We start from the raw sequence: 549550 nt of genomic DNA on the forward strand, positions 1-549550 counted from the left end.
TACTTTAAATATATAATTATAGCTTTCCCTAAGCCAATTTAGTATACAAAGCCATTTTAGATTTTTATACTCGTGTTATACCAAAAAACTGCTTACTATTTCCTAATGACCCCAACATACCCCTAATCTTCCAGTTCCGCTGATACTTATAATCCTATAATGATCGCTTTTCCCTTCGAACTTTGGAGTCTCTTCCCCTCTATTTCGAAATACGAAAAACGATGACGCCCACACATTAGCGACAAATACATAAAACCAAAACACGGCTCACGCAGCAGCATCGATATTATAATGTGAATAGAAATGAGCACAAAGATTGCGAGTCATTAAAGCCTCCGAACCGAACCCGAATCGGGAACCAAGGAGGGGAAGTGCGGATAAGGACGAGGAGCCGAGGGTCCTGCCGATTCGGGCGAAAGCCAACATGAATGAAGGAGAACGTCCTGAAAAGAGAGTCGTCATCGTTGCTTGCAGCCTGCTTTTCGCTTTTCGTTTTTCGATTCTTGCCGTTGTTTTTGCTGTTGCACACGCCCTTATGCAGGACTCATCAGATGGGGGCGGGGGGCGTGGCTGGCGGACCGAGGACGAAGACGAGTCCAGTTGTCGTCACAATGTCTGTGGCTTTTACGTTTTACGAGCGAGCTATAATATATTCGCCGTGCCAACGTAATGATTTTCGAGCCGAGGTGAAGTTGAATCGAGAGCTCGGTCCACGTGAATGGACTGGGCCCACGGTGTGGAGAGTTTTGAATGGGCGAGAAGGTATACTCGAAAAAGTTTCCAAGTCCAGCGTAAAAACAAGGTGCGAATGTGGGAATTAGCTTATGGTAGTCATTCATGAAATGGTTAGGTTACGTTCTGATTGAAAAGATATTTTCCACATACTTAAAACATTAATACACTGAACTTTATCTATTTTCTAAGTGATATATCTAACCTTATTTGTATCCAATCCTACCTTAGGTGCTAATAGGCTTTAAATAAATGGTGAAATATATGAAAGACTAAAATATTACTCGAATATCTTAAAATTTAAAATCTTTCACATATAATGTTTTGTAAAAAATAATGTACCTTTAAGATTTCGAAATAAAGATCCGAGTTGCACCATCTTAAAAGACTGTAACATATCCAAGTTCCAAATAGTTAGGATCTATCATCGAGAGCAGGTCTCCACGCGAAAAGCCGGCTTGGACTCTCAATTTGTTGCTCGGCCCGAAAGTCTCCAGTGCCGTTTGGAAAACTCTACAGGCGACGGCAAACAGCTGAGCCTGGCCAGGACTTCTCCCTTTCCCCTGGCCCGGAACTCGGTCCTACCACAAGCCAAATGCACTTGCTGGGCCCAGACCCCATCGAAGGGTTCCTGGGGGGACAACAACAGATGATTCTGCCAGGCGAGGGCGCAGGCGCAGACGGAAGAGACGACTACGTCAACAACAAAAATCGAAGCCACGGATTTTCATTCAGGAGATAGCGCCCCCCTCAGCCCCCCAGTGATGGGGAAACCAGAGCTCGAGCCCTCGAGCAGAGATATGGAAATGGGAAATGGGGAAAATGGGAGTGCGATGGGCATGGGTGGATGGCAGGAGCAGGGGCATATGGGGAAAATCAGCGCCTGGCTGGCGTCGTTTTTCAACGATGTCGCCGCCCGAGGAGCCGAGGCATCGGGGAATCGGGGAACTATATAGCCGAGAAAACGAGGAGCAGGATGGGGACGATGGGTGCGCCGCACGACGATGACGCCTACGCAGCTTTGTGACGTAAACAGGCTCGCAGGACCTCCGACCAAGGACCCGAAGCGAGTGCAGGCTGGCCCCATTGTCTTGGCCGATGGCGATTCATTGGCGATTCCACAGTTGGGCTCGTCACATGCCCACCTCGCCGTAGACTCCTTGTTCTCCTTCTGCTCCTTGTGCCCCTCCTGGTCCTTTTGGTCCTTTCGTTCCCTTGCACCTTTGCACTTTGAACTTGGCAAATCAAAAGGGTTTTCATCGTGTGGGAACGGCTTAAGTGACAAATCGGAATTATGCAAATACAAGCAGAGGTTATATTGGAAAAAATTGCTATTAGAGTAATTTTATTCATGGGCTTAAATTACATAAATTATGCTCATATAAGTTTTGTCAAAGACTTAAGGTTTTACTGCTTTGGATATACTTCTAGAACATTTTTTTTTAATTAAATTAAAAACTTACAAATAATTGCGATTATATAGAATACTGATTTAATATTTACTTTCTTTGCTAAATATATTCTAGAAAATTAGGGCTAAGCTAATTGCTTAGAAAAAATGTTTTTTTCAAACAATTGGTTAATATACTACAGAAATTAGTTATAATTTTTTTTTCTGAGGGATCAAAATTGAGTAGTGGTGTTTTTATTATTATAATAATTATAAGTTTTAGTATAACTCTTATAAACAGCCACTCAAAATTAAAATTTGTTTTATGTTTAACCATTAAGACTGGTGTGTATTTTAATATACCCAAAAAAATTGCATGGGTAAGTTTAACCAATTCGGATAGTTACGCAACTGTAAAAAATGGTTAACAACTATTAATAATATTGATGTGTACTTTATTGTTGCTATTTAAAAGTAATACCATCATAGAATGATAAGTGGTGCGTATTTTGTTGTTAGGAGAGTAACTATTGCGTTGGTCAATTTAGTAATTCGATGGGTTGAGACTATTTAACTAACATATTGGTCAATGTGTGTGTTTTTTATTCATTAACCAATAAGCCTGCATCGGATTAAATCAAAATGCTCATTATAACAAAACATTTTGTAATTATAATAATAATAATAATAAATCAAAATGTTTGGTTACACAATAACCCTAATTCTTTCCTCCCCTGATTTCACCACTCCTGCTGTGACTTATGGTGTGGCTTTAATTGCCCGCAGAGGGCCAAGTTCAATTACAGCTCCCATAAGTTTGCTGCACCTTGGTGGGGGACAGGACCCTAATCGGTTGACTGATGGGCGATGACGGAGATCGACTTGAGTGGCCGCCTGTTTATGCTCAAGTCGCCACTTGCGGATGACAACTTTGCCTTCCGACCTCCAATCCGGGCCCCTGCCGTTCCCCCACCTCCACCTCCAGCACCGATTCCACTTCCACTTCCGCCTCCCATCGACATCGACTGGATTCCCGGCTGTGATGTTGACATTGAATTCCGTGGGATATGGCCAAAATGCTATAAATAGACAACCAGCCGAGTTGAGCTTTTCCTTTTTTTTTTTGCGCCGCCTGTCTTTCAGACTTCGTCCACAGCCAAACAGGAAATTGCATGGATTCTAGGAGGCGCTGCCAAGACGCCATCAAAGCCGTTGATTAAAAATTGAACAGCGAGAGCAAGACTACGACGCAATGGGATAAGATAAATAAATATATTGACATGGAGCGGGGAGAATGGCGAGTGGACTCAGGAGGGCCTAGCCGGGGGAAAATCTTGTTGCCAACGAATGGCCGCACAAACAAAATCAGACTTCAAGGGTCACTTCCGCTTCGAATGGCAAATCGGGCTTATGTTTGCCACCACCCACTGGCACAACTCCCTCAATCCCGATGCCCGAAAAAGAAACATATCTCAGTCGCACTGCCGGCTTCGAAGAAATTTCTTAAATTAGTTTCCGGCCAGAAATACTTGTCGCTCGGCAATTTTTCAAGCCCCTTGTTTTGCGCTGCTCAACTGAAAACTCTGACACTTCGGATACACCAAAAAAGTCTGTCACACTTCGCAAAAAAAGATACACTTGCTATTCGTCCCTCAAAGATGACAAAAGATTAATATCCAAAAGCCGAAACAGTGTTGCGAAAATCCTACATACCCATATCAAAGGTTGGGAGTTCCAATAATTTTGTTGAAGCATACAAAACGCTCTAATACCTCGATTCTGTTCTGCTACTATGATGAATTTATCCGACTAAACTGAAGGAAAAATGGGATCTTTGAATACAATTAAAAGTAATATTTGTATATTTTTGTTGTGATTATCAATACCCACCTACATTCCAACAATTTGGGAAACAGCCGTATTGCTGCATGCATATCTCCATCTCTCTCGCACTCTCTTAAGCTGAGTATAACTGTCATGGTTAACTTTTAATAAATACGATTCAATACCTGACTTTAAATAATAAAAGAATTGTTACACATTACAAATAAGGTTCATCGAAGCTTTCACCGATTTAGCATTCCATTTTTAGGATCTACTGCGCAATTTGGCATGTATTTCTAAAAATCAAAGACATTTTTCCCTGTGTAGAGGACCTTTCAGATAATGCGTATCGTTTCTTCGCCCACAAAATGCGCATCTTTAATAGGGCTCTCAACTTCAGTTGCTATCCATGTTTTGGGCATGTGGTATGGTGAACCCAAAAAGTTTTGTGCGTATTGTCTATGTGAGAATGTCTAAAAATAAACGCTTACCAAATTTTAATGCCACTTTCAATGTCAACTGTTACGTATTTCGGCCAGCATTTGTGGCAGGACTTGGGTTTAGGAATGCAGACGCTTAACCCGTAAACACAGACTCTATTTTCGGGGCAGTGCAAGGCGGTGCTTTGAGCTGTTTTTGTCTTTTACGGCTAGGGGACGAGAACTGGGATTGGGGAAGTAGTATATCACTTACCAAATGGCTGTCAATGAGTCAATTGTGACGACAAGTGGCTGACATTTGAGACAGGACACTGGACTTTTGATTGCATGTCGCTACAATGTTAATTATACCATAATTATGCGAATCAAAGCGGTACTAAAAACCACCCAAAAAAAGAACTCATCGAGGGAGGCCGAACCCATCGAATTCAATCCACGAAGTGCAACAAATCGGAACGGAAACAGATACGTACTTGTAGCTACGCAGAAATAATTGTCGGGAAATCAATAAGCCACGCCCCACGCCCCCGATTTTCACGGCGCGTGCGAGTAATCAAAATGACATTTCTTTTGCCTATGACGCCGCAATGAAGTATGCCGTAAAATAATTCATTCAATTCACTGACGACCGATGGTCTACTATATATTATAGGATGTACATATAGCGGGTCGCCATGTGTGTAGGTAGTTCATGCTCCTGGGTGATGTCCTTGGGGTCTATTGCATTGATTTGTGCAAATCAGCAGCCTAATCACCAGCGATACGTTAATTGGATCAGGAAACACACACATAGATTGGGCAACAAATGTCAGCATACTGGACAATTACTGTTCCAAACACATTTAAATATTATCGTAAAGTATAATTAAACATGAACAGCGGTCGGGGCACTAATATCCATGACAACACATCAAGTGTTCGCTTCAAATAATTTATAATTAACCATAATGTCATGAGGTGGTGGTGGAGCAGTGTTTAATATACCGCGCACAGAGTTCAAACCCCACACCCCGCAGGCAGGTCATATTCATTAATTTGTAATTAGGATAATTTAGTTGGTCCTAGTGCGGCCCAAGATTTGTGGCCATGTGTTGGTTGAGATTAACTGATTGGTTTGTTTATAGAGGTAGGGGGTTCCCAAAACAATAAAGAGATACAGATATCAATTATTTTGGTAGTACCCAAGGCGCTTAGGTTGTTTTCCATACAAATAAATACAAGATATTTCAATTAACAACACAAGATAGGGTTTGTTTCTATGCCAAAAACAAGTACATTATTTCGGTCTTGAATATTCTTTAAACCATTTCCTAACACTTTACACAAAAGGATTCAGAAAAACCAATATTAAAAATGGTTTTTTTAGGGAAACGCTATTTTAATAAAGTTATTTAAAGACCTTTTCTTAATTCCACAATTTATTTCTACATAGACCAAGGTGAATTGTTGAAAATATATTTGTATTCACAAATTTAGCTCTGGAATGCAATTTGTCTGCATTTCCAACGCTGTTGAATAGGAAACCGAATCAACCTAACATTTCTCCACATCCGGCGGGAAAGAGTGAAGTGTAGGGAGGGGAATTCCCGAACTGCCGGCAGTTTTTAAAATACAAGTTAAGGGCAAGACGGGGGGCTTAATCGAATTTCAACTGCAGCTGCAGCTTTGAGAAAATGCCGGCGAGGACAATGCTGACAATCTGTTTTTATGCAAATTCCCTGTGGCCGATGGGCTGCCGCAGTTGCCTTCCAATGGAATCCGCCTACAAGGCTCAGCCATCCTCAGCATTCCAATGGTGATTTAAGCATAAAATACAAATTTACACAATTCAATAGCAGGTGTATTCAATACTTTTTATCATTATTACTTTAAACGTATAAATATACTTGTCAGTTATTTAAAGTAGTTGTCTTTAAAGAACATATTGTATCTATGTACGTGGTTGGCAAAAAAATATCTTCGGGTGGAACTTTACGTACATTATTAAAAAATCTAAATTTTATGATATCCACAAATCCATCACTAAAGATTATTTCGTAGAGGATTTAGATTTAGAAATTCACTTTTCTTGATATTTATAGAACCTAATAACCATAAACAAGGGAAAACATGGCAAGCTTCAAAAGAAATGTTAATAAATGCAACAAAAATAATAATTTAGTTATGTTAAACATTACAAGCTTGAATAAGAGGCTACAAAACCTAAAAAAATTGTTTAGGACCCAGTTTTATTTCTCTTTATAGCAGTTAAAACTCGATTTTCCCCGCCAGCCCTGACAATCTTTTCGGTTTTCCTTTGCTTTTCCCACGCGACTTAGCAACGGGCCTTTGTGTGCCACTTAACGATGCGCAATGGAACTGTTACATTTCATTACTGTCATTACAAGGGATTGCCGCTGCTTTTGGCCATACTCCTGTTGGCCAAGTTGTTGTTGGGCCGGTCAGCCTGCCGCCATTTTGGTGACGTTGATGAGTCTGATATTTATTTGTTTGCGTTGTCGTTTGCTTGATTTGGTCTTGATGACGAAAAGCAAACTTTGGTAAACTTTTGTTTCCCTCTCGGTTTGTTTTCTTTGCCTTGTTTGTCGAGTTTACCTCTGTTAGATCATAATTGTCCCAGGCACCGTTGCGCTTTGTTCTTGGCCGTACACTTAACTCGGCAAGGACAAACTTGTAAATTAGCATAATATCGCTCGTCATGATGACGATGCTCGGTGGGCGGTGGGTTCATAAATTAACAGCGCCCACGATCTGCCACCGAAACTTATCCGTTGACCTAGCCACCTGCCGAATCAATGGCCAAAAACTAAACGGAAAGCAATTACAAGATCAAACAACATAATTCACTTGGCCCGGTTAAATGTCACCTGCCACGCCCACACACGCCCTTCGAGTCCGTTGCCCATCCCCCTGTATCCTATCCCTACTTCTCTTCAACTTCCAACTAAGCACATAGATCATTAAAAGCAAATGTTTACCATTCGCGACGTGGGCGCCTGTTTGAATTTCAATTTCTCGCGAAAATCGAGCTTGGGTTTTGCCCAAGATATCATGTCATTCGAGCCCCAGCTCATTAAACATGTAATGGCCCCTCATTAAAAACAATGTATTAAAGAATATGTATTACTTGGCATTGACAATTGATATATCGAAGTAAATATGTTGTTACTAAACTTTGACAATTTTATTAATGTTCGTTGACAATTGGTAAGTAAGTACAACCTTTATTTGAGAATGATATAATTGCTTACATGTGTTGATTTATCATTGGCTAATGGTAAACGTATTATACATATAAAATCATTTTTAAGATTGTTTTACAAAACAGTGAATGTTGAATGTACATCACAGCAAATTGAACGGATAATTTCCATTGTAAACAAGTAATTTCAATTTATTTACATTTATCACGAACAGAAATACCCCATTTATGTATTTATTTTCAGGTCGATGCGAATAAAATTGTGAAATTATATCAATTCCCACCGGTTTTTCACCCTCGGAAATTATTCCCAGTTCATCCAGCAGATTATATCCTCCATTTCCACTTGATGTTTGCTTTTATAAACCAGATATTTGCGAGTATAAAAAGAGTCTTAACGCCTGTCGCTTATTGACATATGTGCGGGTTCGATTATTTTTAGACTTTTATTATCGGGGGAGTCGAATCCGCCCACTAAATCGACACCGCTTATAAAGCGGCCCAATCCGTTGATCTATTTCACAGGCAAACATCAACTTATTTGCATTGCTAGAAAGCCCACTAAAATGGCACTTACATGTGTGTATTTTTAGAAGGCTTTCTAAAATAGACAAAATTTAGGTATATTTTAACGCTGTGACTTAACACCGGCTAATTGACAAGTTGAGAACGAACTGACAGGGGATTTAATTAAGCCCAAAACTGTGCTCGAGTGCGTCTTGGTCCGGCCTAATCTCGTTAGCTTTAATTAGACTTGTTTATCAGACACATACGCTTATCCGCTCCGATTGCAGGCGACACACTTTTGGCATCCTTTGTCCGCTCGGGAGGAATGTCCTTTGCCCAGCAGGACGCACCACCAGGCAAGGACCGTCCAAGCGGTCCTCATAATGACAACTAATTGGGAATGGGCCTGCAATTGTGTGCTGTGGCTGCCTTGCGCCACATGCTTAACACTCGAATTATCTCAAAATTAACTAATCCTGGGCCCAAAGCCGGAAAGAAAGTGGTCGAGCTCTGTCCATTGTGCACTAAGAAAAACCCTTGTCCATTATGGCACATATCATAAAGGGTTACGAAGTAAATACAACAAATTAAATCACAAGCGACATATTCAAAAAAACATTATAATATCTTGTCATAAAAATGTTTTAGTTCCGAAAAAATTAAAGGATAACATGAATGTTCCCAAAATCTTTTCCTTTTATCTATCGTCCAAAACTTGTACTGAGTTCCTTAATAATTCAAACCGAGAATAATTCCGAAAAATGTATTACTTCCATAAAATTTAAAGATAAAGATGGGTGATCCCAAAATCTTTTCCTGTTTTTTATCGTTCGGAATTTGTATAGATTTGCATAGGGATTTCAATATAGATAGTTTAAGATATATCTATGTCTCCCCCAAAATAAAAACTTTAAGAATTTTATTTTATTAATAGACTTTAAATAAGATGAAAAGTAGACATAATAAGACTAATACCTATTATATGCAAAAGTATTCTAGTAAGTATTCTCATATGATTCTTAAAGATTCTGTTAGATTTACGTTTTATCGTTCCTTTAGATCCAAATGTTATAAGCACTGTTGTACATATAATCCTAGGTATAATGATTAGTAATTTCAATATTATATTGTATAAAAAGTACAAAGTATTTTTTTCCGTGCTTAGATAATGCATCAGTTGGCATTCCATTCACACAAGCCAAAAGGGCGAGAAGAGAGATTGAGCCGGCGAAATGAAGAGTAGTCTCTGGCCAGAAGACCAGTCTGCATAGGCATTAATTATTGGAATGGGGCTGCCAAAAACCGGACATCACATTGCCGTACAATGCCGGAAAATTTCCATACTTTTCTGTACATTTCCGTACCGTGTTCGCACTTTAATCAAGCCAAAGTCTTGCGAGTGGGCGTGGTCAGTCATTTTGAAGTGAACTAAAGTGGCACGTGCACCATGCTGCTATTTTCCACTTTTTTGCTATTCGCTCTCCTCTAAATTTCCCCAGAAGTGGGCGGAAAGGTGAGCGCTAAGTGTGTGCTGAAAATGCTTTTTGAAACTTTCACAGCGGTTTGTCATAATTTGGCCCACACGTCCCGAACATAAATTCGCAAATGAGTGGGCCAGAAAACAGATGCACAGTGGAGCAACTTGGAAAGATTGTATTATAGTTATTATAATATCATATTGTATAAGCATATGAAAAATAATTAAATTGCACTCTTATCAAATCTCTTTCAAATCGTGGTAATACCAAAAACTAGTCAACTACAACCATTATGCACTCTATACCATACAGTTCTCTGCCATTATTTTTAACCACAACACATCTGCAGCTGATTGGCCTTCAGGCACACTCACGTTCGTGTGTTACCACATCTTCGACATGCCTCAAGTTCAGATGGGGCCAACGTTCCTCGGGATCCTTCCGAATTGCAGCCTTTTCCCGTGGTGCTCGCCCACCGAAACGTTTTCCGGCTGAACGAGTTCAGGCCGCAAGAGGCCGCATCGGGCATTCGAAAGGCTTATGTCTGCTTATGCAATTACCCTGACATAAGGATTATCAGGTGCAACACCTTACGGCAAGTTTGCAATCCATCGAATATATAATCGCGTCAGCTGCGCCGCTGAATGCAACGACAGTCTGTCGATTGCAGATTTCGGAAGGCAGAGCTCTAGGGGGCTAAGTACTTAACATTCGCCAGGCAAATATTATTTACGAGCCAAACTAAGGGCACAAATAGGCAGCTACTGCACACAAAAAGAAACTATCTAAAATCTACATATATGTTTTGTATAGAAAAATGGTTCTATACTATTTATTAAAATTTTCCTTCACTTCGTAACATCACAACTGAGCTGACAAAAGAGCAGAATAGTAAGATTATAAATATCTTCCATTTTAATTAGTATAATAAATATTAATTATGCAAAATTGGTTAAAAATAAATTTTAAAAAAATAATAATTTAACCAATTTATGTTCATCTTATCCGGAAAGTTTCATTAATTATAGCTAAGTTACTGATTTCTTAGGCATAACCTATAAATTATAGGCCTTTTGGGGACAGTTTTTTCAATAAAACCCTTTATTTTACAAAGTATTTTCTTGTTGTGCATGGCAATAAAGCTGAAATGGGCTTTAAATGAAATTTATTTTATTTATCAACTGAATCATAAATAAGCCAAAGACATACACCCGCGCCATGTGGCTCCAACTCAAATACTGACAAAGGGGTTTTTCCTCCCTGTTTCTTGTTCTTTCTTCTTTTTTTTGGCAGAAGTCAAGAATTTTCCATTTGTAATACAAGACTTTTCGAGGGCGTTTTGCCAGTCAATGGCGCACAAGTTGAACCGACCGGCATATATGAATGAACCCCGCTAAGTTTCTTGTGGCGAACGGGTCGGATGAGTAATATTTAGTATAGGATGCAACCTTTGGGCCGCAAGTGCAATAACTGCCGGCTCAATTGATTGAAAAGCCATTTGTTCCGCCCACACACTCATCGGTTGACATAATATAGGGATGTGTGTGGGCAAAGGCAGAAAATAGGATGCCAGTAAATATCCATAACTGATTGCATAGCGAGTGCTAGCGTATTATGCATGTCTCAGCCGACATATCCCGCTGGCTCTTGCATGCAACCGGCCCCTTTTTAATGTGGTTCATTGCCTCGACTGACAGCTAATGAACATGTAAGGGTTACCGCAGGAAGGCGGCTTAATGCCAATCTGAATTATTACGGCAAGTGTGCGTTGGCGATTTCCGCACACGCTGCAGTTAATCTCAGTGGGTGGTTTTGGTTGGTTGGGGGGTGGGGTGAGTGTTTTTCCACCCGCCGAAGCGAAAACTAAGAATAGTTTTGCGTTTTCTATCTGTGCACAAACATAAATTTCACACTCGCATAAATTCCATTAAGAAAAATCAGCAAAGCGCGACAGGCATACACAATAAGGGAAAACCGCAGTTGGGCTAAGGGGGGAGGTTGGAAAAACTAGAACGCCCACGCTCTCTGGAAATTTTCCTTATATTCGTTTCTATTTTCTTTTTTTTTCAAAGTGCTGCTGCTGCGTCAACTGTTTCCATCCAAAAGAGCCAGCGACACTGTCATAAAACGAAACTTAATGGCGAGCAAGGGAGACGGTTGGCCGGATTGGGTTCGAGATAGAGAGGGCCAGAAGCTCAATAGACCCATTCGCTGGTAGTGGTAGTACTTTTACAAGAATTTTACCACTACAAATATTTGGAGTATGAAAACAACGGGCAGCAAAAACAATAATAGCAATAACAAAGGCACGCAACGCCCACGCGAAAAATCTCTACGACTCTCTGACTGCCAACTAGCCACTTTCACACACACACACTTTCTCAATGAATGATTTTTCAAGCCCCAATCGGCCAACACTAACGCCAAAGACCCAAGGACAAATGGAAATCGAGGGGGTGGGGGGGGGGGGGGGGGGGGGGGGGGGTGGGGGTGGGGAAATAGTGGGTGGCTGGGGGTTTGGGCCAACGACAATGGCGCGTAGGCGTTTGCCGCCAAAAATGCTGCCGGCAAATATGCAGCCCCCCGCAAAAATTCCACCCCTTTTTCGGCCACCCCATTGTTCCATTCAGAGAGTTTTATAGCGTATATTGCACGGCGGAATGTGTATGATGTCAACTGCTCAGTTGGCCACAAGCACTAACTGTTTTAATAGCCCACTTTACCGGGATTTCCTGGAGCCCAGGGACACCTTTATTCATTAGGCGTTTATATGATTTGAACCAAGCTCTTTATGCAGCTATGACAACGGGCTGAAAATGAATAAATGAAGATATACTATGAATGTTAATATAAAAGTAGACTTTACTATAATAAATAATAAAATCAAGTACCAATCAAAACGTTTGATATTATATATATATAATAATATATATATTAAATATTCCCTTACCTATTAGTCATTTAATAAAGTGCCATAGGGGCATAATTTCCGGTTTACCTGATGTCATTTGAGAGTGGCTTACATAATCATAGTTCGGGGAAAGTTTGTTGACTGTGGCAACATCGTTAATTGAGGGAATTACTCCTGCACAGGCATGAGAAATTCCGGTTAATTGGCGAGCAAATATTTATAATTACAGCTGACCGCCGCTGGTTTCACTTGGGCATTTGCATTTTTCAGCGGAAACAGCTTTGGACTTCATTGAAATGTATCTCTGTTTGGGTATCCCTTTCGTTATCAATGGAATTTTAATTGGCACATTTTCACACTTTCTGATCTATATAAGTATCAATTTGTTTTGGTATCCTTTTCAGAATCAATTTAATTTTAATCAGCACGTTTTCACACATCCAAGTTGTACTTAAACCAGTTAAATAATTTAATAAATAATAATTGACTTCATTTTTTTCGAATTTTTTGCATGTACAACATATCAATTGGTATCTATATTACAGATGTATCTATATCTGCTAATTGCTGCCATAAAGGTGTGCTGATGCCGAAAATGCCGGCCAATGGGTTCGTGGGATTTTTGAGTTCGCCAAGCTGCCATGTTGCCATGCCAAAATGCGCTTTTTGCTGACTGTACTCGAAAAATTTGTGTTCAGCTCTTGGATGTTGGCCAAAAAGTGTGCGAGTGTGTGCGTGTACGTGTGTACGTGTGGGCCAAGAATACAGCGTTGACAATGGCAAGTCGCAAGCAAAGGAGCGGAATGTGGCTTCCGTTTGTGCGGAAGTCGTCGCCATCTTCTTGCATTCGGTCATCCTGCGCCCACTCGATGATGCCTCCCCCCCCCCCACCAGAACCCCATCCCGGTTGGCTTTTCCAGATCCGGAAAATCACGGGAGGGGGCGTTGTGTTTTGGGCAGAAATTATGGCGGCATTTGCCACAAATCGTGCGTGTAAAGTGATGTCATGGCCTGGAGTCGCAAGTCGCAATTCGCAAGTCGCAAGTCGAATGTCGAAGTGCATGCGTCAGCATTTGCGTATGATGCAATAGTTGTCTTGGCCAGTCCAGGAAAGAAAGGAGAAAGGAAAGGACTGCGTTTTGCATCGCACAGATACCTGATGTCATGCCAGGATTTTCCAGGACACTTGACAGTCCTGAAATCATTTTGTCAGCCCCTGTTTACTCGCATATTTCATAAGAAGATATGCCAAAAAGGCCCGGGAAAGGCGACAGATGCAGACAGTCGGCCGAGGGGAGAAAGTAGAAAGTAGGGGAAAGCAACAGTCGCCGTCGTCGTTTACTGTTCTCATTGCAATAAACTTGAGCACTTTGTGCCGCCTTGTCATGAATATTTGAACAACGCAAAACGGCGACGTTTTCAAACCCCCCACCTCAAGTGTCTTTTTTTTTGTCAACAACCTGAGTTGGTCCTGTTTTTGTTTTTCTCGCTTCTTTTGCGCGTTTGTTGTTTATGCGGCTCCCTGGGCTATTTATAATTTAGAAGAAAAAGCATTTTCGGTAATTAATTTTTGTCAATTAAATTCTCCAGGGCAATTTTGAGTGTTCAGCTTAGAGTTCATGGGAAAATCGCAGAGCAAAAGCTCCACTTATGTGGCCATAAAAAAAAGAAATTCCTAAGTACCCCATAGACAGAATTACAGATGCAATACGTTTAAGTGGAGGAGTACTTGACTTGGCTCAACCACCCCCTCAATGTTTTATATGCATATTTATATTATACACACATCAGAAGTTAGACATATTGGGTTTTCCATTAGCATGAAATGCTCTTTCGAAAACAAGGTAAACACGTGGGATCTGGCATTTCTTTATTCACTTTTTTCGCATAACCCACTGATTCAGGTGTTCCCGTGGCGTATACGCAATGTTATGTTAGGCAAAAAAAAAACAGGAGTTGTCCCTTCTCCATTAAGCCCACCAATATTTATATGTGTTTATACAAATAAATATTCGCATATAGGCTGACATTTGGTTTATTGAGGCAAATAAAAAGGTTGACAAGTCGGGCGGCAATAATACAGGCAAAACGGCAACAATCTTTTTAGGGGTCCCACATGGCCTACGAAACTCGGGCAAACTCAATTAGCAAGTGCCAAAGAGGGCCGCTAAACTTTTTTCCCTTGATCCCAAAAAAAAGGAAGCAAAGAGAAATTGTCAAAGTTATTTCATTGCCGGCCAACAAATTAATTTGATATATGGGATAGGCGTTGAGGGGTATGATGTGAATAACCTGGAAATGATCTACTTGCCCTTTGGATCGATTTTGATTCGAGGCATAAAGATTTTTAAGGCAGACTTGAACTTTATATTCCTTCAATTTCAGACGCATTTGGTGGGCGATTTGATGGTTATGCCCAGCATCAGAGGCATCATCGTTATCATTGCCAACGTCATCGCCGTACACGGTGTACCCCTACCACACAATCCAACCCATCTCATCTCATCTCATCTCATCCGATCCCATTCCATTTAATCTCGTCTTGCCAGCGGAGCGTACAGTGTGCAGCGCACTTTTCGTCTGCTTTCCACTAATTAAATCCGCTTTCACTGTGGCCGTGGGTTATATTTGATTTTTATGCGCACTTTTATATACGGCCGCATAGCATAGCATACTTCTCAGCGCGGGCCCCATAAATCAGCGCTGTTAAATCAAAGCGCAAAACCAAACTGACATGCATTACGTATTTATATCTGGGCGAACGAAGGCTGAAAAATATGCAAAACATTTAGATATTTATATGAGCATATACATATATGTAGTAGGTATATGTATCCGTATCCCCATCCCCCTTCCATAAGTGTATGCTGGATGTCCTCTGGGTGCTCTTACGCTTGGCTTCGGCCCTGCTACATTACGGCCGACTGTTTTTATGGGCTTCATGATGCAAACCGAGGCGGGGAGACGGCTTTAAAAAGTCATAAATGCCGCCAGCTGAAATACATTTTCCGATAAATGCTCGTCGCAAAGGTGGTCGCTCAGTCAATGGGTTAAGTGCTCGGAGGCACGTGTGTTACCATACTGAACCGAACTGAGCCCATCTCCGGATCCCGACACTTTCACTCTCACCTCGTCTAAGGGTCCGCATCGCCACGCGCTGATGCACATCGTCAATTTTTAACGAGCAAGTTTTACGTGACCTCCGCCGCCCAACCGCCGACGCACTTACTCCCTACTCCCATCTCCAAACTTCTTACTCTCAACTGCCAACTTCCTACTCCCTTGTTCCTGGGTGACGTCATTGGGGACTTAAAGCCACCGACCGTCAAATGTCATATCAATAGAGGTGCTCTGAGGTTTAACGCCCCCAGCCCCGAAAGCCATTTTAAGATATATGCCTTACTCCACTTGGGTCATGACATAAGCAATCTGGTAAAAAAAACAATAAAGAGATTAAAATTCTTGAAAAATTCCCCCAAGTGTGCGAAATATGTTAGCCTAAAAGTGGAATAGTAAATTTTATTTATATTTATATTTGTCATATGTGGTTGTGGTGTGCAATTATTATAAGCTGCATTAATACTCTTACTAGAACTACTATTCAAATACTCCCTACTCCCATCTCCAAACTTCCTACTCTCAACTGCCAACTTCCTACTCCCTTGTTCCTGGGTGACGTCATTGGGGACTTAAAGCCGTCGACCGTCAAATGTCATATCAATAGAGGTGCTCTGAGGCTTAACGCCCCCAGCCCCGAAAGCCATTCAAGATATATGCCTTACTCCACTTGGGTCGTGACATAAGCAATCTGGTAAAAAAAACAATAAAGAGATTAAAATTCTTTAAAAAATTCCCCCAAGTGTGCGAAATATGTTAGCCTAAAAGTGGAATAGTAAATTATATTTATATTTATATTTGTCAAAAGTGGTTGTGGTTACTAGAACTACTATTCAAATACTCAAAATTTTAATACAAGTTATATATACATTACTTATATTAAATATACAGAAAAAAATAACCAAGAAATGTGTTTTTACCACTTAGCATTTAGTAATATTAATAATATAATTTAATATTGATAATATAAGTTTTTGATTTCAAATTGATATAAGACGTTTTGAAAACTTTTATACCTAACGCTTTACAACTTTTATATCCTACAAACTAAGTTCTCGGTAAGTAAGGAAAAGCGAAAAGCCAGGCGAGATTTAAAGCGATTAAAGAGTTCTTACCAACGTATTTTACATTCGAAATACCCACCAGTGTTTCCGCTCACTTTGTAAATGTCACTTCCCGCTGGCAGTAATTAGAGAAACGGGATTCATATGCTCAACGGGATAACCAGGTGAAATACGAAAGGGAAATTTAAAATCAACATTTTTGGCATAAACGTGGTCGTAGGAAAATGTAAATGGCTTAGCGTGATAATTACACTGCGTTACAAAATGATACCTTTGTTTGGGTACCTCGCTTAAATATGTTCATAAAAATTCCCCTGCAAAGTAGTTCTGAAAGGTTCGACCGCAAAATGGGAAAAACAACAAGTACATGTCTGCAAAGTCCGAAGCCCTAACTTAAAATAACTTAAACATTTTTACTCCGAGGAGACATAAAATTGGACCTAAAATAATATTATTGCCAACTTCTTTTTAAAGGTTCGGTGTTATAACTTATCATATTATGTTTGTCTTTTCTTTATTATAATCACACTCTTAGAAGGGATTAGATAAGATCAAAGTCAACGGAATGCATTAAGCCTTTATTGAGGTAATTTTTTGGTGTTACATAGTGTTATAATGTCTGGACTTGAAAGAATCACTTTCATTTCTACGTTGGTTCTATAAATGTTTATAGTGTCCTTTTTGCTTCTTTTAGCAAACGCTGAAACAGTGAATAGAAAAGAAGTCAGAAACTGGAGTTCATTGAGATGATACCGTCACCTGTGGAAGGTTGTCCAGGGACTCTCCAACTTTCGCATCGCAATAAACGCGTATGAAACGCCCGATGGAATATTTCTTTATACATAAACGATATTTGCGTACACTTTGGCCGGGGGAACTGCGATTGCTTTGTGCCTCCTCTTCGCCTTTTATGCAGGAAAACGAGTGTCGACGACATCGTTTGTCGGGCAAATTGAAATTTTATTATAGTCAGCTTATGTGTGCCGTACAATAAATTCTCATTTTGTATAACCAACAACATCGAGATTAAGTTGGCGAAGGAAATGTGGATGGTGGCGTCTCGGCGGGCAGGTGGCTTGATTGAATTGACACGGCAGAGCCCACCTGGAATCCCTCACCTGGATCCCATTCCCGCTGAAACTACTCTCCACCTTATGCGGCCCCCAACTCCGACTCACCTTTGATATTTCAGGCGGGATAAAGAGTGGCAGCGCAAAATTGAATGAAAATATTAAAAAAAAAAAAGGAAAAAACAAGGAGAAAAAGTACAAAATTAATGTACATAAATGATTTTCGCTGACTGCACAATTTCATTTATTTGCGAATAATTTCATTTAGCCCATAATTTCATAACGCGCTGACATTAAAGAACGGATAAAGGCCTTTTGGTGCTATGGTCAAATGATTTGGTGTATCCATGGGGCATACACAAGGCGCGTCGAAGCCCAAAAGGATACTCGTATCCTTTGGGCTCGGGCCCTTTTGTTTGTTCTTTTGCTTCTTGTAACTTTCCTATGTCCGCCGGGTGTTTTTTCTTTGGGGAAGAGGCAGGCTTTTCCTGCAGTTTGCCAAAGCGTGAACTTTGCTTAGGCCCCCGAAAGGTTCTCGAGTGGCCTTTTACGGCCCCCTCCTGGGGGAGAACCCTTTCCAACTTTCCACCTTTCCACCTTTTCACCTGTTGCTTCCTCTTGGCAACTCCTCCCCCAAGACGCAAAGCAATTTCTTGCGCGTTTTTTCGGCGCGCTCATTAATTTAAAACCAGTTGACTATGTCAAATGACTTTGCCTCGGGCAGATGACAGCATCAGAGACTCGCAACTCGAGGAGTTCCACCGCGAAAAGGTCAGCTCTGAGTTGCAAAAGTTGCGGTTGCCCCATCCGATGCACTTTTCACCTGACACGTGTCGTTCGTCCACGTGGAGTGGGTTAAGTCGGGGGAGTCAAAGTGCAAGAGCACATGGAAAAATAGTCAGCACTTACAAAACATACTTCCTTTCATTGCTAAAAAATGTATATACCATTGATTACATTTTTGATAAGGGACAGCATTATAAAAAAGCTGTTTATAAAACCTATTGAAAGTTATTATCTTTACTGAAAATCCCTCCCTTGATTATATATATATTCTTTCCAGTTTTATGTTAAGGGACATCATTAGCAAACTGTTTTATTTATTTTTCATTGTAGGTAATAAAGTTTTTGCAACCAAATTAACGCCCTTTTTTATGAAGTACATTTTGTATAGTGCAAAATCGTCGGAAAGAAATGTTTTAAAGCCGTTTAAGTACAACAGCCCAAGAAAATGTAATCAATAAACAAACAACTAACCAAGGAATAGGTTTGGTACAAAGAGAAATTAAAGTAAATGCTGTTTAAAATACCAAAATTATATTTCCACCTGTTTGATTAGATTTGGACTTATTTATCCAAGCTCCAAACTAATTAAAAATGTTTTTCAAATTCCATTTTAGAACTCAACTGGTGATGGACAACTCGTGCGGCTCTTTGTCCAGTGTGCTGTATTGTTTTAGCACGAAGAGTGGAAGTGCGGCGACAGGTGTCAGCGACAGATTGTGTTTCCTGGGAAGATGGCATTTTTATGCACACGTAGGAGTAACAGCATCCACAGCCACCTGGCCAATCGGTTTTTGGATTCTTTGTACTTTTAAGAGCTTTAAATATATTTTGGACTGGTGCGAGCGTATTAAATATTTAGGGGTCTCTAGGAATTTGCCAGGCAAATAGCCGCAGAGCAAGCAAACCCGAAACAAGCAGAAATAAAATGCCACATGGAAAGTGGGCGGGGCAGTGAGTGGGGGCGGCAGGGGCGGAATGGCAAATGAAAGGAAGCGGAAACGCTGGGGCAGAAGTCGAACGAGCAACAGGAAGCGCCGGGCAGACAAGCACACAAACACACAAACACACAGACAAACAAACAAACGCTCGTGCACACTCCAACACACGTGGACAACAGAGCACTTTTATGAAGCCAGCAACAAAAGCCAGAAATAATAACAAGCTAGCTCTAGAAGCCTGTCTCCGTCCTCCGCCGAACGAGATATTCCGTACACTCTGTATATTCCGTACTATTCTCCACTTTGTCGTTACCAGAAACAAGGCGTGACACAGTTGTTGCACTTACAACACCCTCAAACACAGAGGAGCACACCATCCCGCATTGGGTCAGCAGGCAGAGATGACAGCTAGGATCTATTATGAAAGCTATGAAGGGGCTAAAGTAAGAAATCTCTAGGGAACTCAATTATGAGGTCTGTATTATTTCTAATGTATATTTTAAAATTTAAATTGATCAAAATAGGATGTTCCAATCCTTAAGAGAGAGGGGTTTTCCTTATATAGGCACATTGTATAATTTTGTTTATCTTAAAATCTGCGTGCATAAGATATATTATTATAGAAAAGCTAATCAATAAATTGATGCATATTATAAGAACAATTTAAATTTTATAAATTAAGTAATGAATCAAGTTTTGTATCCTTACATGATTAGCGTTCGTAACCTTTTTTGAGATTTAAATCACTAATATCCCCTTTTTGTTGGTTTTTTAAAAATTGGTTAATGAAATTACACATATTTCGATAACTCCATTTCAGCTTGAACAGTGCGGCCAGCGTAATTAATAACACAGTTCGTGGGCATCACTGGCAGCACATGGTGCTGGGTCGTGTCTTATTTATAGACCCAACAGTCTGTCCTCCCGGGCTTTGTGTCAAAGTCAGCCTGTCAGATGCATCAAGTCGAGTTCAGTTCCCTGAAGTTTCGTTTCTAGTCCAGAGTGTAACTGCAGCCAAGTTGGACATCTGTTTGCACTTTTTGCCCATTGTCCGTTGTCCCAAGTACATATATATGGAGTTTGCTCTGGACAAGCTGTGTGGCAAAGAGCATAGCTAATAACTAGTTGACAGGAAGAACAATGAAACTGCATTTTCGGGGAAATTGCCTTGAGCCCTAAGTAATTGAGATCTGGCTCTATTGATTGCAGCACCTCACCGATCGTATGAGTATCCAAAAAAAAATCCTGTTCGGGCGCCATTTGTTCCAATTTGTATGCTGGCTGGGCAATTTGACTGCTATTAAAATTGCGATTTTCTGTGCAGTACATTGAACCCAGTAAGCAGAAAGGAAAAGGAAATTACTTATTGTTCGCCTGCCATGTTTTCTTTTTTTTCACTTGTGGCATCAGTTACAGGCTGCCACTTACCTTTCGCTTTTCAGTTATTGCCTGGGGATTTGCTGAGTTTTGGGGAATTTTCAGCCAGTTCAATGCACAGCAACGAAGTTGAAAGGTCGCAATTTAAATTTATGGCCAGGTTAGCTTTAACCCACTGCACTTCGAAAGAAAGTTTTTCTTGTACTTTTGCTGGCAACTTGAGAAAAGTAATTAATGCGCGATAACCGTTTGTTTTAATAAGCCGATTCTAATGGACGCTAATTTAAAATCCAATCCACCACCTACGAAAACGCCAATTATGTATTCACATTAATGGCATTAATTAGCTGCGTGGTTTATTTAGTATGGTGCAATTAAATATTAGCAGAAATTTAATTAAAAGCTCGTTCGTCGTCGAACAACAGTTTAAAGTTTAATTTACATTTCAAATTGGGCTCAAAAAGTATACGAACTAAAATTTGTAAATTATTTATTATTGTTTAAATGTTTGATGACATTGGCTTTCGCCACTTACATTTTTTCGTTACATCAATTAAAATGAACTCATTAATTGATTATTTATGTCAAAAGTTAAGGGCACAATGAACAATATTAAAGTAAGTTATTAAGGTTTATCAAACCAATTTTTTTAACAATGCAAAAAGTAAACCAAATGAATTGGTTCCATGACGTTAAAAAACTTGAGGGAACTCTACTCAGGCGCCACCTAGCGGAGCGAGGTGGTACGACTGAAATGGCAGTCTTTTTAATAAATGTAGATAACCGAAAGTTTTAAAATATAAAGATGTCGTCAAAAAAACCATTCTCCATTTACACTGAAACACAATTCGGTAATCATTAGGTTATGACGAAGCAAAAGTTTTTTAATTCAGTTTTTTTTTTTTTAAACCAAAACTAATGGCAAAGAAATCGGACGAAATTAAATATGGTAACTGGTATAAAAATATATATACCTTACCCAAATTCCTAAATATTTTTGTATCATTTTTTAAATTATTTAATGTCAAAAAAATAAAACCTATATAAAAATCGGGTTACCCTGCAATTTTACCACCGTGCAGGGCTGCAGCACTACGATCGAAATGCGGTCATACTAAAACAGCTGACTTTCGCAATTTGGAGATTTGTTTATAATCTTGCAATTGGAATTTTGTGAGTGAAATCTACTTAACTGCCGATCGATCAGTGTGCCTAGCCAGATTCTTCAGAACAGTAAACTAAGCAATGGAACAGGAAAGCTGCAGTAATATCAGACCGAAGAGAAGTCCATGGCAGGATGACGGGTCCTCCGTCACGGTCTTCTACGAATTCGTCTCCAAGAACGTGTCCATGCCCTCTGACCTGGGTGAACTGATCGCTTACGTGTTGCTTCTTGTCATTACGTGGTACACACTGCTCTTCGCCTTCCGGTTCCTGCTCTCCCTGGTGAAACCCGTCCTGGTGGTGCTGGTCGCACTGTTCGTCTTCCGGTTCCTGCGGTCCTTCGAGTTTGAGGACATCATAGATCTTGGCTTCACCATCCTGGGAATGGTTGCCAATCTGGTGGTATCCGTCGTGTCCAAATTCTTGGAGTTCATTCTAAGATTTTTTAGTTAAAATATGTGTGTAGGTTCACCAATCCACATTCCTTTGTTATGCGCTCTGTAAATGACATAAACTTCATAAATGTTGCACATCTGTTTATATTTTTTAATAAATATTTTTGTACACTAATAAAAATTGCATTTGTATCAAAAGTATTATAACTATAAGGCAGTCAATGAAATTAGATTAATTTCGCATGCTGTGGGAATCCCCGATTTATTTTTCTTCTCAACCAAATTGAAGAATTACAAGTCAACCAAACATTCTCTTGGGACAAAAATAAAGAAATCAATTATATTTTCAATGTTCCATTTATTTCAATAGTTTAATGTGCATCAAAATCCTGGCATAACCAAATTTGAAACGAATTAGTATGGATTTTTGTAGCACTCCATAATATTAGCTAAGGAATCCACATTAAAGCTTCTTGCGATGGGAAAGTCAGGGGCACCCAACTACTTCTCCTCGCACCACTCGTTCTCCTTGCGCACCTGCTCCTCCTCCTGCGGCGAAAAGTCGTTGCTGATGGCGAAGGTGTCGCGGATGTCCTGCGGTGTCTTGCCCTTGATCATATTGGCCACCGTCTTGCAGGTGACATCCAGCAGGCCCTGGATGTTCAGGTAGTTCGCGGCCAGGATCAGCTCAAACAGGGTGCCCTGGTCCACCTTGAGGAAGTCGGCGTCCCAGGATGAAATGTCATCCGTGCGCTTCTCCTTGTTCTCATCCTCCTCGGCCACCATGGGATCGTCCTTGTGGTAGGTGGCCCAGTGGAGCACCTTCTTCAGGATCAGCGAGTTGACATTCGGCAAGGGCAGGATGCTGTTGTCGCTCTCATCGCCCAGATCCTCGAGAGCGGTGCGAATCGTTTCCGAGCACTTGGCGATCTCCTGGTCGGTATCGAAGATCTCCTTGTCCGCGGACTCCAGCCGAATGATGGGCATTTTCTGCAGAAATCAGATGGAACCCATCCATTAACTCATAACTCGGCACACGCCCTTTTGTTTTCACTTACCTTTCCTGCTCGTGGTTCTCTTGATTTGATACGAAATCGGTTTGATTTATTTGCAGTCGCAGCCAAACAAAATTTTTACACAGAACACGGGTGACACTTAGCTGTGGCCTACTGGCTAAAAATAATATTCTCTTGCCTTCAACTTGAACCGAACTGGTGCGGCGGCCGTCTGACAGCAGGGCGATGGTTAAACAAACAACTTGGCTGCCAATAATTCCCCGAAATATTCAAAAGACTTGGATTCCGTCAGAAGAGGAAGAGGAAGTTGCAAAGAAGAATTTTCGCCGCCAGTGTGTGCACCCCCCTAGGGGAATTCAAAGTTAGCGCCATTAAATGCATCTGGTGTGTAAACACTGCTGATTTTAAAAACTATGTGGCATTAAAAATAAAAACCATTAAACAAATACTACTATATTTTTGGAAATGTAGCTCCTTTGTTTGGTTTTCAGTCATTTACCTTTTTTATTTATTTACTTTTAAAATAAGAATACAAAATTTTCTACACAAAAATTTACAATAAAAGTTTAGGTGCATGTCCTGGCTAACGCACGCAATTGGCTCGCGGTATTTTTTAGTGCATTTCGCTCGTTGCAGGGTTAATTATTTGCAGGCTACACTCCACACTGCTTCCAGCGGATTGGCAAAAAATAACATTAAAATCGCCCTGTGGATAATTGCAATATTGCCGAACCAAAATTGTCTGTGAAATCGCAAATTAGCGGTCAACACTTGCGCCAGCTAAATAATTCGCGGCACCTGCAGTGGGCCAAACGAACCGATTTTCCGGTTAAAAAAAACAGGCGGCGGCGTCGACACGCGGACCCCAAACCGAAGGATCCGAACCAATCAGATCCCATCCGGAGAAATCTCCAGGAGCCACAGGACGGACTATCCCCCCCGCACAAGAGATGGACGTGTACGACGTGAGCGATGATCTGGTGAAGAAGCTGAGCGACTGGAAGCTCATCGGAATCATATCCGGCAAGTTCAACGAGCTGAAGGAGAACCACCGCAAGGTGGACTTCGTGGAGCGGGCCCTCATTGACTTCAAGTACATGGAGAAGATCTTTCTGAACGTAACGCTTCGAGAGGACAAGTGCAACAAGCGGAGCGTCGAGTTCCGGATGCTGGGAAACGAGCAGTTCTCGCTGAAGAACCGGAAATACTTTCAGGTGAAAGCCTCCCCCGTGGATAACCCCCATTTAATTTACTAATTAACCCTGTAATCCTTTCCAGGCCCTGGAGCTATACAACAAGAGCATATGCTATGCCGAACCCAACTCGGAGCACCTGTCCATAGGCTATGCCAACCGCTCGGCGGTTTTGTTTGAATGGAAGCGCTACCGGGAGTGCTTGGCCAATATCGAGCTGGCCAGGAAGGCCAACTATCCGACGAGACTAAGCCACAAACTGGACAAGCGGGAAAGGGACTGCCAGCAGCTACTCGATCAACAACCACCGGATGTGGTGCCCTACGAGTTCAAGCTCAGCTTTGACTCGCACGCCCAGGTGCCGTACATCGCCGACTGCCTGGAGCTGCGCGAATCCGCCGACGAGGGTCGCTTTGTGGTCAGCAATCGGGATCTGGTCGTTGGTGATCTGGTGGCCGTGGAGCAGCCCTTCTGCTCCACTCTACTGCCGCCCATGCGGTACATCCGGTGTGGCACCTGTAAGCGAGAGAACTACCTGACCCTTATACCCTGCGACAGCTGCTGCTCCGTCATGTTTTGCTCCGAGGAGTGCAAGCAACGGGCCATGTCCACCTATCACCGCTTCGAGTGCCCCATCATTGACTTTCTGCACCGCATGTTCAACAAGATCCACGGCATCGCCCTGCGCACCACGCTGGCCGCCCTGGATCTCTATCCCAGCATCGAGGAGCTGATGGCGTTCTGCGAGCAGCCGCAGAATCAGCACAAGTGCGCCTTCGACCTGGACTACGGACAGCTGTCGCCGCAGGAGCATTATCGGGCCATCCACGGACTGGTGACCAACCAGCACCTGCGCTCCGTCTCCGATCTCTTCCAGCGCTCCGTGGTCTGTGCCGTGCTCAAGCACTTCATAATCGAATACACACCGCTCAAGGACCATTTGGGCGGCGAGGAAGGCATGAACTTCTTCACGGATCTGCTGTTCCGTCACCTGCAGACGTCGCCCTCGAATATGCACGGCATCGATCTGGTGGAGCAGGTCAACGAGACCAAGGACGACCAGACGCACTCGTCCGGGGCGTACGCCTTCCTCTCGCTGCTAAATCACTCGTGTGCGCCCAATACTCTAAGGATATACGAGGGTACCAAGGCGTATCTGTTTGTCCTGCGGCCAATTAAGGCGGGAAATGTGCTCTACGACAACTATGGGTGAGTGGTGGCCAAAGGAGAGGGGGCAAGACTTATATGTATGCCTAATTAATATAGATTTATAGCCTAACACTAATTTCACTGATAATTATCCAAGCATGGCCCAAAACACAGTTAATGGTAACTTATTGGCTATTATATTTCCTCTTCTTCTTCGATCTCATTTCGTATAACTTATGTAACATTTGATAAAAATAGAATATAACTCGATTGTAGCTCCTACTGAAGGTAGATATAAATACTAATAAATATCCTATATTTCAGCGCCCACTTCGCCATCTTCAGCAAGCAGCAGCGGTTAGACAATCTGTCCATGCAGTACCGCTTCGACTGCAAGTGCGAGGGCTGCGAGCTGGACTACCCCACCTTCGGGCGGATGCCCCACAAGGCGACGGTGCCGTCGGTGACCGATGACACGGACATGAAGTCGCTGGGCGCCTACAACTACGACTTTGCGGTGAGCAACTACCGGAAGTACTGCGACTTTCTCACGCAATACGGCGCAGCCTATCCGTGCGAGCAGATCAGCTCCGCGGAGGAGTGCCTGAAGATGGCCCTGCATATCATGGTGGACGCAGTGCCGCTCAAGGCGAAGATGTAAACGGATCCTGCCGCTGGAGAACCAACACCACAACCACCAACACGGACGAACTTTTCCTTTGCTGACTTTGAATGGAGGCAGCGTATTACAAGCGAGACACACAAAATGAGAAGAGTAATTGATTATATATATGTTGTTGCCATAAGTCTGTAGCGCAGGCAGCAGCGCGATGAGGAGCACGCCCTTAACTTTTATATTTGTAATTGTACATTTCGACCTTTGGTTCTATTTTACCTTGCACCACACGCCCCCACCACACATTTCACAGTTGTTCACATAAGTCGCAAGCTCAAAATTCTAACGTTGATTTATTTTTTGATCACAACAATGTCTTCGATGAAAACAAAACAAAAACAAACGAGAACTATGCAACTTACGGCGTTTTTATAATTCATTTACAAAATCCAACTGAACAAGAAATACAATATTTCCTAAACGTAGCTGCTTTGGCTCTAAGGCATTTTGCTGTACAAGTCGAGCAGGTTCTTGTTCAGCGAGGATCCCCCACCCCGAGACATCATCGTTGTCGCCTCCTTATCCGAGGATGGGGTCATGGGCTGCAGCTGGACGAACTCGCAGGCAGAAGAACTAGCTGCTGGATCATCAAAGAGCACGTTGTTGAAGGTCTGCTCGAACTGCTGCTGGAACTGGCGGGCGTTGATGGGCTGCAGATCTTCGCCTTGCGGTGGACTGATGTTCAGCTGGGCGGCCAGTTGATCCATGCTGTTGGGCTCGCGCTGCTGTCGCTCTCGCTGCTCCGCACTCTTCGCATAGATATTATCACCGGCTGATTGGACGTAATCCGTGAAGTACGCCTCATCCACCTCCTTGAAGAAACTCCCGTCCATGGCCTGAAAGCCCATGCGAATCAGCAGTGATATCTTGGTGTTGAAGCATTGCAGCCAGGCCCGATTCGTCTGGTAGATGGACAGCTGCGCCTCCTCCCCGCAGGAGTTCCAAAAGTCCAGTAGCGTGTTCTTCGTAAAGTCAATCAGCATGTGCCGCTTGGCGTCCGGATACAACCTGTTGACCGCATCCAAGTGCCGAAAGGTAATCTCCAGCAGGTGGTATTGATGGCGGGACACGAACAGTTGCCACTTGTAAACCATGGTCATCAGGTTCCACAGTTTGGACATGGATTGCTCATCGAGCCTCATCAAAGAGCAGGTGGCTATGTCATTCAGCATGAACTTGCAATGCTCGGCAGTCAGGAGTTGGCCATTGTTCGATTTCGATCCGTTCAGCAGAGAGTCTATAAACTTTGGCTCGAGCAGTACTGTAGTCACATCGTGAATCACTGTAGGACAATTTATACACAATCATTATAATGTGTGTTTTAAACTCCAAATTTCCATAAGTTTTTTAAGATTAAAGCAAACTTTTAGTTTAACATGGTCCTAAGAGTTTCTAATAAGTATCAGAAAAGGGACTTCATTAAATATTAATTTTAAATTTGAGAAACTCCATTACCATGAATCATTATAAAATAATTTATATACAACCATTTAAATCTTATGTATGTTTAAAACTCAGAAAGTGCCATAAGTTTTTTAGGTTTTAAGCATAATTTTGGTTAGAGTTCCTAATAAGTATCAGAAAAGGATCCAGTTGAATTATTTAATCCTTTAAAATATTTTAAAACTATCAAAGAACAATCTTGAAATGTTTCAAAACTCAAAAAAAAGATACCTTGTACTTGAATATAGTACACTTTAACCTTTGCAAAACACAAAGGACAATTTGCGAAATTCAAGGACATCCTCTAGGTCCAACATTTCAATTATTCTGTGGTCGTAGTTTCTGACTTCATGGAATTCCTTACCCTGAACCGACTTGTCATGTGCAATCTGCTGCGCTTTTAGACGCTGGTCGATCACGTAGAGCATCTCGCATCCCAAGTTGACCAGGATGAAGACATTTGCCCGGGGATTCGACAGTTGGTGCGGATTGAAAAGGGCCATGGTTCGGCGGCAACTTGAAGGCACGGGTGGCGATTGCAAACTAAACTGGTAAGCCGAAGACTTCGCGGAGCACGCAAGGTTTGGGTTTCGTTATTGGATTTTCGGTTTCCGTGCGGACTGCCGGCCCCCATTTGCACAGAAAATAATTAGGAATACATGTCTGAAATAATTACAATACTCATTAGGGGACTTGTTCGATTAATTAAGTGCATTTGTCTTCTTTGATTAGTTTTGAAATTGTCCGGAATTTTGGTGTTTTTCCTGGAGGTTCTTAAGCTATTTTATCCGATCTCTTGTTTGATTTGACTTTAAATTGCTCAGCTAAAGTTTCTTGATTTTTCGTTAAAATTACTTTGGTAAGGCCAATTTTCTAAAAAATATTTTAAGAAACAACATTTCAGATGGATTAGTTGGCTAAAACCCTTTTTTTAAATTGGATACATATTAGAAATAGGTGTTTGTCAATCTTATTATAATAAAATTGTTTGACAAAAGATTGGTGAAAATGCAATCAGTTTGTAGAACTCAAAATTCCATCAACACAATATTGCCACTACAGTTTCTTGCAGTGTTTTTTCGCATTTGATGGCTTTATGAGAGCCCCCGGCAACGTCTTTCAGTGCAAACAATAACAACAGCCCGTCCACGGCGACAGAACAGACGACGTGTATAATTATGGCAACCGTGGGGAAAGGACCTCCACCAGCGCGGTACTAAAATTTATTGATTTATAAATTTCCATTTGAAACACAGGGCAATTAGCTTGGAAATTATGGCAGCAGGTTGAAAAGTTAAAAAGCTTGCTCATGTGAAATACGGACCGCTGACGTTGGCATTATCTACCCAACCATTACCAATATGGAATGCTCCCACGACCTGCAGACCTGTCTGCTAATTTGACGGTCGAGTGGATAGAGTGGTAACCCACCAATGGGGCTCACCACCCAGTTGCAGCGAACATGTGAGTCGAGCACCTGCAGCGAAGGTCGCCCGGAAAGGATGCCGGAAGTTGCGTGATTTCCCTGACCACAAAAGCCAGACTAATTTCCATAAAGTTGGTTATTTCAAGAAAACTCCCCAGTACAATGGTGAGGGAATAGGAAACTTTTAAAATTGGAAAAATATCTGTCAATATATATAATAGAAAAGGCATTTTTTCCTTAAGTCCTTTGGAACCCATAGCTTTTTATCATAAAAATCCTCAACTGATGAGTTTATATTATATCATGTGTTGGAAGTTTTTGTTTCACTACTGTATTATTGTTTTAGCATCTTAAAACCAGAACAACCCTAGCTCTAGTGAAGAAATTAAGAAATAATCCCAATTAAAATATATTTAGGGTTGTGACTTTGACCTCTAGAGATACCTCTGTCATAAGATTGCCGCCTGTTTTTTAAATATACAAGACCTATCGATATGCAAATCACGAGTTCTTGATATTTTCACCAGTTTATTGGCAATAAGATTTGTATTCTAGAATCCGGTCACTCTAATAATACGCGAAAATGTTTTGCTACAAGTTTCCTTGCGGGGATTTCCAAACCCTAACAAAAATGACTGAAACCGGCATTACTTTCGATCCACCGGTGTACGAGCAGAGATACTGCGCCGCCATCCAGATCCTGGAGGACTCCCGCTGGTCCAATCAGATTAAGAAGGTGGTTGAGTTTGGCTGTGCCGAGATGCGCTTTTTCCAGCTTATGCGTCGCATAGAAAAAATAGAAAATATTTTACTGGTAAGACTACCTACTTACATATAATTATGATATAAGAAAGAAACAAGTTGAGTTTAATTGTTAAGGAAATACAATTCTATTTTATTTATTTCCGCTGCTTGTTTATACACGCATATCCTAACTTAGACTTGTATCATGTTTATGAAATAACCATTATCTAGTTATATTAAATACTTTTTGAGGAGAGTATGTACCTGGCTGAATGAAATGTGGGTGAAAGGGTAGTACATCTCGTCTATAATATGAAGTATATAACCTAACAAAACTAACACAAAACTTGAAAAGAATAAAATAAGAATTTAAAAATCAGGGATTTGCTATCAAGGCCAATGGTGCACTGCTCCTGCGCACCGTTTAAACACACAAACATCTCTTACAACTGGGGACTACATGGTATAATGGATAATTCAACAACATCTTCCCTATGGAGCTGAGAGTGCGAATCAAAAAAACTTAAGTCATCTTATTGATTTAATATTTAAAAACCAAAATTACACGTCATGTCGGTCTCACTAGCTCGAGTCTACGCCTCGTCTGCCGACAGCTTCGAAGTAGGTTCTGTCCTGTTCTGTTCGTACCTTAACTACTACTAAAAATACTTGAAAGCCAATTTAGGTTCCTTCTGTTCTGCCTATCTGTTCTGTTCTGTTGTTCCTCATCCTCTGCTCTCCGACTTTCTCTATTGATCGTCCCTAGTCTCTATTCCTAATCTGTCATCTGGCAATCATTTGCGGCAGTGCCTGGACGAGTGGACACTGCGCCCTTTGCCGTAGTTGTTCTCGTCATCGTATTCGCCGTACAGGTTCTGCATTTCCAGCAGGCTCGAGTTGTTCTCCGCATCGTGCTCGCCGTGTTTGGGTTCAGTCTTATATAGAGCTTTGCGCGTACGGCTCGGCTTCAGTTTACGTTCCCCTTCGCCGGTGGCCGATGCCAGAGCGGAGTTCTCCTTGCGTGTGGCGCAGCCACGTTTGTTACTGGCCACTGCTGATAGCGGCGTTGAGCGGTTCTTGCTCACGGCTCCCGTGGGGAACCTTACGACGCCCGCGTTCTTGCTCGGACGACCCACTCCACGACTGGCCTTCACCGGCGGCTGATTCTGCTGCGCCTGGGCTTGCTTACTGGTTGTTCGTTTTCGTGGGGTGCCCCTTGGACGGCCACGCGCAGGTTTCTGGGAATGATGCGAGCACTCGCTCTCCTCCGTTTCGCCATCCGAGTCATCCTATATCAAAGAAATGCACTTATGAGAATGGATCTTTTAAAAAATCACAGATGTCTTGGTCAACCGCAAGACAAATCTCTCAAAATCTGTTGTATTTTTATAGCTTACCTCGCCTTCTACGCTATCTGCATCCTCCTCCTCCTCCTCTTGCTCATCATCATAGGCCTCCTGGTTCTCCTCTTCATCGTCCTCCTCCTCTTCTTCTTCCTCTTCGTCGTTATGCTCTTGGACAACCAAACCCTTTTCGCGACGACTCTGCTCCATGGCCAGTATCGCGTAGGTGGGCTTGCCGTCGTAGCGCCTTGGAAGACGGGATTCCAGCGGACATATGGACTCCTCCCGCTCAAACTCCTTCACTGCCCGTTCACGTGCTATTTGATCTGGATCCTGTGAGAGCACCTCCGCCCACGAAAACTTCTTTTTCGTAGTTTTCTTATTTGACTTGGAACGCAGATTCTTGGGCGACACGCGGTTCGTAAGCGAGTGCTCCTGGAACGGAGTGCTCAGCGCCGAGTTGCGCATCACATTGGTGGCTATTTTGTTGTTCAGCTCAAATATGTCGCACTTGCTGCCATCCACCGCGTCCTTGGAGGAGACACAGGTGCGGAGGATCTCCTCGCTGCTTAGTCGCATTTGACTGGGGTCGTGACCCAAGCGCTGGTACTCGCGCTTAAAGATTTTACGGTAGCGCTCGTAGTTGGGCCGCTCCTGATAGGCCAGCTGACCGATCTGCAGCAGGAACTCTCCCAGATACTTAGGAACTTGCTTGCCGTAGAACTGGCGCAGCATCTCGGGCACATCCGTCATGAACAGCTCCTTGGCGCGGTGCACTTTCTCCTGTTGCTGTTGCTGGGCCACGTCCTTCCAGGGCAGATAGCCCTCGGACCAGTACAGCAGGTTATAGCCAAGGCACTCCAGATCACTTCGTCGGGAATGGGCGCCTAGGTGGGCGTCGCGTGACGTAAACTCCAGCGTGCCGTCGTGCGCCCTTCGCTGATCCATGATGAAAGGGCGATGGACTCCGCGATCCTGGTATTTGGACGCCAAGCCAAAGTCGATGAGGAAAACGTGCTCCTCCTCGGTGGGCAGGAACTTGTACTCAGTTGGTTGGCTGTCCAAGTGCTTGTTGCCCCGGCTACGCACTTTGTGGTCACCGTTTGGCTCCTTCTTCAGCTTCTCCTGGTGGCGTGTTGCCCTAGTTGAAACCGAGCACTTCTTGGGACTGGCCATCTGGGCGCTCCTTCCTCTTCTGTTACCCGAGCGGCGAGACGAAGGCGGAATGAACTCATCCGACTCGTTGTCTGACGATTCGGGCGATTCATCACTGTTTTCCTCTGTCGCCTTGGGGTACCCTTCCTCATTGAACTCCTCGCGGTAACTGATACGCTTGGTGGGTCGCAGGTAGTGCGACTTGACCATCTCCTCGTACATTGAGTTGCGCTTCTCCCGACGACACGAACGAACTGGATTCGAGCCGCTGAATTGAACTGCACTGCGAGCGGATCGCTTCTTGTTTACTGGCGTGTGGTAGATGTCCAGGCTGTTGCTGTTGTTGCTGTTCGATGTGGCGCCATCGTCGAAGTCCTCGTCGTCTTCGTCTTCGTCCTGCTTAATATCCGAAATCCGCTTCAGGGCGAACTTCTCGTTCTTTAGGAAGTAGTCATCGTCGTTGGTCTCCTGCTCCGAGCTGTTGCCACTATCTGTGGTCTGCTGCTTCTCCTCGTAGTGTTCGTCGTACCCAGTGCCCTTGGGAAATGACTGCTTCCTGAGGTACTTGCACTTGGACACCATTAGGTTCTGGGCCTTGATGTCATTATGACAATAACCCTTATCGTGTAGATTCTCTAGGACATTGAGTATGTGTACAGCGAGCACTAGGAGTGACTTTTGCTGCACCCTTGAGTTCTTGATCAGCGAATGCAGGTCGCGATCGAAGCGCGGCAGCACCAGGAAGCGATAGCGAGCGTCTCCAAAGTAGTGGGTCCCCGATGCAATAAAGCTGGGTATCCCAGAGGGCGGTCCCTTGCTGAGGGCATGCGTCTGTTGGGCTGGCAGGATGGCAGCATCTTCTCCGACATCTGATGAATCTGTAAGATGTGCTTGAGTATGGATGTGATGGGGGATGTGATGATGCAAAGCTTACCCTTGCTCCGGGATGTGTTGATCAGACAGTGAATCTCAACGAAAAGAGGCCCATTTGAATGTGGCTCTATTTTGACCACGTATTTGGCTGTCTCCGAAGTGGCTGGGCACACAGTGTCATCGGAGGCTAGGAAGATCTCGCCAAAGTTGCCCTTGCCTGGGATGGAAAAGAGTGCTTAAGACTAAAAACCACACTCTCTACCAGAAAGTTCTTACCTATGGGACGCCCCAAGCGCCAGGCCTTGGAGAGCACATCCCTCAGAATGGTTCCATTGACCACCGAGGGTCGGAGCGTGTAAACCGGGCGCGGTGACTCCATCACACTGGAGTTGTTATGATCGCTGGCGATGCTGGCTCCTGTTAAGAGCAAACTGCGTGCCTGCGGGGTTTGCAATAGTGTAGGGGGATCCACATCCATGCCGCCAGCGGATCCAGCCGAGGAGCAGGACTCCTCGTCATCGTTCTCGTGGAACTCGAAGCCATTGGCGCTGCTGGAGCCACCGCTCAAGCGCTGGCACTTCTCGGCGGCCTTCACCTCTGAGCGCTTTCGCTTGCGAGCACTGCGATCCGAGGTCGGGCGCTCCAGTTGGAGGCGCTTGCCCATCTCGGCGGCTGGCGAGGATCTCTGGTCTTTTTCGATGGCAGCTCCCCTTGGATTCAGTGACTCAGTCTGTCGGTTAGGCGGTGTGCCTTAAAATGTAGGCAAAAGTTGGCTTGTTTTTGTGCGATTCCGCTTTCCACGGTGATTCTCTTTCAACTGATGGCGAAAGAAGAAGAAACACAGAGCTTGTTAATTATCTATTTTTGAGGTATGAGTTCAGGCCACAGGCAGTCTCTTATTATTTATTCAAATTCAAGTTTTCGGCTATTGTGCTATTGGGATTTGTGTTTTTTGCCCTCAAGTCAATTTTGATCAGTTAATTATTTTGTTTCTTTTCCTGGTAGTGTTGTAAAACGTGATGGTTGATTATATTAGGCGCGTGAGTGCAGACCATTGTTTTTGGGCGGTCAAGTCGTATATGTTTTGCTGATTGTGCTATTGGGACTTGTTTTTGTTTGTTTGTTTTATTTTTCAACCAATTTTATTTTGTATTTCATTTTATTGTTTTCTCTCTAGTGTTGCAAAACGGGCTAGTTTGCTGCGCGTCCGGGGGCACGAATACAAACACAAACAAACGCGAACGCACCACCATGTCTGGAAATATACAAACACTCGGACATACAAACATACCGAGGGCCCCGAAAAAAATCGATTTTCTGGCCGGCTTTATTAAACAAAGAACTAAATGCTGGCATATTTATTCAGTTGCACGGGGTTTTCCCCACCGAGTTCAACGCTTTCCGCGTGCTAACCATTTGCTATTGGGCTCCAAAGTCGAATTGATTTTTCAGTATGTATTTTTCTCACGTATTACCCCGTTTTCTTCTTCTTGTTTTTCTTCGTTTTCTTTTGACCCGTTCCAAGTGTTCGGGGGTTTTTCGCAGTTTTTGATTGTTTGGGGATTGAATTTGTGGTGCCTACGTTTTTCACTTGGTGCAACGGTGCACGATTGCACTTTCACAGACTGCTCGCCACTATAATTCCGCTTCCATTTGATTTTTCGTAACAATTACACATTCTTCCTGTGCACGGTTTTTGTAGTGTGACCGCAGGCTAAGTTGGCAAACTGCCTTTCTAGTGAGACCAAATTCCAGCAATGTGGGGAATATTTGTTTATGCAAATTTGGATTTATTTTTATTAATGAACTTAGTTTTTTTTCGGAGTCTTAAAAATTTCAGTCACATCTAAAATTACTTAATAACTAATTCTCAATGCTTACATTCACAATGTTCATACATATATAAATTAATGCATCAGTTACAAAAAATATACATTGACTTAATTTATTAATACGCTTAAATTAAATTTAAATTGTAACGTACTTTAGCTCTAGATAACCAAAATCGTTATCTGTGGCGTAACGGAAATAGTATTTCACATTTAAACTAAAATTTAAGTTACAATTAAAAAATGTTAATTATTCCACTATTCGAACTTATAGAATATAAATATCTTTTAAATCTTATTTTTAAACAGTTGTCATACAACAATAAAAAAAATAGTAAATGTTTAAATGCAAATACAGAAAACATGTAGTTCAAAGTGGTTTCATTTCCATTTTGTTCCATTAAGGGGAGGCTATTTTTGAATAAAAAATTTATTTTCAGGTGGATATTGACGAGCCCTTGCTCAGGAAAAACTCAACTAGCGTCGATCCTTTGGTCTCTGATTATATAAGGCGGCGTGAGGGTCCTCTAAGCGTTCAGATTCTACAGGGAAGTGTGGCAGATTCTTCGGAAGAATTGCGAGACACAGATGCTGTAATTGCTTTGGAGCTGTAAGTATTCTTATTGTAACAATAGAGTCCTACCTAGACATTTCAATACTGAATACAAATTTTTCAATACATTTTGTAATAGAATTTCTAAACAAAAATGATATAATTCTATTATTATTCTTACCCATTTATTTTAGAATCGAGCACGTATACGACGATGTTTTGTCCAAAATACCTTCCAATATTTTTGGTTTTATGCAGCCCAAATTGGTGGTTTTTAGCACACCAAACTCTGATTATAATGTAATATTCACGCGGTTCAATCCCCTATTGCCAAATGGATTTCGCCATGACGATCACAAGTTTGAATGGACCCGGGAGGAGTTCAAGTCCTGGTGCTTGGGTATTGTTGAGAAATACCCGAACTACATGTTTTCCTTAATGGGAGTGGGTAATCCTCCCAAGGACCTTGAATCCGTGGGTCACGTTTCACAGATAGCCATATTCGTCCGCAAGGATTTTCTGGATATGCAGTTGGAGAATCCTTTGGTTGCCACACCTGAACTGGATGATGAATCCACTCCTTACAAGTTGATTCATTCCGTCGACTACCCATTTTATGTGGATACCCGCACCGAGAAGGAAAAACTCTGGACCGAAGTACAAATTGAACTTCAGCGTTTCAAAAGAATTGCTAATTTATCTGAGAACGAGCTGGATTCTTACCAGGATACCTTTAAAGTGCCTATTGCACACTTATTGGATCGCCTGCATCATGTCGGTGCTACAAAAGAAGTCCTGCTGGAATTACTGCAGGAGAATAACTTAAAAATAGATGAAGAATGTGTTATAATTGAAGATTCCGATAAGGAATCAGAGGACTCTGAGCCATATGAGTTGTCTGAACGTCTTTCCCAAGACGTAGTATTGACTGACCAGGAACAAGAGGAGTGCTGGGACTTGAACCCGGAATCGTAACTTAAGATTTAGGATCCAGAATTATCTTTAATTGTACTGCATGTACTATTTGACATTATCATTCTGTGAATATAACTTTCAGGTTTCTGATAAAAAATTAAGTCACAGTAAACCAAAAGTTCTGTTTGTAATTTGTATTTCTCTATCTATAGGCTCAGCTTTTATTAAGCTAAACTAAGCTTAATTTATAAGAATCGTAGTTGTATGCCTATTTCTGAATGAATACCTAATTGGGTAATATTCCAAGGATCTCGCTTATATTTAGCAAGACTGGCTGACTTTATCACACATGGAAACTTCAAATTTAAGTTTGTAATTCCTCTAATTTTCTTCAAGTCATTAATTCCATTTGGGATTGCTGAATAAACCAATCCCCATGTTTTGTTAACTGACAATCTGTTGACATTTTGAGTGCATCGTCAGGGGTGCGGGGTGGGTTTTTCCAAGCATCATTGGCCATTCCTCCCCCAGTTGACCACTTTCAGTGCAGAAATCGTTGCAAAAATTGGGGTGGCCGCCAAGATGATGACGATGACGCCGCGTCGTCTGTCTCGCAGTGGCACCCGCACGGAAATTGCTTTTGTTTGCAACATAAACCGGGGATGCAGGAAGCAGGGAGCCGGGGGCAGAGGTCCCTTAACATGCAGACTTGGCGCAATCGCAGCGCACACCGAGTGTAGAGCTATTAACTCCCCGGCTCATACATGTTCTTTCCCTTGGCGCAGAAACTCCGGCTGTGGTTGCCAGTTAATGGAGTTGCCGTCAGCGCGGAGCCAGCGGATCCAGTGCCATCGTTAGTTGCAAGTCAACCTCGCTCCTGACAGGCTGGCAGGCCAATCGAAACCGAAACCGTGCCCAAAAACAAATTGCCATAGCAGCCATCCTGCCGTGACAATAGCGCAAAAACGGAGAATTCATAAGCATTCACCTGCCATTCATATAGTATATACACATCTATAGCTACGGCGCCTCCTTTACCTTGACTTGTGTGTCACACGTAAATAGGAATTTAACTCGATTTTTATTACATTAGCCTGGCTCCGTGATAGTTATTTTCCGATTCCTTCCTTCAGTCGTTGGTGAATCGCAGACATGGCGGACGAGGAAGCCGGGAAGGAGGGCGAGAAGAAAATCGTGCACGTTTACCCGCTGGTGAAGGTTGGTAAGCATAGATATCCATCCGGGAATTAATCCCCACTGATTGCACCCGCTTTAAGCACTCGGACATGACCGAAGAGATGAGGATTGAGGCCATTGAACTGTCCATCACCGCCTGCGAGAAATACTCATCAAACTATGAGGTAAGTGTTTTATCTGTAGCATCTATAGGCAGAAACCACATAAGAGGATTATCTTTCCGTTGCCTTTTGAGAAAATTTTAATAACTCATGTTACAGCGTGATTTCTTCTATCTTAATCAGAAATTATTTAAGTTTTAATTTACAAAATATTTATAAAATCATAAAAATGTACTAAAACTATTTTACTTTACTTTATAAAGTAACTTTTCCTTCTTAAGCTTTTTAATTTTTAAGAGGCCTCTTTTTTTGAACACACTATTTAAGTTTTGTTAAAATCTTTATTTAATCGTTAAAATATACTTGTAATCAAATTAACTATTTGTTCAATAGATAACCTTCGAATTCAAATAACCAAATACATTTTTGAATCATCCTAACCTTTTACTTTATATCCATTACCAGCACGCTGCCAAAATCATCAAGGAAAACATGGACAAGAAGTTCGGCATCTATTGGCATGTGGTTGTGGGCGAGGGATTCGGCTTTGAGGTATCCTACGAAACGGAGAACATTCTCTACCTGTTCTTTGCTGGCAACCTGGCCATAGTGCTGTGGAAATGCTCCTGAATGCGGGTCAGCAATCAATCGAACGTAAACGTACCTAGAAACCGGAACAGAAACCAAAACCGAACCAAACAAAAAATTTAGCATTAATATTAGTCATACATACAGAACACTTACCGTTAACGAATGTTATGAACTTTGAGCGTATTATCGTCGACGGAGTAATGAATTCCATGGCAACGATGTGACTTGTTGGGAAAAGAATGGTTTTTTATTACAAAATGTACCTAGACGCTAGCATTTTGAAAACACGCTTATAAAATTGTTTGTATGCACTAAAACGAAAACCTAAGACTCCAGACCCGCGCCTCCTACGCGTACACATCCTCCCGATCCGCGCCGGCGCCATCGCCGCCGTCCTCGAGATTCGAGAAGAGCAGGAAGTGCGAGGTGCGGTGAAGCTCGTGGTAGAACTCCTTCGGGTTGGCCAGCTGCAGTTCGTACTTCATGTTAGGATCGTGGCGCACGCCCATGAAGTTGTAGTTCCAGCTGCTCTGCGCCGGCACCATGAAGAAGCCGAGGAACTTGTTTGACAGCAGCATCTGAACGCGTTCATAGTGCGACGGCAGATAGCCCTTGGGATTGTTGCCCTTGTCCGTGTTCTTGGAGCCCCACTCGAAGCCGGAAGGCGTCAGTTTGTAGGCCGTAAGCGAGCAGGATCCGGGCGTGAAGGAGCACGTGATCACGATCGTCTTCTCGCCATCCCAGTTCGAGTTCTCCTGCATGATCTTCGCGTGCGTCGTGATGTCCTGCGGCGACAATTGCGGCAACTCATTGGGCTGCGTGTGGATCCAGCCCAGAGGTTCCATGTCTTTGAGATACTGGTGCGTGGGTAGTGTGTTGGGCAGGTTGATCGTCTGGTGCGTGCCCCACTGCGGCGGCATTACGATGCAGCGGATCTCCTTCACTTGTGGGTTGTCCGGTGGACTCACGCCATACAAGTAGCCCGCAATCTGAGCCCGCAAATCCGAGATAGTAACAAACTTTTTGAGTATGTTCTTGGGCAGGATGTAGGTGTAGCCAGTTTCTTTGATGTCGTCAGAGCTCACATAAATGTGATTCGTTCGCAGGTGCAGATTGGTGGCGGAAATCGCTCTGACTCGCCACTCTGTCTTCGAACTAAACGTCTGCGTCTCGTAATTGGATGTGGTAGAGGTGATAATCTCATCACCGTGCTTGTTTGTGGTACGCGTTGTGGTGGCCGTCAGTTGGTTCTGCTCCTTGGTCTGCTTCTCGATCTCGGCGATCTGTTGGCGCTGCGCCGACGGAGCGCTGATCTCCATACCAAGAATGATGTCACGAATCTCGGACTGCGTCAGCGAGGCCACATTCACGTTGTTCTTCTTGCCGTAATCGGCGAGAATAAGGTCCTTCAGCTGAACCTCCACCTTGATCCATTCTTCGTCCGTCAGAGTGGGCCAAATATGATGTGCCTCAGTGATGGTGGTCTTATCTGGTTTCAGGATAATCTTTGTCCTTTCCGTATTGACGTGGAGAGCACGCAGAATAAGAATAAGTCGACTGAAGGCCGTGTACGACGAAATAGTCTTCAACCAATCGTCGTACAGATTGAAGAGCACCATCTGAGGCTCGGTAGCCTTGAGAATCAGGTCACCAAACTTCTCCACTTTAAGGCAAGCCTGGAAGGGCAGTTGCAGCTCAGAGCCCTTGATCACAATGTTGGGGAAGTCGAGCAAGTGCACCTCCAATGGATCCAACATGCCCTTACGCGTCACAATGATTTGTTTGGGCTGCTCCTCCACAGGCAACGATCGAATTAGAGCGGCCACTTCCTCAGCAGTCTTCCACTTAGCCAGCTGGCCCAAACGCTTCTGACCTGCCCACACAGAAGTGTGAATAATCTTCAGGAAGAGCTGACCCGTTCGCGGATTGAAGATAAAGATTGCTCCGTTAATTGGCTTCGTTGTTAGATTTCCCTCGAATGTTTTATGGATTGTGACTCGGTACACATTGGTGTCGTCCACAAACCAAATGATCTGGTTTGAGAACAGCTCTCCGTAATTCTGCGAGCTGAGGTACGGTTCTGTTGGCTCCGAAGAGTACAACTGCAGGGCCTTGCGGATGCGCTCACGCAGCACATAGAGCGCGGGATTCGCCTTCATGATTTTGGCCATGGCCTGCTGGATGAGGGTCTTGCAGCCCGGGAACCAGTTGCCGTAGGCAGAGTGCAGATTGTAGGCCAAATCGATGGCTATCAATACGCCCGTGGGCGACGGATAGATGGACATGTTGTCCGTGGTATAGTCAAGGAACTTGGCCCTCGCATATCGCTCCACATCGTGCGAATCGTAGTCGCCCCAACGCAACTGGATATCCAGCCAGTACTTCTGCGTGGTGGTGTTGTCCATGGTGTCCTTGGTATCGGCCAGCAGTGAGGGCCGCGACACATTCCATTTGTAGGCGGGGAAGAGCAGGATGTCCGCACAAGAAGAGTTCATCTTGTAGGACTTACGCGGATGGATTGTCTCCTTTTGAACTGTTTCGATTTCCAAAGCATCCAGTTCCTGATCGAACACCTGACACAGATCCATCACAATCGACTCGTGGATCTTCTGCCACAAATGGGCTCGGAAGATCTGAATCAGCGAGATCTTCAGCGTGGGAATCTTTCCGTGCATGAAGATACCCGTCAGATCGAGCTGCACCTGGAAACCGACGTACACGTTCGCTCGATTGATGGTCGGCGACCACCACAGTGTGAAGCGACGATTCGGAATCTGGTTAAGACCGGATCGCTGAGCATTGGTCAGCTTCTTGTACTTCATCGACTCCTCAAAGCCGGAGGCCTTCTCCCAGAAAAGACCTTCCCAAGTGGGGAAGTAGGTGCCCTTGAACAATGTGTGCTCCAGAATGCCCTCCACGCCGCCAAGGGCCTGGATCATGTCCGTTCGGTAGTTGTTCAAGTTCCACAGCTTGCCGTCGTGACGCTGGTGAGTCCACCAGAAGGGATTCTGCTTGAGAACCTGGTACTGCTTGAACTCAGTTCGGATGCGCCAGCCCTTATCGTAGGCTAGAGTGTGACGATCCTTTTGGAAGAGTGTGTTGATACGTGGAATACCACGATCCCAGCTGTCTTCCAGATCTTCCAGAGTGAGCCTACGGTTCTGGGCATTCGCCTCCTGACGTTTCAATGCATACTCGGCCCACACACGCTGCGAGTCGATGAACTCACTCTCCCACGGCTGAATGTACCGATATAAATTGGGAATAAGCTGATCCTCATCGTGGGACATACCTATAAGTAACCAAAAGTATTCATTATAAACACATACAATAAACATATGCTGCTTAAAACCAACCGGAGCGGAAATGGGTTATGCCCACATCAGTTTGCTTCGACCAACGCAGATCGGATTGCGGGATCAAGACGTGACCCATGCTCAACATTCCCAGACCACCCAGTTCCTTGGGAGTGTAGAACACAACGGGCGGGAAACGGGAAGGCATTTTGGAGTTGAGGCCAATCTTGATACGAGTCTGGATTTTATTCTCGCACTTGACCAGTAAGTCCAGCAGTTCCTGGGTATTGACCACAGCCTCGCGGAAGTAAGTCATCAGACCTATGAGCGCCGTATTCCATTTATTCACAATCTGGAAAGGAAAAATGGTTTAATTATGTTCTTAAGAATATGTTATAGGTTCTAGCGCACCTTTGTGAAGGTAGTGGAGCCGGAAGCCATCAGAATCTGTCGCACACGATTGTGGAAGCGCCCCAGCGACTCATCGTCCACCCGCAGGAAGCACTGAGCAGTGCGCTCCTTTGTAATTTCGTTCTGTAAGTTCCAAACGCCATCACGATGGGTAAACTCTTCATTCTGGGTGCGGCACTGTAAGGAAAAACGTAAAATTATAAACTGATCTTACAATTAAGTTTTGGCTTAAGGAACCTTTGGCAAAATGCGACACTCAAATCCACTCATGTTGAACAGCAGATTGGGATTGTCTTTGGAGTACACCGAGACGAAGGTGCTCTCCCAACCAATAGTGGTAACGGAGCGAGGTAGACGGTTTTTAATGTCCCAGAAGACAGCGCGACCGCTAAAAAATAATAGAAAATATTCGTTACACTTAAAAACTTGAATTTTTATCAAAAGGAAAACCTACAGATTGACATCGTGCTTCATCAAACGCATGCGAGCATCGCGTGGCCAGCACTTCTTGTTGTTGTAGCCCACAATATTTTCGTTGTTAGGATCCGGATGCTCGGTAAGGTAGCGTTGGATGAGATCTCGCGCCTCCTCCGCCGAGAACCTGAAGAACAGGTGAATGCGATCGACGTAGCGACAATACAGTCGAATCGGATGAGCCGTTTCTGTGACTGCGTCCTGGAACGTCAGGAAATCGTTGGGCATTTGTGGCGGACCAGCCATCTCGCTGGATCGGTGGAGACCCAGAACCAAAAGATCCAAAACCAGGCCATAGTACTGTGTAATGAACGATGAGAACTGCAGACCGCGAATGATGCCGTAACTGTTGGTGTGGTTCATGTCCTTGTAGTTGATAACCACGTTGTTCTTGGCGGTCATGTAATCAGCGATATTGTGATCGACGATAAGGCGGAGCAAACGATTAAGTAGCGTCAAGTCAATCTTCTCGTAGAGCTTTTCGAATCGGGACTCTAGCAGCACATTGCATTCGCCCTCACCCACATCCCAAACATCCTGCAGGTTGTTGATGCCTGTTATAAAAAATAATAAGATGTGACTATATTAAAGGGGGGATAGTATATAAGATCAGTATATCGTCACTTTGATTTTCAATTGGTGTTGTTCTACGGAGTCATCTTTGGCGTGAGGTTTGCAACAAGGGGATGATCAAATACATATCACTTTGCTACAAATCACACACCCAAAATGTCCAGAGATGAAAAGTTATTTATTTCTTTAAATCATATACAGATCCCTACCTTGACACCACTTGTAGGCCAGCAATGGCGGAGGTTCTGTGTCGCTCGGTTTGATCCATGGCGGGAACAGTCGTCGCTTGTCTGCCTCGTACCACAGATACTGATCCAGATATGCATCTGTAATCTTCTCCAGGGGTTCCACCTCATACACTGGTATCAGATGACTGTACAAGTCCATGAACTCAATGCCCACCTAAAATTTAAAGAAAACTTGTTACATGAGATTCAACAAACACGGGTTCTAAGTAACCAACCTCTTTGAAAGCTCGCTGCGTAAGCAAATGACGTTTGATGCGGGACAAGGCCTCGTGAGGATTGTCGTAGGCCTGTTCGATAAGACCCAGCTCCTCGCGCTGACTTTGATTTAACCTAGACTTGACGCTGTACGCCTCCTTCAACCGCTCGAGGGCCAGAATCAAGAGCTTCGTGTCGTGCTTGTACGAGAGCGGAGGGAAGGGTATGGGCGCAAAGCGACGCGACTCCAGCCAATGCACGGTGGTGGTGTAGATTGCCACTGCCTCCTCCGGTGATATGTACGGACCATCCTTTAGGTAATTGTGCTGCCTCTCCTGCTCCGCCTTCAAGTAAAGACGAGTCAATCGGCCCAGATTCTTCTTGCACACGGTCTTGTCCACAGTGGCTCCACGTCGGATACGCTCTCGATTGTAGTGGGCCGTGTTCGTCCACCAATCGGCCTTCATCTTAACGTAACGCAGGATCATATTCTCAATGGGAATGGGCAGGCCGGGTACTTTCCAGGGAATGTTCGCCTTCCAGCAACGCCATGCCTCCGACAGATGCTGCAAAATGGTACGCGCCTTGTTCTGCTTGATACCCTCAGGCATCATGTCCACAATGTCGTGCATTACGGAGGCACGCAACTCCAGATCGAAGTGGGATTCGACGCGCTGTTTAGTCACCGTCTTGGCCACACCCTTGGAGTGTCGTCCCTCGAATTGACGCGACAGCAGGTTGCCCAGCCAGCGTTCCAACAGCGGTGTGATGCCACGCATAAAGAACAGCCAAACTCGCCAACCGGGCGCCCAAAAGCCACATCCGGGTCCCTTGCCCACGGGTCCTGTGTTGAAGCGGTAGTAGATCAAATGCTTCAGATCCTTACACATTCGAATCTGCCTCATCAGCTTGTATTTGTAGCGATACATGCCAGTCAGCTGGCCAACGTGGGCGAATATGTACTGCAGTCCGTCGGCCAACTGAAAGGCGTCCACATTGTTCAGCCGATACTGAACATGCGAGTCAATAATTAGCTTGGTCAGACGCAGGATCTCACGACACAAATGGAAGGCTAATAGGGGAAAAACACGGGTCATTCATTATTAGCAAGATTGGCTGTTGAAATCAACTCACCATTTCCGAAACGTGACTTTTTACGCTCTTTGGTGGTTAGAGTCTTGACAGGCTTCAAGTTGAAATTGTAATCCAAATGCAAGTAGTTAAGGTTCTTTCTGTGAATCAAGAGGTTAAGCATGTTGTATCCTTGACGGCAAACCTGCAATCCAGCCTCAACCCAATCCAGTGTTGTGGTCTGGAAGAATTTTGTAGCCTTGAACGAACGGAAGAGGTAGCTGCATGGATGAAATAAGCAATTAGAACAGTTCAATTGTTTCAAACCAGTATAACTAACCGTTTCTTTTGGGGCTTTGGCTTGCGGTGTTTCAGCGCATTGAGCACATAGTATTTGAGTAGTTTTTGGTAGCTAACGCGCACCTTGACCGGATGGCCAGGAGGACAATGCTCCTTGTACCAGCACTTGACTAAGGGCACATCGATGGCACGGCGGGAGCGGCCAGAGCGCATGTTAAAGGGGCGAGGGGCCCACAACAAGGCAATTCCGTTCGCAGTATTGTCAGTATAGAGGGGAGTGTCCACCAGGAACGGCTGCACATCGTCCGGAAGTGTGAAATCCTCATCATCATCAGGCAGTGGCTCCTGAATTTTAGAGTTCGCATTGCGATGGGATATGGGATTGATGAGCGGATCAAAATAAAATGCCGGCAAATCGGGATCTTCGGTCTTGATGTAGACCACGTTGGGAGTGTGATACCTGAAATTGATAAAGGACATGGGTTATTTGGGTCCTCTTAGGTTTAAGTGAATTAATATGTATGCAACTATCAGCAGTCACGATTTATTCTTAACAATCGCCACGAACATATCATTGCAGCTCCCGTTTATCGCAAAATTTGTAGTAAGCTGGGAGCGCGACGTTTTTCTAACGCGACATGAAGCATTTCCAGCGAGGATGTTCACATGGAAACGATACTACCACGTAAATAAGATTTTAGATTAATAATTTCAGAGGAATATGGAATCTTACCAGCTTAGATGCACAAAGTGTGGCATATTGTTGTACAAGTAGGGAAAGGCAATGCGATATTCTGTGCGAATGGGCTGCCGGATAATGACTTTATTTATGTCGTTGAACTCGTTCCAATCCTCGTCCCTAGAAAAGTAAAAAGTAGGTTACACCTTGATCGGGCTTTGAATGCGGGCAGTGAGCTTACCCAACATTGTGATCTTTGATGAGGGGCTCAAACTTAGGACCACCTGGAATGGCCATATTTAGGGCCTTGGCGGTGAAGAAACTTTTGGGGTCAAATAGGTAAAAGAAGTTGTTGTCCACCAGGTCCGTGAGCAGTTGATTGGCCAGCCGATACAAAGTGGCTAGCTGGGGCAGTGAAAGATTCCACTTGCGGTAGGTGGTGCCGTTTACAAACCTAATATGGTAATACATATTAACAACCAAGTTTACATTTAATTCCTAGTTCTAAACTCACTGCGTATCCACTAGAGGACGATGATCGTAAAACCATTTGTACACGGCATTATCTTCATCATTGTCCAGCTCGATTTGAATGGCCTCCAAGGGCTCCACATCGAGGACGTTGTCGGCATAGTCTAGAGGCGGCTCCTCATCGTCGAAGGGCGGGAATCTCATGCGCTTGAAGTGACGACGATCGCGCTTCTCACGCCGCATCATGATCCACATAGTTCTAGGGGGAAGCAAACCATTTCAGATGGGATCATGAGGAAGAACTATAGCAAACTTACCCCCATTGGGCGATGTAGACGGGCTCAACGACCCAGGGAATCTCATTGACAAAGGTGATGGCTCCCGTGATGTGGTACAGCACCTGGACATCCCGGATCTGCTCCCAGGGCATGGGCATGTTCTCCAGCAGCTTGAGCACAGCATGTGGCATGTACTTCAGGGCGCCCAGATAGACACGCTTGTCGTGGCGATATTTGCGCGAAGTCATGTCCCCATGATCCCGAATGATTTTCCGGATGTGCTCCGGCGGCATGTCCTCCTTCTGGGTGTCGACGAAGCCGAACTTGCGCTTCTCGGCGAATCGCTTGGACTGCAGATGCTGCCACTTGAGCGCCTTCTCTTGCAGCTTCTCCTCGGTGAGGATGTCCGGCTTGGGAGTGGGAATCTGGCCCAGTCCGGGACCCTGGCCGCCTGACGGGATGGGAATCCCGTTGGGGTGGCCAGTGGGCGGCGGAAGGGGAGCTCCCGGCGGCGGAATCTGCTGGATCTGGTTGGCCATCTGCTGCTGGGCGTGCAGCTGGGCCTGCTGAGCATGGGCCGCCGCGTACGCCTGCTGGGCCATCAGCTGCGCCGCCCACGCATTCTGCGGTATCATGTACGGCGGAATGGACATCGTTCCGCTGCACTTGTCCTAATCAATAAGTGGAAAAATGTATACTTTATGACACACAGACACGTTTTGTTCGGCGAACAAGGGAGAAATCGAAATCGGAATGCCGCCGACGTCGCGGTCTTTTGCAATTTTCACCACGCCGCAAAAAGGCCTTTATTTCACTCTCCCCGCAGCAAATCTTTGCTTTAATTCCTTTCTTGTTCGTTAATTAATAACTTTATTACCTATTCTTCACTTTTACTATGTTTCTTTTGCCGCAATTCTCAATTTTTCCGGTTTGCAATGCGAAAACGTTTACTTTTTCATGCGGCAGCCATTTATTTTTTCATGTAAGTACGGTCATACTGGACAAAATCTAGGGATGGCACTTAAGAATGCCGCATGAGATATCAAGATAACAACGCAGGGGAGCGATTAATCGTTTGAAATATAAAATTTAAAAATCTACAATAAAAAAGATTCTTTTAAAACATTACCAATATTTTTTAAGATTACTCGAAACCATAACTTTTTGATTTTAACTATTATAAATATTCTTTATTTAAAGAGGAACACCGATATTTTTTCGAAACCATTCTATAGCTTTCATAATATATATCTATTATAATATTGACAATTCAAGCTACTTACAGTTGTCCAAAACTGTATACAAAATTTTTATTAAATAACAATGGGTTGTCGAAAGGGAACCCCCGCAACATATACATATTGAATTTGTTTTTAATCCTTATAATTAAGTCAAATGAATCAGCTTGTCAGCGAATGTGTGAATAGAATTTATTAGAAACTTTGTAAGTTAGTGCGTCAATATTATTTTTGATGACTGGTAATTTCTCCCATACAGTACACATTAGCTAAGAAAATTGTTATTAAAGGTTTTAATACAAAAGTTAATTTATTCAAGTTTTTTATGGCTGTTAACTGATGTTTACCGTACCTGCCGTAGTATTTATATGAATATGCTTTAAAAACATGTTTTCTTCCTTCAATTAACCTAATTAGAAAATCAAATCGAGTCAACAGCCTGACCCTGATGTGGGGCCACCTCATTTCCCATCGGGTAACGACTTCCCCAGACTCCAGAATGTTTGTCCAATCAATGATCATGTGCGAAATCGATCTCCGGGATGTTTTGGCCACTATAAATATTGTCGGTCTGCCGTTTGGGGATCACAGTTTACGGACTACAACGCTTCTAGCCAAAACACGACCGGGAAAAGTTGCTAATTTGAGAGGAAAATATAATACCCAAGTATTTCCCCGTGAAATTTCGCAAATAAGATCTATACTATGGCAAAGGTACTGGTTACAATGCGAATTTGCTCTGATTTATTAGAATAATGAAATGTTGTGAAATTCGTTTAGTTATTTTTCATCCTTTTGTGCCTGGTTATTATTGGATCCATAGCTGCAGGACCTATAGAGGTAGGTTATATTTTTGGGTTTTTACAATCCAAACCGATTTAAAAAGTCCCCTTTTTTAGGATAAAAACGCTGCTGAGGAGAATGATCTTTCCACCGCCGATTCCTTTGGTTATGGATACTATGCGGCTCCATCCCCTGTTTATTACGGCGGATATGGTGGTGGCTATAAATACGGAGGTTACTCTGGATATGGAGGTTACGGCGGATATCGCAGTTACGGAGGCGGCTTCTACCGCCCGCGAATTTACCCTGTGTGGGGTTAAGTAAAATTCCACTACCTTTCCAAACTTACGTTCCTAAAGCACAAAATCCTAAGTAATCGCACTATTTACCAAAGAAATTATACAAGCCCCCTTTTAAAAATGAGCCCTTTCACTGTTTTGCAATCTTTACGATGACGTCATTGGAGTTTTTGACCCCAGACCACAATTAACACCGGCTTTATTGCAATAAAAAACAAAACACTTTATGTACGAGTACGTTCGCATGTGCGGTTTATTATTTTCAAATTTCAATTGTCTAAAACCGGATTTTTGAGACTTGGTCGGGGCTTCCGAAGAAATTGAGGCAGCTAACGTAACATAGCCGAGCAAAATACCGAGTTGGCCAAGCGTAATTACACATCTGAACCGCCGACCTGGACTCTTGGGCTTATCTTTAACGATCCACGTTAGCTCAATTTTCGTACCATAAATGGGGTCACTGAAAGAGCTGGACAGTACAGTGGATATCGGTTATAAGATCAGCATAGGTTTTTTAGGAATCAACCTTTGCTAACTCTTAAATAAACAGGTTTTCGGATAACATCTATTGTAACTTGACAGTATTTCTAGTTTTAATAATGTTGGTCCATTAAAAATCTACCACTTCTGGCAGTTTTAGATATTAAGTTCGAATATATCAAGTGATATCATGTTTTATTATGAGTTTTTTATTTTATGTAACATCTTTCTTGAGTAAAATCATTCATAAAACGTGTTTATTTGGTCATGGCTTTTAGTTCACAATATATTTTCTTATATATTCTTTAAAAAAATCTGTTCTTTCAATACTTTTGGGAGTTAAATTGAATAATACAAATGCATACTGTATTTGGAATTTATGTGGGCTTGACTTTAATACAGCTTACATACACATAAGTTAGGATTTAAATAGGATATATCCTGGTGATATATCTTCCCTAGTGGCGATGCTGTCCCGCGTGTCTCTTGCTGTGGTGTTTGCTGCCTTTTGAGTGGGAACGGACTTTCCGGGAGTGGTTGTCCTGGTGCTTGTGGTGCTCCTTCTGATGGTGGCTCTTCTTGTGACTCAGCTCCTTCTTATTGGCCTGCCTACTCTTCCTTTGGGAAGTAGATTTTCCATGCTCCTTAACGAGGGAAACGAAGTGGTGTTTGGTGTGCTCCTCGGTCGAGTGACTCAACTCCTGTAGCTTATGATGGTGCTTGGTCAACCTGGGTTTGTGGTTTAGGTGGTGGTGCCTCTCATTATCCTCCAGGGGCTGCATGGCCAAGGCCACGGCCACAAAAATAGTGGCGAATACAATAATCTACATTGGCCATCCGGGGCAATCAAGGCAAATGAGTTAAACATAATTAAAGGGGATTGAAAGTAAATTGAATTAAACCAACTGTCTATCATATCTGAACAGCCGATAAGATAAATTCCGCCCCTTGGAACCACACTCACCGCCTTCAACATGATAACTCCGGGATATTGACTTCGGTGCGCTTACAAAAGTTTTCGGTTCGTTCGTGTAAACTCAGCGACGTTCCAGACTCGACTGTTTTTCGGAGCCTCTTCCGCCGCTGTTTATATCGTTATCTCTTCGTTTATATGCTCCTAGCCCCTATATCATCACATAGATGGGTATATATTTTTTCGCTTTTGAGTGCTCCATAGTTTTATCGCCCATTAAGCGAAGAGACGTACCGACGGTGAGCATGAACAGCTGTTGAACGATTTCCAAGCTGAGATTAGCTGGGAAAGATTGAAGCTTTTCAAGTACCCGAAGAATTGGTTAATAATTTTAAATTTGATCAAGTTTACAAAGAACAATGCCCAACTGAATGACCAATAGCCTATAAAGGCTCTGAATAAGAGGTTGGTAGAGATAAGCTAATCAATAACTAAAGGCACACCGCCCCTATTTTTAATCTGATCCCTATTTCAAATAACTGAGTGGAATAGGTGCTCTTACCAATATAATTTATATGAATCATATAATATAATACTAACCAATCTACCCATTAGTTTACTGCAAGCTCATTTCATGTTAAATAAAATTGTAGCTATTTCTGAACTCGCACCTCCCCTCTCCAATAATTTAATAACTGAGGTTATAAAATTTCTATTTGTGATAATGACAAATAACTCCCATTGTCATAGTTCTATGGTCTCTCTTCATTACTGATAAGACCATTATATACTTTTAAAAGTTTTTAGCTGTCCATAAGAGAACCCATTGTTATCTTTTAAATTACAATCAGATTGGGTCAGTTTATAAACAGTAGAACACTCCAACGATACAGTATCGGAAATTTCTCTTATCTGAATAAAGGAAGGGAAGGGCGATCTGGGCTATAAACTTAATCATGAGTCCCAGCCGTGTCCCACTCGAGATATTTGAAAACAATAATAATGCGCATTGGCTCTATATGGCAGAGCCAAAATAATTTTAATAATCAGGCCGACACTTCAGTAATTTTGTTAAGTCATATGTTTTATTATTGGAATCAAAAAATTATACATCAAAGTGGAATAAATAAAAGAATTGCTTCCGTTTGCTTGCGTGGTGTGGAATCTATTGATTAATAAGTTTATTAATATTGGATATCGTGTGTATATGGATGTTTTGCTGGCGTATGTGAAATAGCTTTAATGAATATGTGATTCCCTTTCTATCCTCCAACTTTTCTACTCTTCCTTTTTCATCGCATTAGGCATACAAAAAGTGAATAAAATATATATGTATATAATATTTTCTAGTTTGAAACAATTGGGGTTACGATACATCATATATAAGCCTTAATATAAAATATAGAAAAACATGAAAAGAAATATTGTGATTACAACAAAAGCGAAAACATAAATACAAAATATTGATTCACGAATAAACTTAGGATTAATACATTTTTTTTTTACATTTTCTAGTTATATACTTTTTTTTACATTTTCGTTAATTTTTTTTCGATATAGATTAATATAGTAATTTGCGATCAGGCTCTTAACGTGGCTGGCCAAAGTTTAAAGTCTACCAATAAATGAAGCCGCTTCAAAGACAATTTCTAAACGATTTTCGACTACGTAAACGCGAAGATTTAAAAAGGTTGATTTGCATTTCACTGAACACATTGGGGTCAACATGTCATTGGATTTAAGGTGAGCTAATAAAAGTTATTTGCGGAAACTACCGACAGGATATTGGATTGTTACTGATTAATCTTCTTCTTTATCGTTTCTGTGGCGAAAATCGTCCCCTTGCCGTCAAACTACTCCTCGATGTTATAGAAGAAATAGTGGTTCTCATTGTCGTTGATGGCGGCCGGTGGTGCCTGCGGTGCCTTCCTGGACAGCGGCTCGAAGCCCATGAACAGGAATGCCTCGACGAGGCGAGCCCGCTCTGGCTGATCCTTAGGCATGACCATTACGATGCCGTCCACCTCTAGCTTATCCTCGGCGAACTCCAAGAGCGAGATGAAGGTCTGCTTGGAGCCGGCCGGCGGAAGGTCCTTCGGCAGAGCGACATACAACAAGTTGTTGACTGGGTTCAGAATCGTATTCCAATTGGTGTACTGGTCCTCGGTCACGTGCAGCTTGATGGTGATCTGCACCGGCTGGTCGTGCTGCAAGATCTGGCGCAGCACTTCCTGGCAGTCATCGTCCGAGCACAGCGAATGGATGTCGTGTTGCGACTCCAAGTCGGAGCAATCCGACTGGGAGGACGACAACGACGACGCCCGGGAGCTGGCCTCGTACAGGCTGCCACCAGCCGAGTCGACCGAAGACTTACGGCTGTAGCCTAAAGATATGAAATAAATAATATTATAGTAAGGTGTTATCCGGTCAAGATATACTGCATAACTCACCCGTTAAGAGCGATGCCCTATCGTGATCTGTTCTGTGGTGGACAGGGACATCAGGACCACCACAGAGGCCCTACGCCGAGAGAGATGCGGTAGGAATCCGATGACATGGTCGTGGCGCAAGACGAAGTCGAGATGGTGCGGAGTTTGCCATCGGCAATACCGCTGTCATTAAATTCTCTTCTAACGAAGCCACTACTAAACACTGGGTCGCTGTGGGAAAGAATAATTGTACGTTTAGTTAGAAATCCATTTTGAGCTGGGTGGTGCCTGTTCGATTTTGTAGAGCCTTTTCCTAGTATACTTTTAAAATGCTGGCAATACCACTCGATACCATAAAACTCTCTTATTAGAACCTAGTTAGGTGAATTTATTAATTTTATTTAATTATATTTAGTTACAATTTTTTCTACTGAATAGAAAACTATTTTCAATATTTTTAACAACAATGAACTATCTATTTTAATTACTTCGAGTAGGTTTAAAATTCTATTCCAACTATAGCGACATTAAATGATCTTCAAGTGATTTTAAAAACTTTACCAAATCATGCTGGTAGAGTAAAACTCAATTGGTGGGTGAACGTCGCAAAAGCTGCTAGCTAACTGATGGCCACGAAGGCAGAACAAAGGGCTTATCAACAGCAGAGCGGGGAGAATTAATTTATCTCGCTTTTATGACGTACCAAATGGCTGGTGTTTATTTTAAAGCGATAAGATAGCGCGCGCCTTATCGGAAGACCGATAAACGAAAACCGATAGTCACGCGGCGCATGCAGCCCTGGGCTCACGCGGCAATTTCACCACAAGATGGCCGCCGGCAGCTGTCAAAGCGGCGCACTCACACACACACAGACTCTCGACACAAACGTTTGCGCGAAAGAAAAACGGCAGAAGAAATTTAGCGGCGTCGGAAAAAAACCGTGGAAAATCAATAATAACTAGCTGAAAAACTAAATAAAAACGCAGCCAACATGTCGATCGGAGTACCCATCAAAGTGCTGCACGAGGCCGAGGGCCACATAATCACTTGCGAGACAATCACCGGCGAGGTGTACCGCGGCAAGCTCATCGAAGCGGAGGACAACATGAACTGCCAGATGACCCAGATCACGGTCACCTACCGCGACGGACGCACCGCCAACCTGGAGAACGTCTACATCCGCGGCTCCAAGATCCGCTTCCTCATACTGCCCGACATGCTCAAGAACGCCCCGATGTTCAAGAAGCAGACGGGCAAGGGCCTCGGTGGGACGGCGGGCAGGGGCAAGGCGGCCATTCTGCGCGCACAGGGTGAGTCGGGCAATCAGGCCCACGTACGATTCACAAGACTGTCTTTATAAAGAAAATTGCGATATTTCTATCATTTAGAAGATTTTCTCTATAGATAGAGATCCATTTCTTGAACACGGAAAGTGATTTTAATCCAAAAGTGGCTAGTAAACTGGCTACTGGTAAATTATGCAGAAAAATCTTAGTAAAAACACAAATTGCTTGTGATAATAGCCTAATTTTATAGATAATGCTATCCAAATACACGAGGTTAAAGTAAATTAGAAATGAAAGAATTAGGAAAGTTAATGTCTTAGTCAGAGTATAAAATGCTTGTATAATAATTGAAAAAGGAAATGTAGTTGTATACTGACAGTAAATAATTCTTCCCATAATTCTTAAAAAACTGAATAGCCTTTATTAATTGCAGGATTTTGTTTTGTATGATAAGAACATGTTTCCATATTTAAAAAAATAGAAAAACGTTGGTCTTACAAATTTAAAATAATCAAAAAATCAAACATCAAAGAGTATCCATTATAATGAAGCCAGTTAATTCAAAGGGAAAATCATAGGGAATGCGAAAATAAACCAATATCTTTTATATTGATTTAAAAATTAATAATTTTCAATGTTTTAGTAACAAACTCCATTTGATTCATTCAAAATAATTATTTATCCAAGATTTTAGTTTCTACTTCCTAATATGTTTAACTTAAGTTATACAAATAAATAGCAGTTAGGTGTTTGTGAAGAGGTTTAATTTATAAAAAGCAAGAAATATATTTGCAGGCCAGGAAAATGAGTAATCCAATTATCGCATTTAGCAAACACTTTTATTTTTAAAGACAGTCTTGTGTTGTATAAGCCATCGACCAGCTACAAATACTAATTGTGAAATCCCCTTACAGCTCGTGGCAGAGGAAGAGGCGGGCCGCCGGGCGGAGGAAGGGGCAGTGGCGGACCGCCAGGAGCACCAGGCGGCAGCGGCGGACGCGGAGCCTGGCAAGGAGGACCCACCGGCGGACGAGGACGCGGCGGCCTGTAGGAACCGCCTCCTGAACAACGCATTTCTAATCTCTAAGTTGCGGGCACTATTTTATTAGCGGGCGGGTTGAATTATCTCCAGATTTTTTGTAAAGTGTTTACCAGGCAGGAGAGCCAAGAATACAAAGAAACTTGAATTTGAAAACGCATTCTGTTTGGTTTCTGAGTAATCACCTACAAGGTGGGAAGGATTAAGCACCATAACCAGAGGACGCTTACAGGTTTTGCTTAAGCACACCGATATCATCGTCGCCTTTCGAATGTTATACAAAGAGAGCAATTCCATGACAGTATTACAATCAGTTTTAACTTGACTGTCGACGGATAGCTCTCTTCATTTCACTATTCGCGGAGGATCAGGAGCAGGAGCACCTCAACAGAACAAATAAGAGGACAACGGACAGGTTAGGCCAGACAAACAGGGTTTTAGTGGGTTAGTTTCTCATCGTCTCATAGCGCAACGTCGAATATTATACAAAGAGAGCAATTCCATGACAGTGTTATTAAAATGGTTTCTGGACTGTCGACGGACAGCTCTCTTTATTCACTTATTCGCATTTGGATTTGTGTTTCTTCGATTCGTTCTAGGTGTTAATCAGACATACAATGGGGACGGCACAAATAAATAAAACGGATACCTATACTATATGTTTGTATACTGTATATTGTTTGCCGGCAGAGTTCGTGCGAAATATGCCAGGCATTTTGTTGCTCTGCTGTTTTCCTTTCTGCCGAGCCAATTAAATCAACAAACTGCGCACTTGGCAGCTCTATGTGAATTGAGCGAAATAGAGGCCTGAATGGGAACAGTGACCAGATGCATGCATATCTAGTTAAATGCTTAATGGTTGCAGTTTATGGGTATGGCGGGGGGCAGCAATAATTCCCCGAATTGATGGCACGTGCAAGGCAATTGAAATGCTTTCCCAATTAATAAAAAGGAAGGGGCTCTGCTGACGTACCCCAAGAGGTTCTGGCTCTCTGGCTGCGCCACCACCTTATCGCTCGATGTCGTCATTGCCAAGTTAAATATTTAGTCTCCGGTTGGGATTTATCACAGCTGCAGTTTACTATCTGTCTCTGGGTTTGTGCTCTTTATCTATCACAGGTTGAGTTGCTTTCGGTCCTTCGACGGCGCTTGGAATTCACATCGAAAAGATGTGGGTGTAGGATATTATCTCTGTAATCTGGCCTGGTCTTCCTCTCCTCTGCAGGTGGGGATTCTCGCTGATCTGTGATCTGTGAGGTGCTGTGCTTTGGACGATTGTCTGGCGACTGACGACATCCAAACGGTGGCGGCATCATTTATGTGTTCAAGTAGCAGCGACTAGGAGGCCCCACGATATACGTATACCATAGTTCTACCCGAGAGATATACACACGGGGTACAGTCGGTCGGGTCGGCCAGATATGAATCTGAATTGGGCGGGGGACGAGTCACGGCCCAAGGTTAAATGGAGCCCCTGCCGTCCCACGGAATAATGAGGGTGAATCGCTAAACAAATAAGGCGCAAATAACTATCTAGGTATAAGTAAAAATGCCGGCAAGCCCAGCGCATTTATTTACAATTTAGCAATGGGCAAAAGCAAAATAAACGGAGAGACCTGCATCTATAAATATCGGAAAAATTAATATACAATGTCTGAGAGAATTCTTTTGTGCGCCATTTTAGTCGAGCCAAAAAATACAGCTGTATTAATTTTTGGCCGCACGTGTTTGTCGTTTTTTGCAGACAAATTTACCAAAACTAAAGAAACGGCAAATCAATAATGGTCATAACAACCACAAAACAAAGCTCTAAAGATAGGCATGATATAAGAAGGGGTTCGAAGAGGTAAGGATGGGTAAAAGTCAACGTGACGCGCCGTCTGCATTATGAATAAATATATAACTACAGCAGAGGTCAACTCAATAACTACAAAGTATATACTCGAAAAGCACGCAAACTGTTCTGTAATAAACTGACTTTTATGATTTTAGATAAGCTTGTACTTAGTTGCTTTAAAGTCGGTTTGTTACAAAATCGTACAAAATGTTACAGCCTATACAAATAAAGTTATCTTTATAGGACCAATAAACGTATAGTATGGTTTCAGAAGAAGAAGAAGAAGAATTTTTGAATAGTTGAATTCGATCTGGAATTATCCATTGATTTTCTCTATAAAATCGCCCCTTTTTTAGAAATAAATTTGGTATTATGTCAGATAGTAAAAATGAAAAATGTACCATTTTTGTGCCCTCAACTGTATGAATATATTTTTCTTCGCCACGAAAACGTGTTTGATACCGCAAATTGCTACTTTATATTGTTGGCTAATCTTTCAGTGCCGATCACGTGTCTTCGGCGAGACTATACTACATAAGTAATGCAGAAGAGTCCTATATACGATTTCTACATACATAATCAGCCATTAAATGGGATGGCTTTTCATTTGTCCCTGTAATGGCGATGCAGCTTAAATTAAGTGAAATAGACAAAGAAAACCAAGTCATTTAGATAGTAGATTTCACCCTGCAACCAGATTAGAACTAGATAAACAGTATAGTGATAAGGCCACGTAATTGGTGCGCTTGTGTAATCAACATGAAAACTTAACGTTCTGCTTGGACAAATATTAGGAGATCAGGGTACAATCTTTCGACAGGGAAAACAGTCGTATAAAAAAGAAGTGTACTGAGCAAACAGTCAGGAGGATTTTGAGACAAAGGCAAAGCGGGATGTCATAAAGCAAACACGGGGACTGGAAATTATTATACTTATGGTAAAACCAGAACAATAGGTGCGATAAGAGGTACGATCTCATGTGGTTCCGAGCGATAAGATAAAAGCGAAAGAGAGGCGAAGAAGAGCGCGGTGGGCTTAAGAAGACGAAAGAAGCTGCTAGAAAAGTGCCGATGACCCAATATCGCAGACTGTATATCCATCTCTCTTTATCCCACTTGCCACACAAAAACAAAGCAAACTGCAATGGCGAGTGGAATTTTCCCTTGTTTACAGCAATTACGCTTTTGTGTGTGTGTGTTTTTGCTTGTTGTTTATATGACATAATGAATGCCGAAGATGCAGGATGGAAATTAAGAGGTAGCGTCAGCAGATTTCTGTATAATTCCAAACTTAAACAAAATGGTGGAAATTGTATAAATTCGCCAAGTAACGGTGAAAAGTCCCGTTTTCACCCAGCGCATTACCTCCCCAATTGGATTGCATAAAGCAAATTGGATAAATGTCAATACCAATAAGAAACGAAACAGGTAAACAAAGAATAGAGAAACACGCACATACACAGATAATTGGGGGTTCTCCAATAGGAAGGGGGTCAAACTGTAAATAAGAGGGCACGCGGCGTTGCCAGATGCGCAAACTCGATGTGTCATTTGCGCCAATTAATAATAAACAAGGCCTGCAAGCAAATTGATTATTAAAGCATATAAAGAAAGCGCGTGTAGTACAATTATTTATTTCTGTCAACAATCAAAAAAAGAATTAAGGCAGAGCCAACAGAGTGGCAACGCTGCGGGCAGCCATCTTGAACGGAAAACAAAACAGTAAATAAATAACCAATAAAGTAAAAAATTAAATTTCATAGTTTTCGGCTGAAATCAATTGATTACTTTACTTACGAAACGTGCCAGCACAAATACATGGTCACAATTTCCATTATTTATTTCCGCCGTTCTCTTTTTGTTTTTGCCTCTGTGTGCGTCACAGATGATTTTACAAAAAAAAAAAAACACATACTGACCCACACAGCTGCACCAGGTTTGGTGTGCGTGTGCGCGTACGTGGGGAAATAAACCAACACCGTTACCCGATTTATTAGCAGGTTACACTTAAACTATTGCACTACAAACCATTACAACCAAGCCTACTTGCCACCAATTGGAAAGGGGTCGTGGACTCCCTCGCACTATTTTCATTTCTCTTCTTTTTTCATCTTTCTTTGCACTACAAAATCGACTTTGCACTTTTTCTCTTCGTGTATGGCGTCCAACTTGGATACCATTACTTACAGTTTATTATTCATTTTTGATGGCATTTTCACACTTAATGGTTGCAACTTAACGCACTGAGAAGAAATCGAATCGAACGAAATTGTGTTTTTGTGGAGAAACTCTTTTTTTTGGGGTGCAAACCTCCCAGCTATAAGATGTGATTGCGTCGAAATTTAGTATAAAACTGTGAAATATACTAGGGAGTCTCTGCTTTTATAGGTTCTGGTGCGACTTTTTTCGGGGGATTTACCGGTGGCACATTTTGGTCACTCTAATTGCAATGGCGCTTTTTAGGGATGGGAATGATTCGATAAATTTATTGCTAACAGATTTTATTATTACAAGTTTTGGGAACACAAACAAATTTAAATATATTCTAATCGCGTCCCTTTATTTTTTATTTCTGAGCTAACACATCTACATAGTGACTTATTGACTTCTCTCTCAAATAAAATATAATTGCTCTCATTATTATAAAGAAAGTCTGACTTCAAATTTAAAATATTCTAAGTAGATCAGGATATACCAGTTATAACTGGAATAAATTAAATTTTATTTAAAAGACCAGGAATGCCTATTTGACATCCTAGGAAAAACACTCTAGGTATAATTTAAATTCAAAGGACAATAAATAATCAATATATTAAAAATTATTATATTATATATTAAAAATCTACCTGTCTAGAAATCCAGTTGGCAGCTCAGCCTATCGATAGCTCGATACTCACGACGGCAAGCGCAGCCACATTGTTGTCTGCCCACCTCTAGCCACTCTTCTTCTTTCGGGAACTTGGCAACTTGAAAAAACGTGCGTCAGCCTTTTACCCGTGCGAGTCCGTCATCCTTTTAACTAAAAAACCATGAGCGGCTTTCCCGGAACGTTCGCGTTCGACGAATATGGCAGGCCCTTCATTATCCTGCGGGACCAGGAGCGCCAGAAGCGCATCACAGGAACAGATGCCATAAAGGTAAATGAAACGAGGATTTGCCGGTCCTGTTGGGTAGATTCCGCATCCTGGAGGAGTTAAAATGGAGGAGAGTCACAGGAAAAAGTCGCATTTCAAAGTCATTTTCTTAAAGGGGGTCCAAAAATGACCGCATCGTCTTCGGAACATTCCAGATGTTCTATAAAGCCGGTTTTTCAAAGGGCTGACAATAATTAATCCTTATTAATTTGGTCAATATCTCCTATATAAAGTGTGAGGAGGGCCTTTAAACATATATTTACCTTTTAGTTGCCTCAATAATTCAATAGTTTAACAAAACTTAATCGCCTGGGCTATTTTGAGGTTAAAACGTCGCCCAGATGTTTTTCTTTCATTGCCGGCTGAGTCACGCGCACCATGAAACGTTTGGATATTGATGGAAGCAATTGAAATGCCCCAAAAGACTTTATTTTCCTGATGCAGCTGTAGAGTTTATTACCCTCTGTTTGATCCCAACTTTGTCAATCTAAAAACTATTTATTTTATTTATATGTTTAGCGAAAAAACAACAACACTATCAATTAGACTTGTTCTCAACTTTATTTTAAAATCAACCAACTAAAACATTATTGAACTAAACCGAACTTAGTATATATATTTATTTATTTTTCTTGAGTACTTTCTTACTAATATTTCCATTTTCCTCCCTGCAGACGCACATTATGGCCGCCCGCCAGATCGCCTCCACCCTGAAGACCTCGCTGGGTCCCAAGGGTCTGGACAAGATCATGGTCAGCCCGGATGGAGACGTGACTGTGACCAACGACGGTGCCACCATCATGAAGCTGATGGAGGTTGAGCACGAGATCGCCAAGCTGATGGTGCAGCTCTCGCAGTCGCAGGACGACGAGATCGGCGACGGAACCACCGGCGTTGTGGTCCTTGCTGGTGCCCTGCTGGAGCAGGCCGAGGGACTGATCGACAGGGGCATCCATCCCATTCGTATTGCCGATGGCTTCGAATTGGCCGCCCAGTGCGCCATCAAGCAGTTGGACTCGATTGCCCAGCCCTTCCCCGTGGACCCGAAGAACAAGGAGCCACTGATTCAGATCGCCATGACCACGCTGGGCAGCAAGATCGTGAACAAGTGCCATCGTCAGATGGCCGAGATGGCTGTGGATGCCGTGCTGAATGTGGCCGACATCGAGAAGAAGGACGTGAACTTCGAGCTCATCAAGATCGAGACCAAGGTCGGCGGTCGCATGGAGGACTCGATGCTGGTGAAGGGCGTCATCGTGGACAAGACCCTCAGCCACTCGCAGATGCCCAAGGAGCTGAGGAACGTCAAGCTGGCCATTCTCACCTGCCCGTTCGAGCCCCCGAAGCCGAAGACCAAGCATAAGCTCGATGTGACCTCCGCGGAGGACTACAGGGCGCTGCGTGAGTACGAGCAGGAGAAGTTCACCCAGATGGTCAAGCAGGTGAAGGACGCCGGCGCCACTTTGGCCATCTGCCAGTGGGGCTTCGACGACGAGGCAAACCATCTGCTGCTGCAGCAGGAGCTTCCGGCCGTGCGCTGGGTGGGCGGTCCGGAGATCGAGCTGATCGCCATCGCCACCGGTGGGCGCATCGTGCCTCGCTTCGAGGAGCTCACACCTGAGAAACTGGGTGTTGCCGGTCTCGTACGCGAAATGGGTAAGTTTTCATCTAGTAGAGTTATGGCGCATTTTTAATTTAATTCTCTTCCCTTCAGCATTCGGAACATCCAAGGACAAGATGCTGGTCATCGAGGAGTGCAAGAACTCCAAGGCAGTGACTATTTTCCTGCGTGGCGGTAACGCCATGATCATCGCCGAAGCCAAGCGCTCCATCCACGACGCCATCTGCGTGGTGCGTTCGCTGGTCAAGGACTCGCGTATTGTCTACGGCGGCGGTGCGGCCGAGATTAGCTGCTCGCTGGCGGTGGCCAAGGAGGCCGACCAGCTGTCCACCTTGGAGCAGTACGCCTTCCGCGCCTTTTCCGTGGCCCTGGAGAGCATTCCGCTGGCCCTGGCTGAGAACAGTGGCCTGCATCCCATCGAGACCCTGTCTGAGCTGAAGGCCAGTCAGGTGGCCGAGAAGAAGCCCAGCCTGGGTGTGGACTGCATGCTGACTGGTGATTCGGACATGAAGAGCCACAACGTGGTGGAGTCGCTGCACTCGAAGAAGCAGCAGATTCTGCTCTCCACGCAGCTCGTCAAGATGATACTCAAGATCGACGACGTGCGCTCCAAGAACGAAGGCGGCATGTAACGACCCACTTGCACACCACATTAGATCAGTTTCAGATTCACATCCCCTCGCTTTGCTATCTCTTCACGAACAACACCTGCGAAACGCCTCATCTCTATGTACATCTGTATTAATTGTTTACTTTATTAATCCACAAGTTCTTTGGAAAAGAAAAAAATTACATTATACAAGGGGTTATCCCTGGTCAAATACACTAAAACCAACCTAAGCCATTGACTAGACTTTCTTGCCATTAATGGTGGCTAGTTGTTTGCGATTGATCTGGTCGAAGAATAGCAATCCCGCCGATCGCTCCACGCTCTCAGGCGGCACCTGGAACACACTGATGGGGGTGTCGTTGCTGATCACCTGGTTGGGCATCACATAGGATTCCATGTGAAGTTTGTGGTCCGGTGATTCGCTCACGATGACCTTGTAGAAGTGTGTAGGAACAGCCACCGTATTCGCACCGATGACCTCGTACTTGACGTAGGTCTTTCCGTCGTCCTCCTTGTGGGGCAGGTAAAGTGGACCCGTGCAGACGTATACATTGGAGTAGGTCTTGGTCAGTTTGCGCACATGCGACTCCAGGGTGTTCCACGCATCTCGGTTGAATCCCTGGCCCACCTGTGGCGCCATGTTGGACAGGTAGAAGGTCTCGTCGCAGTGCTTCTGGTGAAGTCGGTGGTTGCCAGCCGCGGCCATGTGCCCGCGATCGTAGCCGGAACGCCTGTAGTCCGTGTTCTGGGACCTGAAGAACGGGTGGATGCTCTCGTCCTGTTTGAAATCACATTTCGCTCGATCCACGGCATCGTTCTTGGCCACCGACTCCGCCGTCAGGTGCTCGAACACCCAGTGGGGCACTCGGTTCCTCCGATCGTAGGACAGCACGTAGTCCGAGTGGGAGCGCACATGATCCAGTCCCGGGAAGCCGTACTTCATGATCTGACCGATCCGAGAAGGAGTCGCCGCCAGGCTCACATTCGACTCTTGGGCAGGAATCAAACTGGCCGCCGAAACAGTTCCAAAGGTGGGTAATCCCGGCAGGCGGGGAAGGCTATTGGTGAATCCGTCGTTCCGACGTTCCCGCTCCACGTGGGAACCCAGGTAGAAGGCGCCCAAGGCGGTGGCACCCAGGGCTAATATGCTGCCCACTCGTGGTCCACTCATTCTCGCAGTTTTATTTATAAATCTGGCCAAAAGACCGGATAACGGCCGCTATTGCACAATTCAGGTACTTCGGTGTGGGAAAGATAGAAGGTATCGATACATCGATCATGTAATCCGATAAACGTTACGATAGATGAGCGATATATCGTTATTAGGTTTGATATATCGGACTAACTTCCCATAACTTTGGCTCCAATAATTCAAACGTAGTCCTCATGGTATTCTGTCCAATTAAATTAAACTATATTAACTACTCTTTTAAACGGGGCTTAATGATATTTATAATCAATCCCAAATCTTATAACTCAGAATTTTTCTTAAAGTTTTTCAAATTTTTATTTCATAAACAAATTTTAAAAATTGTTTTTATTTAGTCGAATGTATAATCACTTTTCGTCACAAAATTGGAAATCAAAACTATTGTTTGTTGAACCTGCGATCGTCACGTCATTTTAACAGTGTTTTGACTGATACTTATACTGGTAGAGTCGAAAACGCTTTCTTCTACCTGTTGCATACTTTTGAACGAATACAATATACCCTTTTGCTCTACGAATAACGGGTATAAAAGAAAACTCGTTTCGTAAAGACTAAATCATTAAATCTGTATAACATGTTAAGTACAAATGTATTAACCATTATATGTGGCTGCGGTTATATCAATCTATCGTATATTAGTCAAGGTCAAGGCGGGTTTACTTATTGCACTTCTCTCCCCTAATTCGTTTGCTTAGCTTTATTTGCGGTTCAAAGCTTTTAAAACCGAGATCCAATTCCATTTCGTTTCACTCTACCGAGGTTTTATTTGAGGAGGTTATCTCTCTAGGCTTGTTTACATTGGAACTGCAGCTGATTAGAAGCGAATCGGATAGAGGCGTTTTCCCAGTGATCAGTTGAAAGTGAAAACCATATAGAGAGGATGCTGGATGTGGTGGCCGTACTTCTGATCGCTCTGGCAGTGGTCTTTTGGTTTGTGCGCACGCGATATAGTTACTGGACCCGTCGGGGAATCGGAAATGATCCGGCTCGATTCCCCGTGGGCAATATGGATGGGTTCCGGAAAACGAAGCACTTCATCGATATTGTTACCCCGCTGTATGAGAAGTTTAAGAACAATGGAGCACCCTTCGCTGGGTTTTTTATGATGCTACGACCCGTGGTTTTAATCACCGATCTTGAGCTGGCCAAGCAGATTCTCATACGGGATTTCGCGAACTTTGAGGATCGTGGAATGTACCATAATGAGCGGGATGATCCTCTGACAGGTCATCTATTCCGCATCGATGGACCCAAGTGGCGACCCTTGCGCCAGAAGATGTCGCCCACTTTCAGTTCCGCCAAGATGAAATACATGTTTCCCACCGTTTGCGCCGTGGGCGTGGAGCTTGGTCAGGTTTGCGGCGAGTTGGCAGATAATGCCATGTGCGGCATCATCGAGATCGGGGATCTGATGGCCCGCTACACATCCGATGTCATAGGGCGATGTGCCTTTGGCGTGGAATGCAATGGCCTCCGGAATCCCGAGGCCGAGTTCGCCACAATGGGCAGGAGAGCCTTTTCAGAGCGTCGTCATTGCAAGCTGATCGATGGGTTTATCAAGAGTTTTCCCGATCTGGCCCGACTGCTGCGCATGCGCCAGATCCATCAGGATATTACGGATTTCTATGTGGGCATCGTCAGGGAAACTGTGAGGCAGAGGGAGGAGCAGGGCATCGTGAGGAACGACTTTATGAACCTGCTGATCGAAATGAAACAGAGGGGCGAGCTCACCATCGAGGAAATGGCCGCCCAGGCTTTTATTTTTTTTGTAGCTGGCCTCGACACCTCCGCTTCGACCCTGGGATTTGCACTTTACGAGTTGGCCAAACAGCCGGAATTGCAGGTGAGGCTGCGCAAAGAAATCGATGAGGCCCTACAATTACATCAGGGGGAATTCACCTATGATTCTATGCAGGAGCTTCGCTACATGGAACTGGTCATTGCAGGTGGGTCTGTCTCAAAACTACGAATTTAATACTTTATATGTATACAGTATATCAAATATATAATATGTCATGTTAAAATGTTCCCGGGAATATCAATTTTATATTCTAAACGTGTAAACATGCTTATTATATGGAGCAAGAAACGTTAATACGTGAATATTGAACGGAAGATAAAGGATCTGCAATTCAGAAAATTTTACAATAAAAATAAATGCCTCTTTTCATACAATTTTATAAGGATACCTTATAATAAATTTAATCAGTTATAATACATTTCGGACGCCACAAGTTATAATGTCGATCTGTTCCGATTTTTTTCAGAAACGCTTCGGAAATATCCAATACTTCCGCAGTTAACACGGATCTCAAGGCATTTGTATGCCGCCAAGGGCGACCGTCATTTCTACATTGAGCCCGATCAGATGATACTTATTCCGGTCTATGGGATTCACCATGATCCCGCCCTATATCCAGAGCCCCACAAGTTCATACCGGAGCGGTTTTTGGCCGATCAACTGGCCCAGCGACCCACCGCCTCTTGGCTGCCCTTCGGCGACGGCCCCAGAAACTGCATTGGTATGAGATTTGGAAAAATGCAGACGACCATTGGCCTGGTCAATCTGCTCCGGAGCTTTCACTTCAGCGTCTGTCCGCGAACTGACCAGAAAATCGAGTTTGTGAAGTCAAATATTCTACTGTGCTCCGCTAATGGCATTTACCTGAAGGTTCAAAAGCTAAGCCAACTGGGGAGATAGCGGTTCTAATATAACTCGTACCCTGATTGTATTTTGATCAACATTTTAATTTGATTGTGCATAGTACATATTAAACAACTTTTTTACCAACCTAGTAGTACCTCTTTGAACCTAATCTAGCTTATTGGGGCTCGCAAATTTGATTAAATACTTTTGTCGTCACTATCATTATCTGGTATAAGTATAAGAATTTGTAAAGCATTTCACCAGCACCAGTAATATTTAATAACATGATTTTTCTGATAATACCGTGCCGGTAAAAGTATATGTGTTTGATCAGAGTATAATTTTGTGTATCCAGCAAGCAAATGTGTACGATTTTAGTCAGATAAACTAAATAAGAGATCTTCAAAAGAGAGTAAGAGAGACCATATAAGCGATATACCATCCCACTGTAAACTCAGTATTGAGCGGATCGTGAACGCGAAATGTCGCTGTTACTGTCGCTGATCGTGGTCATAGTATCTCTGATTTTGTTCGTGGCCCGCCGACGTCATGGATATTGGCTGAGGAGGGGTATTCCGCACGATGTGCCACACCCACTTTTCGGAAACATCAAGGACTGGCCCAATAAACGTCACATAGCCAAGATATTTCGGGACTACTACTTCAAGTACAAAGATTCGGGTAACCCATTCGCTGGGTTTTTCTTCTTTTTCACCCGGACGGCTGTGGTCACCGACTTGGAACTGGTCAAGAGAGTGATGATCAAGGACTTTAATCACTTCGAGAATAGGGGAGTTTTCTACAATGAGATCGATGATCCACTTTCGGCTACTTTGTTCAGCATTGAAGGTCAAAAGTGGCGTCATTTGAGGCATAAACTTACGCCCACTTTTACGTCCGGTAAAATGAAGAACATGTTCCCGATTGTTGTGAAAGTTGGTGATGAAATGGATAAGATCTTCAGTGGTAAAACTGAATTAGGTCAAAGTCCAGTTTTGGAGGTTGTTGATTTGGTGGCACGGTATACAGCTGACGTAATAGGCAACTGCGCGTTCGGTCTCAATTGCAATAGTTTACACGATCCCAAGGCAGAATTTGTGACAATTGGCAAGCGGGCGATCACCGAACATCGCTATGGAAATATGCTGGATATATTTTTATTCGGGTTTCCCAAGTTGTCGCGTCGCTTGCGCTTAAAATTGAACATCCAGGAGGCAGAGGACTTTTACACCAGGATCGTAAGGGAAACAATTGACTACCGATTGAAGACCAACGAGAAGCGAAACGACTTTATGGACAGTCTGATAGAGATGTATAAGAATGAGCAGTCGGGAAACTCAGAGGACGGCCTTACCTTCAACGAGCTACTGGCCCAAGCATTTATTTTCTTTGTGGCTGGTTTCGAGACGAGTTCTACGACCATGGGATTCGCCCTCTACGAACTGGCCCGCAACCAGGATGTTCAGGATAGACTCAGGGAGGAGATTACAAATGTTCTGGGCAAGCACAACAACGAGTTTACCTACGAGGGAATCAAAGAGATGAAGTATCTGGAGCAGGTTGTTATGGGTAAGTTTCCAAAAACTTTTTTGTTCTATTTAATTAATGCTTGATAGCTTTATACATATTTTTGTATTATTATTTTGACCTCGACAACTTCTGAACAAATTTTAATCATCACGTTTGCTTCCAGAAACCCTCCGCAAGTATCCAGTTCTGGCTCATCTTACAAGAATGACTGAGACAGACTTTTCACCTGAAGATCCAAAGTACTTTATTGCCAAGGGCACTATCGTTGTGATTCCAGCTCTTGGCATTCATTATGATCCAGAAATATATCCCGAACCCGAGAAATTTGAGCCAGAACGCTTCACTGACGAGGAAATCGCGGCGAGATCTTCGTGCACTTGGCTTCCATTTGGCGAAGGTCCCCGAAATTGCATTGGTCTTCGATTCGGGTTGATGCAAACCTGTGTGGGATTGGCCTACCTGATCAGAGGCTATAAGTTTAGTGTCGCCCCGGAGACCCAAATACCTATGAAGATTGTCGAGAGAAATATTCTTATATCCGCCGAAAATGGTATCCATCTGAAAGTGGAGAAGCTTCAACAATAAGTTATACAGATTTAGAGCGTTATATAGATTTAGTTTAAGAATGTAATCATTTCCACAGCTGTTTATAATATTTAACTACAATGACAAGCTTACAAAATGGATTGCATAGTGTAAATTCAAATGTAGACGCCATGTGGAAAAGACGGGATCTTTTTGTTTGTACATATTTTAATACCGGTTGCGCGTAAAGTAGGGTATATTCTATTAGTTGAAACGAATGTAACAGGTAGAATTAAGCTTTTCCATGATCAACATAGCTTTCCAAGTTTATCTGCCACTTTCCCAATGTCCGTATGAACGTCGAGATCTAAGATAGTTACTATGAAATTGATTGTATCTGTGGAAAAATATCTACAAGCCAAATGCCGTACCATTCACACTATTCTTTTTACAGTTATAAAACTTTGAAAGCCCGTTTTCCTTTTGTGACCACAAAAAAATAATTAAAAACTGACTTTCTTCTAAAAACTTGAAGAAAAATATTTGTTTCCGAGATTTTATATACACCACCGTTTTTATAAGGATAAATGCTTGTTCATATAACCATTATAATCAATTTACTTGACAAGTAAATTCTGGAATTTAATTTGCGAGTAAACCTCTTCCGAGGGTCCTTTTTGGAGATCTTATCCCCAACGGTTTCGCCTCCTTTCAGAGCGCCTCTCATGGCGCCTATACTGGCGCCTATCCCCACCCCTATCCTCGCGCCTATCCTCGCGTCTGTCCTCGCGTCTATCATCGCGTCTTTCCTCGCGCCTATACTCGCGCTCCTGACGCCTCTCTCGTCGCAGCTCACGGCGCCTCAACCTGCAAAGCCTGCGAAGCTTTTCCTTGAGGTCGTCAACCTCGGTGGAGGTCGAGGAAGAGTGTCACTGTCGCTGGTGGTGGAGGAGGTGTTGGTTGTGCTGGACGAAGTAGGCGTGCTTGATGCAGTTGGAGTTGTCGTCGCAGTCGTTGGTGAAGACGAAGAAGTGCTAGGACTTGTCGAAGTGGTCGGAGACGTGGAGGAAGTCGAAGGTGTTGAAGAAGTGCTCGGAGACGTCGAGGAAGGAGACGACTTTGTCGAAGGGGACGTTGAAGGAGAAGACGAGGTTGGATCTGATCTAAGAGTGCAGAAACTTCAATAGACCAATTAACAGATTTAGTTTAAGAATGTGATCCTATCCACAGCTGGTAATATTTTTGAACACAATGGCAAGCTTATAAGATAGATTGTATAGTATAATTTCAGTTAATTGATTGTGTAAAGTGATTTTACTATATTTTAAATGTAGAGGCCTGTGAAAAATCGGCATTCTTTGTGGGTGTACATATTTTTATACACCTAACGCGTAAAGTATGGTATCCTATATTAGTTTCGAAGTAAGTAAGTAAGTAGAAGGAAGCGTTTCCGGCCATATAAAGTTTATAAAGTCTAACTGAAGCAGACACTTTTGGGTTACAACGCTGGACAAGGGGGTAATGTAATGCGGTTGTAACTGATTCATTCTTCAATAGATGCATGCTTATATTCTACTTGAATAACACGGAAGCTTAGTGTAACAAATAGTGAAATGAGTGGTATTCTAGAGTAAGTCAGTGAATTTTGATTATGCTAACAATTTCCCGTGGTTGGCTCGGTGTAGAGCTCGGCTCAGTGTCAAATATTTTTGATCAAGATCACTATCCGAGTTTATCTACCCATTTCCCCCTGTCCGTACATATGTACGTCGAGATCTAGGATAACTATAAAAAAACTGTTGCTTGTTCATAGAACCATTTTTATTATATATTCTTGACAATTTCAGTCTGGAATTTTACTTTCGAATAAACCTCTTTTGGGAGTTTTTTTTGAGCGCCTATCCCCGACGGTTGCGCCTCCTTCCAGCACGCCTCTCCTGGCGCCTCTCTTGCTGCCTCTCCTGGCGCCTCTCCTGCTGCCTCTCTTCACGAAGCTCCTGCTGCCTCTCCTGCCGCCTCTCCCGACGAAGCTCACGGCGCCTCAACCTGCGAAGCCTGCGGAGCTTTTCCTTGAGGCTGTCCACCTCCTCGCTGGAGGTCGAGGAAGACGTGTCGCTGTCTGTACTGGTCGTACTGGTCGTACTGGAAGTAGTGGGCGTGGATGCTGCAGTTGGTGTGGTCGTCGAAGTCGAGGAACTGGAAGGAGTGGAAGTCGAAGAAGTGCTGGAGGGACTTGTAGAAGTCGAACTCGAAGGAGTTGAAGAAGTCGAGGAAGTCGAACTCGAAGGAGTTGAAGAAGTCGAGGCAGTGCTTGGATCGGACTTGGAAGAAGATGATGTCGACGAAGGATCAGATGACGGTGAGGTGGAAGACGTCGACGAGGATGGATCTGATGTAGTGGTTGCGCCGTAAGCAGCCGCCACGAGAGCCACAAGGCCGATGGCTAGGACTATTTGGGATCGCATCTTTAGCTGTGTGTATCTCTCAGTGTACTGAAGATCTGTGCAGACTCCGGCTTGAGCTCGAGTATTTATAGGGAATCTTTCAAAAGTTTGGGTCCAACAGCAGATAAATAGGCCTGTTCTTATTTAGACTAAGTGGCACGAGGCTTAGTGGGACATTTGTTTAAGAAGTCTGGAAATGGCTGAGGAAAGTTGCTTTTTACTTATATTTGGATTTGTTTACGCTAGCTTGTTGTTACCAAGTGAGCAAACAATGGTTAATAGGAAAAATACTTATACTGCGATGAAAGTATCAAATGGTTGGAAACCGATGTCTAAGTGAATAGGCTTTTATTTCCGTTTCTGACAAAAGAAAAAGGTGCCACTCAGAATTTCGTCCTCTATAGAGGACCTCTGTATGCAGATGAAGCCCATTACAACATAAGCCTGAAAAGGGTAAAGTTTTTATAAATTAAGAAAATCGCTACCTTTAAAAGCTTCCTAAAGACGCTCTAGTTAAGATAAGAAGATTCCAGAATGTTGTGTTTCGTTTAACACTTAATTTTTTAAAAGAACTAAATACAATAGTTCTTACAATTTGTAATCGACAAGAATTATTTACACATAACTTTTCTGGTTCGACATTTGGGCACCCAACGCACAGCTTTTTGAAAACGAACAAGGAAGAACGCTATAGTCGAGTACCTTGACTATCAGATACCCTTAACTCAGCTAAAGGGACCAAAGCGAAATCGAGATATGCAAGCAGAAAATCGAGATTGAAATGCGCCACCTACCGCCGGTAGACAGATTTAAGCGTTATAAGCGTTATAGTGGGCGTGGCAAACTTTTTTTGGGTCAATCGATAGTTATTGATGGGTACAATACATTTCAGTTTAAATTTTTATTCTAGCTTTAAAACTGTAGGAGCCACAGTTTTGGGCGGCTTGTGGGCGTTAGAGTGGGCGTGGCACTCTGCTGAAACAGACTTGCACTGCGCAGGAATCTTAGGAATCTGCATGCCTAATCCCAGTATTGTAGCTCTTATAGTTTCCGAGATCTCTGCGTTCATACGGACAGACGGACATGGCTAGATCGACTCGGCTAGTGATCCTGATCAAGAATATATATACTTTATGGGGTCGGAAACGCTTCCTTCTGTCTGTTACATACATTCCGACGAATCTAGTATACCCTTTTACTCTACGAGTAACGAGTATAAAAAGAAAAGTATTGTAAATATTTTATTTTTTCTTTAATGAAGATGTTAATTTTAGGTTAATGAATCTTTCTTAATTTCAATTAAATTCCAGTCCTACTGTTCTTACTTATTTAGATACGTTTACGGTAACAATAGACTAACGCAAAAAATCATCAGATTCTGTTTTGTTTAAATAGACACTAAAAACTTTCCTCAGCCATTTCCAGACTTTTTAAACAAATGTCCCACTAAGCCTCGTGCCACTTAGTCTAAATAAGAACAGGCCTATTTATCTGCTGTTGGACCCAAACTTTTGAAAGATTCCCTATAAATACTCGAGCTCAAGCCGGAGTCTGCACAGATCTTCAGTACACTGAGAGATACACACAGCTAAAGATGCGATCCCAAATAGTCCTAGCCATCGGCCTTGTGGCTCTCGTGGCGGCTGCTTACGGCGCAACCACTACATCAGATCCATCCTCGTCGACGTCTTCCACCTCACCGTCATCTGATCCTTCGTCGACATCATCTTCTTCCAAGTCCGATCCAAGCACTGCCTCGACTTCTTCAACTCCTTCGAGTTCGAGTCCCTCGACTTCTTCAACACCTTCGAGCTCGACTTCCACAAGTCCCTCCAGCACTTCTTCGACTTCCACTCCTTCCAGTTCCTCGACTTCGACGACCACACCAACTGCATCATCCACGCCCACTACTTCCAGTACGACCAGTACGACCAGTACAGACAGCGACACGTCTTCCTCGACCTCCAGCGAGGAGGTGGACAGCCTCAAGGAAAAGCTCCGCAGGCTTCGCAGGTTGAGGCGCCGTGAGCTTCGTCAGGAGAGGCGGCAGGAAAGGCAGCAGGAGCTTCGCGAAGAGAGGCAGCAAGAAAGGCGCCAGGAGAGGCAGCAAAAAAGGCGCCAGGAGAGGCGTGCTGGAAGGAGGCGCAACCGTCGGGGATAGGCGCTCAAAAAAAACTCCCAAAAGAGGTTTATTCGAAAGTAAAATTCCAGACTGAAATTGTCAAGAATATATAATAAAAATGGTTCTATGAACAAGCAACAGTTTTTTATAGTTATCCTCCATCTTGTAGTAAATATGTATGGACAGGGGGAAGTGGGTAGATAATCTCTGATAGTGATCTTGATCAAAAGTATATGACACTGAGCCGAGCCCCACACCGAGTCAACTACGGGCAATTGTTAACACAATCAAAATTCACTGACTTACTCTAGAATACCACTCATTTCACTATTTATTACACTAAACTTCCGTGTTATTCAAGTAGTATATAACCATGCATCTATTGAAGAATGAATCAGTTACAATCGCAACATGTAACTCGTACTACTACACTATCTCAACTAGCAGCTAACCCTCCTTAGCTCCCCCTCAGGGCAGCTCTCGCAACGCCCGTAGCCTGGTATCATAGTATCTCTCTCTTAACGTTATCTCGACGCGATCATCGTCCTGAAGCTCATTACCCCCTTGACCAGCGGTGTGACCCAGAAATGTCTACTTCAGTTAGACACAAACAATAAACTCTATATGGACGGAAACGCTTCCTTCTACTTACTTACCAACTTCGAATCTAATATAGAATACCATACTTTACGCGTTAGGTGTATAAAAATATGTACACCCACGAAGAATGACAAGTTTTCACGGGTTTTCTACATTTAGAATATGGTTAAATCACTTTAAACAATCAATCAACTTAAATTATACTATACAATCTATTTTATAAGCTTGCCTTGTATTCAAATATTATAAACAGGTGTAAATAAGATCAAATTTGTAAACTTAATCTATATACCGGGGTATATTGAACTTATGGTTGAAACTTCTCCACTCTCAGATGGATTCCATTTTCGTGAGTATAAGAATGTTTCCCTGGACAACCTGCATAGGTATTTTCGTCTCCTGGGCGACACTAAACTTATAGCCTCTAATCAGATAGGCCAATCAGGCTTACATCAACACGAATTGAAGTCCAATCCAGTTTTGGAAGCCCAAGATGTTCAGTACTAATTTCTGAATTTTGGAATTGATTTTTTGTACCTTACTTTAGGCGTCTATAGGAATCCTTTAAATAAAATTAAGAATAAACAAATCCACTTCAACTTTCCATGCATTTGATCTTTTTATCTCAGTACAAATGTTCTGTATAATGTTTGCACACTTGGTAGCAATAGACCAGCGCAAACAAATCCCAAAATTCTCCATGCTTGTTGCCAAAAATATTTGTGGAACGCTACTTCCTCAGCCATTTCCAGACTTATCAAACAAATGCCCAACTGGACCACGTGCCACGTATTGTGGTTAAGAACAGTCGCAGAACTCTGCTATTGGACCACAACATTTGAGAGATTCCCTATAACTACTCGAGCTCAAGCCGGAGTCTGTACAGATCTTCAGTACAGTGAGAGATAGGAATAGCTAGTGATGCGATCCCAACTAGTCCTAGCCCTCGGCCTTGTGGCCCTCGTGGTGGCTGCTTACGGCCACTGCATCAGATCCAACCTCGTCTTCTCCTTCAACGTCCTCTTCGACAAAGTCGTTTCCTTCCTTGACGTTTCCAAGCACTTCTTCAACACCTTCGACTTCCTCCACGTCTCCAACCACTTCGACGAGTCCTAGCACTTCTTCGTCTTCGACGACAACTCCAACTGCATCAAGCACGCCTACTTCGTCCAGCACAACCAATACCTCCTCCACCACCAGCGACAGTGACACGACTTCCACCGAAGTTGACGCCCTCAAGGAAAAGCAGGCTTCGCAGGTTGAGGCGCCGAGAGTTACGACGAGAGAGGCGACAGGAGCGCGAGGATAGACGCTAGGATAGGCGTGGGGATAGGCGTGGGGATAGGCGCCAGTATAGTCGCCATGAGAGGCGTTCTGACAGGAGGCGAAACCGTTGGGGATAAGATCTCCAAAAAGGACTTTCGGAAAAGGTTTGCTCGAAAGTAAAATTCCAGAATTAAATGGTCAAGAAAATGAAATTAAATAAAACCTAGTATTCGTAGGAAAGTAAGTAACATGAAGAAGAAAGAGTTTCCGACCCTATAAAGTATGTATATACTTGTTCTAGCCAAGTCCTTTTAACCGTTGGCCTGTCTTTCTGACTGTGTGTCAGCTTGTCCGTCCCTATGAACGCTGAGATCTTAGAAACTATAAAGTCTAGAAATTCGGGACTAAACGTACATGTTCATGAGATTTCTGAGCGAAGCAAGATTGATTCAGCCGAGTGCCTAAATCTGCCAGCACCCAAGTTTTTAAAGATATTGTCTAAGTTTCAATTGAAATTGACTTTATTTGTTAATACTCATGAATATGTCAGCACTCGTGCCAAACGCACAATTTTTTTAAAGTTATGAGTAAATAAGTTAAAAAACTTTACACAGGCGCCACTTTTGCCACTTTTGTCCCTTTTTGTTTGTACATTACTACTATAAACAAGGAAGAACGCTATAGTCGAGTACCTCGACTATCAGATACCCGTTACTCAGCTAAAGGGACCAAAGGAAAATGGAGATATGCAAGCAGCAAATGCGCCACCTACCGGCGGTAGACAGATTTAAGCGTTGTGGGCGTTAGAGTGAGCGTGGCAAAGTTTTTTTTAAATCAATCGATAGGTATTGACAAGACCAATACATTTCAGTTAAAATTTTTTATCTAGCATGAAAATTGTGGGCGCCACAGGCTTGGGCGGTTTGTGGGCGTTAGAGTGGGCGTGGCATATTCGCGTGACAAACTTGCGCTGCGCTCAAGCCTACGGAATCTAAATCTGAAATCCCATTTCTCTATCTTTGATATTTTCCGAGATATCCGCGATCATATTTACGATTTTTTGAAGTTTGTGGGCGGTTTGTGGGCGTTCAAGTGGGCGTGGCAAACTTTTTTTTGGGTCAATCGATAGGTATTGATGAGAACAATACATTTCAGTTAAAATTTTTATTCTAGCATGAAAACTGTAGGAGCCACCGTTTTGGGCGGTTTGTGGGCGTTAAAGTGGGCGTGGCACTCTGCTGAAACAAACTTGCGCTGCGTAAGAAGCTCAGGAATCTGCACGCCAAATCTCAATAGCCTAGCTCTTATAGTTTCCAAGATCTCAGCGTTCATCCGGACGGACAGACAGACGGACAGACGGACAGACGGACAGACGGACAGACGGACATGGCTAGATCGACTCGGCTAGTGATCCTGATCAAGAATATATATACTTTATGGGGTCGGAAACGCTTCCTTCTGCCTGTTACATACTTTCCGACGAATCTAGTATACCCTTTTACTCTACGAGTAACGGGTATAAAAACCGGTGAATTCAAATACTATTCGTTAATCTCTTCGGGTTCTAATGGACATTACGCAGCACATGTCTTGAGGTTGTTGTGTAACTTATCAAATAGGTCTAGTCATTGTTAGTAGTAACACCCAACCAGTGAGTCTCTATAAATAACCTACCTCATGGTATACAGGCAATTGATTAGTTCTTGTTTCCAAACACAGGCATAATCTACAAGTACCCACATATTCACAAAGATTGTTGGGGAATGGAACCCTGTATTTCACCAGGATATGCGCTATTACGTATTTAAGTCATATGGTCAACAAAGTTTGAAAGTTTGATAAGGTGAGTGAACTGGCGATATGGTAAAACAGCTAAAATAAGAACTTGGTAAGGAAGATAAAAAGAGAACGCACACCTTATAAACCTCGTAGAATACCAATTTTAAGTTCAGTGTGGATCGAAAGCAGAACTGGAAATGTCGCTGCTACTGTCGTTGATTGCTCTTATTATATCTCTGCTTTTATTTGCCGCACGACGAAGTCATGGATATTGGCAAAGGAGAGGTATTCCCCACGATAAGCCCCATTTTCTTTTTGGAAATATGAAGGACTGGCAGAAGGAAAAAATGATCGCCCAAATCTTTCGGGACTACTACGCAAAATACAAGGGCTCGGATTATCCATTCGCTGGTTTTTATTTCTTTTACCAACGAAACGCTGTGATCACCGATTTGGATCTGGTTAAAAGAGTGCTGATCAAGGACTTTAACCACTTTGAGAATCGGGGAGTATTCTATAATGAGATCGATGATCCACTTACGGGTACTTTGTTCAGCATTGAAGGTCAAAAGTGGCGCAATTTAAGGCACAAGTTGTCGCCCACTTTTACTTCAGGCAAAATGAAGCACATGTTTCCCATTGTTGTAAAGGTTGGAGAGGAAATGGAGAAGATCTTCAGCGACAAAACTACCTCAGGTGAAGGTCAAGTTCTTGAAATTGTGGATCTAGTGGCCCGTTATACAGCTGATGTGATCGGTAATTGCGCCTTCGGATTGAATTGCAATAGTTTGCAAAATCCCAATGCCGAATTTGTGACTTTTGGCAAGCGGGCAATCACCGAACGTCGATTTGGAGGACTACTGGATTTCTTATTTTTTGGTTTTCCAATTTTATCCCGCCGCTTGCGCCTAAAAATGAACGTTCAGGAAGTGGAGGACTTTTATTCTAGAATCGTAAGAGAAACGATCGACTACCGATTGAAGACCAAGGAGAAGCGAAATGACTTTATGGACAGTTTAATCGATATGTACCAAAAAGAGCAGGGTGGAAACCCTGAGGACGGCCTATCCTTCAATGAGGTTTTGGCCCAAGCCTTTATTTTCTTTTTGGCTGGATTCGAGACGAGTTCTACGACTATGGGATTCGCCCTCTATGAACTGGCCCGCAACCAAGATGTTCAGGATAAAGTCAGGAAGGAGATTGATAATGTTATAGAAAAGCACAACAACGAGATCACCTACGAGGGAATCAAGGAGATGAAGTATCTGGAGCAGGTCGTCATGGGTAAGTAAAGCAGCAGTTTTACAATGTTATTCGTTCTTCATATTGGCGAGTCCTCACAGAAACCCTCCGCAAGTATCCAGTACTGGCACATCTGACGAGAATGACCGAGACGGATTTTTCACCCGAGGATCCCAAGTACTTTATTGCCAAGGGCACAATGGTTGTGATTCCATCTCTGGGAATTCATTATGATCCAGAAATATATCCGGTACCTGAAAAATTTGAGCCAGAGCGATTTACGGACGAGGCAATCGCTGCGAGACCCTCTTGCACGTGGCTTCCATTTGGAGAAGGTCCTCGGAACTGCATTGGTCTTCGATTCGGGTTGATGCAAACCTGCGTGGGATTGGCTTACCTAATCAGGGGTTATAAGTTTAGTTTCGCCCCGGAGACGGAAGAACATATTCAATTTATTTTGCACAGCGTTCTGCTGTCAGCTAAAAATGGAATTCATCTTAAAGTGGAAAAGATTTTGAAATGAAAATATAAAAACAAGTTAAATTGGTTTGCATAAACTGAAAATACAACTCCGTTGTATGGTGTTTTACATCCAAAGGATGTATGATGTTTGTACTAGAGACCTCCGCGAGTTATGAAGTATAAATAAACTCGAGTACTAATGGAATTTCAAATCGGTCAAATCGGTCGGGTCTATACCAATTAGCTACCATAGGTTTGGACTGCAATTGACTATAGCATTTCTAAGTGTACGATGACTTTAGGCATTTACTTCTGTAGTATACTTTTGTTAACTGATTAAAAAAATACTCAGGGCATAAGTTATAAAGAACATTAAACCCGCTTACATAAACAAGAAATCTAGCTTGAAAATACTCATTCATTAGGCCAGCGAAATATGGTCAACTTTTCGAAGCAGGTATTAATGTTATACTTGAGCTTGAGCGAGCAGACAAAAAAGTCAAAGTATTATTTTTATAATCGATATAATTACGTAACCGCAATTGTTATATTTATAAACCTGAAATGCACTGCTCTCAGTAAACATAAACAAAAACTCTCTTTATTTAATATTTTGTTGTATTTATTATCAAGATTACCTTTGTTAATGTTAAATGTGTTACGGTGCTTCAGTGGATAGTCATCGCACTATAAGGCATTCCTATGCACAAACATAAATAAACGCCCCTATAAAAAAGATAAGAGTTCAATAAAAGAGACTAAGACAGAACGTTTTCCTTATAAACCCCGTGCTTACCGATTTTAAACTCAGTGTAGAGCGGAACTTGATCGAGTAATGTCGTTGTTGCTATCGCTGGTCGCGCTTTTGGTGTCGCTGCTTTTGTTCGTGGCCCACCGACGTCATGGATATTGGCAGAGGAGGGGTATTCCGCACGATGTGCCCCACCCACTTTACGGGAATATCAAGGACTGGCCCAAGAAGCGACACATCGCGAAGATTTTCCGGGACTACTATCTGAAGTACAAGGGCTCGGACTATCCATTCGCTGGCTTTTTCTTCTTTTTCACCAGAACTGCTGTTATTATCAACTTGGAATTGGTAAAGAGAGTGTTGATCAAGGACTTTAATCACTTTGAGAATCGCGGTATTTTCTACAATGAGATCGATGATCCACTTTCGGCTACCGTGTTCAGCATTGAGGGTCAGAAGTGGCGTCACTTAAGGCATAAACTAACGCCCACTTTTACGTCCGGCAAAATGAAGAACATGTTTCCTATTGTTGTAAAGGTTGGTGAGGAAATGGAGAAGATCTTCAGTGGTAAAACTACCTCGGGTCAAGGCCAAGTCCTGGAAATTGTGGATCTTGTGGCCCGATATACAGCTGATGTAATCGGCAACTGTGCGTTCGGTCTCAATTGCAACAGTCTTAACAATCCAAAAGCGGACTTTGTGACTATTGGCAAACGGGCGATCACCGATCGTCGCTATGGAGGAATGCTCGACTTCTTTCTTTTCGGTTTCCCAAAGTTATCTCGCCGCTTGCGCCTCAAATTGAATGTTCAGGAAGTGGAGGACTTTTACACTAAAATTGTAAGAGATACAATCGACTACCGATTGAAGACCAAAGAGAAGAGGCATGACTTTATGGACAGCTTAATCGAAATGTACCAGAAAGAGCAGGCTGGAAACTCGGAAGATGGTCTTACCTTCAACGAGCTACTGGCCCAAGCTTTTATTTTCTTTGTGGCTGGTTTCGAGACGAGTTCTACGACCATGGGATTCGCCCTCTACGAACTGGCCCGCAACCAGGATGTTCAGGATAGACTCAGGGAGGAGATTACAAATGTTCTGGGCAAGCACAACAACGAGTTTACCTACGAGGGAATCAAAGAGATGAAGTACCTGGAGCAGGTTGTTATGGGTAAGTTTTTTTAAATTTTTTTATGTACTTCTGAACAAACATTAATAATTACGTTTGCTTCCAGAGACCCTCCGCAAGTATCCAGTTCTGGCTCATCTTACAAGAATGACCGAAGCAGACTTTTCACCAGAAGATCCGAAGTACTTTATTGCCAAGGGCACCATCGTTGTGATTCCAGCCCTTGGCATTCATTATGATTCAGAAATATATCCCGAACCCGAGAAGTTTAAGCCGGAGCGTTTTACGGAGGAGGCGATTGCTGCGAGACCGTCTTGCACCTGGCTTCCATTTGGCGAAGGTCCCCGAAACTGCATTGGTCTTCGATTTGGGTTGATGCAAACTTGCGTGGGACTGGCCTACCTGATCAAGGGCTATAAGTTTAGTGTCGCCCCGGAGACGCAGATACCCATGAAGGTTGTCGTGAAGAGCATTCTTCTGTCTGCGGAGAATGGAATTCACCTTAGAGTCGAGAAGCTTTCCAAATGATATTACTAACAATATAAAAGTAGAGTGACGATATGATATAGTATATACTTATAATTGTACATTTCTGTGAAAATTATAATTCTTATATATAAGAATCGTGGAGTTTTCACTTGTAACTTCCTTTGTGGCATAAACTTGGTGAATTGGTTTTATGAATAGTTTTATGAAAATGTATAAGAATGAAACTCGGAGGATGGTTTGATATTTATGGAGCTTCTGGTCCAAACTTTTATACTAGCTCTATGACACTGGAACTCGACCTCTTCGAACTTCGAAAACCAAAATCAACCTAACCTCACCTGATTGAAGTAGTAAAAATACACGAAAATATTTCCTTTATAAATAGCCTCTTATTTCCAATTTAGGTTTTAAGATACTTGGGAAAGAGTAACGGATCCGCACTGGACACTTAAAAATTATTATTTAATTTTCGGATCTATTTATTGCTTAGAAAAGTTAATGATAGATAAAGGGAGTAACGCTACGTTATAAATTTTTAGCTAGCCTTATTTAAGAAAGCCTGCTCCATAGCACCATCACCACATAAAGTTTTACTAAACTCGGAGTAGCTTTCATTATGATTCGTGATTCATTTAATTAGAATAGAGCGGTGCGCGATATGAAAGCCCAAAGCTTTTTTATATCAAATTCAATATAAGTAACGCATTCTCAGCTTACCATTTTAGTGTTCCCAAAATGTTTGTTCTACTTGGGCTGTTGGTCGGTGCTCTTAGCCTCGCCGTGTGGTGGGTTCACCAGCTTTATACGTACTGGAAGCGTCGGGGAATTCCCCATGATCCCCCCAACTTTCCGTTCGGAAACACCGTTGAACTCCAGAGGACAATGCAAATGTCCCACATTCTCAAGCGGACCTATTTTAAATACAAGAACCAGACCGACGGCCCTTTTGTGGGATTCTACGTTTTTGCAAAGAAATTTATCGTGATAACTGACATTGATTTTGTGAAAACTGTGCTGATTAAAGACTTTGAAAAGTTCCACGATCGCGGAGTCTACCACAACGAAAAGGATGATCCACTGACAAGTAATCTGACCGCTATCGAGGGTGAAAAGTGGAAAAACCTTCGTCAAAAGCTGACCCCCACATTTACGTCTGGAAAAATGAAGACCATGTTTCCCACTGTCCTAAACGTTGGCGATGAACTTGTTCGGGTATTTGATGAGAAGATCTCAAGCTCTCCGCAGACCCTAGAAGTGACCGATCTCGTAGCCCGTTTCACAGCCGACGTGATTGGAATTTGCGCCTTTGGGCTAGAATGTAATAGTTTGCGGGATCCCAAGGCGGAATTTGTCAGAATGGGAACCTCGGCGATTACCGAACGTCGTCATGGCAGACTGGTGAACTTGCTAATCTTCGGAGCTCCAAAACTATCAGCCAAGTTGGGAATTAAGACCCTGCCCCAGGAGATAGAGGAATTTTACTTGAGTATTGTCAGGGAGACCATCGATTATAGGGTAAGGAACAAGGTAACTCGGAACGATTTCATGGATATGCTGATCGATATAAAGCTAAAATACGACAATGGCGATAAGCAAAATGGCCTTACATTCAACGAGGTCGCTGCGCAGGCCTTCATATTCTTCCTGGCAGGTTTTGAAACTAGCTCTACCACCATGGGATTTGCCCTTTACGAGCTGGCCTGCAATCAGGACATTCAGGATAAACTACGAACAGAAGTCGACAGTGTCCTAAAGAAACATAATGGAAAATTGGACTATGACAGCATGCGGGAGATGACTTATCTGGAAAAGGTAATCGATGGTAGGTACATGGTTTAATCTACCTGGTAGACATTGCATTTCTAAATTCCCTTTTTAGAAACCCTAAGAAAACATCCTGTGGTGGGCCATCTGGTCCGAAGTGCGACCAAAGACTATGTGCACAGCAATCCAAAATACTTTATTGAAGCCAACACTGGAGTTCTGGTGCCGACCCTGGCCATCCACCACGATCCAGAGTTCTATCCAGAACCGGAAAGGTTCATACCAGAACGCTTTGATGAGGAGCAAATACAACAACGACCCCAATGCACTTTTCTACCTTTTGGAGATGGTCCTCGGAATTGTATAGGTATTCGATTTGGTCGCATGCAGGTCGTCGTTGGAATGGCCCTGCTTATTCACAACTTTAGGTTCGAGCTGCACCCCACTAAGACGACGGTTCCGGTCAAGTACAATATCAAAAGTTTTTTGTTGAGCTCCGAAGGTGGAATTAACCTTAATGTCAGCAAGATAGTGAAGCACTGAAATTAGTCATACCAAAAAAATGTATCCTTATGCAAAGATCCTCAGACCTTACGTAAAGCCTCGGCGGTTTTGGTTGAGAAACATAACTTAGCATTAACAAAGTATAGAATTTAGGTTCTCTGTTATCTATATATTAAAAGCTTGTTGCTGAGTATTGATAAGAATTTATTTTTGTTTTTCATAATCGGTTAATTGAAAGACAACTAATGATAATTAGTAATCTAAAACCATTTACCTGCGGTTAGTCACTATCCGGTTTGACGACGTTCACATGTGTCAGCTAAACTGTTCTATACAAGTGTGTAGATTTAGTAACACGTCCCTTACGTAAAGGTACAAAGATGTAGTACAGTTGAATGTTTAAACAAAATAAATCTTATACTCGTTCAGCTTTCAAGAAGATACCGGTCTCACTTGATATTAGGAAAGTCTTTTTGTTGTATACCATTGGTATTGTGGTCTGGTCGCACACGGAGAACTTGAAGTCCTTGAGAAGGAAAGACAATCCAATCCTAGTCTGCATCTGACCAAATCTCATACCGATGCAGTTTCTTGGACCTTCTCCAAAGGGAAGCCACTCCACGGAATCGCGTACTTTGACGCGTTCAGGAGTGAAATTGTCGGGGTCAAAGGTATTTGGGTAGGCATATAAATTCACATCACGGTGCATTGCTCCACAAGGAATCAAAACGGGCATTCCCTTTTTAATTACGTATTTTGGATTATCAGGAACCACAAAATCCTCCAGACACTCGCGATTCAAGACAGGTAGAACGGTGTAAAGACGAAGGGTTTCTATGCGATAGAATATGTTATTTGGGCTGGATGCATAATTTGTCTTATACTCACCCGATATTACCTGGTCCAAATATACCATGTCCTTCATACTTTCGTAAGTTAGCTCACCGTTGCACTTGGCAAAAACATCCTGGCACTCTTCCCTCACCCGGTCCTGAATGTCCTGATGCTGGGCTAGTTCATACAAGGCGAATCTCATGGTTGTCGATGAGGTTTCAAAGCCAGCCCCGAAAAAGACAAACGCCTGAGCTGCTATTTCCTCGATCGTGAAATTCACACTTTCCCCTGTCTCAGACTTTGTCTGTGGATTGTTTTTCAAATCGATTAACTGACCCATAAAGTCGTTGCGACGGACATTATTCTTTTCTCGGAAAGCAACTGTCTCTATTACGATGCGCAGGAAAAAGCGTTCGGCTTCCTCTAGTGTTAATTTCATATGAAGCTTACGGGCCAGATTCTGAAAGCTATTCATAAACGCAATTGCAATAGGTCCGTGGCGGTTCTCGAATATGGCTCGTCGACCCATCACCCGGAATTCGGCATCTGGATCCTTAAGACTACTGCACTCTATGCCAAATGCGCAGGTGCCGATCACATCAGTACTGAATCGGGCCAGAATGTCCTTAACCTCTACGATGGGGGACTTTTCCATTGTCTGGCCAAACACTTCGATGAACTCATGTCCCACCTTCACAACGGTAGGGAACATATATTTCATTTTTCCGGATGTAAATGTAGGGGATAGCTTGTTTCTCATAGATTTCCACTTTTGGCCGTCTAGCAAGAACAATTGTCCCGACAAGGGATCGTCCTCCGTATTGTGATAGAATCCACGGTCCGTGAACTTGTTAAACTCTTTAATCAAAATAAGCTTTGCCAGCGAGGTATCCAGCACAAATATTCCGGGTCGTTGGAACCAATAGAAGCCCGCGAAAGGGCCAGTCCCACGAAACTTATTGTAGTACTCCAACCAAACGTCACAGAATGTTCGACTAGTTTGAACTCCCTTTAAGCTTCCCATTAGGATATGGGGCTCCTCGCAGGGAATGCCCAGATTCTGCCAGTACTGCAGGGTACGACGCCATTTCAATACTAGATATCCCACAAGCACTACGACAGTTGTCAATAGATAAATGTAAACACCCATGACATCAGCTTGGGTGCGTTAAAAAAATAATCTGCCTGCGAAAAATATCGCGAATGCAGGCCAGTTGAGCTTTAAAAACATACTGATTAAAGCTCCGCTAGCTAGCTGAACGAATTCATTAAGAAGCGAGAGAGTCCATGTGTTTTGTTAGATTTGTTTAAATAATATATATATAACTTTATTTGATTGAAAAAAATATTGGTTCTCTTTTTTGTTTTACGGAGAATTTCTCTTTTGAAGAGATGGATCTTATCTAAAGAATTTTTAAGAGCACTTAACTTTGAATACTAGTTGAATGGGGGACGGAACCTACCCCAACTTATTTTGGCGTAGCGCTAGACCATTACAAAAACGGTATGATAATAAGGTAATCTTATCTTTTTCTTCTCGCTCAATACAAAACTTATTTATTTTATTAATTTTGTTATTATTTAAGGCATCATAAATAATTATATAAATATTCTATGACACAATATCATTTCCACTATTTTTTCACCGCTATATTCATTTTTCGATCTTATGATTAGATTGAAGAGACAAACTAAAAATTGGAACCCCACATTCAAACATACATTAAAAGAGAAAACGAAAGTGAAAAATAAATTCGAGTAATAGCCGTTGCCTCGAAAGAATTACTGAGAACAGTAATATAAGAGCTTGTATCATCTAATTTAAACCAAAAAGACCCGAGTAACGATGACTCGCACTTGTCTATTCATTAAAAAATATTTAAAGTCTTCTGAAATTAAGAGTGTAAATCGCAATAGCCTGTAGATAAAAGAGATACAATGTGTAAGCTTTACGTAAACAAGGGAAAACAAAGTTAAAACACGCGAAAACCAAAGAGCTTGTGAATTAAATATTCTCTGATTTTCGCATTCGATCTTATTTTAACATTCGATCAAAGAAGACTGAAATTTTGAAATTATTGTGATACAGTTGAAATTACTTTCGCAAAAGAAAACTAGTGCGTTACAAAATTCTGATGATAGTTAGTATGCTTTCGGAAAGGGTGTAATCCAGTTTAGGTATACCATTAATAAATATTAAATATACAAATGTAAGTAGAAATTTAAAGTTTTTAGTATAGCATGGAAATAAGTGGAAAATGCAATGGGAAACCTTAAGAGAACATATTTTCTTAAGAGCAAAATAACGCTGCTATGACGTAAAGAGAGTCAGGTGACTGTGAAGAGATCGGCAAACCGGGTAGACTTTGTCTATAAAAGCCGGTCCCCCTGTTCGGACTATTCAGTCGTTTCGAAATGGCAGTTCTGATCGTGTTGTTGGTCGGTGCTCTCACGTTCGCTGCGTGGTTTGTGCATCAGCACTTTAACTACTGGAAGAGTCGCGGCATTCCTCATGATGCCCCCAAAATTCCATTCGGCAATACTAGCGAGCTGATGAAAACTATGCAACTATCGGATATTTTCAAGCGAACCTACTTCAATTATAAAAACAAGACCGATGGACCATTTGTGGGATTCTATATGTATTTTAAAACGATGGTAATTGTCACCGATGTTGATTTCGCCAAGACTGTGTTGATCCGCGAGTTTGACAAGTTCCACGATCGCGGTGTATTCCACAACGAGCGAGATGACCCACTGACCGCTAACCTGGTGAACACCGAGGGTCAAAAGTGGAAAACCCTGCGCCAGAAACTGACCCCCACATTTACCTCTGGCAAAATGAAGACCATGTTCCCCACCATTTTGGACGTGGGTGATGATCTCATCAAGGTATTTGAACAAAAATCTACAGTGAGTAAGGACTCCTTGGAGATCACAGACATATTGGCCCGTTTCACTGCCGATGTCATCGGAAGCTGTGCCTTCGGCTTGGATTGCCACAGCTTGTCGGATCCCAAGGCTGAGTTTGTTAAAATGGGAACTGCTGCCATTACCGAACGACGTTATGGAAAGTCGATGGATCTATTTTTATTCGGAGCCCCAGGATTGGCGGCCAAGCTGCGCATGAAGCAGACTGTCCAGAAAGTCGAGGACTTTTACATGAACATCATCAAGGATACTGTGGACTACCGTGTGAAGAACAAGGTTAAACGAAATGACTTTATGGACATGCTGATTGATTTGAAAGTAAAATACGATGATGGCGACAAGCAAAATGGCCTGACCTTTAACGAAATCGCTGCCCAGGCTTTTATATTTTTCCTGGCGGGTTTTGAAACTAGTTCTACAACCATGGGCTTCGCTCTGTATGAGTTGGCGTGCAATCAGGATGTTCAGGATAAACTAAGGACAGAAGTGGATAGCGTTTTGGGGAAACATAATGGAAATCTTGACTATGACAGCATGCGAGAGATGACCTATTTGGAGAAGGTCATTGACGGTGAGTTTCTTAATTAGCCGCTAAACCATATATATTATCCCTTATTTCCGTACTGAAATTTATATTCGTTTCATCTCCAGAGACCATGAGAAAACGTCCCGTAGTGGGCCACTTAATCCGCATTGCAACTCAACAGTATGAACACAGCAATCCAAAGTACAACATTGAAGAAGGCACTGGAGTGATTGTGCCCTCCTTGGCCATCCACCATGATCCCGAGTTCTACCCCGAACCAGAAAAGTTCATCCCAGAGCGGTTCGATGAGGATCAGGCTAAACAGCGTCCCGCTTGCACCTTCCTGCCCTTTGGAGAGGGTCCCCGGAACTGCATTGGTCTCCGCTTTGGACGCATGCAGGTCGTCGTGGGAATGGCCCTGCTCATCCACAACTTCAAGTTCGAGTTGCATCCTACCAAGACTGTCGTACCCCTAGAATACAGGACTGATAATATTCTGTTGAGTTCGAAGGGCGGAATTCATTTAAAAGTCAGTAGGATTGAAAAGAAATAAAGATAGCAAAACACAATAATGATTTGATTAAGAGCTCTGCGACAACGACGCAGTTAGCTCAATAAAAGTATTAGCTACTGATAATATTCACATGCAGTTAAGTTTTAGCTTTTCCCCACCCTCAGTCTTATGTAAAAGCTTTTCTATCATGGGAATCGGCCAATTTGTAAATGGAGAACTTGAGCTCATAGCAATTCATGGCCCCATGAGATAACATTGTAATTTATTTATATTTATTCAATGTGTAGAGAACAGAATAATTATTGTTTAATCACCCATACTATATATGGCCTGGTATAATTAGAACAGGTTTAAAATAGCTTTGGCCGAAGTCAAAACGTCGTTACGACTAATATTAAAAAATAGTGCACTATTAAGAATTTATTGTTATATTCTCAATAACATTAGTATACATAATATAAAAACCTATATCAAAACTACTCTTGACTTGTTTTATTGAATAACCAGATTTAAAACATGAAATCTTGTCACAAAACTTATTACGATGGCGGCGTAAAAACAAAGTGAGATCAGACTTGGAGAGCTTATAAGTAATAGCATGACCGAAAATATCGGAAGCTAGCTGAAAACACATGAGAATTGGATCATTTACCATTCATATACTTTCTATGGAATATCAGCATCCCGTGATCAAGAACGTCGGATCAAAATATCAACTCGGAACAGTTATTATAAAAGCTCATTGAAAATATTTGAAACTTTTAAACCTAACATATTAATGTTTTGTTGACGTATCCAGGTTTATAAACCAATCAATACTATTAACCTTATCCAAGTATATTTCGATTTCTCCAAATAATATGCTGATTGTAAATGATATATATTAAATATATATATTAAAATATACATATATATTAATATTTTAAAACGTTATCTTTTTATTGATTACCTTTTCTAGATCCCGACTTTAATAAACCCAACAAATATTCAATTGAACCTTAATTTAATTCTATTTTTAAAATTGCCTCTTGATAAATGATAAAAGATAAAAAATAAGGCCAAAGAAAAGTCAAAAAAGATTTTTACACTTTAATAAAATTGACACTGTATACAAAATTGTATGTTTTTTTTTAAGATTCGAGTGCCTCGACTATAAGATACGCGTTACTCAGCTTACCGGCTTGAAAATAAATAAATCATTAAGTAGAGGCGACCCATTAATGTTTACAATTCTATCTACTTTACATCTTTACATCATACACATTTTACTTTTATCTACTGGCTGTGACGTCATTGACGATGTTCTGGCTAGTTACATCGATGTTTACATTTTTATTTACCTTACATTTTACACATGTGACCTTTATCTACTGGCTGTGAAGTTATTGACGATGTTTATTCAACTTATTAATACTAGAATCTACATGCTTGGTCCCAACTTTTGATTTAATTATTATACCCGTTACTCGTAGAGTAAAAGGGTATACTAGATTCGTCGAAAAGTATGTAACAGGCAGAAGGAAGCGTTTCCGACCCCATAAAGTATATATATTCTTGATCAGGATCATTAGCCGAGTCGATCTAGCCATGTCCGTCTGTCCGTCTGTCCGTCTGTCCGTATGAACGCTGAGATCTCGGAAACTATAAGAGCTACAATACTGGGATTAGGCATGCAGATTCCTGAGATTCCTGCGCAGCGCAAGTTTGTTTCAGTAGAGTGCCACGCCCACTTTAACGCCCACAAACCGCCCACAAACTTCAAAAAATCGTAAATATGAACGCGGATATCTCGGAAAATATCAAAGATAGAGAAACGGGATTTCAGATTTAGATTCCGTAGGCTTGAGCGCAGCGCAAGTTTGTTACGCGAATATGCCACGCCCACTCTAACGCCCACAAACCGCCCAAGCCTGTAGAGCCCACAATTTTCGTGCTAGATAAAAAATTTTAACTTAAATGTATTGGTCTCGTCAATACTTATCGATTGATTTTAAAAAAACTTTGCCACGCCCACTCTAACGCCCACAACGCTTAAATCTGTCTACCGCCGGTAGGTGGCGCATTTGCTGCTTGCATATCTCCATTTTCCTTTGGTCCCTTTACCTGAGTAACGGGTATCTGATAGTCGAGGTACTCGACTATAGCGTTCTTCCTTGTTTTTTTTTTAGTTTAGTTTGTTTTACAGTGTTATTATTTGGCTGATATTCCCACCCCCTATGACATTACATTATATATAAAAATTCGCTTACACTTACTTAAATGTTGTCATTAAACGGGCTTGGTTTAGTTTTGCATGTATTTTAATATATTACACCTTGTTCGTAATTGAAGTTTTACCTTTTTCGGTTTTGTTCGCAATATATGCAATATTTTCAGCAAAGTCATGCTTAGCGTAAAGAAAAAAGAGCATTCATAACGATGACTTGCATTTTACTCATTCATAAAGACTAAAAAGTAAAATATAATACTGTACTAAAATTACACAAAACTTAAATAATAAACAGGATTTTGAAGCAGTGGAGTTGTTATATTTAAGTAAAGAAAACCTTATATTTTTATCTAATTCAAGGGAAAATTTAAGAGAGCACTTTGCGAACTCGTTCTAAGTAAAATCTAACGCTTAGTCGGCATTTTACGATACGAATCGGACTTTGTTTCTCTTACTTTATCGTTTTAGAAAGACTCAGGTGACTGCAATGAGAAGGCAAATGGGGTATAAAAGAGCAGGCCCGTCCTTAGTACTGTTCAATCGTTATGGCCGTTCTAATCGTACTGCTCGTCGGTGTTCTAACCCTCGCCGCTTGGTTTGTGCATCAGCACTTCGGCTATTGGAAAAGACGCGGAATTCCCCACGATGCACCCAAAATTCCATTCGGCAATACTAAAGAGTTGATGAAAACTATGCAACTATCGGATATTTTCAAGCGGACCTACTTCAAGTATAAGAATAAGACCGATGGACCGTTTGTGGGATTCTATATGTATTTTAAAAAGATCGCAGTTGTCACCGATATTGATTTCGCCAAGACTGTGTTGATCCGCGAGTTTGACAAGTTCCACGATCGCGGTGTATTCCACAACGAGCGAGATGACCCACTGACCGCTAACCTGGTGAACACCGAGGGTCAAAAGTGGAAAACCCTGCGGCAGAAACTGACCCCAACATTTACCTCTGGCAAAATGAAGACCATGTTCCCCAACATTTTGAACGTGGGGGATGAGATGATTAAGGTATTCGATAAGAAAGTTTCCGAAAGTAAGGACTTCTTGGAGATCACAGATATATTGGCCCGTTTCACCGCCGATGTCATCGGAAGCTGTGCCTTCGGCTTGGATTGCCACAGCTTGTCGGATCCCACGGCTGAGTTTGTTCAAATGGGAACTGCTGCCATTACCGAACGACGTTATGGAAAGTCATTGGATTTGTTTCTGTTTGGGGCCCCGAAATTGGCTGCCAAGTTGCGTATGAAGGCAAATGTTCAAAAGGTCGAGGACTTTTACATGAATATCGTTAAGAATACTGTGAACTACCGCGTAAAGAACCAAGTGAAACGAAACGATTTTATGGACATGCTGATTGAAATGAAGTTAAAATACGATAATGGCGACAAGCAAAATGGCTTAACATTTAATGAAATCGCCGCCCAGGCTTTTATATTCTTCCTGGCTGGTTTTGAAACTAGCTCTACAACCATGGGCTTTGCTCTGTATGAGTTGGCGTGCAATCAGGATATTCAGGATAAACTAAGGACAGAAGTGGATAGCGTTTTGGAGAAACATAATGGAAAACTAGACTACGACAGCATGAGGGAGATGACCTATTTGGAAAAGGTCATTGATGGTGAGCTTTCATTTTTATCGTACGTTTTTATCCTACTAAAATGTGTTTTATTACTTTCGCAGAGACCATGAGAAAACGTCCCGTAGTGGGTCACCTAGTTCGCATTGCAACTAAACGTTATGAGCATAGCAATCCCAAGTATTACATTGAAGAAGGCACTGGAGTGATTGTGCCCACCTGGGCCATTCACCATGATCCCGAGTTCTACCCCGAACCAGAGAAGTTCATCCCAGAGCGGTTCGATGAGGATCAGATTCAACAGCGTCCCGCTTGCACCTTCCTGCCCTTTGGAGAGGGTCCCCGAAACTGCATTGGTCTCCGCTTTGGAAGAATGCAGGTCGTCGTGGGAATGGCCCTGCTCATCCACAACTTCAAGTTCGAAATACACCCTACCAAAACTGTTGTACCTCTAGAATATAGGGCCGACGATATTCTGCTGAGTTCAAAAGGCGGAATTCATCTGAAAGTCAGCAAGTTAGGGAAGTAATTAAGATAATTAAAATCGAACTTATACATTAATGACGCTTTAAGCTTGTTATTATGTGAAACTAGTAATTAGTAGGAATTTCTACGACCAATTTCAGGCAACTAGCTAACCTCGATTGAGAGAGATATAATATAAATAATAGTGGTAAATAAAATAAGGTTCCCTTGGCAGCAATTACAGATTTGTATTTACATTAAAGAGGGGTTAGTAGACTGCTAGTCATGTTAATACATGATGTAGTGCAAATCTGTAATCGCTATCAAGGAAACCCACATACAGTTTAATAGTAACATAGTCCTTTATTATGCACACCTAACACTTTAAAAGCTGGCCTTATTTTCTTTGCTCATTACACAAAAGTAATCTCGGAAACTAAAAATTTTAAGGCCATAGTCTACTTTTAGGCATATCCTTCTAAAAGACGGATTGTAGATGGTGTAAAGCGTGTTTAGCTTGTAAAAAGAGAAGCTTATAAAAATGAGATTTTGACGGCTAGCTAAGCTACACAACAATTGTATTTATATTTCCAGCATGACTCGCCGATTGAATTGGCTCTTGCTTTAAATAAATTCTTAAGTAGTTCTCAACGATTTATATTTTGGTAATAATGTAGAAATAATAGAGTTACACTCGTTCAACCTTAAGGGTGATACCAGATTCACTTGAAATAAGGAACTGTTCTTTGTCGTATTTCATGGGAATTGTAGTCTTCTCGCAGACTGAGAACTTGAAGTCCTTGAGCAGAAGAGCCAGTCCAATCCGTGCCTGCATTTGGCCAAATCGCATTCCGATGCAGTTTCTTGGCCCATCGCCGAAAGGAAGCCACTCTATGGAATCTCGCTCCTTGACGCGGTCGGGAGAAAAGTTTTCCGGATTGAACGTGTCCGGATTCGGGTACAGTCTCTCATCGCGGTGCATGGCTCCGGCGGGAATCAGGATGGGCATTCCCTTCTTGATAACATACTTGGGGTTTTCAGGGACCACAAAGTCCTCCAGGCACTCACGATTCAAGACCGGCAGCACAGTGTAAAGTCGAAGAGTTTCTGTTATATAAGAAATTATTTAGCAATGAGAATTTTGTAAATGTTTCAAACCTTACCAGATATTACTTGATTAAGGTAGACCAGTTCCTGTACACTTTCGTAGGATAAATCTCCCTTGTACTTTTCCCAAATCTCCAGGACCTCTTCCCTCACTCTGGTCTGGATATCCTGATTTTGGGCCAGCTCATACAACGCGAATCCCATTGTAGTCGATGAGGTTTCAAAACCAGCCGCAAAGAACACAAAAGCTTGCGCTGCAATCTCCTCAATAGTTAGGTTAACGTTCTCACCGGATTCGGACATCATTAGTGGCTTGTTTTTCAAGTCGATTAACTGATCCATGAAATCATTTCGACGGATATTATTCTGCTCCCTGAAAGCGACTGTTTCCCTAACGATGCGCATGAAGAACTTTTCTACGGCCTCCGCTGTCATTTTCAAGTGTAGTCGGCGTGCCAGGTTGGGGAAGCTATTCACAAAGCCGATTCCTACAGAACTCAGACGATGCTCTGTTACGGATCGTCGACCCATCGTTCGGAACTCCGCATCGGGGTCCTTCAAACTACTGCACTCGATGCCAAAGGCGCAAGTGCCTATTACGTCAGTGGTGAACCTAGCCAAAAACTCCCTAACCTCGGTAATGGGGTTCTTTTCCACATGTTGGCCGAATACATCGATGAACTCTTGACCCACCTTAATAACAGTGGGGAACATAAACTTCATTTTTCCGGAGGTGAAGGTCGAAGATAACTTATTTCGCATGGACTTCCACCTTTGGCCATCTAGCAAGAACAACTGGCCAGACAATGGATCGTCTTCGGGGTTGTGATAAAAGCCACGGTCCGTGAACTTGTTAAAGTCCTTGATCAGGATCTGTTTTGCCAGAGAAGTTTCCAGGACGAAAACAGCCGGGCGCTGGAACCAATAGAAGCCAGCAAAGGGTCCGGTTCCTCGGAACTTCTTGTAGTAGCTCATCCAGATCTCGTGAAACGATCGCTTGCTTCGTACTCCTTTCATGCTTCCCATCAGGATGTGAGGCTCTTCGCAGGGAATTCCCAACTCCTGCCAGTACCTCATGGTGCTACGCAATTTCACCAACAGGTAACCAAGAAGCATCAGCAATGCTGTCACTAGAACAGTTCCCACGGCCATGACTCACACGTAATATTTACGAATACTATAAAATGGCCGTAATCGTTTGCAAACTTGTTGAACGTTTGCCACCAACTGAGAGTGTCAAAGCTTTGCCAGCGCTTTTAAATATACCTGAACAAAACTCATAAGTCATTGTGACCGACAATCACTGTAAAAGCTATCGCAATCTATCCACTTATCGGTAATGTTTGTAGAAATTCCGACCAGAGTTACAAGTTTTTAGCAAGCTGATTACCTGTTCTTGTTGGTAATATTTCGAACGTATAAATTATTAATTTATAATATGTTTATAAAACTTAAAAACTATAACTTTACCTATGAAATGCCCATTAGAGTGGGAGCACTCATGTTGATTGCCGATAAACCAAAGATTGGGTGTAGACCAATCTGGATTCAACCTGCCTCAACATAATTATTTGTGGGCTAGGCTAAACAGAATACAAATCAAATTCTTTGGCACCGCTTTAATAGCTCTCATCTTTCGAGTTAGACTTCTTCTATGTTGAGATAGATACCGTCTTTTACACCGAGTACAAATGAGCGGGGATCGTAGATCAGGGGATCTGGCGTTTTTGAGCAGGTGGAGAACTTGAAGTTCTTGATGAGCAGAGCGAGTCCAATGCGGGCCTGCATCTGTCCGAATCTCAGACCAATGCAGTTGCGAGGACCATCTCCAAAAGGCAGCCAGGCTACTGAAGGACGACTAGTCGATTCCTCGGGGGAGAATCGTTCTGGCCGGAACTCGTAGGGTTCGGGGTAGATGCTGGGATCGTGATGAATGGCAGATGATGGAATGATGACCGACTGACCAGCCTCGATGACAAATTTCGGATGGCCGGGAACTTCGTAGCGCTTAGCGGCCATTCGATCCAGATTCGGTACAATGGTATAGAGTCGTAGAGTTTCTGCGGGAAGATTAGAAAATCAGTAGAATTCTATCAATATAGAAAATGTAACTTACCATTTATAACCTGGTTAAGGTACTTGAGATCCTTGGTGCACTCATAGGTGAACTGTTGGTTATGCTGCTCTAGGACATCCTCCACCTCGGCTCTGACCTTATCTTGGATATACGGGTTCTTGGCCAGTTCGTATATGGCAAATCCCATGGTGGAGGAGGATGTCTCGAAGCCAGCTATAAAGAACACAAAGGCTTGTGCAAGGACCTCCTCTATGGTCAGTCCTCTAACCACTTCGCCATTCTCCAGAGTCATTTCCTTTTGATTCTTCATTTCAATGAGCATGTCCATGAAATCGTTCCGTTTGATATTCTCCTTTTCTCGCACCGCCACAGTCTCTGTGACAATTCTATGGTAGAAATCCTGAATATGTTGCGCTGTTCGAACGAAACCCAATCTCTTGGCCAATTTGGGATAGCTGCGCAGGAAGCCGTTCACTAGCGTGCCATGTCGCTTGTCCACTAAGGACCTCTTTCCAAAATACAGAAACTCGGCGTTTTCATCTCGCAGACTGTTGCACTTAATGCCAAAGGCACAGGTTCCGATCACATCGACCGTAAATCTGGATACCAGATCACGAATATCCAGCACAGAGTTTTTGGATACCTTTTCGTGCATCACCGTCATAAATTCGTCGGCCACGGACACTACTGTCGGATACATGAACTTCATTTTGCCGGATGTAAAGGTCGAGGATAATTTGTTCCTCAGCAAACGCCACTGAGGGCCATCCAGGTTGAAGAGATGTGCGGATATGGGATCATCCTTTTCGTTGTAGAACATTCCTTTGTTAGAGAAGTTGGAGAAGTCCTTGACCAGGATGTGCTTGGCCAGATCCAGATCAATAACAAATGCGGCTGGATTCTGGAAAAGGAAGAACCCAACAAATGGTGCTTTGCTCTCCCGGAACTTGTCGTAGTGATCTTGCTGAATTTGGTGAAAGTTCTTTGTTTTCATTAGTTCCACCATGTTTCCCCTGATCGGATGCGGTGTTTCGAAAGGAATACCCCGACGTTTAAAGAATGTTAGTTTTCGGTGAAGATAGTAAGTAATGATCGCCAGCAAGGCGACCGCCACTTGGAAGAGAATATATGTTAACGCCATACTCTAACCGATGCGACTGATTCGAGAAATGATCAACAAACTGCTTTTAAATGCTGAAACTTACCTACTTTGCATGACGTGGCATTTATAGACCCATGAAAAGTGAGAGTTAATTTACAGCGGTATTCACTTTTATGCGAGCAACTGTGATACAGCAAGAATCATACAGTAAGATCAGTCTATAAAGATAATGAAAACACCGATGTTTGCTCGGAAACATTTTGTATAAATAGTATACAAAAAGCATCTTTTTTGGTTATTATAAATGTCACCATACACAATGTTGCCAGGGATAATTAGCTAGTTATTATTGTACAAAGGCGGACTGGGATTTATCAGACCGTCTAGTTTTCTAGGCATCCCCACATAAGTAATCTACTTGCTAACTGCCCTCTTAGTCACCGTCGGCAAAAAACTTTATCTCTGTGGACGAAAGACTATAGTATCTTTATAGTATTCTGTTTATAGCAAGCTGTAAGGAAATTACCCAAGTAGTTAGACTAGGTGAAAATGAAAAATATTTGTTTTGAAACCACCCATGCACCTAAATTTCTTTACGCCACTGCTTGTAGGGTTTGTTATTATTTCTTATCGACAACAATACTAACCTGCCACAACATAATGACTTTGACTATATGAAAAATGTAATGTTGTTCTTTGTTTGGTTTTAGTTACGAATTTTAAGAAGGAATTTTTATATTACTACACCAACCCGGAATAATTGACAAGCCTAAGATATAAGAAACGAATTATAAATCTTGATCTAGAATTGATTTAAGCCAGGCTCTTATTGTAAATTCAAGACAAGGGTAAGTAAAGAGATGATCTTCCATTCCAATAAGATAGGCAGGTTCTACTGTATACCGACGAGCCTTCCCTTATCTATACTCTCAACGTAGGTGGACAATCCCCCCTGAAAACCGTCGTATCTCTAGTGCGCTACTTCATCAGTAGAGCCCGTGTTCGACCGTCATCGTAAAATGATATGGGTATTAGCTGTTCTGATATTTGACGGATCTGGCAACGACATTGTTTACCTTTTCGGTCATATTTGTTTGACAGTTGATTAGATTTCAAGTGCGGATGTGGCCAACAACAACATGTAATTAAACCAGCAGCTTTTTGATTTTTTGTTTATTTTGGCTTATTTCAGCTTTGTGGGTGAGCTTTTCTTTTGTCGATTTTTTTTGCAATCAAGGCATTTAAATGTTAATTGGGCGTAAAATGTATAGGTAAGGGTAGAAAAGTACTCATAAAACAGCGAGAGTGTTCTAGTTTGAACGTTATCAGCAAATATCTTACTGATGGACAATAAACGAGTATACATATACTTTATTTATTTACTAAAAAGTAACCAAAAAATATAGCTCCAACAAAGGGGTGTACTAAAACTCTGTCCAAAAAATTGATAACAAACGAAAATAAAATTTAGAGTCTACAGATAAGAATGTTGTACCAGCCAAGGTGACTGAGAACCGACCTATAAACCATAAAGTAAGTTCTTAGGTATAGTAAAAATATTGAAAGGAAGAATCTATCTAATTATTATATTATCAATAAATTTTGTTATATAATCATTTTTCTGTTTGGCTTTCAGGTATCACTTACATGTTTATGGCACTCGTATCGTACCTTTTGTTTATTTAGATTTAACAAGACGCATAAACGAGTTTCTGTGACTGTCTGATGGTGCCACCAACATTGAAAAATAAAGTAATAATAATCATATGTCCGTCTGGCCTCAGTCAGACGCCCACCGGCCGACGGGCTACAGTGTAGCGCACTCGAAAAAGCGGTAAAGAAACAAATTAAAAGCTCGCACCTGGAGTGGGGAGCGAGTATCGTAAATAGTTACTTTTCTCCGTAGTACTCTCAGTCAGTCGAATCGTGCGCTTCGTTAATGAACGTAACCCCATCGAGAACGCCGGAGCGATGCATTAGATCATAGTTGGTGACACTACTACCTGACGGCCGAGAGAGCGGGATCGCGATATAGCTGAGAGTGAGAGTGAAAGGGTGGCAAGATATTGCGGGGCGGTCAGGAAGTGGAACTTCCCCCGTTGAGGCAGTGATTTTGGATACCCCTCAGACGTGTGTGTGTGTGTATTGCATGTGATTCAGAACAAACGATCTGTGTACGAAATGCAAAACATGTGGATCATTTTCCTGATCATCGGGCTGTTGGTGCTCGGGCTGCTGGTTCTGTTAATTATAGCGGCCCGGTATCAGCGCGATTATTGGCGCTATCTGAACATTCCGCACGAGAGACCCAAAAAGCTATGGCCTATCATTAGGCAAATAATGACGCAGTCACTGAGTACGGATGCAATGAAGGCGAATCATTACTCGGCCATATACAACAAGTTCAAGGGAAGCGGTCCATTCTGCGGATTCTACGCTCTGCTGCAGCCACGAGCTTTGATCCTCGACCGGGAGCTGATCAGGCAGATAATGATCAAGGACTTTTGGAACTTCAACGATCGGGGTTTGTACTGTAACCAGAAATCGGATCCTTTGTCCGGGGATCTCTATGCCTTGCGGGGGCAGAGCTGGAAGGAGATGCGCCAGAAATTGGATCCCAGTCTGGAAGGCGATCGCATGTCCTGGTTGTTTGGCTGTCTCTATGAGGAGGCGGCACAGCTCCTCCTGACCGTCAGCTCCACCCTGATGAATCAGCCGCATTCCACTGTGCACATACAGAAGATCATGAGACGTTACGTTCTGTCTGCCCTGGCCAATTGCGTTTTTGGCCTGGATGCCCAGCAGAGATTGTCGTATCCCCTGGACGACTTTGAGCAGATGACCGAGATGGCCTTGAGTAGTCATAAACATGGTTACCTAATGAACCTGATGATGATACGGTTTCCAAACTTTTGCCGACTACTGCGCATGCGTCGCACGCCCAAACAGGCGGAGGAGTATTTTGTTAAACTCCTATCGAATATAGTGGAACAGCGTGAGGCCTCGGGAGTACGCCATCAGGACTATCTGCAGCTGTTGATGGAGATCAAAGCTCTGGAATTGATTACCCATCAGTATGAATCGGATAAGGAGTTGGGCTTACATCTGCAAAATGAATTGGCCGCCCATGCGGTTGTCTTTTTGAAGGCAGGATACGAACAAACGGCCAATACTCTCTCATACGTACTCTATGAGCTTGCTCTACATCCGGAACTGCAAATCCGAGTGAGGGAGGAGCTTAAGAAGGCCATTGAAAGGCATGAGGGCAACATTAACTACGAGTGCATTCAATCGCTGGCTTTCATGGGTCAGGTGATCAACGAAACTCTTAGAATGCATCCCATAACGCCCTACATCCTGCGCCGTACCCTAAATGACTATGCAGTTCCGGATCATCCCAAGTACATACTGGTCAAGGAGCTGTTCCTAATTATTCCCACACATGCCATCCATCACGATCCCGATATCTATCCGGAACCCGAAGAATTCAAGCCAGATCGATGGGCTGGACCGAGGGATTCGCTGAAGGAGCAGGGCACTTGGTTTGGATTCGGAGTCGGTGCTCGCAGCTGCATAGGGATTCAATTTGCACAGCTGCAACTGCGATTGGCCTTGGCTCTACTCCTTTCCGAGTACGAGTTCTCGTTGAACTCCAGGAAACCAATGGTCAACCTTGAAGATGGTATAGCGCTAACCCTGATGCCATTGGGAGTTATAGAACACGGTAATGAGGAAAGGGCGGTATGAGCTGGAATATTAAAAATGTAAGATCATTGACATGAGCTATATCTCTGGGATATAAAAGTAGTTTACTAAATAATGTCTTTCGGACAAGACCTTTCAAATACATATATTGTTAATACAAATAAAGACATGTCAGCCTTGGATATTAAAGTAGTAAACAATTTATGAATTGTAGATAAATTTACAATCAAAACATTTTTGAAAACCTAACTGTCCGAAATAATCCGCCCACAATGGTTTATTTCAATAAGTTTCCGCTTTGTGCTTAATAAGGAAACTCATTTCCGCTTAAAAAAAATGTGTAAACGACCGAGAGATTAAGCTTATGTCAGTATCTAAACCTCTAGCTTTAACTTAATGACGAAGAATTTACTCCATGAACAAAGTCTAGAAAGCAATATAAAACTCAGCGTGGTAACTAACCAAATAAAATATGAAACTTTTGGTCGGGTGATCACCTAATAGGCAAAGTCAACTTTAGTATAGTTAATTTTAAAGACATTTTCTTTATTTAAGAATTTATTTATTTCGAAAAAACATTTCTTTTAAAATAGCTTGTTTAATTTCTATTAAATACACATTGTCCTCCTAAGGATGAACCTTTTGATTTGTTAAAATAATTCAAAATTTGATTCATTGTTTGTTATTTGCGGTTAGTATATATCGTTTGTTGCATTGTCGATTGCTTGATATGGTTGGTTGGTTTGTCGGCTACCTTAAGATCGGTAGCTCAGGCCTGTGCAGTACTTAATTGCAAGAGTTGATCGTTTTGTGTCAGATATCAGATATACATTATAAAGAGTCTGCTGCTTTCGTTGATTAATCAATATCGAAATTAGAGTTACACTACACATTAGCACTAAAATTAGATGTATAAATAAATAAAACGTACGACAAACGAATTCCAATTATACAATATACATATGTATGAAAGTGTTGGCTGCATTTGTGCCTTTCCTCAGCGCTATGGAATGTGTTTTGGGGCAGCTCTACGAAATGCTAATTAAGAACTTAGACACTAGCTGTTTGTTCGTCTATTTGGCCGCTAATACGATATGGCTCTACTGCGATGGCTGGCGCTTGTGGCGCTGGGGCGAAATCAGGGAGCTCCTAGTGGCATCTCCACGATTCGGCAGTTTGCTCCGTAGCATCTGTTCGTGGACGTAGATGAGAAGTCCCACATCTCGGTGCCCGGCCTGCCATGCAATCTTGAAAGCCGTACTGCCGTCCTGGGAATGAAAAAATCATTATAGTTGAGGAATTTACGGATTGGTAATACCACTTTCAAAATCATATATACATATAAGCATATTTTGCATTCTTCATTATTGAGTAAATAGTAAAAAATATTAGATTTTTAATTTTAAACAACTTGTTACAATTCACTTGAATATTTATATTTATAACACCATCCACCAATTAAATTAGGGCAGTCTTTGTTTTATACGTTGCGGTTTAAATGTTTGTTACGTTAGCTCTGTTTTCTCGAGTGTCAGTTAAGGTGGTATAGACTATCTGTACAACAAAGCTAACGACCACATAAACTTGTCCTGTGCTGGTTAAAGCAAACTCTCATAAACGAGGTAGTACAATTTACTTAACAGGCACTAATTTCACGAAATGGTAACTGGCACTCGAGAAATGGCGGTTATTGGGAGAAATGAAGAACAATTCTTAAGTGTCAATAAGGCTTCTATCAATAAGATTTCAAGATTGCTAAAGGTTTATATTAAAAAGAATTAAAATATGCGGTATTGCTGATTTTAAGTCGTTACTCCAGGTTCTCTGTTATCATCTCAAACTCACCACATCGTTGACCAGTGAATCACAGTCCGGATGCGAAAGCAGGGTCTTGATCACGTCCACGCGTCCATGCTCGGCGGCACACATCAGCGCCGTGCTGCCGTCCTCGTCCTGGATATTGATGTCCGCCCCGGCGTCCAGGAGCATATTGACCATATCCCCGTTACCATGCGACACAGCGAGCATCAAAGCGGTCTGGCAGTGCTGTGGGTGGTTAGAGAAATCGGGTCGGAGGATCGGTTAGTAGGGGAGTAGACGGGGGTCAGCTATTTCTGGGGTCAAGATCAGCGGGCGGTGGGGCCCCTTACCTACCTTCTTGGCCCGTATGTTGACATCGGCCATCTTGAACAGTCGCTCGACGACTGTGCGATGGGAAGGCTGCTTTAGCTTGGCCAACGATACGAGCATCACCGATGTGTATCCGGCGTTATTCATCTGGTTTACATCGCAAACCTTAGAATCCAGCAAAATGGATACCACGTCGAAGTTGCCGTGGGAGACTGCATAGTGCATGGCTGTGTTGCCCTAAAAAAAAGGATAATTCCTTGGTGATCTATATTCATCTAAAATGTTTTGATATTAGAAACTCACATTATTGTCGGACAGGTTAACACAATACTCCAGCAAGGGAACCGACAGCGATTCAAAGTAATCGAGATAGTCCTCCACCTGGTGGGGATCGGACTTGCCGGTACTGGAGTTGATGAACCAGTGATCCTGGATGGTGGCCTTGGCCGACTTGAGGCTCTGCGAGGATATGGGCTTGGCACCCAACTTCTTCAGCAGCGAGTCGTTAATGACCTTGAGGGCATCTTTCAGACCCTTGGACAGTTCGGTTCTGGAAGGGATTAATGTAATATTAATAAACAAGCTTCCAGAAAGATTATACTTCATCTTCAACCCCTTGAAATTTGTAATGGGCATCTTATGGAACTAAAGGTTTCTGATCATAATGCCATTTGGATAAACTTGTATCCTGTTTCCAAGGGTTACAAGTTCTGATTTACTCACTTTTTTCGGGGCTCCGTATCTGCCTGGGCCAACTGATGGAGCTGGGCTTTGGTGGCCGGCTGTTCGATCACGGTCACCTGGGAGTCCTCGCTCTGACTAGATTTGAGTGGAGTGCTCGACTTCTTGCGTGCCCCCTGGGCAATCTGCACGTCGATGGGTGGACTGGATTCACTGGAGGAGCTCATGGCCGGCTCCTGTTCCGGCGTCTCGGACTTGGTGGTTCCCGAAGAGGTCATCAGTGGCGCCGGGGAAGCATCCCTTGACCAGCTGATGCTCACCCGCTTCTCCTCGCGTACAATTAGCTCATCGTCGCCCAGGAGACTCAGATCCAACAAATCCTTCTGCGGCTGTCGGATGAAGCTTTGGGACTCGGACAGTGGGTCTGCTGTCTGGAAACTGGACACAGTCGGGGGCTTCTCCTGGAGGGAGCTGAAAACAAATAACCTTGATGAGTACACGGAAGGCTTAAGGTTTGTACAAAAAGTCCTAAACCCACGTTACGAGCAGAGCCGAACATCCGCTGACCAGCAGCGGATAGCACGTGAAACTGCTCAGGCTGGAAAACATTGGCAGAACCATGCGGAAAACCAAAATCCAAATAAAAAACAAAAAGAAGCGGCTCAACAATTGGGCCAAAGCAAACAGCCAAACTCAACTGAAGGTCAACCCATTTCGATTTCAGGCTACGACTTCTATGAACCCAATGCGCAAGAGCTGGCTTGTGGTTGGTGTCTTGGCTAAAAGCTATCTGTGAAACTTGGCTCGCACAGTGGGATAAGAACTTAATATAATGTAAAAACAAATAAATTCAGAAAAAATTATAGATCGTTTAGTTACCTAATTAAGTTAATACGAAATTACTTTGGAATACAACATATTAACTTTAGCTAACTAATTTCTTATAAACAATTCCGTAATTTACCTGCAAAAGACTTCTTAAATAAATTAGACTTGAAAAATATATTTTAATGACCTCTATTAATTTTGTTTCATTAAATAAAACTGGTCCTACATAAATAAAGTTCTAAAATGTCCTACTTTAACAGGAATATATTTAATAAAAAGGTATGTAAAGAGTTTGAATGTAGGGGGAATGGAAATGAAGTCTTCAGAAATATTTAGGAGACATTTAAGGGGTTACGATTTTAAGGTTTTTAGGAAAGAAATCTATTCCAACTGCGTATACTTGTTTAAGTTTGTTAAATTACATTTTTCCGACTTAGGTAATTTTAATATTTATTTAAAACTTTAAATCGGATAGCTCTTCCAGAAAAAAGGTCTATGAAAAATCAAGAAAAATCAAGGATATGATATTTAAGGTTATTATGGATAGACTCACCTTAGCCGTGCCTTCCGTTGCACCTGTGGACTGGGCGTTGGCGAGGGCGTGGTCAGCGTGTAGGTGTTTTGCCGCTTGAACTCCTTTCGCACCGGACTTGGACTGGTGAGGTGCTTGGGTCGCGGTATCCGTGAATCTGCCGAAGCGGAGCGCCGGACAGCTCCTCCCGTCCTGGGAGACGTGGGACTGGCCTTTGAGAAGCCCCTGGCCAGATCCTGGATGGCCTCCTTGCAGGAATCACAGTAATTGGCCGCACAGGCAATGGAGATGTGCGGCTTGACAATATCGCCACAGCCCACATCCCTTTTCCGAACCTCCTCCGTGTTGCAGGCGGAGTGGCTTGTGCGGACCTTAACTGGCTCCGGTTCCTCCAACTTATCCGTATTGCTGGATGCATGACGGGTTAAGGGGCGTGGCACCGATTCGGAAATCTGCTCCGCCTTCGTGTGACTCCGGGTGAGCCGCTGCAGTCCGTTGGTATCCGTCTGCCGGGAGACCTGATCCGCTCCACACTGCACGGCGGAGTGCTGCTGCGGGGGATTCACCTGGGCTCCGGTGGAGCGAACTGAGGCCGTCGTAGTTTGACTTCCGGCACTGAGGACCACGGCCACTGGCGTCTGGCAACCAATGGTTTTTCGCACCACGGACAGGGTTTCATTCTCGCCCAAACTAAAGGTGTTGCTGCGTCCGGGCATTTGTGGAGTTGGTTTCACAGGTTTCTCCGGCGGAGTTTCCGAACCGCAGGCCACGCTTTTCTTGACGACAGCACACTTCACACAGAGTATATCATCCAGGCGATCCTCGGAGGAGCCCACATGGCGCACATCCGGCTTGCAGCTGGTGAAGTTCTCCCTCGTAGCGGGTTTGGCGGTGACACCCACATTGTACTTGAGTTTGGGTCTTTCCGGCAGAGTTTGCACTCCACTGTCTCGGTGCTCCCTTTGCGGGACATACATCTGGGTGCCCACCGAGATGAGATTCCTCAGCTGTTTCTTTTGTGCATTCGTCAGAGCCTGCTCCACTTTTTGCTCCAGCTCCTCCTTGGAGTAAACGGTTTCAGAGGGCTGAACGCCCACATTTCTAGTGGTGGGCTGGTGGCCAACGGACACATCTCGAGTGGCAGGTGGTCGCACTACCGCCTGGGTGGAGACATCCCGACGGACGACGCTTGGAGAAGGGGATGCCGAGGTGGAACTGCTGCGCATCCGAGCTCCCAGGCTCTCCAGCGACACTGGACTAATCCTTTGTGGAGTAAACTGCACCGGAGAGGCGGTCTTAATACCAGGACTTGGAGGAGAAGGCGTCTGCCGTTGACTCCTCATCAGCTCCTCATTCCTGCGCATCAGCTTTTGTTTTTCCGAGCGAAGTGCACTTAGTTCCAGCTGAAAATTGGATTAAAAAATATTAATATAAGGTGAGAAAACTTAAAAAAATCTGGCCACTTAATCTACACTAGTAAAACACCAAATACAAAAAATAATCTATGTAATGAATTTACACTTTTGTAATTAGTTTTTCACGATTGCATTGTAAAATATTTAAATCAAGGTAGCAAATAAAGTATAATATAATATTTTAGCGATATCTTAAACTCCTCCAAATTAAATATTACAAATATATTTAATATTTCCATTTTTAAAACGATATCAAAGTGAAAATATTGAAAACATCACAATGTTTTACTCTAATGTTTCAGTCTAACGATCATTTCTTTTCTTTTTTTTCAACTTTAAAATCGGACTAATCTATTTTTCGTTTAATTCTGGTTTTATTATTACTTGTGGTGTCATTTAATTAAAATTAAACTTGCTTACTTATATTGATAAAGGAATTTATTTTGTCGACTATCATTTTAGTGCTATCTATAAGACTTTAGGATTTCCTTAAAGCCTTTATAAATTTAATTTAAACAGGTAACTACCCAAATGGATTGCTAAATTTAAAAAGGAGTGTAGTTCTATTTAAGGACAGCTTAATTAATTCCCTTAAAATAGTCTTTATCATGATCAATATGCTTTTAATAATATGATGTTATATGTTCTCACCTCCATTTCGGGTATGATCTTCACTTGCTCCTCCAGATCCTTGAGCCGCCTAAGGCTCAGCGCCATCTGTTCGCGTATCTGAAATAGAGCCTGTGCATCCGCCGTCGTCTGGCCAGCTTCCGAGATGACAGGTGACTGCAGGGAGCTGCCGCTCATGGAGCCGTTCTCCTGCTGCCGCTCCTCCTTGGAAGTGGATGTGCCCGTTCCGGTGGGCGTGGTGGCCAACAGGTGGTGGCGTCTGGGCGGCGGCGGTGGAGGAACTCCCGGAGACTTTGTCGACTCCAGCTGCTCCACCGGTGACTTGGCATTGGCCGCCACCGTGGCCTGGACATAGCTTTCATACTGGACCTCTGCCGGACTGGGTCGTTGTTGCAGGGGAAGAGTATTGGATCGCAGGAAGGGGCGTGGCGTGCCCGTGGGCGATCGATTGCCCCCAATGCAGGAATCTGAAAAATATTTACAAACACCATATTAAAGTTGTGGTTGCTACTATTAGAGCTACAGGTTACTTGATCTTCTGCTCTCCTTCTTCAGTACAATCTTAATTTCCAAACTTGCCATCAGCTCTTGCTATTGACGACTGGACTCTAAAGCCCATACAAAATTTTTAGCGAAAAGCTCCCAAGCAAAATGATAAAAACGCTTGCTCCTCAAATCTAATTTTAATAATTGTGCCAAAGTTCGTATAATTTGAAAGCAACAAATGTATATGTAACTATACATATATATTTAATGAAAACAAAATAAAAGGCAAAAGTCACTCGATCCACCCCTTAAGAGAGTGTGCGTGAGCGAAAAATTGTCGCAAGATAAGAGACTGGGGTTATTATTCAATATTAGTTTTTGTTTATCGCCCTGGTATACAAACGGCTATATGTATTTTTATTACCTTTTATTTACATAAGAGCCAAGGCTGTTGACGTATTTTACTTGACACATGCAAAACATGCAAACTCATTTGTGAGAGCAAATAGATATATTTATGGCCAGCTGATAGATGGTGCTTCTATTTTGGTCCCTGCATTTGTCCAATATTCCTCATACGCACTGTTCACCCTGCCAACAACAATTTGTTACTCATCTCGCGCTGTCAGCCTTGCCAAGTATTTTTTGCTGTTCCAATTTTATTTCCCACCCACTGTGTTGCTATTACTTAATATCGCTGTACAACGAACTTTTGGGTTATTTTTATGTCGATTTTTTAAGCTATAACACCGAAAGAAAAGTTCCCTAAAATGATAGTACTATAATAACAGTAATGTGGGTAGTGTGACCGAGCACATAAAATAAGCATGTTAATAACAGTGTGGCCATGCTTGCTGTTTAGAAAGACGTAATATAAATACATTTATTCAAAGTAATCAAATTCTGTGACACCCTTTATATTTTAAATATGTATATCTTTCTACGAATGCTTTTTTCTTAGCGGTGCCAAATTGGCTGAGCGTCTTGGTCAAGGCAAAATGGGGGGCGGTAGTCGAGAGGGAGGGACTGCGCGTGACGCTGGGTAGCATTGACCGGGCCATAATTAATCAGTTTTTATGGCCCAACTAATTAGCAAAGAACCAAGTCGATATCGCTAAAGAGTTCGCCCCAAATGAGCGTCTCCTTTAGCTAATGAACCTACAGTCGCTCCACCAGCTTTTCGGCGAGTTTGGCCCGCTGTCCGGCTTCAATTTGAAACTCCTCTTGGCCAAACGCTTTCGTCTTTGCGGCAAGGCATCCTCCGATGTTGAATACATTTCTGTTCCTTTTGTTTGTTATTATCTATTATCGATTTATTCAGTTTAGTTGGTTAGAAAAGCACAAACATTGCACTTGGCAGTGTTTTTGGGCCAAGGCAGCAGACATTGCACTTGCTATTGTCTGGCATTCATGAAGCCAAAGCGTAACTAAAATTTGTTAGATACTTCGATTTAATTGTTTTGTTTGCTCTTATCTTAGCTGGTGTTAATTAAAACGCTTGGCTATAAGCTTTATTGAATTATTTGATTCGCCCGATCAAAGCGACAGCTCATCACACGTTATCTGCGTCACAGTGGCGGCCAAAGAAATATGCACACTTAACATAACTCACTTCGCAGAAGCTCATATTTGAGTTTTCTTAGAATCATTGGCATTATTAAATATATATTCGTATTTATTTTACAATTTATGTGTTTTATATTTGTGTGATTTTAGGTAATATTTATGAGATTCAATTTATTTGATAAATTTCGGGTTTTCCTTAAGTTTTGGTATGTTTACTACACTTTTTGATAGGTGTTTGTATTTTACAATATCAATAAATTTTAATTCGTAATTTTTTATCGTTGTTTTTTTTTGTATTTTAATATTATCGTTGTCGAACCGCTTTTATGTGATCTGCTTTCGAATTTATTGTCACATACTATCATGTTTTTTGCATTAAATTTAGTGGCTGTTAATTCGTTGTACTACAATTACACGACTCGTTTTGATTAGTTGATTTCGTTTAAGGCATTTCGTATAATTATAATAGGTATTTTGTTTCGCAGCTACACAGACGCATTTTTATGCTATTCGTTCGAAAGTCGCCGACAAACTGCTCTCAGATTTTTTTCGTTCATTCGACCATCATCCACGGCGGCAAAAACAGCGTGAAGAGCGACAAAAAACCATTTAGCAGTAGAGATTTTTGTGTTATTATTTAACACAACTCTTGTGCTACAGGCGAGCGCAAAAAAAATAATGTTATGTCTATAGTACTAACAACGAAATAAAATAGAAACCAATTTCCTGAGAGCCCCAAGAGCCGTGCGATAGCGCTCAGCAAATACAAATTAAACAACCAAAATAAAAATACACTAGAGAAGTAGGCAACATTTTGCTGTATTTGTGCTGATAAGCCGAATGCACAATTATTAACACAAGCTGATAGTGATAATTTCAGTGACGTGGGTAAAAATTACAGAGAGGATCTGAACAAGAAAGAGAAACCCCGGGGCGTGTTTATATTCAATGGGCCATTTGATAGGCAAATAATATTGATTTTTGATTGTCTATTTGCACACCCATTCGCATTCAGTGTTTGCCTGGGGTTTCTGAGTCAAGGCCAAGAAAATGAAGACTAGACTTGAATAAATCATCATCAGTTAAAAAAAAGTTTGCCCCTAGATATATCTAATATCTTATCTTTGGCAATTAATTATTGAAAGAAAAAAATACAGTTTGATTGATTTTTAAAAGCCAACAAATTGAAATCTATAAATAACCATTCCATATGCTGATTTATGATTTAATTTTTGGGTTGGGCAGCCAGCAATTAGTTTTTAGCCAAATACACAGAAAAAGTATATTATCCCAAGTGAATTTGGAAAGCTGAAATTATTTTCCTTTTAATGAATTATAATCAACATTTAATTTAAGTTATTTCAAAATATTTCTTTTTGATTCGTCTACAGATAGCTCAAGGTTGCTGTTTTCAACTTTTACACGCTTTATGGCATTCATCTATTGTTAGATATGTTGTCTGGGCTCTGCACGTTCTTTTTGGCACCGGTTTGTGTTTTAGCCATGTTCAATTCAATTTGAAAGCCATTTATTAATGGCCTGTACTTTGGCAATTACCACGGCACTGCAACCATTTTTTACACATTAATCAATGACAACTCTTTGCGCCATGTCCTCTGGACAAAAAAAAAAAAACAGAACGAAACGCGACAATTTGATTTGTTTATTTGCATTGATTTTTTTGCACACTTTATGGCAAATTTATGGCATCAACAAATACAAGAAAAACAAGCTGGAGCAATATTTGCATGCGAATTGAGCGCCAAATGCGCATTTCAAATTGATTTGAGATACGAACGCCTCGAAAATTGCCTTGAAGTTGCCCCATGCCGCAAGTGGCAAGCACCCAATTGAGTTTCAAATGCCAAAGATGCAAAGCAACCGAATCTGTAGCTACATTTGCATTTGCATTTGCATGCGACTTGGTATCTGTATCTGTATCTTTGGAGTTGCCAGCAGTGAACTAAATTTTGATTTGTTTGCTTTTCTATTTTGTTTAAAACTTTATAGATGTTGCAATATTCTTTGATCTAAAAGCACAGCTGCAGAGTTGACAACTCCATGGGAACCATGGGATGTTATAGTCAAAAATGTTTATAAAAATGGAAAATGTTCTTGCTTTATTTTTTATTTATTTGTTTATATCCTAGCGCTACAAGTGCACACTTATAATTATCGCGCTAGTCACATTGAGTTGATATTTTATATTATTATTATTTTTAAATCATTTAAACAATTTCTCTCGCTCTCTTTTGCTTTAACATATTAATTTTGAACTTGATCTTTACCAATGTATCAGCCCTTTAAGTTTTATAGCCTAAAAACATCCTGGTAATTTATTTTTATAATTTTATTACCTTTGCCTTTTACTTTTCATTCCACTGTGGCGTTTTTCTATTCCATTCTAAGAGTCTCTCAACATTTTTCACACTTTCGTGCGTAAAAATGTCACATGTGCCGCAGCAGCGCTAATTGCTACGAAAAGAAAGCAAAAGTATCTGCCAAAGGCGTCTCTCACTTGGCTCTATGAATCATCTTCCCCACACAGAACCAAAAATATATCACATTTTGGTCCCGATTTGTATTCTACCATCACAAGACAATTCAAAACTATTTCTTTGGATTTTTTACTAGAATGTTTTTGGTCAAAATTTATATTTTGTAAATATTGCCAGTTATAAACCTATATTATTTTATGTTATACTAGTAAAACAAACTTGATTTGCTAAATAAAACGATTTCAAAGACTTGGAACACCAGAACTAAGGATCTTCAAAATATAACTTCATTGTCTAGGGACAAAATCCTAAACCTAAAATCAATAGCATTTTCTTAAGGTAATATTTTAAATTTCGTATATATTACCAGTTATAAAAATATAATATTTTATATTATACTAGTAAAACAAACTTTAACTGAACGAATAAAATGAATAAACCTATTTTAAGGACTTGTAACACCAGGCAAAGGATTTTTTAAAATATAACTTAATTGTCCCCAAAATTTCTGTCCTAAAATCAATAACTTTTTTTCCAGTGCACCACAAGAAACTAATAAATTGAGCTTTTTCTGGCATGCTATTTTGGGAGATCGTGCTGACGCCCACTCACCTGCCACATCAAAGTACCGATCCCACGTGCTGTTGCCCAGCCGATAAGTCTTGTGCTCCTTCGGTGCACCATGACCATTGCTGAGGCTCAGACTGAGTTTGTTGTTATTCCGATCCATGGACAGGGATGCTGATCCTCCGTATGGCGTCTTGCGCCTCTTCACCGAGGTTCGCTCCAGTGTCCGCTCGAAATCGCTGCACACCTCGTCGAGCGCCTCGTGGAGGAAGGCCCTCGTCTCCGGAGGACTGATCGCAGGCCTATGGCGTTGATGGTAGATCCCCGCATCGCTCTCCACCCCGCCCCGCAGGGAGGAGCAGGTGGAGGAGGCGGTACCGAAGGGCGACTCCGATCGGGGCGGTATGCTGCCGTAGGTGAAGCGCGGCACGGACGACGATCGCGGGCGGTAGCACGGCGTGGTGTTGTACGACTGCGACATGTTCAACGCGCCTCCAATGGGGCGTGGCGAGTCCGGTTCGCTTTCATGTGAGGCCTGTTTGGAAAATCGGAAAGGTGACATGTTAATTGCATGTGCAGTTCTGGCAGTTTGGAGATGAAAGGAAAAGACCACCCAGTACGAGTGATGAAAATAGACCACCTTTTTCTCTCTAAATATTTTTAAATTACACCAAGTTGTATACCTCTAAAATATTCTATGTTATTTCTTCATTATTCTGCATTGTAACTATGGTTTTTATGTTGATTTGAACAGGTTACCCTAAAAACATACCTTTACCTTCAACATTATGTGAACTGATTAGTAATAACCATAAATTATCTTTTAATCTGTTCCTCTACGTTCATAACTTGACCCATTAAAACTGGATTTTAAAGTGGTTTGCCTTTAAATGTTTGATTACAAAATAATATTTCATTTTAAATTTATGTAATCTGTTAAAAAAAGTACCCGATCTAAAGCAAAATTTTAGTTGGCATGTAAAGTTTACATTAAATAATAATAATTAATTTAATCTATTGTAAATTTATTTAAAATAGATCTTGTCTAAAAACCAATTCAATCCAAAGCCATTGAAACTTAAAATGGGTAACCAATAAATTTATCTTTACCCATAACATTTTTTGGACTAATTAATAATAAATTAAATATTATTCTGATTTTTTACTCGTGCGTTCCTCACTTGACCCATTAAAACTGGACTTTACAGTGGCTTGCCTTTAAAAGTTTAATTGTAAATAGTATTGAATCTTAATGGAAATTATTATTATAAATTCTTTTGCATTGGATTTCGTTTTGAATAATATAGAATTGTAGTCTTTAAAACTATTCAGTCCTCAAAGATGGTACAACTTCTAAATTGAATTTCTTCCAAGGGAAGAGGATTAACCCCTCTTATCGAATTAATTAACTTCCCCCTAATTTCCGGTGGCCAACCTACCTCGCTGAGCTTTCCCTGGACCCGTGACTCCGCCTGCCAGTCGCCGCCGAAGAGGCTCTCGAACCCCAGCATGAACTCCATGGACTTTCTGGATCTCCTTCGATCCCGTCGCCGCTGCTCATCCTCGCTGGGCTTCTCGTGGGCCAGGGCCTCGCAGTAGCGCACAAAGTCCAGATCGATGTGGTAGCCATAGGGACAGCAGTTGCAGCTGCGCACCGAGCGACTCATGCCCGCAGCAGCGGTGTTTGCGGTGGACGAGGCTGGACGAGCTGCAAGATAAAACAAAACAAGAAGAATAAGAATCTCGGGGATATCAAAAGGCAGACGCGGTATATCTTAATGTCACTACCAAGGTCACGTCAACGATCGATTCTCCGAATCGACCACAGAAACAAACAAGAACAAAATGTATCTTTTTCTGCGCCTGTGCAGCACAGACGAAGGAAGCCACACCTGCCCTCCATCAAACACGTTTCGGATTTGGTAATCTGAGCAGCAGGTACCAAGGCGCAGTTCTCGGAATGACCGTCTGTATCCGTGAGATAAATTCGTGCTTTATTTATGCCTAATTGCGCCTTATAATAACTAATTTTGGTTAATTTAGATAAACCACTTTTGACTGGGTGAATCATTTTTAACAAAGCAATTTGAGTTATTTACGTTGGCATTGGGGTAAACGATTTTGTAATCAAGGAAAATAATAATTAAATAATGATTGAAATAATGGGGTTTAATAGACGGGTTCGGCACAGAGTTTTCTCAGATGAGTCTAAAGGCTAAAAGCAAACACCGCCAAAGTTTGTTTGATTTTTATTTTATTTATTTATTATGCTTGCTTTTAAACTTACTTTCCTGAGGTATTTTTGCCCCATACCAGAGCCACAAAACCCCCAGCCAAAAAAGAATCCAAAGCATTTTATGGTTACTCGAGTTTGCACTTAAAACATTTGAAATTCCTTTGGCTCGTCGGCTGACCTCCGATTTTTCGATGGTATTGGGTTTTTTAAGCAAGGGAAGAATTCGGAAAATCAAACACGTTGTACTCTGCGGGAAAGCCTTCAACAAACTGACCGGCAAGCGTATCATGTTCTCACTTTATTCATCATGCAGCAAATTAAAGGCGATAAGATATGGGAGCATTTAGCCACGCTTATCAAGTCGCCAAGTATAAAGCTCTTTTCCGTCGCCATCTGTTGGCGAACCGAAAGCGGTTCGGATTTAAAAGTGCCAAAGATACTTTTCGCTTTTCATTCATGAAAATAGCAGCAATGGCGTGGGTGGAAAAACGCGACGCTTAAGTCGTGGGCGTGTCGAGATTGTGAAAGTGTTGAACGCGGCGTATACGTGTTGCACCGATTTAAGAGGTCGCATATTGATGAGCCCGAGCTCGAGTGGCCGTAATTAGCAGGCGGCTTCAGGGCCACGGCCAAATCCGATCGCCGGCTTTATTATAATCGATCGAGAAACACACACCCACCCACAACCGAACACTCTTAATCGTATAATCACACAGACTATTCAAATTTGGCGCGGCTTCTATTTTTATACCCGTTACTCGTAGAGTAAAAGGGTATACTAGATTCGTCGGAAAGTATGTAACAGGCAGAAGGAAGCGTTTTCGACCCCATAAAGTATATATATTCTTGATCGGGATCACTAGCCGAGTCGATCTAGCCATGTCCGTCTGTCCGTCTGTCCGTCTGTCCGTCTGTCCGTCTGTCCGTCTGTCCGTCTGTCTGTCCGTCCGGATGAACGCTGAGATCTTGGAAACTATAAGAGCTAGGCTATTGAGATTAGGCGTGCAGATTCCTGAGCTTCTTACGCAGCGCAAGTTTGTTTCAGCAGAGTGCCACGCCCACTCTAACGCCCACAAACCGCCCAAAACTGAGGCTCCTACAGTTTTCATGCTAGAATAAAAATTTTAATTGAAATGTATTGTTCTCATCAATACCTATCGATTGACCCAAAAAGAAGTATGCCACGCCCACTTGAACGCCCACAAACCGCCCACAAACTTCAAAAAATCGTAAATATGAACGCAGATATCTCGGAAAATATCAAAGATAGAGAAATGGGAATTCAGATTTAGATTCCGTAGGCTTGAGCGCAGCGCAAGTTTGTCACGCGAATATGCCACGCCCACTCTAACGCCCACAAACCGCCCAAGCCTGTGGCGCCCACAATATTCATGCTAGATAAAAAATTTTAACTGATATGTATTGGTCTTGTCAATACCTATCGATTGATCCAAAAAAAACTTTGCCACGCCCACTCTAACGCCCACAACGCTTAAATCTGTCTACCGCCGGTAGGTGGCGCATTTCAACCTCGCTTTGCTGCATATCTCCATTTTCCTTTGGTCATTTTAGCTGAGTAACGGGTATCTGATAGTCGAGGTACTCGACTATAGCGTTCTTCCTTGTTTTTGGATTTAGTGGGCGGTCATGGAATGTGGCTCCATAAATGTCCCCTAATTGAGGGGTATTAAATACTGTCTACAAGTCTAAAAAGAAAAAATATTTTGCTTTCAAATGTATTAAGACTTAATAAGCTGAGCGTTTTCTACAATCTGTTGGTAACATGTATAGTTTGTTAGCTGATTGGAATCCCAATCCAAACCCCGTAGAATCCTTATAACTTTCTCATAAAATTGCCCAACTAAATTACTACCGACATTTTGCAAATACAATCTGTACGCGGCCAGTTTACAACTTCATTTGGCCGACAATCTGCCAGCCATATAAGGGCGCCTACATACAGTCACATAAATCGCATTGTCGCACCCGACTCACATAAAAATTAAGAAATTAACCCAGCTCGATCACAACAGTTGAATTACGATCATGCTCGCCAGGTCCACGTCCCATGTCCCAATCATCATTATCATGATCGTTCCCATGTTGATCGGACCCCTCTTGTAATGACTACATTTTCGGCGTAGGCGTATTGGTGAATGATGCAGATGCTGTCCAGCATACAAAATGAACTCGACTTGTGAATGAAATGGGAATGGAAACCAAAACGAGAGAATCGTATGGAAGTTGATATACCCCTTGGGTTTTTGAGATGTTGTTGTAATCTTTTGGAACTGCAAATATCTCTTAAATCCTGATATACAAAATGAACTCGACTTGTGAATGAAATGGGAATGGAAACCAAATCGAGAGAATCGTATGGAAGTTGATATACCCTTTGGGTTTTCAAGAGATGATTGTAATCTTATGGAACTGCAAATATCTATTAAATCCTGATATACCCTATAGCCAAGGGTATTGGAACACCGAATCCAAACTGGTTGGTCCAACTGACATGTGCACAATTTGCTCATATGGGGGCTGTATCCGAGGTAGGCGGCATTTGCAGTTGCAGTTGCAGCTGCCGCGGCTAATGAAGCTAACGGTGCTGCTGCGACCACAGCCACAAATTACCGTAAAGCGCAAAAATTTAATTATGCAAAACACGTGCAATGCTGTTCGATCTAATTGCATGCCCCAACTCACTTGACAGGCAACCAAAAAAAGGCGGCAGCCAAATATAAAATCAGTGAATAATGGGTATATTAGCCATAATCAAGAGACTCCACTCTTAAAGAAATAACTATAATTTTTAATTAGCAAAGTAAACATTATGATTTTAATTTATTGAGGTTCATACTAAATTTACGTTTGATGGAATAACGACGAACTCGATAGTTTTGTAAAGAAACCCCGTTGATCTAAAATTCTTATTTAACTGAATAATGATTTTGTCTTTTAAAATGTAATAGTATATAAAATAAGTGAATAATGTGTATATTAACCATAATCAAGGGGCTCCACTCTTAAAGAAATATCTATAATTTTTAATTAATAAAGTAAACATGCTATTGATTTTTTTGAGGTATATACTACATTTACGTTTGTTGTAATAATGAGTTTATAGCTATAGTGTTTTAAAGACAGGGTTTCTTGAAATGATCTTAAATTTTTATTTAACTGAACATTAATTTTGACTTTTAAAATGTAATAATATTTAAAATAAGTGAATAATGGGTATATTAGCCATAATCAAGAGACAACACGCTTGAAGAAATAACTATAATTTTAAATTAACAAAGCAAACACGATGTTTTTGATTTTAGTGTGGTTTTTATTTGAGATGTATATGGGTATATGGGCTAGGGCATTTTAAGGAAACCCCGTTGACCTTTAATTTTACTAAACATTCATCTTCATCTTCATCTTTTAAAATTCTTTAGAACTTCCCCAATGGGATGGGAAACTTTATAAAAAAACAACTAAAATAAAAACTCATTAGAAAAAGCTGTATTACTTTATAATCCTCACAGATAATATATATATATTTTTAATACTTCCAAGAGATTAATAAAATGAACCATAGAGATTCAATAATTTTCTCATAGTACCTTAGCGGATTCCTATACACCATATTTTCCTTTTAATTTTTTTAAGTGCTCTTTCGACGGGATTCGCCCTATTTATGACTTCTTTTTAATTACCCAATTAAAGTCGTCCCTTTCAGTCGGCTACTCGTGGTTGCTGCAGTCATTTATGGCCTTTTGTTTTTAATGATTTTTCAACGTGTCATAAACTTTTGTCGTTTGTAGGTTTCTTCAAAATTATGGTGAACACTTCGTGTGTGGCTAATGAGTTGAAATCGCAGCCTGTCTGACATTTACGCACACGTTGCCCATTTTAATTGCTTCAATTAACGCTGAAGTCGAAAATCAAAACCTGCCACGCCCACCGCCAACAAAACTGTCAACTCACATCCGCTTGTCATAAGTTGGCCGAAGAAAAAGGCCCGAATTTGTTCATATCGAGGAAAATATTTGCGTTTAAGCCGCAAACCAGTTTGCCTCAGTCTCAGTTTGGCTTAATTAAAAGTTGCAGTTTTGGTGCAGAAAGGGGGGAGGACTGAAGTGTGGAGGTCTTGCCAAAATTGATTTCCATAAAGGAGTCGGAATATAAAATATTTCATTGGATTAGAGTGGGCTGAAAAAGTGCGTTGCGGCGCCGCTGTGACAAATTTGCCTTTTCGGCCAAGTTAAGTGTATTGTTAACACCGCTCAACACAATTGTGGGTGTTGGCCCGACTTTGCGGATTTCTGTGGGGGCGTCAGGTTGACCCACATCCGATCTTGTGGCCAAAGCTGCTGCTGCTGCTGCCGTTGTAGAATGTCAGCCATGTGGGCCCGAGACACGTTTGTAGTACGGCTTTTAAGGCCCAGGCCCACGCTGGGGTTTTCAACTTACCATTTTCCTCAATGAAGGCGCGTTGACTCCGCAAAACCAGCGACCTGGAAACGAATCGGACCAAAGAAATTCTTGTTAGTGGAAATTGGCAAATAATGAAAACAATATAATAAACGATTGCAGGGGCAGTGTAAGCAATAACAAAGAAAGTCTCTTGCGAAATGCTAGAGAAACACCAACGATATCTGTCTTTGCTATCGGATTTAAAAATAAATCAATGCACCAAGTACACGAAGAAAAAAGGTGATGTAAGTGATAAAAATAAAAAAAAATGGCATAACCCTTTGAAAATATTTTAAATAATATAATATATATTTTCTATTAAAATATTAATGTAAATATATTTGACGATTAAATTATTAGAACCAAATTATAGAAGAATCCTTAAACTTACCAAGATACATATAACATAAATAATTTCTTAACATTTTTATACATTTCCTATGATTAATGTAAGTGCGTTTTCGTACATTTCCTATGATAAGCCATAGCTTTTCTTAAATAATTTGATCATCTGGCCGAAACTTTAATCAAAATACATGTTATAATTTCTATGGAATGCAAGACAAGGCTTGAAAGTTCGACGATACAAAAGTTTAATAATTTTATTAAATATATCGGAAAGGTTATATTAGCGGTTTATATAATAAACTAAGAATATTGTAAAGCCTATCAAAACTGTAGTATATAAAAAGTATATATTTTGTGCTGCATTTTGTTCCTGTGCAATCGACACGGAATGCGACAAATGCGTAGATACCGAAGATACACAAACAGAGCGGCAGATAAAGATAGAAATCACACTTGCCTTAGGGAAGAAATTATAATAAAATATATCAAGCTGTCAGCGTTTTGAGTTCTTGTTGTCGCCCCCTTTGTTTGGTATTTGGAAACATCTTTGGAAATATATTTGTGCGTGCGCCACAAAATCCAGTATAATCTATTTGCCCCGCCAACCGGCGGAATGGTTCTCGTCCCCACCAGAACTCATTAGTGAACTTTGCCGCCCTGATCCCTACTACAATTTTCCTCGGTTTTCCTGGAAAACGTAACATGCGTGCTGCATTTTTCATTTTTCCACTTTAGTGGAAGCGGAAACTGCAATTATTTATAATTTGTTTTGGGTCCCAATGGGGATTTATTTGAGTGCCCGTGCCCCTCGCTCGTCCCTAATGCTATCCCAATGCAATTAGCCAAAAAGCCAAATTCACCTTAGGTTTTCATGCATTCTCAAATTAATTGCCTGTCATGTTTTGGCCAAAACAACAGCACTGCTGATTTAATGATATTATAAATACAAAATATAAATAAATATTTGTGATGGAGTCAGGTTGAAAGCCGTCTGGCAATTTGCTGCCATATTTCTCGAGTCATTTTTCACGTTTCCATCTTTTTGGCCGATTTGAAAATGTATGTAAAATGAAAATTTATGCGTCAACTGATTTATGCGGTTTCGCTTTATGCATGTTACATGAATGGAAAAGGCCTGACATGGACCCACTCCCCCCTTCGAAAAAGTTGCATTCATGTGGAACGGTTGCGGCATCGCGTATTTTTGGATTGCGGACCAAATTAATATGCGTGTTTATGATTATGATACACGAAACTCGTTGTTTTTATGTTCTGCCTTCTAGATTTGTCTAGCCACAATTTGTTGCGGCTTTTCCTTGTTTACGCCGACCGATTTCATAATTAGAAATTATTATAATTGGATTCGGTTTGGTTGAAAACATAGATTTACGGGTTGTGGAAAACATTTAAATTGTTACATTTTATGCAGTTCATTTAATAGCTCCATCAATCAGTCCTGTAACCTGTCAGTTAAAAAATAAACCCTAAAAACCCATAGATATTTAACGTTAGAAACCTCTAATCCTACAAAAAGTGAAAAATCTATTAAAACTTGTCTAGGAAACACCTTCATTTATTGATTTCAGCTCAATGGCACACCAAACTCGCACTTAAGTTCACACCTTTAACACCTCCATCATAAATAAACACTCAGAAAACCACATCCGATAAACACTTTTAGTTTTTGCCCCTACATATTACACCCGCACAATTTGGTTCCGATTTCCTTTTATTTCGGATTGCGATGATATCAATCTACAGATCCATTACCCCTATCTTTACCTCCAGAACCGCTTGACGGCTTCCTGTTCGGTGGGCGTCAGGTGGGTTATCTTTTCGGCAAACTTTGACTCATCGTAGCCCCCGATTGCGGAACCGTGGAGAATCATGTCGCCGGCTTTTTTGGAGCAACCACTCATGCCCACTGCATACGCGATTTCTTAATGCCCTTTACTCGATGGCTTTCTGCGATGGCATTTAATTAGCATTGGGCTCTTTGGCTTTGTGTATTTATATATTTAGCTAATGGAAATTCTATGCCGAAATTAATTAACTCCGAAGCGAGAAAAGCGGAAAACTTTTTTGCCCCGACAATGCGGCATTTGGCGAAACACTTTTCATCGCCGTTGCATTTTTAGTTATTTTTCGGCTGACTCAGAGAGCTTGTAATTTTTTTAGATTTAGTTTCACGTTTTCTGTTGGCTTTTGTCGTGTGTTTTTTTTTTTTATACCCGTTACTCGTAGAGTAAAAGGGTATACTAGATTCGTCGGAAAGTATGTAACAGGCAGAAGGAAGCGTTTTCGACCCCATAAAGTATATATATTCTTGATCGGGATCACTAGCCGAGTCGATCTAGCCATGTCCGTCTGTCCGTCTGTCCGTCTGTCCGTCTGTCCGTCTGTCCGTCTGTCCGTCTGTCTGTCCGTCCGGATGAACGCTGAGATCTTGGAAACTATAAGAGCTAGGCTATTGAGATTAGGCGTGCAGATTCCTGAGCTTCTTACGCAGCGCAAGTTTGTTTCAGCAGAGTGCCACGCCCACTCTAACGCCCACAAACCGCCCAAAACTGAGGCTCCTACAGTTTTCATGCTAGAATAAAAATTTTAATTGAAATGTATTGTTCTCATCAATACCTATCGATTGACCCAAAAAGAAGTATGCCACGCCCACTTGAACGCCCACAAACCGCCCACAAACTTCAAAAAATCGTAAATATGAACGCAGATATCTCGGAAAATATCAAAGATAGAGAAATGGGAATTCAGATTTAGATTCCGTAGGCTTGAGCGCAGCGCAAGTTTGTCACGCGAATATGCCACGCCCACTCTAACGCCCACAAACCGCCCAAGCCTGTGGCGCCCACAATATTCATGCTAGATAAAAAATTTTAACTGATATGTATTGGTCTTGTCAATACCTATCGATTGATCCAAAAAAAACTTTGCCACGCCCACTCTAACGCCCACAACGCTTAAATCTGTCTACCGCCGGTAGGTGGCGCATTTCAACCTCGCTTTGCTGCATATCTCCATTTTCCTTTGGTCATTTTAGCTGAGTAACGGGTATCTGATAGTCGAGGTACTCGACTATAGCGTTCTTCCTTGTTTTGTTTGGATTTCTTTCTGTGCGAGTTAAACGCTCCGCGCTCGAAAATCGCTCGAATCGAACTGAATGCGCCGGGAGAAAAACTTCACGAGTTCGCCGCCTGAACTTTATGCTCTGTAAATGTGAGTATCTGTGTGTGCTTGGCCCTCGTGTGCGTATGTGTTTCAGTATATCTTTTGTATTTGTTTTGGTTGTCGACTTTGTTTTTGTTTGCCGACGATCGTCGAAGAACGCTGCCTGCCGCCAAACCAATCAGAGAACCACCCAAAAAAAGAAGAACCTCTAAGAACTGAAAAACTAGAAAACCAAAACACAATGCCAAGTGTACATTTGTTGTTAGACGTTTTTCGCTTCTAGCCCGGAGCTTGGCTCAAACGAGAGAGCTATCGATACGATAATTAATAAATATAAGTAGTGACTGCTTAGCAGCAAGAAAACCAGTTCGTAACGAGTCCGCTACGACACCCAAACCCGATGCCGATTTAAAGTCCAATTCCGAATCCGAATCTGTGTGGACGCCCGATAAGCGAACTTACACCTGTACTGAGAAAAATCTTGCTTTGTGTCATGATCAATTTGAAAATCCATCGGTTAGTCTTAGACTCTTTAAGGTTTCGGGCTTAGAAGTATCTCTGGATTGTACAAATAATGTATAAACTGATTACAACGCGCTGAGAGTTGAACCACTAAAAGAACTTCCCCAATAAAAAAATCATTGTATTAAATTCCGATTAATAATATATCTGTCGAATTTAATTGAACCATAATATATTTTTAACATAATTAATTATCTTAACTAAAATTAATTTGATTTGAAATTAACTGGGTCTTTCTTGATACGGAAAATATCCGGTTACACCTAAAGATTAGTAGTTTTAATCAAGATAATTTTTTTTCTGTGTAGTATTTGTATCTAAGTATCTGAGGGGCTCTCGTAGCGGAAGCATTTGCCATGATTGATGAAGTTAGAAAGGTGTCGCCCAATCCTGGCTGTTTGATCTTTCACCGGAGGCATCATTAAGTCCCACAGAAGCTGAGTTGGAAAATATAGTTGCTACACCCCAAAGTGAGATATCTTTCGGGACAAGACAGGTCATTAAGCAGAAAGATATTATGGCTAACTAATTTTAGTTGACAACGGAATGGGCTTACTTTAATGAACGTTACACGGGTAATCCATAAAATTCTGTAATTTATCTTACTTCCTGGTTCTAATCTCATCATTCATAAAAAACCTGGCTCTGAATGGCCTGCCAAAAAAACCAGTAGTTGAACAACTCAGCGGGTTACAAAGGCCTGTGAATTGTGAAAAAAAAAAATGTTTTATTATTTCCAGACAAATTCCTTTGTGGGAGATGAGTGGGCAGAGAAAATACCCTGCGGCTATTAGAAATCGATTGGGTGTGACGCATAAATAATTGCAGCCATTTATTACCCCATTAAAGCAATGAGAGAATCCACTAACGCATAATTAAGAGCCGTGAAATCCACTGGCCAAAACACTAAACTTGTTTATGAATAGCAAAAAAAAAAAATAACAGTTCGACAGAAACGGAAACCGGCTCACTTAACGTTTTGCGTTGAAAACACACAAAACCATAGACGCCGCGACACTTTTGTAGAAATTCTTGGCCAGCTCATAGGGCATGAAATTTTGTTACTACCTCAAAGCTTATACAATATTCATATTTCCGTAGAAAAACGCCAGGCTAATTAACATAAATTACAAAATCAATGCTCGAGGGAAATACTAATTATGAAATAAAACGATCATTTCATGGACTCGCACTCCGTCGGCCACTTGGGGTTCAATAGACGATCCGCTGATAGGCGGCTTTGACATCGATGTCTTACCCTATAAGGCGACAGTTGTGTACATAAAGAACAATTGATAGTTGTTGTCCACAGAGCAAACATTTAATTACGTTTATAAACATTTTGATTAGAGAATGATGAGCGCATTTGTGATCATCAGCGGCTGCTGGATGCAGCTTTTCAATTGATCACGATGGTTACAGTGGCTAGGGAATACGAGTTTGGACTAATGAAATGTATATATGATTAGCGGAAACATTTATCATATGGAGCTAAAGATTCTAAATGGTATTCTAATTAATCTTGCAGTGGGCCAATGCTAACACGTTTTTAATTTGATAACAATTTAAAGTTTAGTAAACAAATTACAAATTAATTCGTTTTAGTTGCCTTGTCAAACAATATTCAAATTAGATGCAAATCTAATTCAATTCAAATTCAATAAAACTTTTAATTAATTAAAAATACAGGTGTATTGTAGTTTTTGTTTGATTTTTTTTCTGATAATGGAATTTGGCAGAAATAGCTTAAACAAATTTGTTGAATGCTGGTAATCGTTTGTTTTAAATTTATGAAATATAAATTGGATTTAACATGGAAACTTTCTTTTTATAGGATTATTGGAATCTTAAAAAATATTAATTATGGTTGAAACTTTCTTATATTTTATTTATAGTTCAGGTCGATGTTATATGTTTTTTGAGTGTCGGTAAATAGATCTAAAGTGCCGTACATCCACAGAACTGCATGACATGCAGTTTGACATATTGTAATGACTATATGTAAGTCTGCTCAGAGTGCGTGTTAGTGTTATCTTATCGGCCGACCTGTCAGTGTGTATGAGTCGACAATATGTTTATTTATATTTATTTCCTTTCGAGAGCAGAGTTCGAAAGGGGAGACAATCGTATTCGAGCATTGACAATGTTGGCGTTTGTTGGGGCTTTTTATGGTTGTTGTTCTGGTTTGTTGGTATAATAAAAGTAATTTTAGTTTTCCTGCCCCAGTTGGATTTTACACAACAGAATGGCTGTACCTATTCTTATATATGCTATCCTTCAATTGAATATCTTTCAATTTATTTTACTGTCCCAGTTAAATAGTTCTAAACGCCTATTCAATTATCGGGTCATCAAGAAGCTCTTACAAAAGATATAAAATTACAAAGGGGCTCGTCAGTTTATTTTCACTTTGAGGGCTTTCAATGGACTTTAGTTTAACCCGTCGAGTCATTTGATATTGCATTTTCCCTGCCCCTCATTAATGTGATTGAGTTGTTTTCCCGAAATGTTTTTCCCAGCTGCTTCCAAACAGCCCAAAAAGTGTGAAACTCACGTCTCCATCTTCAAGGCATTGTTCCTTCCTCGCTGTTTTTTGGGTCATTTCAATCAACACCTGTCAACCGGGCCACATCTCATGCGTTGGCGTTGTCGTTGTCTAGACGGGGTGGAAAAAACAAAAACTCACACGACTGTTGAAAATCAATTAAAAGAAATTGCTGGCCACAAGGCACGAAGAAATCGTTCTTGGTTCAAGGCATTTCGACACTTTCGCTAAACAAAAAAAAAACAGATACATTTTTGCATATCGATAAACGGGGTTTGGCGTTTATAATTTATGCGATTTGGTGCAGTTTACGACAGGCTAACAAATTTTTGCAGCAACCGCCCCATGTGGCCAGCCGCTCGGCAGCAAAAGATACAAGATGCAAGCGCAAGATACAAAACGCCGCCAGGGGCAAGCCATCAAGGCCGGAGATGGAGTTTTTGCAAAGGGGGGTGGTTGGGCAAAGATGGAGCCACAGAGGGGTTTGGGGGTCCATAGACGAAATCTTACGACCGCCGAAAGCCATGAGGCGCATAATCGAAAACAGCATTGCGGTGAACGCGTGCGCCGGGGCCTGACGTCAAAGTTGTAAATTATGATATAGCATGTTATAGCCATGACGGCGATCACCGATCGCAGATCGCAGATCGGGTCGTCCACGGGGGGCGGCATGTTGCCTGGCCGTAAATATAGTATTTGAGTTAATTGCAAACGTTTGTAATCGTTAGGCGAAAAAGGTGATCGCCTTTGATGATCATCACTTCGGACCGGACCAGCGCCACCCACCCATTCCGCACTGAAAAATAATTAGATCATTTCGGATTTACTAGTTTCGATTAAAAACAACAACTGGGATCAGTACATAACCGAATATACCAAGATTTTAATATTTCTTATATAAATAGCTTATAATATATTTAAATATTTGATAATATACATGGTATATGTTCCGGAGACAACAATATTTTATATATAATACTCAATAGATCTTAAACAAAATATAGCCTTACAGATACTACATTTACTGCATCGAAAACAATATTACTTTGGAACTAGTACCTAATTAAATATACCCAGATTAACGTATCTTGTGTAAATACTTCATTAAATATTTAAATACTTTATATTAAAAGTGGTATATGTCACAGAGAATACATTATTTAATATCTTATACTCAGTAAATCTTAATATAATACAGATACTACTTCGAAAATAATATCTTTTTGGGATCAGCACCTAATATATATAAAGATTAATATTTATTGTATAAATACTTTATAAAAATTGTATGTTCTATGGTATATGTTTCCGATTCAACAACATTTTATATAAATACTTTATGAAAATTGTATGTTCTATGGTATATGTTTCCGATCCAGCAATATTTTATATATAACTCTCAGTCTATCTTCAAAAAAATGTAGCCGTACAGATAATACTTACATATTTCTTCCTGTGCACGCATGATTATTGCCAGCTCAGGCGGCGATTTATCAACAATCTTAATGCAATTTCAATGCCTTCAATTGTGAGGCTATCGTACGTATCTTGACTGTAAATCAAAGCCATGAAGCAGCATTGCATCACTGGCAAAATATTTCCCCGCCGGACGGCGATCGTTAAGCGGGCAACTATTAATGAGAGAAAGATCACCTGGGGTGGGGGTAAATGGGGATCGACTTTTGAGAGATACTCAAGCGACAAGTCAGTGACAGATTGTGAGAGTTGAGCTTGACATTTGGCTGGCAGTTTTTGCGATTTTTTTTCGAATTGCCATCGGGGCGTATGCGCAATTTGCATATGACAAGCAACAAAACGACTTGAACTGATGACGATGCCTCAGTTAAATGAATTTGCCCCGCCTCTTAATTGCTTAAATACGTTGTTATATCATCCGATAACTGATAAACAAATGGCAACAAACTATAACTGAATGGGTAAATTAATTAACTTGGAAGCAGCCATTGTGCAAAAAATAAAAAGGTTTCCCATATCTGAATTAAAACTTATAGTACCTTAGCATGATCGTATTTTTCTGCAACTGTGGCTATACATCCCTAAGTTTATGGCATTTTGCCTGTGGCTAATGTGTGTCATATGCAAACGAGGCCTGGCAAAAATAGAATCCAAAAATTGATATTCGATAGCCGAAAAAAAGGCGGACCCGCACGGAATGCTGTTGATGGTTTGCATGCTCCGAAACTATTAAACAAATCACTTTTGTTTTAGCCCAAAGAGTCTCGAGTTACCATCACCCCCTCAAGAGTCATTAGCCAACTTGACCGCAACAATGGGAAATCAACTTCAGCCACAATGGCGATGAAGTAATTTTATTTTATGTATCTTAACACTTCAAATTATGAAAAGGGGGGGAAAAAAATGAGTACATTTGCCCTAGAGCACAATGATTCGAACAACGAATTCGCCAAAGTTTAACCTTCCCAGGTGTGCCAACAAATAATAATTGAGCAGACAGCGACATCGGACCACAAAAAAAGCAAAAGTCATAATAGACATGGCTCAGACACTTGTCTACCCCTGAGCGGAAGCACTTGGCAAGGTTGAGAGCCGGAGCTGATTTCATTCATCACCAAAAAAAAAATCCACCTAGCCCCATCAAAACCGAAATAAAAAGCTACATAAATTACTTGCCAATTGCAGGCACACAAAAACCCAGACGCTTGACGCATTCATAACAAGCCTTTGACTTACTTTTTAGTCAAAACAAAACGGGTACTTCAATATTGGCAAGTCGATGAGGTATTGTTGCCAGCTTGGCAAACCAATTTAGCCAGGTTTTCTCACAAAATATCAAAATTCAACAAGTGCAGGCCATCGGGCTAAGCCAAAAATGCATTTTGTATCTTGTAAAAACACACAAAAGAAAGAATCTGACAGTGGAACCGATTTTTTTTTGGTAATTGGATACTTTTAAGTTTGGGGTTTCGACGACTTAGTGCCCTTTAGTTTAAAAATAAAATGAAAATTTTAATGGTATCTTAAAGATACTATCTTTACATTTTAAATTTGTGTCTTGAAATATTATTATGCATATGGTATGAAACCTTTAAAAAGTACCCTTTAGTTTAAAAATAAAAATAGAATTTTAATTATATCTTAAGGATACTATCTTTACATATTAGTATTGTAACCTTCAAAGAGTGCCCTTCAGTTAAAAAATAAAAAGAAAATTGTAATGGTATCGTAAGGATACTACCTTAACATTTTAACTTTGTATCTTGAAATGTTATTATGCACGTGGTATAAAACCTACTAAAAAGCAATACATATTTTTTTGTATGTGAAAAGATACTTCTAACTTCTGAAAATACAGAAGTATGTGATAAGAACATATAACACATATAATTCTAAATCTAAAATCTTGGAAATACCTCACCGATTGCGAGGGATATTGGAGTACTGGAATTGCAACAGTTTATGACACCAACTGCATAAATCAAAAGGCTCTGGGTTCGGATTACCCACGAAAACTGCAGACCCAAGACGTTTCATCTCTGCCTCATTCTTTCCTTGATTTTTTTCCAGCTTTATGACGACGAAACCGGCTGGCATAATAACAGAGAAGAGAACTTGGTCCCTGCACGACGGCGCAAATAACTTTGCAGCGTGACTGGGATAAAATGCCAAACCACACACACAGCTAAAAAACAACATAAAAAAAAACAACGAACAAAATACCCCAAAAAGCTGGCGAGGCATCTTCCACGAGACTCCAGTCGAACTTCAGCTAAAGGCGGCAAAATTCAAACAAATCGCTCAAACAATGCCACAAAAATGAGAAACAAAAAAAAAACAGTACAAAGAAAATGAGAAAACAATTTTTTTTTTTCGCCTGTGACACGACTTGAGCAAGTTTGTAGCAAAGCAATTGTTGCTGGGCATTAGAAAACCCCAGAGCGTTTTTTTTGACCCAGCTAAACTCGGCTCAGATTTCATTTAATTGATTACGCCGAACGTGTGTGTATTAGAAACGCTCGATTGGGTGGGCCATGGGAACGGGGCGTTTTTAAACGCTTGAAAAAACGCCACAAAACGCATCCAATTTCTACTAACAGTGGGTACTAAAAGTGACCAAACGGCTGATTAAAGATTAAATAACTTACAGGTAAATGTGGAAATAAAAATGAAACTTTAGACAACATGGTCTAAGAACACCTCTTAAACGTTTAATTTTAATGGCCTTTATATCAATAAGGAATCTTAAAGATATTTTTGAAACGATTTTAAAGCAACAAGTCCAAAAGCAATAGAGATTTTTGTAAATACATTTCATTACATTTTGATTATCGATAGCTGAAGTCTATAGATTTTATGGCTCCCAACAGTAGACTTAAGTGTTGTAAACTTAAGTCTACTTTGTAAGAACACCATTATGATTACACATAAAAATAATTTTTTTTTATTATTTCTGGTTTGGGTTCTTAAATATTTTTGCTGACAATTAATTATATAAGAAAATTTGAGCAGCTTACGCAATAGGATAAAGTTTTATGAACATGTTTTTTAATTTCCGTCCATATAATATATTTTCTCTAATTATATTTATTAGCCACAAACTTTTAGCACTCAGTGCCCCTGCATTCGGCTAAGTGTTTTAGCCATATTTCGTTGCGGTGCGCAAATCTGTTGTGTGTTTTTTGTGCTACTGTTTTGCGGCAACTTGGTGTTCATAACTTGGCTAATGAGTGCCACTAAAACAAAGCAAAAAACTGGGCAAAACAACAAAGTGCATAGAAAAACTTGTTATTGCCCTCGTCTATGAAGCTGCGACTGCGCACAAATTTGTAAGCATTAAGTCGGAGGCTTTTTTTTCGTCCGTCTATTTAAGTTTATTATTATGGCCTTTTTGCACTGTCGAACATTTATTGGCTGTCTTGTTCGGTGCTATGTTGCTTTTTGCTACCCAGTTTTATTTGTTTGTTTATGCGATTAGCCAAGTTCATGTGGTCTGAGGGTCACGCGGGGCGTGGCCAATGGTCTATGTCTCAGTGGCTCTATGAATGGCGTTAACCAGTCAAAGTTGCATTTCCCAACCACTTTAAGCCTATTAGGAGCCGAGACCAATCGATCTTGGGCAATGTGTGGCTGTATATGCAGCCCCGGCTTATAAAAGATACTCGGCCACTTATGCCAGGCATCTCACTCGAACACTTGCCGTATTTCAGCGACAAATTGCCAAATACCCTCAGCCAATTCCATTGATCTTTTGGCATCAAAGCCTCGCCGCCGCCGCACATTGGTCACAAAAAATGGAAACTCTAGCTGCTGGACAATAAAAGTTTTTCCATTGTTCAAAGATCGATTGGTAAATGGGTTTTTTATTACGTCGATTTGATGTGGGCAAAAAAAAAAGGTTTTACCATATCCAATAATCCATCAAATCATGAATGGTCTATTGAGCTTTTAATGGGCTATAGTTATTGTTCACTAGCTATCGGGCAGTTCAGGTCTATTAAAATGATTTTGACATTTTCACAGAGTACTTAAATATTTCTTGTTAATTATGTAATTAAAATTTCCACATTAATGGCACGTGTCTGTTAAAGACATAAAAAACACACTTTTATAACTTAATTAATTGAAATAAGGAACTAAAAGACTATATGATTTTTTAAATGTTTATCGTAAAATGCTAACCTTTCTTATTAAATATAATTACTTACTTAAGTTTTATTTTAATTTTGACTTAAGCCTTAATATTTCTAGTCAGCTTTCATTATAATTTATTTTTCAAGTTGGCACTCTAATACTTCAATCAATTTAACATACTACAATAAGTTTACAATTAATTATTAAGCCCATAGTTGGAATATCTTTGGCAAGATCAGAAGCATTCCTTCAATAGCCTGGCATTGAGCTCATTGAAAGAAAACCGCAATCGAGGCGGGATTTTACTAAATAGATATCTGCGATTGCCCGGGGGCCATCATGGGCAACTTTAACCCATTGTGACCCACCGTTTTACCGCATTGGCACGCGAGCCAACTAGCCAACTAGCCAACTTCTGCAGCAAAGTTTGCGTGCTGTTTGTCTTGGGCCGGTTATTGGTTTTTCCTGCTACTTAAGGCCAACATGCAATGGCTGAAAGCCATCTCCTGGCTTATTAAAACGCAATCAGCGCAGTCACAGGAAGCAGCATACAAAGACAAAGAGCAGAAAAACAGAAAAAACATACAAAAAAGAAACACACTTCTTGTTTGCCCAAGTCAACGCTGCTTTTGACCATAAATCGCAGTGGGGCCAAACCGCCTTCAAAACTATTCGCGGCATTTGTGTCAAACACGCGACCCAGTCTTCCAATGCGTCTTTGTCCGCAGTCTACAGTCTGCAGTCTGCAGTCTGCACTCTACACTCCACCGTCCGCAATCTTCAGCAATCTTCGCGGGCCACAGGCGTCTTCCCCTTGGAGACCCGGCAAACAATTGGCGACAGCCACTGCCACTTTTGGCCAGTTTTCCTGGCTCTGGCCAAATCTGCCAAATGCACTAAATTGGCAACTGGCTTAGAAAGTCGATGAGGTGGCTGCTGCTGTTTCTGCTACTGCAGCGAATCGAAAGAAAGTCAAATGACAGCCAATGCACGCAGCAAACTGAGGCAATGGTACTTTAATGATTGTATGTTGCTACATAGTAAAGATACATTTTAAATTGAAGACACTTTTGGTTGCAAGAAAATAAATTTAAATAATTACATTTCAGTTTACCAAAATAAATATAAAAATTGATATTTTTCAACCTTTCCACTTTCAGAATTTAAACGTTATTATTAAGAAACAATTACATTAATTACATTAAAGTTTACCACCTCGAATATGAAAATCCAAAATTTTCAAACGATGATCTCTAAGCTTTCAGAAAAAACTTTATTAAATTTGTATATTATTTTAAAAACCCCCTATATCTACATTTTTTTCAATTAACGTTTTAGTTTTTGAAGATCAAGAAATGATATTTATTTTCATACTTATAGAACAGTTTTAAAGTTGGTATTGGTAAATTTCAAACTTAACTTAAGGAACTATCTGAAAAACGACTTTAAGGAGATTAAGTTATAAAATAAATTAATAGACCCTTTAGCAAATATATCAAAATCGGGATTTTTAGAGTTCTTGTTGGTAAATGGAAGGTAGAAAACATCATTTAATTGGATACATTTGGTACTTTTGTGCTTTACAAGAATATTCTAGAATTATTCAGAGGCTCCTTTCGCATTCCAAAGTAATTATATAAACCTGGAGCGCTGTTCTCTTCACGTTTTTAGTGTACTTACATTATGGTTTATTAACTGCTGATGCTGGGATGTTGTCGAAGCGGTAATTGCTGATTGTTGCAGCTGCAATTGTTCTCCCTCGCCTCCCCCTCTCTGCAGTTTAATTAGCAGCTGCAGGGCGCATCCGCAGTTGCTATTGCATTTGTAGTTGCAGATGCATCTTGCTGGCCCAGCATCATTAGCTGACTGATTGGCGAAACTTAGACCGCTGGACGTCTTCGTCACCTTCTGGCGAAAACTAAAAGATCGAGACCTTTTTCCCGGTATTTTTTGTGCTATTTTGATTACTACAGATTGCACTTTTAACGTGTTGTTGTCGTTAACTTGTCGTGGCTGTCGTTGGTTTTGTTATTTTTGTTTACGCGAACGTTGCCAGTTGCATGTTAATTAAGTGCGCCTTGACTGCATTTTCCTTATCCAGTTATTTTTGTTGAGTTTGCCTCTGCAAGGGTTAACCGATTATTGTTGCTGCTCTGGCTTTATGCCTCATTTATGCTGAACATGCAGTCTAATGGGCAACATTTGTTTTATGTCAGCCTGATGGGAAGTTCAAATATCTATTAGATACATTAAAGACACGTTTTGCGGCCTCGTCATGACTTGGACATTTATGCAAAATCAAAGGGGCTATACCTTTTATGATAAGTTACTACTGAGGATTGCTAACACACGGATGGGCATTCTTGGAATTTCTAAACCTTAAAAGCAGTGGGAGGGCTTACAATGAGAATTTTACTTGTAAATACCCAGGAAGGGGAATGAAATTGAAGTTATTATTATTTTTTGGTCACCGAATAGTGTATTATATTTATGGATTAAAATATGTTTATAACTTTTCAAAAAAAGGATATAAAATAAAAATGTTAGGCAGAAGAATGTATCTTAAATGTTTGTTTTTATGGATCACCAATAACTTGGTCTTTTAAAATTCTTTATGAGATATCACAACTCGCTTTAAAAAATCTCCATAAAACGCCAAAAAATGTGTATCTTAGGAGGCATTCCAAGGCTAGCACTAGTATACGATCCGAAGTTATTCCCAAGCAACCCACGCAAACCGACAGAACTCATAAACCAAATATCGCGGGCGAGAATTTAGCGTTGGTGTTGCAGCTGCGAAAAAAAACTCCAACTGACCAAAAGCCAAAAATCCAAAAGGCAAATGCCTTTTGCCAGATTTTATGATTATCATATAGTAGGTGCGTGTGTATATTTTTGCGTTGCTGACTTTTGAGATCACTTTATGGTTTGTTGGTCTTATAAAGCACTTTGGCCACCCGACGTGGGTTGGTTTTTTAGTGCGAAATTGTATCTCTTAATGGCTCCGAGGTCCGCACAGCATCAAGGGGCATCTCTTGACAACAACATTTTTTTTCAACGAGTCATTGCAGGTGCATTAAAACTGACAAACTGAATGGGTGACTGAGTGACGGGTTGGCCGCTTGATGAAAAGGCCTCAGAATTTCCGCCTTCGGGCAGGTTGTCTAATGCACTTTTAATGATTTTACACAAGCCAAGTTATATGCCCATTGGCTCGTTTTTTTTGTAACAACTTGTTTCGGTTTCGGTTCACGCACCTGTTTCACTGTTTGCTGCTCTTTTAAAGGCAAAACAAAAGCAACTGCCGCTCAATTACAAGCGACAAAACGTTTTTTTAATGAACGCTAAAAAACACCCGAAGCCGGATAATTTGTCGCATTTTCCCACAGACACAAAAACAGCAAATTCGAAAAACGAGAAAATCGAAATTGGAATCGGTTTTGGAATTGGATTTGGAGTTAAAGTCGAAATGCGCGATACGATGTTGCAAGCGACGCGTACGAACTGCAACTGCAACCGAAGTTGTGCAGCTGCCGAGTGCCGGGAAAAATAAACCCGGCCAGATCTTACACTCGCTCTCCCGTTCTCTCTATATATACACCTTATAGAGGGAGATATATCTCTCGCTCTCCCGATCTCCTAACTCTTTCCGTGTTGCCAAACGAAACGTTCTAACGAGATCTGCATTGGGAACAATACAATACATATGGAATAAATTCAAATCGCGTCGCCAGTTTTTTCGTTGTTGTCCGCTGGCCGCGCTGCTCGCAACTGAACGCCAGGTGCCAATACACTCGGCAACGAAGCCCAGGTAAGGCCAGGTAAAACGCCGGCAGAGCACTCGAGTGGGCAGGCTTCAATGGGTTAACTGGCCTGGCTTAAACGGCAGACGAGGGAGCGCATGGATGTTGCTTCAACAATGCTTATTAGTCGCATGTTGCCAGCGTTTCCACAGTTATCTATATAGAGTAAATTGTATCAAAAATCAAAGGTATATCAAACCAAAAATATTAGGAATATAATTGCTAACACATTATATTACGATTTTTGGTTGGGATATAATATGATGTTCAACAGCGCTACGTTTAATACCTATTTGGTTGAGATGGTAAATCCAAAATTGTGCCTAACTTCGTATAGTTTATCAAATGCACGAAATGCATTGCTATAAAAATAGTGTAAAATATGTTTAAACCTTTGTAAAAATATTTATTCATTTTTAAGCTGACCTTAGATATTTTTACTTTTAATTAAAGCCCTAATATTATCAAATTGTTTTTGTTTGAACACGAATTAGGGAAAATTTTTTCGGTAAATATTATTAGTTCCTTTTGTTATAGAGTTATAAAGGGGGTGTGAACTATTTGATCTGAGAAGGTGATTTTAAGAACAAAATTCTTTAGAAATACTTTTTTCCTTGCATTCGAGAGGGTTCCTATCTTTCATTTTTTACTCCACATACAAGAAATCCTTTTGTTCGCTATAAGGAGAGCGTACGTACGTGCTGATGCTCTAATGTCTAGTTGCGCCTACTTCTTATTTTCTTCTCCTTAATAATCTCGGGGCCCTGACACTCCCCCTTCCTCTGCAGCATTCTTTCATTCAATGCAAATGAGTTATGTCCATCTCCCTCAGGTAGAAGAGCATTCCGTCTTTGTTTTTCGCCCGGCGAACGTGTCAGGATCGCAATTCTCCGCTCTCCGCCGGCCTTGATTGTGGGTTTTTGGCTGGGAGGCCAAACGCTGTGGCATAAATCACAGGGTCTGGACGCAGGACTGCCAGCGTTTTCCGGGACTGACCCGCGGGTTAATTGCTGACAATTTCCAGGCGGCCGGCTGGGGCTTAGACGGACTTCTCTTCTGCTCACTTTTGCTGATTGTAATCTTTATTTATAGGCCGCATGTGTGTGTGTGTTAGCCTGGCCGAAACTCACTCGGGGGGTATGTACCATACGCCATATAGTATCCATTGCCAGGGTAACAAGACAGGCCAAGTCGACGACTTCTCCTCGACCATCAATAAGCCGCCGGAGTTGCCTCATTCCCCTATTAATTCGCACACAGTGAAAAAAACATTACTGTTTACTAACATTTTTGACAGTTTTAAAATATGCTAAGAAATATATATTTTTTACAGTGCTACAAAAGTTTCTTTTGGACTTTCTAGGGTTTTTGTTTCGTATTATTTTCTGATATTACGCCAATCATATGCCAAAATATTTTGGATGTATTCCATTTTTGAAGCATACTTTTAGACACACTTTTAAACGATCTTAATAAATAGTGTTTTCTGTTTAAGCTTTACTAAAAGAGATTTTTCTTGTAGGTATTCCTGAATCATTTTTTGGAATATATAATTTCAGACGATATTATTTACCTACATATCAAAATGTTTCTCTGTGCATCTGCTCAACAAGCCAGGCCAAGAAAGATCTTTAAGCCAAGCTGGATCGCTGCCTTGTGGCATGCTAACGAAGTTGACAACTTGATGACATTTGATCTCTCGGCTCTGGGCGCTCGGATCTTCGATGCTGGCTCTTTTCTTGGACGGACGGTATGGTGCGCCATCAAGCCGCAAATGACTTCGATGAGCAGTCGAGAAGACAATGATCAGCAATTCGCATTTGGTCTGCAGCCGGGACACGCACACACAAATCAGAAATGTCTATGACCATGGCTACACAGGAAAAAATCCATTTTATGTCAAGAGATGATCTATATCTATATCTTTTAAGAATACCCTTTTTCTAAAAAACCAAAGAGATCACACAGAAGTCTTACAAATATTCCATTTATTTATCAAAACCCATAGAAAACATGAGCCCGCTACAAAAGAACTGGAGACCCAAACCCCCAAGAGCGACTAGGAAATCAGTAAAGTGACTAAGACTAGTAAATGAACTAAGCGCACAGTCAAGTGGGCTACCCTCTACAGTTTGGCCTTTGGTGGTGTCGATGACGAAGATGATGGCGGTGGCGGTGGCGTTGGAGAATCTCCCTTTGAAGGAACCTCCTCCAGGGGCAGGAGGTTACCCAGAGCAAAGATATTCTTTGGATCGAGATGCCGCTTGGCAGCGGAGTACAGTGAACTTCCCGTTTCGGTGACGGCATTGCGGTACCAATGGCTTCGAATTTTTCCAACGCCATGGTGATGGGACAGTGATCCGCCGCACGAAAGGATCTCATCCCGGGCACTGTGCTCGATGGCCTCGAACAGCTCCACGGGATCGGATACATCTGTGCTGCGGAATCCAAAGTAGAAGTAGATGCAGGCACCGGCGTCATATGTTTGGGTCACTCTAGCCGAAATGGTGTAAAAGTTAATGCTGCGTTTCTTGCACTCCTGAAAGGATGAAGGCCGAAGATATTCATTATATATTTCAAAGAATTATTAACCTTAAGTACTCACAGAAACCACACGCTGCTTAACAGAACGGCAGAGCAGACTACATCGATCCCAAGGCACTGATGTCTCGAAGGACTCCGCCACAATTCCCTGATGCAGACCAAAGTCCTGTAAATATAGTAAATAAAATACATTTTAGTGAGTCTTAAAGGTAAATCATAGTAGGGTAAAACTTAAAAAAACTTAATACAATAGGTAAACTTAATTCATACTTATAAAATGTAACACTTAACTGCGATGGATAAAATTATATATGATATATTATATGATATCATGACATATTCTACTAATTTATAATACATTTGATTAAGCTATCTTCATAAATAACAAGCTAGGTAATTATTCGTTTTTTATATTTTATATACATTGGGGAAATTATGGTCAAACTAGATATGATAAACAAATGTCAGATAAGAAAGCATATTCAAAAAATATAGTTGATGTATTAATCTCTTAATAAGGGAACTGCCTACTGTCTAGATATGAAATACGTTTATTTGAGTACATAATCGTGTTTAGTCGCACACCATGCTAACTAATAGACTGCAAAATATTACGTCAAGACAAACATACTTTAGGTCGGAAAACCGGAAATAACACTTTGCATAGTAATAATGCTGATCTTAACTTAACTTATAAGCACTTTACTTCCTATAGAAAAAATCTTACCCTGATGTAGGCAATCACAAAGGTGAGTATGTAGCCGCGTTCTCCGTTCTGTCCACCCGCCGGAAATCCCTTGAACATTTCGGCGATCTCGTAGATGAGCGCCTCCTGGCGCTGCACATCCTTGAGGTCGCCCTCGAAAAGCAGGGTGGCGGCACAGATCTGGTTTAGGTCGATGCCCTTCCAGGAGGTAACGTAGCGCTGCTTCATGCCATCCACGACACTGGCCCACCAGGACTTTTCCGGCTTCAAGGCCTGGCCGAACATAAACTGCTCGTTGTCCATCAGCCGAACAGAGGCAGGTTGGCATCTCCTCCTGGCCACTTCGCGCATGAAGAGCACTCCCTGCTCGAAGTCGGGAAAGGCCAAGGATCCGTAACGCCTTACCTTCGGCAGGGGACGTACTTTGAGCACCACCTCGGTGATTACTCCCAGCGTGCCCTCGGATCCCAGGATAAGGTGATTGAAATCAGGTCCACAACTCACACGCGGTGCACTGCATTCACGTTCCAGGGTTCCCGAGGGCGTGACCATCCTGACTCGCACCACCAGATCTTCAATGTTGCCATAGACGTTCTTCTTCATCCCGGAGGCACGGGTGGCCACCCAGCCGCCCAGTGTGCTGAACTCATAGGAATCCGGTTCGTGACCCACTGTCAGCCCCTCGTTTCGCAACACCCTCTCCAGATCCTGACCCACAATGCCGGACTCAAAGCAAACTGTGAGGTTTTCCCGGTTCAGCCATAGTAGTCTGTTCATCTGTGAGGTGTCCAGGGCGCAGATCATCCGACTCTCGTTCTGGGGACAGGTGATGGCTCCCGAAACACTTGTTCCTCCACCAAAAGGCACCAGCATCACATCGTGTTTGTGGGCCAGGCGAACCAACTGAACCACTTCATCGTGGCAACGGGGCCACACAACCACATCGGGAATCCTTTGGAACTTGTGGTGCCACAGGCTGTATATATCGTTAAGGGTTTGGCCATGACATCGCACCAGCCGATCGATTCCCTCCAGGGAGTGATCCACCTTGGTGGTGCCCTTCAGTTCACGCAGAAAGGGTGCGTTTTCCACTGGGCGTGGATACGATCTGGGCAGCTGGGGATACGGCTTGGTGGGATCCACTCGAAGATCAAACTTTTTCTCCACCCACTTGGTGAAGCTGGGCAGTTCACAGCCTCCCAGGGGATATCTGTGGGGGATGATATTGTTTATATACTTTTTGAGTACCCATATGTATTTGTGGTCAACTCACCTTTCACCGCGAAAACAGATGACACCATCCTGGCCATAGAACTGCGAGTCGTTGTAGCCCCATCCAAACCATTTAAGGGCCTCGTGACTACAAAAAGAAAACATTTGCATTCATTAAATTACATTACCTTTAACATTAAAAATGTATTAAAAATATAGCCGACTGCATTATCTAAATAATGGTAGCACAAAACTTTAATTAAAAAATGGAGTTCAACCAGTTTTTATAAGATTTTTATTATAACATAGGGAAAAATTGAAGTCAAAGTCCCAGTTATCTACATTTAAAGGCTAGACATCATAACTAAAAAAAATACATCAAACAGAGCTGACTTTATTATCAAAATAAGTGTAAAACAAAACATTTATTCAAAAATAGAGTTCAACAAGGTTAAATTTAATTTTCATTATATACAGCTGGGGCAAGGTTTTAATAACTATAAAGCCTATCCCCGTTATCTTTATTTCAACTTTATTCATAAACTATTACTCAGAGGTTAAAAAAAAGTTTTTTTAATAGAACAAACATTTTGTATAAATTTAGTATAACATTTTTTTTTTATATTATATACATATATATTAAGCTAATGACTTGGTTAAGTCGCTATGTTTATTCTAATGGGTGTACTGCATTAAATAAACATTTTAAAGAGCCATTTGACACTCCCAGAAGAAATATATTGACAGCGACATTTTTTACCATATTTTTTCATAGTTTTAGGTAATTTTGATTTCTAAGTACATTGGACTTTAATTTACTTATTGGACTTGAATTTTTCGGTGTGAACAGGGTCTAATCTACATGTTTCGACTCTTTGGCACTCACCGCTTCTTGGGAATGACGCTCTCCACGCTTTTCGAGAGGCGGGAGTCCAGGGCGAGGGCGGTACCTTCGCCGGGCGCCGACGACTCCGGGGCTTCCGTGGTCACTGCATTCCGCTTGGCTGCCATTATATCGCTGGGTATTAACTAAATTTTCTAGAATATTTTGCAGACACTTTTCCAACGCTTTCACATGGGCGCAAAATCGATAATTGGTGTGATTACTTTTTTGTTGGCGGCGTCAGGAAAAGCGCAGCCTGCTGAGTGCATATAGAAGGTCCTTTTTTTTTAATAAGGTTAATACGGCATCAACTTATGAATGGAATTCCTAAGTTATTGAAAATCACGTTGCGCTAAAAACTAAAGTTACTTAAATAGAAATTGAACTACAAATTTATGCGGCCTATGTTGCGCGCACTTGGCTTTCGTTTCCTCAACTGCTCGGAAATCGGAATAATGAGACTACGGACGGAGAGAGAGAGTGAGATATAGAGAACAGGAGAACTACGGAGAGAACAGGAGAGTTCGCCCCCAAAACAGGCGCGAAACATTAACCGATTCGCGAAACGGTTTAAATTCAAATTGTATTCGTTATCAAATTCCCCAAGCAGGCCTTGATTTTTGTTTTACAAGTGAAAGTTAAAAACCCTTTATAAATCACTTTGTACCGGAATTCCAAGCGAATAACATCGTGTTCGGCTCGAGTGAAAATCTTTTTGTGTTTTGTTCCAAATTCTTGTTAGGTTTGTTACAAAATTTATAGTTTTTTTTTTTGATAATATTCAAATATTTCGAACTCATAATAATGGTATTTTTCCTTTAGAATGCCCGCAAAGAAGGACTCGTCCAAGGGCTCCAAGAAAGGGGCCGCGGCTCCTGCGGGGGCGAAACCGACCACCGATCCTGTAACTTCTGGATCGACTGCCACCGTGGAACCAGCCGCCAAGGAAGCCAAGGGTGCCAAAAAGGGCAAAGGCAAGAAGAAATAACTTTTCGACCAAGGTTTCTAGAATCGAAAAATAAGTTATGAAGCTCCCCTAATGGATATAATAAAAAAAGAAACCCATTTAAACAAAACTTTCACTCTCTGCATTAACCGTTTCGCTCAGGGGGTGAATATACGCCCACAAAAAAGAGAGTGAAAAGTTTGGGGGGTTGTGAGCATGGATTTTACAGGGGTGGTATTCTCCCATACCCTTCCGATTTTTCCTTCTCTCGCTTATCTGTCTTTTTTGGTGCGTGGTGTAGTGTTAGTCATGCTTGAATTTTGAGCGATGTGCCACTCCAAAATTACAGAAATGGGCGTCGTAGGCTTACACGAAATTATGGGGTTCCCCAGCCTTTCATTCCGATTAAAAAACATTTTTATCGTGTTTGATAACAAGCTTGATTTTTAAAGGATTGTCACAGGCAATGAATTAAATAAGTCCCCCTCTTAAAAAGTTCAACATAAGCCACTGCCGACAGGTGTTTAAAACTGAAAATCGTCCTGTGGGAATTGTGTCACTGCATACTGTAATTTTATCGATGGGAAAGAAGGAATGTAAAATTAAGTGCACCGTTCTATAATTAGCCCTCTATTAGCATGTAACAACCTCTTTAAACAAATAGATTTAATCTATTTACCTTTATTCGTCGTGGAAGCCTAGCAGTTGTTTGTTAATTTGTAATGCAAACCTTAGAAAGTCAGGTTTACCTTTATGAGCTTTAAAACAATCACTGCAAATGTTACTTCATTGCTTAAAGCTTAAAACTAAATTTAATATACATATAACAGTTGTTAGGTAAAAGCAAACCATTACTTTAGCCAAATTATTTGACAGCCTTCTAAACTTTGATGCAAAAAAGTACTGATTCGAGTTTGTTGCAAATACTCCTTTCGTTTTTTATTCCAAACGACAGCTTCAGTTTCAAACAGATATGTATATTTAAAAAAAATATTGGAATGGTAACATGTCCGATTGTCCCGAGAGATCTATTTAGTTCGAAATCCCTTTGTTAATATGTAATATTTTTTAATAGTTTGATAACATTCTTGAAAGTTAGAACTTTACATTTGGTCCTTTTTGTATTTTGTATGTATGATAATTTTTATGAGTTTAAGCCAAAGATGTTCCCAAAGAGGGGTTCAAAAATTCTGAAATTCCTATTTTGCAACTCGAAACTTCTGTTACGTAAGATCACCTTTTTCAACACTGCAACTTTTGTATTCAAATATTAATGCCAATACGCATAGCTCTATTGGTATAACTCGAATTGCTGAGATAATGCAGCAAGATTTGAACACTCACATCACATAGACCGATAGCGATACCGATCCAACTGCACCGCCCAACTTTGAAACCGAAACTGAGCTTATCCCACAGCCGCACATTTTTTCTCTTGCAAATGGCAGCGGCAACAAGCACATTGTTTATTACGTACTTATTTGCACTATGCTGTACAGTTTAACAATTGTTTGAAGTGTAAATTCGTCAATGCTACGCCGACGACGCGGCAATACGTCAAAAACCAAAGAAAAAATAAAAATAGTAAAAAAAAAGGCCGTTATTTGAATAATTTTCACACCATCGAAACAAACGAAACCTGACGACACTTAAAGTCAAAGTCTGGGGATAGTGTGAGCTAAGCTTTAATTGGTTGTTTTTGACCGGAATTCGCATTAGCCCATTTGAACTTTGAAACTTTTGAAAACGCTTGATTTCGCTTATTGCTATTTGTTTTATTACCAAGTTAGCAATATGCCGTTATCAACAGTTGTGACAACACGACAGGCGCAGTTTGCCTAAGCGCAATCGCAGCCAGGAAGTGTAGAGTAAATATTAATTAGCAAAGGGTAAAGCGTTTTGAGGAAAAATGCATTCGACAAAGCCAAGTTTTCGTAACGATTACTTTCCGCCCATTTGAAATGTAACGACTGATTTGTGGCGCCACCTGCTTGTCGTATCGTGAAGATTTTATCTTATCGATAGTTTTGAGACGTTTGAAAACTGCAAAGCATTTACCGTGATGGACACACAACGGAACATATAATGCAACTTTTGCTTAGCCAGCCAGTTGTTTTACCCTAAAAAATGTGTTGTTTGGATTTTTAAGCATTAAATTAAATATTTTATATATATAAACAAACTATCGATAACTTTGCGAAAGCCAAACTGCGACTCACTGCTTTGCCATCACTAGCGCGTTCGGCATTTACCAACACTAACACCTGCAAGCAACTTGTCGTTTTCAAAGCGAAAAACATTAAATAAAACGCATTTAAATGGGCCAAACAAATAGCACCCACTCGGGGTCGGCATAGAGCGGTTAAATAAATAACAAAATTATCAATTTATAGATGGTAAATTTGCAAAAAACCGAAAAGAGAGGCTTGCCAAGTCTGCCGTGTGTATGCATGCGAGTGTGGGTGAGTGTGCCTGTGCGTGTTAGTGTTGGTGGGCAGAAGCAGAACAATAACAAGCCCAAAAATGCCAATGGACATGGAATGTAATGGAGCAGGACCAACAATAGCGTTCCAACGGAGGCGATGACTCACAGGTGAGTTGGTCGATTCGACGATCCAACTGCGGTCACTAACTTTGCTTACATATATGTATACCCCACAGCAGCCACAAACGTGCCTTAATTAACGAACGAAAAGCAATAACCTTAACCCAAAGATGCCGCTGCTGAGCAAATGCTTCCCCTGCTTCAAATTCAAGCGCGAGGAGGTGATCGACAAGCTGGACTATAGTAATACGCCTTTGACCGATTTCCCCGAGGTTTGGCAGCACGAGCGAACCCTGGAGGAGCTCTATCTGAGCACTACAAGAGTGGGTATACTTATTGGTCTTATCTGGGCACCTTATTTACCCTTGATTATCTTCCAGTTGCAAGCTCTGCCACCGCAATTGTTTTATTGCCAGGGATTACGAGTGCTCCATGTAAACAGCAATAATCTGGAGAGCATCCCTCAGGCCATCGGCAGTCTGCGCCAGCTGCAGCATCTGGATCTCAACCGGAATCGTGAGATTTACCCCATTTTCTCCCTCTAAACACTACAATATTTCTTTCCCCTCCAGTTATTGTCAATGTGCCTGAGGAGATCAAGGCCTGCAAGCACCTAACCCACCTGGATCTGAGCTGCAACAGCTTGCAACGTCTTCCCGATGCCATTACCTCGCTCATCTCTCTACAGGAGCTGCTGCTGAATGAAACCTACCTGGAGTTTTTGCCTGCCAACTTTGGGCGATTGGTGAATCTGAGAATTCTAGAGCTGCGACTCAACAATCTCATCACGCTGCCCAAGTCTATGGTGCGTTTAGTCAACTTACAAAGACTGGACATTGGCGGCAATGAGTTTACAGAGCTGGTGAGAAAAATATAGGGTGTTCACTAGGTCTGATATAACAATAAGCTTTGTTGTTGGTTTATCATTTTTTGTTAACTGATAAATCATGATCAGATCTAGTTAATACCTTTATTAACCCTGTAGAAACCATTCTAACTCGTATTTTCTCCCCAGCCCGAAGTTGTTGGCGAGCTTAAGTCCTTACGGGAGCTCTGGATCGATTTCAACCAAATACGCCGCGTTTCGGCCAACATTGGCAAGCTGCGTGAGCTGCAGCACTTTGAGGCCAATGGAAATCTATTGGACACTCTGCCCAGCGAGCTTAGTAACTGGCGGAACGTGGAGGTGCTGTCCATATGCTCCAACAGCCTGGAGGCCTTTCCCTTCAGCGTGGGCATGCTAAAGTCCCTGGTGACATTCAAGTGTGAATCGAACGGCTTGACGGAGCTACCCGACAGCATAAGCTATTTGGAACAGCTAGAAGAACTGGTCCTGAGCCACAACAAACTGATACGCCTTCCCAGCACGATTGGGATGCTGCGCAGCCTGCGCTTTCTGTTCGCCGATGATAATCAACTGCGCCAGCTGCCCGATGAGCTGTGTAGCTGTCAGCAGTTGAGCGTGCTGAGTGTGGCCAACAATCAGTTGTCCGCCCTGCCGCAGAACATTGGAAACCTGGGCAAGATGAAGGTACTCAATGTAGTCAATAACTACATAAATGCTTTGCCATCTTCGATGTTAAATTTGGTGAATCTCACATCGATGTGGCTGAGCGACAACCAATCTCAGCCTTTGGTGCCGCTGCAATATCTGGATGCGAGTACAAAGACCCAGTTGACCTGCTTTATGCTGCCGCAAGTCACTTTTAAGATGAATAGTATACAGGCTCAACAGCAGGCCCAGGAGCAGTACGAGTTCGTCTACGCCAACCAGCAGCAGCCTCATGTGAGTCCTTCCAGGAGGATTTGCTTTGCCGAGGAGGCCACCATTCTGAGCAATGCCAAAGCACAGCCAGCGCCCAGCTATCCCAGCTTTGTGGCCGCTCCGCCCACTCCAACGCCCGATCAGATGGCCGGATCCGTGCGTCTGATGCGTTCACCCACACCGTATCCCAAGGAGCTGCGCCAGATGGCCAAATACGTGAGGCAGGCTCAGGCGGCGACGACATCGGCGAATGCCAGCGAGGTGAGGGAGGCGCGTGTGGTGGCCAACGGCCAAGTTCACTGTGATAACAGCAATGCCAACCAGGATGTTGTGGACCAGGCCACAGCAAGTGCAATTTACGGCATAGCGCCCGAACCGTCACACATCTACGGAGTCTATCAGCAAGCGCAGCAGATGGCGCATCCGGTGCCGACGCAGGAGTATTACGGCTTGCCACTGGTCAACTATGAGGCACACTACCAACAGCTCTACGTGGAGGCCAACACGCCGCTTCCCACCACGCATTTAAACGGGGATCAGGATTACGAATTGCAGCCCCTGCAACAGCAACAGACGATCCAAACTCCTCGGCTGGAACCACCACCCTATCACATAGCTCGAGTTTACACGAAGAAAACACCCGAGGATCTCAACCTCTATGAGTCCATGCGGCAGCGAAAGCAGCAACAGTTACAGGAGCAAACTATCTACCAAGATGCTTTGAATAGCAACAGCAACTTCAAGACCACAGCGATTGGCGCACAGGAAGACGAAGAGTCGGTCGATCAGTTGGACTACCAAAACAATATCAGCGGCAATTTAGAACCAAATCCGGAGGAGGATGACCAGGAGCTGGACGACAGCATGTCGCAGCACTCGCTTAATTCCACGGCCACAAACAATACTTCCAAAGCGAGCCACAAGAAATCCACCTGGATCTTTGGTGTTCACAAAAATCCAACAGTCAAACAGGTCACCCTTAAGTGGGAGCACAGCATCGGCTTCGACATAGCAGAGCTGCTTAATCAAGTGAGTTTATTATATATTAAGAGCGAAATCAGTCATAACATATAACTTTTTGCATGCAGGTTGGCATTTTTGTGAGCTCCGTAACGCCGAATACGAATGCTGCCCGCTTGCTGAACCTCAACGACAAGCTGCTGGAAATAGACGGCTACGACCTGACCAATGCCAAGCTGAGCGATGCCAAACGAGTGCTGCTTAACTGCGGCACGGTCATGAACATAATGTTATCGAGAAAATGATGGACCATTTGTTTACCGACTTAATCCGATTCCCATCCCGAGACCGAAGACTTTTTGTGCATTTTTCTAACGCATTTTTCAAATAAGCAGCATCGCCGATATCGGATCAAAGCCACTTGGACCTATCATAACGTTAGTTCATAACATCCTTCCGTACTGGCGGTCAAACGATCAGTCATAGAGCACAATCGCCAGCTAGAGGATCCCATGCTTTTCGTATACTAGATAGTTAGATAAATCCAAACTGCCATTTTCTCTACACCTAATTGAAGTATCTCCATACTCATTAGAAGAATAACACCACAATACGGCCAAAATTAGTAGTTATAACCCTTAACAAGTATTCTCAAAATTTGAATTGATTGAAAATGAAATGCATTTATTATTTGACTCTAAAACAGTTGTTTTATAATCCAATTGAAGCGACTATTAAGTTATATTTATCAATGTTTAATTTAATTAATCAGTATTTAATCGGTATCTTATGTATATAGTTAAGTTAAACATTAGGCAATGCAATAATACGTTGTGTCAATTATGAGTTCTAGACAAACATAAATAACCTGTACTCCATAATCACGATGCGTAGATTTATCTCAAGACATGCGACATTATTCTGACCGCCAGTGGAATGTAACAGCATACAAATTATATAGTGCAATTAGCGTCGATTATAGGTATATATATACGCACTCATATATATACTCACGATAATCAGACAAATTACCTTCAACTAGCGCCTATTTTACGCCCAGCGTTGTTCAAATTTGTTCCAAAATTATATGTATAGATCAATTACTTGATTACAAAGGATATTTGCTGTTTATGTTAGTTGTTATGGTGCAGCAATATAAATTCTATCTGTATTTACATATAAGTATACTCTATATTTATTGTCCAATCGATCGAAGTGTCCAACATTATTTTCAATGGCGAACTGTTAACACGAAACTGAATTCTCACACAATTGGCGTTGCGATCAGTATTATTATTTATCTGGTTGGTTAATCACATGAAATCTATTCGAAAGTTAAGCACTCACATATATATTCATGGCGTTTATATATAGTCAAACATATGTGCATTATTGAAGAACACACGCCCCTCACATACATACGAATCTAGCTAACTTAAGCAAGCGCACACATTTTGCCAATTCAATTTGATTTAAGAGCGTTACCACAAATCACTGAAATACAACTTTCACTTTGTCATTTCGCCATAGTTTTTGATTAAATCTTATCCAGACGCCAAAAGGCCCACGAACAAAAGCCATCTAGTCAACAGCCGGCCCTTTGATTAATGTCTCCGCTGCCGCTGTCGTTATCGACAGGCAATTATCTATGGAAATTAATTGCCGGCGACATTTGTAGTGTGCCAGTCGGCTGACACCAGCGAGGCACGCAATCCAATCCTCCAGGACGACCCTGTCCCCTGGTTCCACGGAACTATCTACAACATCATCAGCGACAGCGCCACCGAATGTTGTCTGTTGCGGCACTTTTGGCCATATATATTTGCATAAAAAGTGTACAACCAGCGGAATGGTCCATAAATTCAACTGGAAAGTAGTCAGCGTAAAAAGCGCAACCAAGTACGATGGGCTAAGGAAGATACACTAGTGAAAATGCTGAATTAACACAGGTATTTACAGGCAGGTTATGTACAATTAGAAAAGAAGTTGGTAATTTAATCTACTCAATTTTATTTAATATAGTAATATTGTTTTTAAAATGTGGTTTTATTTAAGACCCCTAAGGGCCGAGTTTTTGATATCATGTTAAGGTTCTAGTTAGATATCTATCCGAGAAAGCTAACATAAAGTTAAATTGCTTGGAAAGACAAATTTGTTTTTGCAATATAATCCTTACAGTCCTTACAGAATCTGTTATCATACCTAATAAAGAAAAGTGGTAGCCTTTTTCAGTCGGTAAAAAAGTTAATTTATTTGAAAAGACTATTTTTCCGATACAGCAATTAAAATCAATGATAAAAGTTAACGTGGCATTGGGAAATGGGCCTAAAAAATGTAAATGCTGTCTTATTGCAAAAAGGATGTAGCTATACACAGAATATTCTACATTTTTTGAATATGATTTTAAAAAAAATTGTATTTTTATCGATCATCATTAATATCAAAAGTTTTTGATTTAAATAAGTATTATCCGGTTCCGTTTGATGGGTTCTATAACGGGATATATTTTGGGTCGAATAATAATTTTTTTTAAATGTGATCATGATTAAAAAAAAGACCTAAATTTGGTCGTTGCTTAATAATTTTAGATGCTTTGCATTTGAATGGGTATTATCTAGTTTAGTTTGATGGGATATATTAAGGGATACATTTTAGAGGGAATTATACATTTTTAAAAAAAAAACTCCCACAGTGCTTTAGCCTGCTGATTCGCGGGCAAGCGTCAAAAAAGGATGTTTGTATGAATATACGGACATATTTATTTTGTATGGCACTAATAATTACACTAACACACTGCCTCTGGGGAGCTTCGTGCCGAAAGGGGAGTTGACGGGTGGCAGGCAGCCTTGTCCTTGTCAAATGTTTCGTTATCTGGTGCTTTCTTTTTTTACACACCAGCACACAGACACACAGGGAGAAAGTCGAAAGCCCCCCATGGGCCACCCACCCACTCCCTTTGCCTTTGATAGCGTCAACATCAACTAAAACTGTAAGCGACTTCAAACGGCGCTTTGTCAGTGACCTTCGCGTGTTGGGGCGATGGCATATGTTTTTCTTACCACCCACCCACTTGGGAGGGAGTGGGTTGAGTGCTACATACTACATATATACATAGAGCCCGAGTCCCGGGAAACTTGATTTGACATATGATGTGCCCGTTTCGCTGTCGACTTCTTATCCAATCTGGCCCAAATACATTTATCAATATCGCTTCTGGTCGATTGAAATACCGCCCGGAGGCGGCAAGTCCTCACGTCCGTTGGCACCCAAGAATCACCCATCGGTATCGGTCGTATTCCGTATCGCCCACTAAACCCACCCAATCGGTCATTAGCATTTTCGGCGTGTATTTATGGCCAGAAAATGTTGCGCCATAAACATGACAACAAAACAAAAATGCGACAAATTTGCGACGATTGCCCATGTGGCAGGCGCTTCAGCTGGCGTTTGTATCCCCCAGGGGCAAATAATTGTCATCCGGAATAAAATATGTATGCACGAATATTGTTTGGCTTACGCTCAATTGGATGCCGGAGGCATTGGCGAAGGCCCAGACCGAGCGGCCCACTCTCAAAGGAGGGGCAATTGCAATGCAGAAACAATTGCATACTTGACGGGGCAAAGTTTATTTTTATGCGAGCGACACTCGGCGGGGTATTGAGAAGTGGATACAGTGGGGACTCTAAATTATTGATAATAGGACAATAGTTTAAATAAATAATGGGATTATTTCTTAAAAATAAGTTATCTTTTTATAAAAAATTGGGCACTTGAAGTGTCTCCCATTTGTAATAGATTTCATGTCAACCGTATTTCAAAAATCAGGATTTTTTATAAAGGTAACTATTTTTAGAGTTAGTATCTGAGCACCTATATTAAGTACAGGTAAAAGGATTTCTCCTACATTTTCTGACATAACTTAGAGAATATTGGAAATATGTTTATCAATCCATAAACTTGTATTTTTCTTTCCAAATCTAGTGGTACAAAGAAGTCCTGAGCACAGGTTTCAGTCAGTTCGGATTAATGTACTTTTCAAATCCAATAGATTTTTGTATATTGTTTAAGAACTAGCGGGGGTACCATAGAAATCCCAAATCGCTGATCTGGTCTTAAATTTATTTTGAAGCTTATGAGAAACCCACCCTCATTCAGCTCTGAGCGATTTCTAGGAACCCGAAATATTTGTTTTCAGAAAATCCTTAAAATATTGTGAAACTAATTTAAAATGTACCTTCTACTAAGTTATAAAGTTACAAATAATGTTTTTTTTTTGATAAACTTAAACTTTATCTTAGTAGCAAAGGTTTTTCGAAAGAAATCAAACCTGTATTATAACCAAGCATATCTCAAGTTGTTACCAATAACGAGGGTGTACGTCTTATAGGAGCCTTCCCTGTACACACTCTTAAACCCATATCCACACGCACGGCTAGTGGAAACAAATCAACTCTGTTTTGGCGCCATGCGGCGTAGTTGCTCTGCACTTTGCCTTCACTTTGGCAGACCGACAAACGCGACCGCGACTCTCGGCCAGTTCAGTTCAGCTCAGAACAGAAGCGGAGAGCCGGGCCAAAAGGCAAAGGCAGCCAGGCCGGGCCGGGCCGGGCCAACTAGTTTTTCTTCAGTTCCTCCTTTGGCTTTTATTGTATACGGGGTTTGTTGTTTAGTGTGCCATTGGTGCTAACAACGTGCGGTTCGGTCTTGCGGTTTTCTCGCCGCTCCGGTAAAGCCTGAAAACGGAATAAAATCTAGACCGATTTCGTGGTTCTAAACAAAAGGTGGAGAGTGCATTCAAGGCAGATCTGCAGATTACACAAGTTGCCCCGCATTAGGGTTCCTTGAACTCCCCGGAATATCTTTTTTCGGGAATTGTGTAACCCATTTATGTGTTGGCTGCACTTTAAAGGCGATTACTATAAATATTAATAGGATTTATTGATTGACTGTCGGTGGGGTCAAAAGCCAGATCGACGCGAGGCTATCGTAGACCCATGTTCTTTCTCTCGCCCACACTGCGCCTGGAGAATCTTTCCACGCAGCCCACGATGACGCAGGATCATGTGCCCGAGGACCAGCGCTATAACAAACAGAATATCGTGGCTCAATGGTGTGTGCCCATCAATGGCAAGGTATATTAGAGGGTTTTTTTTTTGAAAACCCCAACTTAACTTGATGAGAGTTTCGCGATAATTGTCCCCTCTTTTTTTGTTTGCGCAGATGTACCGCATCGAGCTGGAACATGGCACAACCAGTGGGCGGCGCATGATTTGGGTCAATGGACGGGTAAGTTTTTAGCTCTTCAAGGGGAGGTTAAATGGGTGGCTCCGGAGCTGCTGAAGTATTTGCATTGTGAAAGGGGACTTAATTACGGGCGTGTGCATGTACTTTTTTAAGCAAATTACTTTTGACTCCCCCCTAGAGAGCTCTTGTCCTTTGTAAAAACGCAAGACTATATTTAGGAATTATTAAAAATTGGCTATTTCATGTTTTGCGAAACTCAAGGCTAAAGCCCATTTAACTAAAATTAGAGTTTTTAACTGTGAAACTTGGAAAAATGTATAGTCTAAAACAGATGCAGATTTATAAATACATAATACATATATTTTTTAACCTGAGTGGAGGGGGACTTATGTCCCATATCTCCTATTTTAGCCATAGAAAATTTGTTAACAAAGAAAACTGCCCTTACTTTAGTAAATAAGGTCTTGCTAACTTACCATCTATTGGACAAAACAGTATTACAGACAAAATAAATTTAAAATGGGCATGGTAAAATAACTGTCAGTTAACACTCAAATTAAATTTTTGATGTCCTTAGTCGACATTTCACAGTTCCGCTTTCCATTTCAATTTATGTTTAAGACCGCATTAAGTTGGTGTTTATTACGTACCGACTGAATTTAATCTTCATTAAGTCCGAACTTTACTAAAACAAAATTGAATGCACTGTATATCCAAATTAAAGGCTTATATAATCTCACTAAACTGGGGTTATTAAGACCTTGGGTACTTAAATCTAACACAATTCTCGCTATTACTATAATTACCAAGTCTAGCAGGCACAACATGCAATATATAAATCAAAGTCAACGACACCAGGGTAAAAATAAAATATTTGATGGAAGGCAACATTGCGTATGATTAATTTGTACTAAACCTTTTAACATAGAACTTAATTTGTTCATATTCTTTTTCTGGTATGAGGAAACTAAATTAAACCGAATTAAACCCCAAAACCACAGGAGGTCCTGCGACGCGACTGGATGTTCAAGCTGGTGGGCGAGGACACCTTTTACATCGATCAGACGCGCTGCATCATACGAGTGGATCCTGCGCCGGGTTTTAAGTATGAGTACTCCCTCTACATCGATGGCAAGTCCCACGAACAGTACACCGAGGACATGACGCGGCAGTATCGCCTGTGGCTATACACATGCGATTCGGCTGCGGAGCCGCCTTCGCAGGAGTACAGGATAATGCTCAAGCTGGACACGCTGAGTCTGTACGTAAACGATGAGCTGCGCACCGAGGAGGTAAGGCATGATGGCCATGGCTGGGTTCTCCATGGCCTCCTCTCCACACTCACTCACCCATCCTTACGCTTTATTACCTCCGTTTCGCAGTCGGTTTTCGTCCACGGCGGCACAGACACCAAGTTCCTGCTGCAGGACACGGAATTCGTGCTTCAGGCACGCTCAAGTGGCAATAAACATGATGGCATCGTTCACACTCTGCTGGCGAATGGGGTGCCAGTTCCGGAGGCGAAGATTCAGGAGATTATGCAAGAGCCGGTCTCCATTTTGCAGAGCAACTAAGGACTACCACCACCACCCACACACGATAGGATAACGTTTTACATTTGTTGTTGAATTTTTGCCCAGTTGTTAATAAAAGCTTTGCGGAAATTGTTTTCAAAGTGTAATTAAAACCCAGCACAACTTTTTCTTATACAATACTTTATTCGTTTTCTGTTTATATGCATAATTGGTAACGCAACTATCGTTTACGTTTTCAATTTCATTTTGACATTTTGCTAGCATCTGGTAATTTATGCCAAAAGTGCGTCCAGTTTATAAAATCAGTTGGAAACATCAGTTGAAGAAAAATACAAATTTATGTATACGCACAATTAAAATCATTATATACTAATTAAACTTACTCATAGAACTTGGTTATCAAACACAACAACATAATTAATGGGATAGGCTAAAGAATACATGTCGTTTTTAATCAACTCGGTAACCTTTAAGTGCAGTGTTTGTCTTGTTTGTTTTGCATTTAAATTGATTGCTTACTATTTTTTTTAATCAAAAACTCGGTTTGATCAATATTTCTTTTTTTTAGATTGCGTTGTATTTGGAAATTTAACAATTTGCTCTTAATTTTTGACTTTTATTTGCTTTTCATACATTAACAAGTAACATTTTTGTTGAAATTTATCTTTTGTTTCAATTAAAACACAATAATTTATTTACCTTCGCAACACAATGATATTTTTGATATATTTATACTAATTTTAATCAATTTCTCAATATTTTTATGCGGGGTTACAAAACCATAATATACAATTTGGTATTTAAGTTTAATTTGTATATTTATTTTTAAATATTAGGCTAAAAATGTACGCGGAATACGCGAAGAAAGAAAATCAAAGAAAGAGAATTTTGATTTCGCTTTCGACAAAAGTTCTCGTCACTAAAGATTTGTAAATATTTATTTTTGCGATGGCATCTAATATTTTGCCTTCATAAACCAACAAAAATAAATTTTTTTGTTGCCGTAAGTACAGTGGAATGCATTAAAAAACAAAAGTTTATTTAATACTTAACAAAGATATATTGCCAGTAGACGGATTGTGTTTGCTTGTTTTTCGTTTATAAATAAATAATACAAAATGAATACAATAAATAAATATGTTTTTGTTCGCATTTTAAGAGAATTTCTACCCGAATTCGGTTAACTGTTCTCTGTGTAAAAATTAGAATTACGAAATTACAATTTGTGGTATTTTGTTTTCATTAACTATTGCTGTTCACAGTACACGTATATTATGTCGATCTTTTGCTGTCGCTTTTAAAAACCATGCTCTGCTCTCTAATACTAACACACACACATTTTACATTAGAGTTTATATATGCTTAGATATTATAGATTGATTCCATTGAAATATATACTCCTCCTCCTTCTTGTCCTCGCACTCCCTGGCTAGTAAAATTAAATTTGAAATGTCCTTTGTTAGTGTTAAACCTTTTAAAAATTATATATTCATATTTGATGCACGTATTGGTTTAGCTTAAAAAGTTCTTGTTGCATTCTTGCGGGAAAACTGTCCCTAAGTTTCTTGGTGAAAAGTCTTGCATTGAGTTATGAAATGGTTTTTCCTTTGCTTGCATAAAGTTTGCCTGGCTGCCTAGGTGCTTAAATAGTAAAGTAATCGTTTTGCTTTATGTCTTTTTAGTGTAATACTTGCAACTTGTGACTGTTTTTTTGTTTCGGTTCTTGTTTTTTTCTTTTCTTTATATAATAAATATACTTTGCTTATGAAAGTTTTGTCTGTTGTTGAGAGAGGATTATATAAGTGGTATATTTATGAAATTTTTGCATTTTAGAATCATATTAATTTAATCTTTGTTGCTCTGCTACTGGTTGTTGCTGTGTGGCTCATTGTGTTGCTTGTTGTTTTATCTAATTCGTTATTTTAATTAGTTCAATGGAAGGCAAAACATGTGCTGCAGTAGACTTTTATTATTATTTGCTTGCATTTGATTATTATGAATGTTATTGTTACCATTATGATGAAGTTGTTGCTGCTGCTGCTGCTGATGTTGCTGAAGTTGCTGCAGCTGCTGATGTTGCTGCTGCTGCTGCTGTTGCTGTTGCTGCTGTGAGTATGCTGAATGGGGATGATATTGCTGCTGTGGCTGGCGATAATGTTGCTGCTGGCTGAGATTGTTATTGCTACTGACCGATCCACCAGCTCCCGCTGCGCTGTTCAAATGCAGGAGACTTAGGTCATCAGCCACGGAATCGTAATCACTGGAATCCTCGCCGTAGAGCTAGAAAATATAATACGTTACTATAAATTCCCATTTTGTATTCATCTCAACTACTTACCCGCATGTTATACGGATGTAAGTCGCACATTTCGTGGTGTCAGACGCAATCCTCCAGGGACATCAGCAAGGGGTTCACATACTCAAAGCCCTCGAACTCCGATTGATCGATGTTATCAATGACATGACTGAGATTCAAAGAAAACCAAGGTTTATTAGAAATTGTAATGTATACAAGAGATAAATAAATCTTAGGAAGAGATAAAATATCTTGGGGGGTCAACTTACTCATCATCCGGGGTCAGCTGCACGGCCTCGCCGGTGAACTCGGGCGGGAAATTGGCCAGGTCGCGATCTGAGTCTAAGCGTGGCTTGAATGGTGGCGTGACCTGCTTGCGTTCGAGCTGCGTGATTTTGGGTGTGCATGAGGATAGTAGAAATCATAATCGATTAGGAAAAACTCCACGCCAATGGGCAAACATAAAAATCGGTTTCTCATTCATGTCGGTGCGGCTTGAGCATGATTATGACGATGATAAAAATTCATTTTTAGATGGATTCAACTTTTTTAAAGACAGATAGAGAGGTTCAATGCGTGGGTATATATGGTCGAAATGCGGCTGATCGATAGGAGCATTTACCTGACGTTAGTCTGGACGCAAAACTATGAACTCTTAGGGGTTTAACTCATGCAACGGGGTATTTATAAATAACTAACACAACTTGCCATCTTTCTGAATTGGGGGAAACTCTTTTATGACTTACGGATCATCGGGCGTTAGTACAGCCGGTTCTTGGGTAAATTGCACATCAAAGTTGCTCGTCACATAGGGATCGGCAATGTCTAGATTTGGTATATAAGGCGGTTGCACCTCCTTCTGTGCTATCTTTAACGCGCAATCGTATACGTAATAATAGATATCATTAATATCCAAGGTAATAAAGAAAATGCTCAACAATGATTGCCTCTGTTGAGTTGCTATCAGCCAACTTGATACCAACAGTAAAACAAACAATAAAGATAGATTGAACAAGTAACTTTAGACCTGACCTATGTGGAAACCATTGCTCTCAATATACTTTGAGATTAGTCTAATCTTATTTAAACATTTTTTGCAATGGTTTCACTACCCTAACATATTATCATCATCACGAACAAGTGCACCAGGACACATAGAGCTAATACAAGGACAATCATCCTTGGACTCACCAATTCCCAATCCATATTCTTAAAGAAGGGATGGCTGACGATATCCATGAATGCGGACTCCCGATGGCAGCCCAAACGGTCAGCGGGATTCTTGTTGAGGAAACCTTTCAACACAGAGGCCGCCCGAACGCTCAGCGAGCGGGGAATACGAATGGTCTTCTCCAAGATCACTTGGAACAGGTAGTCCTCAGTGTTCTAAGGAAATAATAAACATCATTAGCTTTACATTCTTAAGAGGAAAGAAATAATGTCACCAACCTGATCGGGATTCTCAGAGGCTCCTGCCAGATCAAACGGACTGCGTCCGGCCAACATCTCGTAGAGCAAGACACCCAGTGCCCACCAGTCCACCGAGAAGCCATAGTCCTCGCCCCTCAGGATCTCCGGGGCAATGTAGTTGGGTGTTCCGCAGAATGTGGAGGTGGTGTCTCCAGATCGAATGCCCTCCTTGCACATTCCATAATCCGTCAGCTTAATGTGGCCCTCGTGATCGAGCAGAACGTTGTCCAGCTTCAGATCGCGATAGATGATGCCCTTCTCGTGGAGGAAGTTCAAGGCCAGACTGATTTCGGCCGCATAGAAGCGGGCGTGCTCCTCGGGCAGTCGTCGCTGCCGCTGCATGTGGTACATCAGGTCACCACCGCGCACAAACTCGATGACAAAGAAGAGCCGCGAGGGCGTCTGGAAGCACGAGTGCAGACCCACCAGGAACGGGTGGTTCGAGGCCGTCTCGAACACATGCTTCTCCGTCTGCACCCAGTCGATGTCCTCGTCGTCGGTGACCAGTGCCTTTTTGATCACCTTCATGGCGTAGATGCGCCGTGTGCGTCGTAGCTCCACCATCAGCACCTTGGCATAGCTGCCGCGTCCGATGACCCGTATCAGCTCGAAGTCATTGAGCGAATACTGGCGCTGAGTGCCCGGCTCCAGTGGATCCTCCGGCGGCGGTGGAGCCACTATGTGCGCATGATCGTGCGACTCGCAGGCATCGGCTCCACCGCCCATCGCCTCGTACGGAAGTGGCGGCAGGGGCACCGGCATCGGATCGCTGGACTCCTCAGCCCGCTCCTTGACCAGCGGTTCCGGCTGGTCGGTGCAGTGCTTCTGCACCAGCTTATGGCACTTCTTGTGCACCAGCAGCTTGCACTGGATGCACTTGAAACCCTGACGGCCCAGGCCCCAGATTCGATCCTGGCAGTAGGCACAGAAAGCACGCTGAAAAGTGGGATTTTATTAGGCTTTATTTGGGCTATATGAAATGGGAGCACTCACCCGGTTGAAACGCTTGGCCTGGAAAATGTGTCCATTGACGCGATACAACTTGCGCCAGCGTCGAGCACCGCGTCGATAGATGCTGCCTGGAAAATAATATATTTTTAGAATAGGCATAATCAATAATTTTGTCGGGAATCACTCTTCCTAAACCAATAATGGTTTAGTTTCAACTAACTTGTAGAAAATTGTTACTCATTTGAAATTAGTTATTTTCAAAATAACAAAAACAATATGAATAACACATTCCTTTTAATTTGTGTGGTTTTAACTCTTGATATGAAGATGGGAATTTTTTAGAATAATTTTTATTTGTTAGTAGAACCAAGTTTATATCTTGTAATATATAATCCAACATAGATCTACGTATTTTTCCAAAACATGGGATTATATATTTTTTAGTAAACTAAGGATCATTACTTTTATTAAAACTCCAACTCAATGTTGGTTAAATCTGATCGAAATCGAAAACAGGAACCATGTCGAATGGTCATAATGAATCAGAAAAACGCGATGAATCAATAACAAACAGCTATCTTTAGCCATGTTATTGTTATTGCAAAGTTGCAAAGTAAAAATTTATAATAGAAGTAGAGGTATACATTTGATAGCACTTAGTTTTCAGCTTTTAACAAAATAAAATCATAACACTTACGATCTTCGCCATCGCAAGACAGTCCCGGCGCTTGAGGAACATTGGGGAATACTGAAAAGAAAGAAGAACAAATGTTTGTTAGATCGTTTACACCACTCAAGGAAGCTACATCTTATATGTAAGGTTAGTAAACATCAAATATTGGTCACGTCAGCTAATTGTGGTAATTGCAGGGCATGCTTACGGCAGGCTAGTTTGCCCATCGGGTAAATCTGTTTCCCTGCCGCTGGTCGCTTATCAATTTAATGAGACTTTTTGCTTTGCGATTTTTACTTATAAACGGATTCTTGCCGAGCCACATGGACGTGTTGATACTTTGCCGAGGGCCTGTTAGCATGTCAGCACCCACTCCTCGACTGAACCCATGCGATTGCCAAACACTGGCTGTTCCTTATCTCGGGGCCACGCACCATATAGAGAAAATAAAGAGCGCGAGAGGAGATACTGAAATGGCCCGAGAGATACCAGATACGAGATACGTGATACGAGAAACTGGGGGGAGACGGCTTGGAATCGCTCTTTTCCGAGTAAAGTTAATTAAGCTTTTCCGGGAGACCACCGGCCATCAATTGAGACCAATTGTTCAGCTATCAGATATATATTCTCCAGCAACCATCGCTCATCGCTCATTCATAATTCAATTAAAGTGTCGCCCCAGGGAGCCTAGGGTTCAATAGAATCGCCTGTCCGTCTGCAAGGTTAATATTCTGATAGATTCCACATATTGCCTCATGCCTCACATTGACCTAGAATTTTTGGGTTTTCTTTTTTTGTTTCATTCTACACTATGTGTACTTTCCCCCACTTCATTTTGCTTATCAATTGTGATAGGACCCACAACATTTGTTTGGACTGCGCTCTTGTTTTTGCTATTTTTGTTGAGCCGGTTCTCGTAAATGCCTTTGGCTGGTCAGATAAGGTAAGCAGAATTTATAAAGTGACTAGGGGGAACAAGAGCTAAAAACAAAAGGCGCGATATGCATTATTAGTCATTAAGTTAGGGGGGTATAAGGCTAAACAGTCTGAAGGTCGCAGCGGAAGGGAACTGTTATTGTTCGTTATGGGCTTTTATACCAAACAACTAACGATATTTGAGCTGAGATTAATAGATGGTTAATAAAAATTTTTTTTAAATTATTTTTGAGAGGGTTTGTGTAGTGTGTTGCAGAAATTCCTTAAGTGACAGTTGTATAGAATGTATAGAATATATAGACATTTTTAAAAAATTCACAAAGTATTCAACTTCTAAAGAACTGAAGTTTAAGTATAATTTAGAATGCAGATCTAAAGGTTAGATGTTAATATAGTCATGGAATTAATTTGAAAATGCACATAATAAGCATTATTAAAGGCAAGTGCACCCAGAGTTGATCTACATGGAATCCACACTGATTAATTGGCAATTTAAATGTTTCCCTCTTGACTAACACGATGCTCCGCCGGTCATAAAAGTGGCCGTTTGAGTGCTGTATATTTGAGCCGCCTCGCAGAAGCCACTCCAGATGATCATGATGATGGTTGGGTTGCTTGCTTGACGGTATTGGGGGGGTGTTGTATTGGATGGATGTTAAGTTCAGAGGTCACTGGAGCCCAGTTAAAAAAAAACACTGGCGAATAAGGCTCTTGAAAACGCGCGAGGCGTCGTCACCGCGCGACTTTCAATTACGAACTGAAACCGCCGCCAATTTTTTAGCCCAAGAAGCATAGGCAAAATAAGAAAAAGTAAGAAAACAGAGAAGAAAACCAAGAAACAGAGAAGCAGAACCAAAACCCAATCCAAAAGAAATAGCAAAAGGCACACTCGACAAAAGAACAATAAAAGCAAGTGCCTCAAGTGGCCGATTGAATTGTCACCGCCGATTCCCCCGATTGGGAGCAAGTGAGAGCGCGACGAATGGCTTCGTCGATAAGATCGGGGCTGGCAGTTCCATAAAATTAAGTACAACGCATGCGGTGGAAAATCAATAATTTATTGGAAATAATAAATTTGGATAAGCACTAATTTATTGCATCTAATACGGGGTGTTTCGGAAGGCCCAGGGCGTTCGCAAGCCATAAATCAGATGACTAAATGTATTAAACAAGGACGTTTTTGGCACAGATTATTTAATCTACGTCATAATTTGCCATCATAATTAACGATAACGCTAATAAAAATCCCGCATGATTATATAAAAGAAATCCTTTTGGTTTGGTTCTCTTGAATGTAAACATACAAATTTTGTGATTCATGCTTAAAAAATTTGTTATATAAATCTTAGAAAGTGAATTCTTTATTTTTTTTAACAAAACAAAGTACTCGTAAAAAAAACACAAATAAAATGCATAGAAAAATATTTACGAACGTTAAACACAAAAATTAAATTTTTTGAAAAGTTGTTAGGTCTTAAATATACATACTACGAAATTAATCGAATTATAATAACTCCAAGTTTGAATGTACACAACTGTTATGATATTAAATCATAAAATTTAAGTGAGTTCTTAAAATAATTAAGTGTGTAATATTATTTAAAATAAAACGTTAAGTATTATAATCATAATTAAACCTAAATTATTATCACAACTGAATATTTAAGATTAACAAAAAACTATATATTAAAATGAATAGTCATTTACTTAATTACGTTTAATAACTTAGGTACATAAATAATTGAAATAAATAGTACTTAATAATCCGAAGGAGAAGTACCACCCTCCAGGGTAATCTTCAAAATTCTTAAGTCTCCCGAAGAGATCCCGATTCCAATTACCTGTCGCATAGGCCGGCTCGATCTCCTCCTCCGATTGGAGCTGATGCTGCGACATCTGCTGCGAGGGCGGGGCCACGCCCATGGGCACAGTGGGTATGGGCACGGGAATGGGCAGCCGCTCGTAGTGGATGCACTCGTGGTGATACTGCTGATGGTGGTGTCCATGCCCATTGTGAATTGTGCCCAGGACACTGCTCCTTCCACCGATGCTTCCACCGGCGATGCTTCCTCCTCCGCATCCATTTAGGCCACTTCCGGCACTGCCACTGTGGTGACTGTGATGGTAGTCCATCAGCATGCCCGGCATTCCCACGGCCATGGAGGCACTGCCCATGGAGCCAGGTACTCCTCCTACTACTCCTCCACCGCTGCTGCCACCACCCGAGTCATCCGTCGTCGTGGTGTTCGTATTGTGACATCTGCTCGAACACCTGCCCAGCGATCCACTACCAGCGCTGTGGTGACCCAAACTGCCCATGTGTCCTGGGTGACCCATGACCAGCATGCCGCCCATAATGGATCCGCCGCATCCCTGACTGGAATCCGAGCCAGAGTCGTGACCCTGGCACACGGCACCCGCCGATCCTGGGCGACTGAGGGACGTGTGTGGCGGGGTCACCGATGCCGTCGTCTGCATATAGTGATGGGTATACGGATGCGGATGCGGTACATCATAGTCGCCCGTATCGATGTGACCCGCCGACATCATGCCAATGCTGCCCGTACTCCCTGTGCCCACGCCCACGCCCACTCCCACGCCGCCCTGCAAACAGCCCAGCGATCCGTGGGCACTGCCATGATGACTGTGACTGTGGTGGCTGCCATGGTGGCTCCCGTGGGCACTGCCACTGCGGCTGTGCATGGACACGCCGCGGGTCAACGTGTTGTTCGCCGACTGGATCGAACTGACCACCGCACCGCGGCACATGATGTCCGACAGCTGGTTGGCCTGAATGTCAAAGTACTTGGACTGGATTATGTTCGATAATGGCATGGGATGAGAATAGAATGGATAACCAGGTCAGTGATGGGGGTTTAAGCCACATTTTAGGTTCGAACTCAGCTTGAAGGGGCATATTAGGAACCAATTTCTTAGAGAATAATACCCTATTCTCAGATATCTTTAAATAGCATGATAGTTGAAAAAAACAGTCCTCGAAAGTTAAAGGGGTGCCACAAAAATCAATAGGGGTTTAAAATAACTCTTAAATGTATATTTAGGTGTCTAAAAGTATGCCATAATATATTTTAAACTCAGTAAAACAAAAAATTCGTTCACAAAGAAGACTATCCTTTATTTACTGCATACTTTTAGGCAGCTAAAAGATAAAAGATTTGGTTAACCCTAGGGATTTGTGGGGTACACCCCTATATTTACTTTACAATTATCAGCTATTATATGGAAATGTAATAAAGCAAGCTTTCAATGGGAGTATACATTTCGTCATTGCCTCTGAGTAATCAGCCATGCGAATCCAATTGATAGCTCCATAAGTGACAAATGTGACTGAATCATTGCAATATATTTGTTGGATGCAAATTTAAAGTCAGCTTCTAAGTTCAATGCAGTTTATAATGAAATTCCTAGACGAAAACAACAAAAATAATACGCAAATAAATTGACTTGAAATGTAAGCCTATGAAATATCAATATCAAGTTCAATGGCTTTTGTGAAAAAGGGCAACTTTGATTGGACTGTAAGCTCACACACAGTAATTAATGGGAAACCAATTGACCAGATTGCCCATCAACTGGTAACCGAAAACCAGTATAGTTGGGTGTGATTCAGATGAACTTGGTTATCAGGCCAACTTTCCATGGCCTTTGCCCGCCCCCTTCAAGCTGAGCTCTCTGAGTGAAAATGGAAACCTCAATGATCCGAATACCTGTGGACTGTCCAGCTGGTCGAGCGATTGTCTGCGGGCCGCATAATCCAGGTGAGTCATCAGCTGTTGGGCTGCCGGGCAATTCTTGTTGGAGTGCAGGTGCTGCTGCGAGGACGTGAGCAGCGGCGGAGGTGGCGGCGTGATGGAACCGCACGGAGATCCTGGACAGGGACTGGAGCAGCGGGATCGACAGGTGGGGCTGTAGCAGAGATTGCCACTGCCCTGCTGATTGGCCGACGGAGTGCTGGGACAGGTCTGCGATTGCTGTTGCTGCTGGGATTGCTGCTGCTGCTGCGGATGCTGCTGCTGCTGCTGCTGTTGCTGCGGCAGGCAGGGCTGCTCCTCCTCCTCCTCCTGCTGCACTATGTTGACCGGAAGTGGTGCACATTGCGTCAGGCGGCGCGGCGATCGCCCACGATCCACAGTCGTGGCGGACCAATAGCCCCAGGCCATGATGGTTTACTCAAAAAATTGTTCACTTCGCGCCGCGGTAATTCGTTTTAGGTCTCTCCGAGCTTTCGCTTCGGCTGGTTTTGATTTTATTCGATTTTTAAATTTATTTTTAAGTTTTCTTTGCACTTGACTTGTTTCTGCGATTAATTAACATAAAACTGCATTAAATCAAACACTCGAAAATCAAAGTGGGAGGACTAGTTAGCTAAAAGCTTGAAAGTTGCACTTCAAAGAACTTGATTAAATCGAGTTTTGGTTACGAATTTATCAAGGTCATTTTAAAAATGGCAACGATATACAGTTGGCAATGAGTTTATAAATTTTAATAGAAGTAATTGCTGTTTTTGATTCAACTTATAATTTAAAAATCCCAGCTTAATCAAGAATCCTTCATAAACATACCCAATTAATTTCCTTTCAAAATGCTTGATTAATTTTCCTTTTGTGCCAGCGTTTCTTGAGTAACTGCCAGCAATATTTCTACTTAAAAGAAAACCCTCATCTTAAATGGAGCGCATAAAAAATTGGATAAAATGGAGAAAGGAGAGGGGAGAAAGTAAGGCGCGAGGGAAAGCGGAACAAGGTCCCAGTTGCAATTACAGTTACATGGCGCAGCAAACTATGCAATGCAAAGTTTCAAAGCCAAACGACAGGCGTGTAGTATCCCCTATTCCGCCCACTTCGCTGATCTCGCAGTTTATAATGATTGATTAAAAGAAAAAACTCAGACACACAAGGATGTGGCCGTGAGAAGGGCGGTGGGCGCAGGTGGGTGGTGTTCTATGTTCTATGGGCGTGGCCGGTTGCAGACGCCGCAGAAACCACACCTAAAAAAAAATATATATAAATTGTGTAATAATGGGAAAGGCAAGAGAGAAACGAGCGGGGTAACCGAGAGAAATGCAGGCCGAACAGCTGACAACTCTGTCCGGATACACGCACACACGGATACAGACACACACACACACTCGCCAGGAGAAATTGGTAACCCACACAGAGACACGGCTGCGACAATCACAAACAATTTAACCCAAGTCAAACGAGCGCACAAGTTGCTGCAAATTGACAAAGGCGTGAAAGGCAGCAAAGAGCGACCGAAAATCGGTGAGAAGAAGGCAGAGAAAGCGCCAGAGAAAGCTGGAGAAATTAGAGAGGAAATCACTCGACGCGCGCAGGGAAATTCGCTCGCAATCGCCCTTTTAAGTATGCAATCTTCTGTTGCCATTCCTACAATTTTCCGTGTACAGTGGACACTCTAATAATAAAATTTTAAATATTAAAAACATGTTTTTAAATATAAAGAAATGTTTAAGAACATTTAATGAAACCGAAACCACGCAATATAGTTTTTCATGTTTTAAAAAAATACAAAATAATATAAATATTCAGTAATAAAACCAAATTCTCAGTTTTCAGAACCTTTTTTCTAAATCCCTATATGTTTACCATTTCCAATTAAAATTTTTATTAAAACGTAGGTCCAAAAATACTTGTAATTAAATTTTTTATTGTCCTGTAAATGAAATATTTAACTATAGGTATTATTTGACCATTGTTTTTACAAGGTCTATACATTCTAAAGACAATTCTGTGTAACCGAGTTCTCAAAGTTTATAATCTTCTAATTTTGTAAACTTAATATTCACAAGAACAGACGTTCACTCTTTTGAGGTTGCACTGTCTTCCACTTAAGGACGAGCCCAAGCCAACCAATCAACCCACACCCACCCACCGATGCAGTCAAGTGTAAATAGAAAATTTTCTTCTAGTGTATTGGTAGGTCACATCGCAATCGCTTGTTGTTTAGACAATTGAAATTAAGTACTCCACTTTCATGCATAATTCGCATGATTAACGAGGGTCGAAGTGGGTCGAAAGGGGGCTGGCTGGTCCTTCGTTGGACAGCATCCACTTGACACAAGAGCCTTGTCGTGACAAGGCAAGCAGATCCCTTTGTTTGGCTCTCATTTTCTCGGCTTTTTCCTTATTTTCTTCCCTATCTGCTGATGATGCAGTCTCTATTGGGTTTTCTGGGCGGGGGAAAAACAAAAAAGGATCTGATGCATTTTCGAATTAAATTTAGCCCGTACCCCATTTCCCATTTTTCGCCCTGTTTCACCGCCTGTATCCCTCAGCATTTGCTAAATATAAACACTCCGCCGGCTTTGTTTTCCCTGCAATTGGAGCATGAATATTGGTTGCCAGCTTGTTTGTCCACGATGGGAACAGAGCATCCAGCATCCAAAGAACCCAACAGTCCAGCCAGCCACCCAAAGCAAACCCTTCTAGGCCCCCTCCATGCAAGCCCCCATTGTTGGCGAAACGAAAGTCCTTAAATCCCAGAGCACTAAGCTAGATTAAAGCTGGTTTAATAATAAGAAAAATATTCAACTAGCTTTAAGTACAGGCTTTCTATAATTTCAAATAGTGATTAGTATATAGTATTAGTATACTAGAAAGAAATTATGATTAAATAAACGGACAAATATCAAACTTTCATATTATAGAAACACAGATATCTAATATATGTCTTTAAATTAATCTCTAGTTAAGTTGATTAACCATAAAAATTTATTTTTATAGTTATGATACTTTTTAAAATAATATAAAAAAACGACTGACTTTCTAATGGACTTATTTGTGTTATCCTTAACACAGTATCTTAAGTAAATTGACTAAACAAAGTATCTTCATAAATTTTTAATCTCAATAAAGCATCCCCCTACGAAATCCAATCCGTTATTGATTAAATATTTTCAATAGCAATTTTGTATTGTTTACTACCCCATTTAAGTATTCGAAAAGCCTGAATAAGAACAACGTCTTGCTTCAGAGAACCCCATCAAATTTTGATACTTAGTCCGCCACGCCCCGAATTATTGACCATTCAACCGCCCCCCTTTATCTTTGGCCAACAAGCGTGGGGTGTCGTATTTCATGCGATACAATAACGATAAACATAAGCAGGCGATGTTCGCCAGGAGAACTGAGAAACCATCTTTAGGCCACCAGATATCCAGCCCGGACAAGCAGCATCAATAGTTAAACATCAATTTGGCTTTCCGAGTGACGTCAAGCGGGGCCAGTTGCCACCTGCCACCCACCTCCTCCTCAGACAGTTATAAAATTTCACACAGCATAACAAAGAGAAAAGCGGCAAGATGGGAATGCCATAAAGTTTGCCACTCAGAGAAAGCATGCAACTTTGTAAAATGTAACAAAAATGTAACCTTTTCACATTCAAACAATAGGTATTCAAAATTTTACTTTGTAATACAATAGATAAAGATGATATTTCACATTTTAAAACAATCCTAAGTAATCTGGTGTGGTATAAAGCATCTAGAGATTCAAAATCAATACAAATTATTTTGAGAAAATTTCGTCCAAAAACAATTTTTAAAATATTTTTCAGTTTTGAGATCAGTTTTATAAAATAGTTTAAAAAATGTTTTTGTTATTTAATAACTTTACAACTTTGGATTTATATTAATAAAAATATATATTAAAGAATGGAATATCATAACTGACCTATAGGATTTAATATTTATCAGTACAAGCAAAAAACAATATAATATTGTGAAACCCTTACAAAATTACCATCTTATATTCCATAATTAAAGCGAATAGTTTGAAATTATCAGATGATATGATAGACTACGATTGTGATTTTATAGGATGATATTCTTCACCCACTTTTTCTCCGTGCCAAAGCGATATGGAATAAGCATGCAAAATGAGGCAGCCGAACGGACGTCATGTGCATATTCAATTCGGGGCCTACCAACCATCCTGCCATTTAATACCGCCCCTCTCCAAAACCGATCCCCCGACCGTACGAGAATGGGCTTTCTTGTTTGCTGAACTAACAATAATTTCATTAAGCCCAATGGCATCATTAAAATTTGCCCAACAATCATAATGGGGCCAGCCAGCAAGCGAACTGAGAACCGAATCTCCCAGAGGCTGCAGAAGGAACCTAAAAAATATTAAAAAAAAGTGAAACAGAGCCCCAGGGTGCTCGAAAAAAAAGTGGGAAAAAAAGTGGAAATTTGCTGATTTAACTTTGGCAAAGGAGGAGGCCCTTACACCTGGTACGAGTGAAAGCCTTCGGGCCAAAAAGAAACGAACAAGTTTAAATGGCAGGGCGACAGCTTGGCCAGCAAAACGCTTTCCACAAAGAATAAAAGGAAATTGTTTCGCCCTGCAGCTTCTTCCTAGCCCACTGACTCATAATATACATATATGCTATACCTACATCCATACATATATGCATACGGAATGGATCCATCTCGTTTATATGGTATATGTACATATATAGTGGGTTTTGGGCCAAGTTTTGGGAAACCAGACGGTCGCAGAAGTGCAAGCAGCGCTTGATGAAGTGCAAATGCCTGGGGTCAAGTTTAGGGTGGGGATTCTCGCACACCACCGCACACTCGCACACACACTGCCTCATTTTGGCGACCCTGTGTGTATGAGTGTATGGTTTTGTTTGCTGGTGTCTGGCACACAGCAGCCAAAAAATTGGGCAAAAAAGAACAGCGTGGTGCAGGAAAAACTAAAGGGAAAACCACGAAAAATGGAAATCAATTCTTCGATTTTATTTTACAATTTCATTGTACAAAATGTGTGAAATTCATTAAAATCTTTCGTAAACTTTCCATTTGTATTCCGCCCTAAAGTAGGCAATGTTATTTGGAAAAAAAATGTTAGTACGGAATAGATCCTTAGACACGCTGATATAGAGTTTTAATAAGATTAAAACATTTTTCTATGAGAAAGACATTTGACAAATTAGGTTTAGAAATATTAAAAGTATTATTATTAAGATGTTTAAAGTGTACAATGTTCATACTGAAATAATAATTTAATTTTTATCACAACATCAATATGTATGCTAAATGGCAGAGTCTATTTTCAAAAACTCAAGTATACTTCTTCCTAAATTTTAAGTATTTCAAAGTTTCATAAGTATTCCTTTAAAAATCAAATTATAGGCCTACTTTTCAACATGCGAAATATATTGATTTAGCGAAATACGGCCATAAATTCAAGTCGTCGATGGAACCCGCAAAATTCTTCGATCTTACACACTTAAAAAAGTTTGTACCTCATTAGCAGGCCTAAAACTTTCATTCAAGAACCATTCACAATTTATGTTAATCATTCACGTCCCCAGCCTTTTTGCCTCCCTTTTTTTCACCTCCTTCTCTCCAAGGAAAATTGTATGACAACTAATCAGAAATGTACGACAACTTCGGCAGAACAGTCAAAAAAATATGGCCCAGGGGCAATTGATTTTTTTCCGTAAGATTTTCGGGACTAGCCGAAGAACCAGTGGAAAGGTTAAGAGAAAACAAAATAATATGGAATTATGTTGTTCACTGATTTGTACTTTTGTTTTCGACTTCCAACTTTGACTTCTTTTCTGTTTTCTTTTGTTAATTCACACCGCAGGAAAACTCGTTATGGCGATGGCTGTGCAAAACCATGTATATTTGTATATATATATGTATATAATTATGTATTTGTTTGTGGAGCCCGGAGAGTTGTATCTTCAAAATCGAAATCCGCACGGCACTTCCACACAGGCGAGCGGCCAACGCGCGAGTGAAATGCCGATGCAGAGAAGTATGCTAGGGAAATTTGCCAGGGAGAAAGTAGTGGAGAGCAAGGCGAAAGCTTCTTCAATGTCAGGTGACGCACGCTCTTTTAGCACTAGGGAATATCCTTTATTTTTGACGAGAGAGAGAGGGAGAGAGTGAGTGCAAATAAAAGCCGCAGACCGGCGCTTTAAGCATTGCCAGCTTGCATTCAACGGATGGCAATACCTTTCTTTTTGGCTCAGCTGTTTTTTGTGGCAACTGGGGAAATCTACTCTCTCTCTTTCGTTTCTCTTCTCCTCACCATTGCTATCTCGCTCTCGGGTAATGGCATCTTGTGTATCGACCTTATGGGCTTCAAAAAAAAGTTCTTCGGACCTGGACAAAAGTTTTTCATGTACATCCGTATGTAGATTTGTATGTGTGTGTGTGTGTGTGCCGGACAGCGTTGCCATATTGCAGGCGCATAAATTATAACGGTGGCTTACAGATTCCAGCTTTTGTTTTGTTTTGTTTTGGGGGAGATGTACGGGTTTTGTTGGCCGGAGATGAAGCCGGAAGGTAAACCAGAATCCTGCAGAAGTTCACACATGTAGCAAAACAACAAAAAAAGTTTACAAAATTAAAAAAACGAGAGATACAACAACAGAGAAGTCAAAACAAGGGCTTGTAAAAATGCAAAACACACATACCAACAGCCATTTACTAATCAACACAACAACAATAACCCCACAAACAAACATGTTCGGCATACAAACACACAGACAGGACATCCTAACATATGCAGGAGTGCGTGTAACGGTAACGTAATACCTTGACAATGCCCCTCTCTCCCACGCACACACACACACACCCACAGACGCAGGGACATTCGCACACAGAATGCTTTTAATACATTTTAAGCCGCATTTTTTCACACGTGGCCACATAGCAACAAGAAGATGAAAAGAAGAAAGAACGGCAAAGTCAAGGGTCCCGACATAAAATATATCCAGTACTCAGTTGTTCAAAATTATTGCATACTTTCTGGCGACTATAAATTGAAGAAGTCAACTAAGTGATATTATGACCATAATAATTGTCCGATCTTTTTGAAATTTGGGATGCGCCTTGGAATTCTTAAAAAAAAACCTTCTATGTGAGAATATTACAGATCTACTCAACAATGGTGACAATAGTCACCGGTAATCCACAAACATAAACAAATGTGTGGTTAAAACTTACCAATCCAGATAGTAACGTAACCGTAAAAAACGTTAACAACTATTACAATTAGTGACGCGTTTTTTGTTGTTGCTTTGGTTACTATTTAATAGTAAAACTACCATAAAATGGTAAGTTTTGGGTATTTTGTTGCTGGAAGAGTAACTTATTCGTTGGACAAATTTACCTTCTGTTGGTATTTTGGTTAATTTTATCTATAAGATTTTTGTGTGCACTTCTTCAATAATATTATATAATCAAGTGATAAGTAATAAAGAATCCCAAATAGGTCGATCTAGTGACAATTAAATCGGACCGATCGTTATGAAATTTGGAACGTGCCTGGGGATTGCAAAAAAAAATGGTTCTTCAGACCAAGAACATCTATATTTTAATTATGTACATGCACATCTATGTACTTTACAATTGAGACTAGGCGAAAATGTAAATAAAAATGTTGTGCGCTGAAGTCCACTTATTTTTCAATAGAACTATATACCCTCTTACGCGTACCGGGGGTAACAACAACTAACATGCCTTCCCTACACACTGTTATTATTCCTCATATGGAGATATGAAGGGGGTATGGCCACAAAATATCAGGAAGCCTGGTCCGCAGCACAAAAACAAAGCCGCATAAAAAGGGAAGCGGAAACTGTAACACCCTCTCCATCAGACCACCTCTCCTCGACCAACTTTGTTTAGTGCGGCAGGCAGTTATCATATCTGCTGGCCCGTTAGTTGCCTTTTTTCTTGTTTTTCAGAGCCGGGTTTGGAAAAAACAGAATGACCACAGGTATGGGATGACCAGGGATAATGCGGATAACTCGAGTGGGCTTTAGATTTTGGGAATTTCTTTTTAGGAGGATAAGGTTAAATCAACTTCATGGTAACTATATAGTTTAAATAGATAATTTTCAATAACATTTCTAGCGTTCCTTGATAAAGAACACTTATTTTATATACCCATTTTATATACCCAAAATCTAATTTAGGTAAGACTCTATTTTAAGGTTATTAGAATACTATGTATTTCATCAAATACGGTTCTTTAAAAATATCACAAGCTTTAAAATGCAAATAAATTAAATATTGAGGATATTATCAAGACTTTAAGGTAGAGTGTATGTCTTGTTCATTATGTTTCAACCTTACTCCCACATTTTTTAGTAATTTACTGTGCGAAAGGGTTTTGTGTTTGTCATTTGCCGAACGAATGTGGTAAGTAAAAACCTTTCTGTTGTTGCGACAAGCATAATTAAGTACAAAACTCGGATGAGTGTGTATGAGTGAGATCGCCAAAAACCGCAAAACAGGAAAATTAAAATTCCAAAAAAGCCGGCGAAAACTTAAACCCACACGAAGCAAACAATTTAATTATAATGAATTATAAATGAGGCCGGCGAGCCAAGATCCAAGCAGAATTTATATGCAAATAAGTCGGAGGTACGGAAGAGAAAACAAAAAAAAAAGTAGAAACATGCCTAAGGCAATTGCCATAAGACTTGGGCCTCTCGAGCATGCGAGTGTGTGTACGGGATAATTAATATTTTATGTTATTAACTCGAGTGGATGGCGCTGCCTTTGGATGCTGGGAAGGCAGAAAGGCAGTCGGAAAAACTCTCGAGGAAAACTCAAGTTTATTGAGCTAATAAGACGCGCTGCGCTCTCACATTGTTTAATCAGGCTTAAATGTTTATGGGCTTGGTTAAATATTGGAAGATACGACGGAATGCGTTCCTCATTGGATAATTAATTGGCTACTGCCTACTTTGCGGCAGCAGCGGAAAATAATTTAAAACTCGGAGAATTTTCAATAGCATTTAATAAAAGCTGGGTGCCACTCCAATTTCAGATAATGTATCTTTAAAAAGATAACTAATTCTAATGCTAGTTGAGCTTCAGGTCGTGATACCAAAAATCCACTTCGATAAGTTAACTGACCTTATTAGATAAGTTTTTGTGACATTTTAAACTAATATACTTCCATTTAAGAAAAATTATGGAAGATACATATAAAATATTTCATTTGTTAAGCCTTGTTTTCGTTAATTACGAGTGTGTTATTATCGATGAAACAAAGTTATAAAAAACTAATTTCGATTAAAGCCATTTCAAATAATTTCAGAATTTCGAATGAGTGGAAAGAAAAATACATAAATATTAATTATACCCAATTTTTTATAATAAGTAACTGATATCAACTCCGGGAATTTAATGTCAAGTCTGAACCTTTTTATAAACAAGGAAATTATGTCGAACTCACCATGAATGACTAATTGGGAGTCGTAATTCATTTCGTACAGTCGTATGGCCTCGTCCAGTTCCATTTTCGTTGATATGGTGCAGGGATCGTTCTCCTCATCGACCCATTTAATGGTAAATGGCTGTAAAATACGAATTATGTTAAATGTTGAACTCTTTTTACTTAAGGTAAAGTTACCTGATCCAGAGGAAACCGACAGATGTTGCGTATTTCGTAGCAGAGCTCCTCATACGAGATATTCTTGTTGACGGTGGTGATGATGATCTGGCCATTGTAGGCGGTCTTCACCGTAATGCTGTTGGGCGTATTGGCCATGTTCATATTGGCGCTGTTTAAGCTAACGCTGCTGCCGTCGTTCAGAATTTGCGAGGGCATTTTCTGCATTTGCTAGCTGGCTAAAATGATTTGATAACACGTAACACACAGAGACACACGAATCGATAACGGAATACTGCAAAAATAAGAAGAGATATGCGTTTAAGATTATGCGGCTTACAGTTGAACGTATTGAAGGGTAACTTTTATTGGGATATGATTCTCTGATTATAAATATTATTATTTGTTAAACTGTAAATTACTCAAAACAAATAAATATATAAATAAGAAATACTATTATCTCTGAACATTAAACTTTACAGGTCTTTGAACTGAACGCGAAATAAAACATAATTGAATATCTAAAAGATAAAAAGGGTCTTACAAATACGGAAAAATCCCATAAAAAAGGGTAAGCGATAGCTATTATAATGTGCTCAAAAAAGGCACTCAACAAAAAGAATTGCAATCGAAACCTTGAATAAAATTAATACTTGAAGTTCTTAAAATGTATCTAGACTTTTAGACATTCCACGGCGAAGTAAAAGATTATTGTAGATGGAAAAAACTATTTTACTGGCAAACTGACAAACGCAGGTAATCTCCAAGTGGAACCAGTTTCATTTACTCCAATTCTTTATAGCTTTCACTTAGATTGTGACATAGAAGTCCGGCTGTAAAGTGCCATTTGTATCTTGAAGTTGATGGAAAAGATAAATGTAAAGAATTTGAAGAAAACTTCTTTCGCTCTCCCGTTATCGTTCTCTCTTTGAAATCTGATTTGAAATCCCGCCCAAAACGAAACGTCAACTTTGACATTTGAGCCACACACACACACACAAACGCAAAACGAACTGCATGCCACAGGTCGTTGTTGTTGTTCCTGCTGCACCAAATGCGGAGACAAGCACAAAACGAATGCGACAAAACAAACGCGAATGAATCATGCAAAACGCCCACAAAACAATAAAACATGAAGAAAAGTAAGTGGAATTAGCACGCCAAAGCGAGTGTGCAAATTAGTTTATTTTTACTCCTGTCCTCTCTTTCTTCCCCTATTTACTTGGCATCTGAGTACTTTAGTTTTTGAGCGTAATTAATGCCGTACATTGACCAAGGTAACTGTTAAAAGTACCCAGTTGGCAACAACAACAGTGCAACAAATGAGCGAGAAAGAGTGGCGAGGAGTCGCAAGAGAGAGCGGCAGCGGGAGAGTCGACAACCTGTTTTAACTCATTAGCATTTTTCACTTAAGACGCCGCTTTTTTTAACTTTAGCACTTATAATTCAGCTTAAGATTACTGTTTGACTCACACTAGTTTCTTAAGTTTGTTTAACCACAAAAATTACGCACAAAACGCCGCAAAAAAACACTGAGTGACAAATCAGACAACACGAAACATTTAAATTAAAGCCAATCAGAGCGCCACATACATTTTAATTAAGGCACTGGCACTCGCACTCTTTTAATTAATTGTTACGGCTTAAACGAATTAAAACTAACATTGCTATTCCTCCGTTTATTTCGTTTTGACGCAAGATGCGTCGTAAGTGTCGTGTCGCAACGTAAGCCAACGTAAGTGTCAGTAAAAAAGCGAGATAGCCTCAGCGTAAGAAGTGTCAGTGAAAAAGGGAGATGCAAGATGCGTCGCAGTGTCGGCAAAACGTAAGCCAACGTAAGTGTCAGTAAAAAAGAGAGACAGCCTCAAAATACTAGAAGGCCAAGTGTTGCAGGGCGTGCCAAGTTTTAAGGCTTTCCAACACTGTTTGGTGGTTTGGTATTAGAATACTAGGGGGCTGGAAATTGTTGGTATTTTACCGTTTACTAGGGGTGGAGAGAATCTTTCACCGATGAGCTTAAATATAAAATAAATGCGAAAAACGTATGCAATATTAGATACGTACCCCTATTTGCTCTAAACATATTTAAAGAAAATGAGTTGTGTATGTTAAAATATATTAGTTTTTACACATATCTTAATAACGATATGAGGGATAAAGGCAAATTTATTCTTATGTAATTATACATAATTACGACTTTGCTTATACTTTTTAATTGTTAAACTGATCCTTCCTAAAAGCTCTATAAAAATGTAATCCGCTCTTGCTCCAAAAATGTTTCATTTTTAATTTAAAAAAACTACTAAACCGATTTGATACCTGCTTGGTTTACCATACCTTTATGCAGGTATATTTAAAAGGGCGCCGATAGCTATCCATGTTGAAATCGATTACTTCAGTGTGACCCTTTGGTATATTTTGGGTAAATTTAAATAAGTAATTATGGCATAAAAAGTATATTTCATAGAACCGGATTTTGAATCATTATCGATAGTTTAAAAAACATCGATGCCTCGATGTTTCTCCACCTCTATCCCCAGGTTTTGTTTTTGTTTTATTTTTCCGCCGTTCGGACGTTTGTCGCGGAGACCCGTTATATTGTCGTTAGTTTCAAAAAACGAAATAATACATTGTTAATATATTACAAATTTAAAGTGCTTATGAATACTTCAAAAAAGGTGCTCAAAATATCAAAGTTTGAAACAAAAAAAACCTCAAGTAATTACAACGAAAGAAAATGGCGGCTCAGCAAACAATAAAGAGCAGTCGCGACAACAACAGCTAAGCAAGAAATACAGCTCAAAAGAAACCAGCGAAGAAAAAACCGTCAACATTTTCGTCTGCCTGAAATTAATCTGGTTTTTATGTTTTACTCGCGCGTCGCAGACATAAAATAAAGACAACAACAAACAGTGAGTTTCTCGGTGTATGTGTGCGTTTTGTGTCGTTTGTTTGTCTCCTGTTTTTGTGGAAAAGGCTATAAAAAACGTGAAATTCATTAAGCTACAAAAGCAACAATTACGAGCATTTTACATTGTTTACATTTTGTGTGCCAGCTTTTGGTTACGCTAGTGATTTATGCGATTTGTGGAAAGAAAGGAGAAGGGGAGGCAAAACCTTAGACAAAGCCTGGAAAACAGTAATTTTTACTAATTAAGTAAGTTCTTACTTTGTGCTTTTTAATTAGTTAAGGTTTTAAAAAGAAGTATAGTGTTTTTATGACATTTCGCCTAGGCGGCAACTCTTTTTTGTGTTTTTATTTTGATGCCGCCTTCGTCCTGCGCTGCCTGCGTCGACGTCGGCGTCGCCATCTGTCACTTTTGAGGGTTGCCAGCTGTTTCGCTGCGCCTTTTAATAAATGCCGCATCTGCAGGAAATTGGGTTTTCACAAAAAAAGGAAGGAAACAAAAGGTTGTGAGAGGAGAAGGGGCACTCACGACTGCAGCTGCAGCTGTTTAGGCTTATGTAATTAATAAACCAACACGTGTCTGGCATTTCTAACGGCACGTGACAACTCTGGTCGTGAGAAGTGGGGGTGCAATAAAAACAATGGCCTTTTATTTTATTGTTTTTTCATATTATTATTCCTCTTTTTGCATAATTTTTCTTTTCTTGTTAATTAAAATCCAGAGCTCTGGGTATTTCTTTTTCTTTTGCTCTTTGGCTGTTATGGCTCAGATTGCGCCATAAAACTCATATAAATCAATAGAAAGCGCAGCACTGCACACACACACTCACAAAAACCATAACTCACTTGCCATAATGAAACGAGTGAGAGAGAAGGAGAGAGAGACCGCGCTCAATATGCAGAGATTTGTGTGGGAATCAAATGACTTGATGTCGTTGTCTCCAATGAGGTGTTAGAATAATGGCGGGGGAGGGGGGAGAGTTGGGCGGTAATAGCTCCACCAAGAGATTAGAGAGAGGGATAGAGAGCGGCCTGGCAGCTGCGCGCTCCTCAAATAAAGTTACCGCTGGAGCTCTCTCTCTCTCTCACTCTCTTATTGGCTTGTGCGGCATGAAAAGTGGTTGTGCTTGGTTTATGTGCATGTGTGTGTGGCTCGGTTTGTTTGTCTTTTCTGTGGCATTCAACGCACAGTGGGACAGATAAGGGATTATCAATCAGTAGGCTTACTCATTCACACTGGACCTCAGACTTTGAAGTATAAGTACAAGTTGAACGATCTTAAAATAGCTTTTATCTTCATTAGTATATACAGAAATATTATCCTGAAGCAAAGTTGTTTTTCTGTAAGCAAATATGTATAGTTACTGCAGATAGGTTATAAAATGGGGAAGAATTCTTAAGACATAAGTCAGCTAAAGGGATTTCCAATACACTTATTTTTTCTCTTACATCTCAGTATGACATTTTGAAATGGAATTTTTTCGGAGTTAAAAAAAGTATTTTGGAGCAGTAGACGTAATCAATATGGAGTAATTTTTACTTTATAGAATGCTATGCTCCAAAAAAAAAAAAAAAGTTCATGTACATATCAAGTCTGTTTACATTTCCTGTTGTTATTTAGAAAAGTAGATAATATTCCCCTATGTAAAGAGTGCCTTAAAATATTTAAACTAATGTAAATCTTTGATGATCTTTGATTAGGACTTCTTTATGATTTCCAAAATAACAGTGATCTAATGTTTTATTAAGTATTTTAAACTTAAATAATTCTATATTTCTGATAAACTTTGGGGACTTCAGAGATAGAAACTCCTTTTTACAAGACCAGTGCAAATTTCTTCGCACTTGTCAGTTGGTTTTCTTCCTAAAGGATCCCTTGAAATGTTCCACTGTGCCGAGTGCATTTCCATCGTTGCCAATGGCAACCACTTTAGGGAATAAGGCCTGTGCCTGCTTATTGAAGCTACGCTTTGTTTTCCCATTTCTCTTTCTTCGGCTTCTGTCCCCCAGCCCTCTTTCATTCATTTATTAACTAACTAATTTGCCAGGCCCGAAACAAATTGCCCAGTGGAATTGTTATTGTTTCAATTGCAACAAATTGGCCGCCAAGAAAAATGGTTTTCTCTCCTTTGAGAGAGGGGAAAACAAGTACAAGTTGCGCACTCGCTCTCGCCTGGCTCTCCCTCTCTCTCTGTCTCTCTCTTTTGCAACTTCGAGGACTCCGGACTCCAATTGGATTTTACGGACCTGGCTTTAACGCTCGAATGCTGGAGCCGCGTTTCAATACGCTTTGGCTTGCGGTCGTCGGCGCTTCTCTTGATTTTCGGGCTCCTCTCGCTCGAAGTCTCCGATTCTCCAATTCTCAACATACAGGCTACTTTTCTGCTCGGTATACGCTAGCTCGCGTATGTGTGTGTGTGCGTGTGTGTGAGTGTGTCGGTGTTAACGTAAAAAGAAATTTTTGCACAGCATTTTTTGTATGAAAAATCAATTGCCATCTTGGTGAAATCCCCAGTTAATGTGAATTTCAAGTGTCATCATAGGGTTTTCATAGAAATCTGGAGGAAAATCATCGTTTTACCATGGTAATTTACATATTTTTTGCACAGTTGTTCTGCAAAATCCTACGCATGTATGCCAGTGTGTGTGACTAGGCTTCGTGGTGTGTGTGTGCGTAGTAGTAAGCCGCATACAATATTTCGGCGAAAAATGGTAGGCGGTGGGCGGGGCAAGAGGCAAGTGGCTTAAAAAACGTCTCAAAAAGTTCAATGTAGCTGTAAAACGCGGAGCACAGCCCTCCATTATTCATGGGGCTACACCGAAAAAAGAGAATTCTGGAAAGACTAATTGAAAAAAAGAGGATGGTTAACATTTTATTTAAACTATGTTTTAAAATATCTCAACACCCTGATATAATAATGAACACTTTAAGATAGTTTTATCAAGAATCAAATGTAAGGATCCTTAAGATATTCTAGTAACTGGATAAGCCATTGTATTCGTTCTAGAAGGTGAACTTAATACCATCTTGCTTTATATTGCGGTGGCACCTCTTTGTTATAAAATTGTTAAATTTTTCCCATTTCTGTTATGTTTCACGCTATTTAATCTTTGTTATTTCCATGCGTTTTATAGCCATTACATTAAGTTGATTGATCAACGTCCTTTAGTTAATATTAGTAAAAAAAAAAAAAAAAAAAAATTTTAACATTTCTTGCGAATTCTTAAGTTTCTCACGCTAAATTTTATTTTACTTACGGACGTAGGGTTACATAAGAAAAAAAAATTTTCTTTGAAGGACTTCTCAAACTTTTCTTACAAACCCATATTATTACATGGTTTTATGTGAAACATTGTCTTTTATCATCCTACTGACAATTTCGTTGACCATTTCCATGTGGGGTCATGTCTTGTCTTCTCTGACATTATAAGTGTCTAATCAAACTTGAAATGTATCCACATTTTTCCCGTGTACCTCCTACTTTTCTCCCTCCCCCTGGCCTTTCTTCTTCATGTCTTGTAACTGCTTTTGTCTGCACTCATTGCTCGCCTTACAACTTGTTTGCCCCTTTCTTCTTGACCAAAAAAAAAAAAAAAGAAAATACACAAAAAGAAGGAATTGATGGCCGCTTTTGGTACGACTTCGAGTATATTTCTCTACGTGCCTGTCCGCCGTATTTGGTCCGTCTTAGTTTTCTGTCTTTATTTTTCCTGTACTGTACTATATGCCATATGCGCAACGCAATGTCGTCTTCGTTTGCATTAACCGTTAAACTGCACGTAAGTTATCCGTCCGTCTGTCCGCGCTGTCCGCTCAAACACCCGCCCGCCCACACTTTTGACACATCTTCAGCGCTGCATTTTCCTCCTACGAGCTTTATTCCGCTCCTCCAAAAACATCGACCATAAAAGGGTACTACAAGGTATATCGGGTTATGTGTGGAATTCGGAGCGTGATTTACAGATTGGGGTGGAGATATATATATTACCAACTCCTAATGGAATATGTCCGCCTAATTTGGCCATCCATTGCCATTGAACATGATGTGCGTTATTGATTTTGGTATGGGGTGCCCGCCATTAGGCCATCATTTATTCATGGGTCATTTTCATCGAAGATGAACTTTGGAAATGGCCGATAATTGTAAAAGGATATATTGAAAGTGCCGTTTAATTGGAGCAATTAAGCAAGCTAAAAAGCATGCTCCACTGCACTGTCTTTGAAGTTAAATTGGCAATAATTGGAAAAAGTAATACTTAATTTCCTTCTTCGTAGGCACTTAATAATTCTATTGATTTTTGAGTTAGAAGCTTATTATCTTTTTATAGGAATGGTATGGGTTACTGTTCTATATTCTGAGGGTAATATCGTTTTTAAATAGTTTCTTAAGCTTCCTGAAAGTATTTGTTAGTTAAACTCCACTTGAGCTGTCCTCAAATATCGTTTATTTAGAGGGTAGCAGTACAGCTCCCTCAATGCTCCTTACTGCAGTTTGCTTCATATAGCTGTTATGGCGCTGTTTTTGCCTGTTCTTGGCGTTTGCCTGAAACCTGAAACAAAACGCAGAGACAATGCACAAGCAACAACAACAGCGACAACTCCCTTTTACAGGCAAAACAAGTTTTGGCTGCCTCTGGCCATTTATTGTTGCTGGAGTTTGGAGTTGGAGTCGGAGATTCGGAGTCGGAGTTTGTGGTTGCTGCTTGTCTCTGCGCTTTGCAAGATCAACATCTCGAGCTATCGACAGGCTTTGTGGCAAAGAGATGGTAAAGTTTTCAGGCAGCAGGGGACCGCGGAGCAGGCAGCAACCAAGCAGCATCATCGACACCATCTTTTGTGCGGTTTTGGTTGTTTTCGTTCCACGTTTGTGGATGTTGCACGGCAAAAAAACTCAATCAAAACCATATTCTTAAATTACATGTATATATAATAATATTATAGTTTGGATATATTTTGAAATATAAATTCAACTTAATCATGAATTAGTTTCATTTTTAAATATTTTTTCGAAAATGCCCTAAATCTTACCAACATTTCGGTAGCAAGGTCACACCTTTCATTAAATATGCTAAAGTTATACCCAAGAGATTATATATGTTAAAGGGTTTACTCAATCTCTATTAATTAAATATTTTTATAGTGTAACAATACTTAAAATATTTTCTCTGTATAGCCTAGGTGATGGCTAAAATCCCAACTAACTGATCATCTGTTTAGGTGATTGCTTTTCTCCCTGTGTTGGTAGCTTTCTTTCTTTTTGTTTGGTTTGACAAAATATTCTACTAAGTACAAAACCTTTTTTTCTTAAGACCGGGCGTGGTGAACACGAATAAAGTGCGACCGAACTTTGTCCATTGCATTTCGGGCAAAACAATGAATATAAGGGGCAGTCGAAAAAAGAAAAGGGAAAAGCCGATGAAAGAGCGAAAAAAAAGTTGTCATATGCAAAGCACCCGCAGCTGATAAATAAGAAGCAGAGTCGGCCAACCTTTTGTTGTCAATAATGAAGTGTTGGCCGACTGAAGACCGGGTAGTGTGGGGGTGTTTCTTTTTTCCCAGATGTGGGACCTTCCTTTATCTATCTGCCTTAATGACACCAGCACACACACAGTCACTGGCAGCGTTAATAAACATGAGATTGAGATGCGCCTCATTTGATGCCAACCTCCTGTGGGTCTATGTGGCTTATATCGCATCTGGTGAGTCCAATGTCGTGGTGGGTTAGTCAGTCAGTGGGTGGTGGTGTGCTGACTGAGCTGGCCGTTCTGGTGATAGATTGGCCGTGTTACCGTTTGCCATTTTATTGCGCTCCATTTGGCTGATTACTCATGCCAGTAAACTTTAACGGCTCTCGACAGCGACAAAAACGCTATGAACGAGAAGAAAACGAGCCGCCAAATGGAGCGAATCTAGCGAAGATTAAATACGCTTTTCTTTCGACGGTTTTGGGTTGAAGGGTTGAGAGCATGCTGTCAAATACCTATCTTCCATTGGAATAAATTCTATGGGTTTACAATTACAATTTTGCTTTTTTAAGATTTCTTAACTACAATTTTGTAATACTGGGCATTTCTAGTGTTTTGATGTTATTATGTACCAAATACTCCAATAATATTTAGTAAAAAATTATTTTTTTTAGATAGTACTTGAACTTAGGAATTATAGGAAATATACCGTAAATATAAATTCGGAACATTGAAAACATTAAATTTTTAATTACCTTTGTACTTTGCTTAATAAAAAATCTTTTTGGACTTCCTTTCCTTCATTCTTTTTCCATATTTAACGCAGTCATCAATTTAGCTTGTCTCCAAAAAGAGTATAAAGATTGCGGTCATTTTGTATCTGATTTATCAGTATTTCCCTTCCGCCCTCCCTTTTGTATCTGTGTGCTTCAATGTGTTGAGAGCACTGGTGTAACCATAATTATTTTTAGTTGCTCAGCGTTTTTGCTGCCAACTTCAAAACCGCAACTCCGCTTCATTGTACATCTACCGATATATGTATATGTGTGTGTGTGACAATCAATAAATCTTTCAGCCTGTTGGCCGAACCACCACCCACCAATCCCCCCGTCCGTCGACTATTTCCCTTTTGTATTTATGTATTTGCCAACACCCAAAAGGTCCCAAGCCTCCAATTGCATTTCCAATCAGTTTTTATGCTGCACACAGTGAACACTCGCCGGGGGAGACCCCTCAATAGATTCCAAATTGATTTCGATTTTATATCCACACTTTTGAGCCAAAGCTGGCTTTCGCCGGGCATGAAAGACAGGGCAAGTGTTATGCTCATTACGATTACTCACCACCCACAGCAAAGGCAATGCACTGAAAAAAGAAACTGAATAATTAATGTAGATTGTGTACCAAAATGGAGATTTATAGCAAAAACTTGGTTAAAGGTGTATTCCTCTTTTAAATAAAGTTTAAGTTTTATAGAACATATAAGAATTGGTTAAAAAAAGCAGTTAGAAAACTCGCAAAATAAATTTCTTTTTTTTAATGATTTACTTTTTTTAAGAAGATTTAAACTGTTAAAATAATTATATTAATATTTCACAAGTTTCAATATTAGTATTTAAACCTTTCCTGAATCATCATCCCAACTTTTTTCGGAACAGAACCGTTTTTTTACTGCCTTAAAAGTTTGAAGCTTAAAATTCCCAACTGCTTTTAACAAACTATATAAATGGTATTTTACAACTTTTTCTCTGTAGGTTATGGCTCTACCCGAACTCCCTCCCCTTATAAAGAAGTGTGGGGGCTTGCCTGTTTCATGTTTGCAATTAAACTTACAGCTCCTAACAATGGTAGCTCATAAAAATGGGATAACAAAAACAGGGTAAAAAAAGACAAAAATTAAAAAAGGAAAAAACTGCAATGCCGGCCGCATGAAACGGTTCAACAACATCTGGTGGGTGGGTGGTTTTTTGGTATATTTGTTGGGGGAGGGGGGAGACCAAGGGGTGGCGGGTTGAGATGTGGGTGGGTGCAGCTCGTGTGGGCGGCAAAACAACACAATACAGAGAAACCGCAACCCACATTCGCTGCTGCAGTTGATATACTACCCTACTACGCGAAACTCCATTGCCGCTCTCCCTCTCTCTCTCTCTATCTCTCTCTCTCTCTTTGAGAGAGAATTCTCTCTCTTTGGGGGTTTTTGCAACGGTTGCAGTTTTTCCTTTTTTCCCCGGCACGTCGCATACATAAAAATTCATTAAAAAGGCAGCTTGTAAATGAGATTTACTACTGCCACCGTTATGCGTTTCAGAGTTTTTGCTACGTTTTTCTTGCAGCATTTACCATTTTCCGCAACCCACACACACATTTTTGGGGAGGGAAAACCACTCGGATTATGACACCTGCCGCTTTGGATTTTCACTCGCCGGCCGGGCCAGCGAGTTTCCAATCGAACAGGTGGTCCCCCCCTGATTTTATCGATAGGCTGGCGCGGAATTGCACTTGCAGTCTTTTGAATTCCAAATCACTTCTTTCTTTTGTAGTGCCCGGCGCACTTACTTTGTAAGCGGAATATTGCCAGGAAATTGCAGCTGCAGCTTTGGCTTTTTTATTGTTTCCCCGTAAATCGGGCGGCTTTATTTCTGCGCCCTGCCGCTAATGACATGTTGAAGGCTTCGTTCGTGACTTTTCGCCAGATTTCGCTCGTCCGAGGTCTGCCCGTGCATTTTTCGAGTGTATTATGACGTTGCCGACTAGACAGCAGCACCGCCCCCCTTTTGGAACCACAGAATGCAGTCAACGAACTTTGACACAGCTCGTGCCGCAGCCAAAGTCCCAAAGTCCTCGCCCTTTCACAGGGTCTCACATAATCTCTCTTTCTTTCTCTGGCCCAGCTGCTTAGAACTCGTCGTCTATGGATGGGTGTTTGTTTTGGGGTCATCAAGGGCGTATCAGGCCGATCTAACTGCGCATTATAATTGGTATTTTCAAGAACATTTTCTCGTTTAAAGGTTTGCATATTCAGATAAGTAAAATATTCCCCAGTTCAACTTCCCAGTTCATCAAAATCTATATAAAAATCGAAAAATAATTTTTCAATAAACCCTTATGACTTGATTTTTGACTAACTGATTAACCATATTTTAAAACTCCATGGAGATGATTTAATATAAAAATTCAATGTAAAGCTGTAGAGTATACCCGTTGCCGTGACTTCTTAAAATAAATCCAGTCAGATTATGAAAAACCCATTAAGTTTCATAGGCTCCGTAGCACTAGAATTTTTTGGTAGACACTTTAAAACTAACTTTACTTTAAAACACACGATTGTATGATATCCATAGATTTAAATAGCTGCTTTGCAATCTTAATATGTATATCAAACTTGGAAGAGTTCAGTAATTTACTTTGGTTCTTGGCAGTAAGCCGTTACGGACAAAAATTGTTTCAGATTAGCACTGAAGGATTGATTATGGCAGAATGACACTTGTTAAATTATAAAAAAGGCCGGATTAAATAAATAAGTCCATGATGTTTTATGTTAATGTATAAGTATAAACTTTTCCCTCACGTTGCAATGACTTCTTTAAATAAGTCGTATGACCATATCAAATTTAAGAATCTATAATATTTAATGTTTGTTTAAACTTGGTTTTTATAGAGATTTGAATACAAAAGTTTCCAATATATAAATTTCCGTTTGTTACATAAAATTAAATATTATCTCAATATCAAAACTTATATACTTTATTTGTTTAAATTCGGTTTTTTGTATATAAATATAAATATTATAAATATTATCTCATTATCTAAACCGATATACTTGAAAACAAAGGGTAACCGCCTGTCGCCACCTATTAAGCTGTCAATTTTTTTGTGAATGAAAAGTGTAATACGATGCAGTGGAGTAGACAAATGGGTGAGGGGATGGGTATGGGACCCAAAAACATGGAGCTGGAGGAGAATTGTAGAACCCGTGGCGCAGTTTATTGACTCGCCGCCGCATCGCCGAGTAAACACTGTTGGGAGCCCTATTTTTAGAGTAGAACATCAAAACTGTCTATGACCAATTATGCAGATTTCTTGTTTTCTGGCACACACATCTGGCGGACACATTTGCCCAACTGCAGTACTGATTTTCCCCATCTTTTTTCGTGCGTGTTTTTCCCAACAGGAGTCGGCGAAGATACGGCCCCGGCGGCCAGTAGAGGTCCATAATAATCATGCATCGTTCGCTGAAGCCGCATGCATCTACCGCACAGCCTAAGAAGGTGCAACCGCCAACGATACCAGGTGACGCGCCGCAGGACTTGCATCACTATCAGCAGCCGCAGCAACACCACCACCAGCAGCACCACCATCATCCGCACCACCAGCCGCTGATACCGCTCTACCGGCTGAGCGGACCGCTGCGCCATCACCAGAACCAGAACCACCAGGCGGACGATGGGATCAGCATGAGCGGCAGCAGCATCGTTTCGTCGCCCTCGCTGGAGGAGGGTGGCTTCAATTTGCCCCGGGAGACGAGTGTGGCCCTGCGTCTCAAGGATGAAGTGGCTGGCCCGGCGGTAGCCCCCTCAGCTGGCGGAGGAGGAACAGGAGGAGGTGCGGCGGTAGTGGGAGCACCCCCACCAGGAGCTGGAAAATCTGGAGTTGCCATGGTCCCGCCACCACCCGTTTTCTGTGCCACTCTGCGCGAACCGCTGACCCACAAGGCGGCCGTCTACTACCACCAGCAGCTCGCTTTGCAGGAGGATCAGGGCATCGATCTGACCCAATCGCCTGGCCGAGATTCTCCGGGTTCCTCCTCGGGCTCGGCCGGTTCCGGATCTCGCCACAGCACCGCCAGTTTGGACTCAGGTCGGGCCTCCTCCTACCTGACCGGTGTATCCTCGTCGGGAGCCTCGATTCGGGCACCGCTCTCCTCGCCGCGCTGCAGTTCCGTGAGCTCCTGCTCCATTGGCAGCGTGGATCGGCAGCGGAACGATGAGCTCATCATCGACTGGCTGCTGGAGATGAAGCACGAGGAGTACGCCCAGCTGTTCATCGCCGCGGGCTACGATCTGCCCACCATTGCGCGCATGACGCCGGAGGATCTCACCGCCATTGGCATCAAGAATCCGCATCATCGGGAGCGGATCAAGCAGCGGATCGACAAGCTGCAGGTGCTCGACAATTTGCCTCACTTCGTGCCGGTAAGCAAGATTATAAATATTGTGTATTACTTATACATATATATGGTAAATTTAAAACATTTAGTTTACCACTTTGAGAATCTTCTGGTATTATAAACGAACTTTATCTCTCTGCCATAAAAGTCTAGAGTTCCGGAGAAATATCTCTATTTGCTAGCACGCCCGCAAATATTTGCCTATCTAATCAGTACAGAACCTGTTCAACTCGTGATGCACTTTATGGTACAGTAGAGACTTTAAGGCGGAAAACTTGAAAAGAATTTTTTTAATAGAAGAAATAAGAGTTCAACAGGTGGTTTAATGATATTGCACTAATTAAGTTTGTTGAGAGGAGGATTAACGATTTAAAAAGTCCTATTATAAAGTTAGCTTAGGTATTAACTAAATAATATTTCTGAAATACAAAGTTTTGGTGCCTTTTTTGATAAAATCTTGAAGTTCACTTAAACAATTTTAGGTAAAAACCTCCATAGAGAGTATAAATTGAACAAAAATTATAGCTTCAATCGATTTAAAAAGGAAATGGCTCATTAACGATAAAGTTTGAATACAATAAAGATTAAAAAGTAGTGGTAGACTAGCGATCGACTACTGTGAACATTGTTGGCCTGCAATCACGTAGAGCAGCTTATTTAGTCATTGTTAACACAGATAGAGGCTCACACACACAACGGCGAGCTTGGCAAATTGCCATATTGGCATTAATTGTGGCCGGCAACACCCTTTTCTCTCTTTTCGCCTTCTCCCCTGTTTGCTTGTTTAGTTACCGGCTTATCTTTTATATTTCATTAAATAAGCATTTGCAAAAAACAAAAAAAAAAGAGAGAGCGCAAAAGAAATAAACTTGTTTCCCACATGCAAAAGAGAAAAAGGGAACTTAAAACAGTGCCGTCAGCGAATTTTTTTTGTATTTATTGTTAATGAAAGAATTTTTGTTTAATATGCGCACATTAATTCCCATCAACAATTCATTAAAAAACACGCCAAGCGGAGTGAATAAATATAAAAATTAAAAGTCCAATCGTGTGGATACATATCTGTGGTGACATTAAGGTGAACTTGAAATAGCAACAGCAACCTGCTCCATTGCGGATAATTGCTCTCCGGATCGAAGCCAATCATTAGCCAATCGATCTGACAGATCAAGGTTCCAGCTGAATGACTAGATGATGGCCAACAATGCGCATTCAGTGAGATTCCATTCAAAAAATTGAGTTTCAGCTTAGAAATAATGGATTCGAATGGATTTATCGAGGGTGAACGAACTGTTGAGTCCAAAAAATAAAAATCTAATAAGTTTCGCAATAAATTTGCATGACTTCCGCTGCTTAATTTGTCTTAGGTTTTATTTTTTAATTTTTTTAAAACCAGAATATATTGATCTGATAAGATTAGCATTGAATTTGCATTACTTCCGCTGCTCCATTGGTTTCGGGGCTTGCTAAAAGATTAAAACAAGTTTAATTTTAGAAGAATTCTTATTTCCCTAAAAATATATTTTAAAAGTTTTACTGTATTGCCACTTAAATCCAACTTCAGAAGAATTTACTTTCGGTTAATAAACATTTTAGAAATTGTATTAACTTATTGCCCCTTGAACTTCCGCCTTGAAACTCGATCATGCAAAATTATTCAGCAAACTTACCTTCCCCATTTAACTGCACTAAAATTCGTACCAAAAGTACGTGACTTACCAAATGCAACCGCCTGAGGTCTTATCAATATGCATTTCACGTTTAGCCCTAAACAACGCTTTCAAGTCGAATGACTAACCCCCGAATAAAATCAACACGATGTGCATATGGAAATGCATACCAATAAGAAGTGAAACATATCACCGAAAAAATGGCTTCAAAGTCTAGAAACTTGACCAACATAAATATTCCGAAATTTAAGCTCCACTTGGAAACGAATCGAAGTCAATGGTGTGCCTTTGAGGAATGCTCCAAAAAAATGCCTCCATAAATTAACATTAATTGTTTGGCTATACCATCCAAATATCCACATTGGGCGACATGAGTTTCACATTCACACTCTTTGCATTCCAGAGCCGATTAACACCCATCGGCCATAATCTTCAACTTCAACTGCAGCTTCCACTGACTCACTTCGTCAGCCTGCATCTATGTATCTTTAAGTACACACATCCATGTATCTTTAAGTACACACATCCATATGGGTGTATAACTGCATTCCCCGCCCACTCGGTTGCAGTGCAGCCCACCTGCCAGCTCAGCGAATACAGAAAATATCATTTATCGCTTTTATCGATCATTCAACGGACTCAAACTTGTGCCACATTCCGTTCGATTTCGATTAATTGCTAGTTTTTTCTCCATCTAATAACCTCCATTTTAGTATTTCATTATCGGTATGCTTCGAATCTTTTTTCGAGTGATTTGCCACGCTTTTTAGCTGCAATTTTTCAAATCGGTATGACCTCAGCTCCACAGACGGTTTTGTATTTCAGCTGAAAAATGCGCGATAATATTTTACTAGCCGTGTAGAATTTTGCGCTTTTTGTTGTTTAGCATTCAATTTTGCTGTTTATATAACGCGCCGTGACGGTTTTTTCGCAAGTTTGCCAAGTTTTGTGGTCGAGTTACCGGTATTGTAGTCGTTCTTTATCGCTCCATTCGATATTTCTTATTTGTTGATCTTGGGCGAGCCACTCTTTGTCTTTTGGGGTGTGGCTGGGGGGTTCTTAAGCACTGGGGGAATATATTTATATATTTCGATAAATTATATCATTATTTCGTGTGATACAATAGAGAATAATTAATTATTACTATAAATAGTTTTCACAAATTTTTCCTTGAAAGTAAATCCTAAATAATTGATCATTCTAAGGTACTGGGGGAATATGTTCAATGAACATTGTTCATACATTTAAATAAAATATTTCATTGATTCGTTAAAAACAAGAAAGAGTAATTATTAATTACTAAAAATAATTTTCAGAAATTGTACCTTTAAGTAAATCCGTAAAAATGTATAATGGATTAAAGGACTACAATTTATACATCAATTCAGCTCAACAAACTATTTGTTTTCTAGTTCCCACCAGCACACCAAATTTCATATTACTAAAAACAATATTTAAAATAGTTGCGGCGATTATATTGCCACAGGATTATATAATCAGTATAAAAGTTCCAATCTTCTTAATTCTTTGATTAAAGTAAGTCAGATTTTTCTGGGAATCATATTTTTATATCCGCTTCAAAATAATCATATTTTTCACGGTGTACCCTTACATCACCCATAACGAGAGACTTGGGAAAAACAGAGCTCGCTCGCTCATTAGCCAACATTCTACAGACTCTGCGCTTTCTTTTTCGCACACATCTTTATCGCGGCGAAAAAGGAAATAAAGCGAAATACCTCAAAAGCAAGCGCGGGAAGGAAAAGGTTATTAAACGGTCGCCAATCTCCGTTTCGAGCCCCGCAATCAACGAACGACCTTGAGGGTCATAAGGCGCTGATGTTGGCTTATATTCGGACTTTTTTTTCTCGGGGCCCCGTTAGTAGACTCTAAAATGGTATTCTGTTTTCGGACTGGCGCATTTGCTTCAACTTTGTTATGGTACATAGTACGTACAGTTGATTTTGTTGCTGTTTTTTGTCTTTTGGTCACCGATTTGCTTTTCAAAAACCTGTTTTTTTCGCCTGCTCTAATGATGGCTGCCGCTGCTGTTTAGTGTCATACCATATGCTACCTGCTAATGGATTTCGGAGAAGCGAACTCAGAGCGAAGCCACAAAGCACCAAAAACAAAATTGTTATTTAGATAAATATTTTGTTAAAGTTTTAGTAAAATATATGTGTCGTGCCTGCTGGAGATCTTCGACCATTTGAGTATGGAGGATTTCGATTAGCATATGGGCCTATGAAGTTGCGGGCCTGTTATTGTTTTGGTGTGACATTCACTTTGGAGTTGTGAGGCATACATTAAAATACTCTTTGAAGTGGCATTCCCCAGTAGAGAGTTTTCCTAAAATAACAAGTGAGGATCGAAGCTCAAGACTTCAGCAAAATATTTTTATATTTACTTTACAGAAGAGTGGGGATTACTTTATTTTTTCATATATATTACATGGTTATATATTTTTATGTTAACTATATTTTATAATTAGCATTTCTAAAATGAATAATAGCCCTCATTCTAACTATAAAATGTAAACTTATACGATAAATTAATTGATTTTAAATTAAAGACCAGTATAATATGTTAGGTAACACTGATAAAATGAAACTTAATTGGATTATCGGTTTAAGGGAAGGAACATACGTGTACTTCCTAAATGCCAAGTATTAGTCAAATGTCACCGTGAAAATAAAAAAGAAATGTATATACACGAGATGAATGAGCCTCTGCCTAGGAAACTTTTCAATTGCCATGTGACATTCTCCCAATCATAAGCTTTCAATAAAAATGTTCAATCGGGAGACTCCACCAGCAATCGCATCACATTTCGCAGAAGACAAGCCGTTTAATTAAATTGAAATCAACAGCAATTTAGTTGCCGAAAGAGCAGACAACCATAGAGCTTCCCTCAAAAAAAAAAAAGAAAAAAACTGATTAACACATCGTGTACATATAGCATAAAGTATAAAAAAGTGGCTTTACACGCATTGAAGCTAACGAATTTCGACTGCATCGTATGTGTGCGCATTTATCTATGGGTATATAGCGACTTTTGGTTATAAGTGTCGGGCGAGCCTGCTACCGTTTAATGACGACAGCAACGAGTTTTGGCTTTTATTCGTTTCTTTATGCCTGTGCTTTGACGCGATTTATGTCATATCTTATCAATTACAACTGATTAGAGCTGGAACGACGACGAGCGACGGGTAGGCTCATCACGAGAGACACCAGGCCCAGCCATATAAGTTTGTAACCCACCCAATCCAACCCAACTCATCCGATTCCCCCTTCTTTATCAGCGGGGTCTGAACTAGTTCATGGACAATTTGTAGTCTGAACTGATCTGTGTTCCCCATACTCTGACATGTATCAAATGCGATTAGCTGGCTTCCATAAAACCTAACGATAATGACGTCTCAATTCGTTACTCCTCTCGTATTTCCAGGGATCAATTGAGGAATGGCTGCAGCTGTTGCGTCTGGAGGAGTACATTCAGCCGTTACTGGAGCAGAACTACAAGACGGTGCGCGACGTAACCCAAGTGACTTGGGAGGATCTCGAGGACATTGGCATTGTCAAGCTGGGCCACCAGAAGAAGATCCTGCTGGCCATCAAGCGGGTGAAGGACATTATTAGCGGAAAGTGGAACCCAGGAGGCGCCAATGCCTACCAACAACAGGTGAGAAATGGTTGCAATACTTAGAGGAGACTGTTATAATAAGCGCTAGGGGATCATAATGTTGTTTTTAGAGTCCAAGTAAATTTATAAGACTAAAAAATATAAAGGAAATGCTCATAAAATGTTTTCTGTATTTTATAATAATTTCTTATATTAAAGATTACCTCCGAAACAAATTTCTGATAAAAATAAAGTTTATTATTTAAAAGACTATTATTTCAACGTTTTAAATGTAATTTTGTAAATGGATATTGTATTAAATAATAAAAATTACCAAATATGATACGTTTAATCCTACATTTGTTAAATTTAACTGTTATATTTTAAAATTACATTACCCGCTTTTAAGTAAAAACAACACTTTAATTTTGATTTAAACTTTGATTTGATTTTAATTTTCCACTAATTTCATTTCGTTTCTGTTTTCCTCTTATTTTGTATGATTTCCCTAAACCGAATGGTGACCAATCAGGAGTACCAGCGGAAGCCGTGGCAATTCATTGTGCCCATACCCAGTACGCCATCCTATGTGCCAACCACTCGCGTCTCGTGGGACGACACGAAAATCTACGCCACCAGCAGTGTGCTGAATGCCACTGCCCCAGCCGGGAGCAGCTGCCTCAACAGCAGCCTGCCCAATGGAGACGCCTACTACTGCACGGGCAGCAATCACGAGTGTTGCTCCGGCAACGATGTGGTGCTCATTAAGGTGGGCACTCGGTCCTTAAAAGTTAAAAAGCTCAACAGCCCGTTGGCCTTGATCTTTTAAGTACCTCCTGACATCCTAGTTACGGGCGAGCTTACGCGTTTATGGATAATTCTAGAAACAGACTTTAAATGCCAACGATAAATTATAAACTTTTTAACTTTGTTAATCAAACTTATGTTGTTGTTATTACTAAGTTCATGTTAAATTTTATTTGCATTTTTTAAAACACACCAATCTATTGAGCTGTACAAACAATTTACATATATCAATTTGTTCATGTAATTTTAAAGAAACTTGGTTAATGAAAGCTCCATTTGCGTTCTGAAAAAGTCGTGAATTCAGAATATTATCCTGTAAACTAGTCAGAAAATACATCATTAATTTCAAAAAGTTCCACTTTATAACGAGCCTCTCATCTTTTTTTTTGCAGGTGCGCCAGCCGCGCGGCAAGAGCCTGGAATCGTTGGAGGACATCCACGACAACAGCACGCGCAGCCATCTGACCTTCAGCCATTACACGACCACGGACTACGGCCACTTTGGGCCGCCCACAACGGCGGCGGCTGCGGCGGCCATGGCTGCGGCTGCAACGCTCCAGCAGCAGCAGCATCACCACCAGCAGCTGCTCCACCAGCAACAGCAGCAGGCGGCTGCCGCCCGTCTCCTGGGCAATCCGCCGCCCATCGGATGGCGGCGGTCCTACGACGATGGCGACATTACACCCACCAACGACGCCACGAGGGAGCTGCTCTACGAGCAGGAGGGCGGTGGCACGTTGCCACGCCAGCAGCGAGGCATCCTGCAGAGAGCGGTGCTGAACACGATGCCGCCGCTGGAGCACCACCACTACATGAATGCGGCGGCGGCGGCGGAGTACGGAGCGGCCAGCGGTGTGGAGGGAGGAGCGGTAAGTTGGGGGTTCCATGGGTCATGTTAGATCATTAGTCTGCGGTTGACAGAATGTTTGTCAAATTTTCTCAATGTAAATTTATTTTATTGTTTCTTTGATGGTTATTCTTCTAAAAGCCAAGCCCATTTTACATCTATTGCGTAATCGATTTTATTTTAGCTTGATATCAATTTGTTGTAAACATTCATAAAGTTCGAATTTATCTTTATTGGCTATAACGAATACTCGTTATTTTAGGGTAGTCCAAATTGTGCTACAATTCATGTATGTATTGGGGCTTAAAAATATAAGAGTTCAGAATAGAATATTAATGCGAGTAAATGCCTTTTTCGATAAGAGTAATAGGAAACTATTAGGGTTTCATTAGATTTCGCGGTACAAAAATGCTATCCAATAATAATTTTCGCACGCCTTAACTAATTGTTTCCTTTTCTTACAGAACTACTTAAGCGGCAGTCCCTTGACGGGCAAAAAGATAGCTCCAGAGCCACCCAGACGCCACTGCAGCATACGCAACTCCCGTACGCTGAGCGGAGAGGGAGTGCCTACGGGATCGGTTGCGCAGGCGCATCAGCAGGCAGCCCAGCAGCAGCAACAGGCGCAGCACATGTTCTACGGCCACACGGCACAGCACTGGCAGCAGCAGCAGGCTGGAGCGGGGAGCGGTCAGCAGCCCATCTACGCCAACTATGCCACCATTCAGCAGACAACGGCGGAGATACACTGCGAGAAATATCACGACAATAAGTCGACATCCAGCATCGATTCGATTGATACGATACCCTTTGCCAACGAGAACACAGGGACGATCAAGCAGCGGCTGCTCAACCGCCAGGAGCTGCAGGGCGGCGGAGCGGGCACCAACAGCGCTCCTGGCGGTGGCCATCCCGCCCACCTGCACTCATCCAGCTCGAGCTCCAGCTCCTCCTCCACGAACACCATTGCAAACATAGCGCACTCGTTCCATTCGCTGAAATCTTCCAGTTCGCTGCACGATGCCACCCTGGCGCGCAGTGAAAGCATGGGCAGCACGGCCAGCGGTGGAAGTGCCTTGCATCTGCGTTCACCCACTCTGGATATGTCCAATCCTGGCGGATCTGCGGTGGAGCCAATTAGTTCGCCGGAGTCGACCGTTCCAGCTGTAGCCATAAACACAGGAGTTCCGCCAAAAGTTTCGGTGAACGTTCTAAACGACATTGGCAATATGCTGGCCAATCTCACGGACGAGTTGGACGCCATGCTCGAGGAAGAGAAGCGAGTGGGCCTCAACATAGACAGTGAATAAATCTCCAATCAAACAACAAATCGTAGTGTAGCTGAATTTTCCGGTAGAACTTGTGGTGTATCTTGTAATGTTTTATGTACTTCAACCTAGTTAAGTTCAATTTGTTTTTGTATTTTTTGTTCCAAATGCATAGGAGGAAGCAGTCGTTTTTAGTTGTATTCTGTATCATTTCGATATACACGTTGTGTAGTAAAATGAAAACTAAATCAGAAAAGCTTTCGACAAACCACGAATGAATACTTTTGTACTTTTCCTAAACTCTCTCGTCCCATTCCCAAAAATATGAGTGTTAACGATACAAAATGAAAATATCCAAGTAAACGAAGAATGGTAAATGAAGCGCAACATGCATATATGCAAAACTTGCATAGTTATTATATAGCATAAAATATATATAATTCTATATATAAATAAATATTTAAACGAAATCATTTATATGGACAAGTATTTAGTGGTTTGATACTATACGACAGAGAAAAGCAAGGAATGAACCATACGGCACACTCTTAAACACACACAAAACAAAGCAGACAAGAACTACTATTTAGAAATCCCCTTCAGACAATTTAAAATTGCATTTAAATATATTTCTTTCTTATTTTCTTTTAAAATTTTTTTGAATCAGCCTGCACAGACATTTTTCTGTTTCATACGATTACAACTGAAATCAAACTATGTGAAATGAATGTATAATTAAGTGTTATTCCATACAAAGTAAAAAGATGCATTATATAAAATATAAATCTTATATTAGCGTTACATTAAGAAATCGAGAATAGAAGGAAAGAAGCGAATCCATCTTTATAAATTATTTTTAATCGAGCATTGATGCTGAATAACGTTTAGAATTCCTTGGTATACACTTGAATTGCCTTCTTTATAATTTACATAAATAAAAATCTTGTAGTAAAAATTTTGATTTTGAGAGCATTTTTCGTTTCCTGTTAATTGCGCTCAGTTGAAAATTTGTTTGGTGCGCATATCATTAGAGGAAATTGGAGAATTCGATTTATAAACGCATATAAGGAAACGTAAAAGAATTAAATACAAATAAAATCACAAACATGTAAAGCACATAAAGGGCAAACAAAAATTATGAAAACCAATAACAAATAAAGTAAACTTTCATAGTAAAATGTTCAGAATTTTAAATATATATACGGGATATCTTAGTTATTTATCATGAACTCTGTTTCTAGCTACCGTTACTTAAAAACCAAAAGGTGGGTTTAATCTTTTATGGTTCTTATTGTTCTGAATTCTCGAAGAGGCAAAGGGTACACTCGGGGGTCTCGGATCCAGAACTAGGTTGTGGAAGGTTTCGAAGCAAAATGTAATTTGCCTTTACTCTTCAAAATCCACTTTGTATCCGCCCATTATAGAAATACAAGTTTCTCCCTGAAAGCAAATTTTGGAGTCATAGAAACCAACGTAATAGGAATCAGGGCAATTTTACTCCGGAACACAAAAAAACTTTACAGATTCTGCGTCACCAAAGGACCAAAAGTTTTCAATAATTTTTAAAGGTAACATATGGGAACTTTAAATATGCTTGTCCTAACAAAAATCTAAAAATGTCCGTAAGAACTAGAAATTTTCAAAAATAACAGCTTGCACACTTTAAAAATATTTTTTTAACAAACTTATATTGCCAGCTTCCACAGTGAGTGTCCAAGGCTCAAAGAAAAATCAGTTCAGAAAAGTAATGAATGTTTCAATATTGGATTACGGATTTCATTTGATCCAAAGTTATAAAGAAACTGAAAACTCATAGGAGTACTTATAAGATTATTGCCTTCAATACTTCATGCTTCGCTTTAAATGAGCTTCTGAAAAACTTGCGAAATATTTTATCTGACTTTCCAGTCCAGAAAGAAATGTTAGGATCGCTCTAAATTAGGAGTCTGAAAAATGTCACATTTATGTCTGTGCAAGATGTGCAGTGGAATCATCCAAATTCAAATTGTAAAAATGTTGAGTGGAATAAAGCTGTTAGGGTGAACTCTATCCATGACCAAATACCAAATTCACAAATGGTTGAAAATACCAAATTACCGGGTATAAGATGCCACACAGTATTTGACCGTCTGGTGACACTGCACAGCACACTTACGTTTTGTGGATTCAAAATTTTAGGGCCAGAAGGCGCCAATATAAATAGTCGGCAAAAACCGCTCTGTTTGTGCCTAACCGAAGTAGGCACTTCTGGGTCACACCGCGGGACAAGGGGGTAATGAGCACTTGTCGCTGGCACGGGGACGCTTTGATGGCAGGACGATCGCGTCGCGGCAATGGTAACGATGGTTACTGCAATGCCGGACCACAGGCGATGCTGAACTGCGCTGAGGTTGAGCTAACGTGGTTAGCTGCTAGTTGAGATAGTGTATTACGAGCCCTATTCCTAGAGGTAGGAAGTAGAACCGCGGAGTTATGAGGTGTGTTGATAACTGATTTATTCTTCATTTGATACCTGCTTATATTCTACTTAGAACACGGACGCTTAGTGGTTATGGTTAATGGTTAGTGAAAGAAGCTATATTCTAAAGTAGGTCAGGGAATTATGATTACGGTAGCAGTTGCGTAGTTGGCTCGGCTGACACCGCAAATGTGCTGACTGCATTGGCGGGTCAGCGTATCGTTGTGACGGTGAGATGGTGAGTTAGTGAGACCTATAATATGCTGATCAGCAATTCTCATCTGCAGTGAGTACTACTGAGCGCCTGGTACTGTTCCCAACTTGGCTACTGCTTGATTTGTTGGGTGTGGTCATGTTGAGTACCTTTGGGTACGAACATTCTCCCCCCCATTGAGGGGTACCCTCAATTAAAGGCGTGATGTCGGTCAGCCCTTGGCCGAATTGTATAGAAAGCACCTAACAAATCATTGACCACGGGGGATCTTCAACTGCGGCGGTTCCTGTTTGTGATTCAGGTCCTTCACATCTTCTTGATGCTGCTGAACACTCCCCTTTGCGATAAAATTTACATTACCGTGGGGACTGAAATTGTGCCCTCGTAGAATTTGATCATTTGGCACGTCTATGGTATGTGGACGTTCTGCAACAAAACTAAGATCTTTCTTGGTTAAGTTTAGAAATGTTGAACCAAAGTCAGCCTTCTTGTAGGTTTTGAATTGATGAGACGTCGGTTCTATATTCATCGGATTTTTATCTTTCGTTGGCTCATAAGCAGCGTTCGGTCCTGCCAAATTATCTCTGTTTTCTATTAGATTGGGGTTGATTTCCGTATCAGAAGAGGTTTCTTTATTGAGATAACCTGTGATTACATAACCAAGCCTTGTGCCTTGTGCCAAAGGTTTATTAGGTCCTAGTTCAAGAAGTTCACCGGTAATTACACGAGAAAATACTTCAACCCCTAAAGTTAGGTCAATGGGTCCTGGTTGCCGAAAGTCAGGATCTGCTAACGGCAGTCCCTCGGGAATATTAAGATCGGTTGTAATTGGTACTGACGGTTGGTCTGTAATGACTGTGGGCATAATAAATACCTCTAATAGTTTTTCAAACCCTGATGTACAGGATGAGAGCTTTAGTGTTGATCTAATTGCTGTTGATATCTTTCCTCCGATTCCAGATATTTCAATCGGTGACCTTTGTTTAAGAGATAGCAGATCTGCCATTCTCCTTGAAATAAGATTCACCTGTGATCCACCATCTATTACAGCGCGACATGTTTGTAATTGACCGTTTGGCCCTTGTAATGAGACCTTGGCGGTCGCGAGCAAAGTATATCCTCCTACGTGGTCGTAGCCTGCAATGGTTACTGCGCCGGACACTGGATTGCTAGTCGGTCCTTGGTGTAACAGTGAATGATGCCGTTGCTGGCAGACTCGACAAGTGGTCGGTGATCCACAGTTTTCAACCTTATGAGCTGTAGACAAACAATTTGTGCATGCTCCTACTTGAATAATGGCTTGGCGCCGTGCTTTGGGGTCCATTTGCTGGATACGGCTACATGCTCTAAGATTATGTTGTCCTAGGTGACAAATCTTACAGCTTTCTTCGTTGTGAACTGACTGATGGCGGAGTGTTGCTGTAGGTTGAGCGCTTATCGTCTCCAGCATGCAAGCGCGCCGCTCAATAAACGTCAGTACACTCCATAACGTTGGAATTTCCGTTGGTGCATCCGCTGAATTTTCGAGAGCAGCTAGAGACTGCTGGTCTAGTTTTCTTCTGATAAGAAAACACAGGATTGGATCCCAGGATTTTGTGCTGATATCAAGGTTTTTAAGAGTACTCATTGAATTTTTTATAGTGTCATGCAAGGCCCTTAGTTGGCGCGAGGAGCCGTCTATAGGCTTATGGTCAATAATTTTTGCAATGGCGGCGAATACTAGTATTTTTCCGTTCTGGTACCTGGCCTTTAAACGCAACCAGGTGTCGTCATAGCCACCCTGTGAGAAGGCTGTGTCTGTCAAGACGTTTCTCGCTTCACCACGAAGCGAACTCTGTAGAATATGTAGTTTTTGACTGGCCGAATATGGTTTGTTATGTACCAATTCCACAAAGAGATCATGGAACCGTGGCCAGTCTAGATACTCGCCGTTGAACTCCGGAATGCTAATTGGCGGAAGTGCCAAGTTTAGGCTCATTGGCGCGTCGTTTTCTCGTAGCAGGTTCATTTCGTATTCCTCGTATAATGTGTGGAATTGGGCTAGCTCTGCTTCTGCCAGAGCTGCGGCCCCAGGTGTGCTATCCAATTCGTCGTGGGCTTGCCTTAGTAACGCCCAATGGAGATCCAGGTGCCTTTGTAGGGCTGGGGTGACAGTTGGAGCGTTCGAGGCTAATGTTAATGATGACTCCAATTCGTTGCATCTTCTCTGCAACTGTCGGATCACCGTGTCAATTGTGGAATCTCCTTTGACTTGATCTCTTGTTGCGAGCTTGATGTTGGCCGAAGTTCGTCTGGGGGCCTTCGGAAGCCCGCTTCCAGTCGGCATGTTGTCCAGAAAGATATTCTGATATTTTTCGACCAGCTCTTTAAGTGCTACTAGTCGTGAAGAATACTCACTTCCAGTGGGTAGTGCCGCTTGCTGGACCTCTTCATCTAGGTCGCAAAACTGCTGCCAGAGATCGTTTAACTGAGTTAGTTTACCGGAATAATATCCGTCTCGGTGGCGTCGGTCGGCAGAATCCTTGCCATAATTCTTAATGAGCTGTTGGATTTTCCCTTGCAGCTCGTTTTGGGTGTCTAGTAATCGATTGTGTAAATCGATTCTTGTGTGACTTGTTTCCTCAATGAATGAAGTAGACATATTGTGTGTCTTGGAAACAAAGAATCTTGTGAAGCTGGATGAAGCTGAGTATCCTGTGAAGCTGGATGAAGCTGAGTATCCTGTTAAGCTGGATGAAGCTGAAGTTCCTGTGACGCTGGAAGAAGAAGCGTATCCTGTGAAGCTGGATGAAGCTGAAGTTCCTGTGACGCTGGAAGACGAAGCGAATCCTGTGAAGCTGGATTAAGCTGAAGTTCCTGTGACGCTGGAAGAAGAAGCGTATCCTGTGAAGCTGGATAAAGCTGAAGTTCCTGTGACGCTGGAAGACGAAGCGAATCCTGTGAAGCTGGATAAAGCTGAAGTTCCTGTGACGCTGGAAGACGAAGCGTATCCTGTGAAGCTGGATTAAGCTGAAGTTCCTGTGACGCTGGAAGAAGAAGCGTATCCTGTGAAGCTGGATTAAGCTGAAGTTCCTGTGACGCTGGAAGAAGAAGCGAATCCTGTGAAGCTGGATTAAGCTGAAGTTCCTGTGACGCTGGAAGAAGAAGCGTATCCTGTGAAGCTGGATTAAGCTGAAGTTCCTGTGACGCTGGAAGAAGAAGCGAATCCTGTGAAGCTGGATGAAGCTGAAGTTCCTGTGACGCTGGAAGACGAAGCGTATCCTGTGAAGCTGGATTAAGCTGAAGTTCCTGTGACGCTGGAAGAAGAAGCGAATCCTGTGAAGCTGGATTAAGATGAAGTTCCTGTGACGCTGGAAGAAGAAGCGAATCCTGTGAAGCTGGATTAAACTGAAGTTCCTGTGACGCTGGAAGACGAAGCGTATCCTGTGAAGCTGGATGAAGCTTAAGTTCCTTTAGTGGGAAGGGGGTTGCTTGAGTGTGATCCTTTGTTGTTAAAGGATCACGTCGGGGTCACCAATGTTTGTGCCTAACCGAAGTAGGCACTTCTGGGTCACACCGCGGGACAAGGGGGTAATGAGCACTTGTCGCTGGCACGGGGACGCTTTGATGGCAGGACGATCGCGTCGCGGCAATGGTAACGATGGTTACTGCAATGCCGGACCACAGGCGATGCTGAACTGCGCTGAGGTTGAGCTAACGTGGTTAGCTGCTAGTTGAGATAGTGTATTACGAGCCCTATTCCTAGAGGTAGGAAGTAGAACCGCGGAGTTATGAGGTGTGTTGATAACTGATTTATTCTTCATTTGATACCTGCTTATATTCTACTTAGAACACGGACGCTTAGTGGTTATGGTTAATGGTTAGTGAAAGAAGCTATATTCTAAAGTAGGTCAGGGAATTATGATTACGGTAGCAGTTGCGTAGTTGGCTCGGCTGACACCGCAAATGTGCTGACTGCATTGGCGGGTCAGCGTATCGTTGTGACGGTGAGATGGTGAGTTAGTGAGACCTATAATATGCTGATCAGCAATTCTCATCTGCAGTGAGTACTACTGAGCGCCTGGTACTGTTCCCAACTTGGCTACTGCTTGATTTGTTGGGTGTGGTCATGTTGAGTACCTTTGGGTACGAACACGCTCGTTTTACTTAACTTCGTGCACGAACTGCAAGTTGCCGCAATATTTTCTATTTGCGCCGAGCTCATCTTGTTTATTTTGCAACCAACTAGGAAATATCAAAAATATATTTAAAACAAAACGATGCTCGATATATCAGGTAAAACAAATATCCGATATAAATGTTTACTTTTGTTAAAGCGTATCGATATATTTTTTACATCTTACATCAGCGATAAAACATTGATGTTTTCTTTAAAAATTTAATATTATGCATATAATTTAATATTCACATTATGGGTTCGAGAACGCGTTTCTTCTACCTTTAACATACTTTTACCCAAGCACAAAAATAAATAAAAAACAGTTCACTTCTTTAATTGCTATTTACGCAGTCTTACTTCAGTCTATAAGCCATTATAAGCCAGGAGCCGCCCTAAGATGTTTCAACTGTAATAAAATGTATCTGTACTTTATAAATTGAAAAAATTTCAAATTTTTAAAGCTTACGTAGTGAAAATATCGGTGTTGGAAAAATACGTCGATGTATCGCCGTTTTTAAAAAAACATCGATGCTATCGATAGTGAGAAATAGCCGGGAAAGAGATGGAAGACACTGATGTTACCGATGCTTTGAAAACATCGATGTCATTCGATGTTTCCATCGATGTTTCTCCATCATCTTGTTTTCATCTTGCATCTCCCTTTTTCACTGACACTTACGCTGAGGCTGTCTCCCTTTTTTACTGACACTTACGTTGGCTTACGTTCTGCCGACACTTACGTCTTACGTACTTACGTACGAAACGTAGTCCAAATAAACGAAATAAACGTAACTTACGTAGTCCAAATCAGTCGATTCGAGCGGAAGGAGGAATTTAATCGCGACTCTCGTCACCCGCGGCTGGCCTTTAATTTTTAGGATAGTTTAGCGTTTGTAATTGTAACTGAATATCTCAGGTGCGCTGATCAGAGGAGAAGCCGCGTGCCCTGTATATTGTACAGTTTGTTTTGTTCGTCGCGCGTCCCTCCGTCACTCACTCTTTCTCCTTCAACTTCATTGAGAAACGTAAAACGCAAAATAAAGTAGATGTTTTAATCTAACTGCTCTTGCATTACAAATTGCCAGTTAAAAAGTGAACAAATCAATTTACATAATATTGGAAAAACACAGAAAACATAACAAAAACACACACACACACACGGGCTGGCAAATTGATAGGCGGAGGATGTGTGAGTGTGTGTAAACAGCGAGATCAAATAGTGAAATGCAAAAGTGTTTTTCAATTGAAAAGCGGGCGACAGAAAAGTGAAAATTAACGCAATTCGCGAGGTATTTGCATTTGGAACGAAATCAGTGAAAACCAGTGAAAATGTCGGCTGCAGAAGAGGGCGAGCTGGATCCGCAAATTCAGGTGATTTTATTTGTCCTTCCGAGTTTTCCCCCGCTCGTTCTCTCTCTTTCTTTCGTACCTGGCACAGAAATGAACGGTAATTTAGCGACAATAACAAATAGCAGGCTGCTTTGTTTTTGTTTCTTTTGCTAAATAGTTCTCTCTATCCCTTGGTACAGTGCTCACTCGATGCATTGGACTAAGAGCTGAGCTGTACACTGTAACAAAAGGGTATTGCTTGTGTTCCAAGAACACAAAGTGTATTGTATTGATTGTTTTGTTACCTGCTTCATTTCCCTGCCTTTGAATGGCTTAAACCTATTACCAATTTAAGGATACAAGAGGTTCACCAAATTGAGTACCAACTGTTAAGACAGAGAGCATTGTATTTGGGGAATAGGAAACAGGCGTTTTTGCATTCCACTTTGTTACTCATTTATTGCGTGAACCTTTTTAACGCTTTGTTGGTTTTCAAAACCAAAAAAAAAAACTATACAAAATCAATTTACACAGCATTTAAGCAAATTGCAAGTTTCCTTTTTCCAACGAAACTGTTCAAACACAAAAGGCAGGAAAAGGGAGCTCACAGGGTGTCAAGTAATCCCACGCACTTCCCAGTAAATTGGGTTTTTTCCTTTTACGAATTTGAACTCGGTACCTAAATGAGATTCAAGTGCAGCTTGGTTATTGCTCTTTATCTTTCGCTCCGCTCTTTGCTTTTTCGGGAGAGGTATGCATACAAATTTAATAAATGGAAATACCAAAGCGCACACGCAAGTCAAGCCAGCAACAAAAACAAACGCCTTTTGTTTTTATTTTGATTTGTATTTAACTTTTTTTTATTGTGTAAGGCAGACAATACAAAAGTGTCTTGAAGCGCAAGTCGCAGTTTGCATAAATAAAGATTTATATGCTGCTCATTCAACTACGCAAAATAATCGCACACTCGCTTAATGGCCTTAAATGGGCAGGAAAATATATGAATCTGTGAACAGAAAAGCAATTTCCATCGCAAAACTAGGGAAATTTACATTTCTTAAAGAAAAACAAGCACATTACGTATCCGGAAAGTGAATAACAATTTATGGAAAACTATGAATCTAGAAAATATTTTGAAACAACTGGATATCGCTTTGAAAAATCATAACATTTGTCTAAGACGATTGTGCACTTTTATTGTATACAAAAAATACTTTTTATGCTTTCCAATTAAAATAAATATTTAAACAACAAATCTCAATGAAAAAGGCATTTTTAAAAATTATCAATAATTATCAATGCCGTTAAAAACAGCTTTGCTCATTGCTAATCCATTAATATACATCCATTGTGAATTCCCTTGGTTGATAAAAGAAAATCGTGCATACCACCCATCGTAATATCTATTTTTAAATGCAAAACTTAGTGGGAGACGTCACACGCGGCGCAAAGTCATTAACAACATTTTGATTTCGAACCCCATAAGACGCCATGTGACTAGATGAAAGCCGTCGATAATGTCCGAATGAATGTCTATGTATGGGAAAATGTATAGGAGGTACTCTTCATACGAGAGATAGAACGATCGTTTTCTATAAACAATCATTAGAGTGCCTCTATAAGCAAAACTGTACCGAAACAGGTTTGAGAAATCTCAGGAAAGGCACAAAAATTCATGTTATATTACCAAAAACGCAAAATATTTCGCTTCGGACGTTTTTGCCTTGTTTCTCAATGTTTTGTATGCTCGACTTCCTCTTTAGACAAGCCGACTTTGTTTTTTTTTTTGTTTTTGCCTCCATTTTACCAATGATTTATCAATGAGCATTTGGTTTTTTTCTTTTTTAGCGCGTGCAAAATTTGTTATCTTAAGATTTTGTTCAAGTTGATGACGACAAACAATGAGCCAAGAATTTGTATAGCGGCGATGGCGCAAAGTCTATTTAACTTAAATCGTGTGTCTCTACAGATGTTTTTTTTTGTTACCACTCAAATTATTTGCTTATTTAATTTTTTTGATACGTACAATCCCACACGCGTCAGTTAGCTGAAAAATATACATAGCTATTTGCGTACCAAACTTTCTAACCCTAAGCCAATGAATTATTAAGCGTCACTTATCGATTATACGATAATTGGTTTAGTAGGGAAACAAAGGCGACTTTTTTTATTGACAGAAATTAGTGGGAAAGGCCTTGCAGACATTTAAAAATAATTTTTCGCCTTACTCCATTTGATAATAATAATTAGATTAGCCAGGGAAACTTTGGGCGCAAGTCAAATTGATAAAAATTAAATATGAGTAATGACATTTGGCTACCTGGGTGTCAGTTACGTAAGCCAGGTGAGAGTACGGGTGTCGCGAATTAGAGAACTCAACCGAGGCGACTATGAATCAGAATATCGTGTCCGATAAGTGAGTCAACTTCTACATTATACGTATATCAAGGTGTCCCCCTAAATGGTATATCATAAGAACGCTTATCTTATATTGCGAATATGACCTAGTGCATATATCGCAAGATATATAATCCAAAGTTCAGGCAGAACATCTGATAACGATGGCATTTCTTTTCGGTTAATTGTCTTAAGCAATGCGATTAAAGCCTGAAGAAAAAACAACTTTCTCCTTGGAAAAAAAAATATAAAAAAAAAGATTTCCAAAGTGGCAGCGGTGGGATTCGAACCCACGCCTCCGAGGAGACTGGTGCCTTAAACCAGCGCCTTAGACCGCTCGGCCACGCTACCCACAATTAATGCCTGTCAGAAGCTCTTCTCATCGGAAGTCCCCATATTTCCATTTATTTATAGTGGAAAACAATTGTAGAAAGTTTATTAAAAACCATTCCGCATTATGTGGGAAATAATAAAAAATATAAAAAGCAGGTGGGAGTTGCACTTGCATAAATAAACTGTTTCTTTCAGAAGGTTTGATTTCTCAGTTTGCCGCACGTTTTGTAACCTTTCGACGGGTGCAATCCCCTAGGGGTTCCACAGGCCCCATCATCATCATTATCATTATAGTCAATGATGCATAACACAGTTGCTACTTTCGTTGAGCGGTTACCGCACTCAATTTTCCATACATTTTGCAGCTTTAATGAATTAAGTTCGGTTTTGCTTTGTTTGCTCGACGAAATTGTTAATGACATTCAATGAATGAGACTATGAGTGTAGTTGAACTTAGGCAGTCATTTCCTGCTTTATCAATTCAGTAAAGATAGCATATTTTAGAGCAATCTAATCAGTCATGAACTTGTAGCTGAAATTGTTCAAATATTTGTACTATTTTCAAGAGCTTCATAAAGTTCGTTTGAACCTAAATTGGGTTTAGTTGACCTTCGATCTGAATTGCTTGGTCATAAAGAGAAAGTTGAGAATTTAACTTAGCATGACAATTGAAAATAATTTGTTTGAAGTGGGTCAGGCACACGAATTCTACAAAAATCTCACTTGAAACATTTCCAACGCAGTAGTTTGAGTGATTTAGGCGGCCTGCTTTCATTCATTTTGTACCAAGTTGACATAACTCTTATTAAAAATAAAAACTTTATGCGGTCAATTGCGATTGTCAAGCTACGTTGACTTATTTTTCGGGTCGCCAGACATTCACTCACGCATTGCCGTTGAGTTTTTCCTTTATATAACAATATTTTTGATCTATCAGCAAAGACTTTCTCAGCAGTGCCACTTTTGTTTTATTTTCCCCGTAAGTTGAGTGTTTTTTTGTTCCATACAATTGTGGCATTTTTTTGTCGCATGGTGACGTCTATTTCCGCATGAGTTGAATGTCCTAAGAGTTCCTGAGGCTTCCTTTTTGTTGCGCAAGGCAAAATCGATGTAAATTTTATGTTGGTTTCCATTACATTTCCTCCTTTGCCATTTTGCCAAAGTCTGCCCTGAAGAGAGGGGTGGTTCTGGGAGTACTGGGGGAGAGCTGTCACCAGCAAAGCAGATGTAGGTCAGGTCAACCTAGTCGGCATCACGCCACCGGCACAAAGGGCAGCTGGCGTCATTGCGGAACTGTCGGAACATCGACCGGAACCGAAGGGAGTGCCGGTTATAGAGGGGTGTACGAAGTAGCGAGTAGAATATGGAAAGTGGCTGGGATAAGCTAATAAACTAATCATACGACATCTCATAATGAGATAGGGTGGCCTTTTATAAGGGTGATAAAATTCTAACAATATTATTTTTTCAGGAATTCTTAAAAAGATTTATATTTTATCATTTAAAGTTTATAATGTTGATAGATATAGGGGTAAAATTTGAGGTAGAGTCGAAAAAATCTTTGTGCCTACATATGTACTTAATAATGAGGTAGGGTGGCCTTTTATAAGGGTGGAAAAATTCTAACAATATTATTTTTTCAGGAACTCTTAAAAAGTTTTATATTTTATCATTAACATTTTGTAAAGCTGAAAGATATAGTGGTAAAATTTAAGGTAGGGTCAAAAAAATCTATGTACCTATGTACTTATCATAACGCAAAGATCAATTTTTTGTTTTCAAACCGAAAAACATGTATTTTTGAAAAACCAAAGCAGCATTTTTAACGAATAAAATATGAAAGTTAAAAGTTGAGCCTGTCATTCTAGGACTTATTTCATCCTTATACAACCCTCTCTAACATATTTAAATTACATTAGTTTTTATCAATTATCTGTTGGCAAATATCGCCTCTTTCATACGTGTTCCTAGTCAAACAGACGTCATTCCCAATTTTATCCGTCCATGTAAAATGCGGGGGTGCCGCCCTCATGTCTGCCGAATTGTTTTGGATCCTAACGAGCCGCACTCACGTCATCTTCTTCTTGGTACTTCCCTTTGATTGGCTTTATTCATAGTCTGTGACTCAAGTTGAGCTTCAGCCGCCCTTTGGCAATGCGATTCTGACGACTGCAAAATAAACGCGACGCAAACCGTCCGCACATCGCGTGATTTGGTAACATTTCAGACCAGACCTCGTTCCATTTGGTTTTGACCCTGTTGGAAGCTTTAAATTTAACGTATAAAATCAATAATTGAAGATGAGTGGCACTGATGAAATTATGTTTGTTAGATTTGGCCGTGTTCAGCGAACAATGGCTCTTTTTGTTCAAATTTTTCAAGAATATTTCGATTAAGTTCTTTGAAAATATTCCCCATATTTACACAATCTTGTTGCCCCAATTGCATTTATTTTGTGAAGTTGAAAAAATATTTATTCAATTTGCGTCGTCATTTCAACATTTAATTTATGCACAATATTTTTTTGTTTATTTGATGATAATCAAATATTTTTGCTGCCAGCCACACACAGCTGCCTTGACGGGTAAATATGTTAACCTTTTTTCCAGTATTTACAATTGACTCGCATTGTAATTAAATGTTTTTATGTTATTTGCTCATTTGATTGTGCGTCATTTGCGAAGAAGGGCGTTATGAGGATAGTACATTCAAATATGCAAGTAGCTTTAGTTATTAAGGCTAGGGTATTACTCACCTTTGATTGAGTTTTTTTCCCCCAACCCATTAAATTGCATAAAAAGTGTAGTAAAGTGAAGGGCGGATATTGAACAAGTGAACTTTTCCTTAGCCAATAGTTAGGCAAATGCAGCGAAATGCGCGAAACAAGTTCCTTGGGCTGCAGAATTCCTGGAAAGTTCAAGTGTTGAAATGTTCATCTGCGCCGGATGCCCAAACTGGTTTCGTTTGTTTACACGAAAAACCAGTTTCGGACTTTTAGAGGTTCGCTCGCACTTGGCTTGGTCTTGGCTCTTAAATCAATCTCGATTACAGAGGCAACTCGAGCGTGCCCTTACCAAAACCCCCGCCTTCATCTTTAGTTTATGCATGTCCGGGATGTGGAGAAATGTTCAACACGGACACGATAAAAATCAAACTGGGACAGCCTTAATAAAAGCTGCCGTAAAAAAAGGGGCAGACAAAATGAACAAAAATTATAATTAAAACCAGTTTTTCGACCACAATCTGCCGTGGGTCCCGAACTGAAATTCCAAAACAAAAAAAAACCGAAAACCCAAACAAAAAACTGTAACCGCATGCAGTTCACCGATCCATGAACATCAACACAAGCCCGCCGGCTGTCCCATGTAAATGGTAAATCCACAAACGAGAAACCTGACATTTACAGAGACTACAAGAATTTAATTGTTTAAGTATAAAAAATATTCAGAAAAACCATTAATATCAGCTATTGCAAAAATATGTAAACAGTTAAGAGAAACTATATCAACCTTATATGAGCTCGACAATCTGCAATTTGGGTTTTGAAATACACTTTAGCTTTAAAGTTTAAAGTACTTAAACATAAGCATTATTATTTATAGCCTTTGAAAGAGTAAATTAAAAATCTTGTTAAATTCAAAGCTCTTTAATTTATTAGGCGGATTTAATTGTCTGCCTTTATAGAGCCATAAATCCTTAATGTTTTTAATAAACAAACAAATTTAATTAGCTGATTTAGGGGCATATTATAATGTTATTATTGTAGGTCCGATCTTAAATAAGGCATAAAACTTGCAAAATTCTCGTATATTACATAACTATCCCCATGATTAAAAAAAAAACAGCTTTAGATTCGTTTAACATTTTTGTATTTTTGTTTAACCTTTCGTTTTACGTATGTACACGCCTTAGGAACTACTTAAATGATCGCTGGACTACGAATACATTTTCAAAGGAAAATAAAATGCATTGACAAAGAATACGAAACAGAATCTGTAAACGCTGAAAACTAAGGACAGGGCAGCCATATGTTGTGGATTAGACTTTGTTTGTTACTGGGCTGTTGTGACTCTCATGGCTTTTGCTACTGATATATCCAGTCAATTGGGGGCGCAGGAACAGGCATCTAGACAAACTCATAGCCAATGCCAAACTGGAAACCATTTAGAACCTTATCCGTGGTCTGACGCCGCACAGGGACACAATAGTTGAGTTCAATCCGGGCTCTTTCAGCTAGTTTTACAGCCAAACCCATGCCAAAGGCACTACGCATGTTTTCTGCAAAGAAAGTTATAGTTAATATCAAATAATAAAGTGGGTTAGGCATTAACAAACCTGTGCTAAAGTTGTTACAGTTGCCAATGTTGTAGAAGAAATGCATTCTAAAGTGACTAGCCAGGTTCTTGAAGACTCCGGCGAAGGGCAGCGGTGCCCAAAGGTGGGCGCCCGTGCACCAGAAAGTCTGTGCTCCAATGGGTGTGCCATCGATCACGGGACCAGCTCCTCCAAATTTAAATCCTCTCAGGGTCAATGGACCACCGCAGTAGAAAAGCGAGCTAATGGGCAGCTGGGTGGTATTTTTGGTCTCCTTAACGACGCCAACGCGACCGCAAAACTGTGCCACCAGACCGGCAAACAGCGGCACATTTAACTCTCCGTGGGCAGTGCTGCTGGTGTAGGCGATGTTGCCGCCCAATCCGCAGTATTCGTTTACTGACTTCAGGAAAATACCACGCGTGGGGAACACGTTGCTATCCCGATTGTCATAGAGCACGGAGTAACGCAGCAATGAGGCCAATTTGGGTCCACAGTGGTCGCGAATGGCAAAGGGCACTGATTTGTTAAGCAATCCCACATCTCTGATGGCGTTCTCATACTGCAGCGAGTGCGTCAACTAAAAACGAAGTGAACACATTTAAATAACCATGTTTTTATGAAAGATTCATAAAACTTACATCCACTCCCACCATGGTGTGTGCTGAGAAGTCCACCAAATAGCCCAGGTTGGTGGTTTGAAATGAGCTGATGTCAAATTTATCCGTTTGCCTAAAAATGCTAAAAGACAATCTGTGGAAAGAACAAACTATGAGAAACGCTTTAACTTTATAGAGGACTCTGCCTTACTCAGGTCGATTTTCCCTGAAGCGGGTGTGAAAGAAGGGCTTCCAGAACTTCAGTTGTAGATCATTGGCCCTGGTGCTGCTGTAGCTGCCCTGCAATGAGATGCTCTCGCCACGGCCCAGAATATTGGGGATCGTCAGTTCCGTTCGCAGGGAGCCTTCGTTCTGACCAATCTCAGTGCCCGCCGACCCCATCATGCGCGACATTTCGTTGCCCTTAAAGGTCACCTCGTAACCCTGGGGAGTGGCATCAGAGCCACGGCTAACGTCGATATGCACGCTCACATCCTTAAAGATGCCCAGTTCATGTAGATACGATTTGGTGGACATGGCCTCCAGCATAAGATCCTGAAAGTTATTGGTCTTGAACAGTCCATCCGCTGCCCTCATCACATAGTCGTTGTGGGTGCGCAGCAAACCGCTGACATTCACGCGATCTACACGAGCCGAGATCTTGCTTAGGTCGTATTTGGAGTCCTTCGAAGCGCCCCCGTCGCGACCCGACTGAGGCATCTTGTTGTTTTCGGTGGGCAGGCGTTGGGGAAATACTGAAAGAAAGGGTAACAAATTATAATGTTTATATTGTTTAATAATATATATAATACAGATACTTTATTTAATAATGATACTACAAGATACTAATTATGAAATATCTTTGATTTTCAGATTGAACTGGAGAATCTCAATAGCGCAACCGATGAGATTAATAAGCTAGAAATTGAGCTAGAGGCAAGTAGACAGACTTTCTTTTTATGGAAAATAAGTTAATACCCTAATAATAATGTATATGTTTTTAATAGGAGGCCAATTCCACCTTTCGCATCCTCTTAAATGAATCTACACGCCGGCTTAAGCTCTCCTCCAAGAAGTTGGGCAACTGCATAGAGAAAGCTCGACCCTACTACGAGGCTTTGGACAAGGCACGCGAGGCACAAATCGAATGCCAGAAGGCGGCAGTCAAATTCCAACGAGCTAATGGTTAGTCTACTATAAGTCAATTCTTTGGAGTAGTCCTAACCCAATCTTCTCCCTTAGAAATCCATGCCGCGGCCAAGGAAACAGTGGCGCTTGCCGAGCAGCGGTTTATGTCCAACTCGCATGAATGGCAGTTCGACAATGCCTGGCAGGAGATGCTTAATCATGCTACCCAGAAGGTAATGGATGCGGATACCCAGAAGGCCGACTGTCATGCAGAGCATCAGCGGCTGACCCGGCTCTTCAACGCCGCCGAGCAAAAGTTGCAGCAGCTGGAGGATCGCTTTCGGCGGAGCATCAACAAGTCGCGGCCGTACTTCGAGGAGAAGCAGGTGTGCCAGGATCAGCTGCAGACGCAAAAGAATCGCATCCAGGAGCTGCAGCAGCAGGTGGCCGGTGCCAAAAGCACTTACTCCACGGCCTTGCGTAATCTGGAGAGGATCAGCGAGGACATACACAGGCAGAGGGGTGATTTTCCCACTCCGCCAGGTCCCCGCGAGCCGGGCGTGGGAGCAGAGTTGAACTCGCCTACGTCCAGTGCCTTGCCATCGCTGCCGGATTTCCAGCTGGAGCTGGAGAAATGCGACTATCCCTCCATAGCAGGCAGTCAAATGTCCTTGGGTGCAAAAACTCCTGTAGCAGCTGCCGAAACTGAAGATGAGGAGGATGCCTGCGACTACGATGAGACGGGAGCGGGCGAACTCAGAGGCGTGGTGGATGAACGCGATTTGGAGGCCCTGCGGCAGAAGGTCAAGATCCTGGCAGTGCGTCCCATTGAGGGTGGAGATGGTCAGCAGCAGAATGATGTGTGGGAGCATGAACTGAAGGACACGGTGGATAAGCTGGATCACTTGATGATGCTCAAGGAAAACGGCAATCGGCAGCAAACGAATCGTGTGAAGTCCACCGAACAGCGACCCGTTTCCCTGGGCGCCGAGGCACTCAAACGTCACTGCGATGTGGTCGAGGTGAAGGTCACAACCTGCGCCAACACCGCCAGCTTGCCAGTCACACCCCAGCACCAGCTAAATCACCTTGCACCGCCCACGCCCATCAAGAAGCTGCAACAGCAGCTGGCGCCCTTGCCCTCGGTGAACGTATCCATGCGGGAGTTGCCTCTGTTGGCCAGGCTATCCAACGAACTCCTGGATCGCAGCAGTGCTGCCTTCGGAGGAGTGCGCAAGCAGCTGCGCCGGCGATCCCTCGAATAGTGCGCATCTTGGGGGCCAGAGGAGCCTTTCTCAGCCAGCCCCATATCAGATTTGTTTATATTAAATGAATAGTGAATAATGAAATAATTGTAAACCGTTAAACGCCGCATTTAAATGTGCACCACTCTCAATAAGTCTACACCTACATGATAAATACACCATCTATTTTCTTATAAATGTTGATTACATTCTAATCTATTGTCTCCGTATTTGTTTCTCACTGTTAATACTTTAACTATGTAAATGTTTTGTGATTTGAGAGAGCAAAAAGAAAATGATTGATTGATATGCAAACAATAAGCAGCTTTAAGTTAATGTTTAAACTGTAAACGTATAAAACCAGGTAGACTCACTAATTTAAATCAAATGGGCACATGCACTAAATAGTTTAGCCTAAAAATACCACGAAAATGAAACTCTAAATAAAAACAAATGTCGAAAATGTAACGAATTCAATTAGGTAATTAAGTGCGAAACTCTCAAAGAAAAACGTAGTGGATTTAATAAAATATGGTCTAGAGATTTGGTCAGTGCCCAAGAATAAAGTAAGGGAATAAAAGTATTTGCAACACTATAAATAATATTGAAACTTGGAATAATAATAAAAAATGCATTCTAATTCAAATGTTTTTATGGAGTTTTACTGGCGGTATTTGGGGTGTATTGTTAGTTGGGAGTCATTTTAAAGGAAATTACTTAATAAATGAAAACTGTTTTCAAGGAATATAATTTTGTGGGATTTTGTACAAACTTTATTAAGAAATATATGGTAACTTTCATGATGGAAACAAGATATAAGTGTTTTAAATTAAGACTCCGAATCTTAAAGAGAGCTTAGAATGATGCACCTGCGGCTTAAATAGTACTAGGGCTATTACATGCACAAAACTATTAAAAAACTTGTGATACTAAAAATTTCTGAGTGATGTCATTTTCGCTGCATTGGAAGCCAAATCTATTGTGGCAAACTACAAATATTCTGTCCCCAAATTATGTAAGCCCGTTTTGTCTCCATCCGCAATCAGCTGACCTACCTCTAAATTGGTACCGCCTTTGCAGGTGGATAGGCACACGCGAATTTTGGATTTAGTTTCACTAGTGTTTCAAGAACTATAAAATATATATAACCGGGCACGAGCACAAATATTTCCAATTTCTTTCTACTGTAACGCGTGCGGCACCGAAAATCAACAAGCTGCTTCTTCTTCTCCCACAGTGCTGGCTATTCAGGGGGGAAATAGTCAGATCACCATTACAAAATGTACGCACAAAAAATATTTTATATGACAAAATAGTTGAAAACAAAAATGTGTCAATTCATTTTTTTTTTTATTGGACCGCTTGTATGTAGAGAATCTTTGAATTATAAAAACTGTTTAATCAGCTAAAACTACAGCTTTATAGCTAAACTAGCTGATTGGGCAACACTGTATATTCGATATATCATGGCGGCGGCTATTGTGGAACGGCGGAGAGCGTGTTTTCCCAACGCATATTTTAAATACTTCCAGGCTTTCTTTTTGCTTTAAAACATTTTTGTATTGTTTAATATCTCTTATATTTTGCTTCATAAACCTATTTTAAATTAGAAAATTGCAAAAAGAATTAAAAACAGCCCATTTCCACCGTTCCAATTGGCGATAGTGCGCCAAGTCAAACGGTAACACTTCTAAAGGTGGGAAAAAAGCAAAAGATGCGCACACATTTTTAAAAAATGATAATAAATAAGCATATATATATATATTCGATTCGATTCCGTCTATAACTTTATAAACTTCATAGCAAATACGCGATTCCTAGTCAAAATGTGTAGCTAATTAATTTAAAACGGATTTAAAAAAGGGAGAGGTGTGATTGGCGCACACACATTAAAAAGTTGAGCTAAGTACATCATTAGGAAGTGGAAAAATTCTGGATCAAGTGCTTTTATTATAAGTTTTTCTCGAAAAACATCTTCTGCATCGATTAATTTTGCAATTCGCTTCACACAGGTGTGGGACATGAAAAAATAAAACTTTCGCACGCATTCCAAAACGCATTTTTTTTGAAAAAAAAATATGCATCGGCCGGGAATCGAACCCGGGCCGCCCGCGTGGCAGGCGAGCATTCTACCACTGAACCACCGATACTCTTAATAACTGTTAAACAAACTACTAATATGGGTGCCAAACCACTGATACCAACAACCTGTTGGTGTTGGGGCATTCCTGTCACTTGGAAGCCTCCCTCCAAGTTGACTCCGTGGCGCAACGGTAGCGCGTCCGACTCCAGATCGGAAGGTTGCGTGTTCAAATCACGTCGGGGTCAAGACAGAACTGAAAATTCCATTTTTTTTTAAATAATCATTAAGAAAAATATCTTTTTCAACGGTATTTAAATACATAATTTATTGTATAATTAATAAGCAGCTTTGATTTACTACAAGCAACATCATTTGAACAATGAGCATTTAATTTCAACATTTAAAATCGTCCAATACGGTTAGTTCCTTTTTATGGAACAATTTGGATATAACTTTATATATATATATTTGATTAATTTTATGAACTCTGTTTAAATTGTAAATTCCCTAAACAATTTGCGTTGATTTATTATCAGTTGTTCCCTTATTGCACAATGTATTACTCGTATGTATGTATATGTTTTAAAAATTATCGTTCAAGTGCCATAAAACTGCATATAAAATTGAACATAAAACTACCCAACACCGGACATCAGATATCGACCTCATCGAATCTCGCCTCCTGTACTCTCGTCTATCTAAAAAATGTATTTAGCTAACAAAATTTTTAACAGTTTTTTACATCAATCAACAAGGAAAATGGCTGCAATCATTGCACTAACTAAATGAAATCAATCCTAAAAACATAAACTAATGGACCCTGTGTTTCGTTTCATTTTTGTTTGTTTGTTTGTTGTATATAAGCGCCTCCAAAAATATGGTAAGGGTTTAGTTGGTCTCGGATTTCAATATATGTATGTCCTTTTGGTCCACTCTATTTGCTATTGACTAAGTTCAGGAATTCCTCACGGGTCTTGGGATCGTCTCGGAACACGCCCAGCATAGTTGAGGTAACAGTTTTGCTGTTGATTTTCTGCACACCACGCATTACCATGCACATGTGTCTAGAAAGGGGGGAATTTTTTAATTAGTAAGTAATTTCTTTAATGATATATTTATAATTACTTACACTCCCTCTACCACAACAGCTACTCCAGCAGGTTGAACGGCCTGAGTAACGGCCACTGCAATTTGCTTTGTCAAGCGCTCCTGGACTTGCAGTCGTCGCGAAAAGATTTCCACAATGCTAGTAAAAGTAGAAGAATACAAAACAACTTATATAAACAATTCGGCTATCTCTTAGCTACCGTATCTTACCGTGCCAGTTTGCTGAGGCCGAGAATCTTGTTGCAAGGCAAGTATCCGATAGATACTTTGCCGTAGAACGGCACCAGATGGTGCTCGCACATGGAGAACATTTCGATGTCCTTGACCACCACCATTTCGTCATGATCCTCGTCGAAAACGGCGCCATTAAGAACGTCTGCCAAGAGATAAAAAGAAATGTTAAAGAAAAAATGGTAAAAAAGAATTCACTCTGTCGATGACCCCGACGTGATTTGAACACGCAACCTTCCGATCTGGAGTCGGACGCGCTACCGTTGCGCCACGGAGTCGTTATCGATGTGCCCGCCCAATGTCGCACAACCACGAAGCCACTCAAATGCCTTTTTCTTTTCTACCCGTGATTTATGGTGCGCGTAATTCGTGTTAGATTTATTTGCTGCATAACTGAATGTTAAGTTAAAGTGGCTGCCTGGGGGATGGGGATGGAAATGGGGGTGGCTTGACTTGATGGCTTATGGTTCTTGTGGAGTGTGAGCTTTCGCCACACTCACTTTAAACGATGTGCTCTTGAGATTTCCCCTGCCATGCCCCCGACTAGTTGCACACCACCCACTTACCCGCTCTTAATATACAGACCGGAAAGCTTCAGTGCGTTTCCTGACGACCACCAACCCAGCAACCAACCCGACCAAGTTTAACCCACCAACAAACAATCCAACAAGCATCATCTCGGGGGCTAGGCTCCCAGCTCCCTCAATGTCAGATTTGGCGAGTCACGTTGACGCGTGATTCTTGAGTTCGGTTCTTCGAAATCGGGTTAAACACAATCCAACCCATTCTATTGCCGAAGGCTATTCACTTTCGTTTAACTCATTTAGCTTTCAAATGAACAGACCCAGCAGTTGTTTGTTGTTGATCTTAAATTTACATGCGATTTTATTTGACAAACTGTAGAACCTGATTTTCATCTCGAACAACCGGTTCGCTTGTACGCTACTAGCCGTATTATTCGCAATACTGTATTGTTTTTTCAAACGACTCGCTTTGATTACATGACAAGTTCAAATGCGATTGCAAGAGAAAAAGCAGGCCAAATTTTTAGTGCTTCCAATGGCGTGCATACATACCTCATATGGTTTTTGGATCGGACCAATCATATCTTTTTCGTTTTTGTGCTTTATCTCTCGAGTGGTAATTATACTAATGCACTACTTTAGCGGGGAGTCCGAGGAATCCCCGTTAAAGGTGGCGCACTGTGTGATTCACCGACCATAAACTAGTTTGTACTCACTGGGAAACCCAGGATGAGCAACGTCCCCCCTCCCGCCCTCGGATCACTGACCTGGTGTTAATTGCCCCAAATGAGATGTGCTTACCCTCGAGACTCTGGTCGTAGCCCTTGGTGAAGTACAGCATGGCCTTGGCTGCCCGCTCTGGGGTCTTGATCAGTCCCTGGCGATCGGGATTCTCGCCCAGTCCGCCCAGGAGTAGGCGGTACGAGCGGGCCATGTCCGGCAGGAGGGCCTCTCGCGTCGGCGGCTTGTGGTCCAGTTCCAGGTCGTGGTGGAAAGTGCACTTCTCGTGGCCTGTAAAAGTAAATTTGAGAGTGAACATGATGAAATTCGTTATCATTCGAGATAGGGAGGCATTGCCCTCCCCCATCGGCGGCTGTGTGTAGCTGTCTAAGTACTATTACCCATCTCTGTGTGACCTCTGAACCGAAACACTAGAACCCACTGATAGGCGGTTGTTTTACGAGTTTTACGAGTTTGTCTGCCATTCCTGATAGTTCATTGTAGAATCCCTTAAGTAAAATCCCACTAGATCAATGGACCCCCCTAGATCTTGATCCCTAGACCTGATCCTGGAGCACTACCCACCACTACCTGGCGTTGTCGATGTACGCGGTGTCATTGGTGTTTTCGGTTGTGTACCATCGCTATCCGGTGTGCTGCCGTTGGTTTTCAGGATGAGGCGGGGTCTCTGGTTTCCGGACAGGGGAGAAGGAACTGCTGGTGGAGCTGGTGCAGGAGGAGCCACTTCCTCGATGGGTGTTCCCACCATGGCAAGGGCCAAATCTTCCGCCTGCTGTGGCGGCCTGTCCGCCAGCGAGGAGGTGCCCGAGGTGCTACTTGTTGAGCAGACGCTGTTGTTGCGACCGCGCGACAGGATGTGGGCCTGGGGGAAGTTGGTGTCGTCGATGGCATCGTTCAGCTCGCTGGCACTCATCTCGGACAGTTGGCGGGTGAAGCTCATGGCGGTTTGTTTGCCACTCGAACGGAACTCAATTTGATGGCTAGCTGGCTTGCACACAATCTTCGAACTTGGCCCGAGTTGTTTTCTAAATGTTTTTCTCGCTGGTGTCTCTTTTTTTTTAGCTGTAGGTTTTTCAGCCGGACTTTGGCTTTATGTGTTGGCGCTTCGGATGGCTCTGCTCTTCTGACGGCTGCTGTGGCCAGCGGTGGCAATAAGAACCTCTTGAGCGGAGCTTTGAGCGCCGAAAAGCTCCGAATAACCCACCCAACCGCCCCGCGAGTTGTGAGCGGAACTAAGCCGCGCTGAGCGCAGGCCCACGGTTTGAAAGCACCCGTCCAGTGGCTCTCAAACTGCACTTGAACTTGTTGCTCTTTAAGGAGGCGCCTGAGGTACAGCAAGGGTCACACAAAAATAGCTCCTGAGCAGAAATTTGATAAAAAATTAAAAAAAAACAATTAAAAAAAATGTAGTACCTTTTTTTGCAAAACAAAAATACGTCCCTTTTTTAAATTTTATTTCCTTTGATCAGTGCTACACATAAAAAAACTGGTATGGGTAAAACTACCAATATACTTCACTGTATAAAAGTTAACCACTATTGAAAATAGTGACGTTTATCTTATTATTGCATTAGTTAATATTTAATAGTAAGACTACAATAAAATGGTAAGTTGTGTGTATTTTGTTGTTGGGAGAAAAACGATTTTGTTCGTCAGATTGACAATTTGAGTTGGGGCCAATTAACTAATATACTGTACAATTAACTAATTTACCATAAAGTTTTTTGTTTCCATACCCTTTTCTTTTCATATTTCATACCCTTTAATAAAACACTTCGTATTTTCCAAGAGTCTATCCATTTTTAAAGAAACATTGTAAAATGGGTAAGGTCTAATCTATTATTTTGATCCCAAGTGTGCTCTTATTCCCTTGGCGCCAACTCAATGTGGTCAAGGATTCCTCCTTTGTCCCAGCTATTGTTTGCTTAACTACTCAACTTAGGGCCAGACGTCAGGGGGAACTTTATTTAACCTTTCGAATAAAGCACCCAGGCTCGAACCGAGCCAGATTCCCAAATTCTAACCACCGTCCAGCCATCCGCCTCTCCGTCCGCTCCGGAAAACCGAAAACCAGAAGCATGGCGCACCGCCTGCAACTCCGGAGCGATGACTTCGACGTAATCGGCGCCGTGCCGCGCGACCTGTCCGTGATTAAGAACTTTCTGAAGCGCGATTGTGCCGTCAAGAAGCTAATCGACATCGAGGAGGAGTTCCTGAGGGAGTGCGTACTTCGCGGCGAGGATCCCATGAAGCCGAATAAAAAAGATGGCAACGACATCGTACAGCGTGGCAGTGGGTTGGGATCCAAGTCTGCGGATCCTCAACCAGATCCCTGTGCTAGCAAAACCCCAGAGAACACATTGGCGTCCGACTACTGTGATCCCTGCCGACGACTCAAGACCTCTGTGGTTCTTGAAGAGGTGAGTGACCTGTATTGAGCACCCTACGTTTGATAAGCAACAGCGTCAATTGAAGTCTCAATTTATGGTATATCTAAATGTTTTTTTTTGTCGAATTCCAAGAACCAAAGATATTTCAGGATAAGTCAAACCTGTTAAGATTAATTTTTTTCAATTGTTGTGTTATAGGGGTAGATATTTAACATTTAACAAGTATGATTTGATTTTATTTATTACCAGAAACTAATTTACCCTAAGACTAACTTGTGAAATCTTTATTTTTGTATGAAATCTTTAAATATGGATCCTTAAGGATATCCTAGATTTATTTAAAACCCAGATTTATTTATTGCATGAATCCACTTATATGTCATCTTTCGAAACCCGATAAAGTCCCTCGGGTCTTTCTTATGTAAGTCCAATTTTTTTTATCGAATTCTAAGAGTCTAAAACATTCCAAAATATGTCGAATCTGTTAAGAAGTCATTTAGGGATAATTATATGTGTAAAACCTATGGAAATAATTATTGAAGATGTTCGCGTTGATGTTAAATATAATAAGAAAGCGAAGAATTAATTTGTTCTAAAACAGATTTTGGAAAGCTTTTTTAAATATGAAATTTTAATTTGAAGATCCTTAAGACTAAATACCCTAGATTTAATCTATCCCATTTATCAACTTATCTAACAGCTCACGAAACCTGCCACTACGAATCCGGTGTACAACAAATCCTTGCCGCCTTACTTTGACGAAGAGAGCGTGATGGGCAACTCGTTGCCCGTAAAGTTCCGCTTCCGGCGCAAGTTCAATAAATGTGACCAGGAGAAGCCCAACAACCTGATGTGCACCACCACGCCGAGCACCAACGTGGTTGTGCTGACCAACTGTTGCGATGTGATGGTGTGGCCCAGTCAGCGGGTGGCCCAGATGAACCGAGTGCCGGTGACCACGCTGACGGGCGATGCCGATCTCACGGAGTACATGCTTGAGGAGGAGACCATCATGTGAGAGACGGATGGTATCGCGAAATTACAGCGAGTGTTGAACCCAGTTTGGAACAAGCAATTCAATAAACATTTACCCCTTCCACCATTGTCCCCATTTTGTTTGGGAAACCCTGCAGCATCTAACTTATTGGGCTTCCATTGGTAGCGTCTGTGCTACAGCTGTCCAGATTTGCTTATTCCCTGCATAAATACCGAATCTCATCAATTTTTGCCACTCGATTTCAAAGAGCTGAGAATGCTAATTTTCGGGGTTTTAACGAAAAACGATCTCTAAGACTGAGAACTTTTCTTGCTTTGGTTACGAAGCTGAAGGTTAGGAACAATAAGATATCTTTAAGATATATATATATATAATCAATCGCGAGAGAAGTGATATTAAGATAATAAGATCATCTTAAAGATGTAGAAAAAATGATATCATTATGGAATATTACAAGATATCATTAAACAGGCTTTATAGGTTTACGGGTGCTATTTCTTACAACTGGCTTAAAACCTTTTTTTCAGTGGAGCATTTAGTGAGGTAGTGCGATTGTCGCTTTGCAAATACATTCCTTTGGGCAAAATAGTTTCAAAATTAATTAGAAAAGATAAATAAATAGTAAGTTCACCAAGAGTAAGACTTGTTTGGTTTTTAGTAAGTTTACCTATAGAAAACCTTCCGCCGCTGTTTAGGACAGAATAAATCAGTTGGGAATATCACAGGGCTGGGTTGGTTCAGGTCATCCAAATACTATAATAATACAGCTAGTTACCTTCTGAGCGGTTGACCTGTTGTCATGAATGGCAATTAAGCCACCATTAACATTTTCCACAGGGCAGGTGTTCTCTCCGCGTTACGGCGTTACGGAATCAGAAACAGGAATGCCTTATAGCAACTGGGGATCGGTTCGGGGACTCTGAGCTGGCAGGGTTGCCAACGCATGCCATTTTCTCGGAGAATTTTTTAAATGCCTCAATTAGCGGGGCTCAGATCGGTTCGGCTCGGCTCTCAGCCCCAGTCAGTTAGTCTTTTTTATTGACCGCAATCGCTCAAATGTGAAGTACTGTGGCTCGGCTTATTAGTCACTACCGACAGAGCCAAGCTCCAGATCTGAGGGGCAATCGAAGAAACTGAAAACGGCAAACGGCAAAGGCCCACGAATCGAAACCGTTTGGAGCGCGAACCGTACTCGCAATTAAACACTTTTTAACCTTCACAAAAGTAGTTCAGGTCTGTGTACCCTCCCCCCATCCAACCACCCTACCTTTGGCCAAATACCGGATCACCAGCCGAGGGGTTTATGTCTTTTGTCTTTGGCTCATGGCCCACAGTTGGCACTCCGCACTCGTTGAATCTGCCGATACAATCCGATCCGATCCGCCAAGTGCCAACTTCCAAGCGCCAAGCAAATCTTTCAATGTCAATGTCAATAGGCCCAGTTCAGTGCCAGATGTAGCAGTAGCTCTCTTTTTGGTATAGGCATTAGTTCCTCTTGATATCCGGCACGCGTGCGGTTTGCATATGGGGCAGAAATCCGAGTTCTGGCTCTGCGGTTTATGTTCTCGGATTTATGCGGCGCAGCATCGCCGGAAATCGGAGTCTTCTCATTATGCGCATCTGATTGAATTTCAATTGCTCACTAACTAATCATTGTGCGATTGTGATGCAATATCAGGTCAAGATTGCATCGAGTGGTTTGTATTACCCGGAAACTAGATCTAGATCGGCGCCTACAAAGGGATACTATTGAAATGATCCTCACTGATCTTGGTGGTACATTTAGGAATTTTAAGAAATAAAAGGATACAAAGTTATTTACTGAAATGATGACCAACTGAAATGATATATATATTCAACTTTGGGTAAACCCTTTTTGAGATCAGAAAACGTTACTAATTGTTTCTTTAATTGAAAAATGACTCACAATCTTTTAAAGAAATTACAAATTGGAAGATGTAATCCAAATCACTTCAAGAATATTAATTCAGGGGGACTTTCTTCAATCCAATAAAGATAAGTTTAAAATGCAAAACACCATGCGCACATAGCTCAAAAAAATGCTTAATCTTTACATAGCTTTAAATAAATAAAGTTTTGTTGGGGATTCCTGTTTATGATAAAAAGAAAAAAGTACAAATGGGGATCTGGAAAAACTTTCCTTCAGAATATTAAGACTTTTATCCTGGTAGTTATTTTTATATGAATGAAATAATTTTTACAAATGGAGATCTGAAAAACTTCCCTTCAATATCAAAACTAATACACTTAAATGAATTTATTATTTAATGATTGAATTTAATAAATGATTTTTTTTAATTTGAACGGTTAAAACGTCAAATGTAATCCTTTGGATTTTCGTAATACATAAAAATAATATTTTATCCAATATTTTTTTATCAGGGGAAGTCTTTCTTAGATGAAGGAAAATATTTTGATCTATCATAACTTATATATCACAATGGTAAGCATTTTTATCCGTGTACTTTGTGACTCAGGCACATATCTGAGATCCGGAAAACATCCCGAGCCAACCAACTAACTGTTTGCTATATCTTCCGGAGAACTCACCGCTTCCATTGCTGGCCAGCTCCATGTTGAGCATTTCCAGTTTGAGCTGCTGGCTGCTTTTGGAGACCGTAAGATCAGTGGTGGAGGCGGCGGAGGCTTCGCCTGTGGGGATCGTGGCGACGGAAACTGCATCCGCGGCACCCTCGCCATTTTGGGAACTGCCATTTTGCTCGCTGCTCTGGGGCTTCATTTTTGATGGGTTGGTATTAACTGATTGTTTTTCTTTTTTTAAGAGGAAACTCTACGAGGACTTGGGGGATGTCTTTGGGTGTTTTTAGTTTTTTTTTTGGTTGCTAGCGTACGATCGCGTTGCGGGTTTTGTATTGGGCGCGCTCGCTCCGAATTTATTCGCCGACTAAACCGCCCGAGATTTAGTTGTAACCTTTTTATTATGAAAAATCGAAAGTTCTGCCGCGAGAGGGAGAGCCCCACAGCTCAGCAGTTTTATCTCGCTCTTGTTGTTAACTGAAATTGCTCTCTATTCCAATTGCTTTGGAGCTTTTTGGCTCTCGGCTCTGGTTTAAGCTCCACGGTTGGGAGGTCCGGGTCCGAGGACTCCAGGAAATGGGGACACTTTTTTTTTTACAAATTACTTGTTTGCCCGTCAAAACTTTCCGAATTTTTTATTCGGTGACAGAGTAAACATTTGTTAAACAAAAAAATTTAAGAAAAAAAACACGGCCATTAAGAAAACGTTGGCGCCTGGCTTTGGACCCCGGCGCAATAATTTTGATTCGATAACCCGGCCGCGACTGCATCGTTAACGGGTCGTTGGCAATTATGAGGCGATTGGCGATGATAGCGATCGATTTGCAACAACAAATCCATTTGCAGGCTAAATCGTGCATGCCAGAAATTTGTTCGGTCATCCCGGTTCATTTAGCGCCTGATTGCGAGCCCCTGAAATTGAATTACGGCAGGAAGAGGCATCATGATTTATTGGGTTTTGTAAAGTTTGTATTCTTTGCACATAAGAAACTCACCCCATTTTATTAATTCTTGTTCTTATACCTTTTGTTATGTAAATTGGCTAGAGGTTTTACATGAACTACCCTAAAGAAACCCATTCGATGTTATCAAGGGTGTCGACTAAATTAAGCAAAAGATTTTAGACGGAAAACGTCAGTGAAAAATTATACATGTATTTAAGCTGTTACGGAACCTTCTATAGGACCCTCGAACCACCTTACTTTTAGTCGAAAACATTTTAAGGGACACTTTTCTGCTAGACATACTTGTTTTATTTTAACACCTTGAATGAAACACAGCAAATATATTCGCTTAATGCATTAATTCATTATTCAAACAAGTATATTGGGTATTAACTTTTCTTAAAATAAGTACAATTTTTAGGGAATGAATAAATGATTAACTGAAGATATGTACAATGTACGTATGCAAGATATCGTTATAGTAACAATTTTCTAGAATTGTATGAAAAGAAAATTAATAGGTAAGTATCTCATAAGGTCGTGCCAAATATTTTGTGAGATATTAAACGGCATTTTAGCAATTATCATAAAAAGTTTTATTTTTTACTTAACAGCTTTGATTTCTTACTTTGTTTTCTAATGAAGTTCATGATTGCATTAGCAACAATTGCAGTTCACAAAGTACATATACATCTAAATTTGCAGCTTAACTAATCCGGATACAATCACAGGTATAGAGACAAATACAGCCGCAAGAATAAAACTCCGCTGCGCTTGCGCCCTTTCGCCGCCTTGAGCGGCCAGTTAGTCATGCCTGCGAAATTATAAATAATATTAATTAGCCATTAATTGGACATTTACGTCCGATTTGCATGGCAGCCAAAAAAAATTTTACTTTTAAATTTTCCAGAATTGCCGTTGTGATCCGCTGCTAATGGCATTCAATGTCATTAGCTGACGGCTCAGCGGCTTGAGTTATATTTCCGGAAGGCAGTCGGACAAAGAGCCGGTTGGCCGAGCACCTCCCACATCTCACAGCTCCTGAACTTCGCCGCCAACGCCCTGTTTGCCCTGGGCCTGCCGCTCCAGCTTCTCCTGCTCCATGTTCTCCAGCTGGGCGAGGGTCAGAAGTGAGATGCCCAGCTGGTCCTCCCGGGTGAACGGTTGCGCCATGCGCCTCAGCCAACGACGGGCCAGCTGAACGGCCTCCTCCGTGCTGAGGTTGCAAAAGCTGTCCACCAGATGCTCCTGGATCCACTTGGGCAGACGCGAACGCTTGTCGTGCCTCGAGAAGCGCTTGTCCGCGAAGATCATGATGCCATAGTCCGTCTTCCCGCGCAGCGCCCGTCCCACGCACTGTGCCGCATGGCGCATGGCGTCGAAGGTCAGGAAGTCGTTCTCACGTATCTGAAACTGATCGCGCAGGTAGTCCAGCCGGGCCTTTAGAATCCGCGACTGCGTGTACACGTAGGGGATGCCGAACATGAGCACCGCGCGACCATAATGATGGTCGAAATCCACACCCTCTGAGACCTTGCCACGCGCCACAGCTAGCAAAACGGCTCCACGACCACAATCGCAGGCCTGCAAGTCAAAATGAGTGCAATGGTTGGGGTTAGTCAACTTTAGAAGCAATCTCTGTATACCCTACATTCCCATTGGGAGCTATATCAATATAGAACATTAGTCGAACATGAAATGGTTAGTAAAGGCATTTGAAAACCACAACATGTGGTGAACACTATTTTTGATAAGACAAATTGCAAAATGACAAAACAAATTAAGTTACTCTTAATTCATTCTTTGATTTTAAAACTTAAAAAACTCATCTTGTTTCGTATTTGTTCATCCCATAGGATTTGTAGGTAAATATAGAAAAGATACCTTTGTTCTGATCAAATCAACATGATCCAACCCCCAAGGGCGCAGATCATAAAGAGATCGAGGTTGCTATGTCAAGCACATTTGGCGGGAAGCCATAGCAATATCATTGGCATTTTGTAAAACTGAAAGCATATATCTCACCTTAACATAGTTCATCAGGGCGTAGCTCGTCTCGGCATTGTCCTGAGTCTCGATAAACAACAGTTTGTAACGCAGCAAAGTGTCTACGATTCCCTGATCATACCAGGAGGCCACAACAGACTCCAAGTACAAATAAGAGGTGAAGAAGCAAACAATGCCATCGGGTACTGTCTTGGCTACCTCCACCAGCAACTGGCCATAGTTTCGGATCACGGCAGTGTCCTCTCGCGTCTCAAACTTGGACGAAATGGTAACCTGGTCGTTGCCCTTGGAGACAATCTATTAAAAAAGAACATTTAAACAAAACGTTTCTAGCTGATGGTGTAAATAGTACCATAGGAAGCAGACATGGACGCGCTAAAGTCATGGTAAAGCTGCTCATGACCACGGGATCAAAATCGAGTATTTTTGGGTACATGTCCATAGGCGACAATGTGCCTGAGGTGATGACCACAGTTTGAAACCGCGAAAACACCGGAGCCATGGCAATAGACGAGTCTAAGCAACTGAAGTGCAATATTGGATTCGATACAGTAGGCGTCTTGTCATCGAAGGGCTCTATAATGATGGTGAAACCCTTTGTGTAGGTGGACACCAGGGTGGCAAAGTGCGTGATCTAAAGAAAACGTGAAACATTAATCTTGGCTCTATGATGGGATAACTTAAAACTTACCAAAGTGAGGGCGCCATACTCAGTCATGTCACTGATCTCGAGTGTCCGCAGCAAACTGGACAAGCGCTCGGCACAGAACCGCAGGGGTTTACGCTCAATGCAAATTTTGGAGGATATATCCTTCAGGAAGCCGGCCGGCGACTCCTGAACTACATGATGGACACGCAGTCTCGTCTTGATATATTCAATGAAGCGACGTAAAAAACTGAGAAAGTGGTCTGCATTTCGTATGTTTCCCGGCACCACCTCTGTCAGCACATCGTTGGGCAGGACCGGGTTGGCCAGAATCATGTCCGTGTCCCGCTGCACACTGGCATCCTTCAAGCCCTGAACCATGCGTTGATACTCTTCGTTCAGGCGATTTGTGTCCTCTTCGCGAATACTGCCGAAAAAGTATTAATTAAATAGGGCCAGTGAATCAGAGACCTGCTCAACTTACTCCTGAACTAGTTTGGTCAACTGGTTAAGGGCGTTTGTACTGCGCTCCACAGTGCGTCTGTTAATCTTCACACTCATCGAATCGATGCAAACGTTGTCGATGTTGTGGGCCTCATCAAAAACCACACAGGACTCTCGGCTCATCTCCTTGGACACCACCTGGGCTATCTTTGGATCTAGCAGATAGTGGTAACTGTATACCACAATGTGGGCATGGGCAATCTGGTTAAGAACAATTCATACACAGATTAGTACAGCTGTAATGGAATATTAAATTTAAACGAGACATTTCCGATTTATCAACCACAAAATCGATGCTTCGAAGTCCCCAAACTCACAGCGTAGCGGGCCAAAAAGTAGGGACACCAGTTGCGCGCTCGTCCGTATTCTTTGAGATCATCGATGCTGTAGACGCCCACTGGCAATGTGGACTCCTTGCCTTCCAGGCTGAATCCCTCAAAGTACTGGCCTGTAAATGTATAGCTTATATGGTAGTGCTCCTTTTATAGATATAGGAAATCCTTACAGATGGGCGTCTCGGTGTCCATCTCGTGCCGTTCGCGAATGTAGCTAGCGGTGAGTCCGTAGCACTTGCCATCCACCGCCTTCCCCTCGCGCTCCTTGCTGACCTCCGGATGGATGCACATGTTTTTCCTGGAACTTAGCACCAGGCCAGTGAGGGGTGGAGGATTGGGACAGTGGCGTTCGTAGTAGACCATCAGGTTCTGCAGCTCGGCAATGACCTTCTCGATCTCCGGAACTGTACGGGAGCAGTAAATCAGTTTGCGTACGGTCTCCGGATGCTCCACCATGTAGGCCACGATCAGGGATAGAAGGGTGGCCGTTTTGCCCGTTCCCGAGGGCATCTCCAGCAGACAGTGGCCCTTGGCGTCCAGACTCCTCTTGAGTTCCAGCATATATGCATATTGCTCCGGATAGATGTACTCGTACGGGAAGTACACCAACAGGCCGTCCACGCTGAGCCTGGGGATACGGATTGGGTTGTTAGCGGGACATTGCCATTTATCTTATTCAAAAACTTACTTCATTTTGTGCGAATTTCGTGAATTTCTGTTTCAAAACAAGCGTGACCGGTCAACCAGACCGCTAGCATTTACCGGTCTCTTTAAAATGTACTAAAATTTACCACCATATTTACACTAGTCTACAGGAAACAGAAGTTTTATTTTATTATGAGTATTAGCTACAGGTTACATAATTATTCTTTAAATTTTTAATAACAGTTGTGAAAACGTACATTTTTTTTAAAGGCATACATATATCGAATTACAAGCTAGTAATAAACAATATTGAAATAGTCGGACGATTGATCCATATAAGACTAAAATAAAATGTTTATAGTGTTGTTCACTTCATTTCTATAAACTATGAGCCGATAATAACAGTTAAGGGAATCCCCAAAACCTATTGTGCAAAAAACTTGTCGAGTTTTTGTTGACCAGTGCTATTATATTTTTAGTATTTTTTTTTTATATCTGTGGTGTCTTTAAATGGCCGAGCAGTGGTCATATCATACTAAACATATATAATTAAGACGGTGACTTGAGCCTATTTATTTAGCTAAACAAAACATTACTTCCTAATCTTCACATGGACGATCTGAATCCTCTGGCGGGCACGGCTCACCTCCTGGAAGAGGTTGACAGTGAGTAGATGCAGATTCTAGGGAAACCAACAACGGCAGAATCTCAAATCCGGCTCCTTACAGAGAAACTGATGGTGCTTTTAAGGGACGGACGGACTCTGATTGGGTATCTGCGATCCGTGGACCAGTTCGCCAACTTGGTGCTGCAGCGCACCATCGAGCGGATACATGTGGGCAACGAGTACGGCGACATTCCACGTGGAGTCTTCATCATTCGAGGAGAGAATGTGGTGCTCCTGGGCGAAATTGTAAGCTAGATGTTATCCTTTAATACAAACTGATTTAACAGCCTCGCAATACTCGTAAAAGGACCGCGAAAAGGAACAGAAGCTGCCGCTCAAGGAGATATCCGTCGACGAAATTCTGGACGCCCAGCGCAGGGAACAGGAGCAGCGACAGGAGAAACACCGCCTGGTGTCCAAGGCGTTAAAGGAACGAGGCCTGGCCGTCGATGCCAACATAATCAACGAGGATTTCTGCTAAGACTCCATCTCTTTTTAAGTACATCAATAGATTAAGCTCAAAAGATTTTCGTCACTTTGTATATTTGTACTGCATTAAAAAACTACGTTAAAACCTATGTACATATGCATCCAGTATCCGGTTTAGCCCGATCCGCCCTCACCCGACCCCGTTCCGCTCTCCTCGAGCATTATGTATTTCTCCAGGATCTGGTACATCTCCACCTTGGCCTTGATCTTGTGCACGCGCGAGAGTTGACGTAGGTAGGCGGCGACCGACTTGCAGAAGAAATCGTCCTCCGATCCAGAGTTGTTTGGGGTGATGAGGACCGGGGAATTAGCTTGTTCTGTGCCGGAATGCTCTCGCTCCTGGCCCGCATCGGGCGGCATACAGACCACATAGTTTACGTCCACATGACTGGGCTCCACAGGCGTACTCGGTGGTCTGGATATTGCCTTCGGAGCAGCCATCTCCGGATGGATAGTGACCACCTTGACCTTTTGCTCGCACTCTGTATCGGCCAGGAAATCCTCGTAGCTGTCCTGTTCCTGCTCCTGGCCATCGTCCGCCTCCACGAGCACCGAATATGTCTCCGAGTGCGTGGTCTGCGCCTCCAGCTTTGTGTCGAAGTCCTGCTGCTCCTCGCCCTCTTCATACCCCGAGCCTTGCTCCTCGATCAGCGAGTCCGTGTCTATGGGTATACGGATGCGACGTCGTCGCTTTAGATCCACCTTCATCCAGCCAGATGGCTTTTGATCCCGGTCTCGTCCTCGTCGCTCGCGACGCTTTCGCACAAAGTCCCTCAGGAAGTCCATCTTCCGGAAGAAGTCGTTGTGGCCAAAATCACCGGAGGGATGTAGACGCATCTGCTTGAGTTCCCGGGAGTAGCGATCCCGCAGACATGTCCATCGCCGCCGAGCGTCCATGATCGAGATATTAAGCACATTTGCCACTCTGGCCCAGTCCTCCTCCTTGCGCTGAGAGAGCCGGAACGAGGGCAGCTGGGGATCGTACAGCGACGGCGTATCGCGGATGGTCCGGATCAGCAGGATATCCGAATCGTCCAGGGGACGGTGGTTGGAGCTCATTTTGTTTAATCTAAATATAATATATTTATCAAGTTCGCTGTTGCCAGATTTCCGAATGGCTCCAGTTTGCATCTTCTGCTATCGATAGACGATAACAAGAGAAAATTTGTACCGTCTGATATCGATGAGGAGGGTACAGTTTTGCTTTTTCAAAAAACGTATTTAATTTTAAAACACATTTTAATTTTAACAAAAATAATTACGAGTTGTGAAATGCCTGTTTGGTCACATAAAACCATTGTATTTTATGGAACTTTTAAAACTTAATTCAAAAATATTTCCAACTTAATATTAGTTTTATGATTTAAGAGTTTAAACAAATTGGTTTCCAAAAGTAAAATTTTAAATGCACTGGAAATTCGTGTTAGCCTATAAATATATAAATATTACACATTTATTTAAAACCTAGGACTCCGATCGACGAAATCCCTTCGTCAGCTATGAGAGAAATTGGTGGTTAGCTCAACTAAAATATGACGGGAAAAAATGTAAAACAACGAAACACTTATAATTGACTTTTTAATTATTTTCGAATTTTAAGAAATTATAATTATAAAAAACTCAATATAGCAACAAAATTTTTTCATAGCAGTTTTTACATTCCTCTTGAGACATTTAGTTTTTACATTTAGTATTTTTACCTTTTTATGCGGTCACACTGCAATCCAGGAAACATTTTCAACGTGCTCAAATCAAACCAAACAACGCGTATTCGGACTCTCCGAAATTATGTTGTTTTTCTGCCCTTCGTGCGGAAACATACTGATCATCGAGGAGGACACTAATTGCCATCGCTTCACGTGCAATACCTGCCCCTATATATCGAGGATCAGGCGTAAGATCTCCACCAAGACCTTTCCCCGCTTGAAGGTAAGATCGGTTCCCACTGGATGATGCAATCTGTGATAATATCTCTGTTTTCTGTAATTGCAGGAGGTGGACCACGTTCTGGGCGGCAAGGCGGCTTGGGAGAACGTGGACTCGACGGACGCGGAGTGTCCAACGTGCAGTCACAAGCGGGCGTACTTTATGCAAATCCAGACGCGGTCGGCGGATGAGCCCATGACCACATTCTACAAGTGCTGCAACCACGAGTGCAACCACACCTGGCGAGACTAATGCGCCGCCTTCAGACACAGCTGCTTCGTCTTGTCCAGGCTCACCACAGCTCCACCAGGATGCAACACCAAGTGAGTGAGGCCAGGACTCCAGTGTGTCCAGTTGGGGACGAGGCAGCTCTCCAGCTGGCCCGTCAGTGCCTGCTGAGTGGACAGGTTATTGGACTGCCCACCGATACCGTTTACGGCCTGGCCTGCGATGCCAACAACGAGTCAGCCATCCAACGGCTTTACGAGATTAAGGGCCGGGATGAGCACAAGCCCGTGGCCATCTGCGTCCACAACACAGCTGCTCTACGTCGCTTTGGTCAGGCTGCCCATCTCAGCGACGAGCTGCTAACTCGTTTGCTCCCGGGCCCCCTGACCATCGTGATCGAGCGGACGCCCCAGCTGAGCAACCGGTTCCTTAATCCCAGCACCTCCAAGATCGGCATTCGCATTCCGGACTTCAAGTTCATGCGCGACCTGTGCGCCGTGTGGCAGGATCAGCCTTTGGCCCTGACCAGTGCCAATCGCTCCAGTGCACCAAGCAGCCTGCAAGTGTCCGAGTTTCGCTCCCTTTGGCCGCAATTGGGCGCCGTCTTCGATGCCGGCCGAATCGGACTAACCGAGGAGCGGCGATTGGCCTCCACGGTCATAGACCTGGCCACTCCGGGCTACTTCGAGGTTGTGCGGGCAGGAGTGGCCCTCAAGCAAACCCTCAACATAATGGAGGAGTTCGGCATCAAGGAGCGAAATATGCTGTAGTATAAGAGCTATCCAAATAAAGTATAATTGTCTGTAGATTTCTTTCATTTAAATTCTTAATTTTTACAAATGAAGCTCAAGCTTATTGGTAATAAGATATTAAATGCCAATTAATAGGAGTAAAAAGCTTTATTTGGCTGACAACATAAACAAAGAATATCCGAATCGCACTCTTTCCATTAAAATATTCAACTTTGGCTTTTTACTAAGTTTAATTTAGAACATCCTATCTTGCCTCGCATGCGGGAACACAACAATTGATTATAAAATATACGGGTATTTCTGTGGCTATGTACACAATTGGAACTATCTGGTGCGCAGACCCTCTTCCAGGTGGTCAGTCTAGTTGTAGTAGTTGCTGGCGTTCTTGGAGGCCTGTATGGGCCTTCTTCGCCGTGGCAGCTCATTCTCCAGCATCCGCCAGCGTTCCGGTGGCCAGACAATGGCCACTGCCCGCGCGGACATCAGGCCCAGGGCCACGGGTCCGAAGGTGTTGCTGTCCATGGAGTGACCCGTATGATCGCCCTCCACCCAGCAATGGCCCTCGGGAACGCGCACGATTTCGTGCTTGTAGCCCAACGTGGAGACCACGTCGCCCTGCAGCCCCACCACGCGCTTGATGATCTTCTGGGCGGGATCCTTGGGTGAGATGAGAGATATTATGTCGCCACGCTCCACCTGACTGTTGTGGGTGCCCCAGCGCAGCAGAAATACATAGTCCTTCTCATCCGGCACTGGATTGAGAGCGGGCTGCATGGAGATGCCTGCGGGAGGGATGTGGATTAGCTATTCAGACCCTCCTTTGAATTCCTGACCACTCACCATCCACCCTGGCCACATATCCCACGCAGTCCAGGAAAGTGACGCCTAGGGGCAGCCCGTACAGTAGGGACTTGCCAAAGAAGCGGAATGCCATGTGTCCCAGTGAGTGAGTCTGTGGGCCACCTGCCCTCTGTTTGCGCCTGGATGAACTGGATGGATGGAACGCGGAGCTATCGAGTTGAATACATAACCAGCTTTTCGCCAAGTTCCTTTTGTGCGCTCCGGCTCGACAGGCATTCGCAGCGAACGCCGACACGCGATTTGTTTATGCTGGCTAAATACAGGGTGTTCCAGTGGACACAGACACAGATGGGGGTTGCTTGCGAAGATTACGTTTATTATAGAAGAGTGATGTTCCAAGCTATTGTACTTTAGTTACAGGTGTTTTCATTTGGGGTTTATTGAAATTTTGACAAAAACAGGAATGTGACTGGGGCGAATCGGCACTAGCAGCCCTCCAGCTCGCTCGGAATGGGAATCTCGTTCTGGATGGCGAACTGCAGCAGCGCCTTGTACTTGTTCTTCCAGTTGCCCACCTCGCGTCGCACCTGCTCGTTATCCTCGTGCATTTGCTCCAGTTCCGTCCATTCGTACGACTTCTTGGTCTCCAGTTCATCCTTTTGCTCGATCCTCTTGATCCGACAGCTGGCGGCGTATCCACGATTTTTCAGGGTGCGCCGTCGCTGCTTCATCCGAACGATCTCCTCGCGATTCAGACCGCGCATCTTGAGGGTTCGGTTGAGATCCCTTACCGAAATGCTCACCAAATCATCATCGGTAATATCCGGAATGGGACATGGCGAAAGTGGGGCCTGAAAATCGCACTCCTATCAGGGTTTTCTTTCTTCTTTCAACGAATTGTCAATCTACATACCAAGGAAGACTTTCTCTCACGTTTTGATTCCATTGTTGCTGGTTTTCTTTTATTTCCTAGGTGTGTTAAAAATTTTGCTAGATTTTTCTTTTTTGCGTTGTTATTGTGCGTCTTCTTCTTTTCTACCTGCTGGATACCATTCACAGGGAATTAATGTTGGTATTTACCAACACCGTTTGGCCATCTAGAGTTGCCAGATGGGAACTTAACGATATCGGTACTGAAAATGGCGGGTAATTTGAACTGAAGTACTTATCAGCTGGGCAAAAATAAACGGATTAATTTCTGAATTGTCCAAAAAAGGCAAGCTTAATTTATAGCAATTTATTGTAATAAAATTCGTGTCTATCCAAATTTATTTATTCTACAGCACTGCACGATATCCTCCGAATGTCCGGCAGCACTGGCAAAGCTTGCGAAGCTAACTAACACTAGCTGCTTCGAAGAAAAAATTCCGCACGACGCCAAATGTTAGCGGGAAATATTCCTTATTTCCGCTAATGCCAAGTCCTGATTCTTCGCCATGAACTCACAGGTGATGTACCACAATGTGCCCACTCCGCCGGGCAACGTGTCCCTGGCGGCAGCCGCTCCTGACGGCGGTTTGCTTTACGCCGGCGTTCGCTGCATCAACTACATATCCGCTCCTCCGGCAAACGGCGAGCAGCCCCAAGTGGTGACCATGTCAACGCGGATCAACATCCTGGCCCTGGACGTGAGTCCCATGTGGGGCACTGCCAATGGCGGTCCGGCCAAGCCGTTCGCCATTGTCGGCGATGATTTGAGCGTTCAGGTCTGGGACTGCGGATTGGGAGAGGCCGTCATTGGGCACAAGGCCCATCAGCATCAGCACGAGGCGCGGGATGTGCGCGGAGTGCACCACACCACCAACTCGGTGCTGATGAGCTACCTGGCCAACGGCAACATACTGTCCCTTGACGCTAGCGACCTGGTCATCTATTGTGTGGCCTCCAACAGCTACTGTCGTCGCCCCACTTTCATCTCGCCCCGGAACCACCAGCTCACAATGGTGCGCTGCTCTCCCTACAACGACAATCTATTCGCCGTTGGAACGGCCATGGGAAATGTGCTGGTCTGCGACCTGCGCAAGATGAATATCGTCTACAAGTTTCACGGCCACAAGGCGCCCATCTGCGGTCTGGCCTGGCGGGAGGTGCCTGCTCCTCAGGAGGAGCACCTTAACGATCTGACATCAAGGGCTGAGCAATGGCGAAGCCGTAATGGGGGTCAGGAGGAGAAGCCCAAGGCAAAGCCACCACCGCTGACCAAATCCAGGGCAGCCGAGTCCGATGATTTGTTTGACATTTACAACTTTGATCACCTAGAGTGCGAGTTTGGAGCACCTGTGGCTGCGCGACGCCGATCCTCTGAAGATTGCGGCGGTGGATTTGTCGGCCTGGAAAAGCCAGCCGGGGCCGCTGCCCTGGATTTCGTCGAAGCCTGCCAGAGTGTGAAGGCGGATCTCTTGGCTAACCGCCAGGAGGAAACCATCCAGCACGTGGAGGTCACTCTGAATGACTGCGAGGCCACGAAGCCCACGGGTCCGTTGAGTGATGCCAGCACAATTAGCAACAAGCACGATGCCAGTGAATCCACCGAAGGCAGTCTTGAGGTCATTCAGTACAGCTCTTCCAGTGACGATGCCGTGATCGTCGATGGCGAGGCAGCAAAGCCAAAGAGAGAAGTGCTGCACCACATATATCACCAGGCTGAGGTGCATGCCTCGGAAACTCCTCAGGCAAAGGCCGAGCCCGAGACCAATCTCCAAAAGGTGCCGGCCATCAGCACGGAAACCATCAGCTCGACCTCCGTAAACAGCACTCGGTTGGACACGCTGTTGGTTTCCATTGATGGGGATGAGGTGATGATGATTTGGAATGCGAATACAGGAGCGCATGCTGGCAAGAACTACAGCAAGAGCAAGGCAGCAGGTGAGTGGCAGCGAATAACCATCGGCAACGATCATTAAACTATGTATGTCTCTTTCCAGGCAAACTCAACAATGTCTACTGGCTAAACGACCAGGTCATTGTTTCCCTGAGTCGCCATCAGCTGTTCTTCTGGTCACTAGAGTTCGAGCGAAAAATGCTTCGCTACAAGATCAGCAAGGACAAAGCACACAGTTGCCATTTGCAGGACATAGTGTCGTTCTCCTGCGACTCTAGCAAAGAGATGATATGGTTGTGTAGGAACAATCGTCAGATTGGAATGATGAATCCCCAGAGTGGTCAAGTGAGTGCCTTCTACGGCACAGTGGCATTCGGAGTGCGAGCAATGGCCGAGTGTCCGGATGATATGAACAAGTAAGCTGGCACTATCATCTGAGAAGTCATAATTAATTTACTTTTCTTTCTCGATTAGAATCGCATTGGGTTGCTCGGACCGCCGCGTGGCCTTCTTTGATATATCAAAGCTCTCGACCAGCTGCCTGCCCATCGATAGCGTCTATGTGACCAGTAATGTCTATTCTCTGGCTTGGAGTCCAAACTGTTTGGAGCTCGCCTTTGGCACATTCGACGGAACGGTTAGTTTTTTATTAATTCGATTTTATTGGGACTCAAACTAAATACCAAACACATTAACAGGTGGGCATCCTTGATGTGGAGCGCATGAAGGTGAAGACGCACTTACGGACGCCCCACAAGAAGGAAGTCTACTCCCTGGTGTGGCAGGACCACTTCATATACTTCATTGTGAATCGCATGTTCGGGTTTTTCGACTTGAGCAAATCAAAAACTGGTGAGTATAGATTTTTGCCCTCATTTCATATGTTGCCGAGTGTTGTAGGTTTGGTTCTGGGCGTTGCGCTGCCCGTAGCTGATTTTGGTCTGCGTGTCGTTGGTCTGCTGTTTACGTATGTTGGCCAAATGGATGGTCTCCCTGTGATAGTCCCACGCATTCCATGTTACGTTTATCCAGTTGGCTGGCGATAGGTCGTTGGTGACGACCATTTCCGTTTGACACTCGAAATCTTTTTGCTTCGGCGGCTCAACGATGAGATCCTGCAGTTCCTGCTCTATCAACGCATCGTCCAATTTAAAAAGCAGAGCAAGGTTGGCACTGTTGAAGACCACTTTCCTAAAGGCGGCTATGAAGGGCTCAAAGCGTAGCTCTGCGAAACGAGCGTATTTGGGGTCCCGAAAGCCGAAAGTAATATTCACATTGGAGCAAAGTTTTCTGGTCACTTGGGCCGGTAATAGTAGGCCGTTGGTTATGGTCATGGCAAGGGAGCAAAACTCCTTTATGTCCGCCTTGCTCAGGTTGCAAAAGTTGCCATCGGTTTGCAGTTCCTTCACGGCATCCATTCGCTCTTCAAAGGAGCATACCTTAGGCTTCTTTATGCGTTTATTCAAAGCCTGCAGCTCGGCCACTGTAGCCTTGGCCAGGATCATCAGGTCGTCGACCACGAAAGCCTCCACCTGCTCCCTCAGCTTGTTCAACTCAACTATGTGGTTCAGGAAGTTGTTTAGATTGCCCCACACCTGTGAGATGTACACGAAGTGCGGCTAGGAGAGCAAAGAACGTTAGGATGATCCAAACTCGGGGTAAATTAATCTACTTACAAAGACTAGTTCCGAATCAATGGCGGTGCGCATGGAGAGGGTATCGTTAATCTTGGCCACCACGCAGTCGTAGCGCTTCTGTTCCACTTCAATCAGGTATACCGTGCTCTGGTAGTGCTCGCTTAGAGTGGTCAGACAGCGGTGTAGCATAAAGTAGGTCAGCGAGAACTGGTTCAGGCGATCCAGGTGCTCGAGTGGCACGCGGTAGGTCAAGGTCTCGTCCTTCTGATCAATTTGTATGAGGTCATTGAGGGCCGCCTGGCAGATGGACTGCACCTTAACAGCCTTTTCCATACTGGCTGCAAAGGCGGCTTCTGTGTTCTTCTGGGCCATTTCCAGATCATTGACCACTGAAAAAGATATAAATTCAATATCGGAATCAGAAAAACATCTTACATATAGATTAAGAAAGTTTTGAACTTACCACTTCTAACATTCTCCCTATCACCATCGGGACCATCACTGTTATAGATAACTATGCCGCCCACCGTGGCAGCTAAACGCTGCAGATACTCCAGCCTATGGTACTTCTTCTTTAGGACATAGTTCTGCAGATCACTGCGTCCGATAACGCTGTGCAGAGCCTGAGCCGTCAGCTTGAGCAGCACATGGTTCTTGGGCGAGCCCAGATTGTAGCGGGCCACAATGAAGACCTGCATCTTGGCGAACAGTTGGTCCAGTTGAACCTTATTGCAGGTCTCCGGGTACTGAAGAATGTCCTTGATGAGCAGCTGCAATTCTGTTTCGAACTTTTCATCATATTGCTTTTTCACATACTCAAGGTCTATGGTTTCTCCCTTCTTCATCACCCATGCCATCTTCATGTTGGCCATAGTACAATCCTTTGGATTCACATAGCTATCCACAATTGTGTTCACAAAAGAGTCAATGGCACAGGCGGTGGGTTTATTTAGGTCGTATTTGAGCAGACCTCTTCGCTGGTCCCTTGCCAGCAGGTGAACCACGAAGACGACGAATTCCTCGTCCACCTTCAGATCCAGCTCCTGGAATCGCTTCATAATGCGATGCCCAATGGTCACCAGTGTCCTGTGCCGCGGCATTCTTATAAAAGGAACAATTAATTTATTTCAGTACAGAAATCGATGAAAGAAAATGTGTAAATGCTTGTTAAATTTTTGCCTGCTTGTTAGGTTTTGTTGCCCTTGGTTACCCACTGTAACTTAAATATTTTGTAGAACTCGTATAAATTAGTCATGCCCTTACTCTTTCAATTTTCCGAGATATTTAAGCTTTACTCAACTTTTAATTGCTCATTAAAATGGTCACACGATTACTTTTAAAACTAAAATTCAAAGAAAACAATGGGTTTTTATTTAAGTAAATACAATGAGTTTCTTGCCTTTAAGACCAGATTTAATTAGCTGTTTAAGCTGAGTACAGCATGTAAGGCAAATTTTCTTACAAACCATTCGTGAAAACAGAGAATATATCGAGTTAATTGTTAAACGATAGCTTTTGTGCAATTACCACTGCAGAAGGCCACTGGTAGTACAAACACATATTATTTAAGAACATTGGATAAAAGAAGAACGGAAGTAAATTTAACTTTTAAATTGACCACTCTTCCTTGATATTTTCAGAGCCCACAGTTGTGAATTGCATCTCTCGACCCAGTTACCTTAGCGTCCGCGGATCCTTCCTTTTTGTGGGCACCGACGATGGCCTACTGCAGCTCCATGAGCGGGATTCGGGAATGGACAAGTCCTGGACTCCATTTATCCGCCAATCAGCTTTGCTTGCTCGCTATGTGACCGATATAGCTTGGTGCCCGTTGGACAGCAATAAGTTTGCTGTGGCGGGCAACGACAAGTCCGTATATGTGATGGAGTTCCAGCCTGCGGAGCGCAACTGGAAAACACTGCACACTTTCACGGCAAACGCGGAGAAGGCCTCGATTACCTCGCTAAAGTGGAGCCATACCCAGAAGCATCTGCTGCTCACCTTCCACATCGAAGGAAAGGTGTGCCTGTGGAACTGCAACGAGCCGGAAAAACCACCACTGACCATCACCTACCACTGCCCCATGTGGTGTGGAATGTTTTTGCCCACCAACGAGAATATTATTATGTGCTCGGGAAAAGCTCTCTCTGTGGAGCTAATCGACATCAAAGCCGGCGATGAGAAGAGCATCTGCCCCAAAGTGGATGCCCTGTTTAATGTTAAATGGGCTAGCAAATCCTTGACGCAGCCCTATGCTCCAGTTCTCACAGCGGCTGACAAGAAGCGTCAGCGTCGCGAGCAGCGTAAAGTGACGGCTAAACTGCAAAATGAGGCAGTCCACAAGGAAGAGAAGAAAATCCAGGAATCGGTCGCGCCAGTTAACGAAAACTCTGTCAAGGATAAACCAGTAAATGAGACTCTTGTGGAGGAGATGCTGGGAGCTCTCAGCTTGGACAACAAGTCCCAGAAAATAAACACAAAGGAGTGCCAAAAGTGCAAGGAACTGGAAGCTAGGCAACCACCCGACAGTTTCCTTACAGTGAGTATGCAGTTGGATCTTTTGAACTAAGAGTAACAATGTTTCTACCCACAGCATAGCCGCACCTGTCTCTACCTCACCCAGAAGGAGCTCAACAAGAGCGCCCTGGAGAAGTTGGCCATTGTTCTTACCGAAGACGCGGCCAAGATCGATAAGTCAGTGCTGATGTCAAAGCTTTTCAGTACCAAAGTGATGGCTAAGGAGCTCATTGCAACAGAGTGTACGTTAAATACATATAATTTGACCTAGATCACAATTGATTATAACAATTAACTACATATTTCAGTAACAAATCTGAAACATTCGAACACAAAGGACATTGCCCCTCTTTGTCTGGCCATTTCTACGTTCAAGCTGCGCGAGGAACTGGAACAGCATATGGCCAACAAGACGCTTACCGAATGGCATCTCTCGGTGGCCCCCTCAGTGTCTTTTACGTAAGCTCTAAGCCCTATATTTCCAAAGTGGCATTTATTTAACCATGTTGTATTTCAGGCTTTGGCAGGACTGCTGTCGCGCCTATGCCAAGCAGATGGAGGAAAAGGGCTTCATCATGCACGCAGCTACGTATCTCTTTAGCCTGGGAATGCAGTCGGAAGCCATTAATCTGTTTCTGACCAACGAGTACTACAAAGAGGCCTTGGCCCATGCGCGCATCTGCCTGCCAGCCACGGATCCCCTGATCAAAACCATAATTAATAAGTGGCTCGAGCATCTCGAGGGGACGGGCAACTTTGCAGCAGCAGCCCTGATGTAAGTAGAACCACTAATATTTTAATTGAGCATAGTAGAATAATGTAAATCCTTTACAGATGCGTTCTGGACAACGAAATGCTGCGCGGCTACTCCTATTTAAGGAAGTTCCGCAACTGCACTCCCGAAATTGCCGAACTGATGGACCAAATCAAACGCATTGGCCAGCTGGGCGGAGTGCTGGATGGTTGTGCCCCCCTTGAGCCGATTCACAATGGCTCTACTGCCGAGCATTAGGCCTTAATTTATCTTGGTTTAAGCATAGTTTTAGCTGAAACAGGCTGTATTAGTGTACTCGTTTGAAATCGCCCCGAAACAATCATGAAGCTATAATCTATTAGCTAGGCATTTACAAGTTTTGATTTAGTTGAACTACTTTTCATACTTAGATAGCCAGAGACTGAGTGGAATTGAAACCGATTTATGTTGCCTTTGGTATACAATTAATTTAATTTAATTTACCCCGAAGAAAGGAGGAAAACACGATATATATATATCAACGGCACAATAGCTAGTAAAGAAACACACACACAAATTGAATTTTGAATAAACGAAAAACGAGAGAAAAAGAAACCACAGGCGGGCTTTAATTAGAACAGGCAGCCGAAACCAATTGTTATCAGGCCTAAAAGCTGGCCCAAACAAAAGCTATGACCGTTAGGCCTCATTTTCGTCTGGGCTTTGGCATCCAATTATGCAAATGGCCGGGTTCCCCAGCCAGCCGACAGCATCATTGCCGCCAGTTAGAAATTAAGTTTTAATTGTTGGAACAAGAGTCAGGGCGAGTGAACTTGCTGCACAGCAGTAGCAGCAGCAGCAGCAGCGGCGGCGGCGGCGAAAACAAACGAAACCGACACAGAAATGTAAATCAACAAACGACAGGCCAGAGCAGAGCTACAGAGCTTGGCTCGAAACTCTAAGCTGGAAGCGCCGAACTGCTCTTCAGTTGCCAAACAGACGTCGTGGCCGCCGCAGCAAACGCCGAGTCGTTCGGCGCACCAAGTTCGTTTCCTCAGTCTTTCGTATTTAACTACGAATTTCACTTTTAACTGTTGGCGAGCGCGCCAAGCTGCAGCGTACCGTTATCGCGGCACGTTACGGAGTGAGTGACCCACACATATCGACCATTCTCACGTCTGTCAACTTTGACCTGACCTGGTGCTGGTGGCCCAACCGTTGTACAATTAAATAACAATCAAAGTATATAATTGCGTACGAGCACATTTCGCTTTTCTGATGAGACAAAAACGAGTTCTCTTGGCTTTATTTAATTTGTGCGCGCAGTAAAAGTGGCAAGAACCACTAGGCGCTGTGGTGTGTTGTGTGTGTATAGCTTTATGTGCCCCATTAAAGTCGTCGGGCGACGCAATTTGCATGAGCGACAGCTTCGAATCTTTTCAACAATTTATACCATACGAAATATGACTCAACGCTAAACAATTTCTGGGCCCGCGTGTGTGAGTGCGTCGCTGAGAAAATAAATTTCTGCCTGCTTGACGGATAATTTCTACGATCCGCGCGCTTATTGTTCATTTAGTTTTTTTTTGGTATTTCTGGTGCCTGTTGTAACTGCTTGGAATGGATGAATCGGATCGTTGGCAATAATAATCATAATGCCGAGTGAAAGGTACATTTTACATCGCATCGATACATATGCCATATAATAGCTGGATTGCATTTTGAAACGCACAGGCACAGCATAACGGCCACGCATTTGGATTGGCCTTTTCATTTCGATTCCATTTCGATTTACACCGACTTCATAATAACAATTTGCATAACTTTGCCGCCTGCATTGTTGTTTATTCATGCATTCGCATTCACTGCTGTCCATTGTTGCACTTATGCTATTGAACTCGCAGATACAACACTTCATAGCACAGTTAACAATAGCGAAATTAAATTAATTTAGTTGTTCGAGGAGCGAGAGGGGAGGAGCACAATGCAAAATATTTTGAAATGTTGCTCGCATTTTTTCGGTCACATTGGGCCCACAGAAATTATGCATGCATGTTGGATCTGCATAATTTCGTAATCCTCGCCGCATGGGTGTGGCTTAGGCAGTCATCATTCAAGGGCGCTGTGAAATCGCTTGCCACCTTTTCCCGGCGCTGAGTGCTAATAACTAACCGACGAACCCCGGCGAAAACCCGTTTCAAAAGAAAAAAAAACAGAAAACGTCAGCTCTGCCCCCGAAAAACCGGACAGCCCAGCGAGAATGAGTTTTGTCCAGCTAATTAGCAATAAAACAAACTTGGCTTGCAATTCTTTCCGGCCAGCGAAGAAAGCCAAAACCAGAACCGCATCGTCAGTGGGACAGGAAAGAGCTGGAGATCTATGGTCTATACTTGCAACGTTGGCGGAATGTCAATGGGGCAAGTCACCACCACCCCGGCACTTTAAGGTGCGCATATCCGGTGCGTCGCTCCTTCTTTGGAGTGCCAGACCAACCCATGGATACACACGCCTCCAGGTGGATCTCATCATCATAATCATAAACATCGCAGCCCATGATGAGCTCGATGAGACCGGCGCACCTGCGTGCTGACGACATTGAGTCGACAAGTTCGTCGCCTCTATTTTGATGACGGTGTCTATTATGGGCGGATTACCGTATCCGACTAAGCGGATAACTGGGCTCTGGAGTCTCTGAGTGATGTGTTGGCGCGGCATCTCAATTGTTTACACTCCACAACACGATTCCGTGGGCCAGCCAATGGGATAATTGGTCGGGTTTTTTTCATTACAAGTGTCTATGGAGTCGGCTCTTTTCAATGGATTGAAATAAATCTGTAAATTACTTTCCATTTGTTAATTGCCTCGCATTTCCTAGCATGATTCAGTTTCACTTTTCATTTCTTTTTTGTAGTTTTATTTCTCGGCGTTGGGTTTTGTTTGAACAAGTTTACTAACAAGTTTAATATAAGCATATTTATTTTAATACATGTTTAAAAATAGTTTAAAACACTGAACGAAATGATTACTTTTGGAAATATAAAATTGGTTTTGAGAAATGTACTCCAAGTGATAGATCAATTAGCCAGAAAAACTTTTTAATTTAATTTTCAGGAAACCTTTCCTGTCTGTGAATTAAGTTATAGCTCTTTTTAAAGAAATTAAATCTTATTCTTTTTCTTAATAAAAGCACTTAAATAACCCATATTAAATAACTTAAGCTTCTGTTTTATTTAACAGAGAATTAGTATATCAAAGTATCGCCTGAGTATCGATATAATTTTATTTATTGTAAGGATCACGCCCATTATATCACTATTAGTTAAGCGACTTATTTGCATATTTCCTTTACATCATCATCTGCTGGTTTCGCTTGGAAATGAGTGAAACCCTCAAACTTGGCAGCGGAGTGTAATTGATTAATGATTTGGTTACTGCTCCTCAGTTTGCAAATTCATTTGTCATGACATAAGGTGGCTCGTAACTGGCAATTGGTAAACAGTTTCAGTTGGCATTTAGACAGAAGCTTCTCTCTTAGCACGCGACACCATTTGTACCGGGTCAAATATTTGCTCGAGGCAAGCGAACAAAAGACTTGGACAACGAACTGGCCGTGTAGAAAAGTGAAAATCTTCTAAATTATATGGCACAGGCCGTTAGCCGACTGACTGAGAGTGCTGGCTTGGTTGTTTTGTATCTTAGCTTGTTCATACACAGATACATATATGTATGTGTTTGTTTGAGTAGCTGCCGAAACAAGTTCGTTGCCTAAGTCTTTTGTTCCGAGTACACCGAGTATCGAACTGGACTCATCTCATCTCGAAATTCTCATTTCAGCACCAACCTAGCATGACACGGCTCAATTGGGCCGCTTAACGCTTTCATTCAACCCACAAGCGGTCTGGACTCGAAACCCATTCGAACATAAACCAAGAACTAGTACACATAGCATCGCATCACTGGCCTCCGCCTCATCCTCATCCACCTTCCCCAAGATCCCCATTAAAAGGGGAACCAAGGCCACCAAACACCACCCCCCCCCGCCGGGCAGCATAATTTCTCTCGCAAAAACCGCACTTCGCACATACATATCTTCCAAAACAACCGCAACCGAATAACACGAATAATGAATTATCAGAAGGCCAGTGAAAAGCAGTCGCCGTCCTCATTGAATAAGCGACCGCCGGGCGGCAACGGCAATAGCATACAAAACTTTTGGAACGAACGCATTATGGAGCGCTTCATAAAGGCGAATCTATTCATTATCTGCTGCGTGGTGGCGGTTCTTTTGCTGGTAAGTAACTTCGGCTGATATCTCCATATCGTTTCCATCTATATAAATATCTTTCTACCGTCTGTTTGTCTGTCTATCTGTCCGTTACCGTTATCGGTGTGAAAACATTTCTGCCCCATTAAGTGAAAATGAAATGAAATCGTTTTTTGCGCAAATGTAAAAATTTCATCTCTGTTTTTTTGCTGACCGAGTTGACAGGGAGGTGGGATGGGGTAGCTCATTAATTGATTGATGGATGGTTGCGAAGCACAGTTGTCTCCGGTTTTTCTGCTCATCACATCTGTACATCTCGAAGTGCCATCGCCTGATTTATGTTTTCGCTTTTCTTCTACGAATCTCGGCTAATTTCCATTCCGATTTGCATTTGCCTATCCCGCAGATCGTCTATCTGGGGGCCTTCTCGTGCGAGGTCTCTTGGATACTGGAGGCCCACGGCGAGCTGCCCTTCGCCGCCTACACGCTCTGCTCGCTCTACTTCGTCATGTTCGTGGCCACCACGATCCTCATCCACGGCCTGGTCAGCGGGCTCTGCTGGCCCCTGTTCGCCTGGTCGGGCATCATCGGCCTGCTCTCGATCCCCGAGCTGGTCTTTGTCATGATCATGACCACCCAGCACTGGGTAAGTTTAGTATACCACTAAGATTTACTACGTTTTTATTGATCATTTCTTTTTTATCATTCTTTTAATGATCAAGGCTTAGAAATTAGCCAGTTTTAAATACTTTATGTACATTTTAGAATTCGCTTAGGTATATTTAAGTATTTTATTTGTCGTTAAACGAACTTCTTTTTTTTTGTATTTCACAGTAAACATTTAATTTGAAATGATTTTCTTTGAGTTTCTTAACAATTTTAGGATGATACATATTCAAAAACATTATTTAACTATAGTTTGCTTTAAACAAAATGAAACTCGGTTGTTCTCTTGTCCGCACTTTAAACTATTAAACTAACAGTTGGTTTTAAACTCAATATGTTTATGCTACTTATATTTTTAAAAACGGATGAGAAAACGACCCTTAGTATTCCAAAGATAAAATTTAATTGTAGTCTTCAAATCAATGGAAATTTCATTTTATTACCCTCCAAAGGTGAATCAATCTTTATTTTTTTGAAGAAAATTAGTCATGTAGGGCTTGAAAATAAAACCGTGTTTCCAAGTCAAGGATAATATTTCATTCAAATTCCTTTCCAGGGACTCCAATCGGTGCATGGACTGACCGAGCTGACCTCATACCTGATTCGCTTGATCATCAACTGCTTCGCGCTGATCTGCGTGATTCCCACGGGCATCCGTTGGCGTCGGGAGACTCAGGTGCTGAGCCAGCTGCAGGGACTGGCCACCAGACTCTCCCTGCAAACGCCCGCACCCAGTGTGCCCATGACCAAGGCGGATTCCCGGCGCTCCAGCCAGCGGCTTAGTGGATTCGAGAACGCCGGCTACCAGCTGTGCGATGAAACAGGCTCCAAGATACCACTGGGTCCGGGAATGGCACTGGGTCTGAACAACCAAGGTGGCGGCAGTCAGGCGTTTGGCTCCCAGAATGAGTTCAATGCCAGCATGTTTGCTCCGGCCATGGCCCAGCAATACAACAACGGCACCCTAATGCAGCGAGGTGGGGCAGGTGGAGCAAATGGTGGCCATCGCGCCCAGTCTCTGATGGATCTGCGCTGCACTCTGCCCGGAATGTACAATCCGCGACATGTGCTCGATACGGAGGACAAGAACGCCAAGTACTTCAACATCACCATCGATGATTTGAAGAATAATCTGCAGGATTCGCATCGACCGTCGCCGCCTTCGCTGATTGGCTCCACCAGCAACGATCCCATCTACTGTTCTATCGAACCCAAACAGTTGACACCGCCACCCGCTAAGCAGAGGAGCCACCATCGTTCACGCGGAACTCATAAGCAGCCGCCAACGGGCAAACTGTCCCGGAATTGCGTGTCTCTGGAGAATCTGGACGGGATCAGCAAGGTGCAGAATGACTTAACCGCCTATGGGAACAATCTCCTGCAGAACTACACGCAACAGCAGCAGTACTACCTGGCCATGTTGCTGCACCAACAGCAGCAGCAGCAGCAGCAACAGTTGCACCACCAACAGGCGGGCGGCATCTACCGCCGACCATCCAATTGCAGTTCCACGGGAGGATTCGTCGGCACCGTGCTGGCACAACCGATGCAGCGACGCGGCTCCACCCACAGCCAGCAGATGCAGTATTACGGTGGCTTCGGCTATGCCAACTACGCCAATCCGTATATCACAGCCAACAGCAAGCTTTCGTTGGGCAACGAATCCGACGACTACCGGAAGTACCGCGATGTGGCTCTTTGAGTCCTTCCGCGTTCCAGATCCCAATCGATCATCAGTCAGCGCTTAGGTTACACTCACTAGTTGTAGGACATGCTCGACATAGAATGAGATTCCTCGGAATAACGACCAAAGAGCCACAAACTAACTCAGTTTCAGTTCGTAGACTAACGTTACACTGGGAGAATCTTATGCCACGTTTATACGCAGGTTATATTTGTTAGGTATAGCTAAAATTGGTCTGCAAATATTTGGTTATTTGCAAAATCAATCATCTCACAAATATGTGTTACTTTAAATAACAAGCCTGATTGGCAAATAAAAATGTTTTCAATGAGAACCTTCACTGCAAAAATTGTGCGGTATAATTTTTTTGACAAACAATTATAGCAGGCGTATAAACGAAGTAACAGAGTAACTGGTCAAATTATCGTGACTTGCTCACAGCAAATCCCCAAGTTTAGTTCTAAGAATCGACCACAAATCGACATTGACATTCATTGTTTATTATAGTTACTAGGAATACGGATAACAATACTCTGATCGACAGTCTAACCATCCACAGATCAAAAACTGTAAATATATGTAATAAAAGGCATTCATGTTTTTACTCGAAATCGAGCAGATCGGCCAAAGGATTATCGCTGGATTTAGAGGGAATGATTGTAGTCGCCGTTGCGGCTTTACTGGTGGGTGCTTTGGGCGCAGCCTTGGCCACTGGTTTGGTTTTTTTGGTAGCACTGCCCTTGGTCTTCGAGCCCCCTCCGAAAAGGTCATCATCATCATCGTCGTCGCTAAACAGACTTTTGCTTGTCTTTACGGGCAACTTCTTGACAGGAGCAATCTTGGCTGACACCTCTGGTTCTTCATCATCGCTGCCAAAGAGAGAAGCCGCCGCCGGCTTGGTGGGCTGTTTAGTCCTGTTGGTAACTGGGACACTGGCCACAGATGCTGGCACAGCTGCACTGGCAAACAAATCATCATCATCATCGCTGTCATCAAACAGTTTTGGTGCAGCTTGTGGCTTGGCCTTAACTTGTGCCTTTGCTGTGTCTGGGAGTTTGGAAGGAGGAGGTGCCACCTTTGCAGAAACCTCCTTGCTTTCTACTGTAGCGGCAGCAGCATTCCGATCACCAGGTGCAGCCACTGTTTTGACTGGACTAAATAGCGAATCATCTTCGTCTGGGCTGTCCAGAAAAGAGTTCCTTAACTTGGTCGGTCCCGAGGTCTTCTCTAACTGGCGCCGATCCATTGGTGGCTCTTTGGAAACTGCTTGTGGAAAGGCGCTTTCAGCTGCCTTCTTATTTTCAAACGGAGTGAATAGAAGATCATCTTCATCAGGACTATCCAAAAAAGATCGATATGACTTGGGTGGATCAGATCCCTGTTTGCCTCCAACTGTCTTTGCAGAAGGAACTTCATGTGTCGCAACAGAATTAAAGAAGGAATCATCTTCATCAGGGCTGTCCAAAAATGATCCACCGTATTTAGACGGAGGTGGCCTTTCCAGCGGCTGGAGATCTGGCGTAGTATTTAGGGTTGGAAGTGCTGGAGCAGAAAACATTTTTTCAGCTTTAACTGACTGAGGAAGGGGAGCCTTGGCGGAAGTAGCCTCAGAGTATTTTACTTCTGCTTTATCATCAGAGGACCCTTTTTGAATCGAAGTTGAAGATGTTATGGCCTGCTCAGAGTCTTGTAAGCTTTTTGCGTAATTTTCCTTTCTTCCCTTACGGGTTGAGGGTCTTCTTTTGGCAGGTCCTCGAGCGCGAGATTTGTTTACATGCTGCAGGCCACCCTCTGCTGAAGGTATAACGTTCTCCTTGGAACTCGGTATGGGATCTTTAAACTGTGCTGTGCTTGAAGATTCCTCTCTTTCAGAACTCGAAGACTCTTGTTTCCTCAATACCTTTGGTAGGCCTCCAGAGCCAGGAAGCAAGGCCTGCACATTTATATTGATGTTAGGCATTTTTAGTTTCTTTACTGGAGAAGTGGGACTGGGTAGCTTAGGACTCTTATCCTTACTACGGTCCGGCTCATCAGCTGGAGGTGGTTCATCATCGAAGCTAAACTGCTTAGCAGCTGGCTGCCCTGCTCCTGCCCTTGCTGTTTCACTAAAGTCATCGTAGAAAATTGTGTGTATTCGGGTTGTGGTTGCTGCTGATTCCTCTTTTTGAGCTTCAGCTGGCTTCTGTGATTCTTCACCTGCATGATTGTCATCTTCGGGTGGGATATCACTAAACAAACATATGGCGCCGTAGTCGGATGATGAAGAAGGTTGATCTCCAGGCGTCACTGGCGATGGCTTGGTCGCACTTGGAATTTTGGGCAAGGCGGGTTCAAAGAAGTCATGCTCGCTGTCGAAGATTTTCGAAGCACTTAGGCTGCTGAGACCGCTGCTTCCAAGTGTTTGGAAAAACTCGCTGTCATCCGGCGGTTCGTCGGAAAAGAGATTCGAGTAATTCTGCATGATTTGCTGTGCAGCAGCCAGATCCGCAGGCTTTCTTGGGGTGGAAATCTCTTTTGGTGACTTGTTAGTGGCATCGGCCACCATTGTAATAATGGGATCTTGATTGCTATCATCATTATCTGGTGGCGGACTTTCGGAAACGGGAACATTTTCTTGAGGTTTGCTTAGCACATCGGGCAAAACGTCAACCTTTTCATCGATGGTTGTGATTTCATCTACTTTGTTCTGTGGCAGTTTCTGTGGTAACTCTTTTGGCTTAATCTCACTCACCAACTGGGGTTCAGCTGGTATTTTAATTTCTTTAGTTGCTGTAGCACCTACTGAATTGTCCTTAGTCTTGGATGCACTCAAGAATGAATCATCATCGCTAAAATCTTCATTAAACAAATCAGTTGGTTTAGTTGAAGGCTTGGGTGGATTGACTGGAGCTATATTTTCCTTCGCCTCCAAAGTATTTTCTTCAGTTGGTTTAATAAATTCTTTAGTTTCGCTAGCACTGTTTGGTTTAACCTTAATATTTGAAGGGCTTAGGAAGGAATCATCATCGCTAAAATCTTCATTGAACAAATCTGTTGATTTGGGAATAGGTTCCGCTAAAACATTCTTAACCGGCCTCCATTTTTCCCTTTCAGATTTCTCTTCTACAATTTCTATTGGGGGAGGTGAATCTCTATGAATTGGTACAGATGAGTTTACTGCTATTTCTTGTGGCTGGTTTTCCTTAATATCGATTTTCAAAGATTCCTCTTCAATCTCAATTTGTTTCCCTTCTGTTTCTATTTCAACGCCAGTACTATCACTAGTATTTAAGCTCTTAGCCTTCGGTGTTCCAAATAAATCATCGTCATCGAATAGGCTTTTCTTTTGGGCTATTGGAGCATCGACCTTTTTGTACGATGAAATATCTGGAGGCGAATCCTCGACTATTTTTTCGGGCGAGATATCTGGAGGCAACTCCTTGCTTGTTTCTTTGGTCTTTTTGGAGCCAAACAAATCAGTGACATCATCTTGGTCATCGTCTTCGAATAATCTAGTCTTCCCAGCTACTTTTTCAGAGAGCTTGTTTGGCTGAGCCGTTGGTTTTATAAATATATCATCAATATCCAAATCGTCATCATCAAATAGGGAGGATGTTGGTTCTGAGAGCGGTTTTTGTTCTTGTGGCTTTGTTTTCGGTTTAAAGGAGTTCAGGAAGTCATCGTCCTCCAAATCGTCATCGAAGAGCGATTTCGTTTTTGTTATCTTCTTCGAAGGTTTTTCCTTTGGCAATGCACTCGTGGTAGGAGAATTATCAAAGAGGGATTTGGTTTGATCATTGCGTTTTGGAATAGCACCCGAAGAATTACTGTTATTATTAAAAAGAGGCTCTGCCTTTGGAGTTGGACTCAATGGAGGACTGTCGTCAAACAGATTTACACGTTTCGACACTGATTGCTCAGCGATTGGTTTTGGTGCCTCAGGCTTTGCGTTTTGTTTTAAAGATTCCTTTTCTTTGGGTGGTTCCTTTACTGGAATCGTTGAAGCGGGTGCAACTGTCTTGCTGCCTGTCTTGGTCTGGACTTTGTCAACAATTTCGGACATGAACGATTTGAACTGATCGTCGTTGAAGAGATTTACAGGCATGCGCTTAGTTTGACTTGGCTTGACCTCAGTTTCCTTCGGAGTTTGTGTGGAAACAGCTTCGTCGAAAAGCCTTGGTGGCTGTTGCGCAGGACTACTGCTACTGGAGCTAAGCGATGCCGTAGACGCTATTGGCAAGCGACTAGAAGGATTCCTAAATGCTGGTGAAGATGTAGGCGAGGATGAAGTGGACGGCGGATCATCGCTAGGCGGCGATTGCCGTAGGGCAGCAAACAAGTCCCTCTCATGTGGATTCCTTTGACTACTTATGATGGGACGCGGTTGCGTTCTGACGGCAGGCTCTGCGATCTGGACAGCAGGTTTAATAACTGGTGACACAATGGCCGGTTCCCTGGCAAACGATGCTAGTGAGGAGGAGTCCGATAGATGAGGCTCTTCTGGTTTGTTCGCTGGTTTTGTGATTTTCACCGGAACGGATTCCCTCTCATCCGATGAGCTGGAGGAGAATTCTTCGGACCTTTCATCCTCACTATTTTCCTTACTGTCATACAGTCCAGCGTATTTGTGTTCCTCCCATTCCTTTGTGCCAATTACATAGGGCAGGGGAATAGCATCGTAAGGGTTCTTTGCCCGGAATACGGTTCTGTGGAAAGGAGAGTTAGTAAGGAACGGAAAAAGTTTAATAAACCCACTTACGTTGAGTGCACAGGAGCATCCTCGTCATCCGAATCGGGCACTTCTATGGTCACCGGCTCAAAGTTTTTGCGAAACATTCGTAGGTTGTTCTCCAGAAACTCCTTGGACATTTCCTCCGAAGTCTTAGGCGGCGGCTCAGGCTGCAAGAAGATATAGATTTGTAAGAACAATCTATAGGAAAACCAAATCGTCAATTGCACCTTCTTCTTTTCCTCTGGCATGGCCAAATCGGCGTCATCCACCTCCTCCACCCGATACTCCACAAACTGATTGCCAAATTGCAGCGATCGTAGGCTGTTAGTGGCATTGTTCAGGGATATATCCACTTGTCTCACACTCGTCTCGAAGTCCCTTAGATTACGACTGGTTTTTTCGCCCCTTTCCTGAAGATTCTGTTGAAAACATTTTATCAAACTGGATTGTTGATAAAGAAATTTGTCATATGCAATCAGACCTGGGAAATGCGCTTCATCAGCTCCAGGAGAGCGCAATCACCCGCAAAGTTCCAATCCGGAGCTTGGGCTATAATCTGCTCCACATCCGCACTTATATCCATTATCAGTCGACTGCAAATCCGCTTTTTAAAAAATTAATAACAATGAAAAAACAAACAAAATGCAAAGCTAGTGATCACACCCAATTAGCGATGTGCAATAGTAAATCACCTGTTACCTGCGTTGCAGTTAGAATATAGTTCCGCCGATATGGATAAACTGGTATTATTTTGGGGAATACATTTGTTAATATCTATAATTTTATTTTTAAGACAGAACTATTAAGAAATTTCGTTTTAAATTCCACAATTTTCAATTGCAAATAAAAAACGACATTTCATATTGTGAGTGTAGAAATCCAGCTATTAAATCAGGCCTAATAGACGCATCTCCGAGGAATTCATGCTCATCTCTATTTCTGTGGAACAGCTGATTAAGCAATCGTTATCGATATCTCGTGCTTCGATTCGATATCTGATAGCACGTGTTGCGGTTGTTCTCGTTTTTCCAATTTTATTCTGGCTTCATTTAAAAAATTGAGCTAATAACACAATTAATACAGTTTAATTTATATAAATATGGCTATGCTGGCGGAACCACGACGCCGCAAGCGGTACAACTTGTGTCCGCGCGGCAAGGCGCTCTATGAAGGTAAGATTTTCGAATTCAAATCCGCTTTTAAAACCTAAAGTCCGTAAATTCTTGGCAGATGAGAACCGCTTCGGTACCAAAATGCTGGAAAAGATGGGCTGGACAAAGGGCAATGGCCTGGGCGCCAAGCAGGATGGTGAAAAGGACTTTGTACGCATTCGCTTCAAGAACGACGCCGAAGGATTGGGTTTCGAGGCGAGGGATGACCAGTGGACCACTCACGAGGAGGGATTCAATGGGCTTCTGAAATCACTGAATGGCGAAGAAAATGAGGCTAATGGCAAGGAATCGGAACCCGAAGAGGAAGCCAGACCCATGGGATTCGGCTTCAAAGCCGAGGAACCAGAGGAGCCATCTAAGAAGAAACTTAAGGAGAACACCAGTGGAATGTCGCTGGAGGAGAGGTCGAAACAAAGCAGGGCCCGAGTGCACTATAAGAAGTTCACACGCGGCAAGGACTTGTCCCAGTACAGCGAAAAGGATTTGGCCAACATATTTGGCAAGAAGGCAACCGACGATATCGATGCACCAGCTCCCGTGGTGGCTCTTGAAGAGCCCAAGGAGGAAAAGATAGTTGATGCCAATTTTGCTGGCGTGCAAACCGTAAGCACGGGCCTTTCTGTCAGTGATTATTTCAAGCAAAAAATGGAGGCCATGAAAAACAGGCTGATGAAAGGAGGTGAGGACAGTTCAACAAAGGATCAAGACGATACTAAGGCTAATGTCCACGAGGAGAAGCTCGAGGAAACCGCAACAGAGAATGGCCAAGAGTCCAGCAAAAAAAAGAAGAAAAAGAAGGACAAGGAAAGGAATGTCGAGCCACCAGTTGCAGAGGAAGAAATAGAGCAGAGTGCTCCCAAAACTAAGAAAAAGAAGTCTAAACGGTCGTCTCAAGATGAAACCGAGCCAACAGAGACCCTCTGCGTTGAGGAAAAACTAGTAGATATCGACGAATCGAACCCTCAAAAGCAAAAGAAAAAAAAGAAGAGCAAACACCAAGAAAATACAGAAGATGTGACAGAAATAATTGAAGAGCCTGCATTAAAAAAGAAGAAGTCTAATGGAAATAAAGAAACTGCTGAGAATTCAATAGGAGCCGAAGAAAAAGAAGAACGTGTCCCAAAAAAGAAGAAGTCCAAGAAGACTGAGTTGGTGGACTCTGAAGTAATTACAATTGAGGATGACTTAGCAAAAGATACAGAATCTATAACTTTAGATAAAACGAAAGAAACTGCAGAAAATTCAATAGGATCCGAAGAAAAAGAACGTGTCCCAAAAAAGAAGTCCAAGAAGACTGAGTTGGTGGACTCTGAAGTAATTATAATTGAGGACGACTTAGCAAAAGATACAGAATCTAAAACTTTAGATGAAAAAGCTAGTAAGAGGAAAAGAAAATCTAAAATCGCCGAAGATGCCAACCAACAAGAGACGGTAAACACTGAAATAAACGAAGAAACCTCTACAAAAAAGAGAAAGAAGTCGAAGGAAGAAAATAAAAGTGTTGAAACCGATTTGATCGAGCAAAACGAAACACTGCCTACCGAATCTGAAGCTAATGAAAAAACCTCTAAGAAGAAAAGGAAATCCAACAATTATGTGTACCCCGTACCTGAACTGCGGATTCCTGAGCTCGCTCTAGCCGTGGATGCGGTAGTCAATAAAGGAGGAAAGCACACGAACAACGTAAGTGCTGGCAGTAAATCCTCCGGCGATAAAAGCGATCAGTCAGCGAATCTGCCTAACGACCTCTTATCACTGGAAGAGATCAAAGAAAAACTAAAATTATTCAATACTTGTCAAATTTCTCAATTTTGTGCAGAAAAATTCCAAATTTTCGACCTGAGTGCGTTTAAAAACTCGACGCTGAGCGAGATCGTGGGCTATGGGACCAGCGATACCATCGAGCTGGAGGTGACTAATAATAAGGGCGATGAACGGCGAATCCTTGATCTTTGGAACAATAAATCCCTTACAGAAGCTATGAAATCTAAGCGGCATGCACGTTATCCGGGGACGGTGAAGCGAAACACTCTTCGAGCAGTAAAAAAAAGGGTCGCATTTCAAGGAATTTAGTTCGAGCAAACGAAATATAATTCAACATATTTCTTATTATGATTGTTTTGTACATAAACAACTTAAGTAGGTAGTTTGTAAGCTTCGTGGTTTACATTTAAATGTGTAACAAGATATTTAATTAAACTGAACTATACATTTCAAGCTGTGACATATTCTTCAGTCTTGTTCATAGAACCAATATGGGGACCGACTGTGGTGAATATTCCTTCCCGTCGTCTACGCATTTATGAATGAATGTAACGAAATGTAATATCATGTGGGTCTTACTAGCTAATATCAAAACGTTAAAACTAGTCTGGTGTCACATTGCGATTCGCTAGACGGCGCGATCGTCGCAAGGGTCTCTTGTCCTGTTCGGAGCTGTTAGCTCGCTTCACCGGACGATTAGCGTTGCTGCGGCTGAAGTTGTTCAGATGAACATGAGTATCCCACTGTGAATTAACTTCAGAATTAAAGTGAATTCGAAAAAGATTAATTATTTGCTAACTTACCGAACCAGACACAATTTCGGAGCGATCTGGATGCCAGTCCAGGTCCCTTATCACATTCCTATGTCCTTCAATAGCCTCTTTAATCTTACCAGTAAGTACATCGTAAACTGTAAAATATCAGTGTATTGAGTTAATGAACATTTAATTTTAAAAAATTGAAAAATATTTATATACTTTGTTTTAAGGATTAAACGGAAGTTAAAATAAAAATTCAATTTATCATAAAAGTTAATGTTAAAAAAAAGCATAATCAATGTCTGAAGTCATAAACAGATGCCTACTGGTTACGCAAGCATATTTTCAAGGATAGAAATTTTCTAAAAATACAAACCGAAAAAACTCGCAACTAAATTTAGCCAATCTTTTTTTTTGTAGGCCTTGTAAACGTAAATCGAACTCACTTATAATACGTCCTGTGGCACAGCCAGTGTAAATGAAACGCTGTCCTGTCTGCTCCATGGGCGAGAACTTGGCCCGCAGCAGGGTTTTGGTAACTCGATGACCACGATAGGTCATAATGCTGGTGTCCCCATCCAGCTCCTTATTTGGATTGTAAACTGCAAAGCGAGTATGGGGTTACAATGGGGGTACTTCGAAGAATCTTAAATTCCAGGGCTTACACTGTCGAGGCACGCGGTTCCAGCGGTAATCCCACATGTGGAGGTCCAGCTGCTGCTGTCTGGAGCGGCTGCGATTACGCATATTGCTGGGCTGCCTCATGTCCCAGATCTTAATGCTTTGGTCTTTGGAGTTGGACAGCACATGATAGCCGTCGTTGCGCGAGTCGATATAGGTGACGCCATCGTAATGACCGATGAAGGAGGCCACCGTTTTGGAGAGCTCGCGCGAGCGGAAAGATGTGCGCAGATCATAGACCTTGAGTAGGCCATCATCGCACCCGGCAATTATCACATTTGGGTCCTTGTCATGCAGGAAGCACACCGAATTCACATCGTTGCCGGGCATGCGGTGGGTGCGCAGGATCTGCGTGGTTCTTGTGCGGATGTCGGTCACGATGACCGTGGCATTGTTGCTGCCGCCGATGATCTTGTCGCCCGTGGGCGAGTAGCGCAGCGAGAAGATGGCTAGCCGATGGTTGGGCAGACCGTTAACGTCGATCCACTGGCAGTCGTCTTCGCCCCCATTCACGGGCATGATGAAAACTGAAGGGGGAACAAATAAGTATGGATCACCAGGACTCACTGGCTACCTACATGAGCGGGACCAGGTGCTGTAGGCAAAATGCTGGCCGTTCGGGCTAAAATCCGCATCGATGATGCTCCACTCCACATCCCGGGCTCGAATGCGATTGAGCAGGTGGTAGGTGCCCTTGGCGCCGTCGTAGATGCGCACAAAGCCATCTGAAAAGGTCAACAGACATGTTTAAACGACCCTCGAAGCTGTATCCAAAATATGCTGACCTTGACAAGCAACCAGCAGTTTGCTGCCCGTGGGATTGAATTTGGTCACAAAGACTTTCGAGTCCAGCGACATGAGGCGCGTGGACTTCTTGTTTGGTATGTAGAGATTGGAAATGTAGCGCTGCTGGTTCTTGGAAAACGAGGCGCTGTGGGGCGAGGCTATCCCATTTTCTCGCTGCTGGAGGGCCTGCACCAGATTCCAGCGATTGTCTGGATTGCTCACTAGGCCACTCGATGCCCGGATCTCCTTGTACATATCAGTGTTCTGGAATGTTAACGACACCACAAATCACATTCTGCCCTTATCTGGGGACGGGGTATTTCGTGATTACCTGAAACTTGACAAGATCGGGCTTGCTTCTTATTATTGGCAGGTCGTTGTTGCAATAGTCAGTGCGCACTTCCATGTCCAATGCATTCACCGTAAAGTTAATCACATTAAAGCCCAGATCGTTTTCCGAGGAGTCAAAGTCTTCATCGTCATCGCTATTCATCTGGATTCCCAACTGATTCCCCATAACTTTTTGCGTTTTCCCTATTTGCCCTCTTTTGTTATTAAATTCACAGTTGTTCAAGTTAGTAGGACCGCAGGCGGAAAGTGGGCAAATACCAGACTGCCAACTGCTGGCACACCAAAGTTCAAAAGTTCAGCGACTATCGATATATCGCTGTTGCAGGAAGAATAGTGTTGCATACGGATTTTAATGTTAAATAATATTTCAAATGGCGAACAATATTTTCAAGCTAGCAATACAATGACGTATAAAGGGGTTGAGTTAAAGACAGGGTTCGTAAATACAAGTTAAATTTTATTTTTATTTAAGTAAGCATACTGCGATTTTTAAACATAAAAAATACGCTAATTATAATCCTGTCCACCAAGTATCAAACAATCATCAAATTTGGACAATAAAAAAACTTTATTTACGCTTAACTAAAAAGTGTGCAAATATCCGACTAGTTGGTTAAAAAACTAAATAAAATTCCTAGGAGGTCTTTTAAAATACAAGCCACAATTAACTCTTATTTACATACGATCCCTGCTTCAAATAGTTATGTGCTACACTGCCAAAAAAAAAAATATTAAATTAAAATCAAATTACAAATTCAACAAAGTTCTTTATGTTAGGCCAGATAAATTGGATAAACGACTATCGACGACTCGTGAGTCCAGGGAGTCGGGCAACTCATTCGGTACCGTAGGTAGGTTTGATAAATCTTACAATTTAAGATACATTTTTGAAATACAATGTGCTAGCGAAATGAATTCGTCTGAGTAGAGATACGTGTTGGGGGATGAGATGACTTAGGCGATGTTGTACGATCCACAACACAGAGTTGGGAGATGTGTCCGAGGGATGCTTAAGGATGCACTCATGGTTGGGAGGGAATCCAAGGATTACAATTATGGCCGTACAGTCCCGTCCAGATGTTCCAAAATCCGTCGTAAAAATTGCCCTTGTCCGAATTTGAAATTCCGTTATGTTTTTGTTGTGTCTGGATAACATTTTGGGTTGTTCTCCTCCCTGGGACATTCGATGACTAGCCGGCAACTACTATAAAAGCAGGACGTGACAAAATTTTGGTTTTTTTTAGTTTTCTTAAGTCATAATTTTTCAAAATTATTAGGACAGTTATTAATACCAAATTTGATTGATTTTTGACGAATATTATCAGCTGCAAAAAAAAAGTTTTAAGAATATAAAATATAACAGGTACTGCCCAAAACATTGTTTCTTTAACAAGATTGTCAGCTCAAGCATTTTCAGAAAAAATCAATTTTAAAGTCTGAAAGGATAAAATATTTGTAACAAAAGCTATTGAGAATGAGAACATCGCCTTGAATATTGATATATTTATGTCCATAAGAATATAAGAACCTATTTGGGCTATAGTCCCTGATACCGTTGTAATAGGTTTTTAAATTCAGATCATTACTATTACTTGCAATTTGGTCACACCGATGTCGACCAACAGTCGACTATCGATAGTAATGTTGGGCATGCGCAGTTGCTTTTGCGCAGCGAGCTTTAAAGCTCGGCTCAGAGCGGACTCCAAGCCGCGAATAGCGCAGCGACTAGTCTCAAAGCGATCGTGAAACGGCTCGAACCGAAAAAACATCGGTTAAGAAAAGAGAAGCGAAGAAAAGCGGCTCGAGTCTTGTGCATGTGTGAGTGAACGCGCCCGTGTGTTGTGCCCGTGCATGTGTCTGTGTTTGGTAATGAAATTTTGTTACATTCCCAATATTCGAAACCTGCTGTTCGGCGCAGAGAGACTTTGGGAGCCACAACAACAAATGCCGAAAATGTGATAAAGCCAGGCTTCGCAGAATTGGAATTCCAAACTCCAAATTCCGAACCTTGCGAACTGCGAACAATCTGCTCTCCCCTTTTTGTGAGTGTGTGTGTGTGTGTGTATATATGTGCTTGGAGCTCGTTGGGGCCATCGGTGTGCGGCTGCGTTTTTGTGGGTGTATGTGTGCCTGCGTGTGTGTGAAATTTATGATAAATACTTTTGCACAAAGCGCGCCCCTTTGCAAACAGAAGAAGAAAGTTGTTTAGCATATATGCCTAAAAGTAATAGAAAAATACATAAACAGAGAAGAAGAAGTGTGTCAAAAAAAGGGCTCAGAACTATGTACATGCAAGCCATACTACTCCGAACATCGCGTGTGTATAATCAAGGCGAAAATAACAAAATAATAGCGATGCTGGGGAAATAATTTACGAAAAACTGGAACGAACGACGCCGCGGCAGACACGAAAAAAAGTGAAAGATTGCAAGCTGACGTTTGAATTTGAAGCTGCGACTGCGTCACGGCATAAACACACACATACACTAGCTCAACTACACACACACACAGATGGACAGGGTGGGTGGCTTCAAGGGGGGTGGGGGTTAGAAGACACCACCTGTCATGGGCGCTGGTTGCAACACCCTTAACCCCCCTTCAACCTCCATGTTTCATGTGTGGTTTCCAATCATTGTGACTGGCTCATAAATTATTTTCGGTGTTTGTGCTTCTAATTTATTGCCAGCGAAATGGGCGATTTCTAAAAGCAATTCATTGTGCCATTCAATTAGCAACTCTGCAATTGGCACAGAAAACCAAGTACTTGAGTTTTTTAAATTTAACCAAGCAATTCTCACATTCTTCAAATACAGTACAAGGTCTCTTAGAAGAAACATTGAGTTGAATAAAATTTGATAAAGGTTGAAAAACAAATAAGGAAAACACGTGTTGCGTTCATAATCAAACTAGTTTATAAACATATACATTTTATTTGGATTTCACTTATTTTTTTTATTATAGTTTTGAAACGCCAACTTAAAAAGCCAATTTATCAAATGATTTTCCTAACAAAATACCTTTTTATTGGGAAAAAGCTGTTCATTTTCTTGTAAAACTGTGACCTTGTCAAATTGGTTTAAGTTTCAATAAAAGATTTTGAAACTAATTTTTGTTATGTTTCTTTTTATTTTGATTGTAAAATGCTTGATTGACTTAATTTGCATTTTTATTTTGGTTAATTTTCCATGTGTAAATTAATCAGTATCGAAATTCCTCAGTTTGACTGGTTATTTTTAATCCCCGTCACATTTTGAGTGCTATTTTGTATTTTTCCTCATATCGCTGCTCTGCACCCGGCCAAAGTGACGCAATCATTTGCATTTTATTTTAATTCCTATGATTGTTTCACTGGTTGGCTGAATAACCAGTTGCTGGTTGCCGTGTTGTTACTGCTTGGCTGTTGTTTTCTTGCATTTATCAAATCTTTGTATCTGGCTTTAATGCGATTAGCTGTGGCAATTATGCCAATTCAAGTTCATTATGTTGTTGCTGCAGCAGTTTACTGTTATTATTGGTATTTATTTAATTGTCATTGTTAGCGTTTCGTTAAGCAACATCAGCGATAGAAGAAACGACAACAGCAGCAGCAGCAGCCACAAGGCATCAAAACGAAAGACTTAGGCAACGAACTCGCTCAGCCAAATTGAATCGCCCCGTTGCAAATGCTTCCTACTGCTTATCAATTTATTTAAATGTTTCGATTGCAAACAATTGTCCGTGCAGAGCAACTTTCGTTTTTGTGACAGCTTCTTTGTCATTTATTTTTCCCCCCCCAGTTTTTTTTTATAATTTATTCGCATGGCATTTCGTCCGCATTGAGGTGGAAAAGAAACCCAAAGCTGGCACGAAACGGCGGCATGTGTGCGAAATTCTATGCGGCTTCTCGGGTTACCAGGCACTCGGCTTCTTAGTCACACCCAAGTGGCCATGGTGGCATGATGGGATAGATGATGATGATGGGATGATGTAAGTCGCACGAGGCGTTTTGTCAAAGCCGCCCCCGGCTAATTTGCCCACTTCAAGAGGGTCTTCCCGGCTATCAATGTATGCACGTCCATTACAATTATCATTACACGCTAATTATGTCAAAAGCTAAGCGTAATTGGTCCATTCAATCACACCCGATTGTGATCGCATCAACAGATCAAAGCATGCCATTTTTGTCGCCTTGTGGGCGTGTGTTGTTGATTGATATTCCAATATGTGCGTGGGTTGGCCAAATAGCTGGAGCTGGATTATCGACATGTTACTCATCGAGTCTAGGGCTTAGAGTCTTATAGGGCATGCTATTCCCCCCTTGATTCACACACATCAATTTTTGTTGCTTCCCATTCGTTTTGGTCGATCAAGAGCCAACCTCAATGGCGGAACCAAATTTAATTCACAGCCAATCAAAGTAATTTGGTGTTACAAAATCTCTTGGCGGCCTTCGCTCCATTTGCATTTTCCCATTTCCAATTCAATTTTTTTTATTTTATTTTACCATTTTCCATGCAATCCGCAGATCAGCAACCTTCAATGCCGCAACTGGCGCTAATCATAAACCCCCCAAAACCAACCACCCACCGAACTTAACGTTCATTAAACTTGAAAAGAAAGCAAAACGATGACTTTGAGTTCGACTGAGGCTCTTGGCTTTGTCTGCGCAACTGAGCCGCATTTGTTTTAATTTTGGTCAAAGCAACAGGCCAACAGAAACCACAATGCATTCAATTAATGTAACATGCACTTGCTCAAACACACACACACACAATCCTTCCTTTTTTTCCACTTCAATTTAATTGTTGAAGCTGAACCGAAAGGAAACCTGCCAGCAACAATCGCGTCAATTAATCAAATGGAAAATGCAACTTTTGTGCCGGTGCCAGGCGGCAGTTGCAAGTTGCACGAGCGCGTTGAGTTGAGTGGCAACAAAAGCAGCAACTCAAGTTCAATTGTGGCACGTTTGGGGCCATCTCAAGCTCAAATTCCCAGGCGAGGTCAATGGCAAGGCGAAATGGCTTTAACCCTTTTTCGCCAAAAAGCAGCCAAAAAAAACTGTTGTCCAGCTAATTAAAATTCATTAATAAACCGCTCGCAGCCAAAATAAATGAAAGTTTTGGCTCGGATGACAAACACGCCTGCGCAGAAACTACACATTTTTTTTTTGTTTGGGCCTGATTTGGTCTTGGTCGCAAAAAAAATCGAATGCCAGCCGAAATAGGAAATTTCTATCTCCCACTCAGCCAGTAATCGTTTTCGGTCATTTTCATTGGACAGCTTCTGCCAGCAGCGGACGGATGACGAGGATGAGCGGATGAGCGGATGATGAACGGATGATGTCTCCGTTTCCACCAGAAGAATCGACTGCAAACTCGAAAAACTAGCAGAATATACTCGTAAATTCCACGCCAAGTGAAATTGAAAGACGACAGGCGACAGACGCGAAAAGAAAAGTGACAAACTCAACAGGTACAGGGTACAGGTCCACCGAAAACCAGTCGGAAGCTGCCACAAAAAAAAATAAAACAGGAGGAATACATAGACACAACATAGGCCACATTATGTATCGGCCAAATTTCTACGAGTCGACTTGCCTGCGCTGCAGCGAGACCGTCTATCAGGTGGATCGTGTGGGGCCGCTCAAGGATTTCACATTCTTCCATTCCGGTTGCTTCAAATGCGTACACTGCGGCACCAAGTTGACGCTCAAAACGTATTTCAATAATCAGCACAAGCAGGATGACAAAGAGGTAAGTGCCACCACCAACATCCCCATATCACCACTTGCAAAAAGCAACGAAAACGAAAGACTTAAGCGACAAACGCGTCAGACTAAATATTTGCACAGCTGCAAGATGCAAAACTGCAATTCGAACGACACTTTTTTTTGTGTGCCTATGCATAATAATAAATAACTTCGTTATTGCACTTTGCCGAGGCACAAATGTGTGTCAGTGCGGTCTGTCATTCATATGCAATATATATGTGCCTCTCTATATGTTGTATGTATATTCATGTACAGTGCGTTTCGCGGCTGTACGGCTGCGGTTAGCTGTCGATCGTGGGAAACGTTGGTTATAGTGGATTCGAATAGAAAAACGATAGAATATACATCAAACAATTGTTTAAGCCTATTGTAAGGAAGACTAAAGGTTATGCAATATATTTTTAGCTAATTAAAGTGTCTTTGTTAGTTGATGTAAATAAAATAGTAAAGGTTTTATGTAAAAAAAACTCATTTTCTTGTGAAATATTGATAAATTATAAACATATATATTTAAGTGTCCGAAACGCACTGTTTTTAGGTCCGTGTTTGTTATTGCACATGTCTATTGCCACCTGCTGTGTGTAGGTGAAGTGGTTAAAGTTGCATTTGCAAGCGACTGACTTTTGGGGTCTGCTCACGCACTCAAAATGAAACCCAATAAGGCTAATGGGGCATATTGGTTTGATCGATAGATACATACATAAGTACAGTGATACAGCAGTAAATTCCTTTCAGAAATCATTAATTGCAGATAACTATCTCTCTAAAAGAGCCTCAAAAGGGCCTTAACTTTACTTTTGAAAAGTAAAATGAATAGTTTTAAATCGATTTTAATCTGAAACCAATGGGTTGCACTGTATACACTGTTGTGATAAATATAGGATCGTAAAAACGTTGGGTGCTTAGGCGGAAAAAGATGTTAATGCGGGATTTTTTTAATTTAATGATTATTTAAAGAAGTTTAGATTATATCATCAGTTATACAATAATTTTCAAAGATTTTGACGTGTTTATTTCAATTCTGGTCCGGAAAATACTTTATAAATTGCTTGACTGTTCAACTGTTTAATTTACGAATAATAAGTTAATGATAGTTTTGTTAGAAGTAAAGGAATAACCTGTGAATCGTTAAGAAACAGAATGGATTTTGAAATAACCAACCAAGAAAATTAATCATCTAAAACCCCTCTTTCCAGGTCTATTGCAGTTCACATGTACCAAAGAGCGGACCCGGCCATCTCGACCAGACCTCGGTGGGCATTCGTCAGGCCCTGAATGCGCCGCGCACCAACAAATTCGTTAACGAGCAGATCCGGGGCACGCGCAGCGAGATCGATGGTTAGTATGGATGGCTGAAACGGACTCCCAACTTGGCTAACTGCTCCGCTTTGCGGGATCCCCACAGGTGGCCCATTGGTTGGCTCCCGGCAGTCCACGCCGAATGGCTATGGTGGCCGGGAGGTCAGTTCCCCGTCGCAGAACGACTCCGACTATAAATATGGACGATTCGATGCCAGTGCCCTCCACATCGCCCACGCCCTCAAGCAAACGGAGATCCAGAAGGCCTACAACAAGGCGCGGGAGAAGCCAATTGATTTCTACCTGGTAAGAGAGACGCCCCCCCTTCGGTTGCAAATCATAAACATAATAAGATGGGATTGGGATCCATCCGCTGAGATGGGGAGCCGCAAGTGGCCGCAAATTAAGAGAATATTTAGTGCAGAACATCTAATGAAATTTTAAGTGGCTAGCGGGGCCAGCTGGTCAAGTGTGTATCTCCCGTTCTCTCCAAGCTTCAACGATTGTGCAATGTTCCTGGGCTTAATTAATGCACCGCCAGTTGTGGTTATGTAGGCTACTGTGCTATTTACACTTGGCTGTGTGTAATTGTTTGCTGGGGGTTGCTCAAGTGTCCGAGTCTCAAGACTGCAGACTCGGTATTACCCAAACTAGCTAACTATAAATAGATAAATAAGAATACAGTGGCAAGAGAATGTTTTTAGATGGTATTTCTTTGTCTTGGGACCGATTTCTCAATGTCGTGTTAAGGGTTTAGTTTGTCACTTATCAGAGAAAGTTAATATGAAGTTAAATTGTTTGGAAAGATAGAATCGTTTTCTCAATGTGATGATAATATTAAAGTCTATAATTCGGTCTGTCAAACCTGAAAAAGAAACTTTTCTTTGACATTTTTGTTTAGCCGACCGTCAACTTTTAACTAGAACATTGACGCTAGTTAAGATATTTTAGTCAGACAAAATGCAATATGGTATAAGGAAACTACATTTTTTTAAATCAGCTGTTTAACTCAAAGACAAAATTTAACATGACATTGAGAAATGTATCTTTAATACTTAAAATTCTTTAGAAAAGTTGTAGTTAAACAGATTAATAGTTGAAATTCGCCATTATATGAAGAAAACTTAAACTATTCAAGTCTTTTGGTATACTTTAAAGTGGACTAAGAAGTGCAAACTGGTTGCCTATTTAAAAATTAAAGAATTCAGGTTAAGTCGGATAAATGTGATACCCAAATTGATCTAGTTAGTGGAAATGCGATTCGCTCAGTTGATGGGATGATCTCTCGACCAGATTATAATTTATTAGCCCGACTGGTTGGCCAAAAGCTGCTTGCGTTTATCGGTGCTCGCATCTTTATCCATGACTTGGCACTTGCCGCGACTGGAATGGTAATCTCCCATCCGCCTGATGCTCGGGTGAAAGCATTATAATCGCATTTTACGTAAAAACGAAATTCAAATCGCACACGTTTTGCTTTTCTTTGACTCACACTCGCTGCTGCGCTGCCTGGCCTGCCATTGCAAATGCCGAAAACGGATTTTTCTTTCACTTTCGAGAATGGCACACGCGACTGACCAGCACACAACCAGCAACCACCATTACTAGCACCACCTCGGGCAGAGACAACAGCAAATATTTTTATTTTTATTGCAACGCTCAATTTAACAAATTTCGAACAGGTGTCTGATGGGCCACACCGCAGTAACAGACGCCACAAGACAGCGTACAAGAAAAATATGTGAAAAACTGCATGCATGCGATCATTAAAAACTGAACATGTTTTACACACGCTCGCACACGTACATAGAAACACCCACCGCCGCTATTTTATTTTGGCAGTATCATTATCCATAAGCGGCTGATATCGAAATGATATAGCGATATATGCCACTCTTAAATCATAATGTTTGGAAACGAGTGACATGAGAGCTCCAAAATCATGGAATCAGCTTTTTGATGCATTGAAATAAAACCCATGTGGTCACATAGATGTATTTAACATTTAAAAACTTGTAATTCTGAGCGTAAACGGACCTTTGGGTTCCTTTCGGATATTCTTAATCAGCAAAAAAAGTACCCGATTTAGCTTTAAACCATGCTTTTTAAGGTTTTCCACGCTAGTCCCAAGTTTAATATCGATCGGATAAATATTTAAGATTTAAATATTAATAGCAATCAACAAAACGAAAAACTTTAGTCCCCTTATCCTGAAAATACTATTAGTTTTAGCTCCTTAGAAAACCTTTTTATTTGTTATACCATCTCACAGACCAAACTTCCCAGAGATTGGAAAATTAATGTTGTCTTTAATACAAATTCTCGCTTGAGTGTTTTATTAACAGTGTATATACTTTTTTTAACCGTTTGGATATTTTTAATCAGGCAAAAAAAAAAGTACCCTATTAAGCTTAAAACCATGCCTTTTGAGGTTTTCCACGCAAGTCCCAAGTTTCATATCGATCGGATAAATATTTAAGACTTAAAGCAATCAACAATAAGAAAAACTTTTGTCCTATTAGAAAACCTTTTTATTTGCTATACCATCTCACAGATCAAATTTCCCCGTGGTTGTAAAATTGATGTTGTCTTCAATACATAATCTCGCCTGAGGGTTTTATTAACAGTGTACATATATACCTGTTTTTAGTATCAATAATCATAATTTGTTGACAAGGTCAGCATCAAACCAATCACTAAGATGCTGTTACAATGAACGCGACTGTGCCTTGGCCTGCTGCGCAGCGGCACAGACGCGGGCAAGATAATAGAGCCACCACCGTCGCATTTGCCGGCAGCGTCACTTGTTTTTCCGGCTGCGCATGCGCCGCTGCCGTTTGCTAAATCTAAATTATGCGCGGCACAGTGAAAGTAGCGGCAGCAGCTTTTTGTTTGATTAGTGGGGAGTGGAGAGTGGATAGTGGAGAGTGTAGAGCTCCATCTCTCCCGAACTGTGGTACTGGCGGTACCGCTCCTCTTTGGCCGCCCTTATGCAATGCACGCGTTTTTAAACGCCATGTAATCGCCATGTAATTTGGCGCCGCAATTCCATATAAAAACTCTCACGCAGCCGCAAACGCAAACACTTCCTCATAGCTTTTTGCCAATTTACAATTTATGCCACTGTTGTTGTTTTGGTTTCTGTTTTGGTTACTTTGGCATTTCGTTTTATATATATATATCTTTTTTTTGGTCGGTGGCCGCGCTTGCGCAATAATTAATTTCAACATTTTTGGACTTTCGTTTTCGTTTGGCTCCGATTTGATTTCTTGTGTGTTTATATTTCGCTCTTTTTTCGCCTTTGTCACTGTGGGCGTCGCATAACTGTTTGCCTTTCTGGCCCGTCTTTATATTATGGTCATATTTAAAATCCGCTCAAAACCGCTCACGCAATTCCGGCGTCATCGCTTTTGACCATTGTCACCGGGCCTTTGAACCGTTTGGTCTCAGGTGTTTCAATTTTGTTCACTTTATTATTTCTGTATTTTCTGCCTTTGTTTTATAGTTATTGTTTGAACTTGACATTGAATTTTTGGATTTAATTACACATTGTTGTTGGCTTGCATGGCGCTAAATGCTTTTCGAGTGATACATATACTATAAATCATATGCGGAAGTCATGAAAAAGCCACTCACAATGGTAGCAGTTGGTCAGAAAAGAACGGGTATTAAGTGCAGCCTGCAGAGAGGTGATTAAATGTGCTAGCATAAAGATAGGAATTAATATTACTTAGATTGGGACAGAGCATCAGGGGCTAGATTAACAGTCGCCGAAATTGTTCATTAGCGCAATTAGCACACACAGTTGGGTTCATGCAAAAAACAGCTGCAATTCAATAACTAATTAAATTAAAATCATTAGGAATGGTAATAAAACTTAACGTTTCTTTAAATGATTACCATTTTAAGCTTATAAAAAACTGTTGAAATTGCCTTTTGGGAATGCATTCAAAAGCGTTTATAGACTGGTGTTAAAGGCGTTATAAAATATTTGAAGTAAAGTACTTGGAAAGCCGTATATTCAGAAAAGATTGGGCTTAAGAAAGATAATTTTAATTATTACTTAATTGTTATTATAGAAATTGGAAATGTTATATACGTTAAGGAAGGGTTTTCTCATTTTTCGAATATCCCTACTTCAGTATAAATTGTTACTTATTATATATTTATGGTAAAAGAACCCGCTTAATGCACTTAATTGCACTTAATATTCAGAAAAGATTGGACTCAAGAAAGATAATTTTAGTTATTACTTAATTGTTATTATAGAAATTGGAAATGTAATATACGTTTAGCAAGGGTTTTCTAATTTTTCTAATATCCCGACTTCAGTATAAATGTATAAATTGTTTCTTATTATATTTATGGTCAAAGAACCCAGCTTAATATTCTTCGCTGTAACTTGACGCTTGGCTAACTGGCGGTTAGCCGTACCTCCTGCAATTATCGATACACAGAGCTGCAATTATCAATAGATGCACGCAATGCGTAGTGCAAACAAATGTGTGGGAGGGAAAATGGGGGTGGTGGCTGAGCCGAAGAAGATGCTACTGCATATTGCATTCAAAGTCGGGGGCCTAATGTCAGACATTGAGCCGGGCCTGTGGCAGCTCAGGCGTGGCATTATAATTAGCCAAGTTAACAAGCCAAGCATTGCAAAAACAACAAATCCCTCGCAGTGCAATCAACGAAACTGACTGCAGCTTTCTCTCAAAGAAACATCAACTTACTCTTTATATATTTCGTATGATCTTGCAGGCTCGCGAGGAGCAGGCCCATCTGGAGATGAAGCATCGCAAGGAAGAGGACGATCTGTATCGAAAGTTCGCCAGCAAGCGCGCCGAGGAGGATCGCAAGATCCAGGACGAGTTCCAAGACGAATGGGAGCGCGAGCTGCAGCGTCTGACCCACAAGTTCGAGAAGGAGCTGGCCACCTCACGTCGCAGCCGGGACGAGGCCAACATCCTGACCATGCGCCACGAGCAGCAGAAGGAGGACCTCGAAAAGAACATGACCCTGCGACGGAGCAAGAAGAAGGAGAGCATCACCCGCAAGATGCTGGAGCACGAGCGCTACGAGACCGCCGCCCTGGTGGATCGTCAGTCCAGCGAGATGCTGGAGCTGATCAGCGCCCGACGATCGGAGTACATGCAAAGCGAGAGCATCTTCCTGGACGACGAGTTTAGCGAGGGCGCCGTACCCGTCGAGTATCCACTGAATGCCCCAATCCCAGCTCCGCCGGCGGTCAGCAAATTCCAGATCTACACCGATCCCGTGGAGTTCGAGGACGTCGATCGCATCGCCATCTCGGTGGCCCAGGAGGACCAAAAGACTTTCACCGATCTGGTGCGCCAGTTGGTTGGCCGCTGCACCACGGACATTGAGAAGGCCCGCACGATCTTCCGCTGGATCACGGTCAAGAACCTGAACGCCATGCACTTCGACGACGATCTGCGGGGTGACACGCCCATGGGTCTGCTGCGTGGCATCAAGTACGGCACCGAGAGCTACCATGTGCTTTTCAAGCGGCTCTGCAGCTACGCCGGTCTCCACTGCGTCGTCATCAAGGGGTATTCAAAGAGCGCCGGCTATCAGCCGGGTGTCAAGTTCCAGGACTCCCGTTTCCGCAACTCCTGGAATGCGGTCTACGTGGCCGGCGCCTGGCGCTTCGTCCAGTGCAATTGGGGAGCCCGCCACCTGGTCAACGCCAAGGAGGCGCCCAAGCAGGGACGCGGCAAGAACGACAGTCTGCGGTGGGTATTCTTGGTTAAAAGGGATTAGTATTACATAATATCTTGTATCATATTACCCATTTGATATACGTCAAATCACCATTATGTCATATTAATACTAATTGTAAATCATAATATCATTTATAGACGTCGTTTTTTATGTGAAATCGCATTCTTAAAATACGATTTCAAGAAACTTTTAATTGGTTATAAAATGTTTTAATAGAATAATTATTAGATACGTGATATCACATTCTTATAATACGATTTCAAGAAACTTTTGATTGGTTTTAAAATGTTTTCATAGAATAATTATTAGATATGTGAAATCGCATTCCTAAAATAGGATTTCAAGAAACTTTTGTTTGGTTTTAAAATGTTTTCATAGAATAATTATTAGATATAAGCAAAATCTAATTTTGCTTTTGTATAAAACATATATCGGATTTATTTAATATTTTTTAAAACCGAACCATCTATTAATTTTGTTTCTTTTCTGCAGTTACGAATACGACGATCACTACTTTCTTACGGATCCGCGCGAATTCATCTACGAATTCTATCCGCTGCAGGAGGAATGGCAGCTATTAAAGCGTCCCATCACCTTGCGGGAATTTGAGAATCTGCCCTTCGTCCGTTCGCTTTTTTTCCGGTACGGACTTCACTTTGCGGACGAAGGTTATGGAGCCGTGGTGTTCACCGATGACACAGGAGCCGCCACCGTGCGCATCGCCATGCCAACGGATATGCAGAGCTGCCTGATATTCCATTACAATCTCAAGTTCTACGATAGCGACGAGGAGCTGTCCTACGACGGGGTCTCTTTGAAGCGCTTTGTGATGCAGTCGGTGATTGGAAACATCGTTGCCTTCCGAGTGCACGCCCCATGTTCCGGCGCCTTCCTTTTGGACATCTTCGCCAATGCGGTCACGCCGCAGGAGTACCTAACCGGCGAACCTATGAAGTTCAAATCGGTGTGCAAGTTCAAGGTGGGTATAGTTAGGAACAGGGGGTTAGCCAGAATATATATATAATAGTTCATAAAGCATAAATACTTTTATAAAAGTTGAGTGTGGAAACTAAAATCTAAATTTTATAATACTAAGTTAGTCCTACTAACTATAATCAAGCATCTTAGGAAATAAATATTATAAAATAAAACTTTTACATACATATTTGCTGTAATAATTTGAGAAGCACCTTTGGTAATAAAAATATTGGCAATAGTTCAAAAAAAATGTATATAATTCTAAAATAGTATTTCTAACTTTAATCTATCATCTTACGAAATGAAAATTTTAATGTAAAGTTTTTACAGAGAAATGTTGACTTCCTAAGGTTTCTTATTCGAGTGAGTTATTTAAGGATGCTGTAAGGATTGGAGGAACAGTTCCAATTTGTCATAGAACTATTTGTAAAAGTTTTCTAAAAATTTCGTGTAGAACTGAACATATATATATCTTACAATACTTAGTATTACTAACTTTATCTACCATCTTAAGAAATGAAAATTGTAATCTAGAATTTTTACATAGATATGTTTATTTTGTAGTTTCTTAATCGAGTGAATTTTTTAAAAGTGCTGTAAGGATTCGAGGAACACTTATAATTAGTCATACATCCATTAACGTGCTCCATCATTTTCCAGATTTGCTGCGAGGAGCTGCAGACAGTAATGGTGCCACTGCCGGATTGCGCCAGTGGCGAGTGGGGACCCACGAAGGCCACCCGCCTATTTGGCCTCATACCCATCACGCATCAGGTGGGTTTCATTGGAGATTGGTTATTGCGCCGGGTTTGATTTGATTCGAGTGCCCCGTTTGCTTTCAGGATCCGCTTATCTTCGCCGGACGCAGCCTGGACCTGCAATTTCGCATGTCGCGTCCGCTGACAGATTTTATGGCCACGCTGCACAAGAATGGCATCGAGGAGAAGAAGCTGGCCAAGTATGTGACTCACAGCACGCTGGACGACATTGTCACGTTCATCATTAAGTGAGTGCACAGGGAAATGGAAAATTTAATGGTCTCTCATTCCAATCAAACCCAACCCCAACCCTTTCCCCCATCTCCGCAGCTTCCCCGAGGAGGGTCAGTATGGTCTGGACATATACACGCGCGAATTGGGCGCCCCTCAGCACCATCATCACCACAACAATAACAACTCCTCATCCTCCTCCGGCGAGAAACATTTGTTGACGCACTGTTGTAAATATTTAATCAACTCGTCCAAGCGGAATTAAGTCGCTTGAGTGGACCGGACGCTGGGAGATGGTTTCCTCAACGTGTGCAAGATGGAGGCACCACTCCACGCAAACACAAACAAAATGCAATATTAATTATAGTCTTCACTTAAGTGGAAACCTAACAAACGTTTACCACATCACAAAATCCATTATGCAGGTGCTAAAAGAAAACCAGGCAATCTGGCCAATCACTGCTTAATCTGATCACGATGAACAATGATAATGAACGATAATTTTGCTCAACCATTTTGGCAAATGCGGCGCGCATTCGGAACTTGTAAATACTCTAGACTCTAATCATTAGACCTAAAAGATGCCTAGTAATACCAACCCTAAAATCAGCTCTTAATTAATTTGTACATCTACTGAATAATGCTTAATAATTTATTACATAAACGCAACGTTGCCCCTTATGCATCAACTTTATATATATTATATATATCGTATATACCATACGACTTTGATTTAAAATGTTTAATGTTTTTGTTTAAGCGTTCATAATGTGAATAAAACCCTATTATACAAATAGCCCCCAAAACCGACATAATGCAAACACCGAGCGGATCAAGTTTATGTATACTTTATTTGTTCATTCTTCTTATCATACAGAGTTTTTAAGGTTGACTTTCCCCCAAATAGCAAACTGGTGGCGGGGGCGAATGAGTGGGTGGTGGCATGGGCATGGATGGGAGGGGCGATTCTGTTCCAGTTTCTTATTCTTTTGGGGCCTCTTTCACTTAAAGTTAGAGAAGAAATACATAAATTTCTTTCGTATTTGGAGGATGCTCTCTCGCTCTGGGCTTTCGCGCCAGTTCTTTCTTCTTTTTAGTAAATTTAATTTTAAATGTGAAACGCAGCACTTGTCGATGGTTATTGTAGTTCTTCTTGTTGTTGTTGTTGTTGTCGCCGATGGTGTTGCTTTTGCTGTTGTAGCTGTTCAAGTTGTTGCCCACTTAAATGTTTCGCCTGCCATTCTCGTGTACGCTGCAATGAGAGGAGTCGGCGGAAGGATGGCAGCGAGCCAAAGGAAAACATAATTAATGAACTTTTTAATGAACAGCAGATACAGCTGAATGAATGTGGGTGGGTTGTGTCGGTGGATCTGATATAGAATGGTGGTGGGGATTTCATTTCGTGGGAATAGCTATTCGCGATAGATGCTTTTGAATGGACTGTGACATGGATGGTAATCGAGCTGGGGCGAGGATGAACCGTGACACTTTTAGTTAAGGAGTGGTTTTCAATGCCGAGTTTAGTTTTATTTGGTTAACCATCGATAGAATGAAGATCACAAATGCACGCCGTAAGAAGACAAGGGATTTATTGTTATTACCAAAGACCAAACAACAAAATCACTAGTCTTCCATACGGAATGCACTCCCAGGAAAACCAATCAGTTAGTTATTGTTGAGATTTTGGATGGAGAGTTACAATCAAGCACTTAACTTAACACTTGGGGATGCAAACGACACCGTATTCCATATTAATCACGCGCTGCTTTGGATCGAGGTTGGGTTCTTGGGACTCGTATTGTTAGTGTTAGAGTGTAATGTGGGGTGGTTAGTCAAATGAGAAGGAGTGCATACTTCTTAGTCTGATTGCGACACCAACCTCTGTTGCAGCAGATACTGGGCCATTTGTATTTGCTTGGGCGTGCCCGAGATGGTGATGATGCGATCGTTCGAGTTGGGCAGGGGCTCGTCGATGGTGATGTATGCACTGGATTCGTTGCGAATGCGACGGATGCGGCCACCTCCCTTGCCAATAATGGCACCAGCCAGCTGAAATGCAAAGGAAAACATTACATTAGTACACATTCCATAGACCAATTATCAGTAAAGCAAACTTGTTATACAAGGACATGACTCACCTCCTTTGGAATGGTGACCTGTGTGCTGTTGTTGGGATCATGGCCCTGTGGCACATTCGCAGAAGCATTTGGGCTGCCATTTGGCCCTCCATTGGCGCCACCGCCAGCATTGAAGCCAGCTCCATTGGCACCACCCAGAGCACCAACGCCACCGTTATTGGCACCGCCGCCACTCAGTCCGTTTCCCAAGCCGCCGGCTCCAGGATTCTGACCAAAGCTGCTCAAGCTAGGCAGGTTGCTGGTGCCGCCCTGGTTCTGGCCGAAGCTGCCCAAGCTTGGCAGGCTATTGGTGCCCTGTGCCTGGCCAAAGTTGCCAGAATTGCCGCCAAAATCGCTGGGTCCGCCTCCAAATCCATTGTTGCCAAAGCTGCCGCCACCGAATGGTCCGCCAGCTCCACCGCCAAAACTGTTACCGGCAAATCCACCAGCTCCACCACCGCTGTTGCCGAAACCATCGACATCACCGCCGCCACCGTTGGCCCACGGGTTGATGAACGGATTGTCGCGCTGTCCCATTCCAGCACCCGCAGCAGCTCCACCAGCAGCACCGCCAAAGCGATCAGCTCCGCCACGTCCGCCGGCATTACCGCGTGCTCCGCCAGCACTGAATCCTCCCCCATTGCCACCGGCTGCTCCGCCGGCACCAGCACCACCAGCGCCTCCTCCGCCATTGCGATTATTTCCCCGCTGACTGGGTCGGGTACTGCCGCTTCCAGTTCCATAGCCGCCATACTCATCCGCATAGACGCGGTCAAAGTTCATGGGATCATAGTTGTGTATGGCCCCCTTGATGGGAGTGTCCCGGGTGAGGGTGATAACCTCGCGCACCGCATCGATGACCTGGCTCTGCTTGCCCACGGTCTGCACCACACGATCCGTGCTCTGGGGTGCCACATTCGAGAAGACCTTCAGAAAGCGGCAGCCAATGCGCTGAAAAATTCAATAGAAAGATAAGTTAGTTTTTTGTTGATCAATGCAGCGAGAGTTAAAAGGTATATTGTATTTATAAAGAATCCTATGCACCTTCTATATGAAGAGTATACTAGGTTTTTTATTCCAATTGTTCAATGCCTCATACAGATTTCAAGTATTTCAGAAATTCAGGAAATTTGTTTCGGGTATTTTCACTTGTTCGTTTTCCGTAAAAAAGATTTTCAATGATAACCATCGGTTCCTAGAAATTCTTGGGAACAGAGCCCATAGTAATTTCTCTTGGTTGCCATTTTCGAAAACCCACTGGGTAGTCCTTTGACCAAGTGCCTGTGTTTTCCCAGAATTTAGAACAAAAGGACACACACACGGTGCATGGCAAATCCTGGTCAAGGTCCGTTGAGAGTCGAGTCTAAATCAATTTGGCCATGACACTGCCCCTGGGTTCTGACCCGAAACCATTCGCACGTGTGTTTGTGTGTGTGTGTCCTGCATCCTGGCTCAGCGGGCAATGCCTCCTAATCAGCATGAAGCCACGGCAGCAGATGTTGGATATAGTTTCTACCTGCGCTGCCATCGCGACTCGGGGCAGCTGTCTGCTCTGCATGTAAAGTGGCAGGAAGTGCTTGCCCCCCTATCTGATATCCTCTCACCGATATCTCCGGCTGCTTCTCGACTTGCCCTTTCCTTTCCCCTGTCTGCGGCGGAAGTGTAAATGGGAAATTCGATAGCCACTTAAGAGGGGACACGCCGAACAAGAGGCTTGCACTGATTTCCGAGGGCATGTGTGTGTGTGTGTGTCTGTTTGTAGGCCCGCTTCCGCTTCAGATCCCCCTCGTTTCCCCAGGGCCTCTAGCTCCTCATCATCATTGTCCCATGTCCCCTGACGCCTTCCTGCCTGCCTGCGTTTCCCATTTTTATTGGTGCCCGCCCGCCTGACGATTGCATCATTCCTAAGCCCATTGCGTGCTGTGTGAGTGTGGTGTGGCAATGACCAAAGGCTGCGTCATGTTGCTCCCTGCTCCACCTCCTTCTCCCCTCTCCCTGGCGACAAAACTCGTTGCGTGTGCTCCAGACAACAATGGCGACATCAAAATTCTGAAGTATACCCCCCTCCGGCAGCCTTTTGCCCCACAAATGGGGCCTGCTCAATGGCCAGGGGAAAAGCGTTGAGTCACACAGTTGGGCAGAAGCACACACAGGACGACCAAGTTCCATGTCAGTGGTCGGTCGTTCGTTCGGTCAGTCAGTGAATCAAAAATTATTAAATTTAAACATGACAACACAGACTGACAGACTGTATGCGTGTGGATCTTGAAATGTAGCATACTTTTGGTCTACTCACGAAATGCGAATATTATGTAAAAAAGCTAAACTAATGGTTTGGCTATAAAGGGAAGCCACCAGGAACCAACCAGCTCTCACTTCGTAACATAAACATTCATTATTTTAATATTTTTTGGCGCCCAACGGGGGTCAATTGAATTTCCCCAAACAGTCGCTTGGTGGCGCCACTAAGCTAAATAGTGGTATATGTTGATAGAGGCTATATAACTTTACTAAAAGCCCCATTGAGAGCTAGGGATAGTTTTATTTCACCAGCTATTGTATATATTTCATGGTGTTTAAAATAACACTTTGTTGAATACCTTCTCTTGAACTATCCACTTTAAACGCGCACATTTTCACACTGAACTTTAAGTATTTACTCTGGTTCCGTTAAGATATATTCGTTTTTAATTTATGTAGTTTTTGGTCGGCGAGATTAAGGACTCGGGATGCGAGAGCAGGAACAGAAACAGGAGCAGGAGCTGAGGCAGGAGCCCGTAGACCGTTCCCGACCAGCGCCAATGTTGAACTAATTGGGTTCAACGATTGCCAGTTGCCATGTAAGGAGAAGAAGACGCAGGCAGAGAGAAAAAAATGAAAACACTCACCACACACACACAAACATGGAGCCGTGAAAGGCAGAAAGGAATATACATGTACACGGGAATACACGCACACGCAGAGGATAAAGCAGCGGCAGCGGCAGAGGCAGAGGCCTCTCCGCTCTGCTCCTTTCCTTCGTCCTTCGTCCTGCGGCTGTGGCATTTGTTGTTGTGTGTGTCACGGCAGGCCAAAAAGGAAACGCAGGCTGCTGGGACAGCTGCTGCTCAGCTCCCGCTGGCAGCGAAACGGAACCGGTGTATTTTTCAGCTCTCTTCGTTCAAAAAAAAACCTTAGAAAGGAAACTATCTTGGAAGACACGAAGTTGGCATACCCTTGCTACTTTATATCTTAGATCTTAACCAGATCTTTCATATTATATCTTCCAAATATAGTTTTATAATGTTTCTCATAACCAAAATCGTGGATAAAACCATAAAATATTATGAAAAACCAACAAGCTATCAAGATAATCCTATGAATAAAAATTTGAAAAGGAACTTTTTATATAAAAACTGATTTTTTTCAAATTCCCATTTTATAGAAGGAGATACAAACTTATAAGAATTAGATCAAAATATTTTTCAACTATCGACTTATTAAAGAGATTATGCTTCCTTAAAAACAAACATTTCCTGGTACAAAATAAGTTGCAAAATCGATTGAATATTTATTAAAACCCAGCCTAGTATCATAAAATAATATGAAAAACCATCAAAGCTATTCAAACTATCCTATAAATAACAATTTTACCCTATTATTAACCCTATTATTATCATTTTTTTCCAAATTTTCTTATACAATCTGCTCTGTTCATAGGAGACGAAATATTTATAAGATCCAAATATTTTTAATATCGACTTATAAAAGAGATTAGGTTTCCTTAAAGAAAAACATTTCCTGGGACAAGTTAAGTTTAAAATCGATTAGATATTTATGAAAACCCTACCTTGCAGCTTTACAAAACACCTCATAAAAACTATAGTACCCTCTGCTACGGTATAAAATGTTAAATTTTTTACAAAACGCATGCGCAGATGGGAAAAAATAAATAAAACGAAAGCAAATGTTATGAGCATAAACCAACAACACTACATATCTCTGTACATATGTGTGATGGGAAGTTCCGAGAGGAAATAAGGGCAACCATTAAACTACAAATCGCCTACGATTGATATGCAAAAGAAAAAAAATGGGATCAAATCATACATGTATGCAGCATCTAGTACATTCAGGAAACTCTTCCATTAAAGGATTTCAGCGAGCTTAGTAATGCGCTTAAGATCTCCCAGAAGAGTGGAATGAAGACGAAGAGGGCTCCTCGAGAGGATGGATGGCTGGAAATGGCAATCAAAATTCACTTACGACAACTGCAATTAAAAAACTTTTACATTCTTATGCACACACGGAAACGCAGGCAAACCAACAGAGAGGATACGAACTTAATTGGAGTACGGTTCTTAGCCGTAAGGATAAACTACCTCGTATCATTTACATGGTAGTAAAGTTTTAACTTCAAGCGAATTTCTCTACAAGGAAAACAGTAACCTCCTTCTATATTAAAACTTACATTTTATATTAAATCACATTTTTATTGGTATCATCAAAACTATAGGGAAATTGTTCCACACCCAAGGACCTATCAAGGATGCGGCAAACAAGGCGGAATGCTTCCTTCCAACTACTAATTTGATGCTGAGCGCATCAGCGAAAAACGAACCGGATATTGACGAAATTCCACTGCCTCCGCTACGCCTCCTTCCGCCCCGCAAAAGTTCCCTCTATAAACTTATTAATCAAATGATCAAAGGGAGCCAAGCCAACCCAAACCCAAGCAATAACCAGCGCTGGCTGCTAAGAAAAAAAAACTATCAGGAAACCAGATGTCGCTGCCAGGACTCGTCGTTCGCCTCAGCTGCCGCAATCCAAAGAATGTCTACAAAAAGGGTGCCCTTCTTAGCATTTTCTAAGAGCTATTCAAGGTTGTGGTAGGTACTCGTTTTTAATGTCATTATCTTTGAAATTGAATTTCATAAAAAACGAAATGGAATTTTATGCTCTAGTTTAAAAGGCTCAAGGTCGAAATTTAAGTTTATATGGTATTTAAAAATCTCCCTACTTAAATTCCAGTTCATAAAGTCTAGTAGTATTTAAGATTAACAAAATATATATATCTTAATTCTCAAGATGTAGTAATCTCTGGATTTTAACCATTAAAAAAGTTTGTTATACCATCCCAATGCCTATCGTACATGGGCTTGTTCACTAAATATTGTAGTCCTTTAAGGGCCCAGCAAGCACCCTGTATCCCTATATCCTGCCTCAGAGGTATGGTATGTTATACGTGTGTAGGTAGCACCTGTTTGGCATTCATTAAGACGAACAGCAAGCAACAATTGTAAGCCGCAGGCAGCCAAGGCAAGACACTAAGGCTGGCAGGCAGGCAAGCGGTATGGGACAAAAGCCAATGGCACGCTCAATCCTCAAATGCATTTTAGGGCATTTTGGATTTACGCACACACGCACACGCACAATGCCTGGCGGCTGCAGGATCGGATCAGCCTGGTGGAGTCGAGGTAGAAGCAGCTGTCGCTCATTATTATAAGACCCTGACAGATGCCTCTCCTGCCTCCTTTCCTTGGCACAGGACAACATTTTAATGGCCAGGAACATGAAATACGAAACAGTTGTCTATGAACCGTGGGGTCCCATAAATATAGAACCTCTATATATATTTGAAACATATGCCCGGGGAATGCGACAATTTTGGCGCTCGGATTGGGGGAAATGTTTTAAAAATAATCTAAGCTAGGAAGGTACTTCCTTTAAGCAACGAAATAAACATAAAGATAGATCTCTGCGGACCGGGGGCAAGTAATTATGATAACCCCCAGCGATGAGCAGAGGAAAACCGGCTTTCGGCTGAAAGTCAGAGCGGGAAACGGCAGAAGGATGGAGGCAAATGGCCTGGCGAAACAGCGAAAGGAAACAGCTGCTTGCGGGGCCAGTTGTTGCCACTGTCCATGTCGTTTTTGCCGCAACAAAGAAGACAGTAAAGTAGCGAGGACGACTTCCTTTTCTCAGCCAAGTAGACCCAGGGAAAAGGGAGCTTCATAAGAAAAAAAGAAAAAGGTAATGCCAAGACGACAAGACAAACAAACACATGCTGGGGATATTCTGTTCCATTCCTAATCATCTGCCCTGGCCATCAAAGCGGCAGACGGCAGCTGCAAGGATGCTGCAGAGCGGCGAGTCGCGCCTTAGAAATTCATAATAACAAAACAGCAACTCAAGCAACGGAAAGGAGGACAAGATGCTGTAGGAATATACTACAGACGTAAGCTTTTTGTTTGCGCCGCGGACTTGTTGACCTCCATTAAAAACAGCGCAGCAGCAGCGCAGCGGAAGCAAAAGAAAAAAAATGATATTATGAATATGCAAGAGCTGACTGACTGGCACCACCTTCCCAACAAAGCGGGCCGGGGCAGGACCTCATTCCAATTAAAATGCCGCCCCCCCCACTCGTCGCTAATTAATGAGCCACAACGAATTGCATCTGGAAGGACACGGAGATGCAGGTGCGAGGGATGCCCCGTGTTTGCCAATTGATTCACTCAAGCGCATCCAACACTTTTGATACGACCCCAATCGTGCAGCAGTCGCACTCGCACATTGCAAATTGCGCAATTGAAAGGAGTTCGGCGTGCCCGGGACCCAACTGCTCGCTCCTGCCATTCGGAATGCCGGTGAAGAGGCTGGGCCAAGTGACAAGTGCGTTATGAAAGCCTTGGCACAGACGTCAGCAACAGATTCCCCAACCGAACGTCATTCCGAACCGTCCTCTCTCATCGATGGAAATGCATTCTACTGTCGCTGCCAGGGAGCAAGGAACTGGGCGGAGCCCCCAAGAGGAGTTGGAGGCCAGGATGCAGCGAACGTAACTCGCACAAAGTTTTCGATTTAACCAAGCGCAAAGTTATGTTCTGACGGGTTTCAGCTTCACGTGACTGCCGTTCACAACCGTTCGGGTTTCGTCAAAAACATGTCACAAATTCTCACTAACTATGCGGGCTTCCTCACGTCCAAGCCTGCCTATATGCACATGAGTGGTATATTCCCTGCCCTGTGTTCCCACTATTCAGTCATAATAAGCCCAATTAAGTTAGCCTTCATTCGTCATGGCTGGCTGGCGATGTCAGTTGACCGCAGGACACTGGCATAATACATATAGGATGGCTAGGATGGATAGGTCGTGTGAACGCCGCAAATGCAAAGGCACAACTGGGAATTACATCAGAAATAGCGGAAATACTTCAGCTAAATATGTAATCAGCAAGAGCCTTGGGAACGAGGCCATCAATATGTGACAGGTCGAGTGATACACGTTCCTTGTGCGTCTATCGGCTGTTGTTCTTTCCCACAACAAAGTAGTCCTTCTGACCCCAATTTAATAATTGGCTCTTATGGGAACTACATTACAACATTGATAAATAATTACCACATAATTATAAGGTCTATATTGGGACAAAGGTCTCAAAATATTATATTCCCAAACGAGGTACTGCAACATATTTAAATAAAACTTGTATAGACTTAAAAAAAAATTTCAAATGCTGAAAAACAAGTTTAAAATACTAAGTTGTCTGTTAGTATATTTGAAAAAGAACAACATAAAAATACTAAGTGGTTTTTTTTAGTATTTTTAAGGTATCTTTAATGTTATTTCTATTATTCTATCAAAATTCTAATTGCTTGCCTTATTCACATTGGCATGTTACAGATAAGGGCCACTTTAATATGAAAACCTAGTTCCCAAAAGGATGACTAAGTAAGATTACGATTCCCCTTTATGGTTTTAATCGTACACAACACAGTTATAGTTTATAGAGATGGTATTAAATTTAGTTACTTACATCACGTATCTCCTTGATCTTTTGTCCACCTTTGCCTATAACGCATCCGGCCAAGCTCTGATGGATGAGTAGACGCACATCAAAGTCCTCGTCGCGCTGGACGGACAAATGGAAAAAAGGTTATCAATCGAGATCATAATTCACATGGCCATAGAGCACTTACCTCCTCAAAATATTTCAGCATTTCAGTGATTATCTCCAAAGTGGACTCTATATCAGCCGATATTTGGATGGTTCTGTTTCGAGCGGTTAAACACGTGCATAGAAATTGTTTTTTTTTTATATAGTGAGTGATGGCGAAAAAAGAGAAAGAAGTGAGGGGAAACGAATATTAGAATAAAACATTAACTGGAAATTATTTTAGGTCTAGACATAGTGTTCTTTTTATTTTTATTTATTTTTTGGTTTATTTCGGGGACCATAGAACAAACTTTGGTAGAGAGTTTCGGTGAGATAGAGAGAACAAGAGGGCGAGCAAGTGAAATTCTGTCCCTGTTGCCATGTAGCAAACAACAATACCACACAAGGACACACAAGACGCTTGCTGGGATTTCGATGTGGACAAATATGGATGATGATCTCAGGCCAACAGATCGGCTCTTGGCTCGTGGCTCATGGCTGATTTCAGAGTTCGGTGGAAAGTACCTTAGGCCGTGCATTTTGGGATGGGTTAATCGGGGGTACTTGCGGTGCGTTGCGGATTAGTATGCGATTAGGATTAGGATTAGCCGTAGAGCGAGATCGAGACCGAGCTAGTTAGATAGTGGCAAGCTTGGTTGCAAAACTACTACAAAAATACAGATCGGGACACCTAGTGACTGTTTTTATTTGTTTTTAGGGATAGGAGACATCACAATGTTCATGTAATAGATATATATAGATGGGTACAACTAGCGCATACAGGACATACAGAGAGAGTTCTAGATGGGCTAAGGCTATAAGGCTAAGCACCACACACACACACGAGTCCCACTCGTTTCGATGCCTTTGGAATTATAATCCACACAATATACGAGTTTAGGATATGCATTGGAGAGATGCGGTTATAATCTAGTAATTGGTAAAAGGTTAAAGATTTGTTGTGGTTTACCGTTCGGGGCCTTGGGAATCGTCGACAGACACAGTGGCTTTATACTGTGCCGCACATTATTCACACATTATTGGAGACACGGGCGGGCAGGCAGGCGGGCGGTTGATGGGCGGGCGGGCGTTCGGTTTCGGTTTCGGTCGATGGGCGGGCGGGCAATCAGACAGGCGGGCGGGCGGGCGGTTGGTTGGTCGATAGACGGGCGATTTAGTATAAGTTTTTTCGTTTTTTTTTTGTATCGGTTGATTAATTCGCCGTTTTCATTTTCATATGTATAGAGAGGTATTTCACATAGGGAGGGGGGAGGGCACCCACACAGATACAAACCCACATGGCAGATGGAAATAGGGATTCGTACGCGTATATATACAGATTTTAGAATATATATATAGGCGTTTATAGCCAAATTTTGTAGCATAGTGCACGGCAACAGGGAGTGCAATTTAATTCAATTCGAGTTCGAGTTCGAGTTCGGGTTCGGGTTCAAGTTTCGACATCGGGCCAGGCCAGTTTCAGTTTCAGATACGGATAGAGATTTTGATCCGAGATTACCCAGTACCCAGGTGGGACATATAGACCAGAGACCATGGACCAGCGGTGCAGAGTGATGGTGCGGGCGGGCGGGCGATTATTGGTTGGTTTGAGGTTCGATTCGATTCGATTCGATTCATTTCGTTTCGTTTCGATCGATAAAGTTCGGTTCGATTCAGATGAGCGGTTGAAGATTTTTGTTGGACGTGCGAACCGACGACAGTTTGATTTTTTTTTTGGTTTTGGTTTGTTCAAATCGAAATCGATTTGTTGGTTACATATGGGGTGTACGCAAGAATAGAGAGAGAGAGAAGAGAGAGAGAGAAAATTGTTCATTTAGTTAAAAGGTTAATTAGCGGTGTAAATTTATCGTTTTATTTTCATGTTGTTCTTATTGAGTTATACAAAAAACTGAATTTTTGTCCAAGTTTTGATTAAATAAAGCGCCTGTAGTATATATTACATATTGCATCCAAGCTTGATGGATTATATATTCCCCTATATTTCTTTTTTTTTTTTTTTAGAAATTTACCTTTTTTTTATTATTTTGAGTAACGAAACGATAAATAAAGAGAAACAGAGATTCGAAAAACGGTAGCCAAACAGAGAAAGTGAGAGATAGTATGAGAGAAAGAGCGTTATTAGCTGAGTGCAAGGACCCGAGTTAGTGAGAAGCGTGTTGATTATCGACTTGATTTCGAATTTCTCGAGGACATCCGCCTACTTAAAGAGTACAGAGATCGAGAAAGAGATATAGTGGGGAAGAGAGAAATAGAGAAGGGGAAAGTGGGGGCCGAGAGACAAGACAGGGTGCTCTTCAGACTAAGTGTTGTTTTTGGTTTTTCGGGAATTTCAAAGCTCAGATTCGAGCTGGAGAATTGGACGGCTGCCAGAGACAAAGTCGAGAGAATTGAGATAGAGATGGAGAGAGAGAGAGAGAGGGAGACAGAGTTCGCTAGAGAGACACACAATGACAGAGGCAGACGTTTTCGGGATTCACTGGGGACATGGATTCGATTTGGTTATTTTCGCTTGTAAGTTTCTAATTTGTGGTGCAACAAATAAAACATAATTGTAAATAATACTAGACGCTTCAATAGTGAATTATGCAGTTTGTTTGTCTATCTTTTTTTTTTGTTTTGTGGTGACTATGGGGTTTATGTGTTTATAGTACCTGAGTCCTCATCTTCTGAATGTGCTGTCCTCCTTTGCCAATCACTGCACCAGCAATCTGTGGAACAAATGAAGGAAAATAATAGTTTGGGGCTCGTTAAGTATGGGTATTCCTATAGCTATGCTTAATTTATTCATTGTTAAAACACTTACGCTGCTGGGAATCAGTATGCGAACGGTCTCCTCGTTGCGGCGATTGCGCTTCTGGTCCTGTGGTCCCTCCCCTGCATCGTTCATTTCACGCTTCATTCTCAGTCTCTCTGCAATCGGAAAGGCGGAATTCGGATAACGATTAATCTCGCAATTGTTTAGCCAACTATGTTGATCTTTGGCCAGTTTCGGTTCAACTGACACATTAAATCGAACTGCCACTGCCTCGAGTCAACAACTCTCGGCAGCTGTAAATCGTTGTGGGTCGAACAGAGTTGTCATTTAAGCTAGTAAGCAAATCTGGCTTTAATTTGAGAAGTTTGGCTTATGATTTAGTTTAGGATTTGGTTGCTTAATTCTGTTTGATATTCCATTTTCAAATCAAATTTTTAAAAGATAGCTGTATTTAGAAATTGTGCTTATATATGCTTCCATTAAAAAACGTACATCAAAATGCGGTTTAAATTTTCTTATACATACCAAAGGGGTATTTAAGTTTTTTCTGTTCTCAAGATAACAATTTTATGGTTATATGAAATTGGAAATGTGTGAGAAATTTTTTGGTATTTATTTTATGTATAGTTTAAACATAAAAGCAATGCCAACTAAGTCGAATCATATTTTAAACCACGTTAAATTAAAAAAACCAAGCAAATATATCTGTCGTAATAAAAACGTGACAAAACGCTGAGTACTAGCAGTCAATTAATTTCCTTTTTAAGAAATGCCATCACTGATGAACAGATTCAGAGAAGGCATGAGGTGAGTCGCAGGTTTGTTGTCGTTGTTTGCCCACCGCAATTGAATAACAATTTAATTCAGTTTCCATTTCAGAGCTAAGCTCAAAGCCGATCCATCCGATCTGGTTCGTGCCGCAGCTGCACCTGACGGCGATTCATCTTAAAACCCCGCGTTGCACTGCCAATTTGGGTGGCATCCATCATCAAGTATACGCCCTGTGCCGCACAAGCCTCCCCAGAAAGCCCAGATAGCGGAAATGCCAGACAACCAACGCTCAAACGAAAGCCATATTTATTATTTCTATAAAAATATTCTTGCTTGGCACTGCATATATGATTTATATATTTATGTTGGCAAAATTGAGCAATCCACCATGTGCAATAACCATACAAAATGTAACGAAAAATTATAAATTTATAGAAAGGGAGCCCGGGGGCAGTGGGTGAGAGAGTCGGGTACAACAATTGTGGGGCTGTGTGGTATGATCTGCCCACAACAATAAGATGAAATCCCTCATTTTTTCCTGGCTTTTCAGGTTTATTGTTATACCCTAAAACTAAGTATCTCAACGGGAACAACAAGTTACTGACTAATTAGAGCAGCACTACATAATTAAAATTACATTATCTTTCAAATTTAGTTGAAGAAAGTTATCATTTTGGTTTCAATATTATCAGTCACCGTAGGGGGGCAATAAAAATTCTTTAAAACGAATATGAAATCTGAATTTTAAGTAAGTAGTGATATAGATCTTAGTATTAACAAAATAACTATAATAAATGGTAGAGTATTTAAACGTCGATGGATCAAGCTGAGACAAGCTTTTGTTTTATTTTACGTGGTTTCACATGTCAAAATGTCAATTGTCCAAGCTGCTGTGGCTGCTGTTAAGTTGTCAAAAATCTGTTCGATATAACAATGAGCACACAGCAGCGACGGAAGATTAAATGAATTTTTGAGGGCCCAAGAGGAGGCTCTAAAATTGACTCGACTTGAAACTGAAATTGTTGAGCGATGAAGGACAGGAGTGTAAAATAATGTGGTGTGCGCGTGGGAAGAGCTTAAAGAAAGGGTAGCCACCTTCGATTCCGAGGTCTTTGGATGGTGATGCAATCGAGAATTGCTAAAATTCGCCTAACGAACTGGACATATTTTTGAGCTGTTTCTTACTTAACTTATGAGGATTTGAGAAAAGGATTTCTAGGAAAAACTTATATTCTTTGGTGATCTTTGGTTTGTAAAACGTACTAAAGATAGTTAAATGAAGTCTGTCAAGTTCCTTTTAATTACGAACCAGTATTTGAAAAATAAAAAACTAAACGACACTGTTAAAAATAGGAAAGTGTTTGGTTCATCACCAATTTACCTTTTATTTTTTTAAAAAATATCACAAGGTTCCACTAATTTTATTATTTTTGGCAAATATCTTATAGATGTTCTTTCCACGTTCACAGACTTGTTCCAGTTATATAACACTAGGGATCTGAGGATCCAACCAAATGGCAAGAGCAAGTGCAGAAAGCACCGCCCGAGAGTCCTGTACAAAAACTAATGAATACGATTCACCAGAACTGGGGCTATTTATACCGGAAAACCCATATATTAATGCCTAAGGGCTGACCAATCGGAAGCTATAGGATCGGTATATGGACAGCGGAAATTGTCGGCCAATAAGAATCGTACAAATCAAGTGACAATACCAAAAACAGGGGAAGTAACCGCTTATGGACACCGGATGCTAGGCAACCAGGATAATTGTACTGGATTGACCAAAACAGAACACTCTATACGGACCATAGAATAGATAAGTTCCTATATACGAAATGGGGGCGAATACCCTATTTACGGTTATACTACATTGGTATCATGGGAGGAAAGTGCAGTTTTTTGATTGGAACTTTACATATGTGAAATATGGATTCATTATATAAAATTGGGTACTCTCTAACCCCCAACCAAGATATGTGGGATATGTATATATAATATATACACCCACCAATTGTATAGTCATTTTCCAGAGGTGTGTGGGGCTGGGTAATGAATTTTAAGTTCGACATTAGACTAATAACCAGGCGTTCGAAATGGGCACAAGAAGTGCAGTTTTCTTGCAGCTATATGCGTTTCCGATGGAACTTCAGCTGATGTTTTCACATTATGCATATTTCAAAAGCTGAATAAAGGGATCATCAAAGGAGTGAGCTACCGAAGTTGAGGCAAAAAGGGGCGGAACCCGTTTGTCTAAGATAGCAAATCGTTTAACTATTGATAGAGCAATCGCCCCTATACACCCCCTCGACTAAATGCCTGTGAAATGCAACAAATTGCGCTGACCTGGACAAATATCATTAAGGGGGCGATCCACCATATCGCCAATGACGATGACGTGGCATTAGACATGGCATTCATTATACCAAAGGTTCCTCTGACGGCCATGCATTATTCAGGCAAATTGCAATAATTTTAAAACTCCACAGTCCTTCCAAGATGAACTCCCCCAAGACATGTGCATGTTCCACATCAAGAATGGGGCCACCCAATCTAATAACTAATGAAACTCTGGGAGTATTAACAGCCGTTCCCAACGGGTTGGCAAACTAATTATAGGGTAATTTCTGTGGCAGCGTTCCTAGACAAATAAAAATTAGAAACCCTTACAATACCCGATGAAGTGCAATTTAAGAATGGAAATGGACTGGAGATTGTTTCCGCCCTTATCAGCACCTTCTGATTGCAGTTTGTTTGCGGTCAGTTGGACGACGGAAGAACTTTTCCCAGCCGCAATTTTCACAGCTTCCCTGGAGCAAGGACTGCAAGTTAGGCACAGGGTAACAAAGAGAAAAGAGAAAGGGTATGGAAGGAGAAAGTTAGCAGGCTGCTTGCATTCCTGAAAGTGACATAAATGACAGGTAAGCAATTATGTGAAAATCATTTGATTGCTGTCCACATCCTGTTCAAATAGCTTTTGACAGCGCACACGCGTCTATCCAACCACCCAACTCCACCCATCCAGGAACCCCAACAACAATAAAGGACAATAATTTAAGTTGCTCGGCCAGGTGAGCGCTTGAAACTTTTTTTTTTCGTGCATGTATCCCCTCAGGCCAATACACTAATACGCAGGTGGGCTGGCCGACCACAAAAACGCAAACACAACAACTACAGTGGCGGGAAAGAAAATAAAATAAAGGCAAAAGGGGAACAGTTGGAGAGTTTATGTCCAGCGAGACGTGGCAAGCCACATGAAAACGCGGTTTGTGGCTACCCACCAAAAGCGAAAAAAAAAACAGGAAAGAAAGTTGAACTCAGCACGCTGAAGTTTGTATACCCTCGTTGATATAAAAAAAACATGTAATTGCCATGATAGTTAAATTTTTTTCCTATTACACAATTATTCACTGGTCTAGCTAAGAATCAACATTAAAACTCTTATCAAATCCCTACCGAAAGTCGTTTAAATGTCAGCTGCCTTCCGAAAACTAAAATTCATTTTAAAAAATGTTGCTTTTACAATTTAATTAAATACAAGCTAACGTTAAAAAAAAATCAGAAGGTAGAAGAACTTCCATACTTGTTAAGATCATAAATGTCTCATCATAAAGCTGCAATACAAACTGTATAAATTATAAAATACAAATTGTATACATTTGAAAATGACGCGTGACCTTTATTTAAAACAAGCCCACAAAATTCGTTAGTGGCATTTAGAAAACAAATTATCTGAGTGTATAAAATATACTTAGTTCGAACTAGAAATCCGGTATGACTATATTTATATATTTATATTGATGTACTTAAATGTTCCGCCCGAACTTTTTAAAGCGGATCCAAACATAATATAAACGATTTTAATGTGCTTTTCGTTTTGAAAGGAAACCTTCACTTTCCCCCACATCCTCACGACGCTCCGAGCATTTTATTCGCTTTTATCATCAAAAAAATATCAAATGATTGACATTCTGGTAAAAATTCTGGGTTTAAAAATGTTTTTTTTTTTAAATATACAAAAAGATTGTAAAAACTTATAAAAATTCCTAAAGTGTAAGTGATAGAGATATCAATCTTACATCGCCCTGCATCACGGATTTCTTCTTAAATACAATGGAGTTATACAATTCTGAAAGACTTTCCCAGATGTCAATGCAAACCCCATTTGAAAAGTAAAAAAAAATATATTAAAAAAACCAAAAATGGAAGGAGCGCCATGGTGTAAACACTTTAATAAATTATTTTTTGTGGTAATGTCCAAAGTTGACCCTATTCCTATCAATATCAAAAACTTTACAGCATAAAATCTCTATCAAAAATGATTAACCAATATGAAAATACGATTGGAATTTAAACTGGTAATGATGAATTTAAAGAAATGCCATCTAATGTTTAATTTATAGAAATGTCACATAACATTCGTGACCGCTTTTATCTGTCACGTGTGTGTGTTCACGCCTAAAGCCGTCCTGTCTCCTCGCCCATCCTGGCCATGCTTTTCGCCGGCGTAATTGGGTGGTGGGTGTATGCGTTTCAACTCTATAATTTAGCGGAAAAACAGCTAATGGACGTCATGTCTAACCAAAAAAAAAAAAAAATTATAGGAAAAAAAAGAGCCCGCAACCAGAGGAAGGAATCAGGTTGAGGATATGACCACAAAAGTTGGGGGACACAAGCGGAAATGCATACAATTGACAATTCTCATCGCCCTCGCGCTGCGTGTATATTTATATGTCCTGTTTGTGCTTTGTGGCCTGTCCACTTCAAGGCTTTTATGGACATGTCAGCGTGCTTAGCGAGCAGACTGAACCCACCAACTTCTCCCATCGCGTGTGGCTGTAGAAATCGGGCGGGTTGGGGGTATAATGGGGAGTTCAGCTGGTCCCTGCGCTAATAACTAATGTGCTTATGGCGTGTGCCATGTAGTGGTTGCTGCTCTGCCGCTCTATCCCATGGCATTCTATTCTAGTCCGTACTGTCCAGTGCTATTGGGCTCTGTTCTGTCGTCCTGCTATGTTCCCGGCCAACTTCTACAGCCTGATTGCTATACTTCGACTTGTCTTGGGGTTGTACACAAAAAGAAATGATCTCAATGCTATTATTTATTCAGAAATATTACCATATTTATTTATAACCAAAACGATAATATAAAAAATAGAGTATTCTCGTCATTCATTCTTCTAAAAGCTCCGATTTCTGTAGAAATAACATGTTTTTAACTATAGCTTTAGAATTATGAATTAATGCATACGCCAAACCAATACCACATCTAAAGTTTTCTTATCTAAATTTAGAATATATAGAGATATTGACCTTAAACTGACTGAAATAAATCATTTCTTGAATTAATTTCCAATAACATAAAACTATTATTATTAATACGCAATCATTGAAAATCCAAGATATCTTTAAGTGTACTCCACCCCTTCACAATCGGTCAACCCCTAAAGTTGTTGCATTATTAAAAGGCTTCGATTGAAAAGTACTTTACTTTCCTCCCAACCTCTATACTCAACTCCATTCTTCATGCTTTCCTTTATTGCTTCGGTATTATCTATTTCTGCGTTTGTCAACTGCATCTCTCGGCAATCCATCGCTAGCTAATTAATTGGAAATACAAGAATTGAATTGTGCAACAGTAATACTAGTCAAGGTTTGGAAATCAATAAAACTAGCTTGAATATGAACACGTTTCAGGTATTCTTTTTTTATATTTTTAGATTTGCATAAAAATATTGGCGCTTCTTCTTTACAGCATTTTTCGTCTGTCATTCGAGACAAAAAGCTATCGTAAATCATTGAGCGGAACATGTTTTGCGAATGCGATTGAGAAGATGGAAAAAATAACCATCAAATGGTACTTGTGAGGTCAGAAATAAACACTTCACTGGTGCTATAGAGTAACCAGCATATTTAACCCATATAACACGAGGATAAATTCTATAAAGTCACCGACATACACATATGCGGGCCATGTTAGCCTCTTAGTATGGTCTGTATTTTTATCTGAAAATGGATTCATGTGGGAAATCAAGAACATCAAAGCGACCTACATCCGACAACCGATTGGGGTACAATTGCAGCTTCACAGTACTATTTTGAATTTTGTATTTATTTCAATTGCCAATGTTAGGATGATTGCGTTGAAAATACGGCAGCATACATTTTTCATTTTATATGAGCGATTTAGAACACAAGGCTACCGAAACAAACCAGAAACTAGAAAGTGCAATATGCGAAATAGATATATTGAAATTGAGAATTAGGCCGATGGCCAATACAAACTGGAACTATCGAGTAAAATTTAATATTTAATTTTTTGCTATTTTACAATTTGTTTTTGTGTGAAGCGGCAAACAATCATAACGATACTTACTTGTCATGTTCTGTATTTAACGATGACAAATTACAAAGCTGTCTAAATAAGCTGCAAAGAATATATCATGGAAATTAGAGTACGGAAAATTACAATAATTCTCGAGAACGTAAAACTATTTTTGAATAGTGAAGCAATACAAAAAGATAAGTTGGTTTAAAAATATATATGGTTCAACTATGTTTAGCTGTGACGGGTCATAAAACTTTTGCTTCTAAATGCTTTGCAGTCTGAAAGGAAAAACATCAAGAAAAACCATCTTCTAGTTATGGCATTTAATATAACGATCTTTAAAAAATTATGAAACAGATGGAAATATATGCGTAAATAAATTTAAACAAAGTTTTAAATAAATTTCAATGCCAAAATGCAAATATAAAGCTTTAAACGTTTCAGAAATGTTAATGCTCATGTGGTCAGAGACATTTGCATGGAAACAACGAACCTCTTAACTCTTTGGGCTTCCAGGTATTTAATAAACAAACAAAACATCATGTTTAGGTGCGTCACAGAAATCTCGTTTTACCGAACGCTGTAAATTGGTGTCATAGAAATTTTTGGGCAAGTATGGTATTTGAAAACCAAATAACCAAATGAGATACACCTAACAAGTGATTTTAAAATCACAGTTAAAATTCAAAATAATTCTGTTTCTGTAGTGTATGGTTCAGATATACATACATTCTAGTTACTAAATTTTATATCCGCACTATCTTCTAATTTTTGGTCAACCAACTTATACTGTACAGCTTTTATGCGAGAATTCAGTTCAATGTCAATGAACGCGCGCAAATAGCCGCGAAATATCTTTGGTATTGCTTCACTCGAAATAAATGCTAGAAACACGAAAATAACTCAGCCAAACAAGGCAAATAAAAGCGAATTTTTTGCACAAAACTGGAAATCTAAACAAAGACAAAGGAGACTCGTAGCAATTGCCAGTTAAAGAACGAAAAGCAAAAGTTGCAGAATTGCTGGGAAGATTTGGAATGTGAGAAGAAAGATGTTACTAAAAAAGCTTCAAATGCCAGTGGGTTCGGGGGCTCAGCGGAGGGCGAGATGTGAAGAAGGGGGGGAGCGAGAAGAAAAGGAAGTTAGGGAGAGAGAGGGAGGTAGGTAGGTGGTAATGAGCTGCACCCAGCCAAATACAACGTGTATTTTTGTTTCTCTCTTTCTCTCTCTCTCTCTCTTTACCTCTTCTTGCCATTTCCTCTTCTCCCCCATCGATTGATGCTAAAACAACAACAACGACGGCCTTACTATGAATAAAATATAGGTTAGGCCTTTTCCTTATTTGTAAAAATAAGTTGCCGAGCATTGAACTCGCCATTCCGTAGCGTGGGAGTTTTGTTTTTGGAGTAACGAAACTATTTTGTTTTGATTTTATCTCTGTAAATTATAATGAAATTATATGCGCCGGTAACCGCGTGGAAATAAAAGAAAAAGACGGGGGGAAAACGAGAAAAAGAAAAGCAAAAAACAAGAAAAACAAAACAAGCAGCCAAAGAGGATGAGCCAAAGATAAAAACAACAACTGCGACTCTGTACTTTGAGTAAAAGCCGGTATGCGTGCGAGCGAGCGAGAGAGATAGAGCCAGACAAGGCGGGAGAGCGAGAGAGAGCTAGGAATAATTCTGTGTGCCCTGGTGGTTGTAAAAAAAACTGTAAAAGTGAAGCGCCGAAGCCAAAAGAACGATTTGGGGGGTGTGGTGGAGTGGGGGGGGGGGGTTGAATCACACTAAAAAGCAAGGGAAATCAGCATGTATTGGCGAAACTTTTTCGCAGAAAATGTATTCGGGGAAAACACAACACCGCACACACACACACACACTCACTGCTTTTAGCCTGGTTTATTTGCCTCGCAAATTCGCTTTTCATTCGCGTTCCCCAGGCAAATGTAAGAAAAAAAAATAAAAACGCAAAGGAAAACTCACCTATCGGGATGCCTTTGTTTTTTTCAGCTGCTAATACGCTGCTGCCACCAAACTCTGTCACTCAATAATCCAATTGTTATTCAACACGCTTTTGTTCGCCACTAACGACGCTGGCTAGTAAAATATTATTTAAAATATTTAAAATGTCTCTCACGCTGAGGCTCGCTGTCTTTTTACTTTTTTCTTTTTTACACTGACACTTCTTACGTTGGCTTACGTTTTGTTGACCTTACGTCGCATCTTTCATATATCTCCCTTTTTCACTGACACTTACGCTGAGGCTGTCTCCCTTACACTTACGGTGGGATCTTGCATCTCCCTTTTTCACTGACACTTACGCTGAGGCTGTCTCCTTTTTTACTGACACTTACGTTGGCTTACGTTATTCTCACAAAAAAAGTTAGAGAGGAATAGCAAAATGGCGTTTCATTCTGTGATCGATATGGGGCAATCGATAGATATCGGCAGAGAAGGCAGGTTTCACACTGACCCCATACATTTCTGAATTCCTACTTAAAAATACTAAAAATAAAGGTATATTAAAAAATAGTTTGCTTAAAATGATGTCCGTCAAATTAGCGTCGGTGACTTAGCGGCGCTGGCGGAACGGTGGAATCTGGAACATGGGGCCAATTTTAATTCTTTTATTTTCTCGGCTTCTTGCGGCCGATTCGAAAAATATTAAATTTTATATTTATATTAATATTAATATGACGGACATCTTAAAATGTTGTTTCTTTTATATGTATGTGTTTTATTTCACCTTTCTAATTTGCCTTTTTCCAATTTTATTTTTAACTTGCTTACTTATAAAATCTACTGATGATTGTAAATAAATTTTCAAATGAAACCCAAATTTGCACAATTGATCCCAAATCTATTTTATGTTTATATTTCACATCAATTTGATAAAAAAAATTTGGTTTTCACCCCAGTAGATATAATACCACCAAAATTGTATATTCAATACTCTAGTGTAAAAACTCCAATTTGCAAAAGCAAATGTGGCGCCCAATAGCAGGGCTGCCACCATGCCCATTCGTTGTTATCGATTTGGTGTTCTACAGTAAATCGTAACTGGTCACACTTATTTTGTGGTAAACAATGTTTTTGTTTTTAATTTGAAATTGCTTAAAAAATATGTCAGCAGAGGAAATAGAAGCCGCCTTTAAACGCCATGAGGGGATTGGATCCCAAGTGAAGCAGGCCTACGAAGAAGCCATTGCAAACATCTTTGTCGACTTGAGGTAAGCAAGAGTTTAGTGAATCAAGGAATTCAAAATAAAACATTGTTTATACTTAGCCGCTCAGATCTGGAAGAATGTGAGGCCATTTATGAGGAGCACGAAGAATCTGCTTTGGACACCGATTATATCATTAACCGCATTCGCAGCCTTATGACGAAGGCGGTTTTTGAAATGAATTCATGCTTTTTCGCCAGCAACAATGTGGAAAAGAAGCTAACAACTTTGGAGATGCTCAAGGAACAATTTGCCCACTATGAGGGCAACAATTTTTGCTGGTCAGTTAATAGCTTAAGAAATATGATAGCAAACTAAAAAAAAAATCTTTATATTAATGCACAGGAACTTTAACACCACCGACCCCGCTGAACTCACTCGCCCGTTGCGCATGCGATATATGGATTTCAGTCTGAATTTTATGGAGCAACAACTGGAGTCCCAGGAAAAAGAACTTGAGGTGCGCCCAATTTTTGGTTAATCCTTAAGTAGTTATAGATTTAGGGTCTTTAATATGATTTTCTTTACCTTAAATAAGAGTGATTGAAGCTTATCAAAACCTGCCTTCTGATTGAAACAATCATGTATATTTAGTTTACAAAAATAATGTTGATTGCACTTAATGCCTGCATGTAAAATGTATTTACGATTAAGATACACATTTCTAACTAATATTATTTTTAATAATATATGTATCCATTTTAATTACAGATTGCAATGGCCAAAAACAATGCTAATCGTGATCGAATACAAAATCTGCAGGACCAGCGGCTGAAATTGAGTGCCCAAATAGAGCAGCAGTTATCTCAGTACAAGGAAATTAAACCAGAAATTATCAAGATAGAGCCGATAATAGATGATTAGTATTTGAAAATAAAATAAATAAATAAAATGCTATGCTGTGTTTTGTATTATAATTGAGGTGTGTTTAAAATTGGGGTAATAATATATACATATGTATATATATGCGGCTGTTGCCCGAAGTACCCATTTGTGGTTTGCATTAATGTTTACTTTTAAAGTTGTTCACTTAAATTTTTCGAGACCTTGGTTTTTAGGGAACATTCTAGAGTTCTTCTTGGCCGCTCGCACACAAACATAATTTCCCCTTCAGGAATGGGTGGGAATAAATGAAACATGACATTCCTGAACATTAAGTCCCTCAAAACCTAGTGAACGCTTGGAAATGATCCTCCTAATGAAGCTTTTACGGATTTCTTTACACAATACCAGTGTATTTTGTGAAAACAGGTAACAATTTTATGAAATAAATCGCATATTTAGGCGATTATTTAAAAGTGAGGTTATTTTTTGGAGGGGATTTTGTAACTTTCACACACATGCACAGCTTCGTATCCGTGAATGCGGCGTAAGTATAAGTGTCAAAGGTCGATTTGCAACACTGTCACAAAGATTTCGTTTTCGATGAGATGGACTCGCTCAGCCTTTTCAATTTTGACCGTCGAACGCGACGGAGCTAATTTTGCTCCTTGTAAGTAACTTGGGAAGTAAGGAGAAGTTTGCTCCTTGTAAGTAACTTGGGAAGTAAGGTGAAGTTTGGTAAAATATTCCTAAGTGCCTAGCACCAGATGTGTTTATTTTCATATTTAGCGTAAAGAACATATAGCTGGTGTTACGCATTTCGAGAAATATATCGACGAGTGATAAAATAAAGGGACACGGCAATTATGATTTTGCATTTTAAATCTTAATTGATAAATGTGTCGCTTTTATCAATACATGGGTTTTAGTAAAAAAAATTAAACGTTATCTCAAATACATATGTAAAAAAAAAGTGCAATTAAAAATATTTTATCAATATTTAGGCAGTTTTGGCAGAAGTTTGTAGATTTCACAAAATCTGTCAAATCTGTCTCAAATGTTTATAAAAATTTACCATCCTGTGTTAATTACTAAATAAAACGTAACCTAGAAACAATTGGCGAAAATAATAAAATTTGTTAAATTTGATCAATATTTAGTACGGTTTTGCACAATATTGTATCGGCCTAAACTATTTATAAAATAATATTATCATGTGTGTTAAATATAATTGTAACCTAAAATTTGTCGAAAATAGTGCAATTAAAAATACTTTATTAATATTTAGGCAGTTTTGGCAGAAGTTTGTAGATTTCACCAAATCTGGCAAATCTGTCTCAAATGTTTATAAAAATTTACCATCCTGTGTTAATTACAAAATAAACGTAACCTAAAAACAATTGGCGAAAATAGTAAAATTTCTTAAATTTTATCAATATTTAGTACGGTTTTGCACAGTATTGTAGTTTTCACAAAATCTGTCAAATCGGCCTAAAATATTTATAAAATTATATCATCCTGTGTGTTAAAAATAATCGTAACCTAAAATTTGTCGAAAATAGTGCAATTTGATAATTTTATCAATATTTAGGCCGTTTTGGCAGAAGTTTGTACATTTCACAAATTCTGTCAAATCGGTCTCAAATATTTATAAAAATTTACCATTCTGTGTTAATTACAAAATAAACGTAACCTAAAAACAATTGGCGAAAATAGTAAAATTTTTTAAATTTGATCAATATTTAGTACGGTTTTGCACAATATTGTATCGGCCTAAACTATTTATAAAATAATATTATCATGTGTGTTAAATATAATCGTAACCTAAAATTTGTCGAAAATAGTGCAATTAAAAATATTTTATTAATATTTAGGCAGTTTTGGCAGAAGTTTGTAGATTTCACCAAATCTGGCAAATCTGTCTCAAATGTTTATAAAAATTTACCATCCTGTGTTAATTACAAAATAAACGTAACCGAAAAACAATTGGCGAAAAATGTGATACTTAATAAATTTTTAGGTCGGCTTGGCAGTCATTGTAGATTTTACCAATCGTGCGAAACTGACCTAAAATATTTATAAAAGGTTTACCACCTTTTGTGGCTCTAAAATAATAAACCTAACCTGAAAATACTTTGCAAAATTAGGTCAAATTGAATAAATACGCCCTAACCTCAAAGAGTTTTAACCTAAAAATATATGTTGCTTGGTAATAACTTAGTTGAATTCTAAAATAAAAAAAAACTCAAAATAAAATTACCTTTGCAATGGCTGCTTTGATTTACTTTTCTAGAAAATTTAATAAAAGTACATTCATTGCTTAGATTGAGTTTTCTAGAAAAGTAAGCCAAGTGAAATAAACAAAAAAACGTCTGTGAATTCGTGGAAACAAGTTCAAAAATGCTCCGTGTAAACGCCATTTTAAATATCCTCTCTTCTAAGTAGAGTAGTGAAATAAAGCAGCCGTTGAACTTTTGTTTGTAGAATTTAAAATTCCACTGCTGCTTTACCCTATTACCTATTGCCATCTCGCTCTGAACTTCTGCAATCCGTTTTGTCCCGTTTTGTCAAATTTGTTTTTTTTTATCGCCGTCTTTACAGATCTCGGGATTTGTCCAGCATTCCGAAATGAAAAGTTGTCGCGAGTGGTTGTTAAAGGAAATTAATTTGTGGCTAATCATTCTGGGCTGTGGATTGGGCAAAACTAAGTTTTCTGAAAGTATTGCACATTCCCCAGCCTGAAATTGTGTGCCTCTTTCAACTTCAGTGAAAGTGTTAAAATTATATTATATTATAAACATATTTTTAGTATTTCGGTCCGTCTCAGGAGCAATCCTGTATTTCTAACTAGTATTGCACTTGAGACGGCCGGAATGCTTGAAATACAAAGCAACTAAAAAAGTGAAAAATAACAAAAGACTTGCATTAATTTAAAGGTCGCGGTTGGTGACAATACGATGTTTTTATTTCCGTATTGCACTGGCCCCGGCCTATAAAATAAAGCAATAAGCAGCAAAAAAAAAGAGGTTAAAATGTATTCCCAGATAGTTTTTCGGACGGTGTTTGTGACAATATTTTAGTTTTAAAAATATTGCACATTCACCGGCCTCAAAATGTCAAGGGTATTCTTCAAAAAAGTTCCTGCAAATACACAAACATTTGCAGGTCGGGTTACGTGCCAATGTATTGATTTTAAGCTATATTGCACATCTCCCGGCCTATAAATGCCCAGTGTTTCGACCAAAATATCTGTGAAATCGTGAAGTTACAATCGTATAACATTTGCATTTTATTTTTCTTGGAAGCAAGCGTTCCGTTATGTGCGAGCGAGATGACAGCTGTAGCATGTTTTCCATATTCCTCTTTGGACTTCGCGGCGGAGTTGCCAGATCGGTGATTTTGGTGCAAGGGGAATGGTAATTTTTGTGCAAGTGGTAAATGTTTAATAATTGCAATTCGTGTATAATTTATTATTGCGGTGGGATATTTGTATTTTATTAATATTCCCCTCTAAGTGAAGCAACTATGTAAGTAATAATAATAGAGCACTGGAGGTGAAATAAGCAAATTTAATTAGCGAGCCCGGTTGGTTGCACTTATTTTGCACGTCATTTACCGTTTTATTTTTTAAAAGCCCATGGGCAGTATGTACATATGTATATACCTTTTCATTGCCGTTTAATGAGGGGATGACCATTGGTTTGGAAAACTAACAAGTAGGAGCATAATGAATAATGCTTTAGCACGCGCGAAACCAAGAGGTGTGAAATTGGGCTCACGGGCGGTACTTAGGCTTTTCGGTTCTTTAACTTGTTTAAAAACTGCACTCTGGCAAATGCACCAGATGACCAATGAAGAAACGGTTTTGTTTTTACCGGAAGTAACCTGGTACCGTAAGTATATACATATATACGATTATCTATAACATCTTGTGCATTTAGCTGATTTTAAACTAATACTCCCCGGTTTCTATGGATGAGAACCTGCAGTTCGTGCTGACAGCGAGCGCAATTACATAAATGTTTGTTTTGACAACAATAGCGGCTGGGCTGCAACAAAAACCACAAAAACAAAAACAACTATAATGCCAGAGACGAGATTGCATAATTGCTTGTAAGATTTTGCTCCCACAATTTCTCATTTTTTGTCATGAGACAAACATACCGGCTGATTGTTATCTCAGCCATAAGAGAGGAAAAGAGAGGAGAAGAGATGTGATTTGAGAGAGTGATCCTTTTACCGCAACTTACAGCCCAGGCTCTCAATCATGAGCTTTTTGGCCTGCAAAAGCTGCTCTCTTTGCATGCGACAGAGATGCTCAATGCGATGGAGAGAGAGTCACAGTGGGCACTTTGTTTATTTTCGCGCTGCTTATCTAAATGTATTCAAATATAGCCATAAATTGTAATGTAGCACTTTCGTAATTCTCGGCTTTATTTATGCACTGTGAACAGCCAGCGGCTAGCTAGCGCCGCCGCCTCTTCCACTGTCCACGCTCTAATGGTCAACCAGTGTTGGCAATTTAAATAGTTTATGGCTATATTTAAATTACTTTTAAAACTGTTCTTGCTGTTCCGTTCTCTTAGGTCTGAAAGTGAGTTATTTTAATTTGAATAAACATGATGTTCTGATGTTCTTTTTGAACTATGCCTATTTTTTAAATTTTGTTTGGGTAACGAACATGGTAAGTGTCTGCTTGTATTGTTACTGTGCTTGGCTGATTACGAATATGGGAACCAAACAAAAATGAATACCAGTGAGAAGAATTTTATTAACCGATGAGTTAGCATAAAATATCTTAGAAGCGAGAGGCAAACAGTTTGTTTTTATAGTTTGAGCAACTTGGTTAAAAATTAATAAATTTGGAGGTATTGAGGTTTACATTTGCCTGTTTTTTTTTTAAATTCCTTCATAGTTTTTAAATTCACATTTTTTCATGGCAAGCATTTTCAACAGCTCGCAAGAATTACTATTTTAAATATAATGTGTATATTTGCGAGTAGTCTCTACAATTAAAGCCACTTGGTATTAAGGCTGGGGATGGTATCACAATTTGTTATTGTTATTATTTACTGGATTAATATAAAAATGGTCTGCCTAATAAGTTTGTTAAAGTTACAACGAGATTTCCCAAAATTGTAAGTAGATGTATTGTTTATCCTTGAATATTTTTGATAAAGTTATTAGATTCAAAAAGTTTATTTCGAAAATATTTTCATAAAAATCTCATCCCAAAACATAGTTTTTTTTTGTTGAAATGAAATTTGTAATAATGTTTTCAGATTCATATAGTTTATTTCAGAAATTGTTTGCTCATTAAGATATCAACCAGCTTTCCCAAAACTATGACTAAATATAATGTTTAAGTGAGACCATATTTAAAAAGCTTTCAGATTCAAATATTTTTATTAAATTGACTGCTTAATAAGTTGTTAAAATATCAACCAGCTTTCTTAAAATTATAAATATGTAAGTATTATCTTCGAATCGAACCATATGTAGTAAAGTTTTAAGATAGTTTAACCCTAATTTGGAAACTGCAAAGCTTAAAATAAACTAAACGTTTCATCGCTTTATTAGAAATTTGATTTTGATTTCATTTTAACATTAGCATTATTATTGTTACTTTAGTTTCAGTGCTTCCCCAAAATCATAGTTTGATGGGTTTTATGTGCCTTATAAGTCCGACTTTTCCTGCCCACCAAAACTGAGTCAGCATCTCTGTCTACAAATGGCTCTCCCACTTCGCCATACCGCTCGATGGAGTTCCAGCCGAGCTGTGGGCCTCAGTTGCCTGGCGACTAGCGAACAGCTTGGACGTGTGGTGCGGTGTAGTTTCGAGTATCCGAATATCCGAGTATTCCCCATATTGCAGTCGTCAAGTAAGACCCGCTCCGAGTTTTGTGTGATTTTGTGTGATATGTGAGTGGTTCGCGGCTTGTTTCGTTTTTTATTTGCCGTTGTCATTTGGTTTTTGATTTGCTGAGCGGTCGCCACAAGCCACTCTACTTGACGGGCATTCTCTTCTGGCTTTGTTTCATAATAACTCGCTGTGTGTGTTTGCGGTATATACCCCATGTATAAATTGTGTCTGTGAAAACGACCCAAAGGCCAAGCCAAGAATACAAATAACGAATAAAATGCTGGTCGGCTTGTGGAGCATGTGCCGTTCAGTTCAGTTCGGCCGAAATGCTTATAATAATATGCCGTTTGTCTTTCCGTTTTTTCCCCCGACCAATTAGATCCGACATATTTATTTGGGAAATGCTGCTTTCAATGCAAATGTGGCGCTCTCTGTGGCTGGCGGCCCTCTTCTGCGGATTAGCCCAGGCCAAAGGTAAGACTTATTAACATTTTAAGACCCATAAATATAATTAAAAAATAGAGTTAAGAGCTGGGAGTGCAAGGTAAAAAACAAAAAACAGCTTGAGAAGCTCCCATGAAGCTGCATGATGTCATTCGCGCGCAATGAAACACGAAAAGTATTTATTTTTTCCACTTTGCTAAAAACCCGCTAAAGTGACCTCGTTTTCGATCGTGGAGTACATACACACACAATTTGTGGCCATTTGGAGTGATGGTCGAATATAACAATCTACGGTTTGTTGGGGGCGTGCTTTTTTGTCAAAAAAAAAAACGAAAGACTGAGGCAACGAACTTGCGCGGACTAATGAAGTTCGGCAGCGCGGCATGTCATGATTCACTCACTCGTTCTGACTCTTCCTGCCTTATATGCATGCTATATGGTATAGGGTATATGGTATATGCTATATGGTATATGGCATATTCACCGAAAGCCCTAGCACATTACTCATTAACTTGCCTGCCCCTGCAAGTTGCCTTACACAGGCAAGACAACAAACAACTAAACAAACTAACCAACGAGCGCGGCGAAAAAACAAAAGACCAAACAAGACACCTACACAAACACAACTGCTGGGAAAGGAACATGACACGCCAAAAAAAAAAATAAAACAAAAAAAAAACCAAACACAGCCCAACAAGATAATATCGACAAGAGAAATACTCATACAAAAAACAAAAACAGGCAGCATTAATATAATATAAACTCATAAAGCCCACAATCAAGTATTGTATGGTCAAGTATTGGCTGCTGCTGGCTTATTAAAAGGCCATCAGAATGGAGAATTAACTGCTTTGCCAAGTGCAAACAAAAAAACACAGTGCGCGAGAAAAATGAAGAAATAAAAGCGAAATACATCCCAAACGGGCGACATTCGGCGACTCGTGTAGGCGAACTGGTCTCTGGAATTAAGATGCAGCCTTAAAATACACAAAGCCGATACGAATACATCTTTCTCTCCGCGATACAAACAAATAAATATATATAGAAATGCTGCAGACGAGGCTATAATTTACGGGCGAACCAAGCGAGACCGAGAGTCCAAGTTTCCGAGTTTCCGAGTTTCAGCTCCTCAGCGTTCTTCGGCAGCCAAAGTTGAAAGCTAAATTATAACTTGCCAACTTGCCTAGCAGTCGAGAAGGGGGCGGAGAAAGGGGGGTTTTCGGGGGGCTGGGACTGCTAAGGGGGCGTGGCTGGCTTTACTAAAGCGAAACTTTTGTTTGTCTGCATTAGGGAAAGTAAAAGTCTGACTCACACCGAAGAAATTCCAAATTGTTCAATAGATATTTACAGATTATTAAGTGCATTCCTTTGTTCAGCTTGGTTAAAATAAAACAATGATCGATTATAGTCAACATCATTATTACCAAGGGTATAATTTGTCATAGTTAAATTACTAAACCGAACTAAGTCATTTACAAAGTATGAAGTAAAATTAATGATTCAATACATAAATAATGAAGAAGTAAAATTAAGTTCATATTTTTTAGTTGTTTAGCTTAATTTTGGATCAAATTAGTTTAAAACTGTTTTTAATATTTTAGTTCTTAACAAATAAATAAAAAACAATTTATATAAAATTTATAAAGAAAATAATTATGTCACATATCATCACTTTTAAATATATTTATTAAAGTTTAAGGTTTTGTTACCTTTAACATTAAAATATGGATTTTATATCAGTTAAGAAAACTATTCGACAAAATTGGTTACATGATTTTAAAATGTATTTTTTTCAGCTATGGGCTAGCTAGTTCGACAAAACATCAATAAATAATAAAGATTGTTAATCCGTTATTAAATTATTGCTTACATCATTTTAAAATGTTTTTTTTTGTTCAGCTATGAGTTGGCAAGAACGGCAAAACATTAATAAACAATAAGGAATGTTAATCTTTCTGTTAAAATATTCTCAAACAAATTTCACAGAAATTTAATATTTATTGATAATCATCCAAAAGAGTATTTAGATGTTTTTTAGAATGCCTTGTTTGTTTGGTTTGACCATCCCAAATAAAATTGAATGTGCAAATGGCCTGTGAGAATCAACATAATGTGATTACAGATATTTGCTTGATTTTTATTGTCTTGGCCTCAGAGTTCCGAGAATCTGCCACCGCATGATGTCATCGCTGGAGTGGAGAACTTCGCACTCGAGTGCACACGCTGATGGAGCCGAGGGAGTGACCTTCCCGGCGATTAGCCAACCGGGCAGTCATCCTCCAATCCTCCACCCAGACTGACAAATCATCGAACTGCGATTAACTCGCTTAATTGCTGAGTGACTGCATAGGGTACTTAAAAAAAATATAGCCACACGCGACCTTGTGCAGCCGCCACATTAAGTCGAAGATCATTTAATTTATGGCCATAACGAACGTATGAACTGGCCATATAAATATAATAAATTGTTTACCCGGGAGGCTGTAAATCCTCACTACTACTCCTCCTTCCTCCCTCTATTTAAATAACATGCCAGACAGGCCAGCCAGCTATCGAGCATTGTCGCATTAAGACAAAACATTGACATTGCCATTGTGAGCGGGCGGTGGAGTCCAAGAGGTCCCATGTATAATGGAGGAACAATAATGATCAGCGGATCTGTGACAGCCGGCCTAAAAGGACAACCAAACGAAACGCTCGTAATAATAAAGAAATTGCCAAAGTCCGAGACTCCGACTCCATGAATCCATGGATGACCATGTCCAAGCTGCGCCACATTATGCCAGCGGGCTCTTGGAGTCTCCAGCTCGGAGTAGACGGGGCCTTAACTCTGGGATGACCAACCACTATGCGGATGATGATGATGATGAAGCTGATGCCACACAAGGCAAATAAACCGCTTCGCCTTGGACGGGACTTGGGGTTCGGTTTCGGACGTTGTGGCTTTGGCCCGGTCTTGGGTCTCTTGGCTTCACTTCGCTTTACATTTTTGCCTTATGTGTGCGAAAAATGCCAATTTTAGAGCAAGTCCAGCCGATCGGCGAGCTCTGAGCTCCCCAATGTCTGTGCCTTGTGCTGTCTTGGCCAAGAGAGCACTGTGTGTGTGTGTGAAAAATTGCCCGTCTAGACAAGCGCAACAGGCCATAACAGCAACATTGGGAAGAGCAAGAACAATCAAAGCCTTTTGCTAAGCTAATAAAATCGAGCCTCGATGCTTTGGATGGCTTTGGATGCAGACTCGTGTCTGCTACATTGATGCTCCTGAACCTGAACCTGAATGCGAATCCGAATCGGAGTCAAAAAACCCCGCCAACCTGTCCTGTCCCTCGGCCACATCGAACTCTTAACCCATTAATGGCACTCAGTGTGGCTGTTGACCCAGAGAGAAGTTTGGCCCACAAGTTGAAGGCTCTTCAAGATATCTATTCAAGTGTTTTCAGATGGAAAACTTATAAAAGAGATAAGGGACTAAATAACTTTGTTGTGTATATAACTAAAATAGAGACCTCTTCTGACCATCTCCTCTTATATAGTATATCTTACCATTTTCCCTTACTTTCCTTAATTAAATAACCCAAGTAATCCCTTTTCGCAATCACAAATTCCTGCAAGGTTACCTGGGGTTAAGGTCGTCGGCTCTAACAATGCCTCCTGCACTTGCCCCTCACATTGCATTGCCCGCTTTCAACTTGGCTGCTAGAAGAGCTGAGTAAACCCGGCCTAAACTCGGGGGCAAACATGGTAAAAGGGGGGGGGGGGGGGATTAAGGTTCTGGGTAAGACCTTCGCGGCAATGGGCAGATTAAAAGCTGGCGATAACAAAACGAGCAAATCGAATAGAGGCGGCTTGCTTTAAGGGATCCTGAGACAAGAACTCGGGTTCAAACTGGGAGCAGCCTTTTGAAGTTGGTTAGTTGGGCTGGCCAACAAGTACTTGGAGCGCCCTTTTTTCCCTCTTATATATATATATATATACATTTTTGTTGTAAAACCCAGGCCGCCCAGGCATTTGTCATCAAGTGCTGGCCATCTCTTTGTTCGCCGGCGCATTTTATTGAATAATAATCCGATTGTCCGTCGATCGGACAAAGACAACTTCACTTGCATCACTGGCTGGGCATTGAGAATTTTTGTTGGGTGTGGGGAGCATTCGTATCGAGGGTTTTTCTTTTGCATTTTGGCATTAATTAGTTCAGGGGCTTTTTGGCCGCGATTGGCGTGCACCGTTATGCACTGACCATTTTGGCCAGCAAGTTTGGTAGTTGCAAATCGAAGTTGCAGTAACACAAAATCTGACAAAAAAAGACTTTCAACTTGCTGCTACCTCGACCAACGTTTTGGCCACAATCCATTCGCGCACCGCTCCCCAAAGGCAATTTTCAATCGGTGGCGACTCCAAAACAAAACGAAAAAACAGCAAAAAAAAACACATGTGCGGCGTGTGGCGCGAATTGCGTAAAGTGGAGAAAGGGAGGCGGTATTGGCAGCATATTGGTAGTATATACTATAAAGCGGTGCCACCGATAACTGTATATGTACTCGACCACTAACGGGTTCGGCACTCCTCCGGCCAACCGCTTGCAGCGCATAAGGCATGCGTATTACACAAGACTAATTGTATTAGGCCAAGATGCAGCAACGGCTAAAAACAACAGCAACAAAAAACAGCTAAGGCCACATAAGCCGAGCACAACAACTGCAACTGCTGCAAATTTGCATGTTTTGCATGTGGACATGACTGTTAAGAAGGCGAAACTGAATAATTTTATGGGAACTCTAGACAAAGGCCATCGGCATGTGACTGAAATAAAGACTACAAAGTGGAGCTCAATATTGTACGAGAACTGCATCGATGAATCACAGTCTTAAACGCCCTTAGGCATTAAGCTGCTTTGGCAAGCGATTCGCATACTGAAATACATAAAATTAAGTCAGAAAAGTGGGGCTACTTGATATCAGAAAACTAAATCCATAACTTTTTACTTTTATCATTAAACTAAACTTAAGTTTATACATTTTTATATGTTCTAAATATATCAGATTCTTTATACGTTAACTTCTTAGTTCTATATTTAATGATCAATCTACAACCTTTAGTTCCGTATAAGATTGAAATTTGCAACTAAGGACAGCTAGTTAAGTGAAATTCTTTAAGTTAAACTTGATAATTTTTATAGAAACACCTAAAAGCATCCAGTTAATATGTTATAAAAGCTTCTTTCATTTTGTTGTAGGTATATTAGAGCACAGTTTCAAAACTAATTATGTAAAGAAAAATAAATTCGATTCATAATTGTCTGAGATCTTTTAAAATGTTTCAGGTAAATAAAGGATTGGGTTAAAGCCTTGCCAAAAATGTTAGCGTCCATTAATGTTTTTTAACTACATATTTTGTTAGTATAATTTGTTAACACGTTACTTGAAGAGAAAATAGACGCTAGGGGGCGTTATAGGCTAGGTGGCGTGTTAGTGAAAATAGCCGATTTGCTGCAAATATATCTTCATCTCTCTCGCACTCCCTTTACCTGAGTAACGGGTATCTAATAGTCGATGCCATGGACCATAGCATTTTCTCTTGTTTTAGTTTTAGTTGACACTCATCGTTGTGCGATAGCTTCCATACAACTAGAATAGAAAATTCTATAAAAAGCACTTTCCAGAGATCTTAGATGAAATTATTATCATTCTGACGACTCTTCAATCTGCGAACCACTTTCGCAAAAAGCTCCAAGCCAAATACACCTGATGCCTGCTGCATACCAAAGATTCTTCCACTCCGGTCATTAATTTCCGCTCCCATTTCTCACCAAAAAACAAAAAACAATATAGAGACAGAGAGGTTTTAAAGAAATTGTCAGGCGTCGCAGAGCCAAAGGCATGGCCAAACATATTTATGAGGCCTGATAAGCCGCCAGCAGATGGGGCAGATGGGGCAGATGCCTCCGATCTTGGCCTGACTTGTGGTTTATGCGTGTGAAAGCCGCCCGAGGGGACAAGATGGAATCTAGAGCAAATATTATGTAAATTTTCAGCTGTCCCCGGGGCAAAAAGCGGAATGGTGGGCAGTAGTAGTAGGTGATTCAGAGAGCGGGAATACGAAGAAACCTGTAGCTAATCCTGGTGGGCAGCCCGCTTACCGTTAGAGCCTGGTTGGAGTCACCAAGCGGCTCTTTGGGTTTTTAATTACCGAATGCGAAATGCAAACTGCGTAGAGAGCCTTTCAAACGCAGCCGACAGGCCAAGTTAACGGAGCCCCATCTTCAAAAGCGCCAGAACAGGATCAGCTCCACATGGAAATTAATAAGAAAAAAACGGAAAAAGGAAAAAGGAAAAATAAAAGACTGGCCAAGTGCGTAAGTTGGCTCCCCTCGGGCGGGCAACAAGAAATATGGCTTGCCACAATTGCATAATTTATGCGAAATTTATTTAATCTATTAGACGCTCTGACCCGCAACAACGGGGAGCGTTCTCCCCTCTCGCTCTTTCGCGCGCAGCATGATAAATTGCATGTCTAACTGCATGTGGCAAATTTATCATATTTATTTGTTCTCCAACTCTGCGTTGCAGAAAGCAAAAGAAGAAAGACTCTTTGTTACCCCGACCATATGCACAGAGTGATCTTGCCGTCCTGCGTATTTAAGATTGATCACCCAAAGTTCTGGGGCTATATCGGCATTATAACACACTCCATGCTGTTGCGCAATCATAAAGTTGGCCAACAGAAACCGTATGTTTCTTTGTTCAGGATTTTCAATCGAATTCTTTTCGTAGAGATTTGGTTTTGCCTCTTTTGTGCGGGAGTCACTGACCGACTCTTTCTTTTAAATGCAAAGCAGTTTGGATTTGTTCAAAGGCGCCGTTCTAAGTGAGAAAAATCTGAACACTTTACAGTAAATATTAGAAAAATTTGTTTTCGGGATAATTTCCAGAAGTTTAGGGTTACTTAATTTATTTCTTAAAACTAAAATCAATTTACCGAATTTTAAATTTTTTGTAAAATCAGTAAGTATTAGCAAAAGCTATTATTGGAAAAATTGACAGAACTTTTGGATTATTTTATTTATTTCCCAAATTTAAAAAGTATTTATACAATTTCTTACTATATATTTGGTAAAATATTTACAAAATGAGTAAATATTAGCAAAAGCTATTATTAGAAAAAATGTCAGTAATTTTAGGTTAGATAATTTATTTCTTTAAACTAAAATTCCTTTTACCGAATATAAAATTTATATAAATTCTTGCAATTTAGTATTTTTTCTTACAATCAGTTAAATGTTCAATAAAAAATATAGATTCATATTTTAAAAGATCTCACTAAGGCAAAGCTGTCAGGAAATACTTCGGATATTGGTTTCTTATACGATAAATTGATGACCAATTGTTTGTTTTTTTTCAAACTGATGTTAAAGAATCTTCAGTCCCTTCTAGCCAATACCCACTGTACCTGTGCCTCTTTCATCGCATGTGGCTCCACCAGAATTCACAACACAATTTGCACACGCACGCACCAAAGTCAATGACATTGCAAACAAACAAACAAAAAAAACAAAAACCTAGAGAGAGTTTACGCTGTATTTGTTGTTATGCTTGTCTTTTAATGACAACAATAACAAAAGCATTAAAAAACGAAGTCTAGAAGAAGGAGACTTTTTAATGTTTTAATGTCAAGATGTGGTTTCTATTTTCTTATCTTGCCCGCCTTTTGCGATTCTTTTCGGTTAACCCGATTAAAAGTTGCCATTTAATTATCCGCGTTTCTTCTTTTAATGGCAAAACTCATCAGTGCATGGAAAACAGTCTCCGTCTCGGTGCGATAAAATCAGCAAAAAAATGTTGTTAATTAATTTATTGAATTCCATTCTGTCGAATCGGAGCCAAAACACAATTTACGAATGCGGCGGGCAACTGTAAAATTCCGCACCGATCGAAATGAACTGGATCAGACTCATGGAAAAGTGGCGGCGATGAGGAAAAGCGCTGCCCAGCTTCTCGTCCACCCAGCTAACGAGAAGCCAGTTCGTGTTCTGAGTCTTTTGATATGCGCCTGCAGCTGCTCACAAAAAGAAAACAGTGGAAAGATCAACAGCAGCATCAACTGCAACACGTGAATGCGTTTGAAGTCCAAATTACATGGCAAACGGGGAGTTAACCGCAACCACAAAAAAGGGGAGGGGTGGGAGGGGCGGTTACCGCATGGGCTGGTGGGTTGGTAATTGAAAAGAAATGCCCAAGATGCATATCCCAAAAATGAACAAGTTAGGACGTCAAGAAAGGGGTCTTCGACTACTCGATACCCGCTACTTACTCAAATTAATGTCTTATTTTACTAGAGAGGTCAGAAACTATTTATTTTTGAGTTACAAGCAAGAAGTATATGATATAAAAGTATATTTAGCATATATGTCTTAATTTATCATATTTGCAAGTTTCTGGAGAATTAAATATATCCTAAGGAAATAGATACTATTGGAATTCAAGACACAAAAAGAAATACAAGTTACAAAAGTAGCTTCAAAATAAAAAATGATCTTTGATCTTGTAATCTTTATTTCTTATGCCTCGGGCTCTTCTTTTTAAGATTCATTAAAGCTTCTTCAACTGAGAAAGGGCACTAATATATTTAATGCTTAGGGTATAATTTAATAAGTGCCTAATTAGCGGTTGTTTTTTCTTTGATATAAATGTACAACTGGTAGAAGAGCTCTATGAAAATGTTCTGATGTGGGAAAGTTGTACGTGATGGAAATGCCCACTTAATGCGCTGTAAAGCCATTAGATATGCAAAAATACTGTCTTTATTGCCAGTGCATTTCCCTGCACGAATGTAATATACCCTTGAGGTCGTGGAGTACCCTGTTGTATATTAGAATAGAAACCACCAGGAAGCGGCAGCGGGCGAAGACAGTTAGCCGGCGGTCAAATCAAGCAATTTGCCCCGCCCCAACTGCCAAATGCTCGAGCATCCAGGAAGCAGGCGATTTTGCCTTCCAATCCCGAAATGGTTTCGCTTTTTTCAAGGGCAAATTGGATTTAGATTGACGCACATTGGCCTCTGCGGTTTTGCTTTGGAAATCAGGGCTTTGTAAATTAGAGAGATAAAGAGCTAAGATTTTTTTCCGGCTGCTGCTGCAGCACCCATTCATGCTATTTCCGTAGAATTTCAATTAAAATGTCGCCCAGACCGCTCCTCCCTATACGTTCCCGCAATTAAAAAACACTGCAGACTCAAACAAAATAGTCGAGAGAAGAGGCGAATAGACCGAGAGATATAAATAAAAGGAGAAGAAAATGCTGTTAATAATGCCGCTTGGCATGTCAAAAACGGTTATTAACGTGGCCAGATGGCCAGGCATGCGATCTCCGCCGGTAAGGAGTACTCCAAACTCCATACTCCATACTCCATGCTCCATGCTCCATGGTCCATGGTCTTTGGCCAAGTGCCTTTCAACAAGTTTGTACCAACGGACAAGCGATGACCGTGGCCAGATGCAAGTTAACCCGCAGAACGGCCATAAACTACGCACTTATCAAGATGCGTAGAATGGAATGTCTACCCAAAAACCCAGTTGGACAATTATAAATCAAGCTGGCCCACTCGGCATCTCTGTGAGCTCTCTTCCCTTTTCGGTGTTTCTTTTTTTTTCGGGCTCTATTCACAGTTGTCGTCGGCACACGCAACCAAATAATAATGTCAATTGCAGGTGTGGGCCAAAACACGACACCGGGCTCTTCTATTCACCACCGATCTTCTCGGGTCTCTGGTCTATGGTCTTTGGTAAATGCCCAATGCCCAAATGTGGCCGAGACAACGCCCACGGGTAAGAACGATTTTGGGCATTAAGGCTCCGCCATGCAAAGTAAAATATTACCGCTTTCAAATAACCCATCCTGCATCTACCATATGCACAACCTTCCTGGCAGCCAACTTTGGAGTCTGCAGCAGCAATAAATTTCCAAGTTGTTGTTATTTTGGCTGGCGGTCACTTGGTCAGTCGGCTGTCCCATATCCGAATGTGTGCGAGTATCTGTGAGTGTGCCGGGACACTGGGAGAAATTTAACATCAGTTTAAATTGATATTATTTATATGCTTATTATTATTAACTATAAACTTTAATAGGTCTATGTTTAGTAAGATGAAAAGGATTTTGGGTGATTTGATTTCGGATTTGATTTTCGTTTGGTTGGTGCTTTCAATTTAAAGAGTAAAGGTTATTAAGAATTAAAAATAATTAATAATAATAATAATAATAATTATTAATTTGTAGTTAATTTTTTGTTTTTTATTTAATAAAGTAAATGCGAACTTTTTCCTTTAACCTTGCAAGTATCTGTCTGTGTGATGAGACACTTGAAAAAATGTAACTTCAGGTTAAAGTTATATTACACGTAATAAGAAAATGATATTTAATACTAAAAACTTTAATTAGTCTATGTTTAGTAAGTTGAAGAGGTTTTTAGGAAACCCTGATTGGAATTTCGTTTGTTTGGAAGATATTTAACCAAGTAAAGGTTATTTTAAATAAATTAACTTTTGTTTTATATTAAGCACAAATTAAATTGTATATTGATCGGGTATCGCGATCCCTTAAATATATAGGGCAACAATTTTGTTTAACTGTGGATACAGAGCTTCTTAGGACCAATGTCCTTTAGAATTCTGAATATTTATTTTCTTTAAGTGTGGCACATTTCAAAATACCTATTCTTAGGACCAATTTCCTTTAGAATTCTGAATCATTTCCAGCTAGAATAAACCTTAGAAACTTCTCCAGGTGTAACTACAAAATATTTCTATTCCGTTTCTGCCATGGACACCTTTGGCGCTCGGGTTGATTAGCCTAACCCCCGAAGAGATTTATGTGCTGACCCCATCGATAATTGTGAGAGCTGTTGGCCGACTCCACAATTAGCAATTGGGTTGAGGGTTCAATAGGTGTACGTCCGTCCGATCGATCCTCGATTCGGTCTAGTACGTTTGGCCCATAATCGTTTGATTAATGGCCTGATCGGCGAGAAGAAAACCAACAAATTTTTGTGTGTCATCGCCCACAGAAATATGTCAGATTGAAATCGCATGGAATGCCATTTGATAAATGAGATTTTTGCAGCCTAAGCTGTACCGGCAAATGAAACTCTCGTTTGCGGCAGCGGCAGTGGCAACAACTTTTATGGCCAATTAAGCGTAAAAAGGCATCGGCCATCGGGCGATTACATAAAAAGAAAAGGCAATTATATGCCGCATCGGGCAGAGATAGAAATAAGATGAAGAAGAAGAATAAGCCTTCTTCTCTCGGCTCGTTGCTCTTGGCCATCTCATGCGATTAATATGGTAAAAACAACGGCAACAAGAACAACACTTTCTCGTGCTGGCAATTGAATTAATTCGTATGATTAGAGTCTCTTCTAAGTATTTTCTTATTAATTTGTCTTCGCTATACAGTTAGTCAGAGGCGGTTGCACGTAAAGCTCCATTAACCAGTGGTTATCCCAGAATTCTCCCAGTCTCCCCCCATTTTCCCCACCTTTCTCAAAGTTTAAACGCATTCCGCCTCCCTAAGCAAATGACTCAATATGGTAAGAACAATGCCACTCGCTTTCATTTAAAACTTCTTAGCGGTAAATACAGCTTGTTCTTTTCCCATTTCTAGAAGATTTTGATCTTGTTGTTGGCTAGAGCAATTTGGCTTAAACAACAGCTGGGGGGCTAAAAAAGCAGTGCCGGCCAAAGCGGAAACCAACAATTTAGCAAGTGCTGAAGCGCCGCCGACTGAAAAATGTGTAAATAAGCGAAAGAATGAGTGAATGGGCTAGGGGATTGAAATACAGTCAAGACTGGCTACATATTGTGATATTTTAAAGTGAAGTGAACATGAAGTGAAATAAACACTAATAAATGTAGTATTTTGGGGACCTTTTCCTATCCGCATGTTAAATAAAAATAAGGTTTTAAGCCTAGAAAACGTATGGATACTAAGAGTTTAAAACCTACTTTTAGTTTAACAGGCGGTTGAGAAAATGGCTTTAAGAAAAATTAAAGAGAAAACACTTATCAGGCATATAGTGTAAATATTTTTATTTTATATTAACGTCTTGTAAAATATTTTAAAATATTAGAACTCAGTGAAAACTAAAAGATTATAATAGGGAACAAGGGCGGCACTTCAATAAAACCTTTTACAATACTTTGCGTAATTTTAGACAATTCTTTTTGGATGATACAACAAATATTTTATATAAAGCAATCTAAAAATTAAATGGAAAAGGTCAATTACTTTACCTAATACTCACAGATATATAATTTATTTGATGGTTTCAATAAATAAAAACCTAACAAAATCCTTTTATGTAAGCATCATATTTTATAGCATTACAGTCATTTTTTTAGTGTTAAGAGCTTGGTACTTTCAGTCCCTAAAAGAGTGTTCACTGTGGTAGGTTGGTTGCACCCAACACCGAACGTGACGTGGAAATAGCGACAAATTGCCAAGGGAGCTTACTCGCTATAAGAAAGGGAGCCGCAGCCCAGGCCCAGCCGTGTTTACAGTTACGTCACGCATTTGTCATCAAGCCCGGCTAACAAGGCCGAATTAATTCAAGCCAAGGCAAGGAACCAACATCGCGTAACAAGATGATGCAGATGCAGCCAAGTTGATTGGCTGACTGCCTCTCACCTTGGCAATTAATAAATTTAGCCAAGGCACCTCCAAAAAAAAAGCAAAAAAAAAAAAATAGGAGGATGGCCAAAAGCAAGATCCATCCAACCAGCCAAGTCATGCCTCATGTTCCGTGTGTGTGCACAATGCCACATGAGGTGGCAGCTTGGGGCAGCTTTTTGCATGCAACATTTACATTTACATCTGTTGACGCCGCCTGAGCATTAAGCTTATCCACCTTGGCCACAAACTCAAAGTCATGGCGATGCATCCGTTCCTTTTGGCCACGTTTACTGTTCATCCGCTCGCCTCGCCACTGATGTCCAAACTGTTGTGTAATTTAATTAGCCAGCTGCGCATAATGTTCACGCCAAGTGCAAGGCTAAGAGTTGGTAGTCGTACATTTACCGTTCCCGTGCAGATCGCCTAGAATCTGGACAACTGATGGGGTAGTAGGGGGTTCACTTTGCATCTCATGTTTTAAGTATGGCCAAATGTGCGACAAGTTGTCAGCCAAGTTTATTTAACTTAACTCCGCCCGCCCAATCGATCAGGCCGTTAATTTAAGCGGTCAAATGAGACAGGAGCCTGAAGAAGCACAACTCATTGGCCTTAATGTCTGACGGAGCTTACAATTTCCGGAGTGTTGACTTGGCTAGCAGACTCCCAAAAGGGGGGGGGGGGCGAATGAGGAATCAGGGCGGGGAACTGGCCAAGATGTGCGGAGGCTGCTGGACGACGACGACCACGACGACTGACGCAATCAGCTGACGGAATCGCAGTTCTATAAATGGCAGCCAGCAATTGCGTCATTGGAAACAATTAACAAACAAAAAGTTGTTGGCCGATAATGACGAAGACGACACCACCACTGACAGAGCGTTTGAGAGATGGAACGAATGGCAATTTGCGCCGGTCGCATACAACTGACAGCCACTGTATATTCACTTCACTCTCCACACAGGAGCAACACGAAGAGGCCACGACAAGATCGGGAATGAAGCACTGGGAAAAACATGTAACCAGTTTCAAATTTCCTTCTTGATTAGACCTTTAAAATCTCTAGTACAGTCATCAGAATAATATTCATAAGATTTATCAAATAGAATATTGGGTGACTACATGGTATTCCTCAGAAATGCTTAGGATCTAAATGGCTTGGTTGTTTTTTTGGATCCTTTTTAAAATTTTTTAAAAGACAAAACAAGTTAAAAAATCCTAAAGAAAATTTTCAAATGAAAAGGGGTTAAAATAAACTAAAAAGAAAAAACCTGTTAGTGATATCCCTACCAAATTCAAGGCGAGTGTTTAATGAATTAACATTATAATTTCTGGATCATAAAAATAAACGTATATGAATAGGAAAATTTTATAAGCTAAGGGCAGTCTATAATTTATAAAACATATCCATCAGTTTATATGGTTAGTAATCATTGATATTAAAATACTAACAACAAGTTCCATATTAAATAATAGATATTAAAATTATTCCTATGTTTATAAATTGATGACCTATTCAGGCAATGTCCTAGATTTTTTTCCAAGTGCACGAGTGGGCTTTAAGATGGATTTCCAGGAAGAGAGGGCGAACCAATAGACCTCTGGGAGGCAGGCGGACAGAGGATCTCTAATACTGCAACTAAATGCTTTGCAATTATCACATTTGTGGCCCGTAGTTGGCTGGGACCATTCGAAACCCCCATGCCCCCTGCTGTTTATGACCAACGGCTAAACAAGTTGGTTTATTGAGTTCCCGTCGCAGTTTGATGGATTTACGCGGCAACATTGACACATTGACACTGCTTAGCATATTGGGGGAGTGGGATCCATTAGGACCGGACAACTCCCACTCGGCGGGCAACTGGCGCTGACCTGGAGAACCGCCTCTATACGTCTGTAACCCCCCTAACCACCATCTGCAGCCATCCCATTACCCAGCTGCAGTTGAGGTTTTCTAATTTATTTTGTATGCATGGCCGTTAAGTGTAATTGGTCACTGAAAAGGATGATGAGGCTAACTGCAAGCCAAGTTCGAAGGCGGGGGGGTTTGTTCCCCCATGGAGCTGGGGGTTCGAGAAAATTACCAGTATTTCCTGTGGCTCCGACTGAAGATTGATGATAATCGTGCGTCGTGTGTGTCAAGTTAGTGGCCCAGGCCAAGTAATTTCTTGAGATAGCAGGCGGGTGTATGTGGGGCCAGAATGCGCTATCAGAGCTGAGGTCTTGTCATAAATGTGAAAGTCACAAATGGCACCTCCTCCTCGTCCTCCTCCACCTCCTCCAAGTCCTGCCCCTTCCAGCCCACCTGACAAATCGCTTGTTTAATTCCTCCTCTTGAATAGATCTACGAATCCGAATACGAATCTATTCCCTGCGCCTGCGTTTACCGTTGAGTGGCCAGAGACGCCTCCAGGCTTAACACTTCTCCGCGAGGAGGAGCCCCGAAAACAGTTTTCAGTTTTCAGTTTTCCGATCCAGCCCCAGATCCTCAACCGCGGATCCGATCCGCCACCAGCAGCCAGAAACGTGACTGGAATCCCACACAGGGGCTGCGATTGTGACACAGACGGAGGACGGAGTCGCAGATGGAGATTGGATGGAGCAGAGTGGGGAGACTCCCAGTCAGACAATTGCATAATCTAGCCGTGGCCATGGCCATGGCAATTGCGATTGCAATTGCAGTTGCACTTGCAATCCCAGACAAAACGCCGAGATCCACACAAACACACACTGGTTCATGAGACAATTGTTGCAACATTGCCCATGCCCCAAGGCTACACTAGCCAAAAAATCATCCAAAACAGATTGCTCAAATTAGTTACTAAATTAAGGTAATCTCGATGAATTTATGACAGTATCAATATGAAATTTGGGATGCAATTTATTATCAAGGGTATTATTTTATAAGGAACTTGATATATTTGAAAGGAAAATATTTTCTTGTTTAAAAATTTTATAAAACCATAGGAATTTCATATTGTATGTCATACGATTAATGCTACAATGTTTGTAATATCATAACTTCACCAAATATTACTTTCCATCTTCTAGTATTTATTTATTAATATTTTCTGATGCTTAAAATATCAATTAACTGGAAATTAGAGGTTTAAGATAACAAGTTTTGTTCTGCTAATATTAAATATATAATATTTTCTAAAACAAAGTCCATATACAACATCTTGTTTATTAACTGTCCATCTTATTATTTCTGTAGGCATTGCAATTATTTTGTGAGATTTTAGATATAGTTGATTTTAGATTTTAAGATATAAGTCCTCGATCATAGGAAATTTTCTTTTTCTTTTCATACATTAAGATAATTACTAGCCTGGAAATATATACCTTCAATTTTAAATAAGTTCTATAAGAGTACCACTTAACTTGATATATTCCCATAACAATTTTGTCTTAATGCTTCCAAATTCCTAGAAATATCAATGACTTTTAATAAACCTCTGTTCATCAGGGATACTGTTCCATGTTTCTCCCAGTGTAGACCAGCTGAGTGGGGACAAACTGAACTGCAGCCAGGTGGTAGGAGGAGATGTCTTTCCCACCTTTCACGACTACTTTTTCGCGGCGGAAAAGGAAAAGGTGGGAAAGACAGGGAAGCTGGCGATGACTTGAGCCACAAAACGATGCCATTTGCATGGCAATGATTTGGTTATTTTGGCCCCAGCATTGGGTTCTTCCCCGGAATCCCCGGGATTCGGAATCACCGGCTTGAGTTGAGTTGACTTGGCGTGGCTTGTAAACGATTTTGCACGTTGCAATTGTCGGCAGTTGTTGCTTTTGCTGTTGCATTTTCCTTAGCTGCAGTTGTTGTCTTATTGATTTGTGCATTCATTTGATTGTGCGCGCGCATTTGTTGCCAAATTGTTTGAAGGAGGGCCAGAGAGTCGGGGCCAAAAACATTGTCGTGGCTGCTGATTGCGATAGGAATATATATTTTCCAATGGGCAGAATGGCAGAGGGAACCACTTGGCCGAGTGGCTGTCCCGTCCATCCACATCCACATCCACATCCACCTTGGAGGCATGTTGGCCTGTTGATGACTCCCCGAATTGCTGCCTCTGCCGTGATATTTCATGCTCCCCATCCCCATCCCCATTCACATTGCCAGTTTTCCAGGGAACTTCGCTACGGGTCATTTTCGGCTGTAATGTTATTTCTTTTAAATTTATTGTTAATGGAAATTTATGCTCCGCTCAACGGTTGCGGCAACAACACGCTGCTTACATGATTTTCGGCGGCGGGGCATGTGGCTGGGCTCATGTGGCACGTTTTGCTGATTTGTCATGTTCGCAGGTTAAATGCTAATGCCTCTCAGTCTGAGTCTGAGTCAGACTTCGACTTAGACTTCGACTTCGATACGGCCTCCCACTCGGCTAGCACTCAATCTGATTCCAAGTACTTTTGCCCCGAAAACGAACTGCTCCGTAGAGATTCCTCTCGAATGTGGGTTAAGTCCATGTCTAAGTCTTTCTGACTTCGTCCCGAAGCGGTTTAGGGTTCTCACGAGTTGGCTCGCTTGGCCCATAAAAGTGGTGTCAAATAAATTGTAATCAGCGGCCTGCAATAAAAATTCAATAAAAGAAGTTGCAGAAAAGCCAGGCAAGGGCCAAGAAACTTTGAAATTCAATTATTCCAAGCCCATTTCGCCCACTAGCCGACATTTAGAGGGAAAAAATCTTTATTGAACAAGACTTTGGCTCTGGTTCTTACCACCAATCCAGACTGGTCAACCTTTTGGAGGAGGTCGCCCGCTTTTTATACAACCAATAAGAGCTGGAGCATGAATCAGCGATCTTTTAAAACGTAATTTTAAGGCACATAACAGAACAATAAACTTAATTTAATATTAACGATATTAACTATTCTTAAATTTTTATTCTTAATTTTTTATTCATGAATTTTAATACAAAATATTTTTTAAGTACGAAACAATTTTTATTTCAAGAACATTTCATTCCTAAATCAGCATTATTAATTCGAGAATATTTTCGGGCGAAACCAAGTATGAAATGTTCTTTAACCAAGCATTTGATATTCTTAAATTAATTTTAATAATTGTGCAGAATGAAGGTTTTATCGTTATTTGTACAGATATAATCCGATTTATTCATTAATCAAGTAGAAGTTATTCTCAAATTAAGTATGAAATAATTTTAATTCATCATCATCACTCATGTAAGATTTTTGTAACTTAGGGTTGTACTGAATATCACTTTTTTACTATTTAGAGAGTGCATCCTGCTTTTTTAAATATTTATAAGGATTTATTATGCTTTATTTTTCTTTGATGATTACAAAAGATTGGCAGGTATTTAATCGGTGCAGCCCAGATCTTCCTCAATTAGACCCTCCGTCCCTATCCCCATTCCCAGTCACATTCCCATCTTATCCCATCCGCTCCGAGGAATTGAATGGCCGGCTGCCATGTCTGTCTGTAATTTGGAGTCCATCGGGCCTTTTCAACGCCTCATCTCCGGCGTCCTTAATGCTCAATTAATGCCCTTGCCTTGGTATTTGTTTTATTGGCGGTTTTCCCTCTGTCTTCGGGCTCATTCACTTTTTCTGTATTTATCAGAGCAGACCTCGTTTCTTGGCGGAAGTCAAGCTGCCATTTGTGGGCAGGCCGACTCTTATTTTAATTTCTTCGGGCGCCGCTTGCATTACGCCCACCTTGAGGCGGTTGCTCAGATTACACAGACTCGCAGACTGGGCAGAAATGAGGGGTTTTTCCAACGGAGGTGGGGTAGTGAATAGAGAACAAGAGCCATTTCAGATGCATTTGCCATTTTTAATTGCCTTGGCCAGAGATTTTCCCTATTTAATGCCTCGATCTCATTGTTTCCCGAGGATTTTCACTCTCGCAATGCATTGCAAATGGCTAATTAAACCAAATTATCGCATGTCCACGGCTCGAGTTACGTAGGAAAGCACCCAGATTCCGCCTAGAAATTGTGAATTTGCTGTGGCCATTAGTACGAGATTAAGTAGTTAGAGTCAATTATTTAAATTAGTTTTGCCGTCTACAAATGGCAATGGTGTGGACTTTGCTCAGTCGCAGCCTGCTCCAAATCCTGGACAAGAAATGGCCTCGTCGGCAAGGCATTTAAGCCGATAATTTCGTGGCATCCTACACATGTTCGACGGTAATAAGAATTTGATTGCCCGGCCCGGGCTAAAATTATGCCAAAGCCAAAGCCAAAGCCCAAGCGCTCCAAACTAAACCAAAGCAGTGTGTGAGTGTGTCTTGGGCTAATGCCAGGTTTTTGCTTTCCACCGGCCCCAGAAAGTAGCCCTGCGGGTTTATTAAGCCACCTCGATAAAAGAAAATACAAAGCGATGCACTGGGATAAATATTTCATAGAAAAGCCAATATAATACATTGATTTGCAAGCTCATAAATTTGTAAGCCAAAAGCTTTCTTCTTATAATAATGATGATTAGCTGAAACATGAGTAGCTGAGAGTTATGAAATTAACATATACCTACATTTTATTATGTGCTTATATCATCAGTGGTTCCAAGTTATTTTATAATGTATAATATACATATACTATAATATAATAATACATATATACCTTTTATGCCTGCGATTTTCCCAGTTCAGATTTATTCAAGTGTAATAATTGTTGAAAAACAAAAGACTTAAGCCACAAACTCGATTCTGAACACATGGCAATTATGTTTGGCAATTGTTTAGTGTTTGCCAGCCGGGTCCATCTCGTCAACGTCCGACTATGAGGATGATGATAGGGGGCGTGGCCCGGCTAGCCAGTCCAGAATCCAGTCCAGCTCCGATTACTGGACGACATGCTAGCCCACTTTTTGGACTATACTAGCACAAAGAATGTGGATGCGGCGGCATAGATACATGTAGTAACCATTTTCGTTTCATCATTTCTTTTCAGGCTCCCACAAGGTACACTGTTCGGAGGATCAGATGAGAGTGGACATCGGACTGCCGGATGCGGAATCGAAGGATCAGATTGCACCGCAGATCTACTTGGAGGGATTGAAGGGCTACCCAGATGTGCGATGCCAGCCGCAGATCGATGGATCGTTGGCAGTTTTTCGGCTTTCATTGAGTGACTTTTACGAGTGCGGAGTCACGAGGATGGTCAACCAGCTAACGGTGAGGAGATACCGACTATGTCTGGATCCCAATCCTATAGCTCTTGTTTCTTCATACGATTCTTTTCAGGGCAAGAAGGTGTATTACCATAAAATCATCATTGAATCGGCCAGCAGCAAGGAGATTGTCAGCGTTAAATGCATCACCACCGCCAGTCCCGCCTATAATGTTATGATGAATGCCACCACCGGGTCCAGTTCCAGTTCCACGTCCAGCGGCGTCGGCATACACGGTCTGGTGAAGCGGGATGTGCTGCCGGCGGGATTCCAGGAACCCGAGTAAGTCGCTCTCTGGGCAGGCACGCTCCGGACTCGCAGAGCAGCCTCCCCAGCGCTTTTAATTGCCCATAAATGCTAAAATGCATCTATGCACAATTTTATGGGCAATCTATGCAAAAGTTTATAGCATATTAAATGCCCAGTCCGGCCCTGTTCCTAACCAATCCAATCCGAGCCAGGCCAAGAAGACCCAACCGAGGGCCATAAATCAAACCTATCCCGGCTCATTGTCTCCCACTCTCTCTCTCCATCTCTCCGTTGGCTTTTCCAAGAGTTTTCATTACCAGGAGGTAATTAGCCGCCAAATCGACGCCGGCGGCTTCACATGCGTTAATACCTCCACAGTCAATTTAATTGCGGGGCGTGTCGAGGTCCCGCTCAGAACCCTGGGTTTCAGTTTTTTGCCAGCACCATCAGTACCATCACTACTTTTAGCCACCCCTTCTCCTGATCGAATACAATGTTTGTTTTTCATTGCCGCGGCATTGATTTACTACCTTTTGGCGGGGTCCTCCCCTGCCGATCATTAAGACCTCGAATCGGGAGTACTGAACACGTTGAATCGATTTGCTTGCAGGGATCTGGAGATCACCACGTCGCTGACCAAGCGGGCCCCCGAGCCAAGACTGTCCATCGGTGTTAGCCAAGATGGGCAGAAGTTCACCAGGGATTTGACGGTCAAATCGGTGAGTGACTATTATCGTTTTCATAACTTTGGGATGGAAATATAATATATAATATATACATAACGTCAACGAATTGATTGAAACCTTGGTTTTCTTTCATGTGAAAAATTAAACACAGTTTAACTTCCGAACCTTGAACTTACATAACTTAAAGTCTTATAAGTAGAACTACTTTTATTGGCAATAAATAACATAGTATAAGTGCTTATAAAACTCTAAAAGGAGGTTTCAAGTGATAAAAGTTCGACTGTAGTAACAACAGGTCCATAATTTAATTTATAACTTTAAATTCTAACGAACAGTATTATTTTATTTAAACCAAACATAAACGTTTTTAGTTTTACTTCTATGATTAACGTTTCACAAAAAATAATACTCTTAAATATTATACTTAAAGATATAATGGTATATTTTCCCTTTAACCATTTTCTCAATTTGACAAGGATTTTATTACAAAGCTACACACTCAAAGCAATTTCGTGTATATTAATATAATTTATAACATTTTTCTTGCTGCAGGGTACACCTTTGACCATGGAAATCAATCTGGATGAGGACTCTGCACCTGTATATGGTCTGGGCGTGAACTATCTGGATGTGACGGACACGCATACCTCCTCGGAAACGCTGATCTTCAAGGGGTAATATATTTATTCATATATGAAGTAAGTGCATAAATTAAACGATTTACAAAACATTTTAGCTGCACTGTGGATCCCTATCTGTTTGAGAACTTCAACACCATCGACGGCGACATTTTGAGCGCCAAGTTCAAGGCCTTCAAGTTCCCCGACTCGTCGTATGTCCAGTTCCGGGCCACGGTCAACGTGTGTCTGGACAAGTGCCTCGGCACCCAGTGCTCCAACAACCAGGTGGGATTCGGGCGACGCAAGCGGGAGATCAGCTCAGCGAACAAGGTCTACGAGATATCGCTGGCCATGTTCCTGCAGGTGCAGGACATCGAAGGAGTCAACAAGAGTGAGTTTTATTTGTATTCAAAGAGGATTTAAAACGAAATTGTTGAAATACTTTTAAAGTGCTTTTCTAAAGATTTGAGTTCCCTTATCTAGATATGATGGAATAATTAAAATTATACCTGTATTTAGAAATTGTTAATTAAAGTTATACCTATACTTAGGAGTAATTTAAATAACATGTACATATTATATTATATACCAATTTCAGTTTTTTGTCTGAAATGAATATAATATTTTATGCTTTTCTATTTATTGAGATAAGTGCATTAAAAATAAATATAAACGATCTGGCAAAGCAAAGGAAAAGAGTCTATTATGTTGAGGCAATAACATTATGAAGGGAGTAAACATTTTTCAAAGATTAATTTTTGTTCCTTTTTTACTTATATGGAAACTAACCCCTACCTTTTCTCTTTTCCCTTGACAGATGAAGTGCTGCAGCTGGAGGAGAAGCTGCGGGAGCTGAAGCTGGCCAACCAACGCCTGGCCAGGAATAGTCGTGGCAACTTCGCCGTGGAGCAGACGCCGGCCAGTGCCCAGCCCGCCTTCGTGGTGGATGAGCGGGAGCTGGGACACCTCAGTTCTGGATCGGGATCCGCATCCAATGGCCTGTCGCTGCTCCTCTGGACGCTCCTTGGGGCCCTGAGTTGGCGGCTGATGTAGAAGTTGTAAATCTCTCAAGGCGTGAACGACGTGCGAGTGCGAGGAATGCTAATCAGGGCGGTATTGCGTGCAGTGGCAATGAACGAAGGAGGGAATATTAATGTACTACCTAACTACTAAAATATACCTATACTTGATGTAACTGCCATTTACAGAACGTAATTAACTTTAAATGTATGCGTAGCTTAGGTTTTCTACGACTTATGGCAGGCGACATTGCGACAGAAACAGAAACAGACAGACAACAGTGATTCTTATAAAAATACACACAAAACACTTACATATAAATATATAAATATGCATATATATTGGAGAACTTGAAGAACTCGGTCTAACTCATAAGCACCTACTAGTCTCCTAAGTGTAACTGTTAAGCTAATTTAATTAACGACTAAACTAAACGAATTAATTGATTAAACGAAGCTCTGATCGAAAGGACTTTGCTAACTCTGTTTAATTTATGGCAAAGAATAATTAAATAACGTTTTGCTTGCGCGAGCTTCGATGTTCACTTCAAAAGGTAGGTCCACTGGACAATTTAGATCCCAACAGTATTTAGAAAAGTTGTTAAAACAAAAATTAACATAACCGAATATTTTGTTTAAGTATTAGAGCCATATGGCCTTTATTAACAGATCTTAACTGCATTTCAGACGTTAAGGCTAAAAACAACCTTTAAAACTAAAATTCAATCAAATTTCTGGTGGATTGTCAAGATTATTCCCTTTTGTCTCTGTCAAAGAGCTATTTGGGAGTAGACCTTATAAAGTTAATTTTGGTTTTTATGTGTGTATATTTTAAGATACTACTTTTGGACGCTGATTTTTCGTTTTACCAACTTCTTCAGGCTCTACCTGCAATATTAAGAATCGAATGACTTAAATGTTTATAGAAAAGTTACAGGGAGCTCTATTACTAGTAAAATGTGAGATCGGAATATTTTTTTTATTTAAATAATAAAATATACGTTAATACAGTGCAATATCGGTTTTAAAACTTAACCTTAAAATATTACCATACAAAAATATGTAGTGTTCTTTTTTAATCAGGCATACCTACTTTACCGAAAACTGCTGCTATGTATATTTAAATTTCCATGGACCTACTTTTGTTTCGGTAAATAGACTTCGTTTAAAACTTTCAGATGTGACCCAGGATATGATTTATTCAAAAGCGAGTCTAAAATACTATTTCGTTCGGTTTACATTTCAAAAATTCAAATGAACCGCCTAAATGAAAATAATATCCGTGAATCCCCCTGCTAAACACGTTTTTAAAGACGCGTTAGTGCCTTCGCAGAACGTCTGGCCACACCGATAGTATCGAATGCACGAGCCGCTGCTGTGCCATTTCTAAAACGCTGGCGTTTCTCTCACCAAATGGTTTACCTTTTAAGCAATGCAAACAAATTACAGGCAAACACGTAACCAGTGGCTGTCAATTGAAGCGAGAACCGGCAGCTAGGCAAACAAACACGGCATTCCAACCGGCGAACAAATCGATCGGACTTCCAGTGGATCAGTTGTGACGTGTGACACATCCGCGATTCGATTGACCACCAGCACACACAGATTGATTCAATTTCGATTTCGATTCGAACCAATCCAATCCGGATTTGAGTTACCGAGAATCTGCGAAATCTGCCAGCCTGGCGGTCGCTGGAGTGTGACGTGCGACCCACGACCTGCAGATAAACACACTTATACACAGTAGATGCTGACGATTCCAGCTGGGCCCGTGCCCAATGCTGGACACGCTTGTTGGACACGGCTGCTCGACACGGGTGCTTTGCTGTAGGAGAGCCAGCCCAGGGCTTCCAATCCCACCGAATCCGATTAGCCAGCTTCACACCAATGCCGCTGCAGCGGTAGAGACGCAGTGCAGCAGACACCCACCACCACCACCCACCAATTCCTCCCCTACAAGAAGATGCGATCGCGCAAGGTGCTGCTGGTAGTCGGCTTTCTGGTTACGTGGACCTATGCCACCTACTATCTGCTGTTGCGCCACACAGGCGTCAGTTCGACCAGGAATCAAGCGCATCAGGCCTACAAGCTCAACTCGCAGGCACGCGAGGCCAGCCAGCAAAGTCACCATTTGGCCCAGAATGTCTTCGAGTTTGTCAAAATGAAGTACCTGGAGAATCAGTCACCTTCGCCAGCCTCCACGCCCCAGATCAGCATCGTTGCCGCCGAAATATCAGCTGAGCTCCCAGAACAGCTGGCGGCCAAGGCGCCCACGGCACGCATTCCCACGAAAACATATCTGGCCAACGGTGAGCCCGTCTTCCCAGTCCTGGTCTTCGCCTGCAATCGGGTGTCTGTGAAGAAGTGCATCGACAATCTGGTCCAGTACAGACCCAGCGTTGAACAGTTTCCCATTATAGTGTCACAGGTAGGGATTAACTATACCTATTTAACTCAAATGATTTTCATTTTAATCTTATGTTATAGGACTGCGGTGACGAGCCCACCAAGGAGGTAATCCTCTCTTACGGCAACCAGGTCACCCTTATCGAGCAGCCTGATCTCAGCGACATCACCGTGCTGCCCAAGGAGAAGAAGTTCAAGGGCTACTACAAGATAGCCCGACATTATGGCTGGGCATTGAATACCACCTTTGGCGTGGGCTTCGAGTTCGTCATCATAGTCGAGGACGACCTGAACGTGGCGCCCGACTTCTTCGAGTACTTCCTGGGGACGCACAAGCTGCTCAAACAGGACTCCAGCCTGTGGTGCGTTTCCGCCTGGAACGACAACGGCAAGGCTGCCGTGGTGGATGCAGCGCAGCCGGAGCTGCTCTACCGCACCGACTTCTTTCCTGGTCTCGGCTGGATGCTCACAAAAGAGCTGTGGGGCGAGCTGTCGGTCAAATGGCCCAAATCGTGAGTTGGGCAATTATGCCATTTGCCAGCAGATCGCTAATTGCTCGTTAACTATTCTAGCTTCTGGGATGATTGGATACGTCATCCGGCCCAGCGCAAAGATCGCGTGTGCATAAGGCCCGAAATATCGCGGACTCGCACGTTTGGAAAAATAGGCGTATCCAAGTAAGAGATAACGAGCACAAATTGGAACAAAATGACACATATTTAATGGTATGTTTTTGTTTTGTTTTTTATAGCGGATTGTTCTTTGATAAGTATCTAAAGCACATTAAGCTCAGCGAGGACTTTGTGCAGTTCACGAAAATCAATATGAGCTACTTGCTGAAGGTTAGTAACATAGTGCACTATAGCTTGACCATGATAATTACTATTTCCTATTCAGGACAATTACGATAACACGTTTCTGCGACGCGTATACACGTATCCCATTGTGACGTACGATGAACTGCGTCGGAATCTCATCAGGTGAGTTTTTGGTTTGTTAGTTATTTACATAATAACTCTGGGTAGTTACTTCCTGAAAATCGCTATATAATTTTTATACTTTTTCTAAAAAGCTATTACTCAGTCAAATTCAATGTTTCAGAACATTTTGAGATAATACATAGAAACAAACTGTAGTATGAGATATTTTGTTAGCTTGAAGCTACACTGATAAGGAGAGCGCTATTAATAAATGTTCACATCCGTTTATTTCATTGCAGAATTGAAGGACCAGTTCGCATCCAATACACTACTAGGGAGCAATACAAGCGGACAACCAAGATGCTGGGGCTGATGGATGACTTTAAGGTAAATTAATGAAACTCTTTGGTTGCAATCATTCTTAATACAAGAGCCCTTCTTAATCCTTACAGAGCGGTGTTCCTCGAACTGCCTATCATGGCATAGTCTCCTTCTACTACAACAAACGGCGCGTGCACTTGGCACCGAATGCCAACTGGAAGGGCTACGAGCTCTCTTGGAGCTAACGACGCTAAAGCCTGCGCATCGCCAACTCCACCTCCTCCACCACACAGCTAGCTCGTGTGCTTGTAATACCAAAAAATAGCCCTATGAATATTTTATTTTTGTTTGACCAATTAGCTAAGTTGTAACTATGGAATCTCCTCGAACAGCAATTGCTGTTTATTGCCATCGCGACGGGCGGGGAGTTTGGAGATCGATTCTTTGAAGAGTCATTGGTTTCATCGAACTCCCTGGCCTGCGGCCTACTGTTGGCGTAACAAAATCAAATCAAATGAGTCTCCACTATGTATAGTAGTTAACCGAACTGTGTGTGGCAAGAGCCCAAAAGTGTTCCATTCTAGCCGGCCACACAAGCAACGCAATGAATTGTAAATAAGTCAGTGTCGTTCGCTTTTGTTACAGCTCTCTAAATCTCTCAATTTACCATGTTAAATTGCAAATAGTTATAGCAATGGTTAAGTTATGGTATTCAGCATGTAACTCTTAGCATTTAAGTTGATCCATCTCGAGTTCTAACGGTAACGGACGTGTAATATTTGTGATTTGTGATTTTTAATTAATTAATTTACATTTATTAATTGTTGAGAGCCAGTCAGTAAACGATACCCGACCCACAATGTAACATAGAATAGCAATAACTAGCGCTAGAACTAGAACTAGGACGAGAACTAGACCAGTGCTGGGCCACAAGGGGTGAGCCAATAATCCCGGGCAGGTCTGAAAGTGTGCCACTCTCAGCTAGTTGTAATGGAATCTACACAGACGAGACATGTACTCTACCCCCTATGACTACCCTTTGTATGAGCATATTTTTGTGTGTGAGAGACGTACGGAACATAAATTCTAAAGATTAAATGATGTTTGTAGTTTCACTCCACTGCTGGTGGCTCCTCATCCTCGTCCAGTTGCTCGCAGTCAATGTCGCTGCATTCGGACTCTGATTGCGTGGGTCTACGGCTCCTTTGGGCTTGATTTAATCCGTCGTGGCCGTAGGATGTAGCTACTCCACCGGCTGGAGTGCTCCGTTGCTGTAGAAAGTTGGCATTTGCATCTCCGAAGACGCGTTCCAGTTCGGCCAAACCATTGGAGGACCCGCTTTCCGTTTCCGGCGGCAGTGTGGCGTACTTCATCTGCAGATAGGCCTCGTTTGGTGGCAGGGAGGCAGCATAATCCACATAGCTGCCCGCATACGACTTGCAGCGAGGGATGTAGCTGGCTGAGGGCACTCCTCCCGTCGGCGGCTTGGCCACTCCAAAGGGCAGGGCAAAGTTCAGGGGCTGTCCACGGGCCAGGATCGCATTGCGGGCACTCTCCATCACACTGGGTCCCGGCAGTGGAGGCATTCCGCCACTCGTAGGATACGGACGCATGGGTGAGCCGGTGGCCGCCGCCGATGGCATGGGTGCAGCGGATCCGCTACCATTCAGCATGATGGACTGGATGGGCGTGGGACCCGTTGGCGTTTGGCTGAAGAGCCACAGTCGATCTCCAACCACCATTGGTCTGGCCAATCCCCCGATTCCCAGCTGGGCGTAATAGTGAGAGGCCAGCGTCTCCACGTCCGAGGTGTACTTGCGCTTCCACTTGGTTCGGCGGTTCTGGAACCATATCTTTATCTATGTTGGGGGTACAACAGGTAAATACATTTTAAAATACCAGACAAGGCAGGAGTTTTTTTGATTACATTTCAAAATTGTCTTCTGAATATAAATTTAAGGTCAGTGCAGATGGTTTTGTATTTTAATGATCCTGTTAAAACTAAACTGTTTTTTAACTAAAAAGAAAAAATATCTTTGATTCGTTTAACCAAGCGGACTTCGTCTTTATGCTTAACATGCTAGTTTTGGAATTCGCGCGGATATACACAATTGCAAAACAGTTAAAAATCGAACTAATAATTCTTAGTACAATTTTCTCGCCCGTATGATTAACTTAAAGTAGGTTTATAAACCAAAATTTGCATCCTTTTTCCAAGCCTAAAACCTTCTAATAGTTTACTATGCGGATGATACCACGGTGGTTAAAGTTACAAGTGAACTATCGGGAAATTTTGTATAAATTGTTTTATTTATTTAGAGCTTAGATTAATATTTTGCAAAGGATCAATATTGTCTAATGTCAATTATTCCTGTTACTACGATTATATTAGAATCTCTCGCTTTCTAAAATATATCCCAACATTAATCACACAAACTAGAGAAGACTTCAATGGGATACCATTAAAGGATCCCATTCCTCACCTGCGTTTCTGTGAGTTGGAGCTGCTTGGCCAGTGCTGTTCGCTTGGCCACCGAGAGATACTTTCCCCTCTCGAACTCGGTTTCCAGGGCTTTGATTTGGGCTGCCGAAAAGGCGGTTCTCGGACGCTTCTTGCGGTCATCGCCGAGGCCTGCAACGGAATAAAATGGGGAATTGAAATCTTAAAAAAAAAGGGATTCGAAATTAGACATTTATTGCTACCGACAGCGGCCATTCCCGAGAGCGGTGCCAACTATTTTCGCCTAATTGTAATTTGTCGATCCGCTGGCAAGGTTGCATCTACAATCCCCCTCCTCCCCAAAAACCCCTTGAATAAGCATGTGCATATCAAAAAGTTGCATTTCACTTAGCCAAGGCGTCTAATTGGCCATTTTGCCGTACATTCTCTTGCCTGACCGAAAACAAATTGTCATATAAATTCCTTCTTTACGGGTGGAAGCTTTCCTTTGATACTGCGACCGTTCTTTGTTTGCTTTTGACATTTGCATCATTAGTCGACTGCGTTGGGGTGCGAAAAATGAAGGTAAATGGATGGCTATCCTCTGTCACCCGAAAAGCTAATTTCTGATCATTTGTTTCTCGATCGCACAGATGACAGATGAGATCATTCAGCCGTAAACACTCGATCATTCAGGTGGGAGGCTCGTGGTACTGCACCCAATAATTAACGTTTGCGCTATGGGTCATTTCTACTAAGAACTGAATCTTTCTGTGAAATTGTTTCTTTTCTTTTTATTTCAAGATTTTGGGTGTACAAATGTTTTATCTAGTATATGAAACAAAAATAATTTTTCATAATCGTATTAGTTCTTTTCATGATGTCCATAATTTTAGCTGTTACAGAAATTAATTTAAACGTAAATTGGTTGTTTTTTTTCAATAGATTTCTTTCGGAACAAATCTTAAGAAAGTTGCTTTTTTTTGTACTTATTGTAACTTTTTAAACAATATAACTGAAGAGCTTTTTTATAAATTTTCTATTTGTATAGCCGTCTATATATAAAAGCATAGTTAATAATTAGAAGTTGAATCATTTAATAACGTTAATGGTTTTGATACATGGGCATGGGTAGATCAGCTATTATATTAATATTAATTATATTAATATAATCGAATAGCTACCTATAAGAATAGGTCAATAAAAATACCAAGTAATTTCTGTTTATCATGATCGTTACCGTAGTTTATACCTCAAATCAATAAGTAACAATCGGACATTTTTTTAACTTCCAACAAAATCGACTTTTCTCGCTTGCATTTGCCTGGGGTTTTAGAATACTTATAGGGCCTATAAAAAAATTTTCAGGATTCGTAGTGTTAAAACTTCAATTTAAATCCAGGTAAATTTGACATAATGCCTATGAAGCCATTATCACATCTTTACTTTATGACTTATGCTATGGTAAGCATTTCTAGCACATCAATCATACGCACCGTTTCCATCATCCGAGGCCAAATCGATATCACTTTTGCCGTCATCCAAGTTATCCTCCAAGCAACTCGATGTGGCTGGACTCGAAACACGTGAAACACCACCACAAAAGCCACCGCGACCACTTTCATCCTGCGCCGATTCCGGAAAGGAGGAATCGGAGCTACGCATTTCCGGCTTGGCCAGGATTTGATCGATGGAGAAACTGTGTGGATAACGACGCACAGCCGATTGCGAATTCATATTTATAATAATTTAGTACGATTTTAGGATCGGTAAATAATTTCCAAGTGCTCTAGAAACCGTATCGGAATTTTATCCCGCAGACAACAGCGCGCGTCGAGATCTTACGGAAAACTAATTTGAATATTCGGAGCATCCTGCTCACTGGCCGATTTTTCAAGATGATCGCCTGGCGGGGCGGAGCCTAAGTCGAATACTTTATACGGCCGGTCCTCAAGACAGAAAGAAACGGAAACATATTCCCCTCACAAATTGGTTTATTTTTAAAACATGTGTGAAATTGTGGCGAGGAGGGCGTGGCTCTTGCTCGTCTCCGTCTGCAGTATTTTCGATTTCGTTTTTTTTTGCCGCTCTGCCTGTGATTAAAAGTCATAATTTTTGGCTAATTGTCTACAAGTAGCGCTATTTAATATTTCGATGGCTTGCTAAATATTTTTAATACGTTTGCCAACATATTTCATTCATTTGATTAATGAGCAACCGACCAATATTTGGCGACTGGATTTGGTTTCAGTGCATTGGTGTGCGGGCACGTGTCCTCGTTTGAGATAATTTATATTTCTACAAATAACTCAGTTTTTAAAAATGTATGAAAATTAATTTATTATTTGTTTTTTCTTGATTTATGTAAGGTAGCAATAATTAACTAAATGGTACGACAGTTAAAACTTTTTTAAAACATTTGGTTTTCGATTTTTAGTATTAAATGTATATTGGTATTTTTCTAAAATATCCGAACATCTTGACCTCTATATATTCTTTTAGGTAAAGATCCTTGAATTCTGCAAAAGAAAGATTAATTTGCTTTAAAATTGAAAATGCGTAAAAAATTTGTCTTGAACGTTAAACATTAATGGTATCCCAAATACAGTTTTGAAAGGTATGACTAAAATATTAATATTATATCTATCTATCTATCTATCAACCTATCTATCTATCTATATATCCATCTATCTATCTATCTATCTGTCTATCTATCTATCTATCTATATATCTATCTATCTATCTATTTATATATCTATCTATTGATCTATATATCTATCTACCTATCTATCGTCGTATCTTTTGTATTTTTTAATTAATATTTATTTAATACGATTTTTCTCTGTTCTTACCCTGCGAATGGATAATAAAAATATTTCAAATTGCTTTCCTTGACTGTACAATCCCAATATACCGAGCCCCCTGTAAAACTTTCATTAATTCGAAATTATGAACACATAATTCAGACAGAATGTGCTGGGGAATGGAAAAGGGGGCAATCAAGATCGGAGTGGAGGGGTGGATCTGAGAAATTAGCCGGCGGCATGGGCGACACTAGTTTCCAATTGGCCAGCAGCCAACTCCACGTCATTTACTATGCTACAGGGTGCCATGGATGCCTGGATGGCCGTGTGATAACGTCTTCATTATTCATGCGCGATTTGAACAAAATATGTGAAAACACGTTAATTAGTCGCCAAGATGCGAGAGCGAAAGGGCAAAAGGCGAGGACGAATCGCAGCTTCGCATCCATTTAGCCGGCCGAGCTGTCAGTTTGATTTAATTTAATGAGAATACTGGCGGGGACAGGATTCGAGGGGATTTGGATCTGCCTTATGAGGCCGCATGCCCGAGTGTCGCGGGCACTCAAATCAAAATGACAACTTAATTTTCATAATTGCGCTTAATGAATATTCGACTATTGCTTGCCATATTTCAAATTCCACTGCCAGACAGAGGGCAGACTTTGTTTCGACTCTGGCATTTCGAATCATTTACCAATCTGTTGGCTATTTCTTATACCATTTCCATGTTGGGTTTGTAAAGTTCAATTGAAGCGAAGCACTTTGTTATTTTTTTGTTTAATCATTGATCTGATAATATAATAGAAGATCATAAAAATCTATACATTTTAAAAACCATTTTGTCCGGCTTATAAAAAATATATAAATTTAAAATAAATGAAGCCGACATCCGAGTTATATTGGCCCTACTGATCTTAAGTCTGGGGATTTTAAAGGTCTTCAAAATACCCAGACTGTGTTTTTTGATGCCTGCTAACTTTATTATTATTATTTTTATTAAGTATTGAAAGTTATTATCCTAGCACGACAAGTTAAAAAACTTATAGATTTATCACTGGTCACAATAATATATCCTAAAATATCAATCCAACTGAACAGTACATTATTTCTATATACATATAAATGAAAGCCTATTATTATGGTTGGTATGGAAAAGATCAAATGATCTTTCTAAAACAGAATGAAATAATTATATTATTAACAAAAGAAGCTAGATCTATTTAGTTGTATACTATAATATACAATATATTGTTTAATGACTTTACTGCGTTATAAAAATGAAATGAAGATCATAAGCAATTTTATTCTGCTTTAGGATGGCATGCCATATTTGAAATTCCATTGAGTACTTTGTTTTGACTCTGGCATTCCGAATTAATTAGAGATCGGTTGGCCCTTTAGCAGGTTATTGCATAAGACCCCCAAAAACCCTTAAGCTAACCAGATGAGCTCGTTTGATGATCGCATTTAACGTTAAATGGAGCGCTGCAGCGTCAGAATTTAATTAATAACCGAGCATGCATCTTCATTATAAATCATCACTTCTCGAGTGTTTGTCAGGCGCACGCAGCATAAATCACGGCGGAGTCCCGGGCGGAGTTGCACTGGCAGTCGCGTGGAACAGTCCGTCCTCCGGCCGTAATGCCGATGTTTTTTGTCCCCTCTTTTTGTCATCGCATCCAGCTAATGATGCATCAAGTCCTGCGGGGTGTTAGCTACATCTAACTTGGGTCTTGGGTCTCGCTGGCACATCGATCATTGGGCTGCTCCGGCCAAACATCTGTATCTGTATCTGTATCTGCGACACTCCCACGCCATTGTCTGTCGGATATTCCTGGGGTTTCCGATTACGTCAAAGGTGACGTTGGACGCACCACCAAGGGATTCCTTTGCGGCCGTGCATTGAACTCTTTGGGAAATTGTATCCTGATTAATTCCTTGGGCTGTCTATTTGTTTGCCTCGAAGCTAATTTGTGTATAAACCTAATAGAGCAAGTTATAGTGGAGAAAGATGACACTAGAATTTTTGAAGATCGAGAAGAAAGCATTTTTCAAACATCATATGTGATTAATATTGTATGGTATTTAAAATGAAAAGTAAGAAATATAATAAACTTACATTATAAAATATAGATTTTTTTTCTTTTTTTAGAGATTGTATTTTTTTTAGAATCTATAAGTTGATTTATAAGACTCCTGATTTTATCAAGGTATTTAAACGACATTAGAACTGGATAATTAAAAGTGCATTTAACACGTTTATATTGTTATTCTTATAATTTGCATAATGATTTTCTTCAGAATTTAAATGACGTAATCGGGACATCCGTTACTGCGGAAATCAAACATAATCATGTACAGATTGCATTATCCTTCCAGTAGTCTGCCATAAATATCAGTCATGAATCTTCACCTCTCCACCCAAAGTATGCTGTTAATTTCATTCATAAAATCTTCTTCAGGCAAAGGAAACGATCCAAAGCAGACCAGCCTACGCTTTATAAACTGACAGATATAAATAATAATTAAGAAAAAATGAGAGAGAATGAACTGCATATTATTAATTTAATGTGCGCCTCGTTTCGAATTCGGAGTTCGGGAATGGGATGAGATGGTATGTGAGTTCCCGGTTCTCGGTGGAGAGCTCTTTTCTGGGAAACATGCTTGGGGAGGAGCTCGAGGAGTAAAAGGCGTCATTCCGTGCTGTGTTTATGTCTCAGGCGAGCAGACAAGACTCATAAATTACAACCAATTATCAAATTAGATTTTTACAAAACATGCAGTTTAAATCATATAGGAGTGTTTCGCTTTTTACGACACAATCTTCTCGGATTTCCGTGCTTCCATTTATCGTTTTTTTCACGGGTTGAATGGGGTTTTTATTTGTTTTTTTATTTTGTTTGGATCAAATGCAGAATCAATTTGGATTCATGGGCTGCTGATGGCGACAATTAAAGAAAAGCTGTGCAATCGACGAAAATTAGCAGACAATGTGAGCCCTGACAACCGCGGGCAATTAATTTGGTGTAATTACTCAGGACTGAGTGACAGATCTGGAGACTGCATCTTCTGGCTGCATTTGTATCTCGAGTGTGCGGAGTGCTCAGTGTTGCCACCTCAACGCATCGATGGGATTCTCCTCGATCTCCAACAATTGCGCCGGCATTTTAATGAGCCAAATGGAAACGGGAACAGAGGCATCTCCCCTCGAGTGGCGGAAAATTGCCCCCATCCCAAGAAAGAAAGGGGTGCAGATCCTCTAGTGATTCTACTAATTGACATCGGCAGTCTGGTCTGTGATATCAAACAGTTTCACGCACAAATTGAAACTGATATTTGCTCTGGGCAGATTTATGGGACTAAGTGATGAGCATATGTTTTAATTAATTTCCAAGAAAAATAAAAAAATATTTAAATGTAAATATGTTAAAATCTCTGATCGATTAGGTAAGCCCGGTAATTCCAGTGCATGACGTGCATCTCTATGGTAATTATGACAAATGTCTAACCCGAACATGAGCCCTCCTAATACACATAATACCACAAACATTCTATATAGTGGTTGGGGGGATACCGATCCCCCTCTTTTCATTTTTGTGGCCACATCTGCATGACATTTTTTTTGCTGTTGTCTTGTTTTGGGGCTCGCGACATTTTCTCGAGACGCCGCCATTCGAGGGAGATTAATGCGGTGAGGAAAATCATAAATTAATTAGAAGCGCTCTCGTCCAGCCTGGAGGGAAATCGGTCTTTTGGAGATGGCGGATAGAGATGGAGCTGCAGATGCCTATTGGTGACATTTAGCGGCAATTTATTGTCATTAGGGGAGATGGAGGGTCGAAATGAACTACAGGTGTTGGCACAGAATCGCTTAATTAGCCTTTATTATTAGCTATGATGTGGCAACTAAGTGGGCAAATGTGGGAGAAACATCGGCTTGGAGGCCAGAAAGAATCTGGCTCCCCAATTCCTACGACTTCTTTGACTTCCTGTTTGAAAGTTGGCGCCTAATGCCGACGTTTAGGTACAATTAGCGACACGCCTTTTGGCGCCAGCCAGCAGGGAATTCCGGATAGTTTTTGGGGGCATGTATGTGGGTTCCTGAAATCGGGATGTGAACCAGGGGCAGGTTCAGTAAATTCCACACTGTCGACAGTGTGTCGCGACTAGAACATCCTGCCGATTTAGGTCTAGGATAGAGATATACAAGTGTTCATAGGAGTTTTTGAAAATTAAAAATTCTTTAAAACCAAAATCTATTTTAAAGCCTAGTAAAGTCAAGATTTTATTATCAGCAAATATAAACCATCTATCTTACATATCTTTATTATTTAGTCATAAATATTTTATTCTCTGATTTTAAAGCTTACCTGATAATGTTGGGATAATTAAATGCAGTGGAGGATCCAAAATTTGGTTGTGGGCGGGGATATTAAAAAAAATTTGTTGAGTAGAAATCAAAATACATACTTTAACTATAATACTCTATTCATGTTTTTTCGATTTTTTATATTTTTGAAGCATCCGTTTGCTGCTTACATGTCTCCATCCCTTTTGCACTCGATTGAATTGGCTTATTATTGATTATTATTTGGTTCTACATTTTTAATGAATGGTCCCATTTGAATAATTTTTGGCATAAGATGGTTATTGATAATGAGAAATCTCATTAAAATTTTTACAAAATATTCAAAATTGTGGGCGATAGACGGGTTTTAGTGTAATGGGAGTCTGTGGGCGCTAGCACCCAGCTAAAACAAATTTGCGCTGCGCAGGAATCCCAAGAATCTGCATGCTTAGTCCCAACATTCTAGCTCCATAGTTTCGGAGATCTGTGTATACGGATAGACGGATACGGTTTGATCAACTCGGCTAGTGATCCTGATCTGGAATATATATAATTTATAAGTTCAAAAACGCTTCCTTGTTTCCTGTTACATACTTTCCGATGAATCTAGTTTGTTTAATAATTTAAATTCTCCCGCCTCGTTTGAATTCGCCTCGCTTAAATTCGCCGCACTCGAAATTTGATTAGTTTCCTAGCGCCCTCTATGCGTCTGATTAAGCAAACTACAAGCGAACCACTATACAACACTGAAATTGCCATTAAATATTTTATCTCAGCTGTTTCTCCCTGACTTTGTTTACACTTTGCGAGTTTATTAACATTTAAACAACGTTAAACCATAAATAAAATGGCCTCTGCGACCAGTTCAAGTGCTCGACATTTATTCGACGACTCCAAGAAGCGATTGTGCGCCCGCGTGGGCGTAAATGTAAATAATTTGGGTGAGTTGTTGATGGATACTCCAAAGAAATCGATACTATAGTGAGATATTGGATATTTCCAGGATCTGTGGCCCGTCAGGTTGTTAGGGGTTCCAAGAGCAACGAGGTGAGTTATAACTTGTAAAGCCTGCAATGACCCTAACTGAGATACCAAACCCACCCACAGATCATGCATCAGACCCTAAAGAACTTCACCCAAGTGGACGTGGTCTCGGATTACAGCCACCAGAATCTGCAGAAGATGACGCTGATCCTGCAGCACGTGGGCTACCAGTACGATGTGATGCAGGATAGTGTCAACCACCTGGATTACCTCAAGGAGCAGGTGACGGCCATGGAAAGATGATTGGAAGAGCAAAAGCCTAGACACTAGCAGCAATCCCGACCTCCACCACCCGTTTAGTTTGTCCAAAGAGCCATGTCCAAATCCATTTATAAATATCCATAAAAGCCAAGAACAGATAGCCGGGAGAAGGTCAAGGGCCACCAGAAGAGTTGGGTGCGCTGATAAGATAAGCCACCTGCCCTGGAGTTACCTTATAAAAGAGCTGAACTGCCTAAGATACCATCGCAGTTGGCAATTTGAAGACGAAATGATGAGTTTGGAACTTAGACTGGTTATAGCTCTTTGGCTTATCTGGACGACAGCCGCCCAGAACTCCACGGATGGTGGTCAGGATGGCCGAATTGTCGGCGGCTGGGAGACGCACATCACCTTCTTTCCACACCAAGTATCCCTGCAGTTGGGCACTCGCCACGCCTGCGGTGGAACCATCCTTTCGCATACCATCATCCTGACAGCTGCCCACTGTGTGCAGGAGTACAGCAAACCGCAATATTATGCGGTCCGAGCCGGAACCACTGATTGGTCCAAAGGAGGCAGCTATGTTCGAGTCCAACGCATTATACCGCACCCCAAGTTCCATGAGCCAACGAGGATGAATAACGATATTGCTATTGTTCAACTACAGCAACCACTTGTCTACAGTCGGGAAATTCAACCCATAAGCCTGGCCATCAGTCAGGACAGGATTAAGCCTACGGCTCAGCTTTTTGTCAGCGGTTGGGGCAGTACGGCGATCACACAGATGCAGCCAGAGAAGCGTCTACGTTACACAGTTGTCCAGCTAAGTGATCAGGATCAGTGCGCCAGAAACTATTTTGGAGCCGGCACTGTGACCAACACCATGTTCTGCGCGGGAACTCAGTTGGGAGGAAGAGACAGCTGCCAGGGAGATTCCGGAGGACCGCTAGTCACCTCCATCGATGGCCAGATGAAACTCTACGGCATTGTGTCCTGGGGTTATGGCTGCGCAAACGCCATGTTTCCTGGAGTTTACACAAAGGTTTCCGCATATGGTGACTGGATAACGCAGACAACGGGCGAGCTAGGTCTAGCTTAATTTTTCCTATAAACTAATTCTTCACTACTTATAAATAATAGGCAAAATCACCGATATTTTTAAGTTATCACCTAGTAATAAGACTAACCTCCTATGTAAATTACCTATTCAATCGCTACAACTTGCTAATTCTCAAGCTTAGATGACTAACCGACAACATAAAATATTACTTATCGAACAACAATTTGTTAATTTAATTATAATGCCAAATTACCTTGTTTATGAATGCAAAATGTAAAAACAAGTTTTGGGATCGTGGCTGTGGCTGGCTTAGCCGATCGTAGTCGCTTATAAAATGCGCATCTCGGCGGGCCAAATACCAGTTTTTGGCTCTCTCGAACTGCGAATTCCGAAGTATTATCCAAGTCGTCGTCAGTTACCAATCGCAGCTTGAGTCGAGAGGCAACATTACCCAGCCATGAAGCAGTTTATAGTTTTGGTAAGTGAGCGACTGCCTTGGCACTACATCGGATATTACTCAACTATAACTCTTCCTGTTTCCATGTCAAGGTCGTTTGTTTGTTGGGAACCAGCACAGCTGATGTATCCCACCTGGTCACCCCGGAACCGAAGGTTCCAGCTAGTCCGTATGTGTTTAGCTACCAGGCTGGCCGAGCTCCCGGACATGTGGATCGCCAGCACACAGAGGTATCTGATGGATCTGGTGTCATTCGCGGAGCTTTCTCCTATGTGGATCCCAAGAACCAGGTTCGCACCGTCCAGTATGTGGCTGATGAGCATGGCTTCCATCCTCAGCTGAGCCACAAACTGGAGGACAGTGCCGCCGTCCAGGCTGCCAAGAGAAGGCATTTCGAGGCTTACAATCGAATTGCGCAAGAGCATGCTAGTCACACACCAGGCCAAGCAGTGAGTATTCCGTGGCCAGGTGTGGCTCCAAATAGTGTGCAATGATGGCTTTGTTTTCCATTCCCAGGCACTAGCTAACGCTCCGCATGCCAGCGCCGCCGTGGCCCATGCCACCCAGAAGCACCTGAGCGCCTTCGAGCGGATCGCAGCCGAGCACGCGGCTATTGGGCGCCAGCAGGAGGCACAGCGTCTGGCACTGGCCGCTCAATCCCAGCATGGAGATGTCGAAGATGGTCAGTACCACCCGTAAGAGGTGTAAATGTGGCCCAGCAGCCAACTGTATGACATGAAAATAAAAAGGAACTTTCTAGAAATACCTATTTTTAGTGAGTTGGTTTCATGATTCCGAAAATCGTAATGGGATAGAATATCTTAAAGAGCAATTAGGCAAACTATCTGTTTTTAAATGATCTGCAAACTAAATACAGTTCAGTACTTAACTTTTATCGCATTTTTTATAATTGATCCCCTTCTTTTGTATTAAATTTGTGTTATTAAGATGGCTTGATATTAATTAATTATAAATAATTAAAAGTTGAATATTATTTGCCCTTAGTATGTAGTCACCTATGACACCTTCAACTAGTTAGATGGTTGGTTGGAAAAAATGCTCGAAGTCTTTCGTATAATTGGGCTCCTCTTTTTGGTTTTTCACTTTGTAAGTGCTAGGTTGATTATTAATCAATGGTTCTGAAACTCTAAACATCAATCATCTTTACCACTAGGTTTATTCTGAGTATATTGATCCGTGCCCGCATCATAATGGATTTTCAGAAGAGGAAGCAGAGGCAGTATTAAAAGATTGGCCCGGCAATCTTAACTTGGCCAAGGTTAATAGGTCCCACAAGTGTTATGTGACATGCATTTTGATGTATTTCGATATAGTTGGTACCTCTGGAGAGGTTACTCTGGACAAATACTTCGACTCTGGGGTTATTGATGAGTTTGCGTTTGCACCAACATTATTGCGATGCCGTTATGAGTATAGAGAAGAAACTGATTTTTGTGAGCATACTTTCGGTATCTTCAACTGTTTCAGGCAGGAGAAGTTACTAAGCAAAAAATAATAATTATAGTATTATTCCGTAAAAAATTATATTTTGTATGTAAAGTGATGTTTTTAAAATAAACATTCCAATAGTTTGTTTGGTAAGTTCAACGCCAGTGGCATCTTAAAAAAGGATTGTAGGATAGTTTGAGGTTTTTTAAGTTTATTCTTCATAATTATTATTTTCGGATTAAAGGGCTCTGAGGCTCTGAGAAAATCCGCGAATTCAAATTTTATTTTAAAGTACAAATTAATACTATAGTATTTAATAAATTAAAAGAACAGTAGTTCAAAATATTATAATAATTAATATAATTACCATCACATTCTCTATAATAACGAGTCGGAATCAGATATATTTAATTGAGCACTTTCTTTTGTATAAAATGTGTATTATTTAAATTGTTAGGGAATCATTAATTAAAATATTGTAATACTTTTTCATTATAAAAGTAGAGAGTGATTTACTTTTGGTATAAAGTTACGTGTTGCCCCTAACAAGTTTAATGTCAGTCTCTATTTGGATAACATTTCTGTTGGGATTTCATTTAGTAAGTATTCAGCTTTATATATTATCAAAGTTAGAGCACCTAGATTTTTCGACAGGTTAACGCTAAGTTCATCCATCCATGCCACCTTGATAATGCAATGTTGGGATATGTATCAGAAGATGAAGCAGATGAAGTGTTCAAAGATTGGCCGGCCAATCTAAATTTGGCCAGCGTTAATAGGACCCATAAGTGTTATGTGACCTGCATATTTTATCTTTATAATCTTATTTCACCCTCTGGAGACGTTATTTTGGAAAAATACTTTAATTCCGGGATCATTGATAAGATTGCGTTCGCACCAACATTAAATCGATGCCGCGATGAGTATAAAAAAGAAACCGATTTTTGTGAGCATATTTTCGGAATGTTCAATTGCTTTAGGCAGGAAATATTACTAAACACAATTAAATAACAAATATTACACAAATGAATGGTACCGAGAACAGTAATTTTAACTGTAGTAGGTAAGTAATTGGTTGGGTACTCGATTATAGAATTATTTTTATATAATACATATAATTACAAGTTTACATCAGATATTTCGAATTGAGGTTTTTCTTTTGTATGAAGAATATATTATTGAAATGTTTTGCGAAAGTTTTTATAATAAAAGTAGAGTGCCAGTTGATTTTAGTATACAGTTTCCTATGTTATCTTCACCTAGACCAATGCTTGTGAATAATGTCACTAAAAGCCGCCTTCAGTTTGTAAGTATACAATTTATGATTTATTTTGAAAGCTTCACCTTCATATTCCTATTTTGACAGAGTTATTCAGAGTTTATCCATCCGTGTACCCAACATAATGGGATAACAGAAGAGCTAGCATATGAAGTGTTGAAAGACTGGCCCGGCAATCTAAACTTGGCCAGCGTTAATAGGACCCACAAGTGTTTTGTGACCTGTATTTTGTTATATTATCATGTTGTAACCACCTCTGGAGATCTTAGCCTGGACAAATTCTATAACTCTGGGGTTCTTGATCCTCATGCGATTGCACCAACATTACAACGATGCCTCTATGAGTATCGGCAAGAGACCGACTATTGTGAGCATACTTTCGGTTTGTTCAACTGTTTTAGGCAGGAGCAACTAATTAAGACAACTGCTACCTTCAATAAATGATAAATCCTATTGCTAATTTACAGTAATCACCCTAAAGACATTACAATAATATATACTTAAGTTAAGAAAAGTGTATTCAATATTTAAAATAATGTCAAAAGTTGTGAGATCCTAAGGATCGTTATTAGTTGTTCCTTTAAAAAAATGTTGTCTGAGATACTCCCTTAGCGTCTTAGAAATTCTCAATTCCAATATATTCGTAGTGTGTAATATCTCAGAAAAATCGAGTATTTCATCCTTTTGCAAGGGTTTTTTTTAATTGTAATTTTTATTAAATTAAAAATTTGTTGTATAGTTTAATTGTATAGTTTAATTGTATATTAACAAAATTATTATGACAACCAATAGTTTAGACTTAGAAGTTTGAGATTTTAAATTGAGATTGTCAAGGGTTTATATTTTGTTAAGGGATTTTTTCAATTATTCATTTATTAATCAAATCTACTATTTAATTACGAATCTTTTTGTTGACTGTAATGTTAATCGCTCAATGTGCAGTAATTAAAAATGTGAATACCCATTGTACTTATAGTTAATTACTTTAAATTTGATTGTTATAAGAACGGGATTTATAAGTTTCTCTTTTAATATGGAAAGTATGTTGGACCGGAAAGCTCTGTATTTAATATTAGTGTTTCTGTGTGGAACAGTTAATGTAAGATTGTTGTTCTATCCCTTAGGTCATACGATTTAATTATTTTATTCTTATCTATTTAAAAGGGTAATACTCCAGTTTATAATCCGTGTATACAAGAAATCGAGTTAACAAAAGATGAAGCACATCAGGTATTGGAGAACTGGCCAGACACCCCAATTGATCGCGGTTACAAGTGCTTTCTAACATGTGTCCTTCTGGACTTGAAACTGATAAGTAACTCAGGGGAGGTGCAGATCGATGAGTATTTAAAATCTGGTGTTGTGGACTGGAGATGGGTGGCAATGGAGTTGGTCTATTGTCGCATAGAATTCTCAGATGAAAAAGATCTGTGTGAACTTTCATTTGGACTTTTCAACTGTTTTAGAAAGGTAAAAAAAGAAGCTGATGAAAAGCTGAAAAATAATTGAAAATATTCAAAATATAATTTATGACTTTTGTAAACAATATTATTATTTGTGAAAATTCAGAACCACTGTTATGTAGAAACATTAATACGAAATTAATAAAATTTTAAGGGGATTATTGGGGTAGCCCATATCGCTAAGGTCAGTCGGGTGACCAAATTTGACAAGATCTTGTTTCAGTGTAAATTTAAATAGATTTTGTTGATAAATACTTATCATACCAATCCCAATATTATTTTAAAAATTATGAATAATTTAGTTAAGCTGGCTTTGCATGTTTAGTTGTACCCTCCGATAGGTGGCGTGCCGCCACCAATAAAAGTGCTTTGGAGTTTTATTTAAAATAAAATTTGGAATAGAACTTGATAGTCGAAGCATTCGACCTAAGCGTTTCTTCTTTATATTTCAAAACATATGTAACTGGATTCCCCCTATACCGATTGCAATACCAAAAGTTCCGATGATATAGAGCTTTCTGGCGCTCTTGTCTTTGTTTTGAAAAGCAATCGACAGCCGAGTCTGCTTATCAACTTTAGTTCTGTTCCGAGATTCTCTGTGATGGGTCGACTTCCGCTGTGCCTTCTGCTTTTGGCGGTGGCGATTTGTTTTGGCCACGGCTACAAGGCGCCTGAGGCTCAGGTGCGCGTGTTCTATCCCAAGGGATTCGAGGTCTCCATTCCGGATGCGCAGGGTATTTCACTGTTTGCCTTTCATGGCAAACTGAACGAGGAGTTCGATGGACTGGAGGCTGGTCAATGGGCACGGGACATCCCAACAGCCAAGCGAGGTCGCTGGACGTTTCGTGATCGAGAGACAAAGCTCAACCAGGGAGATACCCTGTACTTCTGGACCTACGTGGTGTACAATGGACTAGGCTATCGCCAGGATGAAGGAGTACATGTGGTAACCAGCTACGACAACCAAAGGAGCTAATGTCAAATTTCAAACAAAGAAACATTAAAACTTATAAGCCGAGCTTAAAGCTTACACATATATTTGTTTATTTACAGACCTCAATTTTGGATTTTATTCGCTCTTCTGATTCCCAGCTGATAGCTAATCTTTTTATTGTTACACTTAGACAAACAAACGTTTTCGTCTTAATGTTTTCAACATTTTAAATTAACTTGGAACTGGGACTTTTCAGTTCTTAATAATAAAAACATTATTCTATCTTGTACCAGAATCAGACGCTTCAAGAAGCTTAAGCATACATATTTTTAATGACTTAACATAATGTAATCAAGTCAATTGATATTTAAATCAAAGGAATGATATGACTTTAATGTAAACTCATATTTTATGCACTCTCTGCTCGTCGCCATCGTCCTCCGCCGCTTTTCATTGTGGCTGTGACGTATTTAATTATTTTCGTTAGTAAAAACACTTTTATCCAATGCAAATTTATGCACTTTTAAACGCTGTAATTAATCATAAATAAAACGCGGGGCATTAATGGCGAAATGGAGCGCAGGGCACTGCAATGCGATGGTCTGAAAATTGCGTAAAATGAAGCTCGCTCTCAAACCAACCGATATAATTTGCTTTATGCACTGGCCAGAATGCACGTCCTCCTTTACAGTGGCATTCAGAAAAATAGTATCAGAATAAAATCAAATCCAAATGTCAACGATTTTCGCGAAGGAAGGCAGAAAGGGGACTACCCAATCCTATACGAAATGACGGAAAATAGCATTTTCAAACTTGTAGATCCTTTTTTAGAATCTTCAGCAATTGTGTATTTAAGCCAATAGGAGTTTTGAAAATCATCGAGATAATTATACCCGTTACTCGTAGAGTAGTAGGTATGCTAGAGCCGCCGGAAAGTATGTAACAGATAGAAGAAACCGTTTCCGACCCACTGAAGTATACATTTTCTTGATCAGGATTACTAGCAGAGTCGATCTCCGTCTGTCCGCCTGTTTGTCCGTACGTATAAGCGCTGTGATCTCGGAAACTATAAAAGCTAACATTTTCAAATTAGGCGTGCAGATTCTATAGATTCTTGCGCAGCGCAAGTTTAATTCAGCAAGCAGCCACACCCAAACAAAAGTTTAAACAAAATGTATTTGTTTTGTCAACACCTATTCTGTAGGCTACAAACGTCCATAACGTTAAGATCTGTCTGACGCCCACATTTTTAAAGATTTTTTAAAGGTGTAAATGGGGTTTTGTTTTGTTTATCTAACTACAAAAAGTTCTGAGCAAATATTGTAATCGCCGCTAGGTGGCGGCTTGCAATTTCGGAAAAAGTAGCATTGCTGCTTGCACATCTCCATCTGCCTTCCGCTCTCAGTAACGAGTATCTGATAGTCGAGGCACTCTACCATATCGTTTTTCCTTGTGGTTTTTGGTGTAAAAACTGTTGCTAAATATTTTGCTATTGTTTCAACCGCAACTGTCTTCATACAATTACATAGGTACGTACATATGTATGTACTTATAGCGACCCAAACACATACTTGCACTCACGCACGGTAGACATCGGGGCAAAAAGTTTCCGAGGATTCACAAGGCAAATTGATGAAGTTTTAGTTGCGGCAACTTCGCTACGTGATGTGTGCGTTACCAGACAGAGACGCACTGTCCACGGGACCACGCCCCTCTTTGGTCCTATTCCCAAACTCCCATATTCCTATGGTGTCGCGCCGATGTCGTTTGGCTTGGAATGGTATGGGGATACCCGGGTCCTTTGTGCCCGTTCGTTAGCTTTTTCTCGCTCCCGCTCGCCTCGATGCGGTGTCCTTTTTGTAAGCAACAACAAAGCAATAGCAAATGCAATTACAACGCAACGAGCACACATTTTTTGCACTCACTGTGCGCCGAGTTGAGAGTTTGGAGCCACGCTAAATTGGTCTGGCAAATGCTTTTGGAAGTGTCCCGGCCACGCCCCCTCGTCCCCTTTTTTTTCGCATCCCCGGTAGCTTTATAATTTTCGGTCTTTCTGAACATTGCGTGGCAGCCGTTAAACGCTCCATTGGCGCCTTTTCCCCACGCTCACCGCCATTTCTTGTTTCCTTTCGACCGTCAATAATTTCCTGGTCACTTTCAAAAGCGCAGAAATTCATAAGATCTTGACTATGAATTAATTAATGGCTTTAAATCTGATTGGTAAGTAACAGAGGCTTCCGCAGCAATATATGTTAAGCTATTTTTATGGGTGTTGATATAAAAAAGTCGGTATATGTATTTTTATCAAGCTAAAGTTATATATACTTATATATATAAGTTATATAACTTATAGTAAGTGCAATTTTTCAAAAATCTCAGCTTATATTTTTCATCAGTCTTTTAATTGTGACGATCTCAGAAAAATGTAGTATGAAAAAGATAAAACTATACATTTTCATAAAACTATAAAATATATAAGCAAAGAGATATTGCATTTACTATAAGTTCTGTTTGGAGAAACTTTTTTACAAGTCTATTTTTCTTTTCAAGCCTAAGACAAAATTTTTGAAAGTAAAATTTCTTTGTCATTTTTAAAAACTGCTAAATGGATTAAGAAAAGTCTTGTATCATTCAAAAGGATGCCAAAATGTACATGAAGTAAGTAACTTTTGTTTCATCAACATACTTATGCCGACTAGTGTAGATTGTTATTTTTCTTTTCTTCGGAATTTAAGCTTTCCTTATCTCTGAACATTTGATAGAAAAGGTCACACAATTACCTGGAAAACAAGAGCAGTAATGCTATGTACTTGCATATATACAAGAAGCGTTTCTTCGCCGTTTGGGGTATAAAAAGAGCAACACGCTTTAGTTGTTTCAGTTTTCGATTCGAAAATGAACATTGTCAAAGAAGTAATTGTCTTTATCTGCTTGATATTTGGTTCTCGAGGACAATGGCTCGATGAAAACTGTGGGTCCGGGGGATCAACCAGTAGCCCCTGGCTAGCAACCATATACATCTGGGATCTTCAGAAATGGAATAATTATTTTCATAGCAGTGGCACACTAATAACTGATCGTGAGTATACATATATTAATTTTGTAAATTCAATCTAGTAATTATATTTAATTTCAGACTTCATACTCACCCATGCCATACCTAACGCCAAACCAGGATTTATGTAAGTAATTTCCAATGAGGGGAATACATCCCTTTAAACTTGAATCACTTATTAATGTTAAACGGATATAGAGGTTAATACTGAAATACCTGCTATTAGTCTTCTAATTACACGAAACCTTTTTTCAATGACATACGTAACACATATACTCAATGCTTAGGTATCAAATATATATTAAAATATTAGATAAAAATATAATTACTAGACATTATTTATTTTTATTTATTGTACATTTTAATGCCATACCATAACATATATAGCATATTAATTAATCTTCTATTACTAATCTAATTTTACTTACTTTAAATGCAGAACGGTTCGCTTGGGAGCAACCTACGATAGTTCGCCTGCATCGAGATGGTACTATATAGAATCCTTGATTATTCATCCCAACTTCGAAAATAATGGAAATCAAATCAAGAATGACATAGCTCTAATAAAGTTAACTCAGAAAGTTGATTTCAATGGTAGATAAATTGTAAAATATCTTATTGATTCTTAACAGCTCACTAACAGCGTTTCTCTCAATCATTTTTCAGCCCACATCAGGCCAATCTGTATGTTCTACAGCAGAAGCAAAAAGCAGGAGCTACTTCAGAGGCAGGTTGCGGACTCAAATTTGGAGCTTACTTTCACGAGTTGGCATGAAAGATATATATATGCAAAACGACTCAAATCTGTCCGAGTCTTCCGATTGGATCCGGAATTCTGCTCAACCTTACTAAAAATACCCCTGGAACAGAATCAAATTTGTGGTTATACCGAGTTCAATGATCTTTGCTTCAGGAACAGCGGCGGCCCCTTAGAAAAGGTTATAAACAAATGGGGTAAAAATGAATCCATATTACTTGGAATTCAGAGCTACGGAACCGGCTCATGTGGCGACCCCGAGGTATTTACAGACATTGTGAGTCACTCAGAATGGATTTCAGGAATCGTTAGAGCTCATAAGGTTGATCTGAATATTATTTAAAAGTTATTGAACATTTTTATATGATTTCAGTAAAACTGTGTCCTGTTTCAAAAAAAATAGTTTTATAGGAAAAATATTAATAAATGGCAACGACTTGAGATAGGAAATAATGTACTTTGTTTTAAAATGGAAATGCCAGTTTGCTTGACTTCAAGTTTAATAATACGCTGAGCTAGGGCTTAACGATTGCTTGATTTTTGACTAATTGACAGAGTATATTTTAAAAGGATAGGGAATTATGGAACTTCTGCTGTATAAATGATATATTAGCAAAAAATAAGCAATCACTTTCTTTCGACCATTCGTTGCCCATCGAAAGTTGTGCGATTGTGTCACTTGCTGGAAAGATGGAGATCCATTATCATAGCAAGGTGCTCTTAAGGAAGCCTGTTACACACGTTTCGACGCTTAATGCCCGACACGTTTCGAGCTCTGGGGCGTGCCGAGCTGTCTGTCCGCTCCGCTGGCTGCCAATACTCGTCCGTATACATATGCATGCATTTTTTACAGTGTTTGCTGGGGCATGGCAGTGTCATAAATATTCTTTGCTGCTGCTTTATATTTTGTCCCGACAACGACAACGATGACGACTACGAGAAAGCAGTTTATCAATAATGCAAAATATTCCAGTGGATAGGGTGTGTGGGTGTGATGGTGGCCACCTCCTGGGTCCCCATTTGGTTACCGCTCACTGGAAGAAAAGTCCTGTACCCAAAAAAAGGGAAAATTCTTCCTTATGTAAGAAATGTTATTTAAAAATCGTGGTCTAATATTCATAGCATAACATATTATTTTTAAGTTATTTGATTTATCATCTTAAAGAATATTGTGTTTATATGTGTTTTCAATTAACGATAGATAAAGGGGCCATACCCATAATGTTTGGTAATATAATTATTTTTAAGAGCCAGTTCTTATTTACAGAATGTGAGCTGCCCCAATTAGATATAATATTACCGAAAAAGAAAACAGTACCATCATCTTAGAAAAGTCTAGTTATATGGTTTATTAAAAATGCAAGATTATTAATCTGATAAGCAGATAAAAGGACAATCTACTATGAAGGATTTCTAATCATCAAATTCCAATTGCTACTCTATTAAGAAGAGTAAAATATTGTGTGATCTCTTTTTAATTCCCTTTTCTCGTTATGATTTATTTCCTTGCTAAGGCTAATAAATACTAAAATTATATCCTCGATTGGGGGACGATTTCTCATCCAGTGTAGTTGTTGGCACTGGTGTTGCCCAGCGAAGCGGCATAAGCTGCTTGGGCAACATCCCTAAAGCTCCACGGCCTTCGATGCCATTCCGATGCAGAGTAGTCCCCAGTGACAGCGGCAAGGAGCAATAGGAGGAGCCATGAGGAGGAACCATGGGGAGGAGCCAGGAAGAGGAGCCAGGAGGAGGAGCCACGAGGAGCAGCCAGGAGCGGTAAGGAACACCAAGGAGCAGCATCGAACAGGGGGACCAGAAAGGAGCTGTCGAGCCAGCCGCTGCACTCTGCAAGGATGTTTGTCGATTTGACTACGATTGCGGAAACGTATACAGTTCGTTGATCATTATCCGGTTCGTGATGCCCTCGTTTGCCGGCGACGTGATGCAGCTTTCCGTAGTTGAACGCTCCCCATTGAACTTATTACCCAGTCAGTTGGCTGCGAGAGGGTATCTGGATCGGGTCCTGGTTTTGGTTCTGGGTGTTCTGCCGAATATGCATCGACAAGTAAAACACATTTCACCGGGCAACCGGCTGCCTGGTTTATGTTTTGCATTAGCGCAATGGCTCGACCAGGCTGGGCCGGGCACTTTGTCAATTGGGGCAGTCGGGCATTAATTTCACTGGCTACTTATGGCGCATTAAATGGCAGCATCAGATCTATGGGCTACTAATGGCCCGGGTGGTAATTGAATTTTTCATTCCCATTAATGCCATTAAAGTGGTAATAGTAAATTGCCATGAATATTGAGCTGGCTGTGCTTATTCTGTCTGAAATCATATATTTTGATAATTGAAATGCAAACTATTTAGGACAATTGATGGGCCCTCTTTGGATGGAATATGAAACTATATTTACATTGCTGTCAATATTTTAAATATTTATTTAAACCAAACATAAACCAAATATATTTTGTTTAAAAATTATGTTAGCATTCATAATTAAATCATAATTAAAAGAAAAATGTAAAGGAATGACAAAGTACAATTACAAGGAAAATAAATATTATGGAGCTCGTAAAGAAATTTATAAAAAATTGTACGCAAATCAAAATGCATATTCTAAACATATTAGCCACTTTAGCAGCTTAAAGCCATTTATTACTTTGAGATATATTGACAAATCTGACAAATTGAAGAATAGTCGCTGCAGTGAAATTCGGCAACGGAGGCACTTCCTGTGTGGCAGTTAGCCTCGGTTCGAAATCAATATTTGCAACTCAAAACGGGCGAGCATTTCAAATTCGCGACGACAGTTGACAGCCTGCTGGCAGCGGCAATCGCACAAGAAGAAGCTGCCGCTCAAAATCAAATTAGAGCAAATGCGAAGTACTTGAAGGAAATGCGCTGCAAGCACAGGAAACCGGAAGAAGGAAGAACAAGAAAAGGCGGATGTTGGGCGGAGGTGGGCGAAGGGGTCACCCGCAGGCGGAGGCAAAGGTAAAATCAAATAACAAAATCTGATTCAATTGAAACTGAGGTAAGCTGAGCAAAACTGATTTATTGATTTTCAAGCAGCGTTTTCAGCTTGGCTTCGCAAATTGAATAAAGTGAAATTTTAGGCGCCTCTATAGCTGCTCTGTTGCTGATATTGTTATATAGTGGCTCTTACAATGTGTAAGTAGGGTGCTAACAATCACTTCAACACGGCTTATTTGGTTTTATGTTCGCTGCATCAAACATATTGGCTTATAGTTTTACTTCACATAAAAAAAGTACATCAATTTGTACAATTATTTAATTATTTTCTAGTTGCGCAGGCTGATCTCTAAAAATTTAGATCTTTGGACTTACAAAAGCCAAGTTTAGATCACTTTTTGGCTGCATTTTGGAAACCCAAGCTGTACTTCAACTTGTCGAAGTACTTTTTTGGAGCTTTAGGCGCATCAAACATTTTATTTACAACACATTTACGCATTTCGGTCTTTCGAACGTGGGACTTTTTTTATGTTTTTCGTATTTTTGTCGTTTGTTGTTTGCGTTTGGCGTTGAGTAGCGGAAATAGTAAAAGTTTTCTAATGAGAAAAGTTTCCTCACAGACAAAGAGAGGAAGCGTCGTCGAAAGAGACGGCAATATCTGGAGGGAGTGAGACGGCAGGCGAGCGAGCGAGAGAGACAGGGCGAAAAGATGTCCTGAAGGAGTAAGAGTGAGAGCGGTGTCCATGTTGCCAGCGAATTTAATCATTTGCCTTGCCGCTCCCCTCTCTTTCTATGGATCTCACACACTCAAAAAAAAGTAGAGCACTTCATTTTAGAAATACAGTCTTTGCCTTGGGATCCCATATCATCGGAGAACGACAACATCTTTCTTTTTTAAAACTAAAAAAACAAACTATATCTAGAATGATCGTACTTGTTTAGCAAACCCCAATATTTTTCTTATGTTTCAAAAATAAACCTGTTTATATTTTTAACAGTGCATATCGAAGATCATTATTAAAATCAACGCTCGCATCTTAAAAAATATTTTTGATTGATATAAACTTTGCGACATATTAATAAAAAGTCTTTAAAAGGAAAGATCTTCTATTTCCTAGTACCCTTAACATTATTTTTATTGATGTAAGATGTTTTGATGATGAATATGATTTTGTTTTTATGAGTGCACACTCTTTCCTTTCTCCCAAGGAAGTGCGAGTGTGCACATCAAAAACTAAACACGTCAAAGTAAGCAACGGAAATGAGAAAAAAGTGTGCTTATTTATTTTTGTACTTTCTTTTCACGCCCTCCCCCCTTTCACCGCCCCTTTCTCCGCTTTCTCCAGTTGACAGTTTTTTGCGTTGTCGCCTGCACTTCTATTTGACTTGATGTGGGAGCGAGCGAGAGGCAAGGAGGAGGAGCAGTGGGACAAGGACGGCGAGATCCTAGCGGCGACATCAAAGCGCGTTATAATTCGGAATTATGCAAAGCTTAGCAAACGTGGACGCATTGTGGCGTTTACAAGCGGAAATAATGAAAAATAGCGCGAGACGCTGAATCATTTGTCTCCTTCGAGGTGGGCGGTGGGACGGGAGGGGGCGTGGCGCTGCGGGAGCGGTAGCAGATTGTTGCATAACGTTGTGGCCGTAATAATACCGGAACACGGAGATTGCAGCTGTTAGGCGAATTCGGTGTAACACCTTGACTAGAAGCAATCTAATTGCTGCACTGAGAAAACCTATTTTATAAATATTAAGATATTTATTTATTTCGGCCATCAGATCTAAATACGCAGGGAATAACCTCAATTTGCGTAATTTTATCGTATTGTGTTGTTTTTTAAGACGCGAATAGAAAACTTGAAAATATTGAAGTCAATATCCTTAAGGACAGTATCCTTAGAATGCTATCTTGAAAGAATAATTTGTATATTGGTTACAATTTGTGTGCTCTCCATTTCTGAAACACGATCATTGAAGAAAAATGATTAGAAGTAATTAAAAATACAAATGGGACATTTTAAATAGAACATATTTTCTTTTTGTCTTTAAAATAAATTATACCACAGCTCATCTTGTAATTTTTTTTTTAATTTTTGAAAACAAAATTTCTCTCTGTACTTCCTCTGTTTGATAGAACAATTTGATCATGTTTTAATTTTTAAGTTCTCACTCGAGCGGTAACTTTTTGTGTTTCGATGTATCTGCAAGATGCATCTTAAAAATTAATAATTAAACATGCTATTAACGTGTTTTTGTATATCGCGCGACATGTATCGGCCACAACTTTACAAGATTCCGGATAGCGTTCTAAACAAGCCAATTAAGTGCAATCCCCCCAGTGAAATTAAATCGGGTATATAAAGATGTTGAAGTTGCAGCAAACGGTAGAGCAAACACCAAGCGAATTGTCCGGGTCATTTTCGCCATTTTTGTGAGCCGTAAGAACGTGACAGCTCGGAAATGAAGCTATTTTGTGCTGTTTTGGTTATTTACGTTGTGGCTTTGACCCTCTTTGGAGTCGACGGGCGTGGCGGGGGAACCCGAAACGGAGTAGAGGTAAGATTTTGTGGATTGTTGTGACCTATCAACCGGTCTAATCGTCTCTCTCTTCCCTGCAGGACCCCAAGTTTGGCGGGCTGTTCAGACGGGTAAGCATATTAAAGGTCAAGCTGAAGGCCAACGATTTCTAAGGCTATTGCCCTAAAAAAACTAAAGGCTCATGAACAGATAAAGAATCTCGATTCCCACGAGACGTTGCACTGGCGGCTTCTTAATTCAAACTTATGTTAAATGCCTTTTTCTAGGCAAGGCGCCATGTCCCCCAAATGAAATCCGGTCTTTTTCATCGCAACGAACCCCCACCACCACCGAAATTCCGAGTAAGATCGTAGTCCTGAGTTATATATTAGTTGCATTGTAAAAAGGACATGGCATCTTACATCCTTCTTTAAATTTAAAAGTGGGCAACTATAGCTCGAAATATTAGGGTCCAGAGTTACACTTAGAATAGAGAGGAGTTTAACTAATAGTTTTTTTTTTTTTGAAAAAAGTTTGGAAAAGTTTTTCAATATTTTTATTTGACTTTGGATCGTTGGTTACATTCAGACTAGTTTCTTTTATTATAATCGATTAACTTTCCTTATCTTGGCATTGTGTTTTAATATACTTTAATTTTTTCTTCAGTCTCGTCGTGATGCCTTGGAGCAGAGCTTGGTGGCAAATGAGGCTCCGCCACCACCTCCACAGTTCAGGGTAAGTATAAATCTCGGTTCCAGTTAATGAAGAGTGATCCCTAAACAATAAATATTCCCTATTCCTTCTAGCAACGCCGTCAGGCACCACCCGGCTTACCGCCCCCACCAGACGGTCTTCCACCACCACCACAGTTCCTCCTTTAAATATACCTGAATGTATAGTAAGTTGTTGGGCGTTTGTGCATGTAAATGGGAACCATATCGAAGCTAATAAAACTAGTAAGAAGCATTCCAAAAACTACAAAATCCGAATATCTTTAAGCCATAAACCGAAGGGCAGTGTGTTTCTGGGAAACCTGACAGGCTAATCACCTAGTGCAGCTGCCGAGGTTCAATAATCCTGGAACGTAGAAATATCTACCTTGCCTACCTGTTCTAGCTATTTAAGGGCTGTGCCAGGATTCTTTGGCCATCAGTTCACCCTTGAGTTCAGTTCGTACAACACATTCAGAGATGAAGTTCGTGGCCATTCTTTTGCTAAGCAGCCTCGCCATTGCGATGGTTCTGGCATTTCCTAGTAACGACGGCGAAAATGCTGCTGTGCCAATTGATAACCAGTATGTTCTTGCACTGGCCACTCCATCAGCTTCAGAATCCGCAGATACATCGGCATCGGAGGACCAGATCTCTAACAGCATACGCCGGCCACGTCATCTCCTGAGCAAACTGTTCCAACCGCAGATCGTGGTTCAGCCGGTTATTGTAGATCGGGTGGCTCCCGCACAATATCCTGGGTATGCACAGCCCTCTCCTGACTACTACAACCAGGGCAGAAAATTCTGGCCGAACGTATATTAAGCATTTACTTGTAGCAAATTAAATAAAACAATGACGCCTGACCTTAAAGTCAAAGATTAATTCTGCTGTTTTTTATTTTATGCAAGGGCGAATTCCTTAGTGCAATTCCCTTAAGTCGAAAAAAATCGCGGTTCCAGTTAATGAAGAGTGATCCCTAAACAATAAATATTCCCTATTCTTTCTAGCAACGCCGTCAGGCACCACCTGGCTTACCGCCCCCACCAGACGGTCTTCCACCATCACCACAGTTCCTCCTTTAAATATACCTGAACGTATAGTAAGTTGTTGGGCGTTTGTGCATGTAAATGGGAACCATATCGAAGCTAATAAAACTAGTAAGAAGCATTCCAAAAACTACAAAATCCGAATATCTTTAAGCCATAAACCGAAGGGCAGTGTGTTTCTGGGAAACCTGACAGGCTAATCACCTAGTGCAGCTGCCGAGGTTCAATAATCCTGGAACGTAGAAATATCTACCTTGCCTACCTGTTCTAGCTATTTAAGGGCTGTGCCAGGATTCTTTGGCCATCAGTTCACCCTTGAGTTCAGTTCGTACAACACATTCTTTTGCTAAGCAGCCTCGCCATTGCGATGGCTCTGGCATTTCCTAGTAACGACGGCGAAAATGCTGCTGTGCCAATTGATAACCAGTATGTTCTTGCACTGGCCACTCCATCAGCTTCAGAATCCGCAGATACATCGGCATCGGAGGACCAGATCTCTAACAGCATACGCCGGCCACGTCATCTCCTGAGCAAACTGTTCCAACCGCAGATCGTGGTTCAGCCGGTTATTGTAGATCGGGTGGCTCCCGCACAATATCCTGGGTATGCACAGCCCTCTCCTGACTACTACAACCAGGGCAGAAAATTCTGGCCGAACGTATATTAAGCATTTACTTGTAGCAAATTAAATAAAACAATGACGCCTGACCTTAAAGTCAAAGATTAATTCTGCTGTTTTTTATTTTATGCAAGGGCGAATTCCTTAGTGCAATTCCCTTAAGTCGAAAAAAATCGCGGTTCCAGTTAATGAAGAGTGATCCCTAAACAATAAATATTCCCTATTCCTTCTAGCAACGCCGTCAGGCACCACCTGGCTTACCGCCCCCACCAGACGGTCTTCCACCATCACCACAGTTCCTCCTTTAAATATACCTGAACGTATAGTAAGTTGTTGGGCGTTTGTGCATGTAAATGGGAACCATATCGAAGCTAATAAAACTAGTAAGAAGCATTCCAAAAACTACAAAATCCGAATTTCTTTAAGCCATAAACCGAAGGGCAGTGTGTTTCTGGGAAACCTGACAGGCTAATCACCTAGTGCAGCTGCCGAGGTTCAATAATCCTGGAACGTAGAAATATCTACCTTGCCTACCTGTTCTAGCTATTTAAGGGCTGTGCCAGGATTCTTTGGCCATCAGTTCACCCTTGAGTTCAGTTCGTACAACACATTCAGAGATGAAGTTCGTGGCCATTCTTTTGCTAAGCAGCCTCACCATTGCGATGGTTCTGGCATTTCCTAGTAACGACGGCGAAAATGCTGCTGTGCCAATTGATAACCAGTATGTTCTTGCACTGGCCACTCCATCAGCTTCAGAATCCGCAGATACATCGGCATCGGAGGACCAGATCTCTAACAGCATACGCCGGCCACGTCATCTCCTGAGCAAACTCTTCCAACCGCAGATCGTGGTTCAGCCGATTATTGTAGATCGGATGGCTCCCGCACAATATCCTAGGTATGCACAGCCCAATCCTATCTTCTACAACCAGGAGTCATCTGGTAGAACGTATTTTAAGCATTTACTTGTAGCAAATTAAATAAAACAATGTCGCCTGACCTTAAAGTCAAAGAATAATTCTGCTGTTTTTTATTTTATGCAAAGGCGAATTCCTTAGTGCAAATCCCTTAAGTCGAGAAAAAACAGTTGCCGTCTTGCCAACTCCCTCTGGTAACTCCCTAATGCCTAATTAGGCATGCCGGGCACGTAGGAGCGATTCCCGAAAAACTTAGTGAAGGTCGCGCCTCGGTGGCGATGACAACAACTGCCACAAAGGACGCAACGTTGCGGGATTTTTAAATAATTTTATACAAGCGATTGGCGGCTGAACCAAGAGTTCACAGGGAACTCCAAAAAGGGCACTTTATGTGCTTCTTTTCAATTGCTCAGTGCTTATGTATCTGCTGGCTAATTTTACACAAATGTTTGAAATACTATAAGGAACAATGCCTCGCTTAATCGGAATGTCGGTCAAAAGTTCTAAAGAATTTAGCAAATTACACAGGAACCCAAAATCAACATTTTATAAAATTCCATGAAGCATTTTCTTGATATGTGGGTGCTCCTGTGGCCATAAACCTTTCTACCTGTTCTGCCTATTTAAAACTAAGGCAGATCTTTTTGAATACAATCCAGTTCACACATGAATACAGACCGTAAAACACAATAATTTATCAGAGCAGTCTTAATAATGTAGGTTTGAGATCCTAAGTCCTTCCATATCAGTAAACCAGACCCTTTAAATTTAAGTTATATGCATTTCTTCCATCGTAAAACTATTTATGTCCCAGTGACCAATATGTACACTGTACAAATTTAATATAAAAGTTTTTAACTGAGAAATAGTAAGATAAGTGTACTTGAAACTAAAGTTAATGTTGCCTTTAAGTCTGCGAATCTAAGGAGTTAGATTAAATCTTGAATTATTAATTAAGTAACGCTCCCATGGGATCCCAAGCGGGCAGCTCAGTGGTTTTTGGTATTCTACTGGCATGTAAAACTCCCGGAGGCACAAATTTCTCATGGACCACAACTTCGAAGCCGTACTCTTTCAGCCAGTCTGCGTCCATGGTGATGGCCTGGTTTTTTGCCGACTTCTTCTTGAGTTCCTCCTCCTTATCATTTTCCATATTTTTCTCGGCCTCATCAGCTTCATTAAGGGTCGTGGTGGATTCGCTTTTGCCATTAACAGAAGCACTGATTGAGCGGAATTCTATGGGCTCTTTTTTAGAGTCCAACGCAACAGAGGTGAGGAGTACGGCAGCATCCCTTCGGGACTCCTTGTAGAGTAGTCTCTCTGCTTTGCTAAGGGAGTCACCCACTTTAAAGCCAAACATCAAATCAAATCTATGCGATTGTAGACTTAATGGACCAGTCTTGGTACTAAATATGCTGCGCAGGTCACAGCCTAGCCAAACGGGTTTATTGCCGGCCAGAGAGTCTACTATTACCTGCACTATGACCTCCATAGATTGGTTGTTATACCTATGCGGCTCACCGCCTTTCATATTAGAGCTGTGCGTGACCTGGTAGTTCCCCTGGGAAATTGAGGACATTCGAGGATCATGACCTAGGCAAACGAAGGCGTCCAAATCGACGCTACATGCCACCATCACCTCGTAGAAATGCACTGCTGTCAAGTCATTCAGGCACTGGTAGCGCTTCTTATGGTCGTAGAATGTCCAATTAAAAACCTCGGGAGGTTCGCCTAGGCAGATGCTCACCATGTTGAAGAGATTCGGAATCATTTCTTGAATCAGCTCCGGCAGGCGGTGGCCATTGCCATCAAATGTGAACTGGGCATGCAGCATGCTAGCATACTCACGGAGCTGAAAATGAATCATTGTTATAAGATATTACAACTAATCGAACTAATATACCAACCTTACTTCTCAACATAATGTTCATTCGACGACTTCGCTGGTTGGACAGGTAACATTTCTTGGGCATCACACCGTATTTCTTCACCAGATTAACGAACATCTGCCAATTGCCGCCATCTGGAACCGCATTTTTCATGAAGTGCCGAAAGCAACGACCATCCAGCGGTTCGCATTGCATCAGCAAATCAGCAGTTGTCCATAAAAAGTAGTTGCTTCTCTCCAGTTTGTGCCAGAAAAACAAATGCGCTGCGGAGAGTTCAAAGTCCGCCGGAAGTGGCAACTTTCTATCCATTTCCTGACGCAGCAAATCCAGACCCGTGCAAATCCATCCAGGACCTCCAGTGGTTCCCTTTCCCTGCGTATCCACCTCATGCCATGTCTTGTCGCCGGACACTATGGAACACAAGTCCACTTCGGATCGCAGGCACACATTAATGGGATCTCTAGCGGTACAGACATTCTGGGCCAGACGATTTTGCGGAGATTCGTAAAATGCGGAGCACCAGGCGGACCACTGCGGTTCGGTCAGCGGAAAGATCATTTTCGAATTCAGAATATCTTCAGTGGCTGGCATCAGGGAAATCCAAGAATAGACACTACAAATTTAGACCTGTTGTCTAAGGGTGCAAGCACTACTGGTCTATTTATTGTGTTGAGCCCACGAACAAGCCAATTGTCAAACAATTCTGTTGATATACCGATTTTTTTACAATTTGTACTACGATTGTGACATATTTTTCAAAGCAACTACACAGAGAATTTATTTTGTAATACGCCACTTTTAACATAAACCTTTTAAAAAGTACAAGTACTACAAAACTCGTAGCAGCGTTTTATTTTTTTAAATGTTGCAAATCCGTTTTTGCACCTTTGTTAGTTTTCTCGTAGATAACAAACTCGCTTTGACTTATTTTATAGTGTTAACAACCATTTTAAACTTTGTCGGGCGATATCTATTTGAAGTGGTTTATGAATTGTATCACAAATCCATAAATACCATATATGGTGTAGTAAATATCGACTAGAAATTAAACTATTATATAGGTAAGGAGTGTATTTAGTATTAAATCAATATATACTTTTATATACCTCCTCTATATTTTTAACATAATGGATGTTAAATTTACCTTCGCTTTTTCTTGGGTATTAGTGAATTTCTACAGCAACACAATTTGTCAATTTGTGGCGTACAAAAGATCAAGGCCGTCAATTAAGAATTCACTCAATTAGTTGGAAAGAACCAATAAAAAGTCTGTCAAGGCAAGGTCAAGTGGGCCAAAGCTAGGTGGAAAACCCCCATCTGAGTACCAAGAAGTGGGCATAAATTTCGCCTCAGGCTCGGTAATTGTATTCCAATAGCCAAACGCCCCCAACTGTCTGGGCCGCCTAACTAAGCGTTAGAATTAACAGGCCCTAAGTAGCCGGTACGTTGAATTTCCCGCTAATCAATCACATAACGTAAGCTGGGCGGCATTTCCCGGTAATTGACTCACGCACACACTCGTATGGCCCCAGGTAGTGCGAATCAAGAGATTATGGCTAAGAACCACCCACTGCTCGATTTGCATTTATCAGCTACATCAATAGCTCCGAAGCCGTTTAGCATATAAATATATCTTCAAATTAAAGGCGAGACAAATGCTGCTAATGCGCTTTATTTCGAGCGTCTAATCTACAATTACTTGACCTTAGACAAATATGTTGCCCAGGGACTCTTGAAGATTTGCACGGATATCATCCATGGTTTTCTTGAGACTGGCATGAACCTCGTTCTGGATACGCTCGGCATACTGCTTGGCTTCCGCCTCCAATTTATCGCGATTGTCGAAGGAGTAGCGGTCACCCATGAACGTACGTCCACCTGTCTTGGCAATCACCGTGTGATCGGCCAGTTCGATGACTATATCTCCATTGGAGTACTCCACCTGAGCCGGCTGTCCGTTAATATCCACCGTTTCCTTTTGGTTCACACCTGCTGGTTTTGGCTGGAATGTGTAAACCTGTCCGTGTTCATTCAGTTCAATAGCTCCGTTTATAATCCGAACAGTGCGTCCATTGTTATTGATATAACTTCCTTGGCTCTCGTCTCCATAGATGAAGCTATGCCCATTGCTCTGAATTATGCTTGAGCCCGACTGGCCATTGATGATAACGTTGTTATTTCCACCGTGTCCATAATCCTGGGAGATGTCCTCTTCACTGGAGTCAGCGTCCGCAATGATCCTGCGGCCATCAGATCCTATTAGGACCGTCCTGCCATCGGGTCCTCGGATGATCTGACCAGCTCCGTTTGATAGGAAAGTGTTTCCATTGTTCCGAAGAATCGTCTGGTCTTCGTTTTGGGGAATATTGGCAGCTGTGGAATAAATGACATTGTTTATTTGGTTAAAACCATATGAACAACTGTACTTTTTTCTAACTTGTATTTAAACAATATTAAATGATGTTAAGGGAACTAAGCCAGAATGGTCTTAAGTAGTTTAAAAATTAAAAAGGTCTAATAATGCTGAGAAAAACATATATTTACCGCTAGACATAGAGGCGATGCCGGCCATCAGGCCCACTAAAATCCAAGTTGCAGTGCTGGAGCGCATTTTACATTGACTATACCAATGCGAATCAAGTGTCAGCTATTTATACGAGCGCACCAAATATTAGTTCATCACGTCGTCGTCGTTCTATATATTATATATGATCCGTTCTCAGTGGCAATACTCTCCCACAACTGCAGATAAGACCGGGGAGGAGGTCAGCGGTGCAATCCCGGGGAATTGCCAACGACGAGTTTGTTTTGTTTACTTGCGGTTGAGCTACTATGGCACTTAGTCACCGGCTTGCCAATCGACTCCCGATTTTAGCGGATCGAGAGAGTGGAGCGTGTGAAATCGGGAAAGCTTTTTAGCCAGTTCAGAAGTACGCACAATTGCTATATGCATAAACCTGACAGATGGGAGTGGTTATATTTGCATTATACCGTTGAAAATTAATACCTAAAGCACGTGTCCACATTGTTTTGACGCTCAAGCCAGGGAATTTGAAAAATTCCCAATATACTGGTTTTCAGCCTTATCAACAAAGCCTTGAGGCTTATCAGTGTATGAATATAACTTTGATATACCTATACGAATTATAAATATCGCTTATACATATTTACATTTTATTTCATTTTTTTATTGAGAAAAATGTTGCGATTTGAAATGCAATACCATCGGACTTTTGATCAGCACCTATGAAGCCCATTAATTTGAAATCTTCAGTATATATTAGATTCAGTTTTTTTAAAGCATCTAACTTTGGTTAAGATCCATTAAATATCTATCCGGAATACAAAAATCAAAAACTTTGTAGGTACTTGCTTTCGAATTGTTGTTTTAATCAAGCCTGTTCTAATTTTTTATTTTTCAAAATTTTTTTTCGAATTTGATTTGACATTATATATGTAACGTCTATATGTAACCTAAAAAACTTTTGGTTCTCTGTTATTTCTTTTGAATATCGAGAAATAGTTGTCCATGAAATCTCATCTAGTAAAACCTCTTTAAAACCTCATCAAATTAAAGTTGATATTCACATGATTTTTTATTGAACATTGATATAACATAACAGTTTAATTTTCATGTCATAATGTCATAGGTATTTATTTACGACCATACATTTATTTGAATATGGAAATTAAGAGAGTATTGTTGTATTCGCCGAGTTAAGTTCTGGGAAAAGCGGTGTCAAAACAAAATAAATTAAAAATGATTTAAGCATTCACTGGAAAAAACATCTCGTCTCGGTCGTGGTCACGCCTCCCTCATTTGGTTAAAATCAGTAATGCCAGTTGCCGCCGTTGTCTTTCTGGTGTATGATTATATTATCGGTGGATTGATCTCCGCCATTCCAGGCGGGTCCACCAGCAGGGTGGTCACTGTTTGAGCCAGGTCCCCAGCCCCACGGGTTGCCATGAACTTTGGGAATAACCAATAGATATAGATTTAAAAGTATTTCAGATATATATACATCACTAACCGCTGAGAATGGCGAGGCAAAGCCAGAGCAAAAACACCGCGATATGCTGACTGAGGAACATGGTCAAGGCGAGGAGTTCCAATGATGTAGCATTATATGGACACACTTATTTTATACGGCTCCTATCGGCAAGTCGCGCTCTATCTCTCATTTGATTTGTATCTCTTGGATTCGGTCTCTCTCTTTCTCTTTTGCCGTCCATGTTTGGATACGTGGAGGGGCTTGATAATGGTTCAAGCTCTAGCGACTTATGCATAATGCTATTTTCTGTTCTTTGCACTCTTTCAATTCTCAGTCAAACCCTCGTTCCAGTACTGTCAGGTGCACTTGAACAAATTGGTGTACCTATCACAATATCAGCAAGCAGAGTATTGTAATATTTAGACCCTATTTTCAAAATAATATTTTGTTCGTCCTTTACGAAGGTATATATTTTAATACATAATGTGTCAATGGTAATTATCTTACTTAACCATTTTTTCTAGTTAATATTACAAAGTCTATTTTAGAAACTTAGATAATATTTTCCATTTTGATAATATTTTCTTATTAGCTTAAAGTACTAACATTTTTAAACCATTTTTTCTCGATGTTATATTTACATAATAATATACATTTAATTTAAGCTACTTTGTATTCCTTACTCCTAAATAATACAAAATATTACTTTACAAATTACCTTACATTACTATACCCACTCTTGGAACCACATTGTCATGTATTCTGCATATTATATGCTTGTCATTAAGTAGATGTTTTGTTTAGTGTAAACGCACAATAGTCTGGCAATTAAGAAGTTTCGCCATGTGGCTACGTTTCTAATTATTTTCAATTGAATTGCTTTGCTATACGTAAAACTTTTTTCATTGCTACTGCCATTAAACATATCGTCGAACTGCTCGCTCCCACCTCGGATCTCCGGCCATTGACATTATCCATGGTCCCCGGTCGTTGAGTGGGTCTATCGTGGGTCTATCGTGGGTGGGTGTCTGAATCTAGCCTGCGCTGCATCGGGAAAAGTTAAGCTCTCGCCGAGCCAAGTTTCACAATAAAAATTAAACAGGTATTGCGTTGTTTGTTAATGACAAGCGTTTCGTTGTCGCTGCTTGGTTTGAGTGGCTGTGGATTTGGATTAGGTGGACAGTGGGACAGGAGGAAGTCGGGTAAAATAAAGCAATTGCAAAGTGGAAAATAAAATGCATTGCTAAAAGTTTTGCCATCACTAGGGGAGACTAAAAAAGTGTTGAGTGATAATGATTGCAGTTCCCTAACATAATAGTGTGCGCGTTGGGTTGTTGCTAGTGGGGCATAAGTTTATTAGTAAATGTAATTCACTTTTTTGATTATAATATTTTATGATAGAGGTTGTTTAATATGATTTAATCTTTAGGTTAAGCAGAATATTTAAAAGATAATCAAAAGGGAAATTACAATGCTTTAAAATTCATCCATGTCAATAGCTTTTTTACTAATAGCCTCTTACACTCAAAAACTGACTAATTAAAGTTTCGTCAGTTTGTTTCCATGGAAAGGATGTAGACGTCTGATCAGTACCGTTTTCAAATTCTTGATTTACTATGAAATCAATTGAATCAATGTCGAAAAAATTAGATATGATGTTAGTCATATTACCTTTAAAATGAAACCAATTTTCATTTTAAATCTAAGTTTAAAATCCTTAAGTAAACTATTTCTGTTAAATCTAATAATATATAATCTAAAAATATTTCAATTGAATATGAAATCTATAGATGTACTATATTTTTGATCAGTGAAGTAATGCTAATAAAGAATAAGTTTTAATAATTTATTGGGCCGGAAATGCTTATTCCACTGCATTATAAACTGTAATAATCTATATGATTATAATACCATCTGTAAGGGTGAAAAACAAATATGTCAAAGCCTCATTTAAAACGTATTTCCTTCTTTATTTAAGTAATTAAAATTATCACGTACACGTATAAATAAATAACCATGTTGTATGAATGTATTATTTTGATTCAGGCACAAAAGATTTTAATAAGATTTATTGGAATTTACTCTTGACCTAGTGTTTTTCCCTTTTTCATGATTTTTTATTGCTTATCAGAATCTAAACATTTTTGCACTGATGTCAGGAAAAATTGTGTGTAAGCTGACTTCCTTGTTAAATTATATATGGCATTGTTCTAACACGATGATACTGTAATTCAATTTTGGATGTCAAGTGCAGGTTAAGAAGCTTAATTCAACCTCAATGTGTGGCTGTGGCTTTTATTGCCTCCCCCGACTTTCTTTGCTGTATTTATGTGCGACTTACATTAGCCCAACTGCAAAACCGAGATCAGAAATGTTTCCAAACGGCGGCAAGATAAACGACTTTGAGTCTGAAATACGGCTTGTAGGTTGGCCATGGGTGTCGGATTCCATTTTGGGGATTTGCAGGGGAATTCCCCTACAATCTGCGCCTGGTCAAAGGCAAATGTGTGTCCATTGTTGCTCTTGCTGTTGCTGCTGCAGTGCGAATCGAATCGATTTGATTTTCCAATCAATTAAACTTTATATAAATTGCGTCTGCGATGCTAAATATAACAACAATTTCAGAGGGTAAGCAGCGCCAGCAACAACAAACGATTCCACAAAGCGCAACTAGAAAATAGCACCAGAGGTATTTGTTCTCTCACTCTGATTGTTTCATCCTCTCTCTCTTGCTTTCTCTCCCCCTTTCTCTCTCTCTCTCGCTTTCTCTCCCTCTTTCTCTTTCTCACCCTCTAAGTCTCTTTGGGTCTCTCTTCAATGTCTCTATCAACGGCTGACTGCACAATCACAAAAAAAAGTGTGTTCAATGGATGATCCCTCTACACTGAAATCAAGGACTTTGAAGTGTATTTTTTAGAACCTTAAAATTTCTTTAAAAATTTTATAGGAACCCAGAATATAGTTATTAGGTTAGTTAATATATTAAAGAATTTAAAGATGAGATGCATATATAGTAAATAAAGTTATGGAGATTTTCATCAACCTGAAACAAATCTTCAGCTGCATTAAAAACAAAAGTTTTAAATAAATAAAATTATTAATTTGTAAGATATCTCTCTAAATTTTTAATCGCTTAAAAACTTATCAAAGCTTGAAAGTCAAACTCTATATTTCTAGAGCAGCGGTCGACAAGAAATCCTAGAACATCTTATCTTTTCCCACTGGCAGCTTATCGACTTGTGTGTGATAACTGCTGTTCTATGCTGTACGTGTCCCGGCAGAGGCTAGGCAGAGCTATTCCCTATGCCCTTTTAATGGGACGCTGCCCACCGCTGTTTTGGAGTAATATCTTATATTATATCATATTAAAAATATATAATAATATTGTAATAAATATATTTATAGTAATACATATATGTTTCTGAAAGATCAACATATATCCTATAAATTTCAGACCAAGTTAAGTATCCCAATTTTTCACCGTGTATCTTAGTCAGCTGGTTGGGTGAGGATGGGGTCGGCAGATGTTGGTGGATGAGTCAGGTTAGGGGACACTACATATTGCACGACTTTGACTGCATTTTCGCATTTGGCAAATGTTTTGTGTGTGATTTTGAAATGCAGACGACGATGTTGGGCTGCTGCAGATGACTTGCGACGTGAGCCATTGTTAGAACAGTGTCAGGTGAAGGGAGTGAGGCGGGCTAGAGACACGAAAAGTGCATTTGATCAATCGAAAATGGCAACAATCTCGAGTTTTAAAGTACTTGCACAAAGGCAGGTGGTCTTAATGAACACAATTAGCTTAATAAGTAAACAACAACTTGGGGCGAAGTGAGCGTCAGCGAAGCGACATTAATTCAATTATTAGGGCGAGCTTTATAGCCATTACCTTGAAGAGGATGAGGATTCATTAATGCTAATTGAGTACACAGCCCGGAAATATATATAGAAATATGTATGTACAATGTACATACGTATGTATGTATTTGTTATGATCCATGGCGAGCTGTACAAGTGTTTTCAAATGTACAGGCAGCAAATTACGTTCTGCAGATGCAAATTTATTTACACGGTGCCTAATTTGGTTGTTTAGTGATGGAGAGGAAGCTTTAAGGCAATCTATTCAATCACTTTGAACCAATAAACTAATAAATTAGTTTCTAATTTGATGGAAGCCGATAATAATAGTTTGCTGCTTGTCAGAGATTCGGTTTACGTAAAGTACTTAAGGCGTTTCAGGAAGCAGCTAAGGTAATGGACTTTTATTGATGGCTCAAGATCGTATGATATTTGCTGAGTGCTAACAATAAAACAATAAATTAAATTATAAGAAACATTTTTAATGTTGTGATGGAAATATGTCACATTAATAATAAAGTTTAAAGACTGTTTAAAATTTAAAAACATTTTTATCCAATACATTTTCATAAAAATGAAATATTTTTCAAAAGTATTCTGCCATTTTCCGGTAACATCCGAGTTAAATATGGGAAAACATCATCGACAACAGCCTGACAAAGTTATGCAATTCCTCTCCATTTTCGCTTAATTTTTTTTCCTTTCAGGACAATTTTGCACTTGGACTAATTTCAAAGAGCCATATATCAGCCCCTCCCCAGCCTCACCGCCTCTTAACGAACCCACAAGAAACACCTAACGTAAAATTTCACTCTCTCCGGTTGGGAAAAGACACCTGTAGACTGGCAGCTCTCATCCAACACATTTCACCACCCACTAACCCCTTTTCACGGAAAAACCTGACAAATGTGCGTCAAGTTACTGGCAACTTATTTTCCACGGCCACGCCCCTTATTCGCCCACAGTTTGAACCAAAGTTGAGCAAACATATTTAACTTCGTGGCAGCGGAATCTTTTATAATTAATTTGCCACTCTGCCTGTTTTTTTACTCGCGGCGAGTTCTTCCAACCAATTTTCCTTATTCCGGAGTTGGGTGGTGGCTTCATATTTTACCCATTAGATGACGCCCGCATTTTCCTGAAATAGTTTCAGAACGGACACGTATTTATATTCATGGGAGAAGGTTACGTTTTCTTTGGGCGCTCGCTATCTTTAAGATGTCTGATTGCGATTTATGGGGGTCGACGGTTAGAATAAAATACATACGAGAGGAATTAACACAAGATTTCACATTGTGAGGGAAGGTGACTTAAATTAATTGTCTTTGGGAAATGTTTTTACGTTGTATTGAATTCGGGATAAAGAATTAAATGGTCATATCAAAACTATTGTATTTAGTTTTCTGTTAAGCAATATGATAAAACAAATTAAACTTTGTCTTTTCGATGGGATAAATTTTAGAAGCCTATACAAAATGTATCTCAGACAGCATCTTTTAAAATGTTCCAATTTCGACAATAAAGAATCAGCTATGAGACATTTTGTATCAATAAATTTAATAAATAAATTGTGAATTCTCAAGCTGCTCAACGATTTTTATTTGTTTTTGACTTAAACAATAATGAAACGAATTTGATTTAGATATTTCAAACGCAAAGAATGAACTAATGATAAGCTTTTGTTAGGCTTAAATCTTAAAATCTTGCAGGGCAGTGTAAATTTTTGACATTTGGGCGGATGAGCAAAAGCTTATTTAAAGCTTCAAGAGATGTTGATAGGTTCGAGTCAACTAAAGATTGATGGGTTATCTGATTCATTGAGTTATTTGCCTACTCTTGTTTGCATAGTACTGTTTATTTTGTAGTTTTGCTGACTGATCTTGGAAAAAAACACGAAATGTTTTGAAAGATCAGTCATCTATTGGCAGGCTTGACAATGAGGTCGTTTTTGCTCGCGATTCTGCTGGTATTTGGACGAAGTTCGGCACAACTTGTAATCGGAGATGGCTCACCATTAGGTGCGTATAATAGAGGCCATCTAGGAAGTTACCACCAAGGAGGTCTAGATATCGGAGAACATACTGGAGGTCCCCTTGGACCTGGAGATCCAGAATCCGTCCCAGAACTCATTTCTGGATCTAATAGTGGAGGTCCTTTTGTCATTAAGCCTCCTCAAAAAACTAAATGGGTCAGAGAAAAAGGAGGTAGACTGATTGAAGTCCCTAACCATCAACAAGGAGGTTTAATTTCCGGCGGATTTGGTGGAGGTCCCTTTGGTAATGGAGATCCAGAGTCCGTCCCAGAACTTATTTCTGGATCTAATAGTGGAGGTCCTTTTGCCATTAAGCCTCCTCAAAAAACTAACTGGATCAGAGAAAAAGGAGGTAGACTGGTTGAAGTCCTTAACCATCCACAAGGAGGTTTAATTTCCGAAGGACCCAGTGGAGGACCCTTGGGAAGTACAGGAACTGGATATCCATTATCCACCCAGGAACTCATAACTAAAAATCAAATTCGGAAACTTCAGAAGCAATTAATGGAACTGCTTCTTGAGCAATAGCTCAATTAAAATTGAATTCAAAGGGGGGAAAACCTTATCGAATAAATTCAAATAAATTAAATCAATCATTTAAAACTTTGTTTTATTTGCAGACTAATCAATTCAATTAAAATAATGGTTGAAAGCCTCAAGCACCAGAAGCTTAAGTAGCACATTAAGTGCTCTCCACCTGAGGCTTATAAAAAAGTGTGTGTGTTCAGTTTGCATGGAAGGTAAAAGAAACTATATATTTTTTTCCCACTTGGCGCATTAAGTTGTCGTCAGAAGTCATTTTAGCGCCTGCCATGTGAAAAGCGTTGGCCAATGTGTGTGTATATGGGCGTTAAATGAAGCATGTGCCGGTGTCCGTGTGATGGGGCGATGCAGGTGGGTGGTGCAGGTAGGTGGTGCAGGTGGGTGGTGGGGCAAGTGCAACTGCAACTGCCACAATCTTGCCGCTAGCTGGCAGTTTGCGCCAAGCGAAATGAGAAAATGAGAGCAGAACTGTTCGCAAATGTTGCTGACAGCGTCACTTAGTCCGCTACCTTCATGCCACAGATATATGCACACAAGCCCACCTGTATATAAAGCAAACACATATGTATATATATATATACAAGAGGATATATAAATATAAAATACATATGTATGGTTGCGAAAAAGTGCAAAAGTGCTTTACGAGCACCTCACCGCATAAATGCTTAATGCACTGCAAATGAGTTGTGACAAATGGCCTGACCAGGCATATAATAATATATTTAGTGTTCCATATACCAGGAATTTGCCGACTGCCCAGCCCCACACTCAAGTACATTATATAATTTTCTAATTCCTCGGGTTCTGTTCACACTCAACTTTCTCGGTTTTCGATTTTCGGCTGAAAGCGGTCAGCAAGCCAGGTCAAGCGCAAGGCAGAGTAAACTAACACAAAACAGTCGGCCTCAGGAGCGGATCGGGAATGTTAAGGGTATCAGACTGAACTTTATTTAAAACAAGAGAAGTATACCTATTTACAAAAAATATTCTCATAAGAGATATGTTAGATATTATAAGAAAAGGTTAAAATATCTTAGAGATACATAAGGTATTATTTAAAAGAAGGTACAACAGGTACAAATATTAAAATACAGAAGATGTGAGGACCAATACTTTTAAGGTAAGCAAATATTAGTTAACCTTTAATTTACTTAAATATTACAATAAGTAACGCTGCGTATCGGCTATCCCCCAAAAAGTATAGATCTAATCAGGGGAAAAATCATTCCCCATATGACTTATTTCAGGCCAATTTCAAGTCGATTAAATCTCACCCATCCTCTGCTCAGAAGTGAAGACCTTTCAACACACGCAGAATTAGAAACAGAAACTTCTAAATAACCCGAAGCGTACCAAGGGCAAATTGAACTGGAACTGAGATGGCAAAAAGTTTTATCTCCTTTATGTTAGCCTCGAGGGAAAGTTAAATGGCCCAGGAGCCACCTTTTATGCAGTTGTTTATGGACGTGAGTACCTACATATAGAGGGAGGTGGGTGGTTTCATACCTGGTCAAGTTCTTTGGTGCACTTTTTTGCTGTCGTCGGTTGCGTAGCCCCTATACATGGCCGCAATTTTTGGGTGTTGCCCTTTAAACACGGTTGATGAGCGGGCAGAAGAACTTTTCAGTATGATTTATACGATCCGGATACTTACTTGCGTATCTGTGACAAAGTGTTTCTTTGATTTATGGCCCATTGGAAAAAATAAAGCCAAGCGATGGTATTGAAATACATTGTTGCAGCGACGAAATTGGTGGCCACAATGCTGTTAATCTATTTTTTTTTGTTTGATATTAAATACTGCATATAAATTCATGATAAACCAAACATAGATAAATTGTGTTATTGTTATTAATAAAATAATAACTCAAGTGAGATTTTTCTAATCATCGCTGCTATTTCATTCATAACACATTATATCAAATACATATATAATATGCAATAATTGAAATACCATTCCTGACATAAGACTTAAAGCTATACTTTCGAATCCATAACACAACAAAGCAAGTATACTTATAAAATGGGTTTGTTCTAACTTAATCTTAAAGAAAAAACTCTAAACAAACCTGACTGAAGATGACAAGCGTAATAAAAAATATAAACTTTGTAGTTTCGTATAATTTATTGTACAAATATATTGAAGGTGTTGTGGCCGTTGGCGACTATAGGTTGGCGACCACCATTGGAACCGTTCACATCAATTCTCTGGGAGTCCCCCTGGCCGACCACATGAACCTGGTTGTAGTTGTGGTAGTCGACTCCATGGTACCGCGCAGTTGTCCAATAGTACAGAACGTCTCCTGGTTGAAGTTTCTGGTTCCGGTTGCGATAGGTCCAACGTCCGTTTCGGGAACTCACTATATCGGCCGCCCATGTCTGATCGCTCAGATCATCCATCTCCTCGTTGACTTTGCCATGAAAGGCGAACAGCGAAATACCGGGCTCGTTGGGAATGGAGACCTCAAAGCCCTTCGGTGAATTGACCTTGACGGTGGCCTTGGGCACATCGTAGGATAGACTACCGCCCACGGAAATTGCGATGAGGAGCACATAGACTGGGAACTTGGAGGTTTGCGACATCATGATGGTAACTGGATTGTGTCGGGAACTGAGACACGGCTTTTGTAGCCCGCCATCTAAAGCTTATCTCGTCTAGTTGCGACTTGTTTTTGTCCCCGGTAAGCTGTAAATTTCCCGCCGGTGCATCCCCCCGCGACCCGAGAATTCCGAGCAGAGCCCGAAAGTAAGCAATCAAAATATTTGAACAGCAATGTTTCTTAAAATATGAGAGCGGATGAGTAAGGAGGAGCTTTTAGCTATACCCTAAAAGTGTGTGATTTTTTTTGAAACGAGAACTTTAAAAACAGAATAGACCTAAGGTCTTAGTTTTACTAATACCATTTAATTTGTTTTGTAAAACAAAATATTTTGGTATTACTAAAGTTACAAAATATTCCAAGTTTTAGAAATATCTAAAAAAATTTTGTTTGTATTAGAAGATTTTTTTAGGTCAAGAATTTTAGGTGTCATTAATTTATCAAGTAGACTTATTAAAAAATATATATATTTTCTCAAAGAAATAATTTAAACTTCAAATTCAATTGTTTTAGGCGTTAAAAAAAGTTCAAAGTTAAGTTCAAGTATTTATATTTTTAGACATTTCTGCTATTGCTCTTACGGCTTTATTGTTAGAAATGCATTTTATATTGTTTTAAGATTTTAAAAATTTCAAGGTAGGTTCACTGTGCGATGAAGTTACGCTACCCGTAAAACTAATTTTTTCGAAAGATTTCTTCTGGTAAGTGCAGCAAATCGAACATACGTGCGTGCGAATCCCTTAAATACATGCCTTTGTAACGCAGCAAACCAGTTATTTCATAATCAAGAGCTAATGTTGACAATAGAGTCCTTTCTAATTTGGATACGCTTGATAAGTTGGACAAATATATTACTTTGGCTGTTGTCGAGAGTCGGCTGGTTATCAACGTTGGTGCCGTTTTCATCGAACCTCTGGAAATCCTTTCGACTGACCACATACTCCTGGTTGTAGTTGTGGTAGTCTATTCCATAATATCTGGCCGTCGTCCAATAGTAGAGAGCATCCCCTGGTCGAAGTTTCTGGTTTCGGTTGCGATATGTCCAACGTCCATTGCGAGATTTTATTATATCGGCCGCCCACGTTTGATCGCTCAGATCATATATATCCTCGTTGACCTTGCCATGAAAAGCGAACAAAGAAATGCCGGACTCGTCGGGAATGGATACTTCGAAGCCAATCGGAAAAATGACCTTCACTGTGGCCTTGGGCACATCGTAGGATAGACTACCACCCACTGAAATAGCGAGCAGCAGCAGATAGACTGGGAGCTTTGAGGTTTCCGACATCACGAAAGTAACTGGGCTGTGTCGGATACTGGGACACGGCTTTTGTAGATCGCCTTTTAAAACTTATCTCGTTTGGTTGGGACTTATTTTTTTTATAAAACGTAGGCTGTAAAATTCTTACTATTACACACCCCCGCAGCCCGAAATTTCAGGCCTCTACCCAAACGTAAGCAATAAAGATATTAGCGCAACTATATTTGAGTAAAACCAGTGGATGCACAAAGATAGGCATTTAAGTAATCTGCACTTAAAAAGTAACTGTAAGTATTGGAAATACAAAAAAGGTTTCTTTACAATTATTAAAAAAATGCATTTATAAAGAGTAGGGATAGGTACTATAAAAAATCTAGGTACTATAAAAAATGTAAATCCCTTATATCCACATGGATTTGGTTTCATAGAAATGTAAAACCTTTTGACCTGCTAAAAATGTAAAGAATGGTTTATAGGTTTTTCATAAAATTCATATATTTTGGGAATGTTGCAAATTGCAAACAAGTCCCGCTGCCCCGCCCACTGTACCATGCGTTTTCCATAATCTAGAAATTCGGCCGCGTGCCCAAAAATATGCAATAGAAATATTTGCATAGCCATATTTCTTAAGAATGGGAGCGGGTTGATAAAGAAGTGCTTTAAGCTACAACCTCACCACATGAGTGCGGTTTTCTTTGGGACGACGACTCCTTTGTGCCATGAAACTATATATACATGTACATAAATATATGCAGATGATCCGCCCGCCTTGTTGGCCACAAGCAATCTTGCGGCATTGTTGCCGGTCCTGTTTTACTTTTGGCTGCAAGTATGTAAGTACTTGCCATTCACGTAAACACAGGCTTGGCATCCTTCGTTGGTATTCGCGCCGCAGACAAAGCGAAAGGAGGTCCTCCTACTGGGAGATACTTAGACAGTCAATTGCTGTCAGTGGCCCAAAGTCAGGGTGCAATGTTAACCGTGTTGTCACTGAGCGGCCAATATCCTTACAAGAACTCAAGCTCCTTGAAGTCATGTTGATTATTGTTAAGGTCCACAGATATTGTAAAAAATGGTTTCTATTAGGATAACATGTGGTATAACATTTTTGAAGCAAAACAACACAAACTAGTCAACTTATAACTCGATTTAAAGTAGAATATAGTAGTGATTGAAGGTCCAATAGTTTTTGCCTGTCGTCTCATTTAAAATTGTTTGTGTCAAGATCAGTGCACAATTAAATCCCATTTATAAGTTTCTGTATGTATGGTTAGTTCAAAAACTACAACCATATTCTCACTCTTAAATATAGTAGAACTTAATTTGCAACAAATTAATTCAGAAGCCTAATACATATTTTTAAGATTTAGGGCTGCGCAATGGTAGTAAAGTTTATTCAAAAATTACTCATACGACACGTTTGCCAGGAGAAATTGTATTAACGAAATTGTTCTCAAAATTTCTCGCCTTGACAACTTATTGGTTTTGATGAAATAATTATTAAAATAAGGAACACATATAATCGAATGTTTAGTTAAAATCTACGCCACCTAGATTGTAAAGGCAACAGTACGTATGAGTGCTAAACTTTGATGCGCAGACCCTAAAACGCATTTTTATCAAAAAATTTTATTTCGGTATAAATTACAACCGCTCTATTGTACAAAGTAGGTCCCCCTCAATTATAGTTGATCAGCACTAGGAACCTCTTCTTCACAAATCCCGTGAGCGCACTTAAAGCGGCTTATGCCCAAGGACCCAGCCTAAACAGATGGCAGTTAATTCCTAATTGCCCCGCTATTTGTCAAACAAAATGATTCAGCTAACCAACTCGGACGACCAGCTCTCGCCGGACTGACAATTGTCCCAGAAACGACATTAAAACACAAAAGCGCAATATCAACTTCTGGCCACCCCCGCAAAACAACAGCAAAAAATGATGATGGCGATGGCGATGGGGATGGGTTTGGGGTTGGGAAAACAAGCAAAGTCAAACCACAGCAAACCGAAACTAAATAGCCGAACATTTATACAAGCAATCTATCCGTAGCTGGCCGCTCAATCTATTCATTCAGTCATTCGGACCGTCCACTCACTCGGTCATTCGTTCATTCGTTCAGCTGTCCATCGCAATGCGGGTCGCGATGCCGGGGTCATCTATCCTCCAAATGTTTGCTGATGTTGCGCCCAAGCGGCTGGCGCTGATTTATAAGCTGCATGCCGCTGACCACTTGATTGCGTATCTGTATCTGTGTCCCGCTTTCACTCCTTTCGTTCGCTTTCCCATCCCATGCATGTGTGTAATTTATTTACGTTAACACGCGCTAGCTGGCCCAAACCAAACCCAAGCCCAACAAAACCATGGCAAACACCCGAAAAGCGAGCCGGTGGAGAATGAAGAGCAATTTTCATTTATTTTAAATGGCATAGAAAATTGCAAACTGACATTTTTCTGGCCCAAGTGCTCAGCCTCGGTTTTGGCCCCTTTCCATCTTTGCCATCGGTTTCCCAATGGCTTTGTGCACACAGCCGGAAATTTGTGTAGTTGTGTAGTTTGGTAGTTAGATGCCGGGCCAGGTCCCAGACTGATTACCATGAAATTACATTGTTTCGCACTTAAAACATGCCGGCCAGTGTAAATGTGGGCCAAAAGCACTCTCACACCCGTTTCGGGCTTAATTAAGTGGCCTGTTTTTATCTGTGGCAAACATTTCTTTGCCCCACCACACACCAAAACCATACGACCATCACCCGATACAGCATTGAATTTAATTGCTTGCATTTATTGTTAATTGATTTTATTTTTAGCAGTTTAGCATGGAGATGTTTTTTCGGGCTGTCAGGTGCTGGTGCTTGGCTATTTATTCGGGCGTGATTTAATTTATTTGGTATTTGCCTAAATTGAATGAAAATTGATTTTAAACTTAATCAAATTTTTTGAAACTGTCAATGATGCGTGTCAGAAGCCAACAGCAACAGGGCACCAAAAAAAAGGGTTTTCCCCTGCAGGAATCCCATTCAGAAATTGAGCATAATTCAATCAGCCGGTTGTTACAATATTTTTCTGAATAATTTGGTGTACATGTAATGCTTTTTGTGATGGCTCAACTTGTCGCAAATGCAAAATGTAATATTCGCAAAAAGTCATCAATAAGCCTTTCACATTGACGGAATACGCAAATATACTTTCAAATTAATATTTAATTTTTAGCATTTGCATTTTTTTCAGAACCTCTAGGCTATATCAGAATCACCAATGCTATTGACATGATTTATTTCTAATCAATTTCGTTCATGTAAATTTATCAGCAGAATTCCCTATTAGCATATTTTATGGTTGCGTTTATTGAAAATATCTAAAAATGTAACTACACTGGTCGGCATAAGTATTTTGACGAAACAATCACAACAACATAACAATCTTAAAAAATAAAGTCAATAGATTTTTGAAAAATTCTTTTCGCAGTTACTATTAGTTTTGATTAAAGAAACTTTTTCCATAAGTAGACTTTTAACAAAATTCGACATTTTCAATAAGTCTTGTATCGTTCAAACGGAATTTAAATGACCTTTCCATTGATGCCAAAATGCACATGAAGTAAGTTCAAATTATGAGTATATTTAACTTTTGTTTCGTCAAAATACTTATGCCGACTAGTGTAGCTGAAAGTGACACTTTTAATAGTTATTAAAACAATAAACAAACCTTTTCGTTGTTTTTTGATTTTCTTCTCGACAGGATTTAGTAATTTTCGGTTATGCTATCACTAATATAAGCTTTTAGTGTGCTGGTTTAAGATTCTGTGGTTCTCTCGATAGCTGTCTTGTGTTATCCTTGCTGGATGCTTTCGACACAGTCTTTGCTTATCCATCTCAATTTCCCATAATCAATTTTACTGAGCTCCTGCAAAAGCAAACACCTTGGCACTCCTCCGTCCATGTTCGTGTATATCTGGAGAGTAAGCAATAAGCTAAGCCAAGATCTATCCAAGCATACACCTGTCATAGCTCACACTCGGTCCGCATCCGATTCTCCATCTGTGTGTGCACCCATTTTCCGAACCACAACCACTTCGCATGTAGCTCCTGCTTCACACATAAGTTCAGTTGCTCAAACATGAGGACAGTGTTCCTCCTCAGAACCCACTCCCAGTACCGCTCCTGGATATCCAACACCACCCAGGGCTCCTTTTGCCGGGGCGCACATATTTAAAGAGCAAACGTTTATCTAAGTTGTACCGTTGCGGTTTCCGTTGACATTCAAATGCGGAAGCACCTGTCGCCCAGCCGAGGGAATCTGGAGACTGCGACTCGAAGATGTTCCACTCAGGACAGCCCGGATGGAATGGGGCGTTACGATGGGCGTGGGACTGGTATCCACTTCCGATTTCACACGCATACGAACAGGGGCAGCAGCTCTAGATATTGCGAGGGTGGGCTGTGCAGTATATCCCTTACAAGATATAATATGTTATGATCGTGTGCTAATATATTTTATGGAAAATAAGAGTTAAGTAAGTTTTTAGAACGTTTATCCTATTGTAGATTTCCTTGTAATAGATCCTTAGTTTTTAGAACGTTTATCCTATTGTTGATTTCGTTGTTATAGATCCTTTTCCTTTGTTTTAGTTTTATTCCGTTGAATATTTTTCATTGTTATTGATCCGTGTCCTTTATTAGATTCAATTATCTACAAAGCTCAATATACTGATACACTTCCTATATAAAAGATGACGTGTGTTTAATGTATTAACATATTTCTTTGGACGAGGCTCTGGAGACCGTCGATCCAAACGATGCAGACTCCATAAAAGTAACACCAAAGGTGCGAACAAATTTGGATCCTAACCATCTTTATAAGGAAAAATGTTGGAAAACTTCTAAGTTACATAACTTCTCTGGAACAATCGGGTATGACATTAAGAGATGCAATGGAAATAATGGAAAAAGCTCGAAATCTATACTTTACCATTATTTATTCCATTACTATTGATAATGTGTGTAGTATATCGTTTTTCATCCTAACTGTGAATTTGAGTTTTCAAAAAAATTTATTTTTGTTCTTTAGTGTTTGCTAAGTTTTGTCTCTACTTTCAGTTGTGATGATGACAAATTAATGTTACCAAATTAAGGTTAGTAAAAATCTATATTGGGTCAAGAAAACCCTTTAGTTTTTATCACTCGAAAACCGAAGGACATTTTCTGCAATTTGAGAAGTAAAACGAAAAAAACTCCGAAATTGGAAACAAGAACATGCCTGAGTGACTGGTTAGATATAAAATATCCAAAGGCGATACTAATTCCTTACAACTCTCCTTCCCAGAACGAACTCCCCATGCAAACCTCGGGCGGTACGTTGCCGGATACACACTCCGCTGGGCATACACGACAAGTTTCTCCAGATCCCGCCGGCGTACCTGGCTGCGAATACCTCGAGGACTTTGCCACTTTGTAGTTGCTTTTGAATTCTCAAGTGTCTGCGTCGTCAGCGTCGTCAACTTTAAATGGTTTCGCTTACACCTCCAGCATGCCATTGAACAAATTAATTACTCGACAACTTTACAAGCGTTCCAATGGTTCCCTGTCCCGCAGAATCGTGGTTTCCTTCTGCTCAAGCGGCTGCTCATTAGAGTGCCGCATATTGTTGGAAAGTTGCCATCATCATCATCATCGCCATCGCCATCGCCATCGCTATCGTCATCGCACATCCTGGACCTGCGAAAAGGGTGCTCACGCATTTTCGATTGCTGAGCTCATTAATAATGGGCTCTGGTGCAATCCTGGCCATGTATTTGTGCGCAATGTGAGTTATGCGCCACGCCGGCCATTGGCCAACAAAGCACCCAAAATGGGCATTATTATAGCGATGGCATGACGAAAAGTCACGAAGTTACATTGTAGGTAGCAAAATACATGAAATGCTCTGTCGCCTTTTCGTTTTACTGAACATATCATTTAAAGAGCTTTTTAAATTGCTGTAATTACCAAAAAGGCCTGGCCCATTTTCATCATGTATTTACTATTAAATGTATGTATTTTAAAACAATACATCAATAAAAAAATTAAATACTTTGCATAATTGTTAATTTTATGAATATTTAAAAGCCTCGAAAGAACAAAGAATTGTACAACGGAATACAGCTAATACACTCAAAAGAATATTCGCCTACAAATTTGAGAAACTTTAAGTCAATAACGTTTTTATTTCAATTTTGGTAAACATTTTTTTTTCTTTAGTAAGTAGTAATATTTTTTTAACAAAACATTTTTAAGAAATAATTTTAATAACGTAGAGAACAAATCGTCATTGACTTTAAATTTGTGAAATTCAGGTCGAATACTTTTTAAGTGTTTTAGAATAAGGCTAGACACTTTGAGCCGTAAGGATCTAAAGAATTTGGGAAAATTTGAGTTTCAGGGATATCTGTTTATTAAATTGCATTCCAAAAGTTCACTGTGCACTTATTACCCGTTTGTTCAAGCGGAAAACTTTATATATATATATATATATATATATATATATATATCTGGTGTTTATTTTTCCATTTGCTACTTACCTTTTCTCCTATATTCTTTTCTAGACCATAAATACCAACGCTTATCGGGCATGGATCACGCTGCCATCTCCATCTGTGAAAATATTACAATGCAGCTGGCTAAATGGCCATACATTCTGTTTCTTGGCCGCTGCTATTGCAGTCGCCTCCTCCGATTTTGGCTGCGCTCCCGTTTCGCATTGCCGGAAATTGGAAAAGTGTTGCTTTATGCGCAGCTGGAGCGGGGATTTCGGGATGGGGAATCTGTGGCTGGGACTTGGTAGGGGAGTCATTTTAGTCCTTTTATGCACGCGCCACCCCAAAGTGGGTGTACTCCGGAGTTCTGGCCATTGTTCTGGTCCAAAAAAGAAGAGCTTGGTCAGGATATGAATGCTGTGGACTGCTTAGTCCAGTGTGTTTGGAGTGCAGAGGCGCGTAGTGTGCATCCTCTTTGGATCCTTAGGTATCCTGGAGAGCTGCTAATGGGGGCTGTTGAGCATGCATGTCCTATGTGGAGATCTTTGGCAGAGGGGCCCTGCACGGCACTGCGAAATTGATTCATCCGGAAAGACGTATTTAGCATTTATGTAAACTCCATTTATCCAAACCGTTCGGCCGTGCTGCGGTTCACAAAATTGTTGCGCAAATTGCCGCATATTTGCTAAAAATTATTGTATCAATATCGAGAACCCTAGATGTTAACCATTAAATTCGTTTGAAATTATGGAGTTTCGCAGCCGCTTTTGTTGGCCATCCAATAAATTGAATTTCATCACCGTTTTTTTTTTTTTGGGCTGGGCTCGATGATGAAAATCAGGCAAATTTATATCTCTGTGGTAAAGCGGAATTTACACAAAAGCCAATGTGGCTCTGACTCTTCATTTTGTTATTTTACAAATACGTAATTTTGTTTAGCGTAATTGCGGCTGCAATTGAAACCGGACCCTTGATTGGAGAGCACTATGTACACATGAAATTCGCGTGTAGACGCAGACATGATGGTTGCAAATTTGATATTTGCGTTTTAATGAAGGCACTCTTTTTTTGTTTGGCCAATTGCTGATAAGCCGGCGAATTCGAATAAGCGGATTCCATCACTAGATTGCATTCAAAATGAGATTTTTGGTTTTCAATTGTATCCAGTATGCAGCAGAGCCGAGTTAATGAGCAGCCAGTAGACACGCCCGTCTGTGTCCGTTTTCCAATAAAGCTCGAGAGTAAACAAGCTCGAAAGGGCAGTACCAAAGGGCCAAGTTAATAAAAGTTCGCGACATGAAAAAGCGGCGCAGCTGAGCTCTCTGTATGTGAGGGTATGTGAAGTGGGTGTTACTGGAGTAAAATTTATGAGAAAATCCGAGAAAGAGCTTCATAGCTTTCCTTTGCCATGTTCCCTTTGATTTATGCAAAAATTGTTAATTTAAGCGAATGATACCTGGACCAGGAATAATGTAATGATGGTACTAAAAGTATATTTCAGAACTTTATCAATTATAAATAATGGTATTCATTTTTTCTTTACGCCTTTGGCAAAAAACAAATTCATTGTTTTTATACCCTTGCAGAGGGTATATTGATTTCAGTCAGAAGTTTGCAACGCAGTGAAGGAGACGTTTCCGACCCCATAAAGTATATATATTCTTGATCAGCATGACTAGACGAGTCGATCTAGCCATGTCCGTCTGTCTGTCTGTCCGTCTGTCCGTCTGTCCGTCTGTCCGTCTGTCCGTCCGTTTCTACGCAAACTAGTCTCTCAGTTTTAAAGCTATCGGGCTGAAACTTTCCCAAAAGTCTTATATCTTTTGCAGGTAGTATATAAGTCGGAACCAGCCGGATCGGACAACTATATCTTATAGCTCCAATAGGAATAATCGGACAAAAAAATGAAAAAAAATTATATCTTTGGTGTTTTTTAGCATATAAACTCCTAAGCTTGGAAATAACAATTTTTAAATAATTTTGAATTTTGAATTAAATTTTATCGAAATCGGACGACTATATCATATAGCTGCCATAGGAACGATCGGAAAATTTGTGGAAAAATAATATGAAAAAAATTTTAGCTTCGGTGTTTTTCAACATATAACCTCCAACGCTTGGAAATGACATTTTTTAATTAGTTCTGAATTTCGAATTAAATTTTATCAAAATCGGACGACTATGTCATATAGCTGCCATAGGAACGATCGGAAAATTGGTAGGAAAATAATATGAAACAAATTATAGCTTCGGTGTTTTTTAACATATAACCTCCTACGCTTGGAAATAACATTTTTTAATTAGTTCTGAGTTTCGAATTTAATTTTATCAAAATCGGACGACTATATCATATAGCTGCCATAGGAACGATCGGAAAATTGGTAGGAAAATAATATGAAACAAATTATAGCTTCGGTGTTTTTTGACATATTATCTTATACTATTGGGAATATCATTTTTTGTGTTTTTAAATTTAATAATTATAGCTGCAAGGGTATATAAGCTTCGGCTTGCCGAAGCTAACTTCCTTTCTTGTTAATTATAGTTTAATTTCTGAAAAATTATATCAGTTTCTTTTTTATGGAATGCTTGTTATAATTAAATTGGCGTTTTTACCAATCGCATTGCTTTAAAAAGTTTATAACAATGTTAAATTAATTGTCCATTGCTTTTCTGACTTTTGTATCTGTAAAAACATTCGGCATTCCCTGTTAGGTAATCCTTTTTGAGCATGCAAAAGTAAAACAACTGCGAAGAAAATTATCTGTTTTTTTAAATTTTTAAATATTCAAACATTATGGCAGTATTCTGACCCTACTAAAAAGTAAGGAAATCTGTTTGTGTATTTATTTATTTCAAGGGATTATGACCCCAAAAGAATATATCCATAATTATTTTAGGACGAAATCCAACTGCCAATTTCCATTAAGAGGTAGTGCATACTTTTCTTGGTTGGCCGCCGTTTGACAGTTCAGTTAATTAAATTTTGGCTGCACAGGTTGGGATATATAACCGTTTGCTGCACTTGGTCTTAGCCAATGCCGATGTCTCTTAACTCTTTGAGGTTTTAACCCGGCCATCGTGACTCCACCGCTGGGTTTTCCTTCTCATCCCTGGTCTTTGCTCTCGTTTGTCTCATTCCACTGCGGCTTTCCCGATCATTGGTAATTTACGCTTCACATGACCAGAGTCGGAAAAATTTCTTCATTCTGTTTTCCACTTGCGGCTTTTCCGACGGTGTTTCCTTTTTTTTCCCCCGTTGTTGTTGACTTTAAACTTGTGCCATAGGTGCTGCTGGTGCGTGTTCGGGGCTAAGCTGCTTATCCTGCCTAGGGGAAATGCGGTTAGGATCCTTGGTCTTGGTCCTGGTTTCTGACAGTGATTGGTGCCAGTGTCAGGGATTTATTTATCTTTTAAGAGCGTATTTATTGTCCCGCATTAAAGGTGGGCTTTGGAAAAAACAAAAAAACTTAAAGGAAAATCGGAGACGGCAAATTTCCGAGGAAAAGTGGGGTCAACTGGCGGATTGATCACTATTTTTGGCCTCATCATACATCTTCACTTTTCATTTGCTCAACCCGATGTGTGTGTGAGTAATCCTGGTCATTTGACACTTTCACTTTGCGAGCCGTACAATTTATTTCACTTTTATCAGACATCAAGACATATTGATTTTTGTCTTCGTTGGGCGCCAAAAAAATATTGCTAGCCAAAAGACGATTATCTGCCGGAGCCTACTGACCGCCACCCAAAAAAAAAAGGTTGGATTGGGTTCTTATGAGGGTCATATGCCTATGCCTCTTGAACGTAATCAAAGTTGATTGATTACGTGAGCTCATCGTCCGGTTGGGTTGATGACACACCCTGGAACTTTTCCTTCACTCCCACATCCCCCAAAAACTCAATCTCGTTAATTTTTAATCATCTTTTTTTTCAGGCGCAAATTAGTTTGGACATTTTGTTTTGATGTGGGTGCCAAAATATATTAATTAATTCCCTCTGCTCAGGTAAATCAGCTTAGTTACTAACCAATTTCCTAGAAGGGCCTTCTTGTCCCAAGTTTATTTTGCCTATTTATTTTATAAGCCGCTTTGTGTTGTCCAAATGTTGGGCACTGGAAGGCAATCCCTAAAATAAAGAGAAATATAATCAGGAAAGGGGGTCTCCAGCTTGTTTTATCGTTAGCATTAAGTCCTGCAAATCTCATTCTCTTCGAATGAATTGAGTTAATGAAGATTTAAACATTTTTAATAACATTCTCATGTAACAATTATATTAAAATAATAAAATAATACAATTTACTACACTTAGAAAAACCGCAGTAAGTTCTAGGATTTCATAACCAAAAAAAATTTATGTTTTTAATTCAAGGATTTCATAATCAAATAAGAATTTTAGTTTTAATTTTCAGGGTTGTTCTGATTTTTGCTTCCGAAAATCTTTGTCGGATTCGATTTGACTTTGAATTTGTTTTTGGGCAAATTGGAATACTTTTGCTTATTATCATAATGTCATAAGAAGCTTTACATAAAAAAATCTTTTCTCTTTTCTTAAATAAAAAATGGGAGAACCGGCTAAGTATTATCAGTTGTACAAATTGTATTCAAGAAAAATACAGGAAAGTAAAAACCGGAACAGGCTTTTCTAATGTTAAATTTTTTTCAGTGACAAAAAATAAAGTAAAGTTAATATGTCTAACCTCGTTTCTAATATTTTAATATTGGCTTACACATTTTCAAAATAAATCATGTAATGTATTTATTTCAAATATGTAACACGAAACTATGACTTGAACATGCATTTATTTATTTATTTACTGTTCCATTTTTTTCCAAGTGAAGTTCTGTGTAAAACGTGATACATAAGACCTTTTGTAATTTGATAATGACATATATATTGATTAAAAAAAAAGGTGTTATGTAAGAAGGCTTATGCCATTTTATAATTATATTCATTAAAAAATATAAGCCCCATTTAACTGAATTTCCATGAAGCCTAAAGAGAGTACAATTTCAGGGGCTGGGAGTTGGGTAATAAATGCACTTGACCCCAAAGGAAAAGCAATCAAAAAGGAAAGCGCTCAGCTGCCGATGAAGACACTTTTCCCGGCTGCAGGACAAAACATAAACTCCACGAAGGGCGTAAGGACACAGGGATTGGCAGCAGGATTCCTTCGCAATCGTGGACGAGTGACAAACTAATTTCATTACGAGCAGCTGGCACCGACATGGACATTGTCTCTATACGAGTATCCCTATCCCCTATACCAATGAAATCCGGTCATAATGCCTGTAATAATAATCAACAGCCCCCGAGGCAGGGTGCAAAACCGAGCTTGGAACCCGACAGAAGATGATAAGTAGACACGGACCTGGACACGGACACTTGCAGCTTTGCGGATCTCCGGCTGGCCAAAAGCAATTGCCATGGCAAAAATAGAACAATTTCACTAAAAATAAAAACAAAAGCCAGATAAGTGGGCCATGGGCCAGATGAGGGGGCGTGGCAAGCTGTGTGTAATATGTGCACAAATTGAAAATAAAGTTTTGTAACAAAATGTCGCACCGGAAATGAAACTCGCAGCATGAGACTTGGCTTGCCATCTCTCTATCTCTATCTCTCGCCCCGCTCTAGCTGTCTCTGTCTGCGGGAAAATGTGTAGCGAAGCGTGTAAACTGGATATAAAGGCACAGGCATTTTGGGGGCGTGGTCGGAGAAAGGAGAAAGGAGCAAGGAGAAAGGAGGAGCATTGTTTGCCACTATTTCTGGGCCAGGAAGAGGGGTGGAACATCTCTGATTCCGCCTTAGTCTAGGCGCAGTCTGCTCCAGTTGAGCCTTTGCCATAATAAAAGATGACATTTTATAGCAGTCACAGCCATGTTAGCAGAGCTCGAGGGGAGCAGGAAGGCCCCTAAGGATTCTCGGTGGTTTTGGGCCTGGGCCTTTGGCCTAGCCAGATGCCGGGGGCAAGTCAAAGACACAGCTGCAAAAGTACATAAACCCAGAAATGTCATGTTTATTTTCATTTCATAAGGAAATTGTCTGTCTATATAGTTTGGGCTAAGAGGAGAAGGAGGAGGAGGAGCAGAACCAGCACCTGGAAAAACTTTGCCAATAAGGAGGAGCCGGGCTTGGTCTAGTGTTTTTTATGACCCCCCTCCACATAAAGTCGCGGCAAGCTGAACGATTTACGGCCAGGAAGCAAATTTATAGACCATAATTAGCATATGAAATGGTTAAGTGCACCACAAATTGCACTTCAGTGTAGTGCACATGCGGCTGAACCGGAAATAAAGCTGGCTGGAAACCCATATTAAATTGAATTCGCGGCTGCTTTGGGGTCGTTTTAATGGCACTCGATGTGGGTTAATCTCCGATAGAAACTTCTTGATGTGCACGCACTTCTACTTCGCTCTGCGTTAACTTCTAAGAGTTTTCCACTCGCTAATGGCTTAAAAATCGGGCACAAATTATCCCCATTAAATATACAAATTTCGGAAAACTTTGCCGTAGCACTTTTGCCACTTTGAGCGAGTGCCACAGGTTGAATCTTCACACGGGTCGGCTGGAAAATATCCACTCATCTAATCGCATCGTTAACATCATCAGCCATTTCGCAATGTCATGGCCCGTACAATGGCCCAAAGGATGAGAGTGCCGGAAGTCCCCCTTCCGGCTAACCGTTTAATCATTTTGTCACGCGTTGGCTAAACAAAAACGGAGTTCTGGCTGGTGGGGGAATTAAGTTTTAGCATATGTCATAAGGGCTTAGCCATGATTTATACGGCAAAAGGCGGCCATCAAATGTCGGGATAGAGCTTGTAATAAAGGGAATTAGGGGATGCCCTAGAGAAAAAGCGGGGCCGATGCGAAAATAAACGATTCCGGGTAGCTCGAACAGCAGATGCAGCTAAATGTATCTACATACGAGTATATGCACAGTATATCGGCGGGACAACATGACCATTACTCTTCCGTGGGGTCGTGAAAGGAGTATCGCTACAGCTTCATATATCTTCATTTTAGCAGCACTTGCACTGTGAAAAATATACCACCATTGCCTGGGGAATTTGAACCTTTATCAGCCGGCTAAATCTCACAGTGTAGTGTCAGCTCAGCTGTGCACAAATTCGCTTGTGTATAAATATTTATATATTGAAATGCAATGCCAATGCGAATCGATGGGAATGGAGTCGAAATCGGAGTCGGAGTTGAATTTCGGGCAATGTGCCGCAATGCAATCGAGCTAGACGAAATTGAATTTGCAGCAAGTTGCTCAGGATTCGGCATCCGCATCCGCATCCGGGTCTCCAGCACAGTTTGTCCTATTTGAGCATGCGAAAATGCGATTTGAGCCGGTCCCCTCTTCCACTTCCCCTCTGAATTTCCTGGGCAGGAAAAGTTTGCCATCGGTTGTTGTTCTTGTTGCTGTTGTTGTGTTGCTGCCTGCCTGCCATTTTTCCCGGGTGGAAAACTAGAAGCCTGAGCTGTGACAAATCTTTATGCAATGTTGCATGTCCTCTGATTTGCCATGATGACATGCTGATGGAATAAGTAGAGGGACGGCAAACGGAACTAAAACTATGACGGTTCCTCTGGCACTGCTTCAATATCTGCTACTCCTATGTATCTGTATATGTATCTGTATCTGTATCTGTATCTGCAACTGTATCCGTATCTGTATGGCATGTCTATCTGTCTGTGCCAGTGATTTGCTCGCCGAAGCGTTAAGCACAAAAATTGGTAATGGCTGTGGCTGTCCCGCTTTTGGCAATCATTGCGCAGGTTTTATATCTTTATGTCGGTTGCCTTTCCTGATAGGTTTTCATTCTGGCCAGGTCCACAAAATGCCATCGATTTGAAAGGTCGTCTGTTACAGGATTGTTCTTCCAGAACTAGCTTTAATTTTTGGTTTAGTTCGTGGGAATGTTAGCCACATTACCATCGCTCTTTCTCAGCTCTGTTTGATTAAGAGTTGTTGAAATTTAATTAATTTCTTTGCTTGCCATTTGGCCACAGATTTTCAACAAAGGGCCGCGGGCAAAAGCAGCTTATACATCAAAAGACACTGAAAATTAATCAGGGCGACTAGGACCCATTCCCCGAAGTCTTGACTTGCATGCGAAAAGGATCCGAAGTGAAAATTCGCTGGCTTTTCTAATTGCATTAATATCCGTATGGAACATGATTTATAAAATTCAAATCAAACAACAAGTACGGAAAGTATCGAAATATGGGGGCTCACCTCACGCATCTAAAATTCTGCGAAAGGAAACTTTTCATTATAAATTGCGTGCCAGCTGTCAACATGGTGGTGTTGCCCCGGGGCGAATTTAAATGGATTTTGAGGTGGTGTGGGTAGAGGGCGGGATGGTGACGACGATAAGGGGGCGTGGCACTTGCCAGTTGAAAGGCTAATTTTGCACATTTGAACTGACGTCCATGAGGAGCAAATGCGTTGTGGGTTATCATTTGGTTAGTCCTTTCGGAGAATGGGGCAGTCCATGTCGTCTATGGGTTGGTCGGTCGGTGGCTGTGGGCGTGGCAGGGCCGGCAATTTCATGGTTAAATGATTCAGAAAGAGAATTACAAAATTAGGCCTTGGCCCAGCCCCCTCCGGTTAACACAATGTAATTAACTTTTGCGCGACTGCCTCGCCCTCTCAATATATTTGATATTTATTTTGGCCCTCTGGGTGCACTTTGGTCATTCGCCCGCTGACAACTTTGACTCTATGGATAGAAAGAGAGAATCCGCCGGATGTGCCGGCCATCTTCCTGGCTTCCCCTTGATGTCCCCTTTCGAGCGGCTTTCGAAAGCAATTTGAAACAAATTTTATTGCCAAAGTTTTTGGGGAGCACATGGAAAATTGTTCGAGTGCCACCGCAAACAGAAAAACGAAAAGTTGCCAACCAAGATGCCGCTCTGATCCACAATTAGTCCTACACGAAAGTGTGTTAACTGCTTTTGGATGGCAAATAAAGTGAGACGGATTTGTGTGGGCTGGCGAATATATAGATTCCATTTGAAATGAATGGTTTGATATCGCTGGATTTCGGTCTCTTTAAGTGCGGCCTTAAAATGTCTTTCAGCTAACACCAAAAGCGGTGAAAAACGGGGGAGTCCACAAGCCTCGTTGCGCTTCATGACCAACTTCAATGGCTGGCGCACAGTGCGTATGCGTAATAAACAAAACAACTGCAGTAACAATCGCCCCAGTGCTCTGTGTGTGTATCTGTGTGTGTGCCTGTAAGTGGGCTTTATTTAAATTTACAACCAAGCAGTCGGCACTGTTGAGCTTTCCTACGCACACTGGTCATGCCCCGAACCCCGACCCCTGACCCTCTTCCCTACAATCACCCCCCCCAAAAAGGGGGTCCACCGTACACGCCCACTCCCTGGGCGCACATTGTGCTCAGTGTTTGGCGTTTGCCTCTGTTGAATAATAAATTGTATTTTGCGGCATTTAAAAGCAATTTTTTAACATTTTTCAATCTCAATGGCAATGCCTGAAACGGCAGGCACGCACACCATCATAAATATCCACAAACACTGGCGCACACAAGCGACGGCGGTGCCACATTCATATCCGTATACTTACACAGTGGAAAAACCCCTACCAGCTTTACAAAAATTGCATAAATATTTCACATAAACGGTCACTTAATCTATTCAAGTGGCCAAAGTACATTCAATTCAATTAGTATTTTAAATGTTTTAAATACTCAATAGCTAATTGTTTTCAGAGGAATTTCAAGGGGACTACTTAAAATGATAATCAGTTTAATGAGATTTTAAATATTTTTCATATTTATATATATTCATATGAATATATTAAATGTTTTTAAACTCAATAGATAATTGTTTTAAAATGAATTTCAAGAGGACAACTTGTAATGATATACGATCTAATTGGATTTAACTATCCCTTTTCCAAGCCGTTTGGAATTTATGTATAATTGTGACCTTGGAGATATATTCTAAATTTAAAGAATTCTCTAGAGGTTTCTAAATCAACTTAAAATCTATCAAAATATAGCTTTACCAGCAGCGGATCCAGATTTTTTTGTAGGGGGGTTATTTATATATACATGTATTATAATTAGTTAAGTACAAATCAAACAATTGTGAATAAAATACATATTACATTTATATCTCGAATAAGCTTTACTAACCTTATTCTGAACTAAATTATTATACTATATGTCTGCGAACAGTCCAATCCACATGCATTTCTTGGCTTTTATGACATTTTCAACAGTGTAATAATATACTGGGTAGAACAGCAGAGGAGCCCGGCTGGAGCCCGTTGTGGCACAGTTTTGTCTACCAATTTTGCAGTGAATTGTCCTGGGGATCTCCGAAGCCAAGGCTGTCAAATCGTAGCAACAACAGCCACCTCTCCACGCACCGAGATGGATAGAGATAGATGCAAATTGGGAGTGGGAATGGATGTGGTACTGGCCGTATAAAAGGGGGGTAATTCTTGGCTTAGACCTGGAGCTGGAGAATTTTCGGACTGGCTGCCTGTGCATTTAGTTAAGCTTCAAGTGAAGACAGCAACGATTCGGCAGTGAAACAAATTGCAGCATTTAAGTTCCCATCCTCCTTCACAAGTTCTGTTTTAGCAAAAAGTAGCAAACTGGTCGAAATTGTTCGGGATTCTGTGTGTGGGTGTGTGTGTGCTAGAGCTGGCAAACAGTTTGCATAAAGTTTGATTATGTGTGTAAGCCGGCCAGTATTTTCCATTTCAAGTTTCCACACTTTGCATGTGCCAATGCTGGTGGCCATGTTCGGTACAACAGCTGGCAATTATTAGAACCGAATTCCATGTCGATCTCAACAGGCCTGTTGAATTAGTTCAATGCCCTGACTCAAATACGTTTCACCGAAGCAAAGTTACAGATTATAAATTCTTGAATCTCAATATGGAGCAGCTACTTTCTCGTCGTCGCAGATTGAGGCACAAAAGTGCCAAGAGGTAGATATACATCATTAAGAGCTATTCCAATTGTGATCTTAAGTAATATAATCATAAGGGGACTAACCAAGTACTTGCCCGATATCAAATGCAAGTCTCTGGAAGGAGTGGGTCGAAAGATTAAGGATAAGCTGGGCTTCGTTTTGCCATCATCGGACTTCTACAAGAACTCCTTACGTTTCTACAAGCGTTGCACGAAACCAGATCGCCAGGAATTCCAGCGTATTAGCGGGGCCATTGGCGTGGGATTCCTGCTCATGGGCCTGATTGGATTCGCGGTCAAGCTGATGCACATTCCCATTGTCAACATTATCATGGACTGAACCAGAAATCTTGAACGGAAATAAAGTTTCAATTCAACTGCTTGGAGTCAAGAGTTTTCTGGCCTGGGGCCAATGCCGTCGGAACAGAGAAAAGCTGGTTGGGTTGACCTGAGGGTGTTGACAAGATCATTCCTCTTCCCTGCCAAGTTTTTTGTGGTGATACCCACTAGTCGTTGTGTATAGAGTCATTTTGCATTCTTGATTAGTTAGTATAGAGTAAAAAAGGTGCGAAGCGTAAATCAATAGGTCTCGTAATATATTATATTTATTCACTTAAGTAGAAAGCAGCGAAAAGCTTTTCCGATCATTTCATGTACACACAATAGAAAATTAAGGACAAAACATTGTGCAATCCAAATGGCATCCGCGCTAAACCTAAGGTTAATTTAATTTAAATTGTTCTGGATTTTACATGAATTTAATTGGCTTTGAAGCATTTTTAGTAATAAGCCACAGTAATACTTTTAATGACCAATTTATCTTTGTTGTGTGTTTGTGGTTTTCTGTATTTGTGTCGGCTTATGTGAGTTCCAAACAAATGCCTAAAAACTTTAAAAAACCTTAAAATTGTCAAAAAATTTAAGACTTTTGTAATCTTTAATCATTTAATCATTAATTGGTATAGACACTAGCACATACATTTTTTGATTAATCCTTAAAAGTTAAATGAATTTGTTTTTGTTTTTTTTTTTTACATTAAGTAAATTTGAATAAAATTCAAATGAGCTAGGACTAACACTAAAGTTCAAAATAGCTATTAAATTAAAAAGGGTTCCTAAGGAAAGTTATCTGATTATTTAATGTTCTTTTCTTTTTTTGTGAAAGTTCGGTAAACTTAGAAATATTTGTAGATATGGAAAAAAAAGTGGTAGTTCGTTGGAAGAAAGTACCAAGTAAATTTTTGTCGGCTTACTGTTTTTACCTTAGTTTATTTTAGTTCGCCAGGAAAAACATTCAACCTTGCCAAAAGCCCATAAATATGCGGTAGAAAACTGTATGGTTTTGTGGGTGGACATAGACATAGCTGAATCGATGCCCTCGGGAGGGGTCAAGTGTGAAGCCAGATTTGGCAGATAGTGACAAAGGTAAAACCTAGTTGCTAGCCAGTTAAAGACAGAAGTGATACCTTTAAGTATTTACCACCTTTATGGCATTACTGTTTACGCATTTATCCAATCAAATTTCTTCAGAGAAACTGAACATTTTCAGTGCAACTTTTTTTTGAATGGCAGTGAATACTTGTTGACCAAATCAATGGACGAAGCTTTTATCTGAGCACTTGCAGCAGCTGCAGAGGGAATCAAGAGGCGGGTCCTTGACGCATCAGTATCCATATCCCATATCCCGTATCCCTTGGACCCTGGCATGTGCATTGTCGCATGTGTCTCCATTTGCTGCTGTTATGTTTTATTGATGAGTCTCGCAAACCAAAATTGATGATGCCTCGATGTCCTCGTTCGCGTCCTTGCGGCGTTGCGAGGAGCACAGTCGAGCTGCCTTGTTGTTCCCGCTGTTGCCGCCGGCAAATGGCGAAAATTTATTCAAAACTTCGACGCAGTTGCATCCTTTAACGGCCCGTCCGTGCAACAGGCGTCAAAGGAGCTGAGGCAGGGAAATTGACGTGCTCGGGATTAACAGACAGGCCCACGGGAAACTTGCAAAAGTTGAAAGTTCCAAAGTTTTTTAACCGAAGAAGGGGTTTTTATTACTCATATGTCAAGCATTACGGACGTGAACTATCGAAATTGACTAAAAGCTATCAGGAAATTAAAAGTCGGTAACATCCACAGATATTAAGCAACAAGAAAATTATTTTGTTACTGAAAATATATCAAGTTGCTTTTAACATGTCTGCCATAAAAGTTTCAGTGAAAAAGTCTTCAATAATATATTATATTTCTTAAAATGGTTGCTAGCTTCCATGGCATTGCTAACTATAAATGTAAATTTGATTGCTAAGCTACCCAGTAAAATAGTTTCAGTCTCTAAATATTTATTTAATATATAGACGGCCTCTTTTAAAAACTGTTTCGAAAAAGCTAATATTGTATAATGTGTTGAAAGCGATATTTTTAATTTGCTAATTTTCTTAGGTATTTTAAAACTTGAACAAAGTGTTATGCAATGGATATACATATTATGCAAACCACATTTTGAGAAGCTTAATTTTAGCCTATTCTAAGGTGGTAATTTTTATATTTTTAAACAAACCTAGTTGTAGCCCTTAGTCATGCAACCTTTTACACACATACCTTTTTAATGCCTTCCCTTGGCTGCCTTGTTCTAGTTCTCTTCTTGATGCATTTTAATTAAAAGTGAAGTGTGGCCATTAATTTGCAACTACAAATTACACTCAATAAAACATGTCTGCCACACTGATTTTTCGGCACGAATCGAATGAAAAGGAGAGAGAAAGAGAAGGGAAATATATGTGTAAGCGTGTGTCGGAGAGAGACTGGCAATCAATTTGCACTTTGACTACAATTACTGATTTTCGACACTTCAAAGGATTTTATAAATTGCCATTTGCTCTCAGCCCTAAAAAAAAAGTTCTACGTTGCTTCTCTGACTTTGGCAATTTGTTTTGGCCCTTTCCCTTGCCCACACCACACTCACACACACACACACACACACGTTCACACCAACACAATCGCCCATTCACACTCACACGGTCACATGTGTTTTTTGTTCTCATCCTGATTGCGCCTACCATGTACAACTTTAATTAACTCAATGTGCGACTCCTGCGGCCAAAAGGGCAGGCAGTCGAAAAAGCCCGGACTTGAAAGTAGTTTCTGCGTGGCCAAAAGGAGCCAAAGACTAAAGTGATTTTTTGTTTGGCCTGTCGGCAAATTAGGTTTTGGATGAATGGAAAAGCTAATGAGGGGACACCGAATCGGATGGGCTAGACAAGGTGGTTAAAGTTAAAGACATCCCAGTCGACCAAAGTTGAAATTTCGCTCTACCCCCATCTCAATCTCCAACGCCGCCTCTGTATTTTGGGCCATATTTTGGTTTTGCAATTTCCATGCATAGCGGAGACACACGCATAAAGCGGAAAACATTTTTACACATATGACTGACGCTGATTGCGTTTGTCACGTCGGCGAAATAAAATTGCTGGGCGACCCCAAAAAATGACGGCTAAGCGAGCCCGAGAGGTGCCCAAAAAAATTCGGAGAAAAAACGTAAGAGGGTGATATAACAGAAGACTTCCGAATAGCAAATACTCAGTGCCGAGTTATGGAATATTCATTTCTGAATAAAGGTCTACTTAACTAGTTTTTAGGTCTAATAAAATATATAGGTGTTCATAAAAGTTTTCACAAAAGAAACTTGGATTTTATAATAAATTATAAAGGTTTCGAAAAGTATGCAACAATATATTTTGCAATTGGAGAGTAATTCCAAAAGATTTTTTTATTTTTACAGCATACTTTTTGGCTCTTCTGAAAGTGATTTCAAAGCACTAATGATTTCTGAGACAAGCAAAATACCTTGCTAGTAAGGGGTATAAAAAAGATCCTGTGAACTAGTTTTAAATTTAATTAAGTATATACATTAAATATATATATAGGTTTAATAAACACAGTCCACATGAGGTGTCAAATGTGTCTTATGTGAAACAAGGACTTGAAAATTAATTATAAAGGTTTCCAAAAGTATGCAACAATATATTTTCAATTGGAGATTAGTTTCGAACGACGATTTTTTTGTTTTTACAGCATACTTTTAGGCTCCTTTGGAAGTGATTTTAAAGTATTAGTCATTTCTGGGACAAGCAATATACCTTGCTCGTAAGGGGTATCCAAACCGCCAAAAGAAAAGCCAGTAAGAGACCCCGGAAACCCGAAAAACCGTGACTTTTTTTCTGTCGACCCTGTGTTGGGCTCTTCTGGCATTCTACTTCTATATATATGCACACCTCACCCCAACGGTTTGTTGTGCCTTTCTTGCATCTGCGCCAAAAATCGGGTAACGAGAGCGGAATTGCAGTAAAATCGTCATCGATGAACTCGACGACCTCTTTTACGCATGCAAACAGCCACACATACGCATTGCGAGGCCTCATCCGTCCAGCATTGCGTATACGTAACGTGTGCCAGCCGATTGTCGCAGTTGCGGAATATTTGCATAATTTAGCGATTGAATTTTATGCTCAAAAGCAAAGCGCAGCATCTGCTTTTCCCCTGCCTACATAAACGTCCGTCGGGCGAAAAATGGGCGGAATTGAGGAGCTTTATCCATTTTGCGTTTCATATATTAATTATATAATTTTTGCTGCATTTGGTCGTGGCCAAAAGCTTCCGAACAGCAGCAACGGCATCATTATTAAGCCGATGATGAAGATCACTCTTGCCGGGACATGGACAATAATTGCATGCAACATAATTAAAGCCATTAAAGCACTTAAGCTGCCGGAAAACCCAGGACATGGCATATGGCCGTGGCTATGGCCAATCGAATGGGGTTGTGGAAAGATGGGGGCATTCAACGATAGAGTGGCCACTGGTCGAGTCATGTTTGCATATGCATAATTATGACGAAAACACATTTAAATGCATTTAATCGGGCGCATAGCCAGCCTCGAAGGGGAAAAGGAACATCAACAGGGGGGCAGGACCATCGTGGCCGAGGATCGTGGTCAGTTGGCCATGGTCGACCTGGTTTGGCAGGTGGCTTATGGCCACGGCCCCCTGGAAAAGGCTTTTAACGTTTATTGGTTTTTATTAAATATTCCGTGCCCATGGCGAGGCCGCAGGCATATTAAATTCATAGAAACGGATTGCTCGACTTATTGAGCTTCAGTCAAAAGGCATATTTAAGTTAGATGATGAATGGAGTCAACAGTTGGCTTTAGTTTACTCGTCGACTTAAATTTCTTTTGCTTAATAATGTAACCCCTTATGTTGTACTGTAACTATGTGAAGTGAATTTAATAAATAGAAACACGCATTCTTTACAGTAATCTAAGCCCATGCAAAAAACCAAAACGTATGCATTTGTACATTCTCAAAATATTTATTTTATATTTTACTGAATATTTTCTTGCTGACTCTCACTATTATTTGGCCAGAGAGAGGCAAGAATTTAATACTCCAGAAATCAAGTTGAACAAATAAACGAAATCATTTTGCATCAGCTTTCAATGATAGAAAATGCAAACTTCGATTGGCAGAAGAAATTCGTTTGTTGCCGACCAACATTGAATCATTCAGAGATGTCTACGAAAAAGTTGTTTGTTGATTGGCATAGTGTCAGTGTGGGGAAAATCCCATTCAAAGCCGGTGATATTGAAATATTTACTGATTTGCCTACTGCAAATTATGTATGCAGTTTAAATAAAATTATTTATGTGCGAAGATTTTTCAAATATTTATACCAGGCTAACAAAAGTGCATATACACACAATTTTATTTCTATTTGTGAATATGTGTGTTGGGTGTTTGTGGGCATTTTTTGGCCACTCGTTGTTTGTCTCGACTGACCAGAAATTTAATTAAATCTCTGCGAGGCATTTCAATTTCATTTTCTATTTGTACTCTGTGACAATTTTAACGCGTCAACTTCTCTTCTGGTGTATCTTTTTGTTTCGACGGCGACGGCGACCTATTGTTCGGTTTTGTCTATTTTTTTGGGGGGCCTGGAGTGTTGGACCCTCCATAAATGTTGCATGAGGCGCACTTCCCGTTTCCTGTAAGCGCATTTCGCTTTCATGACAAAGCAGAAAAAAAGGCCAACAACTGGGGAAGCGAAGATTTTTGGGTGGCTAAGCAGGAAGCTCAAACTTTGAAGTTTCCGGATGCTGGCCAGTTGTTGTCTCTTTGACCCACAATTGAGTTGCGAAGCGGTTGCCTGGCCAAAATACATAGTTGATCCTGCGGCAGGCTGCTCAAGATTGTCCCTCCCAATTGACCCATTACCAGTTGTCCGAGCTCCGGAAAACACCTGCCCAACATCTGCGGCGGCTTCAATTACCCGCACTTCCACTCACCAGTCACCTTTAGCTCAACTTAAATATTTATAAATTTTATTAATGTGTGTGCGCGCGTGTGTGGCACCTTTGGGGGAAAAGCCAAAAGACAAAGAGCCGTTCAAAACCATCCAGGAAGAAGGAAAGAAAAATACAATTATAATTATTTATTATGCGACAGTTTCCACTCGGGCTATCTGCGTCTCTGCGGCTCCTTTGTTGCACTCTCTGCAAACGAAAGCGAAACGAAACTGTCGCGAGCGTTGGCCATAAATCATTTATGCAGCAGACCCGCACACACACACGCAGACAAACAGACAGACAGTCATTACACTGCAGAAAATTGATAAAAATAAGTTATTCGTGAGAGCCACAAAAATCAATGCGGCTTTGAAATCCCCTTTCAATGACAAGGTGGACTAGATTAAGCTGCCACTTGAGTAGCATTGCGCTTCAAAAAAACAATAAAATCAAAAATATTCGAGGAAAACCCCTTTTAATGTAGTTTAAGGTGTCTGAAAGTATGCTACAATATATTTTAATTATTATTATTAGAAGTACAATGAGCTCATGCATACTTTTAGATCCCCTTTGTGCTACTCCCATCGATTATATTAAAAATAAAATAATAACCTGGGGGTGCCATACAAATCCCTTAAATATTCCCAATTTTTATAAATACGCCTAAAAGTATGCTTTAAAAAAGTCGTCTTTCAGAATGAACTTGGTTGACATTCGAGCTGAATATATTTTGTTGCATACTTTTAGACAGCCTTTTAGGAGTTTTCAAAATCCTACGTTGCAATCCCCCGTATTGAAAATCAGTTTAGAGGCTTTAAGGTTTTTCCTAAATTTAGCGGACTTGGACAAAAACACTTATTCAATTTCGGCTCCTCTAAGCCTAGATTCTAAATGTTCTTCTTTTTTCAAGAACATGTTTGTTCTTCCAGTGCATGGATACCCATACGCATGCTGAGTATACAAAGTGGCATAAATCAACTTACACTCGCACACCTACACCCATCACTTGCATGGAGGTTCGGGGAAGTGTGCGGGGTCTTCAAGACGTGCCTGCAGTCATATGCAGAACTTGCAAAGAGTCCTCTTCCCCACTTCCTCCCAAAGTAAAGACGCTGCAGAAAAACTGGAAAACTTACGCGCTCCGCTTCGTCGCCTCTCCATCCCTCTGCTTTTCCATTCCATTCCATTCCCTTACCATTCCAATCCCAACCCCCTTCAATTTTTCTCCTTTTTTTTTGGATGCATGTCAGTGCCTTGTGTGTCTTTTGATAAGCGCACTCGAAGCAACAGAAAGTGTAGCGCGGCATAAGCTGAAGGCAGGGGGCGAAGAAAGTATAAGTTTTCCTCGCTTTTTTCTGAGCTTTTTTTGTTTTGGCTGCTTCACGCCAAGCACTTTATTGGCAGTTGCTGAAGTATGCAGCGCAGTGTAAGTTTGCTCGTTGAATTTAATTTTTGGCATGTGTGCCAGGGGTTGGGGTATGTGATTAGATTGCTTTTTGCACAGGGAGGTGGGGCCCTATCTTTAAGCAGCAACTGCTCATGATAGGACCAGAGAAATATGAAAAAGAAATTTATCTGTTTGGCATCCTAGCATTCTACAAAGAAAGTTACAAATAATAGAGAAATTTGTAGAGCAACGTATTGAATCTTACAAGCAAAAATGCATAATGATGATTCAAGATTTTTAAACTAGATTTCGTTTCACACCTGTGAGTCAAAGCTTTAAATTTTGTATATATGTGGTACCCAATCGGTTTTGTTAATATTGTACCTTTTCTTATTCATAGGATAGTCCAAAATATATTCATGATTTTAAAGACAGATTTTCTTTAGAATTGTATCACACCTATGGTTCAAAACCGTTCAAATTTGTATAAATGGTATATCCAGGCGGTTTTAATGACCTTTTATATTTTATTAATCATGGGATACTACAATATTAAAAGAAATTGAAAAATAATTTGAATTTAATTTAAAAACATGATATTTTAAATCACATAATATTTTTATATGTTTATGTTTTTTAACATACATAATAAAATATAAAGAGAAAATGTTATCTTACCAACATTTACGGTATATGCTTTCCCTACGGTAATATTTAAAATTCTAAATACAATATGAAGATTTATTTTTAATCACTTTTTATTTCCAGCAACCCCGATATACGCAATGAGTATCCATCCCTACTTTTTACATTTTTTGCCATCAAACCAGGACCGCATTACCCTGAGGGGCAACCATGTTCACCATTTTTTCATCATTTTCGGGCAAACGTTTTGCGTATGTTTATCCGAACTTCCGTCGATTTACAAAATTATAATTGCACTCGCCCATGGGGAGGTGGAAATTCGGGCGGTAAGTGGGGGTGGAAGTTTTGGGGTGCAGTGCACGGTACGTTTACAATGCACTTCCGCCCCATTGTTGTTTTGCATGTTGACATGGTGCAGGCACCGCCAGCGAGGCAGCCAGACATATTACTCATACGCCGTGTTGTCGCTGCCCCGGTTGGTGGAGGTGGTGTGTGCGTGTTGACAATCATGTATTCGCTGGTTTTTCTGTTCTCTTGTTTTTTTTTTTTTAATTCTTTTTTTTTTTTTGCCATGCTGTTGCCACTAATGTGCCACGCCCCTCGGCGGCGCGAAGTTGAGCTGACAATCGAAAGCCGAGAGGTGGCAGAGCGGACCAGTCAAGTGTGTGGGCGTTGCACGTTCGTCTTTTCTTTCAGCCGCCTCTCGATCCCCGATCCCCGATCCTGAGCCACCCTTCCACCTTCATGCGGCATAACAATGGCAGCGGCATCAACAGCAGCTGCAACAATGCAACATGACAACTTCCGTTGCATTCGCCTGCCGGCACAAAGGAAAGCGACAAAAAGTCGCACACACAAACAAACACTCATGCGCCCCGTGGAAAACTGTAACGGAATCGCATTGTGCTGGGGAAAATGTTTTTTCCTGCTCGAGGACGACAAAAGAAAACACACACGCACACCACACACACACATCTGGCAAATCGGAGGCAGTGCCCGAGAAATATGGCCAAACCCTACTTATCAGGTATCAGCTAGCACTTATCCACCTGATGTGCGACAAATCAATTATTTGTGTTATGTGCCATGTGCGCTAACCTGCTGCGTGATTCCAGGCCAAAGCAATTAATTGGATTCCATTCGAATCGGTTTGATTTGATTCAAACGCCCTGTGGCACGCCTCATGCAATTTCATTTAATTATGCTAATCAGCCCGCAAATGCAACGGGCTTGTTAATTAATTTTTTTTTTATTTTTCTAATTAAAATTTATTGCCCTGACCGACTATGGCGACACTGTTAATTTTATGCATGTATTTACAGGAAGGTATAGCAAGTGCATATAGATATAAGTACATAAGCGAATGGAAATATGTTTCAAGCAACATCTATGATATCGAACTCATCTAGCTCCGCCTGTTGTTCCGCTGCCAGGTCAGAGGTTTCCTCTAGAATATGATCATATGATTCGTAATCGATAACGGAATGTCCTGACTTAAAAGCACAAATAACCAATTTGAAGGCATAGGCACAGGGTTCTTCAGAGGCCTGATCCATGCACTTGGTAATGGATTCCCCAGCCTCCTCGGTGGCATTCATTGCAATAAGATCAACTTTACCCAGATCATTCAGCCATTGCGTTGGCTCCCTCTCCAGCTGACATTTTATATTGCACTTGAACTTCAATTCCACATTTTCGCTGAGGAGATTATCCAAGTTTCCAGGCTCATCAAACTTCTCGTACTCCTCAATCGTAACATTATTTAATTGCAGACAATCATCAAAGTCGTCGATGGTTCCTTCAAAAAAGTCAAAGGGATGACTCTCCTGAGAGGTATTTATTTATAATCCCAAGAATTAAATAATATTCAGTTTGATTATCTCACATTAGCTTGGCAGATCGATGCCCAGATGAGGAGCGCAAAAATTTGAAGTCTGTTAATGAACATTGTTAAAATAAAACTGAACAGTTCCTGGAGAATTTTCCACTTATTAAAATAAACAATTTCTTTTAAGTTGATAAACCAGTTTTTCACAATTATACTTGTAGATTTAATTATACTCTCTTTATAATTTGCTCCTCCAATTCCGTGAGATTTTACATACTAATTATCGAAAGTAGTTGTGAAATAAACTAGTTATGAAATAAGCTACTCTTCTGTATATTTTCTCGATTTAATTTACAAAGTATTCAAAAATAATTTATGTTCTGTGAAAACGTATTGTTCACACTTATAAATTATTAACTTGGGTGCTAAGACTCAAAATCAGAATTGGTTATTATTTGTAAGCCTCTTTTGAATAGGTTTTTTTGCTTAATAATAAATCAATATTCTCCTGAAACTTAGTAAGATTGTCACTGTCAACTATCTCAAATCACTGTTTTAATATATCGTATATATATATATATATATAGATTAATAACGATCAACGGAACGCGGATGACCGGCCTTAAAAGCACAAATCACCAGTTTGAAGCTGTACGCACAAGGTTCTTCGGATGCCTCATCCATGCACTTGGTAATAAACTCCCCTGCCTTGTTGGTGGTCTCCATCAATTCCAGATCCATTTTTCCTTCATCATTTAACCATTTCGTGGAATCCCTTTCCAGCTGGCATTTGATATTACACTTGTACCTAAGGTCCACATTCTCGTTTAGTAAATAATCCAGAGTCTCGTGCCTCGCGTACTTTTCGTATTCCGCTATGGTAATATTATTAACATGTAGACACTCCTCAAAATCTTTCGAATTCCAATGGAATATGTCAAAGGGATGCCGAGCCTATAAAATAACATTGTTATATACCCAAAGAAATGTCTTGGTAAATAAGTCAATCCCACCTTAACTATTCCGATCAAAACCAATATCAGAGGCGCAATATAGACAAGTCTGTAGATGAACATTGTAGAAATGAAACTAAACAGTTGCTTGTGAATTTCCCACTGGCGCAAAACAATTGCTTTTAAGTTGCTTAACCAGTTTTTGCTCGATTATTCATTTAATTTGTTTGTATTTTTCTCCGCTTCGGTGACCTCGTCGCTCTGCTCCAAGTTATCCGTCAGACAAGTCACCATCTTAAAAGCATATTCACACAAATCTTGCTCATCATCGTGCATTTTCTTGCAGTCGTAGAGAACTTCGCGGAGATCAGCGGTCACAGGTTCGAGTTGGTCAATCTTTTCCACATCCAAGTAGCCATTTGAGTCCAGAAGATTTCCCTTCTTAGCCAGGCAGTGGACGAAACATTTGTATCTTTTCTCGGTGTTCTCGAGATCATCCTCTTCAGAGCTGCGCTCTATGAGTTCCTGGAACTCGGCCTGGCTGATATTATTGGAGGCCAGACATTCGGACACCGTGTTGCTCTCCTCGAGAAAGGGAATACTCTGATAATGGAAAAATTTAAGTTACTTCTGCCTTATAAACGTGTTTTGAATACGGATTACCTGGGCGAGAACCACGATGGCAGCCAAGATGAATAAGACCCCTAACGTGAACATTATCTAATAACTCGCAGAATCTGTTTCAAGATGAAAATGGACATGTGCTTCCCCTTCGCAGTAAGCACCTCGCAATAAACTGTTAGCCCGAGAAAAGCAGTTCTGAATTTTATAGAGACTGGCTTGCGAGTAATTTATGGGGCGACCAGCTTATCTGTATCTAGCCAACTAATTAATTGCGAACAACTGGTTACTGGATATAAATACAATATCAACCTGATGGATATACGATCTGTCGTGCATTTAATTGGGTCTCAAAACTCGGAACTGTAACAACACCAGATTGATCTCGGGTCCAGTGATTGATTTGAATTTTCAATGACGCCAGTCGAGAATTACCTTTTTTTTACCCATTTTAAAGGCCAAGCTGCAAAGTTATTCCGGCAAAACTAAACACAAAGAGCGGGGCCCACGTAAATTTCATTTTATACGCAGTGAAATTCGCATAACATTTCCTGTCAACATATTTTGCAACACTTTTGCTGCAAAAATGAAGCGACAACTGCAGCGGCAGGAGCAACACAAAGCGACAAATTGCGTTGACAGGAGGGGAGCTGGATGGTCTGGTTTGGTTTGCTTCGGTTCGGTTTGGGGAAAAGGCATTCCTAACTATGCAACCCCATGCAACTCTAGACAACAAATGAAAATTCCAAGAATATTCACATTCGCAGTGAGTTTTGGCTTTTGCGGCCGGGACTTTGTCTGCTCTTTTCCCACCAAACCGCTTGTCGCGTTGTTTACTTTGGTTATTTACGGCCTGAACGAATTTTTTTTTTTGTTGGCTTTCTTTCTTTTCACGCTGCATATTTTGGCCGGTTGCCAAAAAGGAAATATGTGTTGGGAAAATTACAAATTTTTATGGTCATCGCTAGGTGCTAAACTGTGTCCTCGGCTGACCCGGCCTGTCGCTTCCATTCCTGTCAAGTCCCGCTGCATAATTGCGGTGCTATTTTTCAGCCCATCAATTTTTGACGTTTAATGAAAATTTCGCATTTCCATGGTGCCTGTTTTTGCCCTAATTTGGGAGAAATTTGATCATGTTGATTTCAGGTAGGTGAGCTGCAACGCTAATTAGGCATGGACCATATTCATTATTGAATGTTTTTGGCTCATTTGGCAGGCATATAAATCACAGCTTAGCATTAGAAAGTCTCACGGAAATATGTGGTTTTAATTATAAACGAGAACAGAAGCCATCTTCGACGAGTCGAAGTTTTATTACCCTCACAGATGTTAAGAGTTAAGATGTGGATAAAATAAGAATGGTATCAAGTAATAAAAACTGAACATTGAACATTGAAATATCTTGAAAAACATAAAATGTATACCATTTCCACCCTATGGGTCGTATGATATCTAAAAGATATAGGATATGAACATTTTTTTAAAAATGTGGGCGCTACTTAGCGTAAAAAACTTGTACGGTCGGCTAGTAATCCTGATCAAGAATATATATACTTTATAGGGTCAGAAACGTTTTCTTTTACCTGTTTCATACTTTCCAATGAATGCAATATACTCATATAAATATACTATCTGATTAACAGACAGTCAGTGGAAAATGTAAGCGAACCTATATATTTAGCAAAACTATTTAGTGTTTAAAGAAAAAATAATATTTTTAAAGCTATAGAACACAATATAATAATATTATTTTTATTTTTTTTATTGTGTGTTACACATTTTGTAAAATTTAACAAGCACCTGTAAAAGAATATATAGTATCCTGAATGTAGTCAAGTTTCAATGAAGGTTAAGGTGAAATACGAACAAAAAATTCTTTCTCTCCTCTGACAGTTTCTGCCATTTATTTAACATGTCAGGCGGAGCTGGTGAAGTTTCTGCGCCCCCTTCATCCAGCTGTTGCCTTTGCTACCTTTCCGGGAAAGTTGCCACAACAAAAGGAAAACTAAGGGAAAAATATGTGTAAAAAGTTTGTGCTGCTTTGCGTAATAAAAATAAATAGTAAGTGACTTCAATATGCATGTCACGTATTTTGCATGCACTTTGATGCCACGCCCACCGCCCCCCGCCCACACATACACACATTTTGGCACGTGCAGAAACACAATGGAATTTCATGAAAAATGCGTAGAATAGCAGGGATCATATTACAACCGGAGGATTTTCTGCAACTTGGCCCGAGAGACTTCCACTTGCCAGACTTCCCAAGACAATGCAACAAATGAATGGCCGAAATCTTGGAGCTTGCTAACGACAATGGCCAGGTTGAGGGTTCGTTTCGGGACATGGAACCACTAAGGAGTTTACATTTATCAATTAGGTTGAGATGGAGAGCAGCAGAGGCAGCTGCCAAGTTCATGGCAATAACAGTAAGGAGGAGCCATCCTCCAAACCACTGGGGTGTGAATCGCTCCTCCAAGACAAACAAAGCCGGGAGGAAGTGGGTTCACATCCTTGGAGATGCAAGTGTGCCGCGGAACAAGGAGCTGGGACCAAGGAGGCAGCTGCATCTTTGGCTGGCGGCAAAGCGAAATGGAAGCGGAGCAGAGCAAGACAAACCCACTTCCCGGGCGGTAATTACAAAATTTTTAATTAAATGTTAAGCGTGGGTTGGACGACTTTAAGCGCTCATAACCAAGGATGGGCACGCCGCAGAGCTTTAAGTCCCCCTTCTGGAGACACTGAGTACGTCTTGACTCCCAGTTGAGTTCTGTTTATGCCGGACTTTTGCCATTTTTTCACATTTTTCCATGAGATTTCCACGCCTCACTGCATTCGGTGACAAGTTTTCCGCCCACCCAAATGAGCTTACACATGGAATTCTGGTTGTAATGGTTACAGTAGGATTTTCCAGAAGAGCCATCGATACAGAAAAATCTTTATTTTTTAATTACTTTAAAGTATTCCAATAAATTTGACCATATATCAAGTGATTCAAACTTTCAAAACAAAATAATAAATTCAGTAAGTCTAATATTTATGAACTACTTTTAACAGCTAGCAAGAATTTCCAAGAATTGTTCAGTTATCTTATTTTCAAACATATGATTGGTTAACTCTCTGTAAATATGTAACCTAATACCATCATTATACATATTATCTTCCAAATATTATTTATACTATAGTTTTGAGTACATTTCTAAAACTATGTTTATAACTTTGTTATTCCATATCATTCCATTCGCCTAAAAAAGGGTGCCAAATCTTCGGTGAACCTTTCTTTTTTGGCAACAATTGGAGGGATTAAAGTTTAAGCTTAGAGAGAGCTCGTGTGCGAATAGTTTTGCCGTATCCGCAAAGGACGAGAAGGACGAATGGAAGAGAGAAAGCGTTTCGCTAACTAAAAATAAACCGAGTGTTAAACGTGGCTTACACACTGGCCATTTTTATTGCCAGCCTGGTCCGTCAGCCGTGAATAATCGCATTAGTTGTGAAATTAAAAATTACAAAATAGAATAGATAAATCCGCCCACGGCTGGCTGGCTGGCTGGCTAACTGGCTTGAGGTAAGCCTTTTGTTGGGCCAAAAGCAGAACTATTAACTGTCCCCCTGTCCGCTGTGTCCCACATAAATTCGATTAAAACGTCCTTTTTTTTGGGGCTGCTGCGTGGGTGTGAGAGTGTGTCCATGGACTTACTGCTAATTGAATTGCCGAGTCGAAAGGGAATTAGTTAAGCCCGTTCGGGGGTTAATGTGCTGGAAGTGCGGGCCCCAAAAGCATTCGAAGGGGTCAAAGGTGGGTCAGCTATATATTTTTTGGGGGAGAGCGCGGTGGTAAGCTCATTATTTTTCAGCAGGCTAGCATGTTCCTTTGAACTGACAATCAGGGGGACACTTGGGCGCACTTCTTATTGCCTACTTTTCAGGGCGGATGCCACAGCGTTTCAGCCAATATCCTTGGGGAATGTTCAATTTTATACACATATCTGCGATATAGACGCTCCGTTTCGTCATGCATATTTTATGCAGAGCTCTTGACCAAGATGTCACAATGATGATGACGTCAATGCCTTCCGTACTGCCAAGTATCCTGGTGTAAATTTAAATCCAATCGCATGGCAACCGAGAGGCAATGGCAGCAGCAAAAAAGATGAAGAGAATACGAAGAAGTGAAATCAATTTCTTTTGTGTGACATTTGAAAGGTTTCAAATGATTTTCAATTGTTGTTGCATTGACAATTCACCAAATCGAAGTGGTGTCCTTCCCCTTCTATCGATGATATATATATATATGTAAGAAATATACAAGGATATTGACTTGCTTCGTATGAGCTTCATAATCCGATTTTCGTGTTAAATGATTCTCTTTCTTGGCTTTTGTGAGCTGCCCTCGACTTCAACTTTGACTCGACGGCATCGTTGACGGGTTCAATAGTCATTCGCACAGGTGACTGGCTGCATTGTGTATTAAATTCCAACACTTAACCCCCTTGACTGCAACTGTCTGGCCAGTTTGGCGGCATGGGTTAAACAGCACTAGACGGCGACTCATTACTTGAGTGCTGCTGCTGCTTTTGCCGCTGCCTTTTTGTGGCAATTTCGAGTGCGCTTTCTGCAGTTTTTAACTTGAAACAACAACAGTGAGTCAAGTCCTTCTCATGGTCCTCGTCATTTTTCTACTCCTTGCTCCCTGCGTCCTGCGTCCTGCTTCCTGAGTCCTGAATCCTTGCTCATGCAGCAGGTGCATGTTGCTGCTGCCCCGTTTTGTTTGCGGCAAAGTGCGCACCGAGCGTCATTGATGCTGACGTTGATGTTGCCATGGCTGTTGTTCTTGTTGTTGTCGTCGTCAAGCTGCCACTTGTCACATGGCAACAGTTTAGTTTGCCACACACACGGCACACAACATACCCCCCCACCCCCACACACTCTCAAGTGAGTGCAAGTGCCGGCTCAAGTTGCACTCTTACATGCAGCAAACGGAAATCAACGCAGTGCGCCCAGTCGCCGGGCCAAATGAATAGAGAAGGCCCACCCACTTAACCCACTTGCCCCCTGCCGCCTGCCCACCGCCCCACCACCCACCAACGTCTATGGCAGTCAAAGGTCGCCGTTTATGTCGTCGAGCTGTTTTGCAGACCCAAGATGTGGGTCTTCTGGAACTGTGATTAGCGTTGATAAAGCGCTACAAAAATAATATTTTCAGGAAAGCATTGAAAGGAAAAATATGAAAACATATTTTCTAGTAATAACTATTTACTTTGGTTACTATTTATCTAAAACCACACTTATATCTCTTTCTGAACATCGTTTTATAAAATGTCATCGTTCTGTTTGTGTGTTGGCATAATGTCGAGGCATAGACTTCTTAAAGTCAAAGCCGACATGACCTCCAGATTTCTAAAGCTTCTCTCATTTTCATAAACATAAACAAGATTTTTAACTAATTTGTATAGTTTTGGAAAAATCGGTTTGTTCTTTAGTAATAGATATTCTTATTTAAATTAACTTCAGGACAAATGATATATTAGTGATACTTTGAGAAACATATAGATATTTTTTTTCCATGGTCTCAAATTAATTTCTCATATTTATAACGTTATTATAACATTTTTCATACGAGTATAGGCTTATATAAATAGCTCATCGAAAATCTATATGACGAATGCTATGAAATGACGAGGCTTTTTCTAAAATAGGTTTATTAATAACTTTAGATTTAAGTAAAAGGAATATATTTATTTATTTTCCTTTAAACATATATTCGAACTTATTAAATTTATATATCTAATACTCTTTTCACATTCATATATTCGGAAGAATGAGTCTCTTATATGGTACCAGGAAGTCTAGACCCGTTCCACATCGACGTCATTGTTTTTTTGTACTGTGCCACTTTTTGTTGCTTTCTGGCTGGCTGCCTCCGTCCGCTTGACTTGCTCATGTCGAAAGGTCATTGGAACAGTAAACGGACTGCCGGCCCACTTCCTGCCAGCTACATGCCACATAATATAGTATAGCATGCTTGCAAATAAAATTGGTCACTTTTGCAATCCGCACTCGAGCCAATTTTGAATGCAGACAAGCCGCAAGGAATTTCGCCTCCTCTTCGTCCGAAAGTTGTGTGCATTCTTAATAATTTTGTTAGTTCGGCAACATCTGGATCTTAAGTCCGAGAAATTGTGTACGTAATTTGTGGAAATATTAGAAAAATCCCAGGAAGGAGCTACAAATTGCCCAAAAACAATTTGTCTTCACTTAGTGCTCGTTTGGCTTGTAAACATTTATTCATTTGTTTTATATGTTTTATACAAATACTTTTTTTGTATCTTCTGACGGAAGAAGAGTGCTGCGAGGCATTTGCACTTTAATTCTTTAAGAGGAGACTTTCTAAGAGGAAAAGTACCCGAAACGCTGCATCCGAAAGTAGAATTGCATCAAAAGATTTTCGTTTACCCCACAGCTGCAGGACTTTCCGCCTGCTTTTCCTTCTTAACTGCTTCCATTTTCTTCGGGGGCTGGCAAAACATTTGTGTACATGTGTGCATTGTTGCATAAGTTGTAAAAATAACCTGCTCCACACTTGCCAGCCAGCACACATGGAAAATATTTAGTTTCGATACGTTGCCTTTGGGCCAAACTCATTTAAATGCAAATTTTTAGCCAAGACATCCGGGGCGTGGCGGGGTCGGTGCGTTTGTACCGATCTCAAATTACTTGCTGGAGATGCATAAAATTTAATAACTGCCAGCAAGTATTTAGCCCTTGGTTTTTGGGGAAGGGGGTACAGAAAAACACAATAACCCAGCAGCACAAACAAAACGAACTCGGCGATGCACTTTGTGAAATTATGCATAAATACTGGATGAAGGTGGGCGAGTGTTGACCCCGGGTCTGGGAAAACTCTTGAACCCCAACCTCTTGGCCCGAGGGCAACGAGTTCCTTGCCTTTGGCATCAAAAGTGTGAAAAGAATTTTAAATGTGTGCAATTACTCAAAAGGTTTCCCCCCCCTCCACAACGGCACACATATTCACCTTTTTGAGCTGACCAGATTTATGTGGCCGGTTGCGTCTTTTTTTTTTCCTCTTGGCCCGCCCAGGAAACTTCTGGCCAACATCCGCAGTTGACACTACTGGCAGCTCCGGATCTCCGGATCTCTGGCCTCTCCTCCGGCTGCTATGTATTCCAGCTAATGTCCTCAATCCGTTGGCACTTGAAGCCCTTGTCTGTGCCCCTCATATCCCATCCCATATCATAGCTGCCTCCACTCTTGTCTGCCGCTTCATGACAAATGTTTTTGTTTACCCCAACATAATTCTTTTGTGATTGATGTGCTTCCTTTCCCCGACACGCCCGCCTGCCCGCTCAGGATTCCTGCAATTTTTCCCCTTTTTTGTTTGCATAGGCAGGCTGTCGTACACATTCTATATGCCATACGTGTGTGTATAATTTTTGTCGCCTAGCTCTATGACACTTGTAATAATTCGCAGCCATAGTCTGGGTCATCCAGCTGCCGAGTGTTTGAAGCCCGTCAGCGCACTTAGTGCGTCTTTATCTTTATCACAGGTGCTCCTGTAGTTGATGTGTTTATGTGAAGCAGGATAGCTTGGGTCCTTTGAATGCCCTACAATCAACAAAGAAAATATTCTTTGTATTAAATCATCTTATATTTATTTTCATTTCTAAATATTCTGCCCATTGATATGGAACCGCCCCTCTCTGCGCTTCTCAAAACGTTGACCTCATAACTTCCTGTGTACGAAATGCCAAAAATTGGAATTGCAGCCGGAACTGTCAAAGAATTCTCACAATACACTCATCAAATGGGAATGACTTAAGCAAAACTTGTGCCCCAACAGGCCAAAAGTTAATTTAAAACTTGTTGGCGACGGAAAAAGAGAGTGGAGCATGAAAAAAAAAAACAACAAGAAATATGATATCAGATAAGTTTTCGACAGTTGCTGACGAGTATTTTTCAATTTTCTCCATTCAATCCGGAACTGAAGTCTTAAACGAACTGCGGGCAAATGAACATGGACTGCAGAATGTCTAGGCAACTGGAAATCTTGACTTGCAGCTTACCTTTCTGGCAATTATAAGAGGTTCGCGGTAAACTTAAAGTGCAAATCAAAGGGGAGCTGCGATGGATGGAAAAAGTGGGAGGCTGGAGCGAAACCTTGGCGTAAATTGACGGCACATTTCCGTGGCAATCTACGGATCCCCGCCTGCCGTACCCTCCTAAGCTGTTAAAACAACTGACAACCGCAGAAGTAGTGCGACTTTTACTGCGCTGCTGGCTTCCGCTTTTTCACTTTTCCGCCCCACCCCACCCCCGCATTCCGCTTTTCCCCGCTCTCAACTTTTTCGCTTCCGGCGACAGCCGCCAGTCGACAGTTGTTGAAAAGTCGGCAACGTCATTCCCATCGCCAGGATTCTCGGAATCTGATTCCCTGGCTGGGCTCTGTTGTTGATGTGCATTTGGCACTTGTTGTAATTGCTACGCTTTCCCCTGAAAACCATCTAAGACAAAAGGGTGGAAACGAGCGAAGCCGAGCGAAGTCATTGAATAGTCTTTCGACTTGGACGACCAAAAACTAAAAAACGTCCGCTTTTGGCCAGCTTTGGCCAACTCGTTGCGAAATTTATTACGGAATTCCATTAACTCGGGCTGCGGGCATTGTTCGCCGCCGCAAAACTATGCAAATAAGCTGGGAATTTATTATGTAATGCCAGCGATGAGCACCGCCGGTTGCAATTTTGCGCAGTTCCTCGGAAAGTGGGTGGTATTTGGGGTGTATTTGGTGGCCTGGGTGATCCTGGTCAAGTGGCGGTAACCGCACATCAGCGGACTGGTTAGCTCTTAGCCTGGCCTAATTACAAGAAGCAGACCGCTGAAAGCTTTCACCGCCACACCCCAATTACAATTTTCAATCCCCCGAAAAGCAGATCAACGCTTTAATCTTCCGTAACTTTTTTCCTTTAAAGCCACTTCAACTATAACATCCATTTGAATATTTTCCATTTCTTTGCCTGCCGCATTTAATGGCGCTTTCCGTTGGGTTTTTTGCTGCTTTCTTTCCAAAATGAAGTGCAATTTATGCGAGGCAACAAAATGCAAATAATTTCAACGAAATTTTCATTTCGCCCATAAAGAGCGTTAACCCATTGAGCGGCGGGTTAAACGGCTGTAAGCAGCAAGTGTCAGCCGGGCAATTCCCCCGATTACTGGATGGGGGGGCGGATGGTGGCGTATTTTCCGGGGGGGGAGTCGGGGCTCCCGAGAAGATGTTGCTCAATTTATGCATCAGCAGCAGAAACAGCAACAAAAAAGTGCATGCAAACATATATTTATATGGTATGTGAGCCCTCCAGCTGGGCGAATATCCCATTCTCTTTCTGTCTCTTTCTTTGTCCAGCTAGCCTTCTCTTTCTGCCCCGCCTATGGCCATCTCTTTCTGTTGCTGCTGTGGATGCATGGCATGCATAAATTCGTAACTTGACCGCTTTTAAGTTGCATAAATTCTCGAATCCAAAGTGTCAACAGCACAAAATGCTGTTGTTGATTGTTGTTCCTGCTGTTACTGCTGCTCCTGTTCTCCACTTTTCCAGTTTTCCACTTTTCCAGCTGGCCATTGCGTTGATGATAAGCTTTACGCGTGGCCCGCTCCATTGTTGTGTGTTTGGTGTTGGTGTGTGCGAGTGTGTGAGTGTGTGAGTGTGCAGCAGAAGAAAGATGGCCGCTTTGATCCGTGTTGATATCAGAGGCCACACCACTGCAGGGCCACCGGAAATGCCCCTCTCCCCACACACACACACACACACACACACCTCCTGGTAAAAAGGGCGGATGGGAATTGTGTGGATTATGCGACAACTGCAGCGGGCAGCGTTCAAGTGTCAACAGTTCGCGGCCCCCAGTGGGTGGGTATGGGTGCCAAAGGGGGGTGGGAAAATGGGAGGGGGGCTGAGCGGACAATGGCCACCGTTTTTTAGCCAGTCTGCGTTTAGTTGTTGACTCGTTGACGGCTGGTGCTTCACCTTTTTTGCACCATCACTCGTCCTGCCGGACAGTCTGTCACACAATTTGCGCCCCCTCTCTGGATTTGCCCTGTTTTCCCAGATCGTTAGCCTTGAATATGGCCACATATGGCGACACCCTGAATACAGAGTCCACAAGGGCCAGTTGTTCGACTCCGTTTGGCTGGAAACAACCTCACAGGTAATGCTAAATTTTCTACCTAGTCTCATCTTTGTTCCGGCTCTCTGTTTGTTAACAAATAAAATCATTGCCAAGCGAACGAGCAGAGTGAAAGCTTTAAGAAAGGGAAAAGGGTGGGAAAATGTACAGAGAAAAAAATGAGTATATGTTTTATACCAACCGTGTTCCGCAAGGAATATTGCTAGTCATAAACCTTTTAAATATTATACGATTTAGAAACTAGAATATCAATCGCAAAAGGTTCGAAAATCATAAGCCATATAATATTTTTAAGTTTTAATTTAATTCTTAAAAAATTATTTTAAAAATATGGGTACATAAAAAAAAGATGTAAACGTTTTTAATATACTTTCCAAATATGCATTTTTGAAATATTTATTAGAAGAGTTTTGGTGAATGATTTCGGAACTAAAGTGAAAACAAAAGCGCGCCTTTCTGAAGAATTCTCGGTAGTGTGATGATGTAGGACTAGTCGAGGAGTGCCCATCTTTTTTCGGTCGATTACATTAAAAAAGGTCTCGTTTAAAACCAATACTATTAGTTTTAGAATAGAAATATATATCTTATTAGAAATGTTTATTTCAAAGATTTTTAAGTAGCAGTGTAGCAGTGATATACTTTAGCCTCTGTACATAATACAAGTTATCCGAGTATTCTTAGCCCCATCGGCAGCTAAATTTTGTGCCTTGGCATTTAAGTTTGTCTCGGACAAAAGAGGAGCTTAACTGAAAAAAGTTTGTGCTGCTTGCTCGAGCGCAACAGTCGCCAATATACACTCGAACAACGGGGAAGCCTAGACATGAACTGTTGTCTCGAGCTGGAGTTCGTTTTTTCCCCTTATCCTGCTCATCTGCCGGAGCGCATTTTAATTTGATACCTTCATTTAGAACCTCTGCGCGACGCAACTCAAACAAAAGGAGCTGCGAGGTACTCGCACCTGCTGCAGGTAACTCCGATTCCAAGAGACGCGGCCCAAAAAAGCCTGGAAAACTTCGCTTTTAAGTTGCTTAAAAAGTTGTCACAGTGCTTAAGCTGTCCCCCAGAACTACAGCCACCCATTTGGGGGCACCCAACCCATCTGAAACCCAAATAAAACACCACCAACCAGCTGCAGCTGAGTGCAAATGAGTCCGGACAGCGGGCTTCAAAATGTTCTGTCGCTGACTTGCAGCTGCTTTTTATTGCAGTTTTTGCCCCTCAGTTCTTTTGTCTTTGCATCTTTCGCTCGCTTGGCCAGCATTTATTTATTTTATTTTTGCCTCGTTCTGTTGCTGCAGCAACTTTTGGTTTACTTTCTGTTATTGCGTAATTGTTGATAACTTGCAAAAGTTTCAAATGCCCTGCAACGGAAGTTCTAAAGTCCAGTCAAAAGATTTCGGAAATCAAAAGGGTCCAAAAGTTAAATCGATCAGAAAAAAGGGTATTCTATTGGCGACCATCGCAGTAGTTCTCTTCATTGAACAGTAGCTTCGGGTTTTGTTTTCGACTTTCTTTAAGTTTCCTTCTTTGAACTTTTGTAATATTATTAAAGTACACTTTCCCACAAATGCTTTCGGTCTCCAACTGGCAGTCTAAGATTAGCAAATCTCATTATCGGTCAAGTACTCAAAATGGAAAATAAGTAGCAACAATAAAACAAATAAAATAAAAGCAGCTCCAACGTTCTTCTGTTATTTTCCCTAGAAAGAGTTTACAGAGATACAGATAGTTTTTCGCAACTTCAGTTTTAAAGGAGTTTCTCAAACATTGAATAGAAAATTATAAAACAGGCATGCAGTCTATTTTACTCAATTAAGACATTAATAATTCTATAATTTGAAAAAGATCAAGACATTACTTATAATTTGAAAATATGTTTTTGCTTACTATTTAATTCAAAACTGTTTTTATAAATCAAAATGCCCTTAAATAAAGAAAACTCTATCTCCTCGTCTAGTGATGCTGATCAAGAATATAAAGTTTATAGCCCCTGACCAAAAACTATACTACACATCCAAAATTCAAATTTTGGTGTTATAGAATACGATTTAAAATCAAATTAATCTACAGGGTCTACATCCTTCTTTTCGTCGCATACAGATGATATGACCCTATGTTAACACACTACTAAGATTGAGACGTATTTAATCCGTAGCAAATCAACAACTCTATGGATTTTGTAATATCGACAGATTTTATCGTTATTTTTTAAGCCGACCGTGCCCAAGACCTTCAAAGATTTCTGTGACATATACCAGAAAAACCATTTGATTTTTAAGATATGGTATCTTACGATCGCTTTAAACTAGGTCTGTTTGATGGACATCAGGCTCTACATTAATGCAGAGCCAACGGGAATGGGTCCTTTCCCGCACTTTGAGCTTGCTTTCTCCTTCGACTTCCGACTTTCGAATCGAGAAACGCACTCACTCAAAGTGCTCCTTTGGCGCAATTTCATCACAATTTGGGTCAATTACACGCACTTGTCCAATTGAATATGGATGTGAGTCTGTGTGAGTGTGTGTACGGGTGTGGGTGTGTATGCCCCGGAGAGAGTGTTTCCTCTCAGCTTTCCTTTCGGCCTGGCACTTTCACCATGAGTTTGTTTGATGGCTTGCCCTCCGACCTCGCAGGCGCTTTTTTTTGTGCAGCTGTTGTTTGTTTGTTGTTTTCACTGCTCGAGCGTCAGCTTGAAATTAGCATATAAGTACGACCCACATTGGTGCGTTCAATCAACTTAATGAGCCGCTCCATTGAGCACTTTCCCTCCATTCGAGAGTGTGTGTGTGGATTATGACAGAGTGGCCGCGCTAAGAGAGTCATAAATCCTGTCAGCTACTGGCAAAGAGAGCACTCAATAAATCACGCATACATATGCATGAGTTTTTGGGCGGCAAACTATGTGTATTTGAATATTTGAATATTTAACCCGCATTTTTGGGCTAGTTTACCAACAAAATCAACCGACTGAAATCCACATTAAATGCAGTTGCACAAAAAATCAGTACCGAATCGGGAGCAAAAAGTGTTAAACAAAGCAAAACTGCGGCGAGGCGAGTGCGAATAATTACTATGGCCATATAACTGCATTGGCAGGCTAGTCGGCCAAAAAAAATCCCCTGGCCACAGACCGACGAAAAAAGCCGAAATAAAGAAAAAAAACAATAACGAATGCTTTTCCACAGGGCGGCTGCGGTAAATGCTGACAGTGTGTCCTGGGTGTCCTGAATGTCCTGAATGTCCTGTATGTCCTGTATGTCCTGCAATTGCAGTGCTGGTCGTTTCTGCGTGCTGTGAAGCCCCAATGATCGATGTCGTATTGTCAGTTTCATAAAAATTCAAACAGCCCCGGCCAGCTCAGCTCAACTGCATCAGGAGCTGGACACGCAGGACATGCAGGACACACTCGGTGGCCCCCAACTGGGGCGGAAAATGCTTTTGTCAAAAGGCTTAAACTGCCAGCCGCGAAGCGGGCAGCCCTTTGACCTCGCCCTGGGTCCCATCTCCACTCCATCTCCATTTCCAGCCGCACTTCCTTGCTTTATTGTTTGCCATTGATGCCAGCTCCCGAGCAAAACAACAACGTGCTGGAAAAGCAAAAGCAAAAGAAGCGAGTGCTGTAAAATGCAATAAATTAAACAATATCTGCGCCAAATTGCTGCCGCATTCGATAGGTGCGAGAGTTGTGGGGATGGAGGGATTTCCACTGATGCTTTTGGCATTTAACAATTTTTATGCGGCCCGAGACGGCTTCTTTCTTGTTTTTTTTTTCTTTCATTTTAAACTGCCCTTTTTTTGGTGGATTTTTTTTTGCGGTTTTAAGCCCTGCCACGCCCACACTTCGCGAACATCCCTTGTCCAGTGTCGCTATCTGGGCCAATAAGTTGTGGCCAGCGATTCCTCATACGCAGTGGGGTGCCAGTGGCCGGGAATGCAGCACTTGGACATGCGGACAGGACGTGGCTAACGGAAACAACAGCCGCAGGTCCTGGACCAACCACAAGTCGAAGGCATTTAATTCAGTCAAAGACACATTCAGCTGCAACAATGAAATTTCAAGACAATGCAATCCCGAAATGGCATTCAGTGTTAACCCTATACAAAACCATTATAATTATTAATACATTTCCATTAAATAATAATTTCAGTATTTCAATCGCTTGCTGAAATTCAGCTTACTTTAAAAGCACCATCTATTCAAACTGTTGAGTTTTATACAAATGTGTTACTATCTAAATACTAAGACAGTTTTATAATTGATAAAAACGACTAATTGTATTTTAATGTGGTTTAATTCAATTGGGTATTAAAATAAAATAATAAACATGCATTCATATTAAGAAAGTATATAGTTTGTTTTTTTTTTTACAGATTTTTAAGTTTGACTCGTAATTTTGCTACTCTATAGGTATATACAGATATCTGTAAGGTAGCTGTTCCATATCAAATGTAAATAAAATGCTAAATGGAAATATATAAAAACGACTAAAATCGGTTTATAGACGTAATATTTCAGCCAAACCAATTATGAGTCAAAAAATACCACTACCACAACTCTAAATGTTTTATGTTTAAGTTTTACCAAAACAAATTTAAGCTGAAACCATTTTTCTTATTTAATTATTAGTACTATATGTGAGCTTAAAATAATACTCGTGTTAGTATATTTAAGCAAACTTAATATAAACATTTAAAAAATAGGAGTTGCTATCATATGTCATCAGGCCTTGGGCTGAAATAAAATTCCAACAGCTTCCATAATTGCTTAAGTGGAACTGTGTGGCTTTTTGCCAGCTTAATTGCAATTTTGCCGCCCAGAAACATGTGACAGCGGGAACCTGCGATGCACGATGGGATATAATCGGAGATAGCCATTACCAGTACTATGTATATGTGTGTGGCCGTTCCCGTTTGTAATTCTGGGGCCTATAACCTCCCGGGGGCCTTTGGGCATTTATTGGAGCTGTCAGTTTGCATCGAGAGCAAAGGTTTCATAATGCTGTCAATGCAATTAATTGCTGAATAATGTGGCGCTTCACGCACGCACCTTCGCTGACCTTAATTCAGTGAGATAAATCTTAAATCCATTTTGGCTTAATTGATGCAAATACTCGACGACGGGTCACTAAGGGTTATTAAACTGATATAAAAATAGTTATTCGATTTTCATGCATTCCATCATGGCACTTTTTTTTTAATCATTTAATTATCCCTCTTGATGGTCATCATGTTGTATTTAAATGAGTTTTCCATTATATAACAATTTCATTTGTTACGGAAAATAAAATTGTATGTAATATATGTATTTTCTTTAATACGAAATGATAAAAAAGATTAAGTATTGTAAGTGAGACAATTAATAAGTTATAATAATTATATAAATTATAACAAGTGAATTGAAATATGCCATATTTGCTATGAATTGCAAGTAAATTTAAAATTTGTATAAAGATTCATTACATAAGTGGGCAATCAACTCAATATTAGATATATGCAAGGGCACTCGCTAATTTTCTCTGGTAGTTTACCCTTTGGAGCTTTCACTTGAGATGTTATAATCCCTTCGCTTAATCCTTTCGCCACGCTTTGACACGCTTACAATTCACTCGAAAGTCACAGGCTAATCCCACGCCATCACAATGGAGATTCCCAGGCAGCCTTTGACCTTTTCCATTTTCCCTTCACCGCCATGGTCTATCCATCTATGTGTCTCCGCGATTTTTCGCGCCCTTTTCGCCCCACTCTTTGGCCCGCATCCACTGCCAGCTCAAGTTTTCATTTCTTTCGCCTTTCCCCTTTCACATTTTTTTTTTGCCATTTTAATACCCGCAAACAATTTAATTAAGCGGTTCGCTTTTTATACTCACGTTGGCTTTGTTTGACACGTTCGTGCCCCCTGCCCCTTGCCCCTTGCCCTCGCCCTACATATATAGATTTTTCCGGCTCGTTCCTCACTGTTGCTTCGAATTTTCACTTCGTCAAAGATGTTGACATTTCGTTTATGTCCCGCTGCATGCGTATCCTTTTGGGCCACGTTTGTTGATGATTTCATTCCATTTCACATCGTTTTAAGTTTTATGCCCGCCGTCCTTTGTGTTTTTTGTTTCTTCTGCCCCATAAAGACATTTAAAGTTTTTTTTCCAACTTTTTGACTGCCATAAAAGCGAGGGGCAATAACAACTATAGAGCGCGCACACACACCGCTTCGTGCTCGGCATGTATTTTTGGCTTACTTTGTGATTTGTATAAATACAGGAAGCGGAAATGACAGTCACGACACGGAAATGGCACGCCATTTAATTTCCATGCACTGCGGCCGTGACTCTCCGTCTTCCTTTTTCGCCCCCACCCATAATTTCCCCCCTGTCTGTGTGCTCTGCGTATCTTTTTATATAGCAGACAAACAGAAAATTTTGGGTTTTCCACGCACACCAATGCAGTGGTGGTGGTGGGTGGTGCGTGGGCATTTTCATTTTCATTTTCGTTATTTGCCCGACATTTCGAGGACAATCTTGCGTGATGAGCAGCCTGGCGTATGGGTAATTAGCTAATAAGCGAAATGATTTCGGTACCTGGCCCATAGATATTATCAATGCGTGGAGATAGCTTCGATTAGCTTGCTAAAATATTCATCCATCTTATTTGATAGTCACAAAAAACATTCCCATAATTTAGTTTGGTATTTGCACACATAGAAATTCATAATTGCTTTTTGCCCTGTCGCAGTTATTTATTAAATGCATTTAATTATTAATCTATTCAAATTATAGATCCGCCTTTGTTTTCCGTTCATGCGGCTGGCCGCTTAACTTATTAGCACTCCAGGCCATATTAATATCACTTATTAGTTCTTAATTGGATGCATTATTCTACATTAAATATTTTGTAATTTGCAGCACTTGATTGGCTACCATTTCGAGGGGCGTTTTGTATGGTTTTTGTGGAGTTTTTATTCGTTAATCAATTAGTGAATGAATTTATTTGCCAAGCTTAATTGCTTGGCTCCTCCGCATAGCGCAAAACAAAGAATCATTTAATGTTTTTGTTATTATAATTACAATGAATGAAATATTTATTAAACCAATGTTTACCCTGACGCATTGTCAGGCTAATAAGCTTTAATTGTATCTCTTGTTTGGTCTGCTCATTGAACCACTTTGTTTTTGGCAAAAGCTAATGCAGAATTTAAGGGAAAGCACCTCTCAGTCGCACTTATTTTAAAGTCTAAGCTGATATCATTATCATGATATGCAAATTGCTTGGAGAAGTCGAAGAAGGGAAGCTGGAGATGAGAGTCAACATCAAAGACAAAAGCTCAAAAGTGACAATGACCGAAGCCAGGACACTATAGCCACGCCCCCTACTTTTGGTGGCGTTTTTGCATTTTTCTTGGTTTTTTTTTTTGGTGGCCCCATTTAATTTAGACAGCTTTTGTTACAACAGTCAACATTTTATTTGCACGTTTCGTTTTACGGTTTTTGTCACTTGCCGTCATTTGATATTTCCCCAACCCAACCCAAAACACCAGCCCCAACTCCATTTCCATTCCTCCGTTTGTCACCGCCTTGGCTTTTGTTTGCTTTAATTAAAAGTTAAGTAGGTGCGAGCAACAATGCCGGAACGATCTTGGGATGCGGGTTGGGTTGGGGGCTGGTTCTGGTTCTGGGTGAAAGGCGACCCGAACGTTGTAAATGAAGTTGTCAACTTTTTCCACCTCCAGCCAGGGCCCACTTACCCCTTTTCCCCACCCGCTGTCTCAATTTCAACTATTTTACACAACTCGGGGGAATTTTTGCAATTAATAAAGTTTTTTAGCCTCAATTTTGTGTATAATTGTTGCTGGTTTGTTGTGTATTCTTCTGTTTGTGTAGTTGCAATTAGTTTTCCGTAGTTTTCAGCGCTGCTTTGATGCCTTTTAGGCACTCAAAATTCCGAAATGAATGGACAAAGCAATGATGCTGGGTGGTTTTAGTGGGTGTGCGGTGCTTTTGGGTGGTTTGGGCGCTTGGACAGGTGCGCTCGGCTGATTGTTGTTGGCTGACTTAAGTGCCAACTTGAAGAAACATTTTTGTGTTATTTTTCTCAGCAGCAACTCGGCTGCCTTGACTCTGTGTAATTAACGTGAAAATTGAATTGAGAGTGCTCAAAAGGAGGGAAATTCAAAGCAAGAAAACTTCTCCCTTGGGGGATGGAAGAAAGGCAGAGAATGATTTCCAGATAATTATGCCATTGGATATTTTAAAATATTCCGTAAATATTTGATTAACGTTATATTGATTGGAGACCAGAGGGAAAATGACCTTTGAATATTACTTGACTTTTGTTAGACAGTAAAAGTAAGAAACAACTTTGGAATTCTTTGTTTTTAAAAAGTCTTCTTGTTGTTACTTAGGTTTACATTAGACTTACTCTTATCTTCAGTGTTTAAGAGTCCCTATACGATACGAACAACAGATGTTACCATCATGGCCACATTTTCCATGAGAGATTAACCGTCGACGATGTCAACCGCAAACTGACTGTCGTTAAAAACTGCAAAAAGCTGAATACAAAACGGGCAAGAGCAAACCGCCAACAGAAGCAGTGGCACCTCCAAACCGCCAACAAAAAGAGCAACAAATGCATTCCTACCAGTGGCGCCACAGAAAGGGGGGCCGAAAACAGGGGGTTTGTAGTGTGTCCGCAGCCTGTCTGAGGTCTGAATTTCCAACGGTGTTTGTTGGCCAATTTTCTGCGGCCTTTCGGGATTGATAGTGGTGGGTCGAGAGGAGTTGGTAGAGTTATTTAAACAAATGCCAGCGTGTCTATAATTTTCAACACTTTTCCCCATTTTCCGGGCTGTTTCTTTGCTCCTCTTTGCGTGCTTTAAATGGCTTTCTGCTGCTGCTGCTGCTGTGTGCAAATAAAATGAAATTGCTGCAAATGCACCCCCAGTTGGCCAAAAAAATAACCACACACACACACACAACTTAGCAATGACCACAAATTGAGTGTTAATAAAGTCATGTTAATAACTTAACCGAAAGAGAGCTAAAAAAATGCCCTTTTCGGTTGCTGTTTGCCGCCGTTACTTGGAAAATTAGCAAAGAACTGTGCCGAAAATTCATTACGTCTGCCGTTCTGCGATGCATATGGCAGGCATTTTGAAAAACAGATGCGGGCGGTGCGGAAAGGGCGAAAGGGGCGGAAAAGGGGGAGTGGCTGGAGTCGTCTGCAGCTCGATTTCTAACACCAAACTTCCGTTTTGGCTTGGCGCCAGGCCGCAACAAAAGTTCCCGTTCTGACTGACGACTGCCTGGCAGGCTGGTAGGCAGCCAAAACAACTGGCAGTACACTTGGAGAAAAAATGTAAACTCAAAAATACTTCCAAGTCGTAAGTTCTTAAATAGGTTTCAGTTTAAGAGTGGTTTTTAGGCAGGAGTATAGCTTATAGTGATTAAAAACCAATTTTAAGAGTAATTTGTTCTTGAAATAATTTCTTGAGAAAGACAAAAACTTAAATCAAGAATATTCGATAACGATCTTTTTTGATGAAAGAGAGTAATTTCAAGATTATTTCAAGAGTAATTTCTTCTTAATTTTAAGAAATACAAATTAAGAATAAGTTCTTCTTGATTTAAAGAGAGACAAAAATTAAATCAAATCAAGAATTTTTGATCGCTGTCTTTTTTGTTCCCAATTTTTTTTGGGTGTTCCAGCCCCCTTCCCCTTTTCACCCCTTTGAAACCCTTTCTCTCTGCAAATTCAATTCGTTGCCATGGCGGCTGGAGTGAGCCTCAAAATTTCATTGCAATTCATTCTAGTCGGGTCGCAGCTCCTCTTCCGCTTTTTGCCTGTGACAAAAATATAACAAAAATAGAAGAAGCCAAGAAAATGGGGAGAGGGCCAGGGAAAAGAGCCACAAAAAATTGCAGCTTTCTTTTTCGTCCTTCGGCACTCAAACAATGCCAGGCTGGCAACAAAACAGCAAACAATTTGAGGCATTCAAATGTGCAACCAGCCAAAAGGGCAGAAGACGAGCGCCAGCAAACGAAAATGTGTGAAAGTTGCAGTTGCTGCTGCTGCTGCTGGGTTGCTGTTGCTGCAATTTGAGTGCGAAAAAGTTTGCATACCGAAACAGTAAAAGGCATTTATTCCAGCGTGAATCCGTTTGCCCAGCCAGGCAGCTCCTGCTCCTGCTCCTGCCACCTCCACTGCCACTTCTACTGCATCCTCCTCCGTTTTTCCTTGGCTTTCTGGGGGAATATGCCGGCTACTGTAAGTGCAGTCAATTGCCTATGTGGGTCAGCATTGCATTTGCGCTTAATGAGCATAAATTATGCACAGCACAGAAAGCGGCAGCGGGCGCATTTAAGGCAACTTTGCTGCAACTTTCGCTTGTCGCATCAACTCATAAAATTTATGGCGTCTGCATGTATTTTAAATTCTAATAAAATGTAGCCAAGTTGGGAATTCAGTGGGCGGGATGGGCGATGGAGATGGGTTTGGTAGTGCGGTTGGTAGTCTGGCTGCCGAAAAATAAAAGCAAGCCGAAAGCCAGGAAAGGCAACTTTTGCTTGCCTTTTAAAAGTTACTTTTACCGCACACACGCACGCACACACACCTTTTGGCAGTTGCAAGAACTGCCGAGTAAATGTGTTTGCAATATGAAGAAGTTATTCCACATACACTCTCTCTTCCATTTCCCCTTTCCCTGGCGCTTTCCCTGAAAAAGTTTACGAATTTTACACTCCCCCCCCCCCACCGACAACAACATTTAGTCGTAAATTATAATCAAAAAGGTGCCAGAAGTGTGCATGTGTGGGTGTGAAAAAGCTTGTAAAATAAATAAACAAACCGCTGCTTGCATTTTAAAGGCTAGAAAAGTGATTTAGCCAGGCTCTGGGCCTTCAGCTGCACTTGATTGGCCAAAAACTATTGCACACCTAAGGGAGCTTTCTGGAAAATTCATTCCTGGCATCTTAGTGTCTGTGTGTCTGTGAGTTTGGACGGTATTCCTTCACCGCAAATGAAATTGCTTGCAGAACGAAAATTAATACATTTTAAAGAGGCAAGAATCGAGAAAATAGTTCACCAATTTGCATTGGCTAGAGGAAATCGAATATAGTTGTTTTCCAACTTACTGAATAATTTCAGTTATTGGATTTACAATATTAATAACATTTATATTATTGTCAGTGTTGGGAAAGGTAATATTTTTTACCCAGGTAAGGTATAAAGTATTTTAAATTAGGGAACAATTGATCATTAGTTATTATATAAACATGTATATGAAAGCATGTACTTAAGTAAGGTAGTAATTTATTTTTAAACTTAAGTTAGATTAAAGGTACCACCAAATTGTACCTATTGGTACTTGTCTAGGTATTCCCCAACACTGATTATTGTAAGAACGCATCCAAAACTTTTGCCTTTATCTTAGACTTGTGTAACTTAAGGTATTCAAAAAGAAATGATAGATTGAAAATGTAAGTTGATTGGATTTCATCTATTGTAAAGCAAATTGGACTAAAAATGGTTCAGCATGTGCACTTGCGAGCTTGGATCATAAATGTAATTTTATGGAAAAGGAAAGTGAATACATTTCAGAGTTGCTCGGATCAATGTAATAATAGAATATTATTTCAGATTAAAGCACAAGACCGGTGGTTGCAAATTGTACATAACATTTCTGAAGGTCAAATGCTAAAATTATTATTTGTAACATTTATGGTTGGGTTTTACAGGAAGATATTGTGACAAAGGAAGAAAGATTGTCTTATATATCAAGATAAATATAAAAAACGTTTTTATAGCTTTTGCCACATAATGTAGCCACATTTTATTGTGTTAAGGTGCATACCTTTAATGCTAGCCTCATCCTTCGCTGCGCCATTTTTTAAAATTTCATTTCAGTTCGTGTCGTCGCGTCTCGTCTGGATTCAATTCAATTTATTTGTTGTCTTTGAGCTGAAGCTTTTAGAGATGCCCCACCTTTTGCCAGACTTTTCGGGTAAGCGACAATTTGTGTTACTGCAAATTTAATGCCGAATCATGTGGGCTTGTGTGCCTCAGAGGGGGGGACAGTGCATTGGGGCAAGAACCGCAGGTTGTCTGTGCGCCTGTCGCCATATCCTGCATCCCAGAAAGGATGCTGGTTTCACACACACTTATCCATGCAGCACCGAAGGACCAAGGTGCAAAGGCAGTGGGAAGTTGGCTTTGCCCACGACAAAGTGACATATTAGCGTAGTCAACTTTACAAAGCACTCTTACCCTGGAACGGGGCAAAGTTAACACTCCACTGGCTGCCTGGCTCGCAGGCACTTTGGGGTTAATTTTGTTATTTTCCAAGAACTTTGCCTCAAATTGTAGGCATGTGCAAAACTCCTGAAGCAATCTAGTTTTTGGGTGCTGCGAATGTCGCAAACATTTTTCGGTTCGGCTCGGTTCGGTATTCACCCAAAGACGAAATCAAAAACCAATTAGAGGTCTGTCCCGCCCGGCAGAGAAACTTTTGGGTCATATTACCTGGCATGCTCTGTAATTTGCCCAGAAGACGGAATTTCACTTTCAAACCAAGCAGTAGGAATTCATTTTTCTTGCAGTTATCTTTTCATAATTGCCAAAACATTTTCACAACGAGTAATTATAGACTTGATACTAAGGCTAGAACACGCTGTAATTTCCAGACTTCCCAGCGAAAGTTTTGCATAAATTTGCCATTGCTTTTTGCCTGGCTAATTTGACACTGGGCAGCCGACCACCTTTAAAGCGCCAACGCAACATAATTAAATATAAATTAAAACTAAAATTTAAATGCAATCATATAAATGTCAATGAAATCATTTCGACCGCAGCGGTCTGGCAACTGGTCAGCAATATAAAATGTCTTTTCTAGCTGGCCATGCATGATCCTGTCGACTGCAATTTGCAAATGATGCGCAATTTATTAATTATCTACGAAGCCCTTTTTAATAAACCGAATTTCAAACGTGCACAAACGGCCAATTCAATAAAATTCATAAATGTTATGTTTATTAGTTTGCATACTGGCGCACAAAAAAAGTAATTTGCATTTCATTTAGAACCGGGCCTGATAGTCGAGTGGTTGGCGAGCAAAACATTCAATCAACATAATCAAAATGAAAAAACGCTTTTCCCCAGTTCTGCCAATTAGCCACTTGATTTTCCGGCCAACAGCCCACACGTAAATACCACTTCTCTGCGGTCAAAACTTTGTCACTCTATTACTCGGCCCATCAGCTGGCGAAAGAGTTTTGGGCCTAGGCATTCAATATTTTAATTAGTTCACAATGTTTTTGAAATCCTTAAATAAACAATAATGAATACTGATTGCCAATCTATTTGGCAGATCTAATTATGTCATGGAATGCAGTGTTTGCGGGTAAATATAAAAATGCTTTGAATAAATTGAAGGATTATTAACTAAAATGGCATGCCGGCTATTTACAAGTCAACAGTAGAACCCTCATTGCCATCAAAAGGTTACCCCTTTGAACTCATCCATTTCATTTGGCTAAGCTTTTCAACACGTGCCGCCTGACAAATCGCAGGCCAACTCCATTCCATAATCATTGCAGACACTGCGAGCTGTAAAAAATTCAACATAAATTAAGTGCCTGCCCACATTAGTTGGTAGTTTGGCCGGCACCCACAAAATCTGGCTATCCAAACCGAGCTCACGCACCTTTTCGCTCATTTTACGACCAAAATTTGAATGAAAAAAAAACCCAGACTGCGCGCCTAATGCGCATTGAATAAAGTACTAAAAAAATAATTTGCAACCTCTGGGGGGCCCATCGCATAAAGAAAGGTATACGTCCAAAGGGGAAATCAGAGCAAGGGAAAGGGACTTACCCTCGCTTTTCAAAAATTTTTACGTTTATTGCGTATACGCACCGTGTTCAAGAGTACGAGTGTGTGTGTGTGTGTGTGTGTGTGGGCGTGGGTTATTTTATATACACACTTCCGGTGGCTGGTTCCCGGTTACCCGGGCCGTGTTTAATGTTGTTTTGACGCCGCCATATTAACCGGAGGCGGGAATCCGGCTGGATCCGGTGAAAGGCAGGAAATGTGCGACGCCAGGTACTTTCTATGTAAATGGATACACGCATTTGTTACTCCAAAACCCTTTTCTGTTTGCCCGCTTCCGTAGCCGAAATATTTATGGTCCTGGGGCATATGTTGGGATACAGCCATTTATTTAACCTTCAAATGTGAAGTTCTTGGCTCTCCATTGTGCCCAGGTTTTTGTGGCAAAGGTGTCGCCTTCTATTGCCCCAAAATTTACCTAGATTTGCCACGCATTATAGGCCAAGGCTTAGTGGTTGTTTTTCATCCTGGATGTTGGATGGTTCGTAAATTTGTTTGGCCAACAAATCAATACGGCAATCAATTCGTTAGCACCATCTTTTATTATAAAAAAAACCCGCTGCTTCATAAAAAGTGTCCACTTCAAACTTTACTTTTCATACGGCTTATTTGCTTATTTACAACTGCCCCCCATAATCGGCTTCAATTTTCCTTATTTCCTTCGTCACTTTTATTTACGATATAAATTGCACAAAATGGTCACGCGACTGACCAAACAATAAAAGCGCCGGCATTAATCTTCTCTTGGCCCTCGCGAATGGTAAATGGGGGCCGGATCGCATGGGGTCCAAGGGATGAGGAGTAGGGCCAAAAGGGGTAGGACAATGCACCCCTCTTTTTGTTGCCAATTTCCGGATGCAATGCTGCGAATTTCCGTCTGGAAACTTCACAACGATGGCGACGAAATTGCTTAAATGTAAATAAATCAGTGGTAAGAAAATGTTTCTGTGGTCAGGACCCATCCACGTTCGTGTCCGCGTCCTCGTCCCCTACCTCACTCCCATCCTCACCACCATACCCATCCGGATCTGGATCCTTGTCCGCCGTGCTGTAAGAGTTGGCTTATAAATCAGGCCACTGCAGTGACAGACAACACAGTGCAACTCTGCATTAATGGCGGCTTAAGTGTGTCGTAAGCTTCGGCTGCAGTGGAAAAAAAAAGAACTCGCTTAATTGCAGGGCATTTTCGTTTAATTTCGCACAACTCGCAGTAAAGTTTTATTAGCTCGACGGGGCATAAATCAAGCGAGCTGCATACCAAAAGTCGTTTGTCATTTCGAACAATCAATTAAAAGCAAATGTCGCATAAATACATGAATTCTTTTGCGACGAAACGATCCATCATCCATCATCGCGAAGCCGCGAAAGAGCAGTAAAAAAATGTTTTGTGTCAAAACTTTTAATTTAGGTAATAAAAATCACCGGGAGTGGAAACTACTGAAAACTGGTTTCGACTATAAATAAACTCGTTGGTTGGATGATGAGTATAACTGATTGATTTGGACAAAAACATTTCCATTCAGTCTAATAAAATAACAATGAAATCAGGTTATATGGATTGTTGGTAGTTTCTTACAGAGGTATTCATTGACATTCCTTTACTTTCCTAAATATTTAAATATGATAAATTCCAACGCTGATGATGTCAATGTCCTTTGCATTGTTGTTTGCACTTATATTTATTTTTTTGCCTCGGCAATAATTCTTCGCTTTGTGCTGCGGAGGTAGGACAATTGCATTCAAATTGATTTTTAATATTTATTTATGATTTAGAATACAATTGAACGCCATTTTTCTTTCGACGGCAATATGAATTTCAGTCCGATTGGTTTGCCTTTGGTGCCGCTTTATTGCCGCCGCCTGATTGATAGCCTTCGATTGAGGTGAGGACCCAGAAATGACTTGGTGGCAGTCACAGCTCCGAAATGAGCATAAACCGGCGTTTAATTTATAATTTATGCGGTGTATTTTGATTAATTGATTTCAATCTGGTGGGTTAATGGCAACGTTTGCGGTCGACGCTGCCCCTCTGTGGTTTTGCGGCCTGACATGTGGTCCACTCCAATTTTAAGCCTGCTCCTGCGTCTTGAGGTTCAAATATTTGATCAGTACATATGGGTGCGTTGTGTGTTTGTGTGCCTTTGCTTAGCCTGTGGTATGGCATATCTTGAAATCTAAACAGGTACTCCGGAACAACCGGGAACGGGGAACAGGTAACCTGAAAGCCCGAAAATTTACAAGTCATCGACGGCGCCGGCGATGCGGTCAAAATTTGCATAATTTGCTTTCCATGTAGGCCTTGCTCATAAATGCCGGTGACTATCATCTAACTCAGTTCCCAGGGCTCCAGTACTTCCTCGATGTTTGCATTGCTTAAGCGAAAACGGTGTTAAGTGCTTTCGCATACAAAATTTACATGGCCTGACAATTTTTGAGCGCTGTATCGGCCATGTTGCTGCTTCAGTTAGTTGATGTTGCTCCGGTTGTCGCTGTACTCAATGCAGATTGTCGCCTGTTTTTGTTATTGTTCCTCTGCGGTTGTGTCGCTCAGCTTGACTTCCGCTTTGCTCATTGTTTGCTCACGCGGCCCGTCAATATTTACCATTTGCTACAAGGCAGCGCCGAGCACACAGGACATGCCGCCCCAGCTGCCACGCCCCGTGTTTGTAAACATCAGTTTGCTGCAACATTTGACTTGTCGGTGGACCTGCCGATGTTTGCTCCAGTTAGTGCCCAAAAAGGTGAAATCGAGTGGTGACGAGGCCAGTGAACCTTCAGGGCAACCTGCTAATATGTACCAAGATACGCGTTTACATACTACCCACCACCCATTGCAATCAATACACGTTGGTTTCCTGGTTTCATACATTTTATTAAATTTAATGTATTAACTTTAGCCTAATACTCAGTTAAATATTTTACATGCAGTTGCTTAGCCTTTTATTTTTATTAATTTTATGCATTTTTCCTTATACCTAGAATTTACTTTCTCAGGGATTTCCATGCTTGTTCGGCAAACATGTTCGGATTTTCTTTCTCGTAGTTCTTTACGTATAAAATGCAAACTGGATTTGCTAATTTGAGTCGTTTATTAATCGTTCATTATGTAGTTACCTTAGGGTTAGTGTTTCTTTAAATTCTTTATGATCTTTTTTATTACAATTTGAACTATGCTAAGTTGGAGCTTACAGCTATATGAATTTGATTTAGATGTTGTAAATGCCTTAATTACGCCTAAGTTACAAGCTAAATGGTAATGAGAGCTAGGTTACTCAAACTAAAGTCAACAACAATTATGAATTCGTTTACTTAGCTAAAAGTTAATGTTTCTCTTTTGGCGCTTAAAGCTGTTGTTTAAAAATATATTAACAATTCAGTTTTTTTTTAGATTTAATGTTAGTTATAATTAATAGCTATAAGTGTTAATTGTATTCCGTAATTTACATGTCTTCTTAGGCGTTATGGATTTCTATGCTCAGCTTCACATTCGCTTCGAACAATGTACATGCACAAATTATTGTTATCTTTTTACAAGGTTTGCCATCCATTTGGCATCCACGTATAAGGTTCTTTGCATTCTTAAAAGAGTGCAAACTAAGGGAGCTCTTTCTCTGCTTTAAAATCAACTCCATTCTTGTTTTGTTTATCTGGCTCATCACATACAACTTATAGTCAATTTGTTTACCAATTTATCCCCGATTTTCCTTTAGTTTTTCGTAGTTCTCTCTTTTGATTTGCATTTCCCGTGCGGTCTGACTTCAGATTAGTTGCTCCTCGTGACCTAGAGCTTAGCGTCAGAAGCGGGTTCCGGATCCGAGATTGCGATCCTGGGCAATCAGGACATCCTCGCCGTTTAACTGGTGGTGCACCTCTTCTGGCACGGTCTTTAGCAGCTGTGGCTTTCCCTGGAAAGGGATCGAAAAAAATGGGGACGAGCTGAGACAATTTACCAAAATATAAAAAACCTTATTTAGCTTTGGGAATACCCACAGACAGCTCACTAAATAGCGCTGCTTTAAAATTAATGAGCCGCACATTATTTAAGTACTCGCAGCTATTACAAATTCAAGTTTCCCGCCACACTGACAAGAAAATTTCTACCAGCAAAAACGCTGCGTATGCGTAATATTTGGTTTTGGCAGAGTGGCACCAAACCCAAGACAAAAACAAAAGTACGAAACCAACAAGTCTTCCAGCCATTTGCTGTGTTTTGGCCAACTCCCTCGGGCCAACACGGCCAACAGTGTCAGTTTGGGCCGCCTTTGGGAGCCGAGCGGGAAGAACAAGGAGCCCATCAGTGACAAACGAAAGGAGCAGTTTAAGAAAAGGCAACACAAAAAATGGCAAAGGAGGAATAAAACATTGTGAACTCAGTCGCTGCTGCTGCTGCGGTTGATGATGATGTTGTTCTTCTGTTGTTTTTTTGTCTGGTTCTCAGCCCGTGCTGCTCTTCTTCTTATTTGGGTCATAATAATTGCAATCATTAGAGTCAAAAGTTGCCACACCGCAGTGTCCTTTTGGCATGAAATTGTTGTAAAAACGTAATTCTTTTTGTGAAACGAACATCAGCGGGGACAATGCAATGGCCGAGAAGCCTGTTGGCCTGGTCCACGAGCAGGGGGAGCCTAGGAGAACGCACTGCGCTGCGTCGGGAGTATACATAATGGCGTATTTATAAAGCAACTGACAGAGACAATGAATGGCAGGCACAGGCGGAGAGAGCAGGACAGCCATCGGCGAGTTTTTTTTTATTATCCCGCAGCACATTCAGAGGTCATTTACCGCTTTGAACCCCATTGAAAATGCCGGCGAAATTCCCTTTTCCTCTTTCCAGCTGAGTTTAAAGTTGTCTGTAGAGGGATCAAATGTTATGGATTACCAGAAAATTGCACTGTCACTACGATGGGTTCGACTTTGAGTCATCTGTTGATCGATGACGCACTGGGTGAGCTAATCGATGGAAAGGAGCGTAATGTAGGGGAAACTGTGATAGGAAATAAAAAGAAAAGGGGAGTTTTTCGAACCCAAAATGGAGTTGTTTAGGCAGATTAAATATCTGAGCTGGAGCACTCTCCGCTCTTAATTTTCTACATTTGAATACCCTTTCGGTGCCTGCAATCACTTGAGCAGTTATCAGTCCAACCGCAAAAACCCATTTTCCGCCCCAGCGGCCACCATTTATAAGGGAAAAACGAAAACAAAATTGGGCACAAAAGATGCCCTCGAAGTGCGGGTGGTGGGGGGTCAAGATAAATGTTTCCTGCTGCCGCCCCCTCTTCCTTTGCCCCTGTGCCCTTTGCCTGAAGCGCTGCCAAAAATCCTTGCCCGAAAATCCACTTTGCATATTGATGCTTTCAACGTTTTGGACATTAGAGGAGTTGCCTTGACGACCGGTTCGCTATCAACAAGGAGCAGCAGGAGCGTCCAGGAATTGGGGAAGTACATCAAACTGACACTTACCACATCGCTGCCATAAAGGCTCATGCCCATGCCGACGATGCTTCCGTTTCCGCCATTGGCCGCTGTCAGCTGCTGCTGCTGCTGATGCTGCTGTTGCTGCGGGGGCAGTGGAACCGAACCGGGAACCGATGCTGCCGAAGATGTTGCCACCAGGCCCATGCACGTCACCGGCTGCAGGAGGCCATCGCCGGTGGTCACCATGCTGTGGGTGAAGATGGGCGGCGGCGGCGTCGGCGAGAAGGTGGCCAATTGTGATGGATGCGACATTGTGACTCCGGTGATGGTGCTGTTCGTGCCAAACATCGGGCTCGTCGAGTACATGGGCATGGGATGATGTGCCAGATCGATCTGCGGTGGTTAGAGGTAGAGGAGTAGGTAATGAGGTTTTAGTCATGTGATGATTTATATGCTGCGAGTTAGTCACGAGTTTCGGGTGGCGAGTTGGAGGGTTGAAACAAAAGTAATTGATCGATGGGGAGGGTAAATGATAATGTTGCGTCTAAACATGGCAACTTTTTACACCACGGAACGTCATAATAATTTATTTCAGTTTGATGCTTACATATATAGGAAATAGCCCCACGGTGGGCGCCAATTAATAAAAAGCAGCCCTACGTTGGGCGCCAATTAAATTATTCAATATTCGTATACGCCTCTGCTATTTTTAGGTATCAAACAAAAGTACAAGCCAGAAAGTTACAAATCAATATTCAAAAGATTATTAAATTATTAACTTAACTAATCCATCACATAACAATAATGCAACACTGCTTGATAAGTGTTTTTGTCAAAAATTTGCTTAGCTTTTAATGATAATATTGTTGATTTTCCGCTGTGTAATTGCGTTTTACAGTATATCTGGGGAGTGTGCCAGTGGCCTGTGTGTTAATATGTAAGTGTGGTTGCCCACGCATATTGCAGCCATCGCGGACTCTGCGGTTCCACCGCCTCCTTGTGCCCCGCGTGGCGTTGTTACTGATAGTTAACAACGCGGCAGGCGTTTATTTAGCCAACATGGTTGCCACGGCATACAAGAGGCTGGCTATGTGGTGAGCTACTACAATAATTGGCCCATCGGTGGGTAGTGAATCTGCTAGCTGGCTTTGTGGGGAATGTGTATGCGCACCATGTTTATATGCTTATTTCCGTAATTAACGTGTGTGCCTGGGTGAGGCATATTGACGTTGTTTTCTTAATGGGCACAACGAGATTTTAATGAAATTAATTTTCAGCTCCATGTAAATTAAAATTGATGGGCTGGCAACTTGAGACTACCTTTAAAGTGATTACTTTAATGGCGATATTATCGAAGTTTTCCCATACCACACAACTTTTTCGATAGGTATAAATGGTGGTACCAAATAAAATGCGAAACTAAAAACTTTAAATAAATGGCCAGCATTTTTATTGCGGAGAAAAGGAAGTTGGGTGCCAACTAAATGTCGTGTAAAACTTATCGGTATATGACAATAAAACTGAACATGTCATTAGGTGAAATGGCTGCCAGAACTGTGCTCGTGTGGTTGCATTAATTGTTGTTGCTTTTGTCTTGTATTCCCAACAACCGAGTTTACTAACACGAGTGCTGTTTAAGTGCATTGGCTGCCTGTCCAGCCTGAATCTATATCGATTCACCTACTCTAGGCCATAACTCAAGTCTATTCAATTATTAAGAGGAATGAAAGCCAGTTGAATAAACAAAGAGAAGGAGTCTCGACTAGAACAAAGCCCGATGGGAACGTTCCACAAAATCGGAACATAACTTGTCTGCCATGGCCAGACAAATTCGAAAAATGCTCCTCTCCACTCCGATATCTATCAAGTTTATACCTTTCAAGTGGGAATCTTGGCAAATCTGCGCTCAGCTCTTGCAGGTAATCAATTTCCTGGCCAAATTCCATCAAATACTTCATGTGCTTTCAGCGAGGGTATTCCTCGTTCATTATTTCATATCTGTCGGATTCTCTGCGTCTCCTTCAGCCCGACTTGCATGAACAGAACTCAGTTCTCAGTTCAACTCAGCACTCTGTTAGCATTCACCTCGATTTGTTTGTGCTACGGTGCGTATGTGTAATGCCCAGAATTGCTTTACGATGGAAGATAAATATTTTCCATGCAAGCAATGCAGATTTTTTTTTCCCACTGGCTGCCATTTTTGAATGTCGGTTTATTGATTTGGTCAGCTCTTTATCGACGCAATTTTTGGATGTAATCAAAAAACGTTTGCTTTTCTATCATTCTTCTGGTTTTGTGGGTGTAATTAGAATAGGGCTCAAATCATACAGATGATGAGTGACATAAATTATGTTTATTTTCAACAACCAATAAATATCTAAATAATAACAAAATCATAAACAAACTTGCGGATGCAACTCTAGACCCGCGTCGCGTAGCTTTGAACATAGAGATTGGCGGCTCCGCCCACATTGTCGACCACTGCACCTGCCACATAGCTTCTACCGGAAGTTGTGGCCGCCTGCAAGTTGGCCAGAATCTCGTCGTCCATCATCACATTTACCTGCGAGTAGATGTTCGGCTCCGCCCGCTTAAGTTCCGCCTGCCTGCCCGGCCGGCCCAAGGTCGCGCTGCAATAGGGGGCCATCCGCTGAACGCTCACCGGGCCACCCACCAGAGGAGCGGTCAGATCGCTATAGCTGAGCTCAGTCTGAAAGGAAAAAATGCATCCAAATATAATATTTAGAGTTTGTTATTTGCATTTGAAGTAAACAAAATATTTGAAAACCAATACGTTTTAGTTTAAAATTGGTTTTGGCAGTTAACTGTTGCAAGGGCAAAGGGACAGATTTTTAGAACATTTATTTTAAACTTCGTTTTATTGGCCACTTCTTTCAAAATAGTATATATATTTGTCCTGAAAAGGACTAAATATGGCAATTTGGTTCCTGTTTCCACTCTCATATATGTAGATATTTCCACACTACATGTAGTATTGCTTGTTTTCGTTCTTATTGACAGTTCGATATTATTTCAGCTTTTGGGTTGTATAAATATGTACTATGTCAACTTATTGAAAAACATAACTGCTATAGATTTTTACACAATTTTTTATTTAAAACAAACAAAATATTTGGCTTTGAAAGAGCTCTTGCTGAGCTTAAAACGGAGTAAATGCAAAGTGACTAGAGCATCACCATTAAAGTTTTTGATTGCCTGAGCAGGTTAAAGCTGATCTCCACTACAGTTGGCGAGTCGTTCCCGACTGCTTTATGTCTGCTGTTGGTCTGTTTGTTTAGGCCAGACACCGCCCACATGCGGCGCCTGTTTGTAATGTGTCTGCTGCTGCTGGCCCTGCCCTTAACGGCCATTTTCAACCCATCACCCCTCCGCTTTTCCACCATCGCGGCACACACTTGGCCGTTTATTGCATTTCGAGGCTGCAGGCAGGGGGAATAGGAGCCGGAGCAGGAGCAGGAGCAGTGGGTATAGTATAGAAACAGGATGCGAACATCCTTTGCCTCCTTAGCGGTTCCCGCTCCCTAGTCTCGAATCGCGCTGGGTCCGCCTGCAACTTATTTTTATTAAATTCGCAAATGGAAAATTTATATTGCTGCAGCTGCTGCGGCTGCCCTCGGTTCTTGCTGGCTGGCTTCTACTACTTCAAGTAAAAAAAAGGGGCGTGGCTGGCACACAGAAATTTCTACTTAAATGATTTTCAAATTATGTTGGTTTCTTCGCTTCTCTTACAACTGCAGATGATGCTGTTCTCAATTCCCATCAGAGCTATTGTTGTTTGCGTTTATTTTACTCGCGACCTTCAGGAGTTTTTCAAAGAAAAGTTAATTTTTTGCAACTCTTCAATGACAGAGTGGGATAGTTGTAGAGCCAGTTTTAAATAGTTGGCGATTCTACTTCATCAACAGAAGAAATTACTTAATACATTTGTGATATTTTTATACAATTAATATATTATTAAAAGCACTCTATTGGGACACTCATCGATTTTTCAATATCTATGGTGTGTTATAGTTTCCTTTAAGGACTTCCGACTGATTTACACCAACTATTCTATCATTTTGCCAAGGGGCAAGGACAACAAACTGCTGGCTATGAAAAGCACTTAACCAAACATATATGGATGGCTGTTAGCAAGTGAAACAATGTGGGGTCACCAACACCAGGGGTCATAAATTAACGCTCTGGCGGAGGCATCTCCGGCATATTGTAAAAGGTTTAGTGTCCGGCAGGGGGAGTGGATTAGGGTGTCCATAACTCACCTTCTGTTGCGGCTGCTGCTGGAGCTGCTGCTGTTGATTGGCATAAGCGCCCATTTTGCTAACGGGTATGAGCGTATTATACTGGATGTATGGGCCGTGGGCGGGGGGCGGGCCCGTCTTCTTGTCGACCACGGCATACGTGGGCATCAGGTGATCATAGGTGCCGGAGGTAATCACGGCGTTCTGCTCGGCCATCGCCGCAGTGGCGTAAGCCCGACCGTGACCCTTTGTCGTCCACTCGTCGTCCAGCTCGTGACCGTCTGGAGAAGGGAAGAGGAGATTCCCCCCGGCATTAAGGATTAGCTCGACGACCGGGATAATCGAAGCCACCTGTGGAAACTCACCCAACCCACCTTGCGGTATGATGTCCGGATTCTTGTCGATGCTGTCCAGGCTGCTCGTCACATGGCACGTCTCCCGGCCGATGCGGTGCATATCCTGCACTGATTGCCCACCATTGTGGCCCAGGGTGCCGATGACCAGGCTGCCATTATTGTTGCTGGCCAGCAGGCCCAGACTGCCGTTCCCGTTGGCCGTCGTTCCGCCCATTCCGCCAACGCCTCCCACACCACCCATCCCACTGCCGTTGCCAGTGGTGGTGCCGCCCACGCCGACGACGCCGCCGCTGCCCGGATGCGAGTAATTATTGCGATCGCGCCCCGAGGAGCCGCGCACACGCACCACAATCACAATGATGAGGGCCACCAGGAAAACGCTGCCCACGATGCCGGCCAGAATGCCGAGGAATGGCCGGATGTCCTCGATGACGGGCGCATAGGCCAACGAGAGGTCTGCGAGAGAGTGGGGGAAGGTAAAAAAAGGGGAAACCGGAAAGAGACCAAAGATTGGTGGATAAGCATGTGCCTCTCCATTTACATAGTCCTGCTCGTACACAGAGAAAAATGCTAGCTTAAACGTTGGAATAGGTTAGTTTACATTACAGTAGGACCTTATTTACATTTTTAAGAGGTGCTACCTAAGAATAGCATCATTTAAGTGATTAAGTGTTTTATGCAATTTATTTTTTATGAAAACAAAGTTGTGAATGGTGTTTGGGATATCCCAAAGTATTCTCAATACTAACATATAAACCACTTAATACGCTCAGTACAAAAATCGTTCTCAAAACCGTTCTTTTGAACTTAAAAGTGAGCCAAGATGGATTAAATCTTAAAATCGAGATTAAGTGCTCTTAGTTTTCGAGAGCACATTCAACTCGAAAATTAAAATCAAGAATAACTTCCTCTTAATTTCCAAATCGCTTTATATCGAAAAAGAAAATTGAGAGCTTTTTCTTCTTGTTTTCAAGAAAGTTTGTTCTTGAACCTTTCCCTTTTTTTTGGTTTCAATTATTCTGAGTGCATGGATAAACTTTGTTCATTAAAGTCTCGACCTGATATTGCTATTTATTTCTCTCTGTGTACGCACTCTCTCCCTTTCTTTCTTTCTGTGGGTCTGCATTGTTTTATGAGCTGCTAACTACGTTCCGTTCTTGGTCCAGTCTTCGTCCTTTGGCTGTTATTGTTGTTGTTGGTGGCAGTTCCTGTCGCACGTGCCTTGAATTTAGTGCCGCTTTAATGAGCTGCATGTGTGTGGGTGCAAGTGTCCGTGTATTTGTGTACTTGTGCATATCTGCGAGTTGTAATCCGCCCCCTTGGCCCCGCCCGGTCTTGCTAATTTTGGTCTCGGTCCTTGTTGGCATGTCGAGAATTTTTAGTAACCCCACATAAAAAAGGGAACAGGAAAATAAAACCATTCGGCATCCGGATTTATTTGTGCAGCCTTGTGCGGACTTGGTGGGGTGAAGTTGTTAAAGTGGATTGATGGTGCTATAAACCCAACCATTTTCGATTGAAAATTAGTCACAACAAATATAAAACTAAACTATGGGTACAACATACCATTAGGAACAAAACATAGGTGAAATAAATATTTAAAATTAAGCATATAAATAATAGCTAAAGCTACATAAATAACAAAATACACAAACGAAAAAGTGATTTAAATTATAAATGTCATGGAAACAATAACATTGAATAACAAATCAGATAAAAACAAACGATTAAAGGCGTGTTACAGGTTAGACAAACAAAGGTAAATTAATAGAAAATTATAGAAAAGGATAGGCTACCGCTACCTTCTTGCTGGTCAACGTCTTTGCCCACGTCCAGGCCAATTCCCTTGCCCAGGTTGAGAAACTCATCCTCATCGCAAACGCAGTCGCTGGTGGTGGTCGCTGTCGCTTTTGATTTAGGATAGGCAGGCCTAAGTCCTTGAAAGGACTTAGTGAAGGTTATTTTAACTAAAAGAAAGCGTGCATTTCGAAATTAGGCAAGAAGAAATAAAAGAAAGAAAGAACGAACATAGTGGGGAAGGAAAACCATGTTAGCAGAACTTTAAGCAAATCAATAGACAAATGAAGCAGCTGTAATTGCAAGCCCTCGCCAATTAATTTACAGCCAAAGAGCCAGGACTCAAGGGCCAGGACATGCATGAAATTGCAAAACGCACAGGGACACAGAAAGGAAGAGGGAGATAGGACCGCCCGCATCACTCGAGTTATACGGGGGTCTCATTTTCTGGAGACCGGGCACTCGGAGACTCCCCTGTGATTAAACTCACCCGTCTGCTTCTCCGGATCCTTCAGCGTATAGACCTGCAAAATGGTGGCGTTGCTACGGCCCTTGCTGTTGTGGGCGATGAGGAAGACATTGTAACCCATTCCGGGCACCAGACCGCTCACCTCAAAGTACGGTCGCCTGTAACGAAGTTGAATCGATATTTGAATGTCCAAATCAAGAACGGGAAAACCGCAAAAAAGGACAGAGCAAAGAGCAGGCCAAATGGTTTTCGCCGAAGGAGCAGCAGCTGCATGCTGGATATTCACAAGGACATGGACATGGACATGGACCTAAACGTTACCATGGGCATGCGTTCTGTTCGATGCCACGGCTCGTTGGGCTTGTTGTAATGCAGAAGTCACACGGCGTGTGATTCTGATTGCTCCGTGTCCATTCCTTTTCCTTTTCCTGCTCCAGCTCCTCCTCCAGCTCCTGCTCCTGCTCCTGCTGCGGCATTCCATTCCGTACTCACTTTGATTTCGAAATTTTGGGATGGCGTGTCGTTCCATTCATGTAAACCTCCATTATAAAGTCCTGCTGCAGGCCGCCGTCAAAGCCCTCGATGCATTCGATTTGGAATCCCGTGGATGTCTGGTTGAGCACTGTGCAGTTTAACAACGGATCCGGCTCCCCTGTTCATGAGCAGAGCGAAAAAGACAGTCGGATATTTATTATTCCGGCTCGAAGGCAGATCAAGCAACAAATTGCATGGAGCCCCAGCATTTGTCTGCAGCTTTTGCATGCGCATATTTGTCGCCGGATAGCTTCAGAATCAATAAGCTAACTCGCAGCGCTAGTTTGACTAATCCAGCAGCCTGAAAACCAAAGCGCCAAAGTGCCAAAGTCATCGACAAATCAGCACAGCGGGACTTTGCAAAACCCAAAACAAAACATAAACAAAAACCACTGGCAGCCTGGCTCTTTCTCACGGGTAGGAATACGGGTGATGGAGCTGCAGATACCGTGTAGAGGGAAATTAATTGAATAATATGAAGTCCATAGAAATCTGCACTGTTCTGCAATTATCTTAAGTAGAGCCTAAAAGTATGCAGTGAAATATTGGAATTCTTCTTAAGACTTCTGGCCTTGAAATATATTGTTGCATAGTTTTAGACACCTTTATTACAGTTTTTAGACCTGTACTTAAATCGTATTGCTATTGGTTGTTCTATTTTGTAGATATGTAAGGTATATTAAAAATAATTATATAACATAATTAATTAACGCTTAAGTACATAAGTGTTATTTTTAAAGAACAGAACTTTTAAAATGTACAAAAAATAGTTCAAAATAAAATTTGTATTTTAAAGACTAAAGAATCAGAGGTGGGGCTAATAAATATGTATGGTGACTTTATAGATCGTAAATTCTTAATTCAAGCTCCTTATAAGTCATAGCCTAAGATGATAACGAAATAATACATTGCATAAAGCAAAATCAAGTATGAATATGTGCCGAAACCATCCGTAGTGCCGAGTAAACCTCATCTGCTCTACAAGGCTTGAAATGAATCCGGAGCTCCCAGCACGCGAGACCCAAGGCAATGGCCCCACAAAGCCCCACTGACAGGTGAACCACCCAGGTTACGCCCACCTACCAACCCTTCCCGCCCCGTTGCTACTCACCTGCCGGGACTATTGTGTATACGCAGGGTTCACTTTGATCGCCAATTTCGTTGGTCGCCCAGCAGAGCAGCGTTCCGTAGTCCTGGCAATGCAAAGAAGAAATCGCAAACACGGGCATCAGAATGGGTATGGGTTCGGGTTGCCCCCCTCCCCAAAGGATGGGGCAGGAGTGCAAGATTGCAGGGATAAGGGGCCGGGTTGAGTGACAATGCATTTCGTTGGCTTAATTTATGCATGCACTGCGGCGATGGCGACGCCGTTGGCGACACACCTTTTCAACCTTAATTGAAAATTCAAAACCGCAACTCGTTTGGAAAATTATGTGCTGGCCCTCAAGGGCGTGCCACGTACTGATTTATATGACCTCCAGGAGGACCAGCAGGACTAACGGCATCGAAATCGGGTTGGGGAAATGGAAAAGGGAATGGATTCGGTTGGGGTACTTACATTCTCCGTCATGGGCGTGTAATGGGCAATACTACGGCCCCGATCCACGGCCACTTGCGAGGCCGGTATGTCAACGGTTTCGCCCTGGGTTGCATTGAATTTCCAAACGTAGGTGGCCTCCGCGGGATTGGCATCAATTTCACAGGCCACCTTGACGGTCTCATGCCGGCCCGAGCTGTAGGAGACCCGCTGGCGGGGTCGGCAGACAGGTGCAACTGCAAGAAAGAGAAGGTCCGGAGGTTCAAGACATCTGCATAATTAAAGAAAAACACTGGGCCCAACTTGAACTGAATTCCTGGTCAATGGACACACTTCAAGTCAAAGAGAAACTTCAACATTTTCCCCCATTAAATATTTAAAGAAAATTCCGGCATTGTCGCCTCGTTTGTGGCTACATTGTTGCTGCTTAATTGATTTATTTGTCTGATTTACGGGAAAAATTCAATTTGTCTGTGGCAGGATAAGTCGCACACAGAGACGAATGGACCGTTGTCCTGCTGAGTCCTGCTGTAATTGCATTGTGTAACGTGTTAGTTACAAATTGCAATCGAAAGATCCAATTCGTTTTAATTAAGCTGTTATGTAAATTAACACACTGCAGCTAAGGCCAAGGACCGACTTGGGAAATTCCCCATGGGGGAATGGGTAGATTGGGACCTCAAACTCACATCGTATGTCCAGCTGGACGGGATTGCTCTCGCCGTCGCCCTCCCGATTGCTGCCCACACAGGTGTAGATGCCACTTCTGGCCCGGCTGGCGTTCTGGAGCACCAGACTCTGGTTGGACACGGCTATGCCTTCGGCGGGATTGTTGGCCAGAATCTCACCCTGAAATCGAAAGCAGAAAGTGAAATGTTAAATTGAAAATGGAAAATTTGAAAATTTCGCATAGATGTATGTATATGTAATGGCCACCCTCGTGTGTGGCATAATAATTTATTGAATCGAATTCAATTTACCGATAACTGAAGGTAGGTAAATTGAAATAAATTTAATTTCTCAAAGCTAATCACACTTTTATGTTGCGTTACATTGCGCATACGCCCCGCAGGCCGGAGGGCGGGCCTGCTGATTGAAGAGCCGCTGGCTGCTGCATAAATTAGGACCGGGCTGCATAAATTGTTAAGTGCTCTCCCACAGCCCCGGTAATTCGATAATAAATTGTGTTCGCCTCTGTGTATGTGTGGCGGCGTAGAGAATTCCATTTTTTGCCCTTTGGCAGCCCTAAAATATGCAACAATTATGCGCACCATCTCGTCGGGAGTTTCGGGCTCTCGATTCAATATCGCCGCCAGGGGCTAATGTATGTATGGGCATATAATGAAAATAATAATAATAATACATAGTAATACGGCTGCTTTATATGCGTGTTGCTCCAAAGCGCTTCCTTTCGATGGGGCCCCGAGTCATAATAAATTAGCCGCGAGTTTGCCAAGGCACTGGGCTGTTAAATTTGTTTTCAAAATTCTCGGAGTTAGAGGCAAGATTGCATCTGTCTGTCACTTACATTGTGCCGCCAGCTAACTTTGTATATCCAGGGATTCGACTTGATGTTGCACTCGAAGAACACATCGATGCCCTCGCGCAGCGTGGAGTTCAGCGAATTGGTTCCCAGCTCCAGACTCACCACCGGTATGTCTGCGGATGAAAAGGCCGTCAAAATTGGATAGAAGTCATTACGGGCTGCTTATGGGGATCGGGATCGGTTTGGGGATGAGGGTAAAAACAGACTTTGCTGCCATGGCATCGTGGGGGCTAATTACTTTAAATCGCCTGGCCAGACAAATAATAAAGCTGGCAGGCAAATAAAATGCCAAAGGTGTAATTACTGTGTAAGCCGCACAAATTAGCCAATTTAAGTTGTTGAAATGTTCAGCTCCCCCAGCCTCGGAACCTCATCTTTTTTGGCCAGCTTTGTTTGTTTGTTTATTATTACCAGTACAGTTTTTTTTTTCTGCCGGCCAGCTCAGCCTGGCAATTAGGCCTTCAAAATGGCAGAGAAAGGGAAGCCATTGGGTAACTGAGCAACATTTTAACTTGATTAATTCAAAATTGGCCCGCGAATGCGAATCAATTAAGCTTATTAAGCAATCTATCAAATTGGGTAAACAGTGCCCCCTGCTTTCCGCAACCAGATATTTCAATCGAATCGCGTTGGGCGTTGGGCACAAAAAAGAGGAAAAGTTAAAAGGTAAGCAACAAAACCGCACTCCCAAGGCAAACAGGAAGCGCCCCCTTTTTATTTTTGTGGGGGCGGGGGTTTGGAGCTCCAGCGGTTTTGCCATTTAAATTTTGTGCAAACAGGTCGAAAACTGTAAAAGCGTAAAGATGACTTGGCAGGCGGCGTTGCGGTGCTTGTGGCGGGTTAAAAAGTTTCGCAAGTTTTGTGCAAAACTTTCACCGGCGGCCGCTGGAAATTAATTTGCCAAAACTTGCGCAGCTGAGGAGAATCGAAGAAAAATATGGAGGCAAGGATATTGAAGAGCGGAACGGTAGGCAGTCTTTAAAGCTTTGTGCTCTCGTTTTCATTAAAAACTTTCTACGGGGTCGAATTAAATATTTATCAGAACTTACGATAGATGTCCAATTTCCAGCCGTCCTCCAGTCCAGACTCGGGTATCATGCTCTGCTCCGCCCGGCAGGACAGGAACTTGCCGCGATCATCGATGGTGGGCGTGAATGTCAGCACCGATGTGGTCATATTCCCATCCGGATTGCCCTAAGTGGTGGGGGTGGAGAGGGGCAAACAGTTAACGGCTAAGCAGTTGGCCAAGACAAAGGCAACGGAAAAGGGTTGGCACGTCCGTCTACGCAGATAGGGGGTGGCTTTTAATTGAGGCCCTCGCTACGTGACTGCCGTTCTAGCAACTTCAATTACCACAAAGCATGTGTACGACTCCCCCGGCGGGGAGTGGAAATTGTACTCTGGGGCAGCCATTAACGAGGATGACAGGCATTTGAAATTTGCATGTTTCTAAACATTTTGGCCAGGGTAGCAGTCGGGTGGTTCCGACAACAGGTTGTCGAAAGCATTTATTTAACCAAAATGTTTATAAGTCAATGTTTTTCGTACGCATGTTAATGCAAAAGAGGGCTTTAAACGTTTCCTATATTTAAATCCTACATTTATTTTAACATGGGGACAAGATAACGGTCTTAAAATTAATTACCTACTTAATGTTTTTTTTGAAATGGTACTAATATTGGAATTCTTACAATAAAAAATGTGTTCAAATTTGAATTTTTTAGAAACTGGACTTTAGAAGTGACTCCTTGATAATAATAAATCATTTACAAAAGTGTCCAAAAGTATGCTATGAAAAAACCAGACGTCTTTTGGGATGAATTCCTTGAAATTCCCATTTCTGAAATTATAGTTGCCTACTTTTAGGCACTTTTTGAAAGACTCAAGAGGTAAAGTACTTTCCTAACCGTCCCACAAAGAATTCCAATCAGGAATGCTTAATTAATCGTAAACTAGTTATTTCATTTCCAGCACCTTCGCCAGTCGAGCTTGGCTCGAATGTCTTGCCCTTCCACTTACAATCTCATGGGTATTCTTCATGGGGGTACTGCCCTTCCACCAGGTAATCGTCGGCGCTGGACGTGCTCCGATGACAACGCAGCTGAGCTGATAAGAATTCCCCGCCGACAATGGTCGATTCTCCCCCTGCAGTTTCACAATCAAAGGGCGCACTGTACAGGGCGATAGAATTTAATTAGTTAGGCCCGGACTGGAATCGAGAATGGGGTTGGGGTTGGGGTTGAAGTCTGGAACTCACGGTTCATGTCGAGGACGACACTGCTGATAATTGGCGTTGTCAAATTATTGTTCTCCGCCCGGCACGTTAGCTGCATGTGGAGATTCCTGCGCTCCAGTCGCTGCAGGGACAGCACATTGGCCACCCGTCGTTCGGACAGGGATTGGCCCACACTGGCGTCCTTGTAGACGGTGTTGCCGTGCAGCCAGGTGACCCTCGGCTGGGGGCGACCTGCGGATAAAGAGAAGCAGGGTGTGTTGGCGGGTCAGGAGGTTTTCAAAATGCCCGGTAAGAAAAAGAATTATCGGGATTGCGGCCAGATGTGGGGGAACGTGTGTGTGCAACTGATATGTTTGCCGTGCGGCTTAGACTTGGAGTTGTCTCTGCGTTTAGCTGGCAGCGTTCTAGCCCGGTCCCAGTGGCGGATCCAGAGACGATTCTTGGGGGGGGAAATTGAACTTATTCTTCGATTTGGGGTTCAAACTTATTATTGCGAGAGAAATACAGTACAAATTATAAAACAAAAATATTATTTGGTGAGAAGAGTGTCACTGTTGTATTTTCATTTTTTTATTGCAGAGAATATTTTTCTAGCAAACAAGTAAAATTTTCAGGTTCTGTGGTTCCAAGGGGGGGGAAATTTCCCTAATTTCCCCCCCCCGTGGATCCGCCACTGCCGGTCCTCTGTTTGTTTATGTGCTCACAAGTGCAAGGAGTGGATGAGTGTCTTTCTGTGGGTCTATATGGTGTATGGATACAGATATATATATAAAGATATACAAGGATGGGAAGGGGCGCTGCGTGTGTGTACAAGTGCCTTTCGCTGTTTCATTTGTTGTCTTGTTTGGCTTTTAGCAATTTTCAAGTGCTCTCAATGCAATTTGTGTGGGCATTGTGTGTGCCCGAGCCTCTCAATTGTCTGCACGTTGGTTTTCCAGCTCCAGTTCCCGCTCCATCTCCATCTCCATCTACATCACCATCTCCAGATCGAGTTCCCGTTCGAGTTGCTGTTCGTGCAGCCGACAGCCGGGTGGAAATTAAATAAAATGTGAAAATCTCTCGCCTGCATTTTCACGCTCATCACTTTTAATTGTCAGACACAAGCGGCAGCGTCAACACTTTTGCCCACACACACATGGATATTTGTGGAAAAGGGGGCGTGGCAGGGGGCAGGGACTTACCGCCGATGGCCACGCACGTGATGTTTATCCCGGAGCCCTCGTTGTAGGGACCCAGAGTGTGATCCTTGATGGTGGCCCCCTTGCTGTCCAATATAATCACCGATTCGGGCGGTACTGTAAAGAGGAAAAGGTTCTTAAATATTGCAGTTTTATAATGGAAATCATAGACGCTGGCCAGCTTGCTTCCGCTCTGGCAAATGCCTGACAACTAACCACTTTGCGTTACGCATTTCGGTTTTAAAAGCCTCTTCGGGCTGTCAACTCTCTACTTGGCCAGCAAGCTCCTTAAGAGCTTGACTGTCATGGCCTTAAAGAGCTGCTTATGCTGTTGCCACTTGGGAAAGTGAAAAAATGAATGGAGAGTATCGCTCGAACAGGTGCAGTCAAAGTTCAGCGAAGAAATTCCATTTTTTTTAAACCTATTTTCTTAGATTTTACCTACTCTGTTTTTTTCCCCTTCTCATTGTTTTGACTGCTCTACACTGCTCTTCTTTCCCAGGCAGTTTTCTTATTATTTTTGGCTCTGAGGGTGGGCCAACTTACCCGAACCCAAAACCCAACCCTATTATCATCGCTTTGCTGGCAAATTTGCTTGGCCCGATCAAGTCCTGGGAATTTCCTACCCCTTCTGCGCATTAGCAGTAGCGGCAAGTTGTCCAAACTGTCCACCCCGGACTGGGGCAACTTTTAATCTAATATCTTCTTTAAAGTTTCACCCCCTCCCGGTCCTATTATTTTTTCCCTTTTGCAATTTTCCAACCAACGTACAAAGTTCTAAATCCTGCCTTGGTTTTACGCTTCACATGTCACAGACAAACACACACACAGCAGCATGTTGAACATGCTCAAGAAGTTTGTAAAACACGGCCACGCCCCTTACGGCCCCTACCGCCCTTGCCGCCCTTTCCGCTTCATCTAACAGCGACGTCGGCAGCAACTATTTACCAACAATATTCGGCCGGGCCAACTCTGCCAGCCATATATTTCAGCTAAACGCCTTTGGAAACGCATATAAATTTTAATGGTAAATTGCAAGCTGTGGTCGCCTCAATGCACAGGTATCCCCGCTCCCCTGTAGAGGGGCTCAAAAAAAACAAGCCCGAAAATGCAACTGGAAGTGGGGAAACGCGAAAAATGTAATACGCTTCTGTTTCTGGTAATCCAGCTCCAGCTGGATGTGAGATGTATTTTTTAAAAAAAAGTGATTTTTTAAAGTGTATTTTAATAAAAACAAAAATGTACTTAATTTTTTCTATGATTATACCTATCAAAAATGGTATTAAGGTCCTATCAAAGTTTTGACTTCTTCTATCTACTTAATAATCAAAAAAAAATAAAATTTGTTTATAAGAACCTAAAGATTTTATAAGAATATATCAGAGCCCTTATACGTTAAACTCTTTAATTAAAAGCGCAACTTTGGGAAACATTTTTAAAGTAAAAGTTATTTATTAGAACCTAAAGATATTATAAGATTATATCAGAGCCCTTATACGTTAAACTCTTTAATGTAAAATCCTAAATAAGGAAAATATTTTAAGAGTATAGGTCATCTTAAAAGATATTTACCAGAACCTAAAGATATTATAAAAACATATAAGATCCCTTATATAGTACGTTAAACCCTTTAAAATAAAATCCCAACTTAGGACAATATTTTAAAGGTTTAAAAAATTCAAACACTTCCACCGTATACCCTTGCCGAGTACCAATATAAAATCCATTTAAAAGGCGAGGAATTCAATTCAGAACTTGCACCCAGCGCTCGCCACCCGCTGCACATTTCCCATTTCTCCTCGAGCAGCTTTAACCAGCCACGTTTAAACTTCTCGCCAAGTTGGCACTTTAAAATCTGTTTGCCAAGCTCAGAGCTTCGCATGGGAAGGCAGTGGCTGAAAATAAGGGAAAAGTTGGCAACCCGAACATATAGTTGGCGTCTTATTCTGTAACTAATGTGTTTGTCCAAGAGCTGAGTGCCGTGGTTGGCCTGGCCAGAGCCGAGGGAAGCTGAGGAGAATGGAATCAGGACCAAGATACAGCCAGGATATGTCGCTGCACAAATTAGCTGCTCAATTATGCTACCCCGCAGAGCGTGTGCAAACAAAGAAGGCGAAATGAGAATGGAGAAAGGAGACTGGCTCAATACTTACTTATGACAGTTAAATTCACTTTGGAGTTACGGGTCGGACTCTTCTGGAAGTCGACGCGGCAGCGATACTCGCCCGTGTCGTCCTCGGTGGTTGACTTCATGGTCAGCGTGCCAGCACGTCCTTCCACGTGGAAGGAGAGTCGCTCCCGATAGGTCTCGTCCGACCAGTGTGTTCCCTGGGCGAAGTTTGAGTCGCGTGTGTCCACACTGAAATGGGGAAAACAATCGGGAATTATGACGGGCACTGGGAAAAAAGTTCTCCGTAATTGGCCATAAATTAGCTTTAAAACTAGAGGTTTCTTAGAAATATATAAGCCCCCACAGGTTTAAAAACGTTTTCAATTCCGCCTAAAAGTATGCTTTGAGATTCGTTTTCAGTTCAAAAATCCAAGCATACCTTTAGGCGTTTTTGAGTACTATGAATGTATGTGTGAAATCCGAAATTGACCCTTAATTCGCCTTAAAAGTAGAGGTTTCTTGAAAACAACTCATTATCTTAAGATTTAAATCGTTTTCGATTTCTCCTAAAAGTATGCAATAATAAACTTTTTGAGTTGGAAAATTGTAGTATACTTCTGAGCACTTTTTAAAAGTCATTGCAAATGTTTGTAGGTTTCGGTTTGCGAATTTTAAAATTTCGAAATCGGATCTTAAGTCCCACAAAATCGTTTTAATTTTCTCCCAGTGCCGGAATGGAAAAATTAAAAGAATTTCTGTGTATCCAACCCGAGCTAAAGGAAAACAAAAGTCGCCGTACTCCCATTACTTTCTCACGCCATGCTGAAACTTTTTTTTATTATCGCCAACAGCGTAATTGGGTTCTGCAATGAATTAATAATACACACCCGCCCACTTCGCTGTAATTTATTGTTTTCGCTTGAAATTCCCGATTATTGATTATTCCATTCGGGGCGATACTGGGCGTAACGAGCTCATTTTGGTGGTCAATCACTGGTCTTAAAGTGTCTGTTCTTCACCCTCCAACTGCGAGCATTTGGCCGAGTTGGATTTAAAAAGTTTCAAGCCAGTTTGCCGCGAAGCGGTGGTGGCTGCCTGATTTAGGTCAACATTTAGCCGAGTGGCGAAGTTAATTGGGTTTAAAGCTTTCCTCTCGGCATTTTTAGTCCGCGAGCTGGCTGCACATAGTTAATTATGCACGTTTCGTCGTAATATTCTATTTTAGCGCGCCTTTAAGTGGGCGAAAGTGTTTTTAATTGAGCTCCGAAGTAATCCAATCCCGCGGGAGCCAAGTTCGAAGCTTTATTTAAGTGCTCTGGCCCACTGATATGCTACAACTTATGAATTTATTATTTATAACCCGGCCCAAAGGCCTTCGAGTTGCCAACTCGATTGGCATTTGAACTGAAGCTCGCCAAATGGCACCTAAATTAGATCGACAACCATCGTTTGTTTTCTGCTGAAAAGTATATATTTTTCTTCAGCACTAAAATAAATCCCCATAAATTCGCTTTGCGCATGAGTCGATCTTAACTGCATCTCCATATGTCTTCTGCTGCCCGTCATCCTTTGACAGCTTCTCGGATTGCTAGCCTGTGTTTTATTGCATTTCGATTTTGATTTGCTCGCAACATATGGCACACTCAAACGGATCGTTCCGGATAATGAGGTTGAAAATGCCGGAAAACCTGATGCTGAAGCATCACATGTCAGCTGGGCAATAAAAAACTCAATGGATTCCGGAATTGAGCTGTCGGTGGTGTTGGGCGAAAATTTAATTTTCCACTGTCGAGCGGTCGAGCGGTGGAGCGGTTTCTTTTTATGATTAATTTACTTGCTGAGTGGTTTTTAATTACAAACAAGAGTTGAGCTCAACGCCACGGAGCCCTTTCTTCTGGCGGTCGTTATGCAACGCTAATTACTACTTTCGCTAGAGTCATTTGCAAGTCCTTGAAGTGCCCGAAGTTCAATTAGTTTTGGCGTCATGTCAATGGCCTGGCTAGTTGGCTCTTTGGCTGCCTGGCAATCAGCTAATCACCAGAGAGCCCTGGCACATACGGCCAAGTCGGATAAATCCAATTAAAGTTTCACGCCTTTGATGTAGTCGTGTACATCTGCGAGATACAAGATACTAGAGGCAACCACTGCGACATAATGTTAGACATGAATAATTGAAAAAGTTTCCCAGCCGAATGTAACCTTGGAGCGAGCTGGGATTGTCGGGAAAGTTTGCTCGATTTTCGGCTGCTCGGATGGTACTCCCACAGAGCCTTTAGCCCTTGCCCCTGTGTATAATTCTCTAGTTATGCTAATTTCGCGTCTGCAGGCTGATGGACGGACAGTAAAGTAAAGTCCAGTAACAGCAACAACAAAAAAATTGCCTAATTAGCCGCCATTAAATCAGAATGAAAACTCCCCGCAAATACGGTAACTGACATGAGCAGGTCTCCGTTTTCCGCTTTTCCCGCACGCCATGCCCCCATCTCCCGCCCCCATTTTCCGATCCAATTTCCCGCCTCATCTGTTTGCGTTCATGTTGCTGTTGCTGTTGTTGTTGGCTGAGTGGCGAGCGGGTTGAGTGCGTCAAAAGTTGTCTGCGGTAATCAATTTTGTTTATTTATGGACCCGTGCGTGCCATCGTGTCTGTCTGAGTGTGTGTGGTTGAAATGTTTGCGGTCAGGTGGGGTTGTGGCCTATGGTTCTGCATTTGACACACGGGGGCTTAAAGATTTAAGAGTGCCTCTAAAAAATGTGTCACTCAAGCCGGTCGGTGTGGCGTCTTTGAGTTTTGGTTTCGAGTTGATTGAAAAGCGGTCGGCACTCACCTGTAAATGGGCGTCTTCAGGCCCACCTTGTACCAGATGACCAAGGCCACTCGATCTTCGTAGATGGGCGGGGTGACGTTGCAGGGCAGGCGGCCAACCGTTCCCATTATGGACTCGGCCAGCACGGGTGGACCTGGAAAAAATGTGAGCGATTAGTCGAGTGTCACAGAAAAAGTATACTGAAAGAAATTCAGTCGCAATTCTAATTTAGCACTTAAAACTGAACTTAAAGGGGATTATAATACAATATTAGTTTTTTAGAACCTAACAGATATATATAAGATCCCTTTTCATAGAATATGTTAATTCTGTGACCTAAGAAGCCGTAATAAAGGTGTCTAATGCCTATAAAAATATTGTTGCATACTTTGCGGCACCTTAAAAGGTTATTTAAGATATCTATGAAAACCTTGAGTGCTTGTACTTGGATATTCAAAAAACGGAAAATATTATTCTCAAACTAATCCAAAAACTGAATTCGAAGAGGACTATAATATAATATTAATTTTTGTGGACCTAAAAGATATATTTAAGTTTCCTAATCATATAATTAGTTTTATATGAGTCCTAAAAAACACTTATAAATGTGTCTAATGTCTTCTTATGCCTCGGGACTCTGTGCATAAAAATTTTGTTCCATGCTTTACGACACCTTTAAAGGTGGTATAAGATGTTTGTGAAAACCTTGAGTGCTGGTACTTGGATCTTTCAAAAATGGAAAATATTATTCTTAAACTAATACTAAAACTGATTTTGATGGGGATTATAACATATTACTAATTTTTGTGGACCTAAAGGATTTTTTTATTTTAAATTCCCCAATCATAGAATATGATAAGTCTGTGTCCTAAGGAACTCTTATAAAGGTGTCTTAAAGCCGTCTTAAGCATCGAAATGCTGAATATAAAAATATTGTTGCGTACTTTACGACACCTTAAGAGATGGTTTACGACATTGTTGAAAACCTTGAGTGCTTATATTAGGATCTTAAAAAAATTGAAAATATTATAATTCTTAAGTTAATTCCAAAATTTATGAAATAATTGAACAAATTAAATCCAAGAAAAGATTTTTCCCGTATACAAGACGGAAGTAAAAAGAATCAGCAGGGGCTGCAGGGAAGTGGCTGCAAAAAAGAACCGGCTAACAAATGATGTATAATTAGCCGAGGGCATTAGCACTTTGTTATTGGGCCAGACCCCCCAAAAAGCCAAGTTGCGGGGAGCCTGCTGCGATCTTTCGCCTGGCCCAACTAATAATGCTATAAATAAAAGCGAAGAGACTGGGCCCAAAGGGGCTGGGGGAGGAGGGGTTTACGAGATAAAAGTGACGTAATGGGCGCGACGTCTTCATCGCTGTCCTGCGCCTTTTCTTTCTACGTCCTCTCACATTAAAGTGAAATTAGCGAGCAAATCCTTTTTTTATGCTAATTTCGCCCGGCTTTCAAGACGGGATTGTTCTTCCTCATTTCGCAGCCTTCCTTTATTTTAGCCGCCCTTTTTTTTTTTGCTTTTTGCATGTTACTTTGGCAGCCATTTTTTGAGTTATGTCCCTTGGCTTGGCTTATTTTCCGAGTCCTTGCTCTTAACAATTTCCCTTTTGCTCGGCATTTATTTGTGTTATTTTTGGCCTGCACTTAAGATTCGTTTGCCTTTTCATTATTCGCAGTCGCTTTGTTCGGCCATATTTCGCCGCCTTTGTTTTTAAAGCCCAGAATGGCGAAAGAGCGAGGATTACTGTTTGAAGTTGACATTAATTTCGTGGACTCTTCGCCAGCTCAAGCTCATTTCAGATCCGAACCGGATTCCGCTCTCTCGCCGTATTTTGTTCTGATTTTAATTTAAATTTTATAAGATTTGGCCAGAGCCTGTCTAATTTCTGTGTTCCGAAAATTTCCGCAGAATTTTCTTGCTTAAAAGTTTGCCAGCCCTTTTTGTCAGCTCACGAGTTTCTATTTTCCTTTTTTGGTTTTGGCTAGGCTTGCTTTGTCCCTCGTCACGGAATTCCGCCGTTGTTTGTATCTCATTTAAATTCACTTGTTAACTCATTTGCATTTCGTAGGCTCAGCATTTTGACCTGTCCCAAAACAAAGTTATTACAGTTTGTGCCCAAAAATTCCCCCACTTTCAAACCGCAAGAGATGATTTAATTGTGAACCCAGCTCACAATTCAGTCAACTGCAGGCGGCGCTCATATTGCTCATACGCAGCGTGGCCGCAGCGGAATTAGTTGCTAATCAGCTGGGGAAAAAGCCAAGCTGAGCGAGTCATGATGGCTCGTTCGAAGCGATAATGCAATGCATAATTTATAATGATTATAAATGGTTTTTCGCTGCCTGACTTTCGATTCTGCACGAGGGATGGGGGGGGATTGAGGTCACCCTCACAGAGTCGTTTAAAATGTGATGTTGTCTAAGCCGGAAATCGCCGGGCTTCCCAGTTCTTTCCGCCCGGAATCGACATGGCCCGGGCCAGGCTGCCGCCATGTTTCGATTTTTCCCTCATTTCATATGCAAATATGTTCGATTTGCCATTACTGGGGTAGAACGTTGAACGTTGAACGAGGGCAACCGCAATAATAACAATGCCAATGATGGTAACGCTGATGACGTCGCAATCACCGAACCCTCTGCGAGGGCAGCTCTCAGAATTTCCATTATCCTTGGTCTGAGTTAAACGAAATGCCAGCATTGGCAAAACATTTAATTATAGCAATTAGCTAATTAGAGATTTTCGATGAAACCAAACGCAATCTCCTCCTCCGACTTCCCCCCGCTGGCCACACACACAAAAATCAATCGTAAAATTGCCCAAAATGCTGTGCGTGGCTCTCTGCGTCGAAATTTGCCATTTTGGCCACGTTTGTCCACTTGTTTTCGATTTGTTTTCGGGCCACGGGCTTGAATAATGCAAAGTGTTCGAATGAATTGCAAACTCGTTGCAGGAAAGTTGGTCTACTTTGATTTCGTTTAGTGGAACGTTTTTTCCCTTTTTTCGCCCCTGAGCTATAAAAATGCCATCAACATTAATTGCCACAACACGGTGGCCATTAAAATGGTTTTTGGCTAAACAATTTTGAGTGGCCCACCAATATGCAGCAGAAAAAAAATATGCTGCCATGAGTGGGCTCATTAGCTGGTCCACGTTCAAGCCAGAAAACGCATTAAACGAATGAGTGTGTGTGTGTGGCAAATTAATTGCACATAAAATTATAACTCGACGCACTTGAAACTGACAAGCGACACGGTGACTTTCCCCCAGATTTCCGCCCATTTTGATGGCTTTTCCAGATGCCAAACGGAAGGTCGTAAAAACCCGTGTGTGAGTGCTCTGCAGCTCGGCTTCCATTAATTAAACGCAATGTGTTGATTTCTTATTCCTTTACGGTTTCCCCTTCTGGCGGAACTTGTTGGCTTCTTGGCTCCTGACAATTGGCATTTTGTTTTGACTCCTAGCGCATTTATTGCCAATTATTTTTATGGTCCTGTGCAAACAGGCGTAAGGTGTGTAAATAAATGAACTTTGACATCGGCCGATGAGGGTGTGACTGGTATTTTTATACCTTATGTTAAAGCTGGCACCTTCTTCACATAAATATTGGCATTATTGTGGCATTTCCGTGACAGCATTTCACCCGAGGGGACTTTCATTTCAAACCAATTATTTAATGATTTAAGCGAATGCGATTTTTTTTCAAATGACTAACATTTAGTACTCATATTAAGCTGCAAAAAACATACATTTTTTTTTGAGCTTTCACAAATTTCAAATTACAAACGCACAGTAAACAGAAGAAAAGGTTTTTTTTTCCACAGTTGACATTAACTGCTTTTTGTCACAAAAAAAGAGAAAAAAAAGCATTCATTGTGTCGTAATAAATAAAGCAGTTTAATTAATTTTCCTATTTAAAACCATTAAATTCAATTAATTTAATAAGCAGGTGGCAAAGCAGTTTAACCGCACCATAAATAAACAAACCAACATTTTTCCACATTAAAGAGCGACTTTGGGCAAAAAGCAGAAGGACAGAAGAGATCAAAATGTTTAAATGCCAAACCAAAGGAATTCCAACTTAAATATGATGGCAGCTAGCTGGCAAAAGAATCTGGCAAAAATTATTATGCAAATTTGCTTTCATATTAGTGGCATTTGCTCCGCTCGGCTCCACTGACGACGGAAGAGAAGTCGGCGGACAAAAAAATGAAATCTGAGAATCGAGACATGGCAGGGGCAAACTCAGTTGACAACGGCAACATTTGCTGATTTGGCAAAAATATGCGCAGAACGTGGCAGCTGGCGGATTGGGGGGGGGGGGGGGGGGGGGTGGGGTGTGGGCGGAGTGGGAGGGGCAGCGCAGTGACATTGCCGGAAACTCCTGCCAAGAAATTGGCAGCCAAATTTAAATAAAACTCTTGTCAATATTTGCCAGAGACCGAGGCGAACGAGTGCGACTCAATATGAGTAACAAAAATGTTGTTTCAAATAAGTGCAAACATTTGCATAATTTGCTAAAATCATGGGCTATCAAATAAAATAAGCGTGACAGCTCTGAACCCGTTTTATTGGATTTGGTAAGATGGCAAAGGGTTTCGCCTGCTCGTAACTTAAGCTAACTGCAAATCATTTCGAGGACCGTTAATTGCACCGTTTGGGGCAGTACTTAAAAATTAAATAGAAATAAAAATAAAAATCAAATGAAAATTTTGAAACACAATTGAAGCGAATCGGTGGAGAGAAACAGAGTGCTCAAGATGGAAGCAAATTTCAGTCACAATTAAATTAAATTCCCCAACTGGCAGGAGGTCCGGCAACTATTCATGTGTAAATTTCCACAAAAGGCGCTGAGGGTGACAATTACGAGTCGGTCAATTCTGCCTGTGTTGCTCCTTTAAGTTGTCCGTTTTCCTTTTGGCCATGTTCCCTGTTCCCAGTTCCCTGTGCCGTTTTATGGCCATTTGCTTTATGTAATGCCAAGTGTTTGGCCCAGAGAAAGTGGCAAAGGCAAAAGGGCGACGGAGGCGGCGGCGCACTTTTAATGTGCAATAAACTGTAACGATAATGATTATGCGATCTAGGTGGGAGAAGGCCATGTCGAGTGAAAGAGACAGGGCGAGGCCATCAGAAAGAGACGGGGGATAGGCCTCGGCTGTTGCAGCAGTCAATTCTCGGCATAAGTTGACTTTAATGTGCGCCAAAGTGGCAATTATTGAAAGTGCTCGGCCAGTCCGAGAAGTGTAACAAGCAATCGTTTTGTTTCGGTCCCCTTGATTTCGCCAAATGAATTTTATATTACATTTAATTTTTATCCCATTAACACGAGTGGAAAGCATTGGGATTATGGAAGTAAGGAACGAAAAACGGAACAAAGATCGGTGAGTTTTTATTTGTCTTTATCTAAAATACCAAAAGCTGGTCCCCAAATTCAGTATATCAAATAGACAGACTTGTAAAGCTGTAATATTTATGGTAAAACTTTTAATACATCTATAAAAAAGAATATGTTTTAGGTTACCCATAACATTTTACCATACCGAACATGAATAAAACGACTGTTATTCACTTCATATTTTTGTTTAAAGGACCGCCCTGACTTTAAGAGCGTTATCCCTTATTTTACATCCCCCTCATAAGTATTTCGAACGGAACTTGGCCGCACAACAGGCTCTTACATAACCCATCAATGGACAGGGCCAATCTACATACGCCTGCCCTTTCCGCCCCCTGGCCACATAAAAATGCAGTAAATGGCTGGGTAACAGACTGACTGACTACGGGAAACTTTCACTTCCTGTCCCGATGCCCCTTAAAAGATTCTTAACGGCCCAATTTTAGTGGCCTTTGTGTGTGTGTGCTGGTCTACCCTTTTCGCATTCGCATTATGCCTGCCACAGACCATAAGTATCTGCGAGATACAAGCACGTGGCACCGGGCTTAGCGATATCTCTTGCATTTTATGGCTGAGGAAATGCTCGGTGTCAGGTGGTGGAACCTATACACATATCTTTAATGCACAAATCAAGTCACTTGAGCACTTTTTCTATAAACATTTTCATTTTATAGATACTTAAAAGGGCCGCCTGCATTTGGAGAGCCTTTTATGCGGGCTCGTACCTTCCCTGAGCCCATTCTATCCGCCGGGGGGCCATGGGCCATTATGCCGGCTCTTTGTGCCCGTCTGAAAGTCTGCGAGTTTGAGACTCTGAGCGTCTGTGATTTCAGCTAACGTTCGAAAATTGTTGCATAAGAAAGGGGTGCCAACACGTTGCGTGTATTAGAGTGATTGTGTGCGAATCTGTGTGAGTTTTCCGGGTGCTTTTCCCGTGTGTATGTATGCGTGTAAGTAAAGCCATGACCGTTTACGTGTCGCTGCTTTTACTTTTATCTGAAAGTGGGATCGGGTAATGCGTTGCTGACTCGACAAATGCTTAGCCAAGGTTTAGTTTTAGTTTTCTTTCTTTGGCCCTCAAAAAAAAGGTGAATCTGATAAAAAAAAGTTATTCGATGTGCAGACGTGAGCATGTGGAAATAATTATATAATGAAAACGTTGCAGAGAACAAATGGAAATTGCCTTCAAGGATTTTTAGTATCCCTATGAAAAAGAAAGCTAAATTAATTTTCTTATAAAAGAGGCGAAATGGCAGAAGCAACGAATATTCAGAAAACCCCAAACGAGCTTTTCCTTAATTGCTGCACACGGAATTCACAAATGAAATGTTCAGCAAGGGTATCTTATTTAATTTTACTTATCCCGTTTTTACTTTGTACTTTTCGGCATTTTCTTTCATGAAGGAAGTTATGAAGGTGGAACGGAATTTCCATAATTTTTGAATATAGTTTTTATTATAATTAACTTTATTTAGGTTTAAGACATGTTGAAATAATTACCTAACGTCTAAAAATATTCTAACAATTTCCTAGGAAAACTCACAGCAATAATCATAGAAGAGTATACACGATTTGTTATTACCAAAATTTAGTTCTTCAAGTCTGATTTACTTTTTTATTTTATTTTGGCTTTTAATGATTTTCTTATAATTGTTGAATATGCCCTTCCTTGCCCACGTTCTTTTGTAAAAAAAGTACATATTTTCCTCTTTCTGTTTCCATTGATGTATTACTGAATCTCTCCCATTCTCATTGTACAAACGTCCCGCGGCTGTTGTTTTTTTATATATTTTTTCAGATAGCATTAGAAATTAATGAAATCAATTTTGGAAAAACAAAAAATGAAAAAGAAAAATGAGCACACTCAGATGCGTAGGGTCTCCAATGGGAATTGCCTGGAGGCGTTTACTTTATAATCGACTATTGATTGGATTTCCATCGACTGCACTTGATCGTAGGTGGATTCAATGCATACAGAGCTGGGCAGCTGAACAGATTCAGAACAGCTTGTTTGGGATTTGAGCTTCTCCTTTCAGTCAAAATGCCTGCAGAAAAGGGTCGCCGACCGCATTAAACATAAAATGTCCGGCCATTGAAAGGGGCAACGCACATATTTTTTGTAAAAAACAATTTTCTTTGATTTATGCGCTCGTAAAAAACAAATAAAATTTACATGCCCATTTAAAGGCAGTCGCTGCGCATACATCTTGCCCTCTATATATAATATAATATGATATTTGCCTAGCTAATATATTAAAAAATATGAAACCGTGGAGAGCCGTAGCCTCTGGCCTCAAAGTGTGCAGCAAAGTATGCTGTGCGTTTTTTATCCCCCAGAATCTTTTGTTTCCCTTTATTTGGCGCCCAACGAGGGACACAAAAAAATTTCATATCCCTGCTGCTCTGAGTAAAATAAACACAAATACAGAAGACCGTAATGTGTGCGTAATGTATGGCAAATATGTGCTCGCTGCACACACACACAGGCACGGCAGGCATATAAATATTTCATTAAGTATGTGTTGTGCCCCATTTATGATGTGTTTGTTACATTGCACAGCCATAAATATGGGAAGAAAAACATTTTGATGATGCGTCTGTTGGCAGGCAGCAAATATTTGGCCAATGAACCGATTCGATGGCACACTTTTGCCTCTGCAGTTGGGTGTTTTTAATTTCGAAATTTAATTCACATAAGGCACATGCCAATGGCTTACAACTTGGCCCATTGTCAGTCGTGTTCGACATGGGCCGCAGCTTAATGCTGATTAGCAGCAGCCACAGCCAATTGGCATGCACATTGGCATTAGCGGCTCGCTGCACCACCGTCGACCACTAACCATTTATGCAAGGCCAGTCAGAAAATTAGCAAACCACCCACTCCGTATCCGTATCCACCCGGCGATGATGAATGTGCGTCCGTGGATACGGTATCAGAACGTGAGCGGATAGCCAATTACCTTGGTGGCCGGCGAATGGAGTCCACTACGCCTAAGTGAAGCGTTAACCGCGTTTAAGCTGCTCGCGTGTCTTGGCCAAAACGCCCGATGGTTGGTTGGGTTAATAAGTAGCTAAGTGACTGGACCAGCAACCCACTTCCCTCTCAATTAATTTACCATGAAATAGGTGGGGCTGACACTTCATAACTGCCCCCTTGAACCCTCGGCTTTCTCTTTAATCCCTACCAGACATCAGAGCCCACTTCCTTCGTGTCATGGTCCACTGTTCGCTTATCCAACGCCAGTGTGCCGCACAACAAATGAAACGCTCTGTCATGTGTCAGTGCAAATGCAGACAAAACACTGAAAAAGTAGCAAAACTCAGGGGGGTGGGGGGAGGCGGCAACCCAACCCCCCGAACAATCAGTGGATACATGGACGCCGACATCCCCTTTTCCCATTCCAATGGCACAGCGCCCAGAGTCATTGTCATTAATTTGGCCCGGCTCGGGCCGGCTCAAAGCAATGGCTTAGGAGTCGGTCTGGGCCAGAGCCTGTTCCTGTATTCCTCTTCCTGGTCCTGCTCCTGCTGGAGGTCCTCCTGCGAGTCCTTGTCTGCAGCAGTGGCATCATGAGAGTGCAAAAACAACTTGCCAGTTAAATGGGAGCTCCCAGTTCGGGGAGTCCTTGTACAATGGTTGTAACAGAAGTACATACAACTTGGCATTTCGATTGGTTGTCAGAAAACAGGAGTGATGTAAACACTTTTAAAACTAACTGACTAGCGCACTTCGGATATCAGAACTGGAGTGTTGGTATGCCTTTAAAATTTAGGTGTTTGAGTTTCCTAATTTAAGCTAAAGAAGTTCTTTAATTTTATCTACTATTTACACGATTCATACCACTGTGCCGTTCCACGTCCTATTTCCAAGAGCATTGCAGAAGGTCTGGGCGCAGTGTCTAAATTAAATAATTCCCACAACTGTTACACTGTGTCATGTCTGTGGGTGGGGGGGTTAAGTCCCCAGCATCCCCCCAAAAGTTCTTCATTTCGTTTTTTGTTCGACCCAACAAGAATAACAACAACAATGCCACGACAGCAGACCTGATAAATGAGTCCCTAATATGAGCGCTGTTAATAAAAGTGGCAAATTAAACGTCAACCTCTACAGTTTTGTGCCATTTGTCGGGGGTTTCAGTTCAGTTCGGTTCAGAAATAGTGATAATACCCAGGAAAGGGGGAGAAACGCCAGAATGCCAGACCCTCAACTGATTATTGCTGTTGGTTTTGCCATTTTTAATGTCTATTTGTTTGCTTTCCAAATGCCTTACGGCTCAGAGATAGACAGAGAGGCAAGAACTCACCCATTGTGTGTCTCATTAGTTGTCGGACACGCCCCCTCCATGGAGTTTTTGGGGGCGGAGGTGGGTCTGCGGCTTGTTGGTTTATAGTTTGTCGCATGATTTTGCACTTAAATTGCTTACAAAATGTTTGACAGGGCAGCAACACGACTTTTGAGTGAGGATTTTTAATGAGTTGGCATGCGTGTGTGTGGAAGCTGGGTTTTAATAAAGAGCTTGAAAGGGTACCGAACTGCCTCTTGGGGTCCTTGAATATTTAATTATCCCTCCACTCGAGTAGAGTTTTGGGTCGAATCGTATAGAACATAGTACCAGGTACCAGTATAAACAAAAAGCCAAATGCAATAAAGCGCAAATTAATGCTACCATTATTTCGATAAACAATTATTTTACCACACGGCCAGACAAACAAAGTGAGTGGGAAAACACAATAAAAGACCAAAATCATTGATTATCGATAATTTAGGCCATGTTCTATGGAGGGGGCAGTTCCGTTTTAGCCACAGCTGGCCGGCTGTGTGTGCGTTAGCCAGAATAAACAAATGGAAATGGGCCGGAAAAACAGAGGAAAAATCTATTAACGCCCGGATTATTAACGTCACACTATAAGTAATTTATACGTTAATTATGCGTGGCTGAATGAGGGGAAGAAGGCCTTAATTATAATGGGTTTGTGTGGCGGGAAGAAGATGCCGCCTGGCAGCAATGAACTACATACCACACTTGCAGTGCGCCCTAAGATATGCAGTGAAATGTGGGCAAAGGCAAACACATGAGACCGCAGCGCCCGACTTTTCCACTTTCTCCGCCTTTCACTGCTTTCCTCCGAGATAGCAGACTTAAAACTAGGCGGGTAAAAGTAACAGCCTGACATATTAGGACTAATGTCGCCTCAGCAAGATTCCGGGCTCGAGTCGCTGGAGAAAACTGAGCAAGCAACTTGAGGAGCGACAATGCTGATGTGTGTAGGCTTGTGTGTGCGAACACTATGCATAACTAAGGCTGCAAATGATAAACCTGCAGGGGGAAAATAAAAGTGGGGGCTGCCTAAGTGGAAAGTATGTCAAGCTCAGTGACACAATAAGAACACACCGAGGGGTTGAAACTAAAGCAGGGGGCTGGGGAAAGTGCCACGTGCAAATTATAAGCCTGCATGTGTCGTCTATATCATCATCATCATCATGTGGTTCTTGTTCTTGTACTTATTCTCGTTGCCGTTCTGGTTCTTTCGTGCGCCTGCGATTATCTAAGCCCACTCCTTACGACCGTGTTGCCTTTTCTTTGGCATTGCGCATACGACGCGTACGCCAGCCAGCGCCCACTAAATGCGTTTATTAATGCTTCTCCTTGGCCTAATTCGCAACACTTGTGCGTCGTCGTCGTCGTCGTCGTCGTCGTCGTCGGCATCGTCGTCATTTACATGCATACATCATTTTGCATACATGATGTATTGTTGGCTCTCCATTCCACTGAGCTTACCGAGCTTATGCTCCTGCTGCCGGCATTCCGTGCCCCGTATTCCCCGAGCCATTGTGCCGACCCGAATGTCAGTGCGGAAAAACAAAGGCAACAGCGGCAGCGGCATCAGGGCATAACAATGATAATAAAGGCGACAGGCTCGGCAAGGAGCAGGCAAGGAGCTGCGACAGATGTCCTTGCTGCCAGGTGGGTACTGCGAGGCCCAGGCTTTCGCTCAGGTTCAGACCAGCCCATAATAAAGACAAATGCTCGGCGAAACTTGCACAGGACACATAATTAACACGGGAAAAGAGCTGGCAGAGGATCGGGTTTTTGTTCCAGCGTTGAAATTGCTTTGAACTGCACCTGCCCCCCCCCCCCCCCCCCCCCCTACACAAGGATGTTGCATAATGACATCCTACAAAGAAAAGGATGCCTCAAGAAGGCTTAATTTAACGCACGCAAAGCGATGAAAGGTGAAATAGTATAAGCTGGTACCTGGCATAGTGGTAATAAATATGCGACAGTGAGATACACAATCTAAGTCTTAAAATGTAGAAGGTATGCAGATCCTAAGCCAGTAAAGTTTTACCAAATATATTAAATGCAGTCTAGACCTAAGTAATCCCAAGCCGCTTTAAGCAAATCATTTAAGTGAATAACAAAGATTTGGAATAAATGCCATGAATTTTGTATTTATAAGTTGCACTTGCAAAAATAAGCAAGGACTTTTCTAGAACAATTCTTTTGCCTTTTTCCCTTGTGTAATCCATTTACTCGCAGTTACGCCGCAAACACTCATCATCGACTTTTAAGTGACCCCGATGGCTTGTTGCTCTCCTCGAAATTTAATAGGATCCCGAAAGATAAATCTCAGCCGGCAAATCGTGACCTGCTACACACACACTGCCCAACCGCTCAAGCCCCATGATCTTTGGCCCCTGTCCCTGGATATCCCTTCTTTGTTAATAGCCGTCAGTCAGGGGAGCACAACATTAATCAAATTTTCAACCGAAAAATTCTCCAAGTCGTGCTCGCCAGACAATCGAAAAAGTTTGCACGGTCCGAGGAGCCGTCTCCTTCCAACCCGCTAGCTCCTCAGATAAGCCCATTTAGCAACGTTGTCATTTCTCTTGTTTCGTAACGTTGATTTCATTTTATTGTTGCCTGTCGGCCCGGGATTCCTCAACCCCCAGACCCCCAAAGAGCCAGTCTACTTCTACTTCCCATCTTCCAGTTAGCGCACGCCTGTCATAAATCTTGTTTTGAATGTCCTGCCAGCGTTGATATCGCCATGGAGGTTGGGTGTGAGGGGGGGGGCTTGAGGACTCATCGATTCGCTTGCATACCCACACACAAATTTTGGTATACAGCATATATAGCCATGGCAACACATTAAATTAGTACACTTGATCGAGCAAAAAATATTTATGGCAAAGCGAGACCAGCGGCCCAGTTGATGATTCGATGGGCTAAAGGGCCGCTTCAAGGACACGGACGGCCCTCCCCCTCCCGGAAAATGGGTGGCGGCGGTACAATTGGGGGGTTGACGGGTGCCGAGTCAACTGTTTCCATAGAACGGCGCATTGTGAATGTTATAAATCTCGAACGCAAATTGACTGTGCAACGTTGCGACGCCTTTTGAAGTGGGGTTGTTTCAGCTGGCCAGTGTTGGGAAGGGGTCCTACAAGCATCCAGGGGCCGCAAACATTTTTGGACTGCCCGAATGTCTGGTTCCGTTCCGCAGATAGGCTTTTGATTGGCATTTTATGTCTGCTCGTCGCTACTCTTGACTTATGTTTCATTAATTTGTATCATTTTTATTGGGTCTAACAAGGGGCTCCCGATATGGATAATTGACCAGATGGGTTCTTAGATTGTGAAAAGGTTATAAAAGTCATGGTGCTTACATTTCAATGCTCTCGAACCTTTATATTTAATGTGTATTCAGAGGAGTCATGACGATATTATTGCCAGGCTTCAGAAGTGTTGTAAAAGTGGGTATAACAGAATACCAGACTTTTGAAATTGATTTATTTACAGTAAGTTTACAACTTTTGTCAGGTTTGTTTTGAAGGTATCAATTTTGTTGAAATCTAGTATTTTAAGAGAAACTCTAAGAATCAATAGAGTTTAAACTTAATTAACAGAACTTAAAATACATCTTCAAATATAAAAAGCCCTTGAGAAGTGTTGTAAAAGTGCTCATAGCAAAATACCAAACTTAATATCAACCTATTAAAAATGCATTGTTAACAGTAAGTTTTAAATTTGTTTAACTCATAGGTGTCAACTATTTTGTAAAGTAGTATTTTAAGATGAACTCTAAGAAAGTCTATCGTTTGCATTTAAGTAACAGAATTTTAATTCAATCTTAAATGAATTAAGCCCCCGAGAAGTGTTGTAAAAGTGCGCATAACAAAATACCAAACGTATTATATTAGTATTAAAATTGCTTTGTTAACTGTGGGTCTTAAATTTGGTGAATTCATAGGTGTCAATTTTTTTGTAAAGTAGTATTTTAAGAGAAACTCTGAGAAATTCTTTTGTTTGCACTTAAGTAAAACAATTTAACATACATCTTTAAATGTATTTAAGCACTTTACATAAATTAGCAGTATCGATATCCCCTTCATGTTATAAGTCAACTTTCTCTTTCGTTTCTCCTCTGTAATTGAGTATTCGCACTCAATTATTATTAATCCATATTTAACTTGTATATATGCTGAAAATAAATCAAAGGCCGAATGAACTGCCCTGACGCCACACTTTTCGATTGTGCGAGTTGGAAATTCGCAAAGGTATGATTTCTGCAGCTGGCACCGTTTGCGATCTCCGTCACCGGCAGACGTTGAATGTTTGCTGTGGCAGAGCTGGCTGCGGAAAACATCTCGAGCGCTTACACAAAATCGGCAAGGCCTTAATGTATCCACTCGAATTTGTTTCTGGCATCTCCTGAATTTTCGCCACGCCAGACAAACAGACAGTCAGACAGAATCGAGAGCGCTCTTCATAAATGCATTTTATGAATTCGATGAATTTTGTATACAGCCAACATGGGGAAAGTGGGTGCAGTGGGCATGGGCTCAGGACCCAGAGCCGGGTTTCCTGCATATTTAAGCAGCGTCAGGCAAATGAATGAAAGTCTCTTGCCGCATTCCAGGGGCTTTGGATGCGCTGGCATGGCCACCGCCGAGCACTACCTGTCATATGCAAACGAAATTAAAATGCACTACAACGTCAGAGGCGGCAGGGAAAAAGTGCGCACGAATGCATAAATAAGTGAAGTGCTTCGGCATACTCCATTGAATGGCACTCGAAACTATGCAACACATCCGCATTTGCATCCGCATCCACATCCGCATCCGCATCCGGCGGAGACAAACGAAAGTATTTATGCCCGATATGGTGGGAGTGAGAGTGAGAGTTCTCCGTCGAAGAACAAGGAACACTTTAGTATGTCAATGGGCACAAATGAAGAGCCAGCTGCAGGTGGGCTAAAAGGTAAAAAAGGAGACACATTTAAATTGCAAACATAAATACCAACAGCGCATATAAAATGCAGAATACTTTTATTATTTGTGTACTCCGGAGTTGCCCTAAAACCCCGCACAAATAGAGTGCATTTAAAATGCCAAGTCCCTAAATGGGTCAAACAACTTTTAAAGCGAGGCACGTAAATCGAAAGTGGGCGATCCGGGGCGAAAGTAAAGTGCATATGCCGCACCCACTCAAGTCGCGACAATGCGTATACGCCATGTTGTTCGGCGAAGCAAAGGGAAGGAAAGCGATGTGCTGGGCAGATGGAAAGCCTAATGCAATCGGGTTAGACAAACAGCCCGGCGGAGTGGTGGGAAAAGCCTGGTGTATGGGCCTGCTGGAACCAACATTCGCCAGCTGGCAGTAATTTGTTCCTGGGCATCGCTCTACATCAAGGGGAAATACCCTTTTGGATACCATGTTGATTTGCCGCGCTCTGAATTAGCATTGTGCCGGACTCAACCGCTGACTAGGCACAAAAAGCATCCAGCAGGACCCATGTTAGTGTCCTGGTGCGGTTTTAAATGTGTTTTTATTGATTTTGCTGAACACACGCCTTTGGCTGGCATTCGGCGTATACTTTTGGGTCGAGAGGCAGTTGCCAAATTGAAAACTGCACGCCCACAAAATAAATTTAGCAAAGGCATGTAGATGGCATCGGGAAAAAAACCTGGCAATGTCCAGGATACCCACCACTCGCTTCCGGCTCCTTGCCATAGTCCCCCCTTTCTCCACCCCTTACTTATCCATGCCGCCCCAGGGTTATTTGTTGAGTTTTGTAAAATTTATGCTTGGCAGCAAGTCAAAATGGGTAGGAGCTGCGGTCGAGGTAAGGTCTAAAGCCTGTGGGGTCTTCGTTTTCCCTTTTTTCCACACATTTTTTCCGGTGTCCCATATGGCAGGCAGAGCAATTCCCATATAAATTTAATGCGCCAACAGGCAAAAGAAATGTGTGTCCTCCAAGGGATCCTGACTATGACTTAATGCACAGGCAACATAAAAATTGCATTAAGCGCACCGAGAATTATGCAACACAGCCGGATCGTGAAGCAATCTATTCCTGGGCCCAGCGGCTGGGACCAAAGTGAGTCGCCTTGGTGAAAGTAGCTTGCTGAGGAGCTAAGGTTGTATATATATGGTTATCCAACGGAATAAGCTAATTTTACACATGATAGGCCTCGGTGATTCGTTCAGCTGGAAACGGGGTTACGCCTGCATTTCCCGACCCCAAAGCCCTTCAGCTGCACAAATGACTTGGTACAAAAGGATCCGGCCTTAGCACATCATAATACTTTGCTAATGCTGTCCCAACCACTTCAAGTGGGCCCGAGTTTGCCCTGCTGGGCCCCCATTTGACATTTATACGGAATGATTTCTTAAAGCGCTTCCCGTTGAGTGGACCTTTGGGTCAAGTTAATGGACTAGAAATCGCCGGCGCAACGGGAGCAACAGTCCTGTTTCCAAAAAACCAAAAAAAAAAAAAGGATAAAACATTGTAGCAGTGAATAATGCGCATAATAAAGTGTCCAAAACATTTGTTTTCCTTTTGCCAGTCCCCGCTTTTTCGGATTTCTCCACTCTGAGCTGGCCTTTTTATTTGGCACAACTTTCGAAACCAAATGATGGAGGGAAGGATGCGGGGAGGGCGGGGGCGTGTGCGGCTGGCCTAAGTTTCAAATTGCTTTAAATTTGTTGTAATGGCGCTTTAAGTAGTTTTCCCTTTTGGCCCGTTGATTTATGGGCGCAAAGCGGGGGAAAGTCACCAATTTTTTGATGCAGCATATTTCAGTAATGGCAATAAATGTGGCCATAAATTGGGCAAAAGAAAAAGAGTGGGAATCGATAGTGCGATAGTGTTTTTTCAAGAGCGGTTAAAGCTTAAATTGCAAATCCAATACAAGTTCGGTGGCAATTAGCTGAGCTCGCCCCTTGTCTTTCCCAGCGACCCCCAAAAGCCGTTGGGTAAATATTGATGAACTGAACAACAGAATCGAGGCCAAAGCACAGCTCAGCGATGGAAAAATGGCACAAAAAAGCAGCTTACACAAATATCATGCCACATACGTGTGCACCCACACACATGTACGTGTAGATATACATATAGATGTGGCAGACACAAGAGGCAGTCAACTGTCTAGTCAACTTCCGGCCATAGAAATTAAATGCGCACCACGCACATGTGACCCATGTTGGTATTGCTCGCTCTGCTGCTTATGTGTTTGCTCAAACATAAACACTGCGGCACTAGTGTGAGTGATGTGTGTCTGTGTGCGCCGCAAATAAATATTGCATAAAGTCAAATAGGATGGGCCCGTGCTCGCCGAAACAGCCGCAGAGCCGGCAACATCAACATAAAACATAAACAGACGTATTAGCAGCAAATCATTTAGATATACGCAACCGGAGAAGGGAGGAATTAGCAAAGGGAGCTCCATCGGGCGACTAACCGGCTAACTAACCTTGTGAAAGGCAGCGAGTGATAAACAAACTGGACGAGAGGGTCCTACGAGGGGGTCTATAAACTCGTTATTATGGGTGGGATAAATGTAGCAACTCTATTTAACTCACCTTTGAATTTTTCTTTAAGTGGTGTTAGACTTAAATTATTTATTCAACACGGCATACCTAGCGAAATTCGAAATCCAATCAAATATTGTTGATTTAATACATTTGAAGCTTGTGTACTCAAGTACATAATTTGGAACGATGTGTAAAAATTCAAAATATTAGTCAGTTTAAGAAGTAAGTTCTGCTAAGGAAAATATTTCAATATATTTTTAATTGTTAGTTTGATAATTTAATTCTTTCGGTGTACCTGGTTAACTAGTTAGCTTAAATCAAAACTCATTTTCACCTATTGCTTTAACACGATTTTAATAAGCAAGGTGATAATAAATTGGTTGAATTTTGTAATCTAAAATTGTCTTCCGAGGAATGTTTAATATGATTTTCAAAAGAATTTGATTAAATTGCTTGCAGAATAGGATATATCAGGATATTTGATTTGAAATTTGTCAATCAAAGTCAGCAGGCCAGCTAGTATGGTCTTAAAAATCCAAAAAAATCTCGTTTGGTAGGAGGAGATTTCAGAGACACCCTCAAAAGAAACGACCTTATATCATCGTTTTAACTCGCGTAGGTGCCTGCCCTGCTCCAATCTAATATTGTGAATTGGATACATGTTTCAAGGACAGCAACCTCTGGCCGAAATTCCATCCAGTGGACCACAGTCTGGAGGCATTTCGTTGGTGTGCTCCTTTGACTTTTGGCCAGGCGCCTCCAGCTCCAACTCGGCTAATTATGCCGGCAATAAAAACTCGTCTCAAAACGCTGTGAGCATGTGTGTGAGCCTTCCCTTTTGTGGAAAGATGGATGCCTGGAAACGCACACACACACACACACAGATAGCTATTTTTGGGGCTGGCTTTCACACACTGGGCTTCCTCTTCTTCTTCCTCCAGCGCCACAGGAAACGGGCAGCTGTGCGAAATTCTTCAACTAAAATTGCAAAACTTTTCCCCCACAAAACTGTTTTGTGAGTGCCTGTGCTTGTGTGTGTGAAAAATGGCCAAATAGCAACTAATATGGCGCACATTAATTACGACAAAATGGCGCTAATGTCGTCAGTGCTCAGCCACCCACACACACAAACACACACACACACTGCCATAGGCACGCACTTCCGGTTCGGGGCATTCATTAGTATGCGTGTCGCAATGCGCGTTTTTCAACAGCGCCACATTTTCGCTTTCAATGGAAAGCAAAAAGGACTTTCAACGCTTTTATGGCCATCAGCTAGAAGTCATTTCACCATTTCGCGACCTATGATTGAGCATGATTGAACGAAAAGCTGGCGATTTTTAATTGATGCAATACCGATAAATTCCGTTGCCTTTCAAAATTGCGTTGTATGCATTGATCTATGCGCGGATTTAGCCCCCTTACACTCGAACAAAATTGTTTCATTGTTTGTTTTATCCATCCACCGGCATCCAATATTCAACACGGATTGTTGGTGTTGTTATTGCAGCTGTTGTTGTGGCCTGTTTGTATGGGTTCGTTTAGGTGTGAAAAGGCGTTTTGTGCGAATGCTATGGACAACAAACCCCCTACCCCAGGATTTGCGGACCTATATCAACGGGGATATGGCCCCAACGTTGGCTGTAAAAACATTCCCGAAATATACCCGCTTTATGCCATAGTTTCCGCTTCCCTTCATTTTTTTGTTACCTTATTAACCAAACAATGCACGTAGGCGGTAGGCGGCATAAATAATGCCGATGGCTGGCCAAAACATGACCCTATATATCAGCCATAAACGAGTATACTTTGCATTGTCTGCGTGGCCGGCTTTTTGAAAGGGAATCAAGCCACGCGACGACACGCCCCCGGGATGCGGCGTAAATATGGTTATCGGAAAAGGTAGCTGCCGTGACATAATATTTTCATCTTATTTTTCTTTTGCCAAAAATAAAACCACAAAGCGAGCAAATAAACCCGCAAACATTCGCCCAGACAGCCCGACAATCAGACACAAAGTAGCCCCACATTTGTTGGGGTTTTCTTTCTATCCGAATGGAAAAGGGGAATAAAAACATTTGCATCTGGCAGTCAGGACAACGGGAGCAACAGATGGAAAATGGGAAAACCCGGCAGATTATTGAAGGGAGCAGGCCGGAACGATTCCAGTTTTCTGCGCCCGGTTGGTTGACTAGGCGACTGCTTTGATGTGCCGCCGCCTGTAACATCTTTTGCTATCGGATCGGATTTATTTTGCCAGCATTGGAAATAAATCTTCTTTGACGGCCAGCATTTTTGTGTTATTACAACGAATTTCTCAGTAATACGAATCGATCATTAGGTAAAAGCGCATCAATTAGGCCTGGCTGAGTCCGTAAGTATTTTTCCAGGGAATCGAAAGAGCACGCCTAAAAAGCGGCAAATCCTCAACATTGATTTAACCATATCTCCGGGCGGGGACAATAAAGTCAAGCAAGGAGTGCAAGCAACAACAGATTCGCTGGGCCAAACAAACGTTAAAGGTACGAAATGGGGCCAACTGAGAGCCCCTTTTGAGCCCGAAACGCCATGTGGGAAAAGCGCCTCTGACAAAGGCGACTTGCGAAAACAATTGTTGAAGCAAAGTGCGTGCGGTGCAGAGGAAAGTCGGAAAGGAAAGCTCCTCTGAGACCCTTTTCCTCCTCCCGTCACGTGCTGGCTCTCATAAACATCCATGTGGGCGGGAGTTTTCGTTTTTGTTGGCCCTCAGAAGGACCTCACATGGCACGTCCTGAGCCCCACTGTTGCTTCACTCGCGCCTTTTGCTTTTAATGTCAGCCACAAAAGCTCCAGGAGCCATTGCCATTCTCTTTGCCGTTGTTATGCGCGAGCTCACACGCACTCCCACCAGCAACCACGCCCCTAAAAGCCCCTTTCTCGCCCTGTCTTAAGTATTTTGTACAATTTTAAAATGCTACTTTCACGCCAAATTTAATCTGAATGACATTTGGGGGCGAAACTAGCGCCAAACAATGAACGAAAGCCCTGATTGTGTTTAAAGATGTGACCTAACGTCTGGTTAAGTACGTTTTGTTGCTAGATTGCTTTGAAATTACAGGTAGCACTGGCACGAACTTTCCATTTCAAAAAGCTTAAGTACCGGTTAGACCCTACAGTTAACTCTTAACATACATATGTTAGGCCAATCAAATCTTAGCATTCAACCTTTAATAGACAATATTAAACTTAGTCAGTTACGTTTACAGATTATATTTACGCTACCTTTCTTCAAAAATTAATTTTCCAAAGTTTAAGTACTGGTTAAACGCTACAGTTAACTTTTAAGTCTTGTTATGCCAACCACATCTTACAATTCAACCTTGAATATATAATATCACACTTAGTCAGCTACAATCATGGGTTACATTGGTACTATTTTTAATTAAATAGAACATTTTATTTAAAAAAATTTAAGTGACGGTTAAAACCTTCGGTTAACTTGTATGATCTGTTGTGCCAACCCCATCTTGAAACTCGACCCTGAATAGATAATATCACACTCTGTCAGCTACAATTACAGATTACATTGGCACTATTATTGGTAAAATAATAAATTGTATTGCATTTTAAAAGGTTTAAGTACCGTTTAAACTGTCGGTTAACGTGGAAGACCTGTTGTGCCAGCCACATCTTAAAACTCAACCGTAAACAGACTATACCAAAGTTGCCCACTTTCATTAAAGTCCCCTTGACGGTTTAAGAGACATTTGACGCATTCTTAGACAAGTCGAAAGCCAAGAGATTAATGGAATTGGCATTGAAAAACTCCAGACAGCCGAGCATACTTATGTGGAAGCCAAACGGAATGTTCACAAAGAGATGATGCCCAAATTGATAAATATCAAATTAAAAATGCCGCAAAAAAAGCAGAGATTATAAAACCAAAGAGGACAAATAAAGTCTCATAAACGGCCATAAACGACGGCAGTGTTTTTGTTATTATTGCCTAGCTGAAAAAATAAATAATTGGCTAGAAACAATGGCCATAAATGCAAGGGGGCGAGAGCATATGAAAGCCGATTTGGCCACAGACAATTTTGCAATTTAAAATAAATAATTCGTGGTGGTGTGAGTGGGTGTGTGGTTGTGTGTGTGCTGTGTGTTTGTGTGCGGTAATACCCACACATGTGTGTGCGCAGATTGCAGTCGGCAGATTAGCTCCTTACAAACTCCATGGCCATGGCCTCTCTGTTTAGCCACTGATAATGGACGCGGGTCTGGTGGCGAAGATTAATGGCCTTTGTGCGTCTAATTTCGATTTAACGAAATTTATTTTTGATTGCCAGACAATAAGTCAGGCAAATTAAATGGATAAAGCGACTTGACATGGGTTGGCCAAAGGTTAGAGCTGAATTATTGCGGCCCAAAGGGGGAATTATACAGATTTAATTCCCAGGAGCGCTCCTAAATGCCTGTCTCATCTGTTTCCGCCTCCATTTAAATTACCAACCGAAGACATTCAATCATTTTTCAAACACATTTTTGGCGGCTCATATTTCAAAGGTAAATATGGTTATTGCAATGGTAAAAAAAAGTATACCCGAAAAAACCCCCAACTTGAGCTGAGCACCGAGTGGTGCACATATATGTAAATGGCATTTTGTAGGGCCTGTGCCTTTGAAGGCCGGACACCGAATGCAATTTGAGTCAACTCTTGTCGGGATTCGCTTGCCTGAACAACAATGTGGGTGGTCAGGATGTGGGTTTTGTCAGTGGCGTTGGCCCAGCATTTTGCATGGGGATCAGACCGCAGGACTACGACGACAATTTGTTGTTGCTGCCGTTGCTGGCCTGTTGTCGTGAAAAGCCAAAAATGGGTTATATATTCTAGGCAGAGACACAAAAGCTGCGTTGACAAGGGCCACCTACGAAACAGCAGTTGAACTTTTGACCCCCGCCACGACAATGGGAAATGGAATGGTAAGGGGGAAAGGGCGAAGGGGGATGTACTCTTCAGGACATGCTGGACATGGGCAACGAGACGGAACCTAAACCAAACGGATCCCAGGTCCGGCAGCAAGAATTTACGAAAAATAACTGAAAAATTTACATAATTTCCAGACGAGTTTTCTCAAAGCGTGTGTGTGTTTGTGTGTATGCTTGTGTGTGTGTGCACTGGCTGTGTAAAATGCTCATAAATAAATGAACATGGCAATGGCCCACAGCCTAGTTGCAGTCCATCTACCATCCAGTACCATCCAGTACCATACAGACCCCCTGCTTTTTGGCCAAGTCAGTGGCCTCAGCCGGACTGGTCGTTTATGGCGCGTTGAAACAGCTCAGAAATAACATGAAATAAATAATAACTTTTTCTGCACGACTTTGCCATGGCGGCAGCAGGCCCTCGGATTTCTTTTTGCCGCTCTCGCCCTCTGAGTTAATTAAAATTTAAAAGCAGCCGCACTCGTGCGGGAATTGCAATTGCAATCGCCATGTCCCGGCAACAATCTACAATGTACCATGTACCATGTACAATGTGCCCCTGTACAAGTTGTGCCCTGTAACTGTTACTATTATGGCTGCAACTGCTGCCGTTGTTACGGCCATTGTTACTGTTACTGTTATGGGCTAGTGGCGATGTCGAGGTTTCACAACACGCTTTTTACAAACGCGATTTAAAAGGGAAACCAGGAAAAAAAGTTCGAAACAAATTTGCAAAAATTCCTCTTTCTCAGAAAAACTAATTTTCATTTTAATAATTCCCTTAACGCTCGCCTAAACATCAGGTTATTGAACCTTTGATTGAAAAAGAACAACTATGATCTATTTCTGTATTGACAAAATGAGCCAAGTTTAATAAATACATAAAACAGATAAAAATACAGCCAAAATTAATATTTCCTACAAAATAACGTTTCCAATTTTTACTTAACCTGCTAGGTAAGCTAAACTTTCGGTTAAGTTGTCATATGATAGTGGCGATGTCGAGGTTTTACAACACGCTTTTTACAAACGCGATTTAAAAGGGAGACCAGGAAAATAGTTGGGAACTAACTCCCAACTAATTTGCATTTCAATAGTTCTCTTACCGCTCTCCTAACCATCAGGTTATTGAACCTCTGGTTAAAAAATAACAATACGGAACTTACTCTGTATAGATAAAATAAACCAAATTCAATAAATAGATAATACAGATAAAATTACTGCAAATAATAATGTTTCCTATAAAATAACTTTAAGATTTTAACTTAACCTGTTAGGCTAGCTTAACTTTCGGTTAAGTATGTAATGCACTAGTGGCTATGTCGAGGTTTCACAACACGTTTTTTTACAAAAGCGAGTTAAAAGAGAAAACCAGGAAAGCTTAAGAAAAAGTTTGAAAAAATTACTGTTTCTCAGAAAAACCAATATTTGCCTAACCATCAGTTTATTGAACCACCTCTGGTTAATAAAACAGTTATAAACTATTTATGTAGATAAAATATTAACAAAAATTAAGAAAATAAATATAACAAATACTGAAAAATTATAATTTCCTAGAAAAAATCTATTTGATCTTTTCATTAACCGTTAGGCATTCAAACTTTCGTTACATCACTAACCTTTAGTTTTTTTAACTCTCACAAGTTTCGACGTATCTTCAACCCATCTTAAATCAAGAAAAGTAAGTACCTAAAAAATGGCAAAATTGTTGTTCCTAATAAAACAAACATTTTACATTAATGCTGTGCAGCTGTCAAAGTTTCGCATGGCCAAAAGGACCAACTTGGCATTGGCATTGGCATTGGCAAGACAAAGCGCTAAACTGACAGGTTAATAATCTCGACTCGATAATCGACAGCCCGCCAGGACCCATGCCACAGATGACAGCCTGAAAGGGCCGGCACAATGTCGGCACAGATAACACGAGGTCCTTACATCCAAACACTACCCCCCCCACACACACCCACTCACACACACGTGGAATCGAAGGACTCGAATCCTGGGCAGGCGGAGAATGTGGCTGTTTGTGTGCGTGTCAACAAAGAGCTTATTAACGTGCCGCAGACAGCAATTGGGAATTCCTGGGAAATGCTCGTCGCCTTATCTGCGCTCCGATGTTCGCTCTGCTGATTGGCAAATATTTCAATTATTTTTTCATTTCGTTCAATGAAATGTGGCCCGGGCATCGCGATGAAATTTCTACGCGATTTGGCGAAACAACGACGGCAAACAAAAACGCATTTATAAATCTCATCCAGCAAATACAAAGTAAAATGCTTCGTTATTTATGGACCTCTCTCCATTTTTTCTTGTTTTTTTTTTTTTGTGTTTTCTGACCCCCCATCTATTTGTCTCTCCTTTTTTTCGGTTAAGGGAAATTGTCAGGCGAATGACACATATTTGGAGGGCTGGCCAGCGGGAAAAAATTCAAAATAAAATCATAAATTTATTAAAATGCACCAGACAGCAGCCGCTCCCAGTTCGCTTCTCTTCTGGGGCATAAAGCAAAATAAATGTTCATGTGTATGCAATGAAATTTACATGCAAAATTTAAAAAACCCAACCAGACCTCTCTGTCCCCGATGCGAAATATGCATGCATATGCATATGGGAGGGGGAATATTTGACATATAACCGCGTCGGTTTTACAGCGTCATTTCTGGTTTTGTTGAAATATTAAAATGGATGACGCACAGAAAATGCATATGGCTGGACCAAAACCCCCTCTTCGGCACCAGGCCACTCAGACAAAAAAAACATCATCCAACATCCAACCGCTACATTTGTAAAAATACACACTTTTAGTGCCGGCAAATATTTGCTTAATCGATTTATTATTTGTTGCACAATTTCATAATGAAGCCGCATTAATAATGCCACAGAAGCCTTTATGCCTGCATGAAAAATTCATGTGGCGAATGTCATGCCGTTTGTGACACACATTTCGAGCCAGGCGCAATGAAATTTTCAAAGATTTTTTATGTGAGCACAGGAGAGAAATATTTTTTTTAATAAACATTCCAGCCATTTCGCTGATCAATAAAACTCACTGAGCTATAATATCTTTCGTTATCTATTTATTGGATAAAATATGATCAAAAGCCAGCTGGTTCCGTAAGTCGCACTCAACTTGTCAAAAGTGCTCGCAAAACTTTCTTCTCGCCCCTCGGGAAGGCCCACCTGAGCTTTGGCCACCTGTCTAAACTCCTTTTCAACGCCACCTTGTTGCTGGCCCGTTACGCCTCTTTTGTTTGGCTTTGATTTAACATTTTGTCCGTTTACTTTGGAGTTTAACTGGTGGTAGACGCACGACAGTGGCGGTCCGTTGTTAGCCCGATCCTTTGGGCCAACTCCCGCCAGGACCTCCGTCAGGACGCCACCGCCAATCCTCAATCCCATTTCCCGCTGCCTGCATTTTTCTACACTTTCACGTTGGCAATTTCATTTGGCCCGGGTCTCAGTGGGAGTTCAAGCTGAAATGTGCTTTTGGTGTTCTCCACTCTTTGCTCTCCGGTTCGGAGTACTATATCCTTATTTTTTTAAACCCATTTTTATACCCGTTACTCGTAGAGTAAAAGGGTATACTAGATTCGTCGAAAAGTATGTAACAGGTAGAAGGAAGCGCTTTCGACCCTATATATATATATATATATTCTTGGTCAGGATCACAAGCGGAGTCGTCCTTCTGCGATCTCGAAAGCTATTAAAGCTACAAAGTTGGGATTTGGCATGCAGATTCTTGAGGTTCTTGCGCAAAGCAAGTTTTTTTCACTCTAACGCCCACAATCACCCATAACCTGTTTAGCGTAAATGGGTTTTTGTTCTGATAATCAATACCACTCCATATTCCGAAAATTGCTTAAATCGGACAATTCATTAAAAAGTTATAAGCAAATAAGGTGTGCAATCATGAAAACAGCCGATTTGTTGCATGCATATCTCCATCTCCCTCGCTCTCCTTTTAGCTGAGTAAGGGGTATCTAACAGTCGAGGCCGTCGACTATAGCGTTCTTTCTTGTTATACATCCTTTCCCTGTTCGCCGAGCTACTTGGCTACCGTGTCCTGTGGCCCAGAGAGTTCCACGCGTAACTTGACTATACTTCGACTGCAACTGGAGTTGTGTGCCACGCCCACCCCGGACTCCTCCGCCTCCAACTCCTCCAGCTGAAGAGAGTTGACAACTTTTTTTGCTGTCGCCGCGCTGTTTTAGTTTCAGTTTTTTAAGTATAGTTGGTTTTAGTTGCTGTGCCACGCCATGTTTTCATTTTCCAGCACGCTTTTGCCGGGCTTTTTTGCCCCATCGTCGTGTTGCACAAAGTTAAATGTTTCTGCGCAGCCGGGCGGCACAAATGCGAAATGGCAACAAACAATTTGAAGCAATAAAATAAAGAGAGCATATGAAGTGGGTGGACTAGCGGCAGCTACAGGGCATAATATCTGGGAAATAAAAGCGAAATTGAATTGTAAAATTTTTATTGTGCTGTCGAGGAGCCCAGCGCTAGTCGCAGCCATTAGCCCAAGTTGCAGTTTTAATTCACGTTACTATACCCAACCGCAAAAACAATGGCCATTCAGAACTCGGGACTCGGCACTTGCAGCAACTTAATCAAATTTCCACTTGGCCGGCGGGCAAAAACCAGAAATTTAATCAGGCCCAACTCGGCGATACCCTGTAGCGAGGTAGGTATAAGGTTTTTGCACATTCGATCCCGACAAATCCAAACCCACTCGTTGGCAAATCTTCGCCTGCTGCTCTGGCCAACAATTACATGTTTAATTAACTTTTGTTATGACTGGCGTGGCGTCCTTCCACCCCGCACACCCTGGCTCCTCTAATTAGAAAAGTGCAACAACTGTCGGCCAGATTGCTGAATTAAATACTCCAGGGTGGACCAAGGGGGGAGCAGGGTGGACCGGTTGCAAGGACTCCTGCTGCTGATGCCACATCAAAGGATGTGCAGCTCGACTCCATTCAGCCCGGTCGAATTTTAATTTAGGTTTTGTATGCAAATGACCCTAAATGTTGTATAACAATTGGGGGAGCGTTCGAGATTTTTGGCTACATTCTTGGCCGACAAATTGTTATGAATGTCCTAGTGCATCGCATCCTTGCGATGGTGTGTGCCCAGGGCTTTGGTCCTTTAGGCATGACATGTGCAACTGCAAGTTACAGTTGCCATTTGCGGAACTTTGTCAAGGCATCACGTGGCTTTGGAGTCTTAAGCCCTTAAGGTTCGGCCCCAGCAGAAGGCCTACTTCGTCCCTCTCGTCCTTCTTGTCCTTTCTCTATATCCCGGTGCATATATGTGTGTGTGTGGGACTAAAGCTTTATGATTAGTGCAACCAGGAAGGGGATTTTCAAGCACTAATTGTCTGGAATTTCTTTGGATCCCTGGTGTAAGTGCACAGGGCTTACGTTGGAAATCAATAAGAAGTTATGTGTCTCTCGCACCAAGTTTTCCCTCTTTAAACACATATGTGCAGTAGGTTCTGCATACTTTTTGAGTTTAATATGCAGTATAAGCATCTGTGTGGGTGAGGCAATTTTACGAGATTTATTGAAAGAGATTTATTGGTAAAGTCTTGTTTGCTAGTTTTGTTATTTTACTGGATTTACCATGTGCTTCTCAGCTATAAAGTGGCTTACGTTTATGGGTATGTAAGGGTATGTATTAAAATATGTATATTAATATTTTTATGTAACTTAGGTCAGTTCTTCTTCAACTGTTGCTTTTTGCCAGAGCCGAAAGCGCTTTTAAAATCCCCTGTTTATAAAGTCACGACAACTTAAGTATGCAAATCCTCGACAGCGACAACAACTGCCAAAGATTAATGAAAAACTTTGGCATTTTTCGGGAATTTTTCATGAGCCGCATCTGATTTGGGTTTGGGGGCAAGGCCTTAAAGAGAGGGCCACGCGGCTCTTTAGCATACGAAACGAGACAGGACATGCACGAAGGAGCTGACAGGACCCGTGGGCGGATGAAGGACCACTCAAAGGTGGGCGGGCAGGGGAGTCTGAGTCAACTGTTTATTTATTTATTATGCGGCCAGCACTAAACTGTAACTAAAAACAAGATTCCAGCCCGACTGCCAACACATGATGTCTACACATGTCGGGCGAAGGGATCGCAAAGTAGGGACTGGTCCGGGCCAAACATCTCCAGTTGACGTTGACGCCACTTTGATATATTATGCACGCTTGAGGCCAGCAACAAATAATCAAGTATCAAATTCCACACGGAATGCTAACGAAAGCACACCCAAAACACAACCAACCGCACAGGCAAAGCGATTTTTTTTTTGGGCCACCAGGGAGAGGGCTACAATTTGGGGTTCCATCTGCGATGGCTGCCGTCTTAAGCTGTCAGCCAAATGAGGGCAGGCCGCAAATTTGGTAGGAACGAAGCACACACAAAGACAAGCTCGCAGGTATCCGCCGCAGTTACATCTTTTGATTCGGTACTTGCACAGGGAAAAAATTAGATTTGGTATTAGGCTGAGAAAACGAGGAAGGAAGCTAGTTTCGGCAAGCCGAAGTTTATATGCCCTTGCAGGTTGAGCCATACCATGCAATTAAAATCTCATGTATATTACAGAAGCCGTACATTCGGAAGAATTGTTTATAAATATACCTATAGTTCTTATGAGAGCTATATGATACATACAAAAATGTATATTCTGAAATCTTAAAATAATACTATACCCCCGAGTAAAAGAAATTTGATCAAAAACCACTGAGATATAATATTCTTAATATTATTTTCTCATGAATTTTCCGATAATTCCTATGATATAGCCGATTAAATGTTATTCGAAATTCTGAAGTCGTAAAAAGGAGCTCTAACCCAGAGTAAAAGAGAATTTGTTCAAAAACAAGCATTCTTGAATATGTTTCTATTATTTTTAAGATCATTCTTATAAGATTGGGACCGTTGCGATCAATAGAAAGAAGAGTTTTGGAAAAGTTTCATCCCGACAACTTTAAAACTAAGATTTCAGTTTGCGTAGAATCTAACGGACGGACAAACGGACAGATAAACGGACAAACGGACGGACAGATATGAACGCAACCTTAAGAAACGATCGTGCAAGATGGATATTTTCTAAGATACCAGATAACTTCAATGCCAAATTTAAATATTTTTCCCTGCCTGTGCTTACAGCGCGTGTGGCAAAGGAACAATCAGGGGCATGGCAACATCCTTCGGCGGCTGGCCGGGCTAGTTTGCCTGAGCCCTTGGCTTCCTCACAGACCTGGTCCGAAGTCGGTCTAAGCCGATTAGCATGGCATAATAGTTGCCAGTTGCCGACAATAAACTTGCCAACTGGACGGGGAGTTGTCTGATTTTTCTTGTTGATTTTACGGGGGAATGCGGACATAACTCGGCAGTGTCGACGACACGGAGCACATGGGAAACTCATCTGGTGCGGCAGACAGCAAATGCCATTCCATTTCCCATTTCTCTGCATGCTGCGGAATTTGCGTGGAAATCTCTTAAGTCAGACATGGAGATTCGTAAGGAAAACTGTTTTGTCATTTCTAGAGGCCTGCCTTCATCTGTCGCAAGGCATTTGCTTTATTTGTGTTCTGTTCTCGCTTTCTCGGTGTGATTTATTAATGTGGTTGGCTTTTATTTCCCTGGCCCGCTAAGCTTTATTTGTTCATTAGTGAGTCTGTGGGTCGTGGCCGGGTTTCTGGCTCCATGGGATTCATTCTATTGAAAATGGCATTGGAAGCTCACCGTCTGAGCCCAACTCGATCCCGTTCGATGGGCTTAGCCACTAAGCCGAACAAGGACTGAAAACTCTTTAATGGCTCGCCGCCAGGACCCGAAATGAATTTATCTCGCTCTTTTCACACCGCCTTGATATCTGCGAACTGTCAGGCATAATGAGTGCAAATAAATTTCAAGTAGGCTTAAAATTTTCCACTTTTTTGCCCCGCCAATTGCTTGGGCTTCTGGCTCCTTGGCATTGAATGTAACCGCAGAAATTCATATACAAAAATAACACGGGCGATAAGAGGGCAAAAAGTGCCATGAATAACAGCCAAGGGAAATGCGGTCGAGGGGCTCTACGCTTGAGGAGTAAGCAAAATGAATTCTATTTAATATTTTGGGTGAAATTTGCGCAATTTTGTTGTGTATGAGTGTTTGCTTTTTGCCACCCACCATCCACCACCCATCACAAATATAGAAACATCAACAAGAAGGGGGCGGCGTGGCCCACTGCCTTTTTGTGACGCACTCGAGGGGCAGATGATAAATGTCCTTGCCAAGCCATGAAATGAATGAAGTATGGCCACGCATTTATGTGTGGCCAAAGGCAAACAGGCCCAGTTTCCCGGGGCCAAACAAAGAGCAAAGAAAACCTGACAACACAGAGGCCGAAAATCACGACAAAAATGGAGTGAGATGGAGGGTTGGCGACAGTCGCTTTTTCCTTTGAAGCCGCCGCCGAAACACTTCCACGGCCTAGTGGGCCACTCTCCCGGCGGCCAGGACTTTCTGGCCAGGACTCCAGAGCCAATCGCCAATGCCATTGCCCAGAGAAGGAAAAAAATCGAGGAAAGTAAGGGAAAACTCTTGACAAACTGAACCGAACTGGCGCTGCTTGTCATTCATCGCGCTGTCAGCTGGCTTCCTGCTGCACTGGAATTTTCAGTCTCTTCGGGCTAAGTTCGAGGGAAAGTTTTTTCGGTCAACTACACGCACACGTTGCGAAGGACTTTGACCAGCTGAAAGTTGTTTTGGTATTTTTTCTTTTACCCTGGTGTCTTTTCGCTTTTTTCTGGGCTTTTTTCTGTCTTTTTCCCTGGGTTTTCTCTGCTTTTCCCCGGCTTACTGCTATCCATTCGGAATCTTGACTTTTCCCTTGGCCAGCTCGCCTTACAAAAGCTGATTTTTTAGCTGCTTTGATGCCTTCGACTGTGTGGGTTCGTGTTTGTATTCATGTTGTGGGCGTGGCAGCAGCTGTTGCCACCGCCCCTTGCGTTTATGCCCGTTCAATCGGATGGGCAAACTGTTTGGGTTGTCCTGGCTTAAAGACCAATAATATTTGTTTAGCTTAAAGGCCGCATAAATTAGGTGGTTTGAAAATAAATTGAGTGGTCATCAACTTACCAGCTAAAAGTAATAGAAGGGCTGCAAGTAAATAAAAGGAAAATAAGCGTGTAAATTAAAAACAAATAATACATAAATAATAAAAATGCTAAGCTTAAGTGATTATAAGTAACAAATATTAAACAGAAATAAAATATTTAACAAATAGTTACACTTAAATAATAAAATGTAGCAAATATGGAATTAGTGAAATGATAAATGAGAGGCTTTAAGGCCAGTAAACTTGGGAATATTTGCTAAGCATAATTGGAAACTTCAGAGAGACTTAATTCTGCCAAAATCCGAGGAAAACAAATCGCATCTAGTGCGTAGTTGTTGAACCGAAACCCAGTTACCAGCCTCACATGCATTCAACCTCCAGTTGCTCGGCTAAATATCTTGTAAATCTGGCGTTAAAGCCTTTGGGAAAGTTGGCCAACACCAGCTCAGATACAGACATCTGAATCGAAGTTTACAGAGCTCGGGCCGAAACTTAACTCATCAGATATGCCTCTAAATAAGCATTTATAAAGCTGCGCTGCCAAACTTTTGCCCAAGAACACACAGACAGAACAACAGCGGCAAATCGGAGCGGCAAGCCAAACATAATTTCCAAGTTTTTGGCCAAAATGTTGAGTAGGTTGTTTTCATAGAAATGCGATAAATACTTTTCCTAGCCAGCTTAGCAGGCAAACGGCCGGAACTATGTACTTCAGAGGAAGTGGTGGCGTGTGGCGAAGTTAACTTGGAAAACATTAAAATGCCAAAGTGAAAAGTTTCGGCCAGTTGGATGGTTGGCTGGTTGGCTGGTTGGCTGGTTGGATGGCTGACTGGCTGGCGCAACAACGAAATTCAATTGAAAACATATAAAATCTGAATTTATGAAGAGCCGACATGGCCCACATGCGGACCACACCAGCAATTTGCGTCAGTTGGAAACTTTGCCATCAAAAGGCCGAGCAGGCAAGTGGAACAATATGCACCCAGGCCCCGGGCGTTAAACCGCTGCACTGCCAGGACGTTTGTTTGACTTGGACTTTGGCTTTGACTTTGACTTTGTGGGGAGGGGGTTGGCTATAAGGAGATGCCTTGGCCTGGCCAAGAGTCCTGGCCAAATTACACAAGCCCACATGGCGTATGCGTGATCTCAGGCCTGGCTCCCACTCGCTTTCCGGGTTAATTGAGATGGAAACAGAACCGACCAATAGATAACTATTCCCAGAACCTGGACACTCTTTCTTGCCTCTGACAGGGGCCTGTGAACTTGGCCCAATGCTAATGTACCCATCTACTCCAGAAACTTTTCGATGGCCGAAAAGTTTGGCAAGTTTGTTTCGCATTTCTGTGGCTTTCGTCGCCGCTCGTTTAGCACTCAAAGTGGAGCCCCCAGGCTTCGAGCTTATTTATTAGCCACATTTTATTATTTGCCAGGGAAAGTGATGGCCCAAAGGAAAGTTCTCGCCATACCCGAACAACAGCTGTCAGCTGCTTCGATTAAAAGGATTTTTTTTGGAAACCGCGATTCGCATCGATTCGAAATCGATTTCAAATCCATAACAATTTGGCTTAATTTGCACGCATAAAACCGAAAATTTCATTTACTCAATAATGCAGCGACAAAAGCCTCGCTTTGTCAGCCCACAAAGGCAAGCGAAAACGCAATTTTCTTTACACACAATAAACTTTATGTTGATTGAATAAAAGTTGCGCCAGGCCCACGCACACATGAAGACACGCACTTACACAAGGACGAACGTGAGTATATATGTGTGTACATGTAAACGCACACATAGAGAAGACTAATGGAAAGCAAACTTTTCATTTTAAATTAACTTTCGAACACAAAGGAAAAAGACACATTATCAGTTCGATATGGCCATCGCAAATTGTTCATTTCATTTTGGTTCCATTAAAATAGTTTTATTACTGCCGTTACAGCGAACTCTACATATATTAAAAATAAAACAATCAAAACGACCCTTATCGAGGCAGTTTTATTTCGATTCTCATCACTTTTCGATAGCATTTCATACAACATGTAAATTGTTATTAGGTGGCATAGTAACCATTTAGTTTTAAACACTTTTATATTTAGGCACAAGTCCTAAAAAAGATTGGCGACTAACTTGTATATTTAAATTTTAAAGTACTTAAAAGATATGGCTAACATTTTTTAAAGACCATTGCTAATGATACCATTGCAATATGCTATCAAAAATATATTTATGTTATTATTATAAAACAAGGAAGAACGCTATAGTCGAGTACCTCGACTATCAGATACCCGTTACTCAGCTAAAGGGACCAAAGGAAAATGGAGATATGCAAGCAGCAAATGCGCCACCTACCGGCGGTAGACAGATTTAAGCGTTGTGGGCATTAGAGTGGGCGTGGCAAAGTTTTTTTTTAAATCAATCGATAGGTATTGACGAGACCAATACATTTCAGTTTAAATTTTGTATCTACCATGAAAATTGTGGGCGCCACAGACTTGGGCGGTTTGTGGGCGTTGGAGTGGGCGTGGCATATTCGCGTAATAAACTTGCGCTGCGCTCAAGCCTACGGAATCTAAATCTTAAAACTCGTTTCTCTATCTTTGATATTTTCCGAGATATCCGCGTTCATATTTACGATTTTTTGAAGTTTGTGGGCGGTTTGTGGGCGTTAAAGTGGGCGTGGCAAACTTTTTTTTAGGTCAGTCGGTAGGTATTGATGAGAACAATACATTTCAGTTAAAATTTTTGTTCTAGGATCAAAACTGTAGGAGCCACAGTTTTGGGCGGTTTGTGGGCGTTAGAGTGGGCGTGGCACTCTTTTGAAACAAACTTGCGCTGCGCAGGAATCTCAGCAATCTGCATGCCTAATCCCAGTATTGTAGCTCTTATAGTTTCCAAGATCTCAGCGTTCATACGGACAGACGGACAGACGGACAGACGGACAGACGGACAGACGGACAGACGGACAGACGGACATGGCTAGATCGACTCGGCTAGTGATCCTGATCAAGAATATATATACTTTATGGGGTCGGAAACGCTTCCTTCTGCCTGTTACATACTTTCCGACGAATCTAGTATACCCTTTTACTCTACGAGTAACGGGTATAACAACCTTCAAAAATATAGGTATACCTTTCATACCCATAAAAATTCTAAATCAATTGATTTACAATTTCACCATCTAACTTTAATATTTCACTTTTGACTACTCTTTGAGTACTTTTATTTATAACTAAATTTAATCTTAAAGAAATTAGTGTCTTCATAATATAACTTATAATATTATATTTTTAAGGGCTTGGGTATAAATAGCGTTGCCTTAGCTAATGATAACTGCTTCTTATTTGAAAATGACTTAAATATTGCAATATAGATAACGGTTACAAATATTTTAAAGTGAGTTTAAAGCTTAAAATAATTACCATCTGATTTTTAAATATTTATTTTTTTGGGTCTAAATAGCCTGGCTTAAGTTGATTTGAAACCCAATGGCTCTATACAGAAAATATCGTTATTTTCTTATAGATAACTTTGTGATGAAATGGAATTTCGGGAAATCAACAAGCTATTCTTAAATTCTAGTTATAAATCCTAGTTCCATGTTAGTAAATATAAAATGATGGGTCACTCACCGTTCTCCTCCTCGATGTTCCGCGTCATCGTCGTCGAGGAGCTGACGCGGACGCGAGACGCCGCCGCCGCTTGGCCATTTAGGGCAGACAGGACGAGCAGGCAGAGCGGCAGGGAGAGCCAGCGGCTGCAGGACCTGCCCATGATGATGGTCCAGCCCTCGATCCTGCAGGCAATATTCTGGTATGTGGATGAGGGAGTTGAGGGGGCAGGTGATGGCCGGGTATCCTGATGCTCCTGCACCGGTGTTGCCTACTTTCCGGCTTAAAAACCTTTCACACTTTGCACTGCTAGCATTTTTCGAAGGTGGTTCATTTACGCGATTTATTTTTGCCTCAATTCGATTTAAATTATTTCGCAAATGCTGCAAAGAGTGAGACAGAGAGGGAAAGTCGGCAGTTGAAGAGAGAGGCATATGTAGGTGCAAAATTTGTTGACATCCCCATAAATAAAGCAAAACAATGGCAGGCCAAATAATAAAATATAGTACAATTTTATGCCATTTTTTGGGTAATTACAGTTTGCCGTTTCTGTTGCCCTGGTAAAATTCATTTAATTGCCTTTATTTTCGGTTTGGCAAATTTGTAGGCAAATTCATTGCACTTTCACCGACATGCAAACATGCAAATGTAATTTATGTGATTTTTACAAATTTTATTGGGTTAATTTGTTTGTCTTTTAAATTTATGGCATTTATAAACGAGCGTTATTTATGCCCCGGCAATTGTTAATTCGCGCTGCAAAATCAAATCGAATTACACACAATCAAATGCGGCGCAGATGCAGATATCAGATTATGTTACTTTAAGAGCAATTAAACAAAGGAAATGTATCCGACAAGGAAATGTATCTGCATAAAGTGCGATGTCTTGGGTAGACAGCTACAAATCACAGCGCATTTAGCCATTTTGTCAACCGCCCGACAGCACGTACACCTCAATATTTTAAAACATATTTCTGTCTTCCGCCACGGGGCTCTTTTAATTAAAGATTATTTATAACTCGCAGCCCCGAGTGCGCGAGCTGTGAGAAATCATTTCGAATGCCGCCTGCGTACATATTTGTTATAATTTATGTGGCCCATATAAATGACTAACAACACACGACGACCAACTGGCAAAGGAGCCTCCCAGAAACTCCCGGGAGTTCTGGATGGGAAATGGCCGTGAATGGATGGTAGTATACCAAAACATGTGCCAAAGTATCCGCGCGTGTAGATCTTTAAGCGGGGAGAAAAAGCCGGGGGACTACGGCAAAAAGCCGGAGAAACGTGCCAGCATCAAAGTTCAATATGACGATGATGGCACTGCCAGAAGTCGGTTCCCTCTGAGGAGCTAACGAGTGCAAATTTCTCTTCTTGTTTTTCTCCAGCATTCCTTTGCTTTCCTCGCTCGGCGGCGTCTCGGTCTGGCAGTGCTTTTACTTTTACGTTGCAAAAAACCCAATAAACGATAAACAGGAAAGCGGAAATCGGAAACTGTACACGCTCATCTTTCTAGACTTCACACAGACTGGCTCAAATATCACAGTAACGGGACACTGGGAAAAAAAACTAGTCAACACAAACAATACTGGTGGAGATTGTTGGTAAAATACCATAAAGGTTAAGTCCTGATACACGATATTCAACTTATTTAAGTTTAAAATGATATCTCACGCAAGAGTTTGATAAAACATACTTTATGTAAGGTTGGATCATAACCATTTAAGGAAAAAGTATAACTTATTAGATACTTTATATATGGCATAGAAAGCAGATCCAAAAACAATTAGAATTTGACAAAACATACTTTATGTAAGGTGAGATCATAAGGACTTGAAAAAGAGTATTATTTATTAGATACTTTCTATATGGCATAGAAAGCAGATCCAAGCACAATTAGAACTCGTCACAATTTTTGAATAGTACAACAAAACCAGAACAGAGCTACTTCATTTCTAAATACAACATATACAATCCCCTTAAAAAATCTTTCAAACGTTTTCAAGAAACCCTGCTCTTAAAAAATATAAAACAAATAAAATATAATCTTATTTTCACTGTAAGGCCCCTACCTAAACAACCGCAAAATCGAGGCCTCGATGGGACGTGCTTTTATGATATATTGACTTGCTCTAGCTGGATTTTTATCGATGGCATACCAGGTTCTAAAAGCTTTTAGCTGACTGCACTAATTTTATTTCCGCGGCCTACGCCCTAAAGTTTTTATATTTGCCATCGACCTGAATATAAAGCGAGTAAAACTTGACCAACAACTGTAGCCCCCACAACCGCAAACTGACAAGCGGTGGAGTGCCCACTTAATCATGTTTTTAAAGCGGCGTTAATAAATTTTCTCTAAATTTATTTACAATGCAAGCAGCGCCTGCAAATGGATTTCCATTCCGATAAAGTGAAAATATTTGTAAATCGTTAGTCAATATAGAGGGGAAGCGAAATGGTGTGGAGTGCTAAATAAAATTTCGACGCCTGGGAATAAAAATCTAATCTAAAAATATCCAAACATTTGAGATGCAGTTTTGATTTGCGCTCAACATTTAATTGAATCGAGAAATGAAAGCTTTAATTAAAACGTTGGTACGTGAACCAAATGGCCGAGTGGAGTTGATCAAATTTACATACTAAATCGAGAGTAGTCGGCCAGCCAGCCAGCCAGCCAGGCGGTTGACTTTAATGTTTGGCACACATTCGATACTGGAAATTGGCCCCGAAATTAAATATGTGAGCCACTCAAAATCCATTTAGCCAGGGCCTTGCCAAACTTTTGGCAAATCAGTTTAGTGAATGGGTTATGCAAGGATAAAAACTTGTGTGTGCAGCCAATAAAAAGCGTTCCCAATAAAATGTGACTCACATTAGCTAATGCAAACTGAGGGCCAAAGGTGAAGGCGGTGGGTTCTGCCAACGGAGTACACGCTGCGTATACGTAACCTCGATGGGCATGTGCCTGTGAGCGAGTGTGTTCGTTAGTTTGGATGTGGGCAGGTGGGTGTAGAATGGTTGTGGGGGAAGCATTGTGCCAGTTTCGCCATTGAGGCATCCACCTACGATCGACATGCACTTCAATTTACAAACTTGCCAAGCCAGCAAGTGAGTGTGTGTGTGTGTGTGTTTGTGTGAGTTTTCCGGCTGCAGCTGCAGTAAAGTGTGTCGACGTTTTTCCATTTCCGGCAGGGAAGTTGGCGCCCACCCGCCCCCACCACTGTTCAGCCCCTTTATTTTGTAATGTAATGAAGTGTGTTTGCATTAAAATGCAATTTGAAGTGCAAAGTTACAATATTATTATGGCATCTATAAGTGCGCGGGTGTGTGTGTGCTGGCAACAGGAGAGTCCTTGAGCAGGATACTCCTGGCTGCTACCTGGCCCTGCCACTTTTTTCGCGGTTTATGTGCGCTAAGTGAGCCTATAAAAAGCCATGCATGGCTGCCTCGTTTCGCAAGGGTTCAAGTGCAATTTTATGAATACTAAAAATTCTAATGGTCGTCGGGATGTGTGTGTGTGTGTGAGTGGGCAGGACCTTCAGGACTGGGCAGCAATCAGAGCGTTCCACACTTGGCGCCATCATCAACATCATCATCATCCACATCCACACCCCAGCAGCTGTTTCCCATCCCCGGGGCTGCTAATTGTGCTGCATACTTGGGTGAGTCTGGTGGCTTGTTTGCATGCCAACATTAAGCCGGCATCAGGACACTCCTTAACACTTCGCAATGGAATGGCCTTGTCAACCCTCAACCCTCCATCCTCAACCCTCCACCCTGAACCCACACATCCACATCTTGATAACGAGCGTTTTGATATGCAAATAAACTCGGTCTCCAGCTGTCCGCAGCATTAATTGCATATTAAAATTCACTTGCACTCGCATTTCCATTTCGAATTGATGCACTTTGTTCTCGGTGTCCCCAATAATTTTGTTTATGTTGTATCGTGTGTCGTTTATAAATGGCTTTTGTCGCCGAATCGTTAGGCCATTGTTCTCCTTAACTCCAGCTTGTTGGTCTGTCGAATTTGTGTCAGAATTCGTAATTAATGTTTGGCACAGCGAATAAATGAGTTTGATTAGAAACCATAATGAAAACAGCGGGGATCGGGTTGCAATTTGACACAATAGTCTTTTGTGGAATTAGTACATATGCTCAGCTATTTCAATCAACTAGATACGAAAAAAAATAAATTGTATTTAGTTGGGGGGCATTTGGAAGTATTTCAGAGCCAACCAAAATTTGTTTGACCCTGATTCGGAACCGGAATAAGTTTAACATACAATTAGTTTGAAATTTATGATTTACCTATTCTGTTGTGAAAATATATATTTCACCTTAATGATTATAATGATTTATCTATTAGCATTTATGGCTTTTTCAAGACGTGCCTTAAGAGATCAAAGAGATCAAAGCTGAAGTTTAAAATAACTAAATTCCAACCAATTAATATAAATAAAATGAACAAGCAATTAGTTTAATATTTATGATATAGGTATACCTATTCCAATGAGAAAATAACTATCACCTTGAAGATTATTATGATTTATCTAATAATAATTAAAGCTTCTTCAAGACAAATATTAAGAGAAAATCAAAGCAGAAGTTAATTATAACTAAAATAAAGGCAATATACCAATTAATATCAATAAAACGCATTAGAAAAATAAATACACCTTAGGCCTTACAATCTTAAAGTTCATAATTTAAATAGTTCACCCATTTTTTTGTATCGTAAAAATAAATCCCTATAGTATGATGAACTTTAACTCGTATTCATTTAATTTGCGTGCTTTCATCTGATTCCTTCTTCCAGTCAGTTTGTCAAATAGAAGCTGGCCAAATCTGAGCTATAAATTCACACCTCCTCATATTAATTCCGGAACACTTGTTCATATCGCTATCATCCCAATCAGTCGTAGGTCCGTCAATCTTTTTCCCTGCAGCTTATCGTGCACATTCAATTTGGCCACCATCACAGGCCTCAACAGTTTGCTTTGAAGTGGCATTCATCTGTGTAATTTCATTACACGCACACTTCAGCAATTTAGCAATTTAAACAAATATGTACACGTTCTTGGGTGGTGAAGTGTTAGGGGGGAGGGGGGGATGGGTCTATGCTACTACATATATTTATCTATGAGTTTATGGCTCACATTTCACTGCGCCTTAATGGCCGTCAAAGGCCAGCAATTTTGCACTTATGTCCGAGTGCCATGAAATATGATGGCATTTGCAGGGCCACTCTACATGAAGAGAAATGTCGGCACATGCATTACGAAATACGAAAAACGAGCAAAGAACTAACCATATAAATAACTAAAATGCTCAACAATAACAATTTTCGTGCAATTTGTACGAGCTGCTCGTTGGGAACAACAAAAAACTATTTTAGCAAGCAAATGAAAGAAATCCGCAAAAAAAAAGCGATGAAACGAGCAGCTGAGCGGAGAAATCGTTTTATCTGCCGGCTACACCATAAAAAAAAAAAAACCACACCACCACATCGTACTGGATAGATATAGACCGAGATAAAGACGCACACCCACTAAACTAGCAAAATAATCCAAACGAGCACGACGACGCCACTCGGGGTTCGTGCGCTTTTCAATGGCTCTGTGTGACTGCCGTGGAAATGAAAATGATTTTCATTGAAAGCAAAGTGGGGGGCACTGCAGTCAGATCAGAGTCAGATCTTTTGAATGGGCGATACGCTGATTCGCGAATCCAGCGTCATGGCTACAAATTGCTTGTCAACAGCAAGAACTAGAAAAGGAACATCATTTGGCAGCTGCTTACATTGCGAACCAGTTTTGGCAGTGTGTGTGTACTTCGCTGGACGCGACTTTATAACGCACTTTTGCACTTCTTAGTTTGGCATTCTCTAGTTTCTAAGATGTACTATCGTACTATTGGTTTCATTGATTTCCATCCACAAATAACTACCGGATTTCACACAATTCCCGCATCGATGCTGGTGGGGATCTGGCAATGGATTTGGCGGTGATTTATTGCAAGCACGGTTTGATTTGCTCAGATGGCCGGAAAGCAATTCCAATTCGCACTGTTCGCGACACGTCTATGAAGTCCCGTTAGTTCCGACCGTACCCGCGGGATCGCAAACTCTCACTGAACCGATTTTTATGGTACACACGCTGGAACCGAGATACTCGAGCTCGGCCAGCATCCGTGCCGAGTGGGGCGACCAAAAGCCGAGCGTGACCCGCTCACAGCCGCCCAATAAGCGGTACGAAGAGAAGCGGTCCCGAGAGCGCATTCGAGAGATGGTTTCAAAACCCCGAAGATGGAAGCCCGAAGTGGTGGTTGTGGATGCTGCCCGATAACAGGGGTCTGTTATCGCGGCTCTGCGATTTTATAGCACGCTTTTGGGATTGGTTCCTGTAAGTTTTTACCCCGAAAACCCCAAAAACACCAGATAAGCAAATAGTATTTGAAACTTAGTCGCTAAAAGTACACTTAAATAGATCTATATTGAAAAGATAGATATATATAGATAGATAGATATGCTGCATTTGGATTATGGCAGCGGTTAATCTTGTTTACATTTCAAATTAGCCTGCGGCATTTCTGCGACTCTCTCTCGGCTTATTTCATTTCTCTCGGGTTTTTCTCCGGCGCAGCTTGTGCTAAAAAACAGCTGATAAATGTGCTAAATTCTACATTTACTTTTAAAATATGTGGATTAAGAAGTTACTACTTAAGTCTGAAGCTTTAAAAGTGATAGAAATGGCACTACCAATTTTGAAAAACATTCATATATAAATTTTAAGAAGGTATAAGTTAGATATTTAAAATTTGTATGTTTTATTTGTATTATAACATGTTTTAAAAATACTTAACACACTTTTATAATATTTAATAGATCAATATTCCAAGCTTGGGTTCTATTTTCACCTAGTAGCTCTCATCACCAATCATTCATCAGCAGCCTTTGAACATCAATCAAAAGCCCACCTGTTGCCTTTCAGATGATATCAACACCTGCCCATCAATCAAAAAACAATGATTTTATCAGTAAGAAAAACAACAGAATTACCACAACCTCTATATTACTTTCCAAATGTAGCTTTCAACAAAGACACATTCTTTAGTTTATTAAAAATCTACAATAGGGCAATAAACAATTTGTTAAGCGGTTCCACAGAGCTCTGTAAAGAGCAGACCTTTCTCTTTTGAGTCAACAGCTTTACGCTCTTTGTTAAGAGAAACTCGGAGTCTGGCTGAAAATTGTGCCAAATTTTCAGACTCCTGAGCTTTTTATGGTTCTGTAAGGCAATGTTAACTGGCGACTGTAAGTAGGCCAAATCAGTCAGATGTAGGTGAGAGTCCCGTCCCTCGGGAAAGTCCCTGCCCAAAACTAACGAATTATTCTGCACTCCACACATATCCTCTAAAAAGATCCTTAATTCACTTCTCCCCGCCGTTAAAGTCAATTTCCACTTCCACAAATGTTGGTCAACTGTTTTTTATCAGCTCATAAACATGGCGAACAAGTTCATTTCGGTGTTAAAAGCGTGTTCTTGGGCACACATGTGTGTGCGAGCGTCCATTTTACAGCTGCAGCAACACACAGCACACACAGCAACACACTCACACACTCGGTGGCTGACATTTTTAATAGCAAACACAACACGCTGCGACTTTCGCACATGAAATAATGCCAGCTGAAGTAGTAAGTAGTCCGGCCGGAACCGAACCCAAACAGATGACGCACTGTGGAACAGGTCCCGAAAATAAGAATTAAAAACAGTTAAGTTATTGAAATATATTAGGATAGGATATAAGGATGTACCTATTGTTACTGACTTCCAAAATGTAAGATATAGTAATTAAACTTTAAAAGAGCGTGAAAAGTATTTAAGGATAAGACCATAAAATATTTAATATGGTTCTATATAAAACATTTTAGTTTGTTATCCTATAACAGGAACTTATTTTACCCACCCACACGGGAATAAATATTTAAGTACGTTCTTCTTGAATTGAGAACATTGGTTCTTAACAACTGTGTAAGTACATTTTGGTATCAATATTCTCAATACTAGAACGAAATGGGGAGAAGAGCATAGTTAAATTGATTTTATTTAAGAACTTTCTGATAAGTATACACTACTGGCTGGACTAATAGTTTATTTGTTCAAATGATCTTGATTCGAGCAAAATAAAAACATTTTTAACTTCAAAAACGTCGCTTTCTTTTCAAGAACATTTTCAACTCAGATGAGATCGGCAAAATTTTCTCTGTTCACTTTAATGAAAAGAAACTAACAAAAAAACTTAAAACGTATAAGACAGGTTTTGATTAGTTATCATTACATAAATATATGCAATCTCAAAACACAAAATGCATGTTTTACTTAACATTGGTTGGAGATATGATACGAAATTCGGGGAACTGTTATATAAGTTTAAGCTTTGGCACGCCAGGATATCAAGTCATAATAAATAAACACAAAACTTTATAAGTTCCTTTAATATTTCATAACTTTCTCCACTGTGCCAGTACACTTTCCTTGCTTGTTGCCGTTGTAGTTGTAATGAAAGTGTTTTTTATGAAGTGCTCGCATCCTCGTACGCAACATGCGTGTCCTGATCCTGCTTTTGCTTTGCTTTGGCTACTTCGTGCTTCGCCCAGTGAAATATGACAAAAAGCATGCTACAGCTCCGCTATTTCCGCAGTGGTTGTTGTTGGTTTTTGTTAGCGCTTTAATAGCGAGAAGAAGTCAATGGCAAAACGACGACCGAAGGATCCAAAGGAGTTGCCTGGTCCTGTTGTTGGTAGCTGGGTTTAGAGTGTATAGCGTGTGTGTCCGCAATAGCAATAAAAATATATTCTACAAACTGCGCTGCTGCTGCTTGTGGAAAACTGCTTAGGATTTTTCCCTTTTTTAGCCCCGCTGTATTGTTAGAGTTTTCCTGCCCTGCCTCGCTTTTTTGCTGCTGCTTGATATATGTAGAGCGGCTAACAAGAATACCACCCAAAACCCCAATCCACTCAAACACACATGCAAAACAAGTTCGCTACAACAAATTATTGGGAACCCAAGAAGTTTTCCTCGCTGCTGCTTTTATTCTCCCCTAACTCGCATGAAAAAATATTAAAAAAAAGGAAATATGTAAGAGAACGAGAATCAGCGGGGGAAAATCTCGCATAAAAAATACGAAAATTGTTCCAAAGTTAGCAAGCCAACAACAAGCATATAAAATGTGTTTTTCCTAGAGTTTTCCCGCCGTTCTGATTACATATGTATGTGTGCAGTTTTGGCTGGGGCCGCCACTAAAACGCGTTTTGCTTAACGCGCTCGAATCGTTTTTGGTTTGCCTTGGCTCCTTCTAACCCCAAAATCTCTTGGCTGGTACGGTTTTATTTGGCTATGGCCTTCAGTTTGTGTCAACCATAACGATTTTCTTTTCAATTTAGCTTTAGTGCGTATTTTGTTCTAATTTTATTGCTCGTATTAAAATATTTTCTTCTCGCCCCGCCTGCAGATATTTTTCGAGTGCCTGTTAACACACAATTTTTAGCCAGCACTAAAGCGGGCTTGTCGAAGTACCAAAATTCCTATTCCCAAATGGTATACAAACACACATATTTATATTTCGTATACCCTGCCTCCTTCCAATTCATGGTCGCTTGATAATATATTTTTTATGATATTTATGGCTCTGACATTTTGCTTAGCTGGCAGGCGATTTATATTTTTTGGCCAACTCTTTTCCATTTTCCGACTGCTCCCCCCCCCCCCCCTCATGGCATTGTTTTAGTTTTCCTCTTTATTTTTTCTGGTTTTTTTTCCTGCATTTTTATGTTCCATTGTTGTTGGCGTTTGTGGCTGTTTATTGTTTGTGATATGAGGCAGATCCATGGTCATTCAATGGATTGTCATATTGTGGCAGCGTCCTTTTTTATGCCCGCACACGTTTCGCCGGATTTTTATGGCGCAAAACCCACTAATACACGGGTATTATGCAGATGGTACTGGGCACAACTCTGAATAGATTGCAAATATTTGCAATATATAAAATAAGCTGAATACATTTTCCAATTGAAGCCAAAACAAACGGTCAACTTTTGTTCTTATTTAATCGGATTCTTGAATATTTTTAGCTCGTTAACTTTTCCCCAACACTCAGAAGAATAATGTGTAATAATCGGTGAATACTTTTAGAATCGCTGATTAGCTTAAGTCTGTAACCAAAGAAATCATTGTTTTATTATTGACCTTTCTTTTAAAACTAGTCGGTGGTGATATGAACAGAATTTAATATACCTACAATGTTTTTCTTATGGCAACAGCAAATATTTGTAATAGAAATAATTAAGAATGTCTTTGTACTGCAAATTGAACCAAAAAAAGTTTATGAAAAGAAAAGGAAGCTCAGGTTTCATTAAAATGATCTTGGGTACAGCAGTTTGGTAAATAAATTTGTAAGTGTACTGAAGCATATATATTTTGTTTAAGTGCTGTCTGTACCCAGGAATTATTTGGGGAATTTTTCACACAGTTTGGGCAAAAATGTTTGTCTGCCACTTTGGGACTTGAAGACCGAGCCGGATTGGGCGTGCTGGCAATTAAAATTACCAACGGCAGTACCGACAGGAACATGACTGTGTTGTCCCTGCCTCTGCTGCTCAAGTTTGCCTCGAACAACTTGCTCTCGGACACTCCAGAAATAAAATGAAATTGTTAAAATTAAATTCAATTTGCTTGCTGGCCAGCAACAAATTGCAGGCACAGAGATGCAAACAATCTCCAATCTGGGAATTCGGAATAAGAATATGCAGAAATAGTTCAAGTGCAATGCCATTTGAAGTCCTTGTCTGTAAACAAAGTGCGAGTCTGCGAGGACACCTCTCTACAGCAGTTAGATAGTGGGTGCAGATACATATATATTTTGGACCCGCTGCATATTGCCAGTTAGTTAATTATTGAGCCACGATCACGTACATACAGAGCTATGCACGAGTGTGTGGCATCTGTTTGCCAGTGTCTGGGCTTAACTTAATTAGAGCGCTGCGCTGAATTTGCGGTCTTCATTTAACGCAGCACCATGGCCTCGACCCATCCGCAATCCGCCATCCCCCATCCTCCATCCGGCGGGCAAATCCCCATCGCACCTCAGCTCAGCCGTACACCTGCCTTGGGATCTTCTCCCGGCCAGTTCCTGTCCCACTGTCTGTCTCCGCGGGCGCAAATTTAAAACTGCATACAACTATTTCCGCCAGCGCCGGAGGCAGCCTCTCCAATGATGCCAAACATTTCGCTCCGTTTATTTGCTTTCATACCCTGCAAAAGTCGACTGAAAGACTAATAAAACCCTTTGAGTGTTACGTGAAAGTGTTGGTCAGTAAATAATCTGCACTCTCAGCCTTGTCGAGAGAAATATATGTTACACAAGTCAAAAATGTACCATACTTTCATTACTTGGTAAAAGATGTTATGGACATTTTTTAAAGTCAAAAGTAAACCTTATATAAACCCAAAAGAAAAATAATACAATCATTATAGCATACATTTTTTTGAATACTATCCTTTTTATCGATAGTTCCAAAAAATAAAACTACTTGCAATATAATATATAATTTTTAAGGTAATATGTATTGTAATAATTCATATCATAATTCATTATCTTTTATCTTTAGGTTAAATTGCTGTTTAGGGAAAACTTCAGATTCTCAATATCATGTTAGGTTCTATTAGTTTGCTTACTTTACTTTTGCAATTTGTCAGACCGCATTTAACTCTGAACTGTCTGATAAGAGACGCTGTGAAGAACTGTCGGTTAAAAAATTAACATCACATTGAGAAAACGAATTTGTCTGCCCGAAAAATTAAAGTTCATGCTAACTTTTTGTGACAGATAAACAAGTATCACCTTACATGGCTTTAAAAAATAAAGTTAAAAATATGTATAGTTTATTTCCTTAACTTTAATTTACTTAAATTTAACTCTTGGTTATATTTAAATGTGAATGTTTTTTTTCAAGTTTTTCAGACCGAATTAAACACTAAGTTGTCTGTTAACAGACTCTGTAAAGATTTTTCGTTTGTAAAACTAATATCACATTGAGAAATCGAATTTGTCTGCCCGATAAATTAAAGTTCTTGTTAACTTTATCTGACAGATAACCAAGTTGCACCTTAACATGGCCTTAAAAAAGCAAATTAAAAATTCGTCTAGTTTATCTTAGCTTTAATTTCCTTAAATTTAACCCTAGGTTATATTTAAATGTAAATGTTAATTCCAGCGCAACTCCCAAGTCGATCACATTCCCATCGATTATTTTTTCTCCGTAGTGCTGGCTGTTGGTTCGTTGAGCGCTTGCATGTTGCACGTAATTTGCATTGTTGTTGCCTTTAATTGCTTAGTGTTAATTGCTGTAATTGCGGTAAACTAAACTACGAGCCAAAGGACGGTCACACGCACACAGAAAAGAATAAGAGCAAACACGTAAATGCCCTGGCCGCTTAATTAAGCTGATGGCAGGGGGTGGTGGACCTTGATTCGGAGCGGAGGTCACTCACTGGGTCGGATTTTAACCTGAGCCACCCCTCCCCCACTTACGATTCGCAGGTGTCCAAGCTGAGTCCTTGGAGCGACTTTTACAGCTTTGACAACCGATCGCCCTGCAATTTGGCCCTCGGCGATGACATTCAATACGCTTGAGTCTAGCATTCCCATTCGCTTTTCCGCCGGAGGGGAAAAGTCACTCGATTGCGGATGGCGCTCGTTAAAGCTAGTTAAAGATGGCTTTAAAATGTCATTGCCAAATCGGGAAATCGCCACACCCATCTATGGCCCCGTCCTCCCTCTTTTACCCCGGGATGACGAGGGACGTGGGCTCAAATGTCACAGGGTCCGGCCATAAATTCCCGTCCTCGTCGGCGAGAAAACCGAACTGATACCCAATTATAGCTATGTATTTATATGCGAATTCCGAACCTTTGGTTTCACATGTCATGTTTGGCTTAAAGCTCACCTGTATTAATTAATTGGCAAGTTGCTGGTATTAATTAGTAGCGCTCTTTGTATTGATTTCTGTTCCAGTTGTTCAAGTGAAGTCTTGGAAACGTTTTCTCAGGCCCACACAGTACCCTTTTCCCCCTTCTGACCTGCTGGTGTATTCAAATGGAAAAGGGCTGGTGGCCGTAGGTCATGAGTCAACGCATCCTTACTGGGTTCACCGGTCAAATGTGCTCCTGTTCCTGCGCCTGCCTCCTTGTCAATGGGTTGCTACCATGTTTTCGGGCCCCCGAAATACAAATTGAGTTTTCGGGGGTTCGTTGGCCAGGCTGTTGCTGCCGGCAAAAGTCAATACAAAAGCTAATTGATTGGAAAATTATGTGACTTTGAATATGGGCCGGGAAGAAATCTCCCTTCGCCGGGTTTCCCAGAAATATACGACTCAATATTATGGTCCAGTCGCAGTGGTAATCGACTGGGGAGTAGGCATAAAAATTATTACTGCTCTGCGGCGCACATAAATATATATATATTGTATATATATGTATTGGCCAAACACAGCTGGCTGCCTTAATGAATATGCATTAAGTTGCCATTAAAAAATCTACTTGATTACTGGTGACGCAAGCGGGCGGCGACACTCTCTAATGAATTGATAAATCGAATTAGAAGGCCGACTTGACGACGGCTGACAGGAGGAGCATCGAGTATCGAGTACTGGCTAACTAACACTAATCAAATTACAAGTTGCCACGCGGCCAGACGTAATGCATGATTGATGATTGACGGAGCTGCTTGCGGATTGAGATCCCAATAAAATGGCCACAATAGTCAAATCGAAGTGCTCGTCATTAATCAGAGCTTCTTAATTAGAGCGCAGCGAGTTGAGTTTTCAGTGTTGACAAGCCGTAAAAAACGCAGAAGAAGGGCGAAAAAGTTTGCACAATAATAAAAATCACAGACAAAAGGCGCTAAACGATTGGCGTCAGAGAGCAACAACATGGATGGTGGGAAAAACCTCGACCACCCAACAGGGGTTTTCCCGCCCCCCTGGCCACACCTCGTTCGATTTATAACATTTTCCATTTCAATTGTGGCGCTGTTGACTGCATTCGATTCGATTGATTTCATTTGCCTGCTCGCCGTTTGGCGGTTATAAAAATTCATTGCAACCGTTTTTATACGAATGACGAGGTTTTCCATTCTTCTTTTTTTTCAGATTTGTTGTCAAATCAACTGGGGCTGTGTGTGTGGGCCAATAAAACGTGTTCAGTGCTCGCAACTTCCGTTTCATTTCATTTTCCCCATAATATGCGGCGCTGACGCCGCTGCCTTGCTGCATTTTTCATCATCGTCACTCAAACACTTTTTGGCAACAATGCAAGCCCTTTTCCACCCATTTTCCCACCCATTCTGCGCCCTTTTTCCCCCTCCCAACTTTGCATGCATTTACGCTTATTTGAGCATAATAATTTTTGTTTATTGCCCACAAAAACTGCCAGTGAATGGAACTACCATGACAATTCCACTGGCGACAGTTGGCTCTCACTCGCCGAAAAAGAATTGGCCGAAAAAAGGCTTAAATATTTAAGTGTCCTGGATTGTTGATGATGCGCTTTTTAATTGTTGCGAAATCAATTTTGCATATTGCCCGCTTATGCATTCATCTCTGCGAGATTTATTAGGCTGCAAAATATCAGCATGCAACCATTTAAATGGTTTAATTTCACGTGCATATGAATGTAAAGCTTTTTTATTCTGATTAAATATTATTTGAGCCAATTTATGCTGACCATAATCATGCGTGAAAAATGTAACTGGATGGTTTTTTTCATCAGCAAACATATCGATGGGAGTAATATTCGTGGTTTTGAAAAGAATATTGTGCAACAATCACACGAAACACGGTATTTTTGTGGGATTTCTGTGTAAAGTGGACTCTATCTTCACCTACAATCCTTAACCCGATTCCACAGAATAAAAATCTGTGAATCACTGGCCCGAATGTAATTTAGTTAAGTGTTTCCTACGCATGAACATAAATTTACTCGGCAATTGTCCTTCTCCGGCAGAGAGAAAAATATTAAAAATATGCAAATTGTTGTCTTCTTGCCTTTGTTTATACTCCTGCTTAACCCTTTTCATTGCGGCCCCCAAAACAAACTAAATAATCTCAGACAGACCACTCACACACTCCTTTCTCCTTCGACACACTCCATTTGGCAAATATAATAAATATTTCGATGCCGTTTTCCTCGGGGGGGAGGGCCAGAACTACTTTTGTTGCCCTTTTTTAAGACGGTTTTTCATGTTCTATTTTTGCGTTGGCCGCTTACGACTTTTTGTCTGGTCAAGCGACAGCCAGCGGAAAATGAATGTGTAAAATATTTTAATGTGGCACTCGGCTTCTAGATGTGCTGCTATCTGGGGAAAGGAAATTGAGATAGGCAAATTGTCATAAGTAAGTGCGGTGGCCTACCAAGAATCTCAAACAGTGACAGCATCGTCCGAGGGAAATTAATAAATGGCCTCGGCCATTTGATATCTTTCGGCCGAAATTCCGCCCGCAGGTTGGGCAAATAAAATATAGCCGTTTCGGAGTCTCTCTATTTGCTCAACCAATAATCATCACATTTCCGCAAACACTCGAAAAGACCTATCCGCAAGTCACATGAAAATTTCATGGCTCCCTCCCCCTGACCAGCTCAAATATTCATAAACGACGAAAAATGACAGATTAACACAAATATTGATACAGCGACGGGCCAAGTCCAAGTCATCTCTGCTGACCCACAAGGGGAGTGGTTTGGATGGGGATGTTACGGGGTCAGGGGTGCACCAAATCCACCCTTAGGAGTACTCCAGAGATCCCTGTGGGTCTGAGATTTTGGCATGCTCATCGCGTTCATTTGGGTTCCCCGCATTGTTTTGAATAATTCGCATTCGAACATGAAATATTAATGAGCGGTTTTGGTTTCGGCTTTTTTATGTCTCTTTTTTTACCATTTCATATTGCGTAAGGGCAATAACATTGAATATGCAGCAAATGATGCAGGAAAGAAGGCACAGGGTTTCCTGGAAGTTATTGGCCAGACAGCAGTCGTATAATCACTGGAGCTGAACAGAAGGTGAAATGTCGAAGGCTTATACAACAATTTAAAAAAAATACTTATTTTAGACTTGAAAATATTCTTGAATTCGGAAAAGTTCTAGGCTCGCAGTTACATAAAAGGGCTACAGTGAGTGTGTGCTACATAAATTCAACTTTTAATGCGCTGCGTACGCGAGTGTGTAAAAGATTATCTTTATTGGCCATTAATTCATATTTAAGCTGGTGCGGCAAAAGAAAAAGGCGCCAGTTTCCCCCATATTTTTTAACTCACTCCCAGACATTTGCCCATTTCATTCTTTTTTTGGAAAATGTTTGTAAAACACTGGATTTGCGAAAGGATAAAATTATGCTTTGTAAAACAATTAAGTGGCATTATTTATGGCCTGCTGGAGCCCACCCTCAAAGCCAGTCTACGTAATTGCCTTCGGTCTCATCCCGGAGGTTCTGGCCATGTATTTATGAACTTCACCTAATGGTCCCGCAGCACAACAAATTGCCGAAATAGTCTGGGGATTTTCTAAAGTACTGCCGAGGTTAGGAAGTGATTATTTGTTCGGTTTGTCGGCTAATTAGCGGCTTCAATTCGAAGCGGAAGTGAGTTTACAACGGGAAACCTGGAAAGTTGCTCTAGAGATGGTCGATTTATCTATCATATCATAAGAATACTTCTCTGCACACAAGAGCAGCATAAAATATTTGCAGATCGGACTCAATTTGCCGCCGCTCCGCTTCCTTCAATCACCGCATAAAATCTGAATGCTCCTGCAAATCTCAATTGAATATCCCGTAGTGCCAACAGCAGACAGCACTCACTCACTACCCATAACAATATCAATATTCTATTTTTACCTGAGCCACTTCACCGACAACAAAACCCCTTTAGCAAATTTACAAATTTCCGCAATAAACCAAATAACGAAAATGAATACAAAACATTTGCAGGAAGTCGAGCAGAGGAGAGGAGATGAGACGGGGATGTAGATGGAGATGGAGACCTTTGAATCCTTTGCCAAAAAAAAAAACGGGAAACGGGATGGAAAACTGCTGACATATGCAGGAGGAGCCCACAAAGGACGACGGGTATTGGCAAGTCCACAAAGTTCGTGGCTCGATGACAGAGTTTTCCGAGTTGCGAATTTCCCAAGTTTGAAGTGAGCAAACGCGACTTTCATTCTCCTCTTCTCGTTGGTTTTTCCCATTTTCCGGGGTGGAGCAGCCGCCAATTTGATTCTCAAGTGAGCAGTGTAGTGTAGTGTTGGGTTCCCCGGCATCAACTCCCTTACCTGGGACCCCAAAATGTGAAATAGGAAACGCGGAATAAATGAACGCCCCCGACATGGACCTCTAATAGATAAAAAGCCAGCTCTCTCGCCCCTGTCTTTGTTGCGGTAATGAAATTTATTAGATCATTATACATACTGCCGCCGTGGCATCCTCCTCCTGGCTCCGTGAATTTGTTGACGTTGATTATCATTTTCAAGTTCTGACTTTTCATTTTCAATTTGAGCGAACAACAAAAAAAAATGGCCCTTTCCCCTGGCTTTTTCGGCTTTGTCTTCGTGGCAGTTATCTGGGCGTTGCCTCTGCACATTCTGCGGCATTCTTTATTGTGTGGGTTTGTGCGTCTCTGGCATAATTTAACTTAATTTCTGGCACAAATTCGTAATTTGCATTAAATTTATTGGGTCTGTAAGTAGGGGAGGAGGTGGGCTACCTTGGAAAGTTACTTGTCTCGAGAGCGACTCAAGTTCAAGTTCCTGTCCTTGCTATTAATAGACCTTATCCTCTAGGGGCTTGAGCGACAACTTCATCTATAGTATATAATCAAACCGCATTGAGTGAGCCTGACCCGGGAGGGTTGACAGAAATATGCGTCGAAAATGAGGGCGGAAAATCTCCGTAGAAAATTATGGCTCCATATGCGACAACTTTAAAATGAAATTGACAACACTGTCAAGTAGCTGTCTGCCCGGCCATTCACCGTCCTAGAAATCCCCCCCCCCCCCCCCCCCCCCTTGGAATGCGTACTTTCTCCGCTTTCTCCGCTCCTGTCACGCACGCAAAAGGCAACAAAAAATTGCTGGGGTACCCCGGAAGTTGTCAGACCTCAACAGAACCCGAACCCCTTGAAGAAAAACAATACGGTAAATCCACGCAGTTTCGGAGTTTGGGGAGTGTTGAAAATTCCCGCGGGAATTTTCATGCCTCCTTGTCTGCAAGAAATTCGCTTAATAACTTTCCCAGAAAAACAGGCAAGTGGAAAAAGTTGGGAGAGGGGGCAACACCCACAGGTACATGGCGCACGCAACCAGACAGTAATTTGTTTTAACAGCGCCTTTTAAAAATATTTACAGCAGGACCGGAGTCCTTGGCAGCCTGCTGTGGCCAAGGCTGTCGCTTCATAAATTACCAGACACGCGGCGCTAATATGGCGCAACATCCATGGCAAGTACTTGCCACCTGGACACCAGGACGCAGGACGAAGGACACCAGAACACCAGAACACCTGGACGGGGCTAATGCCAAATTCTGTTTCGACTGTTCACGCTGTTGCGCATAGCACGGATATTGGTCGGATCGGTCGGGGATAAGGTGTATGCGGAGGATTGGGAGGATATGGAGGCTATGGAGGCTACGGAGGACACGGCGGTGTGGGGAAATGCCACAAGTTGCTTTTCATTTAAGCAGCCTGGGGGCCAGTAAGTGCGTCCAGCACTTTCTATTGACAGGGGACGTTGGCGCATAGAAGGGCTGGTGTGGCTCTCGGCACTGGAAGAAAATCCGAAGCCTTTAAATATTATGTAAGAAATGGGAAACTTACTTTATATATATTTACATTATTTTTTAAATTTAAAATGCAATATAAGGTAATAAATAAATAACTAATAAATTTTAAGGCTGTCTTATACAAGGTACCTTATACATTAAGGGCGATTTTCTGATCCGCACTTTAAAGTAAAATTAAGTTTTCCCTAAGTTTCCTAGTTTCTTAACCTACTTAATACTATACTATACTACTAATATATACTTATCATATTTTATAACCTTATACTGTAAGTTAAGATAATAAATAAATAAATAATACATTTTAAGAAATATCATACAAAGTACCAGGCGCCATTTTCTCTTCCGCACGTTAAACTAAAAGTAGGTTTTCCATAAGTTTCCTAGATCTTAAACCACTTTTAGTTTACGGCTATAAACGTTTGAAAAGCAGTTCAAAAATCAAGCTTAATAAACCCTTAAGTCTATGTCTTTGCAATTTTAGGATTCTATCAGCGGATTACCGGCTTTAAATATCAAATGCTCAATAACAGTGCTAAAATAAAAAACCGAAGTTGTAGTTAATTTGTCCCAATAATTTTATTTTATTTTCCGCTTGTAAACATATTTTTCTTAGTGCAGCCTGAAATATTTATGGCGTTGCGGGAATATGAAGTCATGTGCATGTGCGAGGGCAGAACATCAGACGGGCAGGCGATTTATGAAATGAACCCAACTGGAGCAGGAGCAGATCCCCACCGTGGGCACTATAATGCCATAATTCAACCAGCAATTGCTTTAATGTGCCGGGCAAATCATCAAAGCCAAACCGATGTCAAATACTCGTATCGTGAATCAACTACAAATGGTCCTCTGTTCGCTGCCCAAAAAAAAAAAGCGACTGAAGTTAAACTCTCATCAAAGCTGGAGAAATAAAAGCGAGAAAAATGCCAACCGCCAAACGCCATAATAAAGCTCAAAATAAAATCAATTACGCTCGATTAACTGAAATAGTTACATAAATTACAAATAAACCGAGGCAGGACCTCAGTCTAGGACAATTGAAGCGCAAAGCCCGCCCAAAAAATAGCAACAGAAAAATAGGAAGGAAATCCAACTGGAGTGGGGCAGATACAAAGGCAGGGCCGCGTTGAGATAACTATTAACATTATATAAGTAAGGGAAAAAAAAATTTCCGATTATTTTCCGCAACATAAAACAAAAGACAACAAACAGCAAAGTGGAGGGGAACAGACATTGGAATAAGAAGCCTTAAAACAACACCAGACGAGGGCGCAGTGCTTGGTGAAATAATAAATAATACCATTTGATGCTGAAAGCCAGGGACGCATTTAAAATGAACAAATTTGCGCTCTTGTTTTGGAGGCAGGACCTCTCCACCGATGTTGTTTGCAACTTTACGCGCAATTAATCTAAAATAAATTCGTTTATAATTTGGCAACAAGCGCAAAAAATCCTCTGGCGATAATTTTAAAGCTTTAAAATAATCAACCATCGCGGGGGTGATGGGTGCCATACCATCGGATGCCATACCATCTGGATGGAGGTCACAATTGGGATTGTCTACACGCCAGGCGCGTAAATTCAATTGGCGAAGACAAATAAACGCTGCCAGCAGCCGGAGATGTCGATAAGCAGTACGTATAGCACCCGGATCCAGAGGCAACAATGGGTGTAGCAACAATCGCAGCACCCACAGACACAACAACGCTGCTCTGGACTGCTCTAAAGGACTCCCAAGGTCCTTTGGCTCCCGCCTGGGATCCCAGGTTCAGGTCAACAAAGCAAATGGCTTTAAATTGAACGTAAAGCAATTGAAACCGAATGTCTACCGAGTGCGAGTGCAGCCGCCCAAGGAAATGGCTGTTCCATTGTCAATGTTGTCTTGCTGCTGCTACCCGTTGCTCCTGCTCTGTCACAATGCTCGTAAATTATTATTTAATGACAGACCGAAATTGAAAATAAATTTAAACCTAATAAGCGTTGAAATAAACGCGGTGCGGTGCGGTACGGTGCGGTCGAAATAAATTGAGCACGGCATTCAGCGAATAACCGGATGGGTTGGAAAGTTCGGTATTGGGAAATAGGAGAGCATAAGTTAAATGGCTTTTATATTGATATTGGATGCTGGTTAACGGCTGCCATGGCGCAACTGGCCAAAGAGCTTAGATCGGTTGGATGGACACATGGCCCGATAAACAAGTGGAATGTCTAGATTATGGCCATTAGCATCACAATTGCCTGACCTCTAAAGCTACGTAAACTCGATTTGACTAACAATTTCCGGTTCGCCAGAAAGCAAAGCGCAGCTAGAATGATAGCCTGGGATCGGAATCGTACTCTTAGATACCCTTTTGAAAGGACCGAAACCAATTAATAAACAATCCTTGTCTTCATTTCTTTCTAGCAGTTCATAGATATTTAGTGTTTATCTAAAAAAAAGATCCACAATAATATTGTACCTGTACACCAAAATCGTTTGGGTAGAATTGAGCCATATAAGAGACCCATCGAATTTTCACTTTGACCAACGAAATAGTTACTCTCTCAACATTAAAATAAACACATTTAACCATTTTATGATAGATTTACCATTAAACAGTTCCAAAAAAACAATTATAAAATAAACACAACTTGTTATTTTATGGTATTTTTATATTTAAACAAAAAAAGCACATCACTATTTTTAATAGTTGTTGACCTTTCTTTACAGTTACGTAACTATTCGTATTGGTAAATTTTAACAATATATTATTTTTGTGTTTATTTATATATTTATATTTATTCTTTTATAGGGGGTATGTAGGCATAGTGACTAGGCACGGAAATATATATTTCAATATTATATTTCAAGAAAAATATGGCTTGGCTTAATATAGACAATGGAACCCTGGTATGCTCGTGGGATTATATAATACTTTTTCACTGCCAAAATCACGATAGAAACTCATAGTAAAGTCCGAGATAGCTTTAAGCACCTTAACAGACCCCATTTTTAGTGCCTTGACCTGCAACAACTACTTTATACACAGAACTTAAGAGAGCGAATGCAATTTCCACCGCAAACTTCAGCGCGGTTCTTAAATTCCCCTCGAGGGTATAAAAATCATCGCAGGAGCAGCGCAAAATGCGTTGCCTACTTTTCGGCCCCGCTTAATATGCTTGACCATTGGCATCCTTGCTGGCTTTAACCCATGCAGCCAGCGCGTGTGTGTGTGTGGGGGGATCCCCTGCTGCGTGCATGTGAGTTGCGACATCGCTGCTGTCACAGAGAGATAACGGTATTATGCTCAATGACAACAGTTGGGGGGTGGTTGGGTTGGGTTTGGGTTGGTGCAAGGGCGTGGGCCACAAGTGGGGTTTACGAACCCCAAAAAGCCCCCGGGACATGTTAAGAGCACTCCATTGAAGCGCTCGATTGGCCAATTGCGTTAAACAAATAGACCAACAATAATGCCAATTCCCCCATCTCCTCCACCGATTCCCGATACCCAATGCCCAATACCCGATACCCCCTTTCAGATACCCGATTCCGATCCACCTGCCTATATTTCCGGCAGCACCTGCAAGTACGCACACAGTCCGCAGACAATTGTAAATTCTTTGTATGCGGTGACTAATTTTTTATCTGCTTGTTTTTCGATCCGCTCCAATATGTTTTCACTACGTGAGCTTTGTTTGCATGCGGGTTTCATTGCCATGCATTTTTTATAAGTAATTAATTCCACACAAAAACCTGAAAACCTGAAAAGGCCCCAGGGAAATAAAGGCGTAATTGCCGGTTGGACCACGCCAGGCTGAATTTCCGATTTCTATATGTTATGGTTTCGACTCATTTGAAATTCAATTTTCGCAAGAAATCCGCATAGCTCTGGACACGCCCCTCTTTTGCAAACGGCAGCAAACTGGTGCCATAACTCATATTTTACCATTCGCAATCTGTATGGCTCGCTTTGAATATGCAATTCCTTCCCCCCCATATATATGTATATTGATTTTCGCATCGAAATCGGATGGAGAATAGGGCCAAAATAGGGTCGGTTAAGGTTGTAGGAGGCAGGCGAGCTCCGTTGTTTTATTTGGCATACACTTCTGTTAAAGTTAATTTACAAAGCAAACAGCCAGCTTAAAAATACAGTGCCACAGCCGAGGTTCCGGCTCTCATTTAAGGTCCGTTGGGCGGCACAAAAAAATAGTTATCACGCAACACATAATTGCTGGATGCGAAAAAGGGCTTTGGGCAGGTGGAAAAAATATGAAGCGCCAGCTGAACAAATATGACCAGTTTTTAAATTCACCCACTTAGCCTGAAACAGTCGCTAAGGGTTAAAGAGCAACTAATCCAGTTTATACGCTAAAGGAGACTGATTGGCATTTGAGACACATGAAGCCATTACCTAGGCAATAAATACCCAAATGCCCCAAACGAAATAACAAAATGCCATGGCCAAAAACCCTTGCTGGCCCCATAGACTCCCAGAGGATATCCGAAAAGCTTACAAAATGCGTACAAATTAGCCAGTACAAGCCCATTGTCCCTCGCAATCACCGAAAAGGCAGACACAATCATTTATGGCGGGCTTAGGCCCAGAAGTCGGCCAATCAGCCCCGAATGCCCCTCCACTCCACTGGATCCAATCGCCAAAGCGTGTCTTAACATAATTTTTCTTATGCTTTAGAGTCGCCCCATTCTGGGCCACAATGGGCCAGTGTACAAAAAATTACATTTACGTGCTTCCAATGTGTAATTAAGGATTATTTTGTGCCCAAGTGCCTGCCGCGGCCAACTCTTCCCTGTCTCCGGCATGTCCATGTCCTGGCCATTTCCCCCTGAGTTGTCTGGGCCAAGTAAATCAGTTCAAAAGGCCAAGCTGCGTGACTTTTCGGAAGCCAGAACAGTTTGTTTTTGTTGCCTGCATGGAAATTGACTAATGACCCTGACGGCTTTCGGGCTGATGGGCCGAGTTTGTTTCTGCAGCTGCTTTGAAGGACTCTTTAATTGGAGGGGTCGCATAATAAGGGTAGAAAGTGGGGAAGGATTTTTGATCATTAATTCGAACTGGAGTTGTTGTTTAAAGCATTAGCTAATTTGAGAGGCATAACATTCATAATCCTCTCAACAATTGAAACGAGCAATATTTGGCCAATGGCTATTGACTTCGAATATAATAGTAAGTTACTTATTAAAATAGATTCTATAGTTATTTACTTGGAAAAATGAAAAATATGTAAACGTTCAATGTTACTATTAAGAAAGTTGACTATATGACCCACTCACATTACAGTTTTCTTTAAGGTCCCATAAGAAGGCGTTAAAAAAATAAAGTTCAGGTTCATAGGTACTACCTACGTTTTCTGAATTTACCTTTGCTTTTTAAAAACCAACTTATAAAAACTAGGTAAAACAGCTTGGAATAGGGATAGTGATGATAATAGGAAGAATATATGGTAATACGAGTATGATAATATAAATAGGCTTTTAGCCATCGGAAGTTAATATCTCTTGCGACTATAAAAACTGATTCCAATGGCTCTATAAATCTTACAAGTTATGCACATATGAAATATTATCAAACAATCAAACATCTGATTGATTTTATTAACTGTTCTGATCTAGAAGATTCAAAAACAAAACAAATAAATTTTAGATAAGGACTCTGTGAAATAATTTTTCCTCCATCGTTGTTTAATGCGTTAAGTCAGTGAAATTCGGAGGGAAAATTGGGTTGTCCCCAGGACAGTGGCTGTTGTGGCTCACACTCTGGCCTGCTTTCTTATGCACACGTCGTGCCACTTGGTTGCGATGGAGTATGGCCTGTGTGGGGTGTATGGGGCGGCGAACCAGGACACAGAAGCCAGGATCCTGGAGCTCTTCGTCCTCATCTCCCAGTGAGCCCCCAGCTTGTGTGTTATGACACGTTCGGCCGGCTATCCGGCTATCCGGAGCGGAGCTAAGCTGCGCTGTGGTGCCAAGCCCGGCAAATCCCATAGCTCGATACCTGACGGATAGATGGCCAAAGGACCAAGGACCAAGGACCAAGGACGTGGGACTAAGGCGGTGCGGTGTGTATGAACAATTTGCATTATGCACAGTTTAACATGCAAAATGCCACTGGGACTGGGGCGGCACTCCGGTTTAGTGTCCAATGCAAGCGTAGCCGTGTGTGCCATTTGTCAAGGAGGCAGAAACTTGGCGGTGAGGCGGCAGCGCAGCAGTTATTAAGCAAATTCATTTCAGTCTAATCAAGTTGGTCAAACAACTTTAAATTGATTTCGCTGGCAGTGGGGTGAAACTGCAGAAACCCAGCAAAAAAGGGACAATTTTAACGGACAATTAAAATTTACGCCGCAACGACAATGATAATGAGATTTTTAATAACCTCGTAAAGCGTTCGTCTCCCCTGGCCGCCGCCGGATCCGGTTAAGCGGTAACGGTGACAATGGCCAGGACGGAGGACGAAGGACCTCGGACGAAGGACCACGGCAAAAGTTAAGAAAGCCGGAACGACATGCGCGGGCTTGCTGCTTGGCTGGCCAAAAGAAGTAGCCAAATAACCGCAAGCAACAATGTGCGGAAAGGGATGGCGTTGGCATTGGCTTTTCCCTGAAACCCCCCCTTTTTTTTCACTGTACGGCTTAATGTTTTTCTTGCGTCGTTGGCTTTTTGTTCTTGGACGTGCTGCAAGAAACGGAAGCGCAAAGGCAACAGCAGAAACAATTAAAAGTTTCCGTTGGCACTTGCACTTCCTGGCCACTTTTGCCCGCTGACGGCACAATCATCTATGCATGGCCAAGTAGTCCTTGCGATGGGATGTGCGTGTATGGGTGCCGGATTATCCTGCTCATAAACGCCTGCCTACAAAATGAACTTAATAAAGCCGTTGATTGCCTCATGAATTAATTAACTGCCAAACTGCCAGTTGGCCAAGCGAAGAGCATCTCCCATTCGATTTTGAAATTTCTGCAATCAAGCCTTTCATTGCCATCTCTGTTTGATTCTCGGCCATATACCATTTAAGCGTGAAATGAGATTTTTTCACAATCTTAAGCTAATATTTGAACTGGGGCCACAGAGGATATTAGCATGAAAGTCAACTGGCCGAAACCTTATTTGCTTAGGCCAAAAAGTAAATTGAATTCGTTTCTGTATTGACAATTAACTAAAATGAATCGTAAGTTTAATGCAAACTAATTTAAGATAAGATTGTTTCCTCAGGGTGTAGTTCCTAGATTTTAATTTAAATCTATACCCTTTGATATTTCAGGTGTAAATTATCAAAGTGAAAATTGTAAGTCTAGGGAAATCAAGAAGATTTATAGCACAATTTAATTGAAAGCTGGATTTTTGCGAGCAAGAAATAATTAAACCACTCCAAACTGAAAGTGGAATAACTGCAATCGAACTTGGTAAACATTCGTAGGGGATATGACTAACTGTTTAAATTAAAGTGGTCAGTTTTGAGCAAGTGACCAGCAAGATAAGTTTCCATGCTCAAATATTGCAGAAAACTTTGCTCAAGCAGAATTTGCTTCGAATATTGCGCATACGCTCCGTGGCAGCAGCAGTGGCGAAAACAAGCAACTAACGGACATGCGATGGAATACGCTCATTTATCTGGCCAAAGCGCAGAATGCGAGCCATGGCCCATAACTCATTGCTTTGGGCCAAAACCCCTCCCCCCCCCTCCGAACCGGCATACATACATATATGGTTCCCCCAAAAATGTTGGAGTCAGCGCCGCAAGTGTTAAATGTGACCACTTAAGAGAATGACAATAGTTTTTAACTTGGCTAGAACTTTTGGCGTCACCGCAAAGTGGTTTTAGCGCAAATCTCGCCGAGCGACCAGCAAAGAAACTTTTCGCATCCAGTAACCCACCGTATATACGGGATGATATTATGTATGTCCTTATTTTTGTGTGTGTGATCCGATCGGTGCCAAGTCTGGACCACTGCAATTGCATATGTGTCGGGGCCGCCAGCAGATGGAAGCTGGAAACTGAATGCTGGAAGCGACCCAACAACTTGACGAAATATGCTGCTAATACCCCGAGTTGCGATGACATTAAATATGCATGTGACCCCAGTCGCTGGTTCGCAGTGCGTGCCACAAAATGCTGTGAGTCACAATTTCCAAACTCATGGTCATCCGGGGCAAACACCAGGGGACGAAGGGTGCTGCGATACGGATACGGATGCGGATTGGGAGCAGGGACAGCAGAACGGAAGCGGTATTTGGTCGGAACCTTCCGGTCAGCTGAATACGGCCGACATTTTGCGGTCACTTTTCATCTGTCTCTCGCTTGTACTTCAATCGCCAGAAATTAAATTCAAATTTTTACTGGGCCACAGACATTGACATTCGGTGTGCTCCCCGTCCGCAGGATATTTCCATTTCAATTTCGTTTGGTTCACTGACAGTCAGCATTGGTTGGTTGGCTGGTTGGTTGGTTGGTTGCCATTGCTTTCTGACCGAGTTCGAGTTTATTGTTTCGTCGACATGCCCTAATGAGACGAGAGTTGCTGGCATTGCGTTCCCCTTACCAATTAATAAACAATTTGATATCATTTCAAGCAAGTTGCCGAGGTATACTACCAAAATAACTACGAGAAAATATTGCATTTCTCGAGAGGCCAGCTGCATGTGCACGACCCCTGACCCATGATCCGCACACAGTGCGTATACTCAATATGGAGCAAGCTGGCCAGGTTGTTGGTGGCTACTGGCTGTTAAGTAATTAATTATCTCTGGAATGGATTACCCGCTCGGACAGCAGAAATTACACATGCACAACAACAAAGCAAAGCAGCAAAACCGAGTATAATACAAAAAAAAAAAAGAACGTCAGTGAATGCGAAAAAATACGCTTGAAATGCTTCAGCTCGTAACAAGCAAAAGTTTCATACACCACACAGAAAAAAGGACATGCAAATATCGAAAGCTTATTTGCGCGCCAGACCTCGACTTTCCGGAAAAATTAAATAATTCTTTGTGCGACGTCATTATCATTTATATTATTACTTTTATCAACATCATTGAGCGTGTAATCTTTGGGCGCGGCAACATTAAAGCGGACAGCAAATAAAGCCAGGCGATGAAGAAAATCCAGCAGGTAAATATGAGCAGAGCAAACGGAATTATCTCGAAAAATATGTCGTAAATCGATACTGTGCACGTGGCGATGACTTAAAAATGCTCAGCTTTTCGGGGTTTTCAAGGGAAAATTTAAGTTCTTATCCCTTAACCGCTCCATCCCCGTGGCATTCGTCATAAATATATCATATCTAGCAACACAATCAGAAGTCGCCTTCGCAGAGCACGTCACTTGGCTGTCAGCATAAACCAAACACGACAGCCAATCCCCGATGCCAATCCCCACAAAAATGCTAACTGATCTCAACTGATTGCGTGTCAACGTGGCCCCCCCGGCTCCTTTGCACCGCGTCCAGGCCCTGGTTGAAACAAAAACAGTCCCCACATGTCAATATTTATCAGAGATAACCCCCAACCTTGGCAACAGACCAAACTTTCAATGCCTATTATAATATATGAGGAGGGAAAAATCAGAACAACAAGAAAACCAAAACGCAGGCAACTGATATTATACTTCTTTTTGTATCAAAAATGTGTCTCCAGCTACGGCTACGGTTTTGTTTTGATTTTTTTCTTTACTTTTACATTTAATATAAACACATTTAATGTATACAACATGACAGCGACAAGATTCTGGGGCTTAGATTGACGAGGCATAAGCAGATACCCGGATTGGGATGCGAGAGTGAGCGCCTTAGTTGCCTTTCAACTCGGGATCTACGCCCCCAAAGAAAATTCGGGGGTTCCGAGGGATCTAGGGGTTCCATGGGTTCCATGGGTTCCCTGAGAATCCAGGGGCGGCTTCAAGTTTGTCGCATACCTTAAAGAACTTGCAAATTGTCAGCATTTCTCTGTACGTGTGTGTGTGTGTGGCTTGGGTGCCAGTGAGTGCCTTTCTTTGTGTGTTTTTAAGTTTGTTTGACATGACTTGGGGTGCGTAGGGCCGGGTGAGTATAAAATTGGAAATACTTTGGGATTATATGCTGATTTAACGCATGGAAACCGAGCAAATCTTCTGGGGGAATGTCTGTCTGCTTTACGCAGTGTGTGTGTGTTTGGCCGCTTGTGAAATTGAGCAACTGATAGGGCAAAAGTTGAAAGCCATATCAATTTCACCCCCCAACCACTCCTATTTGAATATTAAAACAAGTTTTCGGCTACACAAAAGTTGTACATTAAACAAATTAATGCCATAAAAATCGGGTGGCAAAAAGTTAGCTATTGTTGTTTTTCGCAAATATTTTATATGCTTAGCTTTCGCTTTGCTCATTGAAAATAAACAAAATTTATTAACAATAAAACTAAACTAAGTGATCATAAAGTTCATTGGGGCGCCTAAGGACGGGCCGTAAAACCAAAAAGGGAAAAGTAATAGTTTCTGCCCCTGCCACATCACGCATACGTCACGTTGCCACACGAATATCATATCCCGAGTTCTGTCCAAAACAACAATGCAATGAAAAATTGCGGCATATGGAAATTGTTGCCATTTTTAAAACCGAATGAAATTAAATCTCTTGTTTTCAGCCCGTATCCAATCCAAACGGTGGCACACACGAATATTTTGTTAAATAAATCCCCAAGCCACCCAAACAAACACACATGTGCTCGCCGGGCAGCCAAAACAATTAAAAAACATTTTGTATATTGCGGCATTTTGGGCCACTCATTCGGTTTCGGTTTGGTTTCGGTTTCAGGACACTGTACATTGTTATTTGTAATTGAGTGGGCTCGCAGTTCGTTCGGGATCATTATTAGTTGCTGTCCGCGGGATGAAATGCCGTCAGCAGCCGCAGACAGATTGGAATTTACCAATACGGCAGTGATTTAATCGCTGCTAATGAATTCGATTTCGGAGCACTCTGCATCCTCCGCACAGACTCAAGCAGGGGCCAAGAAAATCAATCAAACTTTCCAATCAATATCCATTATATCCTCAGGTTAGACAGCAAGGCGCGATTTATTGCACATTGCCCTGCAAAATTTCCTATCCAGCGGAACGGCAGTCTCTGCTGTCGCCTGAACTTTGTGCAGATTGCCGTCATTGTCAACATGCATTCAATTGCAAGACGGTGTCGAACCACCGCACTTTCCCCCCACTTTCTCCCAGCTTTCCACACACTTTTCCCAGCTCTGTGTGCCCGTGCGCTACGGCAACTCCATGAAATCCTTTCACACTATTTCATACGTTCGTGCGAGTACCCAACAAGTTTTTATTGCTTTGGCGTGCTTAAAAGTGCCAAGCCAGAAAGCGAAGAACTCTAAATTGTTTTTCCATTGCTACCAGTTTTTCCAGGTACCCAGCACAACAACAAATTGTATCGAATGGACGGTCGGAGGAGGCGGCAATATCCCTTGGCCCGGGCGGGACTCACAACTCGCAACTCGCAACTCGCAACTGCAAACTGGCAACTGTAAACTCAGCTGCGTAACGGATGCGGAAACGGAAATCCGATATTATTGCGTTTGTATTGTATTAGAAGTGCGTCGATGTCGTTGTCTGTTTCCCGTTGGCTGTTGCAGGTGTCTCCCCCCGTTTTCCCGCTCCTGATGAAAATTGAAATGTCATATTGGCCCGGCTTTGCATCTGATTCAAGCTTAGCCGAGAACCACAGTTTTGCGGCCAAGCTGCAAATATGAAAAAGCGGAAAAAATGTGTCTCGTTCACATGTGCCACTTCAAAACCAAATTAGAGGTGGGTGAAGTAAAAAATGTGAACATAGTCTAAGTTACCACCTTGTTTTCTACACACAAAAAATCGATTCCAAAAATTGTCCAATATCATAGTAAAGCGGTCCCCAATTATAAAATTTTCAATTTAACCCATTAAATAGTTACTCTTACGTAATAATTAAAGGTAACTTTAAAAAAAGTTATGTAATTATAAAAGAGGATAGAACAGACCCAGTCCATTGATTGTAGTTAAATAACTATTTTTATAGTTATCCGGCCCACAAAACACAGTAAGAGAGTTTTTGTATTAAATATATACCGATAAAAATTAATAAAGTCATAGATACGTCATAATTTATAAGCAAAATAAGAAAACTAGTTTTCAAATTGCACTTTTTAAAAGTGACCTTCAGCTAATGTAGAAGTATGTTTAAGACTTTAGAGAATATATGTTTTAAGTTAAGTCTTAAGTCTTGGGAGACTAGGTGTTCGAGACGCTAGACCCAGATTTAAATTATAAAAATTTAAAATTTGAGAAAATGTGTAACGTTATTAGGGCATACTTTTGAGTGGAACGTTTTACCAATGGATTACTATATTTGATAGTTATTCAACTAGTTACCATTGCAATAACCAAATACACCATCACGTGCACGTAACTTTGTAAATAGCGGCTTTACTATTAAATAGTAAACAAAGCAAAAATATACATATAAAACCATTTTAAATAGTAAAGTAAAATTTTTTATAGTTATTAAACTTTCTGCATTGGTCAATTATAACAACGAAATGTTTTGTGTGTATCCCAAAAACCAGTTATTAAAGGGGGTTTTGTGTATAACATTGTGAGAATGTAGGGTTCCTTAAAATATATGAGAAGTACAAGGAAGTCTTCTATACTTCTACTACTTCATTTTCTTACTCCTTGATTGGAAGGTGTAGAAAACTTTCCTGCAATTCACTTAAGATTTGCGAAGAGAACGTGATCATATTACTATCTGAAGATTTAAACGCAACTTTGCCAACATTTATTGCGTGTACAATATTTTGTTGGTCCCAAACAAAGGTCAGCACACACACAATCCCACAGATACAGATACCTTGCAAACATTGAAACAAAATGGCGCGCACAGAATGTTATTTATTGTTGCTCAGGTTGTCAGGGCGCTAATAAAGTGCCAGGCGTTGGGGGAAGAAGTCGGAAGGCGGAGACGTAGCTGTAAACATAACGAATGCCCCATGGCGACCAACTTTGTTTGACCAACTTCCCATCTCCCACTGCCAATGGCATCTATTCGGCACAGGTGCTGTCAGGGCAGTCAGCTCCCCCTCAAAAAGAAGCTCAAGTTGCACATTTTTATGTTCTAACGAAATTTATTAAGTAGATTTCGGGCGTCCTAGTGGACGACATTTGCCGGAATATTAAAAAAGATAATTGCGGGGGCTGTAAAGAAATTAGTGCCAACATAATGGTCATATTTCAAATTTCATTTATCAGTTGGCAAATAGAATAAGAACAAAGCGGAATGAGGGCGCAGGCTGGGGGTAATGGTAATTATATTTTCCACTTAAAGCATTTCAGAGAACGAAGACTGTCAGTGAACAATGTGTTTGGGCTAACCTACATTTGACTCTCCATTAATTTGACAAAACAAACGAAATGAACAATGCACATGGAGCTGGCAGCTCTGGAGTGTTTATGCTTTCCATTTTGGGTCCGACTTATCATGCATAAGTAATCGGTACAATTGCCGTTTCACAATCTTGCCAAACTAATTTCATCAAAAATAAGCATAACTAGCTAACTTATGACTGCACATAGTCAAGCGAAGACACAAACAGGCTTTGAGGGGCAGAGCATTAGTAATCTACAACTTAAATGAGTTTCTGTCGAGAGAGAAGGCTGGGCGGCAAACAACTCAGAATTATAAATAAATATTATTTAAAACAAACTGCCAACCCGACTAACCTGTCTGCACTTTGTGCTGCCACTTGTCACTCCTCCAGCCAGAACTTGCTCTCAGGATCGAGTTAAGTGCAATTTGAGACACACTCCATGGCCCCATTCAGAGCCCCATCCACATATCCACATCCACACACATGGAGCTGGCTCATTTAACGGCTGCTGTGCGGCGTAATTACCCATTAAGACGACCCATAAGACGGCAGACTGGGCCTCAGACTGCCTACTTTTTGCAGTAAGTAGATTTCGGTTGGATTGAAATCGTGTGCATGCAAAATGCTGACTGCTGCCTTCCCGCCTGGCTGGTGCAGCTAAATGTGCTAAATAAAATGCCAACTTCATTGCCATTAAATAAGTTGGCTGCTTGGATTTCAAAGCTGTCTGCATGCAGCTGCATAATTAGGTTTAAATTAAGTTTTCACAAGTTATGTATACTGATAAAATAAAATGCCAGGTTCAGCTTAAAGTTCTTCATGTTTTATTAATAAATAAAGTTATATTAAAATGGGAAATATTGATAAAATAAAATATCAAGTTCAGATTAATGGTTTACATATTTTATTAATATATAAAGTTAAAGTTCACTAAAAACAAAACAAATTGAATCAAGCGCCTTAAATTACTCTATAAAACAAGGGAGACAGCATTTTGCGAAACTCATATATAAAGTGAGCAAAAAACAAGATGGGGAACTTGTCATAGTGATAAGCCCCGTAACTAGTAGAATTGATTTTGAATTTTATCAATAATTTCATCGATCATCATATCTTATACACATGTTCTTTGCGTAAGGAATGATATCAAAGCAAGTTTCGGTGTATAATAACTTTTTTTATCGGTGCATGGTTTGCGGAACACATTAAAACATTCAGATTACTTGGCAAACTGGTCGCCCCGCGAGTACTTACACCTCTAATTAAGATCCTGGGCAAAGGAACCGCAGCGTAATCACGCTGCACCTGCCATCTTTCCACCTTTCCGCCTGTTTGCTAACTGACAGCAAGTGGTTGAGTCAACGTCAAGGTGGCAACTGTCATTTCATTCCGGACAGGACATCCTTCCGCAGTCCTTTGGTCGCACGCATTTTGACAGCCAGAGGGCCAGCAGCCTTCCCCGCAACATTTAATCAAGTTTGCAGCTCAGCTGTGCTCATGTCAAGTGTCTATTTGCCTATAACAAACAGACAGTCTCGCACTTTGCAATTTACAAGGCGGCATTAATTAAACAAATAAAGTGCAGGTGGCCCAGAAGAACCGGAAGACCGCAGAATAGCTATAAAGCTGTGGAAGGCTGCAGTCGGTTCGCAAGGCGGAAGAATGCGAGAGCAACCCTCTGAAAAGCAAAGCACACATGAAGTGTATCCTGGCTGTGCTTAATGCCGAGCATTTGAGCATTTGCCACAGGGACAGACGCCGCATAACTGTCATTGTTCAACCCCCCCTGCCTTTTTATGTGGCATGCTTACCTTCGAGTTTATTTAATTCCTCGGCTGCCTTTTGACTGCTGCCCCCTCTGTTCCTCTGCCCACGGGGCTATAATTGAATTTTTTACGCACGCTCATTTGTGTTTGCGTAGATATTAACAGAGCAGTCAGCCCAGCGACCCTCTCGCTCCTCACTAAGTTTATAAAAATAAAGCATAAAAAAGTCCAGGGAATGCAGGGGTGGGAGAAGGCCTGTCAACTCGCACACGTCCTGCAACTGTCTATCAATTATAACGTGACTGCTACGCAACTCAGCCTCCTGCCTTTCGCCACCTTTCCGCCCCCTGACAAGGACATGAACTTTATTTGAATTCCTTGGGCGTCGTTCGCTGCGGTTCCACCCATTCCCATACCTCCGCCCCACGTTGGGCGCCAGTTAAGTTACTCACACGAAAAGTTCTTGCCTGAGTTTGTTTGCCTGTTTGTTTGTTTAGCAGGAAATTAAAATTTGCTCAAAAAGTGGCAAACATAATGATACTTTTTTAATGTCTATTAGAAGGAAATGTAATTGGAATGCGATAACTTCCTCGGGTCTTGATGTCTGCTGTTTGAGGTATATTAAATATATGTTTAAGGACTTTTTTGTTTATTCAACTACCTCTAAAGTTAAGTATCGTTTACTAAGCTTTAAAACTTCCACTTAAGACTGTCGTAACACTTATGTTGCTCCAAAAATATCTGTTCTGCGGGGCTCAACACTCCGGGAATGTTTGTTGCAGGCAGCCTGCACTAATTGCAGTTGCTGTTGTCGGTAGCGTGTCGGTGTATCCCCAATCTCCCCAGTCAACCAGCTCAGTTCTAATAACGGCTGCAGTTGTTGCAATTTCCGACAAAATCTCGTTGCTCCAGAGGGAGAGCCCTGTAATTTGCCTGCATGGCAGGGAAAGCCCTTCCTATCCGGCAGGCGCCAGCCCTACAGATACAAATAAACGCACATAGGGATTGGCCAAAGTGGGGCTGAAACAATTAAATATTAATTTGAGAGAATGCAGAGCTCGGACAGCCTTGACTTGCTGACCAATTGCCAGCCAGAAGAACAGGGGCACCGGGGCCCAGCACCCCCGCCTGTCAGCCACTCAAAATGCTTAAGGAATTTGTTTCAATTTTTGTATAATTTATTAGCTAAATACTTTTAGTTTTCGGGGGATTTGGCAGGAAAGTTTCGGACTCGGTCTCGCTCTCGGCTCCAATCACCGCTTACCGCCCAGGCACAAAGCCTTAAGCAGGGCATGCAAGCCGCTTAAGTCCTTAAGTTTATCAAGATCGGTCCGATGCCAAGGCAATAGCCAGCGACTGGTCGTCCTGTCCTGGTCAATCTCAATCTGACTTCGTTCCCAGCGATTTGCCCATGGTTCTAGCCGGCTGCCTGCTGGCTGCTGGCATGACAATCATATTTACGTGACCTGCATGTATAATTAATTTCCAGGCTCGATTCCTCCTGCATGAAGAAGGAAAGTGACTTAGGCGAAAAGTTTTGCCAAAAATTATACACAAAGCAACACCAACAGAAAAAGCAACAGAGGATTCGGGAAATCCAAAGACAAAGTAGTAGTTGGAGTGGGACTTCCTCTTTCATCTGCGTGCTTGACTTTTTGTTTCGTAAGCAGTTTTCTGTTTGCCTTGGCTACTTAACTTTTGCTGCTGAGATTTGGACAACCACCACCCCGTCGGAAAATTAAGCCTTGATAAGTTCCCTCGTTCGTTCGTTGGAAAGGCCCACTCAGAATGCCGGCCAAGATGCTGATCCGATAATTAAGTCGGCCATTTTGCCATTTTGCCAGCGAACCTTGCGGCTGCTTTCATATTAACATGTAAATATGTCATTTATTATGCCTGTCCACTTTGCCAACCGAGGTGCAGCGTAGGCTCGTGTGCTATAATTAGTTTCGAGTGGGGCCTTTTCATTAATGCGGCTAATAAATGAAGACCTCGGATTGCGGAAGGCTATTAATAAGCGGAAGATTGGGTGGGAATGGCCACCCATGCAACCCATTCTTTCATTCATCCCCTGTATCTGTTATTACTTTCGCTGAGTTGGGTAAAAACTATCAATATGAAGAGTCATCCGCACCACTGATAAACGCAGTTCACCCAACACCATCTCGCTGCCTGTGTTTATTATTATTGCATAAACTACGGGGCTAACAACAAGCTCGAAGCTCGAAACACCGCGTTCCACATAGAAATAGTTGTTTTAACCCATTTCCGCCACCGACACTGACGCTCATTATGACTTTGCGTTTAATGGGCAATAAGGGCCGTGTTTTCCCCGGGAAATCCCCTCCCCGCCACCCACACACACACACACTCAGTCGATTTCCCGGGGTATTCAAGTGTGCAGCTTAAGCATAATAGCCCTGGCTCCCGGCTCCTGAATCCTGAATCCCGGGTCCCCTGACTCTGAGCTCCGGCTGATGGCCATCGCATCCTCACATTAAAATAAATATTTGCGCTAATCTGTCATTTGTCGGTCGCCTCACCCGCGGGCAGCTGTCGGTGCTCGGTCAAATATTCCCAGGTCCCTTGGCGAGCTGCCCGCGATTATAATTAAAATTTCATATAGATAAGCGGAAAGCTGGATGACGATGTATGTTAGGAGCACCTGCTCGAAAGGGGAGGATAAGTCGGAGGATTTTGCTTAATAGAAGTCGATTAATATGGGTTAATAGTTTCATTTGGGGCATGTTTTATAGAGCAAAGAGGTCCTTATACCATAAATATTTTGAGGATAAATCACAAAAACTCACATTTAAAATTAATATTATGGGTTACTAGTTTAACTAAGGTCATGTTTTATAGAGCAAAGAGATCCGTTTACCATAAGGAGTATTCAGATGAATCACAAAACTATCATTTAAAATTAAAGATATCTAAAAACTTTGCATAATAGAAGACCATTAACATGTTTTAGTATAATTTATGGCATATTCTATAGAGCAAAGAGATCCTAGAACGATACATATTTTTAAGATATATGACAATTACTCACCCTAAGGTAAATCCAAAATGATAATCTCGAAAATATAATGATTTCGGAGGCACAAAATTGTTAAATAGGTTAAGCTACTAGATAATGTTTGATTTAAAACATATGATGTCTTGATAACTACTTATCCCTTTCCTAATTTTAAAATATATATTTTATTTAAAACTCACACTGCTTTAAATATGGAGCTCGTAAGCACGGCCTGTTCGTGTTTTTCTATAATTTCCAAATTGTGTTTCAGGTGCACGCCGGGCATAACTTTTAATTGGCTTTGCCAACTCCTCCAGGACAAGTGGGTTGCAGTGGGCGGCCGGCTGGTAATTAGTCACAGCCCCTCGCAGCTTCTCCATTTGGTTGATTTATGTAAAGCGGTCCCACCATCCAGTGCTCATCTCAGCACCAGCCACTGGCACTCCCAGTCCACTTGTCATAAATATAATTTTATTGCCGCCCAGAAAAGGCAGCAGTGACAAAAGTGCGCAAAGTGTTTATGCTGGCGTGTGTTTGTTTGCTTGGATGTGTTGCTGTTCTGTTCGGTTATTAATAATATATTTTTCCATGGCTCAGCAGTAAAGCCGAATGCTAGATGCTAGATTGGAATAGATTTTGGAGAAGGGACGGAGGCGAAGGCGACAGAAAAAGCTGTGCGAAGTTTTTATTGCCCTGACACCCGCTCATTCTAGGTGGAGGGTAGCACCCTTTGACCCGTGCACCCTATTCCCTTGCCCTGTCTCTCATAATCGCATGTTTGACGCTATAAAATCAATTCTTTATCTCTCACACACCGAGCGAGTCCCCGGCGTCAGCATCAGCCATATAGAATGCCATATAGCTCCGGTTCAGCCAGCGCCTGGTGCGTGTCATAAAAACGATTTGGCCCCACAGCGACCCCACCCTGAGCATAAAAATGATATTACGACAAGTGTTGTTATTAAGGCCAACTGTAGTAGTCAGCATCCAGCTAGAAGAGTCCTTCTGCTGCTGCCTCTGCCTCAGCTTTTGCTGCTGATGAAAGCGCCAAGGAAAAAGGGGAAAGTCTAGGGAAAACCCCGCCACCGCTTGCGATAACTGTTACAATGGCAAGATATATAAAATTTAGCTCAAATGGCTTTGGCAGCTCCAGCTAAACTTGCCATTTATATGGGACACTGTGTGTACGCGGTGGAGAAAACAAAACAAATTGAAAAGCTCACATAAGCGGGGGATGGCTCAGGCGTACGACAGGGCGTATGATTATTGCGAGTGTGAAACAAGCGGGGACACCCATAAGCGGTTGTATAAATATGTACCATACACACTGCGATCAGAGCCAACTTATGAATAGGGAATTGGCATTCCCAACTATTAAATTCAGATAGGTAAGAGTAATTAACAATAAAAAAAACAGTGATATATTTTTAAAAGAACCTTCTTAATTAAACGTTCATTTATTAAAGTTTTCTAATTAATATTAACTTGCGATACATTATTTAGCATATGACCGAGGTGTACAAATTTTAGCTATCTGAAATTTAATCTACCTCAGCAGAGTTCATATTTCATTTCCCATTTCTTCACTTGTTTTAAGTACCCTTTTCGCTAATTTAAGGATGGCTGATATATATAAAATTATGTACATCTATGTCTTTACATTTTGTAGCTGCTATAAAAATTATCATAGTTACTTGGCTAAGCATTTTTGTCATATACTTATGTCTACTGACAAAAATATCTGTAAATAAGCTTTTAAAAAATGCTTAATACCTCTTAATTAAAACTAAGTTCATTCCTTTTTTCCTTTCCAATGTGAGGTAATTACTATTTACCTTGAAAATTAATTTGTGAGGGAGTGTTATATCTCGCCACAATTTACTCATTCATGACTTTTCGCTTGCCTAAAAAATTAAGAAAAAAAATGAAATGCAATTTCAATGTGGTTAGGTACTGCCATAGAAACCCCTTTCACTCAAGCGTGAAATGCAACTTTAAATTAGGGGAATAACCGCTGCCAGCAGAAATGTGTCCATTCCTACATTTAATCAAAAAGTTCGGCCAGAAAGGAAGGAGCAAAACCGACGGCGTGTAGCGGCAGTAATAAAAAACATTGTCGCCCAGCATGCAAATTTGTTTATTATGTTTTGATAAAGCACACAGGAAAAACAAAAAGCAAAAAACAAGAAAACGAAAAACAAAAACCGAAAACAGAACCGTATTTGACCAACATGAATATTTAATGCAGCCGCAAAAGAAAGCACACAAAAATTGGGCAGAGGAAAATCCCTTTCAGCGCACTCGGACGGACTCCAACTAATAACACTGTCAACGTGGCGCTCGCTTTGCCCGCTTGATAGCCCCGCCCCCTCGGCGGCCCCTCTTAGGAAAACCCATGCAAATCTGTGTTGACAATGTTTAGCAGGAAAAACAGACACAGAAATACGCATGGAAATCGCATGTGGCCAGATATGCCAAGTGAAAAGCGGGAGTGAGAAATTAAAATAGGATCTGCGCCAGCTAAAGGTTTCCATCCGATTTCCACTGCAATTCGCGTCAGAGTAGACTATTACCTTTCTAATTGACGGGGGGACTTTTTTGCACCTTTATATTTCGTAAACTATGAGGATAGAATGGGAATTCTATAAGTGGTCTGTCACAAAACATCTTAACTTGTTTTAAAAAATTTTACAATACTAATTACCTGATATCAATTAATAATTCTATATTATAGAATATTATATTTGCTTTAGGAATATACAAAATATACAAAGATCAAACAAATAATAATAATATGTCAGTTTTGAGTCAGCAAAGGCATTTGATGTATTTGTAAATTGAAATGGTATAAAAGATGGTAAGATGAAATTATGTTTCAAGTTTCCGCACATCCGTCAAAAGAAAATAAGTCACATTCACACGTCTACAGTTTTCCCTTTCTGGAGTTACCAGACCATAACATCCATCTGTATGGAAACCAATTCATCACTAAAATAAATAATACAATATAACTTAATTTAAATAATAATAAATCTTCATATTTATGTATTTGGCGACAATAAAATGATCCACAAAAGGATAACATGACTCATTAAGTTTTTTATACCTTACTAAAAAACAAACTGAGCCTACAATACTGATTGAAAAAGAAAAACAGTTTATATTTTTGGTAAAGTGTTCTTTTATAATTTTTGATAAGTCGCTACTTAAGGGCTAAAAACCGGATGTATGTCATAACGCCCAGTGTCATAATACCCACTCATGAAGTGTCATTAGGCCCGCGGCAGCACGGGCGTTACGACTCTGGGCGTTATGACACGCACCTATAAACCACACGTGTTGAATATTGATCATTGAGTTACGCATATGAAAACAAAATCTGTCCCCCAATGCTTTTTTTTCAACAACTTCAATTCGTTTGCATAAATTTAGTGGTTCCAATTTTCATATAATACAATTTGGTCCTTTGACACATCGACTTCCGGCACTTGATGTGGTGCCCTACCCCAAATGGACCTCTTAACTCACTCAGTGCTCGGCCTGCCCCCCTTTTCCTTTGATAACCATAGGTAAGCAAAAATAGAAGTTGCTACTGCAGCAGGTAGGAGAAAAAGTGTTGGCTTCGGTATATAAATGCGGTTTTTAAGCTGCGAAAATTGTTTTTGATTGCATTCGTGCAGTAAATTGCATAAAATATTGAAGAACTGTGGTGCAAGAGTCGATCTACGTGCTCCATTTCATTTGGGCCCAGGCACCCCCTGCCCTGCCCCTCAACTGCACTTGCAGTTCGATGTGGCTTCGGGAAACTCCAGAGCTGAACTCTTTAAATTATGGCCCTAGTTTCGCATGTGATTTATGCGACTTTTGAAGCACGAATGCACGCCACGCCAGGGGTCTTGGCTGTATGGAATTAATGAGAGCCAAGCCACATGCTGACTGCTGCAACACAGTCGACTCGGTCGAGGCCAACTTGGAATTTGTATCTCAGTCGTCATTTCCGCTGCTCGCTGTGACCTGATGTTTGCCAGGCAAATAAATCCCTCAAGCCCAGCCACTATTTTTCCCATTCACCCAGCCCATACCTTCCCAGAAAACATCCCCAGTTTTAATTAAGTTATCTGGAAGTTTGACAGCCACGTAAGATATCGATTTGATTTTAATAAGCTGGCGACAGACAGCAAATGCAATTAACTCGTTTAGTCTGCGACCTGGCTAACAAAAGTAATCAAGTGGCCCCAGTTAATTGTTGTAATTTAGTGCAGACAGCAGCTAATTAAGATAAATTAACTGCACTGAGTGCGGGTCTCATTTTTATCTGTGCCACGTGGCGAATACTTGGCCTGCAACCACAACAACTCCGATAACCAAACGCCATTCTCCTGCCAGTTTCGTATAATTTTCCGGCTGATACCAATGGGACATCGTGGTGGTGGTCTACGTTTCGGTTTTCGCCACTCTATCGCCGCCATCCGACTGCCACCTGTTTGGCTTAGTGCCCCCTGCAGCGCTGGCTGCAACAAAGAAGTGGCCGAATGTAATTGGCCGACAATATGATTGGATAACTGGGATTGCGAAAATTAAGATCGCATCTGCACTGTGCCAGCGAAATGAGTTTCGGAACTTTGGGGACGTAATCCCATGGTCACCCAGAAAAATAATTAAATAGCAAGTAACATCCTAAAGATATATTCTGTGTTTTTCCCAATATAACTCTGAATAAGTTAGACATATTTTTAAGTATATAAAAAAATATTAAAGTAAATATGATATAAAATGTATTTTATAAAAATTGTAAAATCCTTGAAACATTTATAGTGTTGAAAACAGTTATTAAACTAGCCGAAAACCGTTGCTAACCCTTGCTAATTAATTTAAAACTTTAAAGTGGTACCATTCTGGTACAATTTTATAAGCTCCTTTGTTAGTTTCAGACTTCTAAAAATATCTAACATCAAGAAAATAAAAAAAAAGTCAATATTTTAAGTGACTATTAGGCTTAGGCCCTAAAACTTAAAAAAAAAGTTTTTCAATTGTCCTAATAACATTTTTATTTCATTGAAAACAATTATTACTTATAAATGTAGCTTAAAACCCACTTAATATTATTGATATTTCCACGATTAAAATTTATTCATAATTTTAAAGTCACATTTTTCAAAATTTCTTATACCATTAAAAACTGTTATTATCTAGAAAAAACGCATTTAAATGTAGTTATATTTTTTTAAGGGTCTGTTAGTCCTACGCCCTAAATACCTAATATCGTTTCTTAAAAATTAAAAAAAAAGAACATTTTATTAAAACAAAATTAATTTTTAAAAATTTTCTTAAAGATCTTTTAAAGTTTTGGCTAGTTTCGCGATTCAAATATATGAAAAATTTCAAAGTTACAGTTTTCAAAATTTCTTATATCATTAAAAAGTGTTATTATTTTGAAATAAACCATTTAAATTTAGTTATAATTTTTAAGGAACTTTTAGGTTTACCACTTAAAGCTTTAACTCAGTTTTGGTATTGAAGTTTTGTCCATTCGGCTATCCAAGTCAATATTTCAGCGACCACACCGTTTCGCGACCGCTGCAATCGGGTGCTATTGCGCCCCCATCCAAATCGGAAACACGCTGATAATGCTGTCCAACTGCATTTGGCTCGTACTCCCATAAACATTATTCGCACATTTGCAGTCCACCTCTGGCGGCAATCCGTTGCGGTCCCAGCTCGTAGCTCATTGTTGTCCGTCCGCCGAAAGAGTCGAAAGAGCCGAAAGCCCTGGCTGGCTCAAATAATGGCATTTTCATTGAATTTTACGCGCAAAGTCAGAAAGTTGTTTGCCGAAACTTTTGCAGTAATTGCACAGCCCCGTCTCGCTCTCGCCCTGGCTGGGTGACCTGTGACCTCAGCTCACTAATGAAGTTGGGGCCACAGAAACGAGGCGAGGCTCACAAAACGGCAAATGACATTTGAAAAGTGCTGGCAATGCGTACGGCTAATGACCGGTTTTCGAGTGAAGTTCAAAGTCTGACTGGAGGCCGAGTGAATTATGAAAATTGCCCTTAGACCCTCTGAACTCCGACCCCCGACCCCCCCGACCTCAAATCCCTTTTGCTGGCTTGAGTGAAGCAAATTAGGCGCACTGAATCGACATTACAAGCACGTTGTGTACAGCGTACACCTTTCCAAAAGTCGGCATGTATGGAAGTTGGGGTTCTTTTTTCGGAACTTCACCAAATCACTTACAATATTTGGACCCGCAGTACGTGCAGGGCTTAGGAATCACTGCGACTTTGCCTCCTTTGCTGCCACACTCCTCCTCGAATTTCCCCGACTTTTCCGCCTTTTCCGCCCCTGCCACCCGTTAACCCCACCTCCCCCACTTTCGCTGGCCGTGTCATACGCATCGAAGTATCTGCTACCCCTGCAGCTGTTGGTTTTTCGAGGAGTTCTGCGCTCGGGCAAAGTTAATTTTCTTAGCGTCAAGCGTGAAATCGATATGGCCGCGAGCTGTTTCATAAGTTGAATTGAAACTCTGAAAATTGTTCAGGTTGCAGTTTTCCGCTTCTCCTATTCATCCCGCCTCGTTTTCCTTTTTTTTTTTTTGCGTTTTTCTTGCTGCGTGAGTTGATAAATAAAATACTCAGAATTCCTGACTTGGCCGTAGGGATTGATTCTTTTGGTTCCGTTTTATTTTGTTCGTTTTTTCACAGTGGCCCTGGCAAACTTTGGGGGCGGCTAATAAAAATTTTTTCGACTGGTGAGAGCAAACAAGTTTCGCCTGCTCTGCCATTTTTTTTTTTATAACAGCTATTTGATTTTATTTATTTTGTTTTTATATTTTCTGCGCATAAGTTGGCCGCTTTGTGGCACACCAGCAAATTAAGTTAATAATAAAACAGTTGCTGGGGTTACGTTTTCAAGCATTTCGTTCCGGGAAAAAGTTTGCGAAAGTTTTATGTTTAATTTGCCAAGCGGCGGCAGCAAGGCAGAACCTTAAAGTTATTCCCGCTCATTTTGAATTTAAAATTAATATTATAAACTTTGATTTATTGTCGCCCTGACGCCACCAAGTCGCCAGTCGAATATGCCAAAAACTTGTTCGAGAGGTGCGGCGTTGGGGGAACAGATATGAAGTACAGCAAAACAAAGTGTTGTATTAACATAATGTTTTACTTTATAATATTTCTTTTTATTTCCACTGCTACTGCGACAGTCGATAACAAAAGTTTGGCAAGGCAAACTTGGATAAGGCAAAAAAGCTGGTCAGACCGATGTAACAGACAGTCGACCACAGGGATACCCTGTGTGACAGGAAGGCATTATAAATACAAGCTAAGTTCTGGGGGAATAATTATACCCGAAAGTATTTACAAAATATATACAAGTAAGCAGAAAAGTATGCTAAAGTATTTCCCCCTTCTTGTAGCATACATACTATCTAAAAGTACATTCCCTAAAATTCCCCCAACGCGGGGTGGCATAAAAAGCAAAGTTGAATTGAATTCACCAACTGAAGTTTTTGAATATATTTCGTTGACTATGTCTGAAGTTGATATCTGAGACGGTAGCTATGACAGTGCCAAAACCACCTTACCTCACCTCACCTCGCCGGCTTACTGCCTTGGTTCCCCGCATAATTCCAGCAGTATTGTCACCTTAGCAATGCGCTTAGAAGTTGCCAAAGTCGCAACCGTTTAGGCAACATTTTTATGGCTCATTAGAGCAGACGTGGCAAATAGGTTTTCGGGCCTGCGAGCCTCTTGTCAAGGCCCTTTGATCTCCAGCCGTCGAAATCGAGGCTGATGATGATGATGTCGAGGGGGCGGGGTGCGAATGATGCCCCAAAAACCAAAAGCCGGCAAAGCAACTTCCTACATGCCGCGCATATCAAGTGAATCCTGCCGGAGACATTCCCAGCAAAGAGTAGCTACAAATTCGTTTATAATTTCAACCAGATACATGCGGCAGCAGTATCCTCCTGCTAACAGATTTCCGATAATGCCAGAAACTTGCTCCCAAAATCCCAGCAACTGTAGTGCAGACTCCCGCCAAACCCTAATCCACATGAGAGCCATTCGAATTTGCATCGATTCTTGTTGAGATTTGGCCAGAACGGAAAAGGAAAACTTAAAAAGAGAGGAGCTGCTTGCTGAGCACTTGAATTTTCTGTTGTTTTTCTTCGAGTGTTGGGTAAATATGCAATCACAAATATTTTAAATGCAATTGCAGTTATATAAATCCCAATTTTTCACATCAAAAATGGAAGAATAATAGATAAGTTCTGCTGGCTGAACCACAAAGGCTTTTTAATTTGAATATGTCAGCTTTGCCGGTTTGATAAAGGTGCGGCCATTTTGACATTCGGTTGGCTAAAACTTAATTAACAAATGGGCCAAGACCTCTGCTCAGATTGATGGGCCATGTCAAATCTGTGACATTCCTGAGCCTTCCACTGGTTTCTGTGATTTAATTAGACGCTTAACCTGTTTGCATTTAATTTGCTACCCCTTTTTTTTTTGCTGTTATGTTGACTATTTCTTTCGGCATTATTTTGTGGCACTTTAAGCCGTTTACACGCATGCATAAATCTTGCCAGGGCCGAGCTCTAATTATCTGTAGGCCGGCATCAGTTGGACCCACATTTCAGTCAGTTTCTGGGGATTAGTCCCCTCAGTGTTTTAAAAGCACAACCGGTGGTGCTCGGGGAGCATATGTCCCCGGCGCAGAGGTGATAAATTACCATCGGCCAAGGTGTCATATTAAAACCAACCAGCAGCACACACACACTACCCCACACAAACGAAACCTCAAACATGTGGCACTGGCCTTTTAAATAAACCTCAAGTCTCACCCCCTTTTGACCCACCCCTGTGCATAACTAACGAGCTGGGGGCAAATGGAGCTGCTCCGACGGCAACCGCAAATCCAAAACCAAATCAAAAAGGGTCTCTTGGCTGCTTATCACACGGCCATAAAGTCAGCCTTGGCCCCCGACCGCCAACACCACCCACCCACAACTCACCATTATCTGCCACCACCCACAATTCAGCAGCGCCTTCATGGGGTTCCCCACCTGGTGGCTGCTCACTTAAACTATTTAATATTGGCACCTGCCCAGAAAAGGACTCAGAGCCAATCCAACATACCGGGGTCACTGAATAATTAAAAACTTTTTTTCGAGAGGTAAATAAAAGGGTTGAGGGATTAAAACAGTTAATACCCAGTCTAAACTCGTAGTAATATTACAAACACTATAAATGGTGTTGTATTTGTAAGTATTTTCAAAAATATATATACATTTTTAAATGGTGTTCATATAGAATATAGAGTTTGGATATAAATATCAATGCCTTAAGAAATATAATAAAAGAATTTAATATATTATTATTAATATTATTAATATATTATATAATATAATATATAAAATGCAATTTTATAATATGAATAGTTTTGAATTTAAATAAATCCTTGTCTATGAATATTATTCATAAAATAAACAAGTGAACGTCTATATTAAACTGTGATAGTATAACTCAAACTAGTTTCGATACATTTTTCCTTTCACGCTGCCGTGACCTCTCACCTTTTGCCACTTTTGCAGACATTTATTTGTATTACTATTTTTTGCGGGGAGCCATCGTAAATTTCAATTCCAGCCACTTAGCACACAGCGCCAAAAAGATTATGCGACACAACCTTGCCACCGAAATGAAGTCAAATGGGTAGCCCACTCACACACATGCTCAGCAAGTGAAATACGGAGAAAGCGAGGAGAAAGCGAATGAAATTTGTTTTCCTTTGCTTTTGGCTAATTAAAATGTTGATAAAAGCCAGCGGAAAATAAGTAAGACAGCAAAACATTTTTACAACGCATCGTTTGACTTCTTTTGTGGAGTCAATTTCAGCAGCGGATGGTATAATAAATAAATAAATAACATAACATTTACATATGTACTGACAAGCGTATGTGTGTGTGTGTGTGGGGGGGGGGGGGGGGGAAAGGGCGGAACACTGGGCATGTGTGAGTGCCTGGGTTTGTTTACGCCTTTTAACCCTTTCGAATCAACACAGACCGCAAAGCTCGTGGCCTGTGTAAACACATTAATCATACAACTGCCACAGACAGAGATCGAAAGTGTTCGCCCAGCCACCCACAGCCACCCATTACCACCCACCACCCCCCAAAGGCCACCCCAAAGGCCACCCCATTTGGCAGTATCTTTCGTTACCTCGCTGGTTTTTGGCAGTCATAAGCAGCACACGGCGGAGGAAATTAAAAGCGAAAACAAGAGCAACCGAAAAGGCGAAAAAGTAATTCAGGAAAGGAGCCAGAATGCCAAAAAGCCAAAGCCACGGGACCAGAAACCGGGAAACAAAGAAAAACAGGGCAACGGATCGGGGGTTACGGGGTATTCGGAGGATACGACACGTGTGACTCGCCTCGGACTTCCAAAAGGACAGGACCAAATAATATGCAAATACGGTTCCCTAACTCTACGACGGCTGCAAATGCAAATTCACCCCATCAACGTCGGTTTTGCGGTCTCATTTGTATTTTGCGGCAGTTGAACAACAGTTATCATTACATTTCTCACTAATTGAGTTGATTAAAGGACATCGAGCGAGAGGACTTTCATCTTGAAAAAAACTGGTAAGTATAGTCCACTCAGTTTCGGGTATACATTTTCTACACATAGAACAATTTCGTCTTGAGCAATGGTGTCTGAAAGTATGCAACAAAATATTTGGAAAAGAAAAGTCGGGTGTATTAATTCCAAGGCCATGTTCTATTGTTCACTTCATACTTTTAAGAACCTTAATATCATGTTAACAGTTATTGATTATTTTTCACATTTTTAACTTGAGCAATGGTTTCTAAAAGTATGCAACAAAGTATTTTGAAAAGGGTAATGACATTTTCGACTTCACCCATGGTGTCTAAAAATATGCAACAAAATAATTTGAAATGGGAAGTCCGATGGATTAATTCCAAGGTGAATTCCTATAGTTTACTATATACTTTAAGAAACCTTAATAACTTGTTAACAGTTATTGATTATTATTAAAATTTTCGACTAGAGCAATGGTGACTAAAAGAATGCAACAAAATATTTTGAAATGGGTAGAACGATGGATTACTTCAAAAGACCTCGTTCTATTTTTCACTACTCTTAGCCTAAGAAACTCCAATAACAGGCTTAGTTATATTGTTTAAATAACCGAGAATTAGTCAGAAACTTATTATACCCGTTACTCGTAGAGTAAAAGGGTATACTAGATTCGTCGGAAAGTATGTAACAGGCAGAAGGAAGCGTTTCCGACCCCATAAAGTATATATATTCTTGATCAGGATCACTAGCCGAGTCGATCTAGCCATGTCCGTCTGTCCGTCTATCCGTCTGTCCGTCTGTCCGTCTGTCTGTCTGTCCGAATGAACGCTGAGATCTTGGAAACTATGAGAGCTAGGCTACTGAGATTTGGCGAGCAGATTCCTGAGCTTCTTACGCAGCGCAAGTTTGTTTCAGTAGAGTGCCACGCCCACTCTAACGCCCACAAACCGCCCAAAACTGTGGCTTCTACAGTTTTGATGCTAGAGTAAAAATTTAAACTGAAATGAATTGTTCTCATCAATACCTATCGATTGACTCAAAAAAAAGTTTGCCACGCCCACTTTAACGCCCACAAACCGCCCACAAACGTCAAAAAATCGTAAATATGAACGCGGATATCTCGGAAACTATCAAAGATAGAGTATTGGGATTTCAGATTTAGATTCCGTAGCCTTGTAAGCAGCGCAAGTTTGTTATGCGAATATGCCACGCCCACTCTAACGCCCACAAGCCGCCCAAGCCTGTGGCGCCCACAATTTTTATGCTAGATTAAAAATTTTAACTGAAATGTATTGGTCTCGTCAATGCCTATCGATTGATCCAAAAAAAAATTTGTCACGCCTACCCTAACGCCCACAATGCTTAAATCTGTCTTCCGCCGGTAGGTGGCGCATTTAAATCTCGCTTTGCTGCTTGCATATCTCCATTTCCCTTTGGTCCCTTTAGCTGAGTAACGGGTATCTGATAGTCGAGGTACTCGACTATAGCGTTCTTCCTTGTTTTTAGTACTATAAACAGTCCATCTTAAAAAATTACTTTTAAACACATCAATCAACATACTATTCTTTACCATAAAAATATAATAAAATACAAATGGATCTCTGAACTAACGTTAATTGCTGTGTACGCATAGTTCCGGCCATAATTCCTATTCAGACATCACACAAGTAACCGAATGAATCACAGACATTGTAGAGGACTTTTTAGGTAATTAAATTATATATACACAAAGAGGGTAAAGGCAATCATGTCTCAGGGAAAGTATTCTGGCGTGGTCCCCATAATAAGCCACTTACCCGCTGAGCAGGGGAAAATAAACTTTTCCACCACTTTGACAGGAATTTCGTCGTCAGTTGTTTCGCTTCTTGTCTCGGTTCCTGTGTCTTTCGCCCGCAGCCAGCAATAAGTTGACAATTTGCAAGTTATGAAAGTAAATAAGTGAAATAGTTTCCAGGACGGGCGAAAAGTTCGGCCCCCAGCTCGAACCCACATACCCAGCGAGAAACTACAACAAATAAACACGACTTGCAACAAATTGAAATGATGTATTAGGCCGCCAGGGATTAACGCCCAACTAATAAATCTCCCGGGGTTGGAGTCTCAGGGGTTTCCACAGTCCACACTCGCCAAGACGAACCGTTTTTTGGCCATCTTAAGAATGGTTTATTCGTCTGAGTTCCAACCGTTGGCATTCATATATTAATAAGACACAAAGTTGGTCGGGTGCTCCATATGTTTCCAACTTATTTCACGGTTTCCTTGCAATTTGTCGTCTGGGGTCAATAGACCCAATCTTAGACATTCGCCTGACAGTTGTCGTTGGAGTATTTCCATGGATACACACAAGTAGATTTGATGGCGAAGTGCGTAGATAATGCGGGTAATTTAAGCTGAAACCATAAATATGTGACTCTTCGAGGGGAGGAAATGGCTTCGACAGTATGAATGAAACTTTTCTGGGGGTTAAGATAAAAAAAAACCATGTTTGAAACGTATCTGGTGCAGGGGAACTCAATGATGGTTTGAAGTTACTACAAAAGGTATTTTGAAATTGCATGGATCTTCTTCAAGGTATTTTAAATAATTAGAATTTTGTATAACATCGGTGTGTTTAATAGACTTATGCTGGTGCAGATATAACTGGCCATATGTGATGAAGGTGAACTCAGTAATGGTTTGTAACCCCTTGAAAAGGTATGTGGATTCATGGATCTGCCTCTTTTAAGTAAGTTTAAATTCATTAGATTTCGTATTATATCGGAGTGTTTAATTGTCTCAAATTTTGCTGGAGCAGGTTAATTTACTATACCTGATTTAGGGGAACTCAGTGATTCTTTGGAATTGCTAGAAAAGGTATTTTGAAATCGCAAGGACCTTCTTCTTTTAAGTGAATTTAAATCATTCGATTTTTGTATAACATCGGTGTGTTTGATAGTCTTACCTTTTTCTTGTCTAGATATAATTTGCCATGTCTGGTGCAGGGGTTTTAAATGGCTTTTTGAACTTTTTGAAGAGGTATTTTGACATTTCGTAGACCTGCCTCTTTTAAAGTGCATTTAAATTACTAGATTTCTGTATAGCGTCGGTATGTTTGATTGTCTTATCTTTTGCTAGTGCACGGATAACTGGCCATATCTGATTTAGGAGAACTCAGTGTAAAGGTATTTTAATCTTATTCTTTTAAAGTGAATATAAATCACTATATTCTTGTATAGCCTCGGCATGTTTTGTAGTCTTACCTTTTGCTGGGGCAGATATAATTGGCCACCTCTACACTATGCTTTGATGGCATGGACCATCTTCTAAGCTCTGACTTACCGTTGCCTTCCGGCCAATAGTTATGCCAGAACTGAAACAGCCAAGCAACCAAAACAATCTCTGATAACTGTGCTGAGACAAAGCCAAAGTGTCAGAAATTTTATGTGGCTGTTTGTGCTCTGAGTGGGTTCGTGTGCCATAAAAAGCTGGAAAAAACAATATGCTCCGAACCCGACTAACTTAAAAAACTAGCCAAGCAAAAGTCAAAGTCTTATCAGCAACAAAGTGCCAGAAAAAAAAGGGGCCACTATTCTCATGGATGGTAGAGTCGAGGGACGATGGTAAGGATTGCGAAAACTTCAAGGCAAAATGCCGAAGTACGACTTTAAAGTTCCCTCCCCCGCCGGGATTTTCTTATTTTCCAGCGTCGAACTGGCGACACTTTTCCAGTTCAACTGGCGAGGTGTTGGGCGGCCAAGGGAAAAGCAACTGTCATAAATTCAAACACAAATTCGGGTCTTGTTTATGCTGCCATTCGCTTGACGCCGCAACTGGCCTGACACTGATAAAAAATACCCTGCCCTGACGAACCTATATCTTCTGAATGTATATATCCCCATGTACCCGAGTGTATATCAGGGCGGCAACAAAAAATGGCTTTTTAAAAAATTACATTAAATGTGTGCGCTTGAGTGGGCAGGAATTTATATTTCGATGCAGAAGGTCCTTGGCATTCCCTCTGTTCTGCTGTCGCCCATGTGGCGGTCTCTCATCTATAAGGACTAAGGACTAAGGACTGAGGACCAAGTGCTGGACAATCAATGGCAGGCGAAACAAATTGTTCGCTGGACTATGCAATTCCAGTCCGAATGAGCCGGAGACTTTGAGGCACACAAGTATATCTTACGATAAATTACTGGGCCAAATTCATAAATTTAAAACTAATTAGCTAAGAGATAAAAAACAAATGGCTTTTATTTTGGGTCTGGCGTGGGAAATGCCATTATAATTTAGAGGCAATTAAAGTCAACTAATTTAATAATTATAATTGGCTTTAAGTCTAGCAAAGTCATTTATCTTTTTTTTATATTAAATTTTTAAAGAAAACGGGTTCTAAGTAATCCCTAAAAATTATCCTTTTCATCGTAAGTCAAAGCATCTTTATAGTATACTAATATCATTTATTTATTTTTTATTTTCTGTTTGTATTACTTCTAGTTTATTAAAAACGTTTTTGAGGTACATTCCAAAAATATATAATAATTTTAAAATGTCATAGCAATCATAAATTTCCTAAAAAAAACCAATTTATACAATAAAATCTAGAATTCAAATAAATAAATTTTGTAAAATTAAGTTAACCCTCCAAAAAGGTCCCGCAACTAGAATAACTCCCCTAAGTTTGTCTCAGTATTGTAAACTTTACTATCATTTTTAATAAACCAAATAAATTAATTAAGTATTATTATATCATATATTATATATTTTAATATTGATAGTGACCAACTTCAGCCTACTACCAATTAAATAATTAGAATCTCCCTTTAAAATCGTCAGTAAAAATCGTCAATTCAAGGAAACGTTATTCCAATAATCCCCAAAAAAATGGCACATTCAAAGAAAATCAAGGCCCGAATTGTCGCAACTAATTAGTGTCCGCTCCCTTTGAGGCGCAACTTCAAAGCAAATACCCAGAAAAATAATTGTCATCACTCTCGGTGGGCCAAAGTTAATTGCAGCCGGCATCAGTCATTGGCCGTGCGATTGCCGTTGCCATTGATCCTGCTCGGTTGTTGGGCAAAAGTTGTCAAGTGGACGTTATTGAGTGGCCAGCGTATAGTCGGATATATACGGTTTTTTATATATCGCAGGAGACCGCTGCACGTTCATTTGCTGGGCGCATTGTGAGCGGTGAAGTGTTTGCCGGGGCCCAACAAAAGCTGTCAGCGCAGAAACGAGAGCCAAAAAAAAAAATAGATGGAAATGGATGGAGGGCCAGACGTTCCAAGATGATGGGAAAAACATTGTGAAAGTGTCGTCTATGCGGCGTTACAATAACAGTAGAGTCAACAATAATAACAACAGCTACAAAGCAACAATGAGCGTGGTATAATGGCAAAAGCTTTTCATACGACTTCTTTGCCTCGCCACCGAGTGTGGCATTTTGTCAGTAAATTTCTGGAGCGTTTGATGAGGCACACACGCTCAGACGCCCCCCCAAAAAAAAACCAAAAAAAAAAAAGAATTGGAAATTTATCTTTGATCTTTTTGTTCGGGTAACGCGTGATGGGGAATAAACAACGAGAAGTAACGAGTTTGTGCCTTGTTAGATCTCCAAATTGTATCGAATAAGTGAAAGCTGATATGATGGCAGTGTGGGAACATAAGAGTCTGATACAGGGAAGGAAATCAATTAAAATTGAGCTTTAAGGAAATATGAAACACCTTTGAAGGTTTATTTACAATAATTGAATATTAAGCCGTCGACAAAATAACTCCTCCTGCTCAGATGGGCCTCGTAAATGTTGGCCCACCGCCCCCCACAAAAAGTTGTCACAAAAGACTGAACTGTCACAATTTTGTGGCCGGGGTGCGGGGGCAAAAACAGGGTCAGGGCATTAGAGATGACCCCGCCCTTTGATGTAGCAAATTTTTCGGACACTAAGCACCTAATTACTTTATTGGCGGCCTTTTCTCCGTGGATGCCACTTGAACCTTTTAGCCCTTTTCACTCGACATGGTTTCAATTATGAGCTCGGGCTTTGTTCCACGAGTGGCGAGTGCCACTCTGCGCCCGGCTATCGGCAACTTAACTTAATTATAAATTGAAATCTTTTCATTCCCTGTGAAGTAAATTGAGTTTCCCCGCCATTTGCTATTAGCCATGCGGCATGTGGCAGGCTCATTTAGCACCGACCTTCAAATAGACGTGATGCGGCAATATCTGCCCAAGAGCTGCCAACCTAATAAACATATCGCATTAATCTGGCGGAACGATTTCCTTGAATCACAATTGTGACTCGGAAAAAACAATGTGTGCCATAAATCCAAATTTGGGCGAAGCTTGCTGGTCATCGCACACGCGTGTCCGTGGATTGTCAATTTAAATACCCTAGATATTTTTGTATTGTTACAGAAAGATTTTTAAAGTCAGCACCCAAATTAAACATCACATGACAAATTAAATTAAAAAATATTATTTATTTATTTAAAAATTATTTTAGAGAATTACATGGAAAGATGATTACCATTGAATATCTTGGACGAACATATTTTCGTATTACCTATATTATTTTTAAAGAACTGATTTTTTCTAATTGATCATTATGATCATAGAAAGCAGAAGCAGTAACCCTTAAATCTCTGCAACTGCTTGCGATCCAATCTTTTTTTTAAGAATATAATTTATTTCATATTGGAAATGCCCGTAAACGAAGTATAAATTTAATGCCAAGCATTAATAATATAATTGTTTCATCAATTTTAATTAAATATAGAAATATTTATCAAATAAATTTAATAAAAATGTTGTTAAATATTATAGTTATTAAATTTTTATTAGAAAAAGCTAATTATCTCTCTTTTGTGGCAATAATGAACTAATATTCTTAATAAACATCAGTAAAATTCGGATATCAAGCAGTCCTCGTTTACTTTTTCCATATACCATAATAACTTTTACATTTCCCGGCCTTTCAACATTTTTTTACAGTTTAAGAGAGTATTTCTTGGCTAGCAAAGAGCAACACAGCTTCCAGTTAACAGTAACAGAAAGCTTTCGCCTGCCAAATTACATGAGCAACTTAACATTACATTTCATTGGCAGTTCCATTACTTAGATTCAATTTTGATATTGTTATTGTACGTATCCACTCGTACATCCCTACATATATAAAGTATATAAGATCCCTTGGGTATTGAAAATTAAGTATCCAGTAAAGCCTAATCAAGTTCATAACTCGACGCTCTGGCAATCACTATAAAAGTCAACAATTCTGCAGCAAGCAATTTTAATAATCATCACTGGGAGTGTTTAATATATGCAAAAAAAACACACACATACATTTGGCCAGGGCAAATAAATTCCCATATAATTGCAATTTAATGTAAAGGCAACAGCACCCGTCCATTTCGTCCAATCCGAAGCCGATTTCTAATGGGAATCAAGGAAACCAGGGCTCGAGGAGCAGTGGCCAATGGTTCTGGGCCCGTATTTGTAGTCAATATTTGATATTTGCACAGATGTTCAGCTGCCAAATTGAATATGGATTTTGCATAAAATCCACTCACACACTCAAGCCGCCCCGGAGTGGAGGAGCAGCATAATGATGAGCAAAAAGCCAAAGTAGATAAATACTAAAGTGGACTGACCGGAAACCAAATTGGAAGCAACAGCCAACGAAACCAAACCAATCCCGACCCATTGACCTCGGCACAATTGCAGACACGGGTCGGAAAACAATGTGTGTTAGGAGTCAGCAGTAGAGTTGGGGAAAATCAGGAGAATCGGGGAACTCAGGAGCTGACAAGCCGAAGGCTGTGGCAATGTCCTGGTCACATGTGAGGATGAACATGAATCAATAAATGCACGAAACATTATTTTCCAATCAATTAATTTTTGGGTCACTAGATTTGCCTGTAACACATGCGCTGCACTGCACCCAACCCACCCAACCAACCACCCACTCACCCACTCACCCGCTTGACCGATGAACTCTCGGGTAAATCATATGGAATGATTTCGTACACACAGCCCACACAACGCAACCTCATCGCATCGGCTATTGAGCATAAATGTTTAATCAAATGAAGCATGCACAAATTGGGGTCCGCCCCTGGGCTTGGGCCTGGGCCCGGAACCCTCAACCTTTGCCGCCGGCCCTGGGCGTTCCATCCGATGGGCAGTTCGTCCATGGCCGTGGCACTGATTTAATAAACATAAAATGTGTCAGTATTGTAAAATTATTTTGTCGCCGCCGCTGGCGGACAACAGAAACAATGCCACAACCCTAATGTATTTTCTTTTTTATGTTTTATGCCGAAATTTCGTTTTATTCCTCTTTTTTAACTCTGGGTCTGTGCAATTTTCCGATACATTGACCGCTGGGCCTGTTCGTCAGCGCATCTCCATCAGCGATAGCTGCATGACATGGCGTATGCGCAATATTCGCATATGCAAATTAAGTGCCGATCGGCAGGCGCCAGGCTTTCATTATGACACCGAAATTTCATTATTAAAGGGCAAAAAAGTTATTTTTCTCAGGCTTACATATAAAATTCTTCCTACACCTTTTTTTGATCCACCAATGAGTACATGCTTTTAAAAAAGTATTCATTTTAAATAATATTTATTGTTAATTAATGATTTGTTTATAAATAATCACTTATATAATATCAATTTAAAGAAACAAAAACTAACTCTTGTTAGAAAAAGTTTAGAAAGTTATTTATTTATGTTATTTTCATTGTGTTATTCTTAGTTAAGCTGGTTGAGGAATATCTTATAAAGAGATCCTCCCAAAACCATAGGGTTTTTGTTGTAACTATTTTGTGAGTTTAGAGACCAATTTCCAAAGTTTAAAATAGTTATTACTAGATAAGACTAAGACTCTTGAAATTCTACAATATTTTGTAGATTAAAGATATATTTATTTTAACTCTTATTTCTAATAATTTGATTTTATCTTTTAAAATTATCGCTAATATAAAATGCAAACAAAGAAACAAAAAGTTAATATTGTTAGAAAGAGTTTTATAAACTGATGTATTTATTATAGCTTCCGTGTGTTTTCTTTTTTAAAAATGGATTAAAAATATCTTTTTGTTGTATTTGGTGTAACTGTTTTGTGCGTTTCAATAAACATATAAGCTATTAGTCCAGTAAGTAGTGTATACTTATAAAAACGTTCTAAGATAACTATTTTGTTTTGATATTAAGAACATTGAACCCAAAATGTGCTTACACGGTTTTTAAGAACGAATGTTCTCAATTCAAGAACAAGAGTATTTCTCTTTGTGAAGATAAAACTAAGTCTCTTGAAATTCCAAAAGATTTTTTAGTTTGTTCTGATGCCCTATCTGTTTTCTTAATTTAACCAACATTTCTTGTTACTTCAAAACAATCATTAAAATGAATTTTGCAAACCTAATCAGCTTCCGAGCGGAATGCCAAAGTGTCTTGGCCATAAGTAAAAACGCACACACAGACGCGGGGGCACGCACACTTGTACATATTCAAGGCAATAGAACCGCAATTCATAAAAGCAAACACATATGAATGTAAAAAATACAACAAGCCAGTTACACGATAATAAAACATATTTTAGAGCGGGGCAGCCGGGGAAATTGCAAGTGGAGAGAGCAGCTAGGAAAATGCTTACGACAGTTGCCTTGCCAACCCCGAAAAGGGGCGTGGCGGGTGGAAGAGGAAGCACTCAGCCATATACGCACACAAACAGACCGCACACACTGAAAGGTTGTAGAGAAGAGAGAAAGAGAGAGGGAGAGAACTACTTATGCTAGTCAGCTAAAGTGCAGGAAAAACTATTGCCCACACACACACACCCACAAGAGCCGTCGTCCATCTGCCATCTCCCTCACTCCCGCCCAAAGTTGGTACAACATTTATTTGTTTTTGTCGGAAATACTTGGTGCGTATGATAATAAATACTTAATCCTCAACAAAAGAATATTAAAAACAACAATAAATGGAAATGCTAAAAAGCATAAAGAAATGCATAAAAACAAACGTTGGGGGGGGGAGGGGTGGTGTTGGCTTGGGAAAAGCTAGGATGTGTGTGCGCAGGATAACAAAAGGCTCTTTTGAAATGTAAAATGAACTTGGTTGCTTGCTTTTCATGCTCCTCAAACATGCATGCATATAAAATTAAACATAAAAACAAACGCTTAGCCCTGAGCCACTGGAAAGCGGTGACTTCCAAAAAGGACGAGCAATCGCCAATTAAATTAACCTGAAGAATCCCCGAGACAAGCGCTCCCCCAAAAAAACATATACCAAAACGTAAAGTCATTAAAATGGGCGGATAACAATGAACACGGCACACAGAACACGAAATTTCGCCTGGCAGTTATAACAACAATAATCATACGCCATGTTGCACATCGACGCAGCGCAAATCTATTACAGATAGCGACGGCTTTTCAGGACGATTTCTCGTTTAGTTTTATAATTACCATTTTATGCGGTTTATATTTACACATAGACACAGCGGCAGTGCTCTATTCTCTGTGAGTTTTTACCAGCGTTTTGGCAAATATTAACATTTTGCCGCAACGATAAGCGAAAACTTTTCGGTGCGTCCTTCCTACCCAAAGGATCCTGGTGCGTGAGAGTGTGTGTTTGTGTGTATCTGTGTATGGGCGCATTATTATAGAAATGTTTGGAAAAAACTTTGCATTGCCATCGGGGCTGGAAAAGTGGAAAAGTGTAGGAGTTTGGAGGCAATCTAAAGCCGAAACACGCTGCCGCTGCCGAAAAGTTGGCTATGTAAAACTTTAATTACAACTACGAGTATTTGGCGAGTTTCCTCCTCCAATCTCCCCAGCGATAAATGAAAACTTTGCCTATTTACATGTGTAGACATTAGATAATAACATATTTGGAACGCTTGGCTGACAGAGAGCAATTACTTGTAAATATTACCAGCTAAATAGTACCAGATAGATCAAAGGCAAGTTGCTAGATGAGCATTTACATGTTAAGTTGCTTGTTTGTCTATTTCGCTCGTGTGGCATCTCGTTGGCATCTCGTTGACTCTTGACACAAGTGGCAAGAGATGATGGCTCACGATGTAGCAGCATTTAATTAATTTTGTGCAAATCATTAACAGAAAATGGGCAAATATGGGAATTATATGTGGGCTGTCTTTATTAGTTTGGGAAAATTAACTCGCATTCCTGTCGCTACCATAAATCACTTATTGTTTGGAAGCTGAGATCGTCCTCTTGCGTTTTTTTCCCTCTGCCTCGCCATCTTTCCTAATTAATTCAACAAAACTTACAGTCCAACTTTTTGGCATCTTATAAATTTTAAAATGCTTAACTGAAGCGCTTTCTGTCCCAGTCTCGCCTTCGCCACCTCACTCTTAATGGCTTGTTGCTAATCGAATTTCATGGCGCTTCTCGGGGTTTCCTTGGCCTCTGCGAGTGTCCTTTTCCCGGCAGTCCTTTTCCATGACAGTTTAGCCGGTTAGTAGTTTACATATTTCTCCCAACCCGTCCTCTACTCCACTCCACTCCACTCCACTCCGGTTGGAAATCCATTTAGCGTAACTCAACACTTGAGCATATTCCTCGCCTTTCTTGGAACGCTTTTTTTCTATCATTTCCTAATATAAACTTACAGTCAGCTGACAGCTTTTTTAATTTATTTCATTAAAAATTTGCGCTGAGCACAGAAACTTTTTCAATTCGCATGCAAAGCGACAGCGTTTCAGTTTCAGTCAGCTGATCTCCTGCAGTTGATTAGTTGTGCATTTTGGGCTGATTAAATCGCCTTAAATCGCATTAACACGCTTAACCCGCACCCATCGGATGCCACATCCTGGGGTTAAGGACTTCAAAAGCACAAAAACTCATCGAGATTATTGAAAACCGAGAGTGGTTCCGAATGACAGTGTGTGTGGGAAAAATAAACAAGCTGAAGAGAAATCTGCACACTTGACTTTTCCCACAATTCCCGCAGGCAGAACCCCTCGATCAACCTCCTTTTTTTGCCAACTCAATTAAATCTTATCTCATGGAAGGCGGGTTGTGGGTGGGGGGTAGAGGGGGTTCAGGGGCTTCAATCCCCCAACTCCTGCTCCTGCAGCAACACAAATATCAAACAAACTAATGTCAGTTGTCATAATAAAGCGCAAATACTTTTGATGCCACTTGCTCACATCCACGCGCTTTTCCTTTTTTTCCGACGATCCATAGGGGGCAAATGGGGGTTACGGGGGGGTTGGTACATACATATAAAGTGAAAAGCAAACAGCTGCGCAATTTAACGTCGAAAGTAGAGCCAAGGGCATATGGCCATATAGCCGGGCCAAAAGAAAGAAGGCAAACACAGCAGCCAGCGAGACAGACAAACAAATGTACAGCAAATATATACTCGGATACACATGAGGCATTGCTCGTGCCAGTGGCTCCCCAACTTGTTCATACATATTTATAATAACTTTAATTAAGATTTTACAAGTAGATTATTTCTTAATAACAAACACAGCATCCAGATAACACAACCACAACAACAAGGACCCACATCGGGCACATCTGGCACTGATTCCCTCGACTTTGTTTGCCTTGCCCACCTTTGCGATTGCATCTAAATTGTATTAATTAGCCGGAACTCAGGGGCCAAATCAAAGGTACATTTTCATAAATAATTTAAGGGAATAGTTTCTCATTTCGCGATTGAAAGCCGAACCTTAAAGCCAGCTACACTCAGGGAAAATCACCGTATTAAAACTAAGTACAAACAGTCTTGATTTGAGAACGATTTATTGTTAAACATTTAAAGATCGTTCGTACTGATAAAGGTCTTACATCGAGCATATTTAATTCGCAACTGTTTATTCTGAAAAGCGCTATAAGTAAACTTATAATATTAAAGTTATCTAAATAATATCTCGTTTATTTAATTTTTAGCTTCCAATACCTATTTCTCTTACTAGCATATAATTAAAGCCCAATTTAAATTTACAATATATGTATATTGACATAAGATTTCTTCGTCTATAAATCATGCCTGCAAATTTGATACTTTATTCATAAATCGTACTTGTTCTTAGTACAAATATGACTATATCTAAGAAATATTCATACTTCATTGTAGACCGAAAGGTTCTAAAAACGTACTGATATCGAGTATTTACTGACTTAAAAATTCGTACTTAAAAGCTATACTTTGTTCTCGAGATTGAGCACTAAATACTTGATTTTTTCTGAGTGTAAGCACTCTCAACTCACCGTTGACTGAACTCCGGCCGGAAAATCCGCACAACAAAGGGGACTAATTTCATTATGGCCAGCAAATCACATGTGCATAATTTTTTTTAACCATTTAGCCACAGCTGACTGTCGGAGGAAACCTTGGCAGCTCAAGGGGGCGAGTGTGTGAGTGTGTGTGTGGTTAAGGACTCCATTCCGGCTGCAGTCATGTCCTTCAGGCAGTTAGCACTGGCACTTAAAAATTAATTAGAGAACTTATAAACAAGTGCAGCATGTGCAAACTAACTCGAGCGGCAAATCAAACGCACTTGACGACGACGATGTCGGATGTCGGCTGTAGAATTCAGGGTGCTGAATGCAGAATGCAGGTTGCAGGATGCAGGATGCCGGAACTCCAAGGATACCGGTGTACCTTCCCATTTCAGTGCTTGTACCTCCACCTGGGGGCCGGCTATTTGTGATTCTCGCACCTTGCCCGCCACAACATTTGGCGCGCTGACTTAATGAACACCGTTTGTGTGTAATTATGCATTAAGCCAGCCGGCTTACACTTTGCCTGCCCAGAAGTTGGGGCCCTCGAGAGGTATGGCGGAAAAATGGGGAGCAGCCTTCTTTGCGGCTCCACGACAGCATAAAATTTTAATTAGTTTGGCCCGAGAGATAATCCAACTGCAATCAAACGCGTTACAATCTTGACAGCAGTTCAAATTTACGGTCAAATCGGACACTTAAATTCAAGACTACTTAAATTATATATATCTCCTAAACTCATAATTAGATTTAAGCATAAAAACTATAATTATTGGAAAATAAAACTGGATCTTATCAAGTTTGCTTACGTTTGAATGTTAAGAAAACTGTTTTTCATCTGATATTATAATATGTTGAAGCCTAAGCAATTGTTATATTTCTTATAATATGAAGATTCAAATTCCAATTGAATTATTTTTTTAAGTAAGCTAAAGTTCGGGGACTTTTAAAATGTACTAAAAAATTTCCTGTAAAGCACTAAAAATGTATAGTATATTGCTGTATAGTGCTTTTACACATACCAAAAGTCGACTCCTCCAAAATAATATTGAAAAAATCTGTCTTGAGTTTGGCTCATAACTATACCAAATATCGTCACATAAGAAAAAGATACACAGACTTTAGAGTTAAAAATATTGGAGAGTTCTATAGAACTAAAATACTAAAAAAATAAACTAATCGAACACTGAAATGAGTCAGAACTGACTGAACACAAACATTGGTTCAAATCAAAATCAAGCTTGCCTCTATAATTTTGATAAAGGGGTTTCCCAAATAACCAAGAACCCAATAAAATTTTAGGTAAGATCTTGATATCTGTGCATACAGAGTGCTTTATCGACATCCACTTAACTAGTGGATTCATTAATGCAATCAGGTGGCATCTGAGCAAGTACCATTCACTTCTCGACTGTCCGGCAGCTTTGAAGCATGTTGTTAGTGAAACAAAATGTCGGACAATTAATTTGCGATAACATGTAATCGTGGTAAGTTAAGTAGTTTTGTTTGTAATGCCCCTCCATGGCCAACAAGGAAACGAGGAAACGGGGTGGAGACTTCGTTGGAATGGCAAGGACAACATTCGCATTGATGACAACGACTGAGACAAGGACATGGACATGGTCACAAGGCTTCACGTCTAATGAAATTGTTGTCAGTGGCTGAAGTGCTTTGGGCGGTGGGCGGTTGGTCCTCACGATTCATTCTGCCACGCCCTAAACTATACGTATTCGTCTAGATACACACAGATATATATATAATGTATTGTCTGTCGATTGCTGTTGTCATGCCAATTATTTAATTTGTTTCCAGCCAACAAGCGCAGCAAAAGCACACATTGTGCCTGGTTGGGCATTTTGAAAATACTGTGATTAGTGAACTGTTCTGAAAAATATTTCCGAATCGTTTAAATTACATTTGCTTTGTTCCTTGTTT

General features: G+C 41.2%; 78 protein-coding genes and 5 non-coding genes across 133 annotated transcripts; 45 read left to right on the forward strand and 38 right to left on the reverse strand.

Moving 5' to 3' along the window:
* The first annotated feature begins 21960 nt into the window (after positions 1–21960).
* On the forward strand, positions 21961–22576 carry LOC119550554. Its single transcript, XM_037859339.1, has one exon. The coding sequence runs from the start codon at positions 22082–22084 to the stop codon at positions 22451–22453; it is 372 nt and encodes a 123-aa protein (XP_037715267.1). The 5' UTR covers positions 21961–22081; the 3' UTR covers positions 22454–22576.
* Positions 22577–22733: 157 nt separating this feature from the next.
* Positions 22734–23714, reverse strand: LOC119550341 (S-phase kinase-associated protein 1). The gene is made up of 2 exons (XM_037858961.1): positions 23454–23714; positions 22734–23385 (listed from the first exon to the last, which is right to left on the reverse strand). The coding sequence occupies exon 2, from the start codon at positions 23380–23382 to the stop codon at positions 22897–22899; it is 486 nt and encodes a 161-aa protein (XP_037714889.1). The 5' UTR covers positions 23383–23385; positions 23454–23714; the 3' UTR covers positions 22734–22896.
* Positions 23715–23918: 204 nt separating this feature from the next.
* LOC119551015 (SET and MYND domain-containing protein 4) lies at positions 23919–26786 on the forward strand. Its single transcript, XM_037860069.1, has 3 exons — positions 23919–24625; positions 24690–25813; positions 26078–26786. Exons 1-3 carry the CDS (start codon positions 24362–24364, stop codon positions 26412–26414), a joined length of 1725 nt encoding a protein of 574 aa, XP_037715997.1. The 5' UTR covers positions 23919–24361; the 3' UTR covers positions 26415–26786.
* On the reverse strand, positions 26704–28429 carry LOC119551016 (protein OSCP1). The gene is made up of 2 exons (XM_037860070.1): positions 28237–28429; positions 26704–27711 (listed from the first exon to the last, which is right to left on the reverse strand). The coding sequence occupies exons 1-2, from the start codon at positions 28373–28375 to the stop codon at positions 26867–26869; spliced, it is 984 nt and encodes a 327-aa protein (XP_037715998.1). The 5' UTR covers positions 28376–28429; the 3' UTR covers positions 26704–26866.
* Positions 28430–29880: 1451 nt separating this feature from the next.
* Positions 29881–37040, forward strand: LOC119550438 (small RNA 2'-O-methyltransferase). Of its 2 annotated transcripts, none has more exons than XM_037859112.1 (3): positions 29881–30112; positions 35683–35852; positions 35990–37040. In XM_037859112.1, exons 1-3 carry the CDS (start codon positions 29882–29884, stop codon positions 36768–36770), a joined length of 1182 nt encoding a protein of 393 aa, XP_037715040.1. In that variant the 5' UTR covers position 29881; the 3' UTR covers positions 36771–37040. The 2 variants fall into 2 exon arrangements, with proteins under 2 accessions (XP_037715040.1, XP_037715041.1); XM_037859113.1 differs by lacking the exon at positions 29881–30112 and adding an exon at positions 34325–34453.
* On the reverse strand, positions 30165–35134 carry LOC119550437 (glutamic acid-rich protein). 3 transcript variants are annotated; one of them, XM_037859108.1, is made up of 5 exons: positions 34996–35134; positions 33690–34230; positions 33475–33630; positions 31440–33418; positions 30165–31331 (listed from the first exon to the last, which is right to left on the reverse strand). In XM_037859108.1, exons 2-5 carry the CDS (start codon positions 34075–34077, stop codon positions 30837–30839), a joined length of 3018 nt encoding a protein of 1005 aa, XP_037715036.1. In that variant the 5' UTR covers positions 34078–34230; positions 34996–35134; the 3' UTR covers positions 30165–30836. The 3 variants fall into 3 exon arrangements, with proteins under 3 accessions (XP_037715036.1, XP_037715037.1, XP_037715038.1); XM_037859109.1 differs by lacking the exon at positions 34996–35134 and adding an exon at positions 34827–34954; XM_037859110.1 differs by lacking the exon at positions 34996–35134 and adding an exon at positions 34889–34907.
* A 708-nt stretch (positions 37041–37748) lies between the features above and the next one.
* On the forward strand, positions 37749–38758 carry LOC119549070 (dynein light chain 4, axonemal). Of its 2 annotated transcripts, none has more exons than XM_037856776.1 (3): positions 37749–37928; positions 37988–38071; positions 38474–38758. In XM_037856776.1, exons 1-3 carry the CDS (start codon positions 37863–37865, stop codon positions 38636–38638), a joined length of 315 nt encoding a protein of 104 aa, XP_037712704.1. In that variant the 5' UTR covers positions 37749–37862; the 3' UTR covers positions 38639–38758. The 2 variants fall into 2 exon arrangements, with proteins under 2 accessions (XP_037712704.1, XP_037712705.1); XM_037856777.1 differs by having other exon boundaries at positions 37788–37932.
* Positions 38759–38824: 66 nt separating this feature from the next.
* LOC119549069 (pre-mRNA-processing-splicing factor 8) lies at positions 38825–47612 on the reverse strand. The gene is made up of 14 exons (XM_037856775.1): positions 47473–47612; positions 46635–47266; positions 46361–46576; positions 46088–46300; positions 45901–46026; positions 45208–45627; positions 44931–45148; positions 43817–44868; positions 43563–43755; positions 42761–43334; positions 42544–42694; positions 42307–42483; positions 41956–42247; positions 38825–41891 (listed from the first exon to the last, which is right to left on the reverse strand). Exons 2-14 carry the CDS (start codon positions 47246–47248, stop codon positions 38947–38949), a joined length of 7191 nt encoding a protein of 2396 aa, XP_037712703.1. The 5' UTR covers positions 47249–47266; positions 47473–47612; the 3' UTR covers positions 38825–38946.
* On the reverse strand, positions 45683–45857 carry LOC119552352. The gene has a single exon (XR_005219684.1).
* Positions 47613–48420: 808 nt separating the features above from the next.
* LOC119550739 (neuropeptide-like protein 31) lies at positions 48421–49152 on the forward strand. Its single transcript, XM_037859655.1, has 3 exons — positions 48421–48547; positions 48614–48673; positions 48733–49152. The coding sequence occupies exons 1-3, from the start codon at positions 48539–48541 to the stop codon at positions 48934–48936; spliced, it is 273 nt and encodes a 90-aa protein (XP_037715583.1). The 5' UTR covers positions 48421–48538; the 3' UTR covers positions 48937–49152.
* A 431-nt stretch (positions 49153–49583) lies between these two features.
* Positions 49584–50500, reverse strand: LOC119550518 (histidine-rich glycoprotein). The gene is made up of 2 exons (XM_037859227.1): positions 50360–50500; positions 49584–50219 (listed from the first exon to the last, which is right to left on the reverse strand). Exons 1-2 carry the CDS (start codon positions 50369–50371, stop codon positions 49854–49856), a joined length of 378 nt encoding a protein of 125 aa, XP_037715155.1. The 5' UTR covers positions 50372–50500; the 3' UTR covers positions 49584–49853.
* Positions 50501–51374: 874 nt separating this feature from the next.
* On the reverse strand, positions 51375–56346 carry LOC119549255 (ornithine decarboxylase antizyme). Its single transcript, XM_037857161.1, is given in 4 exon segments — positions 51375–52691; positions 52759–52810; positions 52812–52968; positions 56036–56346. Coding segments are annotated over 4 exon segments (795 nt in total). The 5' UTR covers positions 56092–56346; the 3' UTR covers positions 51375–52161.
* LOC119549256 (small nuclear ribonucleoprotein Sm D3) lies at positions 53593–55218 on the forward strand. The gene is made up of 2 exons (XM_037857162.1): positions 53593–54047; positions 54938–55218. Exons 1-2 carry the CDS (start codon positions 53729–53731, stop codon positions 55072–55074), a joined length of 456 nt encoding a protein of 151 aa, XP_037713090.1. The 5' UTR covers positions 53593–53728; the 3' UTR covers positions 55075–55218.
* Positions 56347–59832: 3486 nt separating the features above from the next.
* Positions 59833–62493, forward strand: LOC119550732 (T-complex protein 1 subunit epsilon). The gene is made up of 3 exons (XM_037859645.1): positions 59833–60035; positions 60707–61688; positions 61747–62493. The coding sequence occupies exons 1-3, from the start codon at positions 59928–59930 to the stop codon at positions 62283–62285; spliced, it is 1629 nt and encodes a 542-aa protein (XP_037715573.1). The 5' UTR covers positions 59833–59927; the 3' UTR covers positions 62286–62493.
* Positions 62385–63521, reverse strand: LOC119550733 (endonuclease G, mitochondrial). Its single transcript, XM_037859646.1, has one exon. It carries the CDS (start codon positions 63432–63434, stop codon positions 62502–62504), a length of 933 nt encoding a protein of 310 aa, XP_037715574.1. The 5' UTR covers positions 63435–63521; the 3' UTR covers positions 62385–62501.
* A 666-nt stretch (positions 63522–64187) lies between these two features.
* On the forward strand, positions 64188–66346 carry LOC119549586 (cytochrome P450 6a22). The gene is made up of 2 exons (XM_037857744.1): positions 64188–65419; positions 65741–66346. The coding sequence occupies exons 1-2, from the start codon at positions 64354–64356 to the stop codon at positions 66172–66174; spliced, it is 1500 nt and encodes a 499-aa protein (XP_037713672.1). The 5' UTR covers positions 64188–64353; the 3' UTR covers positions 66175–66346.
* A 226-nt stretch (positions 66347–66572) lies between these two features.
* Positions 66573–68717, forward strand: LOC119549585 (probable cytochrome P450 6a17). The gene is made up of 2 exons (XM_037857743.1): positions 66573–67689; positions 67814–68717. Exons 1-2 carry the CDS (start codon positions 66603–66605, stop codon positions 68233–68235), a joined length of 1509 nt encoding a protein of 502 aa, XP_037713671.1. The 5' UTR covers positions 66573–66602; the 3' UTR covers positions 68236–68717.
* Positions 68718–70073: 1356 nt separating this feature from the next.
* LOC119549763 (putative protein TPRXL) lies at positions 70074–70640 on the reverse strand. Its single transcript, XM_037858016.1, has one exon. It carries the CDS (start codon positions 70638–70640, stop codon positions 70074–70076), a length of 567 nt encoding a protein of 188 aa, XP_037713944.1.
* Positions 70641–72213: 1573 nt separating this feature from the next.
* LOC119549764 (putative protein TPRXL) lies at positions 72214–72780 on the forward strand. The gene has a single exon (XM_037858017.1). It carries the CDS (start codon positions 72214–72216, stop codon positions 72778–72780), a length of 567 nt encoding a protein of 188 aa, XP_037713945.1.
* A 3575-nt stretch (positions 72781–76355) lies between these two features.
* LOC119549751 (probable cytochrome P450 6a23) lies at positions 76356–78253 on the forward strand. Of its 2 annotated transcripts, XM_037857995.1 has the most exons (3): positions 76356–76450; positions 76649–77670; positions 77730–78253. In XM_037857995.1, exons 2-3 carry the CDS (start codon positions 76710–76712, stop codon positions 78149–78151), a joined length of 1383 nt encoding a protein of 460 aa, XP_037713923.1. In that variant the 5' UTR covers positions 76356–76450; positions 76649–76709; the 3' UTR covers positions 78152–78253. The 2 variants fall into 2 exon arrangements, with proteins under 2 accessions (XP_037713923.1, XP_037713922.1); XM_037857994.1 differs by lacking the exon at positions 76356–76450 and having other exon boundaries at positions 76550–77670.
* Positions 78254–78902: 649 nt separating this feature from the next.
* Positions 78903–80590, forward strand: LOC119549192 (probable cytochrome P450 6a23). The gene is made up of 2 exons (XM_037857021.1): positions 78903–80012; positions 80077–80590. Exons 1-2 carry the CDS (start codon positions 78926–78928, stop codon positions 80496–80498), a joined length of 1509 nt encoding a protein of 502 aa, XP_037712949.1. The 5' UTR covers positions 78903–78925; the 3' UTR covers positions 80499–80590.
* Positions 80591–81188: 598 nt separating this feature from the next.
* LOC119549194 (probable cytochrome P450 6a19) lies at positions 81189–82905 on the forward strand. The gene is made up of 2 exons (XM_037857023.1): positions 81189–82281; positions 82339–82905. The coding sequence occupies exons 1-2, from the start codon at positions 81195–81197 to the stop codon at positions 82764–82766; spliced, it is 1515 nt and encodes a 504-aa protein (XP_037712951.1). The 5' UTR covers positions 81189–81194; the 3' UTR covers positions 82767–82905.
* Positions 82906–82914: 9 nt separating this feature from the next.
* LOC119549193 (cytochrome P450 6a9) lies at positions 82915–84779 on the reverse strand. The gene is made up of 2 exons (XM_037857022.1): positions 83616–84779; positions 82915–83561 (listed from the first exon to the last, which is right to left on the reverse strand). Exons 1-2 carry the CDS (start codon positions 84709–84711, stop codon positions 83143–83145), a joined length of 1515 nt encoding a protein of 504 aa, XP_037712950.1. The 5' UTR covers positions 84712–84779; the 3' UTR covers positions 82915–83142.
* A 1171-nt stretch (positions 84780–85950) lies between these two features.
* LOC119550953 (probable cytochrome P450 6a20) lies at positions 85951–87661 on the forward strand. The gene is made up of 2 exons (XM_037859979.1): positions 85951–87063; positions 87144–87661. Exons 1-2 carry the CDS (start codon positions 85977–85979, stop codon positions 87569–87571), a joined length of 1515 nt encoding a protein of 504 aa, XP_037715907.1. The 5' UTR covers positions 85951–85976; the 3' UTR covers positions 87572–87661.
* A 2600-nt stretch (positions 87662–90261) lies between these two features.
* LOC119549770 lies at positions 90262–100728 on the forward strand. Its single transcript, XM_037858029.1, has 6 exons — positions 90262–91373; positions 91436–91857; positions 93690–94004; positions 95436–95699; positions 95753–95907; positions 98191–100728. Exons 1-6 carry the CDS (start codon positions 90287–90289, stop codon positions 99827–99829), a joined length of 3882 nt encoding a protein of 1293 aa, XP_037713957.1. The 5' UTR covers positions 90262–90286; the 3' UTR covers positions 99830–100728.
* Positions 92433–94136, reverse strand: LOC119549691 (probable cytochrome P450 6a21). The gene is made up of 2 exons (XM_037857914.1): positions 92960–94136; positions 92433–92903 (listed from the first exon to the last, which is right to left on the reverse strand). Exons 1-2 carry the CDS (start codon positions 94053–94055, stop codon positions 92485–92487), a joined length of 1515 nt encoding a protein of 504 aa, XP_037713842.1. The 5' UTR covers positions 94056–94136; the 3' UTR covers positions 92433–92484.
* LOC119549692 (cytochrome P450 6a8) lies at positions 94508–96139 on the reverse strand. The gene is made up of 2 exons (XM_037857915.1): positions 95020–96139; positions 94508–94963 (listed from the first exon to the last, which is right to left on the reverse strand). The coding sequence occupies exons 1-2, from the start codon at positions 96119–96121 to the stop codon at positions 94545–94547; spliced, it is 1521 nt and encodes a 506-aa protein (XP_037713843.1). The 5' UTR covers positions 96122–96139; the 3' UTR covers positions 94508–94544.
* LOC119549690 (KN motif and ankyrin repeat domain-containing protein 1) lies at positions 100313–133547 on the reverse strand. 7 transcript variants are annotated; one of them, XM_037857908.1, is made up of 12 exons: positions 133280–133547; positions 131703–132144; positions 117815–117858; positions 112560–112828; positions 111166–111655; positions 106025–106470; positions 103980–105361; positions 102641–103069; positions 102221–102467; positions 101942–102154; positions 101633–101833; positions 100313–101055 (listed from the first exon to the last, which is right to left on the reverse strand). In XM_037857908.1, coding segments are annotated over exons 2-12 (3891 nt in total). In that variant the 5' UTR covers positions 131705–132144; positions 133280–133547; the 3' UTR covers positions 100313–100887. The 7 variants fall into 7 exon arrangements, with proteins under 7 accessions (XP_037713836.1, XP_037713835.1, XP_037713834.1 ...); XM_037857907.1 differs by having other exon boundaries at positions 131703–132239; XM_037857906.1 differs by lacking the exons at positions 131703–132144; positions 133280–133547 and adding an exon at positions 119948–120099.
* Positions 133548–135798: 2251 nt separating this feature from the next.
* LOC119551240 (alkyldihydroxyacetonephosphate synthase) lies at positions 135799–141528 on the reverse strand. Of its 4 annotated transcripts, none has more exons than XM_037860483.1 (6): positions 141461–141528; positions 139174–139429; positions 138349–138435; positions 137097–138285; positions 136431–136535; positions 135799–136364 (listed from the first exon to the last, which is right to left on the reverse strand). In XM_037860483.1, the coding sequence occupies exons 2-6, from the start codon at positions 139296–139298 to the stop codon at positions 135951–135953; spliced, it is 1920 nt and encodes a 639-aa protein (XP_037716411.1). In that variant the 5' UTR covers positions 139299–139429; positions 141461–141528; the 3' UTR covers positions 135799–135950. The 4 variants fall into 4 exon arrangements, with proteins under 4 accessions (XP_037716411.1, XP_037716412.1, XP_037716409.1 ...); XM_037860484.1 differs by having other exon boundaries at positions 139174–139426; positions 141461–141509; XM_037860481.1 differs by having other exon boundaries at positions 141354–141501.
* On the forward strand, positions 139803–140241 carry LOC119551241. The gene is made up of 2 exons (XM_037860485.1): positions 139803–139912; positions 139993–140241. Exon 2 carries the CDS (start codon positions 139994–139996, stop codon positions 140156–140158), a length of 165 nt encoding a protein of 54 aa, XP_037716413.1. The 5' UTR covers positions 139803–139912; position 139993; the 3' UTR covers positions 140159–140241.
* An 820-nt stretch (positions 141529–142348) lies between the features above and the next one.
* LOC119551665 (protein lap1) lies at positions 142349–146089 on the forward strand. Of its 2 annotated transcripts, none has more exons than XM_037861116.1 (6): positions 142349–142709; positions 142781–142984; positions 143042–143177; positions 143234–143523; positions 143677–145455; positions 145515–146089. In XM_037861116.1, exons 2-6 carry the CDS (start codon positions 142832–142834, stop codon positions 145689–145691), a joined length of 2535 nt encoding a protein of 844 aa, XP_037717044.1. In that variant the 5' UTR covers positions 142349–142709; positions 142781–142831; the 3' UTR covers positions 145692–146089. The 2 variants fall into 2 exon arrangements, with proteins under 2 accessions (XP_037717044.1, XP_037717043.1); XM_037861115.1 differs by having other exon boundaries at positions 142350–142709; positions 142778–142984.
* Positions 146090–147202: 1113 nt separating this feature from the next.
* On the forward strand, positions 147203–152317 carry LOC119551666 (fas apoptotic inhibitory molecule 1). Its single transcript, XM_037861118.1, has 5 exons — positions 147203–147335; positions 150319–150518; positions 150607–150672; positions 151632–151922; positions 152013–152317. Exons 2-5 carry the CDS (start codon positions 150381–150383, stop codon positions 152202–152204), a joined length of 687 nt encoding a protein of 228 aa, XP_037717046.1. The 5' UTR covers positions 147203–147335; positions 150319–150380; the 3' UTR covers positions 152205–152317.
* A 1986-nt stretch (positions 152318–154303) lies between these two features.
* On the reverse strand, positions 154304–172155 carry LOC119551663 (atypical protein kinase C). 10 transcript variants are annotated; one of them, XM_037861109.1, is made up of 10 exons: positions 168071–168274; positions 162220–162809; positions 160333–161281; positions 157580–157630; positions 156925–157010; positions 155911–156867; positions 155653–155847; positions 154731–154846; positions 154504–154630; positions 154304–154445 (listed from the first exon to the last, which is right to left on the reverse strand). In XM_037861109.1, the coding sequence occupies exons 2-9, from the start codon at positions 162670–162672 to the stop codon at positions 154543–154545; spliced, it is 2895 nt and encodes a 964-aa protein (XP_037717037.1). In that variant the 5' UTR covers positions 162673–162809; positions 168071–168274; the 3' UTR covers positions 154304–154445; positions 154504–154542. The 10 variants fall into 10 exon arrangements, with proteins under 10 accessions (XP_037717037.1, XP_037717036.1, XP_037717035.1 ...); XM_037861108.1 differs by lacking the exon at positions 154731–154846 and adding an exon at positions 155208–155329; XM_037861107.1 differs by having other exon boundaries at positions 160333–161302.
* Positions 172156–174466: 2311 nt separating this feature from the next.
* On the forward strand, positions 174467–194836 carry LOC119549455 (caskin-2). 4 transcript variants are annotated; one of them, XM_037857552.1, is made up of 6 exons: positions 174467–175060; positions 184449–185469; positions 190563–190796; positions 191269–191505; positions 191936–192412; positions 192855–194836. In XM_037857552.1, exons 2-6 carry the CDS (start codon positions 184498–184500, stop codon positions 193698–193700), a joined length of 2766 nt encoding a protein of 921 aa, XP_037713480.1. In that variant the 5' UTR covers positions 174467–175060; positions 184449–184497; the 3' UTR covers positions 193701–194836. The 4 variants fall into 4 exon arrangements, with proteins under 4 accessions (XP_037713480.1, XP_037713481.1, XP_037713483.1 ...); XM_037857553.1 differs by having other exon boundaries at positions 174467–174815; XM_037857554.1 differs by lacking the exon at positions 174467–175060 and adding an exon at positions 177259–177396.
* Positions 194837–201286: 6450 nt separating this feature from the next.
* On the forward strand, positions 201287–212048 carry LOC119549855 (SH3 domain-binding protein 5 homolog). Its single transcript, XM_037858150.1, has 4 exons — positions 201287–201860; positions 210335–210397; positions 210469–210646; positions 210704–212048. Exons 1-4 carry the CDS (start codon positions 201819–201821, stop codon positions 211852–211854), a joined length of 1434 nt encoding a protein of 477 aa, XP_037714078.1. The 5' UTR covers positions 201287–201818; the 3' UTR covers positions 211855–212048.
* Positions 204485–204566, reverse strand: Trnal-aag. Its single transcript has one exon. It is a non-coding gene; the product is annotated as a tRNA-Leu (tRNA).
* On the reverse strand, positions 208401–213064 carry LOC119549856 (SAM50-like protein CG7639). The gene is made up of 5 exons (XM_037858152.1): positions 212889–213064; positions 209673–210216; positions 209504–209615; positions 208884–209442; positions 208401–208826 (listed from the first exon to the last, which is right to left on the reverse strand). Exons 2-5 carry the CDS (start codon positions 210179–210181, stop codon positions 208675–208677), a joined length of 1332 nt encoding a protein of 443 aa, XP_037714080.1. The 5' UTR covers positions 210182–210216; positions 212889–213064; the 3' UTR covers positions 208401–208674.
* An 848-nt stretch (positions 213065–213912) lies between these two features.
* On the reverse strand, positions 213913–213983 carry Trnag-gcc. The gene has a single exon. It is a non-coding gene; the product is annotated as a tRNA-Gly (tRNA).
* Positions 213984–214089: 106 nt separating this feature from the next.
* Positions 214090–214161, forward strand: Trnaw-cca. The gene has a single exon. It is a non-coding gene; the product is annotated as a tRNA-Trp (tRNA).
* A 52-nt stretch (positions 214162–214213) lies between these two features.
* On the reverse strand, positions 214214–222838 carry LOC119549061 (GTP cyclohydrolase 1). 3 transcript variants are annotated; one of them, XM_037856766.1, is made up of 5 exons: positions 217138–217639; positions 216580–216789; positions 215234–215399; positions 215046–215162; positions 214214–214980 (listed from the first exon to the last, which is right to left on the reverse strand). In XM_037856766.1, the coding sequence occupies exons 1-5, from the start codon at positions 217457–217459 to the stop codon at positions 214851–214853; spliced, it is 945 nt and encodes a 314-aa protein (XP_037712694.1). In that variant the 5' UTR covers positions 217460–217639; the 3' UTR covers positions 214214–214850. The 3 variants fall into 3 exon arrangements, with proteins under 3 accessions (XP_037712694.1, XP_037712693.1, XP_037712695.1); XM_037856765.1 differs by having other exon boundaries at positions 217090–217639; XM_037856767.1 differs by lacking the exon at positions 217138–217639 and adding an exon at positions 222478–222838 and having other exon boundaries at positions 214220–214980.
* On the reverse strand, positions 215461–215532 carry Trnaw-cca. Its single transcript has one exon. It is a non-coding gene; the product is annotated as a tRNA-Trp (tRNA).
* On the forward strand, positions 218456–220004 carry LOC119549064. The gene is made up of 2 exons (XM_037856769.1): positions 218456–218939; positions 219610–220004. Exons 1-2 carry the CDS (start codon positions 218598–218600, stop codon positions 219925–219927), a joined length of 660 nt encoding a protein of 219 aa, XP_037712697.1. The 5' UTR covers positions 218456–218597; the 3' UTR covers positions 219928–220004.
* A 1143-nt stretch (positions 222839–223981) lies between the features above and the next one.
* Positions 223982–227724, reverse strand: LOC119549060 (general transcription and DNA repair factor IIH helicase subunit XPD). 2 transcript variants are annotated; one of them, XR_005219379.1, is made up of 9 exons: positions 227590–227724; positions 227072–227529; positions 226884–227014; positions 226547–226767; positions 226108–226489; positions 225769–226050; positions 225435–225713; positions 224305–224993; positions 223982–224223 (listed from the first exon to the last, which is right to left on the reverse strand). XR_005219379.1 is itself a non-coding variant. In XM_037856764.1 (8 exons), the coding sequence occupies exons 1-8, from the start codon at positions 227592–227594 to the stop codon at positions 224442–224444; spliced, it is 2310 nt and encodes a 769-aa protein (XP_037712692.1). In that variant the 5' UTR covers positions 227595–227724; the 3' UTR covers positions 223982–224441. The 2 variants fall into 2 exon arrangements, 1 of the variants encoding a protein (XP_037712692.1); XM_037856764.1 differs by having other exon boundaries at positions 223982–224993.
* A 328-nt stretch (positions 227725–228052) lies between these two features.
* LOC119549065 (U6 snRNA-associated Sm-like protein LSm1) lies at positions 228053–228791 on the forward strand. Its single transcript, XM_037856770.1, has 3 exons — positions 228053–228211; positions 228275–228459; positions 228521–228791. Exons 1-3 carry the CDS (start codon positions 228157–228159, stop codon positions 228692–228694), a joined length of 414 nt encoding a protein of 137 aa, XP_037712698.1. The 5' UTR covers positions 228053–228156; the 3' UTR covers positions 228695–228791.
* Positions 228744–229832, reverse strand: LOC119549063. Its single transcript, XM_037856768.1, has one exon. It carries the CDS (start codon positions 229759–229761, stop codon positions 228817–228819), a length of 945 nt encoding a protein of 314 aa, XP_037712696.1. The 5' UTR covers positions 229762–229832; the 3' UTR covers positions 228744–228816.
* A 600-nt stretch (positions 229833–230432) lies between these two features.
* On the forward strand, positions 230433–230911 carry LOC119551211 (DNA-directed RNA polymerase III subunit RPC10). Its single transcript, XM_037860446.1, has 2 exons — positions 230433–230631; positions 230695–230911. Exons 1-2 carry the CDS (start codon positions 230491–230493, stop codon positions 230878–230880), a joined length of 327 nt encoding a protein of 108 aa, XP_037716374.1. The 5' UTR covers positions 230433–230490; the 3' UTR covers positions 230881–230911.
* LOC119551208 (yrdC domain-containing protein, mitochondrial) lies at positions 230844–231688 on the forward strand. The gene has a single exon (XM_037860442.1). It carries the CDS (start codon positions 230880–230882, stop codon positions 231624–231626), a length of 747 nt encoding a protein of 248 aa, XP_037716370.1. The 5' UTR covers positions 230844–230879; the 3' UTR covers positions 231627–231688.
* A 131-nt stretch (positions 231689–231819) lies between these two features.
* LOC119551209 (mitochondrial inner membrane protease subunit 2) lies at positions 231820–232627 on the reverse strand. The gene is made up of 2 exons (XM_037860443.1): positions 232449–232627; positions 231820–232390 (listed from the first exon to the last, which is right to left on the reverse strand). Exons 1-2 carry the CDS (start codon positions 232540–232542, stop codon positions 231969–231971), a joined length of 516 nt encoding a protein of 171 aa, XP_037716371.1. The 5' UTR covers positions 232543–232627; the 3' UTR covers positions 231820–231968.
* Positions 232628–232818: 191 nt separating this feature from the next.
* Positions 232819–233482, reverse strand: LOC119551210 (transcription factor MafG). Of its 2 annotated transcripts, none has more exons than XM_037860445.1 (2): positions 233323–233482; positions 232819–233260 (listed from the first exon to the last, which is right to left on the reverse strand). In XM_037860445.1, exons 1-2 carry the CDS (start codon positions 233353–233355, stop codon positions 232895–232897), a joined length of 399 nt encoding a protein of 132 aa, XP_037716373.1. In that variant the 5' UTR covers positions 233356–233482; the 3' UTR covers positions 232819–232894. The 2 variants fall into 2 exon arrangements, with proteins under 2 accessions (XP_037716373.1, XP_037716372.1); XM_037860444.1 differs by having other exon boundaries at positions 232819–233275; positions 233323–233472.
* Positions 233483–233845: 363 nt separating this feature from the next.
* LOC119550461 (protein rigor mortis) lies at positions 233846–240717 on the forward strand. Its single transcript, XM_037859145.1, has 9 exons — positions 233846–235274; positions 235334–235646; positions 235705–235867; positions 235929–236082; positions 238508–239406; positions 239461–239626; positions 239693–239843; positions 239902–240159; positions 240219–240717. The coding sequence occupies exons 1-9, from the start codon at positions 233846–233848 to the stop codon at positions 240394–240396; spliced, it is 3711 nt and encodes a 1236-aa protein (XP_037715073.1). The 3' UTR covers positions 240397–240717.
* LOC119550462 (cilia- and flagella-associated protein 206) lies at positions 235873–238065 on the reverse strand. Its single transcript, XM_037859147.1, has 3 exons — positions 237331–238065; positions 236907–237256; positions 235873–236849 (listed from the first exon to the last, which is right to left on the reverse strand). The coding sequence occupies exons 1-3, from the start codon at positions 237965–237967 to the stop codon at positions 236103–236105; spliced, it is 1734 nt and encodes a 577-aa protein (XP_037715075.1). The 5' UTR covers positions 237968–238065; the 3' UTR covers positions 235873–236102.
* Positions 240718–241119: 402 nt separating the features above from the next.
* Positions 241120–247342, forward strand: LOC119549709. Of its 4 annotated transcripts, none has more exons than XM_037857939.1 (4): positions 241120–241786; positions 244253–244408; positions 244788–245027; positions 245604–247342. In XM_037857939.1, the coding sequence occupies exons 2-4, from the start codon at positions 244346–244348 to the stop codon at positions 246747–246749; spliced, it is 1449 nt and encodes a 482-aa protein (XP_037713867.1). In that variant the 5' UTR covers positions 241120–241786; positions 244253–244345; the 3' UTR covers positions 246750–247342. The 4 variants fall into 4 exon arrangements, with proteins under 4 accessions (XP_037713867.1, XP_037713866.1, XP_037713868.1 ...); XM_037857938.1 differs by having other exon boundaries at positions 241120–241261; positions 243952–244408; XM_037857940.1 differs by having other exon boundaries at positions 241120–241261.
* LOC119549708 (WASH complex subunit 2) lies at positions 247210–252156 on the reverse strand. 2 transcript variants are annotated; one of them, XM_037857936.1, is made up of 5 exons: positions 252142–252156; positions 251924–252035; positions 251670–251861; positions 251470–251609; positions 247210–251416 (listed from the first exon to the last, which is right to left on the reverse strand). In XM_037857936.1, the coding sequence occupies exons 2-5, from the start codon at positions 252023–252025 to the stop codon at positions 247333–247335; spliced, it is 4518 nt and encodes a 1505-aa protein (XP_037713864.1). In that variant the 5' UTR covers positions 252026–252035; positions 252142–252156; the 3' UTR covers positions 247210–247332. The 2 variants fall into 2 exon arrangements, with proteins under 2 accessions (XP_037713864.1, XP_037713863.1); XM_037857935.1 differs by lacking the exon at positions 252142–252156 and having other exon boundaries at positions 251924–252102.
* Positions 252157–252436: 280 nt separating this feature from the next.
* Positions 252437–254725, forward strand: LOC119550694 (PIN2/TERF1-interacting telomerase inhibitor 1). Of its 2 annotated transcripts, XM_037859559.1 has the most exons (3): positions 252437–252614; positions 252673–254297; positions 254434–254601. In XM_037859559.1, exons 1-3 carry the CDS (start codon positions 252542–252544, stop codon positions 254455–254457), a joined length of 1722 nt encoding a protein of 573 aa, XP_037715487.1. In that variant the 5' UTR covers positions 252437–252541; the 3' UTR covers positions 254458–254601. The 2 variants fall into 2 exon arrangements, with proteins under 2 accessions (XP_037715487.1, XP_037715486.1); XM_037859558.1 differs by having other exon boundaries at positions 252673–254725.
* Positions 254726–254950: 225 nt separating this feature from the next.
* LOC119550695 (DDB1- and CUL4-associated factor 11) lies at positions 254951–257207 on the reverse strand. The gene is made up of 7 exons (XM_037859560.1): positions 256935–257207; positions 256603–256867; positions 256396–256542; positions 255802–256344; positions 255583–255738; positions 255182–255288; positions 254951–255121 (listed from the first exon to the last, which is right to left on the reverse strand). The coding sequence occupies exons 1-7, from the start codon at positions 257118–257120 to the stop codon at positions 254981–254983; spliced, it is 1545 nt and encodes a 514-aa protein (XP_037715488.1). The 5' UTR covers positions 257121–257207; the 3' UTR covers positions 254951–254980.
* Positions 257208–258639: 1432 nt separating this feature from the next.
* Positions 258640–272499, forward strand: LOC119550806 (hillarin). Of its 2 annotated transcripts, none has more exons than XM_037859743.1 (9): positions 258640–258772; positions 262214–262686; positions 263900–264041; positions 264109–264308; positions 268761–269755; positions 270237–270723; positions 271383–271496; positions 271565–271728; positions 271811–272499. In XM_037859743.1, exons 2-9 carry the CDS (start codon positions 262498–262500, stop codon positions 271974–271976), a joined length of 2457 nt encoding a protein of 818 aa, XP_037715671.1. In that variant the 5' UTR covers positions 258640–258772; positions 262214–262497; the 3' UTR covers positions 271977–272499. The 2 variants fall into 2 exon arrangements, with proteins under 2 accessions (XP_037715671.1, XP_037715670.1); XM_037859742.1 differs by having other exon boundaries at positions 258686–258820.
* A 44-nt stretch (positions 272500–272543) lies between these two features.
* On the reverse strand, positions 272544–293791 carry LOC119550457 (heterogeneous nuclear ribonucleoprotein K). 4 transcript variants are annotated; one of them, XM_037859140.1, is made up of 10 exons: positions 293599–293791; positions 291665–291715; positions 284566–284672; positions 284414–284470; positions 282712–282755; positions 281785–281857; positions 281622–281717; positions 273850–274779; positions 273566–273760; positions 272544–272963 (listed from the first exon to the last, which is right to left on the reverse strand). In XM_037859140.1, exons 2-9 carry the CDS (start codon positions 291669–291671, stop codon positions 273569–273571), a joined length of 1506 nt encoding a protein of 501 aa, XP_037715068.1. In that variant the 5' UTR covers positions 291672–291715; positions 293599–293791; the 3' UTR covers positions 272544–272963; positions 273566–273568. The 4 variants fall into 4 exon arrangements, with proteins under 4 accessions (XP_037715068.1, XP_037715067.1, XP_037715069.1 ...); XM_037859139.1 differs by having other exon boundaries at positions 272818–272963; positions 273591–273760; positions 293599–293790; XM_037859141.1 differs by lacking the exon at positions 291665–291715 and having other exon boundaries at positions 272818–272963; positions 273591–273760; positions 293599–293790.
* An 874-nt stretch (positions 293792–294665) lies between these two features.
* On the forward strand, positions 294666–295731 carry LOC119550968. Its single transcript, XM_037860003.1, has 4 exons — positions 294666–294845; positions 294902–295120; positions 295185–295299; positions 295551–295731. The coding sequence occupies exons 1-4, from the start codon at positions 294739–294741 to the stop codon at positions 295701–295703; spliced, it is 594 nt and encodes a 197-aa protein (XP_037715931.1). The 5' UTR covers positions 294666–294738; the 3' UTR covers positions 295704–295731.
* A 5701-nt stretch (positions 295732–301432) lies between these two features.
* Positions 301433–324813, forward strand: LOC119549528. Of its 2 annotated transcripts, none has more exons than XM_037857648.1 (8): positions 301433–301543; positions 301904–301998; positions 321548–321771; positions 321841–322049; positions 322627–322735; positions 323255–323376; positions 323439–323713; positions 324140–324813. In XM_037857648.1, exons 2-8 carry the CDS (start codon positions 301926–301928, stop codon positions 324373–324375), a joined length of 1248 nt encoding a protein of 415 aa, XP_037713576.1. In that variant the 5' UTR covers positions 301433–301543; positions 301904–301925; the 3' UTR covers positions 324376–324813. The 2 variants fall into 2 exon arrangements, with proteins under 2 accessions (XP_037713576.1, XP_037713577.1); XM_037857649.1 differs by having other exon boundaries at positions 301468–301583; positions 324140–324375.
* A 765-nt stretch (positions 324814–325578) lies between these two features.
* On the forward strand, positions 325579–329086 carry LOC119549527 (alpha-1,3-mannosyl-glycoprotein 2-beta-N-acetylglucosaminyltransferase). The gene is made up of 7 exons (XM_037857647.1): positions 325579–326769; positions 326829–327259; positions 327320–327424; positions 327499–327589; positions 327645–327727; positions 327967–328054; positions 328120–329086. The coding sequence occupies exons 1-7, from the start codon at positions 326305–326307 to the stop codon at positions 328231–328233; spliced, it is 1377 nt and encodes a 458-aa protein (XP_037713575.1). The 5' UTR covers positions 325579–326304; the 3' UTR covers positions 328234–329086.
* On the reverse strand, positions 329065–332261 carry LOC119549529 (ventral anterior homeobox 1). The gene is made up of 3 exons (XM_037857650.1): positions 331925–332261; positions 330472–330620; positions 329065–329847 (listed from the first exon to the last, which is right to left on the reverse strand). The coding sequence occupies exons 1-3, from the start codon at positions 332163–332165 to the stop codon at positions 329101–329103; spliced, it is 1137 nt and encodes a 378-aa protein (XP_037713578.1). The 5' UTR covers positions 332166–332261; the 3' UTR covers positions 329065–329100.
* A 6081-nt stretch (positions 332262–338342) lies between these two features.
* LOC119551023 lies at positions 338343–338902 on the forward strand. Its single transcript, XM_037860079.1, has 3 exons — positions 338343–338521; positions 338584–338627; positions 338688–338902. The coding sequence occupies exons 1-3, from the start codon at positions 338428–338430 to the stop codon at positions 338865–338867; spliced, it is 318 nt and encodes a 105-aa protein (XP_037716007.1). The 5' UTR covers positions 338343–338427; the 3' UTR covers positions 338868–338902.
* Positions 338903–339082: 180 nt separating this feature from the next.
* Positions 339083–340053, forward strand: LOC119551020 (trypsin 3A1). Its single transcript, XM_037860075.1, has one exon. The coding sequence runs from the start codon at positions 339115–339117 to the stop codon at positions 339922–339924; it is 810 nt and encodes a 269-aa protein (XP_037716003.1). The 5' UTR covers positions 339083–339114; the 3' UTR covers positions 339925–340053.
* Positions 340054–340221: 168 nt separating this feature from the next.
* On the forward strand, positions 340222–341111 carry LOC119551021 (cuticle protein 8). Its single transcript, XM_037860076.1, has 3 exons — positions 340222–340363; positions 340435–340791; positions 340859–341111. Exons 1-3 carry the CDS (start codon positions 340343–340345, stop codon positions 341039–341041), a joined length of 561 nt encoding a protein of 186 aa, XP_037716004.1. The 5' UTR covers positions 340222–340342; the 3' UTR covers positions 341042–341111.
* A 137-nt stretch (positions 341112–341248) lies between these two features.
* LOC119551022 (general odorant-binding protein 57d) lies at positions 341249–342032 on the forward strand. Its single transcript, XM_037860077.1, has 2 exons — positions 341249–341449; positions 341517–342032. The coding sequence occupies exons 1-2, from the start codon at positions 341399–341401 to the stop codon at positions 341856–341858; spliced, it is 393 nt and encodes a 130-aa protein (XP_037716005.1). The 5' UTR covers positions 341249–341398; the 3' UTR covers positions 341859–342032.
* A 2079-nt stretch (positions 342033–344111) lies between these two features.
* LOC119551819 (general odorant-binding protein 57e) lies at positions 344112–344579 on the forward strand. Its single transcript, XM_037861380.1, has 2 exons — positions 344112–344169; positions 344235–344579. Exons 1-2 carry the CDS (start codon positions 344113–344115, stop codon positions 344577–344579), a joined length of 402 nt encoding a protein of 133 aa, XP_037717308.1. The 5' UTR covers position 344112.
* Positions 344580–345101: 522 nt separating this feature from the next.
* On the forward strand, positions 345102–345593 carry LOC119550389 (gram-negative bacteria-binding protein 3). Its single transcript, XM_037859040.1, has one exon. The coding sequence runs from the start codon at positions 345135–345137 to the stop codon at positions 345507–345509; it is 375 nt and encodes a 124-aa protein (XP_037714968.1). The 5' UTR covers positions 345102–345134; the 3' UTR covers positions 345510–345593.
* A 2769-nt stretch (positions 345594–348362) lies between these two features.
* Positions 348363–350237, forward strand: LOC119549771 (phenoloxidase-activating factor 3-like). The gene is made up of 5 exons (XM_037858030.1): positions 348363–348546; positions 348604–348649; positions 348962–349116; positions 349189–349601; positions 350133–350237. Exons 1-5 carry the CDS (start codon positions 348363–348365, stop codon positions 350235–350237), a joined length of 903 nt encoding a protein of 300 aa, XP_037713958.1.
* Positions 350238–354655: 4418 nt separating this feature from the next.
* Positions 354656–355759, forward strand: LOC119550500 (synaptic defective enhancer 1). Of its 2 annotated transcripts, XM_037859192.1 has the most exons (5): positions 354656–354815; positions 354878–354907; positions 355064–355138; positions 355443–355511; positions 355583–355759. In XM_037859192.1, exons 1-5 carry the CDS (start codon positions 354720–354722, stop codon positions 355655–355657), a joined length of 345 nt encoding a protein of 114 aa, XP_037715120.1. In that variant the 5' UTR covers positions 354656–354719; the 3' UTR covers positions 355658–355759. The 2 variants fall into 2 exon arrangements, with proteins under 2 accessions (XP_037715120.1, XP_037715121.1); XM_037859193.1 differs by lacking the exon at positions 355064–355138.
* A 13-nt stretch (positions 355760–355772) lies between these two features.
* Positions 355773–356371, forward strand: LOC119550501. Its single transcript, XM_037859194.1, has one exon. It carries the CDS (start codon positions 355967–355969, stop codon positions 356309–356311), a length of 345 nt encoding a protein of 114 aa, XP_037715122.1. The 5' UTR covers positions 355773–355966; the 3' UTR covers positions 356312–356371.
* An 80-nt stretch (positions 356372–356451) lies between these two features.
* Positions 356452–357262, forward strand: LOC119549772. Its single transcript, XM_037858031.1, has 2 exons — positions 356452–356458; positions 356856–357262. The coding sequence occupies exons 1-2, from the start codon at positions 356452–356454 to the stop codon at positions 357200–357202; spliced, it is 354 nt and encodes a 117-aa protein (XP_037713959.1). The 3' UTR covers positions 357203–357262.
* A 318-nt stretch (positions 357263–357580) lies between these two features.
* Positions 357581–358134, forward strand: LOC119549773. The gene has a single exon (XM_037858032.1). The coding sequence runs from the start codon at positions 357772–357774 to the stop codon at positions 358132–358134; it is 363 nt and encodes a 120-aa protein (XP_037713960.1). The 5' UTR covers positions 357581–357771.
* A 780-nt stretch (positions 358135–358914) lies between these two features.
* Positions 358915–360729, reverse strand: LOC119550547 (bleomycin hydrolase). The gene is made up of 2 exons (XM_037859279.1): positions 359979–360729; positions 358915–359923 (listed from the first exon to the last, which is right to left on the reverse strand). Exons 1-2 carry the CDS (start codon positions 360549–360551, stop codon positions 359021–359023), a joined length of 1476 nt encoding a protein of 491 aa, XP_037715207.1. The 5' UTR covers positions 360552–360729; the 3' UTR covers positions 358915–359020.
* Positions 360730–361614: 885 nt separating this feature from the next.
* On the reverse strand, positions 361615–362663 carry LOC119551726. The gene is made up of 2 exons (XM_037861228.1): positions 362505–362663; positions 361615–362333 (listed from the first exon to the last, which is right to left on the reverse strand). Exons 1-2 carry the CDS (start codon positions 362569–362571, stop codon positions 361666–361668), a joined length of 735 nt encoding a protein of 244 aa, XP_037717156.1. The 5' UTR covers positions 362572–362663; the 3' UTR covers positions 361615–361665.
* Positions 362664–363531: 868 nt separating this feature from the next.
* Positions 363532–364067, reverse strand: LOC119551906. The gene is made up of 2 exons (XM_037861519.1): positions 363992–364067; positions 363532–363930 (listed from the first exon to the last, which is right to left on the reverse strand). Exons 1-2 carry the CDS (start codon positions 364050–364052, stop codon positions 363791–363793), a joined length of 201 nt encoding a protein of 66 aa, XP_037717447.1. The 5' UTR covers positions 364053–364067; the 3' UTR covers positions 363532–363790.
* Positions 364068–369711: 5644 nt separating this feature from the next.
* On the forward strand, positions 369712–370448 carry LOC119550198. The gene has a single exon (XM_037858742.1). The coding sequence runs from the start codon at positions 369750–369752 to the stop codon at positions 370371–370373; it is 624 nt and encodes a 207-aa protein (XP_037714670.1). The 5' UTR covers positions 369712–369749; the 3' UTR covers positions 370374–370448.
* A 2046-nt stretch (positions 370449–372494) lies between these two features.
* On the reverse strand, positions 372495–373004 carry LOC119551773 (gram-negative bacteria-binding protein 3). Its single transcript, XM_037861299.1, has one exon. The coding sequence runs from the start codon at positions 372972–372974 to the stop codon at positions 372513–372515; it is 462 nt and encodes a 153-aa protein (XP_037717227.1). The 5' UTR covers positions 372975–373004; the 3' UTR covers positions 372495–372512.
* A 517-nt stretch (positions 373005–373521) lies between these two features.
* LOC119551772 (gram-negative bacteria-binding protein 3-like) lies at positions 373522–374295 on the reverse strand. The gene has a single exon (XM_037861298.1). It carries the CDS (start codon positions 374274–374276, stop codon positions 373773–373775), a length of 504 nt encoding a protein of 167 aa, XP_037717226.1. The 5' UTR covers positions 374277–374295; the 3' UTR covers positions 373522–373772.
* Positions 374296–391598: 17303 nt separating this feature from the next.
* LOC119551233 (protein transport protein Sec61 subunit gamma) lies at positions 391599–392079 on the forward strand. The gene is made up of 2 exons (XM_037860471.1): positions 391599–391742; positions 391801–392079. Exons 1-2 carry the CDS (start codon positions 391690–391692, stop codon positions 392063–392065), a joined length of 318 nt encoding a protein of 105 aa, XP_037716399.1. The 5' UTR covers positions 391599–391689; the 3' UTR covers positions 392066–392079.
* Positions 392080–401322: 9243 nt separating this feature from the next.
* Positions 401323–402097, reverse strand: LOC119550955 (general odorant-binding protein 57a). The gene is made up of 2 exons (XM_037859982.1): positions 401978–402097; positions 401323–401918 (listed from the first exon to the last, which is right to left on the reverse strand). The coding sequence occupies exons 1-2, from the start codon at positions 402038–402040 to the stop codon at positions 401469–401471; spliced, it is 513 nt and encodes a 170-aa protein (XP_037715910.1). The 5' UTR covers positions 402041–402097; the 3' UTR covers positions 401323–401468.
* Positions 402098–402119: 22 nt separating this feature from the next.
* LOC119550957 (general odorant-binding protein 57b) lies at positions 402120–403069 on the reverse strand. The gene is made up of 2 exons (XM_037859984.1): positions 402934–403069; positions 402120–402874 (listed from the first exon to the last, which is right to left on the reverse strand). Exons 1-2 carry the CDS (start codon positions 402994–402996, stop codon positions 402509–402511), a joined length of 429 nt encoding a protein of 142 aa, XP_037715912.1. The 5' UTR covers positions 402997–403069; the 3' UTR covers positions 402120–402508.
* On the reverse strand, positions 403022–403689 carry LOC119550956 (general odorant-binding protein 57c). Its single transcript, XM_037859983.1, has 2 exons — positions 403537–403689; positions 403022–403476 (listed from the first exon to the last, which is right to left on the reverse strand). The coding sequence occupies exons 1-2, from the start codon at positions 403588–403590 to the stop codon at positions 403084–403086; spliced, it is 447 nt and encodes a 148-aa protein (XP_037715911.1). The 5' UTR covers positions 403591–403689; the 3' UTR covers positions 403022–403083.
* A 26765-nt stretch (positions 403690–430454) lies between these two features.
* Positions 430455–492848, reverse strand: LOC119550586 (nephrin). 9 transcript variants are annotated; one of them, XM_037859389.1, is made up of 21 exons: positions 492514–492848; positions 486731–487092; positions 483121–483141; positions 451829–451961; positions 449047–449252; positions 446897–447010; positions 445737–445946; positions 445499–445650; positions 444529–444673; positions 443462–443592; positions 442623–442782; positions 441955–442169; positions 441508–441589; positions 440355–440514; positions 439884–440020; positions 439399–439563; positions 437615–438052; positions 437262–437521; positions 435407–435691; positions 433027–433374; positions 430455–431471 (listed from the first exon to the last, which is right to left on the reverse strand). In XM_037859389.1, exons 2-21 carry the CDS (start codon positions 486870–486872, stop codon positions 431361–431363), a joined length of 3615 nt encoding a protein of 1204 aa, XP_037715317.1. In that variant the 5' UTR covers positions 486873–487092; positions 492514–492848; the 3' UTR covers positions 430455–431360. The 9 variants fall into 9 exon arrangements, with proteins under 9 accessions (XP_037715317.1, XP_037715311.1, XP_037715312.1 ...); XM_037859383.1 differs by having other exon boundaries at positions 430456–431471; positions 435545–435691; positions 492514–492847; XM_037859382.1 differs by having other exon boundaries at positions 430457–431471; positions 435545–435691; positions 437606–438052; positions 492661–492847.
* Between the last annotated feature and the right edge of the window lie 56702 nt (positions 492849–549550).

The sequence above is a fragment of the Drosophila subpulchrella genome, chromosome 2R (assembly GCF_014743375.2).
Source record: "Drosophila subpulchrella strain 33 F10 #4 breed RU33 chromosome 2R, RU_Dsub_v1.1 Primary Assembly, whole genome shotgun sequence".
NCBI lineage: Eukaryota > Metazoa > Arthropoda > Insecta > Diptera > Drosophilidae > Drosophila > Drosophila subpulchrella.

What these genes read in the sequence shown, in the direction of transcription:
- LOC119550956 (XM_037859983.1), bottom strand. Translation starts at nt 403,590, where the DNA reads ATGTTCACGTTAGGGGTCTTATTCATCTTGGCTGCCATCGTGGTTCTC. An exon ending in CCATCGTGGTTCTCGCCCAG is followed by an intron (nt 403,477 to 403,536) that starts GTAATCCGTATT and finishes TTCCATTATCAG; the next exon opens with AGTATTCCCTTTCTCGAGGA.
- LOC119550389 (XM_037859040.1), top strand. Translation starts at nt 345,135, where the DNA reads ATGGGTCGACTTCCGCTGTGCCTTCTGCTTTTGGCGGTGGCGATTTGT.
- LOC119550437 (XM_037859108.1), bottom strand. Translation starts at nt 34,077, where the DNA reads ATGGGCAAGCGCCTCCAACTGGAGCGCCCGACCTCGGATCGCAGTGCT. An exon ending in GCGCTTGGGGCGTCCCATAG is followed by an intron (nt 33,631 to 33,689) that starts GTAAGAACTTTC and finishes TTTCCATCCCAG; the next exon opens with GCAAGGGCAACTTTGGCGAG. An exon ending in CAGATAGCGTAGAAGGCGAG is followed by an intron (nt 31,332 to 31,439) that starts GTAAGCTATAAA and finishes TCTTTGATATAG; the next exon opens with GATGACTCGGATGGCGAAAC.
- LOC119549069 (XM_037856775.1), bottom strand. Translation starts at nt 47,248, where the DNA reads ATGTCCATTCCGCCGTACATGATACCGCAGAATGCGTGGGCGGCGCAG. An exon ending in ATCAAAGATCACAATGTTGG is followed by an intron (nt 46,027 to 46,087) that starts GTAAGCTCACTG and finishes TTACTTTTCTAG; the next exon opens with GGACGAGGATTGGAACGAGT. An exon ending in CATAACCCATTTCCGCTCCG is followed by an intron (nt 41,892 to 41,955) that starts GTTGGTTTTAAG and finishes GGTTACTTATAG; the next exon opens with GTATGTCCCACGATGAGGAT.
- LOC119549764 (XM_037858017.1), top strand. Translation starts at nt 72,214, where the DNA reads ATGCGATCCCAAATAGTCCTAGCCATCGGCCTTGTGGCTCTCGTGGCG.
- LOC119549856 (XM_037858152.1), bottom strand. Translation starts at nt 210,181, where the DNA reads ATGCCTCAGTCGGGTCGCGACGGGGGCGCTTCGAAGGACTCCAAATAC. An exon ending in ACACCATGGTGGGAGTGGAT is followed by an intron (nt 209,443 to 209,503) that starts GTAAGTTTTATG and finishes CTTCGTTTTTAG; the next exon opens with TTGACGCACTCGCTGCAGTA. An exon ending in CTGTAACAACTTTAGCACAG is followed by an intron (nt 208,827 to 208,883) that starts GTTTGTTAATGC and finishes CTTTCTTTGCAG; the next exon opens with AAAACATGCGTAGTGCCTTT.
- LOC119550695 (XM_037859560.1), bottom strand. Translation starts at nt 257,120, where the DNA reads ATGGGGAATCAGTTGGGAATCCAGATGAATAGCGATGACGATGAAGAC. An exon ending in ACTGCTGGTTGCTTGTCAAG is followed by an intron (nt 256,543 to 256,602) that starts GTCAGCATATTT and finishes TGACCTTTTCAG; the next exon opens with ATGGCTTTGTGCGCATCTAC. An exon ending in CCGAAATTGTGTCTGGTTCG is followed by an intron (nt 255,122 to 255,181) that starts GTAAGTTAGCAA and finishes GTTAATTCACAG; the next exon opens with TGGGATACTCATGTTCATCT.
- LOC119551819 (XM_037861380.1), top strand. Translation starts at nt 344,113, where the DNA reads ATGTTGGACCGGAAAGCTCTGTATTTAATATTAGTGTTTCTGTGTGGA. An exon ending in TTCTGTGTGGAACAGTTAAT is followed by an intron (nt 344,170 to 344,234) that starts GTAAGATTGTTG and finishes TCTATTTAAAAG; the next exon opens with GGTAATACTCCAGTTTATAA.
- LOC119549585 (XM_037857743.1), top strand. Translation starts at nt 66,603, where the DNA reads ATGTCGCTGTTACTGTCGCTGATCGTGGTCATAGTATCTCTGATTTTG. An exon ending in TCTGGAGCAGGTTGTTATGG is followed by an intron (nt 67,690 to 67,813) that starts GTAAGTTTCCAA and finishes GTTTGCTTCCAG; the next exon opens with AAACCCTCCGCAAGTATCCA.
- LOC119549256 (XM_037857162.1), top strand. Translation starts at nt 53,729, where the DNA reads ATGTCGATCGGAGTACCCATCAAAGTGCTGCACGAGGCCGAGGGCCAC. An exon ending in GGCCATTCTGCGCGCACAGG is followed by an intron (nt 54,048 to 54,937) that starts GTGAGTCGGGCA and finishes ATCCCCTTACAG; the next exon opens with CTCGTGGCAGAGGAAGAGGC.
- LOC119550461 (XM_037859145.1), top strand. Translation starts at nt 233,846, where the DNA reads ATGAACTCACAGGTGATGTACCACAATGTGCCCACTCCGCCGGGCAAC. An exon ending in CTTGAGCAAATCAAAAACTG is followed by an intron (nt 236,083 to 238,507) that starts GTGAGTATAGAT and finishes TGATATTTTCAG; the next exon opens with AGCCCACAGTTGTGAATTGC. An exon ending in GGAGCTCATTGCAACAGAGT is followed by an intron (nt 239,627 to 239,692) that starts GTACGTTAAATA and finishes TACATATTTCAG; the next exon opens with TAACAAATCTGAAACATTCG.
- LOC119549527 (XM_037857647.1), top strand. Translation starts at nt 326,305, where the DNA reads ATGCGATCGCGCAAGGTGCTGCTGGTAGTCGGCTTTCTGGTTACGTGG. An exon ending in CTGCGTCGGAATCTCATCAG is followed by an intron (nt 327,728 to 327,966) that starts GTGAGTTTTTGG and finishes ATTTCATTGCAG; the next exon opens with AATTGAAGGACCAGTTCGCA. An exon ending in GGCTGATGGATGACTTTAAG is followed by an intron (nt 328,055 to 328,119) that starts GTAAATTAATGA and finishes TAATCCTTACAG; the next exon opens with AGCGGTGTTCCTCGAACTGC.
- LOC119549691 (XM_037857914.1), bottom strand. Translation starts at nt 94,055, where the DNA reads ATGGCCGTGGGAACTGTTCTAGTGACAGCATTGCTGATGCTTCTTGGT. An exon ending in CCTTAATCAAGTAATATCTG is followed by an intron (nt 92,904 to 92,959) that starts GTAAGGTTTGAA and finishes CTTATATAACAG; the next exon opens with AAACTCTTCGACTTTACACT.
- LOC119550739 (XM_037859655.1), top strand. An exon ending in TAGCTGCAGGACCTATAGAG is followed by an intron (nt 48,674 to 48,732) that starts GTAGGTTATATT and finishes CCCCTTTTTTAG; the next exon opens with GATAAAAACGCTGCTGAGGA.
- LOC119549773 (XM_037858032.1), top strand. Translation starts at nt 357,772, where the DNA reads ATGAAGTTCGTGGCCATTCTTTTGCTAAGCAGCCTCACCATTGCGATG.
- LOC119549070 (XM_037856776.1), top strand. Translation starts at nt 37,863, where the DNA reads ATGGCGGACGAGGAAGCCGGGAAGGAGGGCGAGAAGAAAATCGTGCAC. An exon ending in ACGTTTACCCGCTGGTGAAG is followed by an intron (nt 37,929 to 37,987) that starts GTTGGTAAGCAT and finishes ACCCGCTTTAAG; the next exon opens with CACTCGGACATGACCGAAGA. An exon ending in AATACTCATCAAACTATGAG is followed by an intron (nt 38,072 to 38,473) that starts GTAAGTGTTTTA and finishes ATCCATTACCAG; the next exon opens with CACGCTGCCAAAATCATCAA.
- LOC119550733 (XM_037859646.1), bottom strand. Translation starts at nt 63,434, where the DNA reads ATGAGTGGACCACGAGTGGGCAGCATATTAGCCCTGGGTGCCACCGCC.
- LOC119550547 (XM_037859279.1), bottom strand. Translation starts at nt 360,551, where the DNA reads ATGCCAGCCACTGAAGATATTCTGAATTCGAAAATGATCTTTCCGCTG. An exon ending in ACATTATGTTGAGAAGTAAG is followed by an intron (nt 359,924 to 359,978) that starts GTTGGTATATTA and finishes ATTCATTTTCAG; the next exon opens with CTCCGTGAGTATGCTAGCAT.
- LOC119549586 (XM_037857744.1), top strand. Translation starts at nt 64,354, where the DNA reads ATGCTGGATGTGGTGGCCGTACTTCTGATCGCTCTGGCAGTGGTCTTT. An exon ending in CATGGAACTGGTCATTGCAG is followed by an intron (nt 65,420 to 65,740) that starts GTGGGTCTGTCT and finishes GATTTTTTTCAG; the next exon opens with AAACGCTTCGGAAATATCCA.
- LOC119551211 (XM_037860446.1), top strand. Translation starts at nt 230,491, where the DNA reads ATGTTGTTTTTCTGCCCTTCGTGCGGAAACATACTGATCATCGAGGAG. An exon ending in AGACCTTTCCCCGCTTGAAG is followed by an intron (nt 230,632 to 230,694) that starts GTAAGATCGGTT and finishes CTGTAATTGCAG; the next exon opens with GAGGTGGACCACGTTCTGGG.
- LOC119551773 (XM_037861299.1), bottom strand. Translation starts at nt 372,974, where the DNA reads ATGATGTCGCAAACCTCCAAGTTCCCAGTCTATGTGCTCCTCATCGCA.
- LOC119550457 (XM_037859139.1), bottom strand. An exon ending in GATTCCCAAGGCCCCGAACG is followed by an intron (nt 281,858 to 282,711) that starts GTAAACCACAAC and finishes CGCTCGAAACAG; the next exon opens with AACCATCCAAATATCGGCTG. An exon ending in AGATCAAGGAGATACGTGAT is followed by an intron (nt 274,780 to 281,621) that starts GTAAGTAACTAA and finishes TGAATTTTTCAG; the next exon opens with CGCATTGGCTGCCGCTTTCT.
- LOC119550694 (XM_037859558.1), top strand. Translation starts at nt 252,542, where the DNA reads ATGGCTATGCTGGCGGAACCACGACGCCGCAAGCGGTACAACTTGTGT. An exon ending in CGGCAAGGCGCTCTATGAAG is followed by an intron (nt 252,615 to 252,672) that starts GTAAGATTTTCG and finishes AATTCTTGGCAG; the next exon opens with ATGAGAACCGCTTCGGTACC.
- LOC119550501 (XM_037859194.1), top strand. Translation starts at nt 355,967, where the DNA reads ATGAAGTTCGTGGCCATTCTTTTGCTAAGCAGCCTCGCCATTGCGATG.
- LOC119551015 (XM_037860069.1), top strand. Translation starts at nt 24,362, where the DNA reads ATGGACGTGTACGACGTGAGCGATGATCTGGTGAAGAAGCTGAGCGAC. An exon ending in AGAACCGGAAATACTTTCAG is followed by an intron (nt 24,626 to 24,689) that starts GTGAAAGCCTCC and finishes AATCCTTTCCAG; the next exon opens with GCCCTGGAGCTATACAACAA. An exon ending in GTGCTCTACGACAACTATGG is followed by an intron (nt 25,814 to 26,077) that starts GTGAGTGGTGGC and finishes CCTATATTTCAG; the next exon opens with CGCCCACTTCGCCATCTTCA.
- LOC119551726 (XM_037861228.1), bottom strand. Translation starts at nt 362,571, where the DNA reads ATGCGCTCCAGCACTGCAACTTGGATTTTAGTGGGCCTGATGGCCGGC. An exon ending in CATCGCCTCTATGTCTAGCG is followed by an intron (nt 362,334 to 362,504) that starts GTAAATATATGT and finishes TTTATTCCACAG; the next exon opens with CTGCCAATATTCCCCAAAAC.
- LOC119549708 (XM_037857936.1), bottom strand. Translation starts at nt 252,025, where the DNA reads ATGGATATAAGTGCGGATGTGGAGCAGATTATAGCCCAAGCTCCGGAT. An exon ending in TGCCAGAGGAAAAGAAGAAG is followed by an intron (nt 251,610 to 251,669) that starts GTGCAATTGACG and finishes ATCTTCTTGCAG; the next exon opens with CCTGAGCCGCCGCCTAAGAC. An exon ending in GATGCTCCTGTGCACTCAAC is followed by an intron (nt 251,417 to 251,469) that starts GTAAGTGGGTTT and finishes TCCTTTCCACAG; the next exon opens with AACCGTATTCCGGGCAAAGA.
- LOC119550500 (XM_037859192.1), top strand. Translation starts at nt 354,720, where the DNA reads ATGAAGCTATTTTGTGCTGTTTTGGTTATTTACGTTGTGGCTTTGACC. An exon ending in GAACCCGAAACGGAGTAGAG is followed by an intron (nt 354,816 to 354,877) that starts GTAAGATTTTGT and finishes TCTTCCCTGCAG; the next exon opens with GACCCCAAGTTTGGCGGGCT. An exon ending in CACCACCTCCACAGTTCAGG is followed by an intron (nt 355,512 to 355,582) that starts GTAAGTATAAAT and finishes TATTCCTTCTAG; the next exon opens with CAACGCCGTCAGGCACCACC.
- LOC119551210 (XM_037860444.1), bottom strand. Translation starts at nt 233,355, where the DNA reads ATGGAATCAAAACGTGAGAGAAAGTCTTCCTTG. An exon ending in GTGAGAGAAAGTCTTCCTTG is followed by an intron (nt 233,276 to 233,322) that starts GTATGTAGATTG and finishes AAACCCTGATAG; the next exon opens with GAGTGCGATTTTCAGGCCCC.
- LOC119549063 (XM_037856768.1), bottom strand. Translation starts at nt 229,761, where the DNA reads ATGAGCTCCAACCACCGTCCCCTGGACGATTCGGATATCCTGCTGATC.
- LOC119549192 (XM_037857021.1), top strand. Translation starts at nt 78,926, where the DNA reads ATGTCGTTGTTGCTATCGCTGGTCGCGCTTTTGGTGTCGCTGCTTTTG. An exon ending in CCTGGAGCAGGTTGTTATGG is followed by an intron (nt 80,013 to 80,076) that starts GTAAGTTTTTTT and finishes GTTTGCTTCCAG; the next exon opens with AGACCCTCCGCAAGTATCCA.
- LOC119549692 (XM_037857915.1), bottom strand. Translation starts at nt 96,121, where the DNA reads ATGGCGTTAACATATATTCTCTTCCAAGTGGCGGTCGCCTTGCTGGCG. An exon ending in CCTTAACCAGGTTATAAATG is followed by an intron (nt 94,964 to 95,019) that starts GTAAGTTACATT and finishes ATCTTCCCGCAG; the next exon opens with AAACTCTACGACTCTATACC.
- LOC119550438 (XM_037859112.1), top strand. Translation starts at nt 29,882, where the DNA reads ATGTTTTGCTACAAGTTTCCTTGCGGGGATTTCCAAACCCTAACAAAA. An exon ending in AAATAGAAAATATTTTACTG is followed by an intron (nt 30,113 to 35,682) that starts GTAAGACTACCT and finishes ATTTATTTTCAG; the next exon opens with GTGGATATTGACGAGCCCTT. An exon ending in GCTGTAATTGCTTTGGAGCT is followed by an intron (nt 35,853 to 35,989) that starts GTAAGTATTCTT and finishes CATTTATTTTAG; the next exon opens with AATCGAGCACGTATACGACG.
- LOC119551023 (XM_037860079.1), top strand. Translation starts at nt 338,428, where the DNA reads ATGGCCTCTGCGACCAGTTCAAGTGCTCGACATTTATTCGACGACTCC. An exon ending in CGTAAATGTAAATAATTTGG is followed by an intron (nt 338,522 to 338,583) that starts GTGAGTTGTTGA and finishes GGATATTTCCAG; the next exon opens with GATCTGTGGCCCGTCAGGTT. An exon ending in GGGGTTCCAAGAGCAACGAG is followed by an intron (nt 338,628 to 338,687) that starts GTGAGTTATAAC and finishes ACCCACCCACAG; the next exon opens with ATCATGCATCAGACCCTAAA.
- LOC119550955 (XM_037859982.1), bottom strand. Translation starts at nt 402,040, where the DNA reads ATGTTCATTAACAGACTTCAAATTTTTGCGCTCCTCATCTGGGCATCG. An exon ending in CATCGATCTGCCAAGCTAAT is followed by an intron (nt 401,919 to 401,977) that starts GTGAGATAATCA and finishes AATACCTCTCAG; the next exon opens with GAGAGTCATCCCTTTGACTT.
- LOC119551663 (XM_037861105.1), bottom strand. Translation starts at nt 162,672, where the DNA reads ATGGCCTGGGGCTATTGGTCCGCCACGACTGTGGATCGTGGGCGATCG. An exon ending in ACCAGCTGGACAGTCCACAG is followed by an intron (nt 161,303 to 162,219) that starts GTATTCGGATCA and finishes AACATAATCCAG; the next exon opens with TCCAAGTACTTTGACATTCA. An exon ending in AGAATATGGATTGGGAATTG is followed by an intron (nt 155,330 to 155,652) that starts GTGAGTCCAAGG and finishes TGCGCGTTAAAG; the next exon opens with ATAGCACAGAAGGAGGTGCA.
- LOC119549065 (XM_037856770.1), top strand. Translation starts at nt 228,157, where the DNA reads ATGGACGATCTGAATCCTCTGGCGGGCACGGCTCACCTCCTGGAAGAG. An exon ending in CCTCCTGGAAGAGGTTGACA is followed by an intron (nt 228,212 to 228,274) that starts GTGAGTAGATGC and finishes GGCTCCTTACAG; the next exon opens with AGAAACTGATGGTGCTTTTA. An exon ending in TGGTGCTCCTGGGCGAAATT is followed by an intron (nt 228,460 to 228,520) that starts GTAAGCTAGATG and finishes TACTCGTAAAAG; the next exon opens with GACCGCGAAAAGGAACAGAA.
- LOC119551233 (XM_037860471.1), top strand. Translation starts at nt 391,690, where the DNA reads ATGGAGCAGCTACTTTCTCGTCGTCGCAGATTGAGGCACAAAAGTGCC. An exon ending in AGGCACAAAAGTGCCAAGAG is followed by an intron (nt 391,743 to 391,800) that starts GTAGATATACAT and finishes TATAATCATAAG; the next exon opens with GGGACTAACCAAGTACTTGC.
- LOC119549193 (XM_037857022.1), bottom strand. Translation starts at nt 84,711, where the DNA reads ATGGGTGTTTACATTTATCTATTGACAACTGTCGTAGTGCTTGTGGGA. An exon ending in TTTGGACCAGGTAATATCGG is followed by an intron (nt 83,562 to 83,615) that starts GTGAGTATAAGA and finishes TCTATCGCATAG; the next exon opens with AAACCCTTCGTCTTTACACC.
- LOC119551240 (XM_037860483.1), bottom strand. Translation starts at nt 139,298, where the DNA reads ATGGCAGCCAAGCGGAATGCAGTGACCACGGAAGCCCCGGAGTCGTCG. An exon ending in ATCTGTTTTCGCGGTGAAAG is followed by an intron (nt 138,286 to 138,348) that starts GTGAGTTGACCA and finishes CATCCCCCACAG; the next exon opens with ATATCCCCTGGGAGGCTGTG. An exon ending in TTAAGCAGCGTGTGGTTTCT is followed by an intron (nt 136,365 to 136,430) that starts GTGAGTACTTAA and finishes TCATCCTTTCAG; the next exon opens with GAGTGCAAGAAACGCAGCAT.
- LOC119550806 (XM_037859743.1), top strand. Translation starts at nt 262,498, where the DNA reads ATGTATCGGCCAAATTTCTACGAGTCGACTTGCCTGCGCTGCAGCGAG. An exon ending in CACGCGCAGCGAGATCGATG is followed by an intron (nt 264,042 to 264,108) that starts GTTAGTATGGAT and finishes GGATCCCCACAG; the next exon opens with GTGGCCCATTGGTTGGCTCC. An exon ending in ATTGTCACGTTCATCATTAA is followed by an intron (nt 271,729 to 271,810) that starts GTGAGTGCACAG and finishes CCATCTCCGCAG; the next exon opens with CTTCCCCGAGGAGGGTCAGT.
- LOC119549763 (XM_037858016.1), bottom strand. Translation starts at nt 70,640, where the DNA reads ATGCGATCCCAAATAGTCCTAGCCATCGGCCTTGTGGCTCTCGTGGCG.
- LOC119549529 (XM_037857650.1), bottom strand. Translation starts at nt 332,165, where the DNA reads ATGAATTCGCAATCGGCTGTGCGTCGTTATCCACACAGTTTCTCCATC. An exon ending in GGCCTCGGATGATGGAAACG is followed by an intron (nt 330,621 to 331,924) that starts GTGCGTATGATT and finishes ATTCCGTTGCAG; the next exon opens with GCCTCGGCGATGACCGCAAG. An exon ending in TCCAACTCACAGAAACGCAG is followed by an intron (nt 329,848 to 330,471) that starts GTGAGGAATGGG and finishes CCCCCAACATAG; the next exon opens with ATAAAGATATGGTTCCAGAA.
- LOC119550957 (XM_037859984.1), bottom strand. Translation starts at nt 402,996, where the DNA reads ATGTTCATCTACAGACTTGTCTATATTGCGCCTCTGATATTGGTTTTG. An exon ending in TTTTGATCGGAATAGTTAAG is followed by an intron (nt 402,875 to 402,933) that starts GTGGGATTGACT and finishes GTTATTTTATAG; the next exon opens with GCTCGGCATCCCTTTGACAT.
- LOC119551016 (XM_037860070.1), bottom strand. Translation starts at nt 28,375, where the DNA reads ATGGCCCTTTTCAATCCGCACCAACTGTCGAATCCCCGGGCAAATGTC. An exon ending in ACATGACAAGTCGGTTCAGG is followed by an intron (nt 27,712 to 28,236) that starts GTAAGGAATTCC and finishes ATTGTCCTACAG; the next exon opens with TGATTCACGATGTGACTACA.
- LOC119549194 (XM_037857023.1), top strand. Translation starts at nt 81,195, where the DNA reads ATGTTTGTTCTACTTGGGCTGTTGGTCGGTGCTCTTAGCCTCGCCGTG. An exon ending in TCTGGAAAAGGTAATCGATG is followed by an intron (nt 82,282 to 82,338) that starts GTAGGTACATGG and finishes TTCCCTTTTTAG; the next exon opens with AAACCCTAAGAAAACATCCT.
- LOC119551241 (XM_037860485.1), top strand. Translation starts at nt 139,994, where the DNA reads ATGCCCGCAAAGAAGGACTCGTCCAAGGGCTCCAAGAAAGGGGCCGCG.
- LOC119549455 (XM_037857552.1), top strand. Translation starts at nt 184,498, where the DNA reads ATGCATCGTTCGCTGAAGCCGCATGCATCTACCGCACAGCCTAAGAAG. An exon ending in ATTTGCCTCACTTCGTGCCG is followed by an intron (nt 185,470 to 190,562) that starts GTAAGCAAGATT and finishes TCGTATTTCCAG; the next exon opens with GGATCAATTGAGGAATGGCT. An exon ending in ACGATGTGGTGCTCATTAAG is followed by an intron (nt 191,506 to 191,935) that starts GTGGGCACTCGG and finishes TTTTTTTTGCAG; the next exon opens with GTGCGCCAGCCGCGCGGCAA.
- LOC119551906 (XM_037861519.1), bottom strand. Translation starts at nt 364,052, where the DNA reads ATGTTCCTCAGTCAGCATATCGCGGTGTTTTTGCTCTGGCTTTGCCTC. An exon ending in TTGCCTCGCCATTCTCAGCG is followed by an intron (nt 363,931 to 363,991) that starts GTTAGTGATGTA and finishes TTATTCCCAAAG; the next exon opens with TTCATGGCAACCCGTGGGGC.
- LOC119550462 (XM_037859147.1), bottom strand. Translation starts at nt 237,967, where the DNA reads ATGCCGCGGCACAGGACACTGGTGACCATTGGGCATCGCATTATGAAG. An exon ending in TAGGGAGAATGTTAGAAGTG is followed by an intron (nt 237,257 to 237,330) that starts GTAAGTTCAAAA and finishes TATCTTTTTCAG; the next exon opens with TGGTCAATGATCTGGAAATG. An exon ending in TTGATTCGGAACTAGTCTTT is followed by an intron (nt 236,850 to 236,906) that starts GTAAGTAGATTA and finishes TTGCTCTCCTAG; the next exon opens with CCGCACTTCGTGTACATCTC.
- LOC119550198 (XM_037858742.1), top strand. Translation starts at nt 369,750, where the DNA reads ATGAGGTCGTTTTTGCTCGCGATTCTGCTGGTATTTGGACGAAGTTCG.
- LOC119549751 (XM_037857994.1), top strand. Translation starts at nt 76,584, where the DNA reads ATGTCGCTGCTACTGTCGTTGATTGCTCTTATTATATCTCTGCTTTTA. An exon ending in TCTGGAGCAGGTCGTCATGG is followed by an intron (nt 77,671 to 77,729) that starts GTAAGTAAAGCA and finishes GAGTCCTCACAG; the next exon opens with AAACCCTCCGCAAGTATCCA.
- LOC119549690 (XM_037857906.1), bottom strand. Translation starts at nt 120,084, where the DNA reads ATGAGTGGTTGCTCCAAAAAAGCCGGCGACATGATTCTCCACGGTTCC. An exon ending in TCCAGGGAAAGCTCAGCGAG is followed by an intron (nt 111,656 to 112,559) that starts GTAGGTTGGCCA and finishes TTTTCCAAACAG; the next exon opens with GCCTCACATGAAAGCGAACC. An exon ending in TCGGTACTTTGATGTGGCAG is followed by an intron (nt 106,471 to 111,165) that starts GTGAGTGGGCGT and finishes AATATTTTTCAG; the next exon opens with ATTCCTGCATTGGGGGCAAT.
- LOC119549771 (XM_037858030.1), top strand. Translation starts at nt 348,363, where the DNA reads ATGAACATTGTCAAAGAAGTAATTGTCTTTATCTGCTTGATATTTGGT. An exon ending in TGGCACACTAATAACTGATC is followed by an intron (nt 348,547 to 348,603) that starts GTGAGTATACAT and finishes ATTTAATTTCAG; the next exon opens with ACTTCATACTCACCCATGCC. An exon ending in GAATCGTTAGAGCTCATAAG is followed by an intron (nt 349,602 to 350,132) that starts GTTGATCTGAAT and finishes CATTTTTTACAG; the next exon opens with TGTTTGCTGGGGCATGGCAG.
- LOC119549855 (XM_037858150.1), top strand. Translation starts at nt 201,819, where the DNA reads ATGTCGGCTGCAGAAGAGGGCGAGCTGGATCCGCAAATTCAG. An exon ending in AGCTAGAAATTGAGCTAGAG is followed by an intron (nt 210,398 to 210,468) that starts GCAAGTAGACAG and finishes TGTTTTTAATAG; the next exon opens with GAGGCCAATTCCACCTTTCG. An exon ending in CAAATTCCAACGAGCTAATG is followed by an intron (nt 210,647 to 210,703) that starts GTTAGTCTACTA and finishes CTTCTCCCTTAG; the next exon opens with AAATCCATGCCGCGGCCAAG.
- LOC119551666 (XM_037861118.1), top strand. Translation starts at nt 150,381, where the DNA reads ATGTTCTTTCTCTCGCCCACACTGCGCCTGGAGAATCTTTCCACGCAG. An exon ending in TGATTTGGGTCAATGGACGG is followed by an intron (nt 150,673 to 151,631) that starts GTAAGTTTTTAG and finishes CCAAAACCACAG; the next exon opens with GAGGTCCTGCGACGCGACTG. An exon ending in ATGAGCTGCGCACCGAGGAG is followed by an intron (nt 151,923 to 152,012) that starts GTAAGGCATGAT and finishes TCCGTTTCGCAG; the next exon opens with TCGGTTTTCGTCCACGGCGG.
- LOC119551772 (XM_037861298.1), bottom strand. Translation starts at nt 374,276, where the DNA reads ATGTCGGAAACCTCAAAGCTCCCAGTCTATCTGCTGCTGCTCGCTATT.
- LOC119551020 (XM_037860075.1), top strand. Translation starts at nt 339,115, where the DNA reads ATGATGAGTTTGGAACTTAGACTGGTTATAGCTCTTTGGCTTATCTGG.
- LOC119551665 (XM_037861116.1), top strand. Translation starts at nt 142,832, where the DNA reads ATGCCGCTGCTGAGCAAATGCTTCCCCTGCTTCAAATTCAAGCGCGAG. An exon ending in TCTATCTGAGCACTACAAGA is followed by an intron (nt 142,985 to 143,041) that starts GTGGGTATACTT and finishes ATTATCTTCCAG; the next exon opens with TTGCAAGCTCTGCCACCGCA. An exon ending in GCAATGAGTTTACAGAGCTG is followed by an intron (nt 143,524 to 143,676) that starts GTGAGAAAAATA and finishes TTTTCTCCCCAG; the next exon opens with CCCGAAGTTGTTGGCGAGCT.
- LOC119551208 (XM_037860442.1), top strand. Translation starts at nt 230,880, where the DNA reads ATGCGCCGCCTTCAGACACAGCTGCTTCGTCTTGTCCAGGCTCACCAC.
- LOC119549770 (XM_037858029.1), top strand. Translation starts at nt 90,287, where the DNA reads ATGGCCGTTCTAATCGTACTGCTCGTCGGTGTTCTAACCCTCGCCGCT. An exon ending in TTTGGAAAAGGTCATTGATG is followed by an intron (nt 91,374 to 91,435) that starts GTGAGCTTTCAT and finishes TTACTTTCGCAG; the next exon opens with AGACCATGAGAAAACGTCCC. An exon ending in AAGGAAGAACCCAACAAATG is followed by an intron (nt 95,908 to 98,190) that starts GTGCTTTGCTCT and finishes CCGTTGAGGCAG; the next exon opens with TGATTTTGGATACCCCTCAG.
- LOC119551209 (XM_037860443.1), bottom strand. Translation starts at nt 232,542, where the DNA reads ATGGCATTCCGCTTCTTTGGCAAGTCCCTACTGTACGGGCTGCCCCTA. An exon ending in ATATGTGGCCAGGGTGGATG is followed by an intron (nt 232,391 to 232,448) that starts GTGAGTGGTCAG and finishes TCCCTCCCGCAG; the next exon opens with GCATCTCCATGCAGCCCGCT.
- LOC119551022 (XM_037860077.1), top strand. Translation starts at nt 341,399, where the DNA reads ATGCTCGAAGTCTTTCGTATAATTGGGCTCCTCTTTTTGGTTTTTCAC. An exon ending in TCTTTTTGGTTTTTCACTTT is followed by an intron (nt 341,450 to 341,516) that starts GTAAGTGCTAGG and finishes CTTTACCACTAG; the next exon opens with GTTTATTCTGAGTATATTGA.
- LOC119550586 (XM_037859389.1), bottom strand. Translation starts at nt 486,872, where the DNA reads ATGGGCAGGTCCTGCAGCCGCTGGCTCTCCCTGCCGCTCTGCCTGCTC. An exon ending in TGTCGTCCTCGACATGAACC is followed by an intron (nt 445,651 to 445,736) that starts GTGAGTTCCAGA and finishes CGCCCTGTACAG; the next exon opens with TGCGCCCTTTGATTGTGAAA. An exon ending in AGACGTTGACCAGCAAGAAG is followed by an intron (nt 438,053 to 439,398) that starts GTAGCGGTAGCC and finishes ACTCTCTCGCAG; the next exon opens with ACCTCTCGTTGGCCTATGCG.
- LOC119550968 (XM_037860003.1), top strand. Translation starts at nt 294,739, where the DNA reads ATGTCAGCAGAGGAAATAGAAGCCGCCTTTAAACGCCATGAGGGGATT. An exon ending in AACATCTTTGTCGACTTGAG is followed by an intron (nt 294,846 to 294,901) that starts GTAAGCAAGAGT and finishes GTTTATACTTAG; the next exon opens with CCGCTCAGATCTGGAAGAAT. An exon ending in CCCAGGAAAAAGAACTTGAG is followed by an intron (nt 295,300 to 295,550) that starts GTGCGCCCAATT and finishes TTTTAATTACAG; the next exon opens with ATTGCAATGGCCAAAAACAA.
- LOC119549061 (XM_037856765.1), bottom strand. Translation starts at nt 217,459, where the DNA reads ATGAGCTTCACCCGCCAACTGTCCGAGATGAGTGCCAGCGAGCTGAAC. An exon ending in GGCCTCAGCAAACTGGCACG is followed by an intron (nt 215,163 to 215,233) that starts GTAAGATACGGT and finishes TACTTTTACTAG; the next exon opens with CATTGTGGAAATCTTTTCGC. An exon ending in GCTGTTGTGGTAGAGGGAGT is followed by an intron (nt 214,981 to 215,045) that starts GTAAGTAATTAT and finishes CCCCCTTTCTAG; the next exon opens with ACACATGTGCATGGTAATGC.
- LOC119550554 (XM_037859339.1), top strand. Translation starts at nt 22,082, where the DNA reads ATGGAACAGGAAAGCTGCAGTAATATCAGACCGAAGAGAAGTCCATGG.
- LOC119551021 (XM_037860076.1), top strand. Translation starts at nt 340,343, where the DNA reads ATGAAGCAGTTTATAGTTTTG. An exon ending in TGAAGCAGTTTATAGTTTTG is followed by an intron (nt 340,364 to 340,434) that starts GTAAGTGAGCGA and finishes TTCCATGTCAAG; the next exon opens with GTCGTTTGTTTGTTGGGAAC. An exon ending in GTCACACACCAGGCCAAGCA is followed by an intron (nt 340,792 to 340,858) that starts GTGAGTATTCCG and finishes TTCCATTCCCAG; the next exon opens with GCACTAGCTAACGCTCCGCA.
- LOC119549064 (XM_037856769.1), top strand. Translation starts at nt 218,598, where the DNA reads ATGGCGCACCGCCTGCAACTCCGGAGCGATGACTTCGACGTAATCGGC. An exon ending in CCTCTGTGGTTCTTGAAGAG is followed by an intron (nt 218,940 to 219,609) that starts GTGAGTGACCTG and finishes CTTATCTAACAG; the next exon opens with CTCACGAAACCTGCCACTAC.
- LOC119550953 (XM_037859979.1), top strand. Translation starts at nt 85,977, where the DNA reads ATGGCAGTTCTGATCGTGTTGTTGGTCGGTGCTCTCACGTTCGCTGCG. An exon ending in TTTGGAGAAGGTCATTGACG is followed by an intron (nt 87,064 to 87,143) that starts GTGAGTTTCTTA and finishes TTTCATCTCCAG; the next exon opens with AGACCATGAGAAAACGTCCC.
- LOC119549060 (XM_037856764.1), bottom strand. An exon ending in ACTTTTTGGCCCGCTACGCT is followed by an intron (nt 226,768 to 226,883) that starts GTGAGTTTGGGG and finishes GTTCTTAACCAG; the next exon opens with ATTGCCCATGCCCACATTGT. An exon ending in GTCCATGTCTGCTTCCTATG is followed by an intron (nt 225,714 to 225,768) that starts GTACTATTTACA and finishes CTTTTTTAATAG; the next exon opens with ATTGTCTCCAAGGGCAACGA.
- LOC119550341 (XM_037858961.1), bottom strand. Translation starts at nt 23,382, where the DNA reads ATGCCCATCATTCGGCTGGAGTCCGCGGACAAGGAGATCTTCGATACC.
- LOC119550732 (XM_037859645.1), top strand. Translation starts at nt 59,928, where the DNA reads ATGAGCGGCTTTCCCGGAACGTTCGCGTTCGACGAATATGGCAGGCCC. An exon ending in CAGGAACAGATGCCATAAAG is followed by an intron (nt 60,036 to 60,706) that starts GTAAATGAAACG and finishes TCCTCCCTGCAG; the next exon opens with ACGCACATTATGGCCGCCCG. An exon ending in CGGTCTCGTACGCGAAATGG is followed by an intron (nt 61,689 to 61,746) that starts GTAAGTTTTCAT and finishes TCTTCCCTTCAG; the next exon opens with CATTCGGAACATCCAAGGAC.
- LOC119549709 (XM_037857938.1), top strand. Translation starts at nt 244,241, where the DNA reads ATGAATTATCAGAAGGCCAGTGAAAAGCAGTCGCCGTCCTCATTGAAT. An exon ending in TGGTGGCGGTTCTTTTGCTG is followed by an intron (nt 244,409 to 244,787) that starts GTAAGTAACTTC and finishes CCTATCCCGCAG; the next exon opens with ATCGTCTATCTGGGGGCCTT. An exon ending in TCATGACCACCCAGCACTGG is followed by an intron (nt 245,028 to 245,603) that starts GTAAGTTTAGTA and finishes ATTCCTTTCCAG; the next exon opens with GGACTCCAATCGGTGCATGG.
- LOC119549528 (XM_037857648.1), top strand. Translation starts at nt 301,926, where the DNA reads ATGCTGCTTTCAATGCAAATGTGGCGCTCTCTGTGGCTGGCGGCCCTC. An exon ending in GCGGGATTCCAGGAACCCGA is followed by an intron (nt 322,050 to 322,626) that starts GTAAGTCGCTCT and finishes ATTTGCTTGCAG; the next exon opens with GGATCTGGAGATCACCACGT. An exon ending in GAAACGCTGATCTTCAAGGG is followed by an intron (nt 323,377 to 323,438) that starts GTAATATATTTA and finishes AAAACATTTTAG; the next exon opens with CTGCACTGTGGATCCCTATC.